This window comes from Microplitis mediator, chromosome 3 (assembly GCF_029852145.1).
Source record: "Microplitis mediator isolate UGA2020A chromosome 3, iyMicMedi2.1, whole genome shotgun sequence".
Classification (NCBI taxonomy): Eukaryota; Metazoa; Arthropoda; class Insecta; order Hymenoptera; family Braconidae; genus Microplitis; species Microplitis mediator.
Genome location: NC_079971.1, coordinates 686,988 through 1,164,278, shown reverse-complemented (window position 1 = coordinate 1,164,278; position 477,291 = coordinate 686,988). Strand labels below are relative to the sequence as shown.

The 477,291-nt window shown below is 32.2% G+C and overlaps 42 protein-coding genes and 3 long non-coding RNA genes across 70 annotated transcripts; 13 read left to right on the top strand and 32 right to left on the bottom strand.

Annotated features, from left to right (window-relative positions):
* Positions 1-997: 997 nt before the first annotated feature.
* Positions 998-3,828, bottom strand: LOC130665445 (venom carboxylesterase-6-like). Its single transcript, XM_057465840.1, has 5 exons — positions 3,321-3,828; positions 2,337-2,534; positions 1,931-2,275; positions 1,395-1,857; positions 998-1,290 (listed from the first exon to the last, which is right to left on the bottom strand). The coding sequence occupies exons 1-5, from the start codon at positions 3,790-3,792 to the stop codon at positions 1,098-1,100; spliced, it is 1,671 nt and encodes a 556-aa protein (XP_057321823.1). The 5' UTR covers positions 3,793-3,828; the 3' UTR covers positions 998-1,097.
* An 8,937-nt stretch (positions 3,829-12,765) lies between these two features.
* Positions 12,766-69,823, bottom strand: LOC130664589 (telomerase-binding protein EST1A-like). Of its 3 annotated transcripts, none has more exons than XM_057464568.1 (17): positions 69,743-69,823; positions 68,965-69,385; positions 66,466-68,895; positions 66,314-66,392; positions 65,579-65,689; positions 65,476-65,487; positions 65,035-65,259; positions 63,461-63,522; positions 54,490-54,635; positions 36,195-36,382; positions 34,762-34,835; positions 32,072-32,184; positions 31,519-31,796; positions 30,721-30,897; positions 20,293-20,455; positions 14,764-15,063; positions 12,766-14,685 (listed from the first exon to the last, which is right to left on the bottom strand). In XM_057464568.1, exons 1-17 carry the CDS (start codon positions 69,789-69,791, stop codon positions 14,549-14,551), a joined length of 4,965 nt encoding a protein of 1,654 aa, XP_057320551.1. In that variant the 5' UTR covers positions 69,792-69,823; the 3' UTR covers positions 12,766-14,548. The 3 variants fall into 3 exon arrangements, with proteins under 3 accessions (XP_057320551.1, XP_057320553.1, XP_057320552.1); XM_057464570.1 differs by lacking the exon at positions 69,743-69,823 and adding an exon at positions 69,588-69,729; XM_057464569.1 differs by lacking the exon at positions 65,476-65,487.
* A 1,281-nt stretch (positions 69,824-71,104) lies between these two features.
* Positions 71,105-73,161, bottom strand: LOC130665492 (uncharacterized). The gene is made up of 2 exons (XM_057465912.1): positions 73,039-73,161; positions 71,105-72,704 (listed from the first exon to the last, which is right to left on the bottom strand). The coding sequence occupies exon 2, from the start codon at positions 72,649-72,651 to the stop codon at positions 71,668-71,670; it is 984 nt and encodes a 327-aa protein (XP_057321895.1). The 5' UTR covers positions 72,652-72,704; positions 73,039-73,161; the 3' UTR covers positions 71,105-71,667.
* A 796-nt stretch (positions 73,162-73,957) lies between these two features.
* LOC130666038 (speckle-type POZ protein B-like) lies at positions 73,958-77,918 on the bottom strand. Of its 2 annotated transcripts, none has more exons than XM_057466686.1 (3): positions 77,646-77,918; positions 75,329-77,567; positions 73,958-75,246 (listed from the first exon to the last, which is right to left on the bottom strand). In XM_057466686.1, the coding sequence occupies exon 3, from the start codon at positions 75,131-75,133 to the stop codon at positions 74,183-74,185; it is 951 nt and encodes a 316-aa protein (XP_057322669.1). In that variant the 5' UTR covers positions 75,134-75,246; positions 75,329-77,567; positions 77,646-77,918; the 3' UTR covers positions 73,958-74,182. The 2 variants fall into 2 exon arrangements, with proteins under 2 accessions (XP_057322669.1, XP_057322667.1); XM_057466684.1 differs by lacking the exon at positions 73,958-75,246 and having other exon boundaries at positions 76,382-77,567; positions 77,646-77,695; positions 77,789-77,895.
* A 474-nt stretch (positions 77,919-78,392) lies between these two features.
* Positions 78,393-84,258, bottom strand: LOC130666036 (uncharacterized). Of its 4 annotated transcripts, XM_057466682.1 has the most exons (5): positions 83,973-84,257; positions 82,171-83,894; positions 79,938-82,086; positions 79,795-79,856; positions 78,393-79,724 (listed from the first exon to the last, which is right to left on the bottom strand). In XM_057466682.1, exon 3 carries the CDS (start codon positions 81,973-81,975, stop codon positions 80,614-80,616), a length of 1,362 nt encoding a protein of 453 aa, XP_057322665.1. In that variant the 5' UTR covers positions 81,976-82,086; positions 82,171-83,894; positions 83,973-84,257; the 3' UTR covers positions 78,393-79,724; positions 79,795-79,856; positions 79,938-80,613. The 4 variants fall into 4 exon arrangements, with proteins under 4 accessions (XP_057322665.1, XP_057322666.1, XP_057322663.1 ...); XM_057466683.1 differs by having other exon boundaries at positions 79,795-82,086; positions 82,171-83,890; positions 83,973-84,258; XM_057466680.1 differs by having other exon boundaries at positions 79,795-82,086.
* A 336-nt stretch (positions 84,259-84,594) lies between these two features.
* Positions 84,595-98,371, top strand: LOC130666035 (eIF-2-alpha kinase activator GCN1). The gene is made up of 7 exons (XM_057466679.1): positions 84,595-84,682; positions 84,766-84,868; positions 85,067-85,262; positions 86,638-90,788; positions 90,989-94,116; positions 94,340-94,561; positions 97,439-98,371. Exons 1-7 carry the CDS (start codon positions 84,668-84,670, stop codon positions 97,565-97,567), a joined length of 7,944 nt encoding a protein of 2,647 aa, XP_057322662.1. The 5' UTR covers positions 84,595-84,667; the 3' UTR covers positions 97,568-98,371.
* Positions 98,372-106,568: 8,197 nt separating this feature from the next.
* LOC130665365 (T-box transcription factor TBX6-like) lies at positions 106,569-116,731 on the top strand. The gene is made up of 4 exons (XM_057465699.1): positions 106,569-106,851; positions 109,160-109,301; positions 111,742-112,054; positions 114,525-116,731. The coding sequence occupies exons 1-4, from the start codon at positions 106,809-106,811 to the stop codon at positions 115,128-115,130; spliced, it is 1,104 nt and encodes a 367-aa protein (XP_057321682.1). The 5' UTR covers positions 106,569-106,808; the 3' UTR covers positions 115,131-116,731.
* Positions 116,732-117,533: 802 nt separating this feature from the next.
* Positions 117,534-119,976, bottom strand: LOC130665366 (phospholipase A1 member A). The gene is made up of 2 exons (XM_057465700.1): positions 119,017-119,976; positions 117,534-118,949 (listed from the first exon to the last, which is right to left on the bottom strand). Exons 1-2 carry the CDS (start codon positions 119,336-119,338, stop codon positions 118,222-118,224), a joined length of 1,050 nt encoding a protein of 349 aa, XP_057321683.1. The 5' UTR covers positions 119,339-119,976; the 3' UTR covers positions 117,534-118,221.
* Positions 119,977-122,589: 2,613 nt separating this feature from the next.
* LOC130665765 (ankyrin repeat and MYND domain-containing protein 2) lies at positions 122,590-124,565 on the bottom strand. The gene is made up of 3 exons (XM_057466345.1): positions 124,291-124,565; positions 123,761-124,138; positions 122,590-123,669 (listed from the first exon to the last, which is right to left on the bottom strand). The coding sequence occupies exons 1-3, from the start codon at positions 124,489-124,491 to the stop codon at positions 123,010-123,012; spliced, it is 1,239 nt and encodes a 412-aa protein (XP_057322328.1). The 5' UTR covers positions 124,492-124,565; the 3' UTR covers positions 122,590-123,009.
* Positions 124,566-126,961: 2,396 nt separating this feature from the next.
* Positions 126,962-134,171, bottom strand: LOC130665762 (sodium-dependent dopamine transporter). The gene is made up of 13 exons (XM_057466338.1): positions 133,862-134,171; positions 133,245-133,421; positions 130,235-130,369; positions 129,902-130,126; positions 129,732-129,840; positions 129,521-129,659; positions 128,964-129,098; positions 128,468-128,571; positions 128,169-128,406; positions 127,754-127,882; positions 127,492-127,692; positions 127,258-127,425; positions 126,962-127,186 (listed from the first exon to the last, which is right to left on the bottom strand). Exons 2-13 carry the CDS (start codon positions 133,414-133,416, stop codon positions 126,962-126,964), a joined length of 1,980 nt encoding a protein of 659 aa, XP_057322321.1. The 5' UTR covers positions 133,417-133,421; positions 133,862-134,171.
* Positions 127,051-132,237, top strand: LOC130665774 (uncharacterized). Its single transcript, XR_008989580.1, has 3 exons — positions 127,051-127,188; positions 127,265-127,365; positions 131,998-132,237. It is a non-coding gene; the product is annotated as an uncharacterized LOC130665774 (long non-coding RNA).
* Positions 134,172-135,210: 1,039 nt separating the features above from the next.
* LOC130665773 (small integral membrane protein 14) lies at positions 135,211-137,899 on the top strand. The gene is made up of 5 exons (XM_057466357.1): positions 135,211-135,355; positions 135,658-135,748; positions 136,053-136,107; positions 136,187-136,329; positions 136,858-137,899. Exons 2-5 carry the CDS (start codon positions 135,677-135,679, stop codon positions 136,897-136,899), a joined length of 312 nt encoding a protein of 103 aa, XP_057322340.1. The 5' UTR covers positions 135,211-135,355; positions 135,658-135,676; the 3' UTR covers positions 136,900-137,899.
* LOC130665763 (zinc finger CCHC domain-containing protein 8 homolog) lies at positions 137,893-140,444 on the bottom strand. Its single transcript, XM_057466339.1, has 7 exons — positions 140,040-140,444; positions 139,728-139,932; positions 139,350-139,642; positions 139,066-139,279; positions 138,740-138,914; positions 138,579-138,670; positions 137,893-138,505 (listed from the first exon to the last, which is right to left on the bottom strand). Exons 1-7 carry the CDS (start codon positions 140,306-140,308, stop codon positions 138,062-138,064), a joined length of 1,692 nt encoding a protein of 563 aa, XP_057322322.1. The 5' UTR covers positions 140,309-140,444; the 3' UTR covers positions 137,893-138,061.
* Positions 140,445-140,731: 287 nt separating this feature from the next.
* Positions 140,732-144,210, bottom strand: LOC130665764 (ceramide phosphoethanolamine synthase). 4 transcript variants are annotated; one of them, XM_057466344.1, is made up of 5 exons: positions 143,704-144,210; positions 143,248-143,592; positions 141,912-142,234; positions 141,541-141,839; positions 140,732-141,271 (listed from the first exon to the last, which is right to left on the bottom strand). In XM_057466344.1, exons 2-5 carry the CDS (start codon positions 143,551-143,553, stop codon positions 140,880-140,882), a joined length of 1,320 nt encoding a protein of 439 aa, XP_057322327.1. In that variant the 5' UTR covers positions 143,554-143,592; positions 143,704-144,210; the 3' UTR covers positions 140,732-140,879. The 4 variants fall into 4 exon arrangements, with proteins under 4 accessions (XP_057322327.1, XP_057322325.1, XP_057322326.1 ...); XM_057466342.1 differs by having other exon boundaries at positions 141,912-142,240; positions 143,248-143,636; positions 143,704-144,208; XM_057466343.1 differs by having other exon boundaries at positions 141,912-142,240; positions 143,248-143,616; positions 143,704-144,208.
* LOC130665770 (ras-related protein Rab-34-like) lies at positions 144,046-161,318 on the top strand. 2 transcript variants are annotated; one of them, XM_057466353.1, is made up of 6 exons: positions 144,046-144,158; positions 159,492-159,561; positions 160,253-160,521; positions 160,581-160,776; positions 160,848-161,049; positions 161,107-161,318. In XM_057466353.1, exons 1-6 carry the CDS (start codon positions 144,094-144,096, stop codon positions 161,175-161,177), a joined length of 873 nt encoding a protein of 290 aa, XP_057322336.1. In that variant the 5' UTR covers positions 144,046-144,093; the 3' UTR covers positions 161,178-161,318. The 2 variants fall into 2 exon arrangements, with proteins under 2 accessions (XP_057322336.1, XP_057322335.1); XM_057466352.1 differs by having other exon boundaries at positions 159,477-159,561.
* Positions 144,747-149,242, bottom strand: LOC130665766 (uncharacterized). 2 transcript variants are annotated; one of them, XR_008989579.1, is made up of 4 exons: positions 148,916-149,242; positions 146,243-148,828; positions 146,122-146,162; positions 144,747-145,928 (listed from the first exon to the last, which is right to left on the bottom strand). XR_008989579.1 is itself a non-coding variant. In XM_057466347.1 (3 exons), exons 2-3 carry the CDS (start codon positions 146,134-146,136, stop codon positions 144,894-144,896), a joined length of 1,050 nt encoding a protein of 349 aa, XP_057322330.1. In that variant the 5' UTR covers positions 146,137-146,162; positions 146,243-146,544; the 3' UTR covers positions 144,747-144,893. The 2 variants fall into 2 exon arrangements, 1 of the variants encoding a protein (XP_057322330.1); XM_057466347.1 differs by lacking the exon at positions 148,916-149,242 and having other exon boundaries at positions 146,243-146,544.
* Positions 149,822-151,694, bottom strand: LOC130665769 (uncharacterized). 2 transcript variants are annotated; one of them, XM_057466351.1, is made up of 3 exons: positions 151,485-151,694; positions 150,980-151,397; positions 149,822-150,859 (listed from the first exon to the last, which is right to left on the bottom strand). In XM_057466351.1, exons 2-3 carry the CDS (start codon positions 151,302-151,304, stop codon positions 150,357-150,359), a joined length of 828 nt encoding a protein of 275 aa, XP_057322334.1. In that variant the 5' UTR covers positions 151,305-151,397; positions 151,485-151,694; the 3' UTR covers positions 149,822-150,356. The 2 variants fall into 2 exon arrangements, with proteins under 2 accessions (XP_057322334.1, XP_057322333.1); XM_057466350.1 differs by having other exon boundaries at positions 149,823-151,397.
* Positions 152,572-154,035, bottom strand: LOC130665768 (TD and POZ domain-containing protein 2-like). The gene is made up of 2 exons (XM_057466349.1): positions 153,801-154,035; positions 152,572-153,713 (listed from the first exon to the last, which is right to left on the bottom strand). The coding sequence occupies exon 2, from the start codon at positions 153,618-153,620 to the stop codon at positions 152,619-152,621; it is 1,002 nt and encodes a 333-aa protein (XP_057322332.1). The 5' UTR covers positions 153,621-153,713; positions 153,801-154,035; the 3' UTR covers positions 152,572-152,618.
* On the bottom strand, positions 154,725-156,279 carry LOC130665767 (TD and POZ domain-containing protein 2-like). Its single transcript, XM_057466348.1, has 2 exons — positions 156,043-156,279; positions 154,725-155,955 (listed from the first exon to the last, which is right to left on the bottom strand). Exon 2 carries the CDS (start codon positions 155,856-155,858, stop codon positions 154,836-154,838), a length of 1,023 nt encoding a protein of 340 aa, XP_057322331.1. The 5' UTR covers positions 155,859-155,955; positions 156,043-156,279; the 3' UTR covers positions 154,725-154,835.
* Positions 156,636-157,946, bottom strand: LOC130665771 (60S ribosomal protein L23a-like). Its single transcript, XM_057466355.1, has 4 exons — positions 157,809-157,946; positions 157,241-157,530; positions 157,042-157,169; positions 156,636-156,952 (listed from the first exon to the last, which is right to left on the bottom strand). The coding sequence occupies exons 1-4, from the start codon at positions 157,840-157,842 to the stop codon at positions 156,691-156,693; spliced, it is 714 nt and encodes a 237-aa protein (XP_057322338.1). The 5' UTR covers positions 157,843-157,946; the 3' UTR covers positions 156,636-156,690.
* LOC130665772 (uncharacterized) lies at positions 158,158-159,116 on the bottom strand. The gene is made up of 4 exons (XM_057466356.1): positions 158,916-159,116; positions 158,759-158,787; positions 158,570-158,685; positions 158,158-158,494 (listed from the first exon to the last, which is right to left on the bottom strand). The coding sequence occupies exons 1-4, from the start codon at positions 158,926-158,928 to the stop codon at positions 158,236-158,238; spliced, it is 417 nt and encodes a 138-aa protein (XP_057322339.1). The 5' UTR covers positions 158,929-159,116; the 3' UTR covers positions 158,158-158,235.
* A 662-nt stretch (positions 161,319-161,980) lies between the features above and the next one.
* On the top strand, positions 161,981-172,560 carry LOC130664765 (NADPH--cytochrome P450 reductase). 2 transcript variants are annotated; one of them, XM_057464855.1, is made up of 7 exons: positions 161,981-162,601; positions 168,097-168,305; positions 168,385-168,727; positions 170,153-170,277; positions 170,360-170,548; positions 170,818-171,879; positions 172,008-172,560. In XM_057464855.1, the coding sequence occupies exons 2-7, from the start codon at positions 168,130-168,132 to the stop codon at positions 172,150-172,152; spliced, it is 2,040 nt and encodes a 679-aa protein (XP_057320838.1). In that variant the 5' UTR covers positions 161,981-162,601; positions 168,097-168,129; the 3' UTR covers positions 172,153-172,560. The 2 variants fall into 2 exon arrangements, with proteins under 2 accessions (XP_057320838.1, XP_057320837.1); XM_057464854.1 differs by lacking the exon at positions 161,981-162,601 and adding an exon at positions 166,411-166,574.
* On the bottom strand, positions 162,167-168,125 carry LOC130664767 (uncharacterized). The gene is made up of 4 exons (XR_008989468.1): positions 167,987-168,125; positions 166,059-167,896; positions 164,177-164,815; positions 162,167-163,464 (listed from the first exon to the last, which is right to left on the bottom strand). It is a non-coding gene; the product is annotated as an uncharacterized LOC130664767 (long non-coding RNA).
* A 254-nt stretch (positions 172,561-172,814) lies between the features above and the next one.
* LOC130664766 (pre-piRNA 3'-exonuclease trimmer-like) lies at positions 172,815-180,022 on the top strand. Its single transcript, XM_057464856.1, has 12 exons — positions 172,815-173,101; positions 174,152-174,386; positions 174,469-175,057; positions 176,158-176,268; positions 176,349-176,445; positions 176,513-176,612; positions 176,696-176,782; positions 176,846-176,934; positions 178,211-178,309; positions 178,380-179,245; positions 179,318-179,584; positions 179,659-180,022. The coding sequence occupies exons 1-10, from the start codon at positions 172,971-172,973 to the stop codon at positions 178,444-178,446; spliced, it is 1,605 nt and encodes a 534-aa protein (XP_057320839.1). The 5' UTR covers positions 172,815-172,970; the 3' UTR covers positions 178,447-179,245; positions 179,318-179,584; positions 179,659-180,022.
* A 1,540-nt stretch (positions 180,023-181,562) lies between these two features.
* LOC130664764 (uncharacterized) lies at positions 181,563-183,210 on the bottom strand. 3 transcript variants are annotated; one of them, XR_008989467.1, is made up of 4 exons: positions 182,964-183,210; positions 182,637-182,829; positions 182,223-182,448; positions 181,563-182,067 (listed from the first exon to the last, which is right to left on the bottom strand). It is a non-coding gene; the product is annotated as an uncharacterized LOC130664764 (long non-coding RNA). The 3 variants fall into 3 exon arrangements; XR_008989465.1 differs by having other exon boundaries at positions 182,637-183,205; XR_008989466.1 differs by having other exon boundaries at positions 182,223-182,364; positions 182,637-183,202.
* A 249-nt stretch (positions 183,211-183,459) lies between these two features.
* LOC130664762 (calcium-transporting ATPase sarcoplasmic/endoplasmic reticulum type) lies at positions 183,460-204,390 on the top strand. Of its 3 annotated transcripts, none has more exons than XR_008989463.1 (12): positions 183,460-183,694; positions 185,369-185,558; positions 189,562-189,579; positions 191,148-191,230; positions 191,659-193,539; positions 193,613-193,833; positions 193,914-194,049; positions 194,121-194,273; positions 194,516-194,649; positions 194,721-194,838; positions 195,235-198,821; positions 201,140-204,390. XR_008989463.1 is itself a non-coding variant. In XM_057464852.1 (12 exons), exons 2-12 carry the CDS (start codon positions 185,441-185,443, stop codon positions 201,166-201,168), a joined length of 3,009 nt encoding a protein of 1,002 aa, XP_057320835.1. In that variant the 5' UTR covers positions 183,460-183,694; positions 185,369-185,440; the 3' UTR covers positions 201,169-204,390. The 3 variants fall into 3 exon arrangements, 1 of the variants encoding a protein (XP_057320835.1); XM_057464852.1 differs by having other exon boundaries at positions 195,235-195,352; XR_008989464.1 differs by lacking the exon at positions 183,460-183,694 and adding an exon at positions 185,037-185,197.
* Positions 204,391-210,116: 5,726 nt separating this feature from the next.
* Positions 210,117-266,774, bottom strand: LOC130664763 (alkaline phosphatase-like). Its single transcript, XM_057464853.1, has 9 exons — positions 265,374-266,774; positions 257,064-257,311; positions 223,887-224,061; positions 222,243-222,421; positions 221,573-221,774; positions 220,967-221,107; positions 218,155-218,349; positions 211,375-211,496; positions 210,117-211,138 (listed from the first exon to the last, which is right to left on the bottom strand). The coding sequence occupies exons 1-9, from the start codon at positions 265,456-265,458 to the stop codon at positions 210,713-210,715; spliced, it is 1,773 nt and encodes a 590-aa protein (XP_057320836.1). The 5' UTR covers positions 265,459-266,774; the 3' UTR covers positions 210,117-210,712.
* A 50,998-nt stretch (positions 266,775-317,772) lies between these two features.
* Positions 317,773-318,699, bottom strand: LOC130665190 (uncharacterized). Its single transcript, XM_057465495.1, has 4 exons — positions 318,510-318,699; positions 318,216-318,426; positions 317,976-318,136; positions 317,773-317,904 (listed from the first exon to the last, which is right to left on the bottom strand). The coding sequence occupies exons 2-4, from the start codon at positions 318,322-318,324 to the stop codon at positions 317,773-317,775; spliced, it is 402 nt and encodes a 133-aa protein (XP_057321478.1). The 5' UTR covers positions 318,325-318,426; positions 318,510-318,699.
* A 4,597-nt stretch (positions 318,700-323,296) lies between these two features.
* Positions 323,297-329,414, top strand: LOC130665838 (uncharacterized). The gene is made up of 8 exons (XM_057466446.1): positions 323,297-323,536; positions 323,933-324,065; positions 324,167-324,598; positions 324,670-325,065; positions 325,127-325,337; positions 327,477-327,695; positions 327,753-327,986; positions 329,053-329,414. Exons 1-8 carry the CDS (start codon positions 323,364-323,366, stop codon positions 329,202-329,204), a joined length of 1,950 nt encoding a protein of 649 aa, XP_057322429.1. The 5' UTR covers positions 323,297-323,363; the 3' UTR covers positions 329,205-329,414.
* On the bottom strand, positions 329,376-336,651 carry LOC130665839 (uncharacterized). 2 transcript variants are annotated; one of them, XM_057466447.1, is made up of 9 exons: positions 336,313-336,651; positions 336,141-336,240; positions 335,468-335,555; positions 335,174-335,384; positions 334,934-335,094; positions 334,688-334,862; positions 330,279-330,671; positions 329,949-330,167; positions 329,376-329,861 (listed from the first exon to the last, which is right to left on the bottom strand). In XM_057466447.1, exons 1-9 carry the CDS (start codon positions 336,359-336,361, stop codon positions 329,482-329,484), a joined length of 1,776 nt encoding a protein of 591 aa, XP_057322430.1. In that variant the 5' UTR covers positions 336,362-336,651; the 3' UTR covers positions 329,376-329,481. The 2 variants fall into 2 exon arrangements, with proteins under 2 accessions (XP_057322430.1, XP_057322431.1); XM_057466448.1 differs by having other exon boundaries at positions 335,468-335,546.
* Positions 336,652-336,788: 137 nt separating this feature from the next.
* LOC130665841 (INO80 complex subunit B) lies at positions 336,789-339,144 on the bottom strand. The gene is made up of 5 exons (XM_057466451.1): positions 338,985-339,144; positions 338,603-338,910; positions 338,256-338,489; positions 337,092-337,264; positions 336,789-337,003 (listed from the first exon to the last, which is right to left on the bottom strand). Exons 1-5 carry the CDS (start codon positions 339,025-339,027, stop codon positions 336,868-336,870), a joined length of 894 nt encoding a protein of 297 aa, XP_057322434.1. The 5' UTR covers positions 339,028-339,144; the 3' UTR covers positions 336,789-336,867.
* Positions 339,145-339,902: 758 nt separating this feature from the next.
* LOC130665840 (BTB/POZ domain-containing adapter for CUL3-mediated RhoA degradation protein 3) lies at positions 339,903-343,131 on the bottom strand. Its single transcript, XM_057466450.1, has 4 exons — positions 342,443-343,131; positions 340,717-341,029; positions 340,449-340,647; positions 339,903-340,208 (listed from the first exon to the last, which is right to left on the bottom strand). Exons 1-4 carry the CDS (start codon positions 342,801-342,803, stop codon positions 340,005-340,007), a joined length of 1,077 nt encoding a protein of 358 aa, XP_057322433.1. The 5' UTR covers positions 342,804-343,131; the 3' UTR covers positions 339,903-340,004.
* Positions 343,132-346,776: 3,645 nt separating this feature from the next.
* On the top strand, positions 346,777-349,174 carry LOC130665836 (intraflagellar transport protein 20 homolog). Its single transcript, XM_057466445.1, has 3 exons — positions 346,777-347,411; positions 347,475-347,629; positions 348,845-349,174. The coding sequence occupies exons 1-3, from the start codon at positions 347,288-347,290 to the stop codon at positions 348,956-348,958; spliced, it is 393 nt and encodes a 130-aa protein (XP_057322428.1). The 5' UTR covers positions 346,777-347,287; the 3' UTR covers positions 348,959-349,174.
* Positions 349,175-349,222: 48 nt separating this feature from the next.
* Positions 349,223-352,155, bottom strand: LOC130665835 (probable protein phosphatase CG10417). Its single transcript, XM_057466444.1, has 3 exons — positions 351,786-352,155; positions 350,001-351,653; positions 349,223-349,750 (listed from the first exon to the last, which is right to left on the bottom strand). Exons 1-3 carry the CDS (start codon positions 351,894-351,896, stop codon positions 349,511-349,513), a joined length of 2,004 nt encoding a protein of 667 aa, XP_057322427.1. The 5' UTR covers positions 351,897-352,155; the 3' UTR covers positions 349,223-349,510.
* A 1,681-nt stretch (positions 352,156-353,836) lies between these two features.
* On the top strand, positions 353,837-372,269 carry LOC130665834 (heparan sulfate glucosamine 3-O-sulfotransferase 5). The gene is made up of 4 exons (XM_057466443.1): positions 353,837-354,098; positions 366,531-366,625; positions 368,853-369,432; positions 370,645-372,269. Exons 2-4 carry the CDS (start codon positions 366,567-366,569, stop codon positions 371,308-371,310), a joined length of 1,305 nt encoding a protein of 434 aa, XP_057322426.1. The 5' UTR covers positions 353,837-354,098; positions 366,531-366,566; the 3' UTR covers positions 371,311-372,269.
* A 12,715-nt stretch (positions 372,270-384,984) lies between these two features.
* On the top strand, positions 384,985-389,792 carry LOC130665561 (uncharacterized). Of its 2 annotated transcripts, none has more exons than XM_057466012.1 (7): positions 384,985-385,485; positions 387,080-387,172; positions 387,271-387,400; positions 387,461-387,591; positions 388,698-388,953; positions 389,211-389,532; positions 389,624-389,792. In XM_057466012.1, the coding sequence occupies exons 2-7, from the start codon at positions 387,140-387,142 to the stop codon at positions 389,739-389,741; spliced, it is 990 nt and encodes a 329-aa protein (XP_057321995.1). In that variant the 5' UTR covers positions 384,985-385,485; positions 387,080-387,139; the 3' UTR covers positions 389,742-389,792. The 2 variants fall into 2 exon arrangements, with proteins under 2 accessions (XP_057321995.1, XP_057321994.1); XM_057466011.1 differs by having other exon boundaries at positions 384,986-385,542.
* A 3,755-nt stretch (positions 389,793-393,547) lies between these two features.
* LOC130665816 (uncharacterized) lies at positions 393,548-406,061 on the bottom strand. Of its 5 annotated transcripts, none has more exons than XM_057466416.1 (13): positions 405,905-406,060; positions 405,315-405,508; positions 401,913-402,139; positions 401,722-401,818; positions 400,548-400,768; positions 400,340-400,456; positions 399,949-400,212; positions 399,482-399,861; positions 398,147-398,368; positions 397,548-397,775; positions 397,196-397,249; positions 395,232-396,152; positions 393,548-394,821 (listed from the first exon to the last, which is right to left on the bottom strand). In XM_057466416.1, exons 3-13 carry the CDS (start codon positions 401,988-401,990, stop codon positions 394,761-394,763), a joined length of 2,643 nt encoding a protein of 880 aa, XP_057322399.1. In that variant the 5' UTR covers positions 401,991-402,139; positions 405,315-405,508; positions 405,905-406,060; the 3' UTR covers positions 393,548-394,760. The 5 variants fall into 5 exon arrangements, with proteins under 5 accessions (XP_057322399.1, XP_057322401.1, XP_057322404.1 ...); XM_057466418.1 differs by having other exon boundaries at positions 405,315-405,441; XM_057466421.1 differs by having other exon boundaries at positions 400,548-400,654; positions 400,718-400,768; positions 405,315-406,050.
* Positions 406,062-406,595: 534 nt separating this feature from the next.
* Positions 406,596-419,813, top strand: LOC130665815 (MICAL-like protein 1). 2 transcript variants are annotated; one of them, XM_057466414.1, is made up of 7 exons: positions 406,596-406,823; positions 408,088-408,308; positions 409,895-410,073; positions 411,421-411,506; positions 416,767-418,335; positions 418,413-419,271; positions 419,486-419,813. In XM_057466414.1, exons 2-7 carry the CDS (start codon positions 408,157-408,159, stop codon positions 419,662-419,664), a joined length of 3,024 nt encoding a protein of 1,007 aa, XP_057322397.1. In that variant the 5' UTR covers positions 406,596-406,823; positions 408,088-408,156; the 3' UTR covers positions 419,665-419,813. The 2 variants fall into 2 exon arrangements, with proteins under 2 accessions (XP_057322397.1, XP_057322398.1); XM_057466415.1 differs by lacking the exons at positions 406,596-406,823; positions 408,088-408,308; positions 409,895-410,073; positions 411,421-411,506 and adding an exon at positions 415,028-415,390.
* Positions 419,551-422,124, bottom strand: LOC130665817 (protein-lysine N-methyltransferase EEF2KMT). Its single transcript, XM_057466422.1, has 3 exons — positions 421,515-422,124; positions 420,993-421,449; positions 419,551-419,906 (listed from the first exon to the last, which is right to left on the bottom strand). Exons 1-3 carry the CDS (start codon positions 421,896-421,898, stop codon positions 419,809-419,811), a joined length of 939 nt encoding a protein of 312 aa, XP_057322405.1. The 5' UTR covers positions 421,899-422,124; the 3' UTR covers positions 419,551-419,808.
* Positions 422,125-423,837: 1,713 nt separating this feature from the next.
* LOC130664758 (uncharacterized) lies at positions 423,838-427,415 on the bottom strand. Its single transcript, XM_057464846.1, has 3 exons — positions 426,755-427,415; positions 426,510-426,686; positions 423,838-426,407 (listed from the first exon to the last, which is right to left on the bottom strand). The coding sequence occupies exons 2-3, from the start codon at positions 426,609-426,611 to the stop codon at positions 424,053-424,055; spliced, it is 2,457 nt and encodes an 818-aa protein (XP_057320829.1). The 5' UTR covers positions 426,612-426,686; positions 426,755-427,415; the 3' UTR covers positions 423,838-424,052.
* Positions 427,416-427,937: 522 nt separating this feature from the next.
* Positions 427,938-431,129, bottom strand: LOC130665189 (transmembrane protease serine 9-like). Its single transcript, XM_057465494.1, has 6 exons — positions 430,897-431,129; positions 429,768-430,152; positions 429,519-429,709; positions 429,103-429,318; positions 428,241-428,625; positions 427,938-428,168 (listed from the first exon to the last, which is right to left on the bottom strand). Exons 1-6 carry the CDS (start codon positions 431,112-431,114, stop codon positions 427,980-427,982), a joined length of 1,584 nt encoding a protein of 527 aa, XP_057321477.1. The 5' UTR covers positions 431,115-431,129; the 3' UTR covers positions 427,938-427,979.
* Positions 431,130-431,559: 430 nt separating this feature from the next.
* Positions 431,560-433,235, bottom strand: LOC130664759 (chymotrypsin-2-like). Of its 2 annotated transcripts, none has more exons than XM_057464847.1 (3): positions 432,721-433,201; positions 431,873-432,257; positions 431,560-431,814 (listed from the first exon to the last, which is right to left on the bottom strand). In XM_057464847.1, exons 1-3 carry the CDS (start codon positions 432,936-432,938, stop codon positions 431,620-431,622), a joined length of 798 nt encoding a protein of 265 aa, XP_057320830.1. In that variant the 5' UTR covers positions 432,939-433,201; the 3' UTR covers positions 431,560-431,619. The 2 variants fall into 2 exon arrangements, with proteins under 2 accessions (XP_057320830.1, XP_057320831.1); XM_057464848.1 differs by having other exon boundaries at positions 431,564-431,814; positions 431,869-432,257; positions 432,721-433,235.
* A 143-nt stretch (positions 433,236-433,378) lies between these two features.
* LOC130665188 (transmembrane protease serine 9-like) lies at positions 433,379-437,644 on the bottom strand. Its single transcript, XM_057465493.1, has 8 exons — positions 437,488-437,644; positions 437,265-437,415; positions 436,949-437,195; positions 435,772-435,912; positions 435,568-435,703; positions 435,041-435,287; positions 433,708-434,092; positions 433,379-433,637 (listed from the first exon to the last, which is right to left on the bottom strand). Exons 1-8 carry the CDS (start codon positions 437,528-437,530, stop codon positions 433,443-433,445), a joined length of 1,545 nt encoding a protein of 514 aa, XP_057321476.1. The 5' UTR covers positions 437,531-437,644; the 3' UTR covers positions 433,379-433,442.
* Positions 437,645-438,435: 791 nt separating this feature from the next.
* Positions 438,436-440,265, bottom strand: LOC130664713 (chymotrypsin-1-like). Its single transcript, XM_057464781.1, has 3 exons — positions 440,014-440,265; positions 439,563-439,950; positions 438,436-438,686 (listed from the first exon to the last, which is right to left on the bottom strand). Exons 1-3 carry the CDS (start codon positions 440,214-440,216, stop codon positions 438,522-438,524), a joined length of 756 nt encoding a protein of 251 aa, XP_057320764.1. The 5' UTR covers positions 440,217-440,265; the 3' UTR covers positions 438,436-438,521.
* Positions 440,266-443,163: 2,898 nt separating this feature from the next.
* LOC130665397 (uncharacterized) lies at positions 443,164-452,496 on the bottom strand. The gene is made up of 3 exons (XM_057465746.1): positions 452,026-452,496; positions 444,424-446,379; positions 443,164-443,647 (listed from the first exon to the last, which is right to left on the bottom strand). The coding sequence occupies exons 1-3, from the start codon at positions 452,111-452,113 to the stop codon at positions 443,475-443,477; spliced, it is 2,217 nt and encodes a 738-aa protein (XP_057321729.1). The 5' UTR covers positions 452,114-452,496; the 3' UTR covers positions 443,164-443,474.
* Between the last annotated feature and the right edge of the window lie 24,795 nt (positions 452,497-477,291).

Here is a 477,291-nt window from a genome sequence, read left to right as displayed (position 1 = left end):
GATTTGATAAGTGAATATTCACTAATTGTCAATGCTACAATCGTACCACGCAGAATTAGTGAATATTCACTAAATGAGTATGTGAATATTGGAATTCACTGATTTGATAAGTGAATATGAGAATCCACTAAATTGAAAAGTGAATATGGGAATCCACTGATTTAATCGGTGAAAAAAAATATTATATTGCGAAAAAAAATATAAGACACTTGTAATTAGATCCGAAATGTGATTAATGTATTAGAATCATTACTTAGAGGAAGTATACATGATTTTGATTGATGAAAAAATCCCGGTGACTGCTGGGCTCGAACCTGCATCCTTCCGATTCAAAGTCTTTGATGCTATCCACTGCGCTGACCTACGCATGTGATTGCGTGAATGTAAATAGTATATTCGTTATGATACCAAACAATAACTGATGAAGAAATAAAAAAGTCCGTGATGTTATGATTGACGTACTCTTCATATAAATATATTATTGTTCTGTACTTCTATTTTTTTTTATTTTGAAAGTTTTTTATTAAAATTTTTAAAAATAGCACCTTAATTATTAATTATATTTATATCTAGTAAAATATTTAATTATTTGCTAGTTAAAGTTACTAGTGAAATTGTGAAATTCATAAATTAAGAAGTGAATAACAGTTTCACTTGTATAAATTATGAAAATATCACTAGTTCAGTAGTGAAAATCACTAATTTGCTAGTGAAAATTATAGTACTAAATTTATTAGTGAGAATTCACTAATTTGTTATTTAAATCCACTGATTATGAAGTGAATACTGCTTCACTAACGTAATTAATTAAATTTCCACTAATTCATGTTTACAGAGCACTTATTTATTAAAATTCAGCATTGAAATTAAATTTTTTTTTGAGAATTCAAATTTTCATAAAAAAAATTTTTGAAAATTATATTGAGTAAGAAATTAAAGCTTTTGATTGATAGATTTTTGAAATGTTTCAAAAAATAAAAAAGACATCAATCTCAAAAGTTTAAAAAATGGAGGTAAAAAAATATAAGAATTAATACGGGACTAAAATTTGATGACTTTTTTTCATTAGATGTATTATAAAAAAAAGTTATTGTGTTTTACAATTCATCTCTAGAATTTGTTTGATCATAAATAACATTTTCATTAAAATTAATAGTCTTCCAAAAATATTTGTCCGCCATATTTGAATGCATCTCCATTTGAATGTCACTCGGACTATAAATATGAAGATAATTAAGCGACTTTGAGGCTGGATCAACTTTATCCCATTGAATCTGTTTGTCGGTCGTCCTTTTGACGTAAGAAAAAATATCCGTTATTAGATCATTATTCACTCTATTATATAACCTCACAAAGAAAAAAAATTTATCATGGCGGCGTTATTCTCGACTTACTTATCGGCTGCGAAAGACACCCAAATGTCCATCAGAATCCGTTGCATGGCAATGGCAGTCTCGTCGGTAACTTCTGGAGCATTAGAATATCTTAGTACCAGGAACACGTCATCCGCGTGACTGACTCCCAAATCCGGTTTCGATGGAATAAATAAATCCGACAAACTGTCGGGCGCGCGGTAAGAGTACAGATAAAACAAAACTGGACTCTTGTTAGCCTTAGCCATCATTCTGGCGGCTTTTTCACCGCCAATCGCAAACAGCCGGTCGCCGACCATGTGGATCAGAGGCAAAACGCTCACTTTATTCAATTTCTTTCTTCCCAAGTAGTGGCTACGAATTTTTCTAGATACTTCTCCGTGTCTAGATGCCGGGATCGTGTAATTATAGTCCAGCAAATGTGGGAGTATTTTATCCCAATTTTTATCCAACTCCTCCATCAGTTCCTCGCTGTCGACAAATTCTGCCCAACATGTTTAATTAATTAGTTAATTAATAGACTACCGGAAATACGCGAGATTTCAAAAACTTTTAACCTGCCGCAGGGTAGAGTCCTTCCTCACTGGTCAGAGTCGTCATCCAGGGAACATCTGCGGCTCCTCCACTGGCGATTATTTCAGCCGGGGGACGGTCGATAAATGGATTCGCGGATTGCCGCTCGACAACTGGCCCAAATGGAGTGTAGGGACTGTAAAGCCACGGCTGGAATTGCCCGGTAGCTTGGGAAATACTTTTACCTGGTCTTGTTCTCAAACATTCAATCATTACTGTGGTATTTGTCGTTGGGCATCCAAGAATATCCGATAGTTTTTTTGATTTTTCTAAAGAATTTTCAGTTTGGCTCCAACAGTTCAAGGCTGTGCCACTAAATGACATCCCCGCTGGGAATTTAATGGAGGAATTAGTTGGGGTAATTAGTAAATTTGGTAGTTTTTGGGTTACCATGAAATAGTCCGCGGCTCATAGGTGATAAGTAGTGATAATGAACACTAGTGCCACCGGCACTCATTCCTGCGAGAGTTATTCTGTTCGGGTCACCACCAAATGCTTCTATGTGATTTTTTACCCACTTTAGGGCTAAACTCTGATCTTTTAGACCCATGTTACCTGGCACTACATTATCTTCGGTACTCAAAAAACCTGATAATTATAAATTACGACTGATTAGATAATTAATAGACATCAAAATTTTTTACAAATTTCGGTTTGGAAATTTTAAAATAATTGAATCTGTTACATAATCAAAATCAAAATTTTAAAATTTTATGACAGATAATTTGAAAATATTTCTACTTTGAGTCCGGAAATTAAAAATTTCAAATTTTGATTTCGTTTCTATTGGAGATAAAAAAAATCAAAATATTGAATTTTTAATAAATTTAATTATTTTTAAATTTCGACTTCAGATTAGGTTTGAAAAAAAATTATGATACTGAAGTTAGCCGACGTCCAATAATTTTTGGATTTTTTTTTAAACAATAAATTATTTTTAAAAAAATATTTGAAAAAATTGCACCTGTAGTTTTTTAAATTTCCTACATGTGCACATTTTTATTTTTATTTTTTTAAAAATTAAGTCGTTGAAAAAAAAATTCGAAAATTTTTAATTGTCTGCTAACTTCATGATACTGAATTTGGCCGACGTCTACTAATTTTTGAATTTTAAAAAAACGACAAATTATAAAAAAAAAATTTTTTCAAATAATTGCACTTAAGATTTTTCAATTTTCTAAATGTGCATTTTTTTAGATTTTTTTTTTTTCGTAATTAATTAGTAGAAAAAAAAATTCAAAAATTGTAAATCGTCTGCCAATTTCAGGATCATAAAAAATTTCAACTCAATTTTTTACCATTTTTTTTTCCAAAAAAAAAATAAAAAATTTTCGTTGGCTCCTTTTTCTAACTAAATAATTACCACATTCTTACCAAAAGGCCCAAGCCGATAATTTACATTAACATAAACAACATCCCGGTCCATCAAATAATGAGGGCTATGGACGTTCCCGCTGCCAAACTGAAAAGCTCCTCCGTGGATATAAAAAATAACGGGCAGCAACTCCTCAACATCAACAGGCGCATAAATATTCAAGTACAGACAGTCTTCAGTCCCCTGTACCTGGTCGTCAGCAGACCCCAGCAAGTGCTGATACTCAAGGCAGCCCCCCTCGGTTCTCCTCGCGGTCAAAACTCCCGGCCAGGGGCCCGCAGGCTGGGGCTCCCGGAACCTCAGCTCCCCCACCGGGGGCCTCGCATACGGAACCCCCTCAAACGCGCGATACAGCCGCCCATTAAAAGACTTTTTATAATACCCTCTAATTTTTCCCAAAGACAATTTCACCGAACTCTCATCGCCCGCCAAAACCCCGGCAATTAAACAAACAAAGATATATTTAATCATCACTCGTCGGGTTTTTGAATAAAACTGAGTTTATGCTCTCAAGTAAACATCGCCGTTATCTCATATTTAAATTATTATTTATTATTACCGACTATAAATTGTGATAACTTATCTGTTAATTTAATCACCTTTACAAGTGACCTAAAATTGCAATCAAGCTTTTGCTTGAATTATTTATTTTAAAACTCATTTTTTCATCATAATTAGATAATTTATTTATTATTGACGCAATCTCAAGATATTTTACATCTTTGATAAAATGTCAGTAGTATCGCGTTAACTTTTAATAATAATAATTATTATAAATTTAATAAAATGGATTAATTTATTTTACTGAAAAAAATTTTTTCTCGTCTCAAGAAAATTTTTGTTTCAAATTCATGACGCAAAAAATTTCTTGGGACAAATAAAAATTTTCTTCGGACGAGTAAAAATTTTTTCCCGCCTCAAGAAAATTTGTGACTTTAATTCATGATGCAAAAAATTTCTTGGGCCGAATAAATATTTTTCTTGCCTCAAGAAAATTTGTGACTTTAATTCATGACGCAAAAAATTGTCAAGGGGCAAATAAAAATTTTCTTCGGGCGAGTAAAAATTTTTTCTCGCCTTCAAAAAATTTTTAACTTTAATTAATGATGCGAAAAATTTATGATACTGAAGTTAGCCGACGTCTATTAATTTTTGAATTTTTTTAGAAACGATAAATTATGAAAAAAAATTTTTTTGAAAAATTGCACCTACAGCTTTTTGAATTTTCTACATGTGCATTTTTTTGGTTTATTTTTTTTTATGATTAATTTGTTGAAAAAAAAAATCCTAATATTATTAACTGTCTGCTGACTTCAGGATCATTAAAATTTCTTGGGATAAATAAAAATTTTCTTGGGCCGAATAAATATTTTTTTTGCCTCAAGAAAATTTTTGACTTTAATTCATGATGCGAAAAATGTCAAGGGGCAAATAAAAATTTTCTTTGGGCGAGTAAAAGTTTTTTCTCGTCTCCAAAAAATTTTTGACTTTAATTCATGATGCGAAAAATGTCAAGGAGCAAATATAAATTTTCTTTGGGCGAGTAAAAATTTTTTTCTCGCCTCAAAAAAATTTGTGATTTTAATTCATGATACGAAAAATGTCAAGGGACAAATAAAAATTTTCTTGGGCCGAGTAAAAATTTTTCCCCGCCTCAAGAAAATTTGTGACTTTAATTCATGATGTGAAAAATGTCAAGGGACAAATAAAAATTTTCTTCGGGCGAGTAAAAATTTTTTGCGCCAAGAATTTTGTTTTTTTTATGAATATATATAGACATATATTTGATAATTATTAAAAATAATATTTTTACGTAACGAAAGAATTATTTAAAGTTAGATCATCGACCAAGAATTTGCGACGCATCATTAAATCCACAAATAATAACAACAATAATAATGATAATGTATGCCTATAATAGATTTTATTTAATTTTTTTTTTCTTTCGAATTAACATTTTATTTTAAAAAAACTTGATTTACCGCAATGACTCACAGATGAATTTTTTGTTCACTAATAAATAACATTTCAACAACGCTATACGTTACGATAAGTATTAATCATTTAAAAATGTAATTACTGTATATAAATACTAATTGATATATACGTTAAGGAAATAAACGTATAAATTATTATTATAATTTTTTTTTTCCTGTGCTATTAAGTTTTTAAAATTATTTTCACATGAGGCGTAAGCTTGACCGTTAATTAATGAAAAAAAAAATTAATAATAATAATGAAGTCACTAGAAATTTAACGTTTATTTTTTATGTATTTCCGGTAGTTTGTTATCTTTATGATTATTTTATAAAAATTTATTTAGTTAAATTTAACTCGGAATATTTTAACGGACTCGTTGTTGATGAATTCGCTTTTTTTCACCCGATACTTTTTGCGGGATAATTATTTAAATTTTTTAAGATAATAAGGATAATTAGGATTGGAGCAAAAAAATATATGGAAAGATGGGGAATTAAATAAGGAGCAATAAAAGTTTATATCAAGGGTGGACGGGTAATTGTAGCTTTGGTTGCAAATAAAAAGCTACGGGTCTTTATGGCCATAATGGATAAAAAATATTTAAAAGCATACTGATGTTTTTTTAATTTTAATGCAGCCTAATGCACCTAAATTGTCAATAAAAAAATTATTATAATTATTGTGATTAATAAGTGAGTCATCAAAATATTTAACTTTTTATATTTTAAATCGATTGAACTCGAGAACGAATTATTGGTTCGATTTTAAAACTTTTTCTTTTTACTTTTGAATTATTTTTTGTCAAGTGACATTTGTAGTGATGGATTCGTTTTTTTCAATGCATCAGCATTTCCATTAGATATTTAATGGAAAATAATTCCGTTGGACATTAACATTTTTTCAATGAAATTTTTCTATTATCCATTAAAAATTATTTTTACAGAAAAATATTTCTATTAGCCCGTGGAATTTTCACTTTTTATAGAAAAAATTTCCATTGCGTCGGGAAAAATTTTTTTAATGGATAATTATTCTAGTATCCATCAAAAATGAATTTTTATAGAAAAATATTTCTGTTACCGCCGAAAAATTTAACTTTTTATAGAAGAAGTTCTATTAGGTAGTAAACAATTTTTTTTTTCGGAAAATAATTCCATTATCCATTAAAAATCTATTTTTATAGAAAAATAATTCTATTAGCCTCTGAAATTTTCACTTTTCCTAGAAAAATTTCCATTGCGTAGTAAAAAAACTTTTCAATGGAAAATTATTCTATTATCCATTAAAAACCATTTTCTATAGAAAATTCTTCTGTTACCCCGTAAAATTTTCACTTTTCATACGAAAAATTTCCATTGCGTAGTAAAAAAAACTTTTCAATGAAAAATTATTCTATTATCTATTAAAAATCTATTTTTGGAGAAAAATATTTCTGTTACTCCGTAAAATTTTCACTTTTCATACGAAAAATTTCCATTGTGTAGTAAAAAAATTTTTCAATGGGAAATTATTCCATTATCTATTAAAAATCTATTTTTATAAAAAAATATTTCTAGAAGCGCGTAAAATTTTGACTTTTCCTAGAAAAAATTTCCATTGCGTAATAAAAAAACTTTTCAATGGAAAATTATTCCATTATCCATTAAAAATCCATTGCTATAGAAAACTGTCTATTACTTCGTAAAATTTTCACTTTTTATAGAAAAAATTCCATTAGGTAGTAAAAAAATTTTTGAATGGAACTATTCCATTATCCATTAAAAGTCCATTTCTATAGAAAAATATTTCTGTTACCTCGAAAAATTTTCACTTTTCATACGAAAAATTTCCATTGTGTCGTAAAAAAACTTTTCAATGGAAAATTATTCCATTTTCCATTAAAAATCCATTTCTATAGAAAAATATTTCTGTTACCCCGTAAAATTTTCACTTTTTCTAGAAAAAATTTCCATTGTATAGTAAAAAAATTTTGCAATGGAAAATTATTCCATTATCCATTAAAAATCTATTTGTGCCGAAAAATATTTCTGTTAACTTGTAAAATCTTTACTTTTACATAAATTTCGGGTAAACAATTTTTTTATTGATCGTAAAATAACTCGTACACAAAAAAATAGACAAAATTTTTTTATCTATTTTATTATAGCTGTCTTGGACAGTAGCCATTTTTTAAGCACTAAAATTTTTTTTTCCACTGCACGACTATTTTTCCCAGCGATATCAGTGGCTGGATAAAAATAACAATAAAACTTTAACGACTCACGACAATTACATCTGGAATAACAATCAAATCTTCCGCAAAAATAAATTGCGATCCCCGCAATGAATAGATTTTTTTTTTAAATTTACTAAATACCTAAAAATTAATATAATATATTTGGTAGCGGTATTTATGCATGAGTTGCCAGGTTATCAAGGCGTAAATTAGCATTCTCCGTATGCTGTTAACCGTGGTATTTCGATAAGTTGAAGACGTGTCGCAAGGCGTGCTCAGTAAGTGAATTTGCGCGTCGGTCGAACTCAATACTCGAGATGTGAAGAGAAAGAAAAATCAACTACAGTAGCAACATTCACAACTCGAAACTCTCCCATACCTTCCAGCCCCGCACTACTTGGGAAAAAAAAATAAAAAAAATAAAACCACTGCAAATAAAATACTTTCCAGCTTTTCACGTTTCTTCTCTCCTCTTTCTTCTTCTTCTTCTCATTCTTTTCTTCTTCTCCAGCCATTCTTTCCCTTTTCCTCCACCTTCACATCAGAGTTATCCGCGACTGACAACACGGAAATCGTCTTGGCTGCGTGACCAGAAAAGTAATAAAATATCCCGAGATTAGAATAACTTTAAAGTAGCTTTCATTAGCTTCCTTTTTACAAAATCTCATTTAAAAATTATTTAAAAGCAGGAACAATAATAAAATCCATTATCTCGTTATCTTTTATAACGGGGTGGATGCATCATTAATGTCATTAGCGTTATTACTTTATGTGTTACATGGGAAGCTATAGATTGGAATTGCCTTTTTAAACCTTTTTGCCAGATAACTTGGCAGGCTAGACCGTAGACCGTACTCCCGAGACTCCCATGATGTGCATTTGCATGATAGATGCCAGTGGGCCGTGGGTGAGATGACCGACGGTCTATTCAGCACAATCACCAATCCAACAGAGCCTCCTATCCCAGTCTTTCAATCTCACTAACCAGCATCCACCATCCAACATCTAACATTCAGCCTGTGTTGTGCTGTGGTATACTCAGTTAATATATATCTATATATGAGTGTGCAGACTACACTTGTGTACGTTCATAGTAAACCGACTGGCCTATGTACTGTGTAGTCAACCGACTAACCGACCGCTGACCCACATTTGCAAACATAATGTCAAACTGTCAACGACCCTCACTATTATCAGCTACTAGGTTATTGTGTCATTACTTTTTTCTTTTTTTTTTTATATTTTTTTTTTATACGTAACAATCTTTAGTCTTGGTCTTGGTTTTACTCTTGGTCTTGATCTTTGTCTTAGTTTTGGTCTTGCTCTTGCTCTTGGTCTTGATTTTACTCTTGGTCTTGGGTCTTGGTCTTTGTTTTGTTCTTAGTCTTGGTCTTGGTCTTGGTCTTGGGTCTTGGTCTTAGTCTTGGGTTTTGTTCTTAGTCTTGGTCTTGGTCTTGGGTCTTGGGTTTTGTTCTTAGTCTTGGTTTTGGTCTTAGTCTTGGAGTCTTGGTCTTGGTCTTAGTCTTGGGTCTTGGTCTTGGGTTTTATTCTTAGTCTTGGTTTTGGTCTTGGTCTTGGGTCTTGGTCTTGGTCTGTGTTTTGTTCTTAGTCTTGGTCTTGGGTCTTGGTCTTTGTTTTGTTCTTGGTCTTGGTCTTGGTCGTGGTCTTGGTCTTGGTCTTGGTTTTGATTTTGATTTTGGTTTTAGTCTTGGTCTTGGTCTTGGTCTTGGTCTTGGTCTTGGTCTTAGTCTTGGGTTTAGTCTTGGTCTTGGTCGTGGGTCTTGGTCTTGGGTCTTGGTCTTTGTTTTGTTCTTGGTCTTGGTCTTGGTTTTGATTTTGGTTTTAGTCTTGGTCTTGGTCTTGGTCTTTGTTTTGTTCTTAGTCTTGGTCTTGGTCGTGGGTCTTGGTCTTGGGTCTTGGTCTTGGTCTTGGTCTTGGTTTCGATTTTGGTTTTAGTCTTGGTCTTGGTCTTGGTCTTAGTCTTGGGTTTAATCTTGGTCTTGGTTTTGATTTTGGTTTTAGTCTTGGTCTTGGTCTTATTGTGATTCGTCTCTCAAATTACTAAATAAAATTCTATTTAAATTTTAATCCAAGCCGGCAAAGGTTTAAATTGTTGGGAATAAAATAATACGAGGCAAGGCGCCAAGTAGATGGCGCCAATCGCTAAGTATACGGTGCCAATGAAAAATATGTTAGCAGCCCCTGTTTTCCTGTCTAGTTCTCACGAGTTTGAATAGTCGGCAATACTTACATACGTATATGTAAGTAAATATTCAACATTACAAGGGTGAATTGAACTTGACAGTAAAAATGCTGATTTTTCGATTTGACGAAAGTGCTGAGTTTCAAAATCCGAAGGCTGCCATAAAAAAACTAGATAATAGAAAAAACGTATCTGGCGCCCTGGCATTCTGCCAGACGTTTCTTTAAACGATCAACGACCTGTGATCTTGAACTTAGACGACGTTTGGCGGAACGCCCGAGTTCTGGGAAAAGTAAATGCTTTTTTTATTTTTATTTTCAAATTAATAAAACCATTTTGTTTGTTGGTTAATTTTTACTAAGAAGCTGAGCGGTAGCTTCTGACGGAATTTGATACGACTCAATTAGTATACGGGTTTTATTTAATAAGTTTAATGATTATGTATATTTATATCCAGCATAATAATAATAATTATTATTATTCGTATAATTAAAGGCACATCCGATCCATTTCAAAATTAATTTATTGATAGTATTCCCCCAGTTACATATACTAGCATTTTCAGATCAATTCTGTGTAATACTTGAATAATTTTAATTATTAATTCACTGATTATATTTAAATAAAAAAGATTTAATGTCCACGAATAATTTAATTTATTTTTAATTAAATGTCAAAAAAAAAAATTTCCAAATTTAAAATTGCGCGCCGCCAAAAATCAGGAGTGAATTCGGATTTTATTCAAATTTCGAACTCCCGGAGTTTAAAAAAAAATTACTCTGCATATGCAGTAAATCGGTAGTTTTTTTTATCGTGAATTTATTTTAAATCCGCATGTAGAATTTCAATATGAATTTTAATATCAAAACTAAATTTTTTTCCAAAGTAAATTTCACTCCGATCCCGAGTTCACTCAGAGGGAAGTAAATGAATAAAAAATGATCTACTCCCAATTCACTTCGAAAATTTTTTACAGCATAAATCGAACCCACAAAATAATTTAATTTTAACCTACTAATTAATTACTACTAATTAATATTAAAAATAATCGTTCAAAAAAAACATTTATATTAATTGTCTTTCTAAAATTAACTTTAAATTTACAGTTCGTTTGAAGAATTGATTTGAAATGCTTTTGAAATAGATCCGATGTGGCTTCAATTGCTCTAACAATCATAAGTGCCGACCAAAAAAAATATATAGATATTCATACAAGTGTATATATTTTGAAACAACAGAAAAAATGATGATTATTATTATTGTTATAATACAGATGTGTAATAAATAAAATAGCTCAAGAGTTACGTATGAAAAGGATAAAAAGCAGCATACGTGCGAGCAGGCAAGCAAGCAGGCAGGCAGGCGTTGTGAGGAAGGCTGAGGCTAACGGTTAATCGTGTTTAGTAAAAAAACTCCACGGCTTCTCCAAGAAGGGCCTTCTCTCTTTACATCAGCATCTTTTACTTCTTCTTCTTCTTCTTTAGCTTCTTCTTCTTCTTCTTCGTCTTCTTCCTCGTCTACTTCTTCTCGTTCTTATACATCTACTCCTTGAGTTCTCACTTCTCGACCCCGTGATACTCCTAGTCCTAGTCCAATACTAGTCTCAGTCGACTCACATACCTCGTGTACCTCCAGCTCAACACAAACGGTCTATGTGAAAATATACCCCATACATTTTAGTCCAAGTAGACTCTAGTGTTGTGTATTTTATTCTCCTACAACAGACGTTGTAATGCCTGATGGCTGAGATGTAACGGGGTCGCAAGTGTCAACGGGCTTTGCCACGCGATCACCGCCTCTGGTAGATGCACTTAGACATTTATCAACATTTTTTACTTTACCTGGTTAATTAAAATCTGCTTTTACGTTTATTTATTTTAATATTTATTATTATTCATTCGGATATCTGGGTAATAGAAACATTTTAACCAACCGGAGAATTTTACTCCTGATTTTTAGTTAATTAATTATTTAGTTACGCTTTTGATCTTTACGATTAATAAATTTCATTTAATTGCTTAATTTTCATGGGAATAAAATACTTAAAACAAAAATTATATTTGAATTTGAATTTGCCGCCAAAAATTTTTTAAATATTTGAATCCTATTACTAAAAAATTATTTTTAAAAAAATCTAAAGATAATTTTTGAATTTTAAATTTCCCGCCAAAAATTAAAAAAATATTTGCTCCCAAATTAAAAAATAAAAATCGCAATTTAAATAATAAAAATAATCGATAAAATTTCATTTAATTGCTTAATTTTCATGGGAATAAAATATTTGAAACAAAAATTATATTCGAATTTGAATTTGCCGCCAAAAATTTTTGAAATATTTGAATCCGATTATTAAAAAATTATTTTTAAAAAAATCAAAAGATAATTTTTGAATTTTAAATTTTCCGCCAAAAATTTAAAAAATATTTCGCTCCCAAATTAAAAAATAAAAATCGCAATTTAAATAATAAAAATAATCGATAAAATTTCATTTAATTGCTTAATTTTGATGGGAATAAAATATTTGAAATAAATATTATATTTGAATTTGAATTTGCCGCCAAAAATTTTTGAAATATTTGAATCCGATTATTAAAAAATTATTTTTAAAAAAATCAAAAGATAATTTTTGAATTTTAAATTTCCCGCCAAAAATTTAAAAAAATATCTCGCTCCCAAATTAAAAAATAAAAATCTCGATTTAAATAATAAAATTAATCGATAAAAATTGAAATGTCCTTGAAATAAATTTTTATTCGCCTTGACATTAACCTCGAACGATTAAATAAAAACAAAGTACAATTAAATTTGTAAACAAGCGTAGATGGTGATCTAAAAAGGAATGTACACCCTTTTATATTTATTGCAGTTGAAAGCTAACTGTAAACATATATATATCTATATATACATATATTGTGTGATAAATGTCCAGAGATACTGTGGCAGATTAAGAGTCTCGACTTACTTGCAAATGACATTCAGTTAAAATTCATTTATAACATTAAGTAGTCAATATATTTATTAATAATTCATGACAAACAATACAGCATTCATTTTTATAATTTATTTATTTATTTATACTTTTGTTCATTACCATGAGCACGCACAAGATACAAACAAAACTAGTCTAAAAAATATCCAAAGGTTACAATTATTAGTTTTTTTTATTCTCTTTTTTGTTTTTCGGGTAATTTAATTTTACTACACAATATCATTAGTCATGTAATTTTAAATCAATCATGTGCTCACTAACGACAGTTGCAATTCCCGCGGAATGTTAAACAATAGTCAATTAAATGGTCTATCTAAACAATAAACTAACTTGCCGTCGTGATAATCACCAACGGCCACTTGAAACAATCTACAGTCTACATTTATTTATATATATATTCATATATGTACAGAGAAAAAAGATTCCTTGGCGCAAACTATTTTTTCTTACCCACAGAAAATTTTTACTTGTCTTCAGTAATTTTTTGCGTTATGAATTTAAAAAAAAAATTTTTTTGAGCCAAGTAAATATTTTCTTGTGCCAAGTAAAAATTTTTACTTTGCTTAAAAAAATTTTTACTTGTACTAAGAAATTTTTTGCATCATGAATTGAAAACCAAAATTTTCGCGGGATGAGTAAAAACTTTCTTGAGCCAAGTAAATATTTTCTTGTGCCAAGTAAAAATTTTTACTCGCTCTAAGAAAAGTTTTAATTATTCTTAGAAATTTTTTGCAATATAAATTGAAAACCAAAATTTTCGTGAGATGAGTAAAAATTTTTTTGAGCCAAGTAAATATTTTTTTGAGTCAAGTAAAAATTTTTACTTGCCTTAAAAAAATGTTTACTTCTACTAAGAAATTTTTTGCATCATGAATTAATTACCGAAATTTTAGCGGGATGAATAAAAATTTTTTTGAGCCAAGTAAATATTTTTTTGAGCCAAGTAAAAATTTTTACTTGCCTTAAAAAAATGTTCACTTGTACTAAGAAATTTTTTGCATCATGAGTTGAAACCAAAATTTTCGCGGGACGAATAAAAATTTTTTTGAGCCAAGTAAATATTTTTTTAAGCCAAGTAAAAATTTTTACTCGCTCTAAAAAGTTTTATTAATTCTTAGAAATATTTGCAATATAAATTGAAAACCGAAATTTTCGAGGGATGAGTAAAATTTTTTTGAGCCAAGTAAAAATTTTTTTTCTATGTATATATATTTATATATATATTTAATTATAATAAAATGCATGACATTTTGATTGGCCCTTCTTAACAAATCTAAGAAAAAAAGTTGGTCATTATCATTAAATATAATCTATTCATCAGTGCATCTATGACGTAATAAAAATACTAAACATATATTTATATATTTGTATCATTAAATATATATATATATATATGTATACGTATATATATATACTTTAATTTCATATTTAAAATCTACAACAATTGTCAAAAAGTAAAAGGAAAAAAGTGATAATTATTTCATTTAAAAATCTCTGAGAAAAAAAAATCAGAGAGCTCGATTACGCATACACCAAAAGATGTAGAAGTTTATTAAAATATATTACAAGTAAATAGATTTAAAAAAAAATAAACAAAAAATTATCCGTTTAAATTTTAAAAATTATTTAAAATTGCATTTAAAATTTATTTGGTTACTTTTAATTTATCTAATGAGAAGTTAAGTCTTAGAGGACGTTGCATGATTACTAAGTACAGAGAAAAATAGATTATTGATTTATGTAATAAACAAATATATAAATATAAATTGTTTATTAATAACAATAGGTAATTAATTAATAATTAATTATAATAATAATAATAATAAAATTGTTTATTTTATTAACCAAGACCGGCCCAGAGCATGAAATCGGGGACCTCTCGGACTGGAACATCCCGAGCTAGAGCCTTGACCCTGAGGTTTCTGTCCTCCGTAAGTAGAACTACGTCACGTCTTAGACGTCTCGGTTGCCCTTCATCTTAATTATTTTTAAAAAATAATGCCCATGTTATTTCAAAAATAATTACTGTCATTTAAAAAAAAAACTAGTACTCACCAGCGGGAACTAGATCTTTAGTACGACAGAGACTCAGACAAGTGGCCAAAATTCTGTCGTCATTGCTGGCGAGCTCGTTGAGCCTGACGTCGTCTTCGACGGTAAAAATACTTGAAGTTAATACAGTTCCTCTGGTGGTAAGACATCTTATTGCGGGATTCTTACTTCTGGCGAATGCCAGAGCCGCTTTTGCCGAATCCGCGACCCGGGCGATGTGCTCGGGATCTAATGACGACCGTGAGCTCGGCGGACAGTCTCTGGCATCGGCTCCACGTGCCAAACCCTCAAGTTCATTTAAAACTGCAACAGATTCCACCGATGATTACTCCAGTAAATTTACACAGTATAATTTTTGCACGACTCATGATGCGACGCATCTGAGATGTGCTTTACGATCGAAAAATTTAATTCGCCTCACTTCGGCAACTATTTCAATTATTATACCCTTGGTAGTTTCCGGAATTGAGATATGTTGCATACTATTTTGAAGATAATTTAATGGAGATTAGTTCTATACTTTTCAAAAATTGATTTAGTTCAATAAAAACGGAAAAAACATCAAAATAGTCGAAAAAAATTTCCTGTCCGTCAAGTATGAAACCCGTAGACACAATAACTTACGAAAAAATGCAGTAATTGAATCAAATTTTTTTTTTTTAAATTCTTTGACAGATTTGTAGATCCCCTATTGCTAATGGCTAGGTAACTCAGTGTCGTTTGATTACAATTAATAAAAGAATAAAAAGGCTGTATAACTATATCTATATATATCGATGTAAAATTAACATGGATGCCGATATATCTATACCCATACATTATACGTACATTTATACCACCAGGGGCGCTTGCGAATTTCCATCCTAGTACAGCTGTCGTTTTTTTTTGGCTAATTGGTAAGCCTGAATTTTTTCAGTTCAATTTTTTTTTATTTACATATATTTTTTTTGTTTTTGTTATTAATCGAGATATTTTGAGTAGGTTCTTTTATAATTATAAAAAAAATACTAATATAATTAAAAAAAACAACAAATTTTAAGGAAAGAGAATTTGATATATTTTAAATTTATTCGTACTTCCCGCCATTTTTTTATTATTATTTTATTATTTCATAATAAATGAGTATTATGAGTCGTGCACTTTTGGATTTTCCAAATTTTTTTCAAAATCCGATCGTGTCAATATTAAATTCAACTCGTCAGAGATCGGCCTCAGATCTCCGCGAGTTCAGAATAAATATAAAAAATGTATGAAAAAAAAAAAAAAAAGGAGCCAACATAGAGGACACGGGGTCAAAACCCCATTCTCTCCTCTAGCGCCCCCTTTAATCTCTGGTGAGGCATCGCCCACGCCCGGTTGTGGTCAGGGGTCTGCTGGCCAATCGGCTCGCGCCTCATGCCCACACATGCATTCATGTATGAGCCGTGAGAACCTAACTGTGAAACTCACCGTTGTGCTGCTGCAGCCCTCTTGTGCCTCTGATCATTCTTTGGTGGTTCACTTGCATACAACACACACATACACACACACACATGCACACATATGTAACATATATGAAATGGTATAGCCGTCCCTGTTCAGTGTCCGCATTCGTTTAGGTCGGCAGAACCACGGAGCAGAGCCAGACAGAGGAGCCAGGGGTCAAAGGGCGGCACCGAAGCCGATTTTGCATGAAAGCTTACTTTCGTTTTTCGGGCGAGCCGAGGAGAGTTAAGACTGCCGCGTTAAAAAATATAAATCGTGTGTGTATATGGGAATATTAAATACCGGGATGAACTTGAATGGATCGAGACGGAGCATAAAGAAGGGTGGCAAGTTTATGTTATAAATGTATGAGTGCATCTAACATTTATTTAGAAGAGGAGGAGTCTTGTAATACCATCGGAACATGTCCTCGGGGAATCAAAGGCCATCTGGATGTCGATATTTACGAGTGGGAGGGAGTCGAGACGTTTTAACTTAAACGCCATAAACAAATTCGTCCACGTTTATATAACTTATATTTATTGTTATTGTTATGAAATGAATTTTAAGGTGTAACTCATGTTGTTTCGAACAAAAATTAAAGTTAAGTAAAGGCAATAAGGCTAAAAAATCACTGCGGAATTACAATTATTTCGTTCGTGATTGTAATCCCAAATTTAGCGAATGTCATTTTGGTATGTTGTAAACTTAAATTCAAAGTATTCAACAACAGTTTATTTTGTCGCGGTTGAAATAATGCAACCGCTTTTTACCTTTTTTGTCTTTTGTCTCGTTTTATTGCACTTTTTTTTCACTATTTTTGTAAAAAATAACCGATAAAAGAGATCGTGTCGTAGCATCTGGCGCGTAAATCGTCGCGCTCCCTTTGTAAATTTTTTGTTATTACTGTTGGTCGGTATTATTATTATTATCATTATTATTCCGAGCCCGATAATCGATCCCGGGTATTTTCTGGCGTACAAATAGACTACTCGAGAGCACTCGATGTCCCGAGACTCGTCAACAAGATGAGCTTTAATCTATTTTCCAGTTCTCATTGCAAACAGAAATCCAATCTCCATCTACATACGGATCTGAAAATATTTTTGTCGACGGTTGATACCGTCAACATGATCATCGTCTACAACAACGTTTACACAAAATACCAGACGTCCATTATTAACTTGTCTCATTGAGTGCTCTCGTCTTCTCTTTAGCATACGTCGAGTATTTAATACGGAAATATTTTATACTAGAAAAATAAAAAATGCGTATAAAAAATTAATCGGAAACCGAACTCTCTAAATATGAATTAGTGATTTTTCACTAATTTTAAGGGAATATTCACTAATTGTCAATGCTACAATCGTACCACGCAGAATTAGTGAATATTCACTAAATAAATATGTGAATATTGGAATTCACTGATTTGATAAGTGAATATATGAGAATCCACTAAATTGAAAAGTGAATATGGGAATCCACTGATTTCATCGGTGAAAAAAAAAATTACATTGCGAAAAAAAATATAAGACACTTGTAATTAGATCCGAAATGTGATTAATGTATTAGAATCATTACTTAGAGGAAGTATACATGATTTTGATTGATGAAAAAATCCCGGTGACTGCTGGGCTCGAACCTGCATCCTTCCGATTCAAAGTCTTTGATGCTATCCACTGCGCTGACTTACGCATGTGATCGCGTGAGTGTAAATAGTATATTCGTTATGATACCAAACAATAACTGATGAAGAAATAAAAAATCCGTGATGTTATGATTGACGTAATCTTCACATAAATATATTATTGTTCTGTACTTATATTTTTTTTTATTTTGAAAGTTTTTTATTAAAATTTTTAAAAATAGCACCGTAATTATTAATTATATTTATATCTAGTGAAATATTTAATTATTTGCTAGTTAACGTTACTAGTGAAATTGTGAAATTCATAAATTAAGAAGTGAATAACAGTTTCACTTGTATAAATTATGAAAATATCGCTAGTTCAGTAGTGAAAATCACTAATTTGCTAGTGAAAATTATAGTACTAAATTTATTAGTGAGAATTCACTAATTTGTTATTTAAATACACTGATTATGAAGTGAATACTGCTTCACTAACGTAACTAATGAAACTTCCACTAATTCATGTTTAGAGAGTAGAAAAATAAAAAATGCGTATAAAAAATTACTCAATCGGAAACCGAAAACAAGTGAGTAATTCTCTCTGAATTATTGTTAAGAAATTTTATATAAACGCCTACTAGTCAAACAAAAAAATCAAACAATAATTTAAGAATTAACATATGACGCAACAGAGTAATAGATACCTCGAAAAAACCCGGAAAAGATCGAAGGATCTATGATCGTACGTTATAATAACAGAAATTATTTTATTAAACTCATCCGAAATTATCCGTCAAGGTATTATGAGCGTTGAAAATTACTAGTGACATGCATGTCAACAAATTGAACATTTTGTTAATATTAATACGCTAATGCGACCTTTTGTTAAAGGTCCGTTGCGTCAGATGTCGTGATCATTTTGTTTAGCTTGATATCTTTCTGTTGGATTTCATAATTCATTTTACGCTCTATCCTACTGCGCATGGTGTCTATTAGCTCGACGACCATTTCCTTTATTATTTTTTTCGACATTCGTCTCATTAGCATTTTACTGAACCGTCATCTCCATGTCAGATATGTCAAAGTTATCTTGCTATAAATATTTAATTAATTTTTTATTTCGCTGGCTCTTGTGATATTAAATGCGAGCGATGAACTTTGGAAGCTGCTATTTTGATCGCAAGTTGACAACCGAAATAAGATGCCCGCGAAAACTTGATAGCGCAAACAGTTGACGGTAACTTGTAGTTAAATTTTTCTCTGAGTTTTTTCTCGAAATTTGAAGGAAATTTTTTGATAGGGCGCATTCCTATTACGGGTGTAAATTTACGTCACCTTGTAGTTCATGTCGTACTGATACTCCGTGTAAAAAAAATTTTGTTCATAATGAATTTCGATTTGAATTTGATGACGAAACTCAGATCGTGACACAAAAATGACTTTCATCATGAATTTACTCCAACTTTTCGTCTAGTAAATCCGTATCAATTCAAAAATAATTTACTTTGTCTCCGAATTGGACTTGAGATGATTTCAATAGAAACTTGATTGAATTTTTACCTTTTGTCAAATTCATCGATTCAGAAATCACCAATAAATTTCTCCTATCAAATACTTGATTTACGTAAATCAGTTTCGATTGTAAAATTAATTTAGTGAATAAACTTCGGATCGATTCCGCACGTTTTCATCCCCCGACAAAATATCCTATCAGCAAAATTTCTCTTTTTTATTTAAATGTTTTATTTGTACTGTTCCCAACTAATTTGGGTGCTTGTTTTTCAGGAAAATTGTGAAAATTATATCTCAAGATATTTTGTCGGAGATATTATGTCCGGAGATATTTTATCGGGGGATGAAAATGCGCATTACTCTTCGGATCACTTAAATAAAAATGAGACTGAGTCATAATTTTGTCGTGATTAAAGTTGTTGATATAAATTCATGATGAAAGTCATATTTGTGTCACGATCTAAGTTTCGGGATGAAATTCAGATCTAAATTAATTTTGAATAAATTTTTTTTACGCGGGACTGCAGTCAAAACTTGACCGAAATCACTGACCAGCAATTTTTTAAAGAGAAGATGTAACTATCATGCCAATTAAATGTTAAACCGGTTGGTAAAAAAGTTTTAACCTCAAAATCTATTTTACCGATCGACCAAATTTTTACGAGATACGATTTAAATTTTTTCAGTTATAAGTAAAAAAAAAATTGAATTTTTGTAGGAAATATTCTGGACCGAGACATAAATTTAACAAGTAAGAGAAATAATTGTCAGTTTATCTGTGGTCACTATAGCGCATATGTCTAGACTTGTGAGCCCTAAATTTCAAACGGACAATGATAAAGAGCTTCCTTCCGTAGATAACTGGGTAAAATATTAGCGTCCATATAAACTTAAATTCTATTCCGAGAGAGAAGATAAAAACTTACCGACGAGAGGAATCATTAATGTGAATAACGGATGTGGTCCTGAGGTTGTTTTAGCGATGCGCTGCAGTTGCGGCAAATAGTCAATGAAACAGTTTGTATCAGGGACCAATTGCCGCGGTCTGACTTCGATTTCCACTGAAACCGATGACTTTTGCAGTATTGCCTGTAACAAAAATAAACTCAAAATTACATCGGAAAAGTGGAATAGCGACCGCGTGAGCTCTCCGCGGTTTTCATCAAATTTTTTTTACGAAACAAAAGTTAAATTTGATGAATGAGAATGCGGAAAGATGGATTACCGAAATAGATATTATTATTTACGGATTATCTTAATGGCTTTGTGTTAAGCCCTTTCATTAATCGATTGCAAGTACGCTCCGTGGTCCTACATAAATCAAGCTTATCCAGCCGCGCGATTCTGAGTACTAAGTACATATATATTATGTATATCTATAGCTACATATATATATCCACACCAAGAGTTAAATCTATTCTCCCTCATTTCTGATTCTGCTACATCTGCTAATCCACAGAATCGTTATCATTTTAATAACCACGTCTCCGGTAAAACGAAATATTCCACATTTCCACTTTATTTCCCCATTACACGGAAAGAATTTTCTTATGAATATTGCCATGTTATTTATTATAAAAATTACTCTAAATCGAGTAATCTTGGGCCATTACGACTTTTTACTTTTGAATTACGAAATTTTACTTTTTCAGTGAGTAAAAATCAATCAGATTAATTTTTACTCACAATTGCGAGTAAAAATTACACCTAGCGGCTGTCTAAATAAATTCTCTCTAATTCAATTTTTACTCGTAGGTTATGATAAAAAGTTGATGATTCAATTTATAAAATTTATATTGAATTACAATTAAAAATTACAATTAATAGGCTGAAATTTCCATAAAAAATCTAAAAACCATCTAATTGCTTTAGAATATGACTTAAAATAAATATTTTGAAAAATAATAAAAAAAAAATTACTCTTATTGTGTTGAAAAAGAAAAGATACAAATTTTTTTTTAATTTTAAAATAAATATCAAGTTATAGAGAAATACAGAGATCGTCTTTTTTTCCAAGCCTACGTTTGTGTGCGTAACATATGTAAGTTGTCGCGAGCAAAATAAAAGACATTTAATTGAAGCCGATATTAACCGAAGATTAACGGAGACTACTGAAATATTACTCTGCAGTTTAGAGTAAAAATTACTCCCATAGATAAGAAAATTTATTCGAGTTATAGGCAGTTTTTCATCAAAAAGTTAATGGGTTTAAAAGAATGGTATATTGGGGAGTAAAATTAATCGCATGAAAATTATTTCCGTGGAGTAATATACAGAAAAAAAATGATTTTTACTCGCTTCAAAAAAAATTTTGTTCATCCCAATAAATTTTTGGAATTTTAAATTGAAGGCGTAAATTTTCTTAGGACGAAAAAAAAATTTTGGGTCGATAAAAAAATTCTTGCGCTAAGAAATTTTTTTTTCTATACAAAATTTTAATTTAAAGAATTCCCGCAATTTTTTATTTTTTATTAAAATCCAAAGAAAGTGAAAAAAAAATTAATTTGTAATTTTCAAAAATTTTTTTTTGCGAACTTTTATACAAATTATTCGACGTCATCAAAATTTGAAATTTTAGTAATTTTGACAAATGAATATACCAGTGAATTAATTTAAAATTGTGTTAATTATTAGCATTATAGGCAGTTTTTCATCAAAAAGTTAATGAGTTTAAAAGAATGGTATATTGGGGAGTAAAAATGAATAGATTAAGATGAGATATTCACAATAATCGATTAAATATAAGACTTTTAAAAAATTACTCAGTAGTAGAGTAAAACATGGTCTAGCAACGTTAATATTTAAACAAAAAATATTAAATTTAAACCAAAAAATACCAATTGTTTGCAACGGCCCAGGATTACTCGAAATTACAGAGTAATTTTTATCAAAAAATTATTTCCCCATTATCTACCGTTTAAATATTCATTTAATCTGTTAAATACTCGATAAATAAATAATTAGCCGATTGAATGAATCATTGGAGCATCAAGTGAAGGAAAAAATGATTTATCGAACAATAACAATAATACTGTCATTAATCATTGAGTAGTGAGGTGCGACAGCGTGTGCAGAACCCCCGGGGCGAGGTCCGAAAAGGGCGAAAAAAAGTACCGCGATGATTCTCCGGGTTTTTATTCATTTCAGCGGAAAGCAAGAGGACAGTAAAAGTAAAAGGGAAAGAAAAAGGCGGATTTAAAAAATGATATTGCGAATAAAGTGTTTAATGGGTATTTGAATATGGTTTTTATGCGCTCGGTGAACGAGGGATAAAAATAATGGGCAATAAAATTAGTGTTAATGTTTGTAAGATAATATATTAACCGATAATCGTATTCATAAGTGCAACAGTTGCATTACAAGGATGCTCACGTGTAAATATAGTCTCTTAAATCAGATGTATGAGGGAACTTGTGGGCTTGTATTCCAGCATGGTAAGATCCTCGTCTCTAGTCAAGCATAAAGTACACCCACGTGACGTTGAGAGGACGGAAAAGGAATCGTTCGATGACAGGTTCGAGCACCTGGACTATATCGCGCTCACTTGCTCGGTATTTAAATAAATTCCCGGTATTTTCATTACTTAAGGCATTAATTTAACGCGAATGGACATCTAATCAGTAAATAAATATAACGGCTTACTAAAATATATATCTTTTATAAAAACAAAGTAATAAGTATACTTTAGTCAAATTGCAATCAGACTGTTGTTAATAAACATTATCTACGGTATTACTAATGAGAGATCTTACCCGGAAGGTAAATACACTGGCTTTTAAGATCTAATTCTCATCATACAACTATTTGTATATATATATAGATAAATATATATATAGAGTTTCTGTGTCGTAGTTGGAGTCTTTACTTACAATTCAGCAGACAAGAGTTTACGAGGAAGGTGTGTCGAATGGGAGTCGCGTAAGATATCTGCGATAGAAATTGATATCACGATTTATTAACGATAAACCTACCAGCTACTTTATTATCATTTTATTTTTGTTAATATATTTATTATACTCTATACCAACATTTATTTCATTAAATATAATACCGTATAATTATATTTATAAATAACAAGTTAACAACTATAACAACCAGCAATTATTGCTTTAAGTATATTTTGTAGGGGTGTGCGAATCGTGTTCGAATCAAATCGAATTTTTGAACACTGAAAAAATGAAATATTTGTCCAAAATAAATCAATTTAGTTGTGGCTTTTTTAAAAATATTTCTTAATGGCAAATAAATATATTTGGTACAACAAAATATGACAGTTGATTCAAATAATTTTATAATTTGACGGAAATATATAATATATTTGTGGTTAAAAAATTAAATTTGTGACAAATAACCTAAAATTTTGCGATACTATATATATTTGAAGCCCTTATTTATTTGTAGCAATTGGATCATTTATTTACCACAAATTAATCACTTATTTCACGAATTACTCACACAAAAAAATATATATGTGACATGTATGCATCAATGTATCGGCTATATGGAATATATATATATTAGGGTGGCGCAAAAAAACCGACTATTTTTTTTTTTTCAATCTCGCATGAACATTTGTTGGTTTACGATGTTTTAAGAAGCCTCTCCACAAATCAGCTCGATAAAAAATTTTTAAGAGGTCGCTCACGAATTTTGAAAATATCGAAAATGATCGAAAGTAGGATTTTTATTAAAAAAATTTTTTTTTTCTCGTGGCAGCAATAGTTTATATTTGTAAAATCATGACTATGCTGAAAATTTCAGCCCAAAATTTAAATATTTAAACGGCGCTCAAGAATTTTGAATGTTTCCGAGCGCAGTCTCTTGGACGTTTTTGAGCGACCCTTAAATATTAATAATAAAGCTTCTCGATTTTTTCACCATCAATTTGCATGACAATGAATGGAAATATAACCCGAGAAATAGAAATAATAAGTTATTTACATACTTTTTTATTTTTTAATTCAATTTGTAGGTTTTTTCGCTTATTCAAAACTGACCGAATTTCATTGTTTAAGACTGTTCTGTATATTTTTGGGTATGCAAAAGTTATATTTAAGTGAAATGACAACAATTGAGTTATAAAAACTAATTCAAACTATTAATTACATATTATCAGTTAATATTCGAAATTCTCGAGCGCCGTTTAAATATTTATATTTTGGGCTGAAATTTTCAGCATAGTCATGATTTTACAAATATAAACTATTGCTGCCACGAGAAAAAAAAAATTTTTTTAATAAAAATCCGAATTCCGATCATTTTCGATATTTTCAAAATTCGTGAGCGACCTCTTAAAATTTTTTTATCGAGCTGATTTGTGGAGAGGCTTCTTAAAACATCGTAAAGCAACAAATTTTCATGCGAGATTGAAAAAAAAAAAATAGTCGGTTTTTTTGCGCCACCCTAATATATATGTTATTTATGTATTTTTTTGTGCGGGTAAACTACTCAAATATATCTTTCTCACAATTAAATATTTATTTGGCCATGTTCAAATTTACGGTGTCACGACTAAATATTTGACCCTAAATATCTAACGTCAAAATATCTAAGAAATTAGATCTAATCCAAAAATATCTTGTACCATAATAGAATTAAAACCTGATCTAAAACCAAAAACGATGATCGTTGATTAAAATATTTTGTCATTAGATCTTTTGTCGTCAGATATTTTAAATTAGATATTTAGTCATGTAACCAAATTTACGATATCTTTGGCTCAAATAAATTTTTTTTTCAGTGAAGAATTCAAAAATTTCCGAATTATCCAAAAGTTATTGAATTACTTATAATTTTTCAAACTACTCGATTCCAAATGAGAAAATTCGAATCAGCTTTCAAATTTTCAATTTCTGTTTAATGGAAAGCAAAATTTTGAAAGTAACCAAAAATAATTTTTTCGCAGATCCGTATCTGAGCTCTTTCTATTAACCTCTGAAAAAACTTTGTGGAAAAAATTACAATTTCGAGTCGTTCAAAAGAAAATTCACGAATAATTTGAAAACTTATGAAAAATTCGAATTATTCGCACACCCTAAATATTTAGCAAAGACGATGAAGAAAGCGAGTGGCCTTTGTTTGTTGAAAGTAAATTTGGCAACTGCGTACGGAAAACAAGGGTACGGATGGGAAGATAAAAGAGAAGGGTGTGCAAAGGAAACTGTTATCATGGATCCGCAGACGAGGACGAGGACGAGGGTGAATTCTCACGGGATATAGTCCTCGAAATCTCAATCAAAGTTTCAGAGAACCAAGAAGTTGCCAAGAATAGAGAAGATAAATCGAGGGTGTGTAGTGCCGAAAGATGCTGCGCATTGAATAATATATAAATTAGATGCCTTTGTATAATTATTTAACTATTTGTTTGCTGTATTTATTTACTCGACTCTAGAGAATTAAATTGCTTTTCCATCTGTTTAATTGTACTGATTTATTTATTTATTTGAAACAAGTTTTGCTTTAAACTCTTTTTTTTTAGGTTACATTCATAAATCCCTGGTTTAAACCGAAAAAATGAGCCTTTAAATTTTTTGTCACGTACCGATTCCAGTTTCACGGCCAATGTCCTTAGCGATTTTCATTTCAGCGATAAAGTTATTTTATAGCTAAAAAAATCAGTTGCAGTTTTTGCCTGAAACTTGTGGTTATGTAAGAAGTTTTAAATTCCGTCCGCATGCCTCGGAAATTAAAATAAACGAAATACGTTTGCGAAAAATTTATTTCTGTTAAAATATCAAGAGTTAAGAATAAATTTATCTTATTGAAAATCGATAACGAGCAGCTATATATCTGCTTTCATTAATTCATTTCAACTCCTCATCTCTCTTTTAGCCCGACGTTCATTCCATATAAAAGCATCGAGAAATTATTCATTGACTTCTCTGGCCGGTGAGCGCGATATATTTCATAATCACAATTCTTCTTCTCTTCTCTAAGCGCATATACATATTTAAATAGTATGAGCAAAACCGACACACTGTCATGAATATTTTTTATACGAACATCGTAAATTTTCATTATAATCCCCAGTGTATTATAAATTCTGTCGGGAAAAATTCATTGCTGTTTTATTTTTAAAAACCCTTCTTCTAATCTCTATTACAAAAATTCAAATTAATAGCCGCAATTATATTTTATTTATTGTCGCTAAACTTGCAGTCTAAGGACTAAAAATTTATTTTGCCAAATGTACTTTTTTCCAATTGCTCTTTTATTCAAAAATTTTTACCCTCTGACAAAAAATGCCCGACTTATCATATTTGCCAAAGACAAATAAGAACACCCTCGTCGAAACAATCGACCTGCTGGTGGTCTCGACCCCGGTTCTCCCGGGAAATATTTGAAATATAGTAAGCCCTGGTTTTTTCCACTTTCAGTAATTATTAGAACTTGATATTTTTTTCGGTTCAGTCTCTACCCTCATGAGCCTCTTCCCCCCAATCGAGTTACTGAACCCATACTAAGGATTTTCGTATCAGGCAGCTCGTTATTAGCCTCCATTGAAATTTTCGAAATAATAAACTGATAGGAAAAAATATCAAAATTAATTATGAAAATTTACTATTTATATTTCGCGGAAATTTTACCACTTTAAGGGCATTCTCAGACAGTGTCCACTTTTTAAAAATATGCAATGACTTTCAACTGTCATAACCGTATTAAAATTTTATTAATTAATTAAAAAAAATTAAAACCTTAATGGAAAAAAAGGCAACGTAGTCGTAATTTCGTTGAGATATAGAATTTAAAAAAAATTACTTACACTTGATATAAATTTGAAGTTAAACGAAATTTGTTGAATAAATTTTAGCCGCCAAAATTAAAAAATTCGAATTATAAAATTGACATGACGATTTTACTGAAATTTATTTAACGAATTTTGTTTAACTCCTAATTGATATCAAGTGTAAATAATTTTTTTTTAAATCTATATATTGGCGAAATTACGACTACGTTGTCCTTTTTTCAATTAATGCTTTAATTTTTTTTAATTAATTGATAAAAATTTGATACGCTTATGACAGTTAAGTCATTGAAAATTTTTTAAAAAGTGGGGGGCACTGTCTGAGAATGGTCTTAAGCACTAGAAAAATAGTTTTTCCAGAAGATGCCTGATACCCCGAGACCTCGAAACATCTCACGGAAGCCTTAATTTTATTCAGGGTCTAAGAAAATCCATCGAAAATCTAGACTCAGCTCCTTGAGTTTAAAAACAGCGGGAAGTTTCAAAGTTTTCCCACAGAGTCGACTGTTTTTCAGATTTTTTTCCTAAATGTTTGCATGTACACATAATTTCTGCTCCCCAGCATTTTTGAAAGTAAATTACCCGAGTCGAAATTTAGAGCCTATATAGGTCCCTAAAGCCCTAAATAGATCCGATTTAGAGCCCTGTAGTCCTATAGCTCCGACTTTGAACCCGGAGGTCCTAACATTCATTGAGAGGTCCGATTTTGAGCCTTCAAGTCCGACAATATTAGTCCCGTAATAATAGGCCCTAAATCGGACCTAATTTTAATTTTCATCAAGTCCTAGATTGAGCCCGCAAGTACCGAAAACGGAAATTTGTAGCACCTCGGGGACCAAAATCGGACCTAATTTAACATAGAAACAGACTCTATTTAGAGCCTCCAAGTCCGAAATAGGTCCGACTTTAGAAGGCTCTAAATTTCGACTCGAGTAAGACCCATAATTTTTAGTTTCATTTTCTTTTTACGGACCTGAGAAAAACTTCCATATTTGATTTGTTGAAAAATTGGAGTTTCAGGCGGGTAATAAGTGAAATAACTATTTTCACAGAGGGAATAGTCGGCTAACTATAAATGTATTAATAATAGTTAATGTAATTAAAAAGGAAACAACACAATACAAATAGACGGAGAAATCGTAATTTATTTGAACAGTAACTCAGACGGTTAAAAGAAGTTAAGAGAGTAAGCCACGATGAGAGTTGAGCCCAGTCACCGAGAAATTAACGAGAGACTTGAGAGTATATACTATATATAAATTGCGGAGAAGCGCCACTACACTAACAGAGTATAATTAGTTTAGAGTAATTAGTCTCGCGCGGTTTCTCTCGTTCTCGTCGCTTACTAACCTCCCCTTCTACATTACTGCAACCCAACCTCGTCTCTTTCTTATTATTTTTATTATTTATATAATTATTATCATCATTATCATTACTATTATTATTATCATTATTCTTCACGGCCTTGAAATAATCCTGTAGTCTCCTCAGTGGAGATACAAATGAAAGGAGACCGTGGCAAGTGAACTGAGTTAGTAAACTTTTATTTGTTGAGTCGAGTCTTAACTCCTCGGTCTAAACTATCTTCATAACATCCAAACCGGAAGGAATTATAATTGCACGTTTGTTTAATTACATTCTCATGTATTTTTTATCCAGCCGAATGCTAATTCACTTTATTTATTTATTTATTTATTTATTTATTCTTTCTGTTATAAACAAAACTATATATTTTTAAGGCGGCAATAAAAAATAACGAAGTGCATCCTAGGATCCTCGCACCAATAAATTCCGAAAACAAAAAAGTATTATTTATTTTTGGGTTATAATTGTGACGCTGACGCTAAAGGGGTTTAAACCTGATCCTCTTTAATCGAGGGTCAGACAGAGTCCAAAATTCTAAAGTCCCATACAATATCTCGTGTGATACTACACAATCTCGCTCATTAGTCACGTCTGTCCGAGAATTTTACTACAAACTTGCATATATATTTACATAAAACATTCACAGCCACATATATATGGATTTATATATATGAAGAATGACGTGCGGCCCAATTGCATTTTCAATTGTTAATAAAACTCTAAATGCAGTCTAATATTGAAACTTTTAATTGAATTAGAGTTCAGATCCATATTATAGATAATAAATGAACTTCAAGTTATGCAGATCAAACAGCGAAATGTTATGTGAGCCCTAGCGGATCCGTATTACAGTAACTTACCGTATTTTACCGCAGCATACTGCAATTTACGGCAAATTTGCCGCAAAATGCTATATTTCACCGAAAATTACGGCAATTTACGGTAAAACGCCGCACTCTTACCTAAAATTTCACCGTAATGCCGTAAATTTTACGATTAATTGCCGCAATTTTACCGCCAATTACCGTAATCGGCTTAAGTTGCCGTATTTGCCGGTAATTTTTCTAAATATCATAAATTACGGCAACACCGCAATGTAACCGCACTCTTACCTAAAATTTCGCCGTAATGGCGTAAATTTTACGATTAATTGCTGCAATTTTACCGCCAATTACCGTAATTGAGTTAAGTTGCCGTATTTGCCGGTAATTTTTCTGAATACTTTTACCGTAAAATACCGCAGTATTGCCGAAAATTTTACGGGGAATTGTCACAATTACCGTAGAAATACAGTATTTTACTGTAAATTATCGTAATGGCCGTAAATTGCGGTAGATTATGGTAATTTACCGTAATTTGGATCTGCTAGGGAGTTAACCTATACCAGTAATGCGTAAAATGACTATTCTGAATTTTAACACTATGCTGTGAAAGTTTTTTCAAAGTATGAAATTTATATATATATATTATATTTAATGAATGAATATATTATTGTGTATTGCTAATAGTTGCCCAAAGAAGTTGTGAACCACAACGAAACGTTGCAGAATTGAAATAAATATAAACATTTCGCAGTTTGATCTGAATAACTTCAAGTTCTTTATTTAATTGTAATTTTTTAAGGCATAATTTCAAAACGAGTTTGCTAAACTTTTTACAGACAACGGACTAGTTTTATTAAACTTGAAGTAAGTCAGAGTTAACTCGGCAACAAAATCATGTCTAGAGGATCTTTTTCTAGAGCATCTTGATAAGCAAAAAAAATTCATCCAGTAACGCGTCATTACGCATATTATATGAGAATTAGGCATGTAAAAAAAATTCCGTTAATAAAAACAGTTGAATTAAGTAGATTACCGATGAAATGAAAGCATGAGCCAGTAAATCGGTTGTCACCTTCATCGTTCAATTAAACTCTGCAAAAACGTTTTGCGTGTTGCGCGTCCCGTAAATTTTGTTCGCGTATATGTGCGGTTGAGCAACCGATAATAAATACTACGCAGTATGTAACAAGGTGAGCGTCTAGGAATCCGTTATCCGAATCTTTTATTCGTTACGCATGGACCCAGACGCGTTTTAACGGGCGGATTTAACGCTGGTATCGGTAAGTGCGAGGCTAAATGATTAAATAACTTGGTAGCGTTTAATAAAAAGTATAATTAATAAGTTTAACAGTGAAATGTAGTTCGGGAATTATAATAATGATGATAGAATTGAGTAGAGCAGCGTAATAAAAGTAACAAACCTGAACACGCTGCCGATGACGTTCTTGCTTTCGCTGACGTCTCTCCAATTCTTCTTTCCGCTCAATTAGCAATCGTATCTCGGATTCCGCGAGCGAATCGTTGGATAAACGTTTTAATAGAGACGTTGGTTCTTCCTCACCTTCGCTGTAACTATCTACTAATAATTCCGAATCACTCTGCAAAAATAACAGTGACGATTATTATTATAGTGAAGATTTGTAACTTTACACTGTAAAAAATTCGCGGAGTGAATGCGGATTAAATCCGGAGTGAATGCGGAGTTAATGAATTTTTAATTATTCACTCCCCTCAGAGTGAAATTCACTCCGCAGGGGAGTTTTCACTCCGGAGCGGAGTTTTGAAAATATTATTAATAAAATATAACTCTACATAATAAAATCGAAGTAAAAATTAGCGTATAACATTATTGATCAGCTGATATGCACACACATACACACATACATATTTAGGCACACACGCACAAATTCGAACACACGTACACATTTGTACACACGCACAAATTTGCACAAACGCACACAAACACCTGCACACACCCAAACACACACATGCACGCAAACGCACACATACACACACACACACACACACACACATTGTTTAGCAGTTTCATATAAATTAATATAAATTTATTTAAGTATCAAAACTCCGGACCGGAGTGATTTTTTTTAAAACTCCGGAACTCCGAGTGGCGGAGTGAATTCGGATTTTATTTCACTCTGGATTTTTTACAGTGTAGGAAGATACAAATAGGTTCCGGATTTAAAAAATAAAATGTATACCTGTTCCGGAGGGGAATTCGGAGAACTTGTACTGGACGTCTCGACCAAAGAAACGTATTCGCTGATGCCGAATTCATTTTTTTGTAACTTGAGTACCGGTGTCTCGAGACCGCAGAGGAAAACTTGTCCGAAAAACAATATTTTTTGTATACGTAGGCACACTTGGGCCACTTCCATGTCCTCAGTCTTTTCGGCGTAAAACGAGTCCTGGGGATTGGACATGAGAGGCGTGAAGCCAGACAGCGTCGCATCTTCGGGTAATTTAACTAAATTTAATTCTGTAACAGACAAAGGAGATTTTTCTTCACTTTTTAGCTATCGTCTGTAGACTGAGGAAAATATAAACTGGAGTTGATTGAATTTTTCCATCAATCTGAACTGGCAATCAAGCGCCAGGGAAACTGAACTGCCCCTTGGTTGGATTAATGCAATTTACGGTCCAAGTGGCAATTACCGGGATGTACTCTATGACTAATAGAGGTGCCCCTATCGGGGAATGATGACTAATCGTGTTATCTGTCGGTTAACGAGTAAAAAGAGAGAGGATACTCACCGTTCTCCCGTCCAATAGCTTCACGTGCGTGAATAACTATTTTTCGCGGATACGGCAGCTTTTCTAGGAGATTTACCATCGTTGCCAGTCTACTCCATGCATCGCCTAGTGGCCTGCAACACCGTAAAGGCAACACATTGATAGCTACACAGATATTACATTAAAACATGGATATATTTATAATTTATACACATATATAGAGATAGATAAATATTAAAATGAATAGCCGTTAATTATTTAGAACAGTGAAAAGGTCATTTGTAAGAAGACAGTTAAGCATCTGCAGTAGATGATAGACCGTAGGCAAGGATCGTGAGTCCGATTCGTCTCGGTGGCTGTCGTCCTTGCCAAGGCGACGCTTGACTCACGTACACGTAATTGTTAATCGTTAACGAGAAACAATAATTAACTTATCCAGCCGGATAGTAATGGTTGCGCAAACCCGTGCGATTTTTATGTCTGTCTCAGTTACACTCATTTACTTAATACGCAATCTTGAGCCCGACTCTCTCGTTCTTATCTCCCTCTTTCTCTATCTCTAGCTACTCGGTCTTGCATCGGGAGTCGAGGGCCTTGGGACTCGTTTAATGGCCGATAGATTGCATCGCTCGGATGATCGCGTCTGCAGAAGCACAAGCGGCAGCTCTGCCCTCTTCAAGTTCATCTTTTTCTCCCTTTTTTATTTTTTATTCACCTTTTTTTTCGGTTTGCTTCTTCTCTATATCGACTTACCAGGGATCAGACTACTCCATTCGTCTCAGTCGAATTGAATCTCCGAGTTATTTTGTATGAGATTCATCTTTATTTTATTTATTTTAAAAACTACTTTTATCCAGCCTTTGCCCGAGTGATTTTATTATTATTATGCTGTATATTTTGGCTTGTTTATTTTATCCTGTTTGACAAAATACAATAAAACTCTTAAAGGCATAAGCTGCCAGCGTAAATGCCCGAGGATGTGGATGTGGATGTGGATCATCCTCAGCGGCAACCGTGACCTACGATTCAACGCATTAATTTAAATCACGTTCAGCAGTGCTTACTCTATCGTACACAGATGACAGAGCGGTTCACCAACCTCTGTCATATGTCATACGGATTAATATCTCTCGCCAAGGTCGATTAGCGCGACTAGTAAGTGGCGTCTAGGTTGTTCTCCGATAACCTCTCCAGGACCCCGACTACTTTTGAATTTGCCTATGAGCAAAAAAATATCTCCTTTGATTACAGTAAAAAAAAAAATTACATAGTCCTGTTGCTACACGGAAAGAATTTTCGTATGAATATTGCCATGTTATTTATTATAAAAATTACTCTAAATCGAGTAATCTTGGGCCATTACGACTTTTTACTCTCGAATTACGAAATTTTACTCTTTCAGTGAGTAAAAATCAATCAGATTAATTTTTACTCACAATTACGAGTAAAAATTACACCTAGCGGCTGTCTAAATAAATTCTCTCTAATTCAATTTTTACTCGTAGGTTATGATAAAAAGTTGATGATTCAATTTATAAAATTTATATTGAATTACAATAAAAATTACAATTAATAGGCTGAAATTTTCATAAAAAATCTAAAAATCATCTAATTGCTTTAGAATATGAGTTAAAATAAATATTTTGAAAAATAATAAAAAAAAATTACTCTTATTGTGTTGAAAAAGAAAAGATACAAAATTTTTTTTAGTTTTAAAATAAATATCAAGTTATAGAGAGATACAGAGATCGTCTTTTTTTCCAAGCCTACGTTTGTGTGCGTAACATATGTAAGTTGTCGCGAGTAAAATAAAAGACATTTAATTGAAGCTGATATTAACCGAAGATTAACGGAGACTACTGAAATATTACTCTGCAGTTTAGAGTAAAAATTACTTCCATAGATGAGAAAATTTATTCGAGTTATAAGCAGTTTTTCATCAAAAAGTTAATGAGTTTAAAAGAATGGTATATTGGGGAGTAAAAATTAATAGATTAAGATGAGATATTCACAATAATCGATTGAATATAAGACTTTTAAAAAATTACTCAGTAGTAGAGTAAAACATGGTCTAGCAACGTTAATATTTAAACAAAAAAAAATAAATTTAAAACAAAAAATACCAATTTTTTGCAACGGCCCAGGATTACTCGAAATTACAGAGTAATTTTTATCAAAAAATTTTTTCCGTGTACATAAAAATAGGGCTCTTAATTATTTTATTCACATTGACCACTCGGAGCGGAGCACGACCAGTGTCGTAAAAGGGTTTTTATTATTTTATTCACATTGACCATTCGGAGCAGAGCACGACTACGCCGTAATGCTATTTAAGTATTAAAAACAGCCCGGTATAGACAGCAGCGTAATCTATCGGCAAGTTAGCGCATCCTCGGGTTACCAACTGAGTTACAGACTCGGGTACTAAATAGTTTAGCAACCGGCTTAGTATTTTAAAAGTTTAAAAACCAATTATGAGCTCGGGATCTCGAAATTCCATTGTCCTCTTGGCTGCTGGTCTTTGTAATTAAAGCAAACACCTGATCACTTTACAGTATCCGTCACCGAGAATGTTGTGCCCGAAGCTGAAACTAAGTATCCGGTAATCCGATACGGCTACCGCGGTTGTGATAAACTTTTAATGAATAATTATCGATTGCGGCTTGCAGAATAAATGTTTATTAAAATTGTTTAAAAGCTTTAAAACTTACCCAACTCGATAATCTGTACATGAGGGTGGCGGGTTCCAGACTGTGCTGTGGCAGAGCATCCAATCGCACCAGATCTATAAAAAATTTAATCAAATTCCCGATATGAGTTATTAGTTTTTATTGGAGCATTAAAAATCTAGTTATTTCCCTCATGAAGAGAGACATGTTTAGCGAGATAATTTAATATTTTCCGGACATTAATATATATCTTTAATATATATGATGTATTTGCAAATACTGTTAGCTCATCACACCGCATACCTCGCGCCTCGTTCTGTCTACTTTATCGACAATATTAATGGCTCTACGAGCGAGTAACTAAATTTAGATTGCTATATTATATTTATACATCCACCCTCAATTACCGATCGACCAAAGGTATGTGAAATATCTCAATACAATGAAATAAAAAGTCCAAACAAAAAAACAATAAAGTAATAATAAATAATCAAGATTCCCGTTAACAATCCGATAGATCAGGATCTCGATCAAGATTACTGAAAAGATTCCCGCTAGATTCACTGATGAGTCTTTTCTCTCTTCAATTTAAAATAGAAAAAAAAATTCTATATATATAAAAGTTTTTTATTTATTTACAAACACGCGTTGAAACCAAAGTCTCTAACCCAAGATGAAATGCGAATAGTTGGTATCTCTATTGGCAAGTTGCCGAACGGAGATATCGATCAAGTATCGGTGAAAGATGGACGATCGATCTCTCTCGCGTATCCCGTATGGATTCTCTTCCGCGGCGGGATAATCGGCGTATACGCGAATGAGATAAAATAAAACAAATAAAAATAACGCTAAGGAATCTATCGAGCACGTACAATGCAGACATAACTATCTCTCTCTTTGTCTCGGGTTTTTCTAAAACTTCTTCTTCTTCTTCTTTCTCTTGTTATTCCTCCTTGTTGGTTTACACAGTAGATACTTCTCATCGATTCTCGAATGTTATAGATGGACCCTACACGCATTCGATAGGTGCATTAATCGCAGGCGCTTTAACGTCGTTGCATAATAAGTAGATGCACGCAGACGTAAAATAAGAGAAAAAGGTATGAATAAGTAAGTATATAAGCTGAGATATAAATAAATAAAATATGTACATGTACATGAACACATTGACCACCAAGCGTGGATCATCAGGCGTAGGTGCAACTCTAAAACCATCGGCTTCATAAATCCTGTCTGCGAACGACAACAACTACGGGGGAAATCGGATCGAATGTTAATTTAAAAATGAAAGTGCCGCTAACGCTGAGAAACGTTATTAATTTTATATTCATCCTCACACACACACGGGAATTCATTAATTATGTTTAATCAGATAACGCACTCTCGTCCTCCTCTAGAACTACATCATCAGAGTTACATTATACCGAGCGAACCACAAGAACAAGAACTAGTTAGTAGTCACAAGGGATCCTTACCTTGATAGTTGGCAAAAGGACCTGCATGTCTTCGTCAACAATCAGCCTCGGGCGTTCCTTCTCCTTCTTATCCAGTTCTTCTCTCAGCAGCGCGACACTTCGCTCCAGAATCAGATTGAACATCTGCAGCGACACCACTAGGGCGCGTTCCTGTACTTCTGATCGATAGCCTTGTTCCATTTGTGAATCTGAAACAAATAAACGACAAGAGGTTGTTGATGGTAAACATATTACTGTTATACAAATAAAAAGTATCGTTGATGTAAATATAATAACAATAAATAACGATTAGATAAAGTAGTCGTACGCGCAGGGAAGAAAACTCCTCAAGACCACGAAAGGACTTTTCATTATCTCGTATATCCATCGACGATAATCGACATAGTCAACATTTCAGCGTGGCCTTTCATCCCATTGCGGCAATCGAGAAAGATGTGTGCCCGTGAGCTCGAGCTCTACAGATACAAAAGAAGGAAGAATACACGCTCGGTTGTTTTACGAGGGTGACATTGCCCGCGGTCTCTTTCATCCAAGGAAAATACCTCCAGGACTACCGACGCTGATGCTTTTGCGCTTTTGCTTTTGCTTATGCCTCTACTCCTAAGGCTGCTGCTGTTTGTTCCTCGAGTAATACTCCGGTGGAATCGCGTCTGTGTAGACCGGTGGCTAAGTAAATATTGCACATACCCCGAAGAACGGGCAAATGTGGACATTGATCCGGCGTGCCAATCCTACCGAGTCTCTCTTCCGCGCGCAGTCTCGATACACACTTACATTTACGTGTGACGTTAATTAAAGACGTTTTTAATCCAACTTGTCCGCGTAAGTATATACTGATACAATGTACTGATGTACACTTAGTTGCATAAAAAGCCTCGCCGTGAAATGAAAATGATTTTCGCAAAAGTTAAAATTAGTTTTGCAGCGTTCGTGAGGCGCCTTGAGACTTAACTCCATACTCTCAAGAAGGTGTCGTTAAATAATTCAATTGGCCTCGCTGAAACGTTATAATTCACCCCAAGGCGTCTTCCTGGAGGGTGATATTTACTCTCATCTCTCGTGTGCTCAGTCGAGGGCCAGCCCACTCAGACAACGACGAGACATCAGCAGGTATATCTGAGAGTCTATCAGAACGCCCTGCTGTCAATAATATGAACGGGCCAATCGAGGTGCTTATTATCCACTGTCTCACTCTCTCCCCAGTTATTTATTTTTCACTCTCACGTACTCTTCGTACTGTTTTATTTAGCGCTATTAAATATTCATCATCTTTTAATTCGCATGATGGGTTTTTAAAGCTAAGGCGAATTTTATCATCGAAACCTACAATAACTAAAAACGAGTAAATAAACACGAGGTTAAACGGTTCACTCTTGTTGCTTTACTTGCGTTGTCGCATATGGTTATTTGAATCTTTTAATTCAACGTTAAATAATAACAACAATCGACAGTATGAAGAAGAAGAAGATCGAGCAGGAGAATAAGAATAAGACGAATATACAGGGGACGTTTGAGAAAACGCTGGGCTGGCTTCGGTATATTAAAATTAATTAAGTTTATCGGGAGTAAAATAAAGTGGGTATGATGATTGCGGGGCAATATCAATTGAGCGTTAAAGTGTTCTCGTTAAGGTGGCTTGATGAAGAACGCCTTGACGTGGATATATACTTTCGCCTAAATTGATCTTCATACCCAGACACGGTTTCACAGATACCGTCCCGATCGATTTAATGGCAATCGACAAACTAACGTCTGTGTACTGGATTTTATAAAAATAATAATAATAATAACCGAGTGAATCACCGGAAAGACCGGCTTTTCAATATCATCATCTCCCTAACCACGCGCACTCACACACATCGCCCTCTCTCTCTTGAGATTTAATGTCATATAAAAATTAATTCCTCCAAGTTCGTTAATTGTCGATACATAATTTTATTCAACGATAGATTTAATCACAGATTGTGTAAGATAAAATTTAAAACATATCATTTGATGAATATGATGACGAAATATTCGTATCGTGACGTTACTGCCTCCCATTTATCATTAAAAAAAAAAAATGGATATAAAAAAACCCGGTTGTTGCTCACCGGCTATATGACTACATACTTTTACAGAGGGGAGAGGAACAATTTACAGCGAATTTGTGATTTAACGCTCGTCTCTCAAACCTGAAAGCCCGCGCTGCCTTCGATGGGCGCATGACACTAAAAAAGCTAACAAAAATACTGATAGAAAACGTGTTTACATGATCCACTGATGCTTCAGATATACAAAAGAAAAATTAGAACTTTCCCGAGTCGAAATTTAGAGCCTATATAGGTCCCTCTAGCCCTAAATAGATCCGATTTAGAGCCCTGTAGTCCTGTAGCTCCGACTTTGAACCCGGAGGTCCTAACATTCACTGAGAGGTCCGATTTTGAGCCTTCAAGTCCGACAATATTAGTCCCGTAATAATAATAGGCCCTAAATCGGACCTAATTTTAATTTTCATCAGGTCCTAGATTGAGCCCGCAAGTGCCGAAAACGGAAATTTGTAGCACCGCGGGGACCAAAATCGGACCTAATTTAGCATAGAAATAGACTCTATTTAGAGCCTCCAAGTCCGAAATAGGTCCGACTTTAGAAGGCTCTAAATTTCGACTCGGGTCATTAAATTGAGGTTAGATCATCAGCTGTTGCGTCAGATGGGCGCCATTTCGTGATCGTATGACGCATCGAGTCTTTTTTGTTATTTTCCGAGGACTCTTGCCTCAGATAATTGGAAAAAACGACAATTGTTTGGAAGATTGAGGAAAAAAAGGGCAGTGGATATAAAGAGACAAGAAAACTCCCAGATTATAAAGTAATAGACGAGCAATGCTAATGTAACTACTCGTAGAAGGCGTCCGATTACGATATCCCGCTCGGCATGTGAGTGCGCAGGAGATATATAACTCGCCGGAAATACCTTGAAGCCAACGACCCAGGAGACAAATAAGCGTGATGATGATCACGCGATATCTTCCACAACAACTTTTGTCGTTAATTTTAGTAAGAAAATGAAACTCTCGAGTCTATTTTAATCAAACCTGTTTCCGTTTGTCATAACAAACGGAAATCAATTACTGGATAACTAATACTCCAGATGATTGTGATGAGATGGACAAGTTCTATCAGCGGAATTAATACGGGGCTAGAGATCTTTTGAGCAGAATAAATGCTAGATCTCGGCAAGCTCAAGGCACGGCCTTGACGGGGCCTTGTGAGGTCACCGACTTGATACCGCAGCCGCAGTTCTACTAATTCATCTCTATCAACTCAGCACACATTTGAATATTTATAGTCATTTTTAAAGTTATACTGCCTGAAAATCTATAGAGTTTCTAGCAACAAAAAGTTTGCGCGGGACCGGTCGACTTGATCCCGTGAAATATCGTTCTGTGATTGCAGTAGGATACACAAAAGCCTTAAAAGAGCCATAAACTTGAATGAAATAAAGTTAACAACAGATAAATTTCTGTGCTTCTCAGAAACTAAAAGTATATTATGTTTTTTCTTTCGATTTATTTAGCTCTATTTGGTTTTAGTACTTTTTAGCTTTTCTTGTTTTACTCTTGAGGTGAATTTTTTTTTTTTAGCAAACGACCTCGTCGACTGGCCTTGCGAACGAAAATGTTTAAGCAGAATATGTCATTATAATTGTAGAGTATCTGGCTGCTCGGCGATTCTGTTAGCTCGCTAGATCGCGTGTTTGATGAGACACCCCGTGAAATCCAAGTGCTTAATGCAAATAACTTACAAATTATTAAAATTGATAAAAACATGTTTAGCATTGAGCAACACCTTTAAGACACGTCAGACAGCTGGTAAAAAAACAAATATAATATAGGGGTACGGAGTGAGTTCTTTTGGTTTTAGTTCCTGATCAAGATAATTACGATTATTTTAAATATTAAACTTGTTTATTATGCATTTATAAAAGTTTTATATGTCGTCATTGCGTAACACGAAGAAGTTGATCCGAGCATGGGAAAATTTATCCTCACTCTGTAAATATGAATTAGTGATTTTTCACTAATTTCAAGTGAATATTCACTAATTGTCAATGCTACAATCGTACCACGCAGAATTAGTGAATATTCACTAAATGAATATGTGAATATTGGAATTCACTGATTTGATAAGTGAATATGAGAATCCACTAAATTGAAAAGTGAATATGGGAATCCACTGATTTCATCGGTGAAAAAAAATATTATATTGCGAAAAAAAATATAAGACACTTGTAATTAGATCCGAAATGTGATTAATGTTTTAGAATCATTACTTAGAGGAAGTATACATGATTTTGATTGATGAAAAAATCCCGGTGACTGCTGGGCTCGAACCTGCATCCTTCCGATTCAAAGTCTTTGATGCTATCCACTGCGCTGGCTTACGCATGTGATCGCGTGAGTGTAAATAGTATATTCGTTATGATACCAAACAATAACTGATGAAGAAATAAAAAATCCGTGATGTTATGATTGACGTACTCTTCATATAAATATATTATTGTTCTGTACTTCTATTTTTTTTATTTTGAAAGTTTTTTATTAAAATTTTTAAAAATAGCACCATAATTATTAATTATATTTATATCTAGTAAAATATTTAATTATTTGCTAGTTAAAGTTAATAGTGAAATTGTGAAATTCATAAATTAAGAAGTGAATAACAGTTTCACTTGTAGAAATTATGAAAATATCGCTAGTTCAATAGTGAAAATCACTAATTTGCTAGTGAAAATTATAGTACTAAATTTATTAGTGAGAATTCACTAATTTGTTATTTAAATCCACTGATTATGAAGTGAATACTGCTTCACTAACGTAATTAATTAAATTTCCACTAATTCATGTTTAGAGAGCACTCTTTTTCTACGCAAGTTAATTTTATTACCGCGGAGAAAAAAGTTATTTGCTGATGCGCTCTTTGTTTTCTTTCCTCTACTCGGAACTTTGTGGGTAAAAAATTTGGATGATAATCAATATGTGGATGTTAGTCATCATCATCAATTTAAGTATTTACAGAATGATACTTGCGCTTTCTTAATACTTTGCTTTTATTTACTTCTCGGATGGGTTTTTTTAATCGAACGCCGGACGGTTTTATCAGAAGCCTGGATCGCGTGGCAAATGCAAGGACGCGTTCCAACGTAAACGCCCACTTTCTTTACACCATCCAGATAACTTTTTGTCATTTATCTGTTACATGTTTGATAAAACCTAATAACACTATTTAAACGCAATTCCCGATTATCGTACGGCTAAAAAGGACTAAAAATATGAAATTGTTATCAAAGCGTACCCGATATATGAGGAATTCGATTGTAATTTTGTCGAGATAATTTAAAGCTCGATATTTATGATTTTAAAAACGGACAAAAGCACTGGGTTTATTTTATCTTCATTGGATATTCATTATGGGAATTCAATTCGCGAGATTTCTTTGCACGAACGGACATCAAGATAACGCCCGCAAAAGACTACAAAATAATCTCACGCACACGATCTGAGATTTATTTAAGACAAAGACGTACGAGGAGCGTGTTAGTTTAATATTTTATTTTATTTATATGTCAGGTATTTTAAAATAAATGTCAGATAATACTTTAATTGTAGTACACTGTAAAAAATCACCGGGGAAGTCAAAGCGGTGTAGGTGTTAAAATTATCGGTGTTAAATTTCAACACCGAAAATGGTATGAAAATAACCCCGCTGCCGGTGTAAATATTTTGTACCGGTGTTAAAAAAAATTCTTCGGTGTTAAAATAACACCGCTGACGGTGTAAATATTCTAGACCGGTGTTAAAATAACGCCGCTGCCGGTGTAAATATTCTGTACCGGTGTTAAAAAAAATTATCCGGTGTTACAATAACACCGCTGCCGGTGTAAATATTCTAGACCGGTGTTAAAATAACGCCGCCACCGGTGTAAATATTCTGTACCGGTGTTAAAAAAAATTCTCTGGTGTTAAAATAACACCGCTGCCGGTGTAAATATTCTGTACCGGTGTTAAAAAAAATTCTCCGGTGTTAAAATAACGCCGCCGCCGGTGTAAATATTCTGTACCGGTGTTAAAAGAAATTCTCCGGTGTTAAAAAAAATTCTCCGGTGTTAAAATAACGCCGCCACCGGTGTAAATATTCTGTACCGGTGTTAAAAAAAATTCTCCGGTGTTAAAATAACACCGCTGCCGGTGTAAATATTCTAGACCGGTGTGAAAAAAAATTCTCTGGTGTTAAAATAACACTGGTGCTGGTGTAAATATTCTAGACCGGTGTTAAAATAACGCCGCCGCCGGTGTAAATATTCTGTACCGGTGTTAAAAAAAATTCTCTTTTTTAAAACCGGTACTACTTTTAAAAATTCCGCTTTTACACCGGTTACCCTGATTTAACACCGGTGTATTACTCCTCCTACACCGGTGTAATTTTATTTTAACACCGGGCGTAGTTAAAATGAGTCCATTTTTAACACCGCTCTTTTTACAGTGTAGATATCGATGACAACAAATAATATACTGATGAGATAAAATAATAAAAAATAATCAAACTATTCTCGGCTAGATAAATTACAACTTGTTCTGTAAGCTCGTTTCTTATTGACCGAAAAATAATAATAATAACAAAAAATGAAGGAGGATAATGAGCAGAAGAAGTGGTAAAGGTAGCAAAGAGAGATGACCACAAGTACAAGTCGTACTTCAAAAACATACATGGGAATAAAACGTATGGTGCAAGTCGTTATGGGCTAAAACTTATTTCTGTAACGTAACCATACATTTATAGTACTAAGTATATGTTTAAATAATAATAATAAAAATGACTAATTTAACTAACAGTCATTACGGGGGGATTTCTTCAGCATACTGGTCATTAAGCATCCTCACATACAGGTTTTCTGGTTATTACTCAACTTTACCAGCTTCCGAGAATGATAAAATAATTGAATTTGTTTTTTTAAAAAAGTTAAAGAACCACCAGAAGAAATCTATATCGGCGATGTTACCGTTTGACGGGATATTAAAGAATCAAACAGTGAGCCGGGCAATTTTCTGATGTGTAATGCTTAAAAGAACGACCTTGGTACGTCAGTTCCAAGAGACGTCGAATCGATTAGCGTCGAATAAAACAACCAGTAGGTTCCTTCTCTCCTAGAATTATGTATGTAGGAAGATACCACCGGCTGCAGGCTTCTGCTGGAGAAATGAACAAGAATAAGAAGATAAAAGAGGATCAAGATGATGGAGAAGAACAAGAAGACGAAGTAGAAGTTGTATAAGAATAACAATAAAAATAAGAAAAAGAAGAAGATCCTCATGATGATGATGATGATGATGATGATGATGATGATGATGAAGAACAAGTATTTTCACTGCGGCTGTTCATTCACCCGACCTTCACAAGGTCACAGGCTTCCGAAATAAAAAACAACTCAAACAACTTGACGGCGCAGAAAAAAGTCGGCGGCAAGGGGGGAGGAAACTGCGAGTACTGTACTACAGGAAGGGGTCTAATCAACGCCTGGCGTCATGCTCCAGGGAACACGCTCTGCAGGAAGACGGTAAGCAAACTCACAAATAGAAGAGGAGCCTCGCAAGGACAAACAACTTAAAAACTTAAAAATATACGTTTAAGAATTCCAGTTTCTTATGATAAATTTATAAAATATATACGGGAGGGTGGGGCAGAGCGGCCCCCCTAAGCCAAGCATTACTTTTTGTGGCTTTCAACCATAAGATCACTTTACTTTTGTCCTATTTCGAACAAATTTATGGACATTTTGCCAAAATTCTGAAAAAAAAAATTTTTTTGTGGGGCAGAGCGGCCCCTCCAAAAAATGATAAAAAATTTTTTTTTTTCGTTTTTTTTTTTTTAAATTGTTTTTATCATTAAGAATGTATTTCTTTCTCTTGACAACTATTTTTGGTTTTATATTACTCGAAAAAAATTTTTTAAGGTGTAATAAATCGTTCACTCTCGATTACCTTAATTACTAATTGTTATTTAATAAAAAAAAAAAAAAACAATTCTGTACTTTTACTTTATTTCAAAAATTTATCAACTAAAAAAAAAAATTTTATTTTTATAAATTTTTAGTGACCAAATTTGCCTCTTACGTAGAGAAACGGCCGAAAAATATGAAAAAATAATTTTTTCGGAAGTTTCGGCTGGTCCATTTTGCCCCAGGTGTTATGCGTGGGCTAGAAATGTGGAATTATAATAATTTTTTTTTAATTTGACGATAAAAATATGAAAAAATCACTTTTTCAAAATTTTGGGCTTGTTCATTTTGCCCCAAATGTCGTGCGTAGGGGTAAAAATGCGCAAACATCGGATTTATAGTAATTAGTCAAAAAAAAAATTTTTTTTTATCAAAATTTCAGGGGGGCCGCTCTGCCCCACCCTCCCCTAAACAAATTATTGAACATCGGAAAATTATATAAATAGTCGAGTCCTTGGGCTGCGGATTACGTGGAGTTGAGTTTAATCGAAGAAATGCGTTCTTCGACCCCTCTAGTTGTAACACTTAATTCTCCCTCTCGTTCTCTCATTTGCTTGAGTATTTTATTCATCTCCTTAACTTCTTCGTCTTCTTATTCTTCTTCTTCTTCCTCTGTTTCTATTTCTTATTTTCCTATAGGTGATTGCGCGCATGCAGCAGAGGGAACGTGTGTCGCCCGTGCGTGTCGTGTGTGTCGTGCGTACAGTTAAAAATAACACTTTGCAAGATATTTATAGCTATCACCCGCGGATGGAGGCAACGAACTGCTACGAGTAGTGTGTAGTTGTATCAGTTATTATGCTTGTGTTTAAAATTCTCTAGCTTGCACATATATATGATCATTCGCCGGTGAGTACGAGTGAAGAGTGAAGAGTGAATAAAAGAGCGAAAGCACTATGCTCACCTCAAGGGGTACCGAGATTTTAAAAATACGATAAGAGCCAACTGGAAGAGCGAAGGAGGGTTTCGATGCACAACTAGAGCATGAGAGCGAGATAAATGACGGGAATACCCTGGGTACAAGCAAGCCCACATTCTGAGAGCTCGAGATACTGCCAAGAGTATATTGCCCGAGCTGATCGTTTGTTTGTTAAAGTTACTTCCGCTTGAGATTAAGATCATAACTTTCAGATCTGCCTTTTAATGCCAAAGGAAGCAAATAATAAAGTTTTTAAGTCTAAATTATCGACGGAGAAACAAACAAACGTAAAATAAAAAATCTAAATGAAGAAATGGGGTATGATTACTGTTAAGTGCCACAGGAAGAACGCAATTTACTGTCAAAAAAATATACATTTGATATTGAATATTGAATTTAATGGAAATATATATTATGTAAATAAACTCGATTAACTAATTGGCGGTATTGAGTCACGGATGAAAGTATTATGGAGATTTGATTGGAGGTTTTATAATATTTTCTCAGATAGCAGAATATAATAAGGAGCGAGAGTAATGTCGGCTGATGGCGGACACGGGAATGGGAAAAGGATTTTGTATTATATATTAGATAGACGAGAGTAAGAGGAATAAAAAATTAGCGGAGAGAGGAAGGAACAAGTGGGTGCATTGCGCTCGAAGCGAAATGGCCTTGACGTAGGCTCTACTGGCGAGGGCAAGGACGACCGCCGAAGCGTATTTTTATTATTTACTTTTTTTTATTCACTTTTAGCATCACTTGTTGGTCTCTTCTCGCCACCCTATATCGCGCAATCGCAACCGCACCTACGACTACTGACTTTACGGCCATTACTTGCTCGCTAATTTTTTTATTGCACTTCATTCCAATCTTCTATCTCAAATCTAATCTATTTATTATATATATACCACAATATATAGTGTGCGGTTATTCAATTCGTCCGGGTAGTCCCGAGTCAAAAAACAAATTCTAGTTTAGTCCTCGAAAGCCTCAATTCCTTTGATGTTTTTGCCGCCCAAAAAGTAACTGTACTTAGGACTCAAAATCCTCAATGAGAACTATGAGGTCTAAATGCGAATAATTTATCGATTTAAAATTATAACTAAAAGCTCAAAATCTTCAACGAATGAAGTTATAGTTTGGACTTTTAAAAATTTTGTATAGAAAAAGGGACAGGGTCAAAAATAAAACTTGATTTAGACTTGGTTTACCAAGTCGAAATTTGGAGCCGTTTTTCACAAGACAAACTCGACTTTTTTTACGGAGGTATTTGAAATATATCAAGTTTTCGCCTTGGTTTAGACTTAACTGGCTTACTTAGTCACGATTTAAGACGAAAAAGTTGAAATCAAGTCTTATTGTAGACTTATTCGACTTAAATTATAAGTCGAAAAAGTCAGAACTAAGGTGAAATAATTGCACACCTCAAGCGCGAAAGCGCAGGTGTGCTTTATGGACGGTTTTTTTTATTCGACTATTTTACTCACATAAAAATCTTTCTACACTATTTATATTCCACCAAGATAGGTAAAATTGTATTCTAGCATATAGAGAATTTATCCAGGAACAATTTGAACCCAATATTAAGTCGATTTATTATTTTATTCGTTTAAAATAAATTAGTTTAACTCAAGAAACCAGTGCTGTCAATTGTTACGTATGAAACTTCGTAAACACGATAACTCTCGATGGATACCGTTAATCGGCTTAACTTTGTTTTTATTGTCTTTGTATTTTTTATCACAAGAACCCTTATGAAAATTACTATCTGAATCCTTTTAGTTTAATTGTAACTAATTAACGACGTAAAACTGATTATTCGTGAAAAATTTAGCTGCTATTTTTTTACTGTTGTTATTATTTTTTCATTTTTCTCTCTATCAACTACTGGTGGCAGCACTAGCGTTTCAATATGTTTGAAAAAAAAAGCGACATCTAAGACAAAAGGCGGGATATTTAAAAAAAAATGTTAGTAAAAAAATATTAAACTGAAAATAAGATATAAAAATATCAAATTGATAATTTGTAACTTGAATAAAAGTTCATAATAAAAAAAATACATTAATATTATATAATAAAAGTAGTGATTAAAAATAAAATGAGCGATTGAGGTGTGCACTTTTGGATTTTCCAACATTTTTTTTATATATTAAGGCGAAAGTAAGGCGAATAAATGACTTTTTTTCGACTTGGTTTAGCAAGTCGAAAGTAATGTGAATGACTATCGTGCTCAAAGTAAAGACGAGTAAGTTGAAACTAAGATGAAAACAGTTCAAAAAGTTGAAAAAAATTTAATTTAAGTCGAAAAAGTCGAGATCTTATCAAAAATCGTCGGTAAATCGATAACTTCAAAAGAAAATAAGGCGAAGCGAGCCTGAATCAAGTTTTATTTTTGACCCGGGGAGAGAATACGTCGAATGAGACTTTTGAGGTTCAAATGCGGATAAAATTATTCCTTCATGTTTTGAGTATTTTGAGGCTCTAATCCAGGTTATGCTACTCCAGTTTAGTCCTCAAAGTGGTAAAATTGGTCGTAACTACTGCTTTGAGGACTAAATTCTAAATTGATGCTAAAAAACCTCATTGAGAACTTTGAGACTTAAATCCGAATTCGTTTTTCGACTCTGAGTGACAGGGGGACGGCCAGCAATAATTCAGGAAGCGAAAATAAATTCAAAAAAAAGTATAGAATGTACGCGGAATATTTACTTAACGCGAGGTTATAATTTGCACCGTAGCTACAACAAACAGCGAGCTCTGTTGAACGTTGAAAAATATTTTTTTCAAATGATTCACGCGTCACTAGATGGCTAGTTTGCGGACAAGGACATTATTTGTTTTTTGTTACTAACGCTGCCGAGAAACCGAGTAAACAGTTAATTTTTACTTTACGAATCGCTTTGTTGCGTTAACGGATTCTGCGTTTGCTACAAGTTGATGCTTTAAAATAGTTAGGGACAGCATAATGGGAATTCGTATCAAAAATAATGGAGAGAAACCTCATCTCGAATCACATTTCATCCGACCGAGAGTCATAAAAAGCTTTACCGTTTTGGTGATCCTCCATTTTTGAGTACTCGATGCATCTGTACGATAAATAATTCAGTATACGAGATAACTTTAAGAGGAAATAGAAAAGTTTTATTTATAAAATTTATTTTTTATAAAGTTCTTTTTGTATTTTTTGCTACCGATGTTCACCAGTCGGCTACAGAGTCGCTGGACCAGCTCTAAAGTTTCATGGTATATAGATGCGGTTATATGTAGGGCCATTAAATTACGCTGGTCTCTATCCTCGGATAGCATAGGGGCTGCCAACAGAGAAAAGCGATACCAGAGACCAGAGAAAACCAGAGATACCGGACGCGCATTTATATCGATGCATTAAAACCCGACATCGATTTTCTAAGCTACTGTTCAAGACAGCATTTTACATTATCATGCACCAAACAAGACACGCATCCAATAAAATTCGATACCGAATAGATTTAGCGGCAATAAAAAAGTCGTCGGGTAACAAAAGACATTTACAGCGTCGGCTGTAAATTTAAATGGACGAAAAATAACTTGGAACTAATGGTATCGGTGCATGTGTCTGTGAGTAAATATATATCTATATATATATATATGAAATTAACGTTAATTGGTAAGGAAACACCGGGAGTTTGCAAATACTTCCGGCACCAATTATCCGCGTAACCTCATACACCGTTATACCTGTGTACGATCAACGGAAACTAAACTCTGTGCATGGGATCATCGGTCCATGTTACCATAGAGCATGTAAATCTACCATGTGCACTTTCATAAAGGTCAACACATCACGAAAGCTTCTGAAGGCCCGGGCGTTTTTAAAACGAATCATTATAACCTGACTCTAATTATCGATTTCTCATCCGTTATTAAATAAAATTAACAATGATAGCTATAATTAGTGAGAAACAGTAATAGTATTAGTTGGTTTTATCGACAAACGTCAACCGGAGGGTCTAAATATAACTAAACTTGTGACAGTATTATTAATTTAATGAAACATTGACGGGCGTCTCGACTATCTCGGAAATAGTAAACGCTTCTATTGGAGATTGTAGAGCTATCGGTTAAATATATGACAGCACATCAACGTCACAGGTCAACGAACTTGTGTGTGTGGGTTTTCCCATAATCAAATATCCATATTAATTTTACGAATATGCTAGAATTGATGTTTCGCGCAAGCGCGCACATATGATTAGTATACATATATTTGTTTTAATATACATTGTGTATATTTTTATGCTGCCTTTAGCCAATCAGATGTTCGGAAAAGAGGCTTTTCCTACATTTCATGTAATTTTTGTCGTGGAATACTAGAGGAAAAAAATTTTTTCGGGCCTAGATCCTTTACAGGAACATAGCTCGAGGCATCTCGATGTCAAGTCGATGGACATCTCTTCTGGGTCTCGATCAATTAATTTTTTTTCATTCTGCCTACTGGGATTGTCATCCCACATTATTTTCGAGACTCTTTCAATGTAAAATAAAATAAAATACCGAAGAAAAAATTTTCCGAGTCCTAGATCCTTCATAGAAACATGTCCTGGACATCCGGATGTCAAGTCCACGGACATTTCTGTGAGTCTATCGATTAATTTGCTGTCCTTCTACCCACTGATTATCCCACATTATTTCCGAGGCTTTTCCAACGTAAAGTAACAGAAAACTAGAATCCATGTGTCACGCGCGCGCTTGCGCGTATCGCCTTTCATATTCAATTATTTTGATGTACATTGCGTAAATTGTCTGAATTTTTGAGCCGTCTTGAGCCTTAGCCAATCACGTAACAACCGTTTAGCTCCACATATTCCTCATGTCTTTCATATTATAGGTATTATTAAATTGATTGTTTTTAAACTACTCGTTTTATTTGTTTTTGTCCATAAAATATTTATAATTAATGACTTTTCTACGGATATAAAAGATAAATGTAAATAACTTAATAAATATGATGGCTATATAGTGTATATTATATCAAAGAACCGGTAAAGAAGTTGGCCTCGGCAATAATTTCCTTGCGATGAAGTGGTTAATTTTAAGTTTTAACCCGAGGGTTGCTGTATTTTAGCTAATTTATACCTTATACCTCATAACCGAGTATGTACCCGTAATATTTTAATGTCCATGTTATTTTTGGGCTCAGCAGGACACGGTACGTGTAATTGCTGCCACGGCGATCCATTACTTAAATATCTAAGCAATATATCCTTATATCCTCATATTCAGTTCCATCCTATTTAAAGATCTTGCATTTAAAAATTTAGCACACGCGGCATATCGAATTTGTGTGTTAACTTTTTTTATAATTAGGGGAGGGTGGGGCAGAGCGGCCCCCCTGAAATTTTGATCAAAAAAAAATTTTTTTTCTTTTCGACTAATTACTATAAATCCGATATGTTTGCGCATTTTTACCCCTACGCATGACATTTGGGGCAAAATTAACAAGCCCAAAATTTTGAAAAAGTGATTTTTTCATATTTTTATGGTCAAATTAAAAAAAATGATTATAATTCCACATTTCTAGCCCACGCGTAACACCTGGGGCAAAATGGACCAGCCGAAACTTCCGAAAAAATTATTTTTTCATATTTTTCGGCCGTTTCTTCATGTAAGAGGCAAATTTGGTCACTAAAAATTTATAAAAATAAAATTTTTTTTCTTAGTTGATAAATTTTTGAAATTAAGTAAAACTATAGAATTGTTTTTTTTTTTTTATTAAATAACAATTAGTAATTAAGGTAATCGAGAGTGAACGATTTATTACACCTTAAAAAATTTTTTTCGAGTAATATAAAACCAAAAATAGTTGTCAAGAGAAAGAAATACATTCTTAATGATAAAAACAATTTAAAAAAAAAAAACGAAAAAAAAAATTTTTTTATCATTTTTTGGAGGGGGGCCGCTCTGCCCCACAAAATTTTTTTTTTTTCAGAATTTTGGCAAAATGTCCATAAATTTGTTCGAAATAGGACAAAAGTAAAGTGATCTTATGGTTGAAAGCCACAAAAAGTAATAATTGGCTTAGGGGGGCCGCTCTGCCCCACCCTCCCCTAACTGTTTTTTCTTTATTTATTTTCCGCGGGCTTGATAGAAGGTCCTCCCATTCACAGTGAAATCACTTACGCTGTCATGCAGATGTGCGCTATCTGACAAGAAGGATCGACGGGAGAAGTAGAACAGAAAGTGGTCGAGTTACTTAAAAGCGCGTCTCAGTTATAATATTATGCCCGAGCTAATGTTCCTAATGTCTATAATCTCGGGATAATCTTTAGCGCTCACTCTTCTTATGGCGCCCACAAGTCAACAACTTCTTGACGACTAAACTGTAATAGTGAAACTAGATCCATTATTAGCCATCAGATCCATCAAATCCCGTGTCCCGAAAAAGTCCTCACTCGGACGTTGCCACAGGCAAAAAATAAAGGAAAATGTCTAGTGCAAATAATCATCGCGGATAATATCTACATACAAATAATTTATCGGCCATTGGTTCATTGATTTATTCGGCGCTTCCCTTTTTCATCGGTACTTTAGAGGATAAAGAATTTATAAAGACATTATAAAATGCCGTAAAAAGGTTGTAAAAATAATAATAATAAAAAAGGCGGGCGTATCTTAAGCGCTTGTACCGCTTAATCTTGAACGACAAATTTATCGAGTCTGGTTTCATACAAGTTACGTGTAATACACATTCGTGCAAGTTAATTGCCGAATTAATTCCGACATAAAAAATGGTTTAATACTGCCACATAATATCCACACATGCGCAGGATATAAATGCCGGGTGTAAGAATGTTGTGAATGAAAAAAGCATCAGCTTGCCAATGTTTTAATATTATACACAGAGATATAATATTATTATTAAGTGTATAATAAAACGTGGCGACTCCTTGCTGCGTCGTTATATGCCCACCGATGAAAACAAGTAAACGACCTTCTTGTTGAAGAAGACGGTGGCGCCGTTACAGCATATAACAACCAATCCGCGGGTATACGTGGGGTGGTTTAATGAATTACCTGAGACATCTTGCGATAGTCATTTCTGCGGTTATCTATCCACAGCGATCAGCTTCGTCTCTTCATCATCTCCTGGAGCCCAGCACCAGTACTACCACCAGAAGATGATTATGATGAAAAATAATAAGAAAGTAAAAAAATAGCCCCGGGACGTCTCTTCATATCAACCGACATATTTCTTACCCTCTTAATCATATAAATATATATATATAAATTTAACTATAACTTAAATCTGTTTAATGCCCGGCGTATTATTCCACAGCATTTTGTCCGATCCATAATTCATGGGCTCCTATTGCCCGGAATAATCATTACGTAACAATGGCCATTGAGTGTAACCGCGAAATTGAAATCGCTCAGGCACCGTTAGAACATTCCTATTATTATCGGCAATCGAATAGACATAACCATAAAATACCCGATAAAAGTAACAATAAAAGACTCGGGAGTCTAGGATTTAAATAGTTGATAGTCCCGTCGTTAACGGCGACGATATATTATAATTTAATTATGTTGAGACAAGTGATGGGTAAAATGGTGATTTATTAAATATATCCCGAGTAGTTACCTCTGCTGCAGACTCGTCCAACATATTAACAAGATTTTATCGAAAAGATTCACCAGTGGAATTACCGTCTCTCCTCGGTGCCAGAGCGTCGCGGCGCCACCATCTATTTTCTACTCTTTTTCTTCACTTTTGTAACCTTTTTTCCTCTCCCTTGTACATCGCAGTAATCCTTATCCTCGCACGGTCTTTTTCTATTCGTTTTGTTTAGTTATTTTGCTGGCTGACCAGAGCAGAAATCAGCGCACTATTAATTTGCTTAAACCACCGGTTAGCTATGGGAGAGAATGCAATCCAATGGAACTTACCAATGGTAATTGAAATTGTAAACACCATCCGGTAATCGGGCATTGAGTGTATGCAGATAATGCCACACCCAAGTTTGTTTACGATTTATTTATAATACTTCCTAACCCTTTTTCACTTGACCCCTCGTCCATAGATTGAGAAAAAAATTTTAAATAAACATTTGAAATGTATGGAATACGCATATTTGTGGTTTACCGTTTTCAATTCAGTCTCTGTGCCTGTATATATTTTTTAAGTTGCAATAACAATAATAATAATAATTATTTCATTGTATTGTTGTTCATATCCATCATTTATTAATAAAATACTAGGTTCACAGTTTTGTGGAAATATTTATATGATGTTTATTTAAATTTTCACAACGTTTCGTCCGTTTCCCGACTTCCTCAGGTGCTCAATTATTAAACATCAATTGTTAAAATCATGTCAAATGAATCAAGGCAGACTAACAACCTGAAGTTATTCCCATAATATTCAAAATTAATTTATTCATGTTTTAATTAGGGGAAGGGGGGGCAAAACGGGATACTTAACGAAAAATTTAGTTTTTAGGGACATAAATATCGTAAATTGGCTTCATTTTGATTCTATTTGAAATAAATATAACGAATTTTAGACTGCCATCAGAAAAAAAATTTTTATTTTCTGCGGGCAAAATGGGATACCCCCAAAAAAAAGTAAATTTTTTTTTTTTTTCAAGTGAATAAAATTGATGTAATAATGTCTTTCTAAATTGATGTAAGTAATAAAATTTACTCTCAACATATTTTTAAAGAAGTTTTTCCTTGTTATTTTTTTTCAAAATTTGAAATTGGCGCCAATATTATACTTTTCGCAAAAAATATAAAAATGTTTTTTTTTTAGCTTTTAATAGTGTAAAATGATACTAGATGTCATTTTTGACCATTTTCGAAAGTTTTTCGAGAAAAAAAAATTTTGACGAAATTTTGAGGGTATCCCATTTTGCCGGCCTATCCCGTTTTGCCCCCCCCCTTCCCCTAATAAATATTTAATTAATAAATAATAAAACCAATAACTAAAACTCTATCAATGTTACGATGCTCTGTCTAATAATAATAATAATAATAATAATAATAATAATAATAATAATAATAATAGAAATGGTAATTACGGTAAATGAAATTTATGTAAATAGTAATTGGGTTTTTTGTGTGAAATAATAAAAAAAATTGAGTAAAGTGATACCCGGAGGATAACGATTGTTGCTGTGAGATTATAAAAATTAAGTTACGAGCCAGTTGATTTACAAAGGACATTAAGAATGTAAAAAATGAGAACAAGGAGCCGAGAATGCTGGGGAATTTAAACCAAAAATAGCTGGCAACTGGTCAGAGAATGGACAAGTTATATAGAATAACAGTTACATAAGTGGTGTCTTAAAACGTTCACTCACCCTTCAGCTGTGTCGTCTCGATGGCAAACATGTTGAGAGCAAGAAGCTGTAGTAGTCTTGTGCCAGGAAGTGGAAGAGGCGAATGCTGCAATAGGGCTCGAAATTCGCGCAACATTTGCACACCGGCTTCTTGAAAAGTCTCCATCCTACAACAAAGCAAACAATTATTATTTTTTATGTTAGATCAAGACTCGAGGATAAGACTCGAGTTGAGAGTCAAGAGTCGAGAGTGAAATTAAACCTGAGGGAATGAGATAACTAATTAAAGTGAAATGCTAACAAGACACATTCGAAATGAGTGCAAATAAAATAGTTATAAGCGGCTCTTGATCCTCTTTCATTTGCTTAGACACTTGAGCTCATGAGAAACGTCTTGAGCTTAACAGTCTCGGCAAACGGGTTAGTGCCAGTGATACATTTTTAATTAAAACGCTTGAGGTTTTTTGGTTTTTTAGTCTGCTGATACTGAGGTTTTATATTTAAGCAAATTTGTTTGTAATCCAAGTATCTGTAAGAGGGATTTTGCGCTGAGAGTTTGATCTGCGAGATGGGTAATTCCCGTGGCAATTAGAATAACGGAAAACGGCAACTAATATCGCCGTACATATTACCAGGACGTACACATTATAAGCTGGTGTTGTATGTTGAGGTTTTGCTACTTAAGTAACCTCAGTTACCTCGCGCTTTTTCACCTTCTCGTGTTATAAGAGGCTCCATCGACTATTTACCTTCATCTTAACTTTTTATTATTCCTAGTCAGCTACTTAAGTCCACTATAATATATGGTATTGGTAATTTTAATTTCTTGCCATTGGATTGCAACCGACCGTCCAGTGCAGGAGAAAAAAAATAAAGTAGAATAATCTCATGGTTTTTTCCCATAAAGATACTTTTAATTTAATATAATAAAGCACATAAGAGTTGTAAAGATAATGAAAATAACAAGTATCATTTCTATAATCTGTTATCTGGTGATTTGCTGAGGTATCATGTGCAAAGAACCGAGGATGTAGTCACGTTGTTGAGTTGAGCGGAACGAATGATAAAGGAAGATGCGCCGCATAGCATAAGACAATCTGGGACCTTGGTCTCTATGGACTCCAGACTGTAGTCTATCTCTTCATGAGTCCGTCTCTCGCCTATTCTTCTTTCCTATTCAACTTGCGTCTCTCCATTCTATCCCCTGGCGGTGTATTCCCGTAAACACCAACAACAGCAACACACACGCCTCGGTTATCTTCCCACAGCCCCAACGGCCAACACGCCGTACAGTGGCAAATTTACGGGACGTAACGTCTTACTCTCCTGTGACCCCCTCTCCCTCTTCTTCCATCCACTCACTCATGTTTTAATCTTGTGAATTCGTGACGTAACCCTAAGGCTGCACCAACATCCTACTTAACTACTGATACATCACCAAGATGTCTTCCTTTTTTTTATTTTCTGTTCCTAAAAATCATAGCCTTACTTTTTACAGCCGAACAAAGTAGGCCTCACTTCAAGATGTTAAGCAAAGTCGTATCAGTTCACGGTCATAATATCCTTCCATTGTAATCCTCGACTCAGGGATGGGCAAAATAGGATTTAAGTAAAATTTGACTTGAAACCCAAATTAATTATTGGTACGTGTCTAAAAAATACTTATCCTCAGAAACAGAAAAAGTACTAAATAGTTTGTAACTTAGTATTTTTGACGATTTATCTATATTAAATACACTGTACTTGGTACTTAAAAGTTGTAGTAAGTACTAAAGACTATTGTACTTTTTACTTAAATTTGATATAAGTACTAAGCATAATTGTAATTAGAACTTATAATTGCCACAGTATCTATTAAAAAAAAAATTTTAATACTTATTCTATCACTAGCAGAACTTAACATACGACGATTGAGACTTAAAATTATTATTTTTGAATATACTATTGCACTCCTAAGATTTTAATAGTCAAATTTATTCATTAGATGATATTAATATATTATTGTCAAATTTATACCGTTTAGTTAAAATAAGTGCACGCGTACAGTTTATGTTTCAGCTTCAAGCAGTAATCTAATCAATCATTTTTATATACCCGTGCAAAAATGATTATATGAAATTTTGTAACATCATTTCTTTACGGGTTTTTAAAAAAAAAAAAAACTTTTTTCCATTGACATAAAATTTTTAGTAAAAAATTATTTTAGAGTTAAAAAGTTGAATCGTTTTAATTTATTATTGGCTTAACTTCTAAGTCAATCTAAAAAATACTCTCGGAGTTTTTAATTATTTTTTGTTAGAAATACCAATGATCTAGTACTTAAATGCAACTTTTAATCTCAGTACAAATGTACTTAGTACTTGAACCGTTCTATGAGTACAAAAGTATTCTTATTTAATTGAAAAATAAAATACTAAATACTATTGTATTTAGTACTAGAAAAAATTAAAAGTATCAAGTATAAATGTATTTGTAATTAGATAGTAAATAAAATACTAAGTACTTCGGTATGTCGTATTTAGTACTTGTTCGAAATACTAATTACTTGCATATTTTTACTCTACAAAAAAAAATGATTATATATCAAAGTATTTATTACTTAACTAGTACTTAAAATACAAACGTACTCAAGTATGCCCATCACTGTCCTCGACATAAAAATCTGAGACAAAAATATCGTTACAAATATTGACGATTTTTCAAATTTTTGCAGGGATCAAATTGGTAGAATTTTATTGGATCGGAAATTGTGACCGGCTGGCATCAGTATCACAGTATCGCAGATATCAGAGTATTTTGTAGAGGATTAGGATTAATGTCTAGTATCGATAAAAATATATGTACATTTATGTATATAGTTAGGTTAGGTCAGAAATTTTCTTGTTCTCGCGTGATTGGTTGGCCGATGTGTCCAAGTGCCGTTAGATCTACCTCGTAGGTATCATGGCTTAGGGACTTTTGATCGCCCGCCGAATGCTAGTCTAACTACGGTGGGAACGTCGCCGTCCATTGGTTGCAAGTGTAAACGTTCTTTAATGGAATCCACGCGGGCTCACTGGGACGCTATTAAATTCTTTTTCGACATTGTACCGAGCGCACTGTCCGACATCTTGTATTATATCCTTGTACGGTTTTCTTTAGCTAATTCTTATTTAACTTCTCCGTCTTCCACAAACTTTTAACCTTAACCGTGTATTTTTGTTATGCGCGGTAATTATTGTCCCTGACGATGTTGACATTAAGTACGTTCTTCCTCTGCCGCTGATTGCCTGTTATTTATTTATTTTTTTTATTTCATCCTCAGCCTTTTCCTTGCGTGTCATATAATCCCACGGACATTTACTGTCTACGATAAAACATTTTAATATTTCATATACGTACTCTTTACAATATATCAATCATATTTTTCGATTATATTCACATCCCGTTCGCTGTTTCCACTCTTACTCGTACTCTTTTTACACCTTTGTTATTTATGAATTTTACCCACCCTCGCGTTTTATAGAAACCCATAAAGTACTAAATTTATTAAAACACCGGCGTGCTTTTTCAGCGACAATATTGCCGACTCAATGATATCATTTATTGTTAAAATATTTAAAACGACTTCTTTCAATACCTAAAGCCTTGTTCGCTTTTAATATTTTTAAACTTCCTTACTTCCTTCTTTATGCTCCTCTTATCCTCGCATTTTTTTCGACCATAACTTATTGTCTTTAATGTACACAATGTATTCTATACCTCTTGTCAACGATAACTTTGTTTTTAAATTTCCTCCATATAAAAATACCCGAGCTTTTATCCCGGGATATTTAAATATAAATTGCGAACCCCCGCCTTAGAAAACTCTATTCATACATTTACTTTTCTACAAACAAAAAAAAATGCACACCGTGCTAGAAAAAATCTGCATTACCGACAATTAATACAATAGATTCATAAACGAGGTGTGCAAAATACTCTAACAGGAAACTTATTTTCTTATGATTTATGTAAAAAAAAAAAGTTATTGCATGACTGCATACTACTAAGAATAACCAGGACAAAATAACCGGTTAAAAATAAATAATTAAAATAAAAAGTATCGCGGGAAAAATAATCAGCTTTTTTCCGACAACTCGTGTATGAGTAACACCATAAATAAATATATAAATAACATTATTTTAAGACAAACTTTGACTGGTTATCAGTTGTAACCTACAGAAATTTGTTATTAATGTCCTAATTCGGACACACCTTCCTCGTGAATGATAATAATTACATCAAACTAATAAATAAACAGCAACAGGAAAATGGACACCAGGAAAAAGATGAATACGGTGTATTTTAAAGAATGATAGATGGTGTGTCAGATATTTGTGACTAACAAGTTTGCACTTTAGCGCATAACGGCGTCTGGTTGGTACCCACCATCGTGATCATAGATCATGGTTCTTGACCCATAGAATTGCGTGGGCTGGGCGCAATAATCGTGCCACCATTCTCATGACCGGTTAAAAAATTATCACAACCCAGTCCTCGCAACCTCATTTCATAAATTTAAGAATCTAAGTTACGTTTAAATTATTTTAAAATTACACACACCCGAGAGTAATGAAGAGCAGAAAATAAAGTTTAAGAGGATAAAAAAAGTATATTAAATGTAAATGGTTTAACATCACGAATAAACGTAAACACGCACACGCTACAGCATCTCATGGCGCCAATAATGTCGCATGATACTCGTGAAGGGCGCGAAAAATTACGATGAATAACTATCGCGTAAGACAACTAGACATTAGACGTTAAAAACGATCCACAGCCTTATTATTATACTCGACTATAATTATATATATTATCATTATCATTATTATCATTATAATTATCGCTATTACCATAGTTATTTATGTTAAATAAATATTTATACAATGGCTATAAATAGCAATTACTTAAAATAATCATCGATAAATCATTCGCGCAAATATATATACACGGAGAAAAAAATATAGTAAATTTTACTAAAAAATATGAGAATAATGACTAAATTTGGATAGTAATCTTGAAACGCTTATGATTTATATGAAAAATTCATAAACAGATTAGCATATTTTACAAGTCGTTTAGTAAATTTTACTATCCCATTTAGTAAATTTTACTATATTAGAATGGAAAAAAATTACACGGAAAGAAAATTATGGAAAATGTTCCCATAATTTTGTGAAATTTTTTCTTATACCATCATAGGAATTACAACCATAAATTATGGGAACTATTCCCATAATAGTATGGAAACTATTCCTATAATATTATGGGAACTTTTCCCATAATTATAGGAATAGATCCTATAATTATGGGAAACATTCCTATAATTATAGGAACTGCTCCCATAATTTATGGTTGTAATTCCTATGATGGTATAGGAAAAAATTTTACAAAATTATGGGAACATTTTCCATAATTTTCTTTCCGTGTAAATTAAATTTTTAATAGTTTTTCAACTTCTTATTATTATTGATTATTATTATTATTATTTCTGTCATCTGTATTGGTGTTGGTGTGGATTTTTGTTTTTTAAAAAATCACTTGATTCAACCGAGATTCGAACCCTGATCTCCCGCGCGCGAGTTCTTTCCAATGTCTGACGGCCCAATGTGTCCTTTGAACAAAAGTTTCAGAACTTGTAATACATCTTTGTATATGCTATCCCCACCAACTTTTAATTTTATCTATACATAGTAGAATTTACTATACAGATAGTAAAAAAATATAATCGTGTTAGCAAAAAATACATTGCGTATAGTAATTTTTAATATTTTGTATAGTAACAAATCCTGTATTGTATCAGAAAATTTACTTTCTTAAATTTGTATTTATTAATAGTACTTGATAGTAAAATTTACTATACAAATAGTAAAAAATATAATCGTCTTAGCAAAAAATACATTACGTATAGTAATTTTTAATATCTTATTATGTAATTATTACTAACTAGTAAATTTTACTAAACGTTTAGTAATAATTACAATACAGAATGTATTTTTTCATATCTGTTAGTAAATTTTACTGTAGTATTGTAATTTTTACTATACTTTTTTCTCCGTGTATATATATATAAATAACTTGAAATAAATTAAAAGTCATTAAACCAAAGTGAGTATGTATAAATCCAAGCAAACGACACTTAATGGAATGGATTATCAGCGAAACAATTAATCCGCATGACACGATCATGGATTAAATCACAAGTCTAATAGAAATGTAATTCAACTGGTTTTATCTTATTTACGAGATCTCCCATTCTCTTACGCGTACATATATAACTCGTATAAAATATCCCTGATTACTTGTTACTCAGTACTTTATATACATTTAATAGTTAATGCTAAATAATAATAATAGCAATAGCAAGTAAGGGTAAATTTCAAGAGCTAAAATAATTCACGTAAAGATAAAACGAGGTACTTGTTATACAAATTAAATCCGCCGGTGAATTATTTAAATGTCTCACCAAATAAAACGTGTTAACTCATCAAGACACTTGATACCGCTCTGCTCTCGTAATCCCAAACTCAATTATAAATCCACGATAATAATAATAATAATAAATGCAACTATAACTAACAGCTAGCTAACTAACTAAAGTCAACGTACCGAGCCGAGAGAAGTTATAAGCGTCCTATCAATTATTAATGAAAATAAATCTAAAAATGACTCGCCAGGAAAAAGGTGACAGATAAAACACGTAGGAATTTATCTCTGGTATAATTTATAAAAAAATAATAAAATCTCCAGGATGAAAGACACAATGGCTAATCGACGACATGGACCGTCGTGTGTCCAGGTCCCATGTCTAGCTGTTTCTACAGTCGTCCAGTTACAGTCCTCCAGTTGTCGCTCGATGGACGTGAGGAATCCGGTGGTTTAACACACGTGCCCACCACTCACCTATACCCCGTCTTTATTTATTTCTCTCTCTATCTCTCACTTTGTTGGCTCACTCTAAAGACGATACGATAGTCTTGAGCATATCGTGAGTTTGCGGTGTCCGAGGATGGCCTTGAAGCGGGCGGGGTCGTCACACGATGCTGCAGGTAAACGACCATCTCATATATACATATACATCTATATATATATATATTACTTGTGATTTTTTAAACTTCTTTTACTTCAGTATCAACTTCAACTTCCAGATCTCGAGTAATTACTTCAATTTCTCTGAATATTGATCATATAAAATCACTGATGCATTTAAATCTGATACTTAAACTATCGTGATTTTATTTAATGAATTAAATGAATGAAACCGAGCTGATGAAGATTATAATCCTAGATAGTTGGAGTTAAATTAATAAGTTGTAATGTAATTTAAATATAAGAAATACTTAAATCTATTTAAATTAACTCTCAAACTTCATTTACAGCAGGATAAGTATTTAAATATTCAAAGCGGTAATTACGACCGGCATTAAACAATTAAACACGTGGTTATATAAGTAATTGTCAATGTTAAGAATGATAATGATAATTATAATAATGATAATGATAATTGTTATAAAAAATCCATTTAATGAAAGAGAATAAAAACGGCCGGTATTTATAATGCGATAGACGCCGGAGCGGAGGATCTGAGTTAAATAGTTGTTAAGATGCTAGCATTAAATACCAAAGCAAACCAACGCATATCCGAGTCGCGTACTGGCGCCACGCAATTGTCAATTAACATTTTTACCGCCGACCAAGAAAACACGAAGACCCTATAGATGTATATACTAAGCCGAGAACTTGCACTGAACCCTCATACCTGGCTTACTCTTTTTCCGTTTTTTTATTTGTGTTACTTGATACATTTCATTACGATTACACGCGTAATCTACTGATACGTCATACTCATTCCGGAGGATTTTAATATTTTATTAAAAATCTATACGTATATTTAAATTATTTTACTAAATATATCGCGCTGCAGGTGACACAGAGGCACCGGTATCCATACGAGCGGAAAAAAATTTTCTTTTTGCCAACCGACATATTTTTTATCTCACAGTACAAAAATACAAATTTACTCATTTATAATTTTTTTACGCACTTGGAATTCCCAGAAATATCAGGAACCATAAGCGCGAAGGAAAAATTTTGGAAAAAAAGTCAGTATAAGTAAAAAATTTGTATTTTTTTAATGTCAAGATAAAATAAATCGATTTAAAAAAAAAAAAATTTATCTCTAACGCGATATTTTAATTTCTCCAGTTACTAATTTCCGTAAACTTAAACCGCAACATAAAACTCCCACTCACTTAAATATTTTATTTGTTTAAAAATTTAAAACCCCAGCAACAAAGCCGTCTCTCCCCTCAATATTTATCCCAATTGTTAATTAATTAATTAACAAGTTTTGAAAATAAATACTGAGAGACACAAACAATTGAATGGCAGTAAATTTCAGACGACTAGTCTAGATAAGCTAGCAAGCTTAGCTAACTGTTATTATTGTTAATGTTTGTTGTATTTAACTTGACTCTTTCCGGCACGGGTATGAGCCATTCATACGTCGACGATAACAGAGACGTTATCCTGGTTACTTGGATTACTCGGCTGTATGTTACTAAAGTTGTTAAGCTGCTACACAGCGAGGCAAGAGCGAGAGCGAGAGCAAGACCAGGAGACTCGTGCTTTCATCTCAGCTTTTAAAAAATAATTACCAACGTCTTTCTTACACCTGCAGACCGTAAAACACGCTCACACCTCACTCATTTATTCTCGCAATCTTTACTTGTTCCTCTGCTAGTCAGTTTCTCTAGCTTATCTCATTACTTTAAAAGTTTATATTTTTATTTTTATCCAGGTACCAAATCAAGTGAAAGAAAAATAACCGCAGGTAAGTTAAAACTTCTGAGAATAGTTATAAAATCACCATACTTTTCACACCTTGCTTGTCTAACACTCAATATTTATGTACAAGTGTACACACTTATTATTATTATTATTTAATATTTTATATTTTTAAATTACTTACCCTATTTTTGTTATTAATTTCCCATGGACGTGGAGATACGAGGTCACGAATCGCTTGTTTACCTGAAAATAATTAATTCATTTATTAATTAACGGTCACGCGCTAATTGATCTATGAAACTAAATATCCGCGGTATAAAATATCCATAAAAATAAATAATATCGATTTATAAAAATAAAAGTGTATAAATTTTTGCATCGGTAATAAAATTATTGATTTTTACGGCTAATAAAATATTTATGATCTTTATTTTATTGATCTATGTAATAATAATTATTAATTTTTGTGGACATGATCTACCGTAAATGTTTTGACCGAAAATAAAAAATTAAATTCTAATTAATTAACTAACGGCCACGCGCTAATTGATCTGTGGAATTAAATACCCGCGGTATAAAATATCTATCAAAATTAATAACTATAATATTGATCAATAAAATGTTTTTACAAAAAAAATTAATTACAAAATTTTAAATTGATATTTACGGCTAGTAAAATATTTAAAATCTATATAATGATAATTATTAACTCTTATCTACCGTAAATATGTTGCCCGAAGATAAAAAATTAAATCCTAATTAAATCCTAACTGCGAAGAGGTGATATACGACAAGATTTATTAGGACTATCAAATTGTCGTAGTGCTAAATATGATAAATCGTTTATTGTATGTGCAATAAGGGCATGGAACAACCTACCAGTAAATTGTACAAATAAATTAACATTTAAAGTGTTCCGTGTATCGTGTTTTGAATATTGTTTAAGGGGTCATCCATAAATTGGTATCAGGCGTTTTGAGCACCTGACAAAATATCCCCGACAAAATATCTCCGGACAAAATATCCCCATGAAAAGAAAGCAAAAATAGTGAAAAAAGCCAAAAACACTGACACAAAACTGGGGATATTTTGTCCAGAGATATTTTGTCGGGGATATTTTGTCAGGTGCTCAAAACGCATGGAACCCCATAAATTACGTCACACTTTAATGGGGAGGAGGGGTATCACATGTGACATAGTTTGACAAGAGGCATGGGGGGTCAATAGTTTTGTGACGTCACCTGTTAAAACCTAAAATACTAAAACGCGAAGTTCAGATGTGAATAAAAAACTTAAAAAATTTACGAACGTGATCTATATTTATTAATAATTTAGCATTCTCGCTATGAGATTATCTCTCATGCAACGTCATTTAACTTCTAGAGCGGCGTTGTAATGCAAGTGAGACACTCGAATAGCTGTTTTCCCTCGATTATTTTAAATTCATGCATAAATTTAAAAAATGTGTGACGTCACATCAGGAGGGGGGTCATAAAAATGTGACAACCTGTGACAAGGACGGGGGAGGGGTTCAAAAGTCCTAAAATTCGTGTGACGTAATTTATGGATGGCCCCTAAGTACAACCAGCTAATTTGTAATGAATGATATTAAGTGATAATTTTATACCATACTGTATTATACTATTGTATTATATTGTATTTGGGAGGCTGCAAGAAGCCTAGACTTTATAGCCAAATAAATAAATATTAATAATAATAATTAACAAATGAATTAATTAAATATTAAAAAATTACCTCAACACTACTGAGTTGCGCCAAATCTTCTAAGTCACTAGGAGGTAATTTATTTTCAGAGGCACTAGCCGTAGATGTTGTACGTCTCATTCTCCTGCCGCCAGGATGGATCCAAGTTTCGCGTCTTAACCCACCGGCAATGTTGTTAGCACCCTCTTTTTCTTTCATCCTGGCACGTTCTTTCCACTCACGTTCTTCTTTACGTTTCCGCTCTGTTGATTCGTACTGAGAATAAAAAATAATTATTATTATTATACTGAGCTGGGTAAATATCATTTGAATTATTTACTCGAATAATTATTTCAAGTACTCGGTAATCTAGTAATCTAAATTTTAAATAAAAGCTTTGTAGCAGACTAATGAACTCGCTTCGTTAATATTTTATTAATAGAAGCACGGGGTAGTTCTAATTAACGCCAATTTATTTTTTAAGTTACTTACGTAGTGTAGGTACTGATGGCAATAACAAAAAAATTTTAATACATTATTTTGTTTCAGTTTTAGTTTTTTTTTTTTTTTAATTTATTTACCAATCGATAGTTACCTTCTTTCTGTTTTCATCGAAGAGGGCGATTAAACTTTCGCGCGCTGAATGAAACGGGTTTGAAGCCATCAATGAACGCATGTAGAAGTAGACGGCATCTAATTTACGTCTCTACAAAAAAAAAATTAATTAATTAGATTATTATTTAAAAATAACAAATTGAGAAATTTAAATATTTTTCAAATAAATGGCGGGAATAATTCAAAATTTGAAAAATAAATTTACTATAAATTTTTTTTTAATTAAAAAAAGAAAAAAAAATCAAATTTCGTGAAAAATTAAATTTTTTATAAAAAAAAAACAAAAATTAAATTATTTTTTAAATAAATGGCGGGAATAATTCAAAATTTGAAAAATAAATTTACTATAAATTTTTTTTTAATTAAAAAAAGAAAAAAAAATTCAAATTTCGTGAAAAATTAAATTTTTTATAAAAAAAAACAAAAATTGAATTATTTTTCAAATAAAATGGCGGGAATAATTCAAAATTTGAAAAATAAATTTACTATAAATTTTTTTTAAATTAAAAAAAGAAAAAAAATTCAAATTTCGTGAAAAATTAAATTCTTTATAAAAAAAAAACAAAAATTTAATTATTTTTCAAATAAATGTCGGGAATAATTCAAAATTTGAAAAATTAATTTACTATAAATTTTTTTTTAATTAGAAAAAAAAAAATTCAAATTTCGTGAAAAATAAAATAAAAATTTAATTATTTAAAATAAAAATACTCACAGCATAATGAGCCAAAAGAGCTAATTGATTATACGGTCTTCCATTTTTCGGATTTATTTGCTGAGCTTTGAGATACCACCTGAAAAAATAAATCGATAAATTATTTTATACAAAACCCTAATTAATTATTTGCTCAAGTAATTAAAACTTACTGTCGAGATTTTCCGTAATTAGTCGTCTCATTGGCCTGTTCTTTGTATCTCGCAAGATCCCCGAGGAACAAAAAAATCTTCTGCGCACTAACCAGAGCCAGACCTACGAAACCCAAACCCTTGGGAGGAGCAGCTGAGGATAAAAAAACTTCCAACTTGAACTTATAAGTATTCTCCAGCAGAGTCAATAAGTTTTCAAAGTAGACAGTCCCGTCGTCAATAATCTTTAGCATTATTTTCTTGCAAACTTCCCTGCCCTCGGGTCCTTCCTTGGGCATGATCTTTCTCAGCATCTCGATGATGTTGTAAAACAAAATCTTCCAGAAGTGCTGCTCGACGTTCTCCGCCTGGCAGAACTTTATGTCAGTTTCCAAAAGCGTCTGCAGGCTCTGCTGCAACGACTGTCTCAGGAACGCGACGCGGTCCCAATTGGCAGTGAGGCCACCAGAAGTGAGCAGCCACTCGAGCTCGCGGTCTACCGTCTCGATTCCTCTAAGCAAGACCGCGTTCTTCAGATTATCCGAGCAGACGTCGTACCAAATGGGCCTCGCGTTGTTAATCTGATCGGCGACATACTGCGGCGGGACTCCGTCCAGTTGGAGACTCTGTTGAAACTGCGAAGGCGCACGATGAGAAGCCAGTTTAGGTGGCGATGTCTCCGCGGGTATCGAGGCTCTGCTTCCTGGTGACGGAACAACAATCGGTTTGTTGGGATTATTGGGATCAAAGAGCGTTTTACGTTGATTGAACCGGGCGTCTTTGTTGTAAGGCGGCGACTGCGGCGGTGCTTCCGGAAGCACCAGGACTCCTGGCTGCTGGACGTTGTTCTTCATTGGAGATATCGATAGCAAAGAATTCGGCTCGCTCGTAAGAGCATGGCCTGCACTTACTGAGGAAACACTTTTGCCGTCTTCGGACTCGCATATCGATACTCGTTTTCCAGTTCTCCAGTTTTCTTCATCGCGACTACTAGACTCTCTTCTCCTCCTGTCAAATCTTCTATTGTTACTATAATTATTATTGCTGTTGCTATTTTCGCGGTTGTATTGATTATTTTTTCTCTCGCGACTGCTCTGGCGATCGTTCCTGTGATCGTGATCCAGAGAATCGTCCAGGTCTCCGGTACGTTTACGCTCACGTTTCTTCTTCTTCGATCGAGTCCGTTTTACCCCAGCCTGATTACCAATACTGGCATTGTCATTGAAGCTCATTACAGACGAGCTGCGACTCAGCCGTTCGTTCTCCAATTTTTCTGACAGCTCAACTTCTTCGCTCCAATCCAAAGTTTCCGATGGCATGTCCGACAGCGAGCTTGGCTCAGTTTTAGATGGACTGTGGTAATTATTTCTCTCAGTGTTTATTTCATTTGTGTTGTTGGAACGTGAGGAGTAAGAATTTTTATTTGTCGGCGAAGGCTTACGTCGGTTTCCTTCCGATTGGTTGCGATAAGACGCCGGTGAGAGCGGAGGTGGCATCAAAATACTGTCCGCACGACTCAGACTCTCCATGCTGGTGTACATGGTGCTGTTGCTGCCCCGACGATCGTACGAACGAGTCATCACTTCCTGACTGGGCGTGTGCGATCGTGTACTGGGTGCCGAGTACTGATCCGGAGTTCCTGGTCGATAATTAGGAACATCCAGCTCTTCTGGTCTGAATCTACCGCGACCGCGGCTTCGTGCTGGCAAAGTATTCGACCACTGCTGAGATCCATAAGCTCCAGGACCAGGTCCATTAGGATTTACTCCGATAGACATTACAGGATTAGGAATGGACCCCATCAATGGTCCGGGACCAGAGCCAGAACCAGGTCCAGGTCCAACTGGTACTCCACCAGAATTTCCTCCAAATCCATGCCCAGGTCCGGGAATAGGCGCCGGTAAATTAATCATCTGCGGTGGCATAGACGAGTAATAATTATTGTAATTCGGCATAACAGACTCCCATGGTTCACCATTGTGATGACTGACCGGTGGCTCAATGCCGTTTTCTTCAAAGTATTTACGCTGCAATCTCGGCGGCAAAGATTCGATCTTCAACGCATTCATCTTAGGATTACGTCTTCCAGTCGGCGGCTTCCGCGGGTATTTATCCATTCCTGGATCTACACTCCTGGTATCCCGGTTCCGATACATGTAGTCATCCGGGGGCTCTGAGCCTTGTCTGCGTCTGTGGTCACGCGTCGACCGATTATAATTTTTATTAACCGGAGATTCAGGCCGCCAACTGTCCTTGTCATCTTTGTCCCGATTTACGCGCCCCGTGTACCGTTTTCCGTCCTTGTTCCTTGAATTCTTGTCCATATTTTTGTCAGCACTGGAAACGCTGCTCTGCCGACTCGGACGATTCCTTGAGTCATTCCGGCTCCGATTGGACTGAGTCTCCCAGTCGCGTTTGTCCTGATCCTTCTCGCGCTCCCACGTCACTGGTCTTTATAAATTAAAATTCATGTAAATAAAACAGAAATAAAATTAACAAATTAAATGTAAAATAAACTACCTGGTGTCCGGTTCATTTATTGACTCGTGAATTTTCTTAGGCACATACAATTGCTGTTCAGGTTTTTTGTTTCTACGTCTATCTAAGTCAGCATGCTGACTGTTAACTGATTTATCGTAATGGCGATCGTTTATAAACTGACGCGACCGATTGACATGAACGTCATTCAATTTATCAGCCAACATGTTGACAGAATTATGTGAATTGTCTGAGGAATTGTTTAGATTAATATTATTGAAAGGCCTTTTGAGTCGATCTTGGACTGATGATTTAGGCGAACTCCCTTCGTACTCATACTCATCTTGACGATCCGATTTTTTTAATGGACCACTACCTGGTGTATAAATTTGCTGAGGACCTCGATTGAATCCTCGTCGTCCTCCCATTAATTTATTTTTATCAAAATTACTATTATAATTATCTAAAAAAATAATTTAAATGTTAATAATTAATTATTTTTTTACTAAAAATTAATTTATTATATAATATAAATTATTAATTATAATTATTCTCGGATAAATTACGAAATACAACAACGAGATAATGAAACTGATGACGTCCAAATAAATAAACAAACTTTGTTTTTATTGTATTTAAATTTTATTTCCATTGTTTAAGGTTACCTGCTAGCCACTGATTTAAATTTATTTATTTAACTTATAGTTACTTTGACAATTCAAATTTAAAAGGAATTTTGGGATGGAGAATTGATGAATTTATTTTTTTGACAGGTAATTAGAACACTAAGTAACACTTTAATTAATTATTTTAAATCTACCTTGAGAATTATCTATCCACTTTCTGCGTCCTTTGTCGTGGGTAGCCATATTTAATAATTCCCACCATTTTTAATTTCAATTAGTTTTTTTTACCGCCAGGTGACACTTGCGCATCAGTTGACGCGCGTGCGCTGCAGTGCGCATCAATGCACGCGCGGGAAATTTTAAAATTCAAATTTTATAAAGTGGATTTTTATGAGTGTGAATGTAGCAAACATCAAACAAATTTAAAAATATAAATACATGGAGTAAATAATTTAAAAAATAATATTTATAAAAAATGCACTTATCAATTTTAAAATTTTTTAAATGCGCATTTTTTTAAATTTAATTTTGTTAGTTATTTACTCTATTTATTTGAAATTCAAAATTTGTCTGATGTCTGCTACATTCACACTCATGGATTTTTGCATGATACTGAAGTAAGTTGACGTTCAATAATTTTTGGATTTTTTTTTAAACAATAAATTATAAAAAAAAAAAAAAATTGAAAAAATTGCACCTGTAGTTTTTTAAATTTTCTACACGTGCATATTTTTTTATAAATTAAATCGTTGAAAAAAAATCCGAAAATTGTTAATTGCTAATTTCTAGGTCATGTTTTTATTGACTAACATGAGTGTCAATGTAGCAGACATCAGAAAAATTTTTAATCATTAATAAATCCAGCAAATAATTTAAAAAATTAAATTTTAAAAAAAGCCCATCAAAAAAATTAATCAGCGCATTTTTTAAAATTATTTACTCTATCCATTTATAATTTTAAATTTGTCTGATGTCTGCTACATTCACACTCATGGATTTTTGCATGATACTGAAGTAAGCTGACGTTCAATAACTTTTGGATTTTTTTTTTAAACAATAAATGGTGAAAAAAAAAATTTGAAAAATTTGCACCTGTAGTTTTTTAACTTTTCTACGTGTGCATATTTTTTTATAAATTAAATCGTTGAAAAAAAATCCGAAAATTGTTAATTGCTAATTTCTAGATCATATTTTTATTGACTAACATGAGTGTCAATGTAGCAGACATCAGACAAATTTTAAATTATTAGTAAATAGAGTAAATGATTAATTAAATTAAATTTTTAAAAAATGCGCATTAAAAAAATTTAAAAATTAATAAGCGCATTTTTTAAAATTACTTACTCTATGCATTTATAATTTTAAATTCGTCTGATGTCTGTTACATTCATACTCGTTACTGATTGAATATTTTTTAATAAAAAATTAAATTTTATTTTTATTTTTACTCATACAAAAATTATTTTATTACAATCATTCATCAAATTAATTATTATTGACAAAAATAAATAAATAATTAAGGTAATTATATATTCTGATATTTTTTTAAACGATGACACTTAAAGTCGCAGTTTTTTAAATCACTAATTAATTTACAAAAATATTCCATTCATTTTTTTTCTCGTTTTTAAATTTTAATTATTCTAATTTATAAAAAGAAAAATAATTAAACAAATTAATGAATTGTCAAAAAATTCACATGATTAAAATTATGCATAAGTTATAATATAAGTAACCAATTACTTAATTTCAACGCATCGAACATTAACTATAATTATTAAAGATATTAATAATCAAATGTTAGAATGAGTTTTAATTTGAATATCAATTAATTTTGATATCTAACTGAGAATCTGCCCTGGAATTGACATTGATGCTGAAGTTAGCCGACGTCTAGTAATTTTTAGATTTTTTTTAAATCAACAAATCATAAAAAAAAATATTCAAAAAAATTGCACTTAGATTTTTAAATTTTCTACATGTGCATTTTTTTATTTATTTTTTTTAAATGAAATTTAAAAAAAAAATCGAAAATTGTTGATTGTCTGCTACCTTCCGGATCATGAATTGACAAAATACAAAAACGAATAATTAAACATCTCACAATTCGTCTAATAAATTATTCGACAGTAAGTTTCATCCGTTTGGATTCATGTGAGCACATAAAATCATACATGAGCTCAACTTTTTTAAAGAACAAAGTTTTGAAACTCGGGAGCTCAACAATCTTGTCTTTGTTGTTGGCCATAAAAGTAAGAGCGTCCTCGCGAAGCCTGATGGCATTGAAGTCATCAGCAGCGTCAACGATACGCAGGACATTGTCGACGGTCATTAATTTCAGCAGAGTCGCCTCGCAGACGCACTTCAATTTGTTGACCTGGTAAATGTTGGCAACCTCGAGCATCTGCAGCGCATTGTTCACATTCTCGGATCCTTTTGTCCTTCCGGTGTAAAAGAACGTCAGCATGTCAGCCAGAGACTCAGCCTTGATGTTCGTTATCTCAATGATTCTGTTCTTCACCTCCCGGGTATCAGCAGTCAGCATTTTAGCAAACACGGGACTGTGAGCCGCTAGAATTATTTTGTGAGCCGGCAGGTCGTGGCCCTCAATGGTCAGGGTGACGTCGCTGAAGAGCTGGGACTTGTGGAACTTCCTCAAGTCTTCAAATAAATTGGTGTCGTCCATTCTGGTTATTCGCTCGTTGTCAATGAAACCGTTCCATAGAATTTTACACATAATGTTCACTGTGTAAACGTACGAGTAGTGTCCGTTGATGTAAACTTCTTCGTAAGTTACCGGTTTCTTCATAAAGTCATTTATCACGCAGAGATTTTTCCATTTGTTTACTTTTATCTCCCGCTTCCAGGGACCGTCTTTGCTGGTTATCTCCACTGTAGCATCTGCCAGCTCCAAATTACCCTTCATTACTCTGACGTCAATGTAACCGGTGTTGTTAGCACGGAGTCCGAGATTAAACGCCACGTCGTTAACGCCGTCCATGAAAAATTGGTCTGAATAAATCCACTTCATGGGTTGGAAAATGTCTTTTGCTTCCCATTCAAAACGTACAGTCGTTGGTCTTTTTATGACAGACATTTTCATGTGTTTATATTTTAATTATAAAATTTTATTGACTAAAGCAAAAGTGTAATTGGCTGCAAATAATTTAATAATTTGAATTTAAATTTAAATTACCGGTGATAGAAATTTTTATGATACTAAAGTTAGCCGACGTCTAATAATTTTTGGATTTTTTTTTAAATGATAAATGATAAAAAAAAATATTTTTAAAAATTGCACTTATAGTTTTTTTAATTTTCTACATGTGCATATTTTAATTTTTTTTTTTTCTTCAAATTTAATTGTTCAAAAATAAATCCAATAATTTTTAATTGTCTGCTAACTTCAGGATCGTAAATTTTTTAATTAAGAAACAAATTATATTTAATTGAAAAATAAATAAAAATATTATCAGTGGTTTTTTTTTACCTGGAGAATTTAAAAAATAATGAGTTTCAATAAATATTTATTAATTACAATTATTAATTATAATAATACTGGTAATTGAAATTTATAACCTTTGAAAACTAAAACGAACAGTTGTTTTATTTTTTTTTTAATAATAATAGATGTTTGGAGTACAGGTGGCGTTGGCGGGAATTTTTGCCGCTTGTTTTAAAATATTGAATGAGCAAAAAATCTGAGTGTGAATATAGCAGACATCAGACAAATTTAAACTAATTTATAAATAGAGTAAATAATTAATTTTAAAAAATGCGCATTTAAAATGACAATAAAGTTAGCGGACATTTAAAAATTTTTTGATTTTTTTTAACAAAAAAATAAATAATAAAAAAAATATTTGGAAAAATTGCACGTATAGTTTATTGAATTTCCGACATGTGCATTTTTTTATAATTTTTTTTTTTTTTTTTCATTATTTATCTGTCAAAAAAATTTTTGTTAATTTCAAATGTCTGCTAACTTTATGAGTGTGCATTTAAAAAATTTTGAAATTAATAAGTGCATTTTTTAAAATTATTTACTCTATTTATTTAAATTTTAAATTTGTCTGATGTCTGCCACACTCATAAAAATCTAAAAAAATTTTTTACCAAAGTTTTATTCTGGGAATTCCATACTTTTGTTATTAATATTTAATTTATTTGAAAATAATTAAATTATCAATTGTCTGTTTGTTTTATTTTTACTTTTATTTCAAAAATTACAAAAATACAATCTGCTTTTAAACTAAAATATAAAATAACTTCAATAAATTCAAACAGTTTAGAAATTCCTGAGAACGATTGAATGACTCAAGTACTAAAAGTTCATTTTATTTATTAATATAATTTATTCATGCAAAAATAAAAAAAAAATACTGGAAAATCTTTATGATACTGAAGTTAGCAGACATCTAATAATTTTTGGATCTTTTTTTTAGACGATAAACCATAAAAAAAAAATATTTGAAAAAATTACACCTTTAGTTTTTTAAATTTTCTACATGTGCACATTTTTATTTTATTTTTGTGCAATTGATTTGTTGAAAAATAAAAATTCAAAAATTTTTAAACGTCTGCTAACTTCAGGATCATAAAATCTTTTTATACTGATGTAAAAAAAAAATGTCTCAATTTTTTTGAGCGCTGGCATAAGTAAACTCGAACATCAACTGCGGCTTTTTATAAAACAAAGTTTTGAACTCCTTGAATTCAACGACGCGCTTTCTATTTTCAAGTATAAAATCCATTGATAGCTTCCGCAACTCCGGGAGATCGTAATCATCAGCAGCATCAATAATACACAGGACGGTATTGAAATTAATATTCTTCCGCAAGGTTTCTTCGCAAATATTCTTCAGGTTCTGAACTTGATACATATCAGCAACCTCGAGTATTCTCAGAGCAGCGCCGACATCTCTACTGGCTTCTGATTCGCCAGAGTAAAAATACTCCAGCATCTCAGCGATGATGTCAGCTGTGAAGTTTTTTATTTCAATTCGATTTTCTCTTCCTTCTTTCATGTCTGTCGTGAGCATCGCGTGGAGAACTGGACTGTGCGCCGACAGAATTATTTTGTGAGACGGTAATTCTTCATCGCCAATTATCAGTACGACGTCACTGAATGATTTACTTGTGTGGAACTGCCTCAGGCTCTGGAGGAAATTTTTTTCAGGCAAATACTTTACGAATCCATACCAAATAATTCTGCAAGAAACAACTGCGCCAATGGAATAACCACCAGCAATAGTTTTAGAAAAATTTCCTATTAAATCAACAGTCCAATCAAGATCGCAAATTTCTTTCCATCCATCGACTTTAACTTCTACATCTTTGGTATCAATTGATATTTTTACATCAGCTTTTGCTAATTTATGATTATCTTTCATAGCATGGAATTGGATTGTGTTGGTATCAATTAATCTGAGCCTTAATTTGAACGTGACGTTATTTATTCCAAACATCTTGAATTCATTTGAGTAAATCCAAGTATTTGGTAGAAATGACAGATTACGAAGGTTCCAGTCGAAAAATACTGAACTTATTGAATGGTGATTGTCGGCCATTTTTAATGGTTTCATTCAAATTTTTAAATTATTTGAATTATCAATAATCTGAGTTTTTTTCTTTTGTGTTTGAAAATTGTTTGGTTATGACAAATAATTGGCAAAACTTATACTAGTGTAAATTAATGCTGAAAAAAATAAAGTTATATTAATATATATGAAATATTGAATATTATACCAATATATATGTATGAAATGAAAAATATGTACTTGAATGATGAATAGAAACGAATAAAAAATTAAAAACGTTATCGCCGTCACTACACGAGTTACTGATTACTGACACATTATGAGACATGTGAAAATCAATTGTAAATATATATATATATATGTTTATATTTATTTCAGAACTATCATTTTTTACTTATACGTAACATTAATTAATAAATATTGATATTTATCTTTCCCAGATTTATCAATTTCTCAGCTGACAGTTGACGGAAGCTTCCGATGAATTCCGATTGTTGGCGAAGTTTGAATATTCATTGTAGGGTCGAAAAATTACTGGAACTTTAATCGATATCCTGGTTATCTCCTTAATTTTTTTTCTTAATGAATTCGTTACAAAGTAAACAGCCTAGACATTTAAGAAATAATTCCTGGACTCAATGCATGTAGATTGCGAATTAATAAATAAAATGATTTCTTTTTTTTTAAATAATTGTCGTAGACAAAAATATTCATTTATAGAAAAATGTATTTCTATGAATAGATACAAAAATAAGTTTTATCAAAAATTTTTATCGACTATGCTTAAAATATTTTCCTAGAAGTATGGATAATAGATGAAGTAAAAAACGTCCGTGTTTAGAAAATCTCATAGAATCCAATAGATTCTCATAAATTCCTATAGAGATTTTATAAGAACGAATGAGTTCTATGAGAAGTGCTGTAGTTACCCTGATTAAAAAAGTGAATTGAAAAGTATTGAAAATTATTTCAATTCTTTTCAATCCCTCGGCGGTTTTGGAAAGTATTGAATGGAATTGAAATTTCGATCGTTTGAATACTTTCCAATTCCAAAGTGGAATTCGAAAGTATTGAAAAGAATTGAGAATTGAGAAGGATTCAGAAAGATTCAAAATATCAATTCATTTGAATTTTTCTCAATTCCTCGGAAGTTCAGAAATTCGTTTATTATTTTGGGATTGAAAAGTATTCATTTTATGTCAAAATGAAAACCTTGGGGTATAGAAAGTATTCGAAAGGATTCATTTCTCATCTTTTTCAATACTTTTCAATTCACTTTTTTAATCAGGGTAAGTATAGGACTTTATACATACAGCTATAAGAATCTATGGAATTTTGTAAGCAGGGGTATAGATTAATATATTTTATAAAATGTTTTGAAAATGAACAATAATTAGAATTTTTTCCCCATAGCACACGTGAATTCGTGCATCAATAAAGGCTTGCTCTGGAACAAATCTTTAAAGTTGGGTAGCACAACGACACTTTTTCTATTTTTTAACATAAAGTCTATCACCTGTTCTCGGAGGTTAGTAACATTGTAATCGTCAGCTACACATAAAATAGACAACACATTATCCATATTGATATTTTTTGAAAGAGTGGCTTCACAAATTTCTTTTAATCGGATGATTTGATACATTTCTGCCACTTCAATAAGTTTCAAAGCAATAGTAAAATTGTTACTGGCCTTTGTTTTGTTGGTGTAAAAGTATTCCAACATTTCAGTAATTACATCAGCTGAGAAATTTTTAATATCAATACGATTATCTTTACTTTCTTTCATATCTGTAGTCAACATTTTATGAAAAAATGGACTGTGTGTTGATAAAACTATTTTATGGGCAGGTAATGCTTGATCGTCGACCACTAGAACGACATCACTGAATAGATCTGCTTTGAGAAATTGATGGAAGTTCTGCTGCACACAAGATTTCGGGCAGTGTAGAAGGTTTATTTCAGTAGGTTCTTCGGAATTAAAACTAAAACCAGTAATTTTACAACGAATAGTCGTATATTTGATGCGACACTCGTCTTTTATAGTAGCATATCTACTATTTTTACAACGTAGGTTTGTGAAAGCATCAAATCTACAAAACTCTATCCAGCCACTTGTTACTTTTCTTTGAATATCACAGCTTTGTGGCACAAAAATAAAATATGGATATTCATTAGATAAAAATTCATTTCGAGATTCATCGCTTTCATATCCACCACCATAGCCATAGAGTACTCTTCTTACTAACTTCACTAACTCAATCTCAACCGTAGCCTTCGCCAATCTCGAATCAATTTTTCTAACCACGACGTGAAGAGACTTTGAATTAATATCCATTTGTAATCCTAAATCAAACATAACTTTTTTACTCGTTAGAGTAAATTTGGTCGGCGAGTAAATCCATGCGTTGGGTTGAAGTACAACGTTACTAATGTCCCAATCATAAGTTACTGACGCCATGTTGAATCTTATCTTTACTACCTAAAACATTTAATTAATTTAAAACTTCGATATTATAAACTAAAAAAAGTATATTTTCAAAAGGAAAAAAATCCTAACCTGCCTGCTAAATTTAAATTATAAACTTTTTTTCCGCTCGTATTCAAGAACTAACAATAAAAATAAATAATTTTACACCTTCACTTTAGAATTATTTGATATTTTAAGTAATTGAAAATAACAAGTAGAAGAATTAATTTTACTTATGTCCTGTATCTCATAGACGCAATGATTGTCAGTCTCGATAGGGCCACGTGCCAGATACTTCAAGTTCGAAGTTTTCAATTCTTTATTGTTAAGATTCAAGATGGACGGCATTATTCTAGAATTTTAAAAATTGTGGTCCCATTGGGCTCGGAAATTACTCCCACTACCGGAAATTTATGAACTACGTACAGAAAAGTGGGGGAACATTTAGCACGTAAAACCTCCAGAGTGGGAGTAAAGACCAACGACCAGTGCTGCCAGATCGTGGGATATTTTAACCTCTTCCCGTAGTAAAATATAGCATGGAGTGTAATGGCAACACCCGAAGTCCAATCTCTTGTTGGGATGACAATACATTACCCACCCCTGGTGGAAATTTTTCGGAATTTTCTCTGAAAATCTCAGTTCTAAAGTTTTAAAGACTTTTTCAGAGTCATTTAGAGAAAAGTCCGAAAAATTTCCACCAGGGACATGTCATTTTTTTTCACCAATCCTTCAAGTGGTTATTTGATGTCGTTCATACTAGCAGAAAATTATGAAACATATGCACGGTTAAAATTTTGTTAATTAGATATATAATTGAAACGCAAGGTTGGATCATTTGAAAATTTATTAAACTTTATCATCTACACATCGTGATTGATTGTCAACTTAAATGGTAATAAAATATACTAGACAACTTTAAAATAATCAGAAAATTTTTAGAGATTATTGATTGAAAAGATTTATAATCTAATCCATACATAAAAAATCATTTTTTCAGATGAATAAATAGACATTACTTTAGAAATAAAACTGCTCATTAAAAGATTGCAGACGAGCTCAGTTTAAAAAACATAACATTACTACTTTAAAACCAATTATTATTTAACCCCAGTAGCGTACGCGAATAACCGATACATTAGTAAAGGCCGGCTAGAAAACAAATTTTTAAACTCTGCAAGTTTAACAATTTTATCTTTTTTTTCTAATAAAAAGCTTTCCGCTTTTTCAAGTAACTCAGGTAAATTATAATCGTCAGCTATACAAAGAATAGTTAATACATTGACAATATTTATATTTTCTGACATCGTAACTTGACAAATATCCTTTAATCTGATGATTTGGTACAACTCCGCCAATTCAATAAGTTTCACAGCGACAGTAAAATCATTACTGGCCTTTGTTTTGTTGGTATAAAAGTATTCCAACATTTCAGTTATTAGATCAGCTGAGAAATTTTTTATTTCAATACGATTGTCTTTACTTTCTTTCATATCTGTAGTTAAAATTTTATAGAAAAATTGACTGTGTGTTGATAAAACTATTTTGTGGGCAGGTAATTCTTGATCGTCGACCACTAGAACGACATCACTGAATAGATCTGCTTTTAGAAATTGATGGAAGTTCTGCTGCACACAAGATTTCGGATATTTTATTTCAGTAGCTCCTTCGAAGATGAAACGAAAACCAGTTATTTTACAACGAATAGTCGCTAATTTGATGCAACACGCATTTTTTGTAATAACATCACTATTTATAGGGCTTAGGTTTGTGAAACTAACAAATGTACATAACTTTTGCCAGTCACTAATTTCTATTCTTTTAATTGATCTGTTTGTTTCGGGCTCAAAAACATAATATGAACATCCAATGTATGAAATTGGATCTCCAAACTCATCGTAATCATATCCACCATAGATCAAATCTTTGTCTCTTCTCAATAACTCAACCTCAACCGAAGCCTTTGCTGATCTCGAATCATTTTTTTTAACCAGGACTTTAAGAGAGTTTGAAGTAAAATCCATTTGCAATGCCAAATCAAACCCAATTTTATCACTTTTACTTTGAAAAAATTGAGTCGGCAAGTAAACCCATGTGCTGGATCCAAGTATGCAGCTACTGATGTCCCATTCACAATTAAATGTCGCCATGTGGAATCGTATCTTTACTCTTGAAAACATATTATATAAATTAATCTAAAATTTCAATATCGTAAACAAAAAAAAATTAAAATTCTAACCTGTCTGCTGAATTTAAATTATAAACTTTTTTTCCGCTCGTATCTAAGAGCTAGAAATAAAACTAAATGATTTTACACCTTCACTTTAGAATTCTTTGATATTTTAAGTAATTGAAAATAACAAGTAGAGTAATTAATCTTACTTATGTCTTGTATCTCATAGACACAATGATTGTCGGGTGGCCGTTGTAATATGGATAATTTTTTAAAGGGGTGTACTAATTGTGCTAATGGATTCCCTGACTTATATCGAGGATCTATAGGGACTTTCCATGTTCAAAATCAAGCTATTATATATATTTAAAATCCAAAATGGATGGCATTATTCTAAAATTTTAATTAGATTACCAACATATCATCATTTATCATCAATCCGTCAAGTTATCGAAGATTTTCAAATTTTCATACTTCAATACCGACATGTAGTAACTCGACTTACGACACAATCGACTTTAATTTACAAAAAATTTCGCGAAATTCAAAATTCGAAAAAATATAAAACTTTACAAAACCTTACCAATTAAAAAAAAATCATTTCCAATAAAATTATAATTAAAAAATTTTTTTATAAAAATTATAAATTATAAGTTGTCATTAAAATAATTGTAAAACACTAATTACTTATTACCAATTTTCCATGAACACCAACGACACCAAGCAATGAAGTTACTGACATTGATGTCCCGGTTTATCTAAAAATATGGCGGATACTGAGGTAAGTCTGTCACGTGGAATTCAGTTTTATTGTAAATTAAATGATAATTAAATTAATCATAATTATAAATAAAAACTTTTTATACTGATATAAAAAGAAATGTTTCAATTTTTTTGAGCGCTGGCATAAGTAAACTCGAACATCAACTGCGGCTTTTTATAAAACAAAGTTTTGAACTCCTCGAGTTCAACGACTCGCTTTCTATTTTCAAGTATAAAACCCATTGATTGCTTCCGCAACTCCGGGAGATCGTAATTATCAGCAGCATCAATAATACACAGGACAGTATTGAAATTAATATTCTTCCGCAAGGTTTCTTCACAAATATTCTTCAGGTTCTGAACTTGATACATATCAGCAACCTCGAGTATTCTCAGAGCAGCGCCGACATCTCTACTGGCTTCTGATTCACCTGAGTAAAAATACTCCAGCATCTCAGCAATGATGTCAGCTGTGAAGTTTTTTATTTCAATTCGATTTTCTCTTCCTTCTTTCATGTCTGTCGTGAGCATCGCGTGGAGAACTGGACTGTGCGCCGACAGAATTATTTTGTGAGACGGTAATTCTTCATCGCCAATTATCAGTACGACGTCACTGAATGATTTACTTGTGTGGAACTGCCTCAGGCTCTGGAGGAAATTTTTTTCAGGCAAATACTTTACGAATCCATACCAAATAATTCTGCAAGAAACAACTGCGTCAATGGAATAACTACCAGCAGTAGTTTTAGAAAAATTTCCTATTAAATCAACGGCAGTCCAATCAAGGTCGCAAATTTCTTTCCATCCATCGACTTTAACTTCTACGTCTTTGGTATCAATTGATATTTTTACATCAGCTTTTGCTAATTTATGATTATCTTTCATAGCATGGAATTGGATTGTGTTGTTATCAATTACTCTGAGTCTTAATTTGAACGTGACGTTATTTATTCCAAGCATCTTGAATTCATTTGAGTAAATCCAAGTATTTGGCAGAAATGACAGATTCCGAAGGTTCCAGTCGAAAGACACTGAATTTATTGAACCGTTTTGGAGGAAATTGTTTTCAGATACATTATTTACGAAACCATACCAAATAATTCTACAAATAACAGCTGCGTCGACAGAATATTTAATACAATCAGTAGTTTCACACAAATATGTTATTAAATCAACGCCAGCAGTGCAATCAAGAACGCAAATTTCTTTCCATCCATCGACTTTAACTTCTACGTCTTTGGTATCTATTGATATTTTTACATCAGCTTTTGCTAATTTATGATTATCTTTCATAGCGTGGAATTGGATTGTGTTGTTATCAATTATTCTGAGTCTTAATTTGAACGTGACGTTATTTATTCCAAACATTTTAAATTCATTTGAGTAAATCCAAGTATTTGGTAGAAATGACAGATTACGAAGGTTCCAGTCGAAAGATATTGAATTTATTGCATGGCGATTCCCGGCCATTTTTAATGGTTTCATTCAAATTTTTAAATTATTCGAAGTATCAATAATCTGAGTTTTTTTTTTATGTTTGAAAAATGTTTGATTATGACAAATAATTGCCAAAATTTATACTAGTGTAAATTACTGCTGAAAAAAATAAAGTTATATTAATATATATTTGAAATAGTGAATTTTACACCAAAATATATTTATGAAATGAAAAATATGTACTTTTGTGGAATGATGAATAGAAACGAATAAAAAATTTAAAACATTATCGCCGTCACCACACGAGTTACTGATAGTACACATTATGAGATATGTGAAAATCAATTATCAATATATATTTTTATTTCAAAACGACAATTTTTTACTTATATGCAATATTGATTGTTAGATATTGATATTTATCTTTCCAGATTTATCAACTTCTCAGCTGACAGTTGACGTAAGCTTCCGATGAATTCCGATTGTTGGCGAAGTTTGAATTTTTAAAAACATTCGAAGGTTACTTACTTTATTGTGAGGTCGAACAATTACTGGAACTTTAATCGTAATCCCGGTTATCTCCTTAATTTTTTTTTCTTCATTCATTCGTTACAAAGTAAACAGCCTAGACATTTAATAAATAATTCCTGGACTCAATGCATGTAGATTACGAATTAATTTATAAAAGATTTCTTTTTTTTTAAATAATTGTCGTAGACAAAAATATTTGTTTATTGAAAAATGTATTTCTGTGAATAGATACAAAAATAAGTTTTCTCAACAATTTTAATCGACTATGCTTAGAATATTTTCTTAAAAGTATAGATAATAGATAGAATAAAAAACGTAGATTAATATATTTTTCAAAATGTTTCGAGCATGAACGATAATTATAATTTTTTCCCCATAGCACACGTAAATTTGTACATCAGTAAAGGCTTGCTCTGAAACAAATCTTTAAAGTTGGGTAGCACAACGACACTTTTTCTATTTTTTAACATAAATTCTATCACCTGTTCTCGGAGCTTAGTAACATTGTAATCATCAGCTACACATAAAATAGACAACACATTATCCATATTGATATTTTTTGAAAGAGTCGCTTCACAAATTTCTTTCAATCTGATGATTTGATACATCTCCGCCACTTCAATAAGTCTCAAAGCGACAGTAAAGTCGTTGCTGGCCTTTGTTTTGTTGGTGTAAAAGTATTCCAACATTTCAGTAATTACATCAGCTGAGAAATTTTTAATATCAATACGATTATCTTTACTTTCTTTCATATCTGTTGTCAACATTTTATGAAAAAAAGGACTGTGTGTTGATAAAACTATTTTATGGGCAGGTAATGCTTGGCCGTCAACCGCCAGAACGACGTCACTGAATACATCTGCTTTGAGAAATTGATGGAAGTTCTGCTGCACACAAGATTTCGGGCAGTATAGAAGGTTTATTTCAGTAGGTTCTTTGGAATTAAAACTAAAACCAGTAATTCTACAACGAATAGTCGTATATTTGATGCAACACACGTCCGTCATATTAACATAATTATAATTTTTACGGCATAGGTTTGTGAAAGCATCAAATCTACAAAACTCTTTCCAGTCACTAGTTACTTTTCTTTTAATATCACTTTGTTGTGGCACAAAAATAAAATATAGATATCTACTAGATGAAAATGGAATTCCAGATTCATCGTAGTCATCATATCCACCACCATGGGCATAGCCTCTTCTCACTAACTCAATCTCAACCGTAGCCTTCGCCAATCTCGAATCAGTTTTTCTAACCAGGACGTAAAGAGAGTTTGAACTAATATCCATTTGTAATCCTAAATCAAACACATCTTTATCACCCGTTAGATTAAATTTGGTCTGCGAGTAAATCCATGCGTTGGGTTGAAGTATAACGTTACTAATGTCCCAATCATAAGCTGTTAATGCCATGTTGAATCTTATCTTTACTACCTAAAACATTCAATTAATTTGAAACTTCAATATTATAAAGTAAAAAAAGTATATTTTTAAAAGGAAAAAAATCCTAACCTGCCTTCTGAATTTAAATTATAAATTTTTTTTCCGCTCGTATTCAAGAACCACAAATAAAAATAAATAATTTTACATCTTCACTTTAGAATTCTTTGATATTTTAAGTAATTGAAAATAGCAAGTAGAAGAATTAATTTTACTTATGTCCTGTATCTCATAGACGCAATGATTATCGGGTGGCCGTTATCAAATGGATTATTTTTTAAAAGACTGTACTACTTGTGCTAGTGGAATTCCCTGACTTATATCGATAATCTATTGGGATTTTTCATGTTTATAGCTATATATATTTAATATATTAAAAATCCAAAATGGATGGCATTATTCTAAAAATTTAATCACAATACCAACATATCATCATTTATCATCAATCCGTCAAGTCATTGACGATTTTCAAATTTTCAAACTTTAATACCGACATATAGTAACTCGACTTACAACAATCGATTTTGATTTACAAAAAAATTCCGCGAAATTCAAATTAAAAAAAATATAAAACTAAGATCTTACCAATTAAAAAAAAACTCATTTCTAATTAAACTATAATTCAAAAATTTGTTTACAAATTATAAATTATAAATTCTCATTAAAATTATTTTAAAAAAATTAGTTACTTATTACCAACTTCACATGAACACCACGACACCATGCAATGAAGTTGCTGACATTGATGTCCCGGTTTATCTAAAAATATGGCGGATACTGAGGTAAGTCTGTCACGTGGAATTCAGTTTTATTGTAAATTAAATGATAATTAAATTAATCATAATTATAAATAAAAACATTGCAGTTAGCGAAAGCGTTGAAAGATCTGCCGGGTCGTGTTCAAACTTCAAGCCAAAAAGACCGATACGAGGTTATACACAATGTCATCGATGTCTTGTCAAATCCAGGTGATTTCCTTCTCATTTATTATTAACAATTAATATCATCAATTACCAATTACCCGCCAACAAAATCCAACCGTCAAAACCTTCTGAGTTTCTTTGAATTATTTTTTTTAAATTTTATTATTTTTAATTACTAATTAATATATTTTTGATTACTCCAATATGTCTATGCCCGATACTAATTTATATTTTATCATCCAGGCATCAATGAAAAAATTGTCAGTGGAATTTGCAAAGTTATATCGATTACTCTCCATCGATATAAGGACAGCAAATCCCAATCTTACGTGAGGAATTTAATAACTGAGCTATTGAAGCACCAGTATGCCCATGGAGTTAAATATATGACTGCCATCATCTCCGAGCAGGCTTTGTGGCACCAGAATGTCGTTCCAACGTAAGCTATTATCATAATTAATTAAAATCCTTCATATCAAGGGTGACACGAATCGTAATCCGTGGACAATAGATCCGCGACATGAAATCCGAAGATATTTTATCCGATAGACAAAATGTCCTTGGACTAAATATTCAAGAGACAAAAAATCCGTGACAAAATATCCTGTTGATAAATCTTATTCAGAAAAATATATTTTCAGTGAAAAAATAATTCATGGTTTTCGATAAACGGGTACTGTAACATTCCAAGCATATGTGTTGATCTATTTCCAATATAATACCCACCCAAAATCTGTGAAAAAAAGGGCTCCCTGCCTTTATAAATCCGGAATAATTTCTCATGCAAAAATTTCTCAGCAATAATTACTCAAACAAAAATTGATCCGACACAAAAATTCATGGAGAATTTTTCACACTTGTGGTGAGAAAATATGCCTTGAGAAATTATTGCTGAGAAATTTTGTCGCAAGAAATTATTGCATGGGAAGAAAAAGACGGTCGCCGAAAAAAAGGCACAGTACGATTTCAAGCATAGGTGTTGATCTATTTTTAATATCACACTCAAATTTTATATGAAAATATATTAAAAATTTCTGATAGAAGGGTACCGTACTATATGATCCTGAAGTTAGCCGACGTCTAATAATTTTTGGATTTTATTTTAGACAGTAAATTATAAAAAAAAAAAATTTGAAAAAATTGCACCTGTAGTTTTTAAAATTTTCTACATGTGCATTTTTTGATTTTTATTTTTTTTGAAATTTAAATGTTCAAAATAAAATCCAAAAAATTTTTAATTGTCTGCTAACTTCAGGATCGTCGTACTATTTATATTATAAGATATTTTGTCGAGGATGTTTTATCTATCGAGTATTTAGTCCGGGGATATTTTGTCTATCGGATATTTTGTCGCGGATTTAATGTCTTCGGATTACGAGTGACGGAACCCATATCAAGTAGCAATCAAGCAATCATAGGAACCCATAAAAATTTTAATAAACTCAAAGCTATTGAATATTTAATTGTCACATAAAGAGTAGAGGTACCGTTTTTGGCCACTTTGGAACCAGTTTTGGAGACTTGGAAATAATTTTTAAAAAACGCAATGACATAATTAATTTTTCGAATTTGTTCATTAATTAAAATAAAGTAGTAAGTGTCCAAAAATGGAGCAGTGGCCATAAATGGTACTTCCACCCTGCCAGTTGGATCAAAGCTTGATCAGCATCAACCTGGTTACCAAATTATTTAAAAAAAGGCCGGTATATATCCAGAGTAATTATAATTACCACGTGCTCCGTACTGACAGTATTTTAATTTGGGTCTTGTTAATTAAATAAATAATTATTGAATGATAAATTAATTTTTTTTAGATTGAGTACGTCATTGACTGCATACCTGTCGCTAAAATGGACGACTTTGGTGATCAATGCGATCCCCCGAGGCCACTTATCAAGTCACCCAGAGTGTCCGAAGCTCCTGGAAGCACAAGCGAGTCTCAGCGCAGCAGCGCTCGCGTACAACAACTTGCTCAGTGAAAAAGTATATAAATTACTGAGCCACTTGTGGAAATCAACAGAAAATGCTGAAGAAATTTACATCAGTAATTTGTCGAAAATGGAACCAACTAACGGAGTGATCGTGCTCTCGAGTTTGCTGATAAAACATCTGGTGGCGGTCAAAAAGGAAGAGCTGATTGATCCCTTCAAGAATAATATCATCGAAGGGTTCATAAAAATAGCGATAAGTTGCAAGAAAAAGCCCGAGCTTTTTGTAGTGGACGCAGCCGCGCCGTTTTTACGTCGGCTGTCTCATGATGACTTTAAAAACCAGGTGCTGCCGGCGCTGCAGAAAGCGATGCTGCGTAATCCCGAGATAATAATCGACTCGGTCGGACACATTCTGACGGGACTGAGTCTAGACTTGAGTCGCTACAGTGAAGACATCAGCAAAGGTCTCTTTGCTAATTTGCATTCAAAGGAAGACACGGTGCGGGATGAAGCAGTGGACGCTTGCCGTCGCTTAGCCCTCCAGTGTTCAGACACCGGAGCACTGGAAAAACTTTTGTCGCTGCTGTTTGCAATTTTCCACGGCTCGGAAGGTAAACTGACAGTTGCCACCCACAAGATTTCAGTGCTGACCGGCGCGGGAAATCTGAGCTTCAACGCAGCAGGAAGCGGAATCCAGCAAGTAGCTGAAGCTGCTTGTAATCATTTTATAAAAGTCCTGGATACTGAAGTCCATGAGAAGACTTTGATACACGCGCTGGAGATGATGAGTCTCTGGTGCCAGAAGTTCACAGGCGATGTGCCGAAAAATATTATCGAGGCGTTCAAGAAAGCGATGAATGCCAAGACATCAACAACTGGACTAAGGACTGCGTACATTAAATTACTGTTCACTTTGCCGATCATGTCCCACGCAGCCACGGTTACTCCGATCCTCACCCAAGCGATAACTCGCGCTACCCAGCAATCAACCCAAGCATCAGCGGTGACTGAAGGACTCGTCGCCTCTTATTTGCTCCTAAAATTAGTGATCGCCGGTCAAGTTGAGAACAACAAGCAGAGCGTGCTCTGGTCTGCGATAGACGACCAGGTGTTTTTTTCCGACAAGTTTCTTTCCAGCTGCGGTGACGAAAACCTTTACCACCTGATGCAGCTCTGCGATTTGTTGATCACCGAGTTCTCGGACCGCTTGAACGAGAAAGCACTTGGTGGAGTCCATCGCGCGATTATTGTCTGCGTGGTTGCTGCTAACTCATCAACGCGAAGACGCTGCGCAACTCTGATGAAGAAAATGCTCACCGGGCTGAGTACTTACGAGCCCTGCCAAGCTCTCATCAAAGAGTTCAACCGGTTCGTAGACATGACCAAGCTCAAGGACAACGAGAAAGACAATAAAGAAGACAAAGAAAGTGCTGAGATCAACGGACGTTGTCTAGCTGATGGACTTTTGTCCATTTGCTCCGCTACATTTTTATTCGATGATCCGGCTTACAAACTCGTCGGCGACGCGTTGATTCCCGCTCACCACCCGACTGTCGTCAAGGCGATGCCTAACTTGTGGTTGAAGATCTGCGCCACTGCTAAGTTGAAGCCAGCCAAATTTTTTAATGATTACGCTCCTGAAATACGCGAAATGTTTGTTGATAACTACAAGCCAACCGCTTCGTATGAGAACGCTGTGGCGACGATCGTGTCGTTCACTCCAGAAGTCCTGCTGCCGTCTCTCGTCAAAGTCATCACGGAGTATCTAGACGACCCGGAGATCTTAAAAGTAACTAAGGACGAGTACTTTACCTACTTGACACCCGAAGGCGAGCTGTATGACAAAAGTGTTGTTCCAGGTAACGACGACAACGACATTCTCAACTCCATGAACATGAAACGCGAGAGCAAAGTCTACTCCTTCAAGGAACAGCTCGAGGAACAGCAGCTCCGTCGCGAGTTGTACGAAAAACGTAAGCGCGAGGGGAAAATAAAGGAGCAAAAGTTGACGCCGAAGCAGGAGGAAGCTTTGAAGGCACAGACTGCCAAAGAAAACGCGATAAGAAAACGTCTCGCGGGTTTGTTTGATAAAATAACGCGAGTTGTCTCAATAGTAAACGGATTGTCTCGTGGGAATCCTCAAGAACTGTCTCTGTACTTCCGGGAATTACTTCCGGTCTTGTTGAAAAATCTTTCATCACCTCTGGCAGCTCCGACGGTGTCCCAACTGTACCTGGATCTCCAGAAAATAGTCGTGCTGGTCTCGGTGAAAAACTCGCCGCTGCGCGATCTCGTGGCTCACGTGACTCTGCGTCAACAGCAGCCACAGTGCGACCTGGACCCTGCTTGGGAAGAAGAGGAGCTCGAGAAAGCTATCAACAGGACACTGGCTGCCATTCACACTTGCACGGTAAAGCAGAAGCTTTTGTTCAATGCTCCGGGTTTCTGCTACTGCTTTCCCTTCATCGCGAACACTTTGCTCACCTGGAAGGACGAGACCATGACGACCCAGGGTCTCCAGGTGATTCAAGAGCACGCTAAGCAACGTGGTGATGAAGACAATTGGAAAGATCTGCGGCATCCGCGACTCCTGCCTCGCAAGCAGATGCTAGACTTGTTGATTGAGTTGATGAGCTCGACGACAGGTCGCGTCCAGTCTCATGCCGTCGCCACTTTCCTCGACGTGGCCTACTCTGGCGATGGAACACCTGGTACCGCGTTGACAAGTCCCGAAGAAGTCAATTCTCTCATCGGCGCTCTAGAGAATCCGCTGGCTGCTGTCCGCGACGCTGCACTGCGTGCGCTGATGATTGTGCGCAAGAGTTTTCCTACCGAGGACTCTGACTACGAGCAGTTATTGCGTCTCACCAGACGGGTTTGGATCGCCAAGTTCGACGTCGCCGACGAAAATAAAATTCTGGCCAACGAGATCTGGGAAGCGGCTGAATTTTCAGCAAACGGTGAAATTCTTTGCGATGAACTGATCCAAGACGTCGCTCATCCAGTCGAAGCAGTCCAGCAAGCAACAGCTCATGCTCTTGCGCATTTACTTACAGACAACACGCACTTGGTACCTGGAATACTGGATAGTTTACTGAAGCTGTACAAAGAAAAGCTGGCGATGATCCCACCGAAGATGAATGACTTTGGTCGGGTCGTGGAACAGCCCGTAGACATCTGGGGTCCAAGACGCGGAGTCGCTCTGGCTCTGGCTCAACTCGCGCCTCTCTTAACTCCCGACACAATAAATCAGCTGATTCAGTTCTTCGTGTCAACTGGTCTAGGTGACAGAAATCCATCAGTGCGCCAGGAAATGCTGACTGCAGCTCTGGCAGCCGTTGACCAGCACGGGAAAGACAACATCACATCTCTGCTGCCAGTTTTTGAAGACTTTATGGACAAAGCGCCTAAAATCGGGAGCTTCGACGCCATCAAGCAGTCGGTTGTCATTCTCATGGGCTCGTTGGCCAGGCACTTGGACAAAGACGACCCCCGAATAAAACCCATCGTCATGAGACTCATCGCCGCACTATCGACACCATCCCAGCAGGTCCAAGAAGCCGTTGCCAACTGTCTACCTCACCTGGTTCCTTCAATAAAGGAAGACGCTCCAAGGATCGTCGACAATCTCATGGACCAGTTGCTCAAGTCTGATAAATATGGAGAGAGGAAGGGCGCAGCCTACGGACTCGCGGGAATAATAAAAGGAATGGGTATTCTAGCTCTCAAGCAGCTGGACATCATGACCAAGCTGACCAACGCTATTCAGGATAAAAAAAATTACAGACACCGTGAAGGCGCCCTCTTTGCATTCGAAATGCTCTGCACCATGCTGGGAAGACTCTTCGAGCCCTACATTGTCCACGTGCTCCCGCACTTGCTGCTCTGCTTCGGGGATGCCAGTCAATATGTCAGAACTGCTACCGATGATACTGCGAGAGTCGTGATGAGCAAACTCTCCGCTCATGGTGTCAAGCTCGTGCTGCCCAGTCTTCTTGCTGCTCTAGAAGAAGACTCTTGGCGTACTAAAACAGGTATTTTTATTTTTATTTCTCTAAAAAAATCCATAATAAAAAAAATTTTCTGCAAACCTACAGCCCAAAAATAAAAACAAAAAAATTAGTAGAAAATTTTTGACTCTAGTTTTTGGACTGTGGGCTTATGGAAATTTTTTTTCATTCAAATGACCAACAGGACCTTGAAGTGAGACTTTAAAATAAATTTTTTTTATCAGGATCCGTGGAACTTCTTGGAGCGATGGCGTACTGCGCACCGAAACAATTAAGCAGCTGTCTACCGTCCATAGTACCGAAGCTGATAGAAGTCTTGAGTGATTCCCACACGAAAGTCCAAGAAGCCGGAGCAGAAGCACTGAAAGTTATCGGAAGTGTCATAAGAAACCCCGAGATTCAAGCCATAGTCCCAGTGCTGCTCAAAGCGCTTCAAGATCCCTCGCGCAAGACCGCGATGTGCTTGCAGACACTCCTCGACACCCAGTTCGTCCACTTCATCGACGCCCCCTCACTGGCTCTGATCATGCCTGTGGTCCAACGCGCGTTCATGGATCGGTCAACGGAGACACGTAAGATGGCCGCCCAAATTATCGGCAACATGTACTCACTGACTGACCAAAAAGATTTGACCCCATACCTGCCGACGATCATCCCCGGGTTGAAGACGAGTCTTTTGGACCCAGTGCCAGAAGTTCGTTCGGTCTCAGCTCGCGCATTAGGTGCGATGGTCCGCGGAATGGGTGAGTCGAGCTTCGAGGACCTTCTGCCCTGGCTGATGCAGACACTGACCTCGGAGACGAGCAGCGTGGACCGATCAGGAGCAGCTCAAGGTCTTTCTGAAGTCGTAAGAGGTCTGGGTGTAGAGAAACTCCACAAACTGATGCCCGAGATCATCAGCACTGCAGAGCGAACTGACATCGCGCCCCACGTCAAAGACGGCTACATAATGATGTTCATCTACATGCCCAACGCATTCACCACCGAGTTCACTCCCTACATCGGGCAAATAATAAACCCCATCCTCAAAGCCCTCGCTGACGAAAACGAGTACGTGAGAGAGACTGCTCTGAGAGCTGGACAACGTATCGTTACTCTGTACGCAGACTCTGCTATCATGCTGCTGCTACCAGAACTTGAACGCGGACTCTTCGATGACAACTGGCGAATTCGTTACTCCTCGGTTCAACTCCTAGGGGACTTGCTGTACCGCATATCCGGAGTTTCCGGTAAAATGTCGACGGAGACAGCCAGCGAGGATGATAACTTCGGTACTGAACAGTCGCATCACGCGATAATAAACGCACTGGGCGCTGAAAGAAGAAACCGAGTGCTAGCCGGACTCTATATGGGCAGATCAGATGTTGCGCTGATGGTCCGTCAAGCAGCTCTCCACGTCTGGAAGGTCGTCGTCACCAACACTCCACGCACACTACGAGAAATTCTTCCCACGCTCTTCAGTCTATTGCTTGGATGTCTTGCTAGCACGAGCTACGACAAACGTCAAGTAGCTGCGCGCACTCTAGGAGATCTAGTGAGAAAATTAGGCGAGCGCGTACTCCCAGAAATAATTCCTATCTTAGAACGTGGACTTCAAAGCGACCAACCTGACCAACGTCAAGGAGTCTGCATCGGTCTGTCTGAAATAATGGCCAGCACAAGCAAAGACATGGTTCTGACATTTGTTAACAGTCTTGTCCCGACTGTCCGCAAAGCTCTGAGCGATCCACTACCAGAAGTCCGTCAAGCTGCAGCCAAAACCTTCGACAGCTTGCACTCAACAGTTGGATCCCGTGCTCTGGATGACATTCTCCCGCAGATGTTGGTTCAGCTCAACTCTCCAGATCCCCAGGAAGCTGAAAATACCCTCGACGGTCTCCGGCAAGTGATGGCAATTAAATCGCGAGTAGTTCTACCATACCTCGTTCCCCAGCTGACCAGCACTCCAGTGAACACCAAAGCGCTCTCCATACTCGCGAGCGTAGCCGGAGAAGCTCTCACTCGCTACCTCCACAAAATTTTACCCGCCCTCCTGATGGCGCTCTCCAGTGCCCAAGGATCAGCCAACGAAGCCCAAGAACTCGAGTACTGCCAAGCTGTAGTTCTGTCCATCACCGACGAGGTCGGAGTCCGCACAGTAATGGACCAACTGATGGACGCGACCAAAGCCGACGATCCTTCAAGACGTCGCGGTGCCGCGACTCTACTCTGCGCATTTTGCAGAGACACTCGTGCTGATTACAGTCAGTACGTTCCGCAGTTGCTGCGTGGTCTGATTCATCTTTTTACCGACGACGACAAGGAAGTTTTACAAAAAAGCTGGGAAGCTTTGTCCGCAGTGACGAAAACTCTCGAATCAGATCAACAGATCGCGCATCTAGGGGACATTCGCCAAGCCGTTCGCTTCGCAGCTTCCGATCTCAAAGGTCAAGATCTACTTCCTGGATTCTGTTTGCCCAAAGGTATCACCCCCATTCTCCCAATATTCCGCGAGGCGATTCTCAATGGACTGCCCGAAGCTAAAGAACAAGCAGCCCAAGGTCTTGGGGAAGTCATAAAATTAACCAGCGCAGCAGCACTGCAGCCTAGTGTTGTCCACATAACTGGACCCCTTATTCGTATTCTTGGCGACCGGTTCAACTGGAGTGTCAAGGCCGCGGTGCTCGAAACCCTCGCGATTTTACTCGGCAAAGTCGGTGTCATGCTCAAGCAGTTTCTCCCCCAACTGCAGACAACTTTCCTGAAGGCCCTCAATGACAGCAACCGGCAGGTCCGACTCAAGGCCGCCTACGCCCTGAGCAACCTCATCGTGATCCACACCCGCGCGGACCCTCTGTTCGCTGAACTCCACACTGCCATCAAGAACTCGGACGACCCCGCGATTCGCGAGACGATGCTCCAGGCTCTGAGAGGCGTCATCACTCCAGCGGGTGATAAAATGACTGACGTAATGAGGAAGCAAGTCTTCAATACCCTCAGCTCGATGCTAGGACACCCGGAAGACATCACAAGAAACGCCGCCGCTGGATGCTACGGTGCGCTTCTGCGCTGGTTAACTCCAGAGCAACTAAGTGCGGCTTTCAACGAGCATTTATTCAACCATGATCTTAACGCCGACTGGCAGCTACGTCACGGAAGATCCACGGCTTTGTTTGTCGTTCTCAAAGAATCTGCGTCGACTGTTTATGTCCCCAAGGAACAAGAACGTGTTTGTAAGATTATTTTATCTTACTTACAAGCCGACAGGGTACAGATTACGATGAATGGCATCCGAGCTTGTGGGTATTTGTTCCAGTATCTTATGAACGAGGGATTGCCCATTCCACAAACTATTCTTACGCCTTTTGTTCGGGTAGGTTTCACTTTTTTTCTTTATTTTTAATTATTTATTTTAGTGAGTCACTTGATAAAAAATTTTCACAACTAGAATTCTGTTATCTTAAAAAAAAAAAAAAAATTAGTCATAGAAGAAAAATTTCAATGCCGAGTTTTTTTAAAACTTCAAGGAAATTTGCCAAAGTGGCTGAGAAAAATTAAAAAACTTTTTTTCTAAAATCTTGTATTTAAATTTACAGTCGATGAACAACAACAGCAATGAAGTGAAACAACTATTGGCCCGAGTGTGCATTCATTTAGCCCGAAATATACCACCAGAAAGAATGTCAGGGGACTTATTAAAATCTTTATTGCCGATGCTTGTAAATGGAACTAAAGAGAAAAATGGTTACGTGAAAGCAAACAGTGAATTGGCACTTATTGCTGTGCTAAGACTAAAAACAGGCGACGAAGAACATCAGGTATACCTACTAAATAAATACATACAGATATATATCTACTAGATAAAATACCTTACATTTTACTCACAAAAAACCAATAAATAAATAATAACAATAATGATAACATTTATTGTTTTTTAAGTAACTGGCAAACGTCCGATCTTTTTAAAAATTTTTTTTTGGTGACATTTCGTGAGCCCGTTGCTCACATCATTAGACCATACTACAATTTAATTCGAAATATTTAAAAAATTAACAAATTTTTTTATAATTTGTCATTTTTTACATTTTTTTTTTTTACTTACGTTTGTTGAATAGAGAAAAATTATTGAATTTTATACATTAGACTGTAAAAAATTTTCGGAGTGAACGCGAATTAAATCGGGAGTGAATGCGAAGCGGATGACTATTTATTTATTTAATCTCCTTGGAGTTGAATTCAGTTCGAAGGGGAATTTAATTTAACATTAAAACTCTAGATCGGAGTGAGTAAGGATTGAAATAAACAGACCCTCTGCTAAAAAGACAAACTCTCCTTATTTACTCCGTATGCGAAGTGATTTTATTTAACCTTCCGTCCGTCGCGATGTTCGTCGCGCCGCGGCGTTCTGCCGCCATGTATTTAATATTGCGGTTTATACGACTAAATTTTTTTTTAATTTTTTAATAAAATAAAAATATTAAAGAAAGAGATTAATTAAATGAACTGGAAATGAGTCGCTGATGATAACTGGTAACTGGTAACACTGCGCAGAAAATCCGAACAAATTCAACGCCCGAATTTACTCGTGTCAGCGGCACATCGCCGCGTTTCTCAGGTTTTCTAACAAAATATTATTTTTTTAATATTTAAAATATCGAAAAAATAATTATCATTGATTCGTTCGATTCTAAAAAGTATAGTAGAAGAGCTCATAAAATTTCAAAAGACTAGGAAATTTTTTTTTCATTTTAAAGAATCTTTTAATAAAAATTGCGGCGCTGCGCTCATAGCGCGAAGGACGAAAGGTTCAAAACTCCGAAACTCCGTGACGGAGTAAATTTTTACTCAAATAAAATCCGTAATCACTCCGAAATTATTCCCGATCTTTTACAGTCCATTTGTAATGCGAGTAATGGGCTCATGAAATGTCATCGAAATATTTGAGAGAAATCGGAAGTTTGCCGGTCATTTACTCTTTAAACATGAATTAGTGAAAACAAGTGAATATTCACTAATCCCATGTGCAAACCGAACCACTATTGTCAAAAAGTGGTTCGATTGGCACTCAAAATTAGTTAATATTCACTTATTTCACTTATTCATGTTTAGAGAGTAAGAAACAATAATTAATATTAATTTTTTGGTTGTGAATTTATGAAACGATCAGTGTTGGTTAATTTTTTAAATAAAGAGATTAGATTTATTCAATAAATGTATGTTATTACAGTGCGTACAAATATTATTAGTCCACATGTAATTGTTAATACGATAAATATAATCTAAAAAGTCAATTAACAAGATCAGGAAAGCCGTAATCCCTTTATTTAAAAAATTAATATTAATATTAATATTATCCCGAGACGAAAAATTCAAGTCTCTCGGAGTCTCTGAGAGTCTCTTGGAGTCTCTGAATGAGAGACTTATTGTAGTCTCTGGGAGTCTCTGTGGTGGCAGCCACAGAGACTCGTAGAGACTCGATCTCTACGAATCTCTTAGGAAGAGACTTTCGAAGACTGTTTTAAAGTAATAGAAGTCTCCGAAGCAGAGACTCTGCGAGACTGTTTTAGGGTCTCCGAATGAGAGACTCGGCGAGACTGTTTTAGAGTCTCTGAATGAGAGACTGAGGATCAACTCTTAAAATATTTTTATATAAATAATTAAAAATATAATATAGTTTTGTATTAATAGTTTTTATTATTAAATATTACATTTAAAATTAATTTAAATTTTCATATATAGGAGTATAATGCATTATTATTTTACTCATTACTTACACTACTATTTGCTTTTTCAACAGATATACTTTCTGATAATATCTAGTCTTTAAAAATTTTAAAACATGTTCCATACACATGATAGTCTATCCAGTAACTAATGCTAAAATAAATAAATGTATGAAAAATTAAAATGGGAATAAACAATAATAAATTAAACAATAATATTATACATTAACACTGTGAAGCACGACACAATATCCACTGATATTTCAAGCAAACTATCCGATTCGAAGGTTCAGTTCGAAATGAATCTTTAAAATATTATTTTCTAGACACGAAGCTACAAATTTACACTAATCTACGAAAATATTGTACGTGTCAAATATTACTGCTTAGAGTAATTAGTACCAATTTTATTATATGTACATTTACCATTGTTGGTAGATAAACGTACCCTACTTATAAAATTTTTGTTACTGTTTGGCCTTGTTGAAAAGATTAATTTTAAAGCTATTGTCTCTGTAAGTCTCATGTTGAGAGACTTAGTTTTATTGATAGGAAATTCACAGATTTTAGTCTCTGTAAGTCTCGTGTTAAGCGATTACATGTTTGCTGAAAAATTTTACAGTCTGTGAGTTGTCTCCTTAAGTCTCGTGTTGGGAGACTTGATGTTTGCTGGGAAATTTTACAGTCTGAGTATTCCGTAGTTTCTGAATAAGAGACTCTGGGAGACTCAGAGAGACCATGTGAAACACAATTGTTTGCTGGTCTTTAAGATGGAGACTCAGAGAGACTCAGAGAGACTCAGAGAGACTCTCAGAGACTCCGAGAGACTTGAATTTTTCGTCTCGGGATTATTTATTGGGTTTTATGTGGGTAAAGTGTAAGGTATTTTATCTAGTAGATATATAAAAAAATGTATATTAATATATGTATTGAAATTACCTTAAAAAATATATAATATTAAAATTTTTCCAGCGATGTGTTGCGCTACTGGATCCGGGTGCCCGGGAATCTTTATCGGACGTCGTCAGCAAAGTCTTGCGCAAAGTATTGTCACAACCAGAAGGCAAAATGGAAGAACTAGACGATACTTTACTTACGTGAGAATTATTTAAACTCTCGGGGCTCATTCGCTTATCCCGACTTAAATATAAATATAAAAAATTAAATAACATTAAAATATCTACTTTAGTTTATTATTTATACATTTTTCCACATTTCCTAAAGTCATTACGTTTTAAATTAATATTAACATTAATTATAATGATAATACTAATAATTACGACAGTTATTATTACGAATATAATGACAGTAATAATTATGCTCATATTCAAATCCTATCTACTAGAATTACACTCTTACAAACGAATTAGTAATTTAATCATCAGAAAATTACACTCCTCCGTAAATTATCATCTTCATACTTATAAAAATTATTATTGTTATTATTATTGTATTTATTGTATAAAATTAACTTCAAAATTTTTTAATGCTTTATGAAATCTGCGTTTACGTTTATAAAATATATAAATATGACATTTATATATGTATATTAAATGTTTAATAGAAAATATATGACAAGAAAAATATATAAATTTAAAATCACTATCGGTGATTTACTTGATCCTGAAGTTAGTAGACAAGTGACAATTTTCGGATTTTTTATTTTCAAAAAATTAATTCAAAAAAATCCTAAAATTATTAGACGTCGGCTGACTTCAGAATTAATTTTATTTAACGTTTTTTTTTGTAACAAGTATTTGTATTTTTATACTCTTCATTTTTATATAAAAATTTATTAGTTGGAGGAGTGGGATTATAAATCAATTAATTAATTAATTAATTATATTAATGAATGTCAATGTAATTGGAATATTAAATGTATATTAGAGCCTCGAGAATAATAATAAATAGATACTTGATTTAAGAATTTTTCTATTCATTTGTAGGCTAGTATAAGAGCATTAGTACTTAGTACCTCATCAGTACCCAATCCCTAAACAGTAGCTAGCTAGTCATATACTTCAACATCGGCTCCAAATCTATATAGGTACAATTTAACATCGGGTGGCTGGCTAACTGATTTGGGACTGGGTACTGGTGGTCTTACCCTACTTTAAATCCCAGAGTGATGTCGTCCTTAAAATTTTTTCGGAGTAGAAAAATTTTTCTATTGAAGCGGCAAAGAAAATTGTTGAATTTCAGGCCGTAATTTTGTATCGAGTAATCGATTGTTGGTTATTTTATAGAAGTGGGGCTCCCCTGTTTTTTGGCTATAAAAAATCGAAAAATGAAGATATCCGAGAATTTTTTTTTTCATTTTGTTCTACTCTTCGGCGGATTTATGATAAAAATTAAATCAATACCTAAAAAATTCAATTTTCATAAAGATTTTGGCGATTGAAAAGTCAAAAATTAAATTTTCGATTTTCAATCAAATATTCTTCTATATAATTACCCGATTGTTGACTTCAATTCAACAAAAAGTCAACGATTTGTTTTTGTGACACGTGGAATTTATGCGCGGAATTTAATGAATTTTTTTTTTTTAAATTACACAGTAAAAAAGGAGTCGTCAAACTCAACACATCCGTGTGTAAAACGAACGTTTTACACTTATTTATATGTCACTTCAACATGTTGTAAGTGTTAAAAGAAAGTTACACACGCATAAGTTAAAAATAAAAATTTTTCAAAAATTCTTTTGTGATGGTCGAGATTATTTTTAACATTTTGTGTGTTGATTTGATAGTAACATATAAAAAGTTACTTTCGAAAAAAATAACATTTTTGTGTGTTAAAAAATCAATCGATTGCGACAGTTCAAACAAGATAAATACTTTGTGTTAAATTGACACACAAAAGTGTTAAAAATTCAACACTCAGAATTTTAACACACGTTTTTTTTACACTTTGACGATTCGTTTTTTACTGTGTATAAGATATTCAGTACAGGAATTTTCTTAAATGGAAAATGGAGTAAAGAGGCTGGAAAAAAAAGTTTAAAAAAAGAAGAGTAATAATTTGGTCATTAATCTTCAGGCATGAAGATAAGATTTAAAACAAAGAGCGTTTAAAAAAGTAAAAGATGACTTTTTAGGGCAAAAATAGGTGGAGTCAGTAATTACTACAGTTCCGCATTTACGTTTGCCGAAAGGTTGAAATTTCTGTTACGAAATCTTATCTTGGGATCTGCAGTTCGATAGAAAATCGTTTTACTTTTGTAAACTCTGTTATTTTAAAATCAAATAGCTTTTAAAAATTCACTTACAAAATAATGGAAATTTTTTTTATCAATTTGTTCTATGATGAATCTCTCATTGTTACGAAAAAATATATTCAGAGATATAGATAATATATACATATACCTAAACATATGTTTTTAAAATAAATACATTTTTATTTCGTAAAATTTTTTATGAAAACTAGTTTTTTTTCAAATCTTTACTCATTGCCCCCTTGAAAAAAATTTATAAAAAAAAAATATATTATAAATACATAAAAAATATAAAAATATGCATAAAAAATAGCAATCTTTTGGACGATTTTCGTATATAGGGGAGGGTGGGGCAGAGAGGCCCCCCTGGAACAAGCCCAAAATTTCGAAAAAGTGATTTTTTCATATTTTTATCGTCAAATTAAAAAAAAATTATTATAATTCTATATTTCTAGCCCTACGCATAACACCTGGGGCAAAATGGACCAGCCGAAACTTCCGAAAAAATTATTTTTTCATATTTTTCGGCCGTTTTTCTACACTGAGAAAAAAATTTTCTCCTTTTTTCGAGTAATGTTAAACCAAAAATAGTTGTCAAGAGAAAGAAATACATTCTTAATGATGAAAACAATTTAAAAAAAAAAAAAAAAACGAAAAAAAAAAAATTTTTTTTATCATTTTTTGGAATGGGGCTCTGTTCCACAAAAAAAAATTTTTTTTTTTTCAGAATTTTGGCAAAATGTCCATAAATTTGTTCGAAATAGGACAAAAGTAAAGTGAAATTATGGTTGAAAGCTACAAAAAGTAATAATTGGGTTGAAAATATATGAGGAATATATAAAAAATACATATACAGAGGATAAAAAATATATTATAATTTTAACCAACAATCTGAAAAATAATTTTTTTTAGAGGGATGTTTCTACTAAAAAAAAAAAAAAAAATTATATATTTATATTAATTTTTTTTCATTAAGAACATATTTAAACACGATATCGAAAAACAATTATACTCCTTAAATTAATACTTTCATTCATTTCTCGTTAAAACTTAATTAAATTATCGCCTTCCATATCTAGCCAATTAGGGAAAATTCTAAAGTGCAACATTAAAAGTCGGCTAATACCTTTATCTGATACAGTACACAAATAGTTTTAAAATAACACGACGACAATAATGAAAAAGTGTGAAGTGTAAACGAATTCACTAGAAAACACACAGACTCTATACACATTTGGGTAAAATTTCTATAGTTTGAAACCTCACTATTATAACTTCGGTAGCAGTAGTAGTATACCTTAGTGTCGACTCCGAGACATACGGAAGCTTTTCCTGACGCAAATTTTAATGGGCCATAAGTCAATCACTCGACGCTTTTGTCACTTCATATAATGAGAAAACAACGTTAACCACATAAAAATATCAGTCATCATAGTTGAGCATTAAAAATATCAGTTACTATTCCCATTACAGATTCTATCAGTGTTTGCTGAAAATTCTTACGTATTACAAATTAAGGTGAAGGCGCCAGTCCTAATGAGACTAAGACGCTTATAATTACTTTAGATAAGACGTGAATGCGATAAGCCGAAATGGCGCTAAAATTTTATAATTACATCCAAATATTAACGCAGATAGCTGAACAACCCATTGTTACTAATGACGAATGTTTTTATCTGTAATCGATTTTAAATATCACGTTGATTTTCGTTACTCAACTACGCAATGACACTTTAAGGATAAGAATTGAATCTTTAAACGTTTCTATTCACTAAATTTAATTATTGTCATAGTTTCTTATTTTAGATACATTTGTTTTATTTATTTACAAAATTTAATCGTTTTAAAATTTACTAAGCCCCAAGGGTGGTCTGGATTCAAGAATTTTCCGATGGAACATGAGTCACTTTTTTTTTGTCCACATGCAGAAATCTGGCGCCTGATTTTCCGGTCTACAAGTTGCTGTTAAAAAATAAGCTGTTTAAATTTCATTCATGGGAACGAAATTTTTAGAACAAATTATTTTACTTTTTTTTCTCAAGTGTACCCGGGTCGAAAAAAAATCTTAATAACTTAAAATTTAAATCAAAATCCTTCAAATTTAACTAAGTTAATTTTTTTACTCAGTGTAAAATTTCCATACCATTTGACTTAGATTTGACTTTTTGTGGCTCAGTTAGGATCGAACTAGATTTCGAATCGTCAATATTAAGTCAAAAAAAGTCAAAAATACAGTTGTCGGCATATCGACGACTTCAAAGGAAATTAAGTTAAATCAAGTCAAATTTAAGATTTTTTTTGACCCGGGTAGGGTGTTTAGTCCAGTGAATGAACATTATTTTGTTGTTACACACTGTAAAAAATTTGCAGATCGATTCGAAATCATTTCGCTGAAAAGACGAATTCCCTATTTTTTTTTAAACTCTAGAACGAGTGCACGGAAAAAAATGATTGACAATAAGTGTAGTTCAACTTCTAATTATTTATGTTATGCTCGATAACATCCCGACTTTTTCGACTTAAATTTAATTTTTTCAACTTTTTGAACTTTTTTCATCTTAGTTTTAACTTATTCGTCTTCACTTTGAGCACGATAGTCATTCACATTACTTTTGACTTGCTAAACCAAGTCAAAAAAAAGTCATTTATTCGCCTTACTTTCGCCTTAGTATATAAAAATTATTTCACCTAAGTTCTGACTTTTTTGACTTATAATTTAAGTCGAATAAGTCTACATCAAGTCAGTTTCGACTTGATTTAAACTTTTTCGTCTTAAATCGTAACTAAGTAAGCCAGTTAAGTCTAAACCAAAGCGAAAACTTAATATATTTCATACCTCCGTAAAAAAATTCGAGTTTGTTATGTGAAAATCGGCTCCAAATTTCGACTTGGCAAACCAAGTCTAAATCAAGTTTTATTTTTGACCCGGGTCGTTTCAATCAGTAAAATTATGATTTTAATGTTTAAACTGTGATAATTAACAGTTAATCGTTGCAATATAGGGGAGGGTGGGGCAGAGCGGCCCCCATGGGGCAGAGCGGCCCCCCTGAAATTTTGACCAAAAAAAAAATTTTTTTTTTTTCGACTAATTACTATAAATCCGATATGTTTGCGCATTTTTACCCCTACGCATGACATTTGGGGCAAAATGGACAAGCCCAAAATTTTGAAAAAGTGATTTTTTCATATTTTTATCGTCAAATTAAAAAAAAATTATTATAATTCCACATTTCTAGCCCTACGTATAACACCTGGGGCAAAATGGACCAGCCGAAACTTCCGAAAAAATTATTTTTTCATATTTTTCGGCCGTTTCTCTATGTAAGAGGCAAATTTGGTCACTAAAAATTTATAAAAATTAAATTTTTTTTTTTAGTTGATAAATTTTTGAAATAAAGTAAAATTATAGAATTGATTTTTTTTTTTTATTAAATAACAATTAGTAATTAAGGTAATCGAGAGTGAACGATTTTTTACGCTTTAAAAAATTTTTTTCGAGTAATATAAAACCAAAAATAGTTGTCAAGAGAAAGAAATACATTCTTAATGATGAAAACAATTTAAAAAAAAAAAAACGAAAAAAAAAAATTTTTTTGTCACTTTTTGGAGGGGGCCGCTCTGCCCCACAAAAAAAAAAAAAATTTTTTCAGAATTTTGGCAAAATGTCCATAAATTTGTTCGAAATAGGACAAGAGTAAAGTGATCTTATGGTTGAAAGCCACAAAAAATAATAATTGGCTTAGGGGGGCCGCTCTGCCCCACCCTCCCCTACTGCTTGACTATTTAAAATTACTACTTAAACCTTAAAAAACTTCAAGACACTTGTCAAAAAAATGCATCTGTTATTAGTTTTTTACGTTCGATCTACTCAGTAATATTTACTGAGATTCGGTCTAGGCGCACTGGGGATATTTTGTCGGGGATATTTTGTCAGGTGCTCAAAACGCATGGAACCCTTTGAAGGAACTCCCAATTTTGTCGGTGTTAAACGTGGTACTCAACGAAATACCGAGTTTTCGGGTTCCATGACAACTGACCCCGACAAGCGATCACACGATAATGGATCCCACAGACAAATTCATAGAAAAATTTTTTATTTATTAATTACTATGAAATGTGTAATTAAAATTCACTGTTGTAAATACAAAAAGGTTAAATTATGTAAATTAGTTGCGAATAAAAATCAATTGACGATCAATTGTTGATGGGATTAGATGTCGGTGGAATTATTTTGCAGGGATCACTTGTCGTAGTATAAAATTGTTGGGATCAATTTGACCGCACACCGAGTTTTTGAGGACTTAAAAACACTAAATCTTTTTGTTTTAATGATGTTCGAAGTAAATAGAAAACATTTTCAGATACCGTTAAAAAAAAAAACTTTTTCATTTTTGCCGCAAAGTGGCGCTGCCCCTGAAAAAAGTAAAAAAAAAATTTCTGGATTTTAAATGAAATTGATTGAGTTAATTTTTTTTGTAAGTAATTTAGATAAAGAAAAATGATTTTTTTCATGATTATTGGACACAATAGAAAAAAAACAAAATACACTGTAATTCCATATGTCTAGACATCACACACCTGAGTAATTTGTTGCCATTTGAACACATCTGCAAATGTTCAGGCAGGGACTACAATACAAATTACTTATACTTAAGAAACACTTAAAGGTTTAAAATTAAATCACTCCGATTTACAGTGATGACGTTTAATTATATTTACAAAAGTGATTTTGGAATATTTAAGGCACATGTAAAATATAAAATTTTTTTTTTATAAAATTTTTGCAGTACCCTGTTTTGCCTACCCCGATTAAAAAAGAGATTGGATAGAATTAAAATGTTAATACTTTCAAATTCTGCTGAATACTTTAAATCCTTTATCAAAATTCATGACACCGGCACACAAAAAAAATTAAGTAGAATGTGCATTTGACCGGACCTACCTAACGGGTACGTATTTTGGTCCGCTGAATCCGAGTTCGAAATCAGTTTGACCCCTACACCCTCGAAATTTCGAGAAAACTTCGAAAAACCGCAATAATGATGAATATCGGCAGTTTTAATGAAAAAAAATTTTTTAAACTAAACTAAGCGTGATTTTCATGTATTTCGATCCGCTGAATATGAATCGAAACTTTATTGAGACCACGAGCCGTTTTAAATATAAAAAAATCACACAAACCCTCCAAAATTCCGAAAAAAGTAATTTTTTTGATCATTTGAGGATAAAAGAGTGCGATACAAACGAAGGAAAGTTTAGGATTCGTAAAAATCATTTATTTCTATCTTTTTATGTCTTGTGTTTTTCACAGATTTCAAGTTATTTGATATATCTACGTTATAGAGTATTTATTTTAGGCATTAAATCATGTTCAATCAATTCTTTTTCTGTTGTGAATGGTAATTTTTACTATTTTTTGGAATTTTTCCAGCTTTAGAGGGTGAATAGATTTAAAAAATTAAGGTGCGAATTGAAGACATCAAAAGATATAAAATTTTATCTGAATTGAAGGTTTTTTATCATGAAAACTATATTTTTTCGGAATTTTCGAGAGTTTTGTGTGATTTTTTCACATTTAAAATGGCTCGTGGTCTCAATAAAGTTTCGATTCATATTCAGCGGATCGAAATACATGAAAATCACCCTTAGTTTAGTTCCAAAACATTTTTTTATCATTAAAACTGCCAATTTTCATCATTTTTACGGTTTTTTAAAGTTTTTTCGAACTCAGATTCGGCGGACCAAAATACGTACCCGTAGGTAGGTCCGGTCAAATGCACATTCTACTTAATTTATTTTGTGTGCCGGTGTGATTAATCATATTAAAAACTTTTTAATCCTGAAACAATGTCTTCATTTTATTATCTTCAGGATATAAAAGAATTCAACCAGTATTTTAAATTTCCGTTTCTACTAAAATTTTGAAAAACAAGACCGAGAATTCACAAGCGTTTTTTTACTGACTCAGTCTTCCTACTTGATAAGATAAATAATAAAACGATATTATGGTATGATATTTAACGGTTTTTTACGACAAACAGAACACCAAAATTATGGTTAATCATAACAGAAGCTGTAGAAGAAACAGAAGCGACACTTGAAGTTTATCTCTAAGTTTATTAATTTAAATCCTTCAAGGACCCGCTCTTTACTTTTTTTTTTTATAATAAATATCCAACAGCTTCTAAGTGGGCAAGACACCCCGATGAGTTAAGTATAAGTTTTTTTTTTTTTCAAAAACCCTAAAGGCTCCACCGTGACGAGTTCCAGGTCAAAAATCCCGCGCCGGATTGTTGTAGATATCGCTTACGCAGTTAATCCGACAATAAAATTCTCACGAGATTTTCACACTTGCTGTTTATTTAATATTCAAATCACATAAAGTGCCGATCAATATGGGCCTAATTAATTTTTCAAAAATTTAAATTGCAATTAGAAGGGTCCCTCAATGTTTCTTAATCTGCGACGAGTAATAAAGACATTATGAGGGTACTAATGTACTAAACGATAAATAAAATTTTTCAAATCTTAATTAAGCCGACCAATTGTTCTTAAATTAACATTTCTTTATGCCCTACTTACATTAGAAACAAATTACAGCAATAATTATTTTGTTTAGTGACAATAAGAGAATTATCGAGGTAGAGTCGTACTTGTAGCTTGAATAATGTCGGCCAATGAGGAACACATGGGTGGGTACGAGCTACCCCAGCCAATCAGAAGTCGTTTATCCGAAAGCTCGACGTCTAACTACGCAACATATATCATACATAACATCAGCGCCTTTGAAACTGATATAAGAGAGAGGTCTTTTAAACAGTTCAAGCCATAAAATAAAGTGAGTGAGTGAGATGGGTCTTATGCAGTGCAGCCAGATCACCGAAGAAAAGTTTCCCCTTCCCAAGCACAGTTTAAACTATCAGTGATGCTAAAATGTGCGAAGGAAGGGGAACTTTTCGACCACGATGAGCCTCATGTCTTATTTTCATGTCTTCATTCTTCAGTGAGTCTCAGAACTGATTGGTCTCGTCTTGGTTTTGAATAACAATTGGAACAAGTAATTGTTTTTTTTGTTTTCGCTCAAGAATCGTCAGTGGTGTTTTATTTATTAGTGATTCTAAACAAGAAATGGCGTTCCTCTATGGCCCACCGATAGGACTTAACTTTGAAGGTGATTTTTAATTTTTTTTAAATTTTTACTGAATCAATTTTTCGATCACAGTAAAAAAAAATTATTTAGTTTATTAAAGTGAAAAGTTACATATTTAAGTTGAAAATCTACTTCGACATTTCGGGTTTTTTTTTTACTTTTAAAATTATCTTTATTTATTATTTTGGGTATTACATGTTTGTTATTACATAGTATATGTTTCTTAAGTTATATAATATTGTACCTGTTTGCTCGCAAACTTTACCAAATTTGTTGATATGTTTTAATTGTGTGCTCTCTTTAATTTGAAACAGTGAAAATAGTGAGTATTCACTGTTTACTAATGAAAAGTATGTCACTAATTCAAACAGTGGTATACTTTTCACTAGCAATAAGTGACTATTCACTGCCAAATAGTGATTGTCACGTGATTTTCACTAATTCATTTTGCTTTTCAAATTTAATTAGTGTTTATGTTTCCTTTGGCACTGAGAGAAAAAAAAATTAAATTCAAGTAACGATGTTTACTTAACTCATAATACTGAAAACAAGAAAAAATTTATTGCATCGAAGTATAATATTTCTTATCTTTATAACAATTGTTTGAATCTACTCATAAATTTCTACAGACAATGCATTTTTACTAAAACTAAGAAAATATTTACTTGGCACTATTTAAGTAAAATAATACTTAAATCAAGAAATTTTATTTGGAAATATACACTTTTTTCTCTCAGTGTGGGTAAAAAATTTTGTTAAAAAAAAATCCCTTTTGTTTTTTTGACATTTCGGGTTAATGTGTGATGTTTAAAATATATATATATATACGGAAAGAATTTTTCGATAAAAATTACTCTCTAATTTCGAGTAATCCTGGGCCGTTGCAAAAAATTTGTATTTTTTGTTTTAAATTTAATATTTTTTTTTTTAAATATTAACGTTGCTAGACTTTTTTTTCTCTACTACTGAGTAATTTTTTAAAAGTCATATTTAATCGATTATTGTGAATATCCCATCTTAATCTATTAATTTTTACTCCATGCGATTAATTTTGACTCCCCAATATACCATTCTTTTAAACCCATTAACTGTTTGATGAAAAACTGCTTATAACTTGAAAAAATTTTCTTATAGTGAGACTACTGAGAGCTTGCTCGTCATTTAATGGTGGGGGTATGGGAATTGCATGCTAACTGAAGGGAACGATCTCAGTAACTCCAGTATATCTATGGGAGTAATTTTTACTCTAAACTGCAGAGTAATATTTCAGTAGTTTCCGTTAATCTTCGGTTAATATCGGCTTCAATTAAATGTCTTTTATTTTGCTCGCGACAACTTACATGTTACGCACACAAACGTAGGGCTGGAAAAAAGACGATCTCTGTATCTCTCTATAACTTAATATTTATTTAAAAAAAAAAAAAAATTTGTATTTTTTCTTTTTCAACACAATCAGAGTAATATTTTTTTTTTATTCTTTTTCAAAATATTTATTTTAAGTCATATTCTAAGGCAATTAGATGGTTTTTAGATTTTTTATAGAAATTTCAGCCTATTAATTGTAATTTTTATTGTTATTCAATATAAATTTTATAAATTGAATAATCAACTTTTTATCATAACCTACGAGTAAAAATTGAATTAGAGAGAATTTATTTAGACATCCGCTAGGGGTAATTTTTACTCGCGATTGTGAGTAAAAATTAATGTGATTGATTTTTACTCACTGAAAGAGTAAAATTACGTAATTCGAAAGTAAAAAGTCGTAATGGCCCAAGATTACTCGATTTAGAGTAATTTTTAGAATAAATAAAATGGCAATATTCATACGAAAATTCTTTCCGTGTATATATATATATATATATATATATATATATATATATATATATATATATATATGCATAACAAAAAAGGTAATGGTTAAAAGATCATACAGGTTCAAAAGTACCGCTCAAAAAGACCGCGGGTCATCCATCCGGACAATCGTTATCTAGCCGTGAAACGCGAAGAATGTAAGAGGCAGTCGGAACTTTTTTACTCAATCCACACAATTCAATATATAATACACGAGTATATAAAATATATGTGTATCTACTCTGGAGCAATTATCCCGAGAGACTTACGTTAAGCTCTTGAATAATAAATCCGTCTTGTCGCCGGACCGCCGTGACAATCTCTTTATTCTCTTCCGACATTTACTAGGCATTAGATTTTTTTTGTTTACATCTATATGTATATATAGATATATGTCTATGATCGATATATGTATAGACATTGTTTTTGATTGTATGCTAATAATAATTATAAATTACTAATAATTTTTTTTTAGTTATAGAACGTATGAAATTGGAGCACATAATGAACAATGTACCACAGTTGTCGAAAAATGTCGCCGTTACATTGCAAAGAAAAGAACTGTGGAAAGAATTCAATAGTAACACTACCGAGATGGTGATTACGAAGCAAGGAAGGTAAGTGTCTATATTAATTATTTCATACATTTAACTATTTTTTCGGAGTTACTACAACACCAATACATACACAGAAAAAAAAAAAATTCTCTACTGAAGGTAAATATTCTTGATTTAAGAAAAATTTTTTGGAAACCTAAATTTTCTCAGATAAATTAAAAATTTTCTCCGATCAAGAATAATTTTTTTTAACCAAGACAAGTTTTCAAACAAAGTCATTCAAGGTTTGTTCCTTTAATTGTTTAGCAAAACTCTGATCGATCACCCCCAAAAAACGGTTCGATAGATCAATTTGAAAATTTACAGGGTTATTGGATGTACATTAAGCTTAAAAACTACCTAGCAACGTTAGTGTTTTCATCGATATTTACAGAGTAGCGGTTGATTTACTAAAAAACCAAAAAAAGTCATTTTTTTACTTAGTTCTAATGGATGTTAAAAATGAAAAAAATTTTTTTTTCAAAAAATGAGGGACGGGTCTCACAGAAAATTTATTCAAGCCGGAGCTTTTAAAAAATTTTGATAAAAATGCACCGAAACTAGAGATTTCAAGCTATAAAATGCTTTTTTTAAAATCTCGATACGATTTTTTTTCACAGTTACAGCCTTCCAAAAATCACTAAAAAATTTATAAAATTTTTCTGTTCCTTTAATTTTTTGCGTTAGTGTATAATAAAAAACAAATATCAGTCTGGCGTAAGCTTTGATGTTTTGAAATTTACCGGCATTAAATCCCAATTAGACTCAAATCCCAGATAAGACACAAGTTTTGTGTAAAAAATGATTATTTTTGAGTCCTCAAAACTTGAGACTATTTTTAATATTTCTCAAGTGCAAGTATTTTAGTTGGGACCTAAGTCTGAGTCTTTGGTCTAGCCTAATGTCTTCGGCATTTAACACATGAGTGAAAGATTTGAAAAAAAATTAAGTATTTGACTAGACTGTACCCTTGTCACAGTTTGTCGCGACGGTGCGAAATGAGTAATCCAGTTTAAGGGAAATGAGAAATAACAAAAAAAAAGGTACAAGATATTGTCGGTGGTCGTCGGTTCGTTATTTTAGAAAACAGATTACTAGTCTAGTGCAGCCAGACAAATTTCACCCGGCGCCAAAAACTACTTGTCTTAGTCTTTTTAAACGCCGCACCGCCCGATGTGCCGTAGAGTAGTAGAGTAGACAAACATATATGAGACATTAGACAGGTCGAAAAATGAATAGACGGCTCCAAAGTCTCGACCCAAGGACCACTTGGTGAGAAACCTTTTCTCACATTCCTTACATAATCACTAGCTTTTAAATTATTTTTCTTAACGCCCGTCATATATTTCTGATTCATATAATATCAGCTTCCATCCCCGTCTCCAAGCCTGAGTCCGTCTTCGACTAGAACCCAATGATTATAATTACAATCAAATTTAAAATAATATATAATAAAAAAAATAAACTCCTTCCGCTTCCGTTTCCTTTTGCCACATAATCAGTCATCTCTAATATTAAATATATAAACACATTTCATTCTTGGTATTTTCTTATCGTGTAGGACAATAAAAATTGCAACTGTGTCTTGCGATCGGTTGAGATGATAAGACACTTCTGAGCGCGACGAATTGTCACGTCGTCTCTCTGGTCAACAGGACAGACGGCAATAAAAAAAAAGAATACGCTTCTAAAAGATACTAATTTTTAAATTCTCTTATTTTTTCTTCACACGTGTTCAACATATTTTAACTTTTCTATTGTCATTTTACAACTTTACCTAGTTCACGTGTTACCCACGTGTAATTTTCGATACTTTAACACCTCATTTTAATCTGATTCATTTTTTTTTTTTTTTATTAATTTAATTAAATCAGGAGACCGTCAAGCGGGAAAACTTTTTTTTTAAATTGTAGTTTAAAAAATTTAATGAGATTCAAATTCAGTAAATTTATTGAGGAGATATCGACAACAGATTCAAAAATTTTTGAAAATTTTCAGTGGAAAATTTTAAGTTTTCCGGTAGACTAAAAAAGAATTATAATTGAATCAGTCGTTAGAAGAAAAGTTATTTTGAGTTGCGTAAAATTATCCAAGGACGTTAAAAATATGTGCGTATACCTGTTTGAAAGGTTCAACACATAACTCGACACTAGTAGTCAGGTATAAAATTACCATTAACCATCAGTAGATATTTTAACAAGTGCAATTAAGATAAAGCCTAAGAACAAAGTAAATTTTAAAAAATTTAAACCATTAGCATCGTGTATAATTATATAGCGCCGGGGATTTAAAGCAAATTGACTTTACTGCCCCGAATAGCTTAGCTTAACTTTGCTAACCAAGGTGCCATTTGAATGTTTGTAGACTTAGAACTCAAAATTTAAAACAAAAAAACCTAGAATGACTGTCAAATCAATCATTTTCTAAGTGCGTACTAAACGCCCCTTTTTTTAAATTCTAGGCGAATGTACCCAGGGGTCGAAATCTGCGTGGTAGGACTGGAGCCAATGGCGTATTACTGTATAATGTTAGAAATAGAACCAGCGTCGAATAACCGCTATAAGTATGTGACCAACGAATCGCAAAATGGCTCTGGTTCTAAAGTCAAGACCGGGCGATGGATTACTTCCGGAAATGGTGAACTCCAACCACCAATAGATCGACGAATTGTTGTGCATCCCGACAGCCCGGCTACAGGTGATCATTGGATGCGGGAGGCCGTTAGTTTTTCTAAGATCAAAATAACAAACAACACAGATGATCGGCAAAATAATGTAAGCATAAATTACGGAGCTAATAAGTATGAATTTACTGCAAATTTACCAAATACACTAATATATTGTAGTAACTGGTGACTTATAAATTACTATCACTTATACTACAATACAACATATACTACAAATTAAAAATAACAACATCACAATTAACAGCAGTAATAGAAAGGCAAAGAAGGATATAGTTTTCTTACACGGAAAAAAAATAGGCGCTGCAACAGGATAAATCCTTTGGGATCATCAGGACAAAATCCTGTTGCAGCAACCGGATTTTTATGTGACAGCAACCGGAAAAATCCTGTGGGATCATCAGGCCAAAATCCTGTTGCAGCAACCGGATTTTCATGTGACAGCAACAGGATAAATCCTATTTATTCCACAGGAAAAATCCTGTTGCAGCGCCTATTTTGTTTTCCGTGTACCTCCGGGCGGAAAGCGTCAACTGTCGTCCTGCTGTGCAAAACGAAGTTGCCGGTTTCCGCCTCCATCGAGGAGAAAAATACTATACACTCCTTGGACAGTAAATAAGAAAGGTATTGAGAAGAAGCTGCATCTCACCACTTATCTGCAACCTGATGACCAATACAGGGAATTGGTACCCTGAGAGGCCCATTGCAAACCCCACTCCGACCAGAGTCTCTTTATTTCCTCACTGAGAGAAAAAAAAACTTTTTTCTAGTTTATAAATGTTTATGTCCTACCGAGTAAATATTTGTTTAATCTTAGTAAAAATGTACTCCGATCAAGTATATTTTCTTAAAATAAGTATAGAAATTCTTAAATCAAGAAAATATAAATCGGTTGAAGTACATATTTACTACACAGAAAAAACAGATATCTTGAGTCAAGAAAATATTTTTGAAGACAAACGTTTTCGGGAACCAAGTCAAGATTTTCTTGAGCCAAGAGAATTCGTCTTGGTTGGAGAAGATTTCTACTTTATCTGAGAAAATTTAGGTCTCCAAAAAAATTTTCTTGAATCAAGAATATTTACCTTCAGTTGAGAATTTTTTTTTTGTGTGTATGATTAAGAATGTTATTTGTTTGTCTAGTACCAAGTAAATATTTCTTTGAATGAAGTATTTATGCTTGGGAAAAGTTTCTGTTTCTTTCAGTGCTGAGATGGGAGGAGTGATGGGCCCAAATGAGGTTCGACTCGTGCTGGCTGTCGGTTAGGTACCACGAGCAACGAGGATTTTTTATTATTCCCCCTGTTGATGTCGACCTTAGTCGTCACTTGATTATATTTTTCGACTAAGAGTGTCATCTAGGTGGAAGATGAAGATGCTACGCAACGTAAGTATACCCAAAAAGGCGAGATATCGTCCTCCGGTCGGCGGAGGTAACTTGGGTTCAGTTTCATTAATTCTGCCCTGTCATGACAAAACGACCTATCTCAAAAATTATAGTTTCAAGAAAATAGCGTTTAAAGTTTTAACAGAATTTGAGTATTTTTTTATTATTGTTAACAGTGTATAGTATATTTATGCCTTTTAAACTTCTTGCCTTTAGTCGCAATTGCAACCTTTTTCTATTCCCTCCTCTTTTTCATGCACAGAAAAAAAAAAATTCTTGACTGAAGGTAAATATTCTTGATTCAAGAAAATTTTTTTGGAGATCTAAATTTTCTCAGATAAAGTAGAAATCTTTTCCGACCAAGACGAATTTTTTTTAACCAAGATAAATTCTCTTGGCTCAAGAAAATCTTGACTTGGTTCCCGAAAACGTTTGTCTTCAAAAATATTTTCTTGACTCAAGATAACTTTTTTTTCCGTGTGCGGCTGTGGACCGACTTGTGCTTCTGTACTGCATCATTGCGTGATGCACTATACCCCACCTTTTTGCCGTGGGCGTATAGCGGCAAAGGGAAACCACAGAGAAAACCTTTTGCCAGTACAGCTGTCATTTTTCAGTCCGCGCTTAGCGCACAGAGACGTCCGATCAAGCTCAATGCATGGCTAAGCGGTCACCCAGCCAAAGGGTAACCGCGCTCGGTGCTGATTAACTTTGATGATCGCCCGAGCCACACATGAACCGATCGGCTGCCTCTGCCCCCCTAACAGAATTTGAGTACAATTTAACCGAAAAATTAATTTCAGTTATGAAAAAACGACGTATCTCGAGATACGTTTTTTGTATCGTTAGAAACTAATGCTTGTTTTGATAAAGTTGTAACTCGAAGAATTAAATTTCCAATGCAAAAAAGATACGTTTTTTTTAATTTCTTTTATACGCACATTTGATCAATATTGTTGGCATGATTAATTAAATTAGTAAAATTTTGATGATACCCTATTATTAAGTATCACTAAATAAACCTTTTTAGCTTTGTTACGACAAAACATCGTATCTCAAGACACGTCGTTTTGTCATAACAGGGCAGAATTAATTAATTACATGTAATTACTGGCGGGGGCGAACAAGGTCAGTTTCACATTCGCTAAAATATGTACTTTTATTTATTTTCTAGATCCTCCTCTGCTCGATGCACAAATACCACGTAAAGATTTGGATCATCCAGTCGCCGCATACCAGTCCAATGGCTCTTTTCACGCATCCTTCTTCAAAATTCATCTTTAACGAGACGGAATTCATAGCAGTTACGGCTTATCAAAATACAACGATAAAAATAATAAAGATCGATAACAACCCATTCGCAAAAGGATTCCGACAAAACGGTAAGAGGAAGAGTGGGGAAATCGCGCATGTGAACCGCGAGGACGAGGGTTCCGATGACGAGGAAATAAAGCGCGCGACAAAAGACGACAGTGGGATCAGTAGCAATGGAGCCAGTCCACCTCCAGTGATGCAAGAAGAAGAGAACCAAGTAAAATTACATAGACCATGGCTCGATTCTTCTTCGCCCTCTACACCTAATTTACCTCCGCATTTACCTCCGCAATTACCTCCGGTACCCCAGATGCCGTCGACATCAACTGGGGTCCTTCCTCCGAATCCATTCATTCCGACATATGAAAATGGTTATACCGCGACAGTGCTGGTTCCCCCACCCGTACCAGCATTTCCGCATAATTACCCCGCCGGGTATCTAGGTACCTTTCCTTGGTACAGATAAATTGGCTTTTGTATATCCTTCCGATAATAAGATTTTTCTCCCCTCCGGAAGAAAAGCGTCAACTTTTGTTTTACTGACGAAACCAAGTTACCGCTTTTCGCATTCGTCGAAAGGAACAATAGTATTGGCACCTTGGGCATTACATAAGAAAGCTGCAGATCACATGTAAAATCTACTATTGTCGAAATACACGTGAAGGCAAACTATCCGTAACGTGATTGTTTGAGAGCGAAAAAGTATATGTAAGACACTAAAATCCTTAAATAAAAAAAGCATGAAATGTATGAAGCCTCTTTTCCGATTACTTGATTAATCGAAAGCAAAAAAATATATACAAACGACACGAAAATATACATTAAAATAAATATATGAAAAACGACACAAGTGCGCTTACGCGCGAAATATGTACGCTAGTTTACATTAATACAAATGTATGAAAAACGACACGCGCGAAACGTACACCCTATATAGCTTAACAAAACGCTAGTGAATTTAAGCTTTGCAAGTCAAAGACTTAAGACGTACTAAATCCAAAAGCGAATAAAATGCTAGTGAATTTAAGCTTTGCTGGCCGAAGATATACTAGATCCAAAACCGAATAAAATGCTAGTGAATTTAAGCTTTGCTGGCCGAAGATATACTAGATCCAAAACCGAATAAAATGCTAGTGAATTTAAGCTTCGCTGGCCGAAGATATACTAGATCCAAAACCGAATAAAATGCTAGTGAATTCAAGCTTTGCTGGCCGAAGATATACTAGATCCAAAACCGAATAAAATGCCAGTGAATTTAAGCCTTGCTGGCCGAAGATATACTAGATCCAAACCCCTGTGAAAAAGGTCTTATAAAATCTCATAAAAAAAATTAGCTATGAAAAAACGATCAGTATTTGTCCACGAAAAATCTCAAAAATTCTGATACAATTATTTTCTCATACATGGTGCATCAAAAAAAATTTTTTCTTAAAATTCTCATATAAATTATCAGAATCTATAAGAAACAGAAGTTGTTCAGAAGAATTTCGAAGAAATACATGTTAAATATTTTCTCATAAAATATGACAAATATTTTATGATATTCAATAAGATATTATCTCCTAGGATAACTCTTACTAAAACTTATAAATTCTGAAAATTTCGTATAAAAAAATAATCTTATCGAGATTTTGTAAGTATTATAACATCGGAATTCGCCTGATCAATTCTTATTGAAAATACATTAGAATAAACTGTAACAATCTTATAGAAGTGAAAGTACTTATTCAATCTCATAATCGTTGGCGGAATTCGAGTCGCAAAATCTCATAAATTAAAAAATCTTACTCATTTTTTTAAAAATCTAGTACGGAAATCATGATAGGAAAACATCAAAAGCTTTGACTCATAGATTCATCGAAGAAGTCGGAACGGAAAGTGCGATAGGGGGCTACTTATAACGAGCATTGACCATATTTATATATATATGTAAATATCTATTTATAAGATACCAAAGTTTTAAAAAATTAGTTAAAGACTGTACATAAAAAATTATAGTTATTTTGTTAATATTTTATATATTTAGTATAATAGTACGAATTTGAAAAAAAAAATTAAAAAAACATGTACTCTAAAACGAAATTGTTGCATTTTTTTTACTTAATAATTTTTTTATTATTACAGTTAAGTTGTATTTTTATAAGACAGTAACAAGGTCTGTGGTGAGCAGAAGTTATTGGACAAAATTGCTCTTGATATTATATGTGATATTTAGTTTTAAGTGCTGCAGAGTTGGTGTTATCGATAATCCCATCTTAAATGGTACGAGCACGCGACCGCCGCTGCCGAAGAAAAATATCGTAAGTCAAGGGCTTTTAAATTACTAGATGACTAGACAATGAGTACTGGTCCAGGACACTTAATATTTCGCTTGTCTTATACTTATGCTTATCATTCTTTTACTATAAGTATGCTTGAGTTGGAAGTATTTTCGTCGAAAAATATTTTAATTAGTGGTGATCAAGAAGGCGATTGAGCGGTAAAAAATTTTGTTTTTAATTTTAAAATGAGAGAAATAATTAATACTCATATGGATGTGTGTAATTTTATGCGTTTAATTGTTTTTTTTATGTAACTTTTGAATGGTTAATTTTATCGAAAATTTTTTGAAATAAACTTTGTAGAGAATTCAATTTTCTATAAAATTGGTCTGATTCAAAATTTTGATAAAATTGATTAGTTGAGAGTTATACTAATTTTTAGGTAAGTAAAAATAAGCGGGAAAATAATAAATTTGAATTAGAATGTTAATAACTTTTGAAATATTAATTCCATCAAAATTTTTAATCAGGTCAATTTTGTAGAGAATTTAATACTCAATAAATTTGTACTGAGTATAAACACTCTACAGTTGATAATTTAAAAATTATATCAATTTTAAATTAACAAAAAAAATGAATTTGAAATTAAAATATTTTCCTCGCCTGTCTTACTTATTTTATTATAATTAATATACCAATATACTAATATAGTATAAATAAATATACCAAAAATAAAAAAATTTTAAATTAAAAGCTGCCAACAAAATTTTATTCCTCTCACACTAAAGCCCTGAAGCTTCACCATAAATTTCATTAAAAAATTTCTCTCCCCAATTGAAAAAAAAAGTAATGAACAAAATAAATTTCTCAGTAATTTATTTCCAAGCAGATCATATAGAAACCCAAATTAATAACAAACCCGAAAATGATCACAAGAAAATAAAAAAACCAAATGGAGCAAGTGAACGATTGATTTATATTTAAATTTTAAATGTTACGTATTGTGTAGCGAGTTGTAGCACAACTAACGGTTTGAATCCGTTATTATTGCATTCAAAATATGTTTACATATTTATTTATCATTACCCCCACCCCTCTCCTTCTTGTTCATTGAAACACATTGGCAATAACGAACTTTGAATACCAAAAAGGCTTCCGGTCGCGACGCGTGATCTTACTGACAAATGCTTAATATATAAATATATAACGTAGACATATATGTCCGTCATATGTGTACACATAAATATAAATATAAATTACAGATAATAGTTGAATTGTTTAATAGTTTGCAGCCTTTCACATGCAGCAGCGTGGATCACCGCGACCATCAGCAGAAAACTTTGGACAATAGGGAGGGTCATAACTGGTCAAGCAAAACGACCCTTTGGAACCAATCGGCGTGTGTTGACCCACAAGCAAATCCTGTCCAGCGCGGACACTGATCCTCGGACCCGAGGGGCATCTTCGGGAGCAGGGTTCAGCAATCAGCGGCTTGTCGCCGTCAATACTCTGCGCCATGTAGCAGACAACCCACACATGACTGCACAGCTGATGATTCTGCTTGTCTTCACAAAACGGCTGGACTTTTCCACCATTGACGCACACATCAACATGACCGACTCGTCCGATTTCACCGTAATAACCGGCATTGGTGTGAATCACCTCAACGAAATCAGCGTCACCGCTGTCCAGCCGGTTTCCGAGACCTGGTCTCACTAGGGGACGGGCAGGGTCCAGTCCCACGATTCTGTGCATTCTGAAGAGCAAATAATTCGCCATTATTCCACAGAGATGAGCTCCCAGGGAGTGACCCACGCAAGTTGTTCTCGCGATCGGCATCCCCAGGTGCCGGAGACTCGTCAGCGATAACGCGAGACATCGCGCCACTGGACGAAGATTCGCTACCGCTGCAGGATAACACGGAGCCGCGCATAATTTTCCCCAATCCACCAAGAAGACGTTGTAGCTTCCGTTCTTCATATACGCGTCCCGTAATACTGAGATAGGAAGAGTCTCGTCACCTCCTAGAGTATTTTGAATTTTACTTTTATTCAATTAAAATAAAATGGTAGAAATAAAAAAAAAACTTACCGGCATAGCCGTGAATCAAAATGATATTTTCCTTCGTCGGGTCATAGTCGAACCTCAGCCAGTCCGAAGAACCGACCACGAGTTCTCTTCTAGATTTACCTGGTGTGTATAAATATATATGTACATCTGGATCAGGACAATCATCAGTATCGTAACCTCGTCGCCAAATACAGTCTTCTTTTTTGAACTCATTTGCGGCCCCGCTCTCGAAGGCTTCTTGGATCGGACCTTTTGCAAGACGCACCAGTTCCTCGGTGATGCCTGCGTCTAAACTGCGGGCAAGTAAGCAAACACTGATAATTATTAAATAAATACGGGTCATTATTATTAATTATTAAGACTTTTGTTAGACTAGTGGGCAACAATTGCTGGATGTGAGTTAGACTTGCGATCGCTGTTAAATGAATTCGATTACTAAATACTCGTCGCTGTCAACTCGTGCTCGTATGCTTCCCCCGCCAGTAGGTTGGCATACTTAAGCGTTTGCTTTGACGATGACGTTCTACCCGGTACCGTTCACCCTGATACTTATTATTACTTATACACTTTAATGGTAAAATTTAAAAAATGTGGGATGGTATTTTCGGGGCCGTTTATTTCGCGGCGATAAAAATAAACTTTGGGAATTAATTTTCTTCCTGGATAATTTGCCGGTGGCCTGATTGTATTTCTGGTTTTTCTTAATAACGTGAAAGGTTTGAGAGCACTCTTACTTAGTTTGTTACTTTACTGGTTACTGGTTGGTGTTAAAGTTATTATTGACTGTAGAACTAACTTGTAAATAAATGCCCAGGTCTTATATTTTAAAAACTTTCACGCATCATTTCTCATTCGATTAACTCGAGGCGAGGAGAGTAAGAGCTCGATTCAGTGAAAGTTTTTTAATATTTTTTTATTTTGTAATTCGGTAAAATGATACTGAAAATAGTTAACTTGTTTTTCTCGGTATTTTCATTCTTTGTTTATAGTTTTTGGTGGATTTGTTTGTGTAACTTTTTAAATATTAATTTTATCAAAATTTTTATGGAGATCAAATTTGTAGGAAATCAAATTTCCTACAAAACTGATTTGATTCAAAATTTTGATAAAATTGATACTTTCAAAGTTATATCAATTTTCTGAAAATTAAAAAATTAAAATGTGCTCCAAAATAAAAAAATTGAATTTTGAATCCTCGTAACTTTCGAAATATCAATTTTATCAAAATTTTTGCCGAGATCAAATTTGTAGAAAATTTAATTTCTTACAAAATTGATCTGATTGAAAATTTTGATAAAATTAATATTTCAAAAGTTATATCAATTTTCTGAAAATTAAAAAATTAAAATGTGCTCCAAAATAAAAAAAATTTAATTTTAAATCCTCGTAACTTTTGAAATATCAATTTTATCAAAATTTTTGCCGAGATCAAATTTGTAGAAAATTCAATTTCCTACAAAATTGATCTGATTCAAAATTTTGATAAAATTGATACTTTCAAAGTTATATCAATTTTCTGAAAATTAAAAAATTAAAATGTGCTCCAAAATAAAAAAATTTAATTTTAAATCCTCGTAACTTTTGAAATATCAATTTTATCAAAATTTTTGCCGAGATCAAATTTGTAGAAAATTCAATTTCCTACAAAATTGATCTGATTCAAAATTTTGATAAAATTGATACTTTCAAAGTTATATCAATTTTCTGAAAATTAAAAAATTAAAATGTGCTCCAAAATAAAAAAATTTAATTTTAAATCCTCGTAACTTTTGAAATATCAATTTTATCAAAATTTTTGCCGAGATCAAATTTGCAGAGAATTTAATTCCCTACAAAATTTATCTGATTGAAAATTTTGATAAAATTGATATTTTAAAAGTTATATCAATTTTCGGAAAATTGAAAAATTAAAATGTGCTCCAAAATAAAAAAATTTAATTTTGAAACCTCGTAACTTTCAAAATATCAATTTTATCAAAATTTTTGCCGAGATCAAATTTGTAGAAAATTTAATTCCCTACAAAATTGATCTGATTGAAAATTTTGATAAAATTTATATTTCAAAAGTTATATCAATTTTCTGAAAATTGCAAAATTTAAATGTGCTCCAAAATAAAAAATTTAATTTCGACTTCTTATAACTTTCGAAATATCAATTTTATCAAAATTTTCGCAGAGATCAAATTTGTAGAGAATTTAATTCCCTACAAATTTGTACTGCAAGTAAAAGACCGTAACTCTGATAGTTTAAAAGTTATTCGAATTCAAAACAAAATAAATACCTAAAAAAATTTAGAACATTAAACATATAAATATATGACTCATTATAAATACTGTGCTAAGTATTTGAACCTTGACAACCAATGGAAAATTTTACTTAACAAGATACTAAGCAGAGCATAGAGTGAATGTCAATATGTACATTTAAATTATTAATTATTAATGGTAAAAAAAAAATTTACTAAGTGAGTATTTAAACTGACCTTCGATACTTTCTTTTTTTTGCGTCTTCTTTGGAGTTATGATTGCTATATATCTAGATATTATGTATAAATAAGTGTTCTCGTAAATCTAGTAAATATTACGACACAAAAAATTCTACTTCTAGTACAGTACTGTCATCGCGTAATTTGAAATAAAATAAAAGTAAAAAAATGATATTAAATTATCCGTGTTATTTTATTACTATTACATTTATTATACATAATTAGTCATTTATTTTTACTCTTAAATAATTTTCATGAGATTTAAATTATTATTCAATATATTTTATTGCCATAGACTTTTAAATTAAATAAATAATTGAATAGAAACAAAACAAGAAGAAAATAAAATTATTATTACACTCAGTGCTACTGACTTTTGGCGTTAATTATAACGGAAGTTATCGCGACATGATTCGTATACTTAAAAATTATAAATAATTCTTGATTGAGTAATTATAGTACACAATAATAATAATTATTGATTATGAGGTACGGATTTTTAATGAGAAGATTGTCGGCAGTGAACTGACTTCATTCAGATGTAAAAGACACAAGAGTATATAATTTTTATTACTCAATAATTGAAATAACTTTTTTTTTACATAATAAATAATACCAGAGGTTACTCAGTTGAGAAAAAATGTAGTCATGATATTTACAAATAATTTATCAGGGATCGGTATTTTTATGGATTTTCATTTAAGGCTGGCGTTTAAAATATTTTTTATTTAATATTTATTGTTATTTTATTTTATTGATCGCGATGCTTCGGTTTACTTTTATCGTAAACTAAAAGCGCTAGACTTCTGTCGGGTAAAAAAATTTAAAAAGATTTTGTTGATGATGAAAATTTAATTTAAATTAAATTATTTTAATTTAAATATTTTTTACAAACTGTTAAAAAAAATTTAATTTATTTATTTCATTTTCCCGCGGTTTTATTTTAAACAAAAAAAAAATTTGTCTTTATTTATTTTAAAAGCCCGCCAGAATTTAAAAATAAAAACTTTTGTTATCAACTCAAAGAAAATATTTAAATGCATTTTATAAATTTACAACTCGAAATTTTTACAATTAAAATATTTATTTTGTCAAAGTCGCGGCCCTTAATTAAAAAAAAATAAAAATTACCTTTCCAAATGTTGATATTCCCTTCCACAATGAAAAATAACAAATAACATAAACAATAAACAAACAAAGCGCAATGTCCCACTTGACAATTCCCAGATCGTGTAACCCCGCGCTCTGGTGTAATTCCAAAATCGCCCGGCTACAAATTATTTCAATCAATCAAAAATTATTCCACCAATTATTCAAATTTATTTGATAATACATAAAAAGTCCTACAACATATAAAATAAAAATAAATGAAAGGTCTCCTTGAACTCCCTGATCTTACTCCGTATTCTTTTTATCTATTTTTTATTTAAATCGTAAAAAATTGTGCGGAATTAAATTTAAATAAAAAGTATTGAAGTGAAAACTAAGTAACCTCCCGTCTATTCAAAAAAAAGTCTATCTAAATAATTTATTTGATATTCAAATTGCCGATTTCGTTTTTAACAGCATTGGCAATATCGACTTTGTCAGTATCAGTAACTTTAGGATTTCCAGCAGCGGATCCAATACAAGAAGGACTCACGCGCGCGCATTCTTTCTTGTGCAAAAACCAGTGCAATCTCTGGCACTCGCGGTCGCAGTACTGAACCGCCTTGCATTTGCTGCACTTCTTGGTCGCCTTTTCTTCTCCACAGGTCATGCAGATCTGCTGATTGTCCGCGAACCCGCGCTGTCCATTGATAGCCGCGGATATAACAGACACCGCCGACGGCGGGTCAGTTCCAGCCAAAGTGGCCACCATCTGCCTGAATATCATGCTCTCGCGGAACGGGAACTCCCTCACTATTTCTCTCAGCAGAGCCTCCTGGTATTCCGGAAGGCCGTCGCTTCTGCTGCACTTCAGCAGTGCGCGTATAAAAAATTCCACCGGGTCCGTTTTATTTTTTTCCTCATCAGCTGATTTGTCTCCGTTTATTTTCTCAGCTTTTCTCGCTTCCAGCCGCTTCTGGCATTTTATCAACTCGCTTACAATACAACTCAGGTAGTGATATTTAAATGCCATTATTTCATTTGTGTCCGTACCTCTGGTCATTTCACGATGACGCATAGACTCCAATACTTTTTGAACCTATCAAATAAATTTAAAAAAATCCATAAACTTTTTTAAAAATCGACTTGTGCTAAAATACAGAACAGGTTTTTTTTTTATGTAAAAATACCTTCGGTAAATGATCTAGTAGACCAGTACACCTCTGCAAGCTCATAGCGACTCTAACCGGATGTACATTGACCTGCATAATGAACTTGTGAAGGGAATCGGCCAGATGCGGAGGCAACATCGGCTCTGTTTGTAATCCCTGTGGTTTTATGTAGTAATCAATATCAGCCTTTGGTATGTAATTGTTGATGGTGGCTACGCAGTTGTGATTCCCTACGAAGGCAGCCATTTGTGCGGGTGTCCTGCCTACGCTATTCGTCGCCGTAAGTTTGGCACCATGAGACATCAGCAGGTGACATAAATCTGCGTTGCCACTCAATGCCGCGAAATGCAATGCCGTGTATGCATGCTCGTGTTGACACGCATTTACATCAGCTCCCTAATCACCAGAGGAACAACAAAATTATTAAAACCCAACTAAAAAATAATTCAGGTAAAAAAAACTTGCTGTCAATAAAAATAATTACCGGTGGGGAAAATTGATCGGTTGCGGAAATAAAAAAATTGTTTGTTATGATAAACTTAACCTACCTGGTCGAGCAGCATCTGGACAATCTCTTTATTTCCTTTGTAACAGGCATGCTGGAGAGGACTCATACCGTTTTCGTCGACGAAGTCGATCTTCATTTTGTTGGAAGCGAGGAGAGCGCAGAGTTCCGCGGCTTCATTGTTACTTATTCGTGAAAATACTTGTTTTTGGAGATCTGATAGACTTTCTGTTGTCGGTGTCATGTTGACTAATGTGTAATGTGCTATGTTTAGTTTCTACGTCTGTTGTCTTGCTCGCCAGCTGCTCTCTAACCTCCGGATATCGATTATTCAAGTGGCGCCAAAAGTTCGATTATTCAAATTTACCATTTGCTCGACATTACTTTTTAAAGTTTTAGGTTATCATTTATTGTTTATTTATTATATGTATGACTAATTGTTTGAAAGACATATTTTTTAATGAGGTAATTATTTAATAATAATAATAATAATAATATTAATAACAATAATAATAATAAATATTATTATAAAAATCGCTGATTTGACTAAAACTCCGTTTTTTTAAATTAATTTTTTAATTAATAAAAAAAATTTATGTGAGTAGTATATAAAATATGTGAATATATATTAATATATATATGTGCCATGTGCATGCAATGTAAAATTAGTGTGGGTGTTTAATGCAACGTTAAATTTATAAATTTATTTAAATAAAAGCGATAATTGAATAATGGGGTAATTTAAATTTAAATTAAAAATTTTATTTTCTGATTAAATTTCGGGTTTTGTTTTTTACTCGGTTACGTAACAAATGATCCGAGGACAATTGATCCGCGACAATTGATCCGTCGATAAAATGCGTGTAACATGAAAAATTACGCCCTTATTTCACTAATTTTGTGTGCGTGTACACGGAAAGAAAATTATGGGAAGTTTTGTTATGCATTATGGGAATGGTTCCCATAATGGTATGGGAATAGTACCTATACTATTATGGGAATGGTTCCTATATTGGTATAGGAACTATTCCTATAATATTATGGGAACTATTCCCATAATGTTATGGGAACCATCCCTATAATATCATAAAATTTTTTTTTTGCACTATAGTGTAGAAATTTCCCAAAATTTGAATTTTCTTGAATGTTTTGTGCTGACAAAAAATTCTTGTTAAAAATTTTAATGTTTTTTTGCCAAATACGATTTTTTTTTCAATGTTTGAATTTTTGTTTTTATGTTTAATAATATTTCTGTGTATTGTAGAAGTGATTACCGCACTTCTTTAAATTATTTTTTTCATGATAATATGGGAACCATTCCCATAATATTATAGGAATGGTTCCTATAATAGTATGGAAACTATTCCCATAACATTATAGAAAGTATTCCTATAAATTATAGGAACCATTCCCATAATTATAGGAACTATTCCTATAATTATGGGAAACATTCCTATAATTATAGGAACCGCTCCCATAATTTATGGTCGTAATTCCTATGATGGTATAGTAAAAAATTTCACAAAATTATGGGAACCGCTGCCATAATTTTCTTTCCGTGTAACATAAAAAATCTACTCACACACAAATTAGAGAAAAAAGGGCGTAATTTTTCATGTTACACGCATTTTATCGACGAATCAATCGTCGCAAGGATCAATTGTCGCGGATCATCGGTCGTGTCACCGTCTTACTCAAATTAATGACTTGATTTTTTTCATCATTAAATAAAAATTTTTTTTACACAAGTAATAATTTTATTAACCAAAAAATTATCATTACACAATCAAAACAGTTAATAATTATTTAAGTAAATGTTCGCTCAATATGGCTCTCGAACGATCATTTCCTTCAAAGCCTCAACAAATTAATAACATTATATAATTATTAGTCTATAAACAATATTTAACACGTCAATAAATTAATTATTATAATTATTTATCAGTAATAATTTTAAAATCGTCCAACAAAGCCCGAACTGCGACCTATGGCTGCGATTGCAGTTCAGATGCATTGTATAAATATATATATTTATTATAATTATAATTATAATTAATTACTACAGTCTTAATAGTCTACCCTATCAAACTAATTAATATCGTAACGATAAATTTTATTTTGCGTATAGTCCACACAGCATAAGTATCCGAGCTCGTCATACAGCCCATCAATACTTCAACTAATTTATTATTATTATAAATAATACTCAATTCTTACACTAATCGATTTTTTTACTTCGACAAAATCTATTTCATAGTCGAACTCCATTATCTCGGTACTTCCCCTGAATCCTGACCCTCACTACAAGCTGCGCTCTCCCACCCTTTGCTATAAATTTGTGTGTGTGTGTATATTTATATATGCATCACACATGTGGTGTAAGAGCGCATGCGTGATAGTTTACTTTTTCCAAAAGAAGGGGCATCCGTTAACCCGAAAATCCCAAGAAATTTCCGCTCCGTGGACTAAACGTCCGAGTTAATGGAGTCCGACTTTTTAAATTCCAAATATTTATATATTTCTATACTAATAGCTTTTAAATCTTTAAATTAACGTCCGTTTTATTTATAAAGCCCCTACTAGATAAATTTTAATTTTAATTAAAAAAAATTTAATTGATAGAAGAAATTAATTAATTAATTAATTAATAAATAATAATGTTAGCAGAGATAAATATGGAAACGCGAGCCACGTAAAATTACTAGAGTGTTGTCCTAGACGGGTTCTGGTGGTGGGTCGCCATTGTCACCAGGATGAAGTACAACTTGAATTTTTTCTTTAGTTAGATCTAATTGTTCTTTAGGTAATACGTCAACAAAACCGCCTTCTTCGAGTAAACTTGTTCGTACGGCTCCATTAGCTACTGAACTTACGGTTGATCTCATGTTCACTGTTTGCTGCTGTGTGTCTCTCCATGGAGTTGTTAATATTTTTATTCTCTGTAATTAAATTTATCAATCAATACTCAATGATTTTTTAATTGTTACTCTTTTATTTATAATTAATTTACTTGACAGAATGTTCCGGGGGTAACAATTATTTTATAAATCGCCATTCCTGGGATCATGGCCACTGAAGACGATGCTATGATCCATCCAATGATATTTGCCCACAAGGGGTAAGTGTATTCGTCATATGAAAGAGGTTCGTAGCCCATTAAACCGTAGACGATAATAAACTATACATAATAAATATGAGTAAATTAATTTATTTTGAATTAAGAATAAAAATTTACTGAACTTACGACAATAAAAATCGGAGCAATAAATTTCCAACAAACGCGCCAGTAGAGTCCTGGTGCAAATCCAATCATATCTTTAATGTCTGCGCAAAATCTATCGGTGCCGTAAATCCAGCTGACGGCTATCGCTTCCGCGAGTACGGCAAATAGCATCGAGTAACCGGCAGCGTAACGGTCCAATAAATGAAAGAAGTAAAATCCTCCCTAAGAAAATTAATTTTATTAATAACGAGTCATTATTTTTATTTTTATACTAAATACTTACTTGGGAACATGACGCAAGACCCACGAGAAAGTATAATGTAAATAAACACGCGACAAATATTTCCCGGTGATTACCAATCAGAGGAAATTCGTCACTTAATGCTGTTATTATTGCTTCCGAACCACCAAACTATAATTACATATAAATAATTAATGATTTTTAAAAAATTTTATCACTTTTTTATTTTTAAATCATTGTCCGAAGACAAATAACTGAGTGGCAAAATAACCGCGGCATAGTTACCGCGGATAAAACGGCGGGAGAATTTCAAAATTTAAATTTTAAAAAGAGTTTAATTTTAATTTCTGGCAATACGCGAAATTTTCGTATTAAATGAAAGTAATTGCAGTCAATTACTGTGTCAATTAGTCATTTTGCCCTCGGTAACTGTCGCGGCATAAAATTCAGTACTTACTGAGCTGTCTAATCCGAGAGTAAGTAACATCATAAAAAATATAAGCGCCCAAAACATAGATCCAGGCATCGTTGCAATTGCCGCGGGATAAACAATAAAAACAAGACCGGGGCCTTCTGTTGCAACATCTTTGATAGATCGTCCGCTTGCATGCGCCATGTAACCGAGGACCGAAAAAATAACGAAGCCGGCAATAAAAGAAGTCACGCTGTTGATGACACTCGTCAGTATTGCATCGCTAAAATAAATATTTAGACAATAAATAAATTAATAAGTAATTAATTTTTAAAATAAATTACCTGTAGACATTATTGTGGTACTCATTGTAACTGGCGTAGGCTAGAAGAACTCCGAACCCGGGTCCGAGGGAAAAAAATACTTGAGTTGCGGCATCCACCCATACCTATAAATAAATATATATATTATTTATTAGTGGTGAATTTATAAATAATATAACAATAAAATATCTAGACAGATTATATTTTATATTAACTCAATAAAAGATTTTAATGCGTTAAATAAAATGCGAATCACGTTTGCGCACTCGGTCAACTACTTGAGGGTATTTACGAGACGCTTACACAGATTTTCCATTTCACCATTTGTCCCTTCACTCTGTTATATTTCCAAGAGTCAACTCATGCGCTCACAATTTTATATGCTTTAATATGGACACTGCCACTATGCTAGATTATAATAATTTATAACTCGAATAATATAAAGAGTTAGATTTTTGTATTTCGCAGTCAGTTGGAATGAAAAATAAGTAAATTGAGTTTAAATTATTTTTTTCACCTCGGCGTTTGTTATTGCGGTGAAATTGGGACTGAGGTAGTACTTTATTCCTTCGGCACTTCCTGGTAGGGTGACACCACGGACTAAGAGGATCAGAAGCACAGCGTAGGGAAACAAAGCCGTGAACCAGACCACCTAGATCAGGGAAATTACTTAATATTTATTGTTATTTTATTTTATTGATCGCGATGCTTCGGTTTACTTTTATCGTAAACTAAAAGCGCTAGACTTCTGTCGGGTAAAAAAATTTAAAAAGATTTTGTTGATGATGAAAATTTAATTTAAATTAAATTATTTTAATTTAAATATTTTTTACAAACTGTTAAAAAAAATTTAATTTATTTATTTCATTTTCCCGCGGTTTTATTTTAAACAAAAAAAAAATTTGTCTTTATTTATTTTAAAAGCCCGCCAGAATTTAAAAATAAAAACTTTTGTTATCAACTCAAAGAAAATATTTAAATGCATTTTATAAATTTACAACTCGAAATTTTTACAATTAAAATATTTATTTTGTCAAAGTCGCGGCCCTTAATTAAAAAAAAAATAAAAATTACCTTTCCAGATGTTGATATTCCCTTCCACAATGAGAAATAACAAATAACATAAACAATAAACAAACAAAGCGCAATGTCCCACTTGACAATTCCCAGATCGTGTAACCCCGCGCTCTGGTGTAATTCCAAAATCGCCCGGCTAAAAATTATTTCAATCAATTAAAAATTATCCCACCAATCATTCAACTTTACATCATACAAAAAAAATTACTTGAAGTATTCCTGAGCCGCGCTCGTATACTTCGTTGTATTGTCATCCGTGTAATTCCTCCAGCTTCCATAATTATTGTATCCCAATAAACTATTATCGCTCGTATTAACTGCAAAAAAAAAATTTTCAAACTAAAAGTCACCATAAATCACCAAAAAAAAAAAACTTACGCAGTAACGAAGTCTGGTAATAATCACTCCAGTCATTAATAACAAACTCATCAGAAGTATTTGAATTTAATTCCCGACAAAGTGGAGTATTCCATGGATTACCGCAGGTTGTCCACGGCAACATGTTCGTAAACGATGCAAAAAAATAACGCAATGCCCAAGCTATTATAACATTATAGTAAAAATCAACGTAGAAGGCTATCAGCGCAACAGCGTAACCGATTCCTGTGAGGATAAAAATGATTTATTTATTAAGAGAATGCGTCTGTCCAATACAAAGTCAGAGAGTAGTCAGCAAATAAGCTGTCAGTTGCATTAAATAAATATTAATACCTTTGAGTAAAGGAACAAGTCGTCCCCAACATGTAATAGCTCCTTTCCGGTTAAATTGCCCTAGAGCAAGTTCCATATAGAATAAAGGAATACCACCGACTATTAACATTATGCAGTAGGGAACTAGAAATGCACCTGAAAAAAATATTTATTTATTTACTTGATGCGATGGTGATGATGAGAGGGATAAAGCTTAAAGAAATAATAGTTTTAACATAAATCAAGTGCTCGAGAGTCGGTCAAGAGGGTAATTGACGGTGGGAAATAAAAAAATAAAGTTAAAGAGCAGAGCATTTGAGAGAGAGCGGAAACGCGATTGAAAGTTTTGGAAAGAAAGAGAAAATGGCCTTAAAGTTTAAAGTGCTCCATTTTTCGCTTCTTTATGAACTTTTTATTTTATTTTATTTTTTTGTGTCTTGGTAATTTTCACAGCTGACTTGTGACTAAAGTAAAATAGCTTTCAATCTAACTATATTTCCATTACTGATAATGATGAAAGCTTTGAGTGGTCAGATTTAGTTTTTTTCGGCGGATCCCTATTTTTATGATTTATGACAATTTGTGGATTAGATTGATGAATTTTATTTGGGAAGTAAAAAAAGCGGGAGATCAAGAGGATTTATGGAGGAGGATAAAGATACTTTGTGGGAAAGAGGATTTTTTACGGAAGTGCATGCTAAGAAGATCATTTATTGAGCTCTAAGTCTTAGTCACGGGATTTTAGGATTTTTTTTTTTTAAATCAACAGGTTTCGTTGAATTTTTCATTAGCGTATCATAAAAAAATTATTATTATTTTAAAAATATTTCGTACAAAAAATACCGAGACGTGAATTCGAATTCGGTCTCTGAAATCATTGGAGATTTAAAAAAATCCTACTCGGGGTTCAAACCCAAATCCCTGAATATCAAAATATTTTTATCAAACTTACTGTCATCTTACAGCTTTAATTAGTAATTAATTAATTAATTAATTTTATTTTTATAAAAAAACGTGATAATAATCGCTGCCATTTTTTTAAAGTTTAAAAAAACGGAGCGCGGATTCAAATCGCGGAAAATTTTCTTCACTCCATCACCCATAATTAAATTTTAATTACTCATTAATTATTGATTATAAAAAAAAATTGTAGGGGAGGGAGGGGCAAAAGGGGGTACTTAAGGAAATACCAAGTTTTCGAGGACTCAAATACGCTAAATCTTTTTTTTTTTTAATGATATTCAAAGTAAATAGAAGAAATTTTCAGTTACCGTTGAAAAAAAAATTTTTCATTTCTGCAGGCAAAGTGGGGTACCCCCTAAAAAAGGTAAAAAAAAAAAATTTCTGGATTTTAAACGAATTTGATTAAGTTGAATTTTTTTGTAAGTAATTTACATGAAGAAAAATTATATTTTACATGTTTATTGGATACAAATGAAGAAAAAAAATTTTTAATAGTTTTTATCATAAAACAAACGTCATTAATATTTTTCAACTGACAATTGATTTTTGAAAAAGTTTACCAAAAAAAATTCAAAGTAACGTTTAATTTTATTTACAGAAGTGATTTTGGAATGTTTAAAAACCATTCAAAACATAAAATTTTTTTTTATCGAATTTTGGGGGTACCCCGTTTTGCCTACCCTACCCCCTTTTGCCCCCCCTTCCCCTAAATGTCATCGATTAAAAAAAAAAATTGTATATGATTGAAATCGATCGTGAAATAAAAAATAAAATATTAAAAAATTATGAACTATTTTTTTTATAAAAAAAATTTTTTGTAGTTTGTTACAGACGTCCATGATCAAAGGTGTCCTAAATAGTTTGAATAATGAAATTAATTGAGGGCAATTCGAGAGTAAATTAGCGACCGATCTTGCCGTTGATAATAGCTCGCGTGCTCCAGTATGAACATGCCGTAGCAGTACACAGCAGCATCAGTACCAGCACTAGCATCATCAACACCAGCGTGTAGCATCGCCAGTAGCCGCCCATAGCAGTCAGTGCACACCCCATTCCAACGGTAGAACTTTAACTTAATTAGCAGCCGCTTTTGAGAAGCTTTCCTGTATCACTCTATCAACCCAGTGTCAACTTAATCGCATTCCTGGCTGCCTTGATATTGCGCCAACTAATAGCATTTATACCTGCTCTCTACTCTTTATACCATACTCTCAACACTCAGCTCTCTACCAGCTCTCCAATCTACCAGAGCAACTAGATTCTCTCCATCGTAATTTACACACTACACTATTATATCGAATTATTTTTTCATGCGGTCATTACTTCTCGACGCAACTTTTAATCGTAATTGATAATTTACGATATTATTAAAGTTTAATATTTATTGATGCAGAAAAGAAATCCTGCGCTTCAGTATCAACCGAATGCTCTAGGCTGCTTAAAGAGCCCAACATTTTAATAATAACTTAATAAGATTAATAAAAAGTTATAATTTAAGATTACGTACTTCATTTCTTACTCCATACTTTTATTTCATTTTCTACCTTATAAATTTAATCCGACAAGCGAATAAGCTTCCTCCTCTTTTAATAAAGTCTTATATATATATTAAAATATCTCTAGTCTTTACTTATGTACAACTGTACATATATATACATACGTATATATATTTTCTAGATACAGACTACAGCAAATTTGGCGCGCTAAATGACAATCAACCGTCTAGTTAAAATTATATTACCCTCATTTCTCATATATATATATATACATATATATTATTTACTTAAATTATTATTAACAGACCTACAATTACTTGATTTTTAATTTCTATTATTTTTGTTTTCAAATTTAAAAATTCAAAAATTTGAATTTTTTTTTCCCGTCATTATAATTACGATTATTTTATTTGTAAGAATTTAAAATAATTTTTGTTATATATGTAAAATTTGAAAACTGGAATTTTAAAAAAAATATTGACTAATTTTATCTAAAATTTTTAATTAATTAAAATTAATAAACTAATTTTTTAATTTCTTGAGATTGAAAAAAAAAACTATTAAAAACTTACCGCCCCCATTTTTGTAGCACAAGTACGGAAATCTCCAAACATTCGCCAAATCAACAGCAAATCCAATTACTGATAAAAGAAAATCAACTTTTCCAGACCAAGTTTCGCGGCCCTCGACTATAACTTTGCCGCTATCGGTCGGCGTCGTTGGTTTTGAGACCCTCGATGTCATTTTTCCTACAAAAAATTTGAATGAAAAATAAAATAAAAAGGATTAAACGTTCAGCAGAACAAAGAATAAATAAAAAAAAAAATGAATAAATAGTTAAACGGATTCGAGAGGAATGAATAGCCAATCGGTAGATAATTCGGACGACAAGTTATCGATAGCCCTTCAGCACATATCAACCCTCTAGAGCAATACAACAAGCTCATTGTGCTTGCAATGACGGGTACATACGGTCAACACAACACAACACCACCATACCAGTCAGTTATATGTATTTCAAAGCCGATCTCCCAGAGTGTTCCCACGAGAGCTTTTCTGTCACACGCATCATTCTCTTACTCTATATATTATAAACCTCTTCAATTATCACGTTATTTTTTTTTAAATTTACCATTCACCTCTCATACAAAATATTTTATTTTATTTATTTAGAAAAAAAAATACTTACCCCTGATCAATAATCTTTTATAAAAATAGATTGATTTTTATAATTCAAACACTGGCTTAATAAATAATTGACTTTAAGCCAAATTATTAATAAAATTAATTTGTTTTTATTCATTAAACCCATTACCGTTTTAATTATTTATTAAGATTTTTTTTTATTCACTACTCAAATTTTTTGAAAAATTATAAGGAAAATGTAAACTGTCACTTTATGGACATGATTTAAAAATCACAGTTCACTGGAAATAAAAATTAAAAATTTGAATTTTTTATGGGTAATTGTTAATTGGAAATAAATAATTTAATGTGAGAAGTTGATAAAAAAAAATGAATAAATAATTATAGTGAATCTGTCAACGTCAACTGACGAAATGACAATTTCTCCGGAAAATTCAAGACTATATACGCGCTTGTCACGTGGTCTTGATATTATGGCCAATCAAAATGCGTCGTGATAAGCTTCTGGTAAAAAAATAAAATCTCATGTTAAATGTCAATTATTCAAAAATTTATTTTGTACATTCAAAAATTACATATTTTTGAAAAAAAGTATTTGAAAAATTTTAATGTTTCAGTCCCAAAAAGACTTAATTTAAATTTTGAAAATTTAACATGCGCGTTAAACTTTCCAAAAATTTAATGCGGGAAAAAAATTCAAAATTCAAATTAATTTTAAAAAGTAAAAATTGTAAAATTTTCAATTTTGATTTTCAGACTAGATCTAAAAAATTTTAGATCCAAGATCTATACGAATTTTCAAATAGATCTGATGCCAATGCAGATCTAAATTTTCAAAAATCCAAATTTGATTTTATCAGATCTATTAAAATTAAATTTTATTTTTCCCAGACTTTGAATTTCTTTAAAAAATTTTTACAACTTAATTTTTGTATTTAAAAATATTTTGTCATTATAAATTTAACATGCGCGTTAAACTTTTCAAAGATTTAATGCGGGAAAAAAAATTAAAATTCAAAATTCAAATTAATTTTAAAAAGTAAAAATTATAAAATTATAAATTTTGATTTTCAGACTAGATCTAAAAAATTTTAGATCCAAGATCTATACGAATTTTTAAATAGATCTGATGCCAATGCAGATCTAAATTTTCAAAACTCCAAATTTGATTTTATCAGCTTACAAAATCAAATTTTATTTTTCCCAGATTTTGAATTTTTTTTAAAATATTTTTACAACTTAATTTTTGTATTTTAAAATATTTTGCTATCATAAAATATTCCGCGCCAAAATTACAATTTTCAAAAAAAAATTCCAGGAAAATAGAAATGAGTAAAAACTTTTCGCCAACTAGGATTCAAATCCGCGAGTTTCGCGCGAGTATGTGGTACTTTTTAATTGGCCGGCGGTTCTCCAATCACCAGGAGATCCCCTCCTCGGAGAAGATGGTCATTACACCCCGACCGTGAACATAAATAGTGAACAGAACAAGTACAGAGCACAAAAATATTTGATCATCAATAATAATTGGAGCCAGGTAATTGTTCGCTACCATCTGTCTAAATATTTAATAATTTCATTATTTATTCTCCTTCAAATTACCATAACTATCAAAACTATTATTACCATTATTTACTTTTTGACATATGGAGTTAGAAATTTTTTCTAATGACATAATTAAATTCTGCTGCAGTGTCCTACTATTTCTTACAACGCCGCTGTCAGCTTCACTTCTATTCTAAATTCCCAATCTGACAATCGTCTCTCCCTCAATTTATTTTTTTTATTTACAATTATTGTTTGTTAACTATCAATAAATATTATTTACTATTGTTCTAGATTATTTTAATACTTAATAATGGCTGACGAATCATTTGATGTCTGCGAATGCATTTGGAATTACAATGCAATGCAACGATTACTGTCATTGGTAATTATCTCATTTATTTATTAATTTTATTTTTATTCAATTTATTTTCCTATCAAATCTGACGTGACTGTTTTCAAGTTGAAAAGTCATTTAATTGTTTGTATTATGCAATAGGTTGTTTAAAATTATTTAAATTGTGCAAAAAAAAAATAAATAAAATATTTTGTTATCAAGTCAAGGTCGTGTTAAAAATGTGCATAAAAAAGTATATTGTAGATATATATGTACAGGGAATTTTAATTGACTTTTAATGGATGCGATATGTTTATGTTTACTGATAATCATTTTTTTTTTCCTATTGCAGTTGCGGCAAACGCAGGCATACTGTACTGATAACGAGTGTTTCAACTTGACAAATCGTATGTTATCTATTTTTTATTATTATTTTACTATATATGTATACACACATATATTTATGTATATTTTTACGTTTTAAAGTCCCGGGACCAGAAGGGAGTCAGGGGAATTCGGATTTCCTGTTCATTGGAATCGCGTTTTTCGCGATGACGCTCATGTACTTGTTCAGACCGAACTCGATGCGTCAGGGGTACGGAGAGGATGTCAAGCCACGGAATTTAACTGTGAGTTGGTTCATTTTTTCAAAAATTCAATAGAGTTTGGGAATTTTTTTTTATGGAATTTTATTTAAGACTCGAGCTAAAAATAAATCAATTACTCATTGTTTTATAAATACGATATATTTATTTTTTTATGAACTAGATTTCGTAATTTCATCAGCGAGAATATGAATTATTTATTGTGAATAAATATTTTTATATCTGGAATTCTGATGTTTACAAAAAAAAAATTTGAATTATTTTTATTGATTTTTAAATTTACCCGGGAAAAAATACGCAAATATAAAAATATATGGATATTTGAAAATAGTCATGTTAGATCTGAGTAATTTTCCCGGGAAATTTAAAAATAAAATATATTTTAGACGATTAAAGTTAACAGACCAACAATACGTCGATAAAAATTAATTTTAGATTTTATGGGTTTGTTGCTGTCATTAAAAAAAATTCCATTAAATTTCTATTTTTAAATCCTAGACTACTTTGAGCAGATAAACAAATAAATATAAAAAAAAAATTATATTTTCTAAGGGCCCCAATGATGATCCACCAGCACCGCCGCCAATAAATTAATAAAAGTAAATCAGCAGTTAATTTCGGGCTTTCATTAAATCCAATTATACATTATAACAAAACTAATTATTTAAAACAATCAATTTAAATTTTCAATCACTAAAAAATTTAATTTCAAGTATCTAATACTTTTACGGAAAAATAACTGTGGGAAAATTGCAGTTTCAAATCTCAGTCTCTACTCCGAAACTAAAAATTAAATTATTTTTGAACCGTAGTAATTACTACAGTTCTAAAGACTTTTTTCTTCATGCGTTTCATTCATAGTAAAGTTCCTTCAATTAAAAATCCACCAGAAACTTAAATTTTTTATCTAGTAAATTTTATTGACTCGAACTTTTAGTCTACAGAGCGGAAATTTTTTTAAATTTCCAAGTTAACGGATTCCCCTTCTCCTGGAAAATGTAAACTATCGCGCATGCGCTCTTACATTACATGTATGGCGCATATATAAATATACGCACACATACAAATTTATAGCAACGAGTGGGGGTCAAGATTTAGGGGAAGTTCCCAGATAATGGAATCCGAGGTTCGGCTGTACTTGAAATTTTTTTTGAGGCCCCTGTTTTTGTACTGAAAATTGTCATTTTTCCACTGCTTTTTTCCGTGTCGTTGATTAAATTTTTTTTTTTTATAGTGATGTATAATTTGGTTTAAAAAAAAATTAAATATTTCGTCTCCGCACAATTACTAAATAATTACTGTTTTTTATTATAATTATTGATATTGATATTGATATTAAATAATAATAATAAGTAACGAAAATATATATTATATAAATATATTTTTAAATTGTAAAGTTGGAATAATGTGAATACTAATGTATAAATTAAGAGAAAATTAATTAACTAAACTAGAAGTATGTAATAATTATTCGAGTGGAATTTTATTGTAAAAAAATGTTATTGTAGGAAAGAGAGAGTTTAATACGACTAAAAATAAATTAAAACATTCCAGGTTTGCAATAAAGAATTTAAAAAAAAAAATTAATTAATTACTCATTTGTTGTTTTTATTAAGAAATATAATTTTGTCAATGGTACTTTCAAATTTAACTTATTTTCACCAAAAGATTTTAAAATATGTACAAACATTTAACTGTAACGGACAATTTATCAATTAATTATTACTATTATTGATTACTTTAATAATAATAAACTTCAAGAGTAATCCTGATTAGTCAGAGTTCGGATTTTTTGAATAATCCCGCTCATTTTCTCATACTTGCCCGTAGCTCCAGGTAAATTTTCAAAATTAATAACATCGCAAATGTCCTTGGAGAATTTATCGCTGTCGGGCAGCCGACTGTACTTGGAAGTGCTTTTAATTAAAGGCGTACCCAGTTCGATTGTCTTAACTGACCCCAACTTGGGTGTATTTTCACTGTCAGAGGTCGAGCTCCGGGCAGTCACCGGAGTCACCGGCGGGGTCGCCGTTAAATTCAAACATTTCGCACTAGACTTGGGAGTTTCGGCGGTCGAATTATTTTGTGAACTCAATGGCGTGCCCGGGCTGGACAAGTTCGAGTCGTTCAACTCCTGGAGCAACAATTTTTTTCTTCTCTCCAAGTCCGCGAGCGATGGCGAGTCGCAGGAGGGATCAGTCTGCAAAAAATAATTCAATTCAATCAGCGCCCGGTTTGAGTAAAATAAAATTTTTTAAAAAACTGATAAATACTTTTGGAGTCATCGGCAACTCGGGCTCACATCCTGGCGGCGCTGGTTCCTGGGAATCTTCGCCGTTTATCGGTACCAGTTCTACTATGGAGTCTATGGTAAATAAAAAAATTTTTAATTAAAATATATTGGGATTTTCAATTTAAAAAAATAATAAATTACCTTCAGTAGGCTCGCAGTCCATTTCCACGGGGCAGATGATCGCATCAGGACTCGGTTCGCTGACAGACCGCTCAAGTTTCTTTTTTTTGTAGCCTTGCTCAGCTTTGCGGCAGCTCAACATCTGCAGCATCCTTTCCTTGCTGTGCAATGCCTGCATCTCCGGGTTCCAGTATGCCTGTATATCCACACGAACGACGTACAATAATAATAAAGACAAGATAACTCCCGTGGTGATCACCACTCAATAAATAATTACGACGTCGGTTCAACGTCGCTAACTTGATACTCATTAATATTCATACTCATACTCATACTCATGTTCTTACATCTCTAGTACCAGCTGCCGGCGCGACATTGAATCCTGGGTAGTCGTGAATTTTTTTCATGTCAAACTTAGCATTGTCCTCAGGGGAAAATATCTCTCCGACTTCCTCTGCTGGGTCTAGGACACGTCTACCGTCCGAATTGTAGAGATTGAGACCCGAGTGCTCAAGTTTCGCTTCCTCTAGCCAACCTGGCGGGTACCCCAGTAACCTCATCCTGAAGAAATTCACCAACGAATTAACAAATATCCAGCTAATTATTATTTTCTAACCAATTAAGGACTTACTTAAATATATGTTTTGGTAGCTCGTTATGACTGAGACCTAGAGCTTTGCGCAGCTCGCTACTCAGAACACCAGGTACAAATTTCTGTTCCTCGACGTGATATCGCGAGTTCTTTGATGTCGATCTTGAAGAAAATTCTTTGCGGTTTTTATTTATTTCATTGAAATTACGCGGCTTTGGGCAGTCGCGCAAGTTATGATTTCCTATACAATTGAAACATGTAAGTTTAGGTCCTGCGCAATCATTTTCTTCATCTGAATCTCCTGTTGATTCTTTCAACACGCGATCAAATTTCTGTAATAAAATAAAATTTTTAATTTATTTTTTAAAAATTAAAATTCCCGCGAAATTTAAAAACTCGGAAATAAAAATTTCATACTTTTCCATAAGCAGGAATATTATAAAAGTCTTCAGCAACAGGTTTGTTGTCAATCGTAAACAATGGGCTCGATAAATTGTCATCATGTTTACGTTTATTAGAATCTTTGTCCCAGATTTCTAATACTAAATCTGATGAATTGTCTTCTGGCAAATTAACGCGTACGAGTCTTTGTAAAAAATCTTTCACGCGTTTCCTGTACTCGCTAAAATTAAAAATTTCATTTAAATATTAATCAGTCAATTAATTAATTGCGTAATTAAATTATTTGTTAAGAAAGTGATAAATTGATAGTGAAAATGTAATCAGTACCAAGCGACAGCTTTGTCCCTAAAGATAACCTTAATGATTGGCTCATGTTCCTGGTGGTCATTAATTTCCTCCTGATTGCCGTCAATGTCGTCGATGACGATAAAACCGTCGGGGGCGTCACCAGGTGGTAGAGTTTTACCTTCGCTGGATTTATTATCCACATCGTTATTGTCAATAACTTCAATATCGTTATCACAAACAGACTCTTGACTCGTGTCCAAGCATACAACCGAGTCATCTTGACTGTGAGAATCTCCGTTGCAGTTCATCGCTTATTTACTTTTTAATTAACACATAAAAAAAAAACTAATTACTAAGACCGCGTTGTTTATTTATTTACTTTTATATATTTTTTATTTATATTGTTGTTATTTATACAAATTGTTTGGGTCAGTTTTTGTAGATCCGAAGCTGCGACATGACTGACCTCTGGTGTCTGCACTTACAAATTTTCGCGGGTAGGCAGCGCCAATTTGGCGGGAAATTTAAAAAAAATTAAAATTTTAAAATTCTTTAAAATTAAAAATTTGAATTTTTAAATTTTCGCGGTAGAAAAATCAAATATTTGAATTCAAATAAATAAAAAAAAGTTATTATTTAAATAATTAATATATTATTTACTTTTATTTAAAGAAAAAACTCGAGCACTTGCATTTATGATTTTATCAGTCACAATTTAAATGCAGTCTCTTGTCATATATTTTATTTTATATTAATATTAATATATATTTTTATTTAATAATAATTATTTATAAAAATAGCAAAGATTAATTACAATTTTACCTAGAGATCATTAACAATTATCTATTTTTAAAAAATAATATAAATCACTGTCAAATATCAAAGACTTTTTTTTGTGCTGTCACTGACAGAGCTTTGTAATTTTAAAATACTTATTTTACGTCTTAAGTTGTTCGCGATATCGTGAAAAGTGCACACGAGATTGCAAACTATTTCCGAGGGTGACTCGTACTCATTGGGAACGATCCCGTCGACTGAGGACTCGAAGAAGCTGAAGAGCGGGAACCAAACTCGCGTTCTTATCGAGTCCCGTTGCATGAGCGCCTGATTATTAGCCAGCGTGTGATAGTAAAGAAATAATCGGGATGTGATATAGAAAGCCACGAATACGTCTATTGAGTAGTGCTCGTGCGCTGCCAGGATGAAAAAAATCCCGAACATGTTCAGCATCCACGTGAATGTATGGAGGAAATAAAATTTTCTTGGTGTGTCTGAAAAAATTTATTTCCAGTAAAATTAAAAAATTTATCGCAATTAAAAAAAAAAAATATTGATGACAAGTAAAAAATTTATTGATAATCATAAAATTAATTAAATTATTCCAGTGATTAATTATTAAGAAATAATTAAAATTACAGAGACAAAGGATCTTTGATACGAAATTTAATCAGTTCATTTTTTTTTTTAATTAAATTATCAATAAATTACTCGACTAGAAATAACTTGACCTGAATAATTAAAAGATAAAATGAATACTTACACTCAGTAATAAAAAAGTTGAGCATCGTCAGCGCAACAGTGTGTCCACTGAACATGTAGTCCCCGCAAGTTCTCACTCCCTGTATGGACATACCAGCACCCCGCCAAATTACATAAGCCATGGAAATTTTATTGTACAATTCCCCGTAGGCAGTTTTTGCCCAGGGGTCGTCGGGAGTCGGTCTTGGTTGGCACTGCAAGTGCGCACCGGGTACACTCAGAGAGGTGATCAGCATCGTCACGCACCTCAGCAAGAAGACGGTGCCGGACAACGCGAAGAATCTTCTCAGCAAAATGAACCTGGAATTTACATCAGTAATTTCCGGTTCCAGGTGTTAATTAATTAGTAATTAATGATAGTAATTTCGTTACCGATATTTATGAAATATGAGAACTACAAGCCAAATGGCAAATAATAATGTACCAGTAACTTCACATATATCAAACGCCCAGGGTATGTGCGGTACATTATCTAGGAAAATATCAGGCAATGGCGGGTATTTTTTCATGTCCGGTACTCTGTCATGGACGATCACCATCACGAAGGCTGTGATCCAGGTGACAATAAATAAGTATCCAAGACTTATAAATGCTTTCCATATTTCCGGAGGTAGATGCGATGCATGTCCGTCGTCGGACACTGATGCGGAATAAAATTCTTGGTCCACCGAACTTTCATTATTGGAAATAAAACTCTGCAACTAACATTCCATCATCAGTATCATCAAATTTATTTATTTCTCATACCATCGAAACTTGAATTTCAGTGTCACTGCAGCCAATCGAAGTTAATTTCAGTCAATGCCGCGAATTAATACCAGAAAGCGCGTAAATTGTGAAGACCTTCAGTCATCAGGCAGAAACAAATCATTTTTCTGTCCGCTGACTGAAGGCTTTCGCAATTTGAACTCTGGTACTTGTCATTTTTTTAATAGTAATTTTATTCAAGCAAGTGACAGTTCTGACTGCGATTAAGTTCTATAAAAATTAGTATAAATAATAAATAGTATTTATAGATGATCCTGAAGTTAGCAGACAATTGATAATTTTTGGATTTTTTTTTTCAACAAATTAATTACAAAAAAAACAAAAAATAAAAATATGCACTCATAGAAAATTTAATAAACTATAGGTGCAATTTTTTCAATAGTATATTACACATCGAGGGAAGTAAAGTAAGAAATGTCTCAGATCACATGTAATTGTTGGCCGAGGCGAAGCCGAGGTCAACAAACATGTGATCTGAGGCTTTCTTATTTACTTCCCGAGGAGTGTATGCTATTTTTCTCCTCGACGGAGGCGGAAAGCGGCAACTTCGTTTTGCACAGCGGGACGAAAGTTGACGCTTTCCGCCCGTCGAGGAGAAAATATTTTTTTTTTTACAGTTTATCGTCTAAATAAAAATCCAAAATTTATTAGATGTCGGCTAACTTCAGTATCATATTCATAGTTTCTGTTTGATTATTAATTGCAAATGACAATTGAATAGATGATGACACCATTGGTCTTAAATTGACTTGTTTCTGATTGGCTGCTGACACTGAAACTAAGTTCCAATGCAGGGAATCATGAGAAATATTTTGTATAACTCAGGATAAAATAATCTCAGGCTTCGGATGATGTCAGACTTCACCCTGGTCTGAAACCGTTTTCATCCCTTGTCACACAATGAACTATATTTAAATAAAACGGCTTAAAATAAACAAACCTCCTGTCTATTATGGGAGTAGAAATTAGACGAAGTGAACTCCAGCTGTCCCAGTTCAAATAACACTCCCATATTTTCTTTCTGTAGTTTTTTAATACTGATATAAACTCTTTTGACGTCACCCAGCTTCTCGATCTTCATTCCCTGGGCTTTCAAATCATCCTCGCGGATAGTAAGCAAAGACTTGCCATCAATGTCATGGGCCTTGAAGTAAAACGCGCAGGAACCGTGTCCAGATTCCTCGAGCCATTTGATAACATCCTCGTTCGTCCAGTTGATGATGTCCTTCGGCAACGTCTTGGCCATTGCGATAAAACTTTGAATTTATTTCGACGAGTTTTTTTTCTACAATTAGTTATAATTTATCAGCTTGATAACAAAGGAACATGCTGGTGATTAATATGTATATATTGTTAGTCATATATATTTACAATGTATAATATATGCAGTAAATACCTTTATGTAGAGCGGCAATTTAAATGATAAAACATAATTCTGTTTGAAGGCAAACAAATCATCAGTTATTATTATTAACAATTGTTTTGAATTATTGTTTTAAAAATAAATATAAACATGTACAGTGTGTGCACATTGTTCTGGTATTTTTTATATTATATATTCAAATAACTCGACGTATGACAAACATGTTGCTGATGTGGTAATTTTTTAGAGGAGCTAGAAAATAATAGATGGAGATAAACTTGTTTTTATCACTTGACTTGTCACACAAAACAATGACAATTATTGCTGAGCTTGAAATGTTTTATTTATTTTAAAAATAGTAATACTGGTTATGATGATTATTATTGTTGTGATGATAGTTCGCGCTGTTGTTATTTAATTTAAATGATAACTGTAAACTGTTGGCTGTTGGATGGATGTAAATTGAATGATAACTGTAACATGTGCATGTGAGTGTCCTACTTTTTGTCTTTATTATTTTTAGGTGTCAAATAATATATATAATGGAGAATTTGTTGAATTCTTTGGAGGTTAGGGACGTTTTCGTTGGATGGAGCTAGATGCTGTTTTTAGCGGGAATTTTAAAACGTCAAGTTGATTTGAAAAATTTAAAAATAATTATAAGATAAGAGACCCAGTACCCGATCAGAGAACTAGTACTCGATCACTTCATATATTTGTATATCTATATTTAGTAAAATTTAGTAAATATAAATATAAAAATTTATGAATGATCGAATACTAGTTCCCCGATCAGGTACTAGGTCTTTTACAGGGAAAGAAAATAAATGATACTGAAATTAGCCGATGTATAATAATAATTTTTAGATTTTTTATTTAAAACAATAAATTTTTTAAAAAATTGCACTTATAGTTTTTTTAATTTTCTACATGCACATATTTTTAGTTTTTTAAATTAAATTATTAAAACAAAAATAAAAAAATGTTAATTGTCTGCTAACTTCAGGATCATGAAAATAATGGGAGCAGGTTTGATAAAATATGAAAATCCTTTTGTGTAAATAAATCGATAAATATTGTTTGAGTGATTACAAAATGTATAAAATTTATTGGAAATGATAATAGCATAATACAGCCAGTAAAAAAATATTTTGAAAAATGTTGTACAAAAACTTAAGATTATTTTGGTGATACAAAAAAACACAATCATATTGCATACCTCACTAGCAACTGAATGTTGGAGACTTTTTTTTCCCCATAACGCGGATTAATTCATACATCAACATAGGTTTACTTTTACATAAATTCTTCAATTCAGAAAGATTACCAAGGTCACTTATGTTATTACTCATAAATTTAATAGCATTGTTACGTAACTGGATTATATTTAAATCATCAACCAATTTTATAATAGATACAATATTATTGATATTTATGTTTTTTGTTATTGTATTCTCACAAATTTTTATCATACTGCCGATTTCATACATCTGTGCTACTTCAATCATTTTCAAGGCAACGTCGACATCACTGCTTGCTTTTGTTTTTCCGGTATAAAAAAAATCAAGCATCTCGGTAATGACATCAAGGGGAAATTTTTCAATAGTAATTCGATTTTCTTTGACTTCTTTCATCTCGGTGGTTAGCATCTTATGAAAATGCGGACTGTGCGCTGACAGAATAACTTTGTGTGCTGGTAATTCTACGTTATCAACTACTAAAACAATATCGTTGAACAAATTTGCTTCGAGATATGGCATAAAGTTTGTGGGTATAATTTTCTCAAACTTATCGTCAATACAACTCAGCGAAGTTATTTGACACTCTAAAGTCATCTTCATATGAATAAAACTTTTATTTTTAGTCAAAACTGTTGACGATTCATTTTTATAGTTTTCAATTTTTAAAATGAAACATTGTTTCCAATCATTTGTTTCTGATTCTCCTATGACAGTTGAGGTCGGTGAATTCATGTACGATGGAACCTCATTATAATCAGTTATAAATCGAGATTTTTGTAAGTTTAAATCTGTACTTTGAATTTGTTTAATCTGTACAGTAGCATTTACTGATCTCAAGTCATTTTTTCTGACTCTTAAATGAAGGAACTTCTGACCTTCGACTCTTCGTAAAGCTAGATCAAAAACAAATCCGCCACTATAGAGCGATTCCGAATTAATCCATGACTTGAAACCAATTACATCATCAATTTCCCACACATTTTTTAATGCCATTAAATCCTGATTCATAGTGATGTTCTAAAATAATTTAACATTTGAATTTTTAATTACTAAATAGGTATATGATCGGACGGCATCTCATGTGCCTGCGGAACGGATGCGAAAAAAAGCGGAGTATGTATTTCGTATGGAAGATTCCATTTTGCTTCCGCCCCGCTATGCCGGCGACATGGGACCCCACCCATATTCTAATAGAAAAAACTCAACAAACCTGCTGATCCGCCATATAACTTTTCTTTATCCTAGCAAAAGCTATAAAAATTAAGAATAATAAAATAAAATTATTTATTGACTGAAATAAGAAATAATGTAAAAAACTATCTGATAAATACCTGACGCGCTGTCTTCCACAAGTGATTCAAAGTGACTGCTACAAAGTGATTTGTCCTTGAAAAAAACCAAATTTAACAATGGAAATCCCAGTTTATAAAGAAAACCGATTAATTCAATTTATTATTGTCTTAAACAATAATTTGTTAGGAGTATTTAAGAATTTATTGAAACAACGAATCAAAAGAAAAAAGTAACGATGAAATACGAAACTTAAGATATGAGTAAGCCAGAGGAGCTGAGGAGCTTGAACGATAAAGACTCAACTGTTTGGGCACGTACGCGGTAATAAATTAAAAATTTTATTTCACTTCAGAAACACTTCTCTTTTTTTTTCACTTTTTCAGTATAGTTTAAATTTATACTTCAAGATGGCGGTATTTTCAAATTTTAACTTCATTACACATAAAAAAAAATACCTTTCGTACTTTAAATAAATTTAATATTTATTATATAATATAATATAATCAGATATGATGAGTTAAAAGTTATAATAAATAAATTAATTAATTAATCTAAAAAAGTAGATGATAATATTTCTAAATCAAATTAATTTGAATAGAATTTTAAAATAATTAAACACAGAAAAAAGTTACAGAAATAGATACTAAAATATGAAATTTGTTAATTTGTGTCAATAAATAAATGAATATTGTTTGAGTAATTACAAAATATTATTGAATTTATTAGAAATAACAATAGGATACACTTTAAAAAAATTTCCGGAGTGAACGCGGATTAAATCCGGAGTGAATGCGAAGCAGATGACTGTGTATTTTAATCTCCTTAAAGTGAAATTCAATCCTACAAGGAGTTTATTTTAATATTGAAACTCCGAATCAGAGTAAATGCGGATTTAAATAAAATCCAGTTTACTCCAAAATCAGTCCGCTGGAAAAATAAACTCCCCATTTATTCCATAAGCGGAGTGATTTTTCTTAAATTCCAGAACTCCGAGTGAATTCAAATTTAAATAAAATCCGTAATCACTCCGAATTCACTCCCGATTTTTTACAATGCAATACATACAAAATTTTTCAAAAATTCAAAAAATTATAACTTTGAAACCGATGCATATTAAACGCTTAAGTTTCCAGAGAATGTTTCATTGAATATATAGCACGGCTCCACAAACTTTGAACTAAATCGACGAGGGTCGCCCCGTAAAAATAACTTTATTTGGTTGAATGACCTCTATATATATATAATATGAAAATCCCTATTTTCTGAATATAAATAAATAAATAAATAAATATTATTTGAGTGATTACGAAATTTCACGGAATTTAAAAGAAATGATAAGACAATAATTCATCAGTTAAAGAATATTTCGTAAAACGCAGTACACAAATTTTATATTAATTTTGTTGTTGCACAAAACAATGACACAGTTGTCCAATAACGCGCGTAAACTCAAACATCAACAAAGGGTTCCTTTGGCACAAATCCTTGAACTCAGAAAGGTTTACAACTTTGCTTTTGTTGACAAGCATAAAATTAATCGCTTTATGACGTAATCGAGTTATATTTAAATCATCAGCAACACTCGCAATAGCCAAAACAGTATTAATGTTCATATTTTTTATTAATGTGCTCTCACAAATTTCTTTCAACTTTATGATCTGATACATCTCTGCTATCTCAATCATTTTCAAAGCAACGTCCGTGTTATCACTTGCCTTTGTTTTACCAGTATAAAAAAATTTCAGCATCTCGATAATGACAATAATGGAGAAATTTTCGATAGTAATAAGATTTTCTTTGGCTTCCTTCATATCGGTGGTTAGCATCGCGTAAAAATACGGACTGTGCGCTGACAGAATAACTTTGTGTGCTCGTAATTCTAGATTATCAACTTTCAGGGTGACATCGGTGAATGCATCCGCGTTGAGAAATGGCTGAAAATTAATTGGCATAATTTTTTCCGGTTCGTTAAAGACATCTGCTTTGGGAAATTGCTCAAAATACGTTGGATTTATTTCTGTAGGCTGATCATTGATGAAACCTTTGAAAGTTATTTCGCACTCAATCGTCATCTTCAAATAAAAATAACGATCACCATAAGGCATTGTCTTGAACAGTTCATTTTTATAGCCTGTAAGATCAAGAATGAAAAACTCTTCCCATCTATTTTTTTCTTTTGCTCCTATACAAGTTACCGAAGGTTCTGCGTTATTGAGATAAGAAGAAGATAGAATGGGAGACTTATCAAGAACACTAGAATAGAAATTAGATAATCCTACGTTGTGTGGTGTGTGAATTTGATTGATTTGAATACTGGCCTTCACTGGTCTCAAGTCGTCTTTTCGGACTCGTAGCTTAAGTAATCTTTTACGAGGAACATCAAGACGTAACCCGATGTCAAAACCAACTGGACCTGTAGAAGCTGAATAGAATTGATGCTCCGAGTGAACCCATGACGGGAAACCGATCACATCATCAATGTTCCACTTAAATTTTATTGTATCAGTCTCTGAATTTGCATTCATTGTTATGTTTTATAATTAATTAACCCTTGATAACTCTAATCAAAAACGTTCTACTTCGATCTGCGGGATCCAAATATATTTTTTTGATCCTTGCGTCAGCTATTAAAATATAAGAGGAATAATGAAAAATTATTTATTCACTAAAACAAAATATAATTTTGAAAATTAATTGATAAAATACTTAACCTGTTAATTTCCACAAGTGACTGCTGCAAAAAGGTTTGTCTTGGAATGACCAAATTCAAAAATACGAATCCCAGTTTATAAAAATACATTTAAATACTTAATTTATTCCATTAACTTGAATAACAATTGGAAAATAATTGAAACACATTATGATAAAAAAGTAACAATGAGAATTTAAATGTAAAACTCATCGTCTGACAGTTCGGATTCCAATTTTTTGTTATGATAAATTTGGAAAATGTTTTATAGTTGGCTTAGCGAGACTTTGTGTTTCGGATATTCTCGGTATTTACCCTCGTCATCTGAATTTAATACCTAAGGGGTGCGCCTGAATTGTGGGGTAGAAAACCGAAAATATCCGAACGAAGTCTCGGTAATCCAATTATATTTACTCAGTAGTTTGAATTTGAATCTTGAGATGGCGGTATTTTTAAATTTTAACTTTATATAAAAAAAATCATAATTCAAGTAAATTTGAGATTATTATAATTATGATTTATCAAAAGTTAGTAATTAAATTAATTAATTAATTTAAAAAAGTAGAATGACAATAAAGTTAGCAGACATTTAAAAATTTTTTGATTTTTTTTAACAAAAAAATTAATATTAAAAAAAAAATTTTGAAAAATTGCACGTATAGTTTATGAAATTTCCGACATGTGCATTTTTTCAGAAATATTTTTTTTTCACTATTTATCTGTTAAAAAAAATTTCTTTTAATTTCAAATGTCTACTAACTTTACTATCATAAAAGTAGATGATAATATTTCAGAATAAAATTAATTTGAATAGAATTTTAAAATAATTATACATAGAAAAAAAGTTACAGAAACAGACAAAATAAAATATGAAAATCCCTATTTTATGTAAATAAATAAATAAATATTATTTGAGTGATTACAAAATTTTACTTAATTTATTAAAAATGGTAAGACAATAATACATCAGTTAAAAGAATATTTTGATAAACGCAGCACAATAATTTTAGATTAATTTTGTCGATACAAAAAAACAAAATCATATTTCTCCAATGACCCAGATAGCAAAATGACGTCTTGATGAGTCCTGAATGAGTGCATATTTATAATTTGGACGTCTCATTCGACATCTTAAAGAAGTCTTTAAGAAGTTCTCAAGATGTCAAATGAGCCACCTAGCGAACTCAGTAAGACGTCTTTAAAAAAAGTTCTCAAAGAGTTTTTTTTCTGACTTCGCAAATAAGACTTCAGTATGAATTTACGATGACGTCTTAAAGAGCTCCTAATTTTGACTAGATAAAGAAGTTTAAAAAAAGAATACATTTAGACGTCACAAAACTGACGTCTAATTTATGGAGTCTTCAAGAACTCTTAATTAAGAGTTCTTAAAAATGACACCTTCAAAAAGTCATTATAAGACTTCTTGAGGACGACTTCACTTTATCACGTAATCGAGTTACATTTTAATCATCAGCAACATTTGAAATATCTAAAACATTATAAATATTCATATTATTTATCAATGTGGTCTCACAAATTTCCTTCAACCTGCTGATTTTATACATCTCTGCGACCTCAATCATTTTCAATGCAACGTCTATGTTATCACTTGCTCTTGTTTTTCCGGTATAAAAAAATTCGAGCATCTCGGTGACGACATCAAGTGAAAAATCTTCAAGTGGAATACGACTTTCTTTGGCTTCTTTCGTCCCGCTTGTCAGTATCTCGTGAAAATACGGACTGTGCGTTGACAGAATGACTTTGTGTGCTGGTAATTCTTGATTATCAACTATCAGGGTGATATCACTAAATACATCTGCTTTAAGAAATTGCTCAAAACCTGTTGGTGTTATACTTTCAGGCTCTTCGTTAATGAAACCCATCCAAGTTATTTCGCACTCAATCTTCATCTTTAAATAAATTTTACAATCATCATAACGCTCTTCGGCCGCTTCATTTTTGTAGCCTGTAATATCAAAAGTTAAAAACTGTTTCCATTTATCTTCTTGTAATGCGCCTATGCGGCTACGAGTTACCGAAGGTTTTGCGCTATTGAGTCTAGAGGAAGATGAAATAGAAGAGTTACCAAAAAATATTGAATGGAGCTTAGACCATCCTACTTTTTGTGGTGGATTATCAACGTTTCTTACTGGATTATCAAATATTTGTGGTGTGTAAATTTGATTGATCTGTATACTAGCTTTTGCTGGTCTCAAATCATTTTTTCTGACTCGTAGTTGAAGCGAACCTCGAGTAGGAAGAGTGTTCCGTAACCCAATATCAAAACCAACTCGATCTTTACCACGTAAATAGAACTGTTTTGAATGAACCCATGACTCTGCACCAACCACACAGTCAATTTCCCACATAAATTTTACTACATCAGTCTCTGAATTTCCATTCATTGTCATGTTTTATGATAAATTAATTCTTGATAACTCTAATCAAAAACGTTCTACTTCGATCTGCGGGATCCAAATATATTTTTTTGATCCTTGCGTCAGCTATTAAAATATAAGAGGAATAATAAAAAATTATTTATTCACTAAAACAAAATATAATTTTGAAAATTAATTGATAAAATACTTAACCTGTTAATTTCCACAAGTGACTGCTGCAAAAAGGTTTGTCTTGGAAAAACCAAATTCAAAAATACGCCCAGTTTATAAAAATACATTTAAATACTTAATTTATTCCATTAACTTGAATAACAATTAGAAAATAATTAAATTACATTATGATAAAAAAGTAACAGTGAGAATTTAAATGTAAAACTCATCGTCTGACAGTTCGGATTCCAATTTTTTGTTATGATAAATTTGGAAAATGTTTTATAGTTGGCTTAGCGAAACTTTGCGTTTCGGAAATTCTCGGTCTTTACCCCCACCGTCTAAATTTAATACCTAAGGCATGTGCCTTGATGGTGGGGGTAGAAAACCGGAAATATCCGAAATGCAGACTCGCTAATCCAACTATACTTACTCAGTAGTGTGAATTTGAATCTTGAGATGGCGGTATTTTTAAATTTTAACTTCATATAAAAAATATCGTAATTCAAATAAATTTGAGATTATTATAATTATGATTTATCAAAAGTTAATAATTAAATTTATTAATTAATCTAAAAAAATAGATGATAATCCCTGATATAAAAAATGATCCTGAAGTTAGCAGACGTCTAATAATTTTCGTATTTTTTTTTAGACGATAGAAAATTAAAAAAAAAATATTTGAAAAAATTGCACCTGTAGTTTTTAAAATTTTCTACATGTGCATATTTTTATATTATTTTTTTGCAGTTGATTTATTGAAAAACGAAAATTCAAAAATTTTTAAATGTCTGCTAACTTCAGGATCATTTAAAAAAAAACGATTTGCAATATAAATGCCCATAAGAAGAGGGATTCAAAAGTATTCAAGGTATTCAAAAGCATTAAAAAGTATTTAAAATTTTTTATTTCGAATCGTTTTAAATCGCTTTTTTTAATCAGGGATCTTTCTGAATAAAATTAATTTGAATAGAATTTTAAAATTATTAAATAAGGAAAAAAGTTACAGAAACAGATATAATAAAATTCCGTATTTTGTCTAAATAAATAAATGAAAATTGTTCAAGTGATAACAAAATTTTATTAATGTACTATAAAAAATAATATCAAAAAAATACATCAGTTATAAAAATATTTTGAAAAATGTAGAACAATAAATTTTGATTAATTTTGTAGTTAGAAAGCACAATGACATAATTTTCCAATAGCGTGCATAAACTCAAACATCAACAAAGGTTTACTTTGGCACAAATCTTTGAATTCAGGAAAGTCAACAATTTTTTTTTTATTATTCAGCATACAATGAATCGCTTTATGACGTAATTGAGTCATATTTAAATCATCAGCAACACTTGCAATAGCCAAAACAGTATTAATGCTCATGTTTTTTATTAATGTGCTCTCACAAATTTCTTTCAACTTTATGATCTGATACATCTCTGCTATCTCAATCATTTTCAATGCAACGTCTGTGTCATCACTTGCTTTCGTTTTCCCGGTATAAAAAAATTCCAGCATCTCGGTAATGACATCAAGGGAAAAATTTTCAACAGTAATTCGATTTTCTTTGACTTCTTTCATCTCAGTCGTTAGCATCGCATAAAAATACGGACTGTGCGCTGACAGAATTACTTTGTGTGCTGGTAATTCTTGACTGTCAACTATCAGGGTGATATCACTAAATTCATCTGCTTTGAGAAATCGCTCAAAACTTGGTGGTATCGTATTTTCAGACTCTTCGTCAATGAAACCCATCCAAGTTATTTTGCACTCTAAAGTCAATTTTACATGCCCTCTCATAGCTGATGTTGAGTCCGATTTATTTTTAAAGCCCGCAAGTTCTACAGTAAAGAATTCTTCCCACTCATTTATTTCGGATATTTTTTCAACTCTTATCGCTCGATCCATCTCAAAATCAAAAGTATGTAACACCAGAATTTGTTGAAACTGTACAGTAGCCTTTGCTGGTCTCAAATCATCTTTTCCAACGCGTAGTTCAAGTGCAGAGCATTTGCTAAACCAACCAATAATTCTCCGCAAACTGATATAGAAACCAACTTGATCTTTACCGGGTAAATAGAACTGTTCCGATTGAACCCATGACTTGGAATCAATCACATCATCAATGTTCCACCTGTATTTTACTACTTTAGTCTCTGGATTTACATTCATTGTCATGTTTTATGATAAATTAACCCTTGATAACTCTAATCAAAAACGTTCTACTTCAATCTGCGGGGTCCAAATATATTTTTTTGATCCTTGCGTCAGCTATTAAAATATAAGAGGAATAATAAAAAATTATTTATTCATTAAAACAAAATATAATTTTGAAAATAAATTGATAAAATACTTAACCTGTTAATTTCCACAAGTGACTGCTGCAAAAAGGTTTGTCTTGGAAAGACCAAATTCAAAAATACGAATCCCAGTTTATAAAAATACATTTAAATACTTAATTTATTCCATTAACTTAAATAACAATTGGAAAATAATTGAAACACATTATGATAAAAAAGTAACAATGAGAATTTAAATGTAAAACTCATCGTCTGACAGTTCGGATTCCAATTTTTTGTTATGATAAATTTGGAAAATGTTTTATAGTTGGTTTAGCGAGACTTTGCGTTTCGGATGTTTTCGGTTTTTACCCCCACCGTCTAAATTTAATACTTAAGGCATGTGCCTTGATGGTGGGGGTAAAAAACCGAAAATATCCGAAACGCAGTCTCGGTAATCCACTTATATTTACTCAGTAGTTTGAATTTGAATCTTGAGATGGCGGTTTTTCAAAATTTAAACATAATTGGATGTGGCGGCTTACAAAAAAAATTTCAGTAAATTAAAACATATCCCTGATTAAACAACTAAATTCGATCGAATTAAATTTTTAATTCTATTTAATTCAGATAAATTCTGTTAATTCGGTACCTAAATTAAAAATGAATTCTGTCTAATTCGGCAGGAAAACCAGAATTTGTCCAAATTAAAACGAATTTAAATAATTCTATTCGGTTTAATTCTGATTAATTCGAAAATAATTCTCCGATTTCTGGTTCTGAATCCGAATTAAACTGAATTAAAACGAATTTGAAATTCTTAAATCGGTTTTATTCTTTTTAATTCAAATTCAAATTTTCAATTCAGTTGAATTCTGTTTTGCAGAATTCGATAGAATATAACAGAATTAAAATTTTTAATTCGCTCGAATTCAGTTGTTTAATCAGGGATAATAAAATATGAAAATTTCCTATTTTATGTAAATAAATAATATTTGAGTGATTACAAAATTTTACTGAATTTATTATAAATGACAAGAGAATAATACATTTGGCAGAAAAATATTTTGAAAAACGAAGTTTATATTATGTTTCTTAATACAAAAAAACTAGTTCATATTTCTCCAATAGCACACGTTAGTTCATACATCAGCAAAGGTTTACGTTGGCACAAATCCTTGAACCCAGGAAGTTTGACAATTGGCTTTCTGTTATCAACCATAAATTTGATCCCTTTTTGACGAAGTTGAGCTACGTTTAAATCATCAGCAATGTTTGTTATAGATAAAACATTATTGATATTTATGTTCCTTATTAATGTGCTCTTACAAATTTCCTTCAGTTTGCTGATCTGATACATCTCTGCTATCTCAATCATCTTCAATGCAACGTCCATGTTATCGCTCGCTTTCGTTTTGCCGGTGTAAAAAAATTCCAGCATCTCGGTAATGACATCAAGGGAAAAATTTTTAATGGTAATGCAATTTTCTTTAACTTCTCTCATCTCAGTGGTTAGCATCGCGTAAAAATACGGGCTGTGCGTTGACAGAATAATTTTATGAGCTGGTAATTGTTGGCCATCAACTACCAGGGTGATATCGTTAAAGACATCTGCTTTGAGAAATCGCTCGAAACTTGTCGGCATTATAATTTCAGGCTTTTCGTTAATAAAACCTCTGAAAGTTATTTCACACTCAATCTTCATTTTTACATAAATATTATAACTATCATTAGGCAATACTCTGGACGATTCGTTGCTGTAGCCTACAATATCAGAAGTAAAAAACTCTTGCCAATTATTTATTTCTGATACACTTAGAATAGTTTCCGAAGCATTCGGGTTACTATTAGGGTTACTATAAGGGTATTCTTCAAAAGAGTAGAACCCATTTCTGTAACTTAACTGTGATGTATTAATTTGTTTAATCTGCACAGTAGCTTTTGCTGGTCTTAAGTCATTTTTTCTGACTCGTACTTGAAGTGAACTCTGATTACGGACAGTGTTTCGCAACCCAATATCAAAACCAACTTGATAATTACCACATAAATGAAACTGTTCCGACTGAACCCATGAGTTGGAACCAATCACATCATCAATTTTCCACCTATATTTCACTATTTCAGTCTTTGAATTCATAGTCACGTTCTACAATGAGTTAACACTTGATAAATCTAACCGAGAAAATTCTACTCCAGTCTGCTGTATCCAAATATATTTTTTATCCTTGCAAAAGCTATTAAAATATAAGAGAAATAATAAAAAATTATTTATTCACTAAATCAAAATATAATTTTGAAAATCAACTGGTAAAATACTTAACCTGTTAATTTACACACGTGACTGCTACCAAATAGTTTGTCTTGGAAAGACCAAATTCAAAACTGGGAATCCCAGTTTACAAAAATAATTTTAAGTATTTTATTTATACCATCAACTTAAATAACAATTAGAAAATAATTGAAACGAATTATAATTAAAAGTAATAATGAGAATCGAAAATTAAAACTCATCAGCTGGAAGGTCAGACTTCAATTGTTCGTTACGATAAATTTAAAAAATGCTTCACTTACTCAGTAGTTTGAATTTAAATCCTGAGATGGCGCTTATTAAAATTTTAGTAAATTAAATAAATTATGATCCTGAAGTTAGCAGACATTTAAAAATTTTTGAATTTTCGTATTTAAATAAATCAATTGTAAAAAAATAAAATAAAAATATGCACATGTAGAAAATTTAAAAAACTACCGGCGCAATTTTTTCAAATTTTTTTTTTTTATCTTCTATCGTCTAAAAAAAAATCCAAAAATTATTAGACGTCTGCTAACTTCAGTATCATAATAAATTAAAGACTAAAATTATTAATTAAATTAAATAACTAGAGCAGTAGTCTCTAAATAAAAGTAAAACAAATAATTAAATTTTTTAAAGTTTAATCGCTCCATAAGTTTTATACATAAAGAAAAAAGACTTATATGATGCCGATTTTGTTGGCAACATCTAGCGCATCGTAATCACGAGCAAGACGTACGTAAGCCTTCTTGATTCCGTCAGGCCTGATCAAAGTGTTGACCTTGGCAACGTCAATGTCGTACAGTTTTTTGACTGAAGCTTTGATATGATGCTTGTTGGCTCTTGTATGAACAATAAATACCAGGGTGTTGTTGTCTTCGATCTTTTTCATCGCTGCTTCAGTTGTCAATGGGAACTTGATAACATTGTACGCGTCCATACTGAAATCAAACGCAAGACCACCATCATAAATAAACTTCTCAGGACAATGTGACTAGGAGTAAAAAATTTTTTATCATTAGAAACTTACCGGTTCCTGTTTGGGACCGATTTCCTGGGGTACTTTGGGTTCCTTGGTGGCCTGAAGGTCTTGGGTCGGTGGAAATGTACCGAGGTACGAATTTTACGGACACGGGATCCATGGACTCCTTTCAAAACCTGAAATTTTTAATTATCAATCAGCTGATGCTCATAATCTCCATAATTAATTAATGAAAATAATTATTTACCTTTTTCTGGGCTTTCAAAGCTTTTTGAACCGGAGCAGCTTTGCCTCCCTTGGGAATTTTCTTCGCAGCGGCATTTTTGACGACTTTTGGTTTAGCAGTCACGGGTTTTGCTGCTGGTTTGGCTGCTGGCTTAGCTGCTGGTTTGGCTGCAGCTTTGGTTGCTGCAGTTTTGGGTGCTGGTGCTGGTTTTTTAGATGAACCAGGTTTAGTCACCTTCGACGCTGAGGCAGCAGTCGCTGGTTTTTTCTCCTCTTTTTTCTGAGTTTTTTTCTCAGCGGGTTTTCCAGCCGCTTAAATTAAAATAATTAAATTGATTAATAAATAAATAAATGTAATTAAATAATTACCAGTGACAGTGAATTATATTAATAACAAAAAAAAAATGATTTAAAAAAAGGTTATGGTCGCCATGTGACACATGTTATTGGTCAATTACAACCAAGTGCCGCAAATTAAATTAAATAAATTTTTTAAACGAAATTAATTATGCGGCTGATAGATTTAATTAATTTTACACTTTTTCCACATACTAAACACTATATTTATATTAATTAATAAATAAAATTACCAGCTTTTTCCGTTGGCTTAGGTTTCGGTGCCATCTTAATCACAAAAGAATGAGGAATCGCTACACCGGAAGTGTAGTCCCCATAAGCACCACGCGAGTCATTCAACAATTAAATAACAGTAAAAAAAGTAATTATTTAATCATCATAAATCATCAATAATTATTTTAAAATAATTAAAATTACTTTTATTAATTTAAATAAACATTTAATTTTATTTTAATAAATAAATTTTAAATAAATTCACCGATGCGCGCGCCATCTTTTTGAATTAGCGCGCAACCTGTAGGAAAAGCTAGCGCGCCACTTTTGAAAATTTAAATTATGTTGCAAATAAAATAATTAGCAAAGTAAATATTAATATTAAATTATTTATTCAATTAATTAATTACAGTCAATTAATAATTTTAAAAAATATGAAGAGCAGGATTAGATGATGCCGATTTTATTGGCAACATCTAGGGCATCATATCCATCAGTAAGACGGACGTAAGCTTTTTTATCTCCACTGGAATTTACTATGCTAATTTTATCAACCTCGACATTGTATAATTTTTTAACTGATGATTCAATATGATGTCTATTGGCCTGAGGGTTCACGATCAAGACCAAAGTGTTGCTGTCCTCGATTTTTTTCAACGCTGACTCTGTTGTCAGCGGGTACTTGATGATATTATAGGAGTCTAACCTAAACAATCAATTAATTAATTAAATATTTTCATTAATTACTCAATTAATTAAAAGACTGGAGACGTTGACTCACTTGCTGCGTGTGCAAGTTGACTTTTTTGAATATTTTGGATTTCTTGGTGGCTGTGAAGTCTTTGGAGCATTGAAATGAACAGAAGTTCTTATTTTTGATGAGTCATTTTTTAAAATCTGTAAATAAAATTAATTAATTAATAATCATTACAATAATTAATAAAAATAAATAAATTTTAAAGATATTTACTTTGTGAGCAGTTAATTTTTTTTCCAAACCTAAAAAATAATAATTAATTATTATTAACTATAATTGCAATTTAATTATCAAATTACTTTAAAAATAAATTAATTTAACACAACTTATTAATTAATTACTTTTTTTTTATTAAATTTATTAAAATTACCTGAGGACTCCATGATTTTATAGGTTACAAAATTACCATATGTTTTAAATTACTGTCACTAATTACTTTAGAGTAATAATTACTTCAATGCTAATTACTTTCACTTGCAATTACTAACAAATAAAACCAATTTTATCCTTGAAATTTTAATGTAAACAATTTATTTATTAAAATTAAAAATATAAACATTCGAAGCGCCATCTTTTTAAAATCTCCCGCTCTTTATTCAAATAAATTTTCCACAGATATTTACAAATAAATAAATACTACTATTATATTAATTATTTAATTAATTATCTATTAAATAAAATAATTTTTCTAGATTACCTACAGCAGATTATTATTATTATGTCAAAATTATTATTATTATTATTATTTATTCCCCCCGCGAAAGTTAAAGTGACACCTGTCTAGGCAACGGATGTTTTCATTTCAAAAAATCATTACAAACCCGCATATCTAGTTTGAAAGCACAAGACAACACTTTTTAATTGTTAATAATAATAATAATTACTATAATATTTAAATAAATAAATCAATCACGGATAATTTATACTACAGTACTCTTGTCCACAGCAAAGTTATGCTGGAGACAAGATCCGCAGTTTATAAAATGTTACAGCCATCAGCAAATGAAGAAAGACGTGTAAGTTATATATTTAATACATCAATTATTTATCAGTGTGAATGTAACTGACAGCAATTTTTTAAATATTTGAATAAATAAATAAAACGTGAGTACACTGTTAAAAATAATTTGAAAATTACAATACAAAAGGAATTGAATTTTCATAACTAGATATTTGAATTGTATTTTCAATGAAAAAAGCTTTAAATTTAATATACGTAATTTAATAATCAAGCTGGTATTCAAAATTAAGAAAAAAAATATGAATTTTAATAAACGTACTGAAAATTTATACTTGATTTTTAAATTTTCAAAGCAAGAATTGAAAATTCTAAAACATATATTGAATTTTAAAAATTCTATTTTAAATTTCATAATACTTATTTTAAAATTCAAAAAAAAAGTATTTGAAAATTCAAAGTGTTAATTTTAAAATTCAAAAACGTGTATTTTAAATTCTATATGAAATTAGTAATGAAATTTCAAGCACAAATGTATGTGTTTATTGCGTTATATACAATCTTTGAAAATTCAAACAATTTTTTTTACAGTGTAGAAAAAAAAATCCAGAAATGGGAAAATATGAAAAATCAGCGCGCGCATTTTTTAAAATTCTATTATTTAAAATGAACTAATTGTCTCATGTCTGCTACATTCATTCATCAATTATTTAATTAATAAAATCAATTAATAAATTTATTTACATCAGATTACTAAATGGCCACCGGCATATTCAATGTCAATGACACCATATCAGGAGAGTGATTTTGATATAAGAGTACGACGTGCATGTTTGTCAGTGTCCAGTGCTCCAAGAATTTCAAAACTGATTGTTCTCGGTGATGTTGCTGTTGGTAAAACGTCATTAGTCAACACATTTTGTCACAAATCTTTCAATAATAATTACAAACCAACAATCGGAGTTGACTTTGAAGTGGAACGATTTGACGTACTCGGGGTTCCATTCAATTTACAAATGTAATTATTGTCTATTATTAATTTTAACTTAATTTAATTATCATTAATTAATTAATTAGATGGGACACTGCTGGACAAGAACGATTCAAAGCAATAGCAGCATCTTATTACCGCGGGTCAAATATTATAATGCTGGTATTTGATCTGACAAGTTTGCTGTCATTATCACATTGCAGGCAATGGCTTGAAGAAGCTGCCAGATCAAACACTGGAGATTATCATATATTTCTTGTCGGTACAAAAAGAGATTTGATGGTAATCTTTTTTTTAAATATTTGAAAAATAAAATTTAAATGTCAAATTAATCAGCGATTTTAATTTTCAAGTCAAACCAAGTGTACAAAATAATCGAAAAACGCGCAATTGCTATCGCGGAGTCATTGAAAGCCGAGTACTGGTCAGTTTCATCAAAAACGAATGATGGAATCACGGAATTATTTTCCCGGATTGCTGGTTTGTCTTTCAACGCTGCCATTCTAAGGGAATTAAATTCTCATAAACAGCAAGAGATCGGAACAAATTTAATTAGTAAGTATTTGCATACAAATATTTAATTTATTAATTAATTATTTATTTATTTTTCAGCATTGAGAAGACATGAACCTGAAAGTGAAAAGAAAACTAAACATTTTAAATGGCTGTCATGTATAAATTAGCATTAAAATTTATATTTTTTAATTTTAAAATTAAATAACTACTGTAATTATTAATGATACTGAAGTTAGCAGACGTCTAATAATTTTTGGATTTTTTTTTAGACGATAAAACAGAACAAAAAAATATTTGAAAAAATTGCACCCGTAGTTTTTAAAATTTTCTACATGTGCATATTTTTATTTTGTTTTTTTACAATTGATTTTTTGAAATACGAAAATTCAAAAATTTTTAAATGTCTGCTAACTTCAGGATCATACCGAAGTTAGCAGACGTCTAATAATTTTTGAATTTTTTTTTAGACGATAAAACATAAAAAAAAAAATATTTGAAAAAATCGCACCCGTAGTTTTTAAAATTTTCTACATGTGCATATTTTTATTTTATTTTTTTATGATCCTGAAGTTAGCAGACATTTAAAAATTTTTGAATTTTCGTTTTTCAATAAATCAACTGCAAAAAAATAATATAAAAATATGCACATGTAGAAAATTTAAAAAACTACAGGTGCAATTTTTTCAAATATTTTTTTAAAAATTTTTTATCGTCTAAAAAAAAATCCAAAAATTATTAGACGTCTGCTAACTTCAGTGTCATATTTTTTTACAATTAATTTGTTGAAATACAAAAATTCAAAAATTTTTAAATGTCTGCTAACTTCAGGATCATAATTATTAGCTGTATTTTTTAAAAATTTAATTATTAAGAATTCCACATAAAATTCCCAGAGATCCCCTTCCTAAATACTGACGTTAAAATCTAAAAGTCTTGTGGGTCTCTTGGTACGTCAGTCGCAGTCGGTTTTTATCCGTCGTCGGGAAAGGTGTTTGTCCATTACTCCATTACACTTTATGTATACATATATATATATACAAGATATATGTCGATAAAAATATATACATAAAAATAAAAAATAATATCAACAACTCATATATATAATTACAGTACAAGTACAAGTTAAGTATTCTCTGAAAACTAGAGTATAAATTAATCAAGTCAACGTCATCAAGAAGTCAATCGTAATCAGACGGAGGTGATTGTTATTAAAGACGTAAGCCGAGTCATTAAGTAGTTTTAAACCCAGGTGTCCAGTGTGTTGCGTTACCGGAAGTCACTACCCAGGAAAAATACGTCCAACGAAAATAAAAAAAAATAATAAGACGAAAACGAAAAGCCAGCAGCAGAATAAAATAAAAAGTACGTCTGCGCGTAATGGTGAACTAGGTGGGGGTAATTTTAAACAAGAGCGAGAGAGAAGTGATTGATAGACAAGACACGATAACAGCAACGTAGAGGAACACAATCGTCCTCGTAGATCGTGTATTAAGTCACATGGTCACGTGTTGCATTCATGATCCATCAGCTGCTTTAATTCATCCTCTTTATTTATTTATTTTTTATTCTGAGGATCCAGATTCCGATCCAGGTGAGACTGATTTTTAAAAATATTTTTTGACGTTTGAATTTTTATCTACGAATCTATTTGTCAACATTTTTTTTTATTGTTATTTTTTATCACTTGTTGATAGAACATATTTATGAGTTATAGAATTCATTATGTTTTATTTGAGGTTTTATTGTATTCCTGAATGTCTAAAGTGTCTGGCTCAAGTTTCTTATCTTGTATGAATTTAAATAGCGAATATTTATTTTAGATTTTTGCTCAACAAATCGTCGATTTATTTAAATATTCTTGCATTGTGTGATTCTGTTCTGTCGAGCGATAAATAATGTATCTAGGATCAAGGTTCAAGTTAAAAAATATATATTTTTTTTATTTATATATATATTTTTACCACGGTAGTGTAAACTGAGATACACATGTAGAAATTGCTATCTATATCAACGGATTTAAATTTATTGCTATGGATTCAAAATCGAATTCTGATCCCGACTATTATTTTTATTTTTCAGTCTTTAAATTTGTGACTTTAATTATCAGTAACATTGACACAGATTTTTTATAAAGACATTTTATTTACCCCAAAAATTCACCAGATTATTTTTCATACAAACATTCGTTTTACGTCAGCACTAGAATTTGAATTTTGGCGCGACAATTTTTCCCTTTTTAAATTTAAAAAAATCTTTTTTGGGTTTTCTCTAGTATCCGGTTACAAAATTTGTCCACGTCGGAATTTTTCTTCCACGCGTACTTGGTCGCCTTGGAAGCTTTCTTCAGATTTTCATAATTTTCCGTCTCTATCATACTCTCGACGTAATCTTTGTCGTTCCTTGCACCTTTTTCGTACTTGGGCAGTGTCGTCATTTTACAAATCCTTCCAATCCCTGAAATGAATTCATTTTTATAAAAATTACAAATTATCAAGATTTTAAATTTTAAATTATTTAGGCGGCAAATTTAAAAAATTTAAATCGAGCGAAATTACTCATAATTTTTAGAGACGGTTACCCAGTCAAGAAAGTTTATTTATTTACATACAGGAAGTAAAATTATTATTGTGTATATATTATATATTATACATATGCTTACATATTTATTAAAGCAGTTTAAATTTTATAACTCGCGAGCGCATTAACTGAAAACGAGTTTTAGTTTTCAATCTCCAGATACTCGATGACTCATGACTTTCATTTTTATTCTTAAAATCTCAGGTAGTTTTCCTTCCCCAGGAAAATGCACTTAAATATATCACGAGTTTAGACCCTCGTTATTTAGATAATTTTGAATTTATCAGAACTTAGGCAGGAAACATTTTGAATTTTAAAAGCAACAATTTTAGTTCCTAAGCCATAACGCGCGATAATTTAATCGGAATCTAATCAATCTTAAGATAAAGAGAAATTATCTTTGAGCAAACGCTTAAAGTAATTAAAAACCAATAGTAATTATCAGTTAATTTAATTACTAAAATATTACCAATAGTCTAAAGTCTAGTTCTTAATTACACTTAATAGTAAAAGTAATTAAAGTAAAACCAAAGATGTTTTAAACAGAAAAAATTATTCAAAAATTCCCAAGGCTGATAAAAAACGTTACCTCGTTAAATTTAATTTTTTTCGTTCTTCTCCTGATCTTTTTTGTACACCAAATAGTTAAAAAAAATCGTATTAATTATTGTTATTATAATCATGCCAATATTATTTAAATTTGACTCATTAATTTCCATTAAAAATAAATTTATCTTGACAGAGAATTTAAACTTAAAATTTTTTAATCCAAATTAAAATGTCATAAAACAATTGAAGTATAAATAAAAATTTTTTATAAAATAATTGACAAATGACTTGAAATAAAAAAATATCAAAGTCTCGATAAACTGATGATTGAATCAACGAACTTATAAACGTTGCGTTCAAGGTAAAACGACGGCCGTGAATGTTGGCGAGAAATAAAATAATAAATAAAATAAAAAAAGATTTCTTGGTCAGACTCAATCTTTTGAATCTTTTATTGAATTTAATTTAAAAGTTTGATATTATTATCGGTAATTAAAATTAAAATCTACGAAAAGTATAATATACTCATATATATGACAATGCATGAGTCATTTTAATTAACTACCGCCCATTAATGTTTTAAATTTTTTCGCCTAATCACAGTTTAATTTATGTAGCGTGTCACCAAGTTCGCGTGGAATATTTAAGTAATGTCGACTACGTGGTAGAATATTATTCGCTGTAATAGAAAAGTGTTAGAAGTATTCATTACACTGGAATTTTTTCGTTTGTATTTTTTTAAAATTTTTTTTGAGTCGCTCATATTTGGGAGAATTAAAAAAACTGATGCGAATATAAATAATATTTTATTAACGTCATGATTGTCAATTAGATTTTTTTTATTATTTATTACGTAGCCTTTACACGTGCATACTGTTGACCTTGTAAATACTCGAGATTACTGAGTAAAATATTTTTAATGAATTTGTTGTTTATTTATGATTTTATTTATCATTTATCATATAGTAAATTAATTATTTTTTTTTTATAAATTTAATTACAATGATTTTTTAAAAAAATATTTATATTTTTAATTCGACTCCGAATAAAATTTCAGTGAATGAAATCTAAAAAAAGTCAAAATTTTATTTTGAACCGATAAAAAAATTTTTTAAATTAATATTTGTGTAATGGCCTATAGATAAAAAACTAATGAAATTATTTATAAAAATTTATTTTCAATATTTATTAAATAAATGTATGAGTGTAAATGCAGCAGACATACGAAAATTTTTTAATTACATATAAAAAAATTAATGATATTGAAGTTAGCCGACGTCTAATAATTTTTGAAATTTATTTGAAGCGATAAATAATAAAAAAAAAAAATATTTGAAAAAATTGCACTTGTAGTTTTTTAAATTTTCTACATGTGCATATTTTCATTTTTCATTTTTTTGCAATCGATTCGTTAAAAAAAAAATTCAAAAATTTTTAGTTGTCTGGTAACTTCAGGATCATAAAAATTAAATAATTAAAATAATAAAATTTAAAAAAATGCATGTACTGAATTTTGAATTGTCTACATGTATTTTTTTTTTTTTATTTTATAAACATGTCAATTTATTATTTCAATAGTTTCCAAAATTGTCAGCTGTCCGCTAACTTATGATCCTGAAGCCAACAGACAATTAACGATTTCCGGATTTTTTTTCCACAAATAAATTATAAAAAAATAAAAACTAAAAATATGCACAGGTAGAAAATTTAAAAAACTACATGTACAATTTTTTTTTTACAATCTAATGTTTAAAAAAAATCCAAAAGTCATTGGACGTCGGTTTACTTCAGCATCGCTAACTTTACTATCATAATAAATGTTTAATTTTTCCACTGATAAAATTATAAATGGAGTAAAAAAAAAACGTGAATGATGAGTTAATTATACAATGAAATATTGAAAACGCGAAATTACGTCGTACGTAAAAATTGAACATTGCACGAAGACGTTAATGTATTGAAGCTGATGACTCGTCGGTTTTTCATTTGCCTGGTCGCACATTTTATTTTACACACCAGTGTCTTGGTAGCGGTAGCACGTACATGGGTATGGTACATGAAGCACTGATTTGTGTAGACGTATGACCGCTTAACTTGTCAGCCCACTTTATTGGCCAGGCTTTGACCAGAAGGAGAGTGTAAGTGGTATCTTTGGTAGCCCCCCAAGTCCCAAGTAGTCGAGAGTTGTTGGTAGTGCCCGCAAGTAGTGTCCAGTTCAAAGGATCCGGAAAAACCTTCAGTTGCTTTTCTCCTCTCGTGTCTCCAGTGATCTCTCCATTGGCAAATAAATCAATTGATCAGAAATCAAAGTTAATTACAAATTGTAATTAGCAGCCTGCAATTATAAATTTAAAATTAATAATTTATTATAATAATTGATAAATAATTTGCTCGTACTCGGTACTGATAAATTATTTAAATAAACGATGGATTTACCGGTGAGTATTCTAACCGATCATTGATCAGTAAATTGCTTTAGCTAAACTCGGAGAAAGTTTACAAGATTTTCCTTTCGCGTTACATGATCTTGTATTCTCGCACATTCTATATTTTTATTTTATTTTATTTAAGCCGCTAAAAGTTTTAGCATTAATTTATTTTTGCGGCCACGTCATTTAGCGGATGAAAAATTGAATTTTTTAATTTTAAAACTGACCTGTACTATTTAGGGGACTAATATTTATGAGGTGTCTACGTGTCTATAAGCAGGTACGCGCTAAAAAAACTAAAGTTTGAACCTTTAAATAATATTTCCGTTCGGTGCGTAATAGAGGTTTGAAATGATGTTTTATGTATTTAAATATTACGTCAAACTTTTTTGCATTTCATATTTTATTGACTAAATTAACCTTGAACTCTTTTTATAAATTCATTATTAATTTTTTTTTTTTAATAATTATAATTTTTTACTGTCTTACAAAAAAATTAATCACCAATTCGTGGTAATAAATTTTTAATAGTTTTTAAACTCGAGTACTTAAATTTTTTATTAAGCGCTTAAATATTAAAAAAAAAATTAAATATAGAAACTAAATATTTAGGGTACAGTAATTTAAAATTTTTAAATTATTGATAACAGAGTAGACACAAATTGATTAAAATATCGGTCACTGGTTTAAAACTCGGACAGTTTATCTGAACAAAATTTATAAATAAACAATCATTAATAACTCCAATTTAAAAAACTAGATAATTAATTTTTTTTTTAAATAAATAAAATTTCCCGCCTGTTTAAAATTGCTAGGATTCAAATTTAAAAAACCGCCGATATTTAAAAAAAATTAAATCAACTAGCAATCATAATTAAATGCTCATTATTTTATCGTCTGTACCAATTAAATTTATTTTAGCGACCCACTAATCACTTACATAACCGACAATCAACATTCATTTAATTATAATTCAAATTTCGAATATTTTTTGTCATCGAATTTATATTTTTACTATTATTTATTACAAACCGATTGTATAACTACAGAATACGTAATAGAAATTAACTCGCGGCTTATATGTACACATAATCATCTACATATATATATATATATACATATATACATGTATATAAATCCAGAATATCCCGGTTTCTCCCGATATTATTCATTGGTATGCCAACAGAGTCTTTGGGCGACCGGTTTTTCTCCATCTCCATCCAGTTCGTCCTCACTTTTTTATCCTTTTAATTTTTTTCTTTATTCTTTTTAACATTTTTCATTTTATCTCTTGTTAAATCAACCGTCGAAAAAGGAGTCAACTTGTCCATCTTAAACTCAAAATCACTTGTTATTTTACTAGTCATTATTTATGTTTATCTCCGTCGTTAGATAAATATTTTAAAAATAAATCATGATACCTGTCAAGTTATCAAAAAAAATTACTCGAGATTACTGACAGATAATAATAATAATAATAATGATGATAATTGTGATGAAGTAATTAATGGATAATAAATTAATTAAACAGACAGCCGACGCATCTCAACCGAAGGCTGTAAGAATGACAAGTCCACCAGTTTACGAAGGTGAAAACAGCCCGGAATTGTCATCAGAATCATTCTTGAGTACTTTGGATCTAGTATTACTTGCATTATTACTTTTCGCGGCAATCTGGTACGTTCTGAAAAGAAACAGACAAGATGATTTGCCGCCAGCGACTAAATCTTATTCGATACAGTAAGCAATACAGTTACCAAGATCACCAGTTACTCAATCTATTAATTAATTTCATCAATAACCAGGATTTATCTTACAGGCCAACGAGTTTTACATCAACGGCACCTACGGAGAACTCATTTATAAAAAAGTTACGAACATCCGGACGTAGTCTCGTTGTATTTTATGGCAGTCAAACAGGAACTGGAGAAGAATTCGCTGGAAGATTGGCCAAAGAAGGTGTCCGCTATCGAATGAAAGGAATGGTCGCTGATCCAGAAGAATGCGACATGGAGGAACTTGTTAATTTGAAGCAAATATCAAACAGTCTTGCTGTTTTTTGTCTGGCTACCTACGGAGAAGGCGATCCTACTGACAACGCAATGGAGTTTGTAGATTGGCTCAAAAATGGCGACGCTGATCTTACGGGACTTAATTACGCCGTAAGTTTTCCTGCTTTCTATTCATAAATTTATTCAGGAACGAGCGTTTGAATTATTTTATACTACAGGATATCGGTCATTCAATTAAATCGTTTTCGACCCTCAGCATCCGCGCTATGAGTTTTTTTCTCACGTTCACTCAAAGTATTTTTTGCTCAATAATTTCAAATGGAACCTAGTGAATTTTTTTTTTTTCTTCACAAAATTTTATGCTCATGATTATGAAATTTGAAAATTATTTCGAGTTTAGAAAATATTTATTTTAAAAACTCGAGACTTTTTCTCATTGCGAGTAAAGTAGGACGTAAAAATTAATTCGCTTCGGGTGAATTCGGGTCGCTCCGAATTTTTTCGGCATTCGCCGCCATTTTTTTCAGATGAGTGTGAGTGTAGCAGACATCAGACAAATTTTGAATTTCAAATAAATAGAGTAAATAACTAACGAAATTAAATTTTTAAAAAATGCGCATTTAAAAAATTTAAAAATTAGTAAGTGCATTTTTTAAATTATTTACTCCATGTATTTATATTTTTAAATTTGTTCGATGTCTGCTACATTCACACTCATTTTTTCAGCCGGTACATCTGTCATTGTTTCCAAAATTCAAAAATAAAAACCAGTATATGGTGCACAATATTTTTCTTTTAAAAGTTTAAAATTTTCCCGCAATTTCGCGCGCGCCGAAGCGCGAGACTTTTTCTCATTACGCGGGTGCTGAAGTAATTATTTTTAATCGCACTTTTTTTTATCTATCAACTGTCTAATCATCTAGACCAGTGTCTTTACCAACTGCTGGTAAATTAGAAACTTAAAAAAAAATCTATTGAAAACTAACCTCAGTTTCTAATAAACTTGCAAGTTAATAACAACGTTTTCAATTTAAATTTCATATTCAAAGTAAAGTGTTATCAGTTAAATGACACATTAAATATATAAATAAAAATGTCATATTTATTAATTGATATAAATCCGGTTACATAACCACCAGTGTAAATTTATAAATTTTCCCTATAATCGGATTTAAAAAAATAATTTCTGAAAATTTATTGATTTTCTAACTCGTAATTACAATTTCAAATTTATTTTAATTATTATGAATATTAAATTCTGTAAATTGACTTCTGTTACACGTAATTTAGTAATTATTATCAGAAGTTTGAATACTAACGTCAACGTCACGCAGCGGAGGTTTTCGTCACTAAGTAGAACGAAAAATGTAATTTTAAAATTTAAACTGTTTAGTTTTTTTAAATTTAATAGCAGAGTAATTTTGCTGGTTATAAGTGTAATTACTCTAGAAAATTTACTTTTAATTGCTTTTATTATGCAACCATGGAAATTTTATATTTTTTTTGGAGTACCAGGGGTCATTAGATTAATTATTTACAATCAAGATATTAATAAATGGTTTATGGTAATTTCAGGTCTTTGGATTGGGTAACAAGACGTACGAACATTACAATGAGGTTGCTACTTATGTTGACTTTAGACTTGAACAGCTTGGGGCCACGAGAGTTTTTGAATGCGGACTGGGAGATGACGATGCCAAGTAATTACATTTATTTTTGTTTAATTGTTTAATTATTTAATTATTTAGTGAATTATTTTAATGATTTTAAAAATTTCCGCAGCATTGAGGACGACTTCATAACATGGAAAGACAAATTCTGGCCGGCGGTCTGCGACTTCTTTGGTATCGAAGGCGCTGGAGAAGATGTCAGCATCCGGCAGTACAAATTAACTGAACATGTCGATGTACCGGCTGACAGAGTGTACACTGGAGAAATAGCACGTCTCCATTCGTTGGTTAATCAGCGACCGTAAGTATTTCTTCCAAACTGAATTTTAATTCGCCGATTATGATCCTGTGTATTGAACCGCTTGTAACTTTTTTGTTTATCGATTTATCGATTTGTAACTCAAGACCTTTTTTGTAGAGCGTTAGATTCTCTACAAAAAAGTATTAGAACTTTTTTTTGTAAAGTCAATATTTTAAAAGTTACAAGTGGTTGAAGGCGGGAAAATATGATAGCAGTAGTGAGAATTTAAATTTTAAATCTAGATAATTAAAAATAATTTTTTATTCCAGACCATTCGATGCTAAGAATCCGTATTTAGCACCAGTGAAAGTTAACCGTGAGCTCCATGGCCCGACATCAGAGCGCTCGTGTATGCACATCGAGTTTGATATCGAGGGATCCAAGATGCGGTACGACGCTGGAGACCACGTGGCGGTTTACCCGGTCAACAACAGCGAACTGGTTGAAAAAATAGGAAAGGTATGCGAAGTTGACTTGGATACCGTGATAACGTTGACAAACACCGACGAGGAATCAACCAAGAAGCATCCGTTCCCTTGTCCCTGTTCGTACAGAACAGCGCTTACGCACTACATCGACATTACCAGCAACCCCAGGACTCACGTTCTAAAAGAACTGGCTGAGTACTGCAGCGACCCAGCAGACAAAGAGAAACTGAAGCTCATGGCCTCGACAACCGCCGAAGGCAAAGCGCTCTTCCACCAGTGGGTTACCAACGAAAACCGCAACATCGTCCACATTCTCGAAGACATTCCGAGTCTGAAACCAGCGCTGGACCATCTCTGCGAGCTGCTACCACGTCTCCAGTGTCGTTACTACTCCATATCTTCGTCTCCGAAGCTACACCCGACGTCAATTCACATAACCGCCGTCGTCGTCGAGTACAAGACACCCACCGGGCGCATCAATCACGGAGTAACCACCACCTGGCTCAAAAATAAACACCCAACTGATCCTCCCAGCTACGTCCCTATTTTCGTAAGGAAGTCGCAGTTCAGGCTCCCAGTGCGCACCATCACTCCAATCATCATGGTCGGACCCGGTACCGGCATCGCTCCCTTCCGCGGGTTCATCCAAGAACGCGACACAGCCCGCAAAGAAGGCAAAGAAGTCGGCGACACCATTCTCTACTTCGGGTGCCGCAAAAGCAAAGAAGATTTTCTTTACCGCGATGAGTTAGAGGCCTACGTTAAGAGCGGAACCCTGAAGCTGCACACGGCCTTCAGTCGCGAGCAGGAGAAGAAAATTTATGTAACTCATCTGCTAGAGAAAAATAAGGACGAGATCTGGGATGTAATTGGCGCTAAAAATGGTCACGTTTACATCTGCGGGTAAGTTTAATTTTTTTGCGCCACTAGCTCATTAATTACCGACAAATTGTCATTTAATTTTTAAGCTGGTGGTCGAATATTTTATTTTAAAAATATTTTAATCATTAATTATTAATTATTATTTTTAGTGACGCGCGTAATATGGCTCGTGATGTACACAATATTTTACTGAAAGTAGTACAAGAAAAAGGTAAAATGACTGAAATGCAGGCTGCTGACTACATTAAGAAAATGGAGACACAGAAACGTTACTCCACTGACGTCTGGAGTTGAGTACACCCTTAGCTGCTATTATTATTTAATCGCAATAATTGATAACGTACTTGTCGATTTATTGAATCGACATCAAAAGTACGTCAATATTACGATAATTTTTTGAGATTGTCATCGTGAGAAAGGAAATCCTCCACGCATAGAAATAGGAAATTGAATAAAATATTTTTCATGTATATAATTACGTCCGTTACAGCGATTATTAATTTAAAAATAATCAGCGCACTTTTATAGGTGTCGAAGATTTTACTTGATCATTTTTTTATAGATAAATTACTTATTAATAATGATAGTAATAATAATAATAATAATAATAATAATAATAATAAAAATACTGTAATTGTCAATTTTTATTTATAAGAAAAAATTATATATATATAATGTATAAATATATATGTCTATTTTTAATCAATGCATATTTTTTAATTGTAAAACTTGCCGAATTATAAATATAAATTTATAATTATAAATATAAATAATTTTTTTTTTTTTATTTTAAAGGTAAAGGAATTTTGTAATAATTTTGTTTATTATAATTTTAATGTAATAATTAATAATTAATTAAATCGTTATGTTATAATAACGTTTTATTAAATAAAGTATACGTTTAAAATTTTTTTTGTGATTCCCCACAATTTTTTAAAAATTTATTCAGTCTTTTTTGACCTTGAGAAGTTTTTTAAAAATTTTTGTACGGAAGGTACTTGAAATATATGTATATATATTTATATATATATCAAGTAAACACACGTGGTATTTACATGTTATCATAACCTATTTTTATTTGTATAAAAAAAAATAAGTAAATAAAAATAAATATGAACGAAATATTAGATAACAATTTTATAAATAATTATGATAAAATTAAACTGTCATTAAAAAATGCCGCTTTTATTGCAATCGATGCCGAATTTAGTGGAATTAAGGAGGAAAATGTTGCCGATTTATCGTAAGATCAAAATTATTTTTTTTTTAAACTAAACAATGGAAATTATTTAAATAAATTAAGATGTGAATCCAGCAGACATCAGTGAATTTTTAAATTTTAAATAAATCAAAATAATGGAATTTAAAAAAATCCGCGCACAGATTTTTAAATTTTTATTTTACTTACACTTAATTTATTTACTCAAAAATTTAAAAAATTGTCACCTGTCAGTCAAAATTCACACTCTTATTTATAATTATTATTTTTAAAAATAGAATAGAATTTTTCGACAAAATAATTTGAAAATTTGAAAAAAAGTCGGTTTTGTAATTTAAAAAAATAAATAATATTTGAATTTATTTATTAATTATTATTTTAAAATAAATAAAATTAATTGCGTAATATGTCACCCAGATAAATGGCGGGAAAGGCAAAATTTGAAAAATTTATAAATGAGTGTGAATGCAGCAATGAGAAGGTTTATAAATTTTAAAAAAATAAATCAAAATAATGGAATTTAAAAAAATACGCGCACAGATTTTTTAATTTTTATTTTTCTTACACTTAATTTATTTACTCAAAAATTAAAAAAATTGTCACCTGTCAGTCAAAATTCACACTCTTATTTATAGTTATTATTTTTAAAAATAGAATAGAATTTTTTAGACAAAATTATTTTAAAATTTGAAAAAAAGTTTTGTAATTTAAAAAAATAAATAATATTTTAATTTATTTATTAATCATGATTTTTAAATAAATTAATTGCGAAATATATCGCCCCGATAAATGGCGGGAAGGGCAAAATTTTAAAAATTTATAAATGAGTGTGAGTGTAGCAAAGTTTATAAATTTAAAATAATGAAATTTAAAAAAGTGCGCGTACTTACATTTTATTTATTTATTTCAAAATTTTAAAAATTCCCACTCGTCAGTTACATTCACTCATATAATCAAGTAATTAGAATAATAAAACGACAAGAGTTGTGCATATCGAATCGAATCGAACACAATTCGATTCGATATAATTGCAGGGTCAGTTGATTTAAATTGCACATCATTTATTAATTACAGATTATTTGATACGATGCCACAGCGATACAAAAAATTGCGCGAAAACATCGATTCGTTTATCGCAATCCAATTTGGAATAAGTACATATAAATATATAAGAGACGATAATAAATATGTCGTTGACACATACAATTTTTATTTGTTACCGAGACAATTGCCGTTTGATGACAGGCAATTTCTGTGGCAAGTTGGAGCACTCGAGTTTCTAACGAGACATAATTTTAATTTTAACAAGGTATAATTATTTAGTATTCATTAATTGAACTTGAGAATCATTAATTGATTAATTTATTAAGCGGGCTAATTAATTATTGCAGCTAAATTATCACGGGATATCGTACCTAGATGAGGAGAAGGAAAAGAAACTCCGGGACACATTGAAAGTAAATGATTATATAAATAATTACGCAATATTTTCAAATAGCAATGACGAGTCGGTATTTTCTACGGCGACAAGTGATGTGGCGAAATGGCTGAAAGACTCTAAATCTGAGAGGTCTATTGAACTTAAATGTAACAACATCGCGCAGCAGTGCTACATCCAGCGAGAGCTGAGGTCGTCGTTCAAATCCATATGGACTGAGTCGAAAGACAAGCTGACTATTCTGGTCATTAAAGTGGATGCTCAGACTAGAGAAGCTCTAGAGGAAGTCGATAATAATAGTCTGGAGAACAAGATTATCGATTACTATTTAGGGTTCACCAAAGTCTTCAAGTTGCTGGTCGACTTGAAGAAACCCATTATTGGGCATAATGCCCTACTTGATCTCATGTTTGTTTACAAACAATTTTACCGGCCGTTGCCTAGCAATTATTTTGAGTTTAAAAAGGAAATTCATAAAATTTTTCCGTGTATTTACGATACCAAGTTTATTAGCTATGAGTTGAAGAGGAAATTAGATACAGGTTTTTATAACACTTAAAAAATGTCAATTTAATTTTTTTTTTAGGAAAAAAAATGTTTACGATCATATCTGACCATATAGGAATCCTTATATCTGATCAAGCCCAAAAATATGATCACACATGTCCACACTGCAGGAATTATAAATCATATAAAAATACAGAAAACAAAATATGTAAATATAATCATATCTGATATCATATACAATCATATATGTTCATATATGACAATATATGATCAGGTTAAAAATTTGCGTCCCAACTTGGACTTCACACATGATCATATATGACTTCAGATGTGATCATATATGTGCAGAATATAAATCTGTACTCAAACAAGACTTTCTATATGATATCAGATATGTTCATATGTGATCAAGTTATGAATCTGCGTTCCTACCTGCGGGTTTTATACATAATCATATATAATATCAGATATGATCATAAATAATCAGATTATGAATCTGCACTCACACATAAGACTTCCTATCTGATATCAGATCAAATATGGTCATATATGTTTAGAATATAAATCTGCACTCACACATAAGATTTTCTATCTGATATCAGATATGATCATATGTAACAGATCAGATATGCTCATATGTGATCAAGTGATGAATCTGCATTCCTACCTGCGGGTTTTATACATAATCATATATAATATCAGATATGATCATAAATAATCAGATTATGAATCTGCACTCACACATAAGACTTCCTATCTGATATCAGATCAAATATGGTCATATATGTTTAGAATATAAATCTGCACTCACACATAAGACTTTCTATCTGATATCAAATCATATATGTTCATATGTGATCAGGTTATTTGGGCTTCATATACCATCTTATATAATATCAGATATAGTCATATATGATCAGACCATGGATTTGCACCCGCAAATGGGATTTTTATATGATATCAGATATAAATCTGAACCTTTAATTGTGACTATACATGATAGATATGATCATATACGTGAAATCAGATATGATCACATATATTCATACATGATTATATTTAAATTAATACATGATCATATCTGAATATTTATTGCTGACACCAAACAGGTTAATAAATAAAATTTATTATCTAGATTCCTTGAAGTCAAATATACTCCAAGAATTGTATCATTTCTTCATCAGCGCTGGACACATACTAGTGGTAGAATCCCCGAAAATCGAATTCTCGGAGCCAGTAAATTTAGGTACAATAATTAAAAACAAACAAACAATATTAAACCTTAAGCTAAATCAACAAGTCGCTAAAACCTAATTTATTATGCAGACAAAGAAATATATCACGATGCGGGCTGGGATTCCTATTACAGTGGGTACTGTTTTATAAAAACAGCTTACGTACACGCGATTAAAAAACGCGGACTGTAAGTATTTAAATATTTACTCTTTAAATTCAATGTTTATTATCGTTACCGGTATTTGTTTTCGCAGCCGTGATGGGTTAATAGAACTGACCAACTCGGAAATTTTTTATGGAGTCCACGAGTACGTTAATTGCGTTAATGTTATTCGCGCCGACCTTTCTTACATCGTAAGCTATTAATAAATTATCTAAATAATAAATAATTAAATTAAAGTAAATTAAATTAATTAATTATTCAAATTTATTTATAGAAATTAGACGGTCCAGATCCTAAATCAACGCGGCCTCCTTGGCTTAATATCCGGACTAAAAAAATATCCCCAATAAATATAAGCGAGGTAAAACTTATTAATAATTAATGTAATTAATAAAAGTTAATATCAATGTTTATATTTATTTAGATCTCCGCAGAACTTTCACCGTTTGGATCTCTGGCAATAAAACCTCACACCAGAGAAAGTGTTTTGGTAGCGACGTCAAATTACCGAACGTAAGAGATTACTTTATAAATAATTATTATTATTAACGATTAGTGTCGTTATTTGGATGAAAAATTGTCGTCTGGTTGGCCCGTAAGTTAGATAAAACGACGTTATAAGTTTAATAATAATACCAAGGTTTTTATGTCTCTGTGTACGATCTGTAGCTACACTACACTACATTTGTACGAGTATTAAATAACTAGTTACTTTTTAGTTTGCTCGTCTTGATTTAGTTTTAAAATAAATAATCCCGGGAATTTGCTATCATGCATTCATCTTTATAGGCCCGTGCTGCTCTGCTGTTTCTAGCCACTTATAAATTTCTTATTAAATTATTTTTATTTTTGTTTTTTACTTGAGATTTTACGCTCAACTTGGCAATCGCTTACTTCCTACTCGTTTTTTACCTCCAGTAACTAAAATATTGAGTTTACAAAAAAAATGTACGAGTAACTTTTTGTAGGAAATTTAACGCTCTACAAAAAAGGTCTCCAGCAAAATTCTCTTAGACCCAATAATTAAAAAGTTACAGCCATTTTAAGATTTATTTAAATTTCTCTTTCGGAGTACTGCTGTCATCAGAAATGAAGGGACGGCTCCAGCAGCTCAAATTTTGATTTTATAAAAAAAATGTATGAGTAACTTTTTGTAGGAAATTTAACGCTCTACAAAAAAAGTCTCTTGCTAAATTGACTTAGATCCAATATTTAAAAAGTTACAGCCATTTTAAGATTTATTTAAATTTTTCTTTCGGAGTACTGCTGTCATCAGAAATGGAGGGACAGCTACAGCAGCTCAAATTTTGATTTTATAAAAAAAATGTATGAGTAACTTTTTGTAGGAAATTTAACGCTCTACAAAAAAGGTCTCTTGCTAAATTGACTTAGACCCAATATTTAAAAAGTTACAGCCATTTTAAGATTTATTTAAATTTTTCTTTCGGAGTACTGCTGTCATCAGAAATCAAGGGACGGCTACAGCAGCTCAAATTTTGATTTTACAAAAAAAATATATGAGTAACTTTTTGTAGGAAATTTTATGCTCTACAAAAAACGTCATGAGAAAAATTACCATAAGACTCATAGTTATTGAGTTATAGACGATTTTTATAAAATACTACCGCGGGAATTTTTAGTTAATTTAAAAAAATTTAAAAATTCGTGTTATTTGTTTTCGCGGCAGACTTATTATTGTTGATTTACAAAAATAATATAAATATAAGTATTTTTTTACATTATATTAAAAGACATGCATATATATGAAGATGGATGATTGACATTTCAGGGCGAGAGAAATTCTGGATCATTTCCAGCGGAGCAAAGATTACCGCGTCGCTCTCTATAATCCACTGAGACATTCATTAATATCGAAATCAATTATTTGGTAAGCCGAGTAAACTACTAAGCAAGTAATGAAACAATTACCAATACCAATCAATAATAATTAATTTTAGGAGCAGCTTCGTCCTGTCCAGCGGTTTACTGACCTGGTTAATTCATTCCAGGATCACTAGATCTTAACAAACGTTTTACAAAATGGAAATAACGGTCTCCAGATTAGTATTACTCAATAAAAAATAAGTTGAACAGTAATAATAATAATAATTTGCAACGTTTTTTAAATAAGAATAAGCGGTACTCTGTTTTCCGATATTTCAAAAGTTTTCTCTGGCCGCAACTCAAGGCTACCCCTCGAAATAACACGCTAGCTATTTTGTGTAGGCGTTTTTTAGCTCTGCCTTGCTGTCTCAGTGTCTTTGTCCACGTAACAGAGATCCATAAACCATGAGATTGTCAATTCAATGCAGCCGGTGAAAAATAGTTTGTAAAAAAACTATTTAAATCTAAAATATCTAAAAAAAAAATATTTAATCTTTCTGACAGTTTTCGGCTCATCACTTAAATATTTCAGTAGTTCACACATGTCAAATTAATTCGATAGCTGACGTTAAGATGTTAATAATAATAACCACTAAAATCTACCGGTTTAATTTTTACTCGTGAGCTTTAATTTGTCTCTGTCTCTTATTTTTACTGAGCATTTATTCATTTTTATTACCCGGTGAAAAATCATTTTTATATTTTAGTTTTTTTTATACCGAGATCTATAAAAATTCATGATCAAAAGTTTTTTTATGGAATCCGGAAATTTTTCCAGTTTGATTTTTTTTTAAATCTCGATCTATACAGATCTTAATAATTAAAAAATTGGATCCTAGATCAAAGCAGAATGAGGGATTGAGGCCTCCGTGAAATTTTTTTTCCGGTAATTCGTCAAGCGGCGAATCAAAGAAATGAACAAAAAAAACTTCTGTACAAAGTAAAAAAAAAAATGATTAAAAAGCGATAGCGTGAATTAATAATTCTTAAAATATATTTTAACTACCCCCAGGTAGCCTCGAGTTTCCTATATCCAACTGGCAAAGCTCGTCGATATGAAAATACCTCCGCGGATTTTCGCTACCAAATGTTTCGAAATTGTCGTTGTCTTTCTCGTCGACGGCTTTAATGTCTGCGTAAGTTAAACTTACTTGGATGAGGGTCATCAGCGATATTTATCCTCGTAAATGCACCTGTCGTTTGCCACCACCAGCAGCACCTCCACCAGCATCATCTTGATAAAAATGAAAAAGCCCAGCGACTAAATCATGATTAATCGGTAACAATTTTTAACATTTCCTTTATCATATAATATAAATATATATATATTTTTTTAAAAATATATTTTAATAGACGCAGACGTGTGGGCGGAACACTTTGAACTTGGCGGGTATGAATGACGTTATTGAGCAAAATAATAATAAAGTTATAAAATATTAAGCGTTTAGTTGCATTAGTCTCTTGCTTACGCTTGTAGTTATTATGCTAAATAATTTTCCGGAGGCAGGAGGCAGCGGCAAGTCTTGTAAGTGTACTCAAATAAATAAAAACACGTATAGTAGGAAAGAGAAATTCTATTTTTGGTTCATAAGCTGCTGCTGGTAGAAAATAGCATAGCCTAGCCCCTGGCCTAGAGCGTAGGCTTGACCGGCTACTTGGCCGTAAGACGGGACAGCTACAGATCCGAACCTTATTCTGCCCCGGTGATGACGTATCGGGCTGACTAAATTAAAAACCTTTGGTTCGTATCGGTCACGTGCCGACAGTCTGACAGCCCGACACCCGCCGGCTACTTTTCTTTCAAGTTCATTAAACTAGACGAATATTAAATATGCCGAGATGCTGCCATCGATTTCACGATCCTGAAGTTAGCAGACAATTAAAAATTTTTTGATTTTTTTTTTGAACAATTAAATTTGAAGAAAAAAAAAACTAAAAATATGCACGTGTAGAAAATTTAAAAAACTACAGGTGCAATTTTTTAAAATATTTTTTTTCTTCTGGTTTACCGTCTAAAAAAAAATTCAAAAATTATTAGACGTCTGCTAACTTCAGTATCATATCGATTTCTGATACCGAGACTCGTTCCTGGGAGTAAGGAGAGCGGGAGAGACCGCGATATATTTATATAGATGTAATTAGTTAAAACTAAAAAAGGCGAGAGGTCACTCGGGTTACCTGGGTTTGCTGGGTACGATCCCGGCATGCTCTACTTGCCCACGTACAAATTTGTACTCACGACAACTACTCTCACGCTTGATAATAATAATAGTAGTAGTAATTTTCTCGATTTGCTAAATGTTACAATACCCTATTTCTGTTTCCTTTAAGACCTAGTGGTGACATGTCTCTTGTAGGCTATCCTTGGCACGAATTGAATTTTAAATCATGTTATAAAGATTAATGCTTATTAAAATACTTATGTAATTGTTATTTTATCGGTTATTTGAGTTCTAACAACTTTTAAATTGTTTTTTTAAATAGATTTTTGGGTTACGAGTTCTCAGGAATTTATCACCATTTTGTTTTATTGGTGATTAGAGTTAATGGATGCGTACGGACTCTTAATATCTGGGAAACTAATTAAACTATTTTTAAAATTTCAACAGCAAATAAAAGAGCGTATCACGATTTAATGACCACATAATTTTTAAATTAATTGGTCGCGTAGTTTTTTAAAAACTCAACAAATAAAATTTTAAAAAAGTAAACAGATTTTTGAATGTCGTCAAAAAATTTTACTCCGTAGATCTCAGGACTCATCAACAAGAATTTAAAAAAAAATAGCGGGTGCGGATCTACGGAGTCTCAATATGTGGAATTAATAAAATGGCTGCAATTTTACGGCAAAATTTGCGGTGATTTAATGCGCGCGTGATTTAAAAACGAATTGGTCACCGAAATTTGTTATAAAATTAATGAAATCTTACATAATAATTTTTTTTCGTCTTATTAAAAGAAGTATGGTCATGGTCAAATAAAAAAGTGTCTGGTAATCTAAATCTTAATCATGCGGTTGTCAGCAGCCGGCTGCGGCTTCCTACGAGCTTAAATCCGACCTCGAGAAAACATCCTTGCGACTATTTTCGCGACATGAATTTCGACATGACAGATGAGAGTTGACTTTTCTACTTCGCCGATCTCACTGATATGTATTTTTTATTCGCATAAACCTGTCGTTAGCTTTTATATCTACAAGCCAGCTGAACATTTTCGATATCTTTTAATAAATTTCATCCACATTTAAACACCCCAGTCCTCAGCGAACATCCATCAGCTACAAATAATAAAATGATAAATAAAAAAAACAATATCATAAATCGACGTGGAAAAATTAAATGGTTACAGTTGATGCCAATAATTGCAATAGCCTATAAATAGACCGATAAAGTAACTAATCAACCAGAGGTTTACTTTTATTTTCTCTGGGCCAGTTTTATTGCTGGCTAGAATACAAGCAGCTTGTATCTGTCATCAACTCGCATGTACGCACTTAATCATCCCTCTTAAAAATTTATTCGCATAAATTCGGTGTCCCAATTGGAAGAATTTAGTCGCTCAGCTCGTGTACAAATTGGATCTTATCAACATATCACTGGTGTGTTATTATACCGTGATATCGTACGATCCGATATTATTTTAATTGCTACACGCGCCAATTTATTGGCACGATTAAATACTCTATAGCTGTCATTAAGGTGTTAACCTCTGTCACCAGTATTTCATTCTCACCTATTTGATAGCCAATTTATTGCATTCGACCTTGAAAAAATAAATAAATATATTAAATACTCAGATAAATATAAGCGGTGGAGATGAAATTGGGCAGAGACTGAGACAGAGACGATGGGATTTTATTTGAGGATTTAGTTATAATATAATTGTAAATTAACTCAAGACAATGAAGAATGTATTACCTGTCTATTCTGGATGTTTGGCAGCAATAATGCCTCCCAGGGACACTTGCTTGCTGGTGTGCATCAGTTTGTATAATATTGTATTTTAGATGATCAAAAAACCGTCCGTCTCGTTCTCTCATGTCTTAAAACTGATGCTACCCTGAAAAATACCGTCTAATGACGCTCATGAGCACAAAGGCCGCGTGAGTTCTAATTTCGTATTATCTTTTTCCCCTGGTTTAAACTATAAATAACGATCTGTACAATTTCTTTTTACTTGGATTATAAACCATTATTATTATTTTTTATTTTTTTAAACGGAGGACTCATCGTTTTCGTTACATTATTTATGAGTTCTCTTGTAACGTAAGATGTTGAAAAAAAGAGCGTAATACGTTACAGAGCAGTTATATTTATGACGAGTCAACATACTTTTTTTATACTTATCTGCAAGCTGACGAAAGCTTTACTTTTTTAGCTTTATTTTAAATTTTACTTTTTGCGCTGAGCAATTTGGCAAAAGTTGTGCTCGAAAATAAATTGACGGTTATGACAGCTGACTCAAAGCATCTGGACATCCGCTTTGCTATTTAATCTTGAGAATTACTTTATTCAGTACATTGACCTTTAAATTACAAGCTAATAAATTATTACTTGCCATTAAATCCTTCATAAAAGACAGCGAAAAAATTGCGCACACCCCGCGCTCTGAGGGTGTGCACTATTTTGTTTCTCGTTTTCACCGGAAATTTTAATTACCAACAATAATTTTTATATATTTTTACAATCTGTAGCTCAAAACAAAAAGATTTCATTCAATTTCCGGTTAAAAAATTCAAAAATTAAAAAAATTTTTTTAAGCGGCAAAAAATTTATTTTGAATTTCCAAGTTTTGTAGCTTAATTAGAACATTAGAATCAGCGGCTGCTAATTGCGTAACAATTAAAAACAAATAGCGAGTAATTGAAAGATTATTTACTGCAGAGTAAATCTGGAGAATGAAGACTTGAGTAGGAAGACAATGAAAAACTGTAACGAAGGTTAATCTTATTTAAAAGAAATAAAGCCGGGTTGTTGGCTGGTGTCCAAAACTCTAGATCATTATTATGATCGCGATCAATAGACATCATCAACAGCATCATCATCATCGTCGTCTTCCTCCGTTCTCCTCACACCCTCGGTGTATCTTGGAGGTAATCTTCTTGGTTCGTCCACCAGGTAGCGACATGCACGACTATTTAAACGAATTTCTAGGATCTACGGCGCCCCGTTTCGCTCAGCAGCGCAGGCGTTGCCGTATCATCATTTTTTTCACGATTTATTAATTTACATGTTTACTTAACTAATTTAAATATTTCGCATTCATTTTATTCAAATAGTCTCAGTTTATTTATTCTTTACTCCACGATGTCGAGACTTGTCTGACGGGGTTTTTTTTAAATTTATAATTGACAAAGTGCTAATTAAGTGTCTAAGATTTTTAATAATCGGTAAGTTCACCCACAATTAATACCGTGTAAAGTGACTTTTAATTATTAAATAATTAAAGTAAAAAAGGAAAGAAAATTGTGGGAAGTGAATCTCGGCTGTCGATTCTTCCAAGTGTCTGTGCTAAAAATATTTGAAAAAAAAAAAAAGAGGTTTAATCCTGTTTTTCTGGTGACTTTTCGCTTAAAGTGTCTGTGGATTTATTAATGTTTTTTTATTAATATCCGATGTTTGCTCAGGGATCAAAAGAATTATTTGAGACAAAGAACAGAGCCCGTAGTCTTACTCTTTAGTCTGCCGATTTATTTATAAACATAACATAAAAGATCATTGTCGAAATATTAACTACCGAATAAATAGAGTATTGAATAATTATAAATAATAAATATTATTATTATTATTATTATGTTGAGAGTTGGCAAAGTGGTAGGTACCCTGGCAAAATAATTAGCTCTGTTGATGCTAAAAGTGTCCGCTCGGGCACTAGAATTTCAAACGAAGGTTAAATTTTAAACTAAATTTAAATAATATATTAATTTATTTATATTATAAATAAATATCTTATTATATTTTTTTGAAATTTAATTATTTAATTTTAATTAAGTCGTATTTATGTAGCGGGTAATTTAATTTAAATTATATAACATAAACAGAAAAAAAATAAAACAAGAGAAGAAAAAAAAGAAAGTGTCTTTATAAATACGCGCCAAGGAAATAGAGGAAGAACTGCTGAAAATAGACGCATCACGTCATTTTAATGAACGTTTTGTCTCCAGCCAATCCCGTTGCTCCACATGCTCCTTATAACTACCGTTCATTTTAATAACTCCTGGTTATCCTTAGCTTTGTCTATTTATATTTCAAATTCAAAAACTCCCGCGGCGAATTTTTTTTCAAATTTATTTACTTGAACTGTCACTTGTAATTAATTAATTAAATTAATTAGTTATTATAATTAAATCGAGGGCTAAAATAAAATTTAAATATACCGGGAGTTTAAATAATTTGAATTTTTTTTTCCCGCGCTGAGTTTTAAAAGCCGCCGCAGGTGGCGCGCAAGAGCAATGAGCTGTTGAATTTTTTTACGTGGGCCAGTTGCGCGGAAGCCAGACTGTGATTTAGTCAGCAACTCGTGGAAATATAAAGTTTTTTCATATTTTATTAATACATTTATATATTTTCCTCTTTATTTCATTGTGTTGTATATATGTATACCCATTGATATATATACATATACAATATCGGAGTAGTTGCGTATAAGTTCAGTATTGGAATAATTTCAACTTTTTTTAATTAAAAATCTCATTAATTAGCGATATCTAAATAAATAATTGATAATAAATAATTAATTTTTAAAAAATGATTATAAGGAAACGTGGTCTGTGATATTTACGTTAAAGACTTTTTTTTTTTTGATCTTTTTTTTTTTAAAAAACTCCCGAGTCATAACCTAGTCGCGTTTTATTTAGTGACACGTACTCTTGTGTCAATTATAATTATTCGCGGTGAGTTTAATAGATTAATTAAATAAATTGGTAATTTAAAAAAATAGTGAAGTGCTCTAGTGGTCTAGTGGCTCTAAACAAATAATTATTAATATTAATTATAATTTATTTATGAATATATGAATAATTATTTATGTTAAATAATTTTATAGCATGAAATTTTTTTTTCAGAGTTAATGAACACAAACTTCTGAGGGACAAAATAAATCAGTAATTAATAAAGAGAGGAAAAAAATAATAGAGATGGAAGACGCCCACTGTAAAACTGTGGACGAGGTGTTGAACTACTTCAACTGTGATCAGGAAAAAGGATTAACACCGGACCAGGTTAAGAGGAACCAGGAAAAATATGGTCTCAATGGTAAGTCATTTTTTTTTTAAACTTTATTTTTATTTCAACGAAGATTATATTTTTAAATTAAAATTCAACGTCAGTCTTCACTGATGTGAATGTAGCAGATGTGAAAAATTTTTAAATTTAAAAATGCAAGTACTGATTTTTCAAAAATCTAAACACGCATTTTAAAATTTTTACTAAAATTAAATATGATACTGAAGTTAGCAAACGTCTAATAATTTTTAAATTTTTTTTAAGCGAGAAATTATAAAAAAAAAAATATTTGAAAAAATTGCACTTGTAGTCTTTTGAATTTTCTACATGTGCATATTTTTATTTTTTTTTTTTTATTCAAATTTAATTGTTCAAAAAAAATTTTTAATTGTCTGCTAACTTCAGGATCGTGATACTGAAGTTAGCAAACGTCAAATAATTTTTGGAATTTAAAAAAAATGATAAATAATAAAAAAAAAATATTTTGAAAAATTGCACTTGTAGATTTTTTTATTTTCTACATGTGCATTTTTTGTTTTTTTTTTTTTTGCAATTGATTTGGTGAAAAAAAAATCAAAAAATTTTTGATTATCTGCTAACCTGGATCATAATTAAATTTTGTTTTGGAATTAAAAAAATTGAAATTCAAAATCGGCTGCATTCACACTGATAATATTTTTAAAAAATGAAATTTGAAAATTGGCTGTCATGTTTCGTACCGTGACCGAGTTTTAGCTTCGTATTAAAGATATTTTTGTTTGAACTATCGAGTTTACCACCACTTGTTCTTCTTTTATCTTTGTTACTTTACTCAATCTATTTTTTCTTTAACATATATATACATATCCACATATATATGTTATTTTTTAAAATACTTATTACGCATTAGAGAGCTTTTAAAAGTCAAGCGACAACCACGTGAACAAAAGTTATTTTATTTATTGAATATTTTTATTTAAAAATAATAAAAAAAAGGAAAGTTTTATTGCTTCGTACCCACTAATGCACGTGTATAAATAAAGATTATATGAATTAATTTATGATATATTTGTGATAAATACAATCTAAATAAACCATGAGCTAAAAGCATGGTATTAAAACTTTAACCAATTGATGGTTTTTTAAATTTATTATCGTAATTATTTTGAGTAGATCTAATAATTTTTTATATTTATAGTTTCGGATCGAATTGTTTTTCTAGGCAATTAGATAAATTAGACTTTAATGATCTTATTTAGGGTGATGAGGACCAAAATACACTCGAGATGTTTACGGAGTTTTAAAGATTTAAGATTTAATGGGCGTAAATATTTAGAGCTTTTAGTTAATTCTGATAATTAGCTGGTAAAATTTCTCGTTGGTTTTTTTTATAATTAATATTTGACTTTTTTATGTTTAAAACGGTTTGAGTTTGAGTGTAAATGTAATTCAAGTTGCCAAAGTCCTACAACTCACTGTCGTAATATATTATGTCATAAAATTGACTTTAGCCCAAGTTTAAATTTTAAAAATACTTATTTTATGTAAGATTTTGTTGGTTATTTTTAAATTTCAAGAGCCGAGTTATTTTTTTTTTATTATTAGTTTTTTTTTATCGGTATGCTTTAATGGTGGCAATGAAAATTTAACGCAGACTGTAGATTTAATGTCGATGAACTTTGAATTATTAAACGACTAAGGTGTTTTGTGCTAGAGGTTTGCTGAGTGATAAATTGCTTGGTAAAACAAAGTTTTTTTTTTTTAACTATTTATGAAAATTACTCCGCTGGAATTGGGAATTCATTTTTAATGTGGGAATTCTATTTGTAGATATTATTTATTGCAGCCTTATAAATGCAACATATGTAAGGTGATCTAGTTCTTCAAGTTAATAAGATTTAACATAAATATTTTTTAAATAAAAATCACTTTTTTTTATGAAATTATTTTTACAGTTCGTATTAAATTTTTTTTGAATTCTTGATGTCAAATTAAATTTTCATGTCAATTTTCCTTCTATTTAATTTTTAAATATTTCATAAATAATTTATAAGATTTCGGAGTAAAATTTGTATCCCAGTAAGTGAAATTTTTAAATGAAAATCACTTTTTTTTTATGAAATTATTTTTACAGTTCGTATTTAATTTTTTTTTAAATTCTTGATGTCAAATTAAATTTCCATGTCAATTTTCCTTCTATTTAATTTTTAAATATTTCATAAATAATTTGTAAGATTTCGGAGTAAAATTTGTATCCCAGTAAGTGAAATTTTTAAATGAAAATCGCTTTTTTTTTATGAAATTATTTTTACAGTTCGTATTAAATTTTTTTGAATTCTTGATGTCAAATTAAATTTCCATGTCAATTTTCCTTCTATTTAATTTTTAAATATTTCATAAATAATTTGTAAGATTTCGGAGTAAAATTTGTATCCCAGTAAGTGAAATTTTTAAATGAAAAACACTTTTTTTTATGAAATTATTTTTACAGTTCGTATTTAATTTTTTTTTAAATTCTTGATGTCAAATTAAATTTCCATGTCAATTTTCCTTCTATTTAATTTTTAAATATTTCATAAATAATTTATAAGATTTCGGAGTAAAATTTGTATCCCAGTAAGTGAAATTTTTTAATGTCAATTGAAGAATAAAAGAAAAAGTTAATGAAGAAAAAGTGATTAGTTGATTATATGAAAATAACGAAAGCAAAAACCGGGACAAAGATTTATTGGCGAGTGCAAGGAGAATATCTAAACATAGATGGCTTTTTATTGTCCGTAGTAGAGAACCGTGGATGGACACACCGAGGATAGAATAGATTTGTGTACATCATCCGAGCTTTGTATCTGTCCTTGCTGCTCACGCTCATTGTCGCGTAACAAATTTATACAACACTCTAACGTATGCCTCACAGCCACGTCACACTTTATCATCCGCGAGCACACATTGCACGGGAAAAACGATCAATGGTCCCTTCACCCCCTACCTCTCTCTCTCTCTCTCTCTCTCTTTCTCTCACTCTCGCTCTCGCTTTTTCCAACATTGTTTAGCCCTCAACTTCAGGCTACATCGCACCATGCCCTCATCTATCCAACCATCCATCCATCTATCCATCCATCCATCAACACATATACATATATATCTATATATATATACAAAAGTTATTTTTCTTCAGAAAAAATCTAGGGGGTACCAACAATTCCCTCATTTTTTTTATCGACTTTTTTTTTTATCTTTTAACTACACGTGTCTTCATATCACACACACGCATGAATATATATATGGATATGGATATGTATATATATTTTATATTTAAATTTTAAAAAAAATAAATTTTTAATTTTTTTAAATTTTATCCAGCGAAAAAATTAAAATTTGAATAAAATATTAATTTTGAGTAAAAAAAAAAATTAAAATTAAAAAAAAAAAAAAAGTATTTCGTGTAATTAATTCATGAAAAAAGTTTGAGTATAAAAATAAGTAAAAGGAAAAGTTTAAAAGTAAAGACAAAGAAAATTATAAATACTCGCGGCAACTTTGAAACAAGTTAACCAAACAAACTTATTTATACCTCGAATTATATAGTTATATAATAATATAATATAATACAATATAAACAGAGTAATAATATCTGATAAACAATCAAATTAAAATCCGATACTCAAACTCGACAAGACCGGTGATTAATTAATTTAATTAATTTGTCAAAGCTTGAGTATCCGTCTATATATGTATCGAGGTTTATATTTGATAAAATAATCTGACAATTAGTAATGTCAATTATTATCAGATGTAACGTTTAATATTAAATTCCGCTTGTTCACGGATGCAGAATACAATACAGTCGATATTATCGTAGCTTTCATGTAGGTCAGCTTCAGAGAATAAAACTCGTCGCAAAATAGTCGCATTAGAATCCCTAATTAATTTAATCAGTCAGCCAATCTATCAATTTAATTAATCAATTACTAGATTAATATGTTTATTAATTGTTAATAATAATAATTTTAACAGAATTTCACTATTTACTAATTACTCCATTTGTTTGTTACAGAATTGCCGGCTGAGGAGGGTGAGTTGATAAAAATAATCTTTGTAATCATAGTTTAGATAAAATTTTCTTTATTTACTTAACTTTTGAATTTATAAAAATTTTATCTCTTTATTTTATTAATTAAGATAAAAATTTTATAAATTCACAGAAAAAAGGATTTCTTGGTGCAAAAAATATTTTTCACTATGAGTACGAGTGTAGCAGACATCAGACAAATTTAAATTTATAAATTAATAGAGTAAATAATTTAAAAATAATATTTACAAAAAATTCACTCATTAATTTCAAAATTTTTTTAATTATTTATTTATTAATAATTTTAAATTCGTCTGACGTCTACTACATTCACACTCATATGAACTGAACATAATTTTCTTAGGACTAGAAAAAATTTCTTAGCACAAGAATTTTAATCTCGCCCTAAGAAATTTTTTTTTCCCAATTTTTTGGGGCAGCTGAAAATTTTCTTTGGGGAGTAAAAATTTTTTCGCGCCAAGAAAACTCTTTTTCTGTGCGAATAATTAACAGACCTTGAAGTAAAGTTAATTATATAAATATATATATATTAATAATAGACTTGAAGGTGTGACGATGACAATGATAACGGACTGTTAAGTATCCGATACTTGTTCTTTTACTTTTATGTCCCTCGTAAGCCTCATTATTATATTTAAACAATATTTACGCAGTATAAAACCTCCATTGTCTTCACTACGAGGGAGAAAATAATGAATAATAATAATAATAACAATAACAATAATAATAACTTAATGATAATACATAATAGATAAATAATAAAAAAAACTAGTACATGGATAATAAAAAAAAAATCAATTGGAATTGACAGTGACGTGTTTTCATAACGTTTTTATTTAAAAGTTATTTATATATATATATAAAAATATAAAGGTAAAAAATAGTCATTGGACGTTGCATTAATTCGAGCGTCATAAATATATATGATAATTATATTTATCAGTTGAAATAAATTTTCACGGACTCGATTAAAGAGATAGACTACAGATTATCAAGATAAAATATATATAGATTTTTAATGTGATAAATTTGTGCTGAAAAAAATGTTCTATTAAAATAATTGTTGAGGTAAAATGCAATAATTGGAATTAGCGGTTAGCGATTGTTGGTCTGTAAATAATTATTAATGAAGCATAGTTTTGTCAGAGTTTTAATGACGTCAATTCGTACGCAAGACATTTGCCATCAAGGTCGCGGTGACTCGGTCGGTGTCTTGTTGTTGCAAGTTCCGCTGTTTAATGTATGACCAACAATTACTGTATTATATTAAAGTCACATTGATAAAAATAATTATTTTATCGGAACATTGTTAGTTTGTTGCAATTATAATTGAGGTGATCGAGGGCTTAATGAATTACTTGCACCAGCACATGGCCCGCGGTATCGATAAATTTTTAAATACGGGCCATGTGAGTTCTCAATAACTTACTTCAAACTTCCGCTGTTATTTATTCATGTATATTATGTATAATATAAATATGTGCTGGCATTTTTATTTTAGTATTCAAATTTTATAAATGTAATAAAAATTTTTATGATATTTTTTACAGGAAAAAGTATTTGGCAACTCGTTTTGGAACAATTCGATGATCTTTTAGTTAAGATTTTACTGTTAGCTGCTATTATTTCTTTCGTAAGTATTTTTTATTTCATTTTTTTTCCTGGTTTTAAATTTTTGAATTTACGAGTAAACAAACTTACGAGTATTTATTTTATAAAGAAAGTTTTTGGTTAATTTTTTTAGACCCAAGTTAAATTATCAAACATAACCAAACTTTTTTAATTAAAAATTTTCAGCTGATAAGAAAAAAAATTTAATGTCTAGTAAAAAAAATTTTAATCTTTCGTTATCTTGATAAGAAGACAATGAAAAATATATTTGATTTAATAAATATATAACGTAGAATGAAAACAAAATAAATTTTGGAAATGATCGTAAATACTCGGGAGTTTCCGTATCACCGTCGGCCATTTTGTTGACCAGGAAAAAAATGTCATGATTTTTAAAATTAATTTTTATGGTTTAACTGTAACTGTAATTAATAATAATATTTTTTTCAGGTATTAGCTTTATTTGAAGAGCACGATGACGCGTTCACAGCATTCGTGGAGCCCTTCGTCATCTTACTTATCCTTATCGCTAACGCCGTGGTCGGTGTGTGGCAAGAACGTAACGCCGAGTCGGCCATCGAAGCTCTCAAGGAGTACGAGCCAGAGATGGGTAAAGTTGTCCGTGCCGACAAATCCGGAGTCCAGCGGATTCGCGCCAAGGAAATCGTACCCGGTGACATCGTTGAGGTGTCGGTGGGTGACAAGATCCCTGCCGATATCCGTCTGATTAAAATTTTCTCGACAACTCTCAGGATCGATCAGTCCATCTTGACCGGAGAGTCGGTGTCAGTAATAAAACACACTGACGCTATTCCCGACCCCCGAGCTGTTAACCAGGACAAAAAGAACATCCTGTTCTCCGGAACCAACGTTGCCGCAGGTAAAGCCCGTGGTGTCGTAATGGGAACTGGTCTTAACACCGCCATCGGTAAAATCCGTGTTGAAATGTCTGAGACTGAAGAAATCAAGACTCCCCTGCAACAGAAATTGGACGAGTTCGGTGAACAATTGTCTAAAGTCATCACCGTCATCTGTATCGCCGTATGGGCCATCAACATCGGTCACTTCAATGACCCAGCTCACGGAGGTTCCTGGATCAAGGGCGCCATCTACTACTTCAAGATCGCCGTAGCTTTGGCCGTCGCTGCCATCCCCGAAGGTCTTCCCGCCGTAATCACGACTTGTCTGGCTCTCGGTACCCGTCGTATGGCCAAGAAGAACGCAATCGTACGATCACTTCCCTCTGTCGAAACTCTGGGATGTACATCAGTCATCTGCTCCGACAAAACCGGTACTCTGACCACCAACCAAATGTCCGTCAGCCGCATGTTCGTCTTCGAGAGGATCGAGGGTAACGACAGCAACTTCAACGAGTTCGAAATCACCGGATCCACTTACGAGCCCATCGGTGACGTCTATCTCAAAGGCCAGAAAGTAAAGGGAGCCGAATTTGAAGCACTCCACGAGCTCGGAACAATCTGCATCATGTGTAACGACTCCGCCATCGATTTCAACGAATTCAAACAGGCCTTCGAGAAAGTCGGCGAGGCCACCGAGACTGCCCTGATCGTTCTTGCCGAGAAAATAAACCCCTTCGGCGTACCCAAGACTGGATTGGACAGACGTACCGCTGCCATCGTCGTCCGACAAGACATTGAAACAAAATGGAAGAAAGAATTCACTCTGGAATTCTCCCGGGACCGTAAATCCATGTCATCTTACTGTGTCCCACTCAAACCCTCCAAGCTTGGAACTGGACCTAAACTCTTCGTCAAAGGAGCACCCGAAGGAGTACTCGAAAGATGTACGCACGCACGTGTTGGTACCAGCAAAGTTCCTCTCACTTCAACCCTCAAGAATCGCATCCTCGATCTCACTCGCCAATACGGTACTGGACGCGACACCCTCCGTTGTCTGGCTCTCGCTACTTCTGACCACCCAATGAAACCCGACGAAATGGACCTTGGAGACTCGAACAAATTCCACCTCTACGAAAGAGACCTCACGTTCGTTGGAGTCGTCGGTATGTTGGACCCCCCGCGTAAAGAAGTTTTCGACTCAATCGTTCGATGCCGCGCTGCTGGTATCCGTGTCATTGTTATCACTGGTGACAACAAAGCCACCGCAGAGGCCATCTGCAGACGTATTGGAGTCTTCGGTGAAGATGAAGACACCACCGGTAAATCCTACTCTGGTCGTGAGTTCGACGACTTGCCTATTGCCCAACAGAGAGAAGCTTGCGCACGTGCCCGGCTATTCTCACGTGTCGAACCTGCTCACAAATCAAAGATCGTTGAATACTTGCAGAGCATGAATGAAATCTCAGCTATGGTTCGTATTAATTTATTCCCCAATCACCCGGTAGCTCATTTACGAAATCTAATCTATAATTTATTTCCAACAGACTGGTGATGGTGTAAACGACGCGCCTGCATTGAAAAAAGCCGAAATCGGTATCGCCATGGGTTCAGGTACTGCTGTAGCTAAATCAGCATCAGAGATGGTACTAGCTGACGATAATTTCTCGTCCATTGTTGCTGCTGTTGAGGAGGGTCGTGCCATTTACAATAACATGAAACAATTCATCCGTTATCTTATCTCTTCCAACATCGGTGAAGTCGTCAGGTAGATTTATAACTTTAAATCTTCACAATAAAATCACAAGATAAAATCTTTCGATAACGAAAATTCATTTAAATCCACAGTATTTTCTTGACTGCCGCCCTTGGTCTTCCTGAGGCTCTTATCCCAGTCCAACTTCTCTGGGTAAATCTCGTAACTGATGGTCTTCCAGCCACCGCCCTTGGATTCAATCCACCTGATCTCGACATCATGGACAAGGTACTTGATCTTCGCGTGACACTTGGAACTTAATGGTTTCTTAAATCTAATTTACTTTAAAATTATTTCAGCCACCACGTAGAGCCAACGAATCATTGATCTCTGGTTGGTTGTTCTTCCGTTACCTCGCTATTGGTGGTTACGTCGGTGCTGCTACCGTTGGATCTGCTGCCTGGTGGTTCATGTACAGTCCTAATGGACCTCAACTTAGTTACTACCAACTGGTAAGTTATTTTAATTAATTAATTAATTAATTATTATTAGTATGAATTTTTCAGACTTTTCCTTTACATCTCTCCCTAGCTCATTTCCATTTTTGCTCTCCCTAGTTCTTTCCCTTTCAACTTGTGCGGCTGTGGCCCGACTTATACCTACAGTACAAGTACTGGAAGTCCAGCGGCATGGGCTAAACTCCAGTGATCGATAAAATTCCCATTAGTATTAAATATTTTATTTATTTTTTCAGACTCATCACTTGGCTTGCATTGGAGGCGGTGATGAATTCAAAGGCGTAAACTGTAAAATATTCACAGACCCCCACCCCATGACAATGGCATTGTCTGTACTTGTAACTATTGAAATGTTGAACGCAATGAACAGGTACTTTGTCAATTATTTTAAATACCAGGCTATTAATAATTATTATTATGGATAATTTTTTTTTTGTTCAGTTTGTCTGAGAACCAGTCATTGATCACCATGCCCCCATGGTCGAATATGTGGCTCATTGCCTCCATGGCACTTTCATTTACACTTCACTTCGTTATTCTTTACGTTGAAGTTCTTTCGGTAAGTGCACAATTTTTTTTTATTCCCATAATTATACAAAAAATCCAAATTTCGATAGAAGATAATTTTTTTTGTAGCTTTTAGTCAAAATTTTAATTCTATTGAAATTTCCATAATTTAAAAAATATTTTCCCGCGGGTTTTTCAAATTCTTCCCTAAGATATGAAATGACCTCTAAGCGCTGCGGTCAATTTCTTAGATTTTTTCAGACCAAAAGTTCCCCTAATTAATTAAGAATTCAGGATTTTCTCAATAATTTTAGTTGATCTGATTATTAGAGGAGAATAAATTTCCAAAGCTATAAAAAAATTATTTCTTCCGCAAAATGGATAGATTTGTATAGTAAATGAATGAATTAATGAAACAAAGACTAATAAATAAATGAAATACCAACAGTCTGTGTTCCAAGTAACTCCCTTGTCTGGAGACGAGTGGATAACAGTAATGAAGTTCTCAATACCAGTGGTGCTGCTCGACGAGACCCTCAAGTTCATCGCTAGAAAAATAACAGATGGTGAGAATCCCCTTTACACCGTTCACGGGATCATTCTTATGTGGGCCGTATTCTTTGGACTGTTACTTTACGGCCCAATTTAGATAACCATTATTTTTTTTACAAACTTTTATTAATTTAATTAAAACAATAATTAGCTTAAAACCAGCCACCAATAGCTAAAAAAATACATGGAAATTCGCAGGAATTTCGGACTTGCTGCATTTATTATTTTAAAACACCGGCTTGACAAATTCACTCCCGATTTTTTTAAGAGTTTGTACTTTTGTCTCCCCACCCGATGCCCTCGTCGCATGCGATTGGTCAGTAGCCTTTTGAGTCGTACAAAAAACTTAAACAATGCATTTAACCTGACCCTTGTTGCCGTAATGCGCAAAAATTACAGAAACAAACAACAAAATCGAGTGCCTTTGATAAAATAGTCGCACTCTGTTATCTTTCTTCCGTTTTATTGTTTCCCTTTAATAGTAAAATTGCCAAACAATCGCACAAAACATCTAAACAATCCTTTGTTTATACTGACTAAAAGCTTGCCGACAATCACCGATACCTTCTAATGAAGCATTTAAATATTTCGAGCGTACAATTATATTATTTAATTATATTTATAATTAATAACGATTAATAATAATTGTTAATTATTATTAGTTACTACAAATGTTGTAAATAATTTTAAAACAAATGAATAAATAATCGCGAGAAATGCTGTACATTGTTAGCTTAAATAGTAATTTAGCTTCTGAATGAAAGAATCGGTGATGATTAATCATCGTCATCATCGCATGACCCATTAATTTAATTTATAAAAATGAAAACAATGATTTTAACCTAAAATGGAGTTGTGGAGTTGGCGTTAATCTTCCGGAACAAAAGTAATAAACAAAGCTTATGCATGTCAAGTCCTCATTCTTGCGCCTTCCTGTTAATCAACAAATAAAAATACAATTAATTGATTAATTGATTGATTAATAAATGAATAAATAAAATAAATGATTAAATTGAGACAAGGCATTGAGGCGATCGAGTGGTAAGTTGCGTTAACGCGATAGGTAATTTATTAATTTATGATTAATCATTAATTAATAATAAAGAATATTAATAAATTAATGAAAATAAGATACATTGTAATAATTCAATTAATATTCTTTATTAATAGAAAAATTAAACAGATTCTTTTATAACGAATCAGTTTGTTTTTGTTTTTTTTTTTTTCAAATATATGAACAATAGATGAAACCCGTAAGTTCATTCCACGTGTGTGTGTTTATCCCATTTTATTTTTGTGTGTTAATGCTTTAATTAAGAATTCATTGTTATTATTAAGCCACTGATTTATATTATATTATATCTATATACATATTAATATTAATATCAATACAACAATAGTATAATATAATATATATATAAATATATTTGTGGGCGAGTCGTGCGCATTTTTAGTCGCTCTCCTGCGTCGAGTTGTTAATTTCACGATCATTAACCATCGGTTTATTTATTTATTAATCAACTTTCGTAACTGCATATATATTTTAATAATTTTTGAATCTGACTAGACGTAGGAAATTTTTTAAAAAACCCGTCGCCAAAATATCGAGTCTTGACTTTTAAAATTTATAACCTAGATGGAATTAATGTAGCTCAATTTTTATATACAATAATTATTGGATTAATAGAAGATAAAAAGTAATTAACTATTGATAAATATTAATATTAATATGAAGATATAATTGAATTGATAGTTAAAAAAAATAGAAAATCCACTCTACAATTTTTTATAACCAACACAAGACTGAGGCGAGTGGTTAATGTTAAAACAATCATGTGAAGATACAATATGCAGATATATAAATATATAGATAGATAGTTAATTAATTAATTGTATTGTTAATTAATTAATTAATTAATTTATTTATTAATTAATAGTTAAGGTGTTTGAGCATAGACTAGTTTTATTAATCATTACTTTTAATGGCGCTCGTACTTTGTACAATAAGAGTTTCAGGTTAATTAATAATTGCACCGTTTTATTAATTTTGATTAATGGTTATTAATTAGTAGAATTTCTACGTGAAAAAATTTTAAATTAATATCCAGAGGCTCATTAATTAATTAACAATTAATAATTACTAATTTGAAGTTTCGATTAATGATTAATAGTAAAAACATTTTAATGGTAATTAATAATTAATTGTTAATTAAAATTAATGAATAAATTTAAATTAAAAAAATTAAACAGAAAGTACACATTAGAGTAAAATTTATGGTCTAGTACAAACTTCTTCCAGAGAGAGAATGAACCTCGGCATTGCCCCCACTACATTTAAATTTCAAACTGCGCATGCGCAACAAAGAGTGGGGGAATATTTAGTGGCAGAGTGGGAGTAAAAACCGGAAATACCCGAGGTCCACTCTCTCGCTTGGACATTTTATGAAATTAACAAAACAAAATGGCGCAACGGTGCAAGTAACCTACAATTAATGATTAATGAATAAAATAATTAATAAATCATCACATTAATCACGATAAACTCGACGTAGGAAGCTATTTATAAATAGTGTGAATAAAATGTGTGTTTTGTGTGTCCTAATACCCCGAGCGCCAACAAAATTGACCAATCATTTATTTTTTTGTAGTTAATACCATTTAATTAGAAAAAAAACCTAATTATTAATTATTAATAACTGATAATTTATAATTATATTATTTTAAATACCCATTCACACGCATATTTATGTCATTAATGTTTTAAAATGTCGTTTGCGTGTGATGTTAATTATGTATCGAATCTTTCTCATTACTAATGATTAATATAAAGATTAATCATTCAATTAATTATTAATTTTGTATCGTAATATATATCCATTAGTAATGATTTAGATATAATAGCAAGGATTTTTATTTTTAATCAATTTGTAAACCTTTTCGATTTGAATTAATGAGTAATTATTTGTTATTAATAAAAAGGAAATATTAATTAATAATAATTGTGTCACAATTCGTGTCTTTAAGTCACAATCGGCCTACATAATTATAAAAAATAAATAAAAAAATATAATAAACAATAAATATTATTAATTTTTAGTTATTTATTCAGTTGCAATTAACGAGCAAATTATACGCTAATTAATTTTAATTAATTGACGAACTAAAAACGGGTTTTAGTAAAATTTACGAAACGTATTAATTAGCAATCGAAGAAAAACTGTCGAGTAAACAATAATATTTACGACAGTAATTATTATGATGAAAACAATTTTAATGATAATGATAATTACGTAGTTTTTGCATGAAGTGTTTAAGTTACCCCTGAATGATTACTCAGTGTTTAATCGCTCGAGTCACCCCGTGTTTTTATTCCATTTAAAAATGTAGCTTGTAATAACAAGGTTTTTTTGCTGTTTTAACTCCCATTCCAATAAACTTTTTATCTTCTGACGATCGACGACAATCAACAGCCGCAATGCAATGGTGAGTATATTTATTAATCAATATACTTTTTTGTTAAATTTTTTTGTTAAACTTCTGTACTACTGGAAGCGGCAAAAGAAAATTAAAAGAGAAAAATAAAAAAAATACTGACATGGGTGAAGGTAACTTTGTATTTTTGTTTTCGTTTCCGGGTAATTGTTTTATTTAGACAAACTTTTTTTATTTTTTATTTTTATTTTGCTACGGAGTTTTAAAAAACATCAAGGGAAAAACTGGAAAGTGAGCTGGGAAAATGTATATAGAGTTTGTCTGTAACTAGCGCGCGATTTAATCTGATTCAAAATTTAATACATGGGTGCATCCGACTGACGTTGGCATTTTCAGAGAAAGAAAAAAATACTATAAATAAATCAAAATAAGTTTTTACACGGAAGAAAATAATGGAAACTGTTCCCATAATTTTGTGAAATTTTTTCCTATATTATATCATAGGAATTACAACCATAAATTATGGGAGCAGTTACTATAATTATAAGAATGTTTCCCATAATTATAGGAATAGTTCCTATAATTATGGGAATGATACCCATAATGTTATGGGAATGGTTCCTCTAATTATAGGAATGGTTTCTATAATTTATAGGAATACTTTCAACAATATTATGGGAATCATTCCTATAATATATATGAACTATTCCTATAAATTATAGGAATCATTCCCATAAAGTATAGGAATAGTTCCCTTAACAATAAAGGAACCATTCCCATAACGTCATAGGAATAGTTCCCATAATGGTATAGGAATAATTCCTATAACGTTATGGGAAGGGTTCCTCTAATTTATGGGAATGATTCCTATAATTTATAGGAATAGTTCCTATATATTATAGGAATGATTCCCATAATATTATAGAAAGTATTCTTATAAATTATAGGAATCATTCCCATAAATTATGGGAACCATTCCCATAACAATAAAGGAACTATTCCTATACCATTGTAGGAACCATTCCCATAACGTTATAGGAATAGTTCCTATACTATTATGGGAATCATTCCCATAATATTATGGGGATTGTTCCCATACCATTATAGGAACCATTCCTTTAATATTATGGGAATAGTTCCCATAATGGTATGGGAACTATTTTCATACTATTATGGGAACTATTCCCATAAATTATAGGAACAATCCCTATAATAGTATATATATAGGTATATAGTATATATATAGGTACTATTCCCATACCATTATGGGAACCATTCCCATAATGCATAGCAAAACTTCCCATAATTTTCTTTCCGTGTAGAGTAATTCGAGTTATAAATTACTTTTTAAAGGCTGTGTGAAAAATTACTTGATTTTCGTTTCTGCTTTTTGCAAAATTTCGAGTTAACGACAAAAATAAATTATTTAATATTTTTATTGAGCTTTAAAAAAAAAGTCTACAGGGATCGGTGTAATGTAGCGCCCGGAACTACCACGCGATATAGTCAGACCTAAAATTCTCATTACTTTAGAAAAGAAAAAAAAAACGAAACCACTTGAAACTATCACGCGATTCAGTCAGAACGAAAATTCCTGCGAGTAAATAAAAATAATTATCAAGATAAACTCAAATAAATCTTAAACTCTAGATCAATAAATAAATAATATTTTCGTCGGTAATTAAAATTTAAAAAAAAATAATAAAATATCGTTACCTTCGCCCAGTTGACTTTAAAACGGCGAGTCGTTGACGGACTGGCCGACTCCCGGGTATCCAGAGGCATCTAAGCCGCAAAAAAAAATAACATGGTCACCAGGAGCCCGTGTGGTACAGACGGTTAACATCAGAAACCTTATCACCATCACATTTTTTTTTAAACAGCACATTCGTCAGTTAAAATAAAATTATCAATGCAGCAGTAAAGTGATACTTTGAAAGCATCAACGACATTAATAAACAAATTTAAGTAACTAAATATAAATGATAAACCAGCCGTAGCATCAACTCGATCATCTTTCAGTTCATCTACTCATTTCTCACCCTCCTCTAAACGGAAACAGGAGAAGAAAAACTAAACGAAAAGTTTCATTGATCTTAAGAGCGAAATTTCCATCCTCAGACGCACCTGCCTCGGAGCCAGTGGATTATTTATTTTTAATAAGTATCTAACTGTTTTGACCACTAATTTCTGTAGTTGGTTTTCATTAACGGCTTTCACCATTTTATTTTCATTAATAATAAAAATGATAACGATAATTCGTAAGTCCATTAATTGGTAAAAAAATTCATATAAATGTCTAGTAATTAATTAAGAGCGTAATTAATAAATAAATGTTGTAATTAACATGAGTGTAAATGTGTTTACAGTTTCGCCACCAGTGAAACCAACGCAGTAATCAACGCCCGGATAATTATTGCGAGGGAGTAGAAAAATAAAATAAACAAAATCTAAAATAAAATAAAATAAAATAAAATAAAAACGAAAATGTAATTTATAAAAAGCATGTATATAAGATAATAAACTGGAGAAAATGGATAAATGTCGAGGAGGAAAGACACCTGGTAAACAAGCTGTTGGAGATAGGATGACTCTGTAACTCTGAAGATGGGAGAAATAAATAAAATAGAATAACGAGTTAAATGTATGTGTGTCTGAGTAAACGAGAAAACGAGTTGGAGAAAAGCGAGACGAAAATTTCTATTCCTAGTGACCGATTACTTCATTCTGGAGCTGTCTCTCCGCGCTACTCCTTTATACACATATATATTTATATATCTATATATATAAATATATATACTTCTGCTCGAGTGCAGGCAGGAAAGGGAATTTGAAAATAACCCGGAAAAGGAGATTGGAATATTAGTAGAATGATAGAAATAAAATTGAATAAACTCAAAAATAATAATAATAATAATTTTAATAATAATAAGAGGGATACTTTTATTGATATAATGCCTGAGATTTCATCTTGGAACCTCGGCTGTAGTAAATAAATCCAGTGTTACGTTTTTAAAATGAATTACTTTTTAAAAAAGACATCGAATTTAAATCAGTGACATTTTTTTTTATTTATTTACTCACAAGTTAATAAATAATTTTAATTAACTGTTAATTATTTATAAAAATTACTTATCAAAAGTGTTAATTGTAATTAATAAATAATTAATTATGATTAATACGAAGAAATATAAATACTAATTAACATGATACTGAAGTTAGCAGACGTCTAATAATTTTCGGATTTTTTTTTAGACGATAAAAAATTTAAAAAAAAATATTTGAAAAAATTGCACTTATAGTTTTTTAAATTTTCTGCATGTGCATAATTTTATTTTTATTTTTTTTAAATTAAGTCATTGAAACAAAAATTCAAAAGTTTTTAAATGTCTGCTAATTTCAGGGTCATCTAATTAACTGAGATAATATTAAGACACTAATCAAGACATGTACGAACTAAAAGTACTATTTCGATCAGTTGTTCTGTTGCTGCTTTTAATCCAGCCCATGATACCCGGGCTTAAAAAAATATATAAAAACAATGAGCTCATTAACGTTGCCGCAATTATACTCTCATTGGGCGTGCGAAAGACAACGGCTGTTACCGTAAACAAAACAACAAGAACAACAGGATACCGAAAGTGGCTGCGTATGATCCTGAAGGCCATTATTTAACTGCTAACAGACCAACACCATAGAGCTTACGGAGAAGCTTAACTACCGGGAAGCTTAACTAATATATAATAATACCAGAAAGCTTAAACAAACGACAGCCTTGTTCAACAACTTACACCTTCAAGACTCTTGTCTCTATACAAACCTAATTTCGATCGGTTGCGCTGTAAGAAATTTCGGAGTTAACGCGGATTAAATCCCCAGTGGGTGACTGAATATTAATTTAATTCCCTTGGAATAAGATTCAGTCGAGAGAAGAGTTTCAATTTTGAAACTATTCCTGATTGAACAACTGAAATCAAGCGAATTAAAAATTTTAATTCTGTTATATTCTGTCAAATTCTGCAAAACAGAATTCAACTGAATTGAAAATTTGAATTTGAATTAAAAAGAATAAAAGCGATTTAAAAATTTCAAATTCGTTTTAATTCGGATTCAGAACCAGAAATCGGAGAATTATTTTCGAATTAATCAGAATTATTTAAATTCGTTTTAATTTTGACAAATTCTGGTTTTCCCGCCGAATTAAACAGAATTCATGTTTAAGTTAGCTACCGAATTAACAGAATTTATCTGAATTAAATAGAATTAAAAATTTAATTCTGTCGAATTCTGCAAAACAGAATTCAACTGAATTGAAAATTTGAATTTGAATTAAAAAGAATGAAAGCGATTTAAAAATTTCAAATTCGTTTTAATTCGGATTCAGAACCAGAAATCGGAGAATTATTTTCGAATTAATCAGAATTATTTAAATTCGTTTTAATTTTGACAAATTCTGGTTTTCCTGCTGAATAAGACAGAATTATTCTTTAATTTAGGTACCGAATTAACGGAATTTATCTGAATTAAATAGAATTAAAAATTTAATTCTGTTTAATTCTGTCGAATTCTGCAAAACAGAATTCCACTGAATTGAAAAATTGAATTTGAATTAAAAAGAATAAAAGCGATTTAAAAATTTCAAATTCGTTTTAATTCGGATTCAGAACCAGACATTGGAGAATTATTTTTTAATTAATCAGAATTAAACCGAATAGAAGTATTTAAATTCGTTTTAATTCGGACGAATTCTGGTTTTCCTGCCGAATTAGACAGAATTCATTTTTAATTTAGGTACCAAATTAACATAATTAAATAGAATTAAAAATTTAATTCTGTTTAATTCGATCGAATTCAGTTGTTTAATCAGGGTACGGTTCGGAGTGGAATTAATTTCCACAGGAAGTTTATTTTAATATTCAAACTCCGAATCGGAGGAAATTCGGATTTAAATAAAATCCGTAATTACTTCGAATTTATTCCCGATTTTTTACAGTCGACTGATTTAATATCCAAACAATGCCTAGCTTTGTTACTAGATTTACTACTTATTCCACACCTTTTAATCTCTTTACTTCTATTTCTCTCTATTCTTCTTTACTCTACTCTACTCTACTTTATTCTATTCTTCTCTATTCTATTAATTCATTTCTACTTTAATTTTAATCATCAATTAATAAACAATTTCATTAAAACAAAACTCGAATTCTAACCCTTCTCTTAATCACCCGGCATTTTGTTTAACCTTCCAGCCGCCATCTTGTTATTTATTTTTTAAAAGTTAAATTACTGTTGGTAAAGTATGTACGTGTGCGTTCATGTCTTGCGAGGTGAATTTTAAATAATAATATTTATTATAAAAATAAAAAAATGAAAGTAATACTTGAGGTTTTCGTCTACAGAGAGGTGTTTTATTGTTAAAAATAAATATAAAATTGTATATATAATTATGATATTAATAATTTATTATTGACTATTGATTATTAATATTATTAATTGAATTATTCTATGACGGGATGTATAGACAAAAATTTAATGCCGTCATAATTGATACGAATTGTAACAAATTATAATTATTATATTAATTATTTATTATTTAAAATAAAAATTATAAATTTATAAATCTTGTTATGTCATGTATGATATGGTCAGTCGCCATTATTTACTTATACTTATATTTATTATAGATTTTAAATGCTGAGCGTAAATTAAGGGCCAGAGCGAGAAGAATTTTTGACTAATTTTTATTTTTTAAATTAAATTTGGTACAATTTCGGGAAATTCGAGCTTAGAATCTAATGATAGTTAGAAATTTTGACTAAAAGTGACCTGCAGCTCCATTAAGTATCAATTTGGTGCGGAAAATTTTCTAGTGATACAAAAATTTACAAGTTGACTAAAAATTTGGACCAAAACTCAATTGAAAAATTATTTCTACAGATAAATTAATTTTTTGAATCATTAATTCGAAGTAAATTATTAGACTAGAATCTTTTCTTATTCAAAAATTGTGAGTACGAGTAATCAGTATCGGGACAGTGAAGTACAAAATTGAGGTTAGGAAATTTTCACCGAATTTATACGAATTAAAATATTTTTCGAGTCTTTACAAAAGTCTACCATTCAAATATTTTAGCAAATATTAAATTGAAACATCTTTCCATCGTTAAATTAAAGTTTAAACTCCGAAATTTAGTGATAATTTCTTTCTATTCATTTCTATCCGGCGTGAACTTGGCCCAGAGAGAGAATGAACTTCGGAGTTCCCCCACTACCGAACATTTCTATACTGCGCACGCGTAAGGAAAAGTGGGGGGAATATTTATTACAGAAAACACTCAGAGTGGGAGTAAAAACCGGTAACACCTGAGTTACACTCGTGATTTTACGTGATATCGATATATATTTAGGACAATCATTAGTACAATCAGTAAAATTAAAAGAAAATAATTGATAATTTGAATTTCAAGTCGCATAATTATTCTCGCTCATTAATAATTTTTCTTTATTTATTTATTTAATTTTTTTTGGGTAAATCATAATATTAAGAAACGAAACGTATTTTATTCTAAAAAAAATTTAAATAATTAATTACAATTAATTATTTGTTATGTACGAAAAAAAAATAAATAAAAATAAAAAAAATTCATAAAGTTTGGAAGTAAATTATAATTTTTTTTTATTCTGATAAGATGCCGGTTCTTGAAAGTGGCTTGTGTGTAATAATGGAGCGACGTCCGTTTTGTCGCGACTATCGATTTATTTTTTTTTAGTTATTTGTTAGACAGTAACTGTCGAGTCATATCCTCGGTGGGATCGAGGTCTTCCTCTACGCCGACAGTGGATTTGCACGTCCAGAAGCCTGAGGTTGAGGACGAGGAGGAACAGCCAAACTCTGCCAATTTCCGAGAGATTCTCGACACTCTTTTCTTCTTTATACTTTTGCTTTAAATCCTCATCAATTTTCATCTACTCTTTCCCTTCAATCTTTTCCTCTTTTTAACTAATAGAAAACCTAGAGAAAATTTTTTCAACAAACTTATTTTAGTTTGACATTTTATTATAATTTCAAAACTCCACTAGTTTACTTCTTTTTTTACTGTTAATCAAAAATTACATTTTTCTATTTTTAAAATCAATATTACGCGGGAACTATCAGAGATAGATGAAAAATACATCAATACAATTTTGTTCAGAATTAGATTTCCTATAAAATTTATTTCAATCATTTTTCCGTACCTCCAATAATTTTCCCATAAATGAATTTCTCCCGTAACCTGACTCCAAAATCTATGAATTTAAATCCCCACTTCTCAAAATTAAAACAACTCATTCCCCAATTCAGATACAAAAAAAATGTGTCAGACCTTTTTTGTAGAAAATTAAATTTCCTACAAAATTTGTCTCTATAATTTTTTCCATAACTCCAATAATTTTCCCATAAATGAATTTTTCCCGTAACCTGACTCCAAAATCTACGAATTTAAATCCTCACTACTCAAAATCAAAATAACTCATCCCCTAATTCAGGTACAAAAAAAATGTATCAGACCTTTTTTCTAGAAAATTAAATTTCCTACAAAATTGGTCTCTTTCATTTTTTCCATAACTCCAATAATTTTCCCATAAATGAATTTTTCCCGTAACCTGACTCCAAAATCTACAAATTTAAATCCCCACTTCGCAAAATTAAAATAACTCACCCCCTAATCCAGATACAAAAAAAATGTATCAGACCTTTTTTCTAGAAAATTAAATTTCCTACAAAATTTGTCTCTATAGTTTTTTCCATAACTCCAATAATTTTCCCATAAATGAATTTCTCCCGTAACCTGACTCCAAAATCTATGAATTTAAATCCCCACTACTCAAAATCAAAATAACTCATCCCCTAATTCAGATACAAAAAAAATGTATCAGACCTTTTTTGTAGAAAATTAAATTTCCTACAAAATTTGTCTCTTTACTTTTTTCCGTATCTCCATTAGATTTCCCATAAATCAAAAAAATTCTCGTATGTTGGTTTAAGTTCAAACTTAATCTAAAAAATCCGAATTTAAATTAAAATATAAATATAAATATAAAAGTTATAACAAGTTAACTAACTGACAAGGTCGCGTCAGGTAGATTTAAAAAGTGTCTCAGCTGTTAGAAGAACTTGTTCTCTTAGCAAACTAAAAGTTATCCAGCGAAAATTAATTTATTATCCGCAAAAGCATCCTCAATCCTACTTATCAAGTCTGAGATGCACTTGTTGGCTGAGAACAATTCTTGTAGCTTACCCAGACTATATTCATCTCTCCCTCTTTCCTTGTCTTTACAGCAGCTCTTGCCTTAATTCCGACTAGTATTTCCTGAGAAGCCTCAACGCAACTCTACTCCTATCAAGTCTCCTCCAATCTTCGCCTTTTTCTTTCTAGTATTTCGTCGGTACGTGGAAAACTTTTAGCAGAAACTCCATCATTCTGATGGTATGTAGACACCGACGCAAAGGTAAATGTTTAAACCAGAGGTAAGAAGTAACCGAAGACCAAAGGTATGAGATAAAAGTAAAACGCTTCTACTCAACGACTTCTTTGCTGTCTTCAGTCCTCAGTTAGATATCCAATAGAATTTAATTTCGCTTAATTTAATTTGTCTCTTATCAACTCCGCCGACGGTCTATATAATTTAGACGATTCTATTTGTTTTTAGTCCTTTCTATTATTGACTACTCAGTTAATTATAAAATTCCATTGTGCTTGTAAATATTTACATTAAATCGATGTTATAATTAAATCCAGATGTTAATCTCAGCGCGAGCAAATAGTTTACTTTATTGATTAACACAATTAGTTTGTTTTTTTTTATGGAAATGGGTTGTAGAGAACGGAGATAGCGATCGGAAGTAAAAAAAGTTAAGAGTTTATTGGGGTTTTGTATCGACTTTATTTATTTGGTAAATTTAGGTCCAGATAAATGTATATGCTAATTTTTTCACTTGCAGCTTTTGTAGGAAAGTAATTTAAGTGATAATTGAATCTTAGATTTATTTTTTTCATTTTAACTCATAAATTTATGAGTTCATTTTTACTAAAATTTTTTTAACTTCCCGCTAAGAAAATTGTAAATTTTCAAAAATTCGGGAAGTTATTGGTTTCGGTCCGATTTACGAAAATCGAATTTCCATCAGATGTCGACGTTTTGAGGTCCTAGGAAGCTATTCTGACTAATTTCAAGATGATGTCCGAGTGTACGTACGTACGTATGTAAATACCTGTATCTTTTGAACGGATGAACCGATTTTGAACTTTAAGGTGCCATTCGACGCGGATTGTCAATATCTTGAAGCCGAGAGAAAATTGAGCTTGATCGGTAGGGCTCGTTCAGAGATATTCCAAAAATAAAGTTTTTTCAAAAATGTTTTTTTTGGATAACTTTTAATGTGCTCGATGGATTCATTCCAAAATGGACTGGGCTCTAGAGCTTTATAAGCCACGTCGAATGTCACCTCAACCATCAAAATCGGTTCATTCGTTCAAGAGAAACCGTTGTCGAAAGAATTAAAAAAAAAATTTTTTTTTATTTTTCCTGAAATATCTCAAAAACGACTCGATAAATCGAATCCAAAATTTTATCAGCTTTAGAACTTGACAAAACGCGTCGATTGCCGCCTCAACCATCAAAATCGGTTAATTCGTTCGCGAGATATCGTGGGAGAAAGAAATGCTAAAAAATGGTTTTTTACAAAACAATGGCATACAAAAGTATTTGCGAGCTCGTAGAGCTCGAAAATGTATTCACAATAGTGTTTTCGAGCTCAACGAGCTCGAAAACAGCGGGAAAGTTTTGGGGCTGGCCCGCAGGGTCAACTGACAGACCGATTTTTTATTATGAAAATTCTTGAGGCTCATTAATGCTCTTGCGAGGTAAAATGGGTGTGCCGTCAACTGATCCCAACAATTTTATACCACGACAAGTGATCCCTATAAATTGATCCCACTGACATTTGATCCCATCAACAATTGATCGTTAACTTTTGATATTTACAACAGTGAATTTTAATTACCCATGTCATAGTAATTAATTAATAATTAAAACCGTAAAATGGCCCAAAGTTTGTAGTAAAAATTTTTCTGTACCTCCAATAATTTTCTCATAAATAAATTTCCTAATCTCATAAAAAATCTACAAATTTCTACCCCCACCTCAAAAACAAAATTACTCATGACTTAATCCAGGTACAAAAAAATCTATCAGACTTTTTTTATACTCTCTAAACATGAATTAGTGGAAATTTAATTAATTAGGTTAGTGAAGCAGTATTCACTTCATAATCAGTGTATTTAAATAACAAATTAGTGAATTCTCACTAATAAATTTAGTACTATAATTTTCACTAGGAAATTAGTGATTTTCACTACTGAACTAGCGATATTTTCATAATTTCTACAAGTGAAACTGTTATTCACTTCTTAATTTATGAATTTCACAATTTCACTAGTAACTTTAACTAGCAAATAATTAAATATTTTACTAGATATAAATATAATTAATAATTATGGTGCTATTTTTAAAAATTTTAATAAAAAACTTTCAAAATAAAAAAAAAATAGAAGTACAGAACAATAATATATTTATATGAAAAGTAAGTCAATCATAACATCACGGATTTTTTATTTCTTCATCAGTTATTGTTTGGTATCATAACGAATATACTATTTACACTCACGCGATCACATGCGTATGTCAGCGCAGTGGATAGCATCAAAGACTTTGAATCGGAAGGATGCAGGTTCGAGCCCAGCAGTCACCGGGATTTTTTCATCAACCAAAATCATGTATATTTCTTCTAAGTAATGATTCTAATACATTAATCACATTTCGGATCTAATTACAAGTGTCTTATATTTTTTTTCGCAATATAATATTTTTTTTCACCGATGAAATCAGTGGATTCCCATATTCACTTTTCAATTTAGTGGATTCTCATATTCACTAATCAAATCAGTGAATTCCAATATTCACATATTCATTTAGTGAATATTCACTAATTCTGCGTGGTATGATTGTAGCATTGACAATTAGTGAATATTCACTTAAAATTAGTGAAAAATCACTAATTCATATTTAGAGACTAAAAAATAAAATTTCCCATGAATTCTTTCAGAAAATGCAAAAAAAAATTAATTTCTTGAGCCCCATTTTACGCTGCATTAAATTTTTTACTAAAAAATTAAAAATATGAGACCCAGAAATTCCACATTAATTAATAAAAAAATATAAATTAGTATCAATTAAAATTCCCAACTTACCTGATTTATAAAAAAAAAAAAAACCGAATTTCAATGAACCAAAATTATATTCAACAAATTTTGTCATTTTTATTTTTTATGAAAACAATAGTACATATACATCTATATATATATTAAATTCATCCACAATAATTCGTTCATTTTTGTCCATCATATATAATAATTAATATAGTAACTAATTAGTCCATATATTTACTTATTTACAGATATTAATTAATTATAGCATGTGATGAATTTGCCGAGCGGTGCGCGAAATCCATCACTACGATCAAACAATGTACACATTCATTATTATCATTAATATTATCATTATTACTATAATATTTATAAATATCAATAGGTGCAGTAATAAACGTGAGACTAAAATATAAATAATTAGTATGTCTCAAAACCGCGTAAGATTGTCTTTCTGTACAATTACACTTAAAACTTATCCGTCAATCTCACCAAATATCAACATATATATCAGTATATTTATATATATTTAATATTAAATAACTTTAAGATTAATCCTTTAGTTCAATACTCACTGGAATTATTTTTGGACCCACAGGCATCCCCACAAATATTTTTACATTTTTTTTCACTTGCTCAAAAAAATGGATACAAAAATTGACAGCTAAATGATTAAAAAAAAAAAAATTAGTGGCATTAACTGGCGAGAGGATTAAGCGATAAATAAATAAAAAGTCTTAAAAAAACAGCGGAGAATAGGGAAATAAATAATTGATGAGCTTTAGAAGTCGTGAGATTAGAGCAGACAGAGTTGTTTGATTTAGAGGGGGGATTACGGGCCTGATCGTTCATTACGTCGCTGGATATCGCCGCGCTGTTGGGTTCCGCGGACGGACAACTTATCGGCGCAATAAGATTTGTGTCGTTGATCACGAGGTTGGACTCGTAAGCGCCAGAGCATCGGCTCGCGTACCGGCCAAGACAGGCCGCGTATGCTATCGCGTGCGGGATGTAGCTCTGGTCGACGGTCCCGCTGAATAATACTGAGGCCAGAGGTCCATTTGCAAATACTGGTACGTCCTCTCCGCCGTGGGTCGCCCAAGTCCTGGGTACTCCTGCAGTCTGGAATACATTTTACTCGTATTATTTTTTTCTTTAGGGTGACTTGACTTTATCGAGGATTTGTCGGCTTTTAGAAAATTTATTCGTGCCATTTAAAAGGGATTATTGTAGTCTATATATTTATATATATATTTGTGTGAGTGTATGGGAAAGGAATGGAAGGAAAAAATATAAGGGAGTAAATAAGAGAAAAAAAAAAAAAGATCAATATAAAAAAAAGGAATGTCTTTATTTACCTGAATGGAATCTTTGCCAGCTTCTCGCATGACAGATCGCGGCTCCGTGTGACCTGGACCATTGCTGTACAACAAGGTTGTGTATGGTTTTCCATCCACGTCGGATTTTTTGCTGTCAGACCCTAGAGTTGTGGAATACAAAAACGAATTGATGATAAATAATGTTATTTTTATGTCACTGAATAATAAATAAATCAATAAATAAATTATTTATTACTAGAGACCCGCGGAATTTTTATTTTAAATGGAGCACCTTACGTTTTTTTTAAATTACAGCTAAACGGTTGGGTTTAGAAAAAAAAGTTTAAGATGTTTTTTGTAGGAAATTAAATTTCGAGCAAAAAAGTACTGATGTCAAATTATCGTCAAGTTGATGGTTTAAAAGTTAACGGCAGTTATAAAAGTTGGATAAAATTTTTTATAAAAACTGAATTATCAGTTTTGACATTTAAACGGCTGTAACTTTTTAATTATTGATTTTACGATAATTTTATAAGATACCTTTTTTGTAGGCAATTGAATTTTCTACAAATTACATTCAATAAAATTTTCTGTAAAGTCGTTAGTTTAGTCGTTACAAGCACTCTAATGTAATTACAATTGTTGACATCAAATTGCTGTTACTGATTCAATAAATCTTTGAGCGGTTGTAACTTTTTAATTATCAATGCTACGGTAATTTTACCCCATAGCTTTTTTGTAGAGAATTAAATTTTCTATAAATTATGCCTGATATAATTTTTCAGTAAACTCAATACTTTAGCTGTGACAAGCGTTTTAGTTTAAAAACTGATTTAGTTGATAAAAATAAGAAATAAAAATAAAGTTCCGCCCGTTTAATTTATCTAGTAATTGTAAACAATTTAAATAGATGTAATTATTATGAGTTTTTAATAGCCGTGATAATGAACGAATGTATAAAGAAATTAAATTGCGAGTAAATTTCCATGGGTAATAATGAGCGGCAGCGAGAGAATTAAACAAAGTGGAAAAGAGCTAGATATATATAATATATATAATAATAATAACCAAAGGAATGAGTAAAGGATGGGTAGAAGCAAGAGAAAGACCGTAAGCGAATGAAATGACACGAGCGTAGTGGAAAATGCGGAAGAATGGGTTTTACGTCAGGGAAATGGAGATGCCGATGTTTTATTCAGGTGTCGACTACTTCCTACCACTACTACAACTTCTACAACTACTAGAGCTACTGCTACTGCTACTACTGCTATTGGTAATGCTTCTGCAACCTTGTATTTTTATATAGAAGCTCTTCCTCTCGTCTATACGACCGACTCTATGTACGATTCCTGTCTACTAGCTATTCTCTAACAATGCATAATTTAACAATTCCTCCGCGAATACTACCAGTGATACTTGATTAACTCTAATAATTTATTTTTTACCCTCATCCATTTGTTTATTTCATCGAAAATTTATTCCTCAAATTTCTATTGCTCATAATTAATTTTAACGTCACAATTTTAAAATTAAGTCTCTGAAATTTCCACTTACGCTCATTCTGACTGAAAATTTCCGCGGGAAAAAATTATGTGATAATTTTTGAACTTCCCGCCGTGAAAATTTAAAATTTAAAATGATTGATTTCGGTCCGATTTTCGAAAATCGAGTTTCCATCAAATCTCGACCTTAATTTTGATCAGGATCGCCAAGAAAATCTAGACTCAGCTCTCTGAGTTTGAAACCAGCGGCAAGTTTTGGGATTTTCCCGCAGAGTCAACCGTTTTTCAAATTTTTTCTTATGAAAACTTTTACCGCCGCTGGTAACTGAAGGTCTGGCGGGAAAAAATTATGTGATAATTTTTGAATTTCCCGCCGTAATTTAAAATTTTCGAAAAATGGGAAATTATTGGTTTCGGTTCGATTTTCGAAAATCGAGTTTTCATTAAATCTCGAGCTTAATTTTGATCAGGATCGCCAAGAAAATCTAGACTCAGCTCTCTGAGTTTGAAACCAGCGGCAAGTTTTTGAATTTTCCCGCCGAGTCAACCGTTTTTCAAACTTTTTCTTATGAAAACTTTTACCGCCGCTGATAACTGAAAGTCTGGCAGGAAAAAATTATGTGATAATTTTTGAACTTCCTGCCGTAATTTAAAATTTTCAAAAAATGAGAAATTATTGGTTTCGGTTCAATTTTCGAAAATCGAGTTTTCATCAAATCTTGAGCTTAATTTTGATCAGGATCGCCAAGAAAATCTAGACTCAGCTCCCTGAGTTTGAAAACAGCGGCAAGTTTTGGGATTTTCCCGCAGAGTCAACCGTTTTTCAGATTTTTTCTTAAGAAAACTTTTACCGCCGCTTGTAACTGAAAGTTTGTCAGGAAAAAATTTAGACATGAGTGGACAAAAAATTCCAGTAGGTGACAAAAAAATTATACGACTAGGCCAGCGACCACTTGACGTCAGCTCTGAGTGACTAATTGTCGGGCAACATAATTAAATCGAAATAGTTTAAGTTTAATAGCCGAGTAAATATAAGTAAGGAAAGTTTGCTTTAAAGTTAGATTGAAATAATTAAAGTTAAATTCCAGTGAAATGACCAGCGGACAATAATTAGTACGGGAATAGGAGAGATTACCTGATGAGGACACTCAAGAATAACAGGAAGTTTGCATTACTCTTGGAATTATTCAGATCAACCCGGAAACTACCATTAGGTCGAGAACAATGCAGTTGTGGACATCCTGGAATAGGACAAGAGAAGCTAAAGCTAAAGGAGAAGCAGAAGCTAAACCAAACAAGTCTCACGTCAACTCTCCTCGAATGTCTTCGGAAGCAACTAAATTACATTTGTCACGAGAATATACTAGAGTTTAACATCCCAGCTGATGTAATTTATAGAGCTGGACTTGAGTTGGATATAACTGAGAATCCTGTTGTTGTATTCGCGGAATTAACTTGGTCACTTGAGAGGTTATTTCGAGGAGTATAAAATGCTCGGGCTGGATGGCCGCAGGGTCGATTGCTGGTGGGGTCGTTTCAGCTCAGCTTTACTTTATTTATATATATAGAAGCGAAGTAAGTTTACTCGGTCAACATTGTTCAATCTGAGCTGGAGAATCCAGAAGCTTTTAATTGAACGAGTAATTAAGGGAGCTGAAAACATTGGAACCTTTCACGCGATCGAAATAAAACGAGGGAACTAAATAAATTAAAAAGGAAATCCGATGTTTTGGCTGGTCACGAAAGAGGGGAGAAAAGAGACCCGGAGATTGTGTTCGTACTTGAGAAAAATAAATAATAATGATAATGATAATTATTAAATGGAGAGAGCTCGCATTCACGTAATGCCGCAAGAAATTCGAAGAGGGTTTACCGCAGACTGGAAACTAGAGTAGACCCATTGTCCCATTCAATCCTCTTGAATTCTCGGGAATCTTCTCGCTACACATCGCGTCGGCTTTTTACACATATCACGTGTCCGAGGGTATTTTCTTCTGATTCGTTTGTCTGATATTATTATTTTTATCATTATTCATTAATTCAATTCATAAACTCTATGAAAATCACTATTTTTAACTTTCCGCTAAGAAAATTGAAAATTTTCAAAAATTCGGGAAGTTATTGGTTTCGGTCCGATTTGCAAAAATCGAATTTCTATCAGATTTTGACGTTTTGAGGTTCTAGGAAGCAATCCTGACTAATTTCACGATGATGTCGGAGTGTATGTATGTGTGTACGTACGTACGTACGTACGTATGTATGTATGTAAATATTCATCTCTTGAACGGATGAACCGATTTTGATCTTTGAGATGTCATTCGACGCGGATTGTTAATATTTTGAAGCTGGAAAAATTTGAGCTTACACAGTAAAAAAGGATCCGTCGACATCAACACATATCGTGTGTAAAACGAACGTTTTACACTTATTTATGTGTTATTTTAACATGTTGTGAGTGTTAAAAAATGTTACATACGCATGTATTAAAAGTAAAAATTTTCCAAGAATTCTTTTGTGATGGTCGAGATTATTTTTAACATATTTTGTGTGTTGATTTGACAGTAACATATAAAAAGTGTTACTTTCGAATAAAATAACATTTTTATGTGTTAAAAAATCAATCGATTGCGACAGTTCAAACAAGATAAATACTGTGTGTTAAATTGACACACAAAAGTGTTGAGAATTCAACACACAGAATTTTAACATACGCTTTTTTTTACACTTTGACGATTCGTTTTTTACTGTGTAATCGGTAGAGTGCGTTCGGAAATATTTCAAAAATAACATTTTTTCAAAAGTGTTTTTTTCGGATAACTTTTAATGTGCTCGATGGATTGATTTCAAAATGGACTGGACTCTAGAGCATTATAAGCCGCGTCGAATGCCACCTCAACCATCAAAATCGGTTCATTCGTTCAAGAAAAACCGTTGACGAAAGAAATAAAAAAAAATTTTTTTTTTGGTTTTTTTGAAATTTCCCAAAAACGACTCGATAAATCAATGACAAAATTAGATCAGCTTTAGAATTTGATAAAACACGTCGATTGCCGCCTCAACCATCAAAATCGGTTAATTCGTTCGCGAGATATCGTGGGAGAAAGAAATGCTAAAAAATGGTTTTTTACAAAACAATGGCATACAAAAGTATTTGCGAGCTCGAAGAGCTCGAAAATGTATTCACAATAATGTCTTCAAGCTCAACGAGCGGGAAGTTTTGGGGCTGGCCCGCAGGGTCAACTGATAGACCGATTTTTTTGTAATTGATTTGTTGAAAAAAAAATCCGATAATTACAAATTGTCTGCTGACTTCAGGATCATTTGAAAATCATTATTTTTCTGGGTTTTTTATTTTTGATATTGGACGCAAGGTCTTGGGTTCGAATCCCGACTACGGATTTTTTTTTTAAATTCAAAAAAAATTTTTTATTGAATTTTACTATTTATTTTTTTTTTTTGTTCTGGAAATGAAAAAAAATTCTATTACACACCAAGAGAGGAAAGTTGGACATTCTGACCCACGTGTACAATTCCCGACCCTATAAAAATTTAGGTGCAGTTATGGTGAAAAAATAATTTTTCGATTACAAAAACAAATGATTTTTCAAAAGTTTACGTCATGAATAATTGAATTTATCGATTTATCGAGTGTTGACATGAAAATGAGAAAGCCAACATGAAAGGAAAGTCAGGAATAGCGAGAGCCGAGGATCGGAGATTTTGAAATCAGAGAGTATCGCGCCTAGGGTGATGCTTTAGGGCAATGGCCGTTAAATTCTATCGCGCAGTTACAGAGTAACTGAGTAGTTAGTGTAGCCAGTGGTCTGTAGGTTCGCGTGTTACTGAACTCGCCTCATGGTGGAAACGAGAAGCACGATTACCCGTCAAATTGGTGGATCACGAGCCAGTTGAGAGAATCGCCCAGGGCTTTGATACGGCCACGGACGCAAACGAGAAACTCCCGGGCTTAGCTCTACGTTTAAATCACTCCACCAAATCAACTGTTGTAATACTCGAACCGTGTTTTTCCTCAGCTACCATTTCCCAGAGCAACAATTAATTTATCAGGTTATCATTGCTGCCCGCCACAAACTATTTCATACAAACTTTATGAGTTAATTTTAATTTTAATTAAAAACACATCACTAATTTCGTTTGTTCGCTCAGTGTAAATATTTGTATATTATTAATTAAACATACTTTCGATTACAGTAAACATTTAATTTAAATATTCAAGAAATCCCGCGGGTTTATTAGGAGCCGCAGTCTAGCCTGAGGTCGGCAGTTCGAGTCCCGGTCGCTGCTCATTAAAAAATATAATTCATAAAAATTCATGCCATTAAAAAAAATAAAATAAAATATTTTGTCACTTCTGAAATTCGCTCTTAGATTTACAAAACCTAATTAAAGTTTGAGATTCAGCTATTAAATTTTTTATCACTCGCAAGAAAAGGAAAAAAAAAATAAGAAATATCCAATTTGTAAGATGGAATTTTCTGAAGCGGAAACAGTTCGCGAATGACGCGGGTATAAAATGCAACAATTCGTTCGTTAGAAAGCTCCGAGCTTCTCTTGGTAATGTAAGTAGAGGAGACATCACGACTGCTCGGCTGACCGAACAGAATTTCCAATCCTCTCTCAGCGAAAGCACCGAGCTATTCAGATATCCAGCTTTAAATGCCGGTTATTAATGTAGATTTATGCAGATGCATACGACAACTAGAAACCACCGCGTATTTCTTATCGGATTCCCGCGATACCGGGAATGAAACTCGCGCTCTCTCTCTCTCTCTCTCTGTTCCCTCAATCTCAGATCTAGTGATTTTATTACTTCTTTTTTGCTTTTCTTCTCAGTACTATATAATTATGTAGTTCTACTGCTGGATAAAATAATAATAATAATAATAATAATAATAATAATAATAATAACAATAAAAGAAAAGTTATTACGTTTCAATCGGGTATGATAATTCCGATAAATTAAAGCGGATATAGATCAGGATGTCTTGGATATAAATGCCAGGAAGATAAAGAAAATAAGTCGGTGGATACATGAAGAGAGATGCTGGGATAAATGTTACGACACAGGGTTCTGAAGATTGAACTTTAGTGAATCGCGAAATGGCAAACGCGGTAAAGAAAAGAATCCACGTAGAGGCAGAGACTGGAAATAAAAAAAGAGATTGAGGTGACGCTGGAGTTGGGGGATGGGGATGGGGATGGGGGTGGAGAAGAAATGAGAGAATAAAGTTTTAGAGTGGGAAAGGTGGCAGAAGTAACGAGAGTGAAAAAGTAAAATTTAAGTTAAGATACTCACCGAAGATTGGGTTCCCACGGATTGTGGCCAAGCCGCCGAGAGTCAATACGTGGGAGTGGTCAGCCGTGACTATAAGAAGCGTTTCCGAGAGGTCAACTTCTTCCATAACCGCTCTCACGGCTTCCTCCATTGCCAGAGTCTCGTCTAGAGCTCGGTAAGCATTATTGTAATGATGAGCATGATCTATTCGTCCGCCTGAAATATATTAATTACTCAGAAATTTATTTTTAATTGGAAAAAAATTTATTGGCTAAATTTCGGACGTGATTTTTTTTAGATCATTGTCGAGCTTAAAAAAAAATTTAGACCTTGAAAATTTTATTTTTCTTGAATGGACATCGACTAAAATTTTTTTCGATTGGATGAGAAATGAAACAGAATTTTTTCAAAATTTTTTAGTCGGTAACTTTGTAGGAAAATTTCAAAAAATTTTCAAAAAAATGTCGGACTCAAATTAATGAAAAATATAAATTCTCAAGTTGACAATAAATTTTAAAAAAATAGACACGACTATTTGAACTGAGGTTACAGAATTGAACTTGTAAACTTTGGATATAAATTTATGTTCAAATAATTATTGAGTGATTGCATTAATAATAAAAATTTTTCGATGGGAGCTTTTATTTTTTATCTATCGTGATAGTCATAAATGGAGAGTGAGTATACATTAAATTAATATATATATATATATAGGTTTGAAAATTCAATAAACCCATCGTGGCACTTGCCACAACTTTTTAATTGCCTTCAATAAAAAAGTTTCTCTGTGCACTATGGTACATTTAGAGTCGTGAATTTTGTCGGGTTTATGCGTTGAAAAATAGACTAGAGAGAGAGAGAGAGAGAGAGTAACAAAAAAGGGAAAGAAAAATAAATATAAAAAGAAAAAGGAAAAATATAAGAGGAAGAGGACGAAAAAGTAAAAAAATGAATAAAGTTTCGTCCTCCCCACGGATACATGGCACTCTATTGCACTTTGGTAAGCTAAACTTAAAGTTTACATGCCAGCGAGCCAAATTTTCTACTAGTAACTCCAGGAAAACTTGATCGTATTAAGATATAAAAGGAGAAAGACACTCTGATAACAAGATCCCACTTTTTTTAAGGGTCCAAGTTTTTTTGCCTTTTGTAACTTGAGAATAGTTGTTAATTTCAGTATTTCAAAGCATGTTGACAGACAAATTTCGTATTAAACTTTAAAGTTAATATAATTTTGGTTTTTTTATTTGCGGTTCTGATTATTAACATTTTTAAAAATAAATTAAATAAATAGATTTTAATGATAGCTTTTGAAAAGGAAATTTGATTTCCTGCAATTTTAGCCCTCGTAGAAAATATTCTCAGATCAATCCTTTAAAAGCTGCACCCGTTTAAAAAATTTGATACATTTTCCAAAATATACAATCTATAGCTTACACTTAAAATCGCTGTATCTTTTAAAATATTAATCCTACAAAATTTCTTATGGGTACCAAAGTTGTAGAAAATTAAATTTCCCACAATTTTAGTCCTCATAGAAAATAGTCTCAGATCAGTCGTTTGAAAGCTGCACCCGTTAAAAAAATTTGATACATTTTCCAAAATATACAATCTATAGCTTACACTTGAAATCGCTGTATCTTTTAAAATATTAATCCTACAAAATTTCTTATGGGTACCAAAGTTGTAGAAAATTAAATTTCCCACAATTTTAGTCCTCATAGAAAATAGTCTCAGATCAGTCGTTTGAAAGCTGCACCCGTTAAAAAAATTTGATACATTTTCCAAAATATACAATCTATAGCTTACACTTAAATTCGCTCTATCTTTTAAAATATTAATCCCACAAAATTTTTTATTGATACCAAAGTTGTAGGAAATTAAATTTCCCACAATTTTAGTCTCCACAAAAAATACCCTTAGACCACTTGCACAGAAGTTACATCCATTTAAATAATTTGGCAATTTTTCCAAAAACAAACTTTTCCATCTATACTTAAACCCGCCATATCTTTTGAAATATTGATTCTATAATTTTTTTTAAAGAGACCAAAGTTGTAGAGAATCAAATTTCCTTTCCAGCGAACACCTACAACGTCTATTTACCAGCCATGATTATGAAGATAATGTTAATTAAAAAAATTAATTTATTTCCTTACTGCCTCAGACAAAGTCTGTATTTAGATAAAAGTGATAATTAAAGTATAACTTGAATGACTGATTCCAAGCTTACAGAAGTGCTTTAATTAAGAATATTTGAAATGTAACTACCGAATGCAAGGAGAATACATAAAAGAGATTGATAAGTTAAAGCCTTATTTCGCAACCCACTTCTCAAGTTTATATCGTAGCAAGTAATATAGACGTCGATGGGATAATAACAGTGATGAAAAGTTATAAAACAACAGTTGTATAGATAAATGAAGAAGCTGTGGATTGAGTATAGTTTTGAGATGAAAATCTTTCTCTCGAGTCTCTACTGAGCGAGTGTCGAACTCACTCTCGAGTTAAACTCCCAGGACATACTATTCGTGCCAAGAATGTTTAGGAGTTTCCTTGTTGGACGATTGACAACAAATCGGACCATCTATTCCTCGACATCTCTCCTTGTATAGAAATAAACTCGAGCGTCGAAGCAACAACTAACTGCTGAGTGATTTATTTATTCCAAACTTTTTCAATTTACATTTAACTGTTTCTGTTGTCTTTATTCCAGAAATATTTCAATAAACACTTTTAACTTTTTCACGATTTACTGTCTCTCCCCATCACGGAGCCGAAACTCTGCAGAAGCGGGAAAGTAAATTTCGGGGTTAGTTAAATAAATAATTACCTTCGACGAATAAGAAAAATCCCTTAGGATTTCTCTTGAGAATTCTCAGCGCTTTGATCGTCATCTCAGCGAGCGATGGGTCTCCAGTCCCAGTCGTATTCCGGTCGACGTCGAAATCCATGTGCGAGTAAGCGAATAATCCTGGTAACAAAATTAACAATTGATGTGTGTATTTGTGCGTTTTAATTTAACACAGACCGAGAAACATTAGAATTAACCAGTCGGGAATAATTAACGTCGATTCAACTACCGCGTTCCGAAGTCTACAATTAGCAAGGCGTAAACTTTACATCCAAGTGGAAGCGAGTTAATTAAAATATGTCCTGAAGGACCTGATGTGCACTCTGCTCTCAATACACCCTACATCCCCAATGTAAGCTTACATTTTAATTAATAAATGTTCAACAAACTATCTGCCGATACTCGAAACCAATTTACACATGAAATTCCCTGCCCTATTTTATTTCCCTCTTACTCATTTATTTTTTTTTTATACTTAAAAACAACAAACACCTCCGTTAATTATTTTTTTGTTGTTAGCAGACACTGCACAAATTTTAATTGATATCGAAAATGGGCCGAAGGTAAAATAATATTTTCGCTTACCCAGTAGATAATTTACTCGCGCGGGATCTATTTCGTCGAATTGCTCTTTTGTGTAGACGTATTTCGACGCCATGTTTTGGTGGTACTTGCTCCACTCGGTTATTAAATTCCTTCCGTCAAGACGACGGCCTTCTTTTTCTGGCTCTTCGGGATCTTGAGTGACTTTTGACACGAAATGTCGCCTACCTCCGCCCAGAATTACCTGAAAAATAAATTTACAGATTTTTGATGAACTTCTCATGAGTTTCCATTGGAAAAATGGAGGATTTTTCAAATATTTCGAGGTTAGCGTCATTGGTATTCGAGTTACAGTAATTTAGGTTAGGGCTGTAGACTACTAAGGCCTCTATTGATTTCAATGCGAACATAATTCTATACTGCGGATGATATAGAGATTATATTTCAGTTGCGAGAGGCTGGGTAGGGTCGATTCATTACTAAGGTCTCGATTAGATACGAATAATTTCTACATGCAGACAATATATAAATATATTGAGGTACAGTTCGTACAAGCGGCCTCGTGGGTTAATTAATTGAAGTTGGAGAAGAAAAGAGATTCGAATGCATATTTTTTTTTGCTAACAGGGAAGACCAAGAAGGAGCCGCATTAGGCAAAGACTTGAGAGGATTCGTGTAAGATAATGAAGATTTATATTTTATGAATACTTACATTAATGTTGCGACCTGGTTCGTCTTCCAGTAGTTGTCGGGCAATGTCTTTACAAGAGACACGAGCTGCTGAAGGCACTTTACTGTCATCTTCCCAGTAACGGCTTGAAGCATGAGCATAGAGAGCTGCTGGTGTGGCATGAGTTACTCGAGTCGTTGTTACGAGACCCGTTGATTTGCCTAATTTTAACAAACGTGTAATTGTAAGGCTTCACTGTAAGATCTATTTAATAGATTATTAAATTCCCATTCAAAAACTTGTATGATATCTTATGATGTCAATTGTTTTACATTTGAGTACAACTCGATAGGCCAAAGCCTCATTAACAGTAGAAACGATTCTACAAAAATTTCTGATATTTAATTCGTTAATCTCGTCATTCTATTGGTTAATGCCAACAGCGCCATCAGCGCGCGAAATTTGAATTTTTTTTAAATTAGCTGGTGTTTTTAGTGATTAGTTGGCCCGAGATGACATAAAATCTCACAACAGAAAATTTGACATGTGAGCGCCCGAGCCTGGAGATTTTTTTTGAGCCATAATCGATTTGAAATCGTCAGGGAAGTTCACTTTTATGGAAGAAATAAATTTGCCTAATTTTAACAAACGTGTAATTGTAAAGCTTCACTATAAGATCTATTTAATAGATTATTAAATTTCCCATTCGAAAACTTGTATGATATCTTATGATGTCAATTGTATTACATTTGAGTACAACTCGATAGCCCAAATGCCTCATTAACAGTAGAAACGATTCTACAAAAATTCCCGATATTTAATTCGTTAATCTCGTCATACTATTGGTTAATGCCAACAGCGCCATCAGCGCGGGAAATTTGAATTTTTTTAAAATTAGCTGGTGTTCTTAGTGATCAGTTGGCCCGAGATGACATAAAATCTCACAACAGAAAATTTGACATGTGAGCGCCCGAGCCTGGAGATTTTTTTCGAGCCATAATCGATTTGAAATCGTCAGCGAAGTTCACTTTTATGGAAGAAATAAATTTCATACAACTGTTAATAATGCGAAATAAACTTGCTAAAGTTATTGAATACATTTATAAAGCTTTTTCATAAATCTCCTCGACTATTCAACGGAATTGAATAAAAAACTAAATAGTAAATTATTTGCATAACTGGATGCGATAATAAATTTAACGAGATGTTATTTCTCTGGCATCGGAAACGATCGACGACGAATTTTATCATCCCATTCCGGCTTCCTATTTCGTTATGTATATATATATAAAAGAATGAGCTGGGCGTGTAGATCGTAAATAAGAAATTGAATGGAGAGAATTAAATGGGTTTAACAAACGGTATAAACGTAAGAGAGTGAAACGCGTGGCGTTATATATCCATACGACATCCATTACATCTGTCTGTGTGTTGGTGAGTCTGTAGATAACCTGTGCAAGCTTGTAAACGTACTTGTACCGTTGTGTATCCTAGTGTACAGTACGTCAGTGCCAAACGGCGTGTGTGATTAATCAGCAGAGGTAATTCATCTTAACAAGACCGGCGACTGGAAATAGACGGGTACGTGTGTTCTGTCTGCTGTTAAGACATTAATTTACTAATTCACCAGCTTGTCTTTTACATATTTCAATTGTATGTTTTTACAGTTTATTTAAGACTCTGTACCTTCTCTTTGCGCCCAGTCGACTATCGAAGTCACCCTCGCCGTCTTGCTGGACAAGCAGTTGTCGAATTTAGCCGAGGAATCGAGACCAAGTGTCTCGTAATTCGCTTTCACGCCACACAACAGCGCAGTTGCACATGCTGATGACTCTCCGACTTGGGCGTCCATGTTGTAAGTCTGCAAAAATAATTAATATTTAGCTTCCGCTTTAATATTAAACAGTACACGGGGAAAAAAGTATAGTAAAAATTACAATCCTATAGTAAAATTTACTAACAGATATGAAAAAATACATTCTGTATTGTAATTATTACTAAACGTTTAGTAAAATTTACTAGTTAGTAATAATTACATAATAAGATATTAAAAATTACTATACGTAATGTATTTTTTGCTAAGACGATTATATTTTTTACTATTTGTATAGTAAATTTTACTATCAAGTACTATTAATAAATACAAATTTAAGAAAGTAAATTTTCTGATACAATACAGGATTTGTTACTATACAAAATATTAAAAATTACTATACGCAATGTATTTTTTGCTGACACGATTATATTTTTTTACTATCTGTATAGTAAATTCTACTATGTATAGATAAAATTAAAAGTTGGTGGGGATAGCATATACAAAGATGTATTACAAGTTCTGAAACTTTTGTTCAAAGGACACATCGGGTCGTCAGACATTGGAAAGGACTCGCACGCGGGAGATCAGGGTTCGAATCTCGGTTGAATCAAGTGATTTTTTAAAAAACAAAAATTCACACCAACACCAATACAGATGACAAAAATAATAATAATAATAATCAATAATAATAAAAATTTTAAAAAATATTAAAAATTTTATTTTATTTTTTTCCATTCTAATATAGTAAAATTTACTAAACGGGATAGTAAAATTTACTAAACGACTTGTAAAATATGCTAATCTGTTTATGAATTTTTCGTATAAATCATAAGCGTTTCAAGATTACTATACAAATTTAGTAATTATTCTCATATTTTTTAGTAAAATTTACTGTATTTTTTTCTCCGTGTAATAGGATGTCAGGCAGAGAAATTGACGTCAATAGTTTGCGCGGTAACTTTTTAAATTAAATGCCAGTTCCCGCGCAAACTATTGTCCAGAAATTATTTATAAAAAATTGACCGAATGATTTTTGACGTCAATTTCTCGTGGTCTGACTGAGACTGAACATAAAAATGACGGCCGTTTTGCACCACTGGTATTAAACAATCACGTACGTTTTATCTGATTTATTGCGAAAAGGGATAACCGGCTCTGAGTCAATAAATATTTAAATTATCTTCTTAGTACTTTATTATCGCGATGACGTTATTATGATAATACCGGATATTTTTAGAGCCCTCACGGTGTCGCAAACGCGGCTTGAATAATATATAAATTTCCAGAACTCGCGGGAAGTATGGATTAGATTCGTGTGATATTTGAACTAAGTCATTGCCGGTTATCTATAAATTTTATCAATTGATCTCCCATTAAAATTTAATGCCTCCAATCCTGGTCTGTGATCAGAAAGGCAAAAATGATAATAAATATGAAATTAATTAATAAATTGTCATCTGTTTCGTTAATAGACAGGCGCCGATAGTCGCGAAATTCGGGGAATTTGATAAACTGATTGGACGGATATCAATTAAAATGTTTATGATTGGGTCGACTTGTGTAAATTTATAATGGCTCGACGGGTATCGAAATTAATTAGTCGATATTTATGAAACAAACATTTAAATTGACGTGATTAAATACAGGCACGGCAAAGGCTCGCATGCGTTGGGGGTTTGAAGGTGAAAGTAAAGCGATTGCACTCAGCATGTCGATGCTCAGGATCTTTATTATCACAATTATCGGAAAATTAAGTAAACTTGATATTCATCCGAAGCGTGACCAAGTGCTCAAGTACTTGGGCGTAATAGTCACGGCTCGTCTGCTCCAACTTGTCGGTCTAAATGCCGGAAACTACCGAGTGTGGTCGACCCTAATCCCACATTACTACTGTCCTCTGCACATATTGGCTTTAACTTAACTGCATTCTGCATCTGATATTTATCCCCCCTAACTTCTAACCCCGAATAACTCAAATAAACTCAATAAACTCCCCACCCCCACCCTTATCCCTATTCCCTTTATCTCGGGGTGATAAAAAATAACAGCCGGGAAATGACGATCGTCGGATATCACCCCAGTCTAATTTCGCAAATTAAATTAAACAAAATATTTACTTTTAAAAATATTGTACTCTCTAAACATGAATTAGTGAAAATTTCATTAGTTACGTTAGTGAAGCAGTATTCACTTCATAATCAGTGTATTTAAATAACAAATTAGTGAATTATCACTAATAAATTTAGTACTATAATTTTCACTAGCAAATTAGTGATTTTCACTACTGAACTAGCGATATTTTCATAATTTCTACAAGTGAAACTGTTATTCACTTCTTAATTTATGAATTTCACAATTTCACTAGTAACTTTAACTAGCAAATAATTAAATATTTTAATAGATATAAATATAATTAATAATTGTGGTAGTATTTTTAAAAATTTTAATAAAAAACTTTCAAAATAAAAAAAAAATAGAAGTACAGAACAATAATATATTTATATGAAGAGTACGTCAATCATAACATCACGGATTATTTATTTCTTCATCAGTTATTGTTTGGTATCATAACGAATATACTATTTACACTCACGCGATCACATGCGTAAGCCAGCGCAGTGGATAGTATCAAAGACTTTGAATCGGAAGGATGCAGGTTCGAGCCCAGCAGTCACCGGGATTTTTTCATCACTCAAAATCATGTATACTTCCTCTAAGTAATGATTCTAATACATTAATCACATGTCGGATCTAATTACAAGTGTCTTATATTTTTTTTCGCAATATAATATTTTTTTTCACCGATGAAATCAGTGGATTTCCATATTCACTTTTCAATTTAGTGGATTCTCATATTCACTTATCAAATCAGTGAATTCCAATATTCACATATTCATTTAGTGAATATTCACTAATTCTGCGTGGTACGACTGTAGCATTGACAATTAGTGAATATTCACTTATCAAATCAGTGAATTCCAATATTTACATATTCATTTAGTGAATATTCACTAATTCTGCGTGGTACGATTGTAGCATTGGCAATTAGTGAATATTCACTTATCAAATCAGTGAATTCCAATATTCACATATTCATTTAGTGAATATTCACTAATTCTGCATGGTACGATTGTAGCATTGACAATTAGTGAATATTCACTTATCAAATTAGTAAATTCCAATATTCACATATTCATTTAGTGAATATTCACTAATTCTGCGTGGTACGATTGTAGCATTGACAATTAGTGAACATTCACTTATCAAATCAGTGAATTCCAATATTCACATATTCATTTAGTGAATATTCACTAATTCTGCGTGGTATGATTGTAGCATTGACAATTAGTGAATATTCACTTATCAAATCAGTGAATTTCAATATTCACATATTCATTTAGTGAATATTCACTAATTCTGCGTGGTACGATTGTAGCATTGACAATTAGTGAATATTCACTTATCAAATCAGTGAATTCCAATATTTATATATTCATTTAGTGAATATTCACTAATTCTGCGTGGTACGATTGTAGCATTGACAATTAGTGAATATTCACTTATCAAATCAGTGAATTCCAATATTCACATATTCATTTAGTGAATATTCACTAATTCTGCGTGGTACGATTGTAGCATTGACAATTAGTGAATATTCACTTAAAATTAGTGAAAAATCACTAATTCATATTTAGAGAGTAGCCATTTTCCAGTGGAGGGGGAAAGGAATTTATACCTTCGACATGAGCGTTTGCTGTAAATGCTTGTGTGTATACCGGAATATATTTTTCAGAACACGACTTAGCGGATTCGAGTACAGAGTACAAAGTATGTTTATCTGTGTTTATGTGTGTTTGTATTTGCGCTTGCATTTGTGGATGAGAGCTGAGTACAAATCGAGTGTACACACATCCAGAGCTTAACTTGAATATCTATATCTATATCTATATCTATATATATGAATTGGGATCAGGGTTTACCTCCTGTCGTTCTTTTGATATCGTGCCAGAAACACTTGCTCCATGTTGAGGGAGTCGCGTATTATTTGCTACCGAGTGTTTCTACTTCTTGAGTCTTCTCGCGAGTCTCTCAACCGTTCATACTGGATTTAACTATTTTTATTTTTTTTTATATATTTTTCAACCCCCATCCCTCTTTTCTCAACTTTTATTATACCTTTTTCTTAACATGACTTTCATGCGCATCCCACTTTTAAGATTTTAAAATTATTATTGTCAGCACGTAGTTACAAGACAACAACACGAACAAACTTGATTAACAAATAAAAAAATTATATTTTATTAACTCGCTTATTTTTCTTTGCCCAGTGATTAAAAAGTTTAATTCAATTGGGTCATGAGTCATCTTTTCACTTGGAATAAAAAAAAAAAAAAAGAAACCAAACCAAAGTTACCCAACTCGACTATAACATTATAGAGAATTTTTCTTTTCATTTGTTTGCTTCTTTGCAAAAAGGGCTTTGCTGAAGTTTGTGCTATTCAAGGTGTCTGCGTGAACCCTAGAGCTTTGGCTTTGCCTTTTGCCGTAAAGACTCACAGACTCAAACCCAACCCCGACCCAGAACCAGGACCAGATCCGGGCTCAGTTATTTTTACTTTTATTATTATTATTCTTTACAAAAAACGCACTTCAAAGAAACCGCTCCGAGCTAATGTAATCCAATTGGTTTATTTACGTCCATGTGCACTCATGTGAGTCGTCAGCTGGACGTCTCTCATCATAAAAGCCGTCTACTTAGTGCATTTAGTGACGTAGCTTTTATACAAACGTCTTTGTTAAGTCGCTCTCCGTTTGTGCTCTTCAAAATTTATCTTTTCAACATCAGCTACGACATATAAGCTCGTTATTCATATGGTCAATAGCTCCAAGCGCTCTCATCAAAGTCATTCTTCTCATACACGAAAATTTTCCATTTAAAATTAAACTCCTTATCGCCATCGATAGCAAACTATAAAAATGAATATAGAAGTCGTTGAAATTTTAGTATCAAAACTTCAGTCCTGTATGCAGGAAGTCAACGAGCTTAAGATTTATAAGCTCCAGCCATATATCGGCAAAGTTTGAAATTTTAGTTCCAGAAAACGACGACCGAGGGAGTTGGCAGACGTTATCTCGGCGTTGCCAACTTAATTTCAACTTCGTCATATTCTTCGGAAATAAAATTCAAAACTCGTCTTTCATCGCTGCAAGTTTCACACACTTGAGTTCGAGAACCCGTGGACATTTTGTTGATACCAGAATTTCGGTGTTTGCAAATACGGCTGATCAATTTGGCAAATATGTATCGAGGATTGATGTCCCTGGTGATGAATAATAAATAAAGCTCTCGAATTATTTAAGATTCATTGTGTAGCAGTTGTTGGGTCGTATATATATATATATATATATATATGTCGGTACTGGAGTACTAGCTCCTTAAGTCTCCGGAGGTTCGGATGACTTATTGCCAAAGTTTACGAACGTCCGCAAGAGTAAAATTATTCAAAGTAACATCGATCACACCCGCGTATATCTCAAGTGCATCTTTTGAATTTCCGTCTGCATGGGAATCTTAAAGCTGATATTAATTTTGTAGCTTCAGCTGGTACTTTTCGATCCCCATTAAAGCTATCAGTTTATGGGGTAAATTGAAGGTTTCATTGAACTAAAAATATGTAATGAAGGTTATTAATACAAATGGTTGAGATGCTTGGGAATTTATGGGTAAACTTTTTTGCGGACGGTTAAAGATGACTAGTCTGAAACAGCCGTGGATCACGTCTGGAAACTGGGCGAAATGCATCTTGGAATTTTCACTATTACTATTATTACTTTTCTGTATATGTGAGTTTAAATAAAGGAGTGAAATATTTTAAATGTAACGGCGAGCTGTTAGACGAGAGCTGTTGGTTTTTTTATTAATTTTTCACTGTTTTTTCGGGCGAACGATTTGTTGAGAGTTACGGGAATGAGCGACCGAGGAGAGGACCGCGGGGAGGAGTACTTAAGACTGTTTTTATCTCAGGTCCTTCGGCGATAGGACGCTCTTGTGTAGAAAAATAGCGTGAATGAGAAAGTAGACTCGAGTTGAGAGTTTGCCGAGATCTTTGCGCTAGAGTTGCTTACGGTCTCTCATCGAGCTCCCGCTGGGTGAGAATTCCACCGACAGCACTGCTTCAAGCTAAATTTTATTTGCATCCTATTATTTTTTTTAGCAGTATACACTTTTTGGAAAATGTTTTTTAGCTTCTCGGAAAAAATTACTTACAGAATATAGACGATGGATAAAAATTTCCTTATTATCATTTTTATTATTAATGAAAATAAAATGGTGAAAGCCGTTAATGAAAACCAACTACAGAAATTGGTGGTCAAAACAGTTGGATACTTATTGAAAATAAATAATCCACTGGCTCCGAGGCAGGTGCGTCTGAGGATGGAAATTTCGCTCTTAAGATCAATGAAACTTTTCGTTTATTTTTTCTTCTCCTGTTTCCGTTTAGAGGAGGGTGAGAATGAGTAGATGAACTGAAAGATGATCGAGTTGATGCTACGGCTGGTTTATCATTTATATTTAGTTACTTAAATTTGTTTATTAATGTCGTTGATGCTTTCAAAGTATCACTTTACTGCTGCATTGATAATTTTATTTTAACTGACGAATGTGCTGTTTAAAAAAAAATGTGATGGTGATAAGGTTTCTGATGTTAACCGTCTGTACCACACGGGCTCCTGGTGACCATGTTATTTTTTTTGCGGCTTAGATGTCTCTGGATACCCGGGAGTCGGCAAGTCCGTCAACGACTCGCCGTTTTAAAGTCAACTGGGCGAAGGTAACGATATTTTATTATTTTTTTTTAAATTTTAATTACCGACGAAAATATTATTTATTTATTGATCTAGAGTTTAAGATTTATTTGAGTTTATCTTGATAATTATTTTTATTTACTCGCAGGAATTTTCGTTCTGACTGAATCGCGTGATAGTTTCAAGTGGTTTCGTTTTTTTTTCTTTTCTAAAGTAATGAGAATTTCAGGTCTGACTATATCGCGTGGTAGTTCCGGGCGCTATATTACACCGATCCCTGTAGACTTTTTTTTTGAAAGCTCAATAAAAATATTAAATAATTTATTTTTGTCGTTAACTCGAAATTTTGTAAAAAGCAGAAACGAAAATCAAGTAATTTTTCACACAGCAATATTTCACCAAGCCATTAAAAATAATTTATAACTCGAATTACTTTAACGACTTATCTTTGATTTATTTATATCGTATTTTTTTTTATTGCCTCCGAAAAATCCAACGTCAGTCGGGATGCAACGTCACGTGTATACTATTTTACATTTACGAGAGTCGACAAATCGTAAATACGAATCAGGGATCAGCTTTTTTTTTTATTTATTTATTTTTTTTTTTTCATATAAAACTCCAAGAACTATAAAATATTGTCGCACAAAAGGTGAAAAGCTTGACAATTTTATTTTTTTCTATTAAATTTTCTTTTTCTCCCTTAGCTCGACTCGCAGGTACAGAAAAACGGATGGCGGTTTTATCGTCACTCTAAAATGTCAAAGTAGTAAAATGAAGGGTAGGAAGAAAAATGAAAGAGACGTCGAATAAAAAATCTAAAACACATGAAATTCAAATGTTCTTTTGACTTGAGGTAAAAATAATATTTAAATAAAATAAAATGAAGTAAATTAAAATAAAAATAATACCTTTTGTGACGCGTGAGTATGAACACAATGAATATTCATTACCGGACGTTAAATATATCCCGAAACGTCTCTACCGGTTTATTAATCCTCCCTGTCCCTATTCCTGCAGGTACCGGTTGTATTTATGCTCCCGCGTTTTACACGGGCGTTAATCGTACCGTGAACAAAAAGTTTAATGTTTTTTTTGACGAAAAAATATAAATATACGCGCTCTAGTTAATTACATTGACACTAGTCGATGTGTAGAGTAGACTGCAAAGTGTAAAGTAGAGCTCAGGGTGGATCCTGTATGGCGCATCGCGGTCATATTTGTTTTTCATTCAATATAATTTATAATAGTGAAATATAGACGGAGTTTTTTTGTTTGCCGTGTTGTTGTTCGCTGTACAATCGGGTGTTATTTATTGCCGATAAACTATCGGATACTTAAACACACGTGCAGGTACGGCATAGTAGTGGAGTCTAATAACCGCGACTCTTGGGCTGGTCCTCAACTAGTAACTGAATTAACGTGCGATGAAAAATTTGTTGCTCGGGATGGTGACTAACTTGTTATGGTAACTGGATAGTTTGTGAAACCATAACATGATTTTGTTGTATCGGTAAACTTGTTTAATTAACGATAATCTGTTAATTATGATTTTTAAATTTCGCGGGAAATCTGAGAGTGGTTATGAGGGAGATTAATTGATGTTGGAAAATTTCGTGGGTTGATATTTTGCCGAGTAATGTTGGAAAATTTTGCTATTGATTTTTTTAATTTATTGACGTTACGGTGTAAAAAATTTTCGAAGTGACCGCGGATTAGATTCGGAGTGAATGCGGAGCGGATGACTATTTATTTATTTAAATCACTTGGAGTGGAATTCCACTTTGAAGGGGAGTTAATTTTAATGGTGAAACTCTGAATCACAGTAAATTCGGATTAAAATAAAATCCGAATTCACTTCCGATTTTTTACAGTGTAAGGGGGGAACTTTGAATTGAGATGGAAATTTTTTTTGCTGAGAAACTTGGAGGTTTAATTTAAATGGAAAGTAAATTTTTAAATTGCCGAGGGAAATAGTAAATAGAAATGGGTTGGGAAAAAATTGAGGTAATTAGTTGGGGGGGTAAGACTTTGAGTTGAGATTTAAAATTAATTATTGACAGGCTCTAGGATTTTTTCGCTGAGTCGATTGATTTATATGAGAAGTCGGGTTTTTTGCTTTGTCATTCAATAAACCGGAAATGAATTGGCATAGAGTGATTTGAAAAAAAGAAATACGAGGTTAAACAATAAGCTTTCGTCTGTATTCATTGGAATGGGTCCAAATTTTTTTAGCGATACAGAGCAGTGGCGGGAAGTTTAGTCTTTTTTTAAAATCCCGATAAGTTGGGGCGGCAATTATGAGTTTTTAAAATTTTTATGGAATTTTATGACAACAGGATTGGAAAGTAGAGTTTTACAGCTTTGGAATTAATTTTTTTTTACTGTACTATTTTTCACGGAGATATTAAAAAAAGTTTTAGTTTAATAAATTGACGAATTGAGACGTGAAATTGAATTTGCAATAAAATAATCTTGCCAACAACAATTCATATATTTATTTGATGTTTGTATATTCGAAATTTATATTTAAATCGATGTAATTCGGATTTTCACTTGAGCGTTAAATTGGCGTAAATATTTTACCAGCGAAATTTAATTTCAATTGTAAAAAATTTTTTTCATTACATCGGAATGTTTTCGGGATCAAAGCTTTGAAATGAAGTTTTTAAAATTTTCCCTCGAACATTTAAATTGACAGCTTTCAAAATAAAAAAAATTTAACGAAACGATACTCGAGTCAATTTTTCCTCGGTTGCCCTAATTATTCAAAAATCTACGCTTCAAAAAAATTCTTTCACAATAAATCGTATATTTTTTATATTTAATTCAATTTCAGTATCCGGAGCTTTATTAGCAAATATCTCAATTAATTATTCGACATTTCTAGAAATATTTTCCCTGAGTGTTGCTGGGCACTAAAATATAAAACTATAAGGTTTTTTCATCCTAAAAATTATAAGTAATTAATTGATATAAAAAGGAAATTTTTTAATAAAAAAAATTCATTTGAGTTCACAAAGAATTTTTTTTTATCTCATTCACAAAACTCTCATTTCATCTTATATTTATTTCCATTTGAATCATTTTGTTTTGAGTTCTTAGTAAATTAGTAATGTCCTTTAAAAGGCTTTTTCCGTGATTCGTATAAATAAATATTTATTACCGACTGAAAAAATGGTATCTGTGTAAATTGGTGAGTTTTCTTTGAAATAAAAAATAAAACATAAATAAAATAATCCTCGTCGTCGTGCGAGAGTACCGAGTACACGATCAGTAAAATGTTAAAAGTAAAAAAGACTCGGTACTGATGAGGAACGAGTAGGGAAAATGAATAAAAAAATTTTTAACCCAGAGGTAAAAAAGAGACGGAGATGAAGATAGAGATGGAGATATTAGAGGGCAGGTTTTACGTTTCGCCAGTACATAAAACCAGGCAGAAGAGTGAGGAGTTTTTTAAAAACAAGAGATGGGAAAATGAAGAAGGGAATATTGCTGTCGTATCTGCTCGCTCCGTCGGGCTTGAAATAACTAAAAACGACGGTGTAAAAAAGAAAACGCTTTCAGCTTTGATTTTCACGCGCTACAGACTCCTCCACGTTCACTTTTCCGTGAGATCGCTGCATTTTATTACTCATAGTTAGTCTTTGTTCATATTTATTGAAAAATAAATTCACCGTTTACTCCTTTTTCATTTCCTTTATCATTTTTTTATAACTAAACACATTTACTACGCGTTTTAGCGACTCCAGTTACTTCTGCATGCGAGAAGTCCTACAATTCGCGCCATCTACCGGCAAATTTGGTATTCAAATTTTCAAATTACGAAATGAAAGTAACCAGACTTGGAAAACTGTTTTCCTGACGAATTCCCGGGTTAGAAAAATCAAAAATGTTTTTAAGATCCCGCGTACGGATGTACGGAGGTAAAATCTTGATATCGCGGATTTGAAAAATTTATGTGGCAAATGAAAGAGTTTTTCAAAATAAAGGCCTCTGTAAATTTTGAGACCAATCGGCCGAATAGTTTCCGAGATATTGAAAGAATAAATTTCCGTACGGATCCAGTTGTACGGAAGTGCGGATGTACGGATCGTCGATATCTCGGAAACGAACGAACCGATTTTAAAAATTCGCGCGCTGATCGAAAGGCTGCGCTGACCCCCACAGCCCGCGAAATTTTCAAGTCAATCGGACAAGTTTTGAAATTAAAAAACTAAATCACTAGAAATTTATTTCGCCGCAATAACGAGTAATTTATATGATGCCATTCTCTGAAATTAATCAGATTAATTATCATACGTAATGGTTTCATAAAATAAACAGGATGGGCGTAACATGAACGAGTGATTTGTCGCGCATTTCCATCGACCGCCAAATAGCCTATTATCGTAAAACAAACTCGGTAATTATCCAATATTGAGTATATATCGGACTAATAAATGTTGTAATCCGTAAAGCTGTCGCCAGAAATCACTATCATATATTTTCTCGTTCATTATTGCAAAAAAAAAAAAACACGTGCAACTATAATTTTATTTTTTAATTAAAAAAAAAAATCTTTATTTAATTAAATCTTTTCATGTATTTTAATAATTCTTGATTAAACAAAACTGTTAGTTAACTTTTTCATAAATTAAAAATTAACCTTTCCAGTAAAAGATTTATAAATTTTTCATTTAATATTCTGATTGCACTTTCTTCATTTTATTATTCAATCAGCAATTTTAAATCCTCTCAATCAATTTTCGTATTCTACTAATTCATATTCCAGTTCTTGGGATCCTTACTTTTATTATTATTATTATTTTATTAATCATAATAAAAATTAACTTATATTTTTGAATTATTTTCAGGTCACTTGGCATCCCCAAGTTAAGTTACATAAGCATATATATATATATATATACATAATAAAAAATAATATATATATTTTTTGACGGGAAATTCTGTCGGTGTTGTTTATTTATCATTACAATGCAACCAAGGGGAATACCCTCGAGTCACTAATTTGAGTGGAAAATATACCCAGGGTACTCTTGTAAGGAGCATAGAGGAGACGGTTGAGGTTCCACTTATGTATATCGTAGTGAGGTTTGAGAGCCGGTGAAAACGAGTTGAGAAAAGAGTAGAGTACAAGAAAAAATGTAAAGAACCGAAGAATGGGTTTCAAGTTGAGCTTTACTATTATGTGGGCACACTGTAAGGCTGTTGCACTTCTTATGAACAGAGATACTCTGTACTTTACTGTGCTCTGTACTCTGTACTCTCAGATCTTTATCTGGATGAAATAAAAAGCTGGAGGGAAACAGGGTCCGGGGTATGAGAGATGATGAGGGTACAAGAGGGCAAAGACTTGAGAAGGAAGATGCGGTAACGACATCTCGCACCGTGAGTGCCTGCGTCGGGCTGCTGGAAATAATAAAAATAATAGTAAAAAATTGAATATGGAAATAAAAAAAGTGGTTATGAGGAAGATAAAGTGGGACGTGTTAAAAAATTCTGGGCATGAAGCTGCTTGATACCATGCTGGGTAATGTTTTCAAATGTTTTTACTCACGTTTTTTTATATTTATTGACAATAAGAGGGTGAAAAGTTTAACGCGGGAAAAAATATTAAGTTGTAGGGTTGCTCTGAATTGGGATGGAAATTTTTCTTGCTGGTAGACTTGGAGGTTTAATTTAAATGGAAAGTAAATTTTTAAATTGCCGGGGAAATAGTAAATAGGAATGGGTTGGGAAAAAATTGAGGTAATTAGTTGGGGGGTTGTAAGACTTTGAGTTGAGATTTAAAATTAATAATTGACAGGCTCTAGGATTTTTTCGCTGAGTCGATTGATTTATATGAGAAGTCGGGCTTTTTGCTTTGTCATTCAATAAACCGGAAATGAATTGGCATAGAGTGATTTGAAAAAAAGAAATACGAGGTTAAACAATAAGCTTTCGTGTGTATTCATTGGAATGGGTCCAAATTTTTTTAGCGATACAGAGCAGTGGCGGGAAGTTTAGTCTTTTTTTAAAATCCCGATAAGTTGGGGCGGCAATTATGAGTTTTTAAAATTTTTATGGTATTTTATGACAACAGGATTGGAAAGTAGAGTTTTACAGCTTTGGAATTAATTTTTTTTTACTGTACTATTTTTCACGGAGATATAAAAAAATGAGTTTTAGTTTAATGAATTGAGGAATTGAGACGTGAAATTGAATTTGCAATAAAATAATCTTGCCAACAAAAATTCATATATTTATTTCGATTGAAGCAATAAATGTTTGTATATTCGAAATTCATACTTGAATCGGTGTAATTTGGATTTTTACTTGAGCATAAAATTGACGTCAATATTTTATCAGCGAAATTTAGTTTCTTTTTTAAAAAATTTTCTGCGTTACATCGGAATGTTTCCGACATCAAAACAACTGAAAGATCCGTGAATTACAAAGTCAAAGCTTTGGTATGAAGTTTTTTTAATTTTCCCTCTATAATTTAAATTGACAGCTTTCAAAGTTTTTTAATTTTTTTTCAATAAAAAAATTTAACAAAAAAATATTTCAATCAATGTTTCATTTACTAGACTAATTTCCAAAGTATGTGCGCCTCGAAAAAATTTATTCAATAATAAAATATTTTTTATTTAATTTCCGTAACTAGTTTTATTAAATTATATTTTTTTGAATATTTTATTCAAAGCTTGGAAATTTTTTTCTACCCTACTAAAATTTTTCCCTGATACAAAAAAAAAACAAATTGAGCACCAGCTTAATGGATTGAAGAATTTATACGTGAAATTGAATTTACAATAAAATAATAATATGAGCAGAAATTCATATATATATTAAATGTATATATTTGTATGTTTGAAACATATATTTGAATTGGGGGTAATTTAAATTTGTACTTGAGCGTAAAATTGTCAGAAATGTTTTGTCAGGGATATCGGGAAATTGCGGCAATTGAATTTTAGCCGTATCCTTTATTGGGAAAGTGGAAAATACAGTGGGAAAAGCTCCGGTGATACGTGTTGTAGATATTTTTCACCGTGTATTTTCCGTTAAAGTTGTAAGGCCACACATGGCTCAGTCTAACTATTGGAACTAGTGTAATACAAGTTGAGTATGTAGGGCGGGAGGGTTCTGGCTCTGATGCAAGCGGGAATGAGAATAAAGTGAGTGAGAAAAGAGGACAGGGACAAAAAAATAAAAGGATGCCGGGTTATGAGAAACGAACAACGCGAAGCTCACGTTCTCAAACGAGTATCGAGATCGCTTACGCTTGGTCACGTACAACTGTAGCGGTCAATAATCCAATCACAAGTGTATCTACTGAAAATTTTATTTTCTGAGTCACGAAATTATTTATATGACCTGCCACTTTTATATACTCTTCCTTTAAATAATCATTTTTTTAAAATTTATTCACGATATTTTTTATTACTTTTATTCATTAGGAAATTCGTATTTTTTATCAAAGTTATTTTTCTTTTTATTAAAAAAAAGTCAATGGAAAATTCTTATATTTTTATTTAAAAAATAAATTTTATATTTTGAAATAGTCAGAAAAATAATTTAAAAAATTTAAAACAGAAATAAAATAATAAATTGAAAAAAAAAAAAAAAAAAAAAAAAACGTAATAAAATTATTTAGAAAGCAGTAGAAAAAAAAACTTGAGCTGTAAGCTATAAAGCAATATAATATTATTTATTTTTTGTACACTCGTCACTGTGAATTTGATTAATATTTCCCGCGCTGACGTCTGCCCGAAACGCTAGTCATATCCCTGGCAGGTTAAAAAAATAGGCTGGATGCTTTAGGATACAGCAGTCACCCAGTCCTCTTGCTTCCCACCCCCACCCCCTCTTTCTCACTCGCTCACAGCGTCGTCACGAGTTATGTATAGAATTTGAATAATTGCATTTTTTATTCAGCAAACTCCTCACGCCTCTGGGTAAATCCGAAAAAAGTGGGGCCTGGGTGATATTCCAGCCGAGTTTTTTCCTGTTTTCAGATGCTTAATTATTCATATTAAATTTCACGAGTACGCACACTTTTATAGCTTTCCCCACGGCACACACGCTACCGGTTTTCCTCAATGGGAAAACATTCCATACCACACTGAAAAAAATAATCGCTAGCTGCTAGCGATTTTTTTCTTTAGCAGCTAGCGATTTTTAATCGTTAGCTGCAAGCGATTATTTCGCTAGCGGCTAGCGATTTTTTCTTTAGCAGCTAGCGATTTTTAATCGTTAGCTGCAAGCGATTATTTCGCTAGCCGCTAGCGATTTTTTCTTTAGCGGGTAGCGATTAAGAATCGCTTGCTGGAAGCGATTTATTCGCTAGCTGGAAGCAATTTTTTCTTTATCAGGGAGCGATTAAAAATCGCTTGCTGGAAGCGATTTATTCGCTAGCAGGTAGCGATTAAAAATCGCTTGCTGGAAGCGATTTTTTCGCTAGCCGGTAGCGATTAAAAATCGCTTGCTGGAAGCGATTTTTTCTTTGGCAGGGAGCGATTAAAAATACTGTTTTTATCATTGAAATAAATTTATAAATATACATATTCATATATATTTATATATTCATATATATTTATATATTCATATATATTTATATATTCATATATATATATATATATATATATATATATATATATATATATATATACATAAATATATATAAATATTTATATATATGTATATATATATTTATATATATATATATATATTTGTATATATTTATATACAATTATATACATATATATATATATGAATATGTATATTTATAAATTTATTTCAATGATAAAAACAGTATTTTTAATCGCTCCCTGCTAAAGAAAAAATCGCTTCCAGCTAGCGAATAAATCGCTTCCAGCAAGCGATTTTTAATCGCTACCCGCTAAAGAAAAAATCGCTAGCAGCTAGCGAAATAATCGCTTGCAGCAAGCGATTCTTAATCGCTAGCTGCTAAAGAAAAAATCGCTAGCAGCTAGCGAAATAATCGCTTGCAGCAAGCGATTCTTAATCGCTACCCGCTAAAGAAAAAATCGCTAGCGGCTAGCGAAATAATCGCTTGCAGCTAACGATTAAAAATCGCTAGCTGCTAAAGAAAAAATCGCTAGCCGCTAGCGAAATAATCGCTTGCAGCTAACGATTAAAAATCGCTAGCTGCTAAAGAAAAAAATCGCTAGCAGCTAGCGATTATTTTTTTCAGTGCAGTTATTATTTGTATTTGCCAAATAATATTACGCCCGTGTATAATAACTCGGTACACGAGATTTAAATGGCCAAACCCGATACCTTGGGATTAAATAATAAAAAAATTTAAACATAATTACGGTAATTATTGTTTGAATCGATATTTAAAATCGTGTATGGTAAATAAAAATATTATTTCATTTTAAATATTTGAAATATTCTGTCGAATTTATTTCCAACAATTGACGTAACGCGTTTAATCGTATTGCAAGAGCTTTTAGCTTTCATAGCCGACCGAATGGACGTTTGATTTAAACGGAAATCGAAATCGTAAAAACGTTAAAAATTATTTTTATTGAATTTTATTTTTTACTCCCACGTTTTTTGATTGCGGTTTATAGTTTTACTAATCAAATTAAAACGGGGCAAAATAAGACACTGAGAAAAATTGGCCGGAAATTTTTTTTTTCAACCGGGCAAAATTCAAAAGCTTTACTATGGGGTAAAATGAACCAGTATAAAAAATTTTTTTTTGAGTAGTCGCGATTGAGATGGTCAACTTGCCCCATGTTATAGAATATATAGATAAGAAAAATTTTCGAATAAAAATATTTTTCTAGGAAAAGAATTTTAAAAAAAATATTGAAAGTGAAATAATATTTTTCGAAGGAAATTGAAGCATCTGGCGCTTAGTGATATTTTTTCACGTGATCGAAGATATTGACAAGCTATTTCAAGGTAAGATTGCAAATTTTACGTAACTTTGAGCTGGTGCGCGTCTCTGCGTTTCACGGTTTGTTGATTCGCGGGCTTTGTACGAAAGCTGGACGAATTTTTTCAGATTTACATCCTCTATGATCTCCGGGACATTCATAGCTGGTATTGGGGTACACATATATATGTACGTGAATATATGAATGTCTGAGTATGGCTGGAAGACATATAGCGAAAAAAAACACAAACAAGCGCAGCGTCTCGTCCAAATTAAATATCCGTAGGCTCCGGTGCGGATGGATTGTCCCTCACGCTGCGATACCACCGTCCACTTAATTTGCTGCCCAGTGGCGAATAAACATTTATCGATATCCTTTTTGAGTCTTGCATATGCTCATTTAAATATCCAATGACTTGTTATGAAAAATATGGACAGTAATTATTATTTTTACATTTTTTTATTATTTTTTCTGACTTATTATTTATTACACTGAAGGACAAAAATATTTAATTAGCGATATCTTGATAATTAGCATAAATAATTGGATGTCATTGGTGGTCATTGGAAAGGAAATTTAATTTCCGACAACTTTCCACTTATTTAATAATTTCCTCAGAGCATTATTTTAAAAGATACAGCGATTTTTAGTATGCGCGGGAAATTGAATATTTTCAAAAATTCTTCAAACGGCTGTAACTTGTATAGAATTGATCTGAGATTATTTTTTGCTATAAGCAAAGTTGTAGGAAATCAAATTTCCGTTTCGAAAATCATCTATGACGTGTATTTACCTCATAAATTTTATGAGATAGCATAAGCAAAAAAGTAAATATTTTTTTGTTAAATTGAGTGAAGAATAATAATAAAAAATATTAAACGTGTACGGAAACATTAAAAATGAACGATGAACAGTAAAGAGAATCCGTTAAAAGAAACTAAAGTACAAGAGATTAAAGTCTGATATCTCTAGACTTTTCATCCAACTTTTTTATTCTCCCAACTTGACTTTACTCCTCCAAATACATAAACAAGAAATATCAGAGTCTTAAAAAATCCTAAAATCCCGGATATAAAAAATAAGAACCAAGAAGTAAATAAAGAAACATAAAAATTATTACCAACCGAGTTCACGGATAGTTTGCTTTAAAGGATGAGCACCGATAAACTTGGATTACTCACTGAATTTCACGGTTACTAAATATACTCAGCATATATTAAACATAACTTTAACTATCCCCTTACCTGCAACATCTCACTAAAACTCTTCCCTAAAAAATTCACAGAAGTAAAATCTGGGTGAATAATTAAATTAAATTGAAATTTAAAAAAAAAATAAAAAAATATTGATGTAGAAGCTGAGCTTTAAGCAAATGGAATAATATAAGAAATATATATATATATATATATATATAAAGTTTAAGTGGAATGGAACATAAAGACCTGTTCTGTACCAGAAGGTTCAATAGAATTTCTAAGCTCGTTGGAGCATATTGAAGCTAAGGCAAGAGGTCGCTAGTGAATTTATTCTATCATAGTTATAGATACTATTATATATATATATATATATACACATATATTTGAATGTAGGATCCATAGACTACATAGAAATGTATAAATATATATATAAATGTGTGCGGATACAAACGATGAGCATACGATCAAAAAACTCTAGCTCACATATAAATACATATATATCACATTACATATAAATATATATGGCACATTCTTCAAAATGATAGAAGATATGTTTTTAGTCCAGCAGTGATCCCATCCTGCTTTCTGACAAACTCTCCTTGATCTCAAAGCTCGAACTACTTTTTTTTTTTTTTTTTTTTTTTTTTTATCGCAATAAAGAAAGAAATCGTAGGAGTCAATGGAAAAAAATGTTAAAAATTTATTCATGAATAAAATGAAAAGTTTTTGTTGGCGAATAAAAAAAAATGTATTGTTGGTTTCTTACGAATTACTTTTACGACTTCGATGGGCAAAAGTTAATAATGAAATTGAATTGAAAATAAATAATTGTGATAATGGTGGATTCGGAGATAGGGCAGGGGTGAAATAGTTTGCATATTTTTGTTTGACGGCTCAGATGCTTGTCTGCCACAAAGTGACCGGAATTTTTTTTAGCACTTGCGTGCGATAAACCAGATTTTTTTTCTCATTATAATTTAATTACTGAGACGTCTAATTAAATTTAATGACAATCTTATCATTTTATATTTTTGTCTTTTCTTTACTTAAATTTATATATTTATTACAACGCAGTATTTGAATATAATTTTTTAAACACCGCCTTTATTTCAAATATTTAAATTAACACATGCCTGCTCTGTCAACGGTTCCCCTGATAAATATTTCAATCATTTTATTTAAATAAAATATAAGTTATTTACAATAAAAATGCGCGAGTAAAAATACGATATAAAAAGAGAGTAAATATTTAAAATAAATAATACTAAAATAATAAAAATTAACTCTGCTTGATACATTCTATTCAAATTTAAATATCTATTTTATAGATAAATAGAGAAATTTGTAAATTTAATTAGTCCCTCTCTTTATTTATTTAAAATACTCGCGTTAATTAATTTCTTTTTCCACTAACATTATTAAAATTTTCAACTATCTTTACTTTACATCATGTCCAATTATAAATATCCCAACATAAATTTAAACAAAAAACAATAAAATTTACCAATCAACCATTAAATTAACATTTACCAATTTATTTTACAAATATCATTTTAATTAATTGTCGTACCCAGTACTTATATTTTTATTAATAAAAAAAAAAAATATTAAATCATCGAACCAATAAAATTTATATTCGATTGAATAAAATTCAAATTCTGATTTACGAAGTAGCAATTAAAGTACACTGTAAAAAATCCGCGGAGTGAATGCGGATTAAATCCGGAGTGAATGTGGAGTGAATGAATTTTTAATTATTCACTCCCTCGGAGTGAAATTCACTCCGCAGGGAAGTTTTCGCGGAGTAGATAATTTTTTATTAATTTAATCCGGAGCGGAGTTTTGAAAATTTTATTAATAAAAAATTGCTCCACTTTATAAAATCGAAGTAAAAACTCGCATATTACATACATTTGTACACACACGCACACATTTGCACACACGTGGACACACACGCAGACATTCGCACACATCCGAACACATACAAGCACACATTCGCACACAAATACCTGCACACACATGCACGCGAACACACACTCGCACACACACATATTGTTTAGCAGTTCAATATAAATTAACGTGAATTTATTTAAGTATTAAAACTCCGGACCGGAGTGAATTGGGAGTGAAATAAAATCCGCGTCACTCCGAGATCACTCCGCTAAAAAAAAACCCCCAATTCACTCCGCATGCGGAGTGATTTTTTTTAAAACTCCGGAACTCCGAGTGGCGGAGTGAAGTCGGATTTAATTTCAAACCGAATTCACTCCGGTTTTTTACAGTGTAATCGATAATAATAATTGTCATTGTTTCAATGGAACATTTTTCGTCATATCACCATTATAGTAAACACACTCCCACACTTACTGTGGGTAAAGTGTGAAGGGTTTATACAACAATGGCTGAGGAAACTGACGCGTCGATTTACACGACCCAGGGCGCGGACCGCAACGCGCTGTTGATCTCGCTGCCGAGCTCTGCTATTGTCATTGCACGTAATTACGTCAGGTATTCCTGTATATATATGCAAACATCCATACAAATATATACACTACGTCTATATACATATATAATATATATATATGTATACACAGGTTCTCAAGTAGGGATATCGGTATTATATACATTGGGAGAGTATCCCAAGAGCTCGGATCTCCCTTCCCTCTGCACCCTTATCGGCCTCTTCGGCTCTCAGTGTTCTCACTCGACGATTCTACATTTCATACCCTCGTTCTCCTCTCGTGCCCCTATATTACAATGTGCATTCGACCACACACGAATATTGTACAATCGAATCACACCCGGATTATTCTATCCGCATGGATCAACTCTATCTCTGTTATTTTCACTCAGCTAACAACTAAAATAATTTTATTACTCTTCGTTTTTATTTTTTTTTTTTTTTGAATCCTTCATTACAATAGTTAATGATTTATTTCATAAACTTTTTATTTATTCCAGAAATCCGATCCGTGGGGAATAAAAATACGAATTTTATTTAATAAAAAATTCAACGAACTTTTGTACTGTGAAGGGAAATTTTAACAATCGATAGACGAAATAAATTGCAAATTTAAAAATAAAATAGGGTTGTTTTATTTATGAATAATTTCTCAAATTTCAGTCAAATTTGTCAGGAAAATTTTCAGAGCATTAGCAAAAATGTGGCCTTAGTATTTTTAAAAAATTATTTAAATCAAATAATTAATTTCCAAAATATTTAGAGTCCATACATTCGTACATTCAAACGTAGATTTAAATTTCGCGCCAAAACCGCGGAAAGTAATTTGCCGGTTAAAAATAAAATTTTCCAAGATTCTAACCAACGATTTTTCATTCTACAAAAGATGAGCTAGTTTCCAGGCGAGAGGTAAAAAATAAATAGATAAATGTCTGAAGCATGGATTCAAAATGACAAAATAAATCCAGCGTGTATTGTGTGGAGCAGAGAGTGCAGCGGACTGATCATATTGTGTGTCGTTGCTCGGGTTTCTGTCACAGATTTCTACTGGCAATTGAACAAATAGGTCTCGGAAGAGCGTCAGCCACGTACCCGACATGGAGAGACTCATTGATGCGACATTAACGATGTGCGTGTCACACACGATCTAGTCGAATGATTGCCGCCTTGTCTCCCTGCATTCCAATTGACCTGCACTTCATATCAAGTTTGCATTATCGCCGGCCTTATTTACCGTTTCAGTCCACTTTGTTATTTTAACCACGCGTATACTTGATTAGATAAATCACATATATGTTTATATATATATATATATAGGGGAGGGAGGGGCAAAACGGGTTACTTAAGGAAATACCAAGTTTTCGAGGACTCGAATACGCTAAATCTTTTTTTTTTTTAATGATATTCAAAGTAAATAGAAGAAATTTTCAGTTAGCGTTGAAAAAAAAAATTTTTCATTTCTGCGGTCAAAGTGGGGTACCCCCTAAAAAAGGTAAAAAAAAAAGTTCTGGATTTTAAACGAATTTGATTAAGTTGAATTTTTTTGTAAGTAATTTACATGAAGAAAAATTATATTTTACATGTTTATTGGATACAAAAGAAGAAAAAAAATTTTTAATAGTTTTTATCATAAAACAAACGTCATTAATATTTTTCAGCTGACAATTGATTTTTGAAAAAGTTTACCAAAAAAAATTCAAAGTAACGCTTAATTATATTTACAGAAGTGATTTTGGAATGTTTGAAAACCATTTAAAATATTAAATTTTTTTTTATCAAATTTTGGGGGTACCCCGTTTTGCCTACCCTACCTCCTTCCCCTATATATCTCTCTCTTCATATTTATGAAAGCTTTCAATGTGAAAAAAATAACGAACATTATTAGCATAGAGAGAAAATATTTTTATATTCATTGCTTGCTGAGAGAAAAAGTATTCAGAATAACAATAACGTACGGACTCATGTTTAAATGTAAACATAAGAGATGTATATGTTGATTCATTGTTTTTAATCACGTTAAAGTACAGTGTTAATTTTAGTGGGTTGTATTTATTATTGTTTGTATGCTCGTGTAATTCAACTCAAATAAACAGTGGCCATTTGAGAAATTGTTAATTTCCGAGTACAATGGTTAAGTATATTGGATGTGTGTGTGCATATGAAGGGATGAAGTTTCCGAGTGTATGTAGAAACCACAACAATGGTTTAGTGTACGAAAGAAATTAAATGGAGGGGGATCAAGATTATTTATATTTACTCCATTTCGCGTGTTGTGGATGTCTATGGCGGTTCGCTTTTAATTGCATGGAAACATTCGGACTAACGGGTGGAAAAAGGAAAGTGAAAAATAATCATCCATGCGGAGAACCAGGACTTTTTGTGGTTTTTCTTTAACTGACGCCTGGTTACAGCTCATGGGAAAAATTTTTCCAAGGACTTTTTTGGGTTTCTCCGACTAGATGACATCGTAATGAAGAAAAAATGTTCATATTGTGTGGAGTTATTCCTATCAGAAAAAAAGTTACGGGCCACTTTTCATAAAAACATAGACAGTGTCATCTGCCCGTATCTGTCCGACGTCGATTACTCAAAAAATAAATTCGTCTTGGGACATTTTTGGGTTTTTCCTACTAGAGGACATCATAATGAACAAAAAACGTTTGCATTGTATGGAGTTATCCCCAACAGGGAAAAAGTTATGGGCTACTCTTCATAGATAGTCATCCTCATTCATCCTCATTTATCTTCATTCATCTTCATATGGGTCTGATCTCAGAAAATAAATTTTTCTAAGGACTTTTTTGGGCTTCTCCTATTAGAGGACATCATAATGAACAAAAAACGTCTATATTGTATGGAGTTATTCCCAATAGGGACAAAGTTATGGGCTACTCTTCATAGATAGTCATCCTCATTCATCCTCATTTATTTTCATTTATCTGGATATGGGTTTGAACTCGAAAAATAAATTTTTCTCAGGACTTTTATGGGCTTCTCCTACTAGAGGGCATTGTAATGAACAAAAAACATTTGTATTGTATAGAGTTTTTCTCAACAGGGGCAAAGTTACGGGATCCTCTACGCAGAGTGCCATAAACATGGCACCTTCACCCATGTTCCCTTATGTTCACCCATTCTCAAATGGGTCTGAACTCGAAAATAAAATTTTTCGTAGGCCTTTTTTTATAATGAACGAAAAACGTTAATATTATATGGAGTTATCTCCAACAGAAAAAAAGTTACGGCAAATGACAACAAGAAATTTGAAGTTCTGAACAAAATTTCCGCCATTCGTATACTTCGGAAAAATTTTTGACCTCCGACGTTTTGTGATATGACCATTCAAAAAATTATAATAATTAAAATATTGTAAAGAGTCGAAGAATAAGTTTGGAAAGTGTAATGTGAATTTTAAATATTTATCAAAGAGTAACAAAGTTAGAGGCGCAACCCTCGTTAATGCACTCTCACAGGATCTTATTAATTCGTGACAAGAAAAAATTAAAACTTCCTAATCGTGGCGGCGTGCTCATAGTCTCGTTGTTTGAATTTGCCGCGTGCACCCGCTCGTCTTATCGTTAATTTATGCGTCGACACGTCTTATCGACGGGCTGTATATTTATATACCTACACTTTATACTTTGAAGTTGAACTGACTGTTGTTGTGGTGGCGGTATAAAAGTTAACAGAAAAGCTCGACAGCGAGAGCTTTATTTAGCTGTTAATTTATTTATCGTTAACGACCACGTCGTGAAAATGCGCAAAATGAGATCTTTACAGAGCGAGTTAATTTTTTTTTTCTGATCAAGAAAAAAATACTTGACGCTTTGTGATTTTAATTAATATGCACGTAATTATTATTATTTTTATTTTAAAATATTTTTCCATAGTCAGACATGGGGATAAATTATTTTTAATTCTGCACATTACCACTTTTTTTTATTTAACTAATTATAATTAAATATTTCAAATAATGGTAATTGAATTATTCAGTGTACGTTTTAATTAAATTCCCATGTAATTAAAATTTTATCTCTTTGTTTCGTACTTTTAATTAACAATAACAGTTATAATCACATTAATTTTGAAAACTTCAATATTATTTATTTTTTCACCATATCTTCTAAAATACCGGTCTGAGGATATTTTTTATTGATACCAAAGTTCTAGGAATTTTAATTTCCTACAATTTTGATCCTCATACAAAATGTCCTAAGATGAATAGTTTAAAAGTTACAGCCTATTGAAAAATTTGATCTTTTCCCAAAAATAGTCCATGGATTTTTTGGACTCAAATCGACTATATCTCGACAAATATTGATCCTAGCACTTTTTTTAAAGACACCAAAGTCATAGGAAATTAAATTCCCTTTCTCATAACCTCCTATGAAATATCTTTATCTCAAAAATTTCCAAGATACTATCAATTAAAAAATTCATCGGCCCGAATTTTGGAAATTCACTTAAATCGTCACTGAAAAAAATTCCTGTCACTTTATCATGCATAATAGTGCTCTCTTTCATCAATTAAAAGCCTTTAAAATCCGAGTTAATACCTCATTTTTTTGTTTAAGTCGGCTGAGTACTCAAAGACTCGAGCACTCAAACGCGCATGAAACCACTATAAAAAAAAAAAAAAAAACATTTTAAAACTCTATTAAAAATTGCCAGCATCGAGTACTTAATCAAGCCGTAACAAAATTAAATATCCGCAAGCCCTGTTCAATAATTCAAACCTGTATCAATTTTATTCTCTTTATAGCCAGTAATTTTTTACAATTATCTATTTTTTATGGGCATATTTTTTATTGGACTAAACCAATTGGTATGCTCGTAAACTTCTTATATTCCAGGCTCACGTCAATTTACAAGCCAGGATATGATGGAGCGTTACGTGCCCGCAGTGAGCTGGCAAACATCATCCTGGCAAACGGCCAAATTTCTGCCCTCTCTTTCTCAGTCATAGTATTCATACCAGCCCACTCACCCCTCCCCCCTCTCACCCCAAACCCTTTATATAAACCATTTCACTCATTTACTTACTCGCTCACTCGCACAAACCTTTACCCCTTCCCTACTCTCCCCCTTGTCCCCTTTCCCGCAAGCCGCCCGCGCTTTAACCGACGCCTACTCTTTGGCTTTACTAGTTTTCGCGGCCTTTCACCTCTCAGAGGACTCATTGATTTGTATACAGACACGGGTGTTCATCCACCTCACTGAATTTACTGTTACTGTCGTACGTCCGACCAAACCAACAGTTATTTCACTGCTCGTACACGCTAAATACGTTTACCGTTTCATGTTCACCCTCAAAGGATTTTTTATTGCTTCTAACATTTTCACAATACCTCTGCGTTCGCTCAAAAATTTTTACCCCCAGTGACCAAATTTCCACAGTCTAATTTGAACAAACAAATATTTCAAATTCAAATTTTTGAAACTTCCCGCGCATTCATCGCTGCTGACTTCAAGTCATTGTTAACCAATCACGAGTGAATTTTTTTTATTAACCTCTGAAATAGCAAATCTGTTTTTTTGGGTTACGAGTCTTGGAGGATAAAACTAATTTATTGAAGAATTTTAAAATAAAATTAACATAAATTTATCTGGAATACGAGAATTTTATGATAATTCATATTAGCATTGTTTTGATAGCCAAGTCGGAATTTTTATTTTCTGTAAACATTTATTTAAATATTCGAGAGCTATTTGTTTGACTAAAACTAGAACTTTGATTTTTATTTACGGTTTAATAAAAAAATTTTTAACGTGCAACCGAAAACTTCATTTCCGGTGGACGAGCTCAGGAATTTTAGTGCAAGTGATTTTCCAAGACAATGCCAAGTGGGATTTTCATGAGCGAAATTTGGCTTAACTAGATGTATATTTATTGTATGGAATTTCGTAGGAAACGGTTTGAAAAAAATTGTAGAATATGGGCCAGTGATTCGACGGCGGGATTCCAGCGATTTGGGGGTCAAAGGTCGGAATAATAAATAATAATAATTGGCTCATTATTTATACTAAGAGAGCGTTTATATGAGAATAAATATGACTTTGAAAAAATAATTTCTGAAATTGTATCCATAAATTCGTTCATTACTTGTATTCAAATATTTATGAAAAGAAAATATTTTGTATAGCGTTTTAAAAAGTCTCTTCTTTACGGGCGTGTTTACTCTTAACATTTATACGCGCGGTATTTTTCATCTCCATTTATGCGGTTTTTTTTCCGCGGTTACCTTTTGCATGTTCGCTCTTAGCTCTCAGCTACAAACTTTCGACAGTACAAGATTTTTACAACCTAAATAAAGATACAAAAATAGTGAAAAAAAAGAAGAAAAGTATTTACTTAAAAGGGTAAATATTTATCTTCAACATTTATTCGGAAGCGCGAGAATTTACAGATGAATTTTAATAAAAACCCGAAGACTTTAAAATAAAAATGAAAAAATTATTGCGTAAATTCATTGAAATTAATTCAGTGAATTAAAACAGTAAGAAATAAATTAGCAAATGACGAGGCTAAGTGTTAACATTTAATGGGAATTTAATTGGGAGTGCAGAATAAAGCGGGTGTATGAATTATGAAGAATATATTCAGTAGGTCAGAGCCCGATTAGCAATTGGGTAAAATCTGAGCCTTGAGCTTCACGATTTCAATGGGAGTTTTCAGGTAAAATTAATACCATACTCTGTTATCTCTTTCAATCGGGATAGTTGCTCAGTTTTCCATTTTGCGATCCTCATTTTCGTTCTCTAAACCAATCTCGCTATCACCATTCACTCGGCCGCCTCTCGCTCACTCATTCATTCAATAAATTAAATTCGTTTTGACGAGAAATTTCCCTTTGTTCAAATAATTTATTATTCATTATCATTAAAACTTTCTCATTTAGTTCCCATTGAGTTTTTTTTTCGCACAATAATTTCTTAGTTTTTTTATTTATACCAGAGATATACAAATTTTTTTTATAAAAGGTTGGTTTGTAAAAATTACAATTAAAAGTAATAATTGAATATTGCGATATTTAGATACCGAGTTTGTACTCTATTTAGTTACAACACCCCAGTAAAGTTTTAGTTTTGAATGCCCTGTTAGTGAAACCTCTATATAAACTTCGAATCCACGATTTACTGACACCAACTATTTATTTCCTAAACAATCATCAGCCAATAAAATTTGATAACGCTATTTTTTTTGTTAATAGTCAATTAATGCACAATATCACTGCACATTGACATTTTAAATTTTCGCGCTCAGTAAATAAATAAATAATTAAAAACAATGGAATTGCTGGCAATAGCAAACAATTTAAAGTTTCCGTTTATTGGTCATTAAAAAAATAATAATATTTTAAATTAACCAATACACAGCAAATATACGATTATTGAATTAATTAATTCATTAAAATGTTAACGATAGCTATTGAATATTATTAACTGTAATAAAACATAACTCAATACCGTAGAATTGCCTCATTTACAGCTGAGACTTTATTAAAAACAACGAAAAACGCTCCTGATATTTCATTGGTTAATCTTGTCCTGCCATTGGTCAATAATTTTCCTACAGCGCCGCCAGCGCGCGTAATTTGAATTCCATTTAAAAATTTTACTTTAAAAAAATTACCGGCACTTCCAAAACAACTTAACAGTAAATTGTAGGGAAACATTGACATAAACGTTTATCAAATTTCTTTTTGAAAATATTTTTATCAATTTTATCAACAATGGGGTAGAAAAAATAATTTACGATGTCATAAATCATCAGAATATTGTATCTTAAAATCTGGGAAAGTCATCGAATTGTAATCTAATATTTTTTTAATCCAAACAGCTAAATTATCGACACTCGGAAGCAAATATATCGAGCTGTAAAGTGATATTTCATTGGTTAATCTTATCCTGTCATTGGTCAATAATTTTCCTACAGCGCCGCCAGCGCGCGTAATTTGAATTCCATTTAAAAATTTTACTTTAAAAAAATTACCGCCACTTCCAAAACAACTCAACAGTAAATTGTAGGGAAATATTGACATAAATATTCATTAAATTCCCTTTTAAAAATATTTTTATCAATTTTATCAACAATGGGGTAGAAAAAATAAATAACGATGTCATAAATCATCAGAATATTGTATCTTAAAATCTGGGAAAGTCATCGAATTGTAATCTTATATTTTTTTAATCCAAACAGCTCAATCATCGACACTCGGAAGCAAATATATCGAGCTTTAAAGTCACCGAGCTTAAGTAAAGCCAAGAAATGTTTACCAAAGATGAAAGTTAACTTTGAGTGCAACCACAAGAACAAGTCCCGCCGTAAACTTTATTTTATTGTCGGTTGGTGGTAAATCGTGATTGATTGTCTCGGGAATTCACTTCCCCATCAATTGTTCCGTTTATTTTGTTTTCCCAACGTGTTTACTAATCCCCCAGAGTACAAGGAAATAAAACTATTTATCATATTTTTTAGAATTCACTCACCCATTTATTTATTTATTTATTTATTTCGACTTTTTACTACTTCTAATTCCGCTAAAACTTTGTGTATTTTCGACTCTGGCATTGATGAGCCGTTTGTTTATTCAAAATAGCTGTTAATTATTTAAAAGTTTTGGTGATTAACACAATTACATTGAATTCGCTGGCGTTTAATTTGTCCCTAGTCTCTGTGTAAGGATAGGGACTGAGTAAAGAGAGACATTAATCGAGGTTTGAATTCATGAATACAAATTGTTTGCGCAAGTTTTACTTTCAGAGACATTCTGCCATCTAAACTTTGTCACCCGGGTTATATTATATGCGTATCACGTAAAAGTCACTCCTTCTTACATTATCGGTATCAAACTACTGCCTCTAAAAATATATACATATATTTTTTTATAATAATATACAATTGTATTCCCAGTAATTCCCATGGATACTCACGAAAAAAATTTTAAAAACTCCGTGTAATTTTCCGTCCATTTAAAAGTCAAATATTTGAGTTTAATTTTTTTTTTTTTTTTTTCAAATATTCGCGCATATTTGGGGTGTAAAAATTTTTTTATCTTCAATTTTACTTACTCTGCTTTGTAAGACACGTTAATAGCCGAATTATGAACTGGGAGCCGTAGGATTTATTGCTGCCATAAATTTTTTTTTATACTTTCAAATTTAACCAGCGACAAATCAGAGCTTCGGTTTAGCATTTTTTTGATTTAAATTTAACTAATTTCGATTTCAGTGACACTCGAAGACCCGAATCATAGTGCGGTAATTTTTTCAAGCCATGATTTTATTTTTTTTTTAAATTAAAAATTTTTTTATTGATTTTAATTTTATAAAAAAAAAAATATCATAATAATGATAATGGTGATAATAATAGTGACCTAAATAATGATAACACCGGGAGCTGAGAACTAAACCACAACTCAAGTAAAGATAAAAAAAAAAGTTAAAACTGTAAAGTTAATTAATTATCGCGAAACAAAAAATAGTAAATTTCCTGAGCTCTACTTAAAAGTTTAAATGCTTGTCACGAGCATCGAACAATGCTTTAACATACACTCTCGGTGAACTAAAGTACGTATTTTACCGAGTGAAATAATTCAGGCATGCACAAGCTGGCCCGCGAGTGCGGTCAGCCATAGGTTTCGACCCGACAATTATTATTTAACTTTGAGGTGAAGAGGTCACTTGGAATGTATCCAACAATTTAACGCCCCGTTATGCCAGAAAAATATTATAAATTAATAAACATTCAATGGAATTCAATTAAATATTCAGTCTCATGGACTCACGGGTTTAAATTTTTAGAATTTGGCTCTTTGTTCAAGTCAACGTTTACTCAAGTCCGTCATAAAAAATTTCCTTAACTCAAATAATTTTTTTTTTCAACCGAGCTGCAGGAAAAATTCAACAAAAATTAATACCCTGCACTCTCTAAACATGAATTAGTGAAAATTTAATTAATTACGTTAGTGAAGCAGTATTCACTTCATAATCAGTGTATTTAAATAACAAATTAGTGAATTTTCACTAATAAATTTAGTACTATAATTTTCACTAGGAAATTAGTGATTTTCACTACTGAACTAGCGATATTTTCATAATTTCTACAAGTGAAACTGTTATTCACTTCTTAATTTATGAATTTCACAATTTCACTATTAACTTTAACTAGCAAATAATTAAATATTTTACTAGATATAAATATAATTAATAATTATGGTGCTAATTTTAAAAATTTTAATAAAAAACTTTCAAAATAAAAAAAAATAGAAGTACAGAACAATAATATATTTATATGAAGAGTACGTCAATCATAACATCACGGATTTTTTATTTCTTCATCAGTTATTGTTTGGTATCATTACGAATATACTTTTACACTCGCGAGATCACATGCGTAGGCCAGCGCAGTGGATAGCATCAAAGACTTTGAATCGGAAGGATGCAGGTTCGAGCCCAGCAGTCACCGGGATTTTTTCATCAATCAAAATCATGTATACTTCCTCTAAGTAATGCTTGCAATACATTAATCACATTTCGGATCTAATTACAAGTGTCTTATATTTTTTTTCGCAATATAATATTTTTTTTCACCGATGAAATCAGTGGATTCCCATATTCACTTTTCAATTTAGTGGATTCTCATATTCACTTATCAAATCAGTGAATTCCAATATTCACATATTCATTTAGTGAATATTCACTAATTCTGCGTGGTACGATTGTAGCATTGACAATTAGTGAATATTCACTTATCAAATTAGTGGATTCCAATATTCACATATTCATTTTGTGAATATTCACTAATTTTGCGTGGTACGATTGTAGCATTGACAATTAGTGAATATTCACTTATCAAATCAGTGAATTCCAATATTCACATATTCATTTAGTGAATATTCACTAATTCTGCGTGGTACGATTGTAGCCTTGACAATTAGTGAATATTCACTTATCAAATCAGTGAATTCCAATATTCACATATTCATTTAGTGAATATTCACTAATTCTGCGTGGTACGGTTGTAGCATTGACAATTAGTGAATATTCACTTATCAAATCAGTGAATTCCAATATTCACTTATCAAATCAGTGAATTCCAATATTCACATATTCATTTAGTGAATATTCACTAATTCTGCGTGATACGATTGTAGCATTGACAATTAGTGAATATCCACTTGAAATTAGTGAAAAATCACTAATTCATATTTAGAGAGCATATAAAATTGTCGGGGTAAGACAGACTTAGATAAGGATTAATATCCAACATTGACATGAAATTTATTGGCCTGACACCCGGATAATAATTAATTACAACTAAAGATTGACACCCAGGAAATTATGACTGATGAATGGGAATATTCGTATCCACGCGAGCTCCATAATGCTGCCGTCAATAATCCATCGCCCGCGGAAATCAGCCACCCGCGAATTTAAATGTAAAAAAATTTAACAGCGATACGACAGAACGGATCGACGTGGATGTAAACACATGTACAGTCAACAATCTGGCCTTGATGTTCCATAAATTCCCGCTTACGTCACTGTTAATAATTTGTCATTTTTATGATGAGTTGAATTATTGATATAGGAAATATGTCACTGACTATTTATGTTATCTGTCCATTATTAATTACAATATCGAATTTTATTTATTTCGTTTTTATTACCCAGGGATTTCGGTATTAAATATTTAAAGGAATTAACTTTTTTTTACAAACGCGAAATCAAATAAAATAAATTTTTTAAAACTCATCAGTCAAATTTGTTTATTTTAAAACTAACAGAATATTTGTTTTGTTTCCTCGAAATTTTTTCAACAAATATATTGTTTATAAAAAAAATTTATTCAAAATAATCGGGAGAGTAAACGAACTTTTTTGCCAGAATTAAATCCATTGACCCGAGTTCGGATAAAAAAAAGGGAATAATAAACAAACGTGGAAAAAAAGCTTTGAAGTTTGTTGAGTATCAGAGCACGGGATAAATTAAATAAATATATGGCGACAATTTGACTGAGGGAATTTCGGTAGCGAATTTAATAGAGCATTAGTTGTTGTAATTATAGTGAGTGATAATTATGTGTGGGAGAGATGTATTATTGAGTGAGGAGAAGAGAAGGATTAATATGTATATATGTATATATAGGTGGGTGATGTAACGACAAACAGTTTCCATATCGATGGATTTTATCTCGCGTGATGGGCAATCTGTAACGAACGTGCAAACACTCAATTCCCAAATGAAACTGGGAGATATCGCCCGGAGCTTGCTGAGAGCCGCAAGCTTTGGCAGCTTTACGTCGACGCTTTTAACGACTGGTTCGATAAATGCAATCACTTGGATCCACGTGATTTAAACAACTCGCTGTTGATTGCTAAATAAATAACCTCCAATTAAATTTTTTAGTCTTACTTTTTACCCGATTTGCAAAACCCCGAGTTCCTTTGACGGTTCGTAATTATTTAATTTCAAAAATTTTTATCGATATCTCAGCATAAAAAAAATTCGTAGTCCAGGTAAAAATTTCTCGTGAAAAATGGAAATGAAGGAGTAAATGTGACCAAAGTTAACAACTTCCTTTTGTTAGAAATTTAAATTTTCATGGCCGAAAGTTAAATAATAAAAATTCAAGACTACAATTATCGTAATTTCGGTTTAAAAAAAGTTATGAAAACTTACCTTGGCCAGCGAAACTGCGGGAAAAGTATCCCAAATGAGCTCAGCCTCTTCTCCAGTATTACCATGACGTTGTCCAGAGAGTATTCTGGCGGCAGTGAGGGTGCTCATCCCCATTCCGTCGCCGACAAAGAGAACGACGCCCTTAGCTTCACCCGTTGGCGGAGTGGTACCTGTGTTGGTAGTGGAAGCAGCCGCCCGCATCCTCGACTCGATGCTCCTCGTAGCTGCATCGTACCACACGTTTCTCTCTGAGAAAAGTCATACCAGGAAGTTACAGGGTGAATCATGATGCAAGGCATGCGTCATAAATCTTATACATATACTTCATATATATCCAGTCTACTAGCCGACTTCTCTAGTTCACTTTGCCCCACTATACATATGTACAAAGTATATACACCTAGTAGTTCCAAAAAGTTGATAGTTAACCAACTCACCCTTGAATCAATAGCAACTACATTAGATTCGAATTGTGATACGGAATTTTATAAAACTCGATATTAATCTTCATTATAGGTTATTAGTTAATATTTATTACATCGTCGAATTTATATAGGGGAGGGTGGGGCAGAGCGGCCCCCCTAGCCAATTATTACTTTTTGTGGCTTTCAACCATAAGATCACTTTACTTTTGTCCTATTTCGAACAAATTTATGGACATTTTGCCGAAATTCTGAAAAAAAAAAATTTTTTTTGTGGGGCAGAGCGGCCCCCCTCCAAAAAATGATAAAAAAATTTTTTTTATTCGTTTTTTTTTTTTTTAAATTGTTTTCATCATTAAGAATGTATTTTTTTCTCTTGACAACTATTTTTGGTTTTATATTACTCGAAAAAAATTTTTTAAGGTGTAATAAATCGTTCACTCTCGATTACCTTAATTACTAATTGTTATTTAATAAAAAAAAAAAAACGATTCTATAGTTTTACTTTAATTCAAAAATTTATCAACTAAAAAAAAAAATTTTATTTTTATAAATTTTTAGTGACCAAATTTGCCTCTTACATGGAGAAACGGCCGAAAAATATGAAAAAATAATTTTTTCGGAAGTTTCGGCTGGTCCATTTTGCCCCAGGTGTTATGCGTAGGGCTAGAAATGTGGAATTATAATAATTTTTTTTTTAATTTCACGATAAAAATATGAAAAAATCACTTTTTCGAAATTTTGGGCTTGTTCATTTTGCCCCAAATGTCATGCGAAGGGGTAAAAATGCGCAAACATATCGTATTTATAGTAATTAGTCGAAAAAAAAAAACAATTTTTTTTTATCAAAATTTCAGGGAGGCCGCTTTGCCCCACCCTCCCCTAAGACGAAATTAATAACTGGTTTTTTTTCATCCACCGGAAATTAATCATTTTTTATTGCACGACATATTTATCTACCGCCATTTTTTTTTAAATTAATTTAAGTAATGGAGATTAAATTTTATAATGCAATCGTTGGATAAATTAAACAAATGTATAAGTATAGGTTTAATTAAAATGATGTTTATCCAGTTAAATTTTGAATTCTGTGGTAGTGACCGGTATATTTATTCTACGGAATATATGAGATGTCTGAGAGATTTATGATACGTGCAAGCTAAATATAGTATTGTCATTTTAGCTTCGCAGAAGGAAATGTCGCGTGAGATTTTTAATTTTGAGATGAGACAGGTAAAATTTCACGCAAGATATACGAGAAATTACTTTCCGTTAAATAAATATGATGTTGAAAAAAACTTCATTTTATTAGTCTCTTCAGAAGGTGAAAAAAAAAACACTCGAGTCAACATTTGTAGTAAAAATTTTTTCTGTCGGATAATTATATCACTCTACAGTATTATACTGTGAAGATTTACAATTACGAGGACTGCGAAGAGTTTCAACACGAGTACTTGGTACTATGAGAGTCATTAAGATCTATTCCAATTAACGCCTATTGAGTTGAAAAGTAGAATAAAAAAATTTTTAGAATATTTCACACTTTTTTTTATTAATTACAATAAAATGCAACTCTATACCATAAATTGTCTCATTTACGACTGAAAATTGATTACAAACAAGAAAAAAACGCTCCTGACATTTAATTGGTTAATGCGCCTGCAGCGCCATTAGCGCGCGAAATTTGAATTCAATTAAAAAATTTTCTTTTCAAACGACTAGTTTCACTTTAAAAACAGCTCAAAATGAACTTCTGTACAACTTTATAAATAATATAGACAACAATAGTTTGCTGAAATTATTAAATAGTAAATTGAAGTTAATAAGCTGGTCAGGTTTGGAATTTATGAAAAGTCATTAATGAAGAACTGAATATGTTTAACGTTGATGTAAAATATTGTACAGCATTTGCTGTGAGATCAAACAATTATTTCCGTCAGTGCATCGCCAATTCGAGACTTTTAGAGTTCGAACAAGTCCGTAAACTAGTTGGACGCCAGTATTACGATCGTACATATAATATATTACTATCCACTTGAGTTCTTGTTCACGCTAATGGCCAAGTTTACTACATTATAACTCTCAAATCCATCACCGCATTTTGGGCTTATCTGTATAGATATATGTGTATAATACATTAAAACTAATTCCGTATTATCGGTAAAGTTTGTTATTTTTATTAACATCCAAACAACAACTAAGCGAAATAAAAAGCTGTGGCAGCGGTACTTAAATAAAAAATCGTGAATTAACTCAAGATTTATTTTTATTGCACACCTGCCTCTCTGGTAGTTATTGCACGCATTCACGCTAAGTGTTGGATTTACGAGCCTCTTGGTATGTACTCTATTCAGTTATATATCAGATGAGTATAACGTACATTAAACAACACTGCCTGCTTCCACTTTGTGCTAACTGGACCGGCAAGAAATACACTTTATCGTCCACAGCCAGTATTATATTGAAAGTACCGAGCGAGAGTGCCGGAGGCTAAGCAAGCACAGGCGCAAAAGCGGGGGATGAGATGAGATGAGATGACTCTAATTCCATCAAGGCAACTTTACAAACGACGTCAATCTCGATGCCCCAGTACTCACTTCTTTCCGAGTGCTAATTAATTTTTAATTAATTGTTTCATCTTCTAAGAAGAGACCAACTACGGAGGTTCTTTTTACTGTGACTGTTTTCTGATTTATTTATACTGATAGTAAACAAAGATAGACAAGCAATTAGTCGTATAAAAAGGACATGTGATTCAAGGAAATGCGGATTTTTTCTAGGCCGAGTTGGAATGAAAAATATTTCCTAATTAATTAGCGCGAATTAATGGACAGAGACAAATTTAATTTGGCTCCCAAGGCACCGGGAAGTGTACAGATTTAATATTTGATTAAAGTCCTTGGGTTGTTTCGCATGACAGCCGACTGGAGAATGAGCTCGCTCTAATCTGAGTGTCTTATATACTTCTCCCCACTCCTGATTAGAGAGGCGTGTTAACATGACGTTAACCAATCCCAGCGGCTTAGAGTCACGGAGTGGGGGCGAGAGTATTTATAAAGAAGACGGATCGCTTCGAGATTAGTCGTAATCCACTTCCAGCCTAGTAAACATTCCAGTGAGTACTTAAAGATGACTTAAGATGTTTTAAAACGCAACAATACTCTTATTGGCTACTGGGGTCACGTTTTCTTCATTTCTGAACTTTCTTTGAAATTTAGAAATAATATAATTAATATTCGAATAACAAGACTACGAATTTAAGCCGTGAAAGGATTTTTGAAAAATTATAAATTGACTGTCGATCAAATTTCGTAGACCTATCGATCACTTCGGCTGTCAATAACCGAAAAATATGAAAATTAATTCCCATAATTAAAATTGATGATCAAGGGAGTGATAAAAAATCTGATATTTTTTATTTCGATTCGGTTGAGGTCAAAATTTTATTTTTGATAATAATTAGAACATTTCGAGACGAGACTGATGTTTGTAAAACTTTAAAAAATTGTTAAAGAAGACGATTAATTTAATCGAGTTCGTTTGAGAGGAAAGATGAAAAATATTTTCAATAGAATGTATGACGTACTTTATCTTAAATGTATGTTAGTAGTAAAAAGCTTTGGTTTAAAAATGTAAGAGCATGAAAGAGTGGATGAGATAAAATACTTATAATGGGGGTAGATTTATATTGTGACTTTTTATTTAAACACGTAGGAGTTGATCTGTTATTAATGGTGATAAATTTAACATGACACACATCTCGGGGTGTTATTAAACTGGAAGTGGAATGTGTTGAGAACACTCAACTCGAGGCAGTCGATATCATCCAATCAATCGTGTAAACGGGGAGATTGTATCCCTTTGATTGTATTTGAGATTGATTGACAGCGCGGTTGATTGACAACCCGGTTTGTTAATTTGTCAACAGTATAATTTTAACTCTGTGCAAATCCGCGAAGAAATGGCTGCCGAGAGATGAGAGTGCCAGTGGCAGACGAGTGTGAATGATTGTAAACAATTTTACGGTGTGAGTAGAACGCCGGGAAATTGCAAAGCCCAAGTTTTGTGCAAAGTGTTAGCGAGGGATGTGAGTGGGGGCGGGGGAGATGAACTCGGAGTAGAATAGGAGAGTCGAGCTACGGTGGTTTCCCGGACGATTAAACGACGGCAGGCAATTCTGTAACCGACAGCGGCACTGCTCGATAGACTTCCCTTCACTGTTACATTTTGTAGTGCCTGTTCAATCCATCTATCCATTTACCTAACTATTTTTTCACTCGTATCAATTTTTCCTCACTTATCATTTTTTTTTTTTGCTCTTTTATTTACTGTACGTTGAGTTAATCTACCGCACAATAACAACTAATGCTTGATATTTTTTTAATGGGCTTGTAAATAACCATTAGGCTAATGGTTGTACTCATTGTCGTTCTTTATGAAGGTTAATTTCCTTTTTATTGTATTATTAAGATTTATAATCAACAAGGTTACTAAAAGTTTAATTGCCATGTGCTTAGTGTGCATGACTAATAGCTTTTGAGGAAGTTAAAAAAAAGCCAGTTAAACATTTAATGAAATGATTAATTGGTGAAAATTGTTATTAAAAATAATAATTGAATGTTGCGAGACTTAGATGCCGAGTTTGTACTTCATTTAGTTACAACACCCGAGTTTAAGTATTAGTTTTGAATACCCTGTTAATGAAATCTCTAGATAAACTTCAAATTCACGACTTACTGACAACAGCCTATAAAAATTAATAACTCTATTTTTTTTGTTAATATTCAATTAACGCACATTATCGCTGCACATTGACATTTAAAATTTTCGCGCTCAATAATTAACTAATTAATTAAAAATAATGGAGTTGCTGGCAATAGCAAACAATATAAAGTTTACGTTTGTTGGTCATTAAAAAAATAATAATATTTTAAATTAACCAACACACAGCAAATATACGATTATTGAATTAATTAATTCATTAAAATATTAACGATAGCTATTCAATATTATTAACTGCAACAAAATATAACTCAATACCGTAGAATTGCCTCATTTACAGCTGAGACTTTATTAAAAACAACGAAAAACGTTCCTGATGTTTCATTGGTTAATCTTATCCTGCCATTGGTCAGGAATTTTCCTACAGCGCCGCCAGCGCGCGTAATTTGAATTCCATTTAAAAATTTTACTTTAAAAAAATTACTGGCACTTCCAAAACAACTTAACAGTAAATTGTAGGGAAATATTGACATAAACATTTATTAAATTTCTTTTTAAAAATATTTTTATCAATTTTATCAGCAATGGGGTAGAAAAAATAAATTACGATGTCATAAATCATCAGAATATTGTATCTTAAAATCTGGGAAAGTCATCGAATTGTAATCTAATATTTTTTTTAGTCCAAACAGCTAAATCATCGACACTCGGAAGCAAATATATCGAGCTGTAAAGTGATATTTCATTGGTTAATCTTATCCTGCCATTGGTCAATAACTTGCCTACAGCGCCGCCAGCGCGCGTGATTTAAAATCCATTCGAAAAAATTACCGCCACTTTCAAAATACTTTTCACAGTAAAATATATAAAATAAACTCGTTCACATTTTGGAGTGTCTCGTAAATTAATAAATGTACTGTTATTAACGATAGCTATAAATTAAAAAAAAAAACTCAATATTGTCAATTGCCTCATTCACTCGACTCATAAAAACTCTCAAGCGGCTGTCTGTCTAATAAAAAAATATTTTATCTCAATTTAATACTCAACCAATAACTCCCTCAAGTAATTGAACCTATAAAATTAATCCATATATTTTTTTACATCACTCTCATAATTTCAATACTTTTTTTCATATCAGTTTCCTATAAAAAAAAATAAATATCCCCGCATAAATTATAACACTGAAAAAAAATTTTCTTTAAAAATGAATTTATTCATTTTCCCAACAAAGAACAACGAAAGCAATTGTTCGTAAAAAAAAAGTTTATGAATTATTGGAAAAAATTTTTATTCTATTCCACTGAGAATGACAATCCAATTAATGTAGTCATGAATGGTAAAAAATGACAGAGATAAAAATAATAAAAAAATTAATATAAAACTATAGTTCAAAGAAATATTATATTGACAATGTGCTTCCGACATTGTTGGTACGTGAATAGAAATTTATGCAGAGGCCAACAAAATGTAAAAGAAATTTATGTAAATCTGAAAAAATAAGACACTCCTGTATTCACAGAAAATATACATACATATATATATGCACCCTGCATTACCGTAACATGTGATAGCAGTATATATGACAAAATATATGACATTATTTTCATGGAGGTTGTCTACCTACGAGAGACGTGTGCGGGTATGAATTTGCGAAAGCCGCACAAATGTACGCAGCCTCACGTTTTAAATAACGGGGCTCAAACCATCACCCTTCAGTGGACATATTAAACTATAATGTAGATATTTATATGTATATATGTATGTATGTACATATGTATGAATTGATGTATGTATGAGTGGTTTACAAGGTGAACCGTGATGTGATTTTCACCCACAAATATTGACATTTAGCCTTCCGACATGTGTCGTCGTGATCCCAAGTAAAACAGAATCGTGTCTCGCTTGTTCAACATCAAACTTCCCAAATCGAATAAATGAAATTCATGAAATTTAGCTATTGCTTAACTCCTGACGCGGTTTACTCGGCTGTCAATAGACATCCGTGTGTGCAGGTATTTAATTTACCTATTGCTTAACTCCCGACGCGGATTTACTCGGCTGTCGACAGACATCTGTGTGTACAGATATTTTTTCAGGACACTTTTTTCACCCAATCGATTGCTTATGAATTATTTATTTAAATCGAGTCGGAGCGAGTTAACAAATTTGTTAATTAAATATTCCTGGTATTTGAGCTTCCTTCAGTTTTTTTTTATTGAATATTTAATTTCTTAAGTGAAGTTGCTGTCAGTTAATTTTAATTACTGGGAAATGTTTTTTTTTTTAACACATTTTTATTTTAAATTATTTTTAGATGATGAAGTTAGCAGACAATTAGTAATTTTCGGATTTTTTTTTTCAACAAATGCATTACAAAAAAACAAAAACTAAAAATGTGCACATGTAGAAAATTTAAAAAACTACAGGTGCAATTTTAAAAAAATTTTTTTTTTTTAAGTTTATCGTCTAAAAAAAAATCAAAAAATTATTAGACGTCTGCTAACTTCAGTATCATTATTTATGATCCAGAAGTTAGCAGACAATCAACAATTTTTGGATTTTTTTTTACCAAATCAATTGCAAAAAAAAAAAAAAAATGAAAAAATGCACATGTAGAAAATAAAAAAATCTACCAGTGCAATTTTTCAAAATATTTTTTTTTTTATAATTTATCATTGTTTTTAAATTCCAAAAATTATTTGACGTTTGTTAACTTCAGTATCATTCATTATTTTTAGAGTTAATAGAAAAAAAAAAAAAAAACATATTTTTTTTTTATTGTGACATTTCTCATAAAAAAATTTAATAGATCGTTAAGTAGATATATTTTTATCTAAAGAATTTGATGAATGAAAAAAATTTTAAACTCATTAACAAAAATATTTTTGACAGCTTAAAATCCTATGAAAAATTTTCATCTTAATTAAAAACCGACTTTTTTTTTTGTAACGCAAATACAAATTGAAAAAAAATACGCTTCGGAAAACAAATCAGTAAACCGTGCAGTGAATTTTTGTTTACCCGACCAAGTGTACACCGAAAAAAGTAGAGCGCGGTCGCGGTGCCAAAACATCCGCGGCAACAAAAACGCATAAAAAAAGGGCCTGCGGGTATCTGGACGATGTAAAGGGATGTAAAGGTGAGGGTGACATTTGTAATTTACCTTGGTCGCCGGCCAGCACGAGTACGATCGCGTGGACCGTCAGGAAGACCAGGGCGGGGCCGATATCTCTTCTTCGGTCTCGCATCTCCACTGAAACGGCTCTAATTCTACGTGACACGCTGCCACCTCATTCCTCTACACGTTTTATCACTCGCCTATTTTTTATGTATCCCAATAAATTTAATATGTCTATAAATATATATAAGTCTTCTCTCTAAAGTTATGAAATGTATTTTTGAAAATCCATTATCTCGAAATTTGAAATTTATTCCACAAACTCCGTTAACTCGTAACCGAAATAACTTTTCCTTGGATGAAATCAACCCCTTTGTATTTAAATTCGGGCTTAATAAATTTTATAGTTTCGCAGCAACTCAACAAACGTTCAGTGACATTTTACACAAGTTCTCTGAGTAACTGAACCAAGAATCCTTCAAGTTTTCCACCTTCTATGCTCTTTTGTATTCCACGATAAAAGTTGACGTAACTCTTCAGTCCCACTTTCCACAGCTCAAGATTTATATGCGCGAATCCGAAAAATCTTATTCTCTTCTCTACTCTAGTCTACCAATATACATCCGCATTCACAAATTATATATTTTTCAACTCATATATATATTTATTTTTATATTCACATTGTTTCATATTTTATTTACATTACTTTTATTTTTATTTTACTTTCATACTTTTCATATTTCACTTTTCGCTTCCTTATTTTATTTTCACTTACTTTACATTCTTTTCAATTTATCACTTTTTCAAAAACATAATATTATATATTTATATATATATTCAATTTTATACTCGATAATAATTTAAATCATTAATTTTCCCCCACTTTTCATACAAAAAAATAAATTACTTCCACAACTTTGGTATTCATCTTGAGAAAACTAAAACTTTTATTTCCTGTCTTTTATTTTTCATCCGTCACATCAAGAGTTTTCATTGACCTGAATCGACATTTTAATTTCTCTATTATTTTAAATATTAAAGAAAATTTTTTTTACATTTTAATTACAAAAAAAAATTCCCAATAAAAAAAAAATTCATCAATTAAAAAAAAAAAAAAAATATCGAAATCACCGTTTTCGCTCAATTAATAAAAAATATATGTACTGAAAAGTACAAACATTTAATCTGTTATAAATTTCACTATTTACAAATAAATATATGTCACTATTTATCACTAATCACGTGGATTAAAAATTAATCACAATCACTAATTTCGAAAATTTTCTCACCTCGCTCGAAAAAAAAAAAAAATTAATTAATTTATAATTGATAATATAAAAATAATTATTCGGGTAAAATTTATGAGTAATGAGTAATAAATGTACAAAATTCGGGAAGAAAAAGGTAGTGAGTTAAAGAGAAGCCCGCGGTAGACTAGTTTGGTGCAAGTACCGACTCCGGCTGAAGAGCTGACTCGAGAGCCAGATGTCCCTGAGCGATACGAGACGATATCAACGACGGGGAGTGAGCGTGCGCAAAGAAAACCGCGAGTTCGCGAGTGTAGTATTTTGCACGTGCACATTTACGTCTTGGTTTTAGTTTTGGTTTTGGTTTTGGTCTTTTAAGAGGGTTTCCTTCCACTTGCGCTTCCGTTTATTACTTTTATTTTGACTTTATAAATATGTTTCATTTAATTTTGACACTCCATTCATTTTACTAATTTAAACTACTTCCTACGGCTTTACGCTGACGATTTTCATCCCGAGCTCGGGACAAGAGAATGAGAAATTAATATGAGAGATATATTAACGCTCTTTGGAAATTTTTCGAGGAAATTGTCATATTTAGAAAAAAAATATTGTTATTTGTTTTACTTCAGCGGAAAATTCTGGTGAAAGTTCAAATTTTTTTTGTTATTTTTGGATTAAAAAAATAAAATTATTTTTTATCATCTCTAGATAAAAAAATAATTATAATTAAAATATATAACACTGCATAGTAAATATGACTGATAAAATCTCCATAAATGCATATAATAAATTTTTTTTTTAATTTTTTATTAAAATAAAAAAAAATTAGGGGCGTGCAAATTATTCGGAAGTCGGATTGAAAATATATATAGAGCTCGAAGAATTTTTTAATGCCATCTATTTTAGTTCTCAAGACCGGAAGTACGTTTGAGTAAAAAATAATTATGAGCGTTCCGGTGGTAAAAAATAAAAAAACATCTTGTCGATATTTGAAATAAATACAGCTCTGAGTATTATAAAAATACAGAGCCCAGTTCGAGTATCAAAGTAACTATTTATCCGGAATGTAATATTATATAAATAATAGCCTTGTTATATATTGCATTAAACATTAAACAGAATATCTAACACATAATAGATCGCATGCATTTAGTCGGCAGAACAGAGGTATCGGACGTAACGCGGACGGAGTTGTGTGATACTCCATAAATTCATGAAGCGTAGGGTAGCAATGGTAATATGAAAATGAATGGTCAACCAACGTTCCATAGAATAGGGACTGGAATAGGTATAGAAATAGGACGTGAGTGTAAAGCTCAACTCTGTATGTGGATAGATCGGCATGATAAACCGATGCACCAACAAGAGTATTACGTATTTCCATATTATATCGTGAATCCTCGACAAGCCGGATAACCACCTTGCCGCGTATTACACTGGACACTGTATTGTGCTGTGGAATACTGGTGAGTGAAATTAGCGTGATTGGCTCGGACGGTGGACATTCGGATAAACCTACCCTCTGTTATTGAATTTCAAATTTTTTACCCGCCCATTTTTTAAATATTTTATACGACATATGTAAGATATATGACCCAATTAATGAATTCGCTGAATCCAAGCTGGCTTTATGCATTATTTATTGTTTCAGGAACTACCGAAAATTTAATATTTATGACCTTTTTCAAATTTTTGCCACCAAAAATATTTTAAAAGTATTTTTTTTTACTGACAACGCCCTGTTTTATTATTTATCGATTATAATTCTAGTAGTTTTCGAATATTGATTACTGTTAGTAATTAACTGAGTAACTTTTCAATTATAAATTGTTTGTTTTCGGGAAATTTCATTGAGCCAAACTGGTCAGCTCAAGTAAAGCAGCAAAACAGGAGTTTTGCTGTAGGTTTCATCAATTCTTTGATGGGTTCAATGTCAGCTGATCCCAGACATCTGATCCAACCCATAGATAGTCCAATTACAGTAGTGGCGATTCGATTTAGCGTTTTAGCTTTTAAAGTCTTTGAAATTGTCGTGGGATCAGTTTTCAGTAGAATCACTGGTCATGGGATCTTTAACTGCACACTTCTTAAATGAGGATTATTCCCGAGTCGAAATATTAGACGTAACTTGAACGTTCTTGACGTTTTGAACGTAATTTGAACGTTCTTAATGTAAATTGAACGTTTTTAACGTTTCGAAAGTAATTTGAACGATTTTTTTGTATTTTGGTTCATAAAAAATTGGTAATTTCATGAGTTATGATTTTAGTTTAATGATAACATCAATTAATTTATTTCAATATTTGTAATCACAATTTTCATCACCTTGATATCATAATATATGAACAGATATACATATATAGTGTTAAAGATAGAAGTATGAAACTGAAAAAAATTTTTTTGTATATGCTTATGTTTTCTTATTGGAAGTATAAATGAGTTTTAGTTTTATGATAAATATGTTTTCAATTTATGATACTCCAATTTACGTTCAAAACGTTAAAAACGTTCAATTTACGTTTAAAACGTTAAGAACGTTCAATCTACGTCTAATATTTCGACTCGGGTTGGCAAATGCATCCATAGAAATTTTGCCAAAAAAAAATAATAGGCCAATCAAATTAATTTTTTAATAATTCAATTTTTCAAATTTCTGATACCGCTTTGGAGAAGTAGCTCTCTATCATCAGCTAGCCCAGACTTTTGATCCAAATTGTACATATTTCACATATAACTGATTGCAAAGTATGAAGAATTTTTTATTTCCCTTGATTTTGAGCCTGACATTTTAGATTTGTGTGAATTAATGAAATGCGCAGTTATACTTCGGTAAATATTTCATTACTGAGTAACCATTCTGATGAATTCGTTAATGACGAAGCAGAATATCGACGTGTACATGGGATATTTGTTGCTGATTGGCAATATAGAGCACCAGAGGCAATATTCTCGTCCTCGGCTATAACACGTGAAACGATACAACACACAACTATCCCGAGATGTGTTGTAGTGAAGCAATACCTGAGGATAGATCGAGAAAGCTGTTAATTCAACTCAGACGTTCAACACAAGGGATAAAATGATAAATATTTCTTGCCGGAAACTAGCCATTTATTTTACTGCCGTTTTATTTCCGAATCAATTTTTTTTTATCGCCCTCTTTATTGTCGTGTTCTTTAAATTGCGATCGCTTTTTCATTTCGCCCGCTTTAAATTGTAATTATATTTACAATATAATATATATATATTATATTTGTGTGTGTAGTCCTGTCAAACCTGTTGCTACTTGTACATTAATCGCGTACTAGACAACTAAAAGCCTCCAGTACTCTTGTCCTTGCCGTGTACACAACAATAATCCTTGGTTTATATCCGATTAAATAAATTACAACAGCACTCAGAACTGCTTATTTAAGAACAAAAACTTTCGTTCGTTTATAATTAAATGCACTAAAGACACTGTAAGTAAGTCTTTGTGTAATATTATTATTTACTATTTACGAGTTTATGAATGGCTAATATTCGTACCTATCATCTCATATTTAACCAGTAAAATATTTAACCAAACAGTTGGTTTGTAAAAATTACAGTTAAAAGTAATGATTGAATATTGTGACATTTAGATACCGAGTTTGTACTTTATTTAGTCACAACACCCCAGTAAAGTTTTAGTTTTGAACGCCCTGTTAGTGAAACCTCTATATAAACTTCGAATCCACAATTTACTGACATCAACTATTTATTTTCTAAACAATCACCAGCCAATAAAATTTGATAACTCTATTTTTTTTGTTAATAGTCAATTAATGCACAATATCACTGCACATTGACATTTTAAATTTTCGCGCTCAATTAATAAATAAATAATTAAAAACAATGGAATTGCTGGCAATAGCAAACAATTTAAAGTTTCCGTTTATTGGTCATTAAAAAAATAATAATATTTTTAATTAACCAACACACAGCAAATATACGATTATTTAATTAATTTATTCATTAAAATGTTAACGATAGCTATTGAATATTATTAACTGCATTAAAATATAACTCACTACCGTAGAATTGCCTCATTTACAGCTGAAACTTTATTAAAAACAACGAAAAACGCTCCTGATATTTCATTGGTTAATCTTATCCTGCCATTGGTCAATAACTTGCCTACAGCGCCGCCAGCGCGCGTAATTTGAATTCCATTTAAAAATTTTACTTTGAAAAAATTACCGGCACTTCCAAAACAACTTATTGGCGAATTCAATGGAGCTTTTACTGAAATATATAACAAACTCTCTTAAATATCTTGAGACTTTAAGAGAAACATAAAAATAAGTAGATATCATTCAATAGAGAATAAAATGTTCTTCCGATAATTATTTCCGTCAATCGCCTCATTCCCTTTATAAAAGGATATAACAACCGTGGGCTTTTGTCCAAGTGACAGCACTACTTTTACATCTCGACACAGAAATAAATTTCTTTTTGTTTAAGCAAAATTACTCGGACTCGAATGGATTCGGAACAAAGCTCCCAGTAAAGAGCAAGCTTCGGAATGAGAAACGGCTAAGAAACTCAGCACTATTGCTCACTAAAATGAGGGTAGATAATCGTGTCATGATATCGATTACTTCCACCTCGACTACATCTTGTAAATCTCAAGGTTATCGTTATATTCATTTCCCCATCATCTTTATCGTCATTTGCTCTCTTGTTATCCCGTTTCCTTGCTCTCTGGCCCCGTTCTTATTCATCTTACTTTTACTTATATTTATATATATATATATATGTAGTCGGATAATTAAATCCCAGGTCAAAGATAAAACAGAGTTAACCCAAAAAGTGAAAAATTAATTATCCTTAATACTTGTTACGGCTGTCAGATAAAAGTAATATCATACTCCGAAGTAATAACTCATTTTTATAACAAAATTTCATTTATTTACTAAAAATAATTTTTATCCCGATAAATTATAATAACAGAATATATATAAATATAAAATAAAAATAAACTTCTTTGAGCTTTTGATAAATTCATTATATTCTAAAACGTTAAATTAAATTTTTCCTCTTTTGAAGATTTCGTATTTTTTTTATTATTTTTTTTTGTAATAAAAATTTTTTATTTTTATGTTTGTTATTTTTTATTTATTTTATTTGTAATAGCAAACTTTGCCCCCGGGAAATGAACCTCGAGAGTTAAAGAGAAAGAGACAATCGACTGGGAGTATGAAATCAATGCAATAAAACACTTGATATGTGAATCCAGGGAATAGTCTGGTAAAAATATCTATATATATTTATATATACATACATATACAAGTCTAGATGCATGTAGGCAGTACATATATTGTTCAGCGGACATATATTTTGTTAACGGTCCTAGTCGCAGTGCATGAGACCACGAGGATCTCGACTACGTGAGCTCGTAGATCATTACAATGTGATTTACATACTTATCATCTCGGGCGTGTGTGATATGCATGATATGATACATTTACTACGAAAATGCCCCCAAATCATCATACTTCTAACAAATAGGGGAAGGTGGGGCAAAATGGGCCCCTTAAGAAAAAATTTTCAAATCCTCAGTTTTTTTTACTTGTATTACTTTTTTTTACTCCCTCGCCAAGCATTTGACGTTAATTTGTTCTGTCCATTAAAAATAAAAAATTAAAAAATGTGGGGCAAAATGGGCCCCCCTCAAAAAATTTTTATAATGCGAGTTTTTCAGTTTATTTCACTTTTTTTTTCGTTCTGCTGAGTTTTTAGTATTATCTTGATGTGTCTATCAAAATGAAAAATCCTGAATAGTTGGGTAAAACGGGCCCCCAACAAAACTCAATGTATGTTTGTCGCTTGTTTTGTGTTTTGAAACTTTTTGCTGTGTGTTTAGTATAAAAAAGAGTTGATAGTGAAAATTTGGACCTAAAAATAACTTAATTTCATTACTTGATTGCTTATATTTTAATTATTTTCGATTATATAGAATAAATTGTTTTTGAAAAAAATTGTAGTTAGTAATGCTGTTGAATCCGTGACCTAGTTTGCCCCTTATCATAATTCTTTAATCATATCTGTTAAAAAAATTTTAGGAACCCGTTTGGCTAAAAAATATTCGTAGGTTTTCAAAGTCTAGACATCCCATTTTACCCCCTCCCCCCAACACTTTTCATGTTAAAAATTTTGAGGGGACCATTTTGCCTCCGTGGCCCATTTTGCCCCTTCCCCGCTCCAAACACTTTTCATGTTAAAAACTTTGGGGGGCCCATTTTGCCCCCTAATATTTCGAGGCACCCAAAATTTTAGGGGGCCCGTTTTGCCCCTAGGCCCATTCCCCCCCCTTCCCCTACCAAAAAAATTTGTGGTAAATAATTAAAAAAAAATTCTATTAACTTTTATTCGAACGGTTGAGCTGAAAATCTACTGGATGCGTCCACGGAGCAAACGCTCATTGACAGGAAGTTTAATTTCCTAAAACTTTCGTGGTATAGAAAAACACTTTGGAAGCTAAACCACCGGAAATACCGTAACCACTTGGTGTAAGTTGATTTCTATTTTGGCAAAAAAATAATCAATGGGATTAAAGCCAACAATTGATGATTTTCTACCTTGAGCCAGGTCAGGAGCTCTGTAAAATACCTCGAGTAGCTTTTGGCAGTAGGTAAATTTACGTCACGGAGTTACCCAACGGCATTCAAGGCATCAATAAATGCTTCGCTGGATGCATCCATGCCAGAAGCTGAAAATGCCCTAGATACTTAAAATAATTTCCAAAAACAAAATAATTACTTTCTATGGTTGGATTTTAAACAAATGAAAAATAAAAACAATGGACATGGTTAATTAAAAAAGTTTGTCAGCTAGGTTCAGTTTGTTGGCTTGTGAAATAAATAAATAATAAGACCGAAATTCCAGAGCACGAAGCAGATGTCCAGTGAAAATACCAAGGATCCAAAACAAACACGACCACCCGTCAGAGAGCAAGCATATGCATGGCAAAGTGATGAATGAAACCCGCAACCGAAATACTCTCCGCTCCCCTCTTTCCACTCCCGAGTCCATCGACCAGATGAATCTCCACTTTTTTCCGGGCCCATTGTTCCGACTTTTTTTCTCCGCCAATATTTTTTTACATCTCTATCTATTTTCCCGGATTTTTCACGTAATGCCAAATAAAACAATAAATAATTCCGGCAGAGCAGCAACTGCTAGAGGAATAATGGCTGATGGACTCACGGACTCACACACAACGAATTTTCACCGGATGTCCTGCGCTGAGAAAAAGTCGACAAGGGTCCATAGCGAATGCTAGAGCTGAAATTAACGTCGGACGCCGGAATATAAACTTGTACCTTCACTTCTATGGAGCGTTGTGTTCACTCAGTTAAGAGAATACGAGGACCTGGAGACCACGTAATTATAGCTTCGGGCTGCTAACGTCAGTATCTATCTCATGTACCGATATATATACACCTACACGTACTTTTATAGCTCTACTCCTCTTGTAGCAACTTTGATATACGTTACATTTTATTAACTTGACCATACTTCCTCTATTATAACACAGGTCATTTAATAATTATTATTATTATTAGTTTTTTTTTTTTTAATTATATAAATACGTTAAGTCCATCAAGCCTTATTTATAACACGATGCATCATCATGTCAATTAAAATTTTGCAGACAATATTTTATACTCGAGTTTCCGGGTGGAAAAAGACAAAATTTCGAAATGCGAAAACTGACTTTTGAATGAAGGATGGGAATAAACCGGGGCGGGAAAAAAATATCAATAGAGAGTTTTTTTTTATTATTCAGATCCCAGAAAATATTTGGTGTCGATATGACCCAGTTTTGGACCGAAATCCGAAAAGGGTAAAGCGAGCCTAATTTCGAAAATTTTAAGATTCATAATTTTACTTTGTTTTGACCTAAACAAGTATTTTGTAGTTACAACTGTATGACCGTCATAAAAAAAATGTTGAGGGGTAAAATGAGCCGGCTGAAAATTTTACAAAATTAAATTTTTTTTTTGGGTATAAAAAAAATAATGGAATTGAATTTTGACGAAAAAATTGATTGATAAAAAACACCCCTCCCCCCCATAATTAAAAAAAATTAATCTTGCAGCCTTCGCATTTAGATGTTAATTTATAAATTTTTAAGGTATCCGATAAATTTAAAAAATGAGGGCGATAATTGTCTCTCAGTATACCGACACTTATTTATAATTATCTCTATTTAAAGAGATAAAAATGTGTTTATTAAAAAAATATATAACGTAGAAAGTTTTTAGCTGTTAATTATCTTCACTCCAGCACGAGTGGGCTTTTAACAAAAAAAAAGGTAAAACTTTTTTCCACTAGTGTCTTGTATACAATAAAACGCTCGGGCTATCGTCAACAATTTATATTTTTTATTCAGCAGTTTGCTCATCTCCCTGGTAGCCGGATATTCTTGTTTTTATTTAACGCGGCAGTGGATCCCTCATTGTTAGCGAATTTTTCACGGTCGAGGTGACTTGAGCTAAGACAATTCAACCGATTATCTTTGCAATTATAATACTTTTAATACCTCCCGTTTTTGCACTCTCAACTCTTGAGTCGAGAGTAAAAAAACTCGGTTAAGATGCTACTTGAGATATGTGGATGCAAATTATGGGCATTTATATGCTTTATTTTGCCCATTCAAGAAAATATTTTCCAGGGGGGAGTAAGTACTTTTTTTATTATTTTTATTCAATGTAGAATGTGTTTAATTTTTTTCACTCGTCATTTTAAATGGGCGCAAATTACTCAAGATGGATCGAAAGCATCCGTAATTTTTTTTTTTCCAATTCAAGCGTTTATGAAAAATGTCAAGTGCTTAAAATTAAAATTACAGAGAAAGTATCGACGGTACGTAAAACATGCTCTCTTATAAATTTGTAGAGAATTAAATTTCCTACAAAATCATTTCAGATCATTTTTCACTTATCTTCAATAATTTCCTCATAAAAATGCATTAAAACTTCACAATCAGAAAAAAAAATGTAAAAGTCGTACTGCGTATTTAAAATCAAAATTATGGGGAAACTAAGAGAGATACGTGAAAAATGTATGAATTATTTTTTGTAGAAGACAAAATTCTCTACAAATTTGGTCCCTGCTACTTTTCTTGTATTTTTAATATTTTTGACGCAAATCCCCCTGAAAGCTCTCGAATAAAAAAAATAAATATTTTAATGGTTAATTACCTTGAGAGTCTAATTAAATTTAATTACTCAGTTATTGATGAATTAGGAGTGCAAATATTATGTCTAATGCATGCTGAATTGTTTAATGAGCTTATATAAATCCGATTATGGTGTATTTATCGTCATAATCTACTAGCAAGAATAATATTCAGTTCAATTGTCTATTATAACCGAATTCAATAAACTCGCATGGAATAATTGTCAATATTATCATTAGACCCCTATTATTATTATTATTATTATTATTATTATTATTATTATTATTATTATTACTATTATTGAATAAATAAATAAACAAGTTGCAGATGAAGTTGTACTTACAAAAAAAAAGTAACAATAAATGACGATCAATTGAAATAACGTGTAAAAGCGGTAGTACTCGATGTCAAGGGCTTTAAAATAGAGGAATAAAGAAACCGATAAATGTAAAAGAAGTAACAAAAAGTACGAGAAAAAGCAAGAATGAGAGCAAGATCCATTATCGTAAGTTTCATTGGGGAATCAGGCCTGAATGCACGCGGATAGAATCCACATCCAACGAAATAGGTCAATGGGCAAACGATTGAGAAATCAAGTTTTTCATTTCTTTGAATGTTCCATCATCGCTTGGATTCTCTTTTTAAAAAAATTTCCTATTACAATATTTATCGCGATTAATTTTAACGTTGCAGTGGGTTTGAATACCAGAGCGGAAGTGGTTGGGAAAAACGAGGCGAAGCCTAATGATAAATAAAAATACAAAATGAATAACTTGCCAGCATCATCAGCAATAGTACCAGGAGTTTTATAAGGAAAAATACTACAAGTTTCCTTTTGTTCGCCGTCTTTTGAATCGGATGTATTCTGTACGTGTTCCTTTGGCGCTTAAAAGGATCGGAAACTGTAGCAGCCTCTATATGTCTGCTAGCTGTTGTGGAGCAAACGTTTGAGGAGATAGGATCGCACATTTGAAATGCCTGGTGTGTGCTGAGTGTGTGTGTGTGTGTGTGTGTGTGTGTGAATATGGGACTTGTTCCTATCCAGCAGCAGTAGCAGTAGCAGCGGCAACAACGATAACGACTGTGGGATTTACGGGTGGTTGTTTCTCGGTAGTGTGGATGCAAGTTGAGTCGAATCTCAAGACCTGAATGTGTCTCGTTAGCAATACTCTGCACCGCATTCGCATCCTCATTGACTTTGCAACTGTATGCTCATGTCATTGCTGACGAAAGCTATTCTACTTCGTGTTGACACCGAGTTCTCATTCATCTGTTTAATTAACGACACTTTTTATTTACTAATAACAATTGACACGGTTTTATTGATTTCATTTATTGTCGAGTAATAATAATAATAATAATAATAATAATAATAATTTAGTGTTATTGATATTATCCATGCTAACAATATTGATTACATAGAGATATTTACATGAATACATTCAAAGATAATGATGCTGATAATAACGAAATTTTAAATTGTTATTATTATTGATATTGATATCGATATTGAAGTTAATATTAATGATAAAAAATAAATAACTATGGAAAAGATGATTTAAAAAAAAAAAAAGGATTTTTCTAGGGATGTCCAACATATGAGTTGACTAAGAGTCCAAGATCAATTGGAATCGTTTTTTTTTTTTGGTATCTCTTATAATTTTACTTTGAAAAAGCCTAAAAAATAATGTAGGATGATAACCAGTTGGTAAAATGAAAGAAAAAATACCGATTGACCCATACAGGAGGTGGTCATCGACATGACATCGAGATAACATCGACATGGTTCCGTGGATCATCTCAGACCGAAAAAAATAATTATCCTGCAATATTTCCTATCATTTTACTTCGAAGGAGAAACCATAAATAGGTGCAACTTTTTAAATAAAAGAAACGAGTTTTTAATTTTTTGAAATTAAATTCAAATGAACTTATAATTACACTGCCGTGCTTAGGAAGAAGGCAGTAACTTCACTTACTGCCTTTCTATCTTCGATCTTCCCAATGTTAATTTAAATGGGAAGATAGAAATGCAGTAAGTGAAGTTACTGCCTTCTTCCTAAGCACAGCAGTACGTAGATTATTTATTATTTGGATATAAATTACTTTTGGCGCCAAATTTTTGACGCAAGTGAAATATGTAATTACAAGTAATAAGTTTAATATATCATTTAAAGTCATAAATAATCGCTTAGTTTTGTAAATATGATAAACAATTTTTTAATTAAAAAATTAAAAACTCACATTTTGCTGCTTTTCGATGACTTCATTGGACTTAGACTTAAAAACGTAGTTGACACAATCAAATATCCACTAACACAAACTTAACTCGCGAACCACGATTTTTTATTTAAAAAAAAAATAACACAAGTATATTTTAAAAAATGATACAGTAGTTAGCTGACGTCTTATAATTTTTTGGTTTTTTTAAAAACGATAAATTAAAAAAAAAAAAAATATTTAAAAAATTTCATCCATAGAATTTTTAATTTTCTACACGTGCATATTTTTATTTTTTTTATAATTTATCATTTCTAAAAAAATCCAAGATTTTTAATTATCTGCTAACTTCAGGATGACTTTTAAAAATGGCGGCAAAAAATAACTTTAATAAACAAAAATTTTCACATCACTTGATAAAAAACACTTTCCACTCACACAAAAATACTCACTGATAAGACTTCAATACTTTGTCCATATAAATAATGAATTAACTAATAAAATTTATTTTCACTGAATTTAAATTAATAAAACAAATGACAACGAACACCGATAGCTCAACAATGGAAACACAGATACGATTTATTTAAATGAATTGTTCCACAACTTATATTTTACATACCGATTGAATTATTATCACAAACTGTTCAATGGCCGTCAAATAATATTTAAAGACACTTGTTTTAATAAAAATAATAGCAAAAATAAATTATTTATTTATTAAATCCCGAGCGAGACGACGCCGGCGTCATTACGATGGCGGCAGTATGAAGTTGGGCCCAGAAACAGTTGCGCAGTTGTGGGAGCGTTGGAACGACCTGCGCAGTAGAGACTAAATTGACATGCGCGTGCGCAGAAGTATTCTGAGTCAGTCTGTCTCCCACTTGACGCTCTCTCATTGTCGTTGTCATTTTATTTAATTAAAATAATTCTTTTAATTATTGCGACACTCGACAATAAATGCAGCGTTAGTTTTAAAAAATTTTATTATCAAATGAACATTTTGTGATATTAATTTATGTGTGTTCGTGAGTCTAAGTTATTAAATAAATTAAATTCAGTGCCGACTTAGCTCTCGGGTTATTCAGCGCCATGTTTACTGTCGGAATTTTTAAACGGGAATAAAAATAATTAAATGTGTTTTCTTTTTTTAAAAATAATATAATTAAGTGATTGTAGTAATTTGGTGATTAATTAGTTGTGATAATTAAGTTGTTTTAGTGAGTGCTTATGTGTTTAATTTATTTATTTCTTGATGGTAATGTACGAGTACTGGCAGCGGAAAATAGAAATGGCGGGAAGCGTGAGTAAATTGAAAAAATTTAATTAACGTTTTTTAGTTACTGGTTATAATTAATTATGGATCGAAATTCTAACAGTTATAATATTGTTTTATAAAATTTTATTTGATATAAATATTTCATTCATTTATGGCGGAATTAAATTTTAAATCCTCCCGCGTAATTTTAAAGAGGGCGTTCTATTCAAAATGGCGACATTGTAAACAAATCTGACGTTTGTTTATTTTTTTATTTAAAGACAATTAATTTATTTGAAAATATGAATCAATGAGAATAATAAAATATATATAAGCAATAATATCGAGGTACAAGTATTAATACTTATGATTTATGAAAAATATGTGGAAAAATTAGCGACAATTATTATTTATTTAATTACTGAGTATTGAAAAAATAATTGATGAATTTTAAGTAAGTTATTATTTAATACTTTTATTAATTGATATTTATCACATTTTTATCAAAACTTGGCAGCTAATCGAAAGAAAAAAAAGTTTTTTTTTAATGATACTGAAGCTAGCAAACGTCTAATAATTTTTTGATTTTTTTTTAGACGATAAACCAGGAGAAAAAAAATATTTGAAAAAATTGCACCTGAAGTTTTTTAAATTTTCTACATGTGCATATTTTCAGTTTTTATTTTCTTCAAATTTAATTGTTCAAAAAAAAATCAAAAAATTTTGAATTGTCTGCTAACTTCAGGATCATTTTTTAAAAATAAAAAATTCCAAATCTTTAGTCTGACAATCTTCAGTCCTGGATTCGAATAAAAAACCAAAGTATGAGCGTGAATGTAGCAGACGTCAGCCAAATTTAAAATTATTAATGAATAGAGTAAATGATTAGTAAAATAAAATTTTCAAAAATCCACTTATTAATTCAAAAAATTTTGAAATTAATAAGTGCATATTTATAAATTATTTATTCTGTTTATTTATAATTTTAAATTTCTTTGATGTCTGCTGCATCCACACTCTTACCGAAGTACATCCATGCTTATAAACACAGAATTTAGACATTCCTAAATCTCAATCATTTTTCCACTCAATTTTGACTCCCATTCATAATATAAGTTTTTATCATGATACTGAAGTTAGCCGACGTCTAATAATTTTTTGATTTTGTTTTAAGCGATGAAGTATAAAAAAAAAAATATTTGAAAAAATTGCACCTGTAGTTTTTTAAATTTTCTACATGTGCATATTTTTAGTTTTCGGTTTTCTTGTAATTGATTTGTTGAAAAAAAAATCTGAAAATTACTGATTGTCTGCTAACTTCAGGATCATGTTTTTATCTCACTTGTCCTTAATCTCAAAAAAATGTCATCAACGTCGATGAAAATTTAGTTGATTAAGAAAAATAAAAAACGTAAAGATCCAGCTGTGGATTAGGTCTCGTGTCATTGATGAATAGTTAAGCGGCCGACATTAAATATTCGTCGAGCAGCGATGGGAAATACATGTCCCGCAGGACCGGAGATGTGGTTATCAGCCTGTGTACATCTATCACCGTTGTATATATACATATATTTATATTTGAAAATGTCCAACACAACACTCACAACTCATTTCTACGTACAACTCTTTTACTCACTTTAATTACGATTATTCTTGCTCTATCTCCGTTTTCGCCGCAAAACCACCAGGAATACGTATATTATATATACATTTATACATATATAATATGCATAAATATATAAATACACAAATACGGACGTGAACAGGGACACGGACTCTAAAGCACACATGATGTGACTAACGTCCTTGCTTTAAAACTATAGAGCAGTTGGCTGCCTCGGCTAATTTCGTAGTTGAGTTTAAAGCTCGACATATTAATATTTCATATAAACGACGACCGCAGTGAGCATCCTATCCAGTGAATAAGACTTCTCTACTCTGAGATACGATCGTCCGCGTATATCACCAAATGCATGAAAGTAAAGGCTATAAAAAGAGATAAATAAAGAATCAAAGCAACGGTACAGGAAATACTTTAGAGTTTGAATCAATCACACGTGAATTCAAACTCCGGCCACTTTGTACCTACTCGACTTTTTAACTTTTTTTTATTGATTTATCGCGCTATCTTTCGCTGAGATAAATATTTCAATACTTTCCTGGCTGAACCGTGATATAAATATATAAATATATAACTCTCAGGTGTATATGTGAGCTTGAATATTAATTCGATATCTCGTGTTATAAATTTTTTTTATTTCATTTATGGGATCCGCGAGTTGATTGACGCGGCTTTATTTCAATATTTCATGCTTTGGTTTTTGTTACCGGTCAGTTATCGGATTGGACATTATTAGAATAATATAGTTTCAAATTTCGAAGCATAGAAGCGGCAGTTTTTTTTATTAATCGATTAATTTTTTAATCGAAATCGATAATTGAGTTGACTGATTATTAGTTTTTTTTTATTGCAGATATCTCACAAACTATTAGAGATAAATTAACGTCATGGGTGGTCACTGGAAAGGAAATTTCATCCCCTACAATTTTGGTATCAATAAAAAATTCTGTAGAATCAATAATTTAGGAGATATAGTCATCTTAAGTAATTCAAATTTTTCCATTTTTGAAAATAATTATCAAACTATTTAATTGGCTATATTTTCGAAAATATTGAATCCACAAAATTTTTCATTGATACCAAAGTTGTAGGAAATCAAATTTCCTTTCCAACGACCACATATGACATCAATTTATCTCCCATATTTTTTGAGATATTATAAAAAAAAATTTTTGGAAAAATCAATTCCAACTCCCGCGTCTAAAATCATATAAAATAATTCGAGGTCATAATCATAATTAATAAATCTTGTTCTTTAGTTATTAGTATGTAAATTCTTAAAATAATCTCTCGTTTATAAAATAAAAATTACTAAGCCTTAAAAAAATTTATTGGTATTTTAAAAGCAACAGTTATGTAGAAAATTCGTATATTCTTCGTCTCGTGGCGTAATATCCTCGGAATTTAAATAAAAACGAGCAAGTTAATTAAACTACATGTGTTGTTATATTTATTATTAAAAAAAAAACTATTAAACAGGGAGCAGTAAAATAAGTGACATGAATATCAAAGAGTAAAGTTTGTCTGATAAATCTTATTAAAGTTTATAAATAAAAAAAAATTCTCGAATGTATTTAGTTTGTCGGCAGATAAGATGGAAAAAGTATTTTTATCTTTTATTTGCATGGTTGCACGCGTTTATATAACTTGTAAGGATAACTCGGTTTGAAAATGGAGTCGAGTTGTGAAGGTGGTGTAAGTTGGGCTGGAGGTGGAGCTGAAGGGCTGGATCTTCACGAGTTCCTAGTCTTGTTTTTACCTTGATGTGTATGACTGTCACCATTACATTACACGGAACATTGAGAGATTTTAGCAATCTTCTGGTTTACTCTTTACCCACCCACTCAACCCAAACTCTCGCTCCCACTACCTCAACTTATTCTAGGCAACGAAACTCTTGAACAAAACTTACTTTCTACTCGTGTTTACGGAATAATGTTGAAGCAGACCCAAGGATAAAAAAATAAAACAAAGATTACGGATATATATTAAAAAAGTATTCGCTGCAACAAAATATTTCAACGGCCATATTGATAAAAAAAATGTAATCATTTTATTTTTAACTTTTGTGACATCTTGGATGGAAATTATGTCAGCGGTCAATCTGGTGGCTCTGGAAAATTTTATGAAACTTACAATCGATTGAAATTCAGTCAAAGATTCAATCATTTTTTATAACAACTGTCGTCAGTTTAGATAAAAGTGACTGTATCTTCGAAAATATTCATCGTAGAAAATTTTACTTGGAACAAAAATTGTAGGAAATTTAGTTTCCTACAACTTTAGTCCTGACAAAAAATATCGATATGTCAATCGATTAAAAGTTACAGCCGTTTGAAGAACTTGATAATTTTTTTAATAACGATTTTTTCACCCAGGCCGAAAATGACCATATCTTCAAAAATATTGAACTTGGGAAAATTTTTATCGGTAACAAAATTGCTGGAAATTGAATTATCTATAACTTTGATTTCAGTAAAAAATATCCTCAGTCCATTATTTCAAAAGTTACAGCTGGTTATAATCAACAATAATTTAAAAATAAAACAATTCGATTCTGCCTCAAAATATATATTTATAGAATATTTTTTATCGAGTTCTAAAATAAAAAATGTAGCGATAAAAAAAAATGTTGGATGTAAGAGAAAATATTTTAGTTCCATACAACAAATATTTATCATAGTCACGGATGAAATGAAGCATCAAAGAAAAATATTTTCTATAAAAATAAAAAAAAGTAATCAAGGCCAATAAATTCACAAGATCGCCGATAAGACTTGAATTGAACTAGTGTAGCAACAGGGGCACATACTCCCTTTGGTAGAGTTTGGAATGGAAACTATTTCGAGTCAGTGTGGAAATTCCGATATAGATCGAGAGGATAGCGAGCTGGGTGGTCGGAAGGGAGGAGAGATACGAGAGCATCAGCGTCGTGGGAAGATACAAGAGGCTAAATTCCATAGACTCGCTACTGCTCTCATGCCAGAGCTTCCCTAGAGATGTATACGAGATTACCTATCCTCCCTAAGGGTATGTTCTCATAAATTAACATAACTCTTTCATTACTCGCGTATAGCGATGTAATGTTAATGATAACACCGTATTGGATATTTGCATGTCGTCACTTAGCTTAAATAACCCAAATCAATTTATTTAACTTCTCCTCCATATTTCTTCGACTATTCCATGGAAAAGCCTTTCCAAAACCCACATTTCCAATTTCAAGTCAAACGAACCATTTTCCCGCTCGCTAGACCCGAAACTCGACTCCACGTACGGACGTACGAATGTACGGACTCTCAGTATCTCGAGAACGAACCAGTGGATCTAAACAAATTCTGCGGTGATTCCAAGAGTTCATTATTCTGTACAGCCCACCAAACTATGAAACCAATCAGTCAATTAGTTTTCGACATCTACGTATATAACTGGCGGAATGTGACCGAAAGTGTTTGAATTCGGATGTAATTACATCAGAATACCGAAAATTTCCATAGACTTTACATGGGGATGACTTATAGATGGCCGATGAATTACCGACTGAAAACTGACGAATAACCACTTTCGAGTACTCAAAGTTTACAATCAATTTATACAACTTTTCCTCGATTTTTTTTCGACTATTCCGTGACGAAGCCTTTCCACAACCCACATTCCCAATTTCAAGTCAAACGAACCATTTCCCCGCCTGCTAGACCCGAAACTCGACTCCGCGTACGGACGTACGAATGTACGGACTCTCAGTATCTCGAGAACGAACCAACCGATCTAAATAAATTTAGCGGTGATTCCGAGAGCTCGTCATTCTGTATAGCCCACAAAATTATGAAACCAATCGGACAAATAGTTTTCAAACAATTGTAGCATTTTCAAAACTTTCGTGTTACTGCTGGAACTCTGGTATATTTAAAACAATAAACACTCACGATAATTAATATTTAGCATAAGTACACACTAGTTGGTAGAGCAATTGCAGTAACATCTCACTGGTGGTATCATCGGGACGAACGAGGCGAAAACTTTGTTCCGGGTTTTGTGGTGAACAGGAAATTGCGGCGAATAAACTTGTGGCCCCCTCTTTATTCACCCAAATGTAACCTATACCTATAGGTCTCTTTGTCTTTTGAGTACAAACTGGGTATCCTAGTAGCTCGTAGCAACTGAAAGACTAAAGCTATCCAGGAGCCAGAGCTAAACTCTGTCTACTACTCGTTACACTGAAAACCCTTCCGTCCGCTCCTAGTACCTTTTATTTCACTAAACCAACCGGATCGTTTTCATTATTCTCCGAAGAGGGATAATCCACCTCAGTAACTTCCTGTGTACAATTCACTTGATCATTTAAAACCTGCAATACAAATTAAGAGATTTCGCTCCCACGTATTTTGGCCCGACTGGTGTCTGCTAAAAGAGAGATTGAGACTTGAACAGGAATGGGAACGAGGGTGAGGGTGAGGGTGAAGGTGAGTTTGAAGCAACATAGCAGTTCAGAACCAGAAATGGGTAGTGGTATCAGTACAGCTGGTAAGTACTTTGGGAAATTCATTGAGAACAGGTCAATGGTTTCTAAACGGCAATCAGGTGTGTCAGGTTACGGTCACGGACGTTTCGAGTCCTAGTGTAGGCGCCGGCTGTGGCAAATTAGATGCATAATATTCCATGCAGTGGAGCCGTAGCGACCCAACTCGACTCTACTGGTTCACCCGGACCTACTTGGCTGTATGCTGTATGTTGCCCGCTCTTGGGTGCAGTTGGTATATAATAATTAGCAAACGACCACTGGGAAACTCAGAACCCGGATCTCTGTAATTACGAGTGCTAGTTTGGTAGCACACCAAGGCTGCTGGTGCACATACGAGCTTAATACCCAGTCGAGTCTTCTCGTTCTCTTGCGCTCGTCTCTCATTTGTACAATCATGTACCCTTACGAGAGATTATCGCTTTAAGTGTGCCGGCAGTTAGGATTATATTCAACTCACTCACCATCAAGGCTTTTTCCGCCCCGAACCCACGACCCTCGCACCAAATATAATTGAAATACTGTCCGACATTTATTACATGGGTCTTATTCTATACTTAATTTCTTATTTATTATTATTATTATGAACGTGGAATTTATAAACGTAAATAATTATTTTAGTTCAACTGACTCGCAATACCGGAAAATATATGAGATAAGGAGACGTCATGTATGGTCTCTGAAATGGAAATTTAATTTCCCACATTTCAGGTTTCAGTGAAAAATTTCGTAAGACCAATGGCTTAGAAGCTGGGGCAGTTTGAACAATAGGGCTGTTTTTGAAAACTTTAATTTTTTAAATGGCTTTATCTTCTGAACTATTAGTTCTACAGAAATTTTTATAGATACAAAAATTACAGAGCACAAAATTTCCTTTTCAAAGACCACCTATGATGTCTATTTATCTGCAATAATTACTGAGATACCTGTTACGAAAAAATAAATAGTTATTTCTGAAAAACTGATGATTGGTTATTAGCAAAAAACTGATAAATGAAATAAATATAAAACAAAACAGTCGACTGATTTATTGGGTCATTGAAATGAAGCTTGTTTTGATTGCGGTCTATAATAATATGTCTGCTTTGACCAACACTATATAGATATATATGCCCAGTATCGATAAATTGGCATGGAGCAGCGAATATGTATATGGGAACACCCGCAAGTCATTACTAGGTTCTAAAGCTTCCGGGCTTGTCCATTCAATCGTCGACGTTGATATCGATTACCGAAAATTGCCACTTCCGACCGCTCTTTGCTGATCAACCTATCAAGCCTTCATTTGGACGTCACTGTTTGTTGTATCCAAAATAATCTCTGCCTGCATCCAATCTCGTCCACTACAAAAAAAACCGCCTCCAAATAAAACATTATGTACGTTCATGATAACAACCAAAATAAATTTATTACAAACTATGTAATAATGAAAATACACATAAAAATAAAAATAACAATAACAATACCAGACTTTTCATCAATTTTTACTTCAGCCCGTCAGCTATATTTATTTATTCTCCATTTATTTTCCGGTGAAAATTTTCCACGTCATTATTGTTTTATTCACTGCAATCAATAATAAAAATATATATTACATATACATTTTTTTTTTTATTTAATTTAAATATGAACATGTCATCGGATATTTTTTTAACGATATATAAAAATATTTAAACGTCATAAAATATTAAACGAGAGACATATGTTTAATTCTCGCGTGTATCGATTTTAACTCAACATATATATTGACGCTTATATATTTGAATACAATAGATATTATCAGTTACCACATGTACTCAAAATAATTCGAGAGGAAATTATAATCTCCACTAATCATATATATATATATATATATGAATAAATGTTCACTGGTGCATTTAATTCAATGAGATAAAATATGTAGACTTATAATATTAATCTTTAAATACATTAATTGAATATCTCTATGATAAGTAAATATTGAGCGTCAATCAGAGCTTATAATAAACTAGTAGTTTGTCGCACGCAGATACGCACGCAAATTGATAATTAATTGATCAAATTTAATGTAGTTTATTCAGTGATCTATTTATGAATTTTTGTGTAACTGGGTGACCAAAGACCAGCTGTGAGTTTACAAAAGACCAACAAAAAAACGGACTTCATATTCTGCCTAGAAATATCTATAGAAAATCGGGACTCACTGACTTGTGCAGGAAAAAAAATTTTTCCAATCATTGGGACGCCAAAAGGTTGCCAAAAAATCTTTGTCCGAGTCGCCCCATCTATGATCAAAAGTAGCGAAATATTTCAACAAGTCGCCCAATCATTTTCAAGTTTAAAATAATTTTGTTGGCTTACAATCTATTCTCTATTAGCCAATAAAAGTACACTGTACTTTACCGCATAAATAAAAATTAACTTTTTAAAAAGTATTATTGCAATTATTTTTTATGTAGTGAAAAATTATAGGATGTCTTTAGGATAAATTTGATGAAAAAATAATCTTAATTAAAATTTTTTGCAAATTATTAACTATTTTTTAGTACAAAAAGCGAAGTATCCTTACGTAGGTTCTGATTAACATTAAATGATTACACATTTCTTTATCTGATTGTGAAAAATAAAATAACAATTTTCTTTCAACAGTTATGATGAAATCATCACGCGCGTTTAAATCTATAATTTTTTATAAGAAATAAAATTACTACTCAAAACTAACATTTGCATGTCTTATTTATACCAAAAAAGGTGACTTTGAGACGAAAAAAAATTTTGTCTTATCCTTTTAAAAGACATCTCGAAGTTTTCTTTGTGCTACTTGGGAAACAAAATGTTTTTATATGTACATACTGAATTGACATAAAGTTTGATTCGAGTAATTGGCAAATGGAAATTAAAAATAATGATTAAGATTGTTCCCAATTCTGAAACATTCAAAATCGCCCAAATTGCGACTTGTAGCCCAAACTTTAATTTAGTAGTGAATGCATAGAGAAAATCGCCCAATTCGCGATAAGTAGCCCAATCTGGCAACCCTGACGCCAAATATCGATTTTCTATAGATTTTCTTAGACAGCAATCTTGATCAAAATCCTGGTCTCGATCGAATATTTTCCTTCGGTCAGTCGCGATCATTATCAGTAAATATCAAATGCTCGATAAAAATATATTTCTTATGCGACAATGAGAAATGTAGTACAGGATAAATATCGTCCGCAAATAAATAATAAATTTAAAGTACCCAATAGACAATAGAACGGGCGACTGCAGGTCGGCGATCATAGTCTCGGTAAAATATTGCGTCAAACACTTGTTTTACTTAATAAATGGTTTCGGTAATGGCAAAAACGTCGGACAGTTTATCTTAAGAATACCGAAAGATTGATTAGACCTATCGGGACTGGGTGGCGTCGCGTGTTGCTCCAAATTAACCCCTGAGTATATAATATTAAGTATTACGTTTATTCGCGGCGCATTTGCTGTTAACTGGTGCAGCTGAAGAGGAAAAGCGCGGCGAGGAGCAGAGTGGAAGTGAAAGTAGTTAATAGTTAATGGGCGGTTTTAGTAAACTTTTTAAAACAAAGATGGAAAATTTGTAGTGCCGGTGAATATGAAAGCAATAGAGAAAGATAGTGGATGATGATGATGATGAGTTAGGCAAGTAAAACCCCAAGAGTTCTCAGCGAGTCATCGAATTATCTAACGGGGCTGCTACTCGGCTTTTGCAATGTCGTCGTTTCAATGAAATTCAACTTTACACATGACTGACAGTTAGTTAACGTTTATGAAAGATTATCGTATTATAAACTCGGCGAAGTAACTTTCAGAAATTGCTTCCGTAATTTCGACGAATTTAATATTATTTTAATATCTAAAGCCAAAGTTCGATTTTTGATAACATCGTTTCCAAAAGTTATCGCTCTCAAACAATAGAATAATTGTATTTTTCTAGACACTTACATTTTTAAGTCTAAAATTTTTTTGGGGGATTTTGGCGCGAAATTTAAAGTCCGCTGGAATTTGAATTTCGCAGAAATTAATTGACCGATTTAAATAATTTTGGCGGGAAATTAGAAACACTAGACGAAAAGTTGTTGGAGCAAATTTATGATGAAAGTCATATATTTGTGTCACGATCAGAATTTCGTGATGAAAAGTTCAGATCAGTTGAAATTTTTTTTTCACGGATTTTAACTGCGGCCTCAATAGTCGAAGTAAAAATAAATATTTTTTAAAATTTATTAAATATTATTAATTTATTTATTAATAAATATAAAATTGGTAATTTGAATATGCGCATTTTATTAAAACGATTATTAAACGTAACATTTTATCGAATATACAATTCAATAAATTATTCATAATTGCTACTGAAAATTTTAATGTTTATTAATTCGTACAATTAAATATGAAAAATCGTTTTTTTTTTTTTTATTTATTAATTTTCAATAAACGAAAATAAAACATGTGGTCAGTAAAAGTAGACGAAGTGAATACCGTAATTTAATCTAAAATAATAAATGTTATTTATAAACATAACATAAAATTTATTAGTTTTATTCAAATTTGATGTATGAAATGTACTTACAAGATGAATATGTTGCTGTCAGAATATTAACCGAAAGAAGAAACAAATATATTCTTGTCACGATAAAGATGAAGAGTATAATATTAAGTAAAGACGGAAGAGCTAACCAGTGGAAGAAAAACCCGGAGGCTAAGAACAGAGAATTGGAAATGAAAAAAAATCTATTCACTTTTTACATGCATATATATAGCACCTGCATACAAATATATGTATATATATATTTGTACCTGTCAAAAAAAAAATTGACGCAGACATATAAATATACATATATGACCTACAATAACTATACAAGAGTAAAATTTCGATTTAAAAATTTTTTTGTTAAAAATCTATAGTGACTGTCAATCGTGATATTTTTTTTGTCACGATTGCAGGATGCGAATGAAACGAATTTTAACTTGCCCACTTTTCTATAGCGAAAATTTTTTTTATTTATTTTAATATTCGAGGAAACCAATTTTAGTATATATATATAAAAGTGGTACAAATGAACTCAATGCAGTGGCCTTCAGGGAATCGGAGTATCCAATATTCTTGGTAAATCTTTTGCGATTTAAATCCATTGAGATTTATACATTTTATTTAATTTTATATTCACAATTCAAGGTAACAAATTTTTTTTTTAAATTTTCTTTTTATTATTGACGATACATAAGTAAGTATCAAAAATAATTAGACGTCATATATAGTCGTTGGAAAGGAAATTTACCTCCCTACAATTTTGATATCTATAAAAAATTTCGTAAGTTCGATATTTTAGAAGCTACAGTCATTTTAAATACTCAGACAATTAATGCTGCTGTCCCTAGGGTCCGCGGTTCGAATCCAGCTCTCGGTATTTAGAATTTTTATTTTTTTAATGTCAATATTAATGCATCAATGAAGGAAATAATGAAAGCAAAAGTATTTTATATATACATAGCAAATAGTTAAATCGATTTTAAAATTAGATAGTAAACTTTTGGCATTAACAGCTTACGAAAATCGCGGGCACACAACGGGCAAGTTGAGTGTTTTTCTAAAGCAAACTTCACCCGATTTCAAACTACAGCAGCAAATACTGTAGGATAAACACATTCTCAAACTCTAGTGTGTGGTTATCTCTCAACATCCTCAATGCGCAATATATTTTCCGCGATGTTGTAGGACACTAGTCGTGGTGAAGACGCGCAGTTATCCCAATTGCACCACTTATCTGCTCTTGTACGTGTCTGCGGTTGAGTTTGGACTGCGACCGCCAACGAGCAGTGCACTTACTGTCAGCCATTTTGTGTAAAATAAAAAATTATTAATGAGTTACCAGTAAAATTTATCTTACTAAATCAAACTCACCACAAATAAATTTTAATAAATTTCTTACTCACCATTCGTACAAATGGGACATATTTTCTAAATATTTTCTGAAACGAGGTAAAGTGGGTCACAGCACTTTCGTTCTAAACAATAGTACATTTTTTAATTAATATTCCTTATTTGAAAAATTTGAATTTTCAAATTTTCGCGCGCTTTTTTTGCTGCTAACTTCAAGTCATTATTAACCAATCAGATGATTGAGTTTGATAAATTAACCAATAAAAGTATATGAACACTATTTTCTGACGTTAAATCAACTTTAGAATGAATATTTCAGTGAGAAAATGTAAAAATTAAATTTACTGAAATGTGAAATAAAATTCGGTAGTGATGAAATATAAAAGTAGATGGCCTATAAAATATTAAACAGTCTTATGCATTGGTATTATTATTTAAAAGCTTTAAAAATAAAATGTCAGTGAGTAAAATCTAAAAATCATTGAATTGAATTGACGGAGATTGTACGAACTACTCGATTGCTGATTGAAAAAGAGTGAAGAGACCACCGGGGAATAAAGAAGATGCAGCTGAGCTTCAATATCGTAATGGATACGATACCTAACCGAGTGTACTGTGCATCCTACACACGATCCAACCTAGATCTATGTGCACACATCTATATATATATATATATATATATATATATTTGGATGTATGCATGCACATAAAATAGGAGAACGCAGTGTATAGCACTTGAAAATCATCAGATGATATCATTCGTGATTTACATCGAGAAACTAACCATACATATATCTACGACTTCATGTCACGATACGAGCTGGTACACGTGTACTTATACCTTGATAACTTTAATCTATATTATTATTATTCAACTGTATCTTTACGCTCGAGTAACTTTAATTAAACCGGTATAAAAACCAGATCAAGACAAAGAACCGGGAGTTGAAAAATAATTTATCATGTCTCGAGTCCAGAGATAAATTTTCTAAACTCGCATCGTCATTAATTTATTTATCGACAGCTAAATTCATTGTTACTGCGAAAATCATTTTTATCTGCGAGGTAGTCACCAAAATTTTTTTAAAATCAATTTTTAGAAAAGTGGAATATGAAGAAAATTCTATTACAGTAACGAATTTTTTTTATTGATTTTAAATTTTCCCGCCCTTTCTTTGCGGCTGACTTCAAGTCCTCATTAACCAATCAGAGGATAAAATCTTGTAAATTAACCAATAAAATGTCAAAATACTATTTCTTATGACCGAGTCACCTTGAAAATGAATATTTTCGTCAGAAAATTAAGAAAATAAAGTTATTTCGTGTTTAGGAAAAATTTTCGAATTAAAAATAAGCCGTCAGGGAGTAAAATGGTGATTAAAAAATTTCTGCCGTGGCATTTAAGCCCTCGTAGTTTCTAGTGTAACAGTAGAATGTAAAAAAAAAAGTCAATGTATCTATGACATCAAAAGGCTTTGTAAGTCTTTATAAAATGTAAAACTTGAGGTAACTCAACTTGCATCGACCGTGTATGAAACTTTAATTACAACGACGCATTATCCACGAGAGCTCACGGCCGGGAGAACGTTAATTAAACCTCCTGGTAATCCGTCATGCTCCTCGGCTCATTCACAGCCCAGAAAATTAAAACCTGATACCTTAATCAATTTTCCGAGCGACCATCCAGTAAAATAAAATATTATAAATTATCGTCTAATGCTAAAGAATAATTTATCGATAAATAATTTATGATTTATATAAAATCACAGTTCGCTTCTGTGTCCGGTTTCCGTAGAGAGTTGCGTTGTTTAGTACGAGGCGGAGGTTGCGGCTCGAGGTTTGCGTTCGATAACAGGGTCACCCTGTCAAAGCTTATCCAACAGTGCGAACTACCTCTGTACCGCACTAGGTACGTCATCCTATCGTGTACCAGTACGCGTATACAGTAATACGGTTGTTTATTCGCGTGCGCCAGGAAATCGGGATATGAGATGTGATGCGAGATCCGATAAACTACGCACGCGCTTCTCATGAATATGCTGTGTGCGTGTTTAATATATAGTACTTTCTCGATTAGATACAATAGCTTTATATAGACGTATATATAAATATATAATGATAAGAGTAAAGATACTTGATTGTATTATATACGGTTGGTATTACGTACAAACAAAGCGGTAGGTTTTGACTGCTGATTAAATTTCAAAATAAGACACCACCCAATTTATTCGAGTATTTAAATCTTTGATCACTTGTGGCTTTGATCATATCAAAGTCATTTTTTTTACTTATTTTTAAAATCAAATTTTAATTAATTCGTTTTCACTACTAAGCCGCGATTTAATTAATCGCGTTATTGATTTTTAATTAAAATCTTCAGTAGTTTGAAATTAAAATTGAAAAAAATTCTAGTATGTCAGTTTTAAAGCAGACGCGGGAAAGTGGTCAGTTTGAATTTTTGTTGAAAGAAATTATTTGTAAATTAAACTCGAGGGGTAGAATGGGACAGAAAAATTTTAATTTGAGACATTAATGAGTTTGAATAAAAATTGATAGTGAGAAATTATCGATAAAAATAAAATGCAGATTTTTTATTGGAACATCTAAAAATATAAGGGTTTGAATAAAAATAAAAAACCGAGATATTGGAGAGTAAAAAAAACCGATAGCTATATTTTTATATCATAGACAAAGAAAAATCCCGTATGAAAATGTGGTTGTTGTTAGTAGAGCAGAGGCAGCATATTCAGGACGTTCTAAATTCGCCCGATCGACCGGATGTCAAGACCAAAAGCATGTGCATCCGGTGTGGGTTACCATCTCGCCGGAAAAACAAGAGTTGCGAGTGCCACTTTGGTATTCTCGATCTGTCCTCTTCCTCGTTATATCTGCGTCCACATTTTGTACATTCATTCTTAACCCCAACACACACACTCACCCTCGGTCTTCAAGTGTAATGAGTACATATATATACATATATACACATGTGTATTTAAAGAAATATATAACGATTCACGCACATGGAACGTAGACTATTAATACAAGTTGCTCGTGCTCTCTAATATCCGTAATGGTGCTTACTCCTAAAGAGCTTGGCAAACACACAGCACACTCTTACATCACGTCTTTACAAAAATACAACAAGCTATTAATGTCACGAAAAAGTAAACATTATTTTTTTATTTTATTACTTTATTATTTCATCCGACATTACCTCCAGCAGTTTATGGAATATTTCTTATATTTTTTTATAAATCATAAAACCAACTCATTTATAAATATATCAACCATTTAGCCTTTTTATTTATTTATTTATTTGCTTGTATTTTTATTCCGTCTATTTTTATATCCCTACGAATTCTATTCACATGCAAATGGCATTTTTAAATGAAATAAAATCGGAAGCGGGTTCTTCTTTTCCGTTAGAACTTGGACTTGTATTTATGTACTTTGTAGTTGGCAAGTTGCGCTGGTGAGTGACGATACCGGTGACGATGCAGGGAAATCGGAGAATATGCTGCCGACGAATAGGACTCCTGAGCAATGGAATGCTATCGCAGCTTTTAGTGCCTTTAAATATCCAATCACTTTGCTTAAAATTTTCTTGCTGCAATTTCGAACCGCTTTAATCTCGATTTGCAATCTTACAGGATTTTTAATACATTCGGATGGGGTATTGTGAGTGAAAAAGTACCTAAGGGATTTATATGAAAAAATTCACTCAACTCTGCATGCATTAGGTGATTGATTTTTTAAATTTGGACATTTTTTAAATTAAATTCGGCGATTTGATTTAGGGGAGGGTGGGGCAGAGCGGCCCCCCTGAGCCAATTATTACTTTTTGTGGCTTTCAACCATAAGATCACTTTACTTTTGTCCTATTTCGAACAAATTTATGGACATTTTGCCAAAATTCTGAAAAAAAAAATTTTTTTTGTGGGGCAGAGCGGCCCCACTCCAAAAAATGATTAAAAAATTTTTTTTTCGTTTTTTTTTTTTTTAAATTGTTTTTATCATTAAGAATGTATTTCTTTCTCTTGACAACTATTTGTGGTTTTATATTACTCGAAAAAAATTTTTTAAGGTGTAATAAATCGTTCACTCTCGATTACCTTAATTACTAATTGTTATTTAATAAAAAAAAAAAAACGATTCTATAGTTTTACTTTATTTCAAAAATTTATCAACTAAAAAAAAAAATTTTATTTTTATAAATTTTTAGTGACCAAATTTGCCTCTTACATGGAGAAACGGCCGAAAAATATGAAAAAATAATTTTTTCGGAAGTTTCGGCTGGTCCATTTTGCCCCAGGTGTTATGCGTAGGGCTAGAAATGTGGAATTATAATCATTTTTTTTTAATTTGACGATAAAAATATGAAAAAATCACTTTTTAAAAATTTTGGGCTTGTTCATTTTGCCCCAAATGTCATGCGCGAACATATCGGATTTATAGTAATTAGTCGAAAAAAAAAAAAAATTTTTTTTTATCAAAATTTCAGGGGGGCCGCTCTGCCCCACCCTCCCCTAATAATTGAGCGGCCAATGGAATCCCATTGGGAGTACGATTGGACTGGAGAATTGATGAACTATTTGACATATTTTTACATGACAGAGGTCAGAATTCACTGAAAAATTTGCGGACTGAATATAAAATTAAATCCGGAGTGAAAACGGACGATAATTTTTCATTTATTTCATCCCCTCAGAGTGAAATTTACTTCGGAGGAAGTAAATCTACACAATTTTTTTTAAATAGTTTTTTAATACAGAGACGTCTAATTAAATTTAATAAAAATATTATTCTTTTATATTTTTGTCTCTTGTTTATTTGAATTCATATTTTATTTCAACGCGGGCTGTATTTAAAAATTTAAATATCATTTTTTAAACACCCCGCCTTCGCTTAAAATATTTAATTTCATAAATGTCTACTCCGTCAACAGTTCCCATGATGAATATTTCAATCGTTTTATTTAAATTAAAAAACAAGTTACTTACAATAAAAACACGTGAGTAAAAAATAAAAAAAGTAAATATCTAAAATAAATAAAACTAAAATCATAATAATTTCTCTGCTCGATAAAACATTTTATTCAAATTCAAATATTTATTTTATAAACATCATTCTAAATAAACAAACATTCATTACTCCAATTAATACCTCTCTTTATTTATTTAAATACTCGCCTTAATTAATTTTCATTTCCACTAAAAATATTTAAATTCATAAATATCTTTACTCTGCATCATGACCAGTTATAAATATCCCTAGTTTTTTTCAACAAACTATTTAATTTACTCTACAAAAACTGTTTACTTAATTAGTAGACATATTTGTTCATTATATTATTGCATAAAATATTTTTTTTTACTTTATTTGACTAAAAACTAGCGATAAAAAGAATAAGTTATGATACTTTGAAGTGACTATTTAATACAACATCAGAGAAAAAGGGTAAAGAAAAAAGTCAAAGGTTCGTTATACGCTTGGGGCTAAATTTTCTCATCACTTTATTCAGATCACGAATCTCACTCACTGCGACCCGCGCGACTATTTTAACTCTTCCATCCTCACCCCCACCCCCACCCCATTTCCACCCTTTCTCTCTCTCTTATACTTTATAAATTTTTTATTCTCTTTCAGAGAGTACGAGTACATGACGTATAATCGTTCCAGATAACCTGAACTCTAGCAATCCTTTATTTTCTTGCGAGCTCCAACTGAGTGTAAAAGATGCACAATAGTCTGACAGCGGAAGTAACAAAGCAAAAAATTTAATGCTTTGTTTTGTTATTTTACCTTTTTTACTTTCTGCTAACTGATGATCGAACCAATCGCTCGTGTTTATGAAACATCCTCACAAAGGGCCAGCAAAACAATCGGAGAATGTCGATGGGAAATGACAAATGACGGCTCGTAAATGTCCATCGATCGATACCCGGTTTGTTTTTCGACTTTTTATAAATTCTTATTCTTCTTCTTCAGTTATTTTTTTTATTTTGGTCCGCAAACGCTTAGCAAACAGCCAAACAAATTCGTTAAACCGATGCTGAGAGAGACAAAGTGCTGAGGGTAGATCGTTCCCCAGGTTATCATGTGACCCTCCTATTCAGAGTACTCGTAAAATAAAAGGAGTTGCTAACTCTGCGGAAAGCAACCCGACTTGGTCACTTTTGTTTCACCGCATACTTATTTTTTTATTTATTTCTCTATTTTACGTCCCATCTTTTACTACATTTTTCCCTATTAATAAATTCAATTTTTATTTTATATCAGTAGTCTAAATTTATCGATAACAAGACCCGCGAAAATACAAAATTTTGTCTGTTAACGTTTCCATTAATTTAATTTTCAGTGGACTGGCCCATTTCACCTCTACACAGAAAATTAAATGATAGAAATTGTCATCTAGTGATGGTAAAATTTTAACTACCAATCCGATAGTAGTGAATATTATCTAGATGATTGAATAAATCATCTAGATCGTAATAATATTAATTACAATCCCTGATAGTAACTGTTATCATCCTGATGGTAATTTTTAATGTATCTGAAGAACGGAACGTTTTTCACGCAACGAAAATGAAGAATTTATGTAATTTGACTGCTGAAGGGGTAGTTAGGAGTGGCCTGCAATTTCCAGCTGACATATTAGCGCGTATGCAAGACATTTCAAAAATTTAGATCCAGCAGCTTTTTTACTTTTCGTTTTGTTTTTTATTTTCGTGTCACGAAAAACGTTCAGATCTTCAGGTGCATAATTTTTACCATCCTGATAATAACCGTTATCATCCTGATATTATTATCTCTATTAAAAAAAATTATAACGCTAACTATTTTGGCATTTAAAAACTTTCGAATCATTCTAGATGATTGGAATTAAAAATTTAGGATAAAAAACACAATTAGGGGAGGGTGGGGCAGAGCGGCCCCCCTAAGCCAATTATTACTTTTTGTGGCTTTCAACCATAAGATCACTTTACTTTTGTCCTATTTCGAACAAATTTATGGACATTTTGCCAAAATTCTGAAAAAAAAAATTTTTTTGTGGGGCGAGCGGCCCCCCTCCAAAAAATGATAAAAAAATTTTTTTTTTCAAATTGTTTTTATCATTAAGAATGTATTCCTTTCTCTTGACAACTATTTTTAGTTTTATATTACTCAAAAAAAATTTTTTAAGGTGTAATAAATCGTTCACTCTCGATTACCTTAATTACTAATTGTTATTTAATAAAAAAAAAAAAAACAATTCTATAGTTTTACTTTAATTCAAAAATTTATCAACTAAAAAAAAAAATTTTATTTTTATAAATTTTTAGTGACCAAATTTGCCTCTTACGTAGAGAAACGGCCGAAAAATATGAAAATAGTATATTACACATCGAGGGAAGTAAAGTAAGAAATGTCTCAGATCACATGTCATTGTTGGCCGAGGCGAAGCCGAGGTCAACAAACATGTGATCTGAGGCTTTCTTATTTACTTCCCGAGGAGTGTATACTATTTTTCTCCTCGATGGAGGCGGAAAACGGCAACTTCGTTTTGCACAGCGGGACGAAAGTTGACGCTTTCCGCCCGGAGGTGAGAAAAATAATTTTTTCGCAAGTTTCGGCTGGTCCATTTTGCCCCAGGTGTTATGCGTAGGGCTAGAAATGTGGAATTATAATAATTTTTTTTTAATTTGACTATAAAAATATGAAAAAATCACTTTTTCAAAATTTTGGGGGGCCACTCTGCCCCACCCTCCCCTACTTAATTTTCTGAGTGTAATTTTGATTTTTATATTTTCAAATTTATAATTTTTTTTTTGAAAATGCGTGACCTCACGTTGAAAGCTGAAAATGTTTTTGAATTTATTAATTCGTTACTGAGTTATCATAAATGGAATTTAAAACGAAGGTAATTACAATAGAATAATGATAATTGTTATTATTATTATCATAACTCTGGAGAAATTATTTCCACGTCGACAATTCGTTTGTGATTAATTCTTTGTTACATCACAAATTTATTATATTCAAATGAAACTTTATCACAATAACCCTTTTCATTAAATATAAATACACTGTAGGAATAACGCTCGCACATAAAAGTGAAGAAAAATAATTTTTTCTTTAAGTACCGAGCCCTTGGTCTAGATGTTCTATAGTATCTTTATAAAGTCTGTACTCAAAATATTAACCATTCAAAAAAATACATACTCTTTACATTTTTTACTTTCCGACTCACGTTAAATCGCACCTGCAATTTATATCTCTCACAAATAGTAAAGAAAAAAATACAATCGTAAAATGGCACCGTCATGATCAATTACGATCAATATTCCCAAGCAAAAAAAAATGCAATTTTTAATTTTACTAATTACCGCTGGTTCATTTACTCCCGCGAGGAAACGAAAATCCAAAAGAATCCATGGGGAATTCCATTTTAAATAATTTTCAAAAGGGCGGGAAATTCTCTAGATGCTTTAGATAAAAATGAAAAAAAAGGTGTGAAAAAATAAATAACATAATAGTAATATTTAGTGAAGTTGAATAATTGAAAATGTCTAAAGAGTTTTTGTTAACAAGCCGCGTCTCGAGAGATTAAGAAGGATGTAATATATTTATCAGTCACTGGGGATTAACTTGCACTTGTTGTACTAAAATACAGTACAAACTGAACTAACACATCTTAATTAATTTATCACTTTATCAGTTTGTAATCCGCAAGATTACTTGTGCACAAATCTGATCGAATGCTTTAAATAATCTATTTATTTAGGTCACGTTCATTAAATCAATTATTGAATAATTAATTATCTTCATTATAAATTATTATTAGAATTATAAATTATGTTTACGCGGTAAAATTAAAAAAAATAGATACATTTTTTGAAAAATATTTCCTCATTTATCAGATTAAAAATAAAATATTTACGTTCGTTAAAAACGGTAAATTTTTCTATTTCCTCTACTACTGAATTGTTTTATAAATATTATTGTTTTTAATTCAAATTTCAAGCCAAGTATTTGTACGGAATGAATAATTAATGAAATATTTTGCTAATTATAAATTTATGTTATTAATATTATTATTATCTCGTTGCTGTTATAATTAAAGGGAATATATATCCATGGAATAAGCAGCGGAAGTGAAAAAAAATAAATTAACAAAGTAGTGGTAATGCATTGGCTAGCAATGGATCTGAAAATAGATCACCATTAGTGAGTCATTATCCATACGGACGTAAAATTAGCGAGAACATACTCTAGGGAATAATCCTGCAACCTAATCCTGTGGTCATTACGCTAATTTCTCAGGACACGTATAGTTTATTTACCCGATCACATCCATGAGAAATTTTTGAAAATTAAAGATCGCTACTTTTCTATTTAAAAATTAAAAAAAAATTACTATGGGAAAAAGTTAAAAAAAATAATAATTTACTCATTTCACTGAAAAAAATAATTGGTAGCAGCTACCGATTATTTTTCGGTAGCTGCTACCGATTATTTTGGTACCAGTTACCGAAATAATCGGTAGCTGCTAGTGATTAATTTTTGGTAACAGCTACCGATTATTTCGGTAACGGCTACCGATTATTCGGTAGCAGCTACCGATTGGCAATTGGTAGCCACTACCGATTATTTTTCGGTAGCCGCTACTGATTATTTCGGTACCAGTTACCGAAATAATCGGTAGCTGCTAGTGATTAATTTTTGGTAACAGCTACCGATTATTTCGGTAACGGCTACCGATTATTCGGTAGCAGCTACCGATTGGCAATTGGTAGCCACTACCGATTATTTTTCGGTAGCCGCTACTGATTATTTCGGCACCAGTTACCGAAATAATCGGTAGCTGCTAGTGATTAATTTTTGGTAACAGCTACCGATTATTTCGGTAACAGCTACCGATTATTTCAGTAGCTGTTACTGATCGAAATCGGTAACAGCTACCGAAAAAAAATTGGTAGCTGTTACCGAAAATTAGGTAACTGGTACCGAAATAATCGGTAGCGGCTACCGAAAAATGATCGGAAGTGGCTACCGATTGCCAATAGGTAGCTGCTACCGATTATTTTTTCAGTGTTAAATCCCTTTAACTTTTGAACAATTGTCCTTACGGATTTTTTTATGGAGACCGAAATTGCAGAAAATTTAATCATTTACAACTTTGACGAATACGAAAGTATTCTACGACGGATAGTTTATGAAATATATATTTTGTAAATAATATAAATATGCACAGTACTCAAGAGATTATTAAAAAGCCATCGAAGCGCTAATTTATTTTTATTATCGATTAAACTTTAATCTCTAAGCTCGAAACAGCGAGAAGTTTCGAAGTTGGGCTGCGGGATCAACTCTCCAGAATTTTTTTTAAATAATAGCAAAAATAAATATTCAAACTGAATAAGCTCACAAAGTCTGCAATTTCCATTAATAAATAAAATTTTTAAAAGCTTCGATCATTAAAATTTAAAAAGGAAAAAAAATAATAAATTTCACAAATAAAAAGACGAAATATTATTTTTTTAAATTTCAAATTAATTGATGCAAAGCCGTTTGAAAACAAATTTTTTCGTCCAATAAATTATTTTATCTGGATATAAACAATCTCTTAAGAAGCTTAAAATATTATTCCATGTTCTTTGTATGTACAGAAGTTATAAGCACGCAGGTATGCAATAAAATCACGATTAACTTGTTGTTATTGTGCGAGTAAAGAGTTCACTCGAGTGTACAATATTGAAAGACCCGAAAGTACTTAACTTGCCGGGTAAAATGAACCCCCGTTCGATCGAGTAATTCCTCTGATGGCCTATGGAATTCAGCACAATTCCAAATCCCGCAATTTCGATCACGATCATTACACGTAACACAGCTATTTAAACCAATAGCTATTTTTTTTTATCCCCCTATTCCTATTTCTATTCCTCTGCTCTTTACGTCGAGTATTAATTTAAAACGTACCTGCGGATACTTTTACGTTGACTCGGCAGTTACGAGGAAGCTTATTCTGTTTTATATAGAATCGGGTCAAGAGTTAAAATAGGGCTGAAAAAAAAACGTGTTTGATTCAAAATCGATTATTATCAACCACCGATTCCAAGTCGGATTTGGGTCAGGAAGTATTACCAATTTTATTTCAACTCAATGTTTTTTTGCTTTGCTTAGCTTTACAAGTTTATAAAGTAAAGGAGTATTATTTTTCATCTTGAACCACCCACTGAATATGATTCACTACCAAACTTTATTAAATTTTTTTTTTATTGAAAAAGAGAATATTATTTTCATAAATTTGTTTAGTTATTTGCTGGCATTTTAAATTTCGGATATTTGTTATTTATTATTTCAAATTTATTGTGAATAACCGAAATATTTGTCAGTAAAATAGTTTTCGAACTGAGAGTATACAGTTTGAATAATTTCAGAGCTGGAACTTTGAGATTCTTCATAGACTGCAGTACTAAATTAACAAATTCGTCTGCTGATACCGCGAAGAATGAAAAAAAACTTAACTGCGGTACGTGTTTTAATCAATAAACAGAGATACAGAGTAAATTAACGAGTGTAATTACTGAAATTTTCAAACAATATTTATTAAATAAATTACAAAATCTTAGGATCGTATTTTATGTACCTGAAGTTTTAGATGATTTACATGGCAACAATAAAAATTTGATCCCAGGTCAACTCCAAAATTTTACAACAGCCATTTTTGAAATTTTACACCGAAAAAATAATTTCTTGGCAAGAAAGTTTTTCAGTCCTTAGAAAATTTTTGTTTTCACTTTATGATGCAAAATATTTTTTGCTCGAAGAAACTCTTTTTTTTGCGTATGATAAATCCCGGGTTTTCAAACCTAATTTCAAAAATTAGCTCATTTCCTACGATTCAGAAAATAAAAGTAAATTTCACGGGTTTTACCCGAAAGTTCAAGTCCTGGGAGGAATTTTCCAACCATTCCCATGATTAAATGCCACTTCTGAGGATTCTACACAGAGAAAAAAATATAGTAAATTTTACTAAAAAATATGAGAATAATTACTAAATTTGGATAGTAATCTTGAAACGCTTATGATTTATATGAAAAATTCATAAACAGATTAGCATATTTTACAAGTCGTTTAGTAAATTTTACTATCCTGTTTAGTAAATTTTACTATATTAGAATGGAAAAAAATAAAATTAAATTTTTAATAGTTTTTCAACTTTTTATTATTATTGATTATTATTATTATTATTTCTGTCACCTGTATTGGTGTTGGTGTGGATTTTTGTTTTTTAAAAAAGCATTTGATTCAACCGAGATTCGAACCCTGATCTCCCGCGCGCGAGTCCTTTCCAATGTCTGACGGCCCGATGTCTCCTTTGAACAAAAGTTTCAGAACTTGTAATACATGTTTGTATATGCTATCCCCACCAACTTTTAATTTTATCTATACATAGTAGAATTTACTATACAGATAGTAAAAAAATATAATCGTGTTAGCAAAAAATACATCGCGTATAGTAATTTTTAATATTTTGTATAGTAACAAATCCTGTATTGTATCAGAAAATTTACTTTCTTAAATTTGTATTTATTAATTGTACTCGATAGTAAAATTTACTATACAAATAGTAAAAAATATAATCGTCTTAGCAAAAAATACATTGCGTATAGTAATTTTTAATATCTCATTATGTAATTATTACTAACTAGTAAATTTTACTAAACGTTTAGTAATAACTACAATACAGAATGTACATATCTATTAGTGAATTTTACTATAGTATTGTAATTTTTACTATACTTTTTCCTCCGTGTAGAAAATTTTTGTTTTTAATTCATAATGCAAAATATTTCTTGCTCCAAGAAATCCTTTTTCTTGCGTATGGTTTAGATCCCGAGTTTTCAAACCTAATTTCAAAAATTAGCTCATTTCCTACGACTTAGAAAATAAAAGTAAATTTCACGGGTTTCACCCCAAAGTTCAAGTCCTGGGAGGACATTTCCGACTTTTCCCATGATTAAATGCCATTTCTGAAGATTCTACCCAGAAAAAAAAGTTATCTTGAGTCAAGAAAATATTTTTGAAGACAAACGTTTTCGGGAACCAAGTCAAGATTTTCTTGAGCCAAGAGAATTTGTCTTGGTTAAAAAAAATCGTCTTGGTCGGAAAAGATTTCTACTTTATCTGAGAAAATTTAGGTCTCCAAAAAATTTTCTTGAATCAAGAATATTTACCTTCAGTCAAGAATTTTTTTTTTTCTGTGTATGGTTCAGATCCCGGCCTAAGCCCAATGTGAAAGTTCCGATTGATAAAAATTTGAGTGTCAGTTTTAATTCCGCAGTTTATATTTTATTTTTCACCTGATCCCATCTCATGCATCCGACCTCTAATACGACAATTCAAACTCATGCTCCGAAATTCAAAACCTGTCAATATGGCCATCTCTATTCAAATATTAATTCTCTTCATAACGAAAATTCCACCGAGATATTAATCAAGACAAATAATAATAATAGTAATATTCAACCAGTACTCAGAATACTCTAATTGACAATTCATGAATAGTTTGCCTTTGATCCCCGACTTGAGACGTATCTGCAGTAATGAACAGTAGTGCATTCGATATCATGTCAGCCCTCTTACCTCAATAATTAAAATCATCAAATGAACCCTCAAATGATATCAAACTCTACTAAAAAAAAATTTAAAATTCTCCGCTCTTTCCTCGTAAAGTTGCCGTAAAAAAAATAATTCATAGCCCTTTCAAATAAATAGTTTTCACAGTAAAAAAATTCAATGAATTTTATTAAAATTATCCGATTAATTTTTTTTTTATTTCGCTTAAAAAAAAATTTCTGCTGTCTATTATTTCGGAAGTTTACATAAAAAAAAGTTTAGTGATCTATTAGATGAAATATTTAATGGAGTTAGAAGTGAAAAAGGCGTTCGCTTTTGAAGTAAGTAAAAGAGCATCAAAGAGTGGATTTAGTAGAAAAGCCAATATTTGGGTAATGTTAACAATGTTTTATCGTTGAATTCTCTGGTGATGTAATATAGGTTGATGGGAAGGCTTTACAGCTTTGACCCAGCGCAGTGACAGAAGTAGTTGGTTGTCGTCAACGAAACTGCCAACTAACAAAACTAACTACTGTACAACCTAGTAGATATACATGGGGAAGGGAGCGAATCGTCGGGGAGGAGAATGAGGGGTCCGGGGGGTACACAGGGAGCAGCGAACCAGAGCCCGGACCGATAGCAGACTTGCTTGAGTATAAACCTCCCTAGTGTGTTAACCGCCAGATAAACTCGTCCCCGTCAGCCCAAGTTCCTCCGTCTCCTTCTTCTCCGCTTGCTCCACTGCCCGTAAAACCCCTTCACTGGCATTACTCTCCATCTCCATCTCCATTTTCCATCCGCTCATATCCACTTGGTTCGCTGTGGGCTGCAGAGCTCTGTCAGCCCTCAAGTTACCCAGACCACGTGTTTCTTCTCTATATTCCTTTACTTTGACAACATAACGGTTCGGGGAGATACAAACACGCGACCACTAAAACTTGCCAACTCTCGGCGTACATTCTCACTTGTCATCTATTATTTATCCCAAGTACGAATATTTGCTTTGCTATTAATCGTAATTGAGATAAATTTGTTATTCTTTTGACGGCGAGACTTTAAATTACTTTTAATCCCTTGAATTTAGTGAGCGGAGCTCCCTTAAAGGAAAAAACAATCGGCCCAAGCTTGGCCGAGGCTTGGCGCAAGACTTATTAACTCTGGGGAAAGCTTGAAATCCAAGATTGGTCGAAGTCTGTCTAAGCACCGAAATGATAACACCGAGCCAAGCTTGAGTGACAGTATTGTGCCAAGACCGCATCTAAGTATTGGCCCAATATCGAGAGCCAGTATTGTGCCAAGACTATTGCTAAATAACCACCTATACTTATTAAACATAAATAAAAAAAAAAAAATATTAGCAGACATATGTGTGATTACAACATATATATGGAAATAAATTTGTACAATAGAGAAATCGGGTAGGTTGATGAAACTAATTTTTTTTGCATTTGCTAGGTCTCGAACCTGGTCCTTCATGGCTGCTAGGCAAGTGTCTTATCCACTAAGCTGTTATACTATATATAGAAGCCAGAGGTTTTTAGGTACCATTTGTTATTTAGACTGATAAACCAGGGCTTGTTACTTGAGTATTGGCTGAACCTTGGCCCAAGACTGGCAAACCCAGGCTTGTCACTTGAGTATTGGCTGAACCTTGGCCCAAGACTGACAAACCAAAGCTTGTCACTTGGACGTTGGTTGGATCTCGGATCAACTTTTGGAGGCCGAGCCTGGGTAGCCCAGTATTGTGCCAAGACTGGCCCCGTTGTCAATATTTTTTTTCCTACAAGGGCTGCTGAGTCGGTAACAGGAGCTCCGAAGTTCGAATCCAGTTCACGAAATTTTTAAAAAAATTTCGTAAATGGAACCGGTGAATTTTTTGACTGCAATTTTTAAAAAAAATTTTATTTTTAATTTAAAAATAAAATGATGATAATCGATAATCATAATAATAATAATGCTGGGGATGTATTGAAATGTAAAATTTACATATGATTAATTAATTAAACTAAATAGTAATCCATAATAACATCGTGCGGGTTTACGGTCACTAGTTTAATCAATTAAACTAATTTCGATAAAAAACATTTAACACATCAATGAAACCATTATTATAATTGTTACAATTTCCATTATCGTAAATAAAGAAAATTTGAATAAAAAAACCGTTTCTCAACAGGAAAAAAAAGTTTAAATTTTCTAAAAAATGAAAACATTATTGCCATAATGAATATTGTAGTAAAAAGTTCTGAGAAACTTATTAATGGGCTACCGGGAGTTGACAAAAAACGGGAGTAAAAAAATATTTAACAAAAAAAATGTAAGTACTCTAGACTTACTATTATTATTCTTTCACATTATTATTATTTTTATTATTACTTTTTTCCTCGGAATAATTCCCTAGTTCAAGAATATTCAGTTCTAAAAGTTTCCCGAGTTATATAACTTTTAAATTGTCATATCTCAGGACATTAGCTTTTAAAAAAATATATTATTGTTCAAAATGTAATTAGATTTAATTGTAAAACAGTTTTGCGAATTTTTTCTGCTCAAACTCGAGTCTTTTAATCGGATTAATTCGTTTGATCACCAACGTAATTATTAAAAACGAATTTATCTAATAATTTCGCTACAGAGAAGTAATTAGTCAGTAATGAGATTATATTTTTATTTAAAGCTTGTGTAACGTTCATAGAGAACTTTGATTGCTTGTGTCGTAAGACATTACCGCAACGTTTGTCAAGCTCTTAGAAGGAACAATCTTTCAAAGCAGACTCGCCGACCACAACCGGATAGTTGAGTCCCTCTTCACAGTAACCAGCGTATTTTGTGGTTCGATAAATGCCACCACTAATGGTCCAATAAGACATCTTAAGGCTTTGTTCTTTCCTTAATGCTCATGTATATCTCTATACATATACATTGAAAAATAAAAAGTTGCATTCAGTGCTCGTGGATCTTAAACTTTATTTAATAACTGCTTCCGAGCAATTAAATTGTTTGTCAACATTATTTTACAATTTATTAGTTTAATTACTTGTGATAAAGTAATTTTAAGTATTTTATTTAATTATTATTGTTATCGTTGTTTAACAAAATTTTATTAAACTTCATTCAGTGAAAATTGAATAGAAACTTTACGAACCAATCGCTTGTATTTAAAAATCAGGTACTGACTAGTGAACAGAAGGTCGGAGGTTCGATTCCAGGTCACGGAATTCGTGATTAAAATTTTTATTATTTTCATGACCTGTTATAAAATTATTACATATGTTTACATATAATCGATGATCATATATGATCATATCTTTTGTATATGATCATGTATAATTTTTTTATTCAAAATGTATGGTCATATGAATTCATATGTGGGTCATATATGCCCGTATATGATCATATCTTGTTGTATCCCAAAGAGGAAAGTACGACTGGCCCAGGCTTGGCCCAAGCTTGTAAACCAGCCTTGGCCCAGACTTGGTAGGACTCTGGAGTGATAACATTGGGCCAGACCCGGTTGCTAGACCTGGCCCATGCTTGGTTGCCAGTCCTGGCCCTGACCTTTTTGCCAGACCTTGCCCATGCCTCGAGGAAACGAATAAATTTAATTTAAAAAAAAAATTTATCATTATTAACCTCGTAGAATTTATGATCATTAACGCTTAAACTATCTAAAGGAGGTAAATAATGTGAAAAAAACTCGGTGAAAATTCTGCTGGGCTCCGGGCGCGAACTGCCGTCCTTCTGATTGCTGGGTCCGAACGATAGCTACTGGACGAACCTACTATTGTTAAACTGATACATTTATATGATCTACTTATTAAACCATAGGTATAGCCAAACTTGGGTAATTCTACCTTGGCCCAAGCCCGGGTAATCATTGTAACGGCCAGAACTGAGTACCCAATCTTGAGCCAAGCATGGGCCAATATAGATGTGCCAAAGCTAGGTTCCCCAGTGCTGGGCCAAGTAGGGCCCTGTCGTTCAACTCTGGCGGCTCCTGCATGGGTATGTGATCATATACAGACATATATAGATCATGTGATCATATATTATTACATGATTTTTTTCGTGATTGTAACTACAGTTCGTTGGCAGTAATTATTAAAATAAACCATAAAAATATTTTTTAAATTACATAATAATCAAAGCTGCTGTCTAGTTAATGGAAGGTCTAAAGTTCGAATCCAGCTTAAGATTTTTTTTTCCAGCTTAAATTTTATTTTTTTTTTATTTCATTTAAAAATTTTTATTCAGTTTAGGAAAGTAATTATCGGAAAATTATTTATAAATTTAAAAATAATCTACAGTAAATTATGAAAAAAGTACGTGCAGTAATGAAAAAAAAATTTATATCTGTATATTTAGATACCTATAGGATAATTCAACTTAAGTTAATTAACTTTTAATGAAAAAGATAATAATAAATGAGAACTGAAAATGAAACAGTTGTAAATAAATAAATAATTTAGTTAATAATGCTGAGATTTATCAACAAAGAAATGCTGTATAGTCTTTGTTCCTTTAGAATTGTCAGACAGCTCTTTCCTCTTTTCACAAAATTTTTTTCATTTTATTTCCTCTATTTTTCGTGTACCGACGACAAATAAGAGCGACACGAAAATAAAAGTACTAGAATAAAAAAAATAATAATAAGAGGATGAAATAGTGAAAGACTCGTTCTGGTGTTGTCGAAGACTCGGTCTCTTTAGAAGCTGCAATATTGCTGTAATTTACTTTAACGAGGTGTCCGTCATTGACGGTGGCGTGGGTGTCAGACCGAGGATCTTCCAGAGAATAAAATAATTCAGCGCACTGGAAAAATGAAAGTATTCGAAAAATCCAGCTCGTAATTAAATAAAATAAAATATTTTCATGTCTTCATTTTTATTAAATTCTACGGCTTAATCATAAACTTATATTTTATTTAACCCCACATATTTTTTCTCAGCTCAATTATTAAAAAAAAAAGTGTAATAAAATAACAAAGGTGTTACTCGATAGTTTAGAATTCAATATCAATGACAGAACAAACAGCGTACAATAGTTAATAAAAATAAATAAAAAAAAAATATTATCGTGAAAGTTTAGACCGGCATCCCTTGATATTGAAAAGCAAACGAGTAAAAATGTAAATAGGCGAGTAGTTTGTTGTACGGCAAACTCGTCAGGCACTTCCGTTACACCGTATCAGTTACATGTCGATCGGTTTTATTGCACCGAGACAACAGTTTTTATAGTTACTGCAGGTGTATAACTGTATGCATTTATCCACAATGGCTCCTGATAAAAACCAATATCGTCAACTTTACTACAACACATTTTCCATTACTTTTATTTCGTTTTGTTTTGTGTAACACGCTGATGATCCCACACTAAGCTGATAGATTTTCGTCTAAAAGCTCGACGTCTAGCTAACGTATAACTCGATAAATTTACATCCTCGCTTTTAAAACTCCGCTCGTTTAAAGTACCGGGACTTTTTTTCGGCGAGTGGACTAGCGGCCGTTCGGCTCCGAAAATAATTACAGTTGAATATCTATCAGCATTTATTGTCCTCAGGTTTATGAAAAATTTTAATTTATCTGAGTTTTATTTTTAACTTCCCGCTATGAAGATTTAAAATTTTTGGAAAAAGGAAGTTATTGGTTTCGTCTACTCTCTAAACATGAATTAGTGGAAATTTAATTAATTAGGTTAGTGAAGCAGTATTCACTTCATAATCAGTGTATTTAAATAACAAATTAGTGAATTCTCACTAATAAATTTAGTACTATAATTTTCACTAGTAAATTAGTGATTTTCACTACTGAACTAGCGATCTTTTCATAATTTCTACAAGTGAAACTGTTATTCACTTCTTAATTTATGAATTTCACAATTTCACTAGTAACTTTAACTAGCAAATAATTAAATATTTTACTAGATATAAATATAATTAATAATTATGGTGCTATTTTTAAAAATTTTAATAAAAAACTTTCAAAATAAAAAAAAATAGAAGTACAGAACAATAATATATTTATATGAAGAGTACGTCAATCTTAACATCACGGATTTTTTTATTTCTTCATCAGTTATTGTTTGGTATCATAACGAATATACTATTTACACTCACGCGATCACATGCGTAGGTCAGCACAGTGGATAGCATCTAAGACTTTGAATCGGAAGGATGCAGGTTCGAGCCCAGCAGTCACCGGGATTTTTTCATCAACCAAAATTATGTATACTTCCTCTAAGTAATGATTCTAATACATTAATCACATTTCGGATCTAATTACAAGTGTCTTATATTTTTTTTCGCAATATAATATTTTTTTTCACCGATGAAATCAGTGGATTCCCATATTCACTTTTCAATTTAGTGGATTCTCATATTCACTTATCAAATCAGTGAATTCCAATATTCACATATTCATTTAGTGAATATTCACTAATTCTGCGTGGTACGATTGTAGCATTGACAATTAGTGAATATTCACTTATCAAATCAGTGAATTCCAATATTCACATATTCATTTAGTGAATATTCACTAATTCTGCGTGGTAAGATTGTAGCATTGACAATTAGTGAATATTCACTTATCAAATCAGTGAATTCCAATATTCACATATTCATTTAGTGAATATTCACTAATTCTGCGTGGTACGATTGTAGCATTGACAATTAGTGAATATTCACTTATCAAATCAGTGAATTCCAATATTCACATATTCATTTAGTGAATATTCACTAATTCTGCGTGGTACGATTGTAGCATTGACAATTAGTGAATATTCACTTGAAATTAGTGAAAAATCACTAATTCATATTTAGAGAGTAAGAAAATTTATAGAAATTTCATAGAAAATCTAGACTCAACTCCCTGAGCTCAAAAACAGCGGGAAGTTTTGGGGTTTTTCTGCAGCCGTTTTCCTCAACCGTTTTTCAAATTTTCTATTTTGAGTTTAAAGGGATTACGTGTGATGTGGTTGGTAAAACTACCAGCTTTCATTTTATTGAATTTAAATATTCTGGTATTGATTTTTGTAAACCCGGTGATTTTAGTGTACTTGTTTAAAAATCAATAGACATATTTATTCAAGTGCTCGAATTATTTTTTTTATTCATCACAAGTGGGCGTAAGTCGAGATTTGGGAAAAAAATTTTTCTTTACAGAAAAAATTTTTTTTTTATAATTTTAAAAAGAAAAAAAAGTGTATCGTATGACTGTAAGTAAGAAATATGACCTGCATACACTTTAAGAGTAAAGTAAAAGCTTAAAAAAAAAATTTTAAATAACTTTTAGTGACTTGAAAAATAATTTTAAAAAAACATAATTAACCAAATTTGCCGGGTCAAAGTTCGTTTTTTATTAAAAATGATTAAACCAAAATAATTGATACAACTACTAATTTTAATTAGTGAAATATACCCGTAATGAAACTTGTAATTACAATGGACGTCATTATTTTGCTGGCTATTATACAAAATTAATATAAAAATCGTAATTATTCAAAATTAATCTCAGCTTTCAATCCATTCAACAAAATAACTTTGTAACGTGTTAGTAATTATCGTAAATAAACAATTGAAACACTGGAAATGCCAATTACGTGACTCTATTGAAAATAAAACAATGAAAATTCCCCGGATTACGCTTCGAGTTCTAATAACGACAAGTAAATAAATAATCTCTAGTATTTTATTACACAAAGAAATTTCAATAGTCTACACTATATATTTTATTTCCATTATTTGCTGGAAAAATTCCCGCAAAAAAATGCTTTGTTACAAATAACGAGGACACTGCTTCGAAAATTATTTAAATTCCCGCTCTGGAAACTGAAGGATTGATTTTTAAAATAAATATTAATAATAAACTTCCCGCCGACTATTTTCTCCAATCCGGTCGCAAAAGTAAAAAGTCTTTGACCGCAGGAATAGGACATTAAGTAGTAGACTACTGAGTGTACCAAGTGGTTGCAGTGACTCCCGCCGTTAGCAATCGCCCTCATAATTTGAATTTTGTTCTATTTATACTTTTTCATCTGACAACCGCCCAGCATTTTTAATTATCCCTGTGGGAACACAAGTACCCAGGGATAACGACGTCTACTTGAACAGGACTACAACTACCTTAACTACTTATTCATATTTATTTTCAAAAACTCCATAGACAGTGCCTCGAACTTTTATAAAAAAAATCAAAATACCGCTAAGTCAACTTTACGATATAATTAGACTTTTTATTAACTAATTTTAAACTTTAAATTTTAAATTATTAATTTTTCAAAAAATTACTCAGTCTATTCTTGAGAAAACACTTTTTTTAATGTGTACTTTTAATTTCAAATCTCAAAAGTCATTTGCGCGGGATTTAGAGCCAAAATTCAAATCAGCGTACGGATGTACGAATGTGCGGACTCTAAATATCTTGAAAAGTAATCAACAGATTTAAATAATTTTTGTGGGAACACAAAGAGGACATAGATCTGTACAGCCTCCCAAAATTTAAAACCGATCGGCCAAGTACTTTTTGAATTATCCAAAAAATAAATTTTCTTTTTTGAATTTTTTCTAAAAATTTTCTTAGACAATGAGACTTTTTATTAACAAATTTTAAACTTTAAACTTTAAGTTATTAATTTTTCAAAAAATTACTCAGTCTATTCTTGAGAAAACACTTTTTTTAATGTGTACTTTTAATTTCAAATCTCAAAAGTCATTTGCGCGGGATTTAGAGCCAAAATTCAAATCAGCGTACGGATGTACGAATGTACGGACTCTAAATATCTTGGAAAGTAATCAACCGATTCAAATAATTTTTGTGGGAACACAAAGCGGGTATGTGCCTTTGCAGCCCCCCAAATTTCAAACCGATCGGCCAAGTACTTTTTGAATTTTTTCTAAAAATTTTCTTAGACACTGAGACTTTTTATTAACAAATTTTAAACTTTAAACTTTAAGTTATTAATTTTTCAAAAAATTACTCAGTCTATTCTTTAGAAAACACTTTTTTCAATGTGTATTTTTGATTTCAAATCTCAAAAGTCATTTGCGCGGGATTTAGAGCCAAAATTCAAATCAGCGTACGGATGTACGAATGTACGGACTCTAAATATCTTGGAAAGTAATCGACAGATTTAAATAATTTTCGTGGGAACACAAAGCGGGCATGGGCCTTTGCAGCCCCCCAAAATTTCAAACCGATCGGCCAAGTACTTTTTGAATTATTCAAAAAATAAATTTTCATTTTTTGAATTTTTTTTAAAAATTTTCTGATTTATATCCAAGTTTTGGTCAATAAATAATTTCTAGTCTGACCTGCTCGAGTCACTCGACATAATCTTTTAAACAGGTAAAATACTGACAGTAATTTTGATAGTAATTATAATTAATATCGCGAGTGATTGGTGAATTGAAATTTAATTAAATAAAAATGATTAAGTGGATTCAGGTCTAGGGAAATTTCAAACTAAATCCCAAATGAAACAAGAGTGGTGATGGTACGTACCAAGCGGTGGTACAACCACTGCTACCACTGGCATAGACGTAACGTTGGGCGTTGAACGTTCGGTCTAGAGTCTAGAGCATAGAGCGCAGAGTGCTACCGATGAACGAGAAGAGATAGAGGTGAGATAAATAGAATAAGAGAGAACAAGAGGAAGGGAAATGAAATGACGCTGACGCAAATTATGGTAATAATCCTTAGGTAAAGAGGGGTGAGGATTCTGGGAGTGTAATTTACATTTAAACGTCCCAAGCGTACAGAAATCCTCAAACTCGTTCCTGTCTCTTCGCACGTCAAGTTTAACTATATATATATATTTAATACATACATACATATGTATTCATTTTGTTTTTTTAATTTATCAGTAGCCCGAAAATATCCTAATTAATATTCAAATAACAAACCTCCAATTTTACCAATGGAATAAATTTTGAAAATTTCAAAATTGTAAATTTATTTTTATTACTTTTGATAAAATTTTTTTATTTAATAACTTTTTGCCGATAAATCGAAAATTTAAATATTAATTTACTTCAGAACTTAAGAAAAAAAAAAAAAAAAAAAAAAACCTAATTTCGACTGAGGAAATTTTCGATGGGAAATAAAAATATTCTGCGATAAAAAATAATAATTAAACGTCACTCTCATATATTTAAGTATAGAAATAATCCCCAGAATATAAATTAAAAAATTGTTCGTACTGATTAGTATGAAAAATAAACCATAGCATAAACAAGAGAAATAAAGTCACAATAAAACGAAACGGGTAATTTGACAGATGCGCAATCGGTGACTTTAATTCAATGAGACATGTCGTCCACGTCCCTCAGAATGAATTTATCGAGATCGGTGCGATCGGTGGCATGGGTGGCATGGGTGTTACTAGTGGGTTCTGCGCGGCAACTCCGACACCACCTGGGTAGGAATGCGCTGCTCTGTCAGGTTACGCGTTTAAGGGTCTAATTGAATTGGCGTCGATCCAAAGTGCCTCGACGCAGCTTGCTCGCGAAAGTTACTGACAGTTTTCTATTTCACGAAATTCATTTATCTCGACAATAATACAACAAAACTAAATAATTAAAAAAGAACCGACCGACAATTTAATATTCCTTGTATGTGGACGTATATATATGTATATATATATTAAATTAAATTTAATTAATTTATCATAATTCAACTCCATTTTTTAGTTTAAATTCTGCGCATAAAGAGATAATGGAAATTCTTGAGAGCTTCTTATGTCCCGTAATACGCTCAGAATAATAATTTATTCCCGCGTATTTGAATTTAAAAAGGAAGATGAGGATGAGGATGACGATAAAAATATAAATAAATAATTTATAAATTATATGGATAGTACAGCACACAGTGTGTGCTCTGTACATACGTCTGTGGCTTTTGAATTTAACACACTGCCGCGATATTTTCCTTTAAAGAGCAACTACACCATATATATAAATATATATGCACATCACCGCCAAAAGAATTCACCCGTGCGAGGAATACAAATGTCTCCGTAGATTGCAACTCTGAGATTATTTAGGTCGGGGAAATGTATATGCACGAGAATAGTGCGAATAAATCCTTCTCGCCTACTATTTTTATTATTTTCCGTACTTATTGTTTATTTTTACCCTCCTTATTGTTTATTTTTTTTCTTTTTTATGCAGATTATTTCTTACACTCGCGCTGCTGTTGCCCATCAAAATTACATTTCTTTCAGTTGCTGCTGAAAAAAAAGTAATGAAGAAAATTCTTTGACGTGAAATTTAAATTTGTCATAAATTAAATTCAAACATTGATGAGAATGGATTTAATTTAAAGTGATAAAAAGACCGGCAGCTGCTGAATTATGGGAAATATATTTTTGAAAATTTTATTTATTAGATTGAAAATTAATCTATCGATTGGATTTAAAATTTGATGAGTTGTATAGGGAGTAATTAACTCTCGAGATTGCACTAAGAATTATTCAAATCAGTTAATTAGTTTCGGAGGCATTTACGGTCTACATTCACACATACGCACAGTTCGATTAATTTTTTTATTTCTTAAAATTTATCAGTAATTAGACTTCATTTAATTTTTCTAATCAATTAGATCACTAACTTGCAATTTAATTAAAAAAAAATTTTTATTTTTGAAATAGAAATTTTCAGAAGCTACAAAAGTTCATATCTTCTATAGATTCCCGCGAAAATTATTCAAATAAATAAATTAATTTCCAAGATACTAAAGTCCGTACATGCGTACACCCGGATTTGAATTTCGGCTCTAGTTTATCAAAAGAACCCGATCCTAAATTAATAAAAAACAATAAACAAAAATGAACTGTTTGAAAGTTTAAATTGAATCAATTCCGTTCTATTTATTTAATTTTTTTTTCAGTGTTCGGCTGAGCTATCACTGAAAAGATACACAAGAAGTATAAAGCAGCGATCGAGACCCAAGGGTAGTTCCAACTCCCACGAGTGATCTTACAGCTAACTTTCACAACTACGGCAAAGCTCACGTTAACGATAACGTCGGAAACTGTCCACGAGTATCTTCGGTCAGCATCTCGCGTCTCAGTCTATCTCAGCCCCAGTCCGATTGTTCATAGTCTAGACTCCTTTAATTCCCGGACTGGAGACTGTAGATTCTACCGTACTCTGAAAGCAACTCGACATGACCCACCACCCGAGCAACCAGCCATCAAGATTAATATATCTTAATCTAAATATATACCCGGCGAAAAGAAAGAGCCAGAGAAAATCGAACAACTCGGAAGATGTTGCCAGATATGTTTAAACGCTAATAATTCACCCACATCAATCAAACCGCGATAGCAGGTGGGAGGAGCTTTGCTAGTAACAAGTAATAGCAGAAGTAGTAGCAGAGCAGTAAGTTTTCTTGCCTCAAAGACGGATGGTAATGGGCTAGAAGTTTGTACAGAGTTTAATGTTTTCAGCATGATCAGCTAGTCGACACGCGATCTCGCTGTTACGTTCCACCAACTACTATTCTAGACCAGTCCCACTGTATACATCACCCTTTCTAGACTCCACTCTCTACATCCGAGGCTTTACCCTCCAGACTAAAGACTAGACTCAATGATGAGTGTTAGTGTTTAGAACCAGAGAATTCTAGACAGAATAACTTTACGTGGTTCAACATATGTATACATACAATACCCATGTATATATATATATATATATATATGGATAGCGAAGGTGAGCTTTTGCTACTCGTGGAAACACCGAAACGGTGTTGAGTTTAGGCTAAACTACAGAAGGCGGTATGCCAAAATTTATTACCCGATACGAAGTTCCTTTGGCTCTGGGACATGAACCCAGTCAACACGCGAATAAGATTCCACGGGACCTGGAATTATAGATTACCGTGTATGTTATATCTAACGGGATTTTAAAGTTTTATGATTTATGGCTGCTCGTCGATGAAAAATGCAAGCGGGCAGAAAATATTGGCGTTTATTAACCGCAGACGATAATTGTTGCCTCTGGACGGTCCACTCTGCATTATTGATCTGAAGAGTTTTTATATAAATAATAGTAATTGGATTTTATGATGTATATCAAGATATAATTGTTTGATTACCTTGCCGTTTATTGTCAAAGCGATTGGAGCCGATTGAGAGGACGATAGCGGCGAGATATGATCTGATTTTGCTGATAGAATAAAAGTATTTTGTAGATTCTGGTCGTCTGACGGGGAGTTAACTATCAGAGCTCCGTGCAAACCGTCGGCTTGTTGATAAACTGATTTAAAAATATTTATTTAATAGAGTTTGTGTTGCGAGTGGATTGGAGATTGATGATATTGATGGGCGATAAATACTTGAGTGGGCGTGATAGAAATAAGTTCCATTACTGTCGGGCTTAAAGTCATACCGGAAGCTGGTGAACGGGAGAATTGGACACTGGGTTATCATTGTGACGCCGTCCATGTGCGAAGATCCTTGTTGGCTGATACCGTGCCAGTGGAATGAGATCTCCGTCGATAATAATTTGTTGTGGACGAATATTTCTACGCTGTCGCCGAGACATATCTGTTGTGTTGTAATTTTAATTATTTATTATTTACCCAATTAAATTTATTTGTTCAGTTAATTCGGCAAGTGGCTTTACGTACTTCTATAGCTGGTCCAGGTGTCAAGCCGTTAATTAACAACTCGCTGTCTACTGAGTCCTCGCAATCCTCAGATTCATTTCTACAAATTCTGTTAAATTACTACTCTCATTTATCCTTAACTTTATTTTAATTTTTTTTCATTTAAATAACCGCCGCGGCAATCAGTCAGTCGTAAATAAACCAAAGATTATTAAACGCTCAAGTTTTAATAGGCGATAAAAAATATTTCAAGTCTTTTATCTAAAATTCCTAAAAAAGAAAATCCCTTTTATTTATTTATTTCTTTAATAATCTCAACTACTGTTCCGTAGTCTACACAAGCGTAAAAAAAGTTAGCAGAGCTTTCAAGACTGTCCGGCCGACATACATTCCTCTCTCGTTTTTCTATTCTTTGCTAAAGAACACACATTTTTTTACCCTCTTTCCACTACATTACCCGATACTACATTCTCTTTGTCCTCCGCACCCATATCCCGGTTCTGTAGCTTCTCCACAGTAAAAGACCCGGATCTCTTAGCGCTGTAGGCTCGCGAGGATTTAACTTTTTTTATCAGACGTTAAGCCCAGCAGTTAAGTCTTTAGCCGGTGTGCTGAGCTAAATTAAATAACTAATGAGAGTGCCGGTCATACAAGCATAAGTGGACGTCCTATTGTTAAATAAAATAATTAAATTACCTCCTTAGATAGTTGCCAAAGGTTATTATCATTATTTGATTTTTTCAGGTCAAGGCTCAGAACAATGACAATGAGTGTTATTAAGATAAGACCCTAGTTATTATTATTAAACTAGAGTGTAGTTGATAGAGTCCTTAGGGGGTTAAAAGGATCCAAGCGTTAAGACGTTTCGCGTTATCTGTAAAATAGAATATACCAGACTGACAATTACTGTTGTTGCAGCTTTAATAACCTCAAGATATTTCCTTAGCAATTGTTATGCCCTACTTCTTCTATTATACAGTATACACTCATAACATCTTACAAAAAATCATTATTTTTTACAATTTACATAAATTTTTCTAATCCAAACTGAAAATTCAATTTATCTTCTTTACGTTACTTCGGTAATTGCCTTGTAAATTTTTAAATATTCATCTTACGATAGTTTTTAATCAGACCGAAATTATAGAAAATTAAATTTCCTACAACTTTGTTCCCAATAAAAAATACCCTAGGACTGATATTTTTCGAGATAAAGCCATTTTTAATCAAATTTCAAATATTGATTTTTGAAAAAATAATCAAAGTCTTTAATCAGCTGTAACTTTTGAACGGTCCATCTTACGATATTTTTTAATCAGACCGAAATTATAGAAAATTAAATTTCCTACAACTTTGTTCCCAATAAAAAATACCCTAGGACTGATATTTTTCGAGATAAAGCCATTTTTAATCAAATTTCAAATATCGATTTTTGAAAAAATGATCAAAGTCTTTAATCAGCTGTAACTTTTGAACGGTCCATCTTACGATATTTTTTAATCAGACCGAAATTATAGAAAATTAAATTTCCTACAACTTTGTTCCCAATAAAAAATACCCTAAGACTGATATTTTTCGAGATAAAGCCATTTTTAATCAAATTTCAAATATCGATTTTTGAAAAAATAATCAAAGTCTTTAATCAGCTGTAACTTTTGAACGATTGATTTTTCAGATTTTTGTATAATGACCAAACTTATAGGAGACTAAATTTCCTGTTCCGTGACCACCTTAGATGTCTATTTATTTCATTAACTTTCCGCGATATTTGTTATTAAAGTTTGAAAGTAATTACTTTCCAAATTATTATTTTTATCAGTTATATTTTTTCTTGAATGTATTTTATAAGTTGACATCATAGAAAATTGTATAAAGAAAAGTGGTGTAACAGAGTGACAAGCCTTATTATTGTAGTGAGTACAATAGAGTGCTGAAGAAAGTCTTCGAGATCAGATGACGCTTTGCCACAAAGAGCTGCGGTGATGGCTCTTTTTTATTTTCCGGCTGTCTTTTCTACCTGCTACATGGAACCTGACAATCCAAGTGATTGCTTTTACTCCTTACAACAATGTTATTACGTTAGATTTATTTTTCTTACAATAATGGAGATAATTGCCATTAAATTATTTCCCCAAACTCAAAATCCTGCTCATTAAATAAATTTACGAAAAATATTTGAATTTCATTGGGTATTAAAGCTCGCGCGACTCATGAATTTTACCATAATCCCGATGCAAAATCTAATAATCTTACAACCTCGTACTACAAAATATAAATAATCGCCTTAATAACTACATTTTAAATAATATTTACCTTAAAATCAAGCCTCTTTCAAAGTAACCCATCTTCACCCTCTATATCATCCAGTTAATTTCCATCCCCACTAGCTCAAACAATTATTAACGACACAATCTGCAAACTTAATAACATCCGCACTGAATTTATACTTCAGTTTAATTAAATCTCGTATTATTTATTAGCCATTTAATCGGGAAAAAAGGAAAATTTTTTTTTTGTAATTTACCGTTGAGCAAAATGTTGGTCACTATCCCAGGTAACGAAATTTCAAGCCGAAAAACAATAATGAAATTTTTTGTTACCCGAAAAATGGCCCGAAAGTGAACACAAGGCCGAAATTTAGTCGGCGACTAGGCCTAGAAATGTCTGAAAACTTGAAATTTTTCCTAGTTCTATAATTTTATTCAGAAAAAAAAAATACTATGGTCGAAAACAGGCTGACTCAATTTTTCAGCCAATTTTCGGGCTTTTCCACTAGAATTCTACGACTTTTACGTAATTTTGGTCAAATTTCGGCCTCTTCGAATGACATTGTATATTTTCGGCGTGATTTCGGCAAAATATTTTTACCCGGGTATTGATGACTACAAACTCGTGAGCTGGAAGTCGGGAGTCGGGAGTTGGGAGTCGGGACTAGTATGAATGACGGAAATGTCGCGTTCTATAGAAGTGAAGAGCTTCGACGGTTTTTATATTCTCGAGGACCTGAAAGCCAGCAATACCAGCATCAATACCAGCACTAGCCTCTGTAGTTATGGAAGCAAGTGTAAAAAAACCAAATGCAAATGGATCTGGACAATGGGAAACCTTTTTTATACATTTACTCGGTGATGAAAAGCTCTGACTGGGAAGTAAAGCTCGCGTAGATGAGGCAGAGGCAGACGTAGCTTGCATGGTTACACGTTGACGATGATCAAGGCGGTTTTTTACCTCGTAAACAGTCACGCTGATGTTTACCTTTTTTTAGTGCTTGTACATTACACATACGAGCTTTTTTTCACCCTTTACAACAACCGGACGCCGTGAGCTAGTGACGTGTGTTTTTATTTTCTTCAACGTTCCATCAATGTCAGCTCGAGGATACATCGTTACTCTTAGTCCTCCATTATTGCTAAATAAACTGTCGGATAATATTTTAATTTAACAATACCTTGCACTTTATTATCATCATTATTATTTTTTTTTTTATTTGCGACTGTTTCGTTATCGGCTTGCGCCTTCAATTTTAATTGGAGCTGAGACATCGAGGGAACTAGACCTTGGATGTCTATTTTATTTATTACTTTTTACTTTGACCGTTTATGCTGATACCGAATTTAAATTTACCGCGCGTGTAGCAAAAATAAGCCACTGAAAATTTTACGTTATTTTTTATCACGAAAATCCGAAGTGAATTCGAAGGGGATGACCGTGTAATTATTTATTCCCTTGGAGTAAAATTCACTCCGAAATTCCGAAGAGGAGTTGGACGAGTGCGGGAACCAATGCCGCTAAATTCAAATTATAGAAAAATCCATTTCAGAAAATTTTAATAAAAAATCGCAGGGGAGGGTGGGGCAGAGCGGCCCCCCTGAAATTTTGATAAAAAAAAATTTTTTTTTTTCGATTAATTACTATAAATCCGATATGTTTGCGCATTTTTACCCCTACGCATGACATTTGGGGCAAAATGAACAAGCCCAAAATTCGAAAAAGTGATTTTTTCATATTTTTATCGTCAAATTAAAAAAAAATGATTATAATTCCACATTTCTAGCCCTACGCATAACACCTGGGGCAAAATGGACCAGCCGAAACTTCCGAAAAAATTATTTTTTCATATTTTTCGGCCGTTTCTCCATGTAAGAGGCAAATTTGGTCACTAAAAATTTATAAAAATAAAATTTTTTTTTTTAGTTGATAAATTTTTGAAATAAAGTAAAACTATAGAATTGTTTTTTTTTTTTTTATTAAATAACAATTAGTAATTAAGGTAATCGAGAGTGAACGATTTATTACACCTTAAAAAATTTTTTTCGAGTAATATAAAACCACAAATAGTTGTCAAGAGAAAGAAATACATTCTTAATGATGAAAACAATTTAAAAAAAAAAAAAACGAAAAAAAAAATTTTTTTATCATTTTTTGGAGGGGCCACTCTGCCCCACAAAAAAATTTTTTTTTTTCAGAATTTTGGCAAAATGTCCATAAATTTGTTCGAAATAGGACAAAAGTAAAGTGATCTTATGGTCGAAAGCCACAAAAAGTAATAATTGGCTTAGGGGGGCCGCTCTGCCCCACCCTCCCCTACATGATCATTTTAAAAAAGGATATAAAATTGACCTTGAATTTTTCGAAAAAAAGTTGATAATTTTATTATTAACTTTTTTCCGGTTAAAATGAATAAATATTCACAGTAAATACGATAATTAGTTGAAGCACTTAAAAAATTATTAATTATCACTCGACTAGTTTAACGCTGATAAGAAGGTCAGCTCGTTCTTATCAAAAGTGATCGATAGTTAAATGCTAATATTATTCTTGCACACAATTTCGATTGTCAAGTTCGCTGGTTGTCTTTCTAAAAAAATATTCGGAATGTTAATAATTTTATTTTTTATTCTGCCTGTTTCTGTTTATGCTGACCAATGCATGAGCAATGAATTAAAACTGAGCATGCCCGAAGAGTGCACGCGAAAATGCACCAAAGATGAGCCGCCGAAAATCTGCTACTATTTTTTTTCACTAGAATTATTCCCCGCTCTCAGCAAGTAATTATTTTTTGTGTAACTGGTGATTCTTCGAGAAGTTATTGAGATAAATGGACTTCTTTGGTGGTCTTCAAAAAGGAAATTCAATTTCCTACAACTTTTGTTTCTAAAAAAATCCCGTAAAATCAGTAGTTTCATAGTTAAAACTATTTAAAAGCTTGGGATCGGTTAATTACTAAAAAAAAATAATCTAGTCGCTTTAATTGCAGTAACTTCATAATTGAGTTTAAGTAATAATTTGTAGGGATCAAAGTTGTAGGAAATTTAATAAATTTTACTATTTTTCACTTATATTTAATTACTTTTTAAAATTATTTTACAATAATTGAAATCGCCCGAAGCATGAAAAACTAAATAAATTAAAAATAATTAAATATGTGCAATACAAATTTTCAGTGCATGCGAACTGTGTAAACCGACAACGACACAAGGATTGAAAAACAAACCAGAGTGTGCGTGTATTCTAGTTGATGGAATCGAGCGGACGGTTTTTTCAGTCAATCGAATGATACCCGGTCCTCAAATACAAGTGAGTAAATATACAAAAAATCGATACTCATTAAATATTAACCAGTTAAATTAATATCGTGATTCCCGAATAAATACCATACATAAAATATTTATTCAAAGGTCTGCAAAAATGATTACATAGTAGTGGACGTCGAAAATATGGCAGAGGGTATCGCAACGACCATGCACTGGCACGGGTTATATCAGAAAAGTTATCAGCATTACGACGGAGTTCCCTTTGTGACGCAGTGTCCAATCGAGTCTTTCGATACATTTCGGTACCAGTTTGCAGCCGCCCAATCGGGAACTTACTTCTGGCATTCTCACGTCGCGGTCCATCGGCTAGACGGACAATACGGTCCGCTGATAATCCGCGAGCCAAAGGAAGACGACCCGAGTGCTCAGTACTACGACTTTGATGAACCGGAGCACGTCATCCTCATCAGCGATTGGATGCACGAGCTGGCTACCGAACGTTTTCCCGGACTGCGTCATCGGTGGTCAGGTCAAAGTCCAAAAAATATTTTAATCAACGGCCGCGGGACTTATAAAGTAACTCTTTGATTTAACATCAGCTGATAAATATCAAGCCAATGAAAGATTAATTAAATAAATTTTTTTAGTCAGAAGATGGAACCGAGACCGAAATCGAACTGGCAACGTTTGACGTTAAACCAAATGCCAGATACCGTTTTCGATTGATAAATGCCTTCACATCAGTGTGTCTAGCGCAGTTCAACATCGAAGATCATCAATTACTATTGATTGCTCAAGACGGAGTTAATGTCGAGCCGGTTAATGTTGACACTATTGTAATTGGATCTGGCGAACGCATCGATTTTGTAATAAACACAAACAACACCGATGTTAAGACCTACTGGATACAAGTACGCGGGCTAGGAGAGTGTCAAGAGACCGAAGTTAACCAATTGGCAAAGCTCCAGTATCAAGGCTCTGATCAACAAGATACTGACCCCGGCGACCCTCCGACCTACTCCGATGGATTAACGCGTGGAATAGTATACATTCACTTATTTATACATAACATTCAATTATTAACTATTTACCCATCTATTCCAGCTCTACAATCCACTAGACGCGTCATGTAATCCCGAGGAGGGAACGATCTGCCCTAGTAATTTAAAAACTGCCGATCCATTTGACCAAGAAATTCTAAAGGTCGAACCAGATGTTCAAATTCGCTTACCATTTTGGTTCCATAATTACAATGAGACCGATACTTTTGATATATTATACAATCCAGATCCAGAAAAATATGCTGAGTATTTTCGTAAGGCTCGAATTTTTTCTCCTGTTACCAAGAACTGATAATTTTAACTACAATCGAACTTCATTGACTCGAATTTCATTATCTCAGAATTTCTCTTAAATCTTGACCCTCACTACGTTACCCTGGTGGATCCGAATTACGGTAATTAACCGCATTTTGCCGTAATTTACCATAAAATACGGAGTTTCTACGGCAAATTTGCCACAATTTACAGTAATATGGAATAATTTATAGTATTTTGCAGCTACTTACGGTAAAAATACGGTAATTTACCGTAAGCTGCGGTATTTTTACCATATACTTTCTAATGTTTACAATTTTTGCAGTGCAACACTTGAATTTACGGTAAAATATCGCAGGCTTGTCACAATTTCGCGGTAAATTACCTCGTTCTTACTGCAAATTTACGGTAAAAATACCCTTGTTCTGCCGTAAAATACCGTACGTTTACCATAAAATACGGAGTTTCTACGGCAAATTTGCCGCAATTTACAGTAATATGGAATAATTTATAGTATTTTGCAGCTACTTACGGGAAAAATACGGTAACTTACCGTAAGCTGCAGTATTTTTACCATATACTTTCTTATTTTTACAATTTTCGCAGTGCAACACTTGAATTTACGGTAAAATACCGCAGGTTTGTCGCAATTTCACGGTAAATTACCGCGTTCTTACTGCAAATTTACGGTAAAATACCCTTGCTCTGCCGCAAAATACCGTACGTTTACCGTAAAATACGGAGTTTCTACGGCAAATTTGCCGCAATTTACAGTAATATGGAATAATTTATAGTATTTTGCAGCTACTTACGGTAAAAATGCGGTAATTTACCGTAAGCTGCGGTATTTTTACCATATACTTTCTTATTTTTACAATTTTTGCAGTGCAACACTTGAATTTACGGTAAAATACCGCAGGTTTGTCGCAATTTCACGGTAAATTACCGCGTTCTTACTGCAAATTTACGGTAAAATACCCTTGCTCTGCCGCAAAATACCGTACGTTTACCGTAAAATACGGAGTTTCTACGGCAACTTTGCCGCAATTTACAGTAATATGGAATAATTTATAGTATTTTGCAGCTACTTACGGTAAAAATGCGGTAATTTACCGTAAGCTGCGGTATTTTTACCATATACTTTCTAATGTTTACAATTTTTGCAGTGCAACACTTGAATTTACGGTAAAATATCGCAGGTTTGTCGCAATTTCGCGGTAAATTACCGCGTTCTTACTGCAAATTTACGGCAAAAATACCCTTGCTCTGCCGTAAAATACCGTACGTTTACCATAAAATACGGAGTTTCTACGGCAAATTTGCCGCAATTTACAGTAATATGGAATAATTTATAGTATTTTGCAGCTACTTACGGGAAAAATACGGTAACTTACCGTAAGCTGCAGTATTTTTACCATATACTTTCTTATTTTTACAATTTTCGCAGTGCAACACTTGAATTTACGGTAAAATACCGCAGGTTTGTCGCAATTTCGCGGTAAATTACCGCGTTCTTACTGCAAATTTACGGTAAAATACCCTTGCTCTGCCGCAAAATACCGTACGTTTACCGTAAAATACGGAGTTTCTACGGCAAATTTGCCGCAATTTACAGTAATATGGAATAATTTATAGTATTTTGCAGCTACTTACGGTAAAAATGCGGTAATTTACCGTAAGCTGCGGTATTTTTACCATATACTTTCTTATTTTTACAATTTTTGCAGTGCAACACTTGAATTTACGGTAAAATACCGCAGGTTTGTCGCAATTTCGCGGTAAATTACCGCGTTCTTACTGCAAATTTACGGTAAAATACCCTTGTTCTGCCACAAAATACCGTATGTTTACCGTAAAATACCGTGATTTGGATCCACCAGGGTACGATGTCTCCCACCCGATGCTATACGTTTGTACCCTGGTGGAAATTTTTCGGACTTTTCTCTGAAAAACTCTGAAAAAGTCTTTAGAACTTTGAAAAAATCCGCAGAACTTTAGAACTGAATTTTTCAGAGAAAATTCCGAAAAATTTCCACCAGGGTATATAAAGAAATTTCCGCTCCGCCGTAGACTAACTGTCCGAGTTAATGGAGTTCGACTGTAATTTATCTAAATGTTTATGTATTATTTACGGACAGTTGCTGCGCGAGAAAATCCATTAGTAAGCGTAGTTGATGATGTAATTTTCAAATCACCCAGCGCGCCTCCATTAACGGAACCCGAGGGCCAAAATTATTTCTGCGACGGCCCGGACTCTGATTACTGCAAAGCAAAGAATACAACAATGCATTGTTCATGCACCCACGTTAGGAATATTCCTCTCAATTCCATCGTCGAAGTTGTAATCTACGACAGAAGTATAACTGACCGCGTTGTATTAATTATTAATAAACTAATCAATCGATTATTTACAGCTCCGCTGCCTTGGATGATTCATCCGTTTCATCTACACGGCGGACACTTCCACGTCTTCGAGATTGGAAGTCTTCCAGATCAGAAAAACCTCTCGGAGGAAGACATAGAAAAAGTAATGACCAAACATCGCGAGCGTCTGGTCAATAAATCTTACGAAAGACCTTCCGCTAAAGATTCTGTGCTCGTGCCACAAGGCGGCTGGGTTATTTTTCGCTTCCACGCAGATAATCCAGGTTTTTTAAATATCATTTTAATTTTTATTTTGAATCAAAGTACTCTCTAAACCTGAAATAGTGAATTATCACTAATTCGCAGTGGATATTCACTATTTGCCACAGCTAAAAGTCGACCACGTGGAATTAGTGCATATACCCAGTGATTTTAAAAAGTAGGGGAGGGTGGGCAGAGCAGCCCCCCTAAGCCAATTATTACTTTTTTAGGCTTTCAACCATAAGATCACTTTATTTTTGTCCTATTTCGAACAAATTTATGGACATTTTGCCAAAATTCTGAAAAAAAAAAAAATTTTTGTGGGGCAGAGCGGCCCCCCTCCAAAAAATGATAACAAATTTTTTTTTCTCGTTTTTTTTTTTTTTTAAATTGTTGTCATCATTAAGAACGTATTTCTTTCTCTTGACAACTATTTTTGGTTTTGTATTACTCAAAAAAAATTTTTTAGGTGTAATAAATCGTTCACTCTCGATTACCTTAATTACTAATTGTTATTTAATAAAAAAAAAAAAACGATTCTATAGTTTTACTTTAATTCAAAAATTTATCAACTAAAAAAAAAAATTTTATTTTTATAAATTTTTAGTGACCAAATTTGCCTCTTACATGGAGAAACGGCCGAAAAATATGAAAAAATAATTTTTTCGGAAGTTTCGGCTGGTCCATTTTGCCCCAGGTGTTATGCGTAGGGCTAGAAATGTGGAATTATAATCATTTTTTTTTAATTTTACGATAAAAATATGAAAAAATCACTTTTTCGAAATTTTGGGCTTGTTCATTTTGCCCCAAATGTCATGCGTAGGAGTAAAAATGCGCAAACATATCGGATTTATAGTAATTAGTCAAAAAAAAAAATTTTTTTCTATCAAAACTTCAGGGGGGCCGCTCTGCCCCACCCTCCCCTAATGTTTTAAATCTACTGTGTAAAAAGTGAAATTTTCACTATTTATACATAAAATTCACTTTTTTCCAGTGAATTAGTTGATCACTGGGAAAAACAGTGAAAATTTAACTATTTCAAGTTTAGAGAGTATCAATTAATTTATTAATTTGATGATCCAACAATAGGGTACTGGCTGTTCCATTGTCACTTTGACTGGCACGCAATAACTGGAATGGAATTAATTTTTCATGTTGGATCCGATTCCGATTTACCACCAACGCCACCGAATTTTCCACGATGCGGTTCATTCAAACCTCCCATTTGTTTCAATCCTTAATATCTAAAAATTGTTTTATAAAAAATTCATCATTATTTTTTAAAATCTCTTGATTGGCTGCACGAGCCAATGGCTAAGGCTGCCAACACTCGCGCCTAAGCTTGTTTTCAGTTTAGAAAAATTTTTTTCTCATTCAATGCAACTAAATAATGAACATTTTAACCAAAAATATAATAATTTACCCTCACTTCTTTATTAATAAATAAATAAAAATATCATTTATTACACAAAATAAATAAATAAAATATACAGTATACAGTAAAATAAAAATCTCAGCTCAATCATCCTCGAAAATCAAGTCCGGACCCTTGTGATTCCCGCAAGTCGGAAAATCAATAGGCACCATCGGCATGCTCTCTTGATTGCCGACTTGCAGAACGAATTGCATTGCCGGCGCATGTGTTGCTTCAATGCTCCGGAATTCCCACAACCAGTAGCCGATATTGTCTGTGTAAAAGTTCAAAATGACGTAGCCCTTATTCGGAACTACGAAGGTATCCATTTTCGGAGGATCGATGAGATTCCGTGGCAGCTGATTGGATTCATCAAGAGATACGATTTCATCTCGAGTAATTGCACGTCCGAATGATCGGTGTCCTATTACATTTACTGCGTATCCATGAGTATGGAAGACATGGCTCCTGTTTCCTCCATTCCCTAATTCATTGATAAATATTTGCAATTACATTAATTAATTAATTAATTAATTAGCTTGTGTGTTTGTCGATAAATATCGAATATTACCTTCGTCAATCATAATTATTTCGACTGTTTTCTTAGGCGGCACTTGTAAAATCTGCAAGCATTCGCAGAACTCGGGATTATTTCGGCACGCACTCGAACGGTCATCGATCGTGCAAATTTGATCTTCAGCAATCGCTTCCGGTTGTGATAAAATCGGCGACGACGGATACTTAAATGACATTTTATTTACCTGCGGTACTTTCGGATTATTTTTAATTGCTGTAACAAATGAAACATAATTTTTATTGACGTCAGAAAAAACCCACGTGTTGGGGAGTAAAAAAGCATGAATATATTTATGGGTATAGATATATATATATATATACTTACTCAAGTAAGAGGGGTAATAAGAATAGCCATAAATATTAAAAGTATAATCAGTCATGTCATCGGTGATGGCTGGGTAGTAGTTTATGTCAAAAGGAATATAATAAATGTCTGCGGGGTCGTTATTAATAATAACATTGGACGTTGTCTTTAAATCCAAGGAACAGAGAGTATTTTTTTCAATACTAGCACAGTCATGAGCCTGCAATTCTTCTGGGACATCGAGATAATGTAGAGGAGCATCATCTTTATCGGGAGCAGAGACGTTCGATTCCGCACTGTCATAAGTTAATGCTGCCTCGTGGATCAAGTGCCTACAGGACTCCAGACCTTGAACTACCATCCGATATTTCGATCCCTGTCTATTTGCATTCAATGTCAAATCTATTCTTTCCCCTAAAAATAAATATCATGACGAGCTATTAATCTTGTCCATTAAAATATTCAGTACTTGGTAAATATTTTTATTTATTAATAATTAAATATTAAAGTGGGCAAGTAAATAGGGGAGGGGGTCAACGGGGTACTTGGGGAAATTATGACTTATCGAATGCCCCCTCCTCGAAAGAGTAAACTATGCGCATGCGCACTTGCTTCTACATGAACTATGCATGTGAAATATACGTACGCATAGAAATGTATAAAATAGGGTGGGGGGACAGCGTAGCTCGAAATTCAGGGGAAGTTTCGAGTTAATGGAATTCGATAAAAAACAAAATATTTTCAAGTACAATACACTGAGAGAAAAACATGGGAATTTTTCCAATTTTATTTAGGAGAAATTCCCTTGTTGACATAGCAAATTTTGCTTTATCAACATGGGAAATTTTACTAGGGAAAAATTAGAATATAACCATATATTATAGGAACTTTACCCATATATAATAGGAATATCTTCCATATTGCCATCGGAAAAGTTCTTCTGTTAACATTGCTGAAATTCTTTTTTTTTACATGGGTATTTTTACTATGTCAGTATCGGAATTTTTTTCATGTTACCGGAGTAATTTCTTCTACATTGACGTGAGATTTTTTCCCATGTTAACATGGAAAAAATTCCTCTGTTACCATAGTAAATACTCCTATGTTGACAAAGTAAAAAATATCCATGTTGGCATGAAAAATTTCCATGTCAAAATAGGAAAAATTGTTATGTTGCATGGAAAAAGCTCACAATAAGCTAAAACCACTAAAATACCAAATATTTTGGTCATTTTTATCATTTAGTCCTTAAAGCGATGAAATAGAGATGTGTGAAAGTTTTAAAATTTACGAAAATAGAATTTCAAAGTTTCCGAAAATAGAATTTCAAAGTTTCCGGAATAATTTTGTGTAATTTAATTAAAATTTTTTTGTAGCACCTACCAATGAACAAATGTTTTTATAAATTCGACTAATATAAACGAGTACGTAAAAATCAATTACATCGTATTTCCGACAGTATAGAATCATCAGTTCAATTAATTAATTTTGATTTACTTAATAAATTACGTAAAAAAAAACATCAGTTTACAAATCTTTCATTTTTACATACATGGGAATTCGACTTTGTTAACATGGGAATAATTTCCATGTTAACATAGGAAATTTTCCCATATTGACATTGAAGAATTTCCTATGTTATTAAAGGAATTCCAGCAATGTTAACACAGGAATTTTTTCAATGTCCACATGGGAATTTTTCCCATGTTAACATTGGAATTGTTCCTATATCACATAGTTATTTTTCCAGTGTTGATATAGGAAAATTTACACTGTCAATCTAGGAATAATTCCTATGTAACAAATCAAAATTTACCATGTGGCATAGTTACAATTCACATGTTGACATAGTATAATTTACAATGCCAATAAAAGAATTTTCCCCAAGTCAAATTGGAAAAATTCCCATTTTTTTCTCTCCGTGTAGGAACTCAAAATCATCATTTGGTATTCAAAAATACAAATAGTAGTTTATTGATAATTGTAATTACGCAAATTCGAGGCTTTAAAAAATAAAAAATAATATTTATAAATTAAGTTAGAGCCTTCTGATAAAAATACAGTTTTAATTACTTCCTTAATCTAATTACAATAAATGTAATTTAAAAAATACTATACTATATCTTACATTATAATCACATTTCCATTACAAACTTAAAAATAATTAATATTAATAACAATAATCCCTGATAGATAAAATTTAATTAAAAAAATGTAATCTATCGTTCGGCATACGCGCCGATCTCGGCTTCAAAGAGGATCTGGTTAATCCTGAGTTTGGCGACGGATCTCGAATAAGCGTCAGGTATTTCCGACAGCTGGACAGCGATGCTCTCGCCAAACTTAACAAACTCTTCTCTAACTCTTTTGTAGCTCTGAGTTTCCGCAGCTCTGATTTCCTCATTACCGTATTTCGGGCTCTCGCTATTTATTTTCCCATCAAACTCTCGTTCCACCTCCATCCCCATCCCCATCCCCATCTCCACTTCCGGTCCCGGTTCCGCGAGGTCATCAGCTCGTTCCAATTCACTGTCTTCCGTAAAAGCGAAGCTCTCCGGGTCAATGTCGCTCACCAAATACTCTTCGTCCTTCTAAAAACCGACCAACCAACCAAATAAATTTAAATTAAACAAAATAATTTAATTACTTACCGCTAATTAAGGGGGATAGCCACTGTGAAATTTCAAAAAAAAAAAATTTTTTTTTTTTTTATTAAATCAAAGTGTATATGTTCAAAAATATGTATCTAAAGTTTTATATGAAAATTCCGAATATTTTTCAAGTTATAGTAATTTTTGTGACAGCGCGACAACTGAACGCGGCATCGACTAAAAACTTTAAACGCATTTTTCTCAAAACTACTTTTTTTGAACTGGTGGCATCTGTAATTTGCATAAATATCAACCGATTCGCAACTTTTTTTTTTGCCGTATTCGTCTATTCAGTAGCTATAGTTGCACGTAGGGGATTTTGAAAATTTTGATTTTTAAGATTTTTTAGGGCTGTTTGAATCCAAAAAAATGAGAAAAAGTAACGAAAAAATTTTTAATATGTCGCCATTTTTTTTCAAATTCAAATTTTCAAAATCTCCTATGTGCAACGATAACCACATGCATACAGATTACAACGCCGTTTGGTTTTTTTGTTTCTGATAATCCGTTTTTGAGTTAGAGATGACACCGTGGTGGGGGAAATTTTTTTGTTACTCCACAAAAATGCTTATAACTTTGTAACAACATGATATTTTTTAATGAAAATTTAGGAGAATCATCTTCAATGTATATTTTAGAAAACAAAAAAAAACCCGATCCCCAAATTCCTTTATTATTCCAGTAAAAAAAATTCCCAAAAATCACCTATTTTTTCGATCCTCATAGTGGCTATCCCCCTTAATAAATCAAAATATAAAAACCGACTTACCTTCTTTTTATTACTATACCTCCGGGTACCGAACTGTAAAAACTCCATGGCCTTGTAAGCAAACCACTTGGAAACATAAACGTCATCCGGTTTATCGGCATGTTCCCGACTTATTTGAATTTTATGAACTTCTCTGGAGTACTGACACTTCAAATTTGTTATTTTTTTCTCAACCTCCAACACATTGCAGCCAATTGAATCGGCGAGTTGTTGTATCGCGCACTTACGTTTTACGCGATCGCGATATCCACGTGAATTCCAGTCCCAGAGCACGCGTCTTTGTTTATACTCTTTGAGCAGCAGCAACGTTTTATCACGTGTCCACTCCATCTTACTTAATTTAAATCTAACTCACTCACAATCTGATCAAACAGATTAATAAATAAATTAATGGGTAAATAAATAAACGGAGAGTTCAACAATGGGATTAAATTAAATGATAAAGTTGTCGAGTAAGACGCTTGAGGATTTAAGTAAAGAAACCGTCGTCAGAAGATTCGGTAACTGAGTCTGCGCGAAAGTAAAACACAAAAGAAACCGTGAAAGACCAAATAAAAAGACCCGGTCCCTTCTATTCTTTGTTTGATTTTTTTGAGGTTCCCTTCTCTTTTTATTTTATACCTAAACCTAGATCATCTCTCTTGTGGATCTTCTTGCCGGTGTACATGTATGTAAATATATATGTATATATATGTTTATATATTAGATTGCTCTACTGGCTGTCTTTGGCCTCGTACTTTAATATAGACGGGAACCACGTGAGCTATGAACGCGATACATGTTTTGGAGACCGAGTATGAGATGAAGGATCTCAAGAAGAATAGACTGACGGACTCACGTTGGATCGTCACGAAAGCTGCTTGTGAATCGCTAAACTGACAAAGGATTTACGGGATCCGCGGGAGTGCTAAGTCTATATTAAATTTAGAGGACTGAGATGATCAGTAAAGATTTGGGTCAAAGAAAATTTTGCCGATAACTATAATTAGTAATTAATTAATTTAAGTTACCTGGGAATATTATTACATGGACTGTCTCGACTTCTTTGACGAGGGTACTGCCGACGGCGATGGCTGTCAGCGGATGCTCGTCGATGAAAAATGCAAGCGGGCAGAAAATATTGGCGTTTATTAACCGCAGACGATAATTGTTGCCTCTGCGGACGGTCCACTCTGCATTATTGATCTGAAGAGTTTTTATATAAATAATAGTAATTGGATTTTATGATGTATATCAAGATATAATTGTTTGATCACCTTGCCGTTTATTGTCAAAGCGATTGGAGCCGATTGAGAGGACGATAGCGGCGAGATATGATCTGATTTTGCTGATAGAATAAAAGTATTTTGTAGAGTCTGGTCGTCTGACGGGGAGTTAACTATCAGAGCTCCGTGCAAACCGTCGGCTTGTTGATAAACTGATTTAAAAATATTTATTTAATAGAGTTTGTGTTGCGAGTGGATTGGAGATTGATGATATTGATGGGCGATAAATACTTGAGTGGGCGTGATAGAAATAAGTTCCATTACTGTCGGGCTTAAAGTCATACCGGAAGCTGGTGAACGGGAGAATTGGACACTGGGTTATCATTGTGACGCCGTCCATGTGCGAAGATCCTTGTTGACTGATACCGTGCCAGTGGAATGAGATCTCCGTCGATAATAATTTGTTGTGGACGAATATTTCTACGCTGTCGCCGAGACATATCTGTTGTGTTGTAATTTTAATTATTTATTATTTACCCAATTAAATTTATTTGTTCAGTTAATTCGGCAAGTGGCTTTACGTACTTCTATAGCTGGTCCAGGTGTCAAGCCGTTAATTAACAACACGCTGTCTACTGAGTCCTCGCAATCCTCAGATTCATTTCTACAAATTCTGTTAAATTACTACTCTCATTTATCCTTAACTTTATTTTAATTTTTTTTCATTTAAATAACCGCCGCGGCAATCAGTCAGTCGTAAATAAACCAAAGATTATTAAACGCTCAAGTTTTAACAAGCATTAAAAATCATCTCAAGTCTTATTTAAAATTATTACTGTACTTATATTTTATGCCCGAGAAATTTAAAAACCGATTGTAAAAAATTTATCTACATTTTGCTTTCACCATTTCATTGAATGAGATCTCACCTCAAAAAAAATTAAATCCATAATTAACGTTAATTAAAATCCCCCTAATTTCACCTTAATAATATAAATATAATTATTAAAATTAATACCCAATATAATTATCTAGTAAATAAAATTCCAACGCAAATATCATTTCTCCTTAGAACTGATACTCGTAATCAAAATACCGTTAGCTAAAACGGATGAGCGCACGAGAAGATTGAAAGGTACAGAAACAAACCATAAAAATAACACGCAGTTCATAAAACAAAACTACCAGTTTGTTTACGATCTCTTAAAAAAATAAAAATAAAACAAACAATAATTCAATTTACAAAAAAAAAACTCACGTATTTAAATTATGGGCTTCCGTAACAACAAAATTGTATTGACATTTCAGTGACTCTCCACTAATACACTGACGTTTGCACTCATTATTAAATTCCCCCGCTAAAAAAAAAATTTTTCAAATGTCAACTCTACTAATTTTGTAAAAAATAAAAAATAAAAAAAAAAACTCACCGATTAAAGTCAACGGTAGCAAATATATGAAACTTGTCGCACTCATCATGACCTCAATCCCATTTTTGCAAAAAAAAAAATAAATGAGTAATTTAGAGATTGAATTTTTGAAAAATTTTATGTCCAAGAGGACTGAGGTCCGCGAATCGAATGAGAGAAAGCTGAAATAATTTAAGGATCTAGGATACTGCGAACTGGCAATCAAAAGTTTTTATCCCCTGGTGTTTTAGCAGAGATGGAGATGGTACTGGTACTAGTACTGGTACTTGTGGAAGTGGCAATACACATTTATATCACATCTTTACTACATTAATGTACACAGTTACGCTCGCGTGTATCATGAGTGAGAACCGGTCTGCCGTGACGCTGGACCTTCCTCTTGTTCTTGACCATGACACGCGAATAAGTAAATTAACCGTTAGGAAATTTTACCCGTAGTACCAGACAATTAATAACTTATGATTGGTAGTCGATAGTTTAAATAATTTAATAATATAAATATATTTATTTAACATTTAAAATATTTGTCAAGTTAAGGTAAAATTATTTTTAAAACTACGCTAATATACGAGCTATGTTTGCTTTGTAACACTCGAGGCTGCACAGAGGGATCCCCGTTCTGGAGCAACAGTATTTTTTTGGATTATTGCAGTCATCTACTCCACATTTTATTACTTCCGGTATTTTTTTTCTGAAATAAATCAGTAAAAATTCTAATCAATTTTTTTTTTTAAAACAACAATATTTTAAATTCTATAGATATTAAAAAATTCACTCACACAACAGATGGAGGTAAAGGAAAATCAACACCAGGAGGTAAAGATATCGAGGACCCGTCCAAAGTTATCCTGTAAGACACTAAGGGTACCAGCCGCTTGGACATCCTGCCCCTGGACATCAGTTTCGATGTCTTGGACTCCTGTTTCTTCAGCAGTCTCTCCATTGTTTTTTTCTGCAAGCAATAATTACCAATCATCCAATCATTCCCTACTAGCAAAAAAACACCGGCACACAAAAAAAAATAAGTTCTCTGTACTTTTGACGGGACTGATTTATTCCCATGTATTTTGACCCGCTGAATCTGAATCCGAGGTCCGTTTAACCCGTACACCCTCAGATTTTTAGAAAACTTTAAAAAACCTCAAAAAATCACAAAAATCGACCGTTTTTTAAATTTGTAAATTTTCTTAACTCTAACTAAGCATGATTTTTATGTATTTCGGTCCTCCGCATACTAACCTAAACTTTATTTAAAACATTAGCCATTTAAAGTCTGAGTAAATTCCAAAAAACCCCAAAAAATTGCAAAAAAGCAAAAAAATTCTTAGTATTGTGATGAAAAAAATTTTATAGGGCTAAATAAATAATTATTTTCATGTATGTTTATCTGTCACATATAATTCTCGAACATCCATGGCTCAGACATCTCTAAAATTTTAAATAAATGGCAAAAATTCCCAAAAAATCGAAAAAAATGAAATTTGTTATAACAAAAATCAATTTTTAAATCGAAATAAATAAAAAAAATCATATTGTTCGATCTGTGATATATATATAAAAAATATTTTGGCCTAAAACATAAAAAAATTTTAATATGCTTCAAAAAATCTTTTTTGCAATTTTTTGGGGTTTTTTGGAATTTACTCAGACTTTAAATGGCTAATGTTTTAAATAAACTCGAGGTTAGTATGTGGAGGACCGAAATACATAAAAATCATGCTTAGTTAGGGTTAAAAAAATTTATAAATTTAAAAAACGGTCGATTTTTGTGTATTTTTGAGGTTTTTTTAAGTTTTCTAAAAATCTGAGGGTGTACGGGTTAAACGGACCTCGGGTTCGGATTCAGCGGGTCAAAATACATGGGAATAAATGGGTCCGGTCAAAAGTACAGAGAACTTATTTTTTTTTGTGTGCCGGTGAAATTAAACAAATAGAATAATTACTTTGTCTTTCTCTCTTTTTTCATCGGCCATCTGCTTGCGCTTCAAAGATTTCAGTGCCGCTTTCTGTATAGCTTCTGCTGTCATTACTTTTTCTTTGTACCCAGTAGGCAAAGACATCAATTGTTCGACCCCTGGATGTGGCTCCGTGTCAGTTTTTCTTTCAAACATGGCGCGTTGTCTTGCTGTCATTAGTTTTGGATCTTTAGGTTTTATTTTTTTCAATTCATCATCTACCTGATTAATTAAATAAATTAATTAATTAAACTGTCGACTCTCTAAATGTAGACCTAGACCAAGACCTAGACCTAGATCTTAGACTCTAGACTTGACATAAAAAAAAAAATTACCTCTTCAAGTTTACCAGACTCAATAGCATCCAGCCAACGTTCCTCTTCACTACTGGTACCACTATCTCTGGCTTTACCATTTTTCGATACTTTTTTTTTAGTCTTCGGTGATGCTGAGGTTCCAACCGAACTCGTTGCATTTTTTGACAATTTATCAAAAACAATATCATCATTTTTTTTACCTCGACTAACTGACAGTTTCTTTTTATCAATCAGAGGATTTGAACCAACGACCGCTTCATGAATTAATTTCTTTTTTTTGTGTTTCTTGTGTTTGTGTTTTTTGTGCCGCTTCAATGGTATTGTTTCTAAAAAAAAATTATTAATTACAATTACAATTAACAATTAGAGGTTAAATTTTACAAAATATAAATTTACTTACCAATTAAACCAACACTTCCAGTGGCTTCTTTAGGTTTTCCCATTTTACTTTTATTCAAAATCAAATTTAATTAAAAATAATTAATAATTACAATTACAATTTATCTAGACAAATGTAAACAAATAAGACATTACAAATTACAATTACAGATCATATATCAACTACTCGATAAGCTAGACTTCGATTATTAACAATCGATACCTAGAATTCCCATTTAGCGCCAATTTAAATTTTTCAAATTTCGCGCGCTTTTAAAAATTGATTTTTTCAATAAAATTACACGTTTTTCGTAATTAATAATTAAAATAAAAGTAATTAACATAAAAATAAATGATAATTAAAGTAGAAAATTAATTATTTATTAATAAATTGTAAACAAAAATTGTATTTATTAAAATACGATGTAATTACATGACATCAATTGATTTTATTATGAGCAATTAAATATGCAAATACAATTAACAGTTAAACAATTATATTTATATTTAAATATATATAAATATATATATATACTTACATATAAATAATTAGTGATTGTAACAATCTTATAATTAAATTCGACTATTAAATTTTTACTGTATATTTAATTAACGTCAATACAGATTTTATTTTATTTAAATTAATAATCATAAATAATTAATTATTAATTATTATAAATTTACCCTGTCGCGAAAAATTGGCAGTATTTAATTTAAATGAATGCACTTGGAAAATTAAACCAAAGAAAAAGAAAAAAAAAATATATAAATACGAAGAATTAATAAATAAAAATAAATCTACATATTTTACAGAATTTAAATTATAAGTCCCATTAAAAAAAGTTAATTACTGGTTTATTAATAAATATGTTAACGTGTTTGGCACTTAGTCTGCTTGATAATTAGTGCGAATAAATACTTTATTATTTATATTTATACGTTTGTTTATTTTATTTTTTCATTTAATATGAGCGCGAGTTTTGAAAGAACGGACCAGGCTCATGATAGCGGGATGTGAAGGTGTCAGTACTGTTAGGGGGGGTCAGTTGGTATTTTGTTTGTTGGTACGAAGACGAGCTAATCCAGATCGTTCGCCCTCTTCTTCGTCGCTTGTACACGGAGGCCCTCCACCAACGGCACCACGGGACGATGTCGCTTGCATGAGTTCTTGGTCTGGACCATTGCGGTGCTCATATAATAATATATTTAATGTCTCCTCATAAATTCTAGCTTCCGGAAACTCCACCTATTGAAATAAACAAAATTTAAATTTTTTAAATATTTATCCGATAGCCATTTCATCAACTAGACGCAAATTTACCGCCAAGTCGACGGCAATTTGCTGGTAAAATTCAAGTTACTGAGTGTTGAGGTGTCAAGTTGATGGCAACAGACACGATTTTTTTTACAACAAACTCCTGCTATCAGGATCTCAACGCCGGGAATTTTAAAACTACTGGCGGTAAATTTAAAAAAAATAAATTACCTTAGTGTGTTTTTTATCAGTAGTGTAAACAATTGAATGACAACAAACTTCTCCAACTTTTCTACCATGACCGTAAAAAGTCCAGCAGCAAATTTCAACAGAACCGATCACATCTTTGATAAATAAAACTCTTCCATTGAATCTCAGAGACATTTTATCAAAGAGCTCAATATTTTTTAGTAAATTATCATCTGAGGTGCTGGAAAAAATAAATAACTGAGTGTCAGTCACACAAATCTACAGAAAATAAATAAATAAAATAAAATACCTAGTATATGAATATTTATTGTTGTGTCTATTGATAAGTAATTTAACAACTGGTTTGGTGGTGCTGCTGATGAGCAATTGCTCTTCTCTTTGGGAAGTTATCAAGGCGACTCGACAAATAGGTTCAGCTTCGCGTTCTTTTCGTAGCAGAGCTTGTTCACATGATTCAGCCAACTCGCTGATGCAGTAGTACTTCGCTTCGACAAGTAGCTCCGTTATCTCTTTAGTACTTTCTGGTAATGCCACTGATCCATTGCGCAGGAAGTTCAAAATTGTGCCAAAGTGTTTGCCACATCTGTCAATTAGTATCCAGCCTAAAAAAAAATAAACAATTACGTAAATAATTCTAGTACCTGAAGACCGAGATGTTTTTCGTGCAACGGAAATTAAAAAAATTCATGTAAGACTACTACTTAAGGGGGTAGTTCTGGAAGGTGAGGGTGGTCTGAAATTTTCGGCTGACATACCAGCACCTGTATGCAAAACATTTTAGAGATGCTGCAACAGGACAAAATCCTTCTAGTAAAATTTCAAAACTTAAAAACAAATTTAAGGGGGATAGCCACTGGAATTTCAAAAAAAAAAAATTTTTTTTTTTTTATTAAATCAAAGTGTATATGTTCAAAAATATGTATTTAAAGTTTTATATGAAAATTCCGAATATTTTTCAAGTTATAGTCATTTTTGTGACAGCGCGTCAACTGACCGCTGCATCGACTAAAAACTTTGAACGCATTTTTCTCAAAACTACTTTTTTTGAACTGGTGGCATCTGTAATTTGCATAAATATCAACCGATTCGCAACTTTTTTTTTTTGCCGTATTCGTCTATTCAGTAGCTATAGTTGCACATAGGGGATTTTGAAAATTTTGATTTTTAAGATTTTTTAGGGCTGTTTGAATCCAAAAAAATGAGAAAAAATAACGAAAAAATTTTTAATATGTCGCCATTTTTTTTCAAATTCAAATTTTCAAAATCCCCTATGTGCAACGATAACCACATGCATACAGATTACAACGCCGTTTGGTTTTTTTGTTTCTGATAATCCGTTTTTGAGTTAGAGATGACACCGTGGTGGGGGAAATTTTTTTGTTGCTCCACAAAAATGCTTATAACTTTGTAACAACATGATATTTTTTAATGAAAATTTAGGAGAATTATCTTCAATGTATACTTCAGTAAACAAAAAAAACCCGATCCCCAAATTCCTTTATTATTCCAGTCAAAAAAAATCCCGAAAATCACCTATTTTTTCGATCCTCAGTGGCTATCCCCCTTAAAGTTTTGAAAAAAATTCAAATTATAAAGAAAAATTCAAACTTTGTTCTGTCGTTCCTACAGAATTTTGTCCGGTTGCTCCCCCAGGTCTGCGTTCTGTTGCGCCGCCTATTTTTTCCATGTAGATTTTTTATTTATCTTCAAATTTTTATTTTCGTGGCGCGAAAAGTTCATGATCCTGAAGTTAGCAGACATTTAAAAATTTTTGAATTTTCGTATTTCAACAAATCAATTGTAAAAAAACAAAATAAAAATATGCACATGTAGAAAATTTGAAAAACTACAGGTGCAATTTTTTCAAATATTTTTTTTTTTATGTTTTATCGTCTAAAAAAAAATCAAAAAATTATTAGACGTCTGCTAACTTCAGTATCATAAAAGTTCCGGTCTTCAGGAACTAGTTAATAGATTGATTATTTAATTATTCAAATAATTAATAAAATTACTACCTTCTGAATCAGTATGAACATCCATGCGACCGCTGAACATCGCACGTAACATCGTGTCATGTTTCCTCAGGGTACTGATCGTCGTGTAGTGCAATGACCCGCCGATATTCAATTTCACATACTCAGAGGGGTAACGAATAACTGGACGATGATCGCCGGACATAACGCCGCCGTTGCTGTTGCTGGTGGTGCTGGTGCTGACAATCAGAGCCGCTGGCGAAGAGGTTAGAGTCGATGATGTCGACGGAGGTGTCAGCGAGGATGCTGAGGCTGATGATATTGCCAGCAGGGCCAGAGGTTCTGATGTCGTCGGTGACGATGACGACGATGCCTCGATTTTATCTGGTGTCACAATAAACATTTAATATCCACAAGCAACGTGCGCACGTTGCTTTATCAGTCTTGCTCTGATATTTATCACCAGCTCTACCTATTTATTTATATATATTTATTTTTATATTGTTATTATTATAATTAGCGATTATAAAAACTAGTCTACGTGACACTTGGCCATTTTAAGTCTCTAGTTTATTTTATTTAAATAATTTATTGTACACTTGGTAAAATTATCATGTTTTTGAATCCATGTCCATATTGATGGATTTTTTAAATTTAATTATATTTAGTAACTTGGGTAATTGGTGTATGAGTGTAATAACACAAGTTAATAAAATTTACTTGAAGTTAGCAACGGTCATTTTTTTTTTATCCACCTGCTGAAAAACGAGTGTGAATGTAGCAGACAATTGTCAATTTAAAAATTTAAAAATGAGCGGATTTAATGTTAATAAAATTAAATTTAAAAAATGCGCGCACATAGAATTTGAAAATCAGTATGTGCATTTTTAAAATTTTAAAATTTTTCATTGTTTAAGTCGTTTATTTGTAATTTAAAATTTGTCACATATCTGCTACATTCACACTCATGGGTCCATAAGAGAGATCGAACGAAAATGTAGCCAACGCAACGAATGCAAACAAATTTGAAAGCAAAATTGGTCAGTAACAAAATATATAATTCAATAACTGATATAATACACTTAATGAAGTACAAATCGAAATAAAAACTTTAAATTGATATAACACTTACACTTTAATAGTAAAATGTTATATATGAACAAAAATCTAGATAATAGCATAAAAAAAAAAAAAACAAACAGTATGAATGACACTCTTTATAAGTATCTAAGGTTCATTTTGCAATAAAGATACAATTGACATCACGTCGGACGTGAAAAGAAATTCAACCGTCGGTAAGGTAAATCTTGTTAGGTAACTAACTACCCTGATAGCCACTCTAACTGTAAGTTAACCCTGCACTGTAAAAAGAGCGGTGTTAAAAATGGACTCATTTTAACTCCGCCCGGTGTTAAAATAAAATTACACTGGTGTAGGAGGAGTAATTCACCGGTGTTAAAAATACCGGTGTTAAATCAGGGTAACCGGTGTAAAAGCGGAGTAATATCGGTGTAAAAGCGGGGTAATCGGTGTAAAAGCGGAGTAATATCGGTGTAAAAGCAGGGTAACCAGTGTAAATGCGGAGTAAAATCGGTGTAAAAGCGGGGTAATCGGTGTAAAAGCGGAGTAATATCACACACTGTAAAAAGAGCGGTGTTAAAAATGCACTCATTTTAACTCCGCCCGGTGTTAAAATAAAATTACACTGGTGTAGGAGGAGTAATTCACCGGTGTTAAAAATACCGGTGTTAAATCAGGGTAACCGGTGTAAAAGCGGAGTAATATCGGTGTAAAAGCGGGGTAATCGGTGTAAAAGCGGAGTAATATCGGTGTAAATGCGGAGTAAAATCGGTGTAAAAGCGGGGTAATCGGTGTAAAAGCGGAGTAATATCACACACTGTAAAAAGAGCGGTGTTAAAAATGGACTCATTTTAACTCCGCCCGGTGTTAAAATAAAATTACACTGGTGTAGGAGGAGTAATTCACCGGTGTTAAAAATACCGGTGTTAAATCAGGGTAACCGGTGTAAAAGCGGAGTAATATCGGTGTAAAAGCGGGGTAATCGGTGTAAAAGCGGAGTAATATCGGTGTAAAAGCAGGGTAACCGGTGTAAATGCGGAGTAAAATCGGTGTAAAAGCGGGGTAATCGGTGTAAAAGCGGAGTAATATCACACACTGTAAAAAGAGCGGTGTTAAAAATGGACTCATTTTAACTCCGCCCGGTGTTAAAATAAAATTACACTGGTGTAGGAGGAGTAATTCACCGGTGTTAAAAATACCGGTGTTAAATCAGGGTAACCGGTGTAAAAGCGGAGTAATATCGGTGTAAAAGCGGGGTAATCGGTGTAAAAGCGGAGTAATATCGGTGTAAAAGCAGGGTAACCGGTGTAAATGCGGAGTAAAATCGGTGTAAAAGCGGGGTAATCGGTGTAAAAGCGGAGTAATATCACACACTGTAAAAAAAGCGGTGTTAAAAATGCACTCATTTTAACTCCGCCCGGTGTTAAAATAAAATTACACCGGTGTACACCAAGTATATATATACTTGATCGCTTCAAGTACTTCTAAAATGTTTTAACTTTTTAACCCAATAAACATTATTATAATTAATTAATAATCTTTCTGAAAGCATGGAGTCTTATTACGAGTAATTCTCATATACTTATATTTATTTTTTTATGTCTTGTCAAGACTCAGCGAGATTTTTTTAATGATATTGGTCTTGGTCTTGAATTGCGATCTATAATATCGTCTTGGTCTTGTCTTGACAAATCGAGACGAGGTCAAACTAGATCAATACAATCTCGATCTTGAGTGAAGCCCTAGTTTTTTAGATAAATGAAGCGGGCGAATCCATAACATCGGCGGATTTTTACTGGAGAGTCAAGTCTTGTTATTCATTCCTCCGAAAATCTGGAGCTAGAAAGTTGGATGTGATCGGCATATTTGTAGACGATCCATTATTAGACAGTGTCATTGCAACTGCATCATTATGCGCTGGGTGCATCTTTTCATCATGGTTTAAACATCATTTGTCTAAAGGTATTTAAATTTATGAAGAATTTGATTTATTTATGTATTTCGCGTGAATAATTCCAAAAGGATATATCGCTATATTTTATGAGACATGAAATCATAAGTAGAGCAGTCTATCATTTCAAGCGATTTTGAATAATCTTATGCGATTGAAAGATATTTGCGTCTTATAATTAAATGAGAAAATATTAATAATCGACTGCGAATTTTCTATGAGGTTTTATGTGGAAATAGTACAATGAGAAAATAATTTTCTCCTGACACTTAATTTTTTTCATACTATATCGAAAATTGTTCAGAAAAAACATTAATATCATAGTCTAATACATGATACCACTATAATCAAAAATTTTCAGCGGATAATCCATCCCATGAATGCTTCAAGCTGGCGAATATAAAAACTCTGAAATAAGTATCTTACCAGGGACACCACAAATGGTGGGCGCGATCTAGTGGCGAGCACCGAACTACTCCCGCTGCTGCTGCCTAACATTATAACTTTTTAAATCAATAATCATTAGGTTCAAATATATATTTATTAACCTCGAACAAATATATATATTTATTCTAAATGAATATATTTTTTTGTATCTAAGTAATGTTTATTAGAGTTAATATAACAATACTTTGCTTTAATATTTGGATTTATTGGGACTATAAAATAGTTTAGTTGTCCCTTAAATAAATATTTTCTTAACTTTACCAAATGATTTTATTATCTTAGAGAGAGAAATATTAATGTCAACCAAATAGGGTCTATTAAATCATTTGTTAAAAATGATAAAATAGATTATATTGACGTAATAAAATTTAGTTGTCCCAAATAAATTTTAGTTTAACAGAATTTAACAAAACCAATTTAATTGTCCAAAGAGAAATTTTTTCTCAGTGTAATTTCATAAGATTTTTTTCTTATATCATTATAGAAGCTACGTCCATAATTTATGGGAGCAGTTCGTATAATTATGGGAATGCCACCCTTAATATTAATACTATCGGAATCATTCCTATAATACACAGGGTTCAATCTTTTTTATTTTAATTTCATTTATTCTTTCTTTTATATACTTAACTTATTTCATTAATAAAATGTCATAACAAAAATTCTACTGTTTGAACTTAGCGCCTAGTAAAAATAATCGCTGTAGAGATTTTCAATATGAGAGATGTTCTCATGTAGAGATGGATCGATGTGAAAATAATCGTTTGTAGAGTTTTTTTTTCTACGACTATTTTTCACGAAGATATAGCTTTATAGCTATATAGCTTTACAAAAACCACTAAAAAATTTATAAAATTTTTTTGTCCCTTCAATTTTGCTGGATACATGGTTTTCTTTAGACTAATTTATCAACAATTAATAAGTTAATAAGTAATTTATCAATTACTTGAAATTGACGGCAAGTTCTTTTGTCAAATTACATTCAGATGATGGCAGTAGGTTTGCATCAACTAGCACGCAAGTATTATTCAGCCGGGGCTTACCAGAAACTTGTCGTTAAATTAGCCGTAAGTGTTTCACTGCAGAACTTCCTGAGCAAAGGTGTGGCTATCAGGGTATTTTGTTATTGACCAATTTTATTTTTAAATTTTCTTGCATTTGTTGCGTTAGCTACATTTTCGTTCGGATCTCTCTTATTAAGATTAAGTGTTTTGATAAAACAAAACAATGCGCAACAAACTACTGCGCAAGTTACAATTATCAATAAAAAAAAACATATCAAAACATAGCAACCCCAATTCTGTATTTTACTAATAAATATATAAAAGTATTTTAAATAATAAAAATTTTAATGAATAAATTTATCTTAAGTTAGTAGTTAATTAAATCTTTGTATAAAAACATCAAAAATGGCAGACTCGTTAGCGAAATACGGATTGTTTGTTGACGATTTATGTAAAATCCGTATCCTAGAACCCGAAATTACAACTCAGAGTGACAAATTAAAAGACGAATGTCACGATTTCGTAAGCAGTAAGTGTGAATTTAAACAAGTGACACTTAAAAGGTTTATAAATAAATTTTTTAATTTAATAGAAATAACAGAATTCAAAAAAAATTCCGAGCGGTTCATAAATCTGCTGGACAAATTAGCAACGGAAGTTGAGAAAGAAAAAATGCGTACCATTGGCGCCAGAAATTTATTGAGTTCCGTTGAGAAACAACGTGACGTACAAAAACAAAAGATCCAGGTTTATTTTTTTGAATCACTTGTTCACGGCCAGTTTTTAAAACCGGGTTTTTTTGAAATCCTGGTGTAAATTATCATTGCAAATATATGATTAATATATAGATATACTAGCAATATTAATTTAAACCCGATTTGAAAAACTGGCCCCTATTATGAATGATCCTGAAGTTAGCAGACATTTTAAAATTTTTGAATTTTTGGTTTTCAACAAATCAATTGCAAAAAAAATAAAATAAAAATATGCACATGTAGAAAATTAAAAAAACTACAGGTGCAATTTTTTCAAATATTTTTTTTTTATGGTTTATCGTCTAAAACAAAATCCAAAAATTATTAGACGTCTGCTAACTTCAGTATCATATTTATGAAGCTGCCGTTAGCCAACTAGTAATCTTTGGATTTTTTTAAAAACCATAAATTACAAAAAAAAAATATTTTGAAAAATTGCACCTATGGTTTTTTTTATTTCCTACGTGTGCATTTTTTTAGTTTTTTTTTTTTTTTCGTAATTGAATCGTTGAAAAAAAAATCAAAAAATTGTTACTTATATACCAACTTGAGGAATGATTCTGAAATTAGCAGCCAATTAACACTTTCGGATTTTTTTTTCAACAATTAAATTTAAAAAAAAAAATGCACATGTAGGAAATTAAAAAAACTAGAGGTGCAATTTTAAAAAAAAATTTTTTTATAATAATTTATCGTTTTTTAAAAAATCAGAAAATTATTAGATGTTGGCTAACTTATGAGATGATACTGAAATTAGCAGACGTCTAATAATTTTTGGATTTTTTTTTAGACAATAAATTACAAAAAAAAAATATTTTAAAAAATTGCACTTGTAATTTTTTTAAATTTTCTACATGTGCATATTTTTAGTTTTTTTTTTTTGTAATTGATTTGGTGAAAAAAAATCCGAAAATTTCGAATTGTCTGCTAACTTCAGGATTATACTTATGAGTGTGAATGTAGCAGACATCAAATTTAAAATTATTAATAAATAGAGTAAATAATTAATAAAATTAAATTTAAAAAAAATGCGCATTTAAAAAATTTTGAAATTAATAAGTGCATTTTTATGAATATTTTTTTTTTATTATTTACTCTATTTAATTATAATTTTAAATTTGTCTGTCGGCTTCACTCATCCTCATTAACTTTAGTATCAATCTTTATATATAAAATATAATAATTAATTTTTTTTTAATTTTTGTAGGCGATGATAATTGAAAAAACAATGGAACTAGAAAGACTGAGAGTACAGTACGACTCGTTGAAAAAAATCGAACTCGAACAACTTGAAACAATTGAACATTTGACTATCAATTAATATCAACACACCAGATTTTTTTATTAAATATTTTTTAATTAAGACAGTAAAAATATTAAATTAATTTAAATCATTAATTATCAACTATTTCTATTATTATTATTAATATTATTATTATTATTAGATTTTTCAAAGGCACATTTAAATTCTCTGCCAACTTTCACACGAAAAAAACAAAAAAATTTGAAAATAAATTTTATTTCAAATGAAAAAAAAGAAATAATAATAATTAATTAATTAATTATAAGAAAACTCATCGTGTTACAAATATAAACCCTATTGTCTAGATTTATTTACATTTACATATTAATTCTAATAAACGTTAAATCTAGAGAACATCGTAACCAATTAAGTGGAGCAGTCAAGTAATTAATTAATTGATTGGTTTAATCAATTATTGTACTGAGTATAAACTGTTAGACCTTTTTTAGGTAAAATTTGTATAAAAATAAAACAAAAGCTCCGCAACCGTAAATTTGAATAAAAAAAAAGATTGTACGGTTAAATAAAAAAAAAAAAAGTTAAGCTTCACTTAAAAACGAATTTGTTTTTTTAAACGGTGTCTACTTTAACCCGTTTGCATTCGTCTGAGGGTTCAGTTGGGTCGGTTTGTTCGTTGGAGTCCGTGGGGGACAGCGGCCTCTTCTTGGCAGCCAGGCTGTTGGTGTCGTCGATTTTTTCCGATGTTACGTCTGCTGGTTTTGACGATTTTAATTTAACGATAACTGCGGTCATGTTGTCGCATCCGGTTCCGTCCCCGCAGGTGTCCGGCGCCAAACAATGATCGAATAACTGAAACAATTTAAAATTAATTAATAATTTATATGGATAATTTTTTAATAAAAAATGAAAATCAATAAAAAATTAAATTAAAAGTTTGACCGACTGGTAAAATAAATAATGAAAATGTTTTAGTGAAATTACAAGTTGATTGAAATTGTAATTAAAAATTTTTAATTAAAAACTTCAATTAAATATCTATGAGCCCGGCTAAATATTTATTGAATAATTATAATAATCAATTATTCAAAAAAAAAATTACCTCTTCGCAGATGCTAGACAAGCTTTTATCTTTAATGTTAATTCTCTCCTGGACAAATTGAACGACTTCCGCGCTGGTCATGAAATTCCAAATCCCGTCGCACGCGAGGATCAAAAAATCGTCTCTCTGCCGGTCTATTTTTACGTGTCTGACATCAGGCATCGCGGAAATCATCTGATCCTGAGCTGGCAGGTCAGTGTTTTGCTTGTACGCGTGGTCACCTAAAGCGCGGGACAAATTTAGCCCGCCATTGACTCTGCCGTCAGCAGTAACCTTTCCTCCGGCATTGACGATCCGCTTCATCTCGGGATCGTCCTCAGGCTTGTGGTCCAAACTGAGCTCGAGGGCTTGTCCATCGCGACAGAGAACGCACCTGGAGTCTCCAGCATTCGCTACGTACAGATCGTCTCCCTGAAGAATAGCAACAACGGCAGTGCATCCGCTGTCAGAGCCCGGCTCTTCATTGACAGTAATGTCTCCGTCCATGTCATCGTCATCGTCATCATCGTCATCCGAATCATCGTCATCATCATCAATCTCGTCGCTGTCATCAATTTCGTCAGTGTCACTGGCACTCTCGGGACCATCGAAGTTCTCATCGATTTCCTCCTCATCCTCATCGTCATCGTCAGAGTCAGTTATCGGTTTCAAAAGACTGCGGAAAAATGGTTCTATTACTAATCTACGTCCCACGCTACTGATTCTTTCTTGGCTTGTCTCTCCATTCTCCAGTGTCGAGCTGCTAGTGACATTATCATTATTTTTTCCATCTTCATCTTTAGTCTTAACTTTTAATTCCGAGCCATTAACTTCCTTATTGTCGACAGTGTGCTCCGTTTTACTGGGAGAGACTTTAGTATCAGAGTCCTCAGAGCTATCTGGCATGTCAGCGTTATCTTTAACCGTCTCCACTTTCACATCTTTTACAGCCTCTCCAATTTTATCATCAGCTTTAACTGGTTCACTTACTTTACTATCTAATTTATCTGACTCTTTTTTATGGGCAACTTCCCCGTTGCTTGTACTGGTCGTCGAGTCAAGAGTTTGTTCAGCTTCACTACTTTTAGGACTTTCGACTTTACTTTCATCACCAGGACTAGGACTAGGACCAGCAGTGGCACTACCAGCAGCACTAGCACTGGATCCATCAGACTGAGAAGAGCTGCTGACATCAGCTTCATTTGAGGACGTGGAAGAGCACCCAGCAGAAGGATCCCCGCGGTCTTTCGTTCTTCGGCAGCGTATAAGTGGACTGGAGATTATCCTCTTGCCAAACCTGTCGGCGGTAGCCTGAGTGTCAGCCAAGTACTTGGCCATCACCTGCTCCAATGGCATCTCAGCCTCTTGCTTCAAGTTGCTGACATTGTCCTCGTCGTCGGTCTCCGCCTCTTCTTTAGTTTTTTCTGTCTCGGTGTTCTTAGATATTTCCTTGAGGACTTTTATGATCTCCGGAGTTGCCAGCGTCGCGTCAAAACCCAGGAACGCGTCAATCAAAGCCTGTCGTATGTCACCACGTTTGTAAGCTTCCGTTTCTTTGATAAATTCTGGTAATTTTTTAGCACAATAACTCGCGACTTCGTGACCCCCGTGACCATCATAGACAGCAAACAGCGACACGTTTTCGTCAAAGTCAATGCAGCAGTTGTGAGCATCCTGTTAAATGTCAACAAGAAATAAATTAGTCGATTGATCCCAGAGCATCCAGATCTCCATCTACTCTGCTATCATTTTTAAATTAAATTAATTAATTAATTAATATTATAATTATGTAGTGAAAAAAATTACCTCCTGGCTTATTCGCCATCCTTGCATAGAACTCGCGCCAAATGCCACATTTTTACCAGAATCATCAGTGGACTCCTTTGTGGTTACCGGCTCCGACAAATACGCGCCCATTTTTTATTTCACTGTTTTCAATACAATGCCACAAGTTTAGATTTTAATATTGACAAATTAGAAATAATTCAACTCACGTTTATTATTTTTTTTTTTTTTTTTTATTCGCTATTTATTTAGTTACTTTAATTAGTGATAGTTATTTATTTAATTGGACAATGAGCCGTTAACTAGACTCCATGACCGGTTTTTAAAGCAACTCGTAACAAATGCTTGCTTGCTTGTTGCAAATATGAGCTAATGCTAATATCCGCCATTACGCTGTGCCTCCACTCGGTTTACAATCCAAGTGCTGGCCTCTGCTCGCGCCATTTTTGACCGCCAATATTTGAATTTTTTTCATTAATTTTAAACTAAATATTAATAATAATCATTGTTGTTAATTTTATATAAATATTTGAAATTAATCATTTTTCGAATTTTAAATTTGAATAATAGAGATGGCGCGACTTTTGCGCGGCAATATTTGAATTTTTTTCATTAATTTAAAATTAAATATTAATAATAATTATTATTGTTAATTAATTATAAATATTTAAAATTACTTATTTTAAATATCTAAGATTGGAAATTTGAATAATAAAGATGGCGCGGCTTTTGCGCGGCAATATTTGAATTTTTTTTATTAATTTATAATTAAACATTAATAATAATTATTATTGTTAATTAAATATAAATATTTAAAATTACTTATTTTAAATATCTAAGATTGGAAATTTGAATAATAAAGATGGCGCGGCTTTTGCGCGGCAATATTTGAATTTTTTTGATTAATTTAAAATTAAATATTAATAATAATTATTATTGTTAATTAAATATAAATATTTTAAATTACTTATTTTAAATATCTAAGATTGGAAATTTGAATAATAAAGATGGCGTAGTTTTTGCGCGGCAATATTTGAATTTTATAAATTACTACTTTATTAAATTAACTATTAATGGGCAGTAATTTGTTAAAAATATTAAAAAAATTTAATATATTTAATTGCTAGTTCAAAATTTAAATTTCCGTGCGTGCGCAGGTTTTTCCCGCCAATATTCGAATCTCAAAAAGTACCTGAAATAAATAAACGACAAAAATAAATATTATGAATAAAAATGGTAATTAATTTAAAATCTAAAATTATTTAACGAAAATGTTTGCAGAATTATTTGAAATAAAATATTTGAATAGTCGACGTAAGGTCAGAGGTGAAGTTGCGTAGTAGCGTTTATCGATTTTACCCCAAGCCAGCGGTATGTATACAATCCACATTTTTTATTTTATTTTAAAAAACTTTATGTTTTATTACGTACAATTGAACATCACTCGGACTCGATAATAAAAACTGTTATATTTTATGTCACTGGCAATTACGAGCTGAGCGAAATTTTATGTCATACAAGTGTCAGATTAAAAACAATAATGAATATTCATATATCTATATATACATTGATATATATAAATTTAGTTGGCACAATAGCAAAATAATATAATTCAATAACTAATCCCAGAAGATTGTTTACCCGTACGTTGATCTTGGCAAGTGTCCCAGGAATATTTTTCACTCCAGGTTACCAGTAGGGTCATCAACCAGAGTTATCTCTCATCTGGTTATTAAAAAAAAACCAACAAAGTCCATTGAATAATCTTTAATAGCTTCTTCTTGCTCCAGCTCTTCTTCGAGCTCGAGCTCTTGTTCGGGTCTTCCTGGCTCTTGATACTCCAAAAAAAATAAATTAAATGCATAAAAAAATAGTAGCGAGATGACAGCTGAGGGTTGATGAGGGTGCTCCGATTATTCGGCTAGTCTCCATCAGGGAAAAAAAAACCCGAGGGGAGGGCTTGAGCTGGGGAAATTTAAAACAGATAGCCGGGTTGTGCGCGGGCGCAGCTCTCCAGCAAGCTCTCATGTCGGCTGAGACTTTGGCTCCCGCCAGTTCTTTAATCAAGCTCAAGGTGCTCGGGGCACGTCCACCCTCGGCTGGTCGCGCTCTAGCGCAGAACCGCTTAATATTTATATCACATCATATCATATACATATATATAATATATTATTACACATTTGATATACTCATCTAGTTAATCGTATGCCGACTCAGTCGAGCTCCCGAGTCCCGCGTGTCCCGTCAAAGTTCAAGTGTCTGATAAAATCCTCATTATCCAGTAATTTGTGAAAGTGGATTTTAATTGACGGAGTGATGACCTTGGAGTCCCTGGTAAATATTTATTAATTAATCATAATTACTACTGTCATTATTCCTATTACGTATAATTATAATCATTAAAAAAAAAAAAATGGAGTTAATTTGCACAATTAACTTTTTTAGTCTCGAGTTGTAAAGTTCGGTAGTTATTTTATATTTTTATTTTTTTAAAGTGGTTAGAGATCGATTACTGGACGAAATTGCCCTCGCCTGAGTACTCGGTTCCTTAGTTTGCACATTTCGAGTGAAATGCTTGTACTTTGCTGGGGTATGAGTTTAACTGTACCCTCACTTTTACCCCGACCAGATTCAAATCCCCTTCTTCTTGTTCTTGTTGTATACTCGAGACTAGACGCCGTTTAAATTTATGTGTACATGTGTACATGTTCTAGTTAGTAGTAAAACTAGTTAATAGTAACATGGAGAAATATATACATACATATATATATATATATTAAAGCTGTAGCAAGTTTAGTACGAGTATTGTAAGACACGCATCTTGCGTTGCCACGAAATGTTACCATCAAATGAGATTGATAACTAAATACCACGAATCCGGATTTATTTTTATATATGTAATGTCTTGTTGTAACCCAAGGCAACGTAAACTTTAGTAATAATAATAATAATAATAATAATAATAATGATGATAATAAAATGTAATGGCTGGTAAAAGATGAGATTGTAGGTCTGACAAATAGCGCTGACGTTGTGCATTTAGCGATAGCTGGTGACATGTAGTAGGTTTTAATATGAAGATACGTCGAAAAGGATGTCGGGATCCGAGTCCAAGGATGGGATGGAATGGAATATAAGTAAAGAGCAAGTTGAAATGAGAGAAGTATCTCACTTGAGAAAGTACCATTAACCGGGCTCTTTTCTAAGCTACATGAGCCAGGATGAGGATCCAGCCAGCCCACGTCCACTAAGACGCAGGTATGAAGAAGAAAAAAATATAAAAAAGTGTAAAATAGAGCGGATTCAAGACTAAATCCTCGTCTTGGCGCGTGGTAGTTTTTTTTATATTTTACGAGACGATCCGACACGTTCCGCTTTGTGACTCATGCCGGTGTTCCAGTTGGAAGTTCTTTAACCACCACCGGAAAAAACTTTTAAGTCTTTACTGTTGCTTTTATTTTCCTATAGGTCATTTGTTATGATTCGCTTGCTGGTTTATTTATTTATGTTGTGTATTAAGTGATAATAACAACAACTTGGACAAAAAAATTTTAAACGAAGTCAATTAATCCGAAGGTAAAAAAAGTTTGATGGAAGCATTTGGTTCGTTGGCCTCGGGATCGAGTACCTCAAGCTCTTCACTCTCTAGCAGCCCTTGCTCTTCTTTATGATCTCTCTCTTTCTCTCTCTCTCTCTCTCTTACTAGAGAACTCGGAGGGTAGTTTACCCCGGCCACGCTGCACTGGCTCGAATGCAGGCCGCTCGCACATCCGCTGTAAACTATCGCGTTTATATATCGAGGGCAATAGCAATAGAGTAGAGTAGAGACGGTGGATGTTGAAGGGTATGGTTTTGCAGCACCAATACCTACGGGGTAAATACACTCGCAGTTGCACAATATCGTATAAAGTTCACTCATAGCATAGCCAATACCTCCAACAACAACAACAATAATAACAATAACGGGCAGTAACAACAGCAACAACCTAATGGAAGCTTCGAAGCTTGCACGTTTTCCAATCGCGATCTCGCGACACGATAAAAATAATATTAAACAATAAATTTATAAAATTTTATACTGGAGATAAATCTTTGTCTTGAGTTCAGTACAAAGTTTAATAAATTTAACGTGTCGAGGTACTTTTATTTCCATAAAGAGGGTAATGACCTATGGGAATTTACTTGAAAATATATTTAACATTTAATTTTCTTAACGGGAGATGAGATTGTGGGGGTGCATCTGTATGTGTATTAATACACGTGTGTTGTGTAAGTGCGAGTGTTAGAGAGTTGAGAAGACGTGATGTCGATTGAAGATCCGTTTCCTCTTTCCTTTCCGTTTTATATCGCTCTAAAACTCGGACACATTTCGATTCCATTTTAGATTTTTTTTTTTATTCCACCTGACAACTTCATCCTCGTGGCTTATCATCGAATTTCATTTTATTTTAAAATTTATTTTGCCAGCGAATGAAAATCAACAATTTCCAGTCACGTTTTTTATACATTTTTATTTAATGTTTTTTTAACAAATATATATATAATAATAATATTTATTTGCAAAAGTACTTTTTAACGATAACATTTTAAATTTAATAATTTTTTTAAATAAAAAAATTAGTAAATAGGGGAAGGGGGCACCCCCAAAATTTGATAGAAAAAAATTTTATATTTTAAATGGTTTTTAAACATTCCAAAATCACTTCTGTAAATATAATTAAGCGTTACGTTTAATTTTTTTTGGTAAACTTTTTCAAAAATCAATTGTCAATTGAAAAATATTAAGTTAAAACCACTGTAAAATTTAAAAAAAAAAAATTTTTTTTTTTTTTATTAAATCAAAGTGTATATGTTCAAAAATATGTATTTAAAGTTTTATATGAAAATTCCGAATGTTTTTCAAGTTATAGTAATTTTTGTGACAGCGCGTCAACTGACCGCTGCATCGACTAAAAACTTTAAACGCATTTTTCTCGAAACTACTTTTTTTGAACTGGTGGCATCTGTAATTTGCATAAATATCAACCGATTCGCAACTTTTTTTTTTGCCGTATTCGTCTATTCAGTAGCTATAGTTGCACATAGGGGATTTTGAAAATTTTGATTTTTAAGATTTTTTAGGGCTGTTTGAATCCAAAAAAATGAGAAAAAATAACGAAAACATTTTTAATATGTCGCCATTTTTTTTCAAATTAAAATTTTCAAAATCCCCTATGTGCAACAATAACCACATGCATACAGATTACAACGCCGTTTGGTTTTTTTGTTTCTGATGATCCGTTTTTGAGTTAGAGATGACACCGTGGTGGGGGAAATTTTTTTGTTGCTCCACAAAAATGCTTATAACTTTGTAACAACATGATATTTTTTAATGAAAATTTAGGAGAATTATCTTCAATGTATACTTTAGTAAAAAACAAAACCCGATCCCCAAATTCCTTTATTATTCCAGTCAAAAAAATTCCCGAAAACCACCTATTTTTTCGATCCTCACAGTGGCTATCCCCCTTAAAATCCAGAAATTTTTTTTTTTACCTTTTTTAGGGGGTACCCCACTTTGAATATCATTAAAAAAAAAAGATTTCGCGTATTTGAGTCCTCGAAAACTAGGTATTTCTTTAAGTACCCCCTTTTGCCCCTCCCTCCCCTAATTGTTTTTGTGACTTTAGTTATTTGTATTTATGAAAAAAAAAGAAATTGTGTCCGTATCAAAACATTTAAAACGTTATATATACATTTCCTTAGTTTCCATATTCAATTTACATAAATTTGAATTTTAAAAATATAGATTTTAAATTAAAATTATTTCACCTGCGCGGTTTAGATTTTTTTTGACGTTAGACTTTCGACTGTGGGCTATTGTCGGTTACTTTTTTTAACTGTCGTGCATAAAATTGCGGGAAAAAATTTAAAGTTTATTTTTATTCTTAAAGTTTATTTATGATACTCTTGAGTCACTGCGTCGGCACATGAACGTTTGGTTTAATTTTTAATATCAAATCGTCAGTAGTGCAGTCACGTATTTCGTGTTAAAAATTCAGAACTTACGACGGGCTTATATACATATATATTATTATTATTATATCTATATCTATATAAAATTATAAATTACACTTTGTTACAGGCCATTAAAAATTTTCTTTTGTCATAAAATAAAAATACACTCAAGTATTCTGAGTAGAAAAAAAATTTCTTTATCAATTGTCGGCTCTTTGGTATCCAAAAAAAAATTCCTGTCTTATAAAATATGTCCTGTTAAAAAATTAAATCCTTGAAAAGAAAAACTTGACTTTATTTTTTATTAAAATTTCATAAGAATTCATCATAACTCTTCAAGTTTTCATTTTACATAAAAAAGTTGTTTGACAATTTTGTAGATAATTTTATGGACTACAAAAAATGTCTGATAAAATATATCGATATTTTCAAAATTTTAAAAGTTACAATCATTTTAATTCATCAGTAAATTGAGGAATTTGATTTTTGTTTTTAAAATTTTCAAAAAATTATTCATAACTCCCAAAATATTAATTCTATGAAAAAATCTTTCCAGACAATTTTGTAGATAATTTTATGGACCACAAAAAATATCTGATAAAATTTATCAATATTTTCAAAATTTAAAAAGTTACAATCATTTTAATTAATCAGTGAATTGAGGAATTTGATTTTTGTTATTAAAATTTCCAAAAATTATTCATAAATCCCAAAATATCGATTCTACAAAAAAATCTCTAAGGACAATTTTGTAGGGAATTTAATAGGCTATAAAAAATGTCAAGTAAAATTTATCGATAAATTCTATATTTAAGAAGTTATAGAGATTTAAAGTGATGTCAGCCGCCTAAGTAAAAAAAATATCTTTTATTACGAATTAATTTTTCATCCCAAAAATTTTTTATGAGTTTATGAAATGGTGTCTTATAAAGAACTAGATTCTCTACGAAAAAGCTCTGAAAGACGAATCTATAAGTCAAACCGCTTCTCAATTATCAAGTCGAAAGTTTATTTATTATTCAAATTCCGATAAAACCACTGGTACAATAACGATTTTTTTTATGTTTGCATGTCCTACAAAGCGATTGTACTCGATAAAGCCGTAAAAGTTAATAAAATTAAAAATAAAAATTACCGGCCAAGGTTGTTTAAAAAAAAAAAAATCAAAAACTCAAAACCTTGGACACGAAATAGTCCAGACACACCCAAATGTGTTTTTTCATCAGCATTAACCGCCAGTAAACTAACATACGATTTTAGTGTAAATTTAAGTGGCGTATGAAACGCGATGGTAAAAGAACAGAGCAGCAGAAGTGAAGAATAAAAAGAAAAAAGTATATATAGTAATAATAATAAAATAAAAAATAAAGAGGAAGGAAATAAAAGGGATGATGGGAAAAATAAAAAAATGTAATAAGAAATAAAAAAGGTGAATCTCGTTATACCGTAGTCTCTTTTACTCAAAATCACTCTCTTTTTCTCTCTCTCTCTCTCATGCCGGTCTCTGGTCTCTCTTTGAGTCATTGCACTGGTTTAGCAACCCCGAGACGTGGATCGGGCTCTGTAACCAATTACCAGAGCTTCAATCAAGGTGTAATCAGCGGAGCGTACAACGTGGTCCGGATGGAAAATTAATTGTCCCACTCAAACTATTTTCCTATAATTAATTGCTACATGTCCAATGAATTATTTATTAGATATTACATGTCATTATCTTATCGATAATTGTTTGTCTAATAACCGATACTCTTAATCAGCTGAGGTTCAAAATTATTTATTTATTTTTTAATAAATCTAATTAGTCACTAAAAAATTATTCATTTTTTTACTGAATAAAGTACTCGAGTATTTAAATATTTATTATCATCAATTACATTTATTGATAAATGATTAAACGAAATTGGTTAATAATAAAATTTTATCAGAATTAATTTTCAATAATTTAATAAATAAATTTATTATTTAATTATCTGATCGATATATTATTTTATGAATTAATTATTTGCAAATTTCTGATGTCAATTTTAAGATTCGAACCCTCGTACAGAAGCATTAATAATTAAATGATTGAAAAGTTCTTGTCAGCTTCTTGTCACCCCCCTCCTAAATTTAATTAATTAATAAAATAATTTAAAGAGAAATTTTGACATTAATTATGAAAATTAACATAAAGTTGAATTATTTTTAAAAAATTATGAATTTATTTTTTGTACGAAAAAAATTTTAGTGCCGCGTTGATCAATAATCCAAATTGTCCTTATACAAGAGTGGAGTATAAGAGAAAAAAATCTAATTCGTTGAGTAGAGGGTTCTTAGGATTTTGTGGATAAAATATGACACATTATCTCGAGTAGGCAGAAAAGCCGCCTTGGGCAACCGTCGTGAGCCTCTTATCGCGATAAGGGAGACTACCTCTTATTTTTTATGCCTATATTGCCTCCTCTTTTGTGTACTCGCTGTATCGCGCATATCTGTGTTACAAAATACAATTTATTTAGATTATTCATCTTGAAAAATTAACTCTCTTATTTAAAAAGACGAAAAATTATATAGTGTACATACACTGTAAAAAATCACCGGGGTGAGTCCAAGCGGTGTAGGTGTTAAAATTGGCGGTGTTAAATTTCAACACCGAAAGCGGTGTAAAAATAACGCCGCCGCCAGTGTAAATATTCTGTACCGGTGTTAAAAAAAATTATCCGGTGTTAAAATAACACTGCTGCCGGTGTAAATATTCTTTACCGGTGTTAAAATATTTTACTTTGTGAATATTTTTACTTACTCGATCACTATACTTATTAATAAATGATATTTTTTATTAATTTTCATAAAAAACTGACATTTTTTGTGTTTTATGATCTTTAAAGTTAATACTCCAAGCGGGCGCTATTACCCAGCTTTTACACCGGTAACCACGCTTTTACACCGATATTACTCCGTTTTACACCGGTTACCCCGCTTTTACACCAGTAACCACGCTTTTACACCGATATTACACCGGTTACCCCGCTTTTACACCAGTAACCACGCTTTTACACTGATATTACACCGGTTACCCCGCTTTTACACCGGTAACCACGCTTTTACACCGATATTACACCGGTTACCCCGCTTTTACACCAGTAACCTCGCTCTTACACCAATATTACTCGGTTTTTACACTGGTTACCCCGCTTTTACTCTGGTTACCCTGATTTAACACCGGTATTTTTAACACCGGTGAATTACTCCTCCTACACCGGTGTAATTTTATTTTAACACCGGGCGGAGTTAAAAAGAGTCCATTTTTAACACCGCTCTTTTTACAGTGTATTTAAAAAAAACTAAAAATTATATAGTGTACATATATATATATATAATTTGAATTATTCATAAAGTTATTCAATTAGGAATAGTTAAAAATTGAAAGAAAACGTTAGGACTTGGCACCGAGCGGGGCAGCACGATGTGAATTCGTTAAATTGAATAAGTGTTTTCGGGTACACAGAGCAAGGGCTGGATGGGCAACTGAGTGAGGACAGTTGAGGGTGAGGGATGTAGGCTTTTCAGCGGCTCAAACAGCTGCCAACGAATCCAATTGACCTCACTGCCACCGTTGTCTGGTGGTATTCCCTCGAGGGTCCTCTCTTAATCACCCTTGACCCGGTTCCCGTGAAATTGTGCATCCTCTTTCGTCTGTGTGCCTCACAATCTTTCGCATCTGCATCATCCACAATGACTCCTTAAAGGTCCTTGGCTTCATACTTGATTCGTCAAGAGCTAAGTGCCCACTTGTTCCATACAAGACTTTGTTCTACTCCTGCACTATAGACACACTCGTATTACTCTGAGACTCGTATTGAGGGTTACCGTAATTTCGAGATTTTTAATTGTCTAAAAAAATATTTTTTCTCCCCCCTCTCTCCCTTTCGCTCCTTTGTTCAAGTAGTCAGCAAAGTAAATTTTTTTTATTGTTATTTTATAGAAATTTTATTAAAATTTTTAGTCGAAATTAGGTCGCGGATTTTTTTATTTTTCACGTGTGGTTTTGTTGCTTGTTTACTTGAAAAAAAAAAAATTTGTGTACAATAATGACTAAATAAATGTTGTATAACGAGTGTAAAACTATTGCAGTATGAAAAATAAATTTACATAGGGCGCAAATAGAAAAGTTTTGGTTTTTCACGCTTCAACGCTTTACCCTCGACGACTTTGTACTATACCTTGTCTCTAGTTCTCGAGTTTGGTTTTTTTACATCGCATTACATCTATATCTATCCAGCGGAACAAAAATGTCGACCTGAGTTTAAAAAAAAAAGTATAAAAAATGAAAGAGAAAAAGTTTTTCAAGAGAGTGTCGAGAGTAAAAGCAAAAAGATCTCGCGGGAATATTTTACTTTGTGCTATACAAATTGCCGGACTATCGTCGAGAAAAACCATTCATTTTTATTTATCTTTCTGAAAAAACTACATAAATAAACGTGAGTTTGATAAATATACAGAATCATTATAAAAATTTTTAAAAAATTAATTTTCTTTAGTCACCTGATTGTCACTAATTTCGATGCAATCTAAAAAATAATTATTATCGAACAATGAATTTTTCTGGGTACGAAAAAAATAACGAGTAAAAAGTTGAATTAAATGCCAGAGCAAGTAGTTGATCCAAGTTATGTCGCGACGTGCTTACTTCATTTTCTTCATTTAAACTTGTCCATTTATTTTTATCTTTTAAAAGTTTATCAACATTTTTTAATTATTTTATTTTATCAACTAAACTAAATCTTTAAATTATTTACACTCCCACAACTACCGAGACTTTATTAATAATTTACATTTTTTAATTTTATCATTTTAGATTTTTTTTCCCCACAGGCCCGACAAATTACCAAACTCAATAATTTTTTTTAAATTGCGCGGGTTAAATCCGAAGTGGATGACTGCGTATTTATTTAATCTCCTTGGAGTAAAATTCACTCTGAAGGGGAGTTCATTCTAATATTGAAACTCCAAATCGGAGTAAATGCGGATTTAAATAAAATCCGTAATCACTCCCGAGTTTTTACTGTGTACTTAAAAATATTAGATAAATTTAACGTGTCCGGTAGGGTGGGTTGAAAAAAAATTTTTTTTTTTGTTTTTCTTAGCACGGGGGTAGAATTTGTACCTTATAAAAAAAAAAGAATTTTTAAGAAAAAAAAAAATTTTTTACTCAACATTTTGAGGTGGCCCACTTGTTTTTAAAATAATTGATTGATTAAACGGGGTAGTCCCAACGAAAAAATTACATGGTGTTCTAGAATCTGTAGGGTGTTCCCTTGAAAGCTAATTGAAAGTCAGAAGTTGAAAAAATTTTTTTCCTATTATTTTTGTAATTTAAGTAAAAAATCAAAAAATGAAAAGCATTTTCTTTTTAATTAAAATGAAAGTGAAGTAAAAAAAAATCACATTCGACAATTATTAGATGTTTTCCACGATTTTGGACAAAAAAAAAATTTTTTCGTTGGAACTACCCCGTTTAATCAATTATTTATTTAAAAAACGAGTGGGCCACCTCTAAATATTGAGTAAAAAAATTTTTTTTTTCTTGAAAAAATTTTTTTTTCATAAGGTACAAATTCTACCCCCATGCTAAGAAAAACAAAAAAAAAGTTTTTTTTCAACCCACCCTAGTGTCCGGGATTTATAAAAATTTTTTTCAAAAATTCGTCTTTTGATTTATGTAAAAAATTTTTTTGGCTGCAGATAAATTTTGATTCCAACAAAAATCATCTTACGACATTTCAAACTACAATTAAATGTTTACCCACCTGCCCACGGGTCAGAATCTATAAATATCAGATAAATTCCAGCCTCTGAAAGCTATAAACCAATTATTTGTCAATATCTAAACTTTCAGTCGAAAACAAGCAACTTAATCTTCTGTAAACCTGAAATAGATGAACTTTGTCCATCGAGAATTTATTTACCAGAAATAACCATCGGTAAATTACCTAAATTTAATTACTACCAAATGTTTCGTCAGCTTACAGCAAATTAAGACAACCCAAATCAACCCTCCGTCTGCGGACGTGAAAAATGTCCGCTGACATTTACGATAAATTAAAACCCACCGCACAATAAATAATTCAAGGCATTGTGCGACAAATATATATAAGAAAATATTAAATGTGCTGGAGCGTAGGTAATTAAGTAGATATTTAATTGGTAAAAAATCTTTTTGCGCTGGTGGAGATATAAGTTAATATTAAAGGGATTGCATAAAATTGTACAGCATACGGCGTACGGCATATGGTATAAAGAGGATCGTGCTCGTTGAAACATCAAAGTGCCGACAGTACTTTGTCGTAGCGTAGACTTAAACTTGCTATGTACGTCGTAGGTCGTAGGTCATACGTACAGTAAAGCAAATAGTGGATCCAGGTGTAGGTGGAGATGGCGGTGAAGTTCCAAGTGGAAGTAGAAGTAGAAGTAGACGAAGACGAACAAGTGGGAGGTAGAGGGGGGTGGTATAAGTGTAGGTGTAGGTATGGGTATGGGAATGGGTATGGATGGGGATATAAATGAAAAGGTCGAAAGAAAGTTGAGTAAAGCAAAGGCAAAGAGGTAAAGAATAATTGAGCAGTGAGTGTGTGGTAGATGAGTATGAAATAAAATGTATGAGTTGTAAACTAGGGATTGTGGAGACGGTAAATAATCGTGTACATGTAGATCTGTGTATAGACTATGGCGGACTATAGGATGGTGAAAAGGTGCGAGGTCAGGTCGATCGCGACTACTGGGTACTTGGGGTGAGACCTTGACTCACAATACACGACACGGGAAAAACGCGCAGTCGCGTTGTTATATTACCTATCATGTAGTACACCCCGCACTACATACTACACACTACATACTACTGAGCTGGTTATATAGTATTTATGTGGATTGTCGAGTGTATGGTAGTACTATGTCAGCTATATAGTCGAGCTCCAATCGGGATATAGTATGGAGCAGTAGTAGTAGTAGTAGTAGTAGTAGTAGTAATATGGAGTATGGGTGGTAGGCATCCTACGCCTTTGCCACTTTTGGAACCACGTGCCACGGTATCAGACGTAATCAATTGACTCGAATTCCCCTGACATTTCTAAGTGCTCATACCTATATGTTGAGTGGGGGAGGGAGTCGAAGGGGGAGGCAAGGGAAGGGGAGGGAGAAAGGGTGAGTTACTTCCTATAGTTAAGCTTTTTCTCGGTAGTCAATAGTTGAAAATTAGCGGGAACAAGGCTATAAAATCTAATTTTTTGCTTCGGCTCATCTTATTTTTTGGTTGATATCATCTTATTATCTGCTTGCTTACATTTTGAATGAGTTCCAATTTTTTTAACAGAAATTAATGATTGGGTTCTTGGATATTTTTATTTCAAAATTACGTAATATCAATTGGGTAATTCACTGTAAAAAATCACCGGGGTAAGTCCAAGCGGTGTAAGTGTTAAAATCGACGGTGTTAAATTTTAACACCGAAAGCGGTGTGAAAATAACGCCGCCACCGGTGTAAATATTCTGTACCGGTGTTACAAAAAATTATCCGGTGTTAAAGTAACACCGCTGCCGGTGTAGATATTCTTTACCGGTGTTAAAATATTTTACTTTGTGAATATTTTTACTTGCTCGATCACTATACTTGTTGATTAATGATATTTTTTATTAATAAACATAAAGAACTGACATTTTTTTGTGTGTTTATAATCTTTAAAATTAATACTCCAAGCGGACGCCATTTACCCCGCTTTTACACCGGAATTACTCCACTTTTACACCGTTTACCCCGATTTAACACCGATATTACTCCGTTTTTACACCGGTATTACTCCGCTTTTACACCGGTTACCCCGCATTTACACCGATATTACTCCGTTTTTACACCGATTACCCTGATTTAACACCGATATTACTCTGCTTTTACACCGGTTACCCCGCTTTTACACCGATTTTACTCCGCTTTTACACCGGTTACCCCGATTTAACACCGGTATTTTTAACACCGGTGAATTACTCCTCCTACACCGGTGTAATTTTCTTTTAACACCGGGCGGAGTTAAAATGAGTCCATTTTTAACACCGCTCTTTTTACAGTGTTTCGATAACTTTTTTGAAATCGATAATCCAGAAGCAATCTCAAAAATGAGCATCAAATTGTTGCTATCTCCTAATGACGTCCGAATAAATTTAGATAAATATTTTCCATAATCATCAGCTGAGATGAGTAAAAAATATATGAGATCTGCATAATTTAAAAAAATCAGATTAACCTTTACTGAGTTATTTTATTTACGGAACAAAAGTTAACATAATCCAATTTCATTCGAAATGAACAGTTATTTCATGAAGATATAGACTAAAATGTAAACCAGAAGCTATTTGCGGTTTAAATTGTATATTATTCACGGTGTCCTTGACAGACTACTCGCGAATAGATATCACACAGCACAAATGGGCTTTAGTCTATATATATAAATATATACAAATACGTATATATTAAAGCTTAATCGAGTTTCGTCACAGAATTATATCTGTCTTACAACTTTACTCCGTCCTGCACAATGATAAATTATTAAAGTCCATTAAATTTTAAGAGACACTGATTTATTGATTTATCCCCGCGTATTCCGCTGATATTTTAGTTCAACATCTCCATTAATATTTAATCCCCTGAATAAATTTAATAAAATTTTATTATCCATATTTATACTCATGCATATACATGGATATTTAAGTGCTTAAAAATATATATATGTCCTGTTACAGAATCATAGAACGATGTGAGAAAAAAGCGAAGAGCAAATGCCCAGCAAGGCTCGGCCTCGTCGTGAGTGGCCATCTGAGTCCCTCATAAATGTTTTGTAAGTTTTATTTATTTTTCTTCTGCATATTTTTTTACTGTTATTGTTATTTAGTATGCATGTTTATTGCTAAATAACGACAATATATGTGCAATATATATAAGAGGGCATTTGGTGGTAAAATTTGTCTCGGAGAAAAGAGAGAATAAAAAATCGATGTAGATTCCCGGGGGAATATGTTGAATATGTATTTCTGTAGTAAGCTCCTCAATTTTCACTGAGAAATGGCTTAGAGTCACGAACTCTAACGTCTTATGATAGTAACTTTGTGTATAAAAATCATTTTTTAGCTCAATCTCACATCAATCAACTTGAATCAACGTCTTAATGTCCAAAATAACTTTAAGAAATTGTTAGCAGGAAAAAAAGTAAATAAGTAATCGCTTTTACTTTTTTATTATTCAAAATATATATAATTATGGCCTTTATTACCATAAATTACTGTCTTCCGTAATTTTTTAAAATTATGCGAAATTTTTTTTAATTTTTTGTCGAAATTATAATTTATATTTTAATGCCGGGGAGTAATTAAAAAATTTTTAATTTATTAGTGAACACTAAAAAATTAGGAGTGAACGCGGGGTAAATCCATAGAGGAGGTGGCTATTTATTTAATTGAAACTCCGAATCGAATTTGAATAAAATCTACATCACTCCGCTGAAAAAACAAACTCCTTATTTACTCATGATCCCGAAGTTAGCAGACACTGGAAAATTGTGGATCTTTTTTAACAATTAAGGAGGATAGCCACTGTGAGGATTGAAAAAATAGGTGATTTTCGGGAATTTTTTTTGACTGGAATAATAAAGGAATTTGGGGATCGGGTTTTTTTTGTTTACTAAAGTATACATTGAAGATAATTCTCCTAAATTTTCATTAAAAAATATCATGTTGTTACAAAGTTATAAGCATTTTTGTGGAGCAACAAAAAAATTTCCCCCACCACGGTGTCATCTCTAACTCAAAAACGGATTATCAGAAACAAAAAAACCAAACGGCGTTGTAATCTGTATGCATGTGGTTATCGTTGCACATAGGAGATTTTGAAAATTTGGATTTGAAAAAAAATGGCGACATATTAAAAATTTGTTCGTTATTTTTTCTCATTTTTTTGGATTCAAACAGCCCTAAAAAATCTTAAAAATCAAAATTTTTAAAATCCCCTATGTGCAACTTTAGCTACTGAATAGACGAATACGGCAAAAAAAAAAGTTGCGAATCGGTTGATATTTATGCAAATTACAGATGCCACCAGTTCAAAAAAAGTAGTTTTGAGAAAAATGCTTTTAAAGTTTTTAGTCGATGCAGCGGTCAGTTGACGCGCTGTCACAAAAATTACTATAACTTCAAAAATATTCGGAATTTTCATATAAAACTTTAGATACATATTTTTGAAAATATACACTTTGATTTAATAAAAAAAAAAATTTTTTTTTTTGAAATTTCACAGTGGCTATCCCCCTTAAATTTGAATAAAAAAAAACTAAAAATATGCACATGTAGGAAATTAAAAAAACTGGAGGTGCAATTTTTTGAAATATTTTTTTTTATAATTTATCGTTTTGAAAAGAGTCCAAAAATTTACTCTGTATGCAGAGTGATTTTTTTTAAAACTCCGAGACTCCGAACGACGGCGTGAATTCAGATTAAAATAAAATCCGTAATCACTCCGAATTTTTTACAGCGCATGCATATCAATTACTCTCAGTAGTAAATTAAAAAAAAAATGTAACTCAATAAATTAAAAAAGTAACTTGCTCTCTATTTTATTAATAAAAATTTTCTACCTCACTAATTAATTTTATTTTGAACTTAAATTAAATCCCGCTCCATTTGAGTTAAATTTTAAATATAATCTTTATAAATAAAGTTTAAGTTCACTTAATTATTTTAATTAACATCTCAAATTATGCATATTAATTTTTTATATTTTAATCTGACATTTATCTAGAGTTTACCTTAAATATATACCTAACATTTTTATAATATTGATTAAAATAAAAAATAAAATTTCCACTCAATTAACTTTATTAAATAATTATTTAAATAAATTCTTTGATAATTATTTATTATTATTCTTGTGCGTGCATAGATTTTCGTGTCGCAGATAAAATCTTTTAAAAATAATTACCACTGGTTAAATATAAAAATTAAAACTAAACGAATAATTAAATATTTTTTAGTGAAAAAGAATTAAAAAAAAAAAAAATGGTTGTTAAAAAACAGGTGGATACCCCGCTCCGCCATGAGGCCGGCCGAGGGCGACACGTCGGACTGCATCCTGGTGGTCGGCGTGTCACGGCCAAAATTAGCAGCGGCCTTTCTACTGGTAGCTCTAGTCTCGCTCTTCCTAACCTTCCACATCCTCTACGACAGCGCCGTGTACAGCCTGGACGCCGCAGCATCAGTCTTCGATTCCTCGGGTGAGCTCACCAGCAACCAGCTCGACTCAGTGTTGCCTCCTCACCAGCCACCCTCGTCGTCGTCCTCGTCCTCGTCCTCGTCTTTGTCTTCGCAGCCGTCTCTGAGTCTAGCCCTGTCGTCCATCAGCAAGGCCCACTTCTCGCGCACTAATCGTCATCTGCCGCAAGCAATAATCGTCGGCGTACGCAAGTGCGGAACCCGTGCACTACTCGAGATGTTGTTTCTTCATCCCCAGATACAAAAAGCCGCTGGCGAAGTTCACTTCTTCGATCGCGATGATAATTATGAAAAAGGTCTCGAGTGGTATAGAAAAAAAATGCCCTACTCACTCAAGGGTCAAATTACTATTGAAAAAAGTCCTAGTTATTTTGTTACACCTGAGGTAAATTTTTTTTTACTATTACACCGTAATTACAATTTTTTTTTTGTAAAAAAAAATTAAAAATAAAAACTAAAGACTGGAGTGTCTCAAAAATCGACTTTTTTTTTTTCTTGAAGAACATTGAAAAATCGACAGAGTATCTCTAGACAAAGACTCTGTTGAAATATGAGACCTTAATATTGATATTTAAAGGTGGCGATTCACGATTTTCTATTTTCCATTCAAATAACATGGGAAAAAAAAAATTTTTAATTTTGGAATTTTATACCTCGGCGATGGCTTCTTGAACAGATAAGTTCAGGATATATTTTGTAGGGAATTGAACGCTCTACAAAAAAAGTCTCTTATCATTTTTTGATAAATCCATCTGTTCAAAAGTTATTGGAGCTCGAAGTCAAGTTAGAGTAAATTTCGAGATCTTTTTACTTTTCCGGCGAAACTATCGGACTTATCATAAAATGTCGTGAGATCTCATTTGTAGACAATTTTATTTCCTACAAATTATTATTGATAAATTTTTTTCAAATTCTGCATTTTTTTCTAGTTATTTCCATTTTACTGCCAAGCTTCTTAAAAAGTAGTGTTCTGATCGATTTTAAGAGCTTGGCATTAAAATGGAAACAACTAGAAAACAATGCAGAATTTGAAAAAAATTTATCAATAATAATTTGTAGGAAATAAAATTGTCTACAAAAAAGATCTCACGACATTTTATGATAAGTCCGATAGTTTCGCCGGAAAAGTAAAAAGATCTCGAAATTTACTCTAACTTGACTTCGAGCTCCAATAACTTTTGAACAGATGGATTTATCAAAAAATGATAAGAGACTTTTTTTGTAGAGCGTTCAATTCCCTACAAAAATATATCCTGAACTTATCTGTTCAATAAGCCATCGCCGAGGTATAAATTTCCAAAATTAAAATTTTTTTTTTCCCATGTTATTTAAATGGAAAATAGAAAATCGTGAATCGCCACCTTTAAATATTAATATTAAGGTCTCATATTTTAACAGGGTCTTTGTCTAGAGATACTCTGTCGATTTTTCAATGTTCTTCAAGAAAAAAAAAAAGTCGATTTTTTGAGACACTCTACTAAAGACTGATATTTAATTTAAAAAAGAACCAAATTTCGAATTTTTTAAAAGTTGGCGCTTTGAATTTCTTGTAATAAATTTAAAAAATAATAATAATTTCAAAATATCTGATTGATAGGTACCAGAGAGGATAAGAGCGATGAATGCGAGTATAAAATTGCTGTTGATAGTGAGAGAGCCAGTGACTCGAGCGATATCTGACTACACGCAGCTGCGTACGCGAGTGTCAACGACATCGACATCGTCTGCGGTAACGACGGCATCAACGTCATCATTATCGCGAGTGGGTTCCGGAGCTCCGGGAAGTGTAAGTGTCGTAACAGCGACGACAGTCGACGAAGATAATCAACGGGGAACATCAACTCGGACCTTCGAAGAGCTTGTCTTGCGTCCCGACGGCAGTATAAACGAGTCTTATCGACCTATAACCATCTCCCTTTATCACAACTACATGCACCGATGGCTTGAGGTATTTTCACGTGAACAAATACTCGTTGTTAACGGAGATCAGCTAATTGAGGACCCATTACCGCAGCTGAAACGGATTGAAATGTTTCTCGGTCTCGAGTCGCGAATCGGCAGGCATAATTTTTACTTTAATCACACAAAAGGTTTTTACTGTCTGCGTAACGACACTGCGGATAAATGCTTGAGGGAAAGCAAGGGCAGAAAACACCCCCGTGTTAATCCTCTAGTTGTTTCGAAACTCAGAAAATTTTTCAATGAACACAATCAGCGGTTTTACGAACTCGTCGGCGAGGATTTGGGCTGGCCGGAGGAATAACATTACTCTTTTTTTTTTTTTTACTTTGTTAGTGGCTAGATTTTTTTATTTTTGTTTATCCGTTTACTGGCGCCGGATCAAAAATTTTTGCTAGTTGATTTTATGAAAAAACTTTTATTCGGAGCTTTAAAATAGTCAATTTTAGATTTAATTGTTTTGGTGAATGGATCGAAGCCATTCGACTTTTAAATAAAAGAGTTAATGTTTCATTTTTTTTTTTATATTTTTCTACGGGTGTGTGCGTGATTTTAAAAATCGAAGATTGAAAAAAATCAATAGGAAAATTTCTTAGAACCCAAAGTAGACGGAGTCGGTTGTCAAAATTTTTTGACGTTTATTTTTTTAAATCTCCTCTACGTCCGCAAAATTAGAGTCTGGGGTAAAATGGGACACTCAAAATTTCTTATAAAAAATTCAAAAATCTAGTCAGTCATAGAAATTATTCTGTTATTTTAAATATTCCAGCAGGAAATGACATTTAAGATAACAGACTTAATTATCGTTACTGTAATTCATTCAATTATTCACTTAACTTTCTTCACCGTCAGTTATAATTCCCTAGCAGACCTGATTTACCGTAAATTTACGGTAATTTTACCGTAAATCCACCGTAGAATACCGTAAAATTCGAGTAGATTTACTGTAAATTACGGCAAAACAACCGTACATTGCGGTAAACCCACCGTAAATTACGGTAAATCGGTACTTTACGGTGGATTACCGTAAATTACGGCAGGTATACCGTAAATTTACCGTCGAATACGATAAATTTACCGTAAAAAATTCGGGTGGATTACCGAAATTTACGGTGGATTACCGTATTTCTGTATTTTACGGTAAATCCACCGTAAATTACGGTAAAACCACCGTAATTTACGGTAAATCGGTACTTTACGGTGGATTACCGTAAATTACGGCGGGTATACCGTAAATTTACCGGCGAATACGATAAATCTACCGTAAAAAATTCGGGTGGATTACCGAAATTTACGATGGATTACCGTATTTCTGTATTTTACGGTAAATCCACCGTAAATTACGGTAAAACCACCGTAATTTACGGTAAATCGGAATTTTACGGTGGATTACCGAAATTTACGGTGGATTACCGTATTTCTGTATTTTACGGTAAATCGGAATTTTACGGTGGATTACCGTAATTTACGGTGGATTACCGTAATTTACGGTGGGTTTACCGTAATCTACCGTAATTTGGGTCCGTTAGGGAAATTTTAAAAATATGCAGACAAAAATTGCATGTCAGTTTCCAAAAATTAAATTAATTTTCAAAATTTTTTTTAACTTGACTCAGTTTGACCCCCATTCAAAGTTTTTTCATGCCCATTTTACCCTCTCCTCTTGGAGTAAATAATTTTAGCATCAACTTCCCAATGCAGATACAATTTAAATAAAAAACGTCCAAAAAATGAAAAAAAAATTTTTAACGAGCAAAGTAGTCACGACTTTTTAATTACTACAATTATAATTCTATTTCCGGTACTCGGTTTAACTGTAGTTTTAAGTAAAACTCTAAATCACAAACTAATTTTTCCATCAATCTCCATTATATCTACAATTAAAACAACTAAATCTACTACCAAAAATCATAAAATCTGCATAATTACAAAGCAAAGTCATGCGATAAATGTTCAATTACGCAGTCTTTACAGTCTCCAGTTCCAAAGAACAAACCCAACTAATTTAATAACAATAATAACAGCCAACAAAAAATTAAAAAAAAAAAAATCAACATTCTCCGGTCACGGAAATTAAATTTTTAATCAGCATTAACTCTTACCGGCGTCAGTAATGCGATAATAATCTTTAATAACTTAACATGAGTTAAAAAAGGTATAAATAGTACATATATGATATAGAGTATGAGCGTATACGCGGACACGAGGATGCTCACTCTGGCGTGTGATCAATGTTACGTCACGCAGACAACCCGACAACGACGACAGACGTGCCAGGTCGCCGTAAAATATTAAATAAATAAATATAATAATATTAATATTAATAATAATAATAATAGTATGTAATGTAAGGAGCTCTGAGTACTTAAATATCGATCTCCGTGGATCACATTGGTCCGTAAATCTTAAGGTTAAAACGTTGATATTAACAGATTTAATATTTTTATAATCCACATTGGAAGTTGTTATATCGTTGACTGCTTGTGCGAATGTCGATATTATTTTTTAAAATATTTTAAATAAATTAAGTTCGTTTGTGCGACTCTGCGCTGATAGAAGGATTTATTTGGGCGAAATTAATCAAATTGATAATTAATAAATGTTTATTTTTTTAACACATACTCGAGATGTACGATATTTAGCGGCTACAGTCGATAGTCGGGTGCATTTTTACAATTCTGCTATAAGCGGCCATACCAAAAATAAAACTGCCCAATCAAAGTCTGCCACCCTAGCAAATCTGATCTACCGTAAATTTACGGCAATTTTACCGTAAATTTACCTTAGAATACCGTAAAATGCGAGTAGATTTACCGTAAATTACGGTAAACCCACCGTAAATTACGGTAAATCGGTACTTTACGGTGGATTACCGTAAATTACGGCGGGTATACCGTAAATTTACCGTAGAAAACGATAACTCTACCGTAAAAAATTCGGGTGGATTACCGAATTACCGTAATTTACGGTGGATTACCGTATTTTCGTGTTTTACGGTAAATTACGGAAAATCCACTGTAAATTACGGTAAAGCCACCGTAAATTGCGGTAAAGCCACCGTAATTTACGGTAAATCGGTATTTTACGGTGGATTACCGTAATTTACGGTGGGTTTACCGTAATTTGGGTCCGTTAGTGCAGGAATAAACACAGCACCGTTCAAAATTTCTGCACCAAGAAATTATTCTCGTTCGAAATTCTATGGTGTCATAGTAAAGACAGATCCTGTTGGCCACCTGCAGAAATTAAAATAAACATATGCAAAAATTACTATGGCATAGTAATTTCTCCATGTGTTTACTTCAATTTCGGCTTTACTATGACACCGTAGCATTTCAAATTCTCCGCTTACCAAAGAATGTTCTGAATGGTAACTAAATAGACCACTTTAGATGCTAGAGATTTTAAATGTTAGTGGTTATTTTTGCTAGTGATTTTTTTTGGTAAAGATTTCATTGCGGTAAACTTTTTCATTGAGAAAGTCTGAATCATGGTGGATATTTCATTTGAAAGGAAATTTGTTGGGTAGACATGCTGTGGCAGACTTTGACGGCAGAATTTTATTTTTGATAGAGCGCACGTTAAAGATACCTCTCCTTTGAACCGTGACGTCAGCGTGCGCAAACATATTATATAGTATGTCTAGTGCTTAAAAACTCGGAAAAAAGCAATAGAATCATCATATTCATAAGTGTCCCCTGTAGCCTGACTATAAGCGCTCATTGTCGTACTCAAATAACTTTTTTAATTGAAACTAGCGTATTTCAATCCTGTATGATTATATATGACGCTCGTGTGCGACAACTTCATCTTCAGCTCGGCTCTCAACTGTCACAACTCGCGTCTTGTGCATAGTTGTACACTCGTTGTCATTTATGCCTGGTCCCCCGGACTATATCAGGAGACACGGTAGGTAGTGTCTCGCGCCAAGTACAAATCAAATACAGTCGACTCTGTCTAAAGGTTCCACGTCGGAGCAGGACCATTGCCTAAAGGTTCCCTCCCCACCATCATCACTTCCCCTACAATATATTCCCCTCGAGCGCCGAGGCGCACGCTAAAACGAACACATTGCGCAGTAAACATAACCTCAAAAAAACGTGCATTTAAAGTTAGCGCTCGAAAACTGAATTGTGATTCGTCACTCGAGAAAGCGGGTGGGGGAATATCCGGGAACCTTTAAGCAATGTATCCTGCAGTGCAGCCAGATTGTGGGATATTTTTACCCCCTCCAGCCATTACACTCCATGCTATTTGACCGCAGGGAGGGGTAAAAATATCCCACGATCTGGCAGCACTGGTATCCTGGAACCTATAGACAGCGGGAACCTTTAGGTAGAGAATCTTTAGACAGAGTCGACTGTACATGTATATGTGTGAAGTGTCATGGCGCGAGACACTACCTACCTTGTCTCTATACCGTAGACCGAACGGTATTTAGCTCCATAATCTTCACTAGACAGGAGTCCAGGCATTAATGACAACGAGTGTACTAGAAGTACAAACTATTAGTAGCGAAGACTCCCATAGATGGCTATCGTTATTTAAATTAACCGGTCATTAATCATTTAACCTATTTCACACAGACAAATACCTTGAATTACCATTATTATCATGAAAAATGAAGGTTACAACCTATAGTACATTAATATTAATCAAACAAATGATTTATTAGATACAAAGGAATATTTATTTACCAAATAAATCCTTCTATCAATGAACAAATCACTTGGTATGAGTATAAATTATGACAAACTGTTAAAAAGCTCGGTTATTTATCATAATTATTTTATCATTTAATGTCTCTGGGCGCGGGCGGTTATTGTGCGAAGGAAAACTTGAACAATAGGCTTTTCTCTCGGTCTTATTTATTTTATTTTATTATATTACATTTTTTCTCTTTGTTCTTTTCTGGTCTCTGGACGGCGAGCTCTGACGGGGATTAACACAAAGGAGGATAGATAATGAAGACATTTATTTATTAATTGGCTGTATTGACGGGATTTAATGGGGGAAAAATAATACATTATTGAGACTAACATTTGTAAGGACGTCCAAGTGGAAAGCTATCGATTAGCGACGTCACTCGTTAAACCTGACGAATTTTTCCCCGTCTTTTACGTCACCTGCTAGCTGTCGCCGTAATTGCCAGAGTGAGATAACAGACAAGAGACATTATTTTGCCCAAAATACATTTATTTGTGTCATATCGTATTGTATCATTTGATATAATGTATTAGTGATCTATTTGTCGTCGGATTATTTCGGATCGATTGATTGTGTTATCTCTTCTTGGGTTATTTAATTATCCAATATCTATTGATTCGAGACAAAGATTGACGTTCGCGGTAATGTAATTCAATTACTATTTTTTTTTTTTATTAAAATATGGTAATTAAGAAAATTATGTCGCGTTTTATTGACGGAAATACTTGAAAATTTTTTTTCATCACAAGTTTACTATTTTTTTCACTTAATTCGCGTTCAAGAGGAAATTTAAATAAAAAATAGAAAAATTTATTTGAATTCTTTTTTACAAAATTAACATTTTTTTCTGGTAAATAATTTTTGAAAAATTATTGATTAATGAAAAATTAAAATTTTACCGCGAAAAAAAAAATATTTAAATTCCTCAATAGTAAATTTAATTAAAATAATAAATGAGATGAAATTTGAATAATAATTACAGTGAAAATATTATGAAAAAAAAAAAAAATCACCTTACAAATTGATTTCATACCCGCGTAGTACACAAGTACAAAAAGATATAAAATTTTCTTTGTAAGACACTGACGTCGTGAGTTTCGAAAGAGTTCGCTGGATAGGAACACGAACCAGAGAAGAATGAAGCGGGAGTAAGAGCGTACCCAGGGAAAGCTATATACCCAACACTATCGCATTATACAACCCATTCTTCTTCGTTTTGTATCCTCTATCTTCTCTCGCGTGCATCCTCACCGCGTTTTTTTTTTACACCAGCAAGCTTCTTCCATTTCACCTTCTTCCCATATTTACTTTTTTTATTTTTTCCTTTCATTATACACATTTTCATTTTTTTATTTTTACCAAGTATTTATTTTTTTAAAACCACCCAGACATACAGAAATTTCCAGCATACAGAGTAATGTTTCTCGTTAACCCGCGTACAGTAAATGAACTGATGCAGCCGCTGAGTAATCCAGTCTCGTTACATTCTCGTGCCGAGAGTAAAATGCTTTTTTTACTCCAAAGCTAAATAATATCTCGCTTGCGATTTTCATCTTTTTATAAATATACCTACTGTTTATTGTGAACAATTACTGGAGGTTAACTCATATAAATTATTTATTTTTTTAAATTACTAAATTTATTTCCGTTTGAAAAGCCGCAATTTTTCGTTTTTCTCTAATTCTTACCTTAAACTCACAATTTCTCAGATAAATAGATATCATTAGTGGTCATTCGATAGGAAATTTAATTTCCTACAATTTTTATTTGATTTAAAAGTACCGTAAATTCAATAGTTTAAGAGATATTTTTATTTTAAGCCACCGGAAAATTTTCCCGTGGGAAAAAAAATTGAGTGATTCTTTAAATGGTTATAACTTCGAATCGATTGACTTTAGAGAATTTTACTAAGAGACAGAAATTGTAGGGAATTAAATAACCTTTCCAACGACCATATATGACGTCTACTTATCTCATATATTTTCCGAGTTATAGGTAAATAATATGATAATTTTTAAAACTGAATTGAAAGCAGGATATTTTAACCGAGCTTTTGAATACCAGCAATTATAAAGTATGAATGGGTATGGAAAGAAGTGAATAAAAATAAACCCAATATATAAATATATATAAAAGGAAGAATAAAAGTATGAAAATCCCTTAATTAATCCGGTTGAATGAGTAATAAATTGAGCATCATCAAAAATGATAACAGCCAATATTTAAGTATCCAAGTATCCAAGGGTCGTTGTTCCATGCCCGTCGACCCTGGAATTATCGATTTATTGGTGCATCAAGGTCTTGGGGGGTGTATGCGCGATCCCTCAGGTGCTACTCGCTACTATCGCCGTTGCATTGATAAATTATTTGGGATCCCGCGAGAAATATTTTACCCTCGTCAATTCATTAATTAATTTTATTTTTTCATTTACCAGCCATTAACCATTAACCATTAATCATTAATCATTAATAATAAGACTAGAATATTTAAAATAAAAATACGTCATAAGTAACGACGATGCCATAAATGAAAACGATACATATCAACAATTGCCTGACGGTAATTAAAACTAATTAATTTACACGGTTTAAATGCCCAATTACATATCATTAATTAATTAAGTAAATTAATACTATATATTTATATAAATATATATATAAGATGGGAGGGAAATAAGATCTGCTTTGCAATAATGTTGAAGCCTGCTTTGTAAGCAACGATTTTATTAATAACAAAAAATTTTAAAAATTAAAAAAAAATAAAAAAAAAACATTCATGCAATGTAATTGCCCTCCATAATTAGAAAGCTATTTAATTAAAATAAAAATCTACTAAATCTTAATATTTATGTCCGAAGGACGATTAAAATAAAATTTATAAAAATATATACATATATATGTATTCGTCTTTACTTCGGAAAGACTTTCAATCTGAGGCTACTATTAAAAATATAAATATATATATATATATTATTATTATTATTAATGAATTAATAAATTATTAATTATTAATACGCATTTGTATTTTTGATGTTTTATAGAAATAATTAATGCTAGGATACGACTGGCATCAAACTGAACGATAGTTCAACCCTGATACATATCACTAGATAATTTATTTATTAATTAAGATATATATGATAAATGTATACATATATATTGATATTATTTATTATATTAAGAATAAACGAAGGCATAGCGCGTAAATTTATTTACTAAACCTAATAAATTTTAATATACATAATATATATGTAAATGTATTAATATGTGGATATATTGTATGTAACAAATGTATGAGGAATGACTGAGATATAGGCTAGGTAATTACAAACAGTATTTTTAAGTATAGGCTTTATTTATTTTTCGTTTTGAGACTTTGTAAGAATGGAATTTTTTGAATATTTTCCCGCGGGGCTTTAATTTTTTTTAATTTTATTAATGTAGATTAGTTGTAATTATAAATATAGACATAACCTTATTTTTTTAAGTGATTTAAATATAAGATTTATATTTGTAGTCATATTTATTTTTTATAAATTTTGTGTGTGAAATTTATTTTAAGAAATTTTTGTATAAATTTTGAATTAATGTTAGGATTTTATTCGAGGTTAAGATTTTTTGGGTTAATGGATGTTTTAGAAGAGTGGGGGGTTAACCAATCACGAGCTAGAAAGAGAAAATAGGTTATAAATTGTCGGGAAGAAGACGATTTTTGATAATCCCGATGAAAAAAGATTTTATACAATTATATATAGACTATATATAATTATATATAGACTATATATAATTATATATAGGCTATATATAATTGGATAGAAAAAATGGCCCGATCCAATTGTATACAACTGTATAGAAATTGTATACAATTCTATACAAATTGTATACAAGTCTATATAATTATATACAATTTTATACAAATTATATACAATTCTATATAATTATATACTATTCTATATAATTGCAATAATAGAAATGTATAGAATTGTATATAATTTGTATAAAATTGTATATAATTATATAGAATTGTTTATAATTTGTATAAAATTGTATATAATTATATAGTCTTGTATACAATTTGTATAGAATTGTATACAATTTTTATACAGTTGTATACAATTGGATCGGGCCATTTTTTCTATCCAATTATATATAGCCTATATATAATTATATATAGTCTATATATAATTGTATAAAATCTGTTTTCATCGGAATTGTAATTAATTTGAATATTTAGGAAGTGAATTTATGAGTTTTTATTGAAATAAATGTATGTAGATTTATATATAATTATAATTACGTTGCAATTTAAAAATTTGTGAAGAAAAAGTACTTAAATATGTCATATTTTATATTTTTTGATAATGATTACAAAAAATTTTAATTACTGATCTTAAAAAAAGAATAAATTTTTAGTAAAAATTTGAATTAGTAAAAAAAAATTAAGGCCTCGCAATATAATTTAAAAATAAAATGTAATTTGAAATTACAAATTATACAAATTATTTAGAATTGAAGAAAATAACATGTAAAAAAAAAAAAAAAACAATAGACTCTGGCTGAATATCTTACATTTATTATTTTTATATTAAATATACTGTAATTAAATAATGATAATATTAATATTAATGATAAGATGGTGTCTAAACATATCAATAAAAAATAACTTGAACATATCACTATTTAATAAAATTAAATGTCTGAGGCAAAGTAAATTATACGATTACCTTCGAAAAAAAGTTTTACAAATAAAAGTATATAGATAAATATATATAATATTTTTTTCGAGGGTTTTTTTGTCCTATAAAAATGTACTCTAGTCTTCTCGCCGTGTAAATTTTGTGCTCGTACAAAAAAAATCGCTTTGAAAATTTTAGCTCTTTTAAATCGTAGTAAAAAAAATTAAGACAAGCAAAATAAAAAAAAAATGTATACACGGAGTAAAAAAAAACGAATTAAGGCAGACTTATTAATTATTAATTATAATTACGATTGCAATTTAATGATTAAAATTTTTATTGACATATACGTTTATAGCCAGATATAAAAAAATATATATATATTAAATAAAAGTAATTGTTTTACTGCATATACAATCGTTGAATTCTGATTGTTGTGTATCGAGCTTCGATACGTTACTTCGATTATACGGGATTTTACAATACAACTGATTACAAAAAATTTAAATTTCATTTTAAAATATAATTACTTGCATACAAATTAAATTTAAATATCTAAGAATATGACTACTATCTGATTCATAAATTTTTTATATTATTTTAATCATATATGATCGATATCTGATACTTTTACAAGTTCAAAAAAAAATTGTGTATGTAATTTCATTTTAAAAAACCATATATGACTCATATGTGACATATGTGGCTTCAGTCAATCATATATAAATTTATCAATGACATTTTATCTCATAATTATAAATTAACAATATCTGATTCATATAAATTTTATCAGATATATGAATCAGATAAATTATGTCATATATGGATCAGATACTTTTCTATCTGATGGTGAAAAATCGACACTATCTATATCTGACTCAGATACAATTTCAATTGATGAAAAATTGTATGAACTGTATCAGATATCGAATTTATCTGATTCATTTTTTAATCATAAGGTCATATATGAATCATATATAATTTAAATTTTATATTAAATTAATTTATACATCATATACATATCAGATATGGTTAAACCCTCATTTATCTCAACGAAGTCACATATTCAATATATGATTCAGATAAAAATAAAATTGTACGTCATATACACATCAGATATAGTTTCAAACCTTATTTATCTCTACGAAGTCACATATTCAATATATGATTCAGATAAAAATAAAACTGTACATCATATACACATCAGATATGGTTTCAAACCTCGATTATCTCAACAAAGTCACATATTCAATATATGATTCATATAAAAATAAAATTGTACGTCATATACACCCTCAGATATGGTTTCAAACCTCATTTATCTTTACGAAGTCACATATTCAATATATGATTCAGATAAAAATAAAATTGTACGTCATATACACATCAGATATGGTTTCGAACCTCATTTATCTCAATGAAGTCACATATTCAATATATGATCCAGATAAAAATAAAATTGTACATCATATACACATCAGATATGGTTTAAAACCTCATTTATCTCTACGAAGTCACATATTCAATATATGATTCAGATAAAAATAAAATTGTACGTCACATACACATCAGATATGGTTTCAAACCTCGATTATCTCTATCCAGAGCAACTTATACCCAAAATATGAATCAGATATCAATCATATAAAGATAAAATTAAATTTTTCTTACAATGCGATCACAAATAAATAATTAAACCAAAAAAATGTAATGTTTATAACTCGTATGTGTGTCGAAACCAACAAAAGCAATAATGTCTATATAAATGAAAAAACAAAGAGTACACATGCTTGCGAATTTTAAAATTATTAAAATAAATGAATAAATAGTAATTACATTCATTTACCCCTTTATTTATTTATTTATCAATAATATCATCAAAGTAATAATTACAATTATTATTGTTAATATGTAATTTAATTATGTAAATTTTATAATTTGTTGTCTAGTAAAATTGTTTTATTGAAATTAAAAAAAAATTAAAAAAATAAACAAACAAAACTTTTCATTTTAAATTTCATCACAAATTAACTCATTCTATGCTTAATTAATTAATCGACTAAACTTGTCATGCCTCGAAATATTTACAAAATTTCGAGCCAAAAAAAAAAAGTATATCAGAACAAAGATGAATTTAAAATAATTTCGGTCTCGTATTGTATAGATTATTAAATTTAAAACTGAGTGAAATGAAGAACCGGACCAGTTATTTTATTCAACTCTTGTTCTGTTCTGTTGTATTTAGCTCTGCTCTGGATTCTCCAGTACAATCTTCATCATTGTTATCTCTCATTGTTCTGTATATGCTGTTTATACATGTGTGATATTTGATATTATTCTCGTTATGTTCTGTTCTATCCTACGGGCTTCTAGTTTATCGTATAGAGCTTTTGCGCTCCATACTCTCCAGCCCCAGGGCGCATGTCCAGCTTTTTTTTTATTATTATATTGACTCGAATTTTTTTTGACAAATTGATTTTATTTAACGCGGGTTTGTGTCTGGACTTATTACACGTTACCTGACACGGTCAATCAAGTCCGCTGCTTTATACGTTTCACTTCTGTTGATAGTTACAGAATACTCTTCTCATTCCACTTATATATACAATAAATATGTAGATCCGTCATACATCTCTACGTCTCTGCTCCAGCTCTCTATTTTACCAAACTTTGGTACACTTGTATTTTATTCATCGCTTATATTTTTCGTCTGTCATATAAAAGTCATCTTGAATAATTGCCAATTATTGATAATTTTGTAAAAGATTAATTTCCTGTAATCTAAAATTTATTAAGGACTCCGTTTAATCGAGTTTCATTAAAAGAGCTTTTGGATGCTATTTTTTATTCAATGGAATTTATTTATAGTGCGACTGAATAGTAGAGCGAAATTAGAACTTATTGGATATCTAATTAATGAGATATAAACGTGCATGGAAATATGACAGGAAAAAGTTTTTCGGACATTTGGATTGACTAGGGGCGACTATACTTTTAGTAACGCGTTTGTTAGGAAATTTTATCGATCAATCGAATCCGACTGAAAATTTTTTGACTTCCCGGTAAGAAAATTGTGAATTTTCAAGAATTCGGGAAGTTATTGTTTTCGGCCCGAAAGAATAGATAATACTGAAGAAAAAAAATATTAGAGCCCTGGAACAGCTCAGACCCAAGTGTATGGGCATGTGTCTAGCATATCCCATAGCAATCTCGAAGGCAATAAAAACCCAGCACGCGGTGTTGAGAAAAAAAATAGAATTATCGCCAGTTGAATTCTCTGGAAATCCCAGAGACATCCCATAGAAAATAGTTCACCCATGTTCATCAATGTTCACCCATGTTCCCCCATGTTCCCCAATGTTCCTCAATGTTCACCAATGTTTACCAATGTTTACCAATGTTCCCCAACGTTCCTCAATGTTCCTCAATGTTTACCAATGTTCCCCCATGTTCCCCCATGTTCCCCAATGTTCCTCAATGTTCACCAATGTTTACCAATGTTCCCCAATGTTCCTCAATGTTTACCAATGTTCCCCAATGTTCCCCCATGTTCCCCAATGTTCCTCAATGTTCATCAATGTTTACCAATGTTCCCCCATGTTCCCCCATGTTCCCCAATGTTCCTCAATGTTCACCAATGTTTACCAATGTTCCCCAATGTTCCTCAATGTTCACCAATGTTCCCCCATGTTCCCCCATCTTCTCCAATGTTCCCCAATGTTCCTCAATGTTCACCAATGTTTACCAATGTTCCTCAATGTTTACCAATGTTCCCCCATGTTCCCCAATGTTCATCAATGTTTACCAATGTTCCCCCATGTTCCCCCATATTCCCCAATGTTCACCATGTTCACCAATGTTTACCCATTTTCAAAAATAGTCGATTTTTTTAGCGAGAAGTTAAAAAATTATTAGAGCCCTGGAACAGCTCAGACCCATGTGTATGGGCATGTGTCTAGCATCCCCTTTGTCTGTCCTTAAAATATTTTTTTTACCATTCTGCCTTTTGAGTATCATCCGACATCACTTCTGAGGCTCTTTCGATGTGAAATAATAGAAAATACTGAAGAAAATAAATTATTAGAGACCTGGAACAGTCTCAGACCCATATGCAGTTAGTGTAGATGCCGCTGTCTATGTAATTTTATAAAGAGTAACCCGTTACTTTTTCTCTGTTAGGAACCCAGCACAATCTTGACATTTTCTGTTCATTATGAAGCCCTTCAGTAGAAGAAAACCAAAAGAGTCCTGAGAAAAATTTTTTTTTTTCACAATCGACGTCGGGCAGATTCTTTCTCCCGAAATTTTTTCTAAACTGGACTTAGGTAATCTTTCTCCTAAGTAAAATTAGAAATAATTCCACCGAAAATCTTAACCAATTAGTTCTCAATGACTTTATTAATAAAATTACTGTGTAAAAAATGTAATTTATAAAAATTCAGCAGTAAAAAATCACGAAACCAAAACAATAGTGGAATAAAAAAAATGTGCGCAATAAATCCTGCGCACATGTGTGATCCATTCGTAACTTGTACGTACGGAAATTTATATATTTATTTTCGTTTTACAATAGGCCATTTGGTTTCGCACGATCACGGGCTGTTCAGTATTCCTCCGGGTCTCCATGCGTTCCCTTCTTTCTCCGGTTTTCACCTTCGAGGTCTCCACATAACACAATACGACTTACGACAGACAACATAAAACCGAATTCACAAAAGTTATTTCGACTCCAACTCCACTTAAAACAAACAACAACAAATAAAAAAAACAATAAACAAAAAATAAAGTAAAAAAAAGTCGCCGTTTAAGTTTAAATTCACACGGCGCCGTAATGTTGCCGCCTCATTTGATACAGAACAAGACTCTTGGTCGTGAGCTCGAAAAAAACCCGTCAAACGTGTAAAATTTTTTACTTTTTTCAATCGCTTATGTTTTTCGGAGTTTGATAAACTCCAGAAAGTCTTATTCTTAGTTTAAGTGACCAGTGAATCGCGACCGGAGCTCGCCGCTTATTTTTTAAAATTTATCCATTTTAAGCTTCGCGCCAAATTTGAAAAAAGTGATAAATAAATAACTTTACCTACTTACGTGCATATGTAAGACACCATTTGAATATTTAATCATATATTTATATACTCATTTACATACTAACGGTAAGATCTAATAATTCAATAATAATAATAATTAAAATTTCAATTTGATTTTTTTTATTCCTTGTTATCTCTCTATACCTCAGGTACTATTCGAAATAACTATATATCATATATGGTTATTCGAAAGGTAATTAAATTTCCTACAATTTTTGTATCTCATAGAATTTCTCTAAAACCAATCCCTTAAAAGTTACAACCAATCAATCAATCAAATCATTTTTTCCTCCATGAAATTTTTTTATCGCTCTATATAAATGTATATAAATCTCATTAACTATTGATCCTACGGTAATTTTTACTCATACCATATTTATAGAAAATTAAATTTCCCACAATTTTTGTCTCTTATAAAATTTCTCTAAAATCAATCCCTTAAAAGTTACAACCAATTAATCAATCAGATCATTTTTTTTCCCATGAAATTTTGTTATCACTCTACATAAATATATATAAATCTCGTAAACTATAAATCCCACGGCATTTTTTACTGAAACAAAATTTATAGGAAATTAAATTTCCTTTCCAATGACCATCTCTGATATCTCATTATCTCTTCTAGTTCTTCAGAAATTCTAAATAAAAAAAAAACTATTCCCTAATTTTATCCAATTAACCATAAAAGTGATGATAAAATTTTTTTATGAAAGACAATGCATAAAATATCAATATAAAATATACTTTAATATCATAATTTAAATTTACACCCTTGCAAGTCCGGTTTTTTTTTATCATCCTAATCTTTCTTTTCTTTTTTTACCTTTACAACTTACGAAAGCACTTTTACTTACACTTAATAGCTTCAATAAAATATCTCACTTAAATAAAAAATATATCCATGCATATATATACATAATAACAATAAATAAACTAATAGTCATGTATTAAAAAATCCAATTTTATTTGACAAATTTATTCATCAAGATAATGCATTTAGGATTAGCATTTCCATTCAAGGCCAACCACAAATTTTTATATATATATATATATAACAATAATAATAATTTTAATATTTGTATCACGATAACACTAATGAAAAATTTTTTAAGCCTAAAAAAAGTCTTATAAATAAATTATGAGTCACTCAAAGTAAAAAAAAAATTTTATATACATATATACATATATATGTATCAGTTAAAATTAATTAAAAATATTAAAATATATTTTTAATTGACTAATATAAATAATCCAAGTTAAATCACTTGTCACGTAGAGTGTCAAGGCAGAGTTATTCGAAAGTCACAATACACATTTATATATATGTAAATATAGGAGGGCTTAAATATATATCTGTATTTTACAATCGAGGACTCTCGATAATTTAGTAAGGTAATGCTAAATCATTTTAATCCACTAGGGCGTTCGATAACCCGTTGAGAGCACAAAGTGCTTTCGAAAAAAAAACCCATTCCTCACATATATTATTTATGTCGCTTATATATTCCGTTCTACATAAAATCCTATTCGGCAATTTTTTTTATTTCATACTTATAGATCTTATGCTAATGAACTGTATTATTAATGACATTAAATTCATTAGAAATTCTTCCTGATCCGGGACCGAGAACTCCGAGCCAATAAACTCTACTCAGCAGACGCCATGGAGTCGGGATTATTTTTTATCATTTTATTGGTAAAATTTTAATTAAACACTAAAAGGGGATACCCTTTTAGTAACAAAGTTTTTCGAGTAAATCTAGAGCGGATTATTTTTTATTCATGAAATTAAAGGTCACGTGGAAAGGCGTCGACGGACATGGGAGACTGATGGATCCACCGGCAAGAAACAGCATGTGGCGGTTCGGATATCCCAATCCAGTTAATTATAACGACAACGAATTATTCTGTGGTGGATACGCAGGTACTTGGCATTTAAAATAAATACTTACTTATAAGCGAACTAATGGTTGACTTGTCGCAGTTCAATGGGTTCAAAATGAGGGCAAATGTGGAGTATGTGGAGACGCCTATCACTTGGATCACCCGCGACCCCACGAAGCCGGAGGCGAATTCGCCAAGGGAACAATCGTCCGTCATTATACCGCTGGCCAAGTAAATTTAAATTACCATATTTTGTATAAATATATATATTAGACTGATTCAAAAAAATCGACTAATTTTTTTTTTCTTCATTATATCGAAAATATTGTTGGAAATGATGAAAAAAAAATACTGTGAAAGTTTGAGCTCTTAATATTAATATTAACAACTGCCGCATCGCAATTTTCTATTTCCCGTTTAAATAACATGGAAAATTTATTTCTTAAGCTTTGGAATTTTGTAGCTCACGGTGGGACCAATATTTTTAAATGGTCAAGACATATTCTTATGGGAAATTTGACGCTCTATGAAAAAGGTCTCTTATAATTTTTCGATATTTTTATTTCTTCCAAAGTAATTCAAAGTTAAAGTTAGATTGACGATAAATTTTCACATTTTTTTAATTTTTTGACGCAACCATCAACTTTATCCGAAAATTTTAGAGGACATTTTTTGTAGAGCATTTTATTTCCTACAACTTATCTCAGAGAAAATTTTCGATATTTCACTTAGGTCATATGTTATTTGCAATTAACTGAAAATTTTCTTAAATAATCTGAATTTTGTTGCTCAAAATTGATTATATTAAATTTTCAGTTAATTGCGAACAACTTACGACTTGTCAGAAATATCAAAAATTTTCTCTGAGATAAGTTGTAGGAAATAAAATTCTCTACAAAAAATGTCCTGTAAAATTTTCCGATAAAGTTGATGGTTGCGTCAAAAAATTTAAAAAATGTAGAAATTTATCGTCAATCTAACTTTAACTTTGAATAACTTTTGAAGAAATAAAAATATCGAAAAATTATAAGAGACCTTTTTTGTAAAGCGTCAAATTTCCCATAAGAATATGTCTTGAACATTCAAAAGTATTGGTCCCACCGAGAGCTACAAAATTCCAAAGCTTAAAAAATAAATTTTCCCATGTTATTTAAACGGGAAATAGAAAATTGCGATGCGGCAGTTGTTAATATTAATATTAAGAGCTCAAACTTTCACTGTATTTTTTTTCGTCATTTCCAACAATATTTTCGATATAATGAAGAAAAAAAATTAGTCGATTTTTTTGAATCAATCTAATATATATATATATGATAAATAATAACTGTGGGTTCCAGGACATTGATATCGAAATAGAATTAACGGCAAACCATCAAGGCCGGTTTGAACTTAATCTCTGCCCGAACAATAATCCGTCCCAGCGGGCGACCCAAGAGTGTTTCGATAAGTACCCGCTGTACTTGTCCGGGACACGTAACCCGGCATTTATGATACCCGAAGACAGTGAGAAGAAGGCGATATTCAATTACAGAGTTACTTTGCCTCCCTATATAACGTGTTCCCAGTGCGTTATCCAGTGGAATTATTATACAGGTACTTATTAATAATGAATAAGTGTTTTTTCGTGTATTATTTAGCGTAATCAAGTTAACGAGTTGGTGCGAAACCTGTCGACACGCCAATTCCGGAGATAAGACGGTAATGGGTTTGGGTAAGAGAAAGTGTAGGGCCTCGTCCAAGGTCCCGGTCTCGGGAGATAAATAAAGCTGGACAATTTTGTTTTTATTAAATAATTATACGGATGATGTTGATGATGATGATGATGATGATGGGTGTGATTACGATTGCAGGTAATATGTGGGGCACTTGCGAGAATGGAACCGAGGCCGTTGGCTGCGGAAAACCGGAAACTTTTCGAAACTGTGCGGATGTTAATATTGTAACGAGCACTGCTGGAGTACCGCCGCTGTTTGTCCAACAAGATAATCCATTTCTATTGTACTATCAAGACTACCGTGTTGCTGATAACAACAACGTTTATCCTTTGGTTATCAGAGCCCAGACTTGCTACCCGACAAAACTTTATCGCTTCATTCCGGGGATGAATAACTGGTGTGTCACCAACTGTCTGCGCTATCCGCCTAATTGTCCTCAAACAATTTGTACTTGTCCGTGAGTACCGTTTATCAACAATTAACCGTGTCAACAGTTCATAGTTCACTGTGGGATAATTTATAATTCAACGTGTGATTCATTATTTTAGGGAACAATGCGAGGCTGTCGGTGAGCTCCAAGGAAAAGAAGGCGCAGACGTTTATTGTATGGACAAATGTCTTGTTAATCCGCCAGATTGTCCTGCCAATCGCTGTCAATGTTATTGATATTATTGTTAATTAACACAATTGCCGCTCAATAAATATCCTGTTAAATAATTTATTCTTGTTGTTTTGCATTTTTGTCAAATAGAAGAAAAAAATTAATTTTTACTTATAGTCTTCTCAGAAATTTCATCCCCTTCGGTTTTTACGCCCACTCTGAAAACTAGTCTAATTTCACACCCTTACATTAACTTACAAACCAAAAATTTCGGACGATTCCTGACTTTCTGTGAAGACTTTACTGATTTAATAGAAGCTCTTTGATTTTGAAAACGGGTTTGAATTTTCTGGAATAAAAGTTACAAAATACACGGCAGCAAATGGACGCTTCTACCATTTATTTATGATAAATGAAAGGGGGGAGAGGGTGTATGAATATTAACATATAAATTTTTGGGTTGATCCAGCAGCCCGCATGAAAAAAATTTATAAAAAATATATATTAAAAATACATAAAAAATATATAAATATATATAAAATATGTATAAAAAAACTATTTTGAATAGCTAATTTTTGGCCGATTTTCGTATATATTTTAAATATATAAAAAATATACGAAAAATACATTTTTCTTATATTTAAAAATATAAGAAAATATACTAGTAATATATTTTAAATCTATAAAAAATATAAAAACATTATATAAAAAATATATTATTAAGATAATTAACAACATAGAAAAAGAAATAGAAAAAGTTTATAAAAAAAATATATTTTTTGTATAATTTTTGTATATTTTTAAATATAAAAAAATCTATTTTTTGTATATTTTTTATATATTCTAAGATATATTTTTAATATATTTAAAATATATACGAAAATCGGCCAAACGTTAGCTATTCAAAATATATTTTTTATACATATTATATATATATTAATATATTTTTTATGTATTTTTAATATATTTTTTTTATATGAAAAATATATTTTTTTATATTTAACATATATTTTTTTTTTAATTTTTTTCATGGGGGAGCTAATAAATTGCAGCATTTTTGCTGGCTCAGTGGTCAATTAAAAAATGGTCATATGACAGTTCCATAGCCGTCAAAATTCTTAGTGACTTGATGCTCGCCCCTGCTTAAAAAATCCGTCAGATTTTCGTAGCTGTATAAGGCCTATACTTAACTATATCACTTCTTATAGAACTCATTCATTCTTATAAAATCTTCATAGAATTTTATGAGATTTTCTGAACAGGGACATCGCCATTGGCGTTAATCAAAACGCCATCTACATTAACGACTGCCCAAACTGTACCAAAAACGAACATAACCCAATAAATGATGAATCATATTAATATATATTTTCAAATAATCGTTTTATTTAAAGTCAATAACATTTAACATAGCATTAAAAATAAAATTGTGCATTTTAGCACTTGGCCACTAGCATTTAACATTACTCATACATATATATGTAAATATACATATATATTAATATAATAAAGATATCATTAGACTTTTAAAAGTAATTTACTTTTTTATTACAGCCTACAAGACTAATCGCAATGTCTACAACCCTTGCATCGACAATTTTTAAATACATTCTCATTAATATTATTGTTTGTTTGTTTTGTTAGTTTCATTATTATAATAATAAATAATAGTCAGCGATTACAATCAGCTATATATATATATATGTATATCAGCAAATTTTTCATTATTAATAATTAATAAAAGACATTAGGTCGCGTTAATCTCAAGCTAATTTGTGTAGATATCGGTTAATCTACGAGCTTATTATTTTTATTTTTATATTCATTTTCATTATCATTTATATTTATATATATATATTTATTTATGAACAAGTCTTTCTATCGTTTCATTTAAATCTTCAACATTTAATTTATTTAATTAACAATCCAGAGTCAAAGATCAACTATTTACGCGACTAAGTGAACAATGTGGATTAATGTAATTATTTATTATTAATACCGAGGTATTCTGCCAATAATTAATTAACCAACCAATTAATAATAATAATAATCGATTAGTCTACGTGGACGATTTTATTCGCGTACAAAAATTCATTATATTATTTTTTAAAAACGCATTGGGAGTACACATGAGTCGATAAAATATTTTATTTATTTATAAACAAACGAATGGCTGATTCGTTCATTAATTAAATTATTAATCCTCGATCTTTTGTAACAGATACTGATAAATGATTCATTTTATTGATTAGGCGATAAGTAAAAGCAAGTTATTTTAAAGTAAAGTAGGCCTCAAATAATAATTATTTATTATTTCATTAAGTTTCCTTTCTTCTCAGGTACTTTATTACAATCAAACTCATCTGTACTTCCAATTAAAATAATTTTCATTTAATATTTATTACTTTTCTGTTATTTTTTTCATGTACATGAGCTAATTCGATGCTACGTTAGTTTAAATATTTAAAACAATAATTAAACTCTGGTAAAAAAAATCTATTGAGACTTTCGGGTGATAATTAATTCAAATTTTTAATTAAACATAATTTTTTTTGACGATTAATCGGAATATTTCTTCCTATTTAGAGGTTATTTCTATTAACCAATGAGAGAAGAGCAACATACTGTAGTAAAAACATTCAGCCAATCAAAAGACTGGACTTTGACACTAGCGTCTGTGGCGGGAAAACGAACTGAGGAAGTAAACTAGAATTCAAATTGTAATTAACGAGAATTAATTGAAATTAATGATGTCCCAATAGATTTTATCACACAGAAATAAACTATCTTGACTAATTAATTAATTAATTAACTAGTAATTAACTAACATGGGAATGCTTTTAATAAACTTTGCATATGATCACAATTAAAATGTCTTGTAATAAATGATAACTTTTAATAAATATGGATAATTGCGTAATATCAGTGCCCACGACATCGATAATTGTTTTACAACTTAATATTTATTACTTTGAATTCACACCACGGCAAATTAACACTCTAATTTTTATATTTATTATATTTCTTCTCATTACTTATTATTCTTATGATTACATTTTTTTCTTCAAGCGCGAGAGAATTATTTTATATTCTATACAATTTGTTGTTGCTACAATTATAATCACGCTAACAATTGAGCTGTCGACAATTTTTTTTTACTAACAATTTTTTCTAACTGCGGCTGGTCTCAAGATTCAAATATTTTTATAAAAATTCATTTTAAATAATTTATTTTCAAAAGTTATGTTATTGGGAGCTTGCAATTGTGGGGCAGTTTCGCTCTTGCAAGACTGCCAACACATTTTAAATAAATATTAACACTCTCACACGTAATTTATTATTAATTCACCGCTTGTTGGATTTTCATATAATTAATTAAGTTCACTTGCTGCATATTAATAAATTATAGTTTATTATTTAAACTATTAATCCTCAATACTATTTAGAGATTTAAATTTCAAAGTTATGCTGGTTACTAATCAGCTGTTTAGAATTACAGCCGCCATTTTTCTTTAGCCTGACGCCATTTCGCTTAACAGAGGCCATTTTGCCACACGATAGATTAATTAAGATTTTATTACAATTAATAATAAATAAAATGACAGCAAGTAAAACTTGAATAATAGTAATTACAAGTAATTATTATAGTAATCATCAAACTGTAAACTGTAAGACGCTCATAAAGAGGCTTTAAAACTCTTAAATTTTAAATAGACATTAAATAGATTATAAAATAATCTACTTCTACAGTAATAACTTTTTAAATCCTTTATCTGAAACTATCACAAAGGCTTTTGTTAAAAACGCGCTATAGTTAAATCGTTGGTGATTATAAATTAAGCCGATATTGATTCTAAAATTTAACTCCGTCATTTTTATCCTGAACTGTGTCTCACTTGTGAAATTAATTGGGGGTGCGATTTAAGGGGGAGGTCAAAGGGCTCATATCAACAATCCCCTTCAAAGCGCATCCAATCAATAATCCTTTGATTAATCAATTAACCTTCAAACGTTTTGGTTAATTAAATCACTAAGAGCTAGAGCAAGAGCAAGACTAACAGCAATAGTAATACAATAATGGCATTTGCTTTTTCAAATGCGTCACCCTTAGTACGATAATCTACTTTACACAAACTAATTTATATCTCAAACAATTTCCTAGACAATTTACAACTAATGCACAACAATCTACTGACAAATAAGATGCAACCTCAATATATTGATATTAGCCGCCATTTTATTTGCGGTAACATTCATAAATTTATGTATATTGATACAAGTATGTATAGTATATCTAATATATGATAATATATGTAAGTATCTTTCGAAAAATTTTAAATATCATTGTGGTTATTTAAAAGTAGGCCGAGTTTCCAGTACCTTCGTTCATAAAATACTTTTATTTATAAATTAAATTAAATAAAATTCTTTGGCGGACCAACATTACGGTAAAATTACGGTACTAGAGCTATATACCGTAACCGACCGTAATTCTACTGTAGCATGACTGTACGAATACAGTAAATTTGCGGTAGAACTACGATAAAAAGACGCCATAGCAGACCCAAATTACGATATTTTGCGATAAAATCCGGTAATTTACTGTAATTCAGATCTGCAAAGGCGGTAAATATTTGTGCGATCATCAATAGCCGTAAGTTCCAGTAAAAAATACCGTAAGTTTACGGTAAGTCTACTTTTAAATTCGGTAAGAATATTAATTACCCTTGAATTTTCGGAATTTACGGCCTAACAAAATGTTTACGGCTGCTTTATCATAAGCGATCAAAGCTTTACCTGCTTTTTTACGGTAAATTTACCGTAATTTTCCAGAAGATCTACCGTAAATTGTAGTAGACCTACTGTACTATTAGATCCGCCAGAGATAATTTTAATTAATGGTTATAAATAATAATAATAGTAATAATGATAATAATATCGAACCTAGAATTAAGACACTTGAGATCAGCCGCGTGATGGCGGTTCCATCGAGATTAAACGTGTAATCCATGTGCGATTAGCGTGTAAAACAGTTTAGGTGGTTAGTGCATTAATTAACTCTCTCGTAAGTTGGTTTATGGGGTTTACAAGTAACCTAAGGTCGCGTAGGTCTTTACATATGGCGTATCCACTTTACAATTTTCTCTGGAACCAAATAAAAAAATTACCAGTTATCATTTAATTATTCATTTTAAAATAATGAAGACTAGGGTGGCCCTTATTGAGGTCATTTTTTAAATTTAACGGATGAATAAAAATATAAGTCCTACTTTTGTAGAAAATAATATTCTTTATAAAAAAGTTATTTGTGTTCCGTCAGCAAAATTGACGGCAGCAAAGTTACAGAAGTTTAAAGTTTTAAAAAAAATTGAAGTTGACGGATGAGATATTTCCGTACAAAATAAAGTTTTTCTCGGTCTCAAAGTTCTGTTAATTTTTCAGACATAATAGACAGGAGTTTTTTTATAGAAAAGTAGTTTTTTAAATTGAAAAATAAAGAAATTAGTTCAATAATTGCCACCCTTGTGAATATGGACAATAAATAATGAACTTACTCATCTTCCCAAGGACAAACTTCATTAACATTATTGTCTTGCTTTTCCTTTGGAGCACTAGCGGCAGACTGTGACTGCGAGGGTGGTTGGGACTGTGACTGTGACTGCTGATTGTCCTCAGGAACCCACACAGGAACAACCTGAGCTTCTTCAACAACATCAGCGGCATCTGAACAAATAGAACTGGGTTCTGTCGCAGTATTATCTTGTCTGAGAGTCGACACATCAGCAGTGCTGTCATCGGGAACTGATTCGAGGTCAATACTCTGCTCCGAATCGACCGAGTCTCCAGTTAGTTCACCAACAATCGCGCTGATGCTTATCAGCGGCGCCATTGCAACAGGCGGCTTGGTCGAGTCTTTAGGACTTTTGACATCCGAGTCGTTTTTAGTTTCAACTTCTTCGGGTACAGTTTTGACGTCAAGCTGCTGATGGGAGTGATGGTGGTAATGGTGATGGTGGTGCTGGTAGTGGGGCAAATCAAATGACTGCTGGGGTGTCGTGAAGTTTACCGCAGCTCTGCTGGTGTCGGCGAGCTTCACTTTTGTGGTGACACTAGAGACTGAGTAGTTCCGCGTAATACTTGGAGTCGTTATGCTGATCGAGTGCTGAAGGCCGCAGGTTTTTCTCAGCCGATCAGAAGCTTCCGCGATCGCCAGACTGACGTCCGACGAGGAGCTGCAGGAGTCTAGTTGGGATGAATTTTTCCTAGACGTTCTCGAAGAAGTTTCTATCGGCAAGGGAATTCCACTGGTGCTGACGCCGCTGACACTCGGACACGGCCACCCGGTGCTTTCGTCAGTTGAGCCTGATGACGTTCCCGCAGCGACGTCGGACTCGACATTCGGCCCTGGCGCCGCGTCCCACGGACATACGTCGTCCATATGGCGAACTGCAGGTCCCTCCGCTCCACCAGCATCCCTGACAACAAGAACTTTATTATATGATTTAGTTTTTAACCGGTAATTTTATTATTTACACTCCACTCTCATGCATTCACTTTTGTTTTGTATTTTTTTTATAGTTTTGTTACATCGAGGGGTCATTAATTACTTTTCAAATAAATTTATTAATTAATTAGAGGTAGTAGTGATAGTTTATATTTTTTGGAAAGAAGTCAGAGTATACAAGTCAACTTGTTCGTTTTTTTGGTTTTTCATACAGAGGTTTGTGATCGGGTTACAATTAAATATAAATGTAATTACACAGTAATTTTAATTCCTAATTATTTCCTACATTTATTTTAAATATTCCCATTAGACTGGCCAACAAAAATTTAATTTATCCCCTCAATTTACTCTGGTATTCATCGAAACAAATAATCCCACACTTGACCTCAAAATGGCGGCATAATTCAAAATGTCGGCTCTAAAGCGGCAGCGCCCTCTGTCAATTTCCGAACGAACAGAAAATTATCACGAGGTTTAGTTTCGAAGAAATTTTTAAATGGGAATATTAAAAATGAATTTGAATTTAATTACAAATCAACTGCATAATTACTTGGTAACAATAGTAATAAAAAAGCGATATAAAGTGACGCGATAAAATAAAGAGATAAATTGACGAGCCGAGTAGTATTTAAAAGTAATAACCAATTACAATTACGTTTATTGAATAGCGGGAGAAGGAATGTGTAGGAAAATATATACATATACATATATATATTTATAGAGTTGTCTCAGCTAGTCAATTACAGAGTAGTAGAGTAGAGATGATGCAGATTTAAAATTTAGCAACAGCAAAAATAAAGTACACAAGCATACACAGTCTCCAGAGAAGTTGCAATATCGATTATCCAGATTTTAAATAATTGATGCAAGTTATTATTATTATTTTAAGTACGATAATAATAATAAATAAGAATAAGTAATAATAATAATAATAACGACAATAATGATAATAATAATAATAATATAGACGTCAATGGATAAAAATCACGTGAAGCATGAGGGTTGTCGACTTACTGAACGCAATGTGGACTAGCCCTGGCAGGGGATACGATACCAGCGAGATCTCCCCTGAAAATACCAATTGTTCAGCAGGCTCGGAAATTTATTTTTAATTAATTTAGTCAAACTTCCAATTAATAATAAATGGATAAATAAAAATAAGATAAAAACCAACCAGCCGCAGCGTGTGATAAAATATTTAAAATGAAAAACTGTTAAAAATATAAAATTTATCGACTTTTCAGCTGGTCTGGGCCTCGGAATGACAAAGCGGTGCATTATTAATGACTGTGTGTGTTGTGAATGTCAAGTGGATTGACGTTGTCACACATTTCCGTAAAAGCTGATAGGATTATTTTAGCTGTACCTGTAAGGTATGTCAGTGAGATTCGATTGACTGTGGGAGTGAGGAACCCTGGGGGCAGCGGTGACATCCCGGACACCGCAAACTGCAAGCTCGTGAGCTGATCCCGAGAGACTGCGATCGCTCCCTCGTCTTCTGCCGCCGCTTACGCTGCTCATGTTCCCCTGCAGCGCACCCCCTGATGATGATGTTGCGGTTTTCTTCTTCGCTTGCCCGCCGAACCCAAAGAACCTAAGGCAGTTTTTTATTTTTACTTTAAATATCGCAAGTGCTCGGTTACATTTTTTTATTTTTTACATCGAGTTGCTCCAGATTTTTATTTTTAGAACGAAGGAAAAATTTTACCCGTACGAATGTACGGATTGTTGACATCCTGGGATTTAATCAACGGATTTTAATAATTCTCAGGACAATTAAAATTTTATAAAGATTTTAATGGGTCAATTTATTTTAGAATCAATTCCACAAGTAGTTTTTTAATTATTTTGCTAATTACGGAACTGATTTATTTTAAAAATAAATTTAGAGCCTGAGCTTGAGCGGGAAATTAAAGAGTTACAAGATAATTAAATTTAAAAGCTGTAATTAATAATAAAACTCACCGTTTTTTTTGCAATGGCTGTATACCAGCTGCCAAAAGATTACGGTAGTGATCCGAGCGTATAAATCGGGGATAACAATCCTTTTTAAGCAGCAAAGTATATACATGTTCAGCAGCTGCGTCAAATGTAAATCTACTGGGATTTTTCATTTCCTGGTGAACTCGATCCATTGTTTTACCATCGATATTTATTTCACACGGCGCTCCGGGCGCTAAAAACTCTCTGCAATTATAAACAATGGCCCCTTTCTATTAATCATTAATTATTATTTAATAATTGTGGGTTTTTATTTAAACCTCAGGACAATTGAATTTTTTTAAGGCCAACCGCAAACTTTGTTCGCTTTTTTATTTAAAAATATAAATAAAACCCGGAGCAATTTGTCTCTGTACTCGCGCTTGGATTATTTGTTCTAATAATCTTTTAAAAAATTTATTATTTTCAAGCGCAGTGTAAAAGTTTAAGCGTAAAATGAAATATAAAGTTTGAATTAAATAATTTTAAAGTCGAATCAAGTTACGAGTTTTGTAAATCAATATTATACCAGTGGAGTCTGGCTCTCGTATCTTTAAACGATAATTTAAAGTTTAATGTAAAGATTCATTTATTTTCTAGTGTACTTAATACTTATCATCTTCAAAGCTTTCATAAGAAAAACTTTTTCGAAAAAAAGTCTAAATCAAACCCAAGTAGACTTCGAGTAGTTTTTTATATTTAAGGTGCGATATTTTATTTTTAATTTATTGGTACTTCCGGTAGACTTTTCATCGAATTTAAAATAACTGGAGAGTTCCGGTCTGGATAAAATTTTTTAAATTTACAAGACATTTTATTTATCGCCCGCCATTTTGTTTGGAATCAATAAGATCAAGTTGCTTCTGCTGATATTTAAAACAAAGTAATGAGAAATTATCTTGAGGATTTCGGAGAAAAGTGAAACTTGAGCGGAAACATTTACTGGAAGTGTTCAAAGTTTATCTGACCCGCTGGAATAACTTTCCGTGAACTATAAACCGTCAAAATATTCATGGAATTTCTCATCAACCATCCACTCGACTAAAATTTCATACTAATAATTATTATTATTTATTCCCGCGGGAAAACAAAATTATTTCTTAGAAATTCCGGCATTTTACTGACCCGCCATTTTGTTGTGCCGAGTTCCCAACTAATAAACTTTGAATATCTCTTACACTTTTATTTTCCATTAAAAAAAAAGGGCAATTACTTAAAGAAAAGTGAAAAAAATATTTGGACCATCTCCAACATCAACTGGTGGAATTAATTGAGGCTAAAAAATAAAAATCATATTTTCCGCGTCCTCAAAAGCGTTACCTAAAAATATCAGTAACTTTCTCGGGAATTTGTGCCTGGAAACAATGCCTGAGGTCCTTGACAGCCAACCAGAACCTGATGTTCTCGTGGCTGTACTCCTTGCGCAGGTAATTAGTGAACTCCTGGAGACCCGTGGGGTCGGACATGATCTCCTCCAGCGAAATGGACCATCTCTTAACCCGTTTTTCCGTGGGGACCTCGACGATCGGGCTGTTTATCTGCCAGAAGGTCTGGTCGTCGCTGATCCAGGGGTTTGACGGCAGCGGCTGCACAATCATCGGGTCATAGTCCATATAAGTTTCAAAGTAGTTCTTTATATTTTCAATCGCCGCGGATACTTTTATTCTAGTGCGTGTCAGACTGTTTCTCAGTAACTCGACCTGAAAAAACAAAACAATTGGGCATTTAAACTCTTGCTCAATAAGGGAACCAATAAAATTTAAATATAAATATAAATATGAAATAACCTCGCGCTGTATGTCTGTAAGTGTTCGCTTTCGCACAGTTGGTCTCGTGCCAGGTCGTGCTCTCGTCGGAACCGGTGGCACTTCCAGACTGCTCATGTATCCTGGCGGTGGTCTGTAAACTCTCCAGAATGCACGCTCTTGCGAGTCACTAACAATCTTATCTCCTTTCTTACGTTCTTTAAATAAACGCACTTGTTCTTCAGCTTGCATTTGAATTATCTCCCACTTGTTTGCCAAGTTTTTTCTCAAGCTAGTCAGTGCTTCCTGCAATTCACATTAACATCAACATCACCATCACCATCAACAGAATACACATTCCTACAATTCCTACTTTACTATCTCGCAGTGCGAATATTAATTAAGAGAAGTTAAAACAAATAGCGCTACTTACAATCTCATAATCCTCGAGCGCATGACGCTGCTTGTTTCTCAGTGTACGTTTAGCTAAATAAATAGCATACTCGACATTGTCGGGTGTCCTGTGCTGCCATGGCCAGTAGTATGGCACCTAGATTACCATATTAAATTAAATTAAGTTACTCGTGTATACACTAAATTTTTATCGCAGATGTGGGTTAGAATGTTTGTTTTTTATTTACCTGGAACCTGTAGAGAGAACTGTCGTCTTTGACAGTAAGAGTCTTTGAGTCGTTTACCGGAAAGAAGTAGCCGTACTGGCAGATTTGATTCGCCAGATGAACCGCCTCTGCAATATAACACGTACTTTGTACATTGTAATAATAATAATAAATTTTACAGTTATTTTTACCTGTTTCTTCGATGCTAAGACGTTCCATCAACCACTCTATAAGGTCGTAGCCTGAAAAGAAAAAGGTCGAGTTTAGTTTATAGATACAGGAAGTTGAAGGGGAATAAAAACTCCACAGGAAGATCTTCCTAATATATTTTACGACGGAAAATAAATATATCAGATCAGCTTTTGTATGAATAAGATTCATTTTCGGCAATATTTCTTTGGTTTTTTCTGCTCAGCTATTTTTCAAGTGAAATTTTTTTAACAGCGGGTAAATTTTAAATTTTTTACAAACTATTTTCCTAAAATTTTGTAACAAACTCATGTTTTAAATTCAAAAGTAAAAAGAAAATTTTAAAATTTATTTTAACCGCGAAATTTGAAATTTAAAAAAATTATCTGGAGTTAAAAATATTTTCATTATTTAAAATGAATATTTACACTGTAAAAAATCACCGGGGTAAGTTCAAACGGTGTAGGTGTTAAAATTATCGGTGTTAAATTTACCCCCGAATGCGGTGTGAAAATAACGCCGCCGCCGGTGTAGATATTCTGTACCGGTGTTAAAAAAAATTGCCCGGTGTTAAAATAACGCCGTCACTGGTGTAAATATTCTAGACCGGTGTTAAAATATTTCACTTTGTGAATATTTTTACTTACTCGATCATTATACTTGTTTATAAACGATATTTTTTATTAATTTTCATAAATACTGACATTTTTTGTGTTTTATGATCTTTAAAGTTAATACTCCAAGCGGGCGCAATTTACCCCGCTTTTACACTGGTTTCACTTCGCTTTTACACCGATATTTTTAACACCGGTGCATTACTCCTCCTACACCGGTGTAATTTCATTTTTACACCAGCGGAGTTAAAACGAGTCCATTTTTAACACCGCTCTTTTTACAGTGTATTGATAAAATTTTAAATCTTGTGATAGAAAATTATTTTAAATAATAAAAGCGTAGAGAAAGTAACAAAAAAAAATTTTTTAATTCATTGTCTAGAGTAATTTACCCATAAACGCCGAGGGAATTGATGTGAGGAATTGTTTTTGGCTGCCCACGGGAACACCGTTCTCCGCGTCTTGCATTTTCCGCACCAGCTCCTCCATCTAAATAACAACAGCGTCATCATCATTATCATAATAATAATAATCACCGGCATTGTTTCAAAAAAATAAAACAAAAAAAGATTTCCCATAATACCTTATCAAAGGAACAAGGTCTATGAACTCGTGGCACCTTGTCCTTGCGTTGGTGTTGGTGAGTAGTGTGAGCCTCCATCGCGTACGAGGTGGCCCTCTTCGGCGCTTGCACGAGTGGTGGCGGTTGCGATGGCGGAGGGGGCTGGGGAGCTGGGCCGGAGACGGGTCTACCCGAACTCCATGGGGCTCTGGCCCCATCCCATCACTCCAGTCACCCCCGCACGCCCACTAGAACACAAAAGGAAAATAAAATAAAATAAACAACAAGTTATTGATCCAATAAATAATAAATCTCAATAAAATAATTCATCATCGTCATCATCATCATCATCGCTATCACATTTGTCATAAACTCATCACCCAGTCCTACTAAAAAATTAAAACCTAATAACCCGGAAGTAAAAAACAAGAGAAACAAATAAAACACTCAGCTCTGTGGCAGATAATTGAATAAGGGGTGCCGGGATTGGTTCTTGTGTTTTAGGGGAAGAAATGATTACTCAAGTGAATAGAGACAGGGAAAAGTAAAACGAAAGAGTAAAGACACCGGAGCAAAGGCTGGAGAAGGGAAAGGGGTGAGAATAAGAACAAAACCAAGAGTTTGAGGAAATAAAAGGTGACGTATAATAGAAGGAAAATAATCAATCCTAGAGTTAAATTCCGATCCAATAGGAGGAGTTACGCCGGAACAAAGATATATCCGTCCCAAGTCCTTTTATTTCGCTCAAGTAATGACAGCGATGATAGCACGGATCCAAGTAAAACTAAAGTAATTAAGCCAGCCATCGGTGCAGCGAAAAATTACCATCACTGGCGCCCGGTTACCTGCGTTAATATCCCCGGACAAAATATCCCCGACAAAATATTCCCCGACATAATATCCCCGCGACAAAATATCTCCATTCAAAATATGTCAGGATAAAATATCTTCATGACAAATTATATGTAGACAAAATATCCACGAATATTTACGTTGACTCCAAAATTTTTAATAAAAGCAATTTAAAATAATAAGAAAGAAATAAGTATAAAACATTAAAGATTATATTGAACTTCTTTATTAACATTAATAATAATAATTGAATCAAAATACAAAAAAACGTAAACTTATTGATTAATTTACTTACTGTAAGTAATATAATCTATTATCAACTATTAGTAATTACCAACTATTTAAGGTCACTTTTCATCAATATTTTTAGTCAAATTTAATATTAATCATAAATATCTGAATGCATCCGTTTGCAATAAAATTGTGCCCTTTTTTCAGAGGTTTTGGGTGTGTGTAATCACAAAAATATATGAACACACATACGTCTAACAGTATGTGTCCTTTTTTCAGGCATTTTGTGAGTGTGTAAATACAAAAATATCTGAACGGATCCACTTGCAATAAAATTGTGCCCTTTTTTCACAAATTTCTTTATTGATTATTCAACGATAGGGATATTTTGTCAACACATATTTTGTCATGAAGATATTTTATCCTGATATATTTTGTCTGGAGATATTTTGTCGCGGGGATATTATGTCGGGGGGTATTTTGTCGTGGATATTTTGTCGGGGATATTTTGTCCGGGGATATTAACGCGTGTCACCCTGGCGCCCTGAGTACTATCAGAGTACGGTCTCGCAAATTCACAGACCAGTATGTGGGCTATCTACGCCAAGGAATTAATTATTTAATCGAGAATTAAAGCCCCGTGTAATAATACCGCCAGGGTACATCGATATTATTTATACACGTGCATAGTGAGTACATAGCTGAGGAGTACCGAGCTCTAGACAGCACTGCAGGGACTGGGACTGGGATATAAACTATCTAGCCTACGCTAGATTGCCTTATAATTCCAAATGTACTTACGTTATTACAAGAGTATATTGTTACGATTAAATCGAGGATTTAAGTTTCATTAATAATTGATGGGATGCATTATCGAGTAGTCAGGTGTAGCATTCAACTAGAGCATTCTATAATGTCAAGACAGGGCACACTTGCTATTCCTGAAACTATTACTACTATTACTATTGCTATTGCTAATGCTGGTTATTCTCGAGACCTCAATTATTCGAAAGTATTATTCATTATACTGATTTGACTCCATTTCCGCGAGGGCTTTTAAAAAAACTATTAACGCCGGTATTGATTATCGATTACTGATAATTTGCTATTTTATAAATTTTAAAACTTTTCATTTAATTATTTAACCGATTAAAACTTTTTGCGAATTTAATTTAATAAATAAATAGAGCTGCTTTATTCAGTGAATTTTAAATAAATTAAAAATATATGTATATATAACTTGTCAATTACATATCAGGAAATAAAGTTTTTGTTTCATATATTTTTATGGTTAAATATTTAAACTCCAGTTTTACGAACTACAAACGATATATTTTTAGCATTAAATATAAATGTCTATACATATATATATTGATTTGAATAATAAGTAAAAATAAGGAAACTTTTAAAAAGTTTGATTTTCTAAAATTACGCTATTGATTAAACTGTTTTGTAATTAAAATAATTAAAAAACTGATAGGGATAGAAACAAAAGTTTGTGGTATAAAATAAAAATATATAGGAGTATAAATAAAATAAATAAAATAAAAGTAAAAGCGGGTAAGGAGGTACCAAAAGCACGAAAATCAGTAGCAAGGTCTAGATTATCATCAAGTTTAAAAGCGAAACGTGACGTGAGCAACTACTCGGAGGGTTTGTTCGTGTGGTGTAAAAGTGTACAGTAGCCCTTGAGATATTGTAACGTGCTCGGAGATAACACGTCTTTTTTTCCAGCTCTAGACAATGACAACACCAGCAATGATACTTGGCTACGAGTTTTGAGACTCTAACGAGCTCTTATTTAGTCCGGGTCCTTGCTCCAGCCTCCGAGGAATAGAACCAGAAAAAATTATTTTTAAATAGAGATTTGTTTAACTTTTGGCAACAGCATCAGCAACAGCAATAGAAATATAAATGAAAATGAATATCAGGAACGGTGTCAGCACTATCGCAGACCATATGATCGTTTAATAATTTTGTGCTCCGAAAAAAACCCAAAACGCCCGGGGCAATTTGTCTTTCTGGGTTTTATGAAACTCAAGTTAAACTAAAAAACTTGTACTTCTTTTATGATCTATTCATATTCATAAATCGTTTTATGTTTAGTTGACACGCACTCGATTCTCATGATGACTTCCCGTGGAACAAAGGAACACACGGGACGGGAAATAAATGAAACAAAGACAAGTAGACCTACAAAAACACGGAAGCGAGATACAAAACCCATTAAAATTATTTACTTATTTATTTTTAACTTTTATTTTATTTAAATGACATTCATTCATTTTAAATTACCCGCCACATTTGTAATAAACTATTAAGTATAAATAAATAACTTACTCGACGATTCAAAACAGCGGAGCTTCATTAACGCACGAGGATGTCAATCAGGTCATTGAGTCCCGAGGCTAATTTATTTTCGTCAATTATACGCTCGTCAATAATTACAATTATGTATAAAAATTACCTATAATTATTACACATAATTATTTTACATCCAGCTCAGGTAATTTTTTTTTCTTTACTTTAATTCACTAAAAAAAAACATTTTGAATTTTAAATTAGAGTGAAAACAAATTAATAAACCACCACACCCTTAAACTCCAAAAAATGTTTTAAAAAAATAAAATGAGCAACAACAAGTGACGCCAGTGGTTAAAATAAAAATTTAATAAAAAAAATTCACGGTCTATTTCAGATCACTCATTTTTAAAATCACTTAATTTTCAGCATCACTTGTAATTTAACGCAAGGCATCTTGTGACAATGCACTCATACAATTCATCATCATTATTATTATCATTATCATTTATTATTATTACTGTTATTGGTTATTTATTTATTTATTTATTAGTATTATTGGTAGTGATATTGTTATCTGTTAGTAGTGCCAGTGATAATTTTAGGCTGAGTAAAATAAAAAAACTCACATTTAATTTATCTCAGTAAAATAGTGACGCGTTTTATTCAGTACATAATATTTAGTGATAACGTAACGGCCGTCGAGGAGGACGTCGATCAACAACGAAAAACGGGGTACTGTCGTGTCGGAATAACATGTACGTGATAGTTCGTGTCTGTTCGTGTGTATTCGGTTTTATACTACGATGAAAACCGAGTGGTTCCGAGCGGAGAGAGATTAACTTACAGCAAAAGGGTCTCGGTGTTGTCTCTTGCTCTTACTCTGATTCCGAATTCTCCGAGCCCCAGCTGTACAAATACACGCTCAGGCGCACGAGCTGTCGAGTCGAATACACCAACTTATTGATCAGCGATCAGTACATATATCTACATGTATATCTGATTAGCCGCGCCTATTTACTATTCCCTATATTGCTATTTCAATCATTTAAATCCCGCGTTTCAAATTTCCCGCGCTGTCAAAATTTTTTTCAAATTCAAATTCTCCGGGCTGATGATTTATTTATGAAAAACTTTGGAGGTCATTTTAATTTTTAAAAAGCTTTTTATTTTATTAAAATAAAAGTTTACAAAAATTAGTACACTAGGGGTTAAATTATTTGAATAAATGGCGGGCATGCGCGCGCATTATGGGAGGGGAAAATGGCGGCGGCGGGAGAGAGGGCTGATATAATGCTGGTTATACACAAGACGCTTTGCCAGACAGTCAGTTGTCGATTTACGCGCGTATAGTACACAAGTAATAAAATAACAATTTATTATTATCGTTATCATTTAAAATATATATATACATTTATATATGCGTTTATATAATTAACAAATAAAATTCGTAAGTGATTTAAATTAAACGGATGTTACGGTGTAATGAGTAATTGTCACTGGGTGTGACACGTGGAAGGCAATGTTTAAAGGATTGTGTGACGTAAGGTATGTATATTATATATATACATATATATATTTATATTACAAGAGTAAAAATGATCGCGTGCATTTACAAGTGCATGATTTTAATCATTACACGAACGTCGCGGGCTGCGTCGCGACGTAACCGTCTTTACTTCTAATATATAAATATTGTACTTTTTTTTTACCGGTAACGTTCCCACGGTTTGAACATATATAAATATATAGATACATAAATATACCCTAGGCCTCGCGTGTTCTCGTCAATTGTTTTTTTTTAGCTCAGCTCTATTTGAAATTTGTTTAAAAATGGCGGGTTTTTTAAAAAGTAAAAATTGAATGGTCTATTGTTAATTTTATTTTCTTTTGTATTATTATTTTAAAAATGTTAAGGATGATATGGGTTTTGATGGAGGATCAAACAGGTAGTCATCCAGCTGTCCCTGATCCCTAATGCTAAGGTTCTATGCGGAGATAAAAAATAAAAGGATCAGAGGTAAAAAGAAGATCGGACGATTAGAGCCTCCTGTCGACTTGCATAATAACAGTTCCCAGAAAAATAATAATAATAATAATAACGCGAGGTAAAAAAATAATATAATAAAAGTAATTTTAGTTAATGGTTTCTTGTTTGAGAAATAGTGCGAAGATTGCAGATTATATTGGTATCGTATTTTAAAAAGCGAAAGGAGTCACGGTTTCTGATTATAAATTATCGTGACACCTAAATAAAATAATTATAATAATTGAATAAAATAAAAAACAAGAATAAAACCCAGAACCAAGTTCTAGGCCAGTCTAATTGTTTAAAATCTCTCCTTTATATTTAAAATTATCTATTGTCTGTCTTTTATTAAATTGGTCTGGTATTAAACCGGCAGTTAAATAAAACTAACTTCCGTTCGATTTACGTGACTGTAATGTAGTCCATTGATGAAAAAAAATAAATAAAAAAGTTTACGGTAACAAAATGAATGTAATGATAGTGATAATAAAAATAAAAGGTGATAGATTGATAGATATGTATGTATATATAGAGGTTTTTTTCTAAAACAGTCCTTTTTATCACGCGATTCCGTTGAGGCAAAACACCGGTTAGACCGGAAGTCGAGCTTAACTGTATACAGAAGAAGTAAAATAAAAGTTTGTAAACTCTCTACTTAGACTTTAGTCTTTACTTGGCTGCTTATGTTAAAGGTCTGGGTGTTACTTTTTGTCGGGGAGAGAAATACACCTACGTCATGTTTAATTAATTTGTTTTAAGGGCAATGATCTTGTATTGTTACAGGCTGGATTGAAACACCCAGTGGATTTACAATAAAACAATAAGAGTTTAGCTCAGCTGAGGTTTCGAAAGATGACTGAGAGACGAGGACCCAAGGCGCTGGAGCTCTGGTGCCGAAGAATTACCGAAGGGTATCCTGGAGTCAACGTACAAAACATGACGACCTCTTGGCGGGATGGTCTGGCCTTTTGCGCGATGATACATCACTTTAGACCGGACCTCATGTGAGTTTTTTTCTTTTTTTTTCAATCTTTCTTTTGTTCACGAAAAAAAAAAGGATTTCTGGGCGTAAAAAAATTTTTACTTACCCTAAGAAATTTTTTGCACGAAAAATTGAAAGCAAAAATTTTCTTGGGGCGAGAAAAAAAATTCTTGCGCTAAGAAATGATTTTTTTTTTGAGTAGAAGTTGAGACCTGAGATGACAAATTATTTTTAGCTGAATTATTTATTTATTAAGTAATAATATGATGAGACAATACTGACAATTTATCTTGTAGGTTTTAATTTATGGCAAGATGAGAGCCAAGATTTAAACCTAGACGTGTGTGGGTTTTAAAAACTTTCAGTTAATTAAATATTAAGATTTTATAAACAAGACTAAATTGACTTTAATTTTATTTTTTTACCCAATTAAATACTAAATTAATTTTTAAATTTTACCGCCCATTCAAAAATTACCCGCGACTTTTTTAAATTTGGAGTAAAAATTAAAATCATGTTTTTTTTAACGTACAGTAAAAAATAAATTAAACAGTTACGCTTTAAATTCATGAAATAAAAAAATTTTCTTTGTGTTCCTTTCTCTTAGACGTAGAAATTTTTTTATCAATAGTTTCGTGACTCAGGTAGTCGGTGCAATTTTCACGGTAATTTTAAACTGAAAAATAATCTCGTGACAACCTACTAAATTTACTACTAAACAAAAGTTATTTTACTTCAGTCCACCAATTATTTAAATAAATATAATTACATACTTCCAATTGATCAATTACCGCGATTACAACCAAATTATTTTTAATCATAATGACTAATTTAAAAATTTAAATCAATATTTTTTTTCCAGTGCACAGTAATTATTAATAACCGAATCTTTATTTTAATAACCGCAAATAATTCCCAGATGATTAATAAAAAAAAGAAAAAACGTAATCAGCTAAAGCCAACAATTGATTAAATAAAATATTTATTTATTTAAAATGAGACAGTAATCTCGCAGACAATAAAATAAATAAACAGTTAAACTATCGAATGATGTAACCATTTTAGGTGTAGCCAGATTTCATTTAAAGATTAAAGACTACGCAGTGTAGTATTTTTCAGTCACGATCCTCATATTATATCAATCCTTTAAAAGTATTGAGTCTGCATAATAATAAATGCAGGTGTGTAACGAGATACGAAGATACCGATGCACTCCACGATCGTGTTTTCTCGCGGCTGTTATGTTTATATATAAATATATATATCAAGTATCGATTGGGAAATATCGTGTTTCGTTATTATGAACGCAATTTTTTATCGCGGCTGACAGTCGGTTATTTCAAAAATTCCGAGCCTAAAAACTATCAAGTCTATTAGCCTAGAAACCCAAAAAGGAGCCGGCTGTTGGTTTAAATTTTATATTTTTTAAACAGTTACAAATCAAGGTCCAAAGTTGACCTCTGGTTAAAAATACCCACTGACTCACACGATAAATATAAAAAAAGTTTTTAAATAACCATAAAGAGATAAACCCGATACGAGTTTAAGTTGAGTACTTAGTAGTCAATACCCAAATAAGAATTGTCTTTTATTTTTATGTTTAACCAGAGATTTCAGCAGTTTGAACAAGGACGACGTTTATGGGAACAACGAGCTGGCCTTCAGAACAGCCGAGCAGCACTTGGGTATTCCTGCCCTGCTGGACGCCGAGGACATGGCCTCGTGCTCGGTACCCGATCGACTTTCGATCCTCACCTATCTCTCACAGTTTTATCAGCAATTTGGAGGTAAACAAATTTAACTATCAATTATTCTGCCGGTAAATTATTCCACCCACTCGCTAATTAATTTACTTTTTACAGACTAATTATTATTAAGTAAAATAATAATGATAATAAAAATGAAAATAAAAATAAATATCTGATTTATTGACGTCTGACTAATAATTAAAGAGAATAAAACCGCGAGCTTACGACGTACTGCCCGAGGCATGATCTCCAGGCGATAAAAGTGAAAGAGTTCTAGAGGCAGTCGCGCGCGAAAACCAGTCAACTTGAATTAATATGTGTACAATATATATCTACATATATATAGATATTATTTACGTGTAAAGACGCGCTTCCATTCGCATTTATTGTCGCAAACTTGTTCAGCGGTATTACACACACATGGTTGCTAGATGGTTGATGCTGTTGCTGTTGCTGCTGTTGTTATTATTTAGTCTAAGTATTTTAAAATGAAACAAAAAACTCACTCGTAGATACTCGAGCGTCTAATGCAATGTAATGTTAACGCTAAAATAGGTCACACGCATTTAAGTGTCCGTATCTCGGTACTGGGTACAGTGACAGGCGTCGAGACTTTCTCGTGCGCAAAATATGTTTTATAGTCATACAAGTCCTCGTCTTTTTTATTATTTTAACTATTTATACAACTCATACTATCAGAGATACAATAAATCCAGAACGCATTATTGCTACAACCGGATAACTGCTATCCAGTATCCGATATCCAGTATCCAGTACCAGATATTTAGTATCGAGTATTTAATAGTACAATAGACTGCGCCAAATAACTTCGATATTTTTTTTTCGGTCTCATAAAAATTACGTTGAATGTAACGTAAAAAATTGGGTGCCAAGTTGGACCCTTCAGCTCAGTTATAAAATTACCCATTGAAATAACATGGGAAATTTTTTTTTTAACTTCGAATTCATATTTTTGTAGAGAATCGAACTCTAAAAAAAAGCTCTCGTAAAATTTTTTGTGCAAGTTTCAAATAAAGATTAAAATTTTGCTGGTTGGTTATCAACCCGCGGTTTTAACGAGGAGAGCTTGCGCAATCTAAGTAAGAGCGTCTTCATTGTTAATAAAATGTCATAACCGCGGAGCGATTGCGTAAAGAATTTAATAATTTTGCTGAGTTTATTTATTTATTTATTTGTTTGGTTGGCTGGTTATTTATTGCCGGGGGTAATCTATCGGCGTTAGAAGCGACCTTTTGATTTAAACAAATCGATAAGACCGCACTATACATCGCGCACGACCTTATGACATTAGTAAGGCGATACAAGATTGATGAACGCGATAATTAATTATTTAGTTATTGTGATTTTTATTATTTTTATTTTCAGGCTCGTCGCCGAGTAGAATTGCCCGGAGCAGAACACCCGAGAGCTCGAGCCAGCAAATTACACCTGCTGAATCCCCAGCGTCTAAGGTAACTGAGATAACTTGCACGGTCTTTAAATGTGAATGCCTTAGCAGGACTTTTTTTCATTCATTCAGCCGTTAAGTAACACAGTACTATTTTATTTCTTTTTTTAATAAACCAAATTGCGTATGCGCTCAATACGACCAATTAAATGATCTAGATTTCACAAGATTTTTTTTAGACTTTGTTTGTTTTCCTTTTAATGAAAATTTGTTGAGTTAAAAAAAAACTGCAACCCATTTTTTTATTTGAAATTTAATTGTTGCCGCGCAAATTAATTCTCTGGAGTTTAAAATTTATGACCCTATAACAATAATATTATTTTGAATTTTATTACCCAGCAACAAGCGCAACTTGTTTTTTTTTTTTTTTTTTTTTAAATGTCACTTTAACTCAAGTCATCCATTTGTTAAAAAGTTTTATAACAAACCCATATTTTAAATAAATAATTAAAGCTCTAAATTTGTTTTTAAACTTTTTATGTCCGCAATAATTTATCAACTTGAATTACTTTTGAAAATTAAACCGCGAAATTTTATTTAGAAAAAAGTACAATGAAAAAATTGTGATAAAAATACTTGAAGACAAAATTGCCTGACCGTTACGCGATAAAAATATTTATTATCACCCGCAGCATTGAGCCTAGTCTTCGAAAACTGTTAGCAAATTCCATAAAAAAATAGTACCGTGTTACATAAACGTCGAAACCATCAGCTTAGACTTGAAGCTTAAAAAATATTCATATCGCTCTACTCTCTGTTTACTCACGGCTTTATTTTGTCTTGCAAATTGCTCAACTGTAAATCGAATTACTAGTTGTTGTAGTAGTTGTAGAATAATAATAATAATAATAATATTAAATTAAACATCAACATGACGCGGTCTCTTCCTCGTCGAGTTTTCTCTCGCGCTCAGTCCACACAATCGTCTGAAAATAAAAATCCAACCAGTCAGTTGAACATAAAGGAGGTTGAGCAGGTCCCAATACTAGTTCCAGAAGTACCAGCATAAGCATCAGTACCAGCACCAGCACCAGTACAAGTAATAGTATAAGTAGCAGAGTCCGAAGCTGATCGACGACCCGCGTAACATCATAATGAGAAGGAAATGTCGGAGTTCCGGGCAAACCCTCTGCTCGCCAGCAGCCAGATAATAATTTAAGTTTCTCCAAGTTGAGGATAAGTTGTACACGATTTACACGAGTAGTCAGAGTTACAGATGAAGCTTCTGGTGGTGATGCTGGTGATGCCGTTGCTGATGATGCTGATGCCGATGCTGGAGATACTGCTCACGATTTTCTAAGAGTTCTTCCGAGAGTAACGTCATTGCCCTCTTGGTTGTACTTAAAAGAGTACAAGCCCCGTCAGTAATATTACCTTTGCTTTACCTTTTATTTTATTTTTTATCCTCTTATCTTATTATTCTTATTCTTAAACAACTACAACAACTTCTTTTACTACAACTACTACTACTACTTATTCGTAATACTTTATTTTTATTTTTATTTTTATTCTACACGAAGATGGAGACTTGCACAATTCCCACTCTCGTCACTCTCGTGCCTCCTATCTTCACTTCCGTACGTAATGACAATTGTCCTCGATTATGACGGCGTCATTGCTCGTTAAAAAATAACGAGACAGTTTTTTAAAATTTATTTTATTATTAATTCCGCCGTTTATTTCATTTTTATTTTATTAGAATTTTAATTTACAGTAAAGAGCTTGTGATTTGTTTTGTTTTTTTTTTATTTGTTCTTTTTATTCTATAACTAATCCTAGTTAACGTACGAGAGAATAAATAACTATTATAAGTTAACACATACCGTCACGGATTTATTTTTGTTCTTCAGGAGGAAAGCTTGGACTTAATGGGGCAATATAAACCTGAAATATTCTGCTAGAAGGTAATTGCTTATGTCGTTTATTGTTTATGCTTTCACTCAAATTATTTTATTTATATTTATATTATTTTTATTTATATTTATATTTTACTGTGCTCAATTCATCCATTTGTACTTTAAGTACGTCGTATTACTGTTTATTAAATATTGTTTATTTTTTACAAGTAACACGATGTTAACATTTTTTTTTATGTGCATGCTTTTTGCTTATTATTTATTACTAATACAAGATTTATTCAAAAATTATTTTCAAAATTTTGTCATCAAAATTACAACAATTCATATTTTTAGTTAAATATTCATTTTAGAGAAAAATGAAACTAAGAAATTTTATAGAGAATTTAATTGTCTACAAAAAAGGTCCTTAGCCCTTTTCTCATATTTTTGATATTTCAAAAGTTATGACCATTTCAAAATTTATCATTCGGAGCACTTTCATTATCAATTTAAATTATCAAACTTTAATCTCTTGTAACTTTTGAATTTACAAAGTTACGACAATGCAACTTCAGACCTTTTTTGTCCAGAATTTAATTGTCTACAAAAGAGGTCCTTGGCCCTTTTCTCATATTTTCAATACTTCAAAAGTTATGGCCATTTCAAAATTTACTTTTCGGAGCACTTTCATTATCAATTTAAATGATCAAACTTTAATCTCTTGTAACTTTTGAATTTACAAAGTTACGACGATGCGACTGAGGACCTTTTCTGTCCAAAATTTAATTCCCTACAAAAAAGGTCCTTAGCCCTTTTCTCATATTTTTGATATTTCAAAAGTTATGACCATTTAAAAATTTACTTTTCGGAGGACTTTCATTATCAATTTAAATTATCAAATTTTAATCTCTTATAACTTTTAAACTTACAAAGTTACGACGATGCGACTAAGGACCTTTTCTGTCCAGAATTTAATTCCCTACAAAAAAGGTCCTTAGCCCTTTTGTCATATTTTCAATATTTCAAAAGTTACAACCATTTCAAAGTTTACTTCCTGAAGCCCTTTATCAATCCGAGTCATTAAAAATCTCCATAACTTTCAAATTTCAAAATTTACGATCTCGAGACTCATGACCTTTTTTGTCCGCAACAAAATTGTCGAAAAAATTTTCCTCAAACATTTTTTCATAACATCAATACTTTCCCCGAAAATCCCGAAGAACCATATGCGCATAAAATAAAAACTTATCTTCCGCAAATTCGTATTTTATCCCGCGAATAAATTCACCTGGAAAATAAATAAAAAAAAAAAACTACTTAAATATTCCCTCCGTATTTATTTAAAATGATATTCCGTCACGTAGTAAAGACCCTGTCGGAATGTTTTATTACTCAGGCACCAACGGAAGTGTATATATAATATAACTAAACCGTCGATAGCAAATACATCCACGTTCAGGTCATTGATTCACTCGTCACATCATCGCCTACTTTTGAACCGCGACCTCCTGACCTTTTAATCACCACCAATTAATACCTCATATCAAATTTAATTCACAATAAATATAATTACTCATTACTGCTATTACCAAACAATTACAACAAATAGTAAATCGATAAAAATTTATTACTAGTCAACTCTTACAAGTTAAAAATAATTAATTAAAATTACAATTACAATTACAATCACAATAGAAGTTTAAGTTGCATTACATATTATTTAGTAAAAGGAACAAAATAGAATGGAGTAGAGGCGATAGACTATCGCGTGAGTTATTTATAATCACCGACTTATGGACCGTCGACATGTTGATGTACTCTATCCTCTATGTACTACATACATTTATATACACACACGTTTAAATAAAATAATAAAGAAGTAAAAGCGCACGCGCTACGAATACTTAAATAACGAATAAACTCAGTATTAATCGGTTTTCTTCACTAGTTAGGACTTGTTAACAATTTTAAGCTTTACTTATCCTCCAACATAAATAACAATCGGTGAAAAAATATTTTAATTGAGGGTGAAATGTTTATGAAATCGACGGTAATTGATTTGTAATTATTTATAAATTTAAATTGCATTTGTTGTGTCCGAGTTTAATAATTTATGTAATTGTTGATATTGAGGGAGATGTTGATGTTGATGGTAAAAGAACCGGCAGGAGGGCATTGAACTGAGTTTTATATCTGTTACCTGTTTAACTTACACTAGCGTGCATGTTAAGTAGTCGGTTGAGTCATTTTTATTTTTAAATTAAACAAATGTCATTGGATATTATTTTTTTTTTATATTTGTAATTGTAATTTGTTATGAATTAGCAACAGGTTTGAAGATCAGGATATTAAACGCATTAACTTTTATGTTTTATAACTCGCAGACTTAGAAAGCATGTAGAGCACGTGACCTAATATAATAATTTGCTGGAGTTGTGTTATCAGATTGTTGATTAAAACTTTTTATATGCAGTGGGAATTTGTGTAATTAATATTTAAATTTATTTTAATCCATTCGATTGCCGCTGATTTTAAATTTATCTTTTTTAAAATTATTTATATGGGTGTGAGAAAAATAATTTAACTTTCGGAAAACTGTTTTAGATTTACTCACGCTCACTTCCGTTATACTTTTATCATAAACCAGTAAAGTAACCGACTTCCGTTGGACTTTGAGACTGCTGAGATTACAAATCTAATTACATGTCATTTTTTTTTAATTTTTTATCTCGACTTGAACGACAGTTACAGAAAAAAATAAATTTTGGTGAAATTTTTGACATTTTGGATGATAATTTGAAAAATTAAATGAGCTTATGGTATTCCTGATAATTTTCTCTTGAATTTGAAAAAAAATTATGCGTAATTATCTTAATTTGTCTATGAGATGAGTGGCTCGAAGGACCAAATACAGAGTTTCTATGCTATAATATCCCGCCTTAACAGTTTGAATGATTAAAAAAATGTGATAATTTGAAAAATTAAATGAGCTCGTGGTATTCCTTAAAATTTTCTCTTGAATTGAAAAAAAAATAATGCGTAATTAGATTACAAATCTAATTACATGTCATTTTTTTTAAATTTTTTATCTCGACTTGAACGACAATTACAGAAAAAAATAAATTTTGGTGACATTTTTGACATTTTGGATGATAATTTGAAAAATTAAATGAGCTTACGTTATTCCTGATAATTTTCTGTTGAATTTGAAAAAAAATAATGCGTAATTATCTTAATTTGTCTATGAGATGAGTGGCTCGAAGGACCAAAGACAGAGTTTCTATGCTATAATTTCCCGCCTTAACAGTTTGAATGATTAAAAAAATGTGATAATTTAAAAATTGGCGGTCTAGATAAATAAGGAATTAATGATATAATTATGTGAGTAATTAATGAGTAATAATAAAATATAATTGATATGTTTAGGCAGCACCACGTCTGGGGATGCGTCGGGAAGTATGTGTAGTCTGCAGCATGCCAGTGTTTCTCGCGGAAAAATTGGTGATATCAAAATCAACTTATCACCGGACATGCTTCAGATGCGCGCGTTGTCACAACCAATTGACACCGTGCAGTTACTATGAAACAGAAGAGGGTCAGTACTGCTGCGAAACTTGTCCCGATGAAGACACCACCGATATTAGTGTTAGCGAGTACGATTCTTTGGCGCTGGGTGCAAATGATTCATCAATCGCTACAACCGCAGCTGAATCTGAACCCCCGGAATCTCAAGATCAGGAAATAAGTTATCATAGATCACTGAGCGACGAAGAGAAACAGCTGAAAAAATTGAATGAATCTAAAGATCTCAAGTCGACATCGCAGATCGCATCAATGAGACTGAATTTCATGTCGAGCCATTTGCTTTCAGACACCGTAGACTCGGAATCTGAAGCTTTTGATGGTGGCTCGAAGGACCAAGATGTCAACGCTTCCCCAGACATTAAATCGAGAGATAGTCTTGAAGATCTTAAGACGAATTTACATTCCATGACATCAAGAACAATAAATGATAAATCTGTAAATAATTTAGATGTTAGCTCTAGTGTTCATCGTTGCCTTACTGCCACGTCCGATAATTTAGATAAGGATATTAATGTTGATGTTGATGTTAATGTTGATGATAATTTAATTGTTAGTGATAAGGATAAAAATAAAGATGAGTTTGAAAGCCAGGATACCAAAGAGATGGTCGGCGTAACTGGTACGGATGTAAGTCAGTGTCTTTCAATTGTTCAGAAAAGGCTGAAATTATTCGAAGATTTAGTTGTTAATGTTAATGTTATTGCTAATAATAATAATGGAAGAGATGATAAAGCCGATGGTGATGCTGATGCTGGTGATAAAGACTGTGACAGCGAAACAGGTGTGTCAGGTGTATCACGAATGGAGCCAGACTCGCTGGAAGTATGCCCGCGAGATGACTTTACAATCACCGAGCCGGTGTCGCAAGCGATTGCTAAACCGCGAGACACGTGTGTGAGTATTATAAATGCCAGCGTTGAGTCAACAGAAGTTGAAAAAAAACAAGATGAAGATAAAGATGAAGATGGAGATGGAGATGGAGAAGGTGAAGTGGAGACTTATCCTGATGATATGAATCCTTTCAAGAGTGATGAAGAGACTGACGGAAAGACCGACGATTTCGAAAGGTCGAACAATCCCTTCGATAGCGACGACGCCGAGGAGGTTCCCAAACCCGCTGCCAGGACTGTCGACGCTCAGACCACTAAGAGGCTTCTGAAGGCTCCGCTAAATCCCTTCTGGAGCGACGAAGATCATGAGAGCGAAGAAGATTCCAAGCTGGAGGCCCCGATACCGAAACCCAGGAGAAGTAAACTGGAGAGAAGCGATTTGAGACGAGATGATTTCTATGCTTCCAGCAGTTCCTTGGCCAGTTCTACCTCAACAACTCCCAGTAGTTATTACAGGAAGCGTCGACCTGCTCCGCCGCCCCCTGATAGATCTGTCACCGGGACACCTGATAAGTTTAACGTAAGTATAAGTTTGTTAAAATATATATTATTAAGTTAAACTTTCTAAATAAAATATCTAATGATGTTAATTATCAGGACTCGGGAATCCGGACGCCAAGGCCACGTAAGAGTAAACCGGCACCACCTCCTCCGATGCCTACGAGCACTCCACTGTCGATGGGAATAGAAAAGTTGTCATTGACAAACGACTCTCCGATAAGTAATAAAATGAATATAAATGCTAATGTTAATAACAGATTGATTGGTATGGAAGAAGACGCTGAGAGAGAAAACGAGTCGTGGGAGGATATTAAAGTGAGTAAAAATGAGGCCAATAGAACAAAACAGTCGCTGTCTAGGTCAGAGAGTAATCAAGATTACACCAAGTTCGATAAAAGTTGCCAGGGCAAGTGGAAACGTAAAAAAGCTCCTGCTCCTGCGCGTCCGATACCCCAGAGACGTAAAATAAAAGTCATGTCGATGAAGGACGTTAAGCTCGAGCTCGCGGAAATAGAAATGCAGCAGCTGGGGCTGGAGAAACAGGGCGTCAGACTCGAGCAATTGATTAGGAATAAATGTGAAAATGATCAGAAAGAAGACGAGGACAATAATGAGAGCAGCTTGAGTATGGACGCGGACGAGCTTGTGCTTGAATTATTTGCGCTCGTTAATGAGAAGAACGAGTTGTTCAGACGGCAGGCGGAGCTCATGCTATTGAGAAGGCAGCATCGCCTGGAGGAAGAGCACGCGGACATTGAATACCAAATACGATGTTTGATTTGCCAGCCCGAGGCCACTAAGACCGACTTTGATAAGCAACGAGAGGAAGCTCTCATTCAGAGGCTCGTCGAAATCGTTGAGAAGCGCAGCGAAATTGTTGAATGCCTGGAAATGGATCGTCGTCGAGAAGTCGAAGAGGATAAAAGTATTAACATGCACATGGAATTATATACTGGTAATTTTTTTTTTTTTGGCTGACAATTGACATCAAAAAATTATTTGGTCAATTTTTTATAAATTTTTCTGGGCAATATCAAATTTGCGCGGGAACCGGTAATCAATTTAAAAAATGACCGGTTAATTTTCTGCTGATCAATTGACGTCAATTATCTGTCTTACGTCACTACATTTGTCTAATGTTTTATTATTTATTGGTTATTATTTTTTAGCTAAAAAAGTAAATCAAGAAGAACCAAAAACGCACAAAGGAAAAAAAATGAAACTGAAGGAAAAATTACATATTAAAGAAAAAAATTTATTAAAAAAAGGTCACAAGAAAGATGCTGATAAGGATGTGGACGAGACTGAAGTTAAAGTTAAACGCCAAAATAAACGAAAATGGTTTTAAATAATCTCCTCTCTTACTTACACTATTCAGATAAACTTACATTTTATTATTATTATATTTCTTATAAAAATGCACTCGTTTTTTTTTTTTTTATATAATTATTATGTAAATTTTTAGTTCACAAAATAAAATATTTAAAAAAAACTATCTAGTAATTTTGATGACTTTGACTGGCGTGCATGGTGGGCTGAACATTTTGTAAGTCGGGACTGCCAGTTCATCGTGCATCAGTTTATGTTTGTCTGTAATTTATTATTTTAAATTTAAGGCTGAATTCGGTTAATGCTGCCGACCCTTAATCTTTCAGCACTCCCGTGTTTTCTAGTGTATCGCTCCCCTATCAAAAAAATCCATATGGAAATCCAGCCTAGATTCCCATATGACGTTTTCGTATAAATTCCCATATGGTTTCCTATAGGAATATTCTTTTATTTATCTATATATATATACGTATCAATAGACGATAGACATAAAAATCCAGATACCCCGAAACTGAATTTCCTATTCGAATTTCCCACCAAGAAATCCATATACCCAAGTCCCTATTTAGGAATCCAAGTATCCACAGTTTTCTACATGAGAGTCCAGTTTTATATGTTGACTTCCCATATGGAAATCCAGATACTCATGGATCCTTATATAAATCCACACTTTTCTATATGAATTTCCAATGATACTGAAATTAACAGACGTCTAATAAGGTTTGGACTTTTTTTTTAGACGATGAAACATAAAAAAAAAATATTTGAAAAGTTTGCACCTATAGTTTTTTAAATTTTCTACATGTGCATTTTTTTATTTCATTTTTTTGCAATTGATTTCTTGAAATATGAAAATTCAAAAATTTTTAAATGTCTGCTAACTTCAGGATCATGAATTTCCATGGGTTCTCGTGCAATCCCACCAGGATTTTTTGATAGAGTCATGACGGGAGTGCTGGGTTAAAATTTCCAATGCATGATCAAAAAAATTAAATTATTACGTATTATCATTTGCTAGAATTTTTCAACAGATTCAGTCGAGCGTCAGTAATTAATTGACCTAAAAATATTGTCGATTAAGCAACTTGCCGACCAGTCGATTCTACATTTACACCCAATTCGGTAAAAAGTAACGTCAGCAGTTCGTCAAACGAGTATGGATTTATTGCACAATTTCTTCAACTGATTCCACTAGGAAACTTGATCAATTCCCAAGAGGGAATGTTATTTATAATTAATTAATTAATTAATTAATACTAAAACGACGCAATTCTGATCATGTATCGGAAATTATTATTTAGTAATAATAATATTAACATTAGAGTAATTACGTAATTGCAATATTACCTAATTGTGTCAGGAAAGTGCCGAGCGTATCTTCATTCCGCACAGTAATGCCGATAATTGCGTAACTATTTTCTTGGTTTAATAAGACGTCAATTGCGTTAATTAGCGAGGGAAATAAACTGGAGTCATACACAACATCTGCGGCGAGAATTAAATCTGGTGACATCCAATTGGCTTCTTTGTGTTGGTCGATTGACTCCCAGGCCAGGTCTACGACCTGGACATCAGCGTCCAGATTTTCGGGGTCTTCATGATTGATATCAGTATTGAGTTTTATATTTTCTTCAAGTAAATTCAAAACTCGCGGGTGGCAGTCAGTGAATGTATAACTTCTAGGTCTGCAGGTTTTCAAAATCGTCAGTCCTGTCAATCCGACCCCGGATCCCAATTCTACTAGAGATTTTCCGGTCAGTTCGGTCTTGTTTGCTAGACACCATTCTGCCAAAACTTCTGCTGCCTAAAATATCATTTCTTTAGTTGATTATATTTAATTAATTAATGAAAATTGTAAATTAATTTTACCTGCCAACTGCACAGCCCAGTAGTCCCATCAGAAATAATTGACTTGCTTTCTTTGATGATTACGCGCTGGTTTGAATTTATCAGGAAATGACGATAGTGCATGGGAGAGTCCGCGGCGGACAAATAACTGCAGAAAAATTCATACAATTCGTCATTAATTTCTTCGTTGTCGTTCTCCAGTCGCTCGATCACCAGCCGCAGGAAATTTCTGCGGTAATTATTTTTCACTGGGTACTTTTGCACCAAACAATCGGTTATTATTTCATCTAAAATAACTTTTTGCCTTTCCGCGGTTAATTTTTTTGGGAATTTTATTTTTTCCAAAGGCGTACAAGTTAAAAAATTTTTTTTTAGTTCAAAAATATCAAAATTATCTTCGTCCATTATTTTATAAATTTTCAAGTTTAATTACACGAAAATTATTTGAGGTTATAATCAAATATTTTTTAAAATAATAAAAATAAATTTTTAATAATAAATACTTTATCAAAATTGATAAAAGGTGTAATCGGAAATGCTCTAGTTAGAGTATTGCACGACTCGTTCGTGCTTTACGATCGAAAAATTTTTTCGAATGCACACTAATTAATATAATTATTCAGACAAATAATATTTAATAAAATTTTTAAATTTCGCGCCAAGTTGGCGCCACTGCGCGTCGCTGTAATCGACGTTGAAAGTTTTGCTAAAGTCGAATGAATCGCAGAATCGATTGGTTTGTATCAACTGGCGGTCCAATAGCGGCAGTCAGTATCATCCCGACAACGACAACGGCAGTTATAGTCCAGATCCTTCTTTACGTTCAAATTGAAACGCCATTGCTGTGGCGTCACGTAATTATCCATAAAATTTTTTGCTCATAGTTATTGTTTAATTAAATTGTGAAGTGTGTGGTGCAGTTATGTGTTAAGTGTTCAGTGCAAGTGTAAAGTGTTGTTGATGCTGATGCTGATGACTTCCTAGTTCCTGAGCAAACTCATCTGGCATCGTCTGGTGGAAAATAGCAGTTAAGTGACGTTTTTTAGCTGAAATGCACTTGGAGCAATTTAATTCAAATCTCCAAGTGTAATAGGACACCCTTCTGCATATTATTTCTCCGCCAAGGTTTGTTCAAACACTCAAGTGTTTTTTTTCATTATTTCAAATTTTTTTCTACCATATTCTGCCACCATTTTATTTTGTCGCACGATTTTTAATTTTTTTCCAATTCCTAATTATTTATTTTTCAAATATTTAAATTTAACGCGCGAGTAATGAGAATAATTATTAATTTATTTATGAAAATATAAATTTTCGAGTATATTTTGTAGTCTAATTAACATAATTATTGATACACAAATTTTAATAAAATTATTAAATTTCAATTTTGAAATTTCGCGCCGTTGGCGCTACTGCGCATTGCTGTATTCAACGTTCAAATTTTTGCTAAAGGGGAGGGAATGAATCGCAAAGTCGATTGCTTTGTTTCAACTGACGGTCCAATAGCGGCAGTCAGTATCATCGACAACGGCAGTAGTAGTCCAGATCTTTCTTTGTTCTTTACGTTTGAATTGAAACAGTATTGCAGTGGCTTCATGTAAAATTGTGCAGTGATTGTTAAATTTATCTTTTGTTAATTTAAATTGTGCAAAGTGTCTATAATGTAGTTAAGTGTTGAGAGTTTAGTGCTAGGGTAAAGTGTAAAGTGTTGCGAATTGCTGACGCTGATAACTTCCAAGTTCCTGATCAAAATCATCTGGCATCGTATGGTGGGAAATAGCATTTAAGTGACGTTTTTTAGCTGCAATACACTTGGATTTGAATTTAATTCAAATCTCCAAGTATATTAGGACACCCTTCTGCATTTTATTTCCCCGCCAAGGTTTGTTCAAACACTTAAGTGTTTTTTTTTTATTTTAAAAATATTTTCCATCATATTCTGCCGCCATTTTATTTTGACGTACGATTTTTAATTTTTTTCCAATTCCTAATCATTTATTTTTCAAATATTTAAATTTACCGCGCAAGTAATGAGAATGATTAATTGAAATAACAAATTTCGAGTATATTTTTTAGTCTATGTGCACTTGGAAATACTCTAGCTCTAGCTCTAGCCGAGCGTTGCCAAAAAACAGAAATTATTTTCCGATTTAAAAATTTGAATTTGCGGAAATTTAAATTTAAATTCACGTGTGACAAATTTTTACAAGCAGATCCTGAGAAAAAATCTAATGATAGGAAACTAATGAAATTAAAAATATTAATCCTCATAAAATATATACAAGAATGTATCAGATTTTATGATATATTTTGTAAGCAGGGAAAAAAATGACCGATTTATTTGACTTAAATTTAAATTCATTCCTAGAAATAATTAATTTATTAATCTATCTTAAAAATTATCATACATAATTATTTTATTTCATACAAAAGTATAAACATGCCGACATAAAAAAAAAATATATCAACTGAATTTTGAATTTGGTTAAAAAATATCGAGTCTTGGATATAAAAATAAATGACCACATGATTATCAATAAACCTACAGATTAATTAGCATTACGTGGTGGTATTATTTTTCTTGGAAGCTGCTAAATTTATTATCATGTCGCGCATCTGACTGAGATCCTTAACTTCCCCGTGTAGTTTTCCTATTTCTTCTTCCTTCTCCGCAATCGTCTGAATGTACCCCTTGCTCTGCTCATTGGACTGTCTCAGCTCTCGCTGCAGGACCGCGATCGTCTCCTGAGCAGTCTCCAGTTCCTTGTTGACCTTCTCGATGGCCTGGTTCTTCTTCCCCAGACTGTCTTCTAACTTCGAATTGATCTTATTGATCTCCGCGATTTTGTTGGCCTGCTCCAGAAGCTTGGCCTCGCGTTTCGTCTCTTTGTTGTCCCGCTCCTGTCTCTCCTTCAGCCACTCTTCTTTCTCCTTCTTCAGCTCAGCTAAAACTTTAGCCTGTTGTTCATTGGACTTTGACTTTTCGTCGAGAATTTTCTTTAGACTCGCAATCTCCAGCTTCTGGGTGCTCAGCAGCTTCTTGCTTTGCTCCTCAGTCTCCTGTAGCTTCTTGCTCATCCTGACTTTGTCGTCTTTTATCAAGTCGACATTCAGCTGGGAGTAGTACAGCAACTGGTACAGTTCCTTCGACTCAGCCGTAGTCTGGGCCAGCAGTTGCTGCAGACGCGTCGCGTGATTATTACAGGCCTCAAGACTCGCCTGATTAACTCTCTCGTTTTGACTCATTATCAGCAACTTGTACTGATATAATTCGATTACATTGGACGTGGTGATTTCGTTTATTTTATTTTCCTTTACCAGATCATTTATACTCCCCAGCAAAGTGTCCAGTTCGTTTTCTTGTGCCAAAGAGAAGGAAGCATCAGCACTGGCATTTATTGCACTGGTCAATTGACTATCACAGGCATGTAAATTCGCGTAAGTTGACTGGGACTCAATTAGCGCGAGGGGAACCAACTCGCACATGCACTTGGCAACTGCTGAGACACATTCCTGGGGACAGTTGGCTGAGGATATCAATTGGAGAGCTGTCTGCTTCACTTCGGCATCTCCAGTAAAGACCGCTACGGCGATAGTCATCTGGACTGAACGTTCTTCCATCAAAGCGGTGTAGAGAGCGAGCCAGTTTGAGTCCTGGATCGCCAACTCGGCAGTCAGAGCCAGTGCGTGGACATAGAAAGCTTGCGTAGGTTCGCACCTAAGGTTTCTAGGTCCATCATTGGTGGCTAGTACCGGCAGCAAAAGCTTCTTCATCCGCTGGACACTGAAGTCGGAGCTGACTTGTCCGCGGAATGACTTGACTTTATTGATTTCCAGCATCAGTTTTACAAATTCTGTTAGTCGTTTTTCAACATCCTGAAATTTGGGGTCAGAGTCATCATCGGGGCCTAGGACAAGCATCAAAGTGTCAAGTTTTATACTGGCAGTAAGCTCAGAAATATTTTTATTTAGCCGACAGTTTGAAATAATGACTCGTAGCAGCCCCATGGCTTTGACAGCCACCAGATCATCAGCTATCCAGTTCATGGCTATTTTTATCAGCTCAGGATACAGAGGGATCAGCGTCGAATGCTTCAGTTTAACCAACGACTGGAAGAATTCAATCACTAAAGCGACTGATTCGGGCGCCGAGGTCTTCAAATGCTTGATAATTGTCTTAACATCCCGTGCGTAGTCAGCGTAAGAGGCCAAGGCGGTTCGCGAGCTCTCATCTAGACGAACATCTTCAAAGAATTCGACCAAGTGACGCAGGACTGACGTGTCCTGGTTCTGGAGCACAGTCAGAAGGTTCTGCATGGTCACGACAACGAACTCGAAGATCAGTTGGTCCGGAATAGTCTTCGTCACCTGCTCCATCATGATCAGGAGCTTGCAGCACTGGACTCTGATGCCAATGCTCCCATTCTGCAGGACCAGGAGCTTACGGTGCAGCGCCTTGATGTCAGTTTTCTTCAGCAGCGTGTAGATTGAAGGCAAGTTCTTGTAGCAGACATTTATCAAGACCCCCACTGACAGGTTCACGATCTCTTCCTCATTGGATTCGATTATCCATTGCGTCAACGTCAATATCAAGCTGAACAAGTAGCGTTCCTGGTATGGGATTCTGATTCCGTAAGTCAGTTCCTGGAGGACCTTCAGGACTTTCACTCGCTTGAGAGACACCAGGTCCGGTACCAGGAGTTTCGACACGATGGAGGCGAACTTGTAAGTGTGGATCAACTGCTGGCTTGCTTGGGGGCTTTTGCACAAGTGCTGCAGCACTTCTATCACGCTCCAGATCGGCGGCGATGATGAATCTGATGAAATTACCAAGTTGTGGAGGTGCAGGTAAAATTCTTTAGTTACCGGACTGATAGTATCGAATATTTTTAGGTCTGTTGTTTTTATTATCGTCTAGAAAAATATTCATCAGTTAGAAATCAATTTACTGAGCGACCAAGTGGTAAAAAATTTTTTTGAATCATCAAGAGACTGAATAAATAATAAATTGCTTACATCGAGACATTGCTGGAGCACTGAAGCTGTCGTTTGATTTGGACGTTTCAAATAATTCTGCGCAGCTGCGTTAAAAGCTTTTATGTTTTGATAATTGTCCATTTTTACATATTTTTTATAAATATTGTTATGGTTTTTAAATTAACGTCAGTGGGCCCACAAAAATTACTGAATAACCTAAAAATATAAACTTATTTATTTTTATCGAACAGTAAACTTTATTTACTCACTGACTTGAGTTTTACCTGACAAATTATCAATAATCCTGGGCCGTTAGTTTTTTTGTTGATAAAAAACAATTTCTTTGTTTATCGTTGACACTTGGAGTGCAACGGAAGTTTTTAAACCGGCAAATAAAACTCGATGTGTTGAAAAAGTTCAAAAATTTGAGAATAGAGCGCGCGGAGAACAGTGCGCAGTATAGTGGCGGGAAAATTCAAATTGAGCAGCTGGAATTTCCACTTCGAGGATTTCTTCATTAAATTGTCCAAAGACCGACTAAATTTTTCAGGGAATTTTTTGAAAAATTTCCTGAATTATTAGTCTGCTGTAAATCGGTTCCAAAAAAATTTCTCAGAAGACGAAATTAATTTTTTATTTTTATTAATTACAAGTTTGAGTTCTGAAATTTGAAAAATTAATGGAGAGTTCAATAAAATTCGTGATGAAAATTTTTTCAAAGAGCAGAACTACTGCAGGGTATCAGGCGTTTTGAGCACCTGACAAAATATCCCCGACAAAATATCTCCGGACAAAATATCCCCATGAAAAGAAAGCAAAAATAGTGAAAGTGGCAACTTTTACATAATAACATTATGGGGGATATTGTCCCCATAAATATTCCCACGAAAAGAAAGCAAAAATAGTGAAAAAAGCCTAAAAAACTTACACAAAACTGGGGATATTTTGTCCAGAGATATTTTGTCGGGGATATTTTGTCAGGTGCTCAAAACGCATGGAACCGTTTTGAGCACCTGACAAAATATCCCCGACAAAATATCTCCGACAAAATATCCCCATGAAAAGAAAGCAAAAATAGTGAAAAAAGCCAAAAAAACTGACACAAAACTGCACTCAGAAAATTGAATAATCGGAGTAACTATCTAGTGATGGTAAAATTTTTAGTCAATAATTTTTTCAATCTGATAGTAGTGAATACCATCTATATGATTGCATAAATCATCTAGATTGTAACAATTATCATACGTATGATAATTGCAATCATTTAGATGGTATTCACTACTATCAGATTGAAAAAATTATTGACTAAAAATTTTACCATCACTAGATAGTAACTCCTACTATTTAATTTTCTGAGTGTGGGGATATTTTGTCGGGGATATTTTGTCAGGTGCTCGAAACGCATGGAACCCTACTGCAGAATTTATTTTTTTAAGGTACTCGCGAATAATTAAAATCACAATGAAATTTAAATTGACAGAATATTTATTTAAAATTTCATGACATTAATTAATAATCACTCAGGTAATCAGAGTAATCATCATCTGTCTTATCAACGCTCGCTATTGTCTTCTTGATCCAGTCGCGGTAATGGAAAACTCTGGTGTAAACGTCAGGATACCCTACGGCGCAGGGTCGCCCGAAGGAAACGAGTCCAATGAGAGTCCTGTTGGCAGTCAATGGCCCACCAGAGTCACCCTAATTCCAAAAATACCGAATTAATTACATTAATCTCCTCAATAATGGCGATAAATAATTATGTAAACTTACATGGCAAGCACCTTCTCCCTTTTTGGTCAGAGTGCAAATGTGTCCCCCAGTGATAGTGGAATGGAAGCTCTTGCAGCGAACTTGCGTGATGACCGTAAGATTTATTTCCTGGAGCTTGTCAGGCAAATATCCGCCGAGCGAAGTCGCTCCCCAGCCAGAAAGCTTCGCCGGGTACTCTTTGGTCAGGTCATTTTTGGTCGGCAGCAAAATCGGCTGGACTTTCTTTGTGAAATTAAATTTCCCAACGATTTTCACCAGCGCAATGTCATTGACAAATTCTCCCGTGTAGTTTTTATGAGCTGTTGTGTAGTTTGACTTGTAAACGTCACCGCCTTTCGATAAATTATTCGTACCGACCACTACTGTCATGTTTTTAGTATCCATGCTGCAATAATTTTATTATTTAAGATTTAATTAATTCGAGTTATCTTGGATTAATTTTATTCTCGTCTATTCCCATAAAATAAAATATTTCTCACATAAACGTTTTATTTTATTCACCGTCTTCATTGTTTTTAAATTTATATGAAATTAAATTATGTGCAATGTCTGTGTTATATAATACAGTTTATTAATCAGTGTCTTAATGATTTAGTAGTTAATTAAAAAGTCGTTACTGAAATTGCACAAGTAATGAAAATTTTTTAATTACATCTTTTTTATTTTTTAATTAATTTATTTATTTGTCTATAATAATTTTATTGTAGGCAATGAATTTGTGTGCAAATTCCTCTAGATAAATTTTTTAAAAAATTAATTTGTTTTTTAAATTACCAGTAAAAAATTAGAAATTTTTTTCCGTATTTTGTAAAATTAAAATACCGCATGTCTAATTTTTCTAATTAAAAAGTAGAATACTTACAAATAAACACAATGCCCTGCAGTAAGAACCCATCGGCTGTTAATAATAACACCTCCGCAAAAGTGAGAATTGCTAATTCTCAACGATACTTGATACGGATATGCCCCATCTGGTGCATCCTTGCCACCCACAACTCGCGGAATTTCGCGAGCGGCTGCAAGAGCACTCGCAACAATAATTACTGCAAAGGCAATTAAAGACTTCATATTTCTACAAACTCAGACGCTTGTGAATCTGAAGCTTTATATACTCAGCTATAAGTTTTTTTAAAAACTACTGATTGGTGATAGATTTATATCTATTTATCTAAGAGGAGATTGCGATTTTTTTTTAATAATTAAATTCCAGTTATCGATTATTATATTTTTAATAATTAGCTGATTATAAATACAAACTATTGTACAATATTAAATTACTGATAGTCGATAATAACTTTTTCCAAATTATTATTATACAATTTATTAGCGGCTGCGATTGTTTGATTGATCCAGTCGCGGTAGTGGAAAACTCGAGTGTAAACATCAGGGAATCCTATGGCACAGGGAAGTCCATATGACACAATACCGATAAGAATTCCATTGTCCGTCAGTGGACCACCGGAATCACCCTAATTAATTCAATTCATCAATTAATTAATTAATAATTCAAATTTTTTGAGGACTTACGCCGCAGGCTCCCTGTCCTGGTACTGTAAGAGTGCAAATATTTCCGCTGGTCAACGTAATCGGGAAAAAAATTCTGCATTTTAGTTGGCTGATAACCCATAGATCTATTTCCTGAAGGTAATCTGGAATTTTACCATTGACCTGAGTGCGACCCCAGCCGGAAAGTTTCACTCTGTGGTGATCGAACCTATAGTCGGTTGCTGGTAACATCACTGGCTGGACTTTTTTATTGAATTTTATTTCCTTCGAAACTCTTATCAGAGCGATGTCGTTATACCGAGGATTGAAATTTTTGTGAATTATAAATAGGTCCGGGTGATAGACATCTCCACCTTTTGATAATGTGTTGGTGCCCATTACTGCTGTCACGCCAACTAAATTGACTCTGAAAATAGTAAATTTATATTTTTTGGATTTTCACGATTTGAGACCAAAGACTTCAGGAGTTTACAAACAATAAAAAAAAAACAATTTTTCCTTTGGTTTTTTTTATAAAACTTATAAATTGCTTGCCAGATTTGCCTCGAAATTAAATAAATTTTTTTATAAATATGAAATAAATCAACAAAAATTATCATAATAATTCCGTAATTACTTGGTAATGTTCTAGCTAAAAATAAAAAAAAAAATTTTTTGAATTTGCTCACTCTTCCCGCCGTGTTTATTATCAGCTGTGAGTACCCAAGTGGCCAAATGTTAGCTTTTTTGGATCGAAAATAATAGACTTGACCGCTTTGTTATCTCATTAGATTATGTACCTGAAGATCGGAACGTTTTTCGCGGAACGAAAATAAAAAATCGAAGTGAAAAGTAAAAAATTTACTGGATCTAGATTTCCAAAATGTTTCGCACAGATGCTTGTATGTCAACCGAAAATTGCAAACACCCCCAATTATCCCTCGTTACTTCAAGCAGTCGAATTACGTGAATTTTTTTCATTTTCGTTGCACGAAAAACGTTCCGATCCTCAGGTACATATTAGATTCAAAAAAATTAATTAATTATTTAACCTGATAAAAGTGTCTAGCAAGCCAAATCCCATCATTTCTCCGCGAATGACTGAGTACAATAAAAAACAAAAATAATCCTATTTAAAGTTAAATAAGTAGGTGGTAATTAAAAAACTTACCTAACAACGCAGTGTCCAGCAGTAATTACCCAACGGTTATTAAGGATAGCACCTCCGCAGAAATGAGAATTTTGACGTCTTAACGACACCTGATAGGGATGCGCTCCTTCTGGTGCATCTGTGCCGCCCAAGAGTGGAGTAATTACCGGGATTCGAGATGATCTCAGACCCGCTGCCACTCCAATAATTACAATCTGCAAAATAACTAATGACTGCATCGTACCGCTAATGATATTTAACTCGAAACTTAAAACTCAACTTAATGACATGCCCTGACATCCACAAGACTTTTATACCTCAATTGCTATCAAGCATTTTTTGTTTTTCCGATAAAAATTTATTTTTGCGCTCCAATCGTGAGTTAATTGAAAATTTTTTAATTTCTGTTTGCTGACACAAAATGACATTTTTGCACGGACAAAAGTTTTTTGTGACCACAGGATAAGATAGCTCACGGTAACAAAACTCTGCCTCAATATACGGATAACAAAACGTTCGTTGTGATTGCAGTGTTTTTATAATGCTAGCAAATTCTTCGTTGGATCAAGCAATTGTTTTTAATTGTAACAAAACTCTTGTGTTCCAATAAAAAAAAAAAATGATTTGTTAAAGTAACAGAATGAATTTGTAGCGATTTTTTTAAAATAATTAAATTCCAGTTATCGATTATTATATTTTTATTAATTAGCTGATTATAAATACAAACTATTTTACAATATTAAATTACTGATAATCGATAATTAGTTTTTCCAAATTATTATTATACAATTTATTAGCGGCTGCGATTGTTTGATTGATCCAGTCGCGGTAGTGGAAGACTCGAGTGTAAACATCAGGGAATCCTATGGCACAGGGAAGTCCATATGACACGATACCGATAAGAATTCCATTGTCCGTCAGTGGACCACCGGAATCGCCCTAATTAATTAAATTCATCAATTAATTAATTAATAATTCAATTTTTTTGAGGACTTACGCCGCAGGCTCCCTGTCCTGGTACTGTAAGAGTGCAAATATTTCCGCTGGTCAACGTAATCGGGAAAAAAATTCTGCATTTTAGTTGGCTGATAACCCACAGATCTATTTCCTGAAGGTAATCCGGAATTTTACCATTGACCTGAGTGCGACCCCAGCCGGAAAGTGTTACTCTGTGGTGATCGAACCTAGGTTCGGTTGCCGGTAACATCACCGGCTGGACTTTTTTATTGAATTTTATTTCCTTCGAAACTCTTATCAGAGCGATGTCGTTATACCGAGGATTGAAATTTTTGTGAATTATAAATAGGTCCGGGTGATAGACATCTCCACCTTTTGATAATGTGTTGGTGCCCATTACTACTGACACGCCAACTAAATTGACTCTGAAAATAGTAAATTTATATTTTTTGGATTTTCACAATTTGAGACCAAAGACTTTAGGAGTTTACAAACAATAAAAAAAACAATTTTTCCTTTGGTTTTTTTCATAAAACTTTTAAATTACTTGCCAGATTTGCCTCGAAATTAAATAAATTTTTATATAAATATGAATAAAAATTAAAAAAAAAATTTTTTGAATTTGCTTACTCTTCCCGCCGTGTTTATTCTCAGCTGTGAGTACCCAAGTGGCCAAATGTTAGCTTTTTTGGATCGACAATAATAGACAAATAATAGACTTGACCGCTTTGTTATCTCATTAGATTCAAAAAAATTAATTAATTATTTAACCTGATAAAAGTGTCTAGCACGTCAAATCCGATCATTTCTCCGCGAATGACTGAGTACAATAAAAAAAAAATAATCCTATTCAAAGTTAAATAAGTTGGTGGTAATTAACAAACTTACCTAAAAACGCAGTGTCCAGCAGTAATTACCCAACGGTTATTAAGGATAGCACCTCCGCAGAAATGAGAATTTTGACGTCTTAACGACACCTGATAGGGATGTGCTCCTTCTGATGCTTCTGTGCCGCCCAAGACTGAAGAAGTTCCCAGGATTCGAGATGATCTCAGACCCGCTGCAACTCCAATAATTACAATCTGCAAAATAACTAATGACTGCATCGTACCGCTGATGATATTTAACTCGAAACTTAAAACTCAACTTAATGACATGCCCTGACATCCACGAGACTTTCATACCTCAATTGCTATCAATTATTTTTTGTTTTTCTGATAAAAATTTATTTTTGCGCTCCAATCGTGAGATAGTTAAAAATTTTTCAATCTTTGTTTGCTGACACAAAATGACATTTTTGCACGGACAAAAATTTTTTGTGACCACAGGATAAGATCGCTCACGGTAACGTAATTCTGCCTCAATAGACGGATAACAAAACGTTCATTGTGATTGCAGTGTTTTTATAATGCTAGCAAATTCTTTGTTGGATCAAGCAATTGTTTGTAATTGTAACAAAACTCTTGTGTTCCAATAAAAAAAAACTAATTTGTTAAAGTAACAGAATGAATTTGTAGCGATTGTTTTTTTTTAAATTAAATTCCAGTTATCGATTATTATATTTTTATTAATTAACTGATTATAAATACAAACTATTTTACAATATTAAATTACTGATAGTCGATAATTAATTTTTCCAAATGATTATCATACAATTTGTTAGCGGCTGCGATTGTTTGATTGATCCAGTCGCGGTAGTGGAAAACTCGAGTGTAAACATCAGGGAATCCTTTGGCACAGGGACGTCCATATGACACGATACCGACAAGAGTTCCATTGGCCGTCAGTGGACCACCGGAATCACCCTAATTAAGTCAATTAATCAATTAATTAATTAATAATTCAAATTTTCATTCAAATGTCTTCAGGACTTACGTTGCAGGCCCCCTCCCCTCGTACTGTAAGAGTGCAAACATTTCCGCTGGTCAACATAATCGGGAAATAAATTCTGCATTTGAGTTGGCTGATAACTTGCAGATCTATTTCCTGAAGGTTGTCTGGAATTTTACCATTGACCTCAATTCGACCCCAGCCGGAAAGTTTTACTGCGTAGTGATCGAACCTAGAGTCGGTTGCCGGTAACATCGCCGGCTGGACTTTTTCATTGAATTTTATTTCCTTCGAAACTCTTATCAGAGCGATATCGTTAAACAGAAGTTTGTATTTTTTGTGAACTATAAATAAATCTGGGTGATAGACATCTCCACCTTTTGATAACGTGTTGGTGCCCATTACTGCTGTCACGCCAGTTGAATTAACTCTGAAATAATAAGTTTATATTTTTTTAATTTTCACAATTCCGAGACCAGAAACTTTACTACACGGAAAGAAAATTATGGCAGCGGTTCCCATAATTTTGTGAAATTTTTTCCTATACCATCATAGGAATTACGACCATAAATTATGGGAGCGGTCCCTATAATTATAGGAATATTTCCCATAATTATAGGAATAGTTCCTATAATTATGGGAATCATTCCCATAATATTATGGGAATGGTTCCCATATTATCATGAAAAAATTAATTTAAAGAAGTGTGGTAATTACTTCTACAATACACAGAAATATTATTAAACATAAAAACAAAAATTCAAACATTGAAAAAAAAAATCGTATTCGGCAAAAAAACATTAAAATTTTTAACAAGAATTTTTTGTCAGCACAAAACATTCAAGAAAATTCAAATTTTGGGAAATTTCTACACTATGGTGCAAAAAAAAAATTTTATGATATTATAGGGATGATTCTCATAACATTATGGGAATAGTTCCCATAATATTATAGGAATAGTTCCTTTACCAATATGGGAACCATTCCCGTAATAGTATGGGAATGATTCCCATACCATTATGGGAATGGTTCCCATAATGATATGGGAATGGTTCTCATAATGGTATGGGAACCATTCCCATATAATTATGGGAACCATTCCCATATAATTATGGGAACCATTCCCATATAATTATGGAAACCATTCCCATAATGGTATGAGAACTATTCTCATACTATTATGGGGATGGTTCCCATAATATATGGGAACCATTCCTATAGTAGTATAGATACTATTCCCATACTATTATGGGAACCATTCCCATAATGCATAGCAAAACTTCCCATAATTTTCTTTCCGTGTACTACAATAAAAAGAAAAAAAAACTCAATAACTCAATTCAAAGCTAAACAAGTAGGTAGTAATTAACAAACTTACAGAACAACGCAGTGTGCAGCAGTAATTACCCAGCGGTTATTAAGGATAACACCTCCGCAGTAATGAGAATTCTCACGTCTTAATGACACTTGATAGGGATGTGCTCCTTCTGGTGCATCTCTGCCGCCCACGACTCGAGGAACTTCTCTAGATGATCCCAATCCCGCTGCAACTCCAATAATTACAATCTGCAAAATAGCTAATGACTGCATCGTAACGCTGATGATATTTAACTCGAGACTTAAAACTCAACTTAATGACATGCCCTGACATCCACAAGACTTTTATACCTCAATTGCTATCAATTATTTTTTGTTTTTCCGATAACAATTTATTTTTGCGCTCCAATCTTGAGTTAATTAAAAATTTTTAATCTCTGTTTGCTGACACAATAAAATTTTTTAAATTAATTAATTAATTAATTTTAAAATGACTAAGGAGTTTAAATTATTGTAGACAGTGATCAGTAATTAGTTTACGATGGACTAATTGATATTTTATTTTATCACACTATACATTTGGTTAATTAATAATGTCGATTATCCAGTCGGCGTAATGGTAAACGCGGGTGTAGACGTCTGGAAGTCCTTGGGCGCATGGCTCCCCGTAGGAAACGATACCGATTTGGACACCATCGGCAACCAATGGACCACCGGAGTCACCCTAAATTTTATAATCAGTTAATTAGTTAATTTCTTTAGTAGTTTCTTCATTTTTTTTGGCCAACTTACCATGCAAGCGCCTTCGCCACTTTCGGTCAAAGTGCAAATTTGACTCTCGGGTAAATCCCACCAATGTTTTTCACACTCTTCGTGTTCGTAGATCTTAAGATTTATCTCTTGTAATCTGTCTGGTGCATTTACTCCCGAGGCCTAAAATTAAAAATTGAAAATTTTATTCTTTAATTGCAGTATTTTTTTGTTTTTTTAAGCATCCGAGCATTCGTTGCTAAAATAAATTTACACTGTAAAAAAAATTATTTGAATTTTCAAAGATTGTATATAACCCTAACGGACCAAAATTACGGTAAATTACGGTAAACCCACCGTAAATTACGGTAATCCACCGTAAAATACCGATTTACCGTAAATTACGGTGGATTTTCCGTAATTTACGGCGGATTTACCGTCAAATACGAAAATACGGTAATCCACCGTAAATTACGGTAATTCGGTTATTCACCTGAATTTTTTACGGTAGATTTATCATATTCGACGGTAAATTTACGGTATACCCGCCGTAATTTACGGTAATCTACCGCAAAGTACCGATTTACCGTAAATTACGGCGTATTTACCGTAATTTACGGTAAATCTACTCGAATTTTACGGTATTCTACGATAGATTTACGGTAAAATTACCGCAAATTTACGGTAAATCAGGTCTGCTAGGGAACGCAATAAACACATACATTTGTTCTTGAAATTTCATTACTAATTTCATATAGAATTAAAAATACACGTTTTTGAATTTTCAAATTAACACTGGATTTTCAAATACTTTTTTTTGAATTTTAAAATAAGTATTATGAAATTTCAAATAGAATTTTTAAAATTCAATATATGTTTTAGAATTTTCAATCCTTGCTTTGAAAATTTAAAAATCAAGTATAAATTTTCAGTACGTTTATTAAAATTCAAATTTTTTTTCTTAATTTTGAATACCAGCTCGATTATTAAATTTTGATATTAAATTTAAAGCTTTTTTTATTAAAAATTCAATTCCTTTTGTATTGTAATTTTCAAATTATTTTTAACAGTGTACTCTCGTATTTAAAAGTTTAAAATTTTTCTACGCACCCGCGTCAAAATATATGACAAAAAAATTTAACGTGCGCAGAAAAATAAAAAATATGTAAAGGAAACTTTATATTGATATTTTTTTTTTTTATGAATAAAAATAATTTACATGCGTGTATCCCCATCCTGTAAGTACAGCAGGATCTCCGTGTAAATGGAAATTGTGATTGCTAATTTTAATCGGCTGTACTTTGTCATTAAACTCAATGTCCCTGTTAGTGCGAATCAACGCAATGTCATTTAAAATCATCGAAGGATCAAAGTCATGAATAATAAATTTGTCAACTTTATAAATATCTCCTCCTTTGCTCAGTGAATTCGTACCCACGACAATTGTCATGAAAACTTCTGGCATCCTGCGGTATAAATAAATATTTATCATTAATTGATAAACTGAATTAATTATTAAACTATATAGTATTTACTTGACAACACAGTGGGCGGCTGTTAAAATAAAACGTTTGTCAATAATTGATCCACCGCATATATGGGAATTTAATACATTCAGTGATACTTGGTATGGATATTTTCCATCTGGTGCATCTCCACCGCCGACTACTCTTGCAACCGGGATGCCTTTATAATTATAATTATAATTATAAATTAAATAAACAAGTCAATCAATTAATTTGTAATTAATTTAGTTACCATTAACTGCAGCAATGCCCACAAATAAAATTACAAACCACATGATTTAACTTCAGTCAGCAATGATTTGAAACAATAAATGATTATTCTAAAAATCGGTTACTTATATACTCAGTAATTGAACTTATCTAGTTACTAAAATGTTATCAATTATTTAACAATAAATTTGGAGTTTTAGACTCTTATCTCTATTTAAATTCAAGTTACATAACTTGATAAGTACATTTATAATTATATTTTATTTGGGTTGATTGGAATGATAATGATTTAGAAAAACGCGTATACTATACCCGGGAAAAAATCGACATGTATAATCAAGGCATGATCATACATTAGTATTCATGATTTATGTCAATTAATGTCTGATCTATAAGCAAGCGACTTACTGCCAGTGGTCATCTGAAATCATCCTGGAATTTTACCTTTTTAAATTTCATTTAAAAAGTGCGGGAATTCTTTTTGAATTCAAAAATATGTAAAATCAAAATTAGGTTTTATTTCAAATTTTACTGTTTGGAAGTAATTAATTTTTTAGAAGCATAAAATTCACGTGATCAGTGCATTCGATCTCCCTAAAATGCGCACCTGCGCAACATCATAATGATAAAATTCTCTGTCATATTTATCATCAAGTGCATTAAATTGAACTTTATATTCTCGCTCTCTCTTATCTCAAAAACCTGCCAGCAGATAAATTGAATGTTTGTTTAAATAACATTGTAATTGCTGGATACCAAATATTAATTAACTCTTTGCAACAACGGGCGATTGTTAGGATCCAATATCTGTTGACAATCGACCCACTGCAAAACGATGATTCCACACTAGAGATACTTTTATGAATGATACTTGAAACATATATTTATGTTCCGGCGCAGCATTTGACTCACCAATTACTCGATTGATGTTTCTAGCTTTTGTTTTATTTTGTAATTATTTTAATGAAATATATTCTGACATATATGTGATTAATTATTTATTTATTTAACAAAATGAGGGATATAAAATTAGTAACAGGCAAAGTTTTAATTAATTTACGATGATAAAAATTTGTCCGTGGTAGCTATTTTTTCGGTGATCCAGTCGAGGTAGAACCAGACTCTGGTGTAGACGTCAGGGTATCCTTGGGCACAAGGACGTCCAAAAGAGACGAGGCCAATAAGAGTTTCGTCAGCAGTTAATGGACCGCCAGAGTCACCCTATAATTATTTTAAATTTCATTAATTTTTTAAACTCCAGATGGAATTTTAAAAATTAACTCCGACATAATGAGTAATTTGTGCTGTTAATTTTTTTTTAATGGAAAATTTTGACTCCATATTTGAGTTCAATATTTTATTTAAAATCTGGAGTCAATTTTTGAATCAGGAATTAGGGGAAGGGGGGGGGGGGAATGGGATACTCTCAAAATTTCGTCAAAATTTTTTTTTCTCGAAAAACTTTCCAAAATGGTCAAAAATGACATCTAGTATCATTTTACACTATTAAAAACTAAAAAAAAACATTTTTATATTTTTTGCGAAAAGTATAATATTGGCGCCAATTTCAAATTTTGAAAAGAAATAACAAGGAAAAACTTCTTTAAAAATATGTTGAGAGTAAATTCTATTACTTACATCAATTTAGAAAGACATTATTACATCAATTTTATTCACTTGAAAAAAAAAAAAAAAAAATTACTTTTTTTTGGGGTATCCCATTTTGCCCGCAGAAAATAAAAATTTTTTTTCTGATAGCAGTCTAAAATTCGTTATATTTATTTCAAATAGAATCAAAATGAAGCCAATTTACGATATTTATGTCCCTAAAAACTAAATTTTTCGTTAAGTATCCCGTTTTGCCCTCTCTTCTCCTATTTGTGCGTTAGATATAAAATTAATTTTTACATGGAGTAAAAATAATTACTTGGAGTTAAATGCGTTAGTGACAAACCGGAGTCAATTTTTATATCAAAAGTTCACTAAACTTTCAGAGCCAAAATTAACTTCAAAATGGAGTTAAATTTAACTTCAACCAGAGTCAACTTTGACTTCGGGTATTTTTATGTCAAAATTTTAAAAATAAAAGTAACTTACATGGCAAGCTCCTTCACCAAGTTTAGTCAGAGTACAAATATGTCCATCAGCAACCATAGAGTGGTAGCCTTTGCACTTTGTCTGGGTGATCACCATTAAATCGATCTCCTGAAGTTTGTCGGGCAAATAACTGCCAAGAGAAGTTGCTCCCCATCCCGAAAGTTTTGCCGGGTACTCGTTGTAGATATCGTCATTCGACGGCAATGAAATCGCTTTAACTTTATCACTAAACTTTATTTCTTCAGCAAGTCTGATCAACCCAATGTCATTTGAAAATACCATCGAATTGTATTTTTTATGTGGGATCAAAGTTTTAGCCTTGTAACGGTCTCCACCCTCGGACAAACTATTCGTACCGGTCACCACCGTGATCGAAGACGCGCTTTGGCTATAAATTAAACAATATCCCATTAATTATCAATTGAATCATACAAGTAATTAATAAACTTACAAAATAATACAGTGAGCGGCAGTAATGACCCATCGACTATTCAAAATAACTCCCCCGCAAAAATGCGAATTTCCCCGTCTCAGTGACACTTGATAGGGATGAGCCCCTTCTGGCGCATCATCGCCACCGACAACTCGCGTCGGAATTTCACGAGCATTTGCAAGTGCAATTATCGCAATTACCAAAATAGTCAGTGGCTGCATCCTGGTTCTATTTTCTACCAAAAGTAAAACTTGCACTTGGTAAATTTTCTCAGCCAGAAGACTTTATATACTAATTGCTATCGTGAAAAGTCATTGGTTGATAAAAAAATTGCGAACCCTAGTGCCAATGATTGATAACAGATTCATAAAAAACATCTATTAATTATCCATACATTTGTATGCACAAGGAAATATATTTCTTTCATCTCATGCGTATTTTCTTTGTGATAGATTTAAACTCACGATTCGAGTGGCACTTATCTGATTTTAGATTAAAGCTACAAATATATTAAACATATATCTGTATATATATTTTTTTTACCTACTCGGATTGTTATCAAAGCGCTATCAATTAAAATCATCAACTAGATCAGCTCCTTTGTTTAATTACAATCTAAAAAAATAAAATTGCTATCAATGGGATAGAGGTTTTGAGGTCAAGGTTCTGGTTCAGGTTCAGGTTTTGATTCCATTAATTGGTACTGAGTAATTGCTAATAAGTAATTAACGTGGTGATGAGCATTGATGAGGGGGTGGATCTTTGAAAGGAATATAAATTTTATATTAATTAAATTGGAAAAAATTGTTTACAAAAATCTAATGCGCCAGATTAATTGATAACGAGGTTATAAATTAATCGCAGTAGCGTAATCTCGGTAAAACCCACTAGTCATTTAATAATCTCGAGTATATCTTGAGTTAAAATTTTACTGATAATAAATAATAAATAAAAATGGCTAAAATTTTTTTTTTATTTATGTGCAAGTGCACAGTAAAAAATATTGTGTTAAAAACAACACAATCTGTGTGTTAAAAACGGTCCACACAATATTTGTGTTATTTTTCAACACAGACTATTTGTGTTGAATTTCAACACAAAATTTATGTTTATATTTTAACACTTTTTTTATGTTGATTTTAAAGTATCACTTAATAAATGTTGATAATATCGATTTTTATACTAAGTATCACTTTTAAAGTGTTGAAGAGTAAATCGATTAAAAATTTTAAAGGAACAGAAAGAATTATGTTGATTTAACACAAAATAATCAACACAAAAATTTTAATACGGACCGTTTTTAACACAGATACACAATATTTTTTACTGTGTGCAGATGATTTTTTTTTAAATTTACGTAAGTAGAAAAAATTAATAGAATATTTTCTACACTGTAAAAAGAGCGGTGTTAAAAATGGACTCGTTTTAACTCCACCCGGTGTTAAAATAAAATTACACCGGTAGGAGGAGGAGTAATTTACTGGTGTTAAAAATACCGGTGTTAAATCGGGGTAACCGGTGTAAAAGCGGACTAATGTCGGTGTAAAAGCGGGGTAAATTGCGTCCGCTTGGAGTATTAACTTTACACTGAAAAAAAGATTTATTTGAGCCAACTAAGATTTATTTGAGCCGAAGATATCGTATATTTGAATATGGCCAAATAAATATTTAATTGTGAGAAAGATATAATATATTTGAGTACTTTAATTGCGTGAAATAAGTGATTTATTTGTGGTAAAGAAATGATCCAATTGCTACAAATAAATTAGGGCTTCAAATATATGTATAGTATCTCAAAATTTTAGGATATTTGTCACAAATTTAATATCTTTACCACAAATATATCAATTACTTACCACATATAAATTATATATTTCCGTCAAATTATAAAATCATTTGAATCAACTGTCATATTTTGTTGTACCAAATATATTTATTTGTCATTAAGAAATATTTTTAAAAAAGCCACAACTAACTTGATTTATTTGGGACAAATATTTTTTTTTTTCTGTGTAAAGATTATAAAACACAAAAAATGTCAGTTCTTTATGAAAATTAATAAAAAATATCATTTAACAAGTATATAGTGATCGAGTAAGTAAAAATATTCACAAAGTAAAATATTTTAACACCGGTAAAGAATATTTGGACCGGCGGCGGCGTTATTTTCACACCGCATTCGGGGGTAAATTTAACACCGATAATTTTAACACCTACACCGCTTGGACTTACCCCGGTGATTTTTTACAGTGTACCAATAAAAGGATTTCTTTGCGTCAAATATTTATTCGCTCTAAGAAAATTTATATTTTCAATTCATAATGAAAAATTTTTCTTGCGCCAACAAATCCTTTTTTTCTGCGCATCTGTATATGAGCACAAACTTGAGCTGATATTTTTAACAAATTAGTAAACTTTTTCTTCAGCCGTTTTCGATAAATAAAAATATTCTCGTCCAACAGGTTCTATTCCCACGGGCTTAATTTTCTAATAATTTTCCAAGATTTTAGTCTTGAATCGCTCTTAAGGCGACTATGAGACCATTTGATAATCAGATGCGACCTTTTTAACTCATTAGAGTTGCGAATTTAAATCCTAAAGATGTTTCTAAAAAAAAAAACAAGCCGGTTCAACAGGTTTTATTCCCATGAGCTGGATTTCCTAAGCATTTTTCCCAAGTTTTGCTCTCAATTATCGGGTTTAGCGGTTGTCAGATCATCTGATATGCAGATATCGCCTTCTTAACTCTCCAGAGCGCAGACTTCGATCCCAAAGATTTTTTTCACTGGACTAAACCTCCAATATTTTTTTTTTTATAAAATTATAAAGGGGTAAAATTAGTGAGCCAATGAGTAATATTTAAAAAAAAAAAAAAAACAACTTTATTATTAAAAAATAAAAATTATAAACCGAGAACGGAGAGTGAATGGACAGTCGAGAGTAGCAGGATGTATAAAAATTAATTAAGTAATTGCATTTAATTATAAAGTTGGATAATAAATCGATATTGTATCGCGTAGTAGACACAATTGAATACACACATCACGAGCACTCAATTATTTCACACTGTTAGTAATTAAAAGTAAAAAAAAATTGCACAAAAAAAAAATAATAATATTAAAAATCCATAATCAATTGTAATTAAAAAATAAAAACTACCTGCTACTCTGCATTTAATTAAGAAAATAATAATATTAATAATAATTATAATAATAATAATAATAATTATAAAGTGTATAAGTTATACACAGTAATTACGCCTAGATTATTTACAGAATTACACAATGTTAGGATAATGTTTGTCGGACATATTTTTTATATTTAAATTAAAAATATATCGACGTCTTAAATAAATAATCGATAATTCAATATTTATTCCCGTCTTGTTGGACTCGTTGGTCTTGGACATCTTCAGCTAGACGATTAAACTATTTTACAAAAGTATTTCCTATTAAAAGTTAAATTGAGAATGGCCTTCCTCAATGAAATGAATGGTCGAGAGACAGCGGCGGCGTTATCGGCGGTAAATGATCACCGCAAGTTGGGAAATTCGGTGGTACTGGTGGTAAATCTGCGTGTGTACCGACATGAAGTACTAAATTCATACCAATTACGATGTGGAACAAGAAATGACAATGGAAGAGCCAGTATCCTGTTAAAAAAAAAAATAAAACAATTATTTATTTACTTTTAAATTTATTTTCAAAGCTGGATGCGGTGGGATTCAAATACGAAAATTAAAAAAAAATTTTTTTTACAAGATCCCGAAATTATTTTCAGTCTTAATTTTTATTTTTTGCGGCCTGATTCAATTAATACCAAAAAAAAAAAAAAAAATTTATTTTAGACGATAAAAAATAAAAACCGCGAAATTTGAATTTTGAAAAAATTTTCTGCAGTAAAAAAATATTTAAATAATTAAGGGGGGGGGGGGGAGGAGCAAAAGGCGGTACTTAAGGAAATACCAAGTTTTCGAGGACTCAAATACCAGTTACCATTGAAAAAAAAATTTTTTTTATTTCTGCGGGCAAAGTAAAAAAAGTAAAAAAAAAAATTTCTGGATTTTAAAGGAATTCGATTAAGTTTAATTTTTTTGTAAGTAATTTACATGAAGAAAAATTATATTTTAGATATTTATTGAATACAAAAGAAGAAAAAAAATTTTTATAGTTTTTATCATAAAACAAACGTCATTAATATTTTTCAACTGACAATTGATTTTTGAAAAAATTTACCAAAAAAAATTCAAAGTAACGCTTAATTATATTTACAGAAGTGATTTTGGAATGTTTAAAAACCATTTAAAATATAAAATTTTTTTTTTTCAAATTTTGGAGGTACCCCTTTTTGCCTACCCTACCCCTATAGCGGTGAATTTTTATCCAGCTTTCAAAAATATACTTTTTCTGTAAAATAAAAAATACAAACCAGGATTATCAGCTCGGAATCTAAAGACAACGTATCCATTGTTGGGAACCGCGATGGTATCCTTGGAAGGCGGTAAATTAAACTCTCGATGCAAGAGTCCACGTCTGTCGAGATCGAGTGCGTGCTTCAAATTAATCTTCTTGACATTTTTGTCCGGGGATCGACCCATGCCCACAACATTGAACGCATATCCGTGCAAGTGGAACGGATGGGAGAGATTAGGCTGCTGTACTTCATCAACGAGTACCACTTCGACAATAGCGTTATGGGGAATATCGACCTTGTGAGTGCACATGCAATTTGCTCCGCAGTCAGCGGGTCTATTGTCACCGTTGCAAAATTGCTCTGGTGGGATGTCGTTAATCTGCGAAATAGGAGGCGCCGGGGGAAACGTGAACGATATTTCGTCGACAAGCGAAATGACGTGGTCGCCAGTGGGCGCCACCAGGAATCTATTGTAAGTGTTGGGTTGGAAAACTTCTTCCGGACGGTAGAATAAAAATCTGAATGGCAGGAAAATTTTGACATCAGGACGCTCTTGGAGAATCCCCTCGTCGATTGCCTTTGCGTTCTTCAGTTGGTTGACGCAGACCGCGTCGTCTCTGGGCATGTTACAGATCGCGTCCAACGGGTTCAGCACAACTCCTTGAGGGAGACCCAGGTCGTAAGTTGGCGGGGAACTTGATGGTTGATAAGGACCTCGTGCGTATCTCAGAACTGCAAGCTGCTGAGCGCGTTTTATTCCACACTCTCCGAGCCCACGGAGTTGGATCCAGTAGGCGCCCACTGGCTGGTCGGCGTTTATTACAAAGTCGTAACGCTCACCAGAGAATGATATTATGGTGTTTACTTGGACAGGTTGAACTGGTTCTCCATCCGTGGCGATCAAGGTCAGCTCGTGACCCTGGAAAGTTATTTGCGCTGGACAAACTGACCCAAAGGAATTGATCAAACGGAATCTGTATCGACGTCCTGGAGTTATTGTGAATACTTCCAATGGTGTGTTGGTCATGAAACCGGTGTTTGGATCTCTGAACTGTCCTTTTCCGTTAATCAGAACAGTTTCGGGATCCTGACCAGTGTTCACAGCAAGTCGTCCAGGGAATCGTTCCGCGGCGTCTTCGTGCATCCAGTCACTGATCAAAACGACGTGAGTTGTAAGATCGTAGTCGTAGAGATTGCTGTTGGGATCTTTGCTGGGAGGCTGACGGACAATTACGCTGCCGTAGAGACCATCAATCTTCTGGAGACCAGTGTGAGCATGCCAGAAGTGGGTACCTGCATTTCCGGCGGTCCATTGGTATCTAAAGGTGTTGCCTTCTTGGATGGGACACTGAGTGACGTAGGGAACTCCGTCGTAGTACTGGGACCCACGTTGCCAGATTCCGTGCCAATGGATGGTCGCCTCCATTCCTTGCATGTGATTCTCGACGTCGACGACGACTTTGTCGCCCTCGCAGACCTGGATACTCGGTCCGGGGATCATTCGGTTCGCGGTCAAAATTCCTCGCTCCACTCCATCTGCTAACACGCACTGGCAGTGACTCCAGACTGTGTTGGTAGCATTGGGTGTGCAAACTTGGCACGCGGCGCCCAGCACTGAGTAGTACTCGAGTGTGAAGTGATAGTAGCAGATGCGAGGAGGCTCCCCTTCTCGGCACGCTCTCGCACACTCATCGGGCGCCGAAAGCGACGGGTTACGTCTGAGTTCCGCTGTTGCGCGTTCGCTGTAATCCAGGGGACGCGTCCGCGGGGGTCTCACAGTTGCGCCTCGGCTTCCGAGATTATCTATCCCTCCGAATCCACTTTGGAAGGCGCTGGCTATGGGGTGGGTTTGGACTAGCCCATGTCCGGCTGAGAAGAAAGAGCTCGTGTCATCTTGGCCGAAGATGTTTCCTGTTTTTATTGCTGGACTCCAAAATGATGAAGCTGCTGATTGATCTGTTGCTGGTATCTCTATAAATAAAAAAAAACATTTATTTTATTTTTTGCTCAAATTTGTCAAATCTCTGGAAATAATTGGAAAAAATAGATGTTGTGGGTGGTCATTGGAAAGGAAATTTAATTTCCTACAATTTTAGTTCTCACAAAAAATTTTCCTAGACCATTCGTTTAAAAGTTACAGCCGTTCAAAGTTTTTGATGAATTGTTCAAAATTTCAAATTTACAATTCGCGCTTAGAATGGCTACAACTTTTAAAATATTGATCCTAGAATTTTTTTTACTGATACCAAAGTTGTAGAAAATAAAATTTCCTTTCCAAAAACCTCCTATGATGTTGATTTATCTTTATAAACAAATGAAATATAGTAAATCAAAAAAAAATATTTCTTGAATTTTTGATTTACACGGAAATTATTATTAAAAAAAATAATAATAATATAAATTTACGGTTAAAATGAAACTGTAACATGACTCGTTGTTTTAAAAACACGCGGTTATATTTTCCAGAGAATAATTAAAAAATAATCCTCAATTTACAACGGTTGTTTTTAAAATGAAAGCGTGTACACGGCCTTGACCGCCGAAGAGAAAGACGGAAAAAATGTTTTTCCATTCATAACTTTAATAATAGGCTTTAATTTTATCCGTTTACTTTTAATTAAATGTTGATAAGGTTGTTGATGTTGTTGTCGATGGTTTTTACTTAATTCAACATAAAATTTTTTAACGGCAACGAGATCCAGAAGCGGTCAGCGTGACAATCGTAGAATTATTATCATCAGTCACGGTAACCAGAGAGTGGATTCAGCTCTGGTCGTTCGCGCATATAACGCAACTACTCGTAAACATTCGCTTTAAGTGCAGCTTAAATCTATCTGATGATTCGCGACTGACCGAGAAAGCGTTCCGATACTTTTTATCCCAATTTGTCCTTAGAAAGTTCGATATTATTTATGATCAATTTTTTTTTTTTAATAAAATAAATAATTTCCACTCAATTTTAAAAATCAATTTGCTCACTTTTTAATCAAATTTTAATTGACATATTTCCCGTTGAAAAAAAATGTCAACATGAAAAAATAAATATCCAATATTTTACAATCTACTGCGCAAAAAAAAGTGACTTGAACCTTAACCGCAAACTGTGTCACCTTTCTCATATAATGCAATATATTAATAACAAACACATGAGTACAGCACAAGTACAAGCACACCCAAGTATACTTGCCTAGAAGCATTTCTACATTGCGTGTACTCAGATCCTTGGGTTTTCATATCACCGATAGTAATAATAATAACAACAACAACAACAACAGCAATAGCAATAACAATAACAATAATAACGACAACGTTAATACAACCTACATGCCTGTGATTATGGTTTATAGCTGAGCCCTCGGCCGATAAATATCCTTTTGCTTACATAGACTTTTGCCCACTATATTTGTATATATAGTACATATACTAGTGTGGACTTTCATAAGACTGTTTACTTTTATTTGCAAGATCACAATACAGGCATACTTGATAACTAGACACTAGACAGCACACACTAAGTATCATATGTTGCGCTACTTTGTCCTATGCTATCAATTATTTACACTATGACTATTGTAATAATGCTGTAATACAATGTTTTTATTTTATTTAACTATTTAATCATTATAATTAAAGTCTATTCTTAAATAATACCTTTTATGTCAATATTTAGTCATTTTATTTTATTTTTTTTTTTCAACTTCCCGCTTGAAAATTTAAAATTTTCAAAACAAAGGGAGCTACTGGTTTCGGTCGGATTTTTAAAAATTGAGTTTTTATTAGATGTAGAGGTTCTGGGGTTCTGAGAAGCTATCCTGACTATTTTCAGGTGAACGTCCGTGTGTATGTGGAAACTAATTTTTGTCGTAAGGTATTTTTGGAACGAATCGACCGATTTGAACTTTTTTGCGGCAATCGAAAGGGTTCATAAAGAATTTGATTTGTTCAAAATTAGATCGAAGCTCTCAAAAAGTCCTTTCGATTGTCGCAATGTAGGTGCAAGTTGGTCGATTACACGGAAAAAAAAAATAGTAGTGGCTACTCTCTGAGATAGTACTGAGTACTTTCTGTAAAAAAAAAATTTCAGACAGTACTGTATGCTATCTAGACTATATCCACTACTCTCTGGAAAGTACTGAGTACTATCCCGGACAGTAGTGGATATAGTCTAGACAGTAGTGGATACACACAGAAAAAAAAGTTTCCTTGAGTCAAGAAAATATTTTGGAAGACAAATATTTTCGGGAACCAAGTCAAGATTTTCTTGAGCCAAGAGAATTTGTCTTGATTAAAAAAAATTCCTCTTGGTCGGAGAAGATTTCTACTTTATCTGAGGAAATTTAGGTTTCCAAAAAAATTTTCTTGAATCAAGAATATTTACCTTCAGTCGAGTATTTCTTTTTTTCTGTGCAGTCTAGATAGCATACAGTACTATCTTGAATTTTTTTTTTACAGAAAGTACTCAGTACTATCTCAGAGAGTAGCCACAACTATTTTTTTTTCCGTGTAGGTCCAAAAATATTGTCGGACAAAAGTTACTTTTTTTTTAACAAAATGTTTTTTCTTTCGGTCCGACTGTTTTTTGAGCACAAAGAGCTCAAAAATTTACGAACCATAACTTTTTCAAACTCTCTGAGCTCGACAACAGCGGGAAGTTTTGAGGTCAGCCCACAGAGTTAAACTTTTTGCAGACTTTTATTTTGGATTTCTACAATTTTCGTGTTCGAGGGTAAAATTCTTTTTTCAAATTTTAGTGAATTCCTCGACAAATTTTTTTTTGATGAATTAATTGACGATTTAGTATCTCAATTACTTACAAAGTTATCTTACTCACCCTCGGAAACAAGTTAATTTTTGCACACCTCGGAGAGGTGCTCTACTGTCACCAAATTAAAATTTTTAAAATTCGCGCCGAAATTAAAAAATCTTTTTCTCATTTAACTTAAAAAAAATAAATTTAGCAATTAAGTCTACAGACATTATCTCAATCCCATGTAATGACTTTCTATTTTTAAATACTTTTATAATTATCATCAGCAATACTCACTATATATCATAGTCATCGCGATAAATAGTTACCTCTCAAAAAGATAAAAATATTTCCTACCGCAAAAATCGAAAATAAATAAATTTAAATATCTAAAACCCGTCCAATAAATCTCTTTCTTTTTCACTTTCCCTTAAACTCCTCACTCAGTTCCGAAAAAAATTTGCTCACTCCAACTGGCACAAAATTGCGATTATCTCTATTTAAATAAAAAAAAACAAACCACCTGTCTCAGTTTAAATTAAAGGCCTCAGGTCCCTGCTGCTAAGCAGCAGAACGTTGTCTAGTTTTTTGTCGAATCATCGAGTTTGAGTATGAAAGTACCGTGAAATAAATATTTTAAATATCAAGTTAACCTAATACTCAATAGACTAACAGAGGATAGACATAAATAAACTAAGTACGTGATACACGATATCTAATAGTTGAGATAGAGATCGCGAGAAAGAGAGAGAGCACAATGTGCCAAGTGATGCAGAAAGCGTGACACGGATTTGAATTTATAATTTTCTGATACAAGTCATTAGATATATCGGAAATATATTGTAATACAATCTTGCTGCTAAATCTATTTAAAACCCATTAAAGTTTAGTCTCGTACAACTCAGTCGACTCTTGTTCACTCTAGTCTAGTCTTGTCTAGCGGATTTTACTCTGGTTGAATTAAATTTTCGCTTTCAACGGGATACGACATTTACTTTGAATTTTTAGTGATTGATTTCACTGTTACTGCAGGCCTGTGGGACTCGAGACAATTATCCGCGAGCGAAAGTAATTTGCGTATGGAATAAAAAGTTTATCATAAAGAAAGGAATTCACAAGCGATTCAGATATAAGATTTTTAGACGAGATTAAGAACTGAAACATTTAATTATAATTTTAAATTTCGCGGTGACCTTTAAGTTTTTTTTTAACCAACCGGCAAGTTTAAGTTCGAGGCTGAGGATATGCTTATATATTTATTTATTTATTTATTTATGTGAGCGTGTGCATATTTATTTATTTAGGCCTGATGCGTAAGAAAGCTGAGTTGCTGGTTCAGTCACCGGGCAATAAAAGTTTAAAAAGTGCTAGAAGGACATTAAGAGCCGGAAGATAACAGATTTCTACTCATACGTTAATACGCAGTTTTATTTTTTTTCTTTCTCTCTTAATGATGCTATGACGCCCTAAAGAGACTGTGGACATGTATATAATGTCGTAAAACTGGCAAATCTTTCTCAGGAACACGCAACTTGTACTGTAGTTGTGCAGTAATGCAAAGAGAAAATACAACGACTGTTTTCTCTAGAGTTTTCTGATGTGACAAGACAACTTCCGATTGTTAAAGAAGAATTTCCTGTCATTCTACTCTTGTTCGTCTTATTATTATTATTATTATTATTGCTTTTTTTATTTTTAAAAGTTAATTATCGACTGAAAAATGTTTAACTGACAATTATAAATATATTGACTGTAACTTTTGAACGGTCCGTCTTACAAGATTTTTTGTAAGGACCAAACTTGTAGGAAATTAAATTTCCTACAATTTTTGTCTCAATAAAAAATACCGTAGAACCAACATTTAAAAAGTTACAGCTATTTTTAGTACAAGCTGCGTAAAATATTCAAAAAAATAAATTTAACTTTTGAACGATCGGACTTGGGAAATTTTTCCCTGAATCAAAATTGTGGGAAATCAAATTCCCTATCCAAAACCCATACATGACGTCTACTTATCTTAGTTATTTTCCCAGGTAATGACAATTAAATAACTCTAAACTCTCATTACTATTCTAAATACCATTAGCAGATGACATTAACTTATTAAAGCAGATTATCAACCGAGAAAAAGGGTAGAGTAACTAAACCCATGTCCTGACATATCGAAACCGTCTTATCGAACACAATAATCGTGCAACAAGGGTGTGTAACCAAGTTCCCTGGGAGCCAAAGTAAGTAAACCCACAGGTCGGCACTTTCCCGACCTCGTCGCTTGCCTCCGTAACACGTTTGCCGTTCTCCGATCCTACATCTATATCTAGCTCTCTAGCAAAAAAAAAAAAATAAAAAAAAAAACCGCGAAGCGCCGTACTCTCGATCTCAATTTCCATCTCCATCTCCATCTCCTCGATTAATATCGTACTTACATTCGTCCTACAATTCTTATTTTTTTTACAGCTATTTTGTCGTTTAAAACAGGTTCCCGCGCATTGATCAGCTGTACCGCGATACAGTACCGACCGTTAAGGACGTCAACTTGACTCTCAAACAGGTTTAATCCTTAAAATAAAAATCCCAGGCCGGCGCACGTGGTAAATCAAGGAACCAGGCAAGTTCCAACAGGTGCACAATCTGTGATTCACGTCATAAATTTATACATCTACTTTCTACAAATATCCATTCATTTAATTTATTTCATTTACTCTCTAGTAAAAAAACAACCATCAGCGTTTCATGTTCTATTTAATTTGTTCTCCTTGTTCTCTTGTCCATAATCATTAAACAAACATTATTATCATCATGGAAAAAGTCCAATTCAAATTCAAATTAAAAAAAAAAAAAATTCACTCGATAAAAAAAATATAACTCACCCTTTTTTTTTTTAGTACTCGACTGAACTCGCGTCCCGCAACATTCGAGTACTAGCAGACTGATGATAATGGCACCCTGGTATTTCATTATTGAATGAATATATATATAACAAATATATATTTTTATGTATATTTATTATAAATATTGAGGTCTAACGTCTCGTGTTTACTGTCTACGGTCTATAGTCTAGAGTCTAGTGTCTAGTATCTAGTACAAGCGACTTAGACACTGTCTCTCCAGCAACTGAGTTACTGGTAGACTAAAGAACACTATCCAGTCTGCTGTCACTTTTCTCCTACGCGCCTTCTACTTTTTATCGAGTCCCTGCATTTGTGCAATAATATTAACTATTACCAATAACCAAATTAATAATAATAATAAACAATCACCAGCACAAGTTAAACCACCTGATAATTATTTTAAAAAGTATCAAGTCTGGTACTCTTTTAAATTCACTGTTGACGACGACGTCCAGCACTAAACGCGGAACTTGCCGGGGTAGCGGACCTATTTAATACCTATCACTCCTCCACCACGGCTTATTTAATATCTTTACCGCCACTCCAGCCCCCAAATGCAATCCTTGATGCCCAATCGTACACTCTCCTTGCATTCACCTCCTTTTCCGTAACTTTGCTGTTGTTCGACGCTACTTAACGTTATTTTAATATAATACATAGACATAGCCATGAAAAAAATAGATTTGACTAGATACCGTCAAATTTACAGATTACAAACTCTGTCTAGTCAAATATTAAATTTGGACCTGATGTGTGATCTTATTTATTTATCCATAAATATATGACCATATCTGAATATATATGAAAAGAGCTGAGTGGGCGTTAAGGAAAAAATTAAGCAAATCTTATTAGATCTGGCGGGAAATTGTAAAATGTAACCAGATTCAAATTGCATATTTGATCACTAAATTTTTATCTAATCAGATTTGGTCGTATCCCTTCAAATCTAATTTTTTTTTATGGATAAACTCGTCAGATTTACACATATAATTTCATTTGTTCAGATATATGACCATATCTGAATATATATGAAAAGGTCTGAGTGGGCGTTAAGGAAAGAATTGAGCAAATCTTATTAGATCTGGCGGGAAATTGTAAAATGTAACCAGATTCAAATTGCATATTTGATCACATGAATTTTTGTCTGATCAGATTTGGTCATATCCCTTCAAATCTAATTTTTTTTATGAATATACTCGTCAGATTTACACGTATGATTTCATTTGTTCAGATATATGATCATATCTGAATATATATGACAAGATCTTAGTGCGCATCGCGAAAAATTAAGCAAATCTTATTAGATCTGGCGGGAAATTGTAAAATATAACCAGATTCAAATTGCATATTTGATCACATAAATTTTTATCTAATCAGATTTGGTCATATCCCTTCAAATCTAATTTTTTTTTACGAATATACTTGTCAGATTTACACGTATGATCTCATTTGTTCAGATATATGACCATATCTCAATATATATGACAAGATCTAAGTGCGCGTCGCGAAAAATTAAGCAAATGTTATTAAATCTGACGGGATATATTAAAATATAACCAGATTCCAATTCCATATTTGATCAGATTTTGCCATATCTAATCATATCTAATTTTTGTTCATATATATTTTATGTACATGGACTTTTAACTCTGTGGGTGTGTCGGATCTAACGATTCCGTAGTTAAAATATTTTTTACTCCTTAGCAATCAATCATAATGATTATAAAAATAATGATAATAATAATGATTATGATGATCTCTATTCGCTTACCTTGGCAATGAGATTGATATTGCTTTGTGGGTTTAATGCACGTCTCGTTTCGCTTCCATTCGCACACGAATTGCCGTAATAGCCTTTCTCTCTTTAGCTATTTAGTTATTATCCAGTGATGGCGATGGTGATGCTGATGCTGATGCAGATGTTAATGGAAATGGAAATTATTTTTTTAAAGGTCTAATGTAAAGAAATTTATTTGCGTACGGTAGATTTAAAAACTTTCTTTCAAGCTTTATTTAAGATCTGGATTTGTTTATAAAAAGTTACCGGCTAGTAGTTTGTGATAATGATAAGTGATGATTAGTAATTTATCACGCCGGTGATAAATTAATTGAGGGTATGACGGAGAGGCAATTACATAAAATATATGAGACATATTTGCACGCGATATATGTGCTGAGGAAACGGCTGAAAGTAAATTTGAATATTGGACTCTGCTGGGGAATGCTAGATGATGGAAAAATAGTTTAAGGAAAGAAAAGTTAACTAAAGTAAAGTAACTTTCTCCGTGAAACAATTACAACTTGGTATAATAATGTAAGAATGTAAATGTCGACGTTTAGTTGGGACGCATTCAAATGCTTATATTTATGTATGCTAGACATTTGAATTTCTTTGGATTATTTTATTTACGGCGAGCGACGGTCTCACGCATGATCCATTAGATTGTGGAAAAATTTGCAAAAAATTTTATTTCTCGAATTTATTTTATTTTATTATTCTGATGGAATTTAATTCTGGCGATTTACTTTCGTGTGATTGGATAAGAGGAAATTGGAGAAAATTTATTTTTAAGATTAATTTTGTTTAAGTGAGTCAGGGATTTTTTGAGGATTGAAAATAAATTTGATTATTATTTTTGATGACAGTTCATTTTTTTTTTTTTTAATATAAAAAATAATTAAAAATTTTTTTCTAAATGGGGGACAAGTAAATTTGAATTTATGAAGAATAATTTGTAATGTTTAATCAGTGATCTGTGTACTGAATTTAAATGTCAAAAGAAAATTTCTAATCCAAGAAAAAATTTTGAGAGCTTATTTAAAAATTTAACCGCGAAAATAAAATTTATTTAAAAAATGGGTAAATTTTTTCGAGGATATAAAATTCTAATTCGGTAACTGGCGTAATACTTGTCAATTATAAAAAAAAGTTAAAAATATATGAGAGTAGAGTGAAATGATATTAAGAAATTTAGTAATGTAAAAGGTAACTTTAAATTTATTGGTCATATTTATTTGGTGATTTTGTTAGTAATAGCAAAGCCAATGCTCCGATACAGATTGGCACGTGATAGAGAATGATGCAAGAGCCTTAGGCGGTTGAATATATCCCAAACACGGAATAAAATACTTGTAATAATGTCATTAAATTTGTTTGTTTATATTAGAATATAAACATGAACAGTAATAACATCAAAGTTTTTAAAATCTAAGGCCTAGACTAATGGCCCAGTACGAAAATGGGTAAAACTTTTTACGGAAGTCTGTAGGGCCGGGCTGACAATAACTTCCGACTCTCTCGTTTTTAATACGAGAAACTTTAATAATCGATCTGTAAATGATTGATATGTTTACATAGAGGATAAATTTAAATTAAGAGAGAAAGAGAGACAGCGGATTTGTATTTGCCATCGGATCGGGAAATGCAAATATACCCACGATCCCAGTTTACGACGTGACTATTTTATTATTATTATTTTTTATACAGATACAGATACAGAAATAATCATGAATATACGGATTTTCAATCATCAGACAAATCGGATCTGTTGATTGAATCGATAATTCAACTCCTTTTTCCTGAATATTACGTACCCGGAATACTAATAATTATTTTCTTTTTTAAACTTATGCCAGATTCATTTTTTTTTAAATTCACTTTTCTTGTCCGACTTGCAGTCGCTCTGTCTTATGAGATAATTATTCTAATTATGTTATCAATAGCTTGTATTGACGATCATTTAATACAAAGTACGAGAAAAAAAAATTATTAATTGGAAATATTTTTTCAATTAAAAAATTTTTTGTAATAAATATATGTAACTTATGAACTAATTATCGAAATTCCTTTTTTAAGGGCTCATTTGAAAGGTCATTTAGTACAGAATTTATGTGTAGAAAATAAATTCTTAATTTTAAAAATTTTCTGAGCTATAAATTTTTACAGTAAAAAATTTTTGATTACAGAAAATCATTAACAGTTAAAATAAATATATGTAACTCATGAACTAATGATCGTAATTCCTTTTTTAAGGGCTCATTTGAAAGGTCATTTAGTACAGAATTTATGGGTAGAAAATAAATTCTTAATTTTAAAAATTTTCTGAGCTATAAATTTTTAAGGTAAAAAATTTTTGATTACAGAAAATAATAAATATATGTAACTCATGAACTAATGATTGTAATTCCTTTTTTAAGGGCTCATTTGAAAGGTCATTTAGTACAGAATTTATGTGTAGAAAATAAATTTTTAATTCTCAAAATTTTCTGAGCTAAAAATATTTGAAGTAAAAAATTTTTGATTACAGAAAATCATTAACAGTTAAAATAAATATATGTAACTCATGGACTAATTATCGGAATTACGTTTCTAAGGGCTCATTTTAAAGGTCATTTCATACCGAATTCATATGCAAAAATTTAAATCTTAATAATAAAAATAATCCGACTTATAAATTTAACTCTTATAAAATTTCTAAATTAATGGGGTTTAAAGTAAATTAGCATATGAAATAATAAAATAATGAGGAAGTTATAAAAATATATTTTATCCAGTAGCTGAATATTTTTTATCCAAAGTAATAAATCATATGATATTAGTAGTAAAATATATAGATTTGCTAATACGCAACATTATAAAATAATTATTAATGGGTTGAATAATAAAATGAAACTAAATAAAAATCGAGTGAATGTTTTGAAAGTGAACTATAAAACGTTACATATATTTTTTTATTCCCACTGCGTTTCCATCTCCGTGAAAAAATTAAAACCTGTCTAGCTAATTATTAAATCTACATTCATTTCGCCTTAAAAATAAAATTATCTATTAGAACTACAATCACAATCACACCCGTATTTTAAATAAAAAAATGAATTTTAAATAGATTATTTATTATTTAACATAATGTATTTAAAATTAAGTAACAACTTTTTTTTTTTTAATAAAAAGTACGTTAATTATGCGTTGCACAAGCTGCCCTATTCACGTGAATAAAAAAAATATATATAAAAATAATAATAATAAATAAATAAACATAAAAAGTGAAATTGTTGTTAGGAACATAAAATGTTGATTAATTGTTATTTTTAATAATAAAATAAAACATTATAGAGGTGTAGTCCAATAGAAAGTCGCATTAGTTACTCCAATTCCCGGGTCTGGTGTTTTCATTAGTAATCTTGAGCCACAATGCGCTAGGTCACTCGACCAAGGCTATATACCCTCAGTTGCATAACAAAACTCAATTACTTTCGTTTCTAAGCTCTCAGTCTTATCATCATTCAAAACTCCTTGAATACATGGACGTTTTTCAACAATTACCCCATTGACAAGAGGGCCCTTTATTTTGAACTTCCCGCTAAGAAAATTTTAAATTTTCAAAAATTCGGGAAGTTATTGGTTTCGGTCCGATTTACGAAAATCGAATTTCCATCAGATGTCGACGTTTTGAGGTCCTAGGAAGCTATTCTGACTAATTTCTAGATGATGCCCGAATGTATGGATGTATGTATGTACGTACGTATGTAAATACCTGTATCTTTTGAACGGATGAACCGATTTTGAACTTTAAGGTGTCATTCGACGCGGATTATCAATATCTTGAAGCCGTGAGAAAATTGAGCTTGATCGGTAGGGCTCGTTCGGAGATATTCCAAAAATACAATTTTTTCAAAAATGTTTTTTTTGGATAACTTTTAATGTGCTCGATGGATTAATTCCAAAATAGACTTGGCTCTAGAGATTTATAAGCCGCATCGAATGACACCTCAACCATCAAAATCGGTTCATTCGTTCAAGAGAAACCGTTGTCGAAAGAATTAAAAAAAAAATTTTTTGTTTTTTTGGAATTTCTCAAAAACGACTCGATAAATCGAATTCAAAATTTGATCAGCTTTAGAACTTGATAAAACGCGTCGATTGCCACCTCAACCGTCTCAATCGGTTTATTCGTTTGAGAAAAAATGCTGAAAAACGTTTTTTTTCGAAAAAACGTTTCACAATAATGTTTTCGAGGTTCTTGAGCTCGAAAACAGCGGGAAGTTTTGGGGCTGGCCCGCAGGGTCAACTGACAGACCGATTTCTTTTAATGTCCCCACAAGTACTGAGACTGTTTTTTTCGCTAAAAACCGGATTTTTTAAATTTACGCGGCGTTGAAACAGAATTTTACAAATATTTTTAGTTAATTAGCGATTACTTATTGAGGGAAAAAAATGTTCGACGCAATTTAGAATTTAATTAAATGTTTATTTTTTTTATTTAGAAAAAAAGTTGATGTATAAATTGCGTATCTTATAATTTAATTAAGGAGTTTTGAGTTTTTTTAAATTCGCTGAAAAAAAAAAAATTAATCACTGAATTCTTTTCAATTCGAACTTTCAAAACTTCATTATTTTAAATTACTTGCTAATAATTTAATTAAGCGATTTAAATAATTTTTCAGTGAAATAGGAAAAAAAATTTTGATTAAAAAAAAAAGTTTATTAATTTAAACTTCTTATTAATTCAATTGAACATTTAAATATAATAATCCGCATAAATTTACCCGTGTCCTGAATTCGTTAAAAAATTCAAATTTAAATTCATTAGCTTCAATTTCTTGTATTTCATACTTTAATTAATCGATTCGAATTAGTATTTTTTTTTTCAGTCCTTCGAACCTTGAAAAAAAATATCAGTTACATAAAATACCATGGGTTAATTTAAAAAAACATATATATAAATATATAAAATACCATAAGAAAAAATTTTTACCAAAAAGAAAAAATTCGATCTTAATTATAATAATTAATCATTTTTAATTACTCCCATAATTTAATTATGCAATTTTAATTTTTCTTATTTAATTATTAACGTATTTAAAAAAAATTACTAGACACACCCTAAGTAAAAAAAATTTACTCCAGATAAAAAGGAAACGTTTTTTATAAATTCACTACAATCAAAAAAAAAAAAAAAAATAAAGAGATTGTAATGACATAAAATATATAGGAAAGAAAATCCCTGGCAATCATGTTGACAAGTGGACAGTCCATTGGCCATCGTACATTCCCATTCGATTGACTCCCGGGTAACTATTAGCCGGCTAACCGGAGAAACTGATGCAGCTCTGACAATCACTAATGATTTCCATAATTGCGATTACGCAACTGCGCGGGAGTTTTAAAAGTCAGCCAACAAAATACATTGAAAAAAATCAATAGAAATTATTGCATTATTAACTTCATATCTGAGTTGAGAGACAATTTTCTTGTCGGAAGGAAATCGAATTTTATTTCCAGTACTCCAAAAAAAAATCAACAGATTTTGAGCTGAAATCAGATTTCTTTGATTAGGTTTTTTTTAGGTCAAAAAAATAACCGAAATTCGACTTTTTTCACTTAAATTCAAGTCTACTAAAACAATATCAAGTCGAATTTGACTTTTTTGACTTAAATATATCAAATTAGATCTAAAAACACATTTGATTCTATTTTTTTGACTCGGAATTGTACTAACCCCCATGAAAAAAATTTATAAAAAAAATATATTTTTCATATAAAAAAAATATATAAAAAATATATAAATTTATATATAATATGTATAAAAAATGTATTTTAAATAGCTAACTTTTGGCCGATTTTCGTATATATTTTATATATTAAAAATATATCTTTTAATATATAAAAAATACATGTATAAAAATATACAAAAAATTTATTTTTTAATATTTAAAAATATACAAAAATTATATAAAAAATATATTTTTTATATAAACTTTTTATATTTCATTTTCTATGTTGTTAATTAACTTAATGATATATTTTTTTTACTTAGGTTGTTGGTTGAATTAAAAATATATTTTTTATATTTTTATAGATTTAAAATATATTACTAATATATTTTTTTATATTTTTAAATATAAGAAAAATATATTTTTCGTATATTTTTATACATGTGTTTTTTATATATTTTTAATATATTCAAAATATATAAAATATATACGGAAATCGGCCAAAAGTTAGCTATTTAAAATATATTTTTTATACATATTTATATATTTTTAATATATTTTTTTTATAAATTTTTTTCATGGGGGAAGAAAATGCAATATTTCCAAAAGTCACTTATTTTTTCAGTGTAAATATAAATTTAACCAGAGCACGTGGTACGGGTCATCATCCGGAAGACATTAATCCGGACGATTAATTAAATAAGAATATAACTGTAGGATTTAATTTATGTGGGAGTTTCTTTATATTGAAAGGCAGCAATACCATAGTCATAGTCATAGTCATAGATATAGACATAGATATCTACCTGCACTGGGTTTTATCATAGGACACGCTTATTCACGCTCTACAGTCCCCTTCATTTTCTTAAACGCGTTCACGTTCCGCTCTGAATCTCAACACATTCACATCCTTCACTTAGATACACAACATAACGCTAAATATATAAATGTATACATATTATACTCTCGTGCCAATGTTAAACTATTTTAATCACTTATTTATAAGTCGGTCCTTTCACATACGCTAAAAAAAAATTTTGAATATCTAATTGTTATATTTATCTACTGATAAAAATAAATTTACAAAAAAAAAAAAATGTTTCATTCTGGTGGCAATTTACGCACGATTGAATTCACGTAGACACGATTGTTTATTTTGTCCATGTTAACTTTTATTTAATCATATAAATTTTTTTTTTATTCTTTTTTTTCTCCACTTTAACGAGTTTTCTTTTATTATTGTTATTTATTATGTCTAATTCACTTTTACCTTTTGATCTAAAATAATTCTGACCGGTTGTACTTTCACTTGTATGTACACTGTGTATGTACATAGTTACTGTGTACTTATTTGCTGTAAATTATTTAAAATATGTGTAATTGTCAAGTTTTATTATTTTTTTTTAACATTGGCGGGAATTTTTTTTTTAAACGCGGGGGATTTTTTTTTATTGACTCAATAAAATTTGAATAGACGGTAACGGGAGATTCAGACTTGAAATTTTTAAGGATATGAGACGGGGATATTTATTTATATGAATAAGAGAAAGAAAAAAAATTCCTAAAATTTAACTGGATTTCACTCAGATGAGAATAAATTTATCGCAGGGAATAGAAGGAGTAAGAAGTTAATTAATATAACGCGGAGATTATTCGCCATTCGAAAGGATCTTGAGACAAAGAGTTTAAAAGAATATAAATATAAGATGTAGGATAAGCGGTAATTATATCGGAATTTTTAGATTTATCGAGATGGAGATCGGAGATCGGTATCGACCGTGAGATATTAGACGACAAAAAGTTAAGCAAAAACCCAGAGAAAGTCTTTCCGGATCCATCTTTTTTGTGAGCCTGCATTCAGATATAGATTTAGTTAATGGACCTTTTTTTCGTGGTTTTATTATTGAGATCAATTTTGTCGGCCGGTTTAATGTGAGCATTTTGTAAAAGTTGGGATTGTGAGAAATTCGGATTTTTTTTTTTTCTCGGGTTAGAAAACGAAACTTCGTGGGAGACAAGTAGTTTATTTTTTGAATTAAATTTTAAAATAAATATTTAAGTGATCATTTTTAAAATAATTTAAACGAAAGTGAAAAATAAAGAGAGAGTGATTTATTGGGTGGTTTTTAAATATTTAAATAAATTTATTTTCGATTTCATTTGCCGGAGACAATTTAATTTTTTTTTTTTATTTTAACGTAACAGTTATTTATTGAGACTAAACACGTGTATTTCTGGCAATAATTATAAAGATAGAAAGTCATTAAATGTGAATTAAGACAATGTCTGTTGTCTTAATTGCTAAATTTATTTTTTTTTTTAAATTAATAATTTTATCTGACATTAAGACATGACCCGCCATAAAGAAAAAAAAACATTTTTAATGCCGGATAAAAAACGGCCTCCCCTAAAAGTTTTTACCGCGAATTTTAAATTCAAATTTTTTTTTAATTTTTGACAGCCGATTTCCCCCCGCATGTTGCCCTCTCTACCCCGTGTTCCAATCAATTACTTGAAATTTACCTAAAAAAATATCTAAAGTTACAATAATTATTATTTCTCATTATTTCTCTTCCTTTTAATTGTCAGAGTTGTCCGCGGAATGTAACTCGAACCGGGTATAAAAAATGCGATCGATCGATTCGTATTCCTCGAAGGTGCAATCGAGCACACAAAGAGGAAGCAAAAATATATAATCTATATCCACATCTATTTCTACCCAGCAATAATGTCGTTCGTGCACGACTGCTCCTATGTTATAACGAGTCTCCATATAAAACTATCACGCACATTTTTAAAATCCAACAAATGTAATCCCCCCCCCTTCTTCTTACTCTTATATTAAACCCAATGCAGCCTCAACCGCAAAACATTCGGAATGTAATTTAATTTTATTACCCAGGAAAAACATTTAATACCAATAAATATTTCTCATCTCGTATCACTCATTACCAATCACCAATAACTAATCACTTATTAATAATAACCGACAGTAAAAAAACCAAACCAACAAAATAATAATGATAATATATTATTTCCATTTACTTTTAAATCCTTTTGAAGGACATGAAAGTGAATGTTTCGTCCTTTAAGTTAACTTGCTTTACTAGATACCACTCCCACGCCATCTAAACAGTCATTAAAAAAAAATTAACTCACACACGTTATGTTCTTACGACTTGAATCCAACAAACCATCAGTTTACTATCATATATATTAGACTGATTCAAAAAAATCGACTAATTTTTTTTTCTTCATTATATCGAAAATATTTTTGGAAATGACGAAAAAAAAATACTGTGAAAGTTTGAGCTCTTAGTATTAATATTAACAACTGCCGCATCGCGATTTTCTATTTCCCGTTTAAATAACATGGGAAAATTTATTCTTTAAGCTTTGGAATTTTGTAGCTCTCGGTGGGACCAATACTTTTAAATGGTCAAGACATATTCTTATGGGAAATTTGACGCTCTACAAAAAAGGTCTCTTATACTTTTTCGATATTTTTATTTCTTCAAAAGTTATTCGAAGTTAAAGTTAGATTGACGATAAATTTCTACATTTTTTAAATTTTTTGACGCAACCATCAACTTTATCGGAAAATTTTATAGGACATTTTTTGTAGAGAATTTTATTTCCTACAACTTATCTCAGAGAAAATTTTTGATATTTCTGACAAGTCGTAAGTTGTTCGCAATTAACTGAAAATTTAATATAATTAATTTTAAGCAACAAAATTTAGATTATTTAAGAAAATTTTCAGTTAATTGCAGATAACATGCGACTTAAGTGAAATATCGAAAATTTTCTCTGAGATAAGTTGTAGGAAATAAAATGCTCTACAAAAAATGTCCTGTAAAATTTTCGGATAAAGTTGATGGTTGCGTCAAAAAATTAAAAAAATGTAGAAATTTATCGTCAATCTAACTTTAACTTTGAATAACGTTTGAAGAAATAAAAATATCGAAAAATTATAAGAGACCTTTTTTGTAGAGCGTCAAATTTCCCATAAGAATATGTCTTGACCATTTAAAAGTATTGGTCCCACCGTGAGCTACAAAATTCCAAAGCTTAAAGAATAAATTTTCCCATGTTATTTAAACGGGAAATAGAAAATTGCGATGCGGCAGTTGTTAATATTAATACTAAGAGCTCAAACTTTCACAGTATTTTTTTTTCATCATTTCCAACAATATTTTCGATATAATGAAGAAAAAAAAAATTAGTCGATTTTTTTGAATCAGTCTAATATATATATGTATAGAAATTTCTATTGCAATTTAATACGGAAACCTTCCGGGTATTTAACCAACTCCTCATATATATTTGTATTAAAATCCAATTCCTATGAATTATCTTTACCTCCAGCCCTCAAATAAATTAATCATCATTTTATTACGGTAATAAATTGCATAAACATAATATGTAGTAAAGTAGCCAATGATATGTAAATGGATCTGGGTTTTTAAAATTATTTTATTTCATTTTATTGAATATTCACAAATACTTTCACCGATACGTTCTTGTACTAGAAATATCTATGATATGGATATGCATAATAACAAGTCCACGTGCTTGAGATTTAAGTTATGCCAGTAGTACTGTTGCAGTTTACTGGTTATTTATTTATTTATTTATGTATTTAATATATATATATTTTCATATATATATAAGTGCATGCTGATCAGATTCACACATTTGTTATGCTGTCGCGTGTCTTGGAGATTTATCTAGTCGTTTATACGAGTTATTCGGGCACATCGGACTCTATAGAAATAATTTTATATATTATTGTATATGTAAATATATAAATATGTATATTTTCCTTAGATTATGTTGGCCAATTTTAGCTTGATGGGTTTCCATTGCTGTATACATTTGCATGATTGTTTAACAAACGCGGTTGCACGTAATATGCGTTTAAAAGTTATATATATTAATATATGTGTTTGTAAATATAAATTTATAATAATATGTAGAGTAGAGATTTGTGAAATCTCTTTTTAATTCGGTAAAATATAAAACTTTTCGTGTAGAAAGTTATTTTTTTGCTGGGTTTTTTTTTTATGGTAATTATAGAGGCGGAATTTTTTAGTTGAGATAAAAAATTTTTTTTTTTGTTTCAAAAGGGAATAATTTAATTGTTTATTTAAAAAATTAATTAAGTTGAAAGCTGTATTGGTAATTGGTAATTAAGGCGTAAGAAAAATAATTAGAGCTTCAATTGGAAGCAAAAAAATAACGAGGCGGGAAATTTTTTATCGAAATGGAAAATTTGAAAATCTGAAATAATTTTTTCATACACTGTAAAAAGAGCGGTGTTAAAAATGGACTCATTTTAACTCCGCCCGGTGTTAAAATAAAATTACACCGGTGTAGGAGGAGTAATTTACCGGTGTTAAAAATATCGGTGTTAAATCAGGGTAACCAGTTTAAAATTGAAGTAAAATCGGTGTAAAGGCGGAGTAACCGGTGTAATATCGGTGTAAAAGCGGGGTAACCGGTGTAAAAACGGAGTAATATCGGTGTAAAAGAGTGGTTACCGGTGTAAAAGCGGGGCAACCGGTGTAATAACGGTGTAAAGGCGTGGTTACCGGTGTAAAATCGGGGTAACCGGTGTAAAAACGGTGTAAAAGCGGGGTAACCGATGTAATATCGGTGTTAAAGCGTGGTTACCGGTGTAAAGGCGGGGTAACTGGTGTAATATCGGTGTAAAAGCGGAGTAATATCGGTGTAATAGCGTGGTTACCGGTGTAAAGGCGGGGTAACTGGTGTAATATCGGTGTAAAAACGTGGTTACCGGTATAAAAACGGAGTAATATTGGTGTAAAAGCGTGTTTACCGGTGTAAAACTGGATAATTTTTTTTAACACCGGTAAAAAATATTTACACCGGCGGCGACGTTATTTTCACACCGCTTTCGGTATTGAAATTTAACACCGCCGATTTTAACACCTACACCGTTTGGACTTACCCCGGTGATTTTTTACAGTGTAAGATAACTGATTAGAGCTTCAAATGAAAGCAAAAAAATAACGAGGCGGGAAATTTTTCATCGAAATGGAAAATTTGAAAATCTGAAATAATTTTTTCATAGGAATAAAAAACTACAGAAGAGTTAAAAATGAAATTTCGATAGAAATGAAAAGACGAGAAAATAACTTTTACATTTTTCATCCAACAATTTTTTTATTTAAATAAAAATATTTAAAAAATTATAAGAATTATCAACTCTTAGAAAGTTTATTAAATTTATTTCTAATGATTTAAATTATTAAAACGACAGTTAATAACTACCTCAATCGCTTCATGTAACAGTGTATTTAAATTGTTAATTTATTTACTTTGACACTCGTAATCAATATTTCTTAACATCAGACATCATTTTCACACAAGACCGCCAATTAATATCCAACTTAATATGAATTTCAAATAATTATTTTATCACTCTTAAGAATTTCATCCGGCATATAGAAATGAAAGGCCGATTTCTTAATATATTATCGCTAAATTTGCTACAAGTTTCTTATTTAATATTAATTGGATAAATCAAAGTCCGCAAAAATTTCTAGAAGTTAACAAGAAAAAAAAAAAATCATAATTTTTAAGTTCATTTTACAAGCTCTTTTATCGCTTAGAAGAACAAACATAAAAATAACCGTTAAGAATTATTGTGACGAATAAAAAATGAAATAAAGATAGGAGAGAAAGTTTTTTTTTGCTAATTGTATTAACAATAATGTCAAGTAGGTCTGAGGAAGTATATAATTAAATTTAATACGCAAAAAAATTATATGTAAAGGGTTTAATATACTTTATATATTTATATATATATATATAGGTGGATGACATATATGATTAGCAGTCATACAATAAATCCGCGAATTCCCACGCGCAGCAAAGTGTCTACACATTTCTTAGTCTCACTCTCTTTGTTGTCGCTCAACTTTTTTTTTATAACTTTACTTACGTAAAAACATTGCAGCGGAATCTTACTTATTATTATTATGCTCTAACTAAGATGACGCGACACGTGTCACAATAACATATCCTGCTATTAATTACCTTTAGTTAATTAACTAATAAAAACACCCGTTCGCAAATAAAGTATGCCAACAATTGGAGAAAATAAATTAATTAACTGTAATTATTGATATCTTAGAAAATAATTAAGATAAATATATGTCATAGGTGGTTTTTGGAAAAGAAATTTCATTTCCTAGAATTTTAGTCTCTGTAAAACAATTTCTAGGATCGATTATTCAAAAGTTACGGCTGTTTAAATTCTTTCCGAAAATATCAAATTTATAACTCACACCCAAAATGGCCGTATCTTTTTAAATATCGGTCCTAGAGAATTTTGTAATCAGTCAAAAATTGTAGGAAATAAAATTTCCTTTCTGGTACATACCAAAATTTCTAATTATTTCCAATAATTACTGAGATATCGTCAACTAGTAATTATAATGTCATTATGAATTGCCAAATTCTATTATTAATTTGAATATCAAATATCTCAGGAAATAATTGACATAAATGAACATCAAAGGTGACTGCCGAAAAGGAAATTTAATTTCCTAGAATTTTAGTCTCTGTAAAAAAAATTCTAGGATCGATTATTCAAAAGTTACAGCTGTTTAAATTCTTTCCAAAAATATCAAATTTATAACTCACACCTAAAATGGCCGTATCTTTTTAAATATCGGTCCTAGAGAATTTTGTAATCAGTCAAAAATTGTAGGAAATAAAATTTCCTTTCTGGTACATACCAAAATTTCTAATTGTTTCCAATAATTACTAAGATATCGTCAACTAGTAATTATAATGTCATTATGAATTGCCAATTCTATTATTAATTTGAATATCAAATATCTCGGGAAATAATTGACATAAATGAACATCAAAGGTGACTGCCGAAAAGGAAATTTAATTTCCTACAATTTTAGTATCTACAAAAAATGAGCTCAGACCAATCGTGTGAAAGTTACAGCCAATTAATCATCTCGATTTTCCAAAAATAAAAAATTCGCATTTTACTTTTCAAATATCAATTATATAAATTTTTTTATTGATGCTAATGTTATAGGAAACAAAATCCTCTTCTCACTAATATATCTAACCATCAACTGATCTTCAGCAATTATGCCGATACCATCAATTAAATTCACCTTCCTCAGAATAAAATCCGAATAAATAAATAAATTACGAATAAAAAAACCCAATAATAAATAATAAAAATAACTGTAATTAAAACATAAATAATTTAATAAGTAAATAAAAAGAAAGTTGTGTGCAAAAACACATTGCCGTAAATCAAGAGCCTACACTAGAAATTCATGCGATCCACGCTTCAGATACAAAACTTACTAATTAGAACCCTTGGACTTAATTATTGTATTTTATTATATATAAATTAACAAATCGACAGAGCATCCATTGCCCAATGCCACAAACAAACAAAACATAATTTTAAAACAAGGTCGATGTTAATTAGACCTACAGTTAAATTATATTCCATATCTGTCTCTATTTTACCGCCTATTTATTTTTAAAATTCAATAAATTTTTTTCTTTTTTTTTTCAATGAAACCGTCGCCTTCGATCACATGACAAATATCCATTACAACACTTGTTCTAGATACTTTTCTATATCAATACACAACATGTTACACCAGAGTACGCGTACATTTATTAAGATACCATTAAATAATATTTCATTTTTAAAATTTATTTAGTAATAGAATTTTAATAAATTATTTAAGCCCATATTAAAAAGTATCAGAGCCGAGCGACAACATGTCTAAGGCTGAGATATTAAATAATTGCGAAAGTTTTTAATAACTCAGCTAGTCATAGATATAAATTTTCCAACCCATAACTAGCTATCTTGATCAACATTCTTGGTGACAAATTTTCTCAATCGACAGATCATTGAATTGAAATATTTTCGACTTTCTTTACCGAGATCTGGTTGATAATAAATAAGACCTGACGGATTTATTTTTTTCGAGCTTTAGAATGAATAAATTTTATCAATCGGATCAATTTGCCACACCCATTTATGTCATTTGTGATTAGCAAGTTAGTCATCTGTTAAAAGTGATATTTAATTGTACTTATGTATTAAATAATTGTAAGGCAACAGTAGATTGAGATAGAGGTAGAGGTAAAGGCAAAGTATTCAAGTTCATCCGGAGATTCCACAGACGTCCTCCAAAGCCGAGGCATTACATCATCTGACCGTGGCATAGACTAGTCTGCTGAGCCGACTAGAGATCATTGTACTGATCTTCATCATAGTCATCACGGTCATCATTGCTTGATATTTTTTTTATGTTATTTCCTGGAATATTTATCTAATCATTTAATGATAGATTTTTTGAGTTATTTTTTATGGGAAATGTCAATTTTTGGGTCGAAAAGTATGAAAAGGTCCCGGAAAATTTTCCAAAGGATTTTCAAAATTTTTCGGGGGTACAAATTTTTTATATATTGAAAATTTACTGAGTGATTTTGAAATTTTTTTATGAGTAATTTTTGAAAAATTTTGAAAAAATTGCGTTATAAAATAGAAATCGAAGAAAAATTGAACAACGGTAACGTTTTTTAGAGACAAAGTATGAAAAGTAATAAATGCGTTAATTCTCATTAAATAGGTGAAGAAAAAAAAAATAAAGGTGTAACGCAACTTTACGAGTTTCTATAAGTTAAAAAAATTAGAACATGCGAACAGTGTATTTTAATTTAAGCTAGTGTACATAATCCGGTAACGAGTATAACAAGTAACAAAACAAGTGGGTAAAAATATAAAACAACGTGGTCGTTTCCACTGCCAAAGATTTCCCGCAATATCCTGTTACTTGCGATGCTAGTGATGAAATGTCGACAACATAATTTAGGTATTAAATATATAATATAATATAATAAAAGACAGCATAATACAACAATATTACGATGACTTAACTCTTTACTCGAATTTAACTTGTAACTATTTTTTACCCACGTTCATTGAATAATACCTACTAATTGCAAGATAAATTTTCGCCTCTAATTATTTCATTCATTGAGATGAATAAAAAAATAAGTTACGAGGTAATTAAAAGAAAAAATTGAATTATTACAGAAAAAAATTTATTCTTATCTCAACAGATATCATGGTTGGTTTTTGTAAAGGAAATTTAATTTCCTTCAATTTTTGCCCTTTTCAAAAATTTCTTGAACTAATCATTAAAAAGTAACAGCCGTTTAAAACATTTCATTATTTTTCCAAAAATATTAAATTTTCAACGATCACTTAAAATAATGATATCATGCAAAATATCGATCCTACAAAATTTTTCACTGATACCAAAATTATAGTAAATTAAATTTTCTACAATTTCGGTCTCCACAAAAAATATTCTAAAACCAATCGTTAAAGAGTTACAGCCGATTAAAGTTTTTGATCATTATGAAAAATGATTTCCAAAAATTCATCTATAGCTTACACCTAAAATCGCGATATCTTCCAAACTATCAATCCTACAAAATTTTTCACTGATACCAAAATTATAGTAAATTAAATTTTCTACAATTTTTGTCTCTGCAAAAAACATTCTTAAACCAACCGTTGAAGAGTTACAGCTGATTAAAGTTTTTGATCATTATGAAAAATGATTTCCAAAAATGGATCTATAGCTTACACCTAAAATCGCGATATCTTCCAAACTATCAATCCTAGAAAATTTTTCATAGATACCAAAATTGTGGGAAATTAAATTTCCTTTCCAGTGAGCTGCCTAAACTCCCATTTATCCAAAAAAATCACTCCCCCATAAACAAATTAATTTTTTCTCTAGAAACGATATAAAAATAAAGCGAAATAATAGACTGGCAACATTGCGGTTTCGCATTTTTCATAAAACTTGTCATGATCGTAGTTAAACCCATAAAATATTCGACATATATTATAATGTCTACTAGATCATTTATTGAGGAGAAAGTAAAACTGCAGCTATCCAAGCGTGGCCAAGCATATGCTGTGTTTATAATACCAATAGTTTAAAATATCTTCGATTTATTAAGTACTTTTAGTCCATAGCAGCTCTGCATGCCCCCTCGGAGCTACGAAAATGGTAAAAAAATAATATTAATGGTATTGAGGCATAAATTTGATTATTATATATTACCAGTTGAATGTAAACCTGTTAATCTTGCCAATTGTTGACCATTTATCACTTGCGTTTGGCAATCTACATATTAACATTAAAATAAATATAATATAAAAATATATTTTAAATTATATAAATAACTATTTAATTGTTAGGAGATTGTTAAGTCTGTGTACCGTTAAATACTCTGTTGCTTAAGCATTTATTAAAACTGCTAAAGGCGCTCATTGTCCTCCTTGTTTTGCCCAGTACCCGAACTTAAATTTATTGCCATTTATTTTTTTTATTTTTAATTTAAAAAGTTCATAATTGTAAATTGCAAGGCAAATGTTCCTGACTTTGCTATCTATTTGATATTAAATTACATATTATTTTGAATAGAATAATAATTACTCTTCAACTGTAGCACTTTCACCTCAACTCGGTAGTCGGTGGATTAAATGATAAATTACTGGGTTTTCTCAAATAAATATTATTCATTATTTTATTGTACTTTTTTCCCGCGGTCGGTACTTTGAGCTGGGAAAATAAAAATACCTGATTATAAAAAAAACATTTTATCAAAGATTATTTCTTAAAATCTGTATAATTTACAATAAATTACTTTGATTTATCGCTTTATTAAAATAAATATATACAATTAGTATTAGAGCATTTTCTGATTAATTAGCATTCATTTTACATTGAAATATCTGCATCAACAGTAGCAGCAAAATCCATTTTTTAAACTTCCCGCTAAGAAAATTGTAAATTTTCAAAAATTCGGGAAGTTATTGGTCTCGGTCCGATTTTCAAAAACCGGATTTCTATCAGATTTTGACGTTTTGAGGTTCTAGGAAGCTATCCTGACTAATTTCACGATGATATCCGAGTGTATGTATGTGTGTACGTACGTACGTACGTACGTATGTAAATATTCTGTAACTTTTGAACGGATGAACCGATTTTGATCTTTGAGGTGTCATTCGACGCGGCTTGTTAATATCTTGAAGTCGTAAAAATTTGAGCTTAATCGGTAGGGTGTGTTCAGAGATATTTCAAAAATACAATTTTTTTAAAAATGTTTTATTTGAATAACTTTTGATTCGCTCGATGGATTGATTCCAAAATCTAATCAGCTCTAAAACTTTATAAGCCGCATCGAATGCTACCTCAACCATCAAAATCGGTTCATTCGTTCAAGAGAAACCGTTGACGAAAGAATTCAAAAAAATTTTTTTTTTGTTTTTTCGAAATTTCTCAAAAACGGCTCGATAAATCAATTTCAAAATTTGATCAGCTTTAGAACTTGATAAAACACGCCGATTGCTGCCCCAACCATCAAAATTGGTTAATTCGTTCGCGAGATCGTGGGAGAAAGAAATGCTAAAAAATGGTTTTTTCCAAAACAACGGCATACAAAAGTATTTGCGAGCTCGAAAATGTATTCACAATAATGTTTTCAAGCTCAACGAGCTCGAAAATAGCGGGAAGTTTTGAGGCTGGTCCGCAGGGTTAACCGATAGACCGATTTTTTTTTGTAATAAATGTTTTTTATCTACTCGATAGATCTAAAATCTACATAAAAATTCTATGTCCTTCTTGACAATTACCAAATACTTCTGTTCAAAGATCAACAACACTAAATATATATAAATATGAGATAATATCCTGTTGCGTGAGATAACTCAAACAAACTTACACTTTCGAATATCAAATCTACTAATAGCAAGACATTAAATATATATATCTATGTACATAAAAAAATGTTTATATTAGCAGTTTAATTTTAAAAATTACTCCTGTCAAATTTATCTATCCACCAACCGACTCCCGACTACTAGATCAATGATAATTTGAATCAATTAGATTAATAACTAATATAACAAGCAGAATTCATTAAAAAAAAAATATATATAGATATATGTAAGCGTGTGTTCCAAGTACACGCTTTCTGAAATAGAATGTCTAAATATTTGACGTTGAATATATTATGAAATTATAACCGTAACAGCAATTAATATTTATCTCTTAATATAATATTTATCTTTCATGTTTCCTGCTCTCTGGTATGCTCACAAGTCTCATATATTGATATTTATATATGTGTATTGACGACAATACAATAGACAATGGACCGAATATGTCGACTGATCGTTACGTGATAAGTCAAAAAAAAAAAAAAAAAAGGTGCGTTAGTATTTCTTATTGGCGGTGTCCTTCGTGTCCGTAAATTACTTAACTTGCACTTAAATGTTACATTATGGCACTTGTTGAGTATCGAGTATTATATTGAGTGTAATAATTAAATGCCCGAGGGCTGAGTCATCGAAAAATTAGTAGAACCCTTGAGTTTTAGTTGGAATTACCTTTCACAGTAAATTAAAAACGCAACCGCGGACCGCGGAATTGTTAAGGAAAAAAATTGTATTGCATATTTAGAGGGTTTTAATTAAAGGAACTTGAGAGGGAGTTTGCATTCAAAGTTTCAAGTATGAATCGGGATAAAAAGGTCGTTGAAAAAAGTTCTGGCGTTTGGTGGTCGGCTGTTATTCTCATAAAAAATTCATTATGACACCGATGCAAGATTTATGGTAAGAATAATGAATTTTCGCAATAATTTCATTGGTTTTTATGTATTTATTCTTTTAGTTGAGTGTGGAGAGTTGAGTTTGTAGATTGCGGAGGAATATCAATCAATCGGTGGACATTTTCCTTTCTAAGATGCAGTTCTTTTATTTTATGGGTGATGTCGATGTGTGTATGGGTGGATAACCAGCGGCGAGCATGATAAAATAGCTAATGAAAAATTTACTAAGACCGCAAGTATCTGCTCTTAATGACAAGTCCATTTAATTTAATTATTAGCTCAAGTTATGCTGGTGATAAATTCATGTTTATAAATCAACGATCATTATTTGTGGAAATTTATTTTAAAGCGATTTAAGGTTTTACTTTTTAAGTAGAGGCAGAGTTTTATTTCTCATTAAAAAATTGAAAAAATAATTATTGAATCATAATTAAAATTTTCTTGATTTAAGAAATTTTTTTTGAGCCAAGTAAATTTTTTTGCTCAAGATTCTTTACGAATAATCCCGAGTCAAAATATTAGACGTAAGTTGAACGTTTTTAACGTTTTGAAAGTAAATTGAACGATTTTTTTGTATTTTGGTTCGTAAAAAATTGGTAATTTCATGAGTTATGATTTTAGTTTAATGATAAAATTAATTAATTTATTTCAATATTTGTGATCACAATTTTCATAACCTTGATATCATAATATATGAAAAGATATAATAGTGTTGAAGATAGAAGTATGAAACTAAAAAAATTTCTTTTTCAAAATACGAATTTTTTTATTTAAGAGCCAGAAAAGCGGACGACAAAATTTTAGAGAATTGACGTGATTATAATCCAGGAGTACAAAATCGATGAAAAAAATTTTTTGGTATATACTTCTGCTTTCTTATTGTAAGTCTAAATAGGTTTTAGTTACGTTTTCGATTTATGAGGCGACCGTCTTTTTCTTCTCATGCAATAATTTCTTGCGACAAAATTTCTCAGCAATAATTTCTCAAGGCATATTTTCTTGAAGAATTTCAAGGCAAATAATATATAGCGAGAAATTTTTGTGACGGATCAATTTTTGTTTGAGTAATTATTGCTGAGAAATTTTTGCATGAGAAATTATTCCGGATTTATAAAGGCAGGGAGCCGATTTATGATACTTCAATCTACGTTTTGAATAAGTTAAAAGCTGTCAAATTGAGTTTTTAATGTCCGAAACGTTCAATTTACGTTCAAAACGTTCAATTTACGTTAAAAACGTTCAATTTACGTTTAAAACGTTAAGAACGTTCAATTTACGTCTAATATTTCGACTCGGGATGATTCCCTAATTATTTTTCAATTGAAAAAAAATAAATATTTAAAGAATACAAAGAAATTTAAATTGAAACGGCTGTAACTGTAAAACAATTGATTTCACACTACACTTTATTGATACGAAAATTATAGGAAATAAAATTTCCTTTCCAACGACCATACCAGACATATATTTATCTCATACATATTCGTGAGAAATAACAAATCAAACGAATATTAGTTATAGAAATAAAAACAGAGAATTGATTTAACTTTTTAAATTAAAAGATGGATTTATCTTGATGAACATTGTGTTTTTATGAGTACATATTAGAGCCGGTGCACCTTTCAAGGCGTTAAGGAGTGTATAAATTATCCATTTGTATCCATATAAAGTTTTTACTATTACTATTACTATTACTACTACATAACATATAAAGAACAACTGACTAAACCGCACATATATATATATGTAATATGTATCTCGCAATGTTTCTCGCATGAGGTAAGATAATGAAAACAAAACAGCACGCCCTGTATTGAGACTTGCTTTTCACTACATAATAATAATAATAATATTTCTTTCTTTTTTTTATATTTTTTATTATTTATACCTTTACTTACTCCGAGAATAATACATAATGCGGTGCTAATTTTGACCTCGAGAACCGCATAACTCGGTTTACTTCAAACATCTACTTATAGATATATATGTACATATTATAATATTTGAGTATTAGAGTACTGGTACTTGTACTGGTACTCTATACTATTTAAAGTATTTTATTTCTTGGTCGCAGTCGTCAGCAGATCGTGCTCTCACGATCGCTCCCATCGGGATTAAGTCATTCACTCATTCACTTACCTCCATTGAATAAAACTTTTTTTTTACTTTACACAGCCGATGTATCAAAGATTATTTCATACCACTGATCGTTGTGATTATCAGTAGAAATTTACATAAATATTTATCAAGATCCCGATTGAAAAAATAATTACAGATTCAAATTTTTTACAAGGCCCATTTTTCCCGCCTTTTACTTTACGTCTAATAAAAATTCTTCAACAATACATATGTATATATATTTGTAATAAGAAATTATATTCGGCAATTTTTTTGGCGGTAATTTTAAAATTTCATATCAAAAGAATTTTGGCTTTGGGTGTAAGTCAAATGTTCTGTGAGATTTTATACCGAAAATAGCCTGGTAAAAATTTATAAAATGGATAAGGGCAATACTGGTACAGATAAAGAATTTTTTTAAAAATTGACGGACAAATTTTGGCGATCGCTGGGCTCGAACCTGGATCCTTCCGATTCCAAGTCTTTGCTGCTGCCCACTGCGCTGAGCCTCGCGCGAGATCGGGTTTCTAATCTATATAAAATATTTGTAGCTACAAAAAAAGCTTTATATATATCATTTATATTATTATTGTTAGTAATTATTACTATCTAGAAATTATTTAATTTTTTTTTTTAACAAGTTATAGCATAAGCCGTAACAAGTAATTTTTATGATTGAATAATCCCGTTAATTCGATCGATTATTTTATTGAAGACAGGTTTGATTTGAGAAAGAGAGAAAAGTACAGGAAAAAGTTATTCAAGCACGTGTATATAATATGTGTAGTGTACAATTGAGTCGAGTTGAGCAGAGTAGAGTAGATGGAGTGTACATTGAGTATGTTGTGTGACGGTTGAACGAACAATTACGACATTGCTCAGTAACGTAGGTACGATATATATATATATACATATATATAGTATTGAATAGTGAGGTGTGTAGATAGACTGAATAGTCGTAGTCGGGTGGTCAGCATACCGGGATTTCTTCTTTTTAAGAATATCAAGTAAAGAAATCGGTCGTCTGACGGATCTAGGTAAATCGTTCGGCCATTACGACCGATTATCTATGGGCAATACGTAATAATTGCTATTAAATAATACCTCAGAGAAACTTTAATTAATTATTGTTGTAAAAAAATTAATATTATTATTATTTATCATAATAATAATGATAGGATTAAATTGTTATCATTTTTAAATGATTAGACACTGACTAAATGACTTTTATCAACCCTTTAGCTCTAGGCTGCACTTTATTTTTCATGTAATTATTATGGAAATGAGCTTGTAATTATGATAATTTATTCACGGAAATTGTTTTATAATTATTTTATTACCAATTTTTTTTAGCCGACTGTTGGATTTAAATTGAATGGTAACTCGGGTTCAAATCGCCGGATTTGAATAAAAAAAAAAGAATAAATTATACCCCGTAATTATTGGAGATAAATTTATATTATGGGAGGTTATTAGAAAGGAAATTTAATTTTATACAATTTTGGTATCAATAAAAAATTATCTGGGTTTAATATTTTTACTGTAAGAGCTATTTTGAGCAAAATAGTAATTTTCAAAATTTATCTTGTTATTTTTGAAATCTAAATCTAAATCTCAATATATAAAATTATTAAAAATTTTTTTTTACAAGGCCCCAAATTTTAAATTTCCACAGAAAAAATTTTTTTAGGCCAGTATAATTTTCGAAATTTTTAAATAATTTCTCAACAGGGCCAGTTCCTTTTACTTGTCAATAAAAAATCTAATCACACATTTATTGCAAGTATATAATTTATCAAAGAATTCAATGGTCCCTAATTTCCATTTTTTTTTTTATTATAAAAATTAAAAACTGAATAAAAATAAATTGACCTGATATTCAATAAAAATAAGAGACAAGGTCACACAGGTGTG

Coding starts and splice junctions, on each gene's coding strand:
- LOC130665445 (XM_057465840.1), bottom strand. CDS start 3,792: ATGATTAAATATATCTTTGTTTGTTTAATTGCCGGGGTTTTGGCGGGC. Junction 2,535..3,320: donor TTATCGGCTTGGGCCTTTTG/GTAAGAATGTGG, acceptor TATAATTATCAG/GTTTTTTGAGTACCGAAGAT. Junction 2,276..2,336: donor GAGCCGCGGACTATTTCATG/GTAACCCAAAAA, acceptor TTAAATTCCCAG/CGGGGATGTCATTTAGTGGC.
- LOC130664589 (XM_057464568.1), bottom strand. CDS start 69,791: ATGGCTACCCACGACAAAGGACGCAGAAAGTGGATAGATAATTCTCAA. Junction 65,690..66,313: donor CTCTTTTGGCTCATTATGCT/GTGAGTATTTTT, acceptor TTTTTTTTGTAG/AGACGTAAATTAGATGCCGT. Junction 31,797..32,071: donor AGCTATTGGACGGGAGAACG/GTGAGTATCCTC, acceptor TGTCTGTTACAG/AATTAAATTTAGTTAAATTA.
- LOC130665492 (XM_057465912.1), bottom strand. CDS start 72,651: ATGAAAATGTCTGTCATAAAAAGACCAACGACTGTACGTTTTGAATGG.
- LOC130666038 (XM_057466684.1), bottom strand. CDS start 77,546: ATGGCGTCAGTAACTTATGATTGGGACATTAGTAACGTTGTACTTCAA.
- LOC130666036 (XM_057466683.1), bottom strand. CDS start 81,975: ATGAAACCATTAAAAATGGCCGGGAATCGCCATGCAATAAATTCAATA.
- LOC130666035 (XM_057466679.1), top strand. Junction 84,869..85,066: donor CGATGTCTTGTCAAATCCAG/GTGATTTCCTTC, acceptor TTTATCATCCAG/GCATCAATGAAAAAATTGTC. Junction 90,789..90,988: donor CTCTTGGCGTACTAAAACAG/GTATTTTTATTT, acceptor TTTTTTTATCAG/GATCCGTGGAACTTCTTGGA.
- LOC130665365 (XM_057465699.1), top strand. CDS start 106,809: ATGGCGTTCCTCTATGGCCCACCGATAGGACTTAACTTTGAAG. Junction 106,852..109,159: donor GATAGGACTTAACTTTGAAG/GTGATTTTTAAT, acceptor ATTTTTTTTTAG/TTATAGAACGTATGAAATTG. Junction 112,055..114,524: donor CAGATGATCGGCAAAATAAT/GTAAGCATAAAT, acceptor TTTATTTTCTAG/ATCCTCCTCTGCTCGATGCA.
- LOC130665366 (XM_057465700.1), bottom strand. CDS start 119,338: ATGACCCGTATTTATTTAATAATTATCAGTGTTTGCTTACTTGCCCGC. Junction 118,950..119,016: donor TTTGATTCACGGCTATGCCG/GTAAGTTTTTTT, acceptor AAAATACTCTAG/GAGGTGACGAGACTCTTCCT.
- LOC130665765 (XM_057466345.1), bottom strand. CDS start 124,491: ATGACACCGACAACAGAAAGTCTATCAGATCTCCAAAAACAAGTATTT. Junction 124,139..124,290: donor TCCAGATGCTGCTCGACCAG/GTAGGTTAAGTT, acceptor TCTGGTGATTAG/GGAGCTGATGTAAATGCGTG. Junction 123,670..123,760: donor TACTAGATCATTTACCGAAG/GTATTTTTACAT, acceptor TTTATTTGATAG/GTTCAAAAAGTATTGGAGTC.
- LOC130665762 (XM_057466338.1), bottom strand. CDS start 133,416: ATGACATCGAGGGTCTCAAAACCAACGACGCCGACCGATAGCGGCAAA. Junction 129,841..129,901: donor TTACCAGACTTCGTTACTGC/GTAAGTTTTTTT, acceptor TTTTTTTTGCAG/TTAATACGAGCGATAATAGT. Junction 129,099..129,520: donor GAATATCAACATCTGGAAAG/GTAATTTTTATT, acceptor TCCCTGATCTAG/GTGGTCTGGTTCACGGCTTT.
- LOC130665773 (XM_057466357.1), top strand. CDS start 135,677: ATGGCTGACGAATCATTTGATGTCTGCGAATGCATTTGGAATTACAAT. Junction 136,108..136,186: donor GTGTTTCAACTTGACAAATC/GTATGTTATCTA, acceptor TACGTTTTAAAG/TCCCGGGACCAGAAGGGAGT. Junction 136,330..136,857: donor TCAAGCCACGGAATTTAACT/GTGAGTTGGTTC, acceptor ATATTTTCTAAG/GGCCCCAATGATGATCCACC.
- LOC130665763 (XM_057466339.1), bottom strand. CDS start 140,308: ATGAACTGCAACGGAGATTCTCACAGTCAAGATGACTCGGTTGTATGC. Junction 139,643..139,727: donor ATATTCCTGCTTATGGAAAA/GTATGAAATTTT, acceptor ATTTTATTACAG/AAATTTGATCGCGTGTTGAA. Junction 139,280..139,349: donor CTACCAAAACATATATTTAA/GTAAGTCCTTAA, acceptor GAATTTCTTCAG/GATGAGGTTACTGGGGTACC.
- LOC130665764 (XM_057466342.1), bottom strand. CDS start 143,553: ATGGCCAAGACGTTGCCGAAGGACATCATCAACTGGACGAACGAGGAT. Junction 142,241..143,247: donor ACTCCCATAATAGACAGGAG/GTTTGTTTATTT, acceptor ATGGAATGTTAG/TTGCAGAGTTTTATTTCCAA. Junction 141,272..141,540: donor CAACTTTTTTATTACTGAGT/GTAAGTATTCAT, acceptor AAATTTTTTCAG/ACACACCAAGAAAATTTTAT.
- LOC130665770 (XM_057466352.1), top strand. CDS start 144,094: ATGATAACTGTAAACTGTTGGCTGTTGGATGGATGTAAATTGAATGAT. Junction 160,522..160,580: donor GTTCCATTCAATTTACAAAT/GTAATTATTGTC, acceptor TTAATTAATTAG/ATGGGACACTGCTGGACAAG. Junction 160,777..160,847: donor GTACAAAAAGAGATTTGATG/GTAATCTTTTTT, acceptor TTAATTTTCAAG/TCAAACCAAGTGTACAAAAT.
- LOC130665769 (XM_057466350.1), bottom strand. CDS start 151,304: ATGACAATGAATGGAAATTCAGAGACTGATGTAGTAAAATTTATGTGG.
- LOC130665768 (XM_057466349.1), bottom strand. CDS start 153,620: ATGACAATGAATGTAAATCCAGAGACTAAAGTAGTAAAATACAGGTGG.
- LOC130665767 (XM_057466348.1), bottom strand. CDS start 155,858: ATGAATTCAAAGACTGAAATAGTGAAATATAGGTGGAAAATTGATGAT.
- LOC130665771 (XM_057466355.1), bottom strand. CDS start 157,842: ATGGCACCGAAACCTAAGCCAACGGAAAAAGCTG. Junction 157,531..157,808: donor TAAGCCAACGGAAAAAGCTG/GTAATTTTATTT, acceptor TTTTAATTTAAG/CGGCTGGAAAACCCGCTGAG. Junction 157,170..157,240: donor CTTTGAAAGCCCAGAAAAAG/GTAAATAATTAT, acceptor TAAAAATTTCAG/GTTTTGAAAGGAGTCCATGG.
- LOC130665772 (XM_057466356.1), bottom strand. Junction 158,686..158,758: donor AAAAATTAACTGCTCACAAA/GTAAATATCTTT, acceptor TTTTATTTACAG/ATTTTAAAAAATGACTCATC. Junction 158,495..158,569: donor TCAACTTGCACACGCAGCAA/GTGAGTCAACGT, acceptor TTGATTGTTTAG/GTTAGACTCCTATAATATCA.
- LOC130664765 (XM_057464854.1), top strand. Junction 168,728..170,152: donor TTACGGGACTTAATTACGCC/GTAAGTTTTCCT, acceptor TGGTAATTTCAG/GTCTTTGGATTGGGTAACAA. Junction 170,278..170,359: donor CTGGGAGATGACGATGCCAA/GTAATTACATTT, acceptor AAATTTCCGCAG/CATTGAGGACGACTTCATAA.
- LOC130664766 (XM_057464856.1), top strand. CDS start 172,971: ATGAACGAAATATTAGATAACAATTTTATAAATAATTATGATAAAATT. Junction 176,613..176,695: donor GCGCCGACCTTTCTTACATC/GTAAGCTATTAA, acceptor ATTTATTTATAG/AAATTAGACGGTCCAGATCC. Junction 178,310..178,379: donor ATATCGAAATCAATTATTTG/GTAAGCCGAGTA, acceptor AATTAATTTTAG/GAGCAGCTTCGTCCTGTCCA.
- LOC130664762 (XM_057464852.1), top strand. CDS start 185,441: ATGGAAGACGCCCACTGTAAAACTGTGGACGAGGTGTTGAACTACTTC. Junction 193,834..193,913: donor AACATCGGTGAAGTCGTCAG/GTAGATTTATAA, acceptor TTAAATCCACAG/TATTTTCTTGACTGCCGCCC. Junction 194,050..194,120: donor ATCTCGACATCATGGACAAG/GTACTTGATCTT, acceptor AAATTATTTCAG/CCACCACGTAGAGCCAACGA.
- LOC130664763 (XM_057464853.1), bottom strand. CDS start 265,458: ATGCGAGACCGAAGAAGAGATATCGGCCCCGCCCTGGTCTTCCTGACG. Junction 257,312..265,373: donor CGTGCTGGCCGGCGACCAAG/GTAAATTACAAA, acceptor GACTTTTCTCAG/AGAGAAACGTGTGGTACGAT. Junction 224,062..257,063: donor CCGCAGTTTCGCTGGCCAAG/GTAAGTTTTCAT, acceptor TTATTTTTGCAG/ACTTACAACATGGACGCCCA.
- LOC130665190 (XM_057465495.1), bottom strand. CDS start 318,324: ATGGACGGCGTCACAATGATAACCCAGTGTCCAATTCTCCCGTTCACC. Junction 318,137..318,215: donor TTTCTATCACGCCCACTCAA/GTATTTATCGCC, acceptor TTTTTAAATCAG/TTTATCAACAAGCCGACGGT. Junction 317,905..317,975: donor CTTTGACAATAAACGGCAAG/GTAATCAAACAA, acceptor AAAACTCTTCAG/ATCAATAATGCAGAGTGGAC.
- LOC130665838 (XM_057466446.1), top strand. CDS start 323,364: ATGTTAATAATTTTATTTTTTATTCTGCCTGTTTCTGTTTATGCTGAC. Junction 323,537..323,932: donor TTATTCCCCGCTCTCAGCAA/GTAATTATTTTT, acceptor ACAAATTTTCAG/TGCATGCGAACTGTGTAAAC. Junction 324,066..324,166: donor TACCCGGTCCTCAAATACAA/GTGAGTAAATAT, acceptor ATTTATTCAAAG/GTCTGCAAAAATGATTACAT.
- LOC130665839 (XM_057466447.1), bottom strand. CDS start 336,361: ATGATGAGTGCGACAAGTTTCATATATTTGCTACCGTTGACTTTAATC. Junction 334,863..334,933: donor CTTTGACAATAAACGGCAAG/GTGATCAAACAA, acceptor AAAACTCTTCAG/ATCAATAATGCAGAGTGGAC. Junction 330,672..334,687: donor CCATGTAATAATATTCCCAG/GTAACTTAAATT, acceptor ATTTATTTTTAG/GGGAAAGAATAGATTTGACA.
- LOC130665841 (XM_057466451.1), bottom strand. CDS start 339,027: ATGGGAAAACCTAAAGAAGCCACTGGAAGTGTTGGTTTAATTG. Junction 338,490..338,602: donor AGTCTGGTAAACTTGAAGAG/GTAATTTTTTTT, acceptor TTAATTAATCAG/GTAGATGATGAATTGAAAAA. Junction 337,004..337,091: donor CCTTTACCTCCATCTGTTGT/GTGAGTGAATTT, acceptor GATTTATTTCAG/AAAAAAAATACCGGAAGTAA.
- LOC130665840 (XM_057466450.1), bottom strand. CDS start 342,803: ATGTTTATTGTGACACCAGATAAAATCGAGGCATCGTCGTCATCGTCA. Junction 341,030..342,442: donor TGTTCATACTGATTCAGAAG/GTAGTAATTTTA, acceptor ATTTTTTTTTAG/GCTGGATACTAATTGACAGA. Junction 340,209..340,448: donor CTGATAAAAAACACACTAAG/GTAATTTATTTT, acceptor TTATTTCAATAG/GTGGAGTTTCCGGAAGCTAG.
- LOC130665836 (XM_057466445.1), top strand. CDS start 347,288: ATGGCAGACTCGTTAGCGAAATACGGATTGTTTGTTGACGATTTATGT. Junction 347,412..347,474: donor ATGTCACGATTTCGTAAGCA/GTAAGTGTGAAT, acceptor TTAATTTAATAG/AAATAACAGAATTCAAAAAA. Junction 347,630..348,844: donor TACAAAAACAAAAGATCCAG/GTTTATTTTTTT, acceptor TAATTTTTGTAG/GCGATGATAATTGAAAAAAC.
- LOC130665835 (XM_057466444.1), bottom strand. CDS start 351,896: ATGGGCGCGTATTTGTCGGAGCCGGTAACCACAAAGGAGTCCACTGAT. Junction 351,654..351,785: donor GATGGCGAATAAGCCAGGAG/GTAATTTTTTTC, acceptor GACATTTAACAG/GATGCTCACAACTGCTGCAT. Junction 349,751..350,000: donor TGTCTAGCATCTGCGAAGAG/GTAATTTTTTTT, acceptor AAATTGTTTCAG/TTATTCGATCATTGTTTGGC.
- LOC130665834 (XM_057466443.1), top strand. CDS start 366,567: ATGCCCAGCAAGGCTCGGCCTCGTCGTGAGTGGCCATCTGAGTCCCTC. Junction 366,626..368,852: donor GAGTCCCTCATAAATGTTTT/GTAAGTTTTATT, acceptor GTTAAAAAACAG/GTGGATACCCCGCTCCGCCA. Junction 369,433..370,644: donor GTTATTTTGTTACACCTGAG/GTAAATTTTTTT, acceptor TCTGATTGATAG/GTACCAGAGAGGATAAGAGC.
- LOC130665561 (XM_057466012.1), top strand. CDS start 387,140: ATGGAGTCGGGATTATTTTTTATCATTTTATTG. Junction 387,173..387,270: donor TATTTTTTATCATTTTATTG/GTAAAATTTTAA, acceptor ATGAAATTAAAG/GTCACGTGGAAAGGCGTCGA. Junction 387,401..387,460: donor ATTCTGTGGTGGATACGCAG/GTACTTGGCATT, acceptor GACTTGTCGCAG/TTCAATGGGTTCAAAATGAG.
- LOC130665816 (XM_057466419.1), bottom strand. CDS start 401,990: ATGGAGGCTCACACTACTCACCAACACCAACGCAAGGACAAGGTGCCA. Junction 400,457..400,547: donor GTTCTCTCTACAGGTTCCAG/GTAAATAAAAAA, acceptor ATGGTAATCTAG/GTGCCATACTACTGGCCATG. Junction 396,153..397,195: donor GCTAGTCCACATTGCGTTCA/GTAAGTCGACAA, acceptor TCTTGTTGTCAG/GGATGCTGGTGGAGCGGAGG.
- LOC130665815 (XM_057466414.1), top strand. CDS start 408,157: ATGACTGAGAGACGAGGACCCAAGGCGCTGGAGCTCTGGTGCCGAAGA. Junction 410,074..411,420: donor GTTTTATCAGCAATTTGGAG/GTAAACAAATTT, acceptor TTTTATTTTCAG/GCTCGTCGCCGAGTAGAATT. Junction 419,272..419,485: donor GCACATGGAATTATATACTG/GTAATTTTTTTT, acceptor ATTATTTTTTAG/CTAAAAAAGTAAATCAAGAA.
- LOC130665817 (XM_057466422.1), bottom strand. CDS start 421,898: ATGGACGAAGATAATTTTGATATTTTTGAACTAAAAAAAAATTTTTTA. Junction 421,450..421,514: donor CTGGGCTGTGCAGTTGGCAG/GTAAAATTAATT, acceptor ATGATATTTTAG/GCAGCAGAAGTTTTGGCAGA. Junction 419,907..420,992: donor CACTTTCCTGACACAATTAG/GTAATATTGCAA, acceptor AATAAATTACAG/ACAAACATAAACTGATGCAC.
- LOC130664758 (XM_057464846.1), bottom strand. CDS start 426,611: ATGGACAATTATCAAAACATAAAAGCTTTTAACGCAGCTGCGCAGAAT. Junction 426,408..426,509: donor TGCTCCAGCAATGTCTCGAT/GTAAGCAATTTA, acceptor ATATTTTTCTAG/ACGATAATAAAAACAACAGA.
- LOC130665189 (XM_057465494.1), bottom strand. CDS start 431,114: ATGCAGTCATTAGTTATTTTGCAGATTGTAATTATTGGAGTGGCAGCG. Junction 428,626..429,102: donor GCAGGGCATTGTGTTTATTT/GTAAGTATTCTA, acceptor AAATTATTGCAG/CATGGATACTAAAAACATGA. Junction 428,169..428,240: donor AGGGAGAAGGTGCTTGCCAT/GTAAGTTTACAT, acceptor TTTTGGAATTAG/GGTGACTCTGGTGGGCCATT.
- LOC130664759 (XM_057464847.1), bottom strand. CDS start 432,938: ATGCAGTCATTAGTTATTTTGCAGATTGTAATTATTGGAGTTGCAGCG. Junction 432,258..432,720: donor GCTGGACACTGCGTTTTTAG/GTAAGTTTGTTA, acceptor TACTATTTTCAG/AGTCAATTTAGTTGGCGTGT. Junction 431,815..431,872: donor CAGGACAGGGAGCCTGCGGC/GTAAGTCCTCAA, acceptor TTAATTAATTAG/GGCGATTCCGGTGGTCCACT.
- LOC130665188 (XM_057465493.1), bottom strand. CDS start 437,530: ATGTGGTTTGTAATTTTATTTGTGGGCATTGCTGCAGTTAATG. Junction 435,913..436,948: donor CAGGATGGGGATACACGCAT/GTAAATTATTTT, acceptor TTTTAATTTTAG/GCCTCGGGAGTAAATGCACC. Junction 435,704..435,771: donor GTGGCGAAGGCGCTTGCATG/GTAAGTTGGCCA, acceptor TATAAAATTTAG/GGTGACTCCGGTGGTCCATT.
- LOC130664713 (XM_057464781.1), bottom strand. CDS start 440,216: ATGCAGCCACTGACTATTTTGGTAATTGCGATAATTGCACTTGCAAAT. Junction 439,951..440,013: donor GCCGCTCACTGTATTATTTT/GTAAGTTTATTA, acceptor TTTAATTTATAG/CCAAAGCGCGTCTTCGATCA. Junction 438,687..439,562: donor TTGGTGAAGGAGCTTGCCAT/GTAAGTTACTTT, acceptor AAATAATTATAG/GGTGACTCTGGCGGTCCATT.
- LOC130665397 (XM_057465746.1), bottom strand. CDS start 452,113: ATGAAATACCAGGGTGCCATTATCATCAGTCTGCTAGTACTCGAATGT. Junction 446,380..452,025: donor GAGTACTAAAAAAAAAAAGG/GTGAGTTATATT, acceptor TTTTATTTATAG/AGATACCAGCAACAGATCAA. Junction 443,648..444,423: donor ATTCCGAGCTGATAATCCTG/GTTTGTATTTTT, acceptor TTTTTTTAACAG/GATACTGGCTCTTCCATTGT.